Here is a 468,451-nt window from a genome sequence, read left to right as displayed (position 1 = left end):
GGCTGCTCCAGCTAGGGAGTTCTGGTTGTGGGAGCAGCTCTGGCATGTGTCACACCTGGATCCAGCAACAGGGTGGGAGATGGTGTGCATGGTTCTGGGAGTGCCTGGTGCTCATTGACTTTGGCACAGAGAGCCCAAGGCTCCAGCAGTCTCTGGCCAGGAGATGGGCTCTGCGCAGAGGCAGGGAGGGCTCCAGAGGGCACGCAGCTACCAGTATCCCTGGCCAGACTACCGGGCCAGTGTGGAGGCTGGGAGGACACAGGAGGGAGGACACAGTGTTGCACGGCTCCCGCAATTCCTGGTCAGGGCATGCATAGGCCTGGTTGGTGCGGGGTTGTGGCACAGATCTTATGGAGGTCCGGGCAGTGCCAAGCCCAGGAATTTGAGGTTACTATGAGCTGTGACACCACAGTACTCTACCCAGGCAACAGCCCGAGCCTCCAGTGTGCCAAAACCATCTCACTCTGCCCCTAAGGGTTAAGGCTGTAAGGCAGCTCAGTCCCCGCCGTTAGGCTGCTCAGTCACTAGGTTACTATTTCCTGCCCAATCCTTGCTCTGGGACCCTGAGGGCGGAGCTTGCCGGGGCAGTTCTCTCACACAATGGCTCCCTGCAGCCCAGCTCAGTGGCTCTGTCTGGGGCTCCAGACAATGCCCAAAGTTCTCCGCACTCCTGCTCAAGCTCTCCCCAAGGCAGTTCAACTGAGTGCCGAGTCCAGAAACACCAAAACAGTTCACAGGTAAGGCCTTTCCGGTTTGCAGTCTCAGTGCTGCTTGTACTTATGGTTGCCGGCATGATTAGGTTGATGGAACACATGCAACCACTTGCCAGTTTCCCACTGTTTTTGTCCTCCTCTTGGGGTCCAGAAGTATCCTTGGTGACTCCCTGTATCCTCAAAGGGATGATTATAGGCAGATCTCACCAGCCAGAGATGTCTGCAGTCTTATCTCCCCATGCTTAGTTCTCTTGATGACTTACATAGTCAGTCATTTCTCTGGGTTCAGTAAGTTTCCCAGAAGGACACTTGTGTCTCCGCGAAGGACTGGCTCATTTCCTCTGATTGTTGAATTTCCCCAAGGGAGTCTCATATATTTCTTCTTTGTGTTAGCTGTGTCAGTCAAGGTCCAGGCTGGAAACAGATGGGGTGTATTCATTTTCCAGGCTTCTGTAACAAATTACCACAAAGTGATGGCTTGAAACAACAGAAATTTATTGTTGTCACTTGTCCCCCATGGCTGAGCCCAGTCACAGGCGCCTCCACAGCGTCAGCCCCTTGGGGTCCTGGGACCCTGGGATGGAGCAGACTGGGTACCCCCAGAAGTGTGTCTTTATTTGTGCAGCCTTCTTGGCTCCAAGCAATGTGCTATTTGTAAAGGGCCCAGATGTTAGCAGTGGTTGTCAGGGTATGTGACTGTTTTTTCTCTCTACTTCTTTATGCTTTCTGACTCTTTCCAATTTATAAAATTTTGTAGATAATGGGGATGGGGAACAGTGGCGAGGAAGAAAAACAACTTTGTCTCTCCCACCTTGGAGTGTGTGGGCTGCTTCAAGCGCTGCAGTGTCTTGGAGGAGCCGCTCTGTGATCTGGGACTGTCACTGGCACCTGGACTCCAGCCTTTCTGCCTCCCAGCGGGTAATCACCCTCTCCTGCCTACCTCTCCTGCTTACCAAGGGACCTTATTTCATAGGGCATGATCACCCTCAGCTTTCTCATCTGAAAAATGGATTTGTCAGTCCTGCCAGTGAATTCAGGTTGATATGAAGACACATAGAATCGTGGAAGGGGTTGTTCACTGGAGACTGTGAGCATGGTTATGGGGGTTCTCACTGCTGTGATCCACAGGGCTTATTGTAGGGTTGGCCAGGAAACAGGCTTGGGCCACAGTGCCACGTGGTGGACATTTCTCGTATTGCATGACATGTTTTTAGCCCCCTTTAAGTTGTAATATCAGGGCTCCTGGTTTCCATTCACAAGGCAGGTGAAATACCCTATCCCAAGAGAGTGGCGGGCCTGAGAGGACACAGGGACATATGAATGCAATAGGGAGCATTCAGTCAGACAGAGACCAAAATCCATAGACAGGAGACTTACTGAGAGGGCGTGGGACGCCTGCTGGTTAAACTTGCTAGGTCACCTGCAAGTCCCCGACCTCCCTCTGCTCTGGGATGCCCCTGAGCAGACCAGCTGGTAGGGGAGAGCCCTTCGTCCTGCTCTGTTGCTTCATGTCGTTCTAGCCCCTCACGTCCCAGAGCTGCCGTCCCTTCTCTCTGGTCCCCAATCAGGTCACAGCCACTTTCTTGCCGCTATCTTGGCCCTGAAGCCCCCCACCCCCACCCTCTGTGGGCTCTGGCCTGAGCACCCCTATGGCACTCCACCCCTCAGCTACAATAAAACCTCTCAAAAGAGAGTTCCCTTGCTGAACTGGGGCCTGCTCTACCTTCTGCCTAGCTGACCCTCCTAAACCCTCCCTGCTGCAGGTGCAGACCCTCAGCTTGTCCTGGGGTAGGCTGGGCCCCCGGGCGATCACGTGATCCTGGGCATTTTGCTTTTTTTTTTTTGCAACAGAGTCTCTTTGTTGCCCTCCATAGAGTGCTGTGGCATCTTAGCTCACAACAACCTCAAACTCTGGGGTTCAAGCGATCCTCTTACCTCAGCCTCCCAGGTAGCTGGGACCACAGGCACCCACCACAACGCCCGGCTATTTTGTTGTTGTTGTTGTAGTTGTCATTGTTGTTGTTTAGCAGGCCCTGGCTGGGTTTGAACCCACCAGCTCAGTGAATGTGGCGGGCACCCTAACCAGTGAGCTACAGGCGCCGAGCCGGCATTTTGCTTTTTATGTGAAGATTTTTGTGTGTGCATATGTGTTCCTTATACATGTTAATTTTATAAAGTGATGTAGGTTTAGGGAAGAAATGTTTGCCCTCATTTGGTTCGTCCATAAATATTAGAAAAGTTTGAGTCAACAGTGACAATAGTAGTGCAAGAAAGGAACCTTACACTTGGCAAAGGCCCCAAACTCATTTACTGCTTTGTATAAGAAAAAGGAAAGCAAAGAACCCACCTGGAATGAGGATGGCGGTTTCAAATGTGTTTTGTTCTGAGAACGAAAAAAAAGGCTGGAACATAAGAAAACCCCTGGGTCAGGTCATCTTTGTTAATATCAACTAAAAATCTGAAAACCAGTTCATCTGTGCCTGGACCCCCTCTCAGTCCAACGAACTCAGGCTGTGGGAGGGACCAACTCCGGAGGTGCTAGCCACAGGTGGCTATTTAAGTTTAAATTAATTATAATAAAATAAAATATTCTATTTACCAGACACAGAGGGCCACATAAGGGCTCAGTATCCACCCATGGCTAGTGGCTGCCATGCTGGACAATGGAGATTACAGGATACTTTCATCCCTGCAGAAAGTTCAGCTGGGCAGTACTGTCCTGGGTTATTGGAGGGTGTCCTGGGGAGGTCACGGGTCACGTTGTATCACTGCGGGTGGTGTTCTGAGTGAGTTCTGAGCTGGCCAGTGGCCACAGTGTGTGTATGTGGGAGTTAGATGCTTCCGGCTCCAGGCCATCCTCACTGCCACAGTGAACGTCTCCCAAAAAGGGGGGCTTTCCTGGGCCCCCCGGGGCTAAGGACAGGACAGGAGAGCCAGGAAAACCTTTATTCTCCCGGGGCGGCCCACTTGGCCCCCTGCGTTTAACCCTCCACTGGCACGTTCAGCTTCTCTTTCACGCCACAGGCCACCACGGCGAAAAAGAGCTCCGGGAAGAAGGTGCGGACGAACACAGCAGCCTTGGGGACGGCGTGGGCCATGAGCACCTCTTGCTTCTTCCGCCTCACTGTGCGCATCACCTCCTCTGCCACCTCCCCGGGGTGCGCGCCGTAGGTCAGTTTCCTGAAAAAGACTGAAAGGCCGGGGAGTGGGTGGGGGGAGGCGGGGGCTGTGGCCCCTGCAGGGCCGAACCCCGTGTGCGCCCAAGGACAGGAGTCAGGGGTCCCAGGGACGGCCACAACACCCTGGAGGAGAAACTTCCCCACTGCGGGCATCCACTTCTCCACCTGTGCAGTGGGCCTAGTTTCCTGCCCTGATAACCTTGCAGGGAGGTTCTGAGCGGTGGAAGGGGTGTGAAAAAGCTTAGGAAATAGGAAGGTGTTGATGGATTAAGGGGGTGTTGTTTATAATGGTTGTGAAGCTGTGCCTGTCAGGAGCCTCCTGGGACTCTGGGCCTGTCCCCCATCCTGGTTCCTCAAGGTTGATCTAGAGCCTTGGGCAAGATGGGTCATCTCTACATTTAGGGCAGTGTTTTTCAACCTTTAAAAAAAATCTCACATCACACTTGAACCTATAGTTAAACTTCTGCAGCACACTTCAATGATGTTGATCAAAAAACAAAGAGTAAAAAAAGAATATATTTACTGTGCTTTGAACTTCTTTGGAAAACAATTTAATGAAGAATCTGTAAAAATTTTCTCTGCACACCTAAGATCCTCTCATGGCACACCAGTGTGTTGCGGCACAGTGGTTGAAAATCACTGGTTGAGAGTGTCCTCGGATACTGGTACTACAGAGGTGCATCTATCTAGCGCTAACGATGGTCTGGTCGCTATTCCAAACCCTTTAGGAGGCAGACCCTTCAGTCCTCCCAACAACTGTATGAGGTAGGGAGGTATTGCTATTATTCCTCCTTTTCTATAGGGGAAACCGAGGCACAGGGTGACCAAGGCGCCTGCCCATGTTGAGCATCAGACACGTGGAGAGGTAGGCTCCTAGTGCAGGTGGTCTGGGCTTTGGACCCTCTGCCTCCCTGGAGAAAGGGGAGCAGGAAGGTTCTTCATACCAAATCCTGCTATCACACAGGGAGCGGGTTCAGAGAGTGCTGGGCCAGGTTGCAGAGCAGCCAGCGTGCCCGAGCTGAGCCAGAGCGGGGTCTCTTGCCCGCAGGTGAGGACTTTCTCTACTTGGTGCCTTAGGCCTGAAGGTTTGGAGGCCCCCACCCTGCTGTGAGCCTGTCACTGAGGGTCCCCTACCCCCAAACTCATACCTCAGGACCTGCCCCCGCTACCCTGGCCCCAAGAAAACCAGACTCTTCCAGAGTCCCTGGAGAGCTTGCAGCTTCCCTCTGAAATCTCACATTTCCAAATGGAGGCTTCCCAGTTTCCTTGCTCTGGATAAACATGGTATGACCGGATGAAAGTTGGCATCACAGTGCTGACAACAACATCATATTCTTCCACTTCGGCTCGGAGGCAGTCGAAGAAGCCCAGGGCAGCATGCTTGGAGGCGGCATCTGGAAGAGAAACCAGCTGGCTGGGTGTGGGAGGACTGGTACACACCTTCCTACCAGCTCAGAGCTGGAAGGGCCTCAGAAGTCCTTGCCTTATAGGTGATGACTCAAGTGGCAGAAAGAGGCAGAGCTGGGATCGAATCCAGTGTAGCCACTTGCCTGCTGTGTAACCGTGGGCAAATCACTTTACCTCTTTGAGGCTCAGCTTTCTTAACTTAAAAATGGGGATCATATATCTCCCTTGCCAACTTAGTGTGAAGATGCAATGGGAAAACATACAAAATGCCCAGCACAAGCTCGAGCTTTGGTCCTCTCCCAGGATTACTAAGGGGCTTGTCCAAAGTTTGGGGCTGCTGGTGGCTGCGATGAGCCTGGAGCACAGGTATCATCATTTCCTGCTTCCTGAGCCTTGTTTCCTTGGAGACCACATCCACATAATATACTTACTAAATTCTGTTCAAATCGCGGTGGCCTTGGGTTGGGTAAACAAGAATCATTCAGAATCCCAAAAAGAGTGAAGTGGACATTCTTTAAAGCTTTGGGAAGTTAGAGCCACCTGGGATGTGGCAAACCCCCAACTTAACATTTTGGGGGGGGGACAGTTGGAGGCAGAGGGAGGCAGTAGGTGGTCCTCATGCCCAGGCACCTGCAAGCACACCCCTTTCTGATTCTCCCAGCCTAAAGAGCTGCTGTTCCCTTCCCTTCCCTCTAGATGGCCCTTTGAAAGACATCACCCCCTCTCAAGCCTTCACTGTGCAGGGTTCAAATGCTGGTGCTTCAGTCATGGGCTCCTCACTGGTCAAAGAGGCCCAAGAAATGAGCTGTGTCAATTTCATCTCACAACCAGGAAAACCTTTGATACTTTGAAAAGTGCTCGGTATTTTCAGGATCACTCTGGTTTTCACTGGCATCCCAAAGTAAAAACATCAGCAGACCTCTGGGTACTCCCATGCCAGCTCCCCATCTCCTTCCAAAGCCAGACTTGGAAGAAGAAAGAATGTGAGGTTGGTTCAGGCTTCTCTTCATTCAGACATTTGCATGGGAAATTCTATATCCCTTCATTCCTCAGCTTCAGAGAAGCCAGATTATGGCTGGGGGAAGTGGAGCCAGCCTTATAAGAATTCTTACTGTGCTGTGTTTTGGGATGCTCTAAGGAAACCAGTGCATTGGTCCTATACGGATTGGCCCCTTGCAACGGCCATACCTCATCATTGATCATGTTACCTCTCCATGTCCAACACCTGGCTGTAGGCATGCAAATGCTGTTTGTTGAATGAATGAAGGCATGGGGGTAAGATTAGTGAAAATTCATCCAGCTCCCCAAAATAATGTGTATGCAAAGTTTAAAACTACAACGAAACATGTGAAATTCCTAAGTGGGCTGGAGACGAGAGGAAAATGAGGATGTGGCAAAACTGGCCTGTGTAGACCAAGCTCCATTCTTCCTCACTTCCCAGGCCCCCAGGTGGACTGCACTCCCCAGCACCCCTTGCGGTGAGGTATGACGGAGTTCTGCCATAGCTTGGGGGCAGAAGTGGTGTGGGGTGCCTCCCAGCCTGGGCTTTAGGTGTTGGGCACGCCTCCTTCAAACTCTCTCCTCTTCTGGCCAGCCAGAATCCAAAAGTGGGGCACCCAGTAGCAACCACATGGAAGACGGTGTCAGTGCAATGACTTGGCAAAACCCTGGATCCCTTGATGACCCTAAGGCACAGCTCTGCCTGCTGATGGCCATTTCCAGTGAGACTGCCACATGAACAAGAAATAAATGTGATTCTTAAGTCACAGTCCCATAGCACTGTAGGCTTAACCTACCTAATGCAAATAGAAAAGTGAAGGTAAAATACTTCCAGGGGATCCTAGGGGCTGAATTGTGTCTACCCTCCTGAAATTCATATACCGAAATCCTAACTTCCAATACCTCAGAATGGGACTGCATTTAGAGACAGAGTCTTGAAAGAAGTGATTAATTTAAAATGAGGCCACCACTCCAATCTGACTGGTGTCCAATTATGAAAAGGAAATTTGGACACATAGACGTCAAACGTGCGTGTTCAGAGGAAGGGCAGTGTGAAGGGGCCATCTGTAAGCCAAGGAGAGAGGCCTCAAGAGAAATCAACCCCTCCAAAATCTTGATCTTGGATTTCCAGCCTCCAGAACTGTGAGAAAAATTAATTTCTGTTGCATAAGCCCCCCAGCCTGTGCTATTTTGTGGAATGCTGAGCAAACTCATACAGGAACTTATCCATTCCCTGTCCCCCCTTCACCGTACTGCCCACCACACATTTTCTGAGCTCCTATTCTGCACATGGAACTGGGGGCCATGGAGAAATGTAGACGATCTGCTTCCCACCCTCCCAGAACCTACCTCACAGGAGGTGGGAACTCTTCCAGAAGTTTCCCACTAGGTCCCATGAACATATACCTAGAAGTTCTTCTCGTCCTTGAAGGTTTTAAAGGACTCACCTTTGGAGCTGCTCCTCCTCTGAAATCCTGCCCCTTTTCTCCTCCTCTCTTCCTCGGAACATCTCTGTCCCTCTCGCATTTTGTGACCTCACCCATCCTTCTCTTTCCCAGTTGCAATCTTCCCTGCCCTTCAAGGGCAGCTTTATGGGGGAAGGGGCATTTGAGCTGGGGCTGTCAGGAGTGTGACCTTCCTCTTGGGTGGTCAAGTTCTGCCAGCACACGTCCAGCCCACCTGTGAGACTGTGACCCTTGCAGGGAGACAAACCTCATCTTTTATGTCTCAGCAGTGACCTGCATTTCACAGGTGCTTGTGAAAACAGGAACTGCAGAGACAAAATCCAGCAGATGGTCTCATCCCTGTCACTTCCCTTGTGTAACCACACATGCGCCTAATCTTAGACACAACAGCTCCTGCCTTAACATAAGACGTACGACAGAAGACAAAACATTTTTGTCTTAGCGACTTACACGCCGTATGGAACGGGATTCCAAACTTCCCTTGGATGTTGTTCACCAGCACGATCTGGCCTGTTCTCCGGGAGACCATGTTGGGAAGCAGGGCTGGAAGACACGGGATGACAGATCGCAGTTCCAGATCTGAGCCCGAGTAGTTAGACGCTCCCCACACCCCCTCATCACACATGGTTGTTACCTGCATGGCAGGGTGGAGATGGAATGGGCCCCTGCTGTCACTTATCCAATGTACCCAAAGAATGGGCTGGTGAATTGTGGGGTGATTTTAAATACTCTCCCACCCCCAACGTGCATTAAGTGACATGGATTCAATGGTAAGACAGGGAATTCCTTTTCCAGTTCTAGTGCCTCCAGAAGGAAGTCTCCTGTTGGTTCTTACGTCTTTAACACCTCTCTCGTGCACCCCAACCTTTCAACAAAGAGGGAGAAGCCTTTGTGGTTCACGGGCCATCTTGGAAGAACTTCTTTTATTTAGTTTTCAGGCTGCCTTCCATTTATTGAAAGTGAAAGGAGTTTTAAACTTGTAAAGACTTCTGCTAAAGTAAATTTAATTTTAAAACCCAGCAAATTTAGAGAGAGATTAGAAGCAAGTAATAGTACAGAGGGCGTGGGGCTGGTACTCAAGGACTCAACTTTGAGAATGGTGGGTTAAGCCCAGCCCCTCTGTGTTAGAGATGGGCCGCCCGAGGCCCAGAGCTCCTGACTAGACTCAGGGCCCTCAGCAAGTTAGAGGTGCAGGCAGAAGGGAAACCAGTTCTGGCCCTTTCCCCTCCACTTCATCCCTTCCTCACTTTATGGCAGTGAATAGTCCTTGCCAAACCTTTCTGAGATGACACAACTTTGCTGTCCTGGATGGTGTGTCCAGAGGGACTGACTGGACTGGAAAAAACTGCTGTTTCTGGGCCACCAGTCTAGACACTCTGGGAAGGCTTCTTCTGCCCCTAAATGCTTCTTCCCGTCATCGTAGTCCTTAGAATCCCACCCTAGAGGCTCCTGGTGGCTCTAGAGCACCCTTGCCTTCAGGGCTCCCCACTCCCTAAATGGAGGGGTTCTCTATGCTGATATTCTCCCTTTATGCTTTGATAAACTTTTGGGTTTTTTTTGAAGGCGAGGAGCTGCCACTTTGGTTCTACTCCTTGGGCGTCTCTCACCCCAACCTCCCTGGCTTCAGACCTACATTTCAACCTGGTGGTGAGAACTCCCCACCTGGTGTCCCTTAGGCTCCTCAGACAGGTCCACATAGGAACCACCATTTGGCATTTTAAAGGGAGACATCCTTCTGCCTTCCCTGTTTCTGTGAAGGGTTGAAAGAATACTGGGTCTTGGCTGGGTATAGTGGTTCCCACCTGTAATCCTAGCACTCTGGGAGGCCGAGGCGGGTGGATTGCTTGAGCTCAGGAGTTTGAGGCCCTGTCTCTACTAAAAATAGAAAAACTGAAGCAAGAGGATCACTTGAGCCCAAGAGTTAGAGGTTCCTGTGAGCTATGATACCACAGCACTCTACCCAGGGTGACAGCTTGAGACTCTGTCTCAAAAAAAAAAAAGAAGAAGAAGAAAAGAATATTGGGTCTCTTGTAGTTTGAGGGTAACCCCTTTTTCTTCATTTCTGAGGACAGGATCTCTTTTGACTGACTATCATGGTTAGCAACAGATCAACTACAAGGTTGATAGAGCAAAATGTATGCACAGGATGAAGACAATGACCCAGAGAGGTCGAACTGGATGGAAACACTGGAGATGAATAATAAGAGAGTGGTAAGGGCAGGCTTGGGTGGGAAGAGGGGGTTTCACTGAGAGGGAAGTTGAACTATACCAGTAAGATACTTCCTAAATACCTTTTCTTTCATCACCATGTAGAGTTAGAATGCTAAAACCTCTCACCGAATAAGCAGGGGTTTTAATGAGGGACTTAGGGGATTCTATCCAGAATAGGATAACTCTCCAAGCTACATAACAGAGCCCTCCCTGGCACGGGGTGGCCCAGATACCCATGGGAAAGTCAAACTCACTAGACCTTTGGTCAGTGTGATGGGCCCAAAGTAATTGGTGTCCATGATCTTTTTGTCCAGCTCCAGAGAAATCTTAGGGGCAGGTCCCTTCACCTTCATGCTGGCATTGTTGATGAGGATGTCCACACAGCCGTAGCAATCCAGGACTTCTTTTGCCACATCCGGGACACAGCTGATGTCTGAGAAGTCCAACAGGACCAGCTTTGGGGTGAACGTCTGTTGGACCAATGAGACAGTCAGGGCATGTGTGGGATTTCCTCCCTCTTGCAAACCTTGGGGAGCCTCCAATCTAAGAGCCAGCCCTTTTGAAATTCAAAGCTCAGGGCATGACGGCAAAACAAAACAAACAAACAAAAAAATGTAGAGGAAGAAGCAGAAATGGGATGAAGATTGATGGAGAATACATTCTTGAGGACCAGGGCAACAATACAACAAATCCAGACATAAAATGCAATAATAAAGTCTACACTTTTTGCCAAGATTCCAGAACTGATAAATCCAAATGTGCCTCCGCTTTGGAGGCTGTGCACGGATTCCAGTGGTGACATCATCACTTTTAACATTTCTGAGCTCCTTTTTGGAAATTGCTTTCCAAACTGGCGGATAAGCTGCAAGAAAATCCGTCACAGCAGTTTGGAGCAAAAATGTAGTACATTTTCTTTCTTTTTTTTTTTTTTTGTAGATACAGAGTCTCACTTTACTGCCCTCGGTAGAGTGCCATGATGTCACACGGCTCACAGCATCCTCCAACTCCTGGGCTTAAGTGATTCTCTTGCCTCAGCCTCCCGAGCAGCTGGGACTACAGGCACCTCCCACAACGCCTGGCTATACATTTTCTTTTTGACCAAAACCGTACAGTCAGCATGATATTTTTGGAACACCTTCTCTGTCCCAGACACCGTATTCAGCCCTCAGTACCTGCTGTTATCAAGAATCTGTTGGTTCGGAAGTCGGGATGGGGTAGGAAGTTGATGATACCGTGAGATAAATGCAATCCCAGTGTTTGGCAAATACTAGCCCTGAGATGTGCCTTTGAAGAAAGGGTTCCCTGGTCAGATTTGTTTGGGAAACACAGACTAGTCTCCAAGTTCTTTTTGGAGGTACACAGGTACATTAGCCTATAAAAGGCTCCAAAAAGTCCTGCCATAAAGAAATCAAACAAGCTTGGATTAACACAATTGACTGCAAAACTTCATTTTTACCCAACACCGAATAATGTCCCAAGAAACCCATTTTGGAGAAATTGGTGTTGTGCTCTTGCGTATTAGATCCTCAAACACTATATTTAGCTCTGAATTACTTTTGGCTGTTTCCAAACCCAGCCTCAAAGGTAAAGATTAAAAAAAAGAAAATCTTGGAAAGAGCTGTGAAGGCAATTCCTTGAAACAATGCTCCAGAAATGGTTGAAAACTGCAGCCTCGTTGAAATAAGTGTTCACTTCCTAGGAGACTTCTTGGGAAGGGATTTCATTTCACTGTTTGATGTGAAGGAGGTAACACTTGAAGATTTAAAAAAAAATTTTTTTTTAATAATCAACTGTGTTTATAATCACAAACCACACCTGTGACATTCCCTGTCTTCTGTAGCTTTTTGAGACTGACTTATATAGAATCAGAGCAAGGGTCACCAGCTAGAGAACAAATTTTGTCATGTAAGTAGTCAAAACAACTCAACTCTTATGTCTACAGACATACAGACATGACTATGTCAAGTTCAGAGGGCTCACTGCTTCAGATTCCCCAAAGCAATCACCACATTTCATCCATGTGGCCCAAGAGCCAGTCTTTTTTTTTAAACTGAGAGTCTCACTTTGTCACCCTCTGTAGAGTGCTGTAGTGTCATAACTCACAGCAACCTCAAACTCTTGGGCTCAAGCAATTCTCTTGTCCCAGCCTCCCAAGTAGCTGGGACTACAGGCACCCACCACAGTACCAGCTCTTTTTAGAGACAGGGTCTCACTCTTGCTCAGGCTGGTCTCTAACCTATGAGCTCAGGCAATTCACCCACCTCGGCCTCCCAGAGTGCTAGGATTACAGGCGTGAGCCACAGTGCCTGGTCCCAAGAGCCAGTATTGAAGCAACAGTAGAGGCTAATGGAGTTACCCAATCCAATTGGTATAAGGCCTTACCTTGCTGGGGTCAGCCACGCTGATCAAGCCATCATATAGGACCTCTAGCCTCTCCCAGTTCTTTCCACACAGCACCAGCCTTGCCCCGCCAGTGTGGAAAACCCGAGCACACTCTGTGGGAAGAAGGAAGCAAGGCAGGGCACGCTGTGTGGGTGGAGCCACTGACAGTGAGCCTCCCTCTCTTAGGAACTCAAGAACTCAAAGAATTAGAAAGTCTTAGCAAAGCAAGGTCCTTTAGAAGTTTTATTCAGCCACCTCCCTGTGCAGAAAGTTTTTATCATTTCCAGCCTCAGCTTGGTTACTTCCTGTGAAGGGCAGCTCACAGTGGGGTGAAACAGAACTTCCTTTGTTTGAAAGTTCTGATTATTGGAAATTCTTCCTTATACTGAACAGAAAGATGACCCTGTCCACTTAGCCCCTCAGGACAACAGCCTTAAAGATATTTCAATCTAAAGTCATTGGAAACAGCCACCATGTTTTCAGACTGCATGTCACCGATTTTCTTCACATTTTCTCCAGGGATAGATAGCCCAGCTGGAGTTCTTTTAAATATATATATATATCTCTCTACACACACAAACACACATATATAGATACACACATGTATATATAATACACACATACATGACATACGTATATATACACATGTATATAAAAATATATTAGTATATACTTATATATGCTTTATAAACACACCATATGTGTTCTAATTTATATATATGCACACACACATACTTCATATTAAATTAATTTTACTTGATATCCTTGGTTAAGTATATTCCTAGGCATTTTTTTTGCAGCTATTATAAATGGCATTGAATTCTTGACTTGATTCTTAACATTTATAGTATATAGAAATGCTACTGATCTGTGTCATTGATGACACAAACAAATGGAGAAACATCTCATGCTCACGGATTGGAAAAATCAATATTGTTAAAATGTCTATACTGCCCGAAGTGGTTTACAGATTCAGTACAATTCCTGTGAAAAGACCAATATTATCTTTTCACAGAACTCAAAAAAAAAAAAAATCCTGGCACTAATAGAAAAGTAGACACTTAGATCAATGGAACAGAATAATAAAACCAGAAATAAAAATGATATACCTACAACCAACTAATCTTTGACAAAGAAGACAAAAACATACACTGGGAAAAAGATTCCTTATTCAATAAAATGGTGCTGGGAATTGGAGAGCCCCATGCAGGGGAATGAAACTCAATCCTTACTTCTCACCATACACAAAAAATAAGTCAAGAAGGAGCAAAGACTCAAATGTAAAACCCGATACCATAAAAATTCTAGAGGAAACTTAGGAAAAATTCTGTTGGGTATTGGCCTAGGAAAAGAATTTATGACTAAGACCCCAAAAGCAAATGCGAGAAAAAATAAACAGGACTCGATTAATGAAAAAGCTTCTGGACAGCAAAAAATAAAATAAAATAAAATAAAAATAAAAATAATTTTTTTGCGTAAACAGAAAACATACAGGATGGGAGAAAATATTTGCAAATTGTACATCTAACAAAAGGACTACTATCCAGAATCTACAGGAAACTCAAGCAAATCAGCAAGGAAAAAAAAAAGCCCATTAAAAAGTGGGCAAGTCATGAACAGATACCTTTCAAAAGAAGATACACATATGGCTAACAAATATGTGGGAAAATGCTCAACATCACTAATCATCAGGGAAATGCAAGTTAAAACCATAAGAAGGGCACCACCTTGCCCCTGTGTGGATACAGTGAAAAGGGCAAGTGTATGCACTGTTGATGGGAAGGTAAATTAGTACCACCTCTATGGAAAACAGCATGAAGATTCCTCAAGGAACCTAAAGTAGATCTACCATTCAATCTCGCAATCCCACTGCTGGATCTACCCAAAGGGAGAGAAGTCTTCATATCAAAAAGACACTTGCACTTGTGTGTTTACTGTAGCGCAGTTCACAATTGTGAAGAATTGGAATCAATCTAAGTGCAATCAATCATTAGATCTCAATCTAATGAACAGACAAATAAAACGTTATATATGAGACATAAAAAAGAATAAAATCAAGTCTTTCACAGCAACGTGGATGGAACTGGAAGCCATACTCCTAAAGTGAAATATCTCAAGAATAGAAAAGCAAATGTGAGCTAAGTGGTGGGTATACATGGATATAGAGTGGGAGAATGGACTTCAGAGACTCAGAAGGGGGGAGGCTGGGAAGAGGTTGGAAAGAATCAAATATTACCTATTTGGCATAACGTACACTATTCAAGTGACAGGTACACTAAAAGCCCCAACTTTACCATTGTGCAATTCATCCATATAATAAAAAACCACTTGGTATTTTATTGAAATAAAAAAATTTACTCTGGGACTAATTCCTGAATCACTCAATATAGGACTTTGTCAACCAACCATTAGCTGATAGACACAATGTTTTTGTGTAGCAATAATACTGATACTTAAAAAGCAGTAAAAATTCACATGTTTTGAGAGTGTAATTGTTCCAGGAAGTGTTTAAAGAGACTCACATGTACTAGTTGGTCTAATTCTCACCATAGCCTTCTGAGGTAGTATCTTAGGTCGAGTTCCCAAGGACAGATGTGAGACAGGAATTCAGGTGGCCAGGACTTACTGAGGGGGTGTTCTTCAGAGAAAACCTATCAGGGAGTGAGTGCACGGAGTGAGTGCCAGGCAAGGATGTGATCTCAGGTAAAGCCTAACTCTGGCTTGATCGAAGGAAGACTCTGGAGTCTAATTCCCACTGCCAAGCTGTCCCACCTGGAGCCTTTGTACACCTGTGTAAATCAGTCACTGACTGTGGGCTGCCCGCTCTGGGGTGAGTGCATAGAGTGCATAACTCCAGCTGTCTGGGAAAGGGGCCATCTGTGAGCCAAGAGCAGCGCTTGGGGAATGGATGAACTGGTCCAGAGCAGGCATGTGGACGAGGGTACCAATAGCACCCATTCCAGGGTGGTACTTACTATTGCTCCATTTTACACCAAAAAGTGGTGGACCCATTCTGACTGGGGACATTGACCCTCTGGAGGCTGGATATCCTCAGTGCAGTGGCTCAAGGTGACCTTACGGTGATCTTCTCCTGCAGGTCTCAGCAGCCTGGTGCAGGTGGAGTGAAGGAGCCAGCTGGACAGAACAGTTGGCTGGGGTTTGATAAGTGGGCATCCTGGGTGGGGCAACTGTGGTGTTGGAGAGAGAGCAGTTCTGGTGCCGGCCCATGAAATCAGAGCCAGGTGGGAGTAGGGAGGAAGGCAAAAGTGTCCACAGAGAAGACAAGTAGAGGGCTCAAGGGATGATGGCTCAGTGAGGCTAAAAACAGGTGTAGCAGGCACCACGGAGAGCTTGGAGCAGGTGCGCTGTGGCCAGTCTGCTGACCGAGGGAAACCTGAACCCAGAAGTAACTGTGCGAACAATGTCACCTTGAATTGTCAGGATTGCGGAGAACAGAAGGTTTCTCTTAATGTATGTGTTTTCTTGAGAAGGGGGTTGCCTGTGATAATTCTGGATGCCAGAATTCAATAAAGATGGTAATTTGTTCACAAGTTAATATGATGCAGTAAATCATGATTCCAATAGGAAAATGACAGAAAGATTCTAAATTTTGTATGGCATATTTTACACACTTTGACTGGAATGATACATCTGAAGGAAAGCTAAGAACTTTTGGACAAAACAATTTAGTTATTAAAATATATTGTAAAGCTACAGAAATTAAGGCAGAGTGTTAGCAGTTCCAATCTGCGTAGAAATACTGATAAAAACAGAGCCAAAGATTGATGAGAATTTAGTATACTATAAAGTTAGCATGTTGAATTAGTAGGGAAAGAACACATTATTTAAAAAGTTGATTTTGGAACCTATTTAGGAAGGAAAAACTAGGCAAGTTATATAAAAAAATACCAAATATTTAAATGTAAAAACAGAACCATAAGGGAATTAGAAGAAAATAGAAATGGATATATACTTTTGCACTGGGGAAAGATTTTTGAGCACACATCAAAGGATGTAATCATAACAGAAAGGATTTATAAATTTTACCTTTAAAAGACCCTTTTTATAGGGGAAAAAAAAAACACTTATAATGTAAATGCCAGACAAGGGTTATTTTGATATACAAAGGACTCTTACAAATCCTTTGTAAGAAAAAAGGTAAAAATCCTAATAAAGAAATTGATTAAGGAGATGAGTAAGCAATTCACAAAAACCAAGAGCTTCTTATACGGAATATTCAGAAGATAGGAATTAATGCCTATGAGAAAGAAATGTAAATTGCACTAATTTTAATTGTCAGGTAATCAAAAACAATCTTGGAAAAGTATGAGAAAAAGGGCTATCAATTGCTATAATCTTTTGGAGGAAAAACTTGACTGTATCCTCACAAATCAGTGAATACTTAGACTCCATACTTTCATTTATGGGCATTGATTCTAAGGAAGTATTAATAATTAAGAATGTTGACATAGACATAGTTATGCTATTGTTTATCTCAGTACCATTTATAACAGTACAGAGCTGGAGATGATTGTAAATGTCCAATATAACAGAAGATTGGGTGAGTAAACCATAATATATCCATACATAGACTATTTTGAAGCCAGTAAATACTACATAGCCACTTGTAACAGGATGTTAAGTTGCAAGTTTCATTGAGACATTAAGATCAAATAGGTATAGAATTTCAAAGTTAGATGCCAGCCCAAGATGTAGATTTTCAAAGGAAATAACGAAATCGTGTCTTAAGAAGCTCAATTCCCTTTACTCACAAATAGGATACAAATGGATCAAGGAAGAGGAGAAAGAGAGGGGACTCTGAAGGAGGACTTCTCAGGACAGAGGGCCGGGTGGGGCTGTGCTTTCCCATTACCCCCATCCTAGCGGGAAGGGCAGGAGTGGGACCCCAGGGACAGCACACTTCCCCGAAGCTGGGCGTGGTGACTGAGGTCTGAGAAAATCTATGGGCAAGAGCCAGGGGCCAGCCAATGCCCTGAGGGCAGAGGAAAGGCCAGCTGGGCTGCTCTGTGGGGCCTGGCCGGCGGAGTTGGAGGTCGGCCATGAGTTGGTTGGGAGTTCTTTTGAGGTCTGCCCAAGAGGACCTCTTAGGAGGGCAGTCAGACCCCAAAAGAGAGGGTCTGTACGGGGCAGCCTGTCGGAAAAGCAGGGGCCGGGGGGTGGGCCGGGGACTGAGCAAGTGGAGAACAAAGCTTTGCTCCCCACTTCATGCCCCAAGAGCATGTGCGTATTCCCAGGAAGGGGCTATGGGAGGGACCCACGAGAGTGACCCCAGGGAAAGACTGGGACTCAGTTTTAAACATGTGCCAGGCCCACGGAGTTGAAGCCATCTTATAACACTGTCAGTTGGGTAAGGATTTTTCTTGTTGTCCTCTCTCCCTTCCTGTGGCCACTGAGTCCCCAGGTAGGGTCAGGAACAGCAACTCGCCCTAGCTGGGGGTGGGGGGAGCCCAGAGGGGGAAGAAAGCGCAGCTTCAATGTGGACATGCTCATTAGGTATTAAACGGTGTGTCCCAATTTCTGAATCAATGCTATGTCATGGGAGCCACCATGACCAAAAGATTTTTTCTCCTGTTGCGGAGGAAGGACTGTCCCCTGTAAATGTGAGATGACCGTCTAGGATGGCCTCAGTCCCTGCTTGTTCAGCACTGTTGACCCCCGTAAGCAGCATCTCTAAGATGCTGAAAGGAAATAAAATGACATGTGGTCACAGGACGTTCCTGAGTGGGTGGGGTTCTAGTGTGTTTTATGTTCTTTTTACTTAAAAATGTTATTTGTAATATATGTGGCTTTTAGAACCACAGAATTGAAACTTCCCCGAGAGGCAGATGCCTAACCTTCAGAGTGTGGGCTATAACCCTGAATGGCAGGAGCGGCCAACCCGGGTCTATTTGACAAATCAGGAAAATGAGGTTCAGTGAGTGGGTGTGAATTACCCAGAGTCACACAGCCGGTCAGTGGTGAAGCCAAGACAGGAGCCCAACGAGTGTGACATCCAGATCAGGAGGTGACATGTTCTTCGAACGGGGCTGCTCTTGGCCAACGCCCACTGCTGAGAGAGGAACAAGTTGGGATGTGCTGTTGTCCTTCACACTCTCCCTCCTTCTCTTGAGGATGGGCACTATTTGCAAGCTGGGCACTGGGGTCAGGGCCTGCAGCCAGGATCTAGACCACGCCTCTGCCCTTGACCTTGTAGAGACTCACCCAGATGTTTCTTTCCCTTTTCCATGTCCCCTCTTTTCCATGAACACCTTGCCTTTTCCAGGGGGATGGGGAGGCGGGAGCCCATGTTGTGTTCACTGCCTCGGCGCTCCAGCCCTCAGGCACTACTCCCAAATAAGTCATTTGTTCTGCAGCCAGGCCTCAGATACACTCGGGGGGTTCTTATTTCCATTCTTCATCAGCTCAGCTCAGCATTTTTCTGGTGTCAAGCGCTTTGGCACCAGGCTTTTGTTTTTTTTCACCCAATAAACATAAAAAGAGTACTACCTTCCATATTTCATCAAATCTCAGATGTCATCGACTGTAAGATGTTTACTCTTTGGGAGATAATAAATGACTTTTTAAAGAATGACCTGCAGAGATTGTAAGATGCTGTTGAGTGAAAGAAAAAACTCTGCCCTATTTCAGAAATGTTTAGAGGAGAGAAACTCTACCCTAGAAGTGAAAACACACTGGCGAGGGTGACCTCAGTGCGGCCCTCCTGGAAGCAGTGCAAGCACGGGGGTTGGGCATTTTGATTGTCACTCTTGTTGCAGACACAGTGGGTGCAAGGTGACACAGTTCCAGATGGCTGAATTATGGGGGCTTGGGGTGAGGGCTAGATGTCCTGACCTTTGATCCCCCAGTAAATAGCTTAGCTCCTGGCTCCTTGCTGGTACCAGCGGCACCCTGGGGCTCATGCGGGTTCCCTGGTGCCCGGCTGTGCGGTGGCTGTGTGCGGTGGTTGTGCATGGTCCACATCATGCGCTCAGTGGCCCTCCCTTTTTTCTTGCCTTGCACTTGAGAAATGAAGCAGGTGGCACCTGGAATCACTGTCATCAGCAGCATGCCGAGGCGAGGCATTTATTTGAGCTCACACATGCCCACTTTCTCAAGTTACTGCTAAATACTGAGTCTTTTTTTCTGCTTTGCATTTCTTTCCAGGGTGCGTCAGAAAGAGACAGTAAAAAGACCACACTGAGAGCAATCATGACAGACTAGGCCACAGTCCTCTGGAAATGCCATTTTGCTCCTCCTGGGCATTTGATTTGTACTATGACTTTATTGTACACATAATCCCATTTAGAAAAAAATGAGACATTAAAACACACACACATCTCTTCACAATGACTAGATCAGTTGTTCTGTCTCGTCAGACAGAAACTCAGTGAGCACAGGGAAGAACTGAACAACTTCTTCAACCAACAAGACCTGGTGGACATCTGCAGGACACTCCACTCAAGAACAGCAGGACGCACACTCTTTTCAAGTGTTCACGCAGCGTATACCATGATAGCCCACATTCCAGGCCATAAAACACATTGCAACAAATTTATGTTTTGTTTTGAGGCAGAGTTTCACTTGGTTGCTGTTGAAGTGCCATGGTGTTATAGCTCACAGCAACCTCAAACTATTGGGCTCAAGTGATCCTCTTGCCTCAGTCTCCTAAGTAGCTGGGACTACAGAATACCTGACTATATTTTTTCTATTTTCGGTAGAGACAGGGTCTCACTTTTGCTTAAGCTGGTCTTAAACTCCTGAGCTCAAGGGATCCACCCACTTTCGCATAAGCCACCGTGACTGGCACATCTCAACAAATCTAAAAGAATTGAAATGATACAGAATATATTCTCTGATCATACTGGAATCAAACCAGAAGTCAATAAAACAATTATGTAAGAACATACTTCTGTAAATGAGTGCCTTCCCTGATCACATGGTACCTTTAGAGTGTAGTCATTCAAAAAATATTTTTTTGGTATTTCCTATAAACTGAGCACTGAGCTACGTGCTGGGAATCCATGATGAATAAAACACAAGCCTCTCCCGTGGGAAGTGGACCACGTGTGAAGGACGCTGTTACAGTACTCATGGGTTGTGCATACACCAGAGGCCCCATGAGTTATGAGGCCAGTTCCCCAGGGACTTTTCAATAGGGAGGAGCAATTAAAGTGGCAGGAAGGCTCCAGGGTGGAGGGCATATCCCGGCTTGCAGGTTAGCAGCCTGGCCTGATGCTGGACAAAGACGGTTTATTTGGAGAGCAAGGTTTTCCTGAAGACTTTGATTCCGAGTGACGTTAGGGGCGAGCATCCTCCCTGTTGGCTTGTGGCTGGTCTGGCTAATGCACGTTTGAGTCTGTGTCCCCTTCCCTGCTTTTGAGGACCAATTCCAGTGCTACAGGATGTTGTCTCTGGGAATTGTTTCTTGAACTTGTTCAGGGGCCACACTGAGAGCCTTGTCTGTCTCCATTATCCTTTCCTTTTTTTATCTTACATGGTTGACCCAGTTGATGGCCCACTGAAACCTAACCCACCCTCAAGGCATGCAGATTTTTTCCCATCAGGATGCCCAGGACAGTGAGCAGCAGGCTGAGATTCTCAGAGAGGCTACTGATGTTCTCAGAACTGCAGCACTGGTGGTGTATGTGCCCAGCCCCCCAGAGGGGCTCCTAGCAAGGGTTGAAGCCCAGCCCATGCTAGCTCAAGGCCCAACAGACACTTGCTGTGTGACTAACGGATGTCTGGCTGTGTGGCTTCTACCAATAGCTTAGAATGATAGAGTTGAAATCTTGCAAACCTAACAATTACTACCTCTCAGGTCACAAATGCTACCAGGGAGGGGCCCTCTGAGACTGTCTAATTCAGGGGTTGCAAATGTCAATGCCCTCAAGGCCATTGGTTGAAAGAATCAGGCCATGTGTGATGTAACAGGGGCTGGTGGGGTGTGCAGCACACTGGAGAGCACCTGGTCTCCCTAAATGTGCTCCTTGTCATCCTGGCTCACCCCCGAGTTAGTAGAGACTGCTGGTATCCTTCCTTCCCTTGCAGATGAGAATCCCAGGCAGAGAAGAGAGGTGACCAGCAGGGAATTGAACCTGGTTCCTGAGTCTGAGTTCACAACCAGTACTCTGCCCCAGCTAAGGGATTGGTATTTTCAAAATTTCTGGAAACCCCATGAAGGCAAAACAAATCACATCTGCAGCCCAGTTCTGGCCCTTAGGCTGTCAGTTTGTAACCCTAGATATTCCAAGTCCTTTGCATCAGGCAAGGAAGCCTCAGAAGAGCAGGACCTCACTGGTTAATGAGAGATGCAGGAGGGAACACAGAGTGACCCCTCCCCACACAGCAGCTCTGCTCAAACGCCACCCAGCCACCGCCCGCCCTGCAGGGAAGAAATGGCACAGGCAGGAGCACAGGCAGCTTACCCTTGCCCAGTCCTGAGATGGCATCGGTGATCACCACCACTTTGTTCTGCACGGCTGACTTTGACCACAGCCGGGACACCTCTTGATAAATGAAGAGAAGGCCGCTGATTCCCAGGAGGAGCAGAGGCAGCATCAGCATAGCCATGATGCTCATCTTGCTCTGGGGGAAAGCAGGGGGTGAGAAAGGATGGTTTTTGCAAAGAGTTGCCCAGGGCAGGAGGAGGTCCGAGGCAGCAGGACGCATTCCCCTTCAGTCCGCAGCCCCCTCTCCAGGGAGTTCAGCTGTGTGCAAACTCCCAAGTTGAACATCCAGTGAGCCTGCTAATCCCCCAACATTTGAAGAATAGAAAATTACTCACGGTGTCTCTGAAAGCAAACCAAATCCAGGGGGCCTGCCCTCCCCAAAGGTTAATTACAGATTTAATTAAAATGGGTCTGCATTTTTGGAAGAAAATCCCTGTGTTAAGGCCACTTGCTTGGGCCCTAATGGTTATTTATAGCCTTCGGTTGTGCTGAAAGGCTTTCAGGGTAAATATAGTGTCTATTCTGATATCCAGAAACACATGCTGGCTGGGTCTGGTTTCAGAGCGCTTGCCAGGACTTTTAAAGCTCTCCTGGCTTGCCTGGCTATTAGAGGTTTCCTCTGCAGTTTGAGGCTGAGCATGAGGGATCAGGACCTGAGATACTGAGGACAAATGCTCTTGCCCTTGCTTAAACACTTATGATCAGGTCATAAGCATGTGGCAGCGAGGTGTCTGGCCCTCCCTTTCTAACTGGGGATGAAAAGCATAACATGCTTAAAAACTGTTAAACAGAATGCAGCCCTCTTGAGAGTGACCCCCCACCCCACCCCCACACAAAGTCCTCGTCAGGTTTAGTGACGTGGAGTCCTCGGCCATGTTGACAAGGGCCTGGATCCTGGATGTGAAGGTTGTCATGTGTTTTAGCTCTCCTCAGACTTACTGTCAGTGATTTTCTAATGAATTTTTTTTTTCTTGAGACAGAATCTCACTATGTTACCTTCATTAGAGTGCCATGGTATCACAGCTCACAGCTCACAGCAACCTTTCAAACTCTTGGGCTGAAGCGATTCTCTTGCCTCAGCCTTCCAAGTAGCTGGGACTACAGGCGCCTGCCACAATGCCTGGCTATTGTTTGTTGCAATTGTCATTGTTGTTTAGCAGGCTGAGGCTGGGTTTGAGCCCGCCAGCCTCAGTGTACGTGGCTGGCACTGTAACCACTGTGCTACGGGCATCTAATGAGCCAGTCCTGCAAGATGATTCCTGATCCACCCAAGACTCCCTTGATGTTGTGATTTGGAAGCACAGTCTTCTGTCTATCTTGATACTTGGACAAATGTCTCTACAAGGCCAAAAGATGCTTGGAGCCCCCAGCCTACAAATTCCTCCGAACTTGGTTGATAACACCAGGCAGCTTCGTACACAATAGCTCTGGTGATGAGGAAGAGTCAGGGCAGCACAGGGAGTTCTCTGGCATGAAATTATGCTTGGATTTGGACAAAGTTTCCAGGAAAGCTTTAGCTGCACCCCTGAAACCTCAGATCCACTAAGGGACATGAGGGCTTACTTGTCTTTCAGTTTAATTGCCATAAAGCAGACAAGGAATATTCCAACCAAAAGCATGCTCTTTAGTCTACAAAGCTCCAAATACCTGTCTGTTTTGGTATCCTACTTAGGAAGGAGTCCTGGAGTTTTGCCTTACTTTGAAATTGTGGTGTTTTCTAATCTGAGGATTGTGAATTAAGACTGCCCAGTACGAATCCATATATGGAGTTGCGGGCCGCCTGGGAAACATGTAGATCAGAACTGGTCCCAGCCCAGGAGCCTCTTGGAGGCTTTTCACTCTCCTCTGTCCAAAGCTGCAGGCCCGCCCAGCTTCAAAGTGCAGGCCATGATGCCTGAGCACTCACAGCCTATCTCTGAAACACAGAAAAGTGGTCCCTCAGAGGCTTCCTTCCAGCAGTTATAACCCTTTTACTTCTCCACATAACATGCCCAAAGTCCTGTCCTATAGCAGCCTCCCCTAGGAGGGGAGGGAGGAGGGGAGGGGAAGATTTGCCCCCCACTCTGTCCCCCAAGAAGGCAGCAGGATGGGTTTGGAGTCTGATCACCTGTGTCTGAATCTCAGTTCTGCTTCTGTCTTGCATGTGGCCTCAGGCATGCACTCATGCCTTCTGAACCTCACAGTCATCAAATGGAAGTGGGGATACCAATGCTATGACTTCCCTCATCGCATTCTTTTTGGCAATTTGTTTCCCAGTCTGTGTTGGTTCTCTGCACTGCCTTCCCTCAGTGCAAATCAGTGTTCCTGAGGACAATGGACAGGTTTGGGGGAAGAAATGGTTCATAGTTTTGGAGGATACTCTTATGGCATATAGAAAAATGACATCTCTATACCACCCCCTGCAGGTTCATAGGGGAAGGACTCAAGGGGAGAAGAAGTAATGTGTGTGCATATTATTTTATAGACGGTAAATGGTTGGGTCGATGTCATTCCTGTTCCCATTCTCTCCCGCATGTTCTCTAGGCTGAAATGCAGGTCCTGGGAGCTTGGTGTCTCTATCCCAGCCAGGACCAGCCCTTCTTTTGCTGCACTAAATGGCTTTGGCTCCTCATCTCTCTTTGGAAGGGTGGGAGCTCAGGGTGGCACTCATGCTTAGGAGGTGGGGGCTGCTGTAGAGGAGAAGTGAGGGTAGGATGGGATGGTGGGTTGTCGGACTAGCTGGACATCCAAAAAAAAATTGTCTGGAATATTATACAGCCTTGATAAAGAGGGAAATTCTGACACACGCTACAATGTGGATGAACCTTGAGGTCGATGTGCTGGGTGAAATAAGCCAGTTACATAAACACCAATGCTGTTTGTGTACCAGTTTCACTGGTACCATAGAAAGTAGAATCAGGGTTGCCAGGGGCTGGGGAGGGGGAGGAAGAGGAGTTTGTGTGAAATGGAAAGTTAGTACAGAGCTTAAGTTTATAAGATGAGAAGAGTTTTCTAGATGAATGGGGGTGACAGTTACATAATAATGTGAATGTTCTTAACACCACTGAACTGTACACTTTAACATGGTCCAGAAGGTCATGTTATGTTTGTGTTTACCACAATAAAAAGATTGGAAAAAATGGTGTGACTTCCTTGAAGCGATAATCCCAGTGTCAGATAGTGCCATTCACATGAAATTTTGAAATATACAAGATAACACCATGTGCAGTTAATGGGTACGTAGACGGCTACTATCTGTGTACAGCTTTGCATAAGAATGGCAACCACACACATCCCCAAGGATGGTTACTTCTTGGGAGAGAACACAGCGGGAGGAGTGAGGAAGGGACGTGAGGAGTTAGTTGTAGCTCTTATGCTTCCTTTCTTATTAGAAAGAGAGATGTGTGCCAACGGCAATAAAGTATTTACTTCTATCACAGCTACATTAGGTTTCATCATTTTATATATGTTAAAACTTTTCATAAATAAAAACAGAAAATAATTAAACAAAGATAGAAGCAGATGGATCTGTCTAACAGTCTTACTAATTTCTTTGGCCTCAGAATGCACCTCAATTTATAAGAGAAACTCTAACAGACACGAGCAACTTGATTTCCTCCAGTTCCATAGTAGTTGGAGATTTTAACACCCCTTTAGCAGTGCGGGATAGATCCTCCAAAAGAAGCTAAGTGAAGAAATTTTAGATTTAAATTTAACCATTCAACATCTGGACTTAAGAGACATCTACAGAACATTTAATCCCAACAAAACTGAATACACACTCTTCTCATCAGCCCACGGAACATACCCCAAAATCGACCACATCCTAGGACACAAATCTAACCTCAGAAAATTAAAAAAAAAAATAGAAATTATTCCTTGCATCTTCTCAGACCATCATGGAATAAAAGTTGAACTCAATAACAACAGAAATCTGCATATCCATACAAAAACATGGAAGCTAAATAACCTTATGCTGAAGGATAGATGGGTTATAGACGAGATTAAGAAGGAAATCAACAAATTTTTGGAACAAAACAACAATGAAGACACGAATTATCAGAACCTCTGGGATACTGCAAAGGCAGTCCTAAGAGGGAAATTTATAGCACTGCAAGCCTTCCTCAAGAAAATGGAAAAAGAGGAAGTTAATAACTTAATGGGACATCTCAAGCAACTGGAGAAGGAAGAACATTCCAACCACAAACCCAGCAGAAGAAAAGAAATAACCAAAATCAGAGCAGAATTAAATGAAATTCAAAATCAGAGCAGAATTAAATGAAATTGAAAACAAAAGAATTATACAACAGATCAATAAATCCAAAAGTTGGTTTTTTGAAAAGGTCAATAAAATAGATAAACCTTTGGCCAACCTAACCAGGAAAAAAAGAGTAAAATCTCTAATTTCATCAATCAGAAATGGTAAAGATGAAATAACAACAGACCCCTCAGAAATTCAAAAAATCCTTAACGAATATTACAAAAACCTTTACTCTCAGAAATATGAAAATCTGAAAGAAATTGACCAATACTTGGAAGTATGCCACCTACCAAGACTTAGCCAGAATGAAGTGGAAATGTTGAACAGGCCTATATCAAGTTCTGAAATAGCATCAACTGTACAAAATCTCCCTAAAAAGAAAAGCCCAGGACCAGATGGCTTTACGTCAGAATTCTACCAAACCTTTAAAGACGAACTAGTACCTATATTACTAAACCTCTTCCAAAATATAGAAAAAGAAGGAATACTACCCAACACATTCTACGAAGCAAACATAACCTTGATCCCTAAACCAGGGAAAGACTCAACAAGAAAAGAAAATTATAGACCAATATCATTAATGAATATTGATGCAAAAATACTCAATAAGATCCTAATAAACAGAATCCAACAACACATCAAAAAATTATACACCATGACCAAGTGGGATTTATCCCAGGGTCTCAAGGCTGGTTCAATGTACATAAATCTATAAATGTAATTCAGCACATAAACTAAAAAATAAGGACCATATGATTCTCTCAATTGATGCAGAAAAAGCTTTTGATAGTATCCAGCATCCCTTCATGATCAGAACACTTAAGAAAATTGGTAAAGAAGGGACATTTCTTAAACTAATAGAGCCCATCTACAGCAAACCCACAGCCAATATCATTTTGAATGGAGTTAAATTGAAATCATTTCCACTTAGATCAGGAACCAGGCAAGGTTGCCCATTGTCTCCTTTGCTCTTAAATTGTAATGGAAGTTTTAGCCATTGCAATTAGGGAAGAAAAGGCGATCAAGGGTATCCACATAGGGTCAGAAGAGATCAAACTTTCACTCTTTGCAGATGATATGATCATATATCTGGAAAACACTAGGGATTCTACTACAAAACTTTTAGAAGTGATCGAGGAATACAGCAATGTCTCAGGCTACAAAATCAATACCCATAAATCTGTAGCCTTTATATATACCAACAATAACCAAGCCGAAAAAACAGTCAAGGACTCTATTCCTTTCACAGTAGTGCCAAAGAAGATGAAATATTTGGGAGTATACTTAACAAAGGATGTGAAAGAGCTCTATAAAGAGAACTATGAAACTTTGAGAAAAGAAGTAGCTGAAGATGTTAACAAATGGAAAAACATATCATGCTCATGGCTGGGAAGAATCAAGATTGTTAAAAAGTCTATACTATCCAGATATGGAGCAGTGTACAGTGAAGTGGAGGGAGAGCGGCTCCGCAAGCTTCTGTCCACTTTCCCACAGAGAGAAACCCTGACTGGCCGCTAAGTGTGAGCCACACACACGCCCTCACGCCCGCGAGGCTATTGTGTCAAGTTTGCAGTTCTTCCCAAGCTTTTGGCCAGAGGCCTGCCTTGGATCTTTGCCTGTGGCCCTCTCTACAGACCATCTCACAGCATGGCATCTTGCTTCCTTGGAGTGAGTACCAAGAAGCTGGACGAGACTGCCAGCCAATGAGAACATAAGCAAAGAAACAGTCATCGCCTTCAGGAGAAGGATTACACAAGGACATTAATTTCCATGATCATTGGGAGCCACATCAGAAACTGCACACCACAATTGTCCACAGGCACGAGAACTTAAAGAGCAAGAGGAAGTGAAAGGAAAATTAGGGCAAGGAAACAGATAAAAGAAACCACTCATGAGGAAGAATCAGCAGAAAACTCCAGGCAACATGAAGAACCAGTCCAGAACAACCCCGCCAAGGGACCATGAGGTAGCTACTGCAGATGATTCCACCTATGAAGAAATGTTAGGAATGACAGAAAGGGAATTTAGAATACACATGTTGAAAACAATGAAAGAAATGATGGAAACAATGACGGAAACTGCTAATAAAGTGGAAAATAACCAAAAGGAAATCCAAAAACAGAATCAAATAAGAGATGAACGATATGAAGAATATAAAAAGGATATAGCAGAGCTGAAGGAACTGAAACAGTCAATTAGGGAAATTAAAGATGCAATGGAAAGTATCAGCAACAGGTTAGATCATGCAGAAGAAAGAATTTCAGAGGTAGAAGACAAAGTTCTTGAGATAACTCAGATAGTAAAAGAGGCAGAAAAGAAGAGAGAGAAAGCAGAATGGTCACTGTCAGAACTATGGGACTTTATGAAGCGTTCCAACACACGAGTTATAGGAATTCCAGAAGGGGAAGAAGAATGCCCCAGAGGAATGGAAGCCATACTAGAGAATATTATAAAAGAAAATTTCCCAAATATCACTAAAGATTCTGACACACTGCTTTCAGAGGGATATCGGACCCCAGGTTGCCTCAACTCTAACCGAGCTTCTCCAAGACACATTGTGATGAATGTGTCCAAAGTCAAGACAAAAGAAAAGATTCTGCAAGCTGCCAGGAGTAAGCGCCAGTTGACCTACAGGGGCAAATCCATCAGAGTGGCTGCAGACTTCTCTAATGAAACTTTCCAAGCAAGAAGACAATGGTCATCTACCTTTAATCTACTTAAACAGAACAATTTCCAGCCCAGAATTCTGTACCCTGCTAAGCTAAGCTTCAAAATTGACGGAGAAATCAAATCATTTACGGATATACAAACATTGAGGAAATTCGCCACAACAAGGCCAGCTCTACAGGAAATACTTCAACCTGTTCTGCACCACCACAATGGATCAGCAGCAAAGTAAGAACTCAGAAATTAAAGGACAGAACCTAACCTCCACACTGATGCAAAAGATAAAACTAAGCAATGGACTCCCACCAAATAAGACGAATAGAATACTACCACACTTATCAATTATCTCAATAAATGTTAATGGCTTGAATTCCCCACTGAAGAGACATAGATTGGCTGACTGGATTAAAAAACACAAGCCATCTATTTGCTGTCTGCAAGAAACACACCTGGCTTCAAAAGACAAATTAAAGCTCCGAGTCAAGGGTTGGAAGACAATTTTTCAGGCAAATGGAATTCAGAAGAAAAGAGGAGTTGCAATCTTATTTTCAGATACATGTGGATTTAAAGCAACTAAAGTCAAAAAAGACAAAGATGGTCACTTTATATTGGTCAAGGGAAAAATACAACAAGAAGACATTTCAATTCTAAATATCTATGCACCCAATTTAAATGCTCCCAGATTCTTGAAACAGACCTTACTCAGTCTGAGCAATATGATATCTGATAATAGCATAATAACAGGGGACTTTAACACTCCTCTTACAGAGCTGGACAGATCCTCTAAACAGAAATTAAACAAAGATATAAGAGATTTAAATGAGACCCTAGAACAACTGTGCTTGATAGACGCATATAGAACACTGCACCCCAAAGATAAAGAATATACATTCTTCTCATCACCCCATGGAACATTCTCCAAAATTGATCATATCCTGGGACACAAAACAAATATCAACAGAATCAAAAGAATTGAAATTTTACCTTGTATCTTCTCAGACCATAAGGCAGTAAAGGTGGAACTCAACTCTAACAAAAATGCTCGACCCCACCCAAAAACGTGGAAATTAAACAATCTTCTGTTGAATAACAGATGGGTGCAGGAAGAAATAAAACAGGAAATCATTAACTTCCTTGAGCATAACAACAATGAAGACACAAGCTACCAAAACCTGTGGGATACTGCAAAAGCAGTTTTGAGAGGAAAATTCATCGCTTTAGATGCCTACATTCGAAAAACAGAAAGAGAGCACATCAACAATCTCACAAGAGATCTTATGGAATTGGAAAAAGAAGAACAATCTAAGCCTAAACTCAGTAGAAGAAAAGAAATATCCAAAATCAAATCAGAGATCAATGAAATTGAAAACAAAAGAATCATTCAGAAAATTAATGAAACAAGGAGTTGGTTTTTTGAAAAAATAAATAAAATAGATAAACCATTGGCCAGACTAACGAGGAATAGAAAAGTAAAATCTCTAGTAACCTCAATCAGAAATGATAAAGGGGAAATAACAACTGATCCCACAGAGATACAAGAGATCATCTCTGAATACTACCAGAAACTCTATGCCCAGAAATTTGACAATGTGAAGGAAATGGATCAATATTTGGAATCACACCCTCTCCCTAGACTTAGCCAGGAAGAAATAGAGCTCCTGAACAGACCAATTTCAAGCACTGAGATCAAAGAAACAATAAAAAATTTTCCAACCAAAAAATGCCCTGGTCCAGATGGCTTCACACCAGAATTCTATCAAACCTTCAAGGAAGAGCTTATTCCTGTACTGCAGAAATTATTCCAAAAAATTGAGGAAGAAGGAATCTTCCCCAACACATTCTATGAAGCAAACATCACCCTGATACCAAAACCAGGAAAAGACCCAAACAAAAAGGAGAATTTCAGACCAACCTCACTCATGAATATAGATGGAAAAATCCTCAACAAAATCCTAGCCAATAGATTACAGCTTATCATCAAAAAAGTCATTCATCATGATGAAGTAGGCTTCATCCCAGGGATGCAAGGCTGGTTTAACATACGCAAGTCCATAAACGTTATCCACCATATTAACAGAGGCAAAAATAAAGATCACATGATCCTCTCAATAGATGCAGAAAAAGCATTTGATAAAATCCAGCATCCTTTTCTAATTAGAACACCGAAGCGTATAGGCATAGGTGGCACATTTCTAAAACTGATTGAAGCTATCTATGACAAACCCACAGCCAATATTTTACTGAATGGAGTAAAACTGAAAGCTTTTCCTCTTAGAACTGGAACCAGACAAGGTTGTCTTCTGTCACCTTTACTATTCAACGTAGTGCTGGAAGTTCTAGCCAATACAATTAGGCAAGACAAGGAAATAAAGGGAATCCAAATGGGAGCAGAGGAGGTCAAACTCTCCCTCTTTGCTGATGACATGATCTTATACTTAGAGAACCCCAAAGACTCAACCACAAGACTCCTAGAAGTCATCAAAAAATACAGTAATGTTTCAGGATATAAAATCAATGACCACAAGTCAGTAGCCTTTGTATACACCAATAACAGTCAAGATGAGAAGCTAATTAAGGACACAACTCCCTTCACCATTGTCTCAAATAAAATGAAATACCTAGGAATATACCTAATGAAGGAGGTGATGGACCTCTATAAAGAAAACTATGAAATCCTCAGAAAGGAAATAGCAGAGGATATTAACAAATGGAAGAACATACCATGCTCATGGCTTGGAACAATCAACATTGTTAAAATGTCTATACTTCCCAAAGCAATCTACCTATTCAATGCCATTCCTATCAAAATACCAACATCGTACTTTCAAGATTTGGAAAAAATGATTCTGCGTTTTGTATGGAACCGGAAAAAACCCCGTATAGCTAAGGCAGTTCTTAGTAACAAAAATAAAGCTGGGGCATCAGCGTACCAGATTTTAGTCTGTACTACAAAGCCATAGTGCTCAAGACAGCATGGTACTGGCACAAAAACAGAGACATAGACACTTGGAATCGAATTGAAAACCAAGAAATGAAACTAACATCTTACAACCACCTAATCTTTGATAAACCAAACAAGAACATACCTTGGGGGAAAGACTCCCTATTCAATAAATGGTGTTGGGAGAACTGGATGTCTACATGTAAAAGACTGAAACTGGACCCACACCTTTCCCCACTCACAAAAATTGATTCAAGATGGATAAAGGACTTAAATTTAAGGCATGAAACAATAAAAATCCTCCAAGAAAGCATAGGAAAAACACTGGAAGATATTGGCCTGGGGAAAGACTTCATGAAGAAGACTGCCATGGCAATTGCAACAACAAAAATAAACAAATGGGACTTCATTAAACTGAAAAGCTTCTGTACAGCTAAGGAGACAATAACCAAAGCAAAGAGACAACCTACACAATGGGAAAGGATATTTGCATATTTTCAATCAGACAAAAGCCTGATATGTAGGATCTATAGAGAACTCAAATTAATCCACATGAAAAAAGCCAATAATCCCATATATCAATGGGCAAGAGACATGAATAGAACTTTCTCTAAAGATGACAGACGAATGGCTAACAAACACATGAAAAAATGTTCATCATCTCTATATATTAGAGAAATGCAAATCAAAACAACCCTGAGATATCATCTAACCCCAGTGAGAATGGCCGACATCTCAAAATCTCAAAACTGCAGATGCTGGCGTGGATGTGGAGAGAAGGGAACACTTTTACACTGCTGGTGGGACTGCAAACTAATACAACCTTTTTGGAAGGAATTATGGAGAAACCTCAAAGCACTCAAGCTAGACCTCCCATTTGATCCTGCAATCCCATTACTGGGCATCTACCCAGAAGGAAAAAAATCCTTTTATCATAAGGACACCTGTACTAGACTGTTTATTGCAGCTCAATTTACAATCGCCAAAATGTGGAAACAGCCTAAATGCCCACCAACCCAGGAATGGATTAACAAGCTGTGGTATATGTATACCATGGAATACTATTCAGCCATTAAAAAAAATGGAGACTTTACATCCTTCGTATTAACCTGGATGGATGTGGAAGACATTATTCTTAGTAAAGCATCACAAGAATGGAGAAGCATGAATCCTATGTACTCAATTTTGATATGAGGACAATTAATGACAACTAAGGTTATGGGGGGGAAGCAGAAAGAGGGACGGAGGGAGGGGGATGGGGCTTTGGTGTGTGTCACACTTTATGGGGGCAAGACATGATTGCAAGCGGGACTTTACCTAACAATTGCAATCAGTGTAACCTGGCTTATTGTACCCTCAATGAATCCCCAACAATAAAAAAAAAATAATAAAGCATATGTCTTTCAAGTTTAAAAAAAAAATCTATACTATCCTAAGCAATATATAATTTTAATGCAATTCCTATTAAAACTCCATTGTCATATTTTAAAGATCTTGAAAAAATAATACTACTTTTATATGGAATCAGAAAAAACCTCGAATAGCCAAAACATTACTCAGCAATAAAAACAAAGGAGGAAGAATCATGTTACCAGACCTGAGACTGTACTATAAATCGATAGTGATCAAAACAGCATGGTACTGGCACAAAAACAGAGAAGTAGATGTCTGGAACAGAATAGAGAACCAAGAGATGAATCCAGCTACTTATTGTTATTTGATCTTTGACAAGCCAATTAAAAACATTCAGTGGGGAAAAGATTCCCTATTTAACAAATGGTGCTGGGTGAACTGGCTGGCAATCTGTAAAAGACTGAAACTGGACCCACACCTTTCACCATTAACTAAGATAGACTCTCACTGGATAAAAGATTTAAACTTAAGACATGAAACTATAAAAATACTTGAAGAAAGTGCAGGGAAAACTCTTGAAGGAATCGGCCTGGGTGAATATTTTATGAGGAGGACTCCCCAGGCAATTGAAGCACTATCAAAAATAGATTACTTGGACCTGATCAAACTAAAAAGCTTCTGCACAGCCAAGAACATAGTAAGTAAAACAAGCAGACAGCCCTCAGAATGGGAGAAAATATTTGTAGGTTATACCTCCGATAAAGGTTTAATAACCAGAATCCACAGAGAACTCAAATGTATTAACAAGAAAAGAACAAGTGATCCCATCTCAGGGTAGGCAAGGGAAGAGAAACTTCTTTAAAGAAGACAGACGACGATCTACAAACACATGAAAAAAAGCTCATATCCTTAATCCTCAGAGAAATGCAAATTAAAACTACTTTGAGATTATCACCTAACCCCAGTAAGAGTCGCCCACATAACAAAATCCCAAAACCAGAGATGTTGGCGTGGATGTGGAGAAAAGGGCACACTTCTACATTGTTGGTGGGAATGCACACTAATACATCCCTTTTGGAAGGATGTTTGGAGAATACTTAGAGAACTAAAAATTGACCTGCCATTCGATCCTATAATTTTTTTACTAGGTATATATCCAAAAGACCAAAAATCACAATATAACAAAGACATCTGTACCAGAATGTTTATTGCAGCCCAATTCATAATTGCTAAGTCATGGAAGAAGCCCAAGTCCATTCGTGGGTCGATGGACTAGCAAACTGTGGTACATTTACACCATGGAATATTATGCAGCCTTAAAGAAAGATGGAGACTTTACCTCTTTCATGTTTACATGGATGGAGCTGAAACATATTCTTCTTAGCAAAGTATCTCAGGAATGGAAGAAAAAGTATCCAATGTACTCAGCCCTACTATGAAGCTAAATTATAGCTTTCACATGAAGGCTGTAAACCAACTATAGCACAAGACTATGGGGAAAGGGCCAAGGAAGGGGAAGGGAGGGGGGAGGTTAGGGTGGAGGGAGGGTAATGGGTGGGGCCACACCTACGGTGCATCTTAGAATGGGTACAGGCGAAACTTAGTAAAGGCAGAATACAAATGTCTACACACAATAACTAAGAAAATGCCATGAAGGCCACGTTGAACAGTTTGATGAGAATATTTCAGATTGTATATGAAACTAGCACATTGTACCCCTTGATTGCACTAATGTACACAGCTATGATTTAAAAATAAAAATAAAATAAAATAAAATAAAAATAAAAAAAAATTTGGAGAATCACAGGATGGAAGGGGCAAAATAAAAAAAAAAAAACAACTTGTAATTTCTTTGGCCTCCCAAATGCTCACATTTTCACCATATAAAAGATGTCATTTTTCTGATTCGCGGGACAACTTAAAACACCCTAGTTCTTCAAACCCGATCTTTATTTATTTTTTGTTATTTCAGCGTAATGCAAGGGTAAGGTGATGAAGTTACATTGTTTGAGTTTGTTAGAGTCCGAGTTGTGGTTGTGCGCCTCCAGGAGGTGTGCCATATACAGTGCTGTTGTGCCCGTTAGGTGAGAGCACACGCTTCCCCTTCCCTCCTCCTCTCTCCCAGCTCCCTCCTCTCCACTTGAGTTTAACTGAGTTTTTCTCTTGTGTGGTCAAGTCTACTGTTTCATATCAGAACTGGGTACGTTCATACTCCACCTCTAGATCCCGTCTTTCTAATGCAATGCAGTTGGCTTACCAAGAGTGAATAAGGTTGCTGGTCAGCCGTCTGAGTGATTGACGTGTCCTTTAACCTTAGGTAACTTGGCTATTTTCCAATCTCCTCCATCCTCCCTGCCAGACAGCCTTGAACTGTTCCCGTTGTTGGCCTGTGAGGGCAGGCGTGTCTTCCGAGACTCCCACACAGTGCTATAGACACGTGTTCTTCATAGGTGTTTAGTCAGAAACAGACATGAGAAAACATAATTCCAGTCTCATCAAGTATGCCAAACCATCTTTTTCTGGAGCTCAAGAAGTCCGTCTCAGTCCAGACAACCAAACTGATTCCAAAAGGGTTCATCAGAAATGCAGCTAAGCTCTCTATAGCATGAAAACCATCAATGAAACAGACTCTAGCCCAGTGTTTTCCAACCTTTTTAATTGCACAGCACACTTGAACCTATAGTGAAACTTCTATAGCACACTTAAATTATGTTGATCCAATAAAAAAGAGTAAAGACAAGACTACGCTTACTGTGCTTTGAACTTCTTTTGCAAAGAATTTAATTAATGATCTTTAAAAATGTTAGCAGCACACGAGATTCTCTCACGGCCCACCAAAGTGCCTCGGCACACTAGTTGAAAATCACTGCTCCCTCAATGAATCCCCAACAATAAAAAAAAAAAAAAAAGAAAATCACTGCTTTAGGGCTAATTGGATGAGTGCAGGGCTGAATTACCAATTTCGGGAAAATCATTGGCTGCCTGGGGTCAGACTGCTGCTGCTTTAGGTCTTCACTTCTGAACACCTTGTTCATTCTTGACTGACCACCTGAGTCAGCGCCCATCCTTCTTCACCACTTCCTAAGGGGGACTTGGAACCCCGGCCCCTAAGCTCCCTGAGCCTGCCGGGGGAAGATCAGAGAGGAGCAGATCTGGTGACGGTTTGTTCAGAACAATCAGCACCCTGGAGACTGCCTTGTCTAGCGCTGTAATAAGTGGATAGAGGACATGGACCGATTCTTCAACAATGGACCCCAACAGGCATTTTACTAATACCAGAAAAGGAAGAAATTCTGCTTCCTTCCTGGAGAAATAGCATGGTGTCTGGAACATCATCAACACCTGATAAAGGTGGCTGGTTAACCAAGGACTGATGGGTTTCAGACTAGAGATGGCCAGGTTTTGCCCTCACTTGACCCTGACTTTCTTTCAGACACGGTCACCGCACTTTCCACTACTGTTTCTGAAACTCAGTGGGAGAGCTCTGACTCCACTGTGTCTCTTTGTCACCTGTGAGACCTAATGCTGTGTTTGCGCCTGGCACAGACTAGCGGTTAATCTTTCCATCATGCTAAGTGCCAGGCCTGGTCCTAAGATCTTCATGTACACAAAGGCACTTAGTCCTCATAGCTCTTAAAACAGGTGGGAGTAGTGTTCTTACCTTACAGGTGGGAAAACTGAGGCAAAGAGAGATTAAGTGACTTGCCCAAGGTCAAAGTGAGGAGCCAGGATTTACGTGCAGGTTGTCTGAATCCTTAATTCTGAGCTGTAGTACTTCCTACAGAATGCTTTAAAAAAGCTGCCAAAGCTCTATTTGATGTAGTATGTATGTACACACACACACATTTGTATACATCTGTATGTGTGAGAAAAATTTATAATCCATACGAGGGGGGAGGATGTAAAAAAAGACTATTTCATTATACTAAAGAATTAAGAGCCAACTGGTTTATAGCAAAGATGGACGAAGAAGAGATATCTTGGTTCTGCTTCTCGATGTGCAGTGTGGTTACATGGGTGTGTTCACTTTCTAAAAATGTACAAAACTGGACACTGATGGTTTGTATACTTTTCTCTGTATGTGTTACCCTTCAATAAAATTGGCATTTCATACATGTAAGAGTAAGCAAAATACCCTGGGAGCTCAGAGGCTGCAGGAGAGAATTGCTTTGGACTTGACCCTCAGTGAGTGACCTTCATTCATGAGGACTTTTCTGGGCTGCCCCAGTGTCTAACTGGGTCCTGGCAATGCCGGCTGTACCATCTGATGATGCCAGCTGCTGGCACATGGCCCAAAACCTTCATTTCTTCCTTGGCAACTTCAGCCGCAGTCTCCAGAGATCAGTTTTCTCCAAGAGAGAATTAAGTCAATGTTTCTTTCCCTTGTATTTCCTTCTCTCTCGGCACAGACTTTACTTAATGTTGTGACAGTCACAGAGGGTCTACTACAGAAATACACGGAGTGACAAACCACACAATATAAAGGGCAGAGGCTGGTGGGTGCAAACCTTTCTGCTCTAGGTGAGTAAATGGCCCAGGGTATTCTACCACACATTCTCTGGGTTGGGCTATTCCATTTTCTCTCTTTTCAAAATCTATTTTTATATTTCTTCAAATATGCTTTGTGCAACAAAACACAAAATTTCACAGGACCAACGTTTCTTAGGTGCTTGACTTGAGCCCCAAACATGAAGAGGTTAGCTGGATTTTTCCCCTTTGTTTTATGGCAATATTAAGTATTATAATACAGCACAGATTGTTTTTTATTGGAAACATTGGTTTTTTTCCCCAGAACTGACATGCATTCTAAACACATGAATACAATGTTTTAAAAATGAAACTGAGCTAGGACATATTTAAGAGTGTTAGAATTTGGCAATCCATTTCTTTTTTCAAAAACCCAAATTATGTGTCTGACAACCTGGGGCCTAAATGACATGTTAGCTTGAAAGACAAGAGAAATCAATATATCACAACTGAACACATTAGGAACCCCCCAGTACACTGCTGCCTCAAACAAGACTTGTATGTTTGGTAAGGTTTATTTTTAGAAGCAAAAGTGCCTGACAATTTAATTCGACCAGGACAATTCAAACATTTGTTCCACTTCATTGTGATAAGATGTCATTCCATTTGACTGTGTATTCATTTCTTCTTATCATTTGATTACCCTTCCACGCTGCTTTTACTATAAGTAGAAACCACAAAATTTCAGAGAGAAAATATTTTAAAATCACAGAAAAAATATTTTAAAAATAACAAAAACTTATTTTGAAATTTCTGTTTTCTTAATTAAAATACAAAGGATGTACGGGATAGCAACACATACTTTATTGCATGTTAATTAGGGAAAAATAATTTCTGGGCTATTCTGATAGAAAACCTGTGTGGGCAGCACATTTTGCATCTATTGTAATTAAATACTTGCTTTCCCCCTACTTTAGCTTCTCTTCCCCTTAGTACTTGCATGCTCCCTCTTTCTTTGGTATTCTTGTTAAACTCACTGTCAAGAAAGCTTAAGAAGTTCGTTTATACTAGAGTGTCAATGGTTGATATCGTCTATAAGAGTTATCTCACTTAAAGATACTGGCATTTTAATAGGAATCAGAGGCTGAAGCCAAAGGTGTTTAGTGAAGCGGTTACCCGGATCTGTCTTCTGAAGCCCACCCTAGAGGTGTTTGTTGTGGGTACAAGTGCCTGGCTTGTCTGCCCATGCAGATCTGGTCCCCGGTGGATGACTAGCACATGGACACTTTGCTTGGGGCACCTGGTGGCAGATGCCCAGAAATGTTCACAAGGGCATGTCCAGCAGGCCTGGGAGCAGCTCCTATTTCCCAAACGATCTCCGAAGCCTTGGGTTCTGGGCAGGTGTGCTGGGCGCACTGACCGTCCTTCTGCTTCCTCCGCTCCTCCGTGAACTCCAGGCGGGCGGCCGTGTATCTGCTCATGGTCGCAACCGACACAGCCATGCAGAGGGCAAAAGAACCCCAGGCGAGGCTGTCAACAGAGGCGTGGTTAGGAAAGGGCCCACGGCTGCGACTCCAGGGCTATCTGCTGGAGGTCAGTCTGGTGAAGAGCCAGTTCTTGGTTCTACCTCATCTGGACCTGCTTTTTGAATAACAACCCCCAGAGACCAGCCACTGTGTTATTTGGCCTGGTGGTGACCAGCATGGATTCTGGAGTCATTGTGCACCATGGTCCCACCTCTTATTAACAGTGTCACCTTTCTCTCTCTGTATCAGTGTCCTCATCTGTAAGACAGTATAATGACATCAACACTGCTGCCTGGGGCACCCGGCTGTCGTGAGGAATTCACCGAGCTTATGCGGGAGAGGGACTTAGAGTCATATTCACTGCGTGGAGGTATTACTTGTTGTTGTTGTCCTTGGCCAGAAGCCAGAACACTGGCCTTGGACACTGTTACTCTTATATCCCCTCCAGACTGGACATCTCCTGCACTTTGAGATGGCGATCTGAAGTTTCCATCCTCCACAGAACCCAGCACTGTGTGGGGAGCATGGGAATTAGCATCTACTTTAGGCCAAATGGTGTCATGTGTTTGCATTACTACAGGACAGAGAGAAAGCTGGGTGGACCAGGAGTGAACTTAGAGGAGAAAAGGTGGGATAGCGTGCAGACGCCTGGGGAGGGGGGTAATGATCTTGATTCTCATTATTGCATGTCAGGTGCTTCCAGATTATCTAATTTAACCTCACAGTAACCCCCTGTTGGGGACACTATAATTACCCTCAAGTAACTTGTTTGCAGCTGCCACTTTGAAAGTGTGACGTCCTGGATTTGGGTCCAAGGCAGGTGACACCAACGGCAGCTGGGTGACTTGCCAGACTGCTGCCTCCTGACTCTGTGTCTGTTAACCAGGGACATCACTCTAGGCTCTGGGCTGAGCCTGTGGAATGTTTTCTTTAAGTAGGTGATTATCACAGTTCAAATGGGCAAGCACAAGACTGGAAGGTGAACTCTGATCACTGTGAGAAAAGTATCATTTTTTGGGGAAAAATTCTCCTTGTCTGTAGGGGATGCTGTGTTCTGTGCTGTGGGGTACAATGTCGGATAAGAGGAAGGGAATGTTTCTAGGTGTTTTCTGATGACATCAGGCAGATTTGCTGCTGCAACCCCCAAATCTGATAAAGGGCTTCACAACATGCAAAAAAGGTGAGGGGATTAAATGGAAGGCTGACATCCAGGGCTCATCACATCTCCCCACGACCCACTGAAGTGAGAACAGAGGGACTGCGTGCTAGCGTGGGCACCCAGGGTGAAGAGAATTGGACAGAAGGCGCAAGAGGATGGGACTGGTTGGGAGAGAGATAACTAATTTATACAGGAGTGAAGGGGCTGCAGAGGGGCCCCGACAAGGTAAGACAGATGTCTACTGTATCTGCTCCACTGAACCTTTGACAGGCGCAAAGCTTGGAGCCGCAAATAAAAGCACAAGGACCTTTGGGTGTACACCTAGTAGGGGAATTGCAGGATCAAATGGCAGGTCTACATTTAAATCTCTGAGTGTTCTCCAAACTTCCTTCCACAAGGAACGTACTAGCTTGCGAATTCCCACCAGCAGTGAAGTGTTCCCTTTTCTCCACATCCACACCAACATCTGTTGTTTTGGGATTTTGTGATGTGGGCTACTCTTACCGGAGTTAGATGGTATCTCAAAGTGGTTTTGGTTTGCATTTCTCTGATGCTTAAAGATGATGACCATGCGCCTGTCTTCTTCAGAGAAGCTTCTGTTCATGTCTCTTGCCCACAATGAAATGGGATCACTTGTTTTTTGCTTAGTTGTAAGTTTGAGTTCTCTGTGGATTCTGGTTATTAGACCTTTGTTGGTAGCATAACTTGCAAAAATCCTCTCCCATTCTGAGGGATGTCTATTTGCTTTACTTAGAGGGCTGTTCTTGGCAGTGCAGAAGCTTTTTAATTTGCACATGGCAAGTATAAGTTGGTTCTATCAACAAATGTCCTAATGCTATATTTGGGTAAATGAGATGAAAGCTATGCTGATTAGTATGATGTAAGCACTCCAATTTGTACAAATAATCAACACACTGAAATGGGCATAAATGTATTTATGATCTATGTACAAAAGACTTAATAAAAAATAAAATTAAAAAAAAGCACAAGGAATCAGGAGATTGGCTAAAAGTCTTTGATAGGGTAGGGGACTGGGAGACAGGGCTGAGACTGGCTTGGGGGCTTGCAGACAAAAACATAAAGGGTGAAAATGGGAGGGAACCCAATTCTAGGAATTATACCCATATTCTTAATAAAAGCCAAACCCTCAGCCTTGAATATTCCTTCCCTCAATTAATAAGACTTCAAAAGATCAAAAACCACTTCCTCCAGTGCAGGAAATTCTTTTCCTGATAATCACCAAGAATTTGGTGAAAGTTCCCCTGGGAGGCCGCTAACAGGCATACGTGGATGGTCAACCCCCAGGCCTCCTGCTTATTACACCACCCCACCTTCCCTTCTCCCAGGACAGCAAGGCCTATGCTCCGGAGAAGGTGAGCAGGAGGAAAGGCTCCAGGTTCAGAGACGGCAGACACAGCGGAAGGCTGGGGAAGGGGCTGGTCTGAAAACAGGGGATAACAGAAACATTTGTTTACGGAGTGGGCAGCTGTCCAGTCTCCTTTCCATCTGTAACGTCAGGAACCATCAGGAACATCCACGCTCACCCACTGTCAGCCAGGCATCCCACTTCACCTCTCTACCATCCAGACACAAGTTCCCTACTATCCTCAGTCATAGGAGCTCACTCCACTACCAGGCAGGCACACGAGGTTATCTGCTTTCTGTGGATATTGGATGATTCCCTTCTCTAGATGCTCAGTGGTTGCAGAAAAAGAATTGCAACCTGACATTTGGGTGTGGCTTTTATTCTCAGATGACATCACACCTGATCTCATATCTATATGTATATAACTCACCAGTAGAGAAATTCCAACTTTGCCTCAGAGCTTCCAATTATCCTTAAATGCAATTTGACAGTTAAAGACACCAACCTCTGGGGTAAAGGCCCAAGAAAAAACCAGAAGAAAAAATATTCTAAAGGAAAGAGACAACATAAGAAACAGGAGGAAACAGCAACAAAAACCCCCCCCTTGGATTAGCATCCTCAGAGGGCTACGAGAAGCTGCCGTATCAATAAAGCAAGATCAGGATACTATGAAAAAGAAACAACTGGGAAACAAGAAAAAGCTCTTGGAAATTAAAATAAGATCGAAAATAAAAATTTGATAGAAAGGTCAGAAGACAAGTAGAAGAAATTTTCCAAAAAATATAACAAAAAGAGAAAGAGATAGGAAATATAGGGGAAGAAATAGTCATTGAGAGTATGAACCCAGGAGACCTAATGTCTAACTGCTATGAGTTTTCTAGAGAATGGAAAACAAAAGGGAGAAAATAAATAACATAAGAAGCTGGACTCAGTGGCTAACGCCTGCTAGGGAGTGGCCCGGGAACCCCCCTGGTGACAGCTGTAGCTGGCAAGCAGTCCAGAAAAGAGTAGAAGGGTGAAGTGAGTGGATTGCCTGAGCTCATGAGTTTGAGACCAGCCCGAGCAAAAAAGCGAGACCCCTATTTCTACTACAAACAGAAAAACTCAGGCAAAAGGATGGCTTGAGCCCGAGTTAGAGGTTGCTGTGAGTAATGACGGCACTCTGCCCAGGGCAACAGCTCGAGACTCTGTCTTAAGAAAAAAACAAACAAAAAAAATAACACAACAAAAATTTCCAGAATCCTCAGATGTGATTATTCAGATTTAAAGGCACATCAGGCATGTGGCTGAAGGCTGACTATGAAGGAAGGGAGATCCCTGGCCAGGGACATCACCGTGACATTTCAGAACTTTGGCAATAGACAAGAAAACAACAGGCCACCTAAAAAGTCACATGAATCAGAATGGTGTCGGACTCTTGACAGAAGCAATAAATGCTAGAAGAAATTGAAGTGGCATCTTCAAAATTTTAAGGGAAAATGACTTTCAAGAGAGAATCCTGCCCTCCACCAAGCTATCAATCACAGGCAGAGTGTTGAATAAATACATTTCTACCTATGTGAGAATCCAGTTATCTCTCATGGAATCGTTTCTTAGGAAGCTACTGGAGGAAGTTCTCCCACAAAAAGTGGATGTAGACGAAGTAAGGTCATGTGGTGGGATGTAGGAAAACAGCCTTCCAGCATGAGGGAGTGGCCAGGGAACCCCCATGGTGACATGCCGGCCAGCAGTCCAGAAGAGTGGGAAGGTCCAGGGCTTTGGTCAAAGGCCAGCACAGGGAGAGAGGCAATGGCTAGATGGTTAGTATTAATTGATCTTAAAAACCTATTTGCATCTATTTCTTTATTAAAGTTGAGTAATTTAAAGTAATAGAGAAAAACCCAAAATGCTGCTGAAATTCTTCAGCCTCCTTCAGCATTTGCTCCTCAGCAACAGGAGCTCAATACAAACCCTTGAGACCCACTTACTGTTCGTCTGAGCCACAGAGAGACATTTGTGCACATGGACGTCTTCAGACTGGGAGGACAAAGGCAAGAGGAGTTGGCAATCTAACAAGTGACGAAGCACACAGATCACAGTGACACAGACATGCTCAGCAGGTCCTAGAAGGCCGGGACGAGGGTGAGCCCAGAAAGAATTCTGTGTTTTATAAAGAGGAAGGTAACACAAGAGGTTGTTCTACAAGATGGCCTAAGGTGAAAATGTCAGCGTGAGAAACGCACATCTATTTTTAAGATACCGCATGCTTCAGAGGTGCACCTCAAAGGCAACCCCTGCGGTCTCATATGTCATGGCCAAGTCTGTCCGTTAGAGACAGAACTTGCTGTCATGACCTTATCTTTGCATTAAAAACAGGGGCTGGGTCTCCCCCCCATTGAAGTACCTAATAGGGGTTACAGATCAGGACACTTCCCACATGCTGTCTTTAAGAATGTAATGATAACAATGTCTCCATTTCTTGAGGACTTTACTATGTGCCAAGGATTGTATAAAGGATCTCTTTAAATCCCTATAAAAACATCGGAGGCAGGAACCATCACTTTACCTATGAGGAAACTGGGCTACAGTTTCCAAAACTAACCCAAAGTCACAAGATGAGCAGACATCCCCGTAGGACCCAGGGCAGATGTCCTACAAAACTTAAGTGCATCTCTCCCAGTTCATCAAGACTTAAATGCCATGATCCAGCAACTTACCAGTAGGACCAGCCATAGTCCCAAGTCTGAGGTTTCCAGTCGTCTGGTCCGAGGTTCACAGTGATTTGAAAAATGGTCGTATACATCATGTGGGCCACCATGCCTAGGAGCCCTGCACAAGGAAAGCTTTGTGAGCCACAGTTAAGGAAGTGACACAGGGGCAGAACTTCCCTGCCTTGCCTGGATTGCCTGGGAGGCGTTCTCTAGCACCGCGGAAGTCCACATGATGTGTCTGCAGTTACACATCCTTAAACATTCCACCTGACCCCTCATCCCATAGTAGAAACTGAGGAGGCGTCTAGGCCCTCTCACAATCCAGGAGGACCTGTTAGAGTCTCCAGGAATTCATAGCCTACTTCTTTGCTGGGAAGATCCAGAATCTGAATTTTATCATCCCATTTGCTGATGACAAGACTTGAGAATGAGGCATTACACTTATCAAGCAAAGATGTGATCTATGAATTGGACTGACTGATGTGTCATCAACAGAGCTCTGTGCATCTTGCTGGAGATCAGAAGGAGGTCATTTATCTGGGGTTTTTTGGTGGAAAAGCCCACGTGGGAGAACAAATTAAGTTACTTTAAAAGTTGCTTGGAGAACACAGAGGTAAAACAAACAAAAAGAGGAGTTCTTTATTTTTATAGAATACATATCAAACTTAGATGATCATTTTTTAAAAGCTACCGTTTATTACTTGTTACATACAAGGTGCACTTTTATTTAGTCATTGCCAAAGTTTTTTGGGGAGGCTTTATAATGTTCCATATTAGAGTTAAGTCACTTGCCCAGGGTCACACTATCAATCCTTAAGTTGACGGCTGCACCTGGGCGGGATTCCTCCGCAGACTCATGTCTAACCATGTGCACACGAGAAGATTTCAGTCCGCAGAGCCTGTTCACCCTTTGCCTGGCTGTGATAAATTTGACTCTCCACCTGTGCCCTCCCACTTTTCATCAGCCACCCAAAGAAAACATTGTTTTCATCTGATGGGAATAATTCAGTGACTTATGCAGCAGGCCAGCTGTCTTGCTCAACTGGAGATTGACCATTCTTTATCAATGGGCATACTCAGCCTGAAGCTCCACATCCCCTCTGTGGCAGCCTGTTCTAAGGAGGTCGATGGGAAGTACCTGCCAGCACCATGAGGATGGCTACTGAGGCATCCACCTTCAGCCAGTCAAATCCAGAGCTGGTACAACTCACTCTGGATCCTAGAAGGATGGCACTTATCAGCATCAGAAGGATGGCCAGCACCTCAGCCCCAATGGACAGCCACAAAACACCTGCAAAAGAAAGGGATGATGGAAAAAATGGGCATTGAGACTTCAGAAGTCCTAGATGCTCAATCCTTTCATTTGGTTCACCTCTAAAACAAAAGAGATGCTCCCGCTGAATTTTGGAGAGTGGGTGATGAAAGGGGTCTCCTCGGCCTTGAAAGAGACAGAGGCATATGTAGAGATTACCCATAGTTGGGAGGGAAAAAATTAAGCAAAATCCTCATACCATGAGCAACGGTAGGGGTCTCTACACTTCAGCTAAAAACCTAACACTTTGTTTTGATTCCACTGGAAGATGTTATCTTTGCCTTTTTGAAGAAGGACATGCACTAACTTAAACATGGCAGGGAGTAGTCTGAGAGTTGGAGAGCCCTGTCTGGAGGTATCAAAACCTCATTTGTTTCAGAACAAACCACGCGTTTGCCCTCTGAGTGGGATCCTGTCTGTGGCTTCAAGGAACCACAGTGGATGTGGAGAAGACAGAAAGGGAAACTGATAATTGCTACTATTTAAGATGTAAGGCAAGTTAGGCACCACGGACACAGCAATGAATGAAATAGATGTGATCCAGGCCTTTAAAAACCCATGTTCTGGCTGGGAGAGTGCAGATACTGAGAAAGTAATGACCAATGCTATGAGTGTTAGAGAGGAGAAAATGTGCCCCAGGCAGTGGCGGGAATGTTTACACCACGGAAAGTGGCAACTGCTGCCATTCTGGACTTCACCTCTTCCCTGGAAAGCTAGTTGTTAAACATTTGCCAGCACTCCACTGGCTATAGGGTAGACAAAGAGAGTCGGTGGTTCTAGCTTTTGGACTTGACTTCATTGAAAAATCAATAACTCTCACATCTTTTCCCTCACTCCTAATAAAAACAATACAAATTGTCTAAATTTGTATTTAATTTACAAATAAATTTTACAAATTTATTTGTAAATTAAATGCTGGTGGGATGGGCATGAGTAAGGTATTTACCTTGTTCTTCAGCTGGGATTATAGTCCAGAAACTCCTACACTTTTCATCTAAAAGATAAAAGAGAATGCATCCGTAATAGGGTTAAATTTTACAACTGGGGGAAAATGGTGCTTCTGCTCTCTTAGCTGTTTCCTGGTTCATGCTGAATGAGGAATGGGGAGCACAGCAGAGTGTTTTACTGCTCAAAGATACGTGGTGCCCCTCTCCATGGGAACATGATACCATCTGCCCTATTGAACTCAGGCTCGGCCACGTAACTTTCCTAGCTAGTGAATGGGAAGTGGAAGGGAGGTGGGTTACTTCCAGCCAGAAGCTTTAAAAAGAGTCAACCCATTGTTCACCCAGTTGTCAACCCCTTGCTCTGTCATCACAGAAGGGCGAGTCAACAGGGAGCCTCCCTGCCTGGATTGCTGAATGGCTGCAACGTGGAGAGCCCCCTTGGCAAAGAGGAAGGTAATATAGAATGAGCTGGAAATAAAGGTAGTGGTTTAAACCACTTGAATTTTGGGGGGTTGTTACTATAGCATAACCTGGCCCCTCTTGGCTGGTACTACGAGTCTTAGACCAGGGATTCTCAGCTTCTGAAACAGCATCCAATGTAACACGAGTCTCAGATAACTAGGTTCTGCTTAAAGGGCAAGTGTCAAAGTTTGCAGTGATTTATAAAAATGAACAAGAGCAAATTCAGAATGCTACCTGTTATTCAGTGTATGGGTCACCCAGGCTCTTGTATCCCATCATGCTTTCTTGAAAGAAAAGGAGGAAGCACTGTGTGTGCACTGGGTATTGGGCAGAAGCCGCCTCCAGACTCATCTGTGGGCTCCAGGGACAGGTGCTTTGCGTGTGAGTGTCGTCTGTCATACTGCACACGTTGGGTGGAAAAGCTTGAGCCAGCGCCTTAGATAGTTCCCTCAAAAACACTGAGTCCATGGTGTGCAGATAAAACTAAATTCTGGTTTGGGGGTGACAGATGGAAGCTGAGATCGTGGCAAGTCACCCCCTAGGGTCCCGTCATAGCTGAGTGTCCTGTTCTCTCTCTCTCAACATGTCAGCCCCCAGTAGACTCCTCCACAGTTGAGTGGGAGGAGCCTGGGAAGTCCTGGGGCCCCTTCCTGCACAGTTGAGAGTTGTGGGTGGTGGAGGCAGGTTCAGTGTCAGGGGCTCAGGTCTGTAGGGGCTGGGCCCAGTGCTGTCCTGCTACATCACTGACTTAATACAATCCAGGCAACAGCAAGGAGGTGCCAGGGGATGCCTGAGATACAGGGAGCTCCTTCCAGGCTGGTCTGGTAGGAGCTAAAACCAGAGCAAGGTGCGAAAGTCCATTGGCTCTTCAAAGCAATGACCTTCTTACTGCTACAACAGGTTCAATAGTCCCTGCATTAGCCTTGCTTTGAGGAGTAAATGAAATTATATACAGGAAAGTTTCTATCAGAGTTAATATGCACTTAAATCTTACCGCAATAAAATGAGTTCTACTGGGGGCTCTTTGCATGTGGTTAGCATGAATCAGTATTTATTTCTAGACAATGAATACCCCAAGGGCAAGAATAATGGCAGTTACCTTTGGTAGAAGTTTCCAGGAATAGGAGGAAGTTTGGGGAGCATCTTCATATATCAAAAAACTTCTTTTCTTTTATATGAGAGAAAATCTCAAGTAAGTTTCCTACTTAAGAACTCACAATGGCTTCCTCTCTCTCTGTTTTTGAGTCACAGTCTCACTCTGTTGCCCCAGGCTAGAGTGTTGTGGCATCATAGCTCACAGCAACATCAAACTCCTGGGTTCAGTTCCCTGAGTAGCTGGGAGTATAGACACCCACTATGATGCCCACCTAATTTTTTTATTTTTAGTAGACATGGGGTCTCTCTTTGCTCAGTCTGGTCTCAAATTCCTGAGCTGGAGGGATCCTCCTGCCTTGGCCTCCCAGACTGCTAGGATTACGGGTATATGCCACTGCATTCAGCCAGTGGCTCCCTATTTCTTCTAGCATCATGTCTACATTTCCACCTTAGCATATATGTCCTCTCTCCGTTGACCTGACCTTCCAACATAGACCTCATCTTATTGCTTCCTTTGCATAATCCAGCATCCACCTTCTCCCTTATCAGGATCACATGATGTCTTCGTCAGAGCTGGTTGCTGTAACAAATTGCCATAGCCTGGATGGCTTACAACAACAGAAATGAATTCCTTTCAGTTCTGGAGGCTGGAAGTCTGAGATCAGGGTGCCAGCAGGGCCAGGTTCTGGTGAGGACCCTCTTTTAGATTGTAGACAGACTCTTGTATCCTCAAGGGGCAGAAAGAGAACTTGCTGGCTCCCTATCCTTGTAAAGGCACTAATCTCATTCATAAGGGCTCCATCCTCCTGACCTAATTACCTCCAAATACCATCCCATTGGCATTAGGGTGATTTGAAGGGGCATACACTCAGTCCATATCATATGGGAAGATCATTTGCATGAGCAGGCACGTGATTTTGGCCGTACATGTCAAATGATCATTAACTTTAATATTTGCCAAACTCTTCCCCATAAAACTGCAAGTTCCCTTCCACACTGAGCTATGGAAGAAGAAAAACTTTGGGTTTATGATCGAACCCTTTGCTTGCATTTCTTCCCTTGAATACTTTCTGACTGGAACATGTAAGCAGAGATTCAAGTGTTGACCCTAAACAGCTGGAAGGAGCATATTTTATACAACCTAGGGCCAAGGATGATAGAACCAGGCACCTGCATACTCAGGCACAGCCCCAGTGGCCTCTGCAGGATTTTAATTGTCAGCTTTGGCTTAATGCAATTGGACATTTTTCCTGGTTGATTTTCTGATGTTGGCAGCAGCAGCAGCAACATCACAGTCACTGCAGCACAAATTCAATTGAGTTGGCTCAATTCTACCAGGGAGGTCCCCAAAGCACAGAGGAAATCTCAAAACTTGGCACTTGGGGGCTGACGCAGCAGCTTTTCCACATCATCTCATCTGATCCTAAACACACCTCTGCGAGTCAGGTGAGCATGAAAGCAGCATGTGAGCCCCACTGCCCCACGTGGCACTGAAACCCACAAAGCCTGGCCTCGTCTGCTTCTGCCACAGTCATCATAGAAAGTTTTGTGACCTCTCTGAGCTTCATTTTCTTCATCTGCAAAATGGGTATTATAAAAGTTCTCCCATGACTAAGTTGTGAATGTTATTTTGTAAACTGCCTCACACCTATTTGTGAGTTCAATTATTGATAACATACAAGAACCATTATTTTACAGATTTGGAGGCCTGGCTCAAAAAGGTAGAGTCAGGAATTAAAAACCCAAGACTCAGATCTTTTGCTACATGGAGGAGTGAGCATCTAGCTCAGTGGTTCTCAACCTTCCTAATGCCGTGACCCTTTAATACAGTTCCTGTGGGTCGCGACTCACAGGTTGAGAACTGCTGGTCCAGCTTGTCTTCTGAAGAGAGCTGCCATTTCCAACGGGAGTAAAGATGGGGCCAGCACAGGGCGGGGCTGGGCAAAGAGAAAGGGAAGGCGGGCCAAGGAGATTAAGAGCATTCACAATAGCTTAGAAGGGTGAGTTTAGATCAGGCCTAAAGAGTCAGACCGTAGTGACCTCTTTGATTAATATGAATCCTTGGGAACGGTGTTCCTTTTGAATAAAGCCAGCAGGATTAAAAGAAAAAATCTTTATAAGTCCCATGAAGCCAGAGAGGCGGGTGTTACATAGCCTGACCGTGCTTGGGTGGCCAAGCGGCACAGAGAGCCAGCCCTGGGATGTGGGGACCCAAGTTATCAGTGCTGCACTCTGCCATCCTCTGTCTGCTCATAACCCCCAACCCATTATGGGGTATGGAGGTCCCTCTATCTTTGAACTATGTGAGTTCAGCAGAATAGCATAGAATTAAACACCAACACATTTTGCCGATAAAAGGATTCACCTAAGGAAAAGAATATTTGCTCTGAGTCTGCCTCCACCAGGAATTTGCATTTCAAATCTTCATTTTCAGTATTGTCTCCCTTTCAGGGCACCCCAAGGAAGAAAGGACAGGATTCTCAGAGGTGGCTTCTGCAGAGGATGTCCTAAAATAACACTCCAGGTATGGGCTTTCCCAGAGGGTCAAGTTTAGGGAGATGGAGCTGATTTAGAAGGAAGGAGAGCACCCAGGGAGGCCTCACAGGGCAGCAGAGCGAGGGTGGTCGGACACCCAGAAGCTGCTTTCCCAGACTGGGGTTCTCATTGCCAGCTCTGTTAGCTCCCCTCCCCTCCTAGCCCTCTCTCCAAAGCACTGTTTGAGCTTCTTCCCTCTTACCTCCAGTTCTAGCCTTTTTTGTTTCATATGGCCCAAATCTCCCAGGCACTTGTGACAAATTAGACGAAATAGCAGACATCTGTGTGGTGCAGTCTTCAACTGGGGACCCAAGCTACACTCTGTGGCAGAACATGGTTTCTTTGGTTCATGTGGTATGTTCAAATCGAGGAATTTTACAAAGAAATCCAAATATTTTACTTCCCCCGAAAAATCAGAGGATCTGATAGTATTGTTGGGCTCACAAGTGCACATGACCTCAAAGCTGAGCTGAGCAAGAGGCAGCGCCCTCTAGCGGAGGCTTGAAGTAGCATGGTCATCGGCATCCTCAGCCATCTTCCAAGCATCCAATAGGAGTCTGAGTTTCTAACTCCTGATGTATAGTTTGTGTTTTGCCCTCTAATACGTTTGGTATGTATTTATTTTATTGTAGAGTAAAAATTTAATTCTAAACTTTTTTTTAGGTGCATCCTACCATACATGGAGGTGATAGCACTCCTTCCAGGGGGAAAAGGTATTCAGGGAAAGATATCCTTCTTTCTTGCTTCTTAATAAAGTGATGACAGGCCAGGTGCGGTGACTTATGCCTATAATCCCAGCACTCTGAGAGGCTGAGGTGGTTGGATTGCTTGAGCTCAGGAGTTTGAGACCAGCCTGAGCAAGAGCAAGACCCTATCTCTAAAAATAGCCAGACGTTGTGCTAGGTGCCTATGGTTCCAGCTACTCCGGAGTCAGGAGGATCACTTGAGGCCAAGAGTTTGAGGTCACTATGAGCTATAGTGCCGTGGAACTCTACCTAGGGTGACAGGGTGAGACTCTGTCTCACACAAAAAAGTAATGACAATGTTTACAAACCCTAGCTTACCAGGATGACCTTATTATGTAAAAACAATAAATATATAAAATGTGAACAGAGGTGTTTTAGATTGATGGGCACAAAATTCTTCCCTGACAGTTACAAGACTTGTTACCCTTCAGTTAAGTTTTACACATTGTGGGGTAACAGGAAAAGTCAGGGCTGAGATGAAAGCAATTTGAGTTCCATGCACAGGCCCATCATTATTTAGCCATAAAATCATTGATGGGGCACTTATACCTCCACAACTCAGTTTTACCGTCTGTAAAATGACTCTTTTTCTAGGTCAGCCTTTTCTAAAGTGCTCTACACTGAACAATTGTCTCACAGACTATTCATTCTTATCATACATAAAAAATTTCTTTGATGGTCAATACATTTTGGTAAACACTAGGACAAGTACATTAAACAGGTTCTTTTGGTGGGACTTCGCAGAGATTTTGCTATGCCAACGTGCACTGTCAATTTCCAAGAAGAAAATGTAACATAATATACAGTATTTTCCAAATTTGTTTGACTATCGAAACTCTTTTGTTTATTTGTACAAAGAGGATCTCAGAAGGCGTACCTGTGAAGAAATCTTTTAGAACATCCATTGAGGCACCTGTAAGGCTCTTTCTGTCCTGACATTAAGAACATAGTTATATCTAAGTCAGAAAAGGGATTGTTGTGGTTTGAATGTCTCCTCAACACTCATGGTGACATTTAACGCCCAATGTGGTGGTACTGAGTGGGGGGCTTCTAAGAGGTTGTTTAAGGCAGAGCCCTCATGAATGGATTCGTCCATTCATAGACTAATGAATCCATGGGTTATCATGGGAGAGGGGCTGGTGACTTTTTAGAGAAGGAAGAGAGATGTGAGGTTGGTGCACTCAGCCCCCTTGCTCTCTGATGCCCTGTGCCAGCCGGAGATTCTTTGGAGAGTCCTGCCACTGTCATCAGATAAGCCCCCTCAACCTTAGTGTTCCCAGCCTCCATAACTGTAAGTAATGAATTCCTTTCCTTTATGAATAATCAGTTTCGGGTATTCTGTTATAGGCAACAGAAAATGGACTAAGACAGAAATCAAGAAATACATCCTTTGTTTCTACTTGGTGTTGTCTGTGAATCATCAGCCTTCCTGAGAATTCAGCGTGTGTTCCTGACAATATAGGAAAAAGCCTTTCAGTATTTGGTGGTGTGATCCAGGAAAAGGCCAGGGGTGTGTGTGTGTGTGTGTGTGTGTAGGATACATGCATGGTTTGGCAAAAGTACCAAGGGGACTTCCTCTGGAGGAATGGTCCCAAATGTTTTGGCACCAGGGACCATTTTCACGGGAGACAATTTTTCCATGGACTGGAAGAGGTGGGCACGTTAGATTCTCATAGGAAGCACACAACCTAGAGGCCTCACAGTGCAGTTTACAGTAGAGTTTGTGCTCCTATGAGCATTTAATGCCACTGCTGATATGGTAGGAGGTGGAGCTGAGGTGGTGATGGAACAATGGGGAATGGCTGTAAATACAGATGAAGCTCCACTTGGTTGCCCCCTGCTCACCTCCTGTGGTGTGACCTGGTTCCTACAGGGGTCTGGGGACCACAGCTTTAGAGGCAGGAGCCTGAAAGAACCTTACACAGTCTCTTATCTGTTTTCAGGCTGAGAACACCACACCATCTTCAACCCCCACGAGCTGGATAACCATTTCTTATCAGAAATATTGGGGCATTTGTGTCTACTATCCATCTAGTGTTGATGGGGCCATGTAAGAGCCTCATGCAGGTGGCCAGTTTACAGCTGCCTCCTGTCCTCTCCAAATGTCTCGTTCCACCCTTTGTTGAAGTTCATCCTGTGCAGACTTTTTCATCCCAGCTCCATGATTATTGAGAGGCAGCTTCCATCGATCTCATTTTCTTACTCTTGGCCTCAAGTTCAGGTTCTACGATGCCCCCTGCTCCCCCTGACACTGTAAATACTAACCTACCAATTTTCTCCAATGGTGCTTTTTCTTTCTAGGCAATGTTGTTGCACTCAGTTCCTTGTGCTTGGAGTGATGATGACCTTATGTTACAGGGAAGAATGTGTCTTAGGTGACACCGAAAACCCATGAGTTAAGTTCTTCTGTACCTGGGATTCCTCCTGTCCCCTGCCTCATGTTCTGATGCAAACACCTGGGCTGTATGTCCTCGGATCTTGGTTCACTCAGTTCTGTCTGCCTGGAGCATCCTCATCCCCGATCTCCATCTATTAAAATCATAGTCTGTGGGCTTGACACGGTGGGCCCCTCCTCTGTGAGGACTTCCCCATGCCCAGAGCTGTAAAAAGCTCCCCTTTCCTTCCATCTCCTGATCATAGATAAGTCCTTGTTATAGCTGTTATTTTTCCTTGGTTATTTTTATCTTAGGTCTCCCCCACCCCACCCGAGAGCCTTAGCTCTCAGCACTATGGCTCACTCGCCTTTGTTTCTCCCACTCACTTGGCTCTGAGTCTGACACAGAAACGGCTGCTAGTGAATTCACTCCATGCTGTGCTCAATGCCATCTATCCAGAGGGCTTTGCTGTACTCTGGGGCATACTTCTCTGACTTTAGCGTGTGTTGTAATCACTGGGGGGAACTTATTAAGAGATACAGATGCCACCAACTAGAATAGAGGCTTGAACAGAATAAAAATACTAATGCTATGAGGATAGGAAAAGAAAAGTCAGTGAGAAACTCCGGGAAAGGCTAAAAGCTTTACAAAAGAATAACTCTAATTATAGCACCCTCCTTGATGCTATAATGAACAATATTGATAGAGTTGGAATAAAGTATTGGTTTATTGATTTAAATAAAATAGCGATATAACTTTATAAGAAAGATGGAATAGGGTCTCGGGATGTTATGGTATGAGAGAGTTCTAGTTATTATAACAAAAAGTCAATAGATAATGTGTCTGAAATGAAGACATAGCTATGTCAGCATATTTTTTGGAAATAAGAAAATAAACACCAGGACAAACAATTAAGTTAAAAGTGGTTTCCCTTGAAGGATGGGACTAAATTATGGACCAGTAAATGGTAGGAGACTGTTGGTTTTTCTTAGAAGCCTTTCAAAATGATTTGATCTCTTATCTATCTATAAATATCACCTCAGTTAAAAAGTTTTTAAAAATGCAGATTTATAGACCCCTTCCGTGATCTACTGAATTACTACCTCCAGATCTGGCACTGGGATTTTTTACAAACTCCTTGGGTGATTCTGATTCACACTAACACTTGATAACTGGTGCGATGCATATATATGAGACATAACAATTAAGTTCATGAACCTGTCACCATGCACAGAATTGAAGAAAACATTGTAAAAATTCTTTGAATTTGTGTCAAAAATCATTGGCTGAATGTGAGAATCATAGTAGATCAATTAAACATCAATAAAGAGTTCTGAAAATCCCTGAAAATCTTGGCAGAAAACTCATGACACAAGGCGCCAGCTCACATGGCAGTCTGTGAGGGAGTTTTTAGCCAGTAAATGAGTAACTGTGTTGGAACACCCTCCCTACTCACCTGATCTGGCCCCCAGTGACTTTTTTCTTTACCCAAAGATACAGGAAATATCGAAAGGAAGACATTTTAATGACATTGAGGACATCAAAGTAATATGACAACAGCTCTAATGGTCATTCCAGAAAAAGAGTTCCAAAACTGCTTTGAAGGGTGGACTGGATGCTGGCATACATAGCTTCCCCTAGCTTCCCAGGGGGAGTCCTTCAAAGGTGACATCCAGCAACGAGGGATGCAGCACTTTTTCTAATATGAGTTTGCAAACTTAATTGTCAGACCTTGTATATTAATACAGGGTGTCCATAAAGTTCGTATGTAATTTACTGTGTTAAACTGCTTTAGATTGCACACGAACGTCATGTTTACCCTGTATTTTTACCCAGGTTTGTTTACCCTGGACACAGAAGCACTGTAGGTGGTCCTCAGATGGGGACTCGGAAAGTGCAACATCCCAAGCAGTTTTCCTATGAGTAGATGACTATCGTTTCCAGACTACAAATCTGAGACTGTGTTGGGGACCCTCCAGGATGCGGAGTCATGGGCCTCCCACATCTGTCCATGGAGGCAGGGAATAAACACAGGAAGATAGTACTCTCTGGGAAGAGAGGAATTGGGACAGGTCCTAAAGTAGCCCTGGCTCCAGGCACCATTGTGGGGTCTGCACTGACTGCGCAGAAATCAAGGGGCACAGGCACTGACCTGGGCACGGCCTCTTAGGGGAGGGCGGGGCAGGTGCGTGGGTTTATTCTCATTGCCTTTCACTTAGGCCAAATACTATGAGGATGGGAAAAGAAAAGCCAATTAGAAACTCCAGGAAGGTTAAAAATCTCTAGAAGACTTTTAATATGATAAGCCTGTGGTCAGGAGAGAAGTGGGGACAGGTGAGGTGTCCCCCCCCTTTCCACCCTTAGAGGTTTTGCTTCCCCAGCAGAAAGGAGCTATATCTTGGCCCTGAGCATGATGGACTTGTAGTCCAGCGGCCAGACAGTGAAGGTTCTAATTCCCCCCTTCCTCCATTCTTTAGGAGGTAGAAAGCACTTTTATTTTTGAAAGATTTGCTCCAAGACCATTCCAAGAGCAGGAGAAATAAAGAGATACATTTTAGAATCAGGGGTCACTTTTGATTCCCAAATGATTTTGAATGCCACGGATTGGGTGACCATGAAAAATGGTAAAAGCTAATGTTTAATACACACTTGCAACGTGTGAATGTAGTCATCTAATCTGCACAATAACTCTAGAAGCTAAATAGGGATGGCTGTTGTTCCCCTTTTATAGATGAGAAAACTGAGGCTCAGAGAGATTAAGGGACTTGCTCATGGATACCTAGTCAGTGGAAGTCTGGGATTCAAACCCAGGCAGCCTGGCACCAGGGACCCTGCTCCACCCTGCACCTGTCACCCCCGAACCTGCAGGCCACACTCACCTGCGTGCCACACTCACCTGTGCCGTGGAAGCTCTCCTCACAGGACTGCCAGAGCCCCACGTGGAACCTGTGCTGGATGAACTTGTCATCCCCCACCTCCCAGATGTACTGGACTGCCCGGCTCTCGTTGCCCCTCTGGCCACCACCACCCTGGCTAAAGTGGATGCAGTGCAGCCCGCCCAGCTGGTCCTGGCACAGCGGCTTCACCACCTGCCGGGTCCCCTCGCACCAGTGGCTACTGCCCAGGGCAGTGAGGGAGAAGGCCAGGGCCAGGCAGATGGGGAGGAGGGTCAGTGCCTGCTGCCGCCTGGTCCTGTCCATGATGGAATGAGGCGGGTGGGGGTAGATGGAGCCGTGGGTCCCCGCTTCCTGCTGTGTCAGGGTGTCAGCTCCGCAGCCCTGCCATCTGGTGCCCTGACGCAGCCTCCTCTCTTGTTCCCCAGGGAACCCGAGTGTGCATCTATGCAGCTGCTCACACTCCCGTCAAGGGGCTCAGCTCTGCAGTCCTCCCCAGGGTGTGGAGGTGCAGGGGGGCACTGGGCTTTTTTTTTCTTAAATTATGGTAAAATGCATACAATATGAAGTTCACCATCTTAAACATTTCCAAATGGGCACGTTGGTGCCATTAAGTACATTGTCCCTCTCTACAGACAGCTCTACCACCCACCTCCAGAACTTTCTCATTGTGCAAAACTGGAGCTCTGTACTCCCCTCCCCCCCGGTTCTCGCTCCCCCAGGCCCTGGCACCCACCATTCCACTTTCCATCTCTATGAATCTGACCTGTAAGGACCTCATGTAAGTGGAATCATACAGCATTTATTCTTTCGTGTCTGGCTTCTGTCACTTGGATGTGTAGCGTGTATCAGAATTCCCTTTCTTTCGAAGGCAGAATGCTATTCTATCATCTTTATCACAATTTGTTTATCCTCGCATCTGTTGGGTGACACCTGGGTTGCTTCCACCTCTGGGCTATCTCGGAAGGTGCTGGTTTGAGCAAAGACCAGGGGTTTTTGGGTGAGTGTCTGGCTGACATTGTTTTATGCTTACCCTTTTTACAGAACAGGGTGCTCAGTATTGGAGTCCCGAAATGGGTAATTCTGAGGCCTTTGTAGGAGAGAGGGACTGCAGAGCACAGCTGCTTGCTCCAGAGGCTCTATGAGACGTGAGGCACAGGCAGGCTGCTCAGGGCCCAGGTGCTTGCTGTGTGGAATGGGGACGGTGGTGTGTACCCCATTGGGGTGCAGAATTCCGCACCACCCTGGGGCCTCAGAAGCTGGCAGAGCCCTCTCTCAGCACCACCTCTCAGGCCCCTACTAAATGGGACATTGGTAGGAGCAGTGATGTTGGAGATCCTTAAGGAGCAGAGGACACGAACGAAGGAGGGAGGGCAGGAGAAGATTCTGCCAGGCATCTGAAACACACAGCTTCTTGACTATGTGTTAGACACCCCACGTAGACCCCCAGATCTAACCCGGGCAGTAGGAGAGAAGGGCAGTACCTCTGGGTTATTATCACCGCGTCTGTACTTTCCCGCTAGGGAATTTTTTTTTTTTTTTATTAAATCATAACTGTATACAATGATATGATTATGGGGCATCATACACTCACTTCATAAACCATTTGACACATTTTTATCACAGTGGTTAACATAGCCTTTCCGGCGTTATCTCAGTTACTGTGCCAAAACATTTACATTCTACATTTACCAAGTTTCGCAAATACCCCTGTAATATGCACCACAGGTGTGATCCCACAGATTCCCCTCCCTCTACCCACCCCCCCCTTTCCCACTTCCCCCTATTGTTAAGTTGTAGCTGCGTGTCGTGTGGGAAGAGGCATTACCGTGTTTTATCACTAGATGGCATCCAACCCACAGAAGGAGGAGGTCATACGTGGTGCCAAGGCTCATCCCTTCAGGAAAAAGATATATCTTCCAGAAAAGCTTCAAAGAGATGAGATAGAATATTCTTAGAAAGGAGACATTTTCCTTACCAGCATGCAACTTGAAAGATCATCTTTCAAGATCATCTTTAATGTGCAGTGACAGGACACTGTCACAGCCACATCCGAGGGGTGGGAGTCCCTTGGGCTGGGTCTCTTCTGGGTCACTTCATTCTGTTCTCTGCTGGCCTGAGAGATGACCACATTGATTCCAGATGTCACACCATCCTAAGAGTTTATTTTTGGGGGGGACTCTTTGTCAGATTGCACATTTTGCTGCTAAGGTTTAAAATCTTGCCATGCGGAGTTTTGAAAACTATTAAGTGAAGCTCACCTGTTTCCTCCACTGTTCTGGATTCACTCAGAGAAGTTGACTGAGACGAACTCCTGTGGTTTGCCTTGAGTGGAAACAACAACAAAATAAAAATAAGCAAAAACCTATTCTTTTTACCTCTTGCTGACCAGAAGTTTCATCCAATCAGGACGTCCTCTGACCTGGGCCTCCAGTTTGGGACACCAGGAGACGTTGGAAGCAGATGCTGGGAGTTGGCAGGACAGAGGTGGGGTGAGGCAGAGCCAAGCAGATCCTTCCTGACGCATGGTTATGAGCCTAAAAGAGAATAGGAACTCGCACAAAGAGGGCAGGGGTAAGGAATGGCACCTTCTTAAGTAGCTGCAGTCAGCTGACTCTGGTCAGAAGATCTGGGTATCCTGCAACTTGCCGTGTGGCCTTGGGCCAGCAACATAACCTCTCTGAACCTCAATGCCTCCCAGCTGTCAGATGGAGAATCAGTCATACCCTCATAGCGTTATTGTGGGGATGCATGGACAAGGTGGTGGATGAAAAGATTTTGTAACCCTAATTGTGGTGAGAATGTACTAATATGTTGGTTAGTAAGTGACAAATCAGGAAGTCCATAAAAAAGGATCATCTGCCAGGTGGGCTGAGTAATATGTGCTCAGAAGAGGTGGGCATTCAATAGGAAAAATGTTGGAGTTTCCAACACATTGTTTGCTATTGTGTAGACCCTGGGATTTTGCTTCAGGCCATGGGTTGGGAACTTCTCCCTCCTGGGCGAATCAACTGTCTCCCATAGTCTTGGCATAAACAGTGTTAGGAGGGCCTGGAGATCCTTAAGAAGCACAGGACATGAATGAAGGAGGGAGGGCAGGAAGATTCCTCTGGGCATCTGAAACACACAGCTTCTTGACTTACAGGCCTTTATGGACCTGCCTCAGCCTGGCCTGCACAAGCTTGATGCCTTAGAAAGAGATATCACCCATCAAAGAGACATTTGCCTCCGAACTGACTCAGAGCCCATCGTCCCCTGCCGGCTGTCCCTCTACAGCTCAAACCCGAGCCTGTCTCAGCCTGGCTTCGTGCACGGAGCACAGCCCATGGTGTGGAGCCCACTGACTGCCTTGCTCTCTCTCCTTGGCCTGCTGAGGAAATCCCAGGGCCTGCAGCTGACATGGGGAAGGTCTGGGAAAAATCTCCCTGCTTTTGGGGGGGCGGGGGCGGGGGATGAGCCTCTGCTGATGAGGACCTCTGGAGATTGGGTAGGTCGCTCTAGACCAGTTCAGACGCTCCTGGCGCAGCGTGGAGAGGATTTGTGCAAACATTTCTTCTCTGGACAAAGAGGAATGCAAGAGGCCGCCTATGGTAGATGGTGGACTGCTGGAGAGATGCGCCCGCACTTGTGAAAGTGCATGAGGATGAGGGAGCCAGAACTGAGCAGGGCGAGGCCTGGGAGGGGAGTGGGACCCCTGGCCGCGGGCCCTGAGCTGCCCATGGGCAGCCCTGCCCCCTCCCCTAGGAAGACCTTGCTCCGGACCCCTGGGAGGCCCTTCCTCACCCTGGTGCTGCTGGTTTCCATCAAGCAAGTAAGAGCAGTTCATTATTATTATTGCTAATGATGATGATTGTTAATATTATCAGTTGTGCATATTTTCTGATTATAGAAGCAACTTAGGCCTTTTGTTGGCAAGTTGGAAATAGAAAACAGTATTAAGGAGGTAACGATCAGCCACAATCCTAACATTCAGAAGTAATCACTGCTAATATTCTGGCACATTTTCACACATTTTTTAAAAAACAGCTGAAATCACGAAACATAACATTTCGTATCCCGGTTTCCCCTTTTGTGTAAAGCGTCTTCACGCGGCATGAACTCTATAAATAGTATTTCAGATTGCTGCATATATAGTCCTGTGTGCCTTCAGCATTCCCCCGGTTGGAGTATTTTGGTTGAACAAACAGTTGTCTTTCTTTTCCTTCTTTTTCTTGCTTTCCTTCTCTTTTTTCTTCCTTCTTATAAAAATATAGCACACTTGTTGTTTAAAAGAAAACCTATAAAATCCCAAAGAGTTAAAGCCAAACTACAAATCTCTGTCAATCTACCGGCTGGCGATCACGCTCATTCACATCTGGGGGCTGTACGTCCGGGCATTTTTCTATCATTTGTTTGCATGCAGTATTTTCAAACAAACATAGGAACATACTATAAATATTATTTTGTAATCTGCTTTTTTCCTAACAAAACACACTGATAGTACAGCGAAGATTTTTACCGAACACTTTCTATGATGTCGCGTGGGGTCTGTGCCAACTTCCCTTCCCTCCCATCCCCTATTATCTGTCTCTCTCTCTTTTTTTTCCTCTCGGCCACACTGTGGGGGAAGTTCTCTCGTTAAACTCATTTTATGGATGAGGCAACGAAGTCTCAGGGAGGATGAGTAACATCTTCCACGTCGGTCAATGTAGATCCACGCATGCCGCCTGAGGGTGTTGAGGACATATTAGAGTGTATTTCACTATCTTCTCTAGTCGGGCGTGCTGGTGGCTCACCGTATTCTTCTCCAAGGGGATTAGATCTCTGCCCCTTTCCGTTTCAAGGTTCCATTTTTATACTGGGCTCTGAAGGGAAGGAACCCCCATTCTACTCATCTGTGTAAAGAGAGCAGATTGGAGAAGGGCTCTCTTCCTCCTTTGTTTCGTGGCCAGGATTGGTTCCTGTCTGCAGTTTTGAAACTCTCAATTCCTCCTGCTCCCATGTGGGGAGGGCTCAGGTTCACTGTATTTTAGTGCTAGCCCACCAGACCAGAGAGGCAGAATTGTCCGCATCCACATTCTCCCAGAGGCTGCCTTTGAGCCCTCATGGAGGCCAATGTTGGCCTGATCAATGGTTTCGTGGAATTCTTGCCATGATGCCAGAACATTGATGACAGGCAGGTGGCCTCGGGCCTGCTTCTGGCCCCAGAACTTCAATCCATTAGTGGTGGGGCCCTTGGTGGGAGAGTTGATACAGAACCATTGTCCTTGCTTCAATTCTTTGGATTGTACCCAGGCAGCTGTGTAGTTCTGTTCACAGACATGCATGGATTGTCTAGCACATGTCAAGCCCTGCTGCAGTACTTGGCATGTTATTGTAAAATGCTTCCTCACACATCATCTTGTTAGTCCTCACACAAGCCTCTGAGAGTATTTTTAATGAACCCATTTTACAGATGGGAAAAGTAAGCCTCAGAGGAGTTAAATGACTGCTTTCGATTGCATAGCTCACGAGCGGTGGAGCCGTTGTGTCTACTGGAGACCTGTGTTCTCTCTTCTCTAGTGCTCTTGGGAGCCGCTGACATATGAATATTTATATGTTACTGCAGCCGACTCTGCAGAGCCTCAGGCCGGCTTACAGCACTGACAATGCCACACCTCAAACCTCTTCCCTCCAGTATTTTCATAGTCAATAATGTGCCCGCTGGCAGGGTCACCTCCCACCCTGTGCCACCCAGTTTCTGCTTTTAGAGCCTTTCACAGCAAGTGTCTGTTATCCATGTTTCTCCAGCTCAACCCTGTATTCCTTCTCCAGATGTTTATATGACAAGGCTTTGTGAAGACTTTCATGACGAATGTAGCTCGTAGATGCTTGCCTGGCATGGAATATAAATGACTGTGGTGTGTTTTCTGGCAGGAAGTCTTTATAACATTCACTTAATGAGAAGTTCTCAGGGATAGTTAACTGTTTCTAAATTCAAGTAGGGAATTAACGCTATCTCCCACCCTCCCCTATTCTTATTTACGTTAATCTAGCAGTTGCTTTGGCATCAAAAACCTTAAATTATCTAAAGCTCTTTGAGAAGTGAACTTGTGGCTCTTTTATACATTGCTGGTGAGAGTGTAAAATAGCTAATATTTTAAATTGCAACATTTTTTGGGGGGGGGGGGCGAGGATAGACAGTTTGGCACAGCTTGTACACAGTACCAAACTGTGCAGACAGTATCCCAGACCTTTAAAGCTATGTACACTCTGTGACCCAGAAATTCCAATTCAAAGAATTTTTTCTAAGAAAATAACGACGTGCTCTCCAATGCCTAACTAGGAGGATTTTTAATCACAGCACCATTGTATTAGCAAACATCCCAAACAAATTAGATGGTCAATGTTAGAGGGATTAAAAACTAAATTACGAAAATACTCTAAATTATGTCTTATTTTTTTCATAGAATATTATGAAGCTGTGAAAAGGGTGTTTTATTTTACTTGTTATTTATTTCTTAAAACGTAAATATATTCACAATATATCTTCTAGTGAAAAATAAAAGGTTGCAAAACAATATGATTTCCTTTCTGGTTAAGAGAAAAAAGAAAAGGAAAGGAAAAGTGGAGGGGGGAGCCCAGAAGTAGAGGGTCATTTCTGAGTAATGAGATTATAATTTCTTTTTTCTCTCCTGTTTGCTTATCTTTGATTTCTATTTTACCTACAATGAAGTTTATTCTTTGTTTGATAAGGAAGCATCGATTCATTTAAAGAGGTTCAGTAGAAGGTGGGGTTTTGTTTGTTTGTTTCTTTTTCTTAATCTCTTCCTGGCCAAGTTAGTCACTGATGCCGGGGCTTATGCAAGGGAGATGGGACTCAAGGCCAAACTGGACTTTTTCAATTAGAAAAACATGACCCATGTGTCTTCTTTCCTCATTACTTTGTCTGGGACTCTGGCTGTGGTTGAACTTGGATGTGCCTATTGTGTGTTTGATGTCATTAGGGCAAGGACCTGGGAATACAATCTGAGTTTTGTCTAGCTCCCTTAGACTGATCATACTCAGTACTTTTTAGTTTTAGTTTGTTTTTCTGCCTTTGACCATGGCTATTAGCCGTAGCAAAGAACAGGGGGGTGGGGGAATGTTAGTCCAGGCTCGGATTGTATTGCCTCTTCATTAATCAGGTCTCAGTGTAGTTCCTGAGGACAGAAATAGCACTTTATCCAAGAAAGGGCCTTACTTTGATTGCTTTGAGGATGCTGGAAGCTCGTTCTTTGATTTGCATCTGAGGGATTTGTAAAAATAATAGTCAGTGATGGTCCCATTAGGATGTTAATTTCTTTAAATAATATGTTAATAAACTCACATGTTGCCTCCTGGGCCATAATACATCAGAGCGAGATTTTATTAATAGAGATTTAAAACTCACCAGAAAGCGAAACTAAGGGATAAATGTCTATTATTATATATATCATCATTAATATTGTTTATTGGCTAATCCCATAGTTCCCAAACTGTGTGCTAAGGGCACAACTGGGAACTCACAGGGGTACTGTGAGAATATTTTAATTTTCCCAGGGAAGCCCAGTGATATATAACATTCGCCAGACACTGTGCAAGCTATTCATGGTTTCATTGTTAGACCACACTTCATTCCCTTTGAGGACGTGGCATCTTTGCAAAGCAGGTCCTGTGATAAAACGCAAGCATAGCTCAAAAATCACTGTGGAACAGGAAATGGAGGTGGTGGTGTCCAGCCTGATTCTGAAGCTTGAGAAGTTGTGCAATGCCCACCAGGCACCAAGATAAGACATAAATATTTATTAAGTTGTTTAAGCATACCTATTTCATAAATGAGACTCTAGATATGTCTTTTGATCTTGGAGTACTTTGAATAAATTACCCAAACAGTAAGTCTGGGAACATCTGGTCTAACAATGACCACGTTAGCACTTCTTCAAAAAGTTGGCTGTGTGATTTTCTGGAAAATAAGCAAAGGAACTACCGTCAGATCCCATCATTGATGCCATGGTGGTGGTGGTGGGGGGTGTGTGCTGGGCGGAGGAGGGAGAGGGTAGATTGGACTAATTACTCAGGAGGTGAAAACTGTCCACTCATTGATGGCTGCTTACAGATGGAATGGGGGGAAATTGGTATGTGTTTGTGTCAAATTAAAGTGCCTTAAGAGGGAGCATCTTCCCAACTTATGGTAGGCACCTCCATTCCCTATTGTTAACCCTGTCCTTCCAACATTCTTTGCAGTTATCTGCCTGGTTCGAGAAAGCATTTGAGTTTGTTGCCCTTTATGAGAGGAGACAAAACTTCAAAGCCAACTTATGAACTGGGAGATCTTAACACCAGGTCATTTATTTAACCCGTCTTGTGCACATTTTCCTGCCCTTCCCCCTACAACTGTGTCTTTGTTTCTTTAGCTGGAAAATGAAGAACAATGAGGGCAGTACCTCCCTCCTGTTCTTGGAGCAGACAAAAGACATAGCTGAGCTGTCCAGGACCTTGTGGGGTAGTGAGGGAGATGGACCAAGGGCCCAGGGATGACCTTGTAGCATGATGGGCTGGAGGAATCAGTTGTGCAGGGGGCTGGAGGGCACTGAGGAGGAGGGTGACTAGCTTGAGAGGTAGTCAAATATGGTCAGAGGTCACTAGGCTTGAGTTGGGCCTTGAGGGATGAATAGGAGTTAGCCAGATGAAAACGAGGGCAGAAGAGAGTGCCAATGGGAAATGCAAAGACAGGAAGTCACAAAGGAACTTAACCTGGGACAGGGAGGGCCGAGATGCTAAATCCTGAGTCAACAGGCCACAAGTAAAAGACTTAGGCAGGAAAGCCCTATACTCAGCTCTGTCCTGTGGTTCTGTCACTCTGAATCAGTGTGGAGGGTAGGCATGGCACACACAGGAGAGAAATTGGAGAGGTGGATTTGATGGGTCTAGTACCCGGTTGGATGTGAGGATGAAGGGGGGTGGGGGCGGGGAGAGGTAAGAATGACTCCCACTTCCCATTGTGACTGAGAAGATGATGCTAAGGCCATGCCAGGGAGGAGCTGTAGGGAAGTTGAAGATGACAAGCTAGAATGCCAGTTACTTTTTATGTCAGCTGATCATACAATTGCCTTATCTTCAGCAGCTTCTAAATCCTTTAGGGCAGGGACTGTGTCTTGCTCATCTTTGTACCCCTTTCAATTCCTCCTTAACCCACAGCCTGGTGCACAATAGGATGAAGATGGGTACATTGCACGATAGAAGACAATGTTCCTTTAAAAATCAAAATAAGTGGCAGAGGTACACAATCAGAGTTGTTAAGCAACCCAATTATCTGGAAAGCCTGAAAAGTATGTGCTGTATTTCCATGGTCCTATGGGACAGGGTACTCAATGTTAGAAAGAAAAAAAACCCCAAGGCCTCAGTTCAGCAACAGAGCCTCTGTCCCCTCGGTGTGTTTGATTATGAGCCCACAGGTTCGTTAGGCACCTGGACAGGGCCGAGCCCTGCAATCCTCCCAGGCCCTCTGCATGGCACTATTGCATCTCCTTATGGGACCCACAGAGTCTTAGGAGTATGCAGCTATTTGTGTGTGGTAGAGTATGGAAATTTATGATGAGAATATTGCATACCCTTGTCAGGTGTGGGGACCAGATGTCAGATCCCCGTGTTGCCAGGTTCTTGGTTCCCAGTACCAAAGAAGGGTCACGGATCAACAGAGTAAATGAGCAGAGCAAGCAGGTGCAGGCAGACAGAGTGCCAAAGTTTAATTAAAGCACAGTGCATTCCAGAGAAGGAATGGGCCAGCCCCAGAGAGTGGAGGAGACCCTGAGGTTAACCAGATCTTCCCTTTTTTGCTGATTCCCTAATTTTATGTTAAGTGGGAGGTGGAATATTTGTAGCTTTTCTTGGAAAAGGATGGGGAATGCCTGAAATTGCAAACCCTTCCCTTTTCCATAGTTGTAAGGCAATTTCTGGAGGTTGCCATGGTATTTGTAGGCTGTCAGGGCACTGGTGAGTGTGACTTTTACTATGTTAATGAGGGAAGGTCTTTTAGGGGAACTATTAACCTCAACTGCGAGCATGCTCAAAAGACCTTCTACGGAAGCCCTGATCATATCTCCATTTTGTGGATTTTCTACCTTTTTCTGACTAATCAGTCCTCGGAGACCTTCCACTGTAGACCAAATATCTGGTCAGTCCTTGGGGACCCCTTTGACATGTCATCTGTTCTTTCTTAGGAGCTCCCTCTGCTGATTTGCTCACCTAGTAGACAAATCATCTCCGGGCATCATCTGCCTCTCAATGACACCCTAGCCTCTGTTCCCCTTCCTCCATAGCCCTACCTAACACCCTTGAAATGTCAACTTCACTAAAGGTTCATATTTGTATTAAAACTAGTATGATTAGATTATGGAGTGACTATAAAATGCACATGTATTTTTAAGAGAACATAAGATGCCACTTCCGCGGGGAGGTTTGAGAATCACGGTGTGAAATGACAGCGAGGACACATCTGTGCTTGCAGCTACCTGGGGGTGACTATAGTTTTGTCTGTTCAGGTTTCAGGATCTCTTCTCGAGGAGACAACCCGTAAATGGGCTCTGTACAAACAGGAGTGTCTGCGAGACTTACTCAAGAAACCCTCTGGTAAGCAAATCTGTCTGTCATGTGTGGCTTCATAACAAATTGTCCCAAAGCTTAGTGGAGTTGAACAATAACAATCATTTATTATCTCTCAGAGCTTCTGTGGGCCAGGACTTCAGACAAGGCACATTGTGGATGGCTTGCTTCTGTTCTGCAGTGTCTGGAGTGTAGCTGGAGGCCTCCCTGGCTGGGGGCTGGAGTCTCTTGAAGGCTGGTTCATGCCCATGGCTGTTGGCTGGTGCTGGCTCTTAGAGTCAAGCTGGCGCTGGTGGCCAGAACACCTCCCCACGGCCTCTCTACATGGCCCTCATTCTCACACAGTGTGATGGCTGTGTCCCCAAGGGCTAGCCTTGTGAGAGGCCCAAATTGCTTTTGACGACCTGGCCTTTGAAGTCACACATTGTTTCTACCATGTTCAGTTGGGTCAGAGAGTTACAAAGGTGCTCCCAGGCTGAGGAGGAAGGAACACATGAGACGGGTGTATGTGGACACGGTTGTCTTTGAAGAAAGCCATCTGCCACAGCACACTCACCGCCTGACCACAGGACAAGAGTAACTGCTGTAGATGAACCTCGGGATCTATTAGGAGTGTGGGGGCCCCATCTCCCAGAGCATTAACTGACTCTGAGTAATGACATTTCTGCACTAAGTGCAGACAGAACATTCTAGCAAATATGCAATAGTTTGGTTAGTTCACAGTCTCGTCTGTACACATGCTGACTCTTTGGGCACATCCGCAAGTACCGTGCCCACCTTAAAGAGGAAGAAAGAAATGGTCTTGGCCTGTTGCCTCTGAGCACTGAGGACTATGGTGACAGCTGCCCCTCCTTCTTTCAGATCACTTCACTCAGGGGGCTGGTGGTGGACAGGACATGATGCACGCTCTGTCCCTTTCATGACCCCAAAGCAGCTCCAAGTTTCAAGCTATTCCCCGCTCCCTCCGAAGGCCCCTTTGGCCCAGGAAGGTGGCAATACAGGCTTGATATTAGCTACAAGAACCACCTCTCATTTTGGAAAATTCTAAGTTCAAACAAGGGCAGGTTTTCTTTATCTGGAACCAGACCTCATGCAGTTCAGCCAGGACAGCACCATCTCGCACAGATCAGGTGCTGACATATGGCTGCCAGTCCACAAAGTGTGCAAGCCTGCTCACAGCCTAGCAGGCCTGCACCTGTGGGGTTCTAATGTCAGGAGCCTGGCTACCCTAACCTAATAGAGATCAGGTGGTGGGGAGTGATGCACAGTTTCCAGGAGTCAGGAGCTTATAATATGGAAGTTTAGAACTTTACCTGAAACACTTCTGCTTGACTCTGGGGGGTCTGTAAAGGCTGCTTTAAGTTTGCAGCTTTCCATTGCCAAAAACCAGGTATAAATCACCGCCTGAGCTGGAGACAGTCCTAATATCTCATAACCATCACTGAATTAGTAGTAAAATGGAGAGAGATGACTATGGGGTACTTGCGTTGGATGTATGTGACCGAGGACCTCAATTCTGCAGATCCCCTTGTAGCTGCTGGTCATTTTACACATCTTGCAAGCTAGGTGTGTTCTAGGATCTAACTGGTAAAAGATGTTTGGCAATTATTTGGTTAATTATGGAACACAAGGCATTGGCTGACCTCCAGGTGTCCTCTTGACCCTGAGTTTCTGTGACAGTTCAGTTCATGTCAAATAAAGCAAAATCAGCATGATGTATGTTGCCATACTGATAGGAGGCCAAATTGGGTAGACAAATGCATGATGTTTGGGGCCCTATTTGGCATTCTTGTGCTCCCCCAAATTGTTCCTTGTCCTTGACCTGTCTAGAGACTGGGGCACCCATGCTGGTTCCTACATAGGGTTCCCCAGCTTCTGGGGCTGCGAAGGTGGGCTCTGTGCTTCTGGATGCCTCAGCTTCCATCAGTGGACCCTGTGCTCCAACAGTGGGTGTTCATTTGGGCCGCTTTTTCCTCTGCAGGTGTATTTTGTAATGGGACATTTGATCAATATGTGTGCTGGCCTCATTCTTCTCCTGGAAATGTCTCCGTGCCCTGCCCTTCATACCTACCTTGGTGGAATGAAGGTAATAATCCTGATTTTACTAATTTCCAATGACTCCTTTTAAAGCTGGTCCCTCCCGGGCAGACCAGCCAGGGGTCAGGGAGTGATGAGATAGAAAGAAGGCTCCAACTAAGTGCTTTTCTCAAGTCTTCCCCCACAAAGGGTCTCCTAAGCTCTTCTCTTCCTGTCTTCCTGTGATTCTTCTATTCCTGGCATTCCATTTATATAATAGATCTCTCACCTTGAAGATTATATAGTACAGACCTGGTGACCATAGAAATTGGCTTTAGTGAGGATATGAAGAGAAGAAGGAGGTGAGGCAGAAAGATCTAAATGCTCATATCCACATGAGTTTTGGCTTGTTATTAATAGAAAGGACTTTAAAACTACCTTTGCATAGGCTCTGGAAGAAGGGACCATCAAATTGGTCCTTTGAAGCTCCATGGAACTTGGATGGAGAGTTTAACCATGTAGCTTGCCCTGATCCTGTTCAACGGAAGTGGATATTACTTAAGAACTCACGATAATATCCCATCCTTACCTGCCTCAGAAGCTTGACCTCTTGGTTATTTTATTCTGGAAGAGGAAGAGAACAATTCTTGGTTAGAATTCTTTTGCCTTTGACCACAGACACAGGCAAATATAAGAATAGCAAAAACTACTCTCCAGAAACAGAAGTGGTTACAAAGCTCCAGGCAAAAAAAAAAAAAAAAAGGTGAGAGTCAGTTTCTGAGAAGGTAAGATGATAGCGTTTGTATTTAATTTCAGCCCAATAAATTGTCCCATTAATGCAACTTTGGTTATAATTTTTTTTTTTTTTGAGACAGTCTCTCTCTTTTGCCCTGGGTAGGGTGCCATCGTGTCAGGGCTCATAGCCACCTCAAACTCCTGGCCTCAAGCTATCTTCTTACCTCGATCTCCCTGAGTAGCATGCACCACCATGTCCACTTCTTTTTTTTTTCTATTTTTAGTAGAGATGAAGGTCTTGCTCTTGCTCAAGATTGCCTTGAACTCCTGAGCATGCACCACCATGTCCACTTATTTTTTTTTTCTATTTTTAGTAGAGATGAGAGTCTTGCTCTTGCTCAAGATTGCCTTGAACTCCTGAGCTCAGGTGATCCACCCACCTTGGCCTCCCCGAGTGCTAGGATTACAGGCGTGTGCTACCGCACCTGGTCTGGTTGCAATTTTTTGAGGCCTGTAGTGCAAAGAGAGAGAGATTAGAAAGAAGATACATTTCTGGGTGGGAGAGTTAGTGACCTGTTTTATGGATGAGGTCTCTAATGAAATCCAGTTGGGATCAACCTAGGAGGCATGAGGATGTTATTTACGAGAGAGTGGAAGAACAGATGATAGAGAACTTGCTGGACCACAGGAGTCCTAGTGACTTGGCAATCGGTCCCTCTGGGAGCAGGTCAGTGTGTATGGAGCCAGGAGCCCTGGGGTTAGACCCAGTCCCTCTCTCTTACTCTTAGAGACTTTGGTAAGTTGCAGGAGTCCTCTGAGCAGCAGGTTCCTTGTCTGCAAAGGGAAGTGAACAATGGCCAATTCTTGGGTTCATTTTGAGGAATGAATGAGCAGGCAGGGCCAGGGTCTGTCAGACAGTAGTTGCTTCATGAATGGAGCTGAAGCTGAGTCTGAGTCTGAGCCCCCTGGGTACCTCTAGGTCTTTGAGGCCCCAGATGCCACGAACTCCTCAATGTCACGTGAACAGACCACCACCTCCCAGATCCATGAAGTCCCTGTCTCTTCCCAAGAGCTAGAAGTTCAGGTGCCATTCACTTTAAGAGAAAAAGGTGATCAGAAGTCCAAAGTTACAAAGAAGTTCAATTAAAGGCTCTTTCCTTGAGTCTGGGCTTGTGGTGTGTACAAAATGAGTGTGACTCCCCAAAGGTGGGAAGTTATGCCTCCACCCAACACTGTGTGCATTAAAGCTTTAGAATCCAAATGGGTCCCCACAGTGAAAGGAGGATGTGGAGACTGCAGAAGGGTGGAGGGAAGAACTTCCACAAAAACAAAGGGACCAGGAAGAGTCCTGGTAACACAGAACTGAGGGGCAAACAGTACAACAGGACAAGGGAGAGTCTGAAAGTGGCTGCGCCCGGGGCAGCCTCGAGACTGACAAATGAGGAGGAAACTGTGTGCTCTGCACAGAGGGTTATCAGTGCTCCTCTGCTGGGAAAGGTTACATGGAGCCCCGGAAGGAGTAAGACGCAGGAGAAGAACAACATGAGGTTTGTGATTTGGGAGGAGAATGTCGACAGCCTGGGGTGCTGGGCTGAGGATTGGAGGGAAGTCAGGGAGGGGAGTCTGGAGGTCCAGAAAAAGGGTTGAGCAGGGTCCAGATCCAGGCAGAGGAAAGAGGTGGGAGAGAACGGAAGAGACAAAAGGAAAACATTGGAGGTGGAATGGTCACAACTTGTCATCGGTAGGAGAAGAAATTGAGGGACAGAGAAGAGTGGAAAATGGAGGAAAACAAATGGTCTCACGGATCACCTGGTCCCACCCAAAGCTTCCCCTCGCCCCCATCTGGTTGGTAGCCAGGTCCCCTTGTTCCCCTCTTCCCCTGTCCTTCACTGTGGCTCACCAGCACCCTCTATTTCTGCTCCCTGGCCCCATTCTATGGCCCCTCAAGTTTTCTAATATGCCAGCTACATTATACCACCCTCACAATGACACCTACAAATGGCGTGCAAGACCTTCTGCCACCCGGTCCCGCTGACCTCACAGGGATCCTCTCCCACGTCCCTGTACCTGCACCCCAGCCAGTTGAGCAGCCCCAGGCTCCACACCTGCCTGGAGCTGCTGTCTAGGAGGCCTCCTCAGAGGCTCGGCCCATGTGCTTCTGCCTGTAAACCCTACTGCAGTTCTCAGCTCAAATCATCCTCCTTCTAGAAGCCTTCTCGGACTTCTCCCCACAAGTACAATAGACCTCTGCTTTCTGAGGCCTCTCTTATACTTGTGCAATTCTGCCTTCGCCTTTATTACTATTCGTGGCACTTTTTTATTTACACTCCCACACCTAGACTCCGAGCTGAGTCCTTTTCATCTTTGCATTCCAAGCACAGAGCGCTATGGCCAGCACAGATAACACAAGTGGCAGGTAAAATTGTCGCCATTCACTCAACCAACAAATGTTTACTAAGCATTATTTTTAAGTACTTGCAATATATTAATGACTAAAACAGGATAAAAATCTGTCTCTATGTGGCCCATACGGTCACAGGAGAGACAGACAATTATTGGATGACATCGTAAATCAGGGTGGGGTTTGTCTGAGTGTGGTCTGTTTCAAACAAGATCGAGGGGAGTGGGAAGCGGGGCTGGAGTGGGGGTGGTGCTGATTTGCATTTGTAAACTGGGTAGTCAGGGGAGGCTTTGATGACAGGGCAACCCCCTACAATGAAGACCTGCAGGAGGTAAAGTTTCAGCCACTGTGCTCAGGAGGGAAGGAGAAGACAACCCAAAGGCCCCATGTGGGGAGTGAGCCTGGTCAGCTCCGTGGAGAGAAGGAGGCAGACGTGGCCAGAGAGCGGAGCGTCTTAGAGGCCAGATCTGAACGGGCTTTGAGGGAGGCCATGAGATTTATTTTTAGAAAACCCTGGGATGATTTCGAGAGGAAGCGTGACATGATGCAACCGACATGTTCTTCAGATCACTCTGCTGGATTACCCTCAGATGCAGAGGGCAATAACCCGGGTGCGAGATGCTGGTTCCAATTAGGATGGAAGCAGCAAGTGAAAGCAGCAGTCAGGTTCTGGGGACATTGAAGGTGGAGCAGGTGACGAGGGCTGTAAGAGACAGAGAGCAGGCCAGGATCACCTGAGGTTTGGGGCCTGGAGGAGGACTTTACCATCCACAGAAGTGGGAAACATGTCAGGGGAGCAGATTTTGAGGACAAGTTGCAGAGTCTGGTTTGGAGCGTGGTGTTGGAGATGCCAGTCAACGCCCCAGTAGTGCTGTCAGGAGGGCTGGTGGGTGGACCCTGTGGGTATCCAGCAGTGCAATGCCAGGGCTGATCCCAGAAGATAGTTATCGTTGCTCCACGATGTGCAGGGGCAGGACTAAGAAGTCCCAAAAGATTTCCACTTCTCCTTTGCAAGCCTAGTCCCTGATCCTCCAGGTAGGGAGGGAGACCTTTGGGGAGTAGATGTGATTGAGTCCCAGCAGCCATCAGTGTGGGCAGAGTGATCGACTCATCGTTTGCACACACTCTCATTTAAGTCTTTCCCAAACCATGGAGAGTCGGCACCATCCTTATCCACAGTTCCTGATGAAGCTCAGAGGGTGGGAGGGCCGGGCCCAGGACACAGACACATGCAGGGGCTGCTCACTTACCCAGGCCTGCCAGCCTGTACCCGCTGCTTTTCCTTGTTCATGGCATAGCCTATGGGGCACAGGAGGATACCCAAGCGCCAGCACCAGCAGCCCAGGTTGGGGTCTCCCAGCTGGGCTGTACTTTGGAAGGCTTCTGGCATCTCTGAGTCATCAGGGACTGTTCTAACTCCAGGGACCTTGGGTAAACACAGCAGACATTAGCGGATGATGGTTGTTACAAAATTTAGAGGCTTCCGTATTTTTCTTTCCACCCCAAATAAACAGTACAGATGCTAATGAGCTCTTAAAGGGGGGGAAATGAGAATCCCTTTTCTCTGGGATTTTCCATGGCTTTGTGGCAAGCTCGGGGAGAGGGCTGTGTGTGCTGACCTTTCCTCTAGAGCTTTGTTTACTTTCAGAGAGCTCAGGAAGGGCCTACAGATACTGCTTGGCGCAGGGAACTTGGCAGACGCAAGAGAACGCCACAGATATTTGGCAGGATGACTCTGAATGCTCTGAGAACCACAGCTTCAAGCAAAACGTGAGTTTTATCAGCTTGGTGATAAGCGTTTGGGGCCTAACCCACCCTCTTCTGGGACTCCGGAGTGGCCCCATGAATATCCTCCCTGCAGGGTGTCTGGGCCAGACTCGGTTAGGGAAAGGCCACAGTCACGCAAAACAGCAAGGCTGTGGCAGCCTCTGAATTTCTTCCACTCGGAGCGTGAAATGCTAACCCTTAAGTCTTCCGGGGTCAGCCCTGGCATTGCACTGGCTGTTCCCTGTGCCTGGAACATGCAGCTCCCCTGTGGCCATCTCCTCTTCATCATTCAGATTTCAGTTCAAAGGTCTCCTTCAAAGAGAGACCTTCTGCGGCCTGCGTCCAGAGTGGCCTCCGTGGTCACTTTCCACCATACTCCCCAATTTAGGAGCATCTGTCACTTCCTGAAGTCCTCATGTGTTTGCTAATTTGTTATCCAGCCCTCTCACCAGGATGTAGAGCCGATGGCACCTGTGACCTATGTGCCTCACGGAGGGATGGCTCTAACACAGGGTTTGGGTCAGGCTTCACTTCCTGGTTTTGGGCCTGGTGCAAGTGACCTCCCTTTGCTGAGGCTCTACTACCTCATTCACCCTATGGGGATTGTGTTTGCTGCGTGCAATTATTGTGAGGATTCAGAGAGTCAGTAGATGTACAGGGTGTCCCCAAAGTCCCCATACACAGGAAAATTATAACAATAGATATATGGTCATTAGAAAGTTTTGAGATACACAAAAACCAAGAAACATAAAATCCCCACAGACGGAAACAAATGAAGCCTTCTCAGAAACACTGATAAGCCGAGCAAGTTGGAACTTGCACAGGTCGATTAGAAAGGATACTGTCAACTGTGTCTCTTGGAGGATCATAACGGTCCGTCTCAAAACTTTCATAGTTTTGGAATGTGTTTGCCATGAATGGATGAGAAGACTTCATGTGTGTACGTATAGAAGGAGGTAGCCCCGACATAGAGAGTATTTTGTAAATAAGGTACATTTATCTGCAATCTCCTATTTCCCCCATCTATGGCAACTTTAGAGGCAACTTTGGGGCACACTGTAGATTTCTTAGGAGAAAATTGGCATGGAGTCAGCAAACCTCAAGTGGGCCCAGCATGGTCACTGGTCAGCAAAGCGTCACGGCTACACAGGAAAAGTTTGCCGGATGAGCAAACAAATCCCTGCTTCCGACTCTTCTCCACGTGTTTTCTTTCCAGGATCCTTCTTCACTATACTTTCTTGTGGGGCTCATGCTCTTCTCCCTAAAGACCTCCTGTTTGTCCAAATCCTGCCCACTTTCCTTCAAAGAGAAGTCCAAGAGGTAGAACAGAGGAAGAGGTGTGTGGGGCTCACACAGCTGTCTGGGGCTTGGTTTCTTTCATTCAGACTGTCAGGCTGCAGACTGCTGCGGGCTCAGTTTTGTACCAGGCTCTGGGAATAAACAGGGAGTGAGACACAGATGATGCCTTCAAGGAGCTCAGGGCCTTGTGGGGTGTGCAGGCCAAGTGATCTCTGCTGGCACCCAGGTCACAGCAGAGGAGGAGACAGACACAGCCTAGGGAAGGGGATGAATGGCCATAGGAAGGGTGAGAGCAAAAAAAAGACACACACACCTGGGCTTGAAGATTACATGGGGGTTTGGGGACATTTTGAGGGCTGCCAGGTAGGTGAGGTGGGAGCCTCAGGATAGCTGAGGTGGTGAAGGACTCTGCCTTGCTAAGTAAGGACTTAGGACTTTGTGTGTTCAGGTGGGTGTCGGACATGACTCAGGTGCTGAAAGGTTTGCTCTGGCAAGTTGGACAGCGGTTAGGGACAGGGCCAAGCTGGGGGCAGAAGGCAGGGGGAGCCGTTTCAGCAACTCAGCTGGATTTGAGGATAGCCAGTGAGGAATGAAAGAAAGAGGGAGGTGGATTTACAGATTTCGAAGGAGGGGAACAGGTAGTGGGGCAGCCAGCGAGGAGATTGGAAAGTGGTCCTCCTTGAGATGGGCGGACCCAGGAGGAGAACTTGCCCTTGATTTCTCCTGGGTTCTGGATTTCTCTCTACCTGATCCTTTGCCCAAACTTGAGCCAGTAAACATCACTCCTTCCCCTGCCCCCTGAGATGGCTAACTTCTTTTCATTTAGCTGGATTTTGAAAGTCTTTAGCTTTCTTAAGTCATTTTAATATTCCTCCATCCAATGCTAAAGATGTTGTACTATTGTAGTTTGGAGTTTGAGGATGGAGAGGGCAAGGAGCTTGGGCCTAGAAACACTATGGATGTGACCCGAGCCCCCAGCCTCTTCCCAGGCGCCCATAAGAGAGACTGATAACGCCACTTTTGTGGGGCCTGGTCGTGAGGCTGGAGAGGGCAATGAGTGTGGAGTGATTAGAACATCTTGGTACGCAGTGCGTGCTTGATAGCTGCAATTATTGTGTTTCTTCTCAGACTGTCCTCCCTGATCCTCTACAAAAATTATCTCCCTCCCTGGGCATCTGTCTGTTCCCCTCCTTGGGCTCTGAGCACAGAGTACTTGTCACTGTGAGTTTTTGGTGTTTGTGATGTTGGCTATTTTCTGCACCGGCTACTTAGTTGTTTTGTTTTTATGTAATATTTTAATTGATTTTCAAAAATAAAAAACCTAGGCTTTCTGTTAAGTTATTAAGGTCAATTTATATAGCTTATTATTCTATTTTTAAACCCAGTAAGTTTTAATATTTCTTTTAGTTTTTATTTTATCTCCTTTGCATTATGCTGTGAGAAGTATTAATATAGGCAGTCCCTGAGTTACAAACATTCCATCTACATATGACTTGAACTTATGAACAGGGGATATTACCTGCACTTTCTTGGTTTTTGATTAGTTTTTGTTGCCACTTACAAACTAATTATTTAAATACCCTTTTACTTTTTAAGTTGTATTAATACACTAAGATGCTTTAAACAGTTTAAATATTTATTATAACAAGAAAATCTCAATTGTTAAGTAATTCCAGTTCATCAAATACATCAACTTGTATGGTAAGTTTTACTTTTTCTTACATATGTCAGTGCTGTATTAATCAAGTTTCCACTTAAAGTTTTAAAGTGAGCACTTATTGGCATACTTCATATTGCAATCATAATATTAATCTTTTAGTTCCCCTTATATGCCATATTCTTGTAATACCAATTATATACAGATTGTGCAAGTCATTTAAAAAACCTCTATATAAAGGAAAGGTACTTAAGTGATGGTGCCAAGTGAAGTTTAATGGTAGAATCAAGGTGGTGAGTATCTAGGGAATCCTTTTTAAAATTCTTTCAACTGTATGATTGAAATTTTTCATAATAAATATGAAGAAAAACTAAGAAAAAAAATCCTCTCTCTGAATTTAACACAACTATTAATAAATATAAAGCAAGGTTTGATTACACCTGGCCGTTAAAGTCAAAACCCAAAAACTATCACACTAAGAAAACAAACGGGCCCCAAGAAAGTCATGGTTTCCACCTCAGGAAAAGTAGTTGCCCGTAGGTCACATAGTTGTTTGGTCCAGCACTGAATATCCCTGGTGTAGATGTGCTAATCAATGTTTACCAATTGCATCCCTGCTTCTACTGCTGAAAAAAAAAGGGCTCTGGTTTGTGACACTTGCCAACACCTGTGGTGTACATACTCCCATGTGGCTGTTCAAGCTACCAGTGTGACGTCTCTGAATGCAGAGAAGGGGTGAGAGGGGCAGTCACACGCCACTGAGTTAGGGTGAGAAGGGCACTCACACACCACTGAGTAGGGGTGAGAGGGGCAGTCACACACCACTGAGTAGGGGTGAGAGGGGCAGTCACACACCACTGAGTAGGGGGGAGAGGGGCAGTCACACACCACTGAGTAGGGGGGAGAGGGGCAGTCACACACCACTGAGTAGTGGGGAGAGTGGCAGTCACACACCACTGAGAAGGGGGGAGAGGGGCAGTCACACACCACTGAGTAGGGAGGAATGGGGCAGTCACACACCACTGAGTAGGGGGGAGAGTGGCAGTCACACACCACTGAGTAGTGGGGAGAGGGGCGGTCACACACCACTGAGTAGGGAGGAGAGCGGCAGTCACACACCCCTGAGTAGGGGGGAGAGGGGCAGTCACACACCACTGAGTAGTGGGGAGAGGGGCAGTCCCACACCACTGAGTAGTGAGGAGAGCGGCAGTCACACACCACTGAGTAGGGAGGAGAGGGGCAGTCACACGCCACTGAGTAGGGGGCAGAGGGGCAGTCACACACCACGGAGTAGGGAGGAGAGGGGCAGTCACACACCACTGAGTAGGGGGGAGAGGGGCAGTCCCACACCACTGAGTAGGGAGGAGAGGGGCAGTCACACACCACTGAGTAGGGGGAGAGGGGCAGTCACACACCACTGAGTAGGGAGGAGAGGGGCAGTCACACACCACTGAGTAGGGGTGAGAGGGGCAGTCACACACCACTGAGTAGGGGCGAGAGGGCAGTCACACACCACTGAGTAGGGGGGAGAGGGGCAGTCACACACCACTGAGTAGTGGGGAGAGCGGCAGTCACACACCACTGAGTAGGGAGGAGAGCGGCAGTCACACACCACTGAGTAGGGGTGAGAGGGGCAGTCACACAGCACTGAGTAGGGGTGAGGAGGCAGTCACACACCACTGAGTAGGGGGGAGAGGGGCAGTCACACACCACTGAGTAGGGGTGAGAGGGGCAGTCACACAGCACTGAGTAGGGGTGAGAGGGACAGTCACACACCACTGAGTAGGGGGGAGAGGGGCAGTCACACACCACTGAGTAGGGGTGAGAGGGGCAGTCACACACCACTGAGTAGGGTGGAGAGGGGCAGTCACACACCACTGAGTAGGGGTGAGAGGGGCAGTCACACACCACTGAGTAGGAGGGAGAGGGGCAGTCACACACCACTGAGTAGGGGGGAGAGGAGCAGTCACACACCACTGAGTAGGGGTGAGAGGGGCAGTCACACACCACTGAGTAGGGGGGAGAGGGGCAGTCACACAGCACTGAGTAGGGGTGAGAGGGGCAGTCACACATCACTGAGTAGTGAGGAGAGCGGCAGTCACACACCACTGAGTAGGGAGGAGAGGGGCAGTCACACACCACTGAGTAGGGGGGAGAGGGGCAGTCACACACCACTGAGTAGGGGGGAGAGGGGCAGTCACACACCACTGAGTAGGGAGGAGAGGGGCAGTCACAAACCACTGAGTAGTGGGGAGAGGGGCAGTCACACACCACTGAGTAGGGGGGAGAGGGGCAGTCACACACCACTGAGTAGGGGGGAGAGGGGCAGTCACACACCACTGAGTAGGGGCGAGAGGGCAGTCACACACCACTGAGTAGGGGGGAGAGGGGCAGTCACACACCACTGAGTAGTGGGGAGAGGGGCAGTCACACACCACTGAGTAGGGAGGAGAGCGTCAGTCACACACCACTGAGTAGGGGTGAGAGGGGCAGTCACACCACTGAGTAGGGGTGAGAGGGGCAGTCACACACCACTGAGTAGGGGTGAGAGGGGCAGTCACACACCACTGAGTAGGGGGGAGAGGAGCAGTCACACACCACTGAGTAGGGGTGAGAGGGGCAGTCACACACCACTGAGTAGGGGGGAGAGGGGCAGTCACACACCACTGAGTAGTGGGGAGAGGGGCAGTCACACACCACTGAGTAGGGGGGAGAGGGGCAGTCACACACCACTGAGTAGTGGGGAGAGGGGCAGTCACACACCACTGAGTAGGGAGGAGAGCGGCAGTCACACACCACTGAGTAGGGGTGAGAGGGGCAGTCACACACCACTGAGTAGGGAGGAGAGGGGCAGTCCCACACCACTGAGTAGTGGGGAGAGGGGCAGTCACACACCATTGCATGGTGTGTCCATCATGCCCATAGAACAACAGGAATAACCTCAAAGGCAGGGAAAGCAGACATGCAGAAAACTAATTAGGACGTGGTTAGTTTTCAGCATTTGTTACTTTGTTTTGAACATAATTTATTTCTGTGTGAATTTACCTACTTCAAATTTAATAATGCTTGTGCTTTTCAACTGGCTCACTGGAAACTTGCCAATCAGTTTTCACAAGCCAGGACGACCACACCACTGGGTGATTTTTTTCCACTTTTGCTGACATGTTAAACAGTCCCAAGTCATTGTCCTGTGGAGGGACTTGTTCTTTCCCAGGTTCAGAATTATCTCATTACCTAATTGCTTGGACTAACTGGAGCCTGCCACACCCCTTCCTGGCAGCGGGTCCCTTTCTCTAGGGCCCTGTGGGTGTTGGCCTGACCTTAGTTCTTTGTAAGTCCATCTTATCTTCTCCTGAGGCAAGAAGAGCGTTCCACTGGCTCTTCCACACCCTCAGGGAATTCTTTCTAAATCTCTTCTAAACTTTTTTTTACCTGATGTGATTTTGCAGAATTCTTTGTTCTTTAAACCGGTTTACTGTGTGAGAAGTCACATCTCTTAAAGCAGCAGTTCTCCACCTGTGGGTCGCGACCCCTTTGAGGGTTGAACGACCCTTTCATGGGGGTCGCCTAAGACCATCCTGCATATCAGATATTTACATTATGATTCATAACAGTAGAAAAATTACAGTTATGAAGTAGCAACAAAAATAATTCTATGGTTGGGGGTCACCACAACTTGAGGAACTGTATTAAAAGGTCGCGGCATTAGGAAGGTTGAGAACCACTGTCTTAAAGGGATCAAAATGTCCTCTGTGGTTAGATTGGATTCAGTTTATCTCAAGAATGGGTCAGACCTTTCCTACAGTAACTGCAAGCCTTGACTTAGGCAAATTGTATGTATTTTTTATCTTTCCTGCTTGACTGTAAACTACTTGAGAACAACGAAAAAGTCAGAGTCATATTTGAACACCACCCCCGACCCCCTAATAAACCCCTAATATTGGAGTGCACAATAGCCTTTACACACAGCAGGCACTTCATACATACCGAATAGATGATTTCATAGATTCTGAGTCAACTGCTTTGTGGGGGGGCCTGGCCATCTGCCCTGGTTCTAAAGTTTGCCAGGCGATTCTAACATGCAACCCTGGTGAGGAAGTTCACCCACCCCAGGTGTGAATGTGCCTTAGGTCTGCAGCAGCACCATCCTCAAGTCACCAAATGGGACAGCAAACAAGATTTGAAAATTGCACTTTCGAAGATAGGAAGTACAGATTTCACTCTTTAGAAAATCTAGGACCTACTCCTCCTTCCTCTGCAAATGGCCATATTTCCAAGAATTCAAATCCTTAAAAAACAAAAACTTCTGGCCATGTTTACCTGTGTTTTTAATAGAAGGTTGAAATTTTGCCCAAAAAAGGCCAGTGTTAGTAAATCTTTGCCCTTCAGAGTTTTGGCAAACAAAGTATGTTATGTTCTTCCAACTAATGATACACTAGTGGTCCTTATGCATGTTGCAAGGCACTTTTTAAGGAGATTGTGTGTGTTTCTGTGTGTGCATACACATTAACAAGCATGTTTAGATTCGTTAGGATGGAGTTGTGTTCAGTAGTGTGGTAATAAATTATTTTACCTTACTTCAGGCTGTTTGCTTTGTCCTTAATAAAAGTGTTTTTTATTCTCAAATGCAGAATTTAATTACTATAAACATATCGATACATATGTATATAATTTTAATTTTTACAGTATATGACTTTAATACATTTTAATTTTCAATATAATTTATAATATATATCATTGATTGTATTGATTATTTATAATTTTTCAAATTTTATTTTGAAATATTCAAACATACAGAAAAGCATAGCAAAATAGACACGTTTGTATCCACTCTCAAGTTTCAAAATGTTTTAAGATTTTGCCACATTTGCTCTCTCTCTCTTATTGAAATATTTTCAATTTACAGATATCATGAGATTTCACCCCTAAATAACCATTAGGTACTTCCTAAGATTAAGAACATTATTCCAAAAAATTACATTACCGTTTTCTCAACTCAGTAAAATTAACAGTGATTTCACATCATCTGTTTTATCCATATTCAAATTTCCCCAATTGTTTACCCCATTTTTTTTTTTTTTGAGACAGTCTCACTATGTTGCCCTCAGTAGAGTGCTGTGGTGTCACAGCTCACAGCAACCTCAAACTCTTGGGTTTAAGTGATTGTCTTGCCTCAGCCTCCCCGTAGCTGGGACAACAGGCATCCGCCACAACACCCAGCTATTTTTTTTGCTGTAGTTGTTATTGCTGTTTAGCTGGCCTGGGCAGGGTTCAAACCCACCAGCTCCATTGTATATGGCCGGTGCCCTAACTGTTGAGCTACAGGTGCCGAGCATGTTTACCCCATTTTTTACAGCTTTTCTTCCCTGGACCAGGATCCAATTCAGGTACTTATGTTGCATTCAGTTTTATGTCACTGTAGGATTTTTCTTTTTTTTTTAATTGTTGGGGATTCATTGAGGGTACCATAAGCCAGGTTACACTAATTGCAATTGTTAGGTAAAGTCCCTCTTGCAATCATGTCACTGTAGGATTTTTCGATCAAGAGAGCCCTCTCTGCTTTTTTTCGCCACGATGTTGGTTTTTTGAAGAGAACAGAAAAGGTTTTTGGTAGAACGTCCTACAGTGTGGATTTGAGAGTTTCCTTGGGTTATCATTTCTCATTTCTTCATCTTCTGTATGTCCTAGAAGCTGAAAGTTAAACTTAGAGTCTTGATTCCAATTAATCTTCATAGGTGCTCTTGACCTTTACAGTTTCATATCTGTGGAGTTAAAGGGCAGGGGCTGTGCTATGAGGGTGTTATGTTTGGTCATTTGGTCAAGGGAAAGATGGCCAGGTCGCTCAGTGATGGAGTTCCATTTCTCCTTTAGTATTTGATAAGTTACCAGTGGGGTGATGCTTTGGTACCATGTGTTTATCTTGTTTCCTACAAACCTTCATCAGTGCTGTAGCCTCATTGATGATTCTTGCCAGAATCATCCAAGTTCTGTTATTCCTTCTGCATTTATTAGCCATCCCTCTTCTGCATAGACCTGTCCACCCCATCCCCATTTTGGGTTTCACTATGGACTTACAGATTGATTTATTCAGTTACACTTATTACTCTTTTTGATGCTCAGAGTTTCCTAAATTTAACTGGTGAGACCCCTTTGAACTGGTTCTTGCATACTTTGGTTATAAGCACATTAGTCTTTGAACACTACCTTATCTTCTGGCACAACAAAATGGTCCAAGCTCATCTTAGAATTTTCCCTGCTCCAGTCCTAGAACCAGCTGTTTCTTTTAGGAGTCTTGGGTGCTTTAAGTGGGGGGATGGTGTTAGAAGCCAAGACCTAAGTGCTGGGTGTGCTTGTTCTTATTATTATTACAATTGTACGCTTGCCTTTTTCATCCTTTCCCCTCTGATTTTATTTTTAAATACATAGAATATTGACAGGGTTTGAAAGTCAAAACTGTACAAAAAGGTATACTCAGAGAAGTCACTCTAATCACTATCTCCATCCCTCTCTCTCTACCTATAGCCTATAGGTGACCGTTTTCTATTATTTTCTGGCTGTCTGGAGGGGGAAAAACTCCTGAAATCATTTTTTCCCCTCTTCTCTCATGCCACAACAATCACCAACACAGAAAAAGACCTCTGTGGCCACATGTGGGCTTTTTTTTTTTTTTTTTTATAAACCCAGAAGTGGACACCGGTTGGGTGTCCTCTAATTCAGTTACTACACTGTCACCTGGGGAGAGCAGCGGATCCCGTGGAATGAGCGCTCAGTCCCAAGAGTACTTCCCCCTCTGGTCACAAGTTGAGGCCTCTAGAACTTGTGACCAACTGGCCTCAAGTTTGGGTTCCCATGACCTCCTTTTTGGGTTTGACTAATTTGCTGGACTGGCTCACAGAACACAGGGAAACACTGACTTTACCTACTTATGCTAAAGGATATTACAAAAGCCACAGGTGAAGAGATGTTGGGCGAGGTGTGGGGCAAGTGGTGTGGGGCTTCCTTTCTCTCCCTGGGTGCCACCTCCAGGAACTTCCACATGTTCAGCAGTCTGGAAGCTCCCAGAACCCTGTCCTCTTGGGTTTTGTGGAGGCTGCATTGGCTAGACATGAACTGACAACCAGGTAGAGGTGTGACTGCATAAAAGGATAGGATCTCATACTAACTGAGCAGGGAAACTCTGTGAGGCCTGTCTGCTCAGCCTCTCCTCGGCCTCTCTATTCAGCCTTCCTTCTTCCAGGCTATAGGGCAGACCCTGTCTGGAATGAGAGCCTTAAAACCCACAATCATCTTAGAGTCCTGCCTCGTACAGAAAAAAAGAAGGACAGGAGAAGGGCAGCGAGAGAGATCCTGTCTACTATAACAAAGGCTCTGGGTGTTACAATCCAGGAACTGCAGACAAAAAGCACACATACATGTTTGTATAAATATACACCTTAATGCCACACAGGCTCCCCCTTTCTCTGCTTTCTTTCTTTTTCTTTTTTTAATTGAATTATATGTCTTGTAAAACTAAGAAACTAGTTATGAAACGAAGAAAATAGGTTAATGTGTATTTTCCATTTTTCTTACACAAGAAGCAGTCTACCAGATAACCCTATTCTGAATCTTGCTTTTTTCACTTAACAGCATATCCTGGAAATCATTCTACGTCAATTCCTAGAAATATTCCTCCCTCTGTTTTTTTTTTATCCTGCTGCATAGTACTCCACCTGTGTGGAATTTAGGCAGCCCCTGGGGTTATTTCCAATCTTTTATTCATAATGGTGCATATTTGTGGCAGTGTATCTTTCTGAAGATTCCCAGAAATGGGATCACTGAATTAAAGGTAGAGGCATTTTGTAATCTTGTTAGATATTGCCAAAGTCCCCTCCATGGGGGTTATACCATTTTTTCCTCCCCTCTGCAATGTGTGAGTGTGCCCATTTCTTTGTGGATGTGTATTATACCTGGGGTGGGAAGCTTTTTGTGTAGAGGGATCTGAGTGAATTAAGATTCACCTGTTGATACTAAGAGTGAACCAGAGACTATCTGGATGTTTTGGAGTCTCTAGGTTTTGGTAAAGACTTCAGTGTATGATTGAGGACATTTTAGGAAATCCTGTAATGAAACACAATTAAACCAACCGTAGCAGGTGCTGTTGGTGCCATGCTTATATCCCCTTGCCCTAATCAACTCAGTACACAACTGCCTAACTTCCTAACAAGTGCAGGCAGTTCCGTGCTAGTTCTCTGGTTCCTGGAACCCTTTGCTGGGGGACTGGTGAGAATTGGTACATAAAACCCCAGCTCCCTCAGTCTTGGGGTAGGTAACCTGTTCAGGCTTCTAGAGCTTTCCGAGGGGGATTCATGTCCAGCTTTCCATCATGGTAACTGGCTTGATAATGTGTCCTGTATTTGTCCTGCCTAATTTCTTCCTTTTCCTACTGACGATTTTTTCACTTTTCCTGTAAACTACTTGCATACTTTTCTTAGGACCTGCTTTTTAGAAACCCAAACTAAGACACAAACAAAAAACCCTAAACATTTCCCCTGATTTGTTCCTAGAAAGCATAAAACACAGACATGTTTTTATAAGTCACAATTCAGGAAAAAATAATTAGGTTGTCTATTAATAATTAAGTGTGCTAGTCTCATATCTCTAATAAAATAAACCACGATGCTAAAATGACCCAGCAAAGTCTCGATATACCACCTTGATATATGGTAGCATCAATTTAAAGAAATCACAGCACTGCCTGTGTAGAAACACAAAACACGTCTTTACTTTCAAGATGTTTATCGTCTAGAGACAGTCCCTGGGTTATGAACAAGACAGGTTCTATAGGTTTGTTCTTAAGTCAGATTTGTATGTAAGTTGAAACAGCTACATTTACCTATAGCCTCTGTTTGTGTGAGTTGTACATAAGTCGGATTTTTATAACTCGTATGTAAGTTGGATATTTGCCTGTATCTAGAAAGAGAAGCTGGATGTAAACAAAGCATTAATTCATACGATTGGAGCCTCAGTTTGTGAGATAAACCACAGGTGCTTGGACAGTAAGAGTTTATAATAAGCAGAGAGGCATTTGAGGAGGATTTCTTAGAAAAGGTGGGTTTGTGCTGGTCTTCAAAGGATAGATGTCATTGCAAGGAGAGGAGAGACGAGAGCAGTTAGAGACATGACAGATTGCAGGTCCATAGAGAATAATTCTAGACGGAAATGTGGGTGGGATTGACATGGAAAACTCACAAGCTACACAGGGAGTTCTGCGTCCAAACCACTGCTACAAGAAATGTTAAAAGAAGTCCTTAACACAGAAAGAAAAATGGAGCACATGGGAATTTTGATTTACATAGAGGAATGAAGAGCACTAGAAATGGTAAATATGAGGATAAATACTTTATCTCTTTTTTTAAAATTCTCAAAATATAAACAAATTTAAAATTTTTAGTACCATACAAAGTGTGCTCTCTGACCACAGTGGAATTAAATCAGAAATCAATTACGGAAAGGTAATCTGAAAAAAATCTCCAAATATGTTGAAATGAACAACAGACTTCTTTCTAAATAACCTGCAAGTCAACCAAGAATCATAAGAGGAATTTGTAAATATTTTTAACTAAATAAAAATGAAAATACAATGCATCAAAAAAATTGTGATGCAACTAAAGCACTCATGGGGAAAAATTTATAGCCTTCTTTTATTAGAAAAGTGGAAAATCATCAAGTCAATGGCCTAACTTCCACCTTAAGAAACTATAGGTGAAAAAGGACAAATTAAACCCAAAGTAAGCAGAAGAGAAGAAACAAAAAGGTAATAACTGAAATTAAATTAATTTAAAAGAAAAACAGAAAGAAATAGGAAAAAAATCAATGAAATTCAAACTTAGTTATTTAAGAAGACCAAGAAATTTCATAAACCTCTAGAACTGTGTTTTTGAGGCTTTTTTTAAATCTCATGGCACACTTGAATCTATAGTTAAACTTCTAAGGCATCCTTAAATTATGTTGATCAAAAACAAAGAGTAAAAATCGCTTCTCGGCCTTTTGGCTAAGATCAAGTATAAAAACAAAGAGTAAACAAAGGAATATATTGTGCTTTGAACTTCTGTTGAAAATAATTTAATTAATGATCTAAACATTTTCCCAGCATATCTAAAATCCTCTCACGGCATACCTGTTGAAAATCACTGCTCTAGAAAGACTGATAAAAAAGAGAAAGAATTATAGGTGTGTGTGAGAGAGAGAAAAAAGTTTCAGTCATGAATTATATCGAGAGTGAGAGATAGGACATCATTACTGATCCCATAGACATTCAAAAGCTAAAAGATTTTTATAAACACCTTTCTGCCAATAAAATTTACAAGTTGAATAAAATGGACAAATTCTTTGAAAGAACAAACTACCAAAGTTCATTGAAGAAGAAATAGATAACCCAACAATAAAATTGCACTGCAGTTCAAAACACTTCCACGGAGAAAATTTCAGATCTCTTTGGCTCCAATGGTGAATTCTACCAAATATTCAAGGACAAAATAATAGATATTCTATACAAGCTCTCTAGAAAATTGAAAAGGTGGAAATACTTCCTAACTCAGTGCATGAGGCCATCATCACACAGAGGCCAAGACCAGACAAAGACATTACAAGAAAATAAAACTACAGACCAGCATCTCTCATGAAAACAGAATAAGATTATACTTAATAACACAGAATTTCCAGTATATTATCCTCTGTTCACAATCAGGCAATCCTGAGAATCAGAGAAAGTTTCCCATCGTTTCGCTGGGTCTTCTGCAACAAGATCATCTGTGAAAAGTTACCTTAGGAGAGAGATGTTCAGACAGAAAGCTGGCCCCATCTTCCGGAAAGAAGGACCCATAGACTCCAGGGACCATACTCCCAGGAACAAAGAACCTGTCCTGGTTCTCTAGCCACCCTCTCGTCCTGGACACAATTCCTTCATGATCGCAGGACTCCTGGGGTGTCAGTGCTGGGCTGTGGTGTAGTCATGGGAGCGAGGCCTACCGTGGGCTCTTCACTTGTGGAGGATCTTCAGCTTCTGAGATGTGCCGGAGAGCAGTCTAAGGTACCCTATGTGGGTGTCAACAAGGATAAGGAAGGGAAGATTGAAACATAGGTTGGGGAGCCAGGGCATGTCTCAGTCTGTGCTGAGACCTCGGTGGCCCTGGGCACCATGGGCACCATGGGGATTGGGCACAGCCCAATGACTTGGTGGTCATGTCTGTTCTTCCTCTGTTTTCAGGTGGATCATTACTCCTTGCTGTCAACCCTGCAGCTGATGTACACCGTGGGATACTCCTTCTCTCTGATCTCCCTCTTCCTGGCTCTCGCCCTCCTCTTGTGTCTCCGGTGAGTGGAACTTGTGCAGACGTGTTCAGTCCCCCACTATCTTCAGGGCACGTATTCCGAGATCCCCAGTGGAGATCTGAAGGAACAGGTAGTTCCAAGCCCTATAGACAAACACACACACACACACACAATGTTTTTACTATCCATACGTGCTGATGATAAAAGTTTAATTTATAAATTAGGCACAAATGGATGGAACTGGAAAATATTCTTCTTAGTAAAGTATCTCAAGAATGGAAATAAAAGTACCCAATGTACTCACCCCTACTATGAAACTAATTTAGGGCTTTCACATGAAAACTATAACCCAGTTACAACCTAAGAATAGAGGGAAGGGGGAAAGGGAGGGGAGGGAGGGGGGAGGTGGGTAGAGGGAGGGGGACAAGCGGGATCACACCTGCGGTGCATCTTACAAGGATATATGTAAAACTTAGTAAATGTAGAATATAAATGTCTTAGCACAATAACTAAAAAAACGCCAGGAAGGCTATGTCAACCAGTGTGATGAAAATGTGTCAAACGGTTTATGAAGCTAGTGTATGATGCCCCATGATCATATCAATGTACACAGCTATGATTTAATAAAAAAAATAGATATTATACATTAAAATTTGAGTAAAAAAAACCAACACCAACAATAAAACAGCAACAGTAACAACAGCAACAATAAAATAGAATAATCATAACCACATACTATAATAAAAGTTACATGAATGTGGTCACTTTCTCTCTCAAAATGGCTTTTTGTATCATACTCACCCTCCTGATGAAGCAGGACTGGAGTGAGTCAGCACGAGATTTCAACACGCTATTAAGAATGGTGTGCACTTTAAAACTTGTGAATTGTTTTTTTCTGGAATTTTTCATTTAACATTTGAACCATGGTTGATGGTGGGCAACCAAAACCATGGAAAGTGAAACGGTAGATAGGGAGTGACGATGGTAGTGTATGATTTGTATGGCTGCAGTGGAAGACTGGGTGGGTATGTCATGACTCATCAAAGCTGGAAGCCACCTGACAGCGTCTTGAGTCTATCCATCCCATTTTGCAGATGAAGGGGAAGAAAGGAGTCCCAGAGTCCCAGTCAGAGGCATTGAGTCACCCCTAACCATCAAGCTGGTTCGCTGCACAGCTAGAGCTTGAATCTGGGACTCCTGACTGCTTTGCCTCTTCCTGATTAGATATCTTCTCTGTGCCTGGCACTGGTCTGACTCCCTAATCTCACCCATTTCTACCACAGCCCAATCCTCCCCATGACTCTATCAGAGACATTCTTTTTATAGAAGAGGTTAAAAATCTTCCCTAAGGTAAATAAGTGAGTGGAAGAGCTGGGATTTGAACCCAGCACCCTGGGACTCCAATCAGCTGTCAAACTTATGTGCTCCCAGCACTTTCCACAAGTGAAATCACTTAAATATCATTTTAATTCAAATTAGGATTATTTCTAATTTTAGGAAGTTGATATGACAATTGCCCACACGCTATAAGTGGGTCGACTGAAATATGAAGAGACGAAATAACTAGCCTGGGATCATACAGCTGGTGGGTGATGGAGCCGGTGTCATAGTCCAGGACCCACCAGAGCATGTTCACTCCCTTACACTGTCTCTCAGAATCCAAAGCCAGAGTGCATTTTAATTAATGGTGTTTTAAGAAATCACCCAAGCGTGATATTTAGGGACCCACCAGGAAGTCCTCCAAGGCTGTCTTTCCGTCCCGGCCCGTTAGGAATGAAAGTGAGTATAATGTGGCGGAAGGGGCATTTGACAGACACAGGGGACCTGGGTGCTGCTAGCTCCAGGTCAGGCCTCATCTGACCTCTCAGGGTGTTCCATGGCTCTGGGAGCAGGACCATGGCCACTACCCTATTGGGATGGCAGTTCTGGAGCTGTGGGAGAGCCCACAGCCTATGCCCACTGTCTGTGACCTCCTTCCTCTGTGCACCTTCCAAAAGTCCCAGAACCAAACCAGGAGGAAATAGCTGCCCAGCTGTGCAGGAAGACACTTCAGCCGAGCCTGGGTCCACTGTGTCTGTTTAGCCTCAGGCTTGGGGAAAAGCAAGACCCAGTCACTGCCCTGGAATAGCCCCCAGCTTAGTCAAGGAGAAAGAAGCATACGTCCTACAACATGAGAACTGGCCTTAAGTCCATTTTGGACGTTAGAAATGTAATAATGGCTCTAAAGCAAAGTAGGACTGGGAATATGCTGGAAAAGAGTGCCTTCAGCTAGCAAAACTGAGAGTACGGTGTCATATTAACTGGGGTGATAAAAAGGCTGCAGGAGACTCCAGGGGGTGAGGGAGAAGCGATGGGAACTGGCATTTTTCTGAGCACTTACCACATGCACCTTACACAGATTACCTGATTTCATCATCCCACAGCCCTTTGAAGAAAGCTTCTGGTTGTCAGAGGCAGCAGAGCCTTGGAGTGGCCTCTGAGTTTTTGGTCTTGGACTCTGATCCACCACTTACTGCTTAGGATGCTGGGGAGGTGACTTAATCCTTCTGTTCGGTTCGCTTATTTATAAAACCAGGGGAATAATAGTGCCTACTCCCCCAGAGGTGATAAGGAGCACGGATGCCCACAGGTACATCCACGTGAAAATGGCCTGGCACGTGGAACATGTCATACAGGTGACAGCTGTTATTACCCCTACTTTACAGATGTGGAAAATGAGACACAGACAAGTAAGATCACAAAACCTAGTGGTCCAGCTCTGGACCCTTCACTGCCAACCTCTGTGTTTAGTGATAGATACGTAAGCACGACAGGCACAGACCTGTTGGTCTGAGCCATTCTTTCCTGAGGGAAGGAATTTGATTTTCTCCTTGCACAGAAGACTTCACTGCACACGCAACTACATCCACATGAACTTGTTTGCTTCTTTCATCCTGAGAGCCATGGCTGTACTGGTGAAGGACATCGTCTTCTACAATTCTTACTCCAAGAGGCCGGACAGTGAGGATGGGTGGATGTCCTACCTGTCAGAGGTAAGCCACTTCCCCACCATTAAAGTCAGCTGTCCCAGGTTCCCAGGGAATGGGTCAGTCCTGGGACCCAGAGGGCAGGCAGGTGGGGCTGGAGAGGGGAAAAGGAGATAGAGGGGTGCCCTAGACTTCTAGTTAGAGAGGCAGTGTGTGGCTTAACAAAACCACTGCCTCCCAAGAGTGGGCCAGATGAAGGAGCCAGAGGCAGAAAGGTTCACCGTGGCCACTGTACCTCTTTGTGGGGGAAATGTCTTCATTTTATGGCAAAAGAATTGGACTAGATTGGCTTTTTAAACAATTGAAGTTGGTCCTCTGGATCCAGGGGTTTCACATCTATGGATTCAACCAACCTCAGGTAGAAAATGTTTGGGGAAAAGCAAAAAGGGTGGTTGGATTTGTATGGAACATATACAGATTTCCCCCCCTCTTTGTTATTCATTAAACAATTCAGTTTAACAGCTATTTACACAACATTTATATTTTATTCAGTATTATAAATAATCTAAAAATGATTAAAAGTATACAGGAGAATGTGCATAGGTTATATGTAGATAATGTGCCATTTTACATAAGGGACTTAAACATTGTTGGATTTTGGTATCTGAGAGGGGGATCCTAGAACCAACCCCCTGAGGATACCAAGGGATGACTGTATTATTATATTTTTTAATGCAGCAAATCTTTTCCACATTGAAATCTGCATCTATTGATATGGTTTTTCCTTTATCTTACTAATACTGCAGTAACCTGTTAAACTAACCTTGCATTCCTGAAATAAATTCATCTAGGTTTCTCCTATATTGATGAATTCTGCCTCCTAAGTCTGTGTTTGGTTTAGCATTGCCTTACTTACATCCATGAGAAATATTGGCCTGTAATTTTCCTTCCTTTCCATGCCTTTGTCTGGTTTGGATATCAAGTTTGTAAGTGAGTATAATGTGACCTCTTAAAAAAATTGGAACTACTTATAAGTGAGAACACATGGTATTTGTCTAGGGGCGGTTTTTTGTTTTTGTTTTTCTATTTATTATTCAAATATTGCTTCATATTCATGCTATCCAACTTTATTCAATGAAACCCCCACCAAAAAAGGTGAAAATGTAAAAAACAAATTGAAGGTCGTTCCCTGATCCACTATTCTCTGGAAGAATTTGTTTAAGCTTTGTTTTATTTCTTTCCTAAGTATTTGGTAGATCACACCAGTAAAGCCTTTTGGACTCAGAATTTTCTTTAGTGGAACTTTTGAAATTATGGATTAATGAATCTTGCATTTATGTTTTCTATTTCTTCTAGTCAGCTGTGGTAACAAGTTTTTCTAGGAAAAAGTCCATCTCATCTAACTTTTCAAATGTATTGGTATTCTTTCTATTGTTCACGATGTTCTCTTCAGTCTCAAAGATCTTTTCAGTCTGTTGGGTCAGTAAGTGTGCTCTTACTATCATTCCTGACACTGATGATTCCCATCTCTGCCCCCCTTTTCTCCCCATGATTAGCCTTGCCAGAAGTTTCTCAATTTTATTGGACTTTCCAAAAAACAAACATTTGGCATTGTTGATCCTCTGTTTCATTCATTTCTGCTTTTATCTTTATTTCCTCTAATGTACTTTCTTTGTGTTTGATATTCTATTTTTTAGAACTTTTTTGACATGATCTTTAGCCTTTTTCTTTTCCCTTATTGCATTTAAGGTTACATGTTTCATTCTAGGCTTGGTATTAGCTGTATACTGTTAAGTTTTGCTATACAATATTTTCCTTATAATCAGGAAATTAATTTCTAACTTATGCTATAATTTCTTCTTTGGTCTATGGCTTACCTAGAATTCTAATTCCTAATTGCTAACCATATTAAGAGATTTTTGATTTCTAGGTTAATAGAACTAAGGTTAGAGAACATACTCTTTGGTATTTCCATGAGGGCAGTTGCTGTTGATGAATTTTCTCTGTTTTTGTTAGTTTAAAAACATCTAGAATATCAAGGAAGAGGCTGGTCTTTGATGCCTACACGAAGCCCTCCTTCTTTCATGTGCCAACATTATTGTCAACTTCTCTGAGATGGTCGGCAAGGGCCAGAAGAGAGGGGGGTAGAGAGGGAGGGGTTGTCCTGGGGGTGGGGGCAGATGCTGGGAAAGGCTGGACTCATCATCATGCTCAGCTGTTCTTCCCCCTGTAGATATCAACCTCCTGCCGCTCAGTCCAGGTTCTCCTGCACTACTTCGTGGGTGCCAATCACTTATGGCTGCTGGTTGAAGGCCTTTACCTGCACGCCCTGCTGGAGCCCACAGTGCTTCCCAAGAGGCAGCTATGGCCCAGATACCTGCTGGTGGGTTGGGGTGAGTGACCTGGTCCCTGGCCTCCTCTCCTAGGGAACCCATCAGAATGTGGGAGCACCCTAGAGCATTTGGTTGGAATTAGAAACCCAACTGGAAGGTGGCTTCTGGGACAGATAAGTCCTCAATGACAAGAGACTCTGAAGAGAAGTATGTGTGTGTGCACGCACACATATGCACACATGTGTTCATAGTGATGTAGGCCCAATGAGCACATTCAAAAATTAAGAAGTTTTTTGATGAAATTGGATGACACTCCTCCTACCTTGCTCCCAGATGTATTGATTTGTTTGGGATGCCATAATAAAATATTATTGTAACTTAAACAATAGACATGAATTGCTCATGTTTTTGGAGGCTGGGAAGGGCTGGTGAGGGCTCTCTTACTGGTTTGCAGACAGCTGCCTTCTTGCTGTTTTCTCACAAGACAATGAGAGAGAGAATGCAAGTTCTCTGGTCTCTTTTTATAAGGGCTCTAATCCTGTCATGAGAACCCCACCTTCATGACCTATACCTCCAAATACCATCACATTGGGGATAGAACTTTAACATGAATTTTTAGAGGATGTGACATTTGATCCCTAACACCAAGTCTTCTAGAGAAGATTCTTTGATTTAAAAAAATATGACTAAGATTATCCAGAGGGAATTTGATGCTGGAGGACCATAATTCAGGACATTTTGGTTAACTCTGCACTGCTTTGTGATAAGCAGCAAATCCCTTCTCTTGGGTTCCTGATTTCTTAAGTATTAAAACAACAGATGGCCCTGTGCTGCTGCTGTAGGACTTTCCAGTTCTAACAGTCTGTAAGTCTGTAATGTTTGGGTTTTATAAGTTGTAACCTCCTGTGTTTGGCACCCATCGGGCTTTGGGGGGAGGCAGGCAGGTTTGGTCAACTAGCTTGTAACTACATTTCTCTGTGTTTTCTCTGCAGCCTTCCCTGTGCTATTTGTTGTCCCCTGGGGTATTGCCCGTGCACACCTGGAGAACACAGGGTAGGTGATTCATCTGGTTTTGCTCTTCCATGAGCAGTAATTCCCAGATATGCCTAGATGTAAGCAATTACACTATTTCCCCCAAAGAAAATATCTGTCCTCTTTCATTTTGGCCGTCTAGAATATAGAATATACTTAGGAATGTAGATAAATAATCAAAGATCTTAGAGTAATTTCTTTATTGCTTTAGTTCCATATGCAAATTAGCACCAAGATGCTGTCTAGGTGAGCCACAGCCCTTCATATGCAAGGACATAAATATAGACGTGGTCACTGCAGTCCTGGTCACAATGAGGAAAGAAAAAAAAAAGCAAGCAAACCTGACTTACGCATCACTAGGGGAATTACTGAACAAATTGTGACTTACCTAAATTGTGGAATATTATAAGACTACTAGGAGAAAAACCAAGTTGGTTTTCATAGGAACGCTTAGGGATTGAATTGCAACCATACTTCAAGCCTGTTGCTAAATAATTATTGTATGTTCCCATTTTCCCCCTCCAAATTATGACCATCAAAATCCCCCACTATGTAATTAAGGATTTTTGTCTGTATGAACATGGAGAAAAATGTGGAAAGATGCACAAACAAGGCGACTTACTAGTAAGAAAAGTCAACAGTACCAGTCCTAACAAGAAGGGAGTTTAGTTCTCTCTTCCACATCGCCATGCCAAGGGGAGCAATTGGTGGGAAGTCAAGCTTGAGAGCAAGCATCATTCTTCCAGAGGCCATGAGACTTTGACATTCAACCTCTTCTCACTTCTTAAGTCTTCTTTTACTTCCTGCTCTTTACCTTTAGGTGCTGGGCAACAAATGGGAATAAGACAATCTGGTGGATCATCCGAGGACCCATGCTGCTTTGCATAACAGTAAGGACCATCCCACCCACCTATTTTGCCTCTGAGCTCAGCAGCTCTGGGAAACATCCCCATCCCACCCATATGCCTCAAACTCTCTTATCCCTTGAGAAGGAGAAGCTGTACTGTGAGCAGTTTCTGCTGAATGAGAAGTTAGAAACTTCCCTATGTTCTGGTTCAGGACCTAAATTCAGAGTTACACTGCTATAAAGAGACCTACAATCAGCTCTGTAGTCCTGTATTGAAGGACTGTGGTGCATGGAAGGCTCTGAGAATACGGGTTCCTTCAGTGTTTGAGGAGCCCAGCGACAGCAGGACTGATGTCTTAATACCATTAGCAGGAGGGAGGAAGAGCCTAATGGAACTTTTATAGGAGGAAAAAAATATAGTCACTATTAACCCAAAACAGTGATGGGGGTAGGGTCAAGACATAGATGCCACTCTGAAATCTTAGGAAGGAAGGGCCTTTCATTGTTGTGGCCAAGAGTATTTGGGATGGGGACAGGTGTCCAATCAATCTAGAGCCAAAAAGCCCCTTTCTCAAAAGTGTGTGACGATGAAATCTGTCAAAGAAGCTTGAGGGAAGGAGCAGAGAGTTAGCAGATGGGACGAGTTAGCAAGGTCTTGGAAGAAGGCAGAAAGTCTTTTTGCCTAGACACAGTGCCACCTTCTCTAGGGGTTCACAAGGTGCCAGGCACCATGTTCTATATTCTGCCCATCCTCTTCTCCAAAGGGCTGCTAGATCATTTGTTTTTGGCATTTCATGTAAACCATCTGGTGTCTGTGGTGGTATGAAAGAAAAAAGCTAGTTTTTATAGAAGACTGTCAATATTTGTCATTTGACATGGGTGTGACCTAGAGAGAAAAATATTCATAGAAATGTCAGGAAAATGAAGAGCGCGAAGAGGCCCTTGATCCTGGGGTCTACATCACATCTAGCCTAGAAGATGGCCCATATGCCTCAGTTACTGGAGACATAGCTGAGAGCAAAGGTTCAAATGGTATCTGAGCATACCCACCCACACGTGGCATGGTGAGCTCTGCCTCCATCTCTCCACAACCCTCTCTTCTGCAGCCACACTGCCCAGCTGGAGTCTCAGCACCCACTCCCTGCCTAGCACCTCCGCCATGTCTTATAGCCTTTATTGAGCACCTCCTGTATACCAGCTCCATTTCTAAGTGTTTTGTGTGTATGAGCTCATTTAATCTTCCCAACCAAGCTATGAGGTAGGTGCTATTCTTGTGTTTATCTTATTGGCAAGTATAGTGAGATGATGACATATTACTTTTCTAAAGTCATAGAACCAATAACTGGGAACTGGATCTCAGCTCAAAGAGCCTGGCTGGGTGGCAGTGGCCACCTGCAACCATAACATTGTGCTGTTGTTCAGAAAATGTCTTTTATTTCAGGCCCCTCTCACACTGCAATACCTTGGTATTCCTCCCCTCTGCCATCTTATCCACCAAGTGACCCATTCCACGACTTTCAAGTCTTGAGTCAAATGTCAACTGTTCGCACCCTAAAGTGGCCTGGGGCAGCTAACGTGCAGCCAGGGGTGAAAAGCATGTTACTGCAGCCTTGCTATTCAAGGACCAGGGCCACTAGCATCACCTGAGCACTTGTTACAAATTCAGGTTCTCAGGCCCTACTCTCAAAGTCTGCTGAGTCAGAATCTGCATCATAAGAAGATCCCTAGACTTTGTGTGCTCATTAATGTTTATGAAGCTCTTTGTCTATATCTATGGTCCTGGATACTGGATGCACATTAGAAAAACCAAGGTGACTCATGCCCCACACCAATGATGGCAGAAATTCTGAGGTTAGGGCCCAAGAACTTTTAGTTTTAAAAACTCTCATATACTTCTAATGAGCACTGGAACTGGAATGACTGTTCTGGACCTTGACACTTCGGTCTTCCAGGGCTGATGACCTGAATGCTTATTTCTCCTGGTGCTTCCCAGTTCCCAGAGTGACATTCTCTCCTATGGCAGAAGAATGTGCTCTTCTCATCTTGGTAAAGTGACCTTTCCATACGGTTGCTTGTACAACTCCAGTTATAGTCGTTTCCACGAGCAGGGCCACAGCCACCTTAGCTGGCAGTGGACCCCCTCCTCTTCCCATGGAGTCCTTCTCTACCTCCCTCTCACCTCGCCTGACAAATGACTTCAACATTCACCTACCCAGACACTCGGGCTGGAAAGTTTGGTATCCTTCTAGCTTCTACCCTCTTCTTCCCCACAACATCCATTAGACTTCAGGTCTTGTCAGTTCTTCCTCTAAAGCCATCTCCTCTTACTTATTCCCATGATCACTACTCTTACTCTGCCCCTTGGGATTTCTTGTGCATGCCTCTGCTAAAGCCTCCTATTTGGTCTCTGTTCCTTCATTCTTGTCTCTGGAAATCCATCCTCCTGTTGCAGCCAGAGTCATCTGTTTGGAGTAATATTTGGTCATGTCTCTCATCTACTTGTGACTCTTTGATGGGTCACTATTGATCATCCTTAGTGTCATAAGGATTATCATTCCCTGTCAATTCATCCAACCACAAGCATCCTAACTCTACTTACATGGAGAAATTCAAAGTTCTCCAAGTCTGCCATGGTATATCTCTCCTCCCCTGCCTGTGAACATGCTATCCGTCTGTCTGGAATGCCCATCTGATGGCCTCACATCTGCCTGGTGAATTCTCTTTCTACCTGGAGATAGAGCCCTTTATTAACCTCTCGATGCTTCCAATTAAAGAAAGTCAACAGGTGTAACTAGAAGGGAACCTTTCACAGTCTTCTTCAGGTCTATGAAGGCCTCAGACAGGGTGTTGCTAAACTGTTGGCTTGGACAAGACGAAATGGGGCTTGAATAGAAATGGAAGAAGTTTCCCTTGATCACAGGAAGAATATTTAGCCATAAACCAGTAAAACACTGATGTGAACCACAGAGAAAAGCTTTGGTTGTCAAGAGGAGAATCTATTCTGAACAACAGGGAGCAAAACCTTCCCAACCTGCATAGCTCTTAGGTTCTATGACTCTGGACACTGGTTTCAGGGTTCCTAGGAGAGTGGAACTCATGTGTCCTACTAGACTTGAAAGGGAAAAGAAAGGCTGTACAGTGCAATGGGAAGAGCCTGGCTAGGAGTCAAGAACCTGGGCTCCATGACTGACCTGTGATGAGCCGTTTAGCCAAGGGAGTTGACCTTTCTGGGCTTCTGTTTCCTCATCTGTTGAATCAGAGTTGGACTAGACTAGTGGTTTTCAAACAAAGGTGCATCTGCCCCCTGGAGATATTTGGCTGTGTCTGAAGACATTTTTCATTGTCACAAATTGAGGGTTGGTGTGTGTGGGGGGATAGAGTGTTGCTACTGGCATCTAAGGGACACAGGGCAGGGATGTTGCTCAAGATCTTACCATGCACAGAACAGACCCCAGAACAAATAACTATCCTGCCCCAAATATCAATAGTACTGAGGTTGAGAAACTCTGAGCTAGACAGTAGCTATGCATTAGAACAACTTGGGGATATTTAAAAGAATACCTAGCTTGGACTCCACCCAGACTGACAGAATCAAAACTTCTGCCATGTAGAGTTTCCTTAGCACTGGAATCTCATTTATCTCATTTACCTTCATTCAGCATTCATTGAGTACCTCCTCTTGTGCTTGGCTTTGTGGCAGGTTCTTTCAAAGTTTCTATCCTTGGGAAATTCAGGGTTTCACAGTTAGCATTCTGAGACTCATCAGACTATGACTAAACCAATATTTACCTTCACATTTGGTCATTTAACCACATTTTGTAGTTTTTCACCAATCTGAATAGATGTAACCCCAACTCCAAAAGATAATTCCTTAAACCATAATATGGTAGAAGCCTGGGTTCCTGAATGACCACATGGAGCAGAGCTTCCCCCACAGCACTAAATTGTGACATAGCAAAAAATTAAATGTTTGTGTTAAGGAAAAAATTATTTGACTTCCCACATATATTCCATTTAAACCAAAGAACCCAAACGTAAGATGATAATCAAAATTGAGCTGGTAGCACTTGGCATTTTGGAATACTTAACAATTTTCTTTCATCCTGGCCAACTTTGAGCTTGGGCCCTAGTTTTGGGGACACAGAGCAGAAGCTTCTGGATAAAACCCAACTGTCCATGGTGATCAGAGCTTTGGGACCAACGAGAGTCTCCCATCCCAGATTCAGGCTCCCTGATGAGCTCCCAGTTATCATACTCGGATTGTTCCTATGGTTCCTAGGCTGGGTCTGCATTTACTGATCAGCATGTGGGTTGGTGTGAATGCATGTCTCACTGGATTTCCAGATACATCAGCAGACTTTATCGGCTGCTCTATTAGTGCAAGCTTTTCTATGTTTCACAAATGACCATAATGTGACAACCTAAAGAATCCAGGTGCTCTTTGGGTCTTTCATTAGGCACAGAAGTTGGAGAATTCCCACTTCTTCATTTGCATAAGACTTCACTATTTAAATTGACCTATTACCCCTGTAATGGGTATACATTTAGAGTTGAATCATATTGGAACATGGTATATTCTTATATCCTAGTCTTCCTGCTTGTAATAGAATATCAGTAAAGTCTTGATTAGTCCTTTTCAAGGACAGCCTTATACTGTGCAAGACCATTCTATTCCTATACTGCTCCCTCAGATAACAGATTGACCAGATTGAACACCCAGTCGAATGGCTTGAGGCAACAAATTGAATGAACCATCTGTTGAATTTACAAAGTCATAAAGTCAAAAAGCCTTCATTTGTTTTTGTTAAATCTTTACTAATAGCCACAGAAACTGGTGAAATTAGTCTTCACACTAGCCTTGTCCTCTTCGGGTCCTCTGCCCTCCCAGGAATTCGGGGGCTCTCTGTTGCTCCAAATTCCCAAGACATCTCTTCACTTTCCATATTCTCCTCTTCTTAAAAGTTAAGTTGGAATCTCCCTATATTCTGAGTCTCTCACCTCCTCAAAATTTAGGTTTGCTGCACCCCATCATCTGCCTTACATGGTGAAAATAGATCCGAAGTAATTATAAAAGTCTTCATTGTAAAAATAAATGGATGAGTGAGAGAAAGGGCTTCCTCCTTTTCTAGCCATTTCTTACCTTCTATGGAACATATGCATTTCAGCAGGGCTTTGTGGGAGGGAGTGCTCTGACCCTAAGAAGAAGTTCTCAGGTTGGGCATTTTAGTCCACACGGCAAGCCAGAGGAGGAAGGACTTTAGGGTTGATGGAAGAGTTTAAGGTAGATGAAGCCTACCCCTGAGCTCTTGCCCTGCTAGCAATTACCTTTGCCATCCTGTAGGCGCAGAACTGTGCACAGAAGCTGGGGTGCTAAATTAATGTCACCAAGACATCTGAGAATGCATCTGTACTCTCTAGAACCTGGAAGGGAGCCTTATACATTTGGGGGTGTAAGTGCCTCCCATCTGGTCACAGAATCCTAGAAAAGTTGGCTGGGCTCCTGAGAAATTTCTTCATTCAGCCCCCTTCCTGTTCGTGTACAAATGAAGAACAGCGCCATCTAAATGTGATTGCTGACTCTTGTCTTCTTGAGCCCAGCTGAACAGAGGCTCTATGGTAACCCAGGCTGGTGTTTCATCTCAGGGCAGTGAGGAAGTGCTTCTTCTGCATGGCCCATTTTCATAGGTTCATGCCCATTTTCTCTTGTCTGGTCTCTGGAAGACACAAAGCGCAGCAAATTAACATGCCTCTCATCTCATTACAAGCCTTCATTTCCTAGGAGATAGTCTTAGTTAAAATTAATTTAGTTGAAATATGTGCCTTTCCCCTGTTAAGCTTACTTTGTAAGAAAAATGCCTGCGTTCAACAAATCCCTAAGCCAGGGACACAGAGTTTTCTCTTTGTGATGAAAAGCAGATATTCCATTAAAAGGGATAAATTACTTGGTTACATTTAGTTTGTATTTAAATTTTCTGTTACTAAATATGCGTTGGCTGGGAACCTCCATCATTCCTGTTGGTTTACAGATTGGATAAATAGCTTCTCCCCTAAAACTAGGCTTTTGGCATTCAGTGTTGATTCTCTCGAGGCCAACAAAGTCAGGAATAGCAGGTACATACTGGATTCTGTGGCTTGTGTTTCAACATGTAGCTAAAGGATTTCTAGACAGGAACATAAGTACTGCACTGGCTCAATATCTCTAGAGACTTTATTCCTTTCATTGTCACCTGATCACCGTCTCTTTCAACTCTTGCTCAGTTGCATAGATGCGTTATTAGGTCTTGTCAACCTTAAAAACAATTGCAACCCAAGGCCTTTTCCAGCCCTGAAAATAAAAATGTGGAGCTTTTATAAATAAAAAGGTGCAGTGACTCACACCTATAATCCCAGCACTTTGGGAGGCCGAGGCAGAGGAACACTGAGCCTAGGAGCTCGAGACCCAACCTGGGCAACATAGTAAGACCTTGTCTCCACAAAAAAATAAAATAAAAGTTAGTTGGACATGGTGGTGTGTACCTGTAGTCCCAGCTACTCGGGAGGCTGAGGTGGGAGGATGGCTTGAGCCTGGGAGTTAGAGGCTGCAGTGAGCTGTGATGGAGCCACCACACTCCAGCCTGGGTGACTGAGCAAGAATCTCTCTAAAAACATTTTTTTAAATAGTGCGGCGGCCATTATCTTCATTGAGAATCCCTTGTCAACTACTGCTCTATCACTCCGATGTCCTTCACAGCCAAACCCTTAGATGCTGTCGGTGCTGTCTCCTCACCCTGCATTCGCAGACAGAGCTTTGGGATCTGGCTTGTGCTTTCACCTCTGCACTGCAGCTTCTCGTACTGAGCTCCCTGTGGCTAGACACAGTCGTATTTTGCTTGAATTCTGGGTAGCATTTAACCCTTCTTAACGTTCTTCCTCTCGGGGGCTTCCAGGATGCCCCTTCCGTGGGTTCATCCCACCTGCCCTGTAGCTGCTCTTTCTTCTCTGCCTTTGCTCCCGCCGCTTCCTCCACCTTTCCCTTTGCTACAGGGCGATTCTCTCAACCCTCTCTCTCCCTGTCTCTACCGTCTCCCTTGCCTACTCCAGCAACCTCATGCTCCGGTTAGGGCCTCTCTGCTGAGGTCCAGACACAAACATCTAACTGCCATGGGATGTCTCCTATGTTCAAAGCCACTGGAGCCCTCACCCGCCCCCCCATGCCTACCCCATGCTCTTCCCTCTCCGGGTGCTCCCTTTCTTGGTGAGCAATGCCATACTTCAGATCTACTGCAGAATTCTGGGGGCATCTTTGACCCTGCATCCAACCAGGAACAAAGATTGTTTGACTGGGATTCGGTCATTTCAAATCTGCCGTGTCCTCTCTGTCACTGAAGCGCCAGGTTGCTGCTGTCCGTCTTCCTCCCCCAGGAACTCTGAAATGACCTCCTGACCGGCCTCCTCTCCTCCAGTCTTGCCCTCTCAAATACATTCTCCACACAGCAGCTGAAATGATGTTTCAGAAATGCAGGGGTGCAAATCTGATCAGGTCACTGCTTTCAGAAGTGAATCCAAACTCTGTACTTAGCGCGGCCTGCAGGAGCTGGTCCCCTCTCCCTTTCCCTCTCCCGTCTCCTTCTCCAAGTCCTGCCCACATGCAACCACTTGCTTTTCAACACTTCCAGGAAGTGTGTGATTGCACATGAGGTTGCCGGCAGCCAGCTGAGGATGCTTGACTGGGGCTAGAGGAGCATCTCCTGGCATGGCACACACGTGGCTGGCAAATGGTGCTGCTTGTTGGCAGAAGGACCCCCATTCACCCGTGTGAGTCTCTCCATGGGCTGCATGAGTGTCCTCACAACGTGGTGGCTGGCTTCCCCTGGAGTGAGCAACCCGCGGAAGAGTGAGCACCCATGGAAACCATCCTTTTGAGGACCTAACTCAGAAGGTTGCATCACTCCCACCATACTCTTTTCATTAGAGCCAAGCAACTAAATCTAGCTCACCTTCAAAGGGGGAGGGAGGTGGGTGGTATTAGGTTCTGCCTTTTGAAAGGAGAAGTGTCAAGGAATTTTCAGGCATGTTTTAAAATTTCTACCAAGGCTGATAACAAAGGACTGGATTTTCCCAGTCTGTGATGGCATGAAAAGTATTCTAGCGATTAAAGAAGGTGTGCTATCTGGTGAATTCCATGGCAGCAGTGAGGCCTCAAGTTAGACACTGATGGGGCTGGAGTTCTTTGCAGAACAGAAGCAGTGTGGCATTCTGCTTAGGTGAAGGGAGGCCTATGATCGTATCAATCTGGGCTTAATTACCAGCTCAGTTGCTATCTAGCTGTGCTACCTGGGAATCATACTTACCTCCTAAGAACTGCCTCTCTTTCCTCATCGTATTATGGGAATAAAACTAGTTGTGGGCCAGGCATAGTGGCTCATGCCCGTAATCCTAGGACTCTGGGAGTCTCCACGGGAGGACTGCTTAAGCTCAGGAGTTCCAGACCAGCCTAAGCAAGAGCACGGCCCCATTTCCATCAAAAATAGAAAAATTAGCTGGGTGTTGTGGAGCGTGCCTGTAGTCCCAGCTATTTGGGAGGCTGAGGCAGTAAGATCACTTGTGCCCAGGAGTTTGATGTTGCTGTGAGCTAGGGCTGAGGCCGTGGCACTCTACCCAGGGCAACAGAATAAGACTCTGTCTCAAAAAAAGGAAAAAAATTAGTTGAAGGGATGGAGGGTTAAGAAGATTAAATAAAATAATGCATAAGAAATTCTTAGCCCAAAGCATGGCATAGTAATAGTCAATAAATGTCAGTTAATAATAATAATACATATTAATAACAACCTAAATGTCCATCTGCCCTTCTCAGATGGCTTTAGTAATGCATCTCCCTGAAGCAGAATAATAAACTAAATGACTTTCCAAGATCCCTTCTAGACTTTCAGTTCCGATGGCCCTCAGGACAGTGGAGATTACCATTAATTGCTCACTGCCTAACCAGCTAACTGCCAAATTACCCCTGGTTCACACGAATGAGGAACTGCTGATCAAGCCCAGAATGGCCTTGATATCCTCACTGATATGGAGTTCGTTACTCACCCACATCTATTTTTTTTCAAGGTCAATTTCTTCATCTTCCTGAAAATTCTCAAGCTTCTCATTTCTAAGCTCAAAGCCCATCAAATGTGCTTCAGAGATTATAAATACAGGTGAGTGGCCTGAGATGGGTGTTCAGCTGTCCAAGGTTATTTTGACTCCTCTGGCTACACAACTTGATGTTCTGGGAAGTGGGGAGCAAGTTTCATTGGTATGTTTGGAGAGCCCTTCCAATAAAGAGTGTTAGAGGATCATGTGAGACTTTTGGCAATGATGAGGGCCTTCTGACCCCAGGAAAATGCAGTAAGTGCTGAGTAGTCAAGGTCACACACATTCCTGCTCCAAGAAGCTGTTAAGAATCTCCTCAGAATGGGAAAAGGGAAGTCTCATATGAAGGGAAGTTTGGCAGTTGTCTTCCTTGGGGAAGGATTTGAAACAACACAATAAAAGATCTATTCATCTCTTCTACCCAGAAGAGAGTATTTGGGTGTATTTTTGAGATCTTAAGAAACGAGGCCACAAACTTTTAGAGCCCAAGGAAATACATTCTTCACAGTTACAGTCACTGTTTCTTGGTGACTCGCCTCTGCTACATCTGCTCTTCTTTCTGCGATGACAGCCATCCCTGTTCACTGTAAATCAACAGGTGTTTATTAGGTCTACATTCCTGTATTAGCCTGAATGTGAGATAAAGGGCTCCCTCCCTCTTTTCCTAGTTATCCTTTCCTTTCTGTGTGGCAGGAGCATTTCAGCAGGGTGCCTGTGAGGGAGTGTGACCCACACAGCAGTGCGAAGGGTGGGCATTCTTGTCCACACAGCAGGCCAGAGGAGGAAGGCGTGGGGGACTATGGCCCTAGCCCTGTTTCTCACCCTTTCTAAGGCCTGACCCAGGTGCTGGAAAGGGAGTTTATGCATTTATCTGGCAAACATGTAATGAATGCCTACAATGTACCCAGCCCTGTGCTCGAAACAAAAGGTAAATAACAATGTGGGCCCTGCCGGAGGAGTGCGCATTTTATTTTGCTAAGGACTGGGATGTTGTTGTGGAGCAGGAGTCAGGAGGGAGGGTGCTAGCTGTGACCCCAGACTCACTAACTGACCTTGGGCAGGTGGCTCAGTCCCCATTGGACTGCCTTCTGGTGTGTAAAAGGGGAGTGTCACTGCAGACTCCATCCCCTGCTTGTTATGAGGCTGTAAGAAGGGTGTAGATATGGGTGGCTCAATCTAATCAGACCCTGAATCCTGTCTTCCTAAACTCTCCCTCCATGAGGTTCTACAAGAGTAAACATACCCAGTTCAGGACTGGGCAGATATATACTATAGTTGCTAGTCGGGGCTTTGGCCCAAACATTTTGCAGAAACCTCCAGCCCTGGGGAACTGGCCTGTGCCCCAGGGAGCCACATTGTCTCTCTTGGCGCCTACAGTCGAGACTCCAAGTGGCTGAGCAGCCTCCTTGGCTCCCTTCCCAAGTCTTGGCCGCTCTCATTGCTCTCTGGGGATGAAGTTCCAAGGCCGGCTGCTGCCCCGGCTGTTTGGGTCCACTCAGGGAAGGCAGTCATCTCAATAACCAGGGAACCCTAGAAACCAGATAGAAGCAAGTACTCCCAGGAGGCAGAAACAGGAAGCAGATGAATCCTAAGGGACTCAGAGCCCAAACCCTGCTGCTCTGTGCCCCCCAAGTCTACCACTGGGGCCTACCACATGCCCAGACCCACAGAAAGCCCATAATAGTTTTCCATTGTAAGTGTCCTCTAAGAGCCAGCCACAAGTACACCCTGTGAGCCCCCTACACACACACTGGGTATTCTGCCTCAGGAAGTGTGGGGTGGACTTCTAACCCCAGCCAGAGTAGAGGACCACTGGATCCGATGCATTCGTGAAATAACACATGTACCTTCTTGGTCGGGTCATGACTAATGTCATTGAGACCTCCATATTGTCTTTTCCGTAGTCCCCGGTACGGTTATCCAAGGTAGTGGTTTCGAAGCTTTTCTAATCATGCATCTCTATCAGTAAGAAATCTTTGAGTTTGTCCCTCATTGTGTGTGTGTGTGTGTAGTCTAATGAACAAACATACATTGTAAGATAGCCCCAAAATAGAACATGTAAAAAGATAGATATGCATTAATATACACAAAACTTCTGTTCTCTTTCATTGCTATATTTTCTTGCAATATCAAATAAATTTCTTTACATAGCCTTGGTGCATGCACACACTGCTGGGAGCCACTGATCTGGGGAAGGGTAAATCAAGACAGTGGGGAGACCCTCCTGGCTGAACGATGACTCAGGATGACTTTTTTGGAGGGAGAAAGAGTCACCCTGCCTGACACAGGCAATCTTCCTGTAAACTCCTTTGTTCCTCCCCTCCCTGTCCCTTATACAAGGAGAAAGCTTGAAAAGAGGAACCTGGGTCCATGCCTAGCTGAAGGCCTCCCAGGGTGAGATGCCTCGTCTTCGTGAGTTTGCCACCAGCTCCAGGACCCATCTCCGTTCCCAAGTGACTGAGACTTTGGAGGCTGACTGACACCACAAGAGGCTACTGTGTATAAACTAGACCATTGCTCATGTTTAGATCTAGGAAGGTGGGAGTGGAAGGAAGGCATTCTTTTCTAATGCCCACATGCTCAACCTGAAAACACCAAGAAACCCAAAGAGGTCACCAGAACATTGCTTGGTGATGGTGTGCTGAAAGCAGAGTTGCTGGTGTTGAAGGATGCCAGAGGGGGCACTGAGAAACCACCCCTCACCCACAGCTCCACCTACCTGTTGAGAAGGAGCTTGGGTCCCCCAGCCCAGGTACCCTCTTGCAGGCTGGGGTGGGAAAATGCTGAGAACGTCCTCCTCTGCGCTCTTCCCCTCATTTTGCTTGGCTATGGTCTTCTGTTCACTTGCTCTTTCTCCACGCAGCCTACAAGGCAGTTGATTAGCTTGTGCTTAAGAATAAGCAAAAGGCAGGGACCTGACTCTCAGGACATACCTAGGCCACTTTATTTTACTACCTGGGTTGGTGAATCCTACAGCATCTAGGAACTCACTTGCCCCTTTTGCTCTCAGTAAGTAGTGCTATACCCCCACCCCCCGCCCCTCCATTTCCGAGTCCCAGGAGGGCTGCCTGCTATCACTCCCACAGGTCACCAGCACCCCTCAGCTGCTCAGCTTACACTGCCCTCTTCCACGCAGGAAGGCCACTCTTCTTCCTCATACCCCTCCGAGTTTGTTTTCCCCTGAAGACCTCTGACGGGGTAAGGAAGAGAGGGTAATGGGGCCCCATGCATTTCTTCCAAACTCTGGTAGGTATAGGCGTCATTCAGCTCAGAGATTTTGAGAACTTTCAGAGTGTAACCATCATCTGGCCTCCCTCCAGGAACATATTTTAGGAAAGTTTAGATGAAACACAGTTAGGCTCAGCCTAAGAGGCAAGTTTCTAGGAGCAGAAAGACTTTCTGGAGTTCTCAGCCTTGTCCTTGGGCTTCCCTCATCAAGCACAGGACACCAGTAAATGGCCCGTCGGTCTGGCTTGGAGAGAACTGAGGTGCACAACTTCAGGGCTCTAACCAGGGTGGGCAATGCCCTCGAATGGGGACAGAGACCAAGCAGACCCTCAGCTCTACCAGAGTTCTCTATTCTTGTGGTTCCCAGCACAGAAGTGTCTCTTTCCACTAGATGAATGGTGTTAACTCCATGTGATACACAGGAAGAGAGCTCTTAGTGCATTTATAAAGGACAGTCATTTCTTAAGATGCTAAGCCCCAGTCCTTTCTGAAAGGGCTCCTTGGTGGGCAATGTAGGGAGGAAAAGTTTTCCCAGACCCTGTGGGGCTCCTGGTTGGGTCTGAAAATCAAACAGGCAAGGATGGATTCACAGGAGAAAAAGCAAACAAACTTACTGTGTGAGTGTATGTGACATGGAAGTCTTTAGAAAGAAATGAAGACCCCAAGAAGTGGTCAAATCTGTGTAATTTTATGTTAGGTTTGATGGTGAGTGGACAGTCCTGGAGAAATTTCGTTGGGCAAAAGGGGTGGGAGCTAATGACGATAAACCAGGGGGAACTTAGCAAGGCCTGTGTATTCAGATTCTTCTGTGTTCCTGTGTCTTCAGAAATAAGAATATTTATAATGTATAAGAATATCCTTCCCTGCAGATGTAAGGAGGGCACCTTTCACTGGAGAGTCTTCTGACCTGTTTCAGGTGAAGGTTAGGAAATCCTTCCTCAGTTTTATGACCTGCTTCAGGGAAGGAGAGTGGGAGAAGGTCAGAGAGATCTTCCTGCCTCTGCAGTTTTCTTAAACTCCTTTAGCTTAAAGTATGCCAAGGTGCTGTATTCTGAAACCCATCAGCAACTAAGGACTAAAAACGTCACACGTGGAAGTAAAATCGATCAAAAATCAAGTAAGTTGTAAGCAACTGAAGGGCAGGGGTAGCTTCTTTAAAAATAGTGATAACTAAAATTTACTGATCATGTATCATGTCAGATACTATTTATCCTGAGAGTTTACCCCATGTGATTTGTTTAATCCTGATGATAGCTCTGTAAAGTAGATCGTATCATTAGTGTGTATCTCTTTTTACAGATGAGGAAACTAACAGGTTAATTAATTTTCTCACAATCATACTGCTAATAATTGGTGACACTGGGATTTGAACCCAGTTCCAGGGACTCTCCTTGTACCCTACTATTGCCTTTGACTCCAATGCCTCATGTGCCCAGAGCAGATGCTCCGTAAATATTTGTTGAATGGCTAAATATCTGCAATAAAACTATTTAAATAAACTAACAATTATAGATAAAAAAGCATAAACATATTCCATAAAAGTAAACTATTTATGAATTTGCTTCTGAGCAGGGGCACAAATAGTACTTTGTCTAAGGAGAAGTTAAAATAAGGTGAAGAGTAGAGAAGCTCTTCTTGTATCCATCTAGAAGGGTGGACAGGCCAAAACTTCATAAAAAGATTATTATTCTTTAAAAATCACCTCATACTAGGCTAGATACAGTGGAGGCTCACATCTGTAATTCTAGCCCTTTGGAAGGCTGAGGCTGGTGGATTGCTTGAGCTCAGGAGTTTGAGACCAGAGTGAGACCCTGTCTCTACTAAAAGTAGAAAAATTAGCTGAGTGTGGTAGCACACACCTGTAGTCCCAGCTACTTGGGAGGCTGAGGCAAGAGAATTGCTTGAGCCCAGGAGTTTGGGGTTGCTGTGAGCTATAACACCATGGTACTCTACCCAGGGCAACAGAATAAAACTCTGTCTAAAAAATAAAAAAGAAAAGAAAAGCAAAAGAAAAAACTGTCTTATACTAAATGCAGTATGGGTATGGGATCCTGGAATGTGGAAAGGACATTAAATCCACAGATCTAAACTTCAGTTACTAGCAATGTACCAATATTGGTTTCTTAGTTTTGAGAAACCTCTCATGGTTACATAATACATTAATATCAGGGGAAACCAAGTGAAGAATGCATGGGAACTCTCTGCACTTCTTTGGCTACTTTTTTGTAAATTTAAAAACTATTCCAAAACAAAAAGTTTCTTTTAAAACACCATAATGCCATAACATGGCCCCAGAATAAGTTAATGGTCAGACACAGGTGTGCATGTAAGTATGTGTGTGAATCCTTAAAATCCAAGTTTTAAGGGGCATAAATCCAAACAATTGCAAGGGCCAAGTAAGAAACACACGTGATTAGTCTAGGCTGCGTAGGGGCTGGAGAACACAGTTTTCCTCTGAAGTGTCTGCCACCACCTGGCTGTGGCCAATGATTACTGAGTAAGAATTTAGGACCAGTGTTGCCAGATCACCCATTTTTCCAAAATGGGTGAAAATCTAGCTGAAAATCTAGACATCTTTGATGGAAATCTCCTTATAATTTAAAGATAACTCCAATAACAAAAATCACTCTGCAGCCTGAGCAAATCTTCTGCAGGTCAAATACCATGATTGTTGCCAGTTTGCAACCCCTGAGCCAGAAAGCTTTAAAGACACTCTTCAGAAATACAAAACCTTTAAAATAGATTCTCTCTCTCTCTCTCTCTCAATTGGGAACACCTTCAGGCTGTCTAGCGAAGTGACTCAGATGTGGGTGGGTTGGATCTGAACTCAGCTCAGGAGAAGTGACTCCACCTCACTGGCCTCTCCTGATGGTCAAGGCTCTGGTCCACACAGCCACATGACGAGGTGCAGTCCCTCCTTTGTGGTGGCTCCTGCTGTTTGCTTGATGGCTTGAGATGTATTCAGGGCACAAAGGTGAATTTTTCTGAGTTTTTTGTTTGTCTGTTTCGCTGACAATATTGCATTTGAACAGGTCTCACAGGTGCAGAATTCATAGGAAGCTCTTTCTCTTGAATAGAGTTAAACCTTCCATAAGAAACTGCCCATGAATGGCTGATGCTATTCTGTGTCTTTATCTTTTACCTTCTTGGGATTTGGGGCGGGGTGGGGGGGAACCTCTTCCCAGTCTGGCCTTGTATGAGAACTTATTTGTGTTAAAAAAAAATCATTACAATTAAGCTCCACTTTCCAATGTGTATAAGACAGTAGCTTTGTTTGTACGCTGAATATGAATCACCTTTGCTAATGTAGTTAGCAAATCAAGCAGCTCAATGGTGAATAGCAGTTGTTCGTAAACCTGCCTGCTTCTTGAAATCCTATAGGGAGTTTCTTAAAAATTCCACATTCCTGGGACACGACCTTCAGAAGTCTGGATTCAGGGAGTTGATACTGAAGCCCAGGAAGCTATATATGTATATTTTTGAAAGCTCTGTAAGGAATTTTAATAGTCACATTTGGGAACCAACAGTTTGGAGCATGTGTGCCCCAGCTGTGCACTTCGCACGTGGGTGGTACCAAGGAATACTTGTGTTTCTGTGTGTGTAGACTATATACAACAGTGAGCCTCCATGCGGCGCTTTTTACAAGGAGGATCAGTTTTTAATTTCCTTCCCTTGCTGTCACCAGGATTCAGGGGCAATGTGACGTTGACCGCAAAACCCCATGTGGCATATGCAGGGCCTTGGGGTTAAGGCAGAAGCCCCGTTTCCAGACCTGAAAGGGGGTGTCCTCCCTTCCTAGGTTGATGTTGGAGGTACTGATGTCAACAGTCCTGAGTAGAGAGAGAGAGGTACCTGCTAGCCAGGCAACAGGAAAGGGTCAGACCTGGTAGGTGGAGCATCCCAGGCTGGCAGCTACTCGCCTGGAAATCTATCCATCAGGCAAAGCATTAAACTCTGCAGGTCTCTATAGCTGATAATGATGATGATTACCTACATGGAGGAATTCATTCATTTGTTCCATTCATGTTTCCCGAGGTTCTGTTATGTGTCAGGTGCAATGATGCAGCAATGAACAAGACCACATTGGCCCTTAGGCATTACATGGGTGATTAAAGATACCAATTATTTATCAATGTAAAAAGAGCTACAATACAGGCATGCGCAGAAGGGCAGGGAATGTGTCGCCTGTTCCCTCCATGGCCTTCATGACCATTATTTGGTTGTCGTTTACAGATTGGCAAAATCAACGCTTGTCCTCATCCCTTTATTGGGTGTTCACGAGATTCTCTTCTCCTTCATCACTGATGATCAAGTACAAGGATTTTCAAAACTTATACGACTTTTCATTCAGTTGACACTGAGCTCCTTCCATGTAAGTAGGAGTCTGAAGCACGATGTGTCGGCTTTGGAGAAAACAAAATGCATGTGATCTAAAGAGGCTCCAAATTGAGAAAGCCCATGGATGAAAAGAGAATTATTGCCTCAGCAAGGTTTATCAGTGAGGGGCCCTTGGCGTTCAAAGGGCATGCAAGGGGTTGCCCTGATGCTGCTGGCATGATTAGGTGACTAAGAAGGGAAAAGTGGTCTCTTCCCTGGGCTGTAATAGATGATGTGACTCATGATCATATTATCTGTGAGTGTCGACTTGAAGCCTTTTATTAAGTGCCTATTTTTGCTGGGTTCTCTTCAGAGCATTGTGCAAAATGAGCATTGTCTGTGCTTTGGCTGACACATACACAGAACGCCACACAGCTTGGGTGGACACTAGTGAGTCTGGACCAGGAGGTTCTTGAACTTGAACAGATGTGTGGGGGTTGAAACTAGTAACAAGAGGCCAGCTCTGATGGTTGCCTGGATACTTTCATTATCTATTGCTTAAAATTGTTGTCCTTTCCTTAGAAAATCTGACATTTAAAACAATTATTTCTCGTGAATCTAGGAGTTAGGCGTCCAGGTAGGATCTAGTAGGGTGGCTAAACTCAGTCTGTGACGCCTGGTGGGCTGGACCTTCCAAAATAGCTTCTTCACTCCCATGTCTGATGCTTAAGTTGGGGTGATTCAAATGGTTGGGGCTGGCTTTATTTGGGTCAAATTTCTGGGGCCTCCTTTCTCACCATCAACTACATTCCTTCCTGCTAAAGACACCATGTTCCTTACATCTGAGTCTTATAGCCACTGCCACAAAACAGGGTCAGGTGCTGAGATTTTGTGTACAGAGCAGACAAAATGTACCTGCCTACCGCATGCTCACCAAACGCTGAAGAGACAGAGCCTGAGCTATGGTCCGGGAAGCTGGACAGTGGATTTTATTTCCCTCCTGTTGGAGCTAAATTCTTTGTGGCTTTGAACTGGGACCAGGGACTCAACATTCTTTTTTTTTTTTTTCATTATGAAAACATGTTTAATTTATTTCAATCTCTTGGGGAGGTTTCAAAAACTAAGATTTAGTAATATAGATTTTTTTATGTTGCTTGTCCTTAATCTTCTTTCAAAGGTAATCCCAAATTAGAAACAAAACATAGCAAATCAAAAGCAAAACCTGCAGCTGTTACATCAATAGGGTTTGGTGGCCCCTTTTGTTTCTGAGGGCATGTGAGCCCTTGATCATCTGATCTTACACACCCAAGACCAGTTGAAGACCAGACATTCAGGTGGAGCTTAATAAGCCAAAGTTCCTGAAAGAATCCTAGCCTCTGAGACAACACAGGAGGATGTGTTAGTTACCTACTGCTGGGCAACAAACCACACCAAAACTTCGTGGCTTAAAACAATAACTGTTTTATTATTTTTAATGATTCTGTGAGCTGAGTTGTCCAGGCTCAGTGTGAGTGGTCCTTTGAAACAATTTTTGGCTGGAGCCACAAACACCTGAAGGCTCAACTGGGCGACAGCATCCAAGACGGTTCGTTCAGGTACCTAGATACGGATGGTAGCTGTTGGCCAGGACCTCAGCTAAGAGTGTATATCGGGGAGCCTCCATTCTCCCCTGTGTGGCCTCTCCATGGGTATTTTATATCAGGGCAGCTGGACTCTCAGAGGGTCCCAAGAACAAATCCTCTAAGATGGGGGAAGCAGAAACTCCTAGTTTTCTTAAGGCACAGGCTCAGAAGTTGCAGAATGTCACTTCTGTGACCCTGGATGGTAAAAGCACTCACGAGGCCATCCCAGATTCAAAGGGAGGGAAAATCAGGTCCATTTTTTTCTTTGATGTGAGAAGCACCATGAGCCTACAGAGAGAAGAGGAATCATTGGAGCCAGCTCTGGAGACCAGCTGCCACCTCGGGTCATTTGTTTCTGCAGCAGCTGAAGCTCTGCTCACCACCTTGCACTGCTGAGGAATCTGAGCAATCAGAGCGACTCTGCAGGGTGACTGAGACTGGGTCAGAAAACATACTCAGGGGGCTTGTATAAGGGCAGAGACCTCTCAGCCTCCGAATACTGCCTTGTTCCCCTCCATCTTACCAGGCAGAGGCGAGAGTGAGGGTGGGCAGACATGTCGGGGCATATTTGGCAGATTATGTTAGGAAATCAGCAAGAACAGGTATTAATGTCATGATTGCCAGCATGGAGAACCTGGCCTGGTTCCACAAGGGACATGCTGAACAAGGCTTACGTAAGAAAGAGCAGAAACACTCCTCCCAGGGCCACGTTTATTATCATCAAGAGATACAGGAGGAGTCAGCCTGCCACTGGGACCATCACTCTTTAGCTGAAAATGAGTCCTTGCACATGACTGTTGTCTTTTTTATGAGATTCTTCCTTCTAACACTCAAGTTCTTGGGCCCCAGAACACATATCCAGCTCCATTATATCAGAAACAGCCAAACTCCATAGACCCCCACATCAATTAGGGAAAGCTAGGGCATGTAGGTTAGCAGGGCGACTCTCTGGCAAATTGGGAAGCGTAGGAGTCTGGGAAAGCAATGGAAAAGAACATTAAGTGAAATATCTTTGATTCTAGGCCTCTAGCAGTTAAACAGTAAATCCAGAAAAAATTTTCAAATTCAGGAAATTATCCCTGTTGAAACTTCCCCAACATAGTATCTATAATTCTAAATCACCAGGAAGAAACTAGAAAGGAAATTGTGTTGTCATGTCTGAGCTCATAGAAGGCAAGACTCTTTTAGGGTAAGTGACGGATACCCAACTCATTCATTCATTCATGCACTCACTCATTAATTCAACAAATATTTGTTTAGCTCCTATTTTGTGCCAGGCATTGTTTAATCTGACACTGAAAAGTCAAGATGAGAAGGCTAGTTTTTTCTGGAGTGGGCTGGGGAGGAACAGAGGATAAGTAGATAAATAAGTAAAAACATAGTTCTGTGCTGGGAAGACTAGAAAATAAGGGGTCTATGATGGTGACTTGAATATCTGATAAAAATGGGATGGTATGAAGTGAATTTTGAGAAGCAAGGTAGGCAGAGATTTGAGGAAGAAAGCAGAAAGTGTGAAGAAACTTGAGGAAGACATGAGACGTGGTGAACGGCCTCCAGGATGGCCCTCAGTGTCTCTTCCTGGGATTCACACCCTTGTGCAGACCTTTCCCACAATGATTAGGGGTGACTTGTGACCATTAGGATACGGCGCACATGATGGTGTGTGATTTGTGAGGCTAGGTCATAAATGGGGTTGCAGCAGCTACCTCTCTCTCTCGGATCACCCCCTCGGAGGGAGGCTAGTTGCCATGTCATGAAAACATTCAAGGTGTCCGATGGAGAGAGACCGAGTCCTCCTACAAACCCTGGCACCAGCTTACCAGCCATGGGAGCCACCTTGAAATCAAGTCAAGCAGTCTGGTAAGTGTAGTTCCAACCAACATCTAAACTATCACTTAAGAGTGACCTTGAGTTGGAACACCCAGCTAAGCCACTGCTAGATTCTTGGACATAGAAAGTGTGTGAGACGAGAGATCTTTACTGTACAGCAATAAATACCTGGTCCGTGAGCTCTACATGCTGGAAGGAGCCAGAAGGCTGGAATAGAGTAGCTGAGGGGAGCGAGCAAAGTACAAGACAAAGTCGGTGACACCAAGACATCGCCCAGACCACGTAGGGCTTCCCATGGTTGGGAGAATTGAGTTTATTCTAAACCTGATAGGAAACCATTGGCAGGAAATGATTTATTATTTCAAAGGAAATATTCGCACATGGGAAAAGCCAGTTTATTATCTTACATAACTGAAAATTTCAGAACCAGGCATAGCTGGACCCAGGTACTCAGAAAGAATCAACAGAAATCTGTCTGTCACCATCTCTGGCCTCTGCTTTCCTCTGTGTTGGCTTCATCCTCAGATGGGTTCTCCCCATGTAGCTGAAAAGATGCCCACCAGCATCTCCAGGTTATATCATTTATAGAGCTGGTGAACCCAGGGAAGAGAGTTCTCCCCAATGGTCATAGACCCACTTGGGCTTATTATGGTGGTGATGGCCATCCTAGAGCTTGAGAATCACATGATTGACAGCTCTGCTGGAAGCCCAGGGAGTAGGAGAGGGTCAGATTCCAAAAGGGAAGGATGATAGTCACACACACACACACACACACAATTGCCAATGTGGCCTTGCCCAGTATTTGTATAACTGAATGAATGACTAACTCTAGTTAGTGTAAGCGATGAAGTTGCACGCCCCTTCTGGGGCCCCTTGGACTAAGGCAGGCCTTTGGACTTTTCTGGTAACTCTCAGACACACTTCTACAGAGTCAGATTTCATGCCTTGTCTTCCTTTTATTTCAGGGATTCCTAGTGGCCTTGCAGTATGGCTTTGCCAATGGGGAGGTAAGATTTTCACGCTGCCATCCCGGCTTCCTATGAGGTGGGGCTGGAATCCTATGCCCCGGACATTTCTGCTGGTGTGATGGTGTTATGGAGAGTGTGCAGGGGCCAGCTTAAATTGGGACAAATTTGTATCATGAACCTCCAGGAAAGAAAAGAGGAAGCTGCTTAGACAAATGTGAAAAGCTGTCAGGAAGGGTGTAAAGTTCAGAGAAAAAAAAAAAAGTTCAGAGCCCAGCCCTGGGCATACCGGAGATGTGCTAAGGGTATTCAAGAGCGGTGGAGGAAACAAGTTTAAACTTAGATTCAAGCCTTGGCTCTCCCATTTAGGACTCTATGAGTAAGGCATGTCACTAGGCCTTATTTAGCCTCAGTTTCCCTGTCAGTAAAATGGGAACAATAACCTCATATTGCTGGGCTAGGGTTGCTGAGCATTTGAGAGCTGTGATTATGTTTATTATTTATACTTCACACAGCCCCAACCAGCTCTCTGCTCCCCTTGGGAGGGCTTCTGGGGCAAGGGGCACAGGGCAGCCTCCTCCAACGTCTGCCACCCCCACTCCAGGTTGAAATGTTTTTCTCCGCCTCCTCTCGCTAGAATGTAAGCTTCTTGACAGCAAAACCCTCTTCCATTTCACTCACTGCTGCTGCTTCTCTTGTATCTTCACGCAGGGGCTCCTTATCCACGGTCAGATTTCAGCTCAAATGCCACCTTGGCACAGCCTTTCCTGACCTCCTCATCCTGAGTTTGTGTCTTCTTACCACGTTGCCATGCTTGGTGGCCTCACAGCATCCTCACCGTGTGATGTGCTTATGTGTCTTTGTTTGCCTCTCTTTGTTCACCTCCTCCAGTTAGAAGGTAAATTTCCCAAGGGTGGCGCAGAGGGGCTGAATGGACACATGACTAAATGACTCCAAGACAGTAACTGTGTCCCCGTCTCGCCTGACAGGTGAAGGCTGAGCTTCGGAAGCATTGGGTCCGCTTCTTGCTGGCCCGCCACTCAGGCTGCAGAGCCTGTGGCCTGGGTAAGAACTTCCGGTTCCCGGGCAAATGTCCCAAGAAGCTCTCGGAGGGAGACAGCGCTGAGAAGCTTCAGAAGCTGCAGCCCTCACTTAACAGTGGACAGCTCCTGCACCTGGCCATGAGGGGGCTCGGGGAGCTGGGTGCCCGGCCCCACCAGGGCCATGCACCCTGGCCCCGGGGCAGCAGCCTGTCCGAATGCAGCGAAGGGGACGTCACCCTGGCCAACACCATGGAGGAGATACTGGAAGAGAGTGAGATCTAGGGTGGAGCCCCTGCTCTGGCTCTGCGCCTGGTGACTTCTGAGAGGGCTGAGGAAAGGGGAGGCAAGGCAGGATGGATGTTACCAAGCTCAGAATTGTTCCCTTCCTGTTTCACCATGCCACTTGACAGGAAGTCTATTTCAAGGTCCTCAAGCTCTGTGTAATGCTCATACCTTCTGCTTGCCCTTGTCACCCTAATAACCCCCACCAGAATGACTATGAGACCCTGGGGCCTGGCCTGAAATTCAAACAAGTGGACCCCGCCATGAAGACAGAGGTCTCCCATTACCAGTGTCTCTTCCTTTACCTTCATGGTCCACAGTTTCCAGCTGGGGTTGGGTTTAGGGTGCATGAGCATTACCTAGGAAGACTCATGGCCAAGACTCTAGGAGAGTGAGTCTGGGCTGGGGCTGGGAATTGGGACTGTTTAACAAGCATCCCAGGTGACGCTGATGCAAGCCCAGCCTGGAAAACACTGGGCAAGCTGGGAGGGAGTGAGAAGTGCCCCCGACGGGGCCTATGTCCGGGTCAAGTGAGAGGTGTTCTGCATTCCCAGCTCTGCTGTGATGCACCCTGCCCACCCTGGACTGTGTGTCACCCACCAGAACCCCCTCCTCTCTTAATCCTCTGTGCTTTCCTGTCCAGCCTTGCCTCTCTCTCTCTGCCTCAGTTCTCTGTCCGGAGTCCACAGAAGTTGTTTCATCTGTACTAACCCCATCCTTGCTCTGAGGATTGGCCCCAGGGCCCCAGGGACCCTCTAAATGTTGTCCTGGGTTCTTTCCTCTCTTTTTGGCTCCATCTGCCTTTCTGGGCTTGGCTTCTACAAGCCTGACCTGCTCCGCCATTCCCTTGGGACAAGGAATGTCCCTGCCATTTTCGATTTGCCACCAATGTGTTGATGATAACACCTTCTACCCTGGGAGGTCTATGCGGATGAGAATTCTCCTCCCTGGATGGGAAAGGATGCTGAAAGCCGGAGGTGAAGTAACGGGACTCTGGCTAAATCTGGACACGCTCAGGGTAGCACTGAAAGACCCAGGGCTCTGCAGCAGCTGGGCTGTGGGACCTGTCCTACTGATGGGCGTTCTGAGTCTCGTGGCAGCCCTTGACCTCTGGAGGTGGAGGAGGGCTGGGGCAATTGGGGTCAGGTTCAAAGACTGAAGTTATAAGGTGAGAGGCTGAAGGAAGAACAGGGGAGGAACATCCAATGGAAACAGTGTGTTAGAACCCAGGAGTGTCACTTTCCCAGTGTGTAAAATGCATGTGGACATGGGTGGAGTATGTTGCCATGAGAGTGAATATGTACTACCTTATCTGGGGGGGGGGTGGCGATATTACACTTCTGAAGTAGGGCTGCCATATTTAGCAAGTAAATACAACAGATTAAATTCAAATGTCGGATAAGCAATCTTGTGTAAGTGTATCCCATGGAACGATTTAATATGACATCCTAATTTAATCACACATCCTGTCTTTTAGCAGCATCTCTGTGTTCAAGGATACTTTTCAGTGGGGCTGGGAGAAGGGTGAGGCAACTAAGGTTTTCACCTCTAAAAATACTCAGTGAGCAAAATAAATCGTATTTCAGTGAATATTCTAAAAAGTTACATCCACAAACTCCAGCCCACAAATCCTTTACAGAAATAAAATTTTACTGGAACCAGAGCTCAAATACAGGTGAGACAAGTGAGGCCAGCTCATGCAAGTCCAGACTCCCGGGCTGACCTCATCTAAAATGTTGGTATTTTGTTCATCAAGCAAGGATTTTAAATGATTGCATGGAAATATGATTTATCTTGACCACTGGGCCTTTTGGTGTCCCCTTAAATTTTGTACTGTGGTGAATGCCTCCCAGCCTTGGTTTGCAAGATGGAGATGGAAGCCAAGTTTTCCATCCTTTCATTTCCTAATGAAGTGCATGCTGCAAGTGCGCAGTGAAACATAGATTTATTGACTCGGTGCCTGTGGCTCAAGCAGCTAAGGCGCCAGCCACATACACCTGAGCTGGCGGGTTCGAATCCAGCCTGGGTCCGCCAAACAACAATGGCGGCTGCAACCAAAAAATAGCCAGGCGTTGTGGCGGGCGCCTGTAGTCACAGCTACCTGGGATGCGGAGGCAGGAGACTGGCTTGAGCTCAGGAGTTGGAGGTTGCTGTGAGCTGTGATGCTACAGCACTCTATCCAGGGCAACAGCTTGAGGCTCTGTCTCAAAAAAAAAAAGAAAAGAAACAGATTTATTGTTTGCTGTCCAAATTATCCATAGTTTATTCATTCAAATACTATGTCCTTCTAATGTTCCCTTTTCTGCAAATGCCCCTGCCTCAGCTCATCAGCCTGAGGGTTCCTAGAAAGCTGGGGCCACCTGTATTCCTGGCACAGACCCAGCGCAGTGCTGTTCACACTAGCTACACGGCACACGTTCCTCAAATGAGATGGCACAGGAATGTCTCTGAGGAGCCTCTAATGCTGCTGGGATAAGTGATCTAGGATCTTGCCCTCATTAGGCGAAACATGTTTTGGGGTTTTTTTTTTCGCCAAAGCATTTTTTAATACGCCCTCCACATCTCATCCCACACACTGCTTGCTCTTGTTCTGCTAATGATTAAAAGTTTATTGAATTTGATTTGCATTTTGTCAATTCTTTTGCATTTGTTTCTCACTGGAACTGAAGTTCTCTCTTACCCCTGGAGAATCCGGTGTCTTTGACCCGGCCAGAAATGGGAAATGGGGCGTGGCATTTAACCAGGATCCTGGGTGGTCCCTTTGTCTTAAATTTGGTCTCAGGAGCTGGAGGAGCGGGCAGAGGGGGAGAGGCCAGAAGCAGAGGTAAGAGGTTTACTGTAGAAGGAGACTGACTCTCCTATTCTAGGTCCCTTCCTTGGCCACTCAGCTTGCTTCCGCTTTGAAGGCAAGTGCTCCCAATTCTGTTATTACAAGCCCCTGGGAAGCTTTAGAAAAGACCAACTGCTGCCTCTGATTCCAGAGATTCTGATTGAATTGGCCCAATAGGCCTGGGAACTAGTATTTCTAAAAGTTTCCGAGTTTTTAAAAAAAATTTTGTGGCAAAATATATGTAATTTCATAAAATTTACCATTTTAGTCATTTTTAAAAAAAATTTATTTCAGGTTAACGTGAGGGTACAAACATCCGGGTCACAGTATTAGAATTTTGCTGTAGCCATTTTTAAGCATACACTTCAGCGGTATGAAGTACATTCACCTGTTGCCCTTCTCCAGAACTTTTTCTATCTTCCTGAACTGCAACTCTGTACCCAGGAAACGACAACTTCCCATCCCTCCCTCCCCTCAGCCCCTGGGTAAACTCTGTTCTACTCTGTGGCTCTCTGAATTTGCCTATTTTAGATACATCCTCTACTTGGAATCACACAGTATTTGTCCTCTTGTGATCGGCGTATTTAACTTAGCGTGAAGTCCTGGAGGATCATCCCTTGGGTAGCGAGTGTCAGAATGTCCCTCTCTTTGGAGGAGGAATAGTATTCCACAGTACAGAATATTACACATTCCTTTGTCCATTCACCCATTTCTCAACATGGAGTTGCTTCTCCCTTTTAGGTATTGGGAATAATGCTGCTATGGATAAGGGTGTGTAAATGTGTTTGAGTTCCTGCTTTCAAATGGTTGAGTATACCTGGAAGTGGAGCTGCTGAATCATAGGTGATTTTATGTTTAACATTTTAAGGAACCTGGGCTCTGCGCCTATAGCACAGTGATTACAGCATCGGCCACATACACTGAGGCTGGTGGGTTTGAACCCGGCCCGAGCCAGCTAAACAACAATGACAACTACAACAAAAAAATAGATGGGCATTGTAGCAGGTGCCTGTAGTCCCAGCTACTTGGGAGACTGAGGCAAGAGAATCACTTAAGCCCAAGAGTCAGAGGTTGCTGTGAACTGTGATGCCACAGCACTCTACCAAGGGTGACAAAGTGAGACTCTGTCTCCAAAAAAAAAAAAAAAATTTAAGGAACCTGGAAATGGTACATGGTAGCTAGGGCATCATTTTTTAAAATTGTTTGTGATTCACTGAGGATTCAGAGAAGTAGGTTACGCTGATTGCCACACGGAGTCCAGTGTGACTCCTGGCTTGTAGGAAACGCTCCGTTTCATGTTCGCACTCTACAGACAGGGGTGCTTGCTGGCAGTGATGATGGTGCCATTGCCGTGGCTAAAGCAGGGAGGTGGCCACACCAGCCATGGAGAATTCCCACCTCAGGAGGTTGCAGGAGGTCAGTCACGAGCCCAGCACACCTGTGTATTTTTCAGACCTCATCTCGGAAGGTAAGGCTGGAATTCCTGGCTGTCCCAGGCCCTGGAGCTATGAGAAGACAGTGGAGGCTGAGGGCAGCCCTGGCCTGCCTCGGCTCATCAGCTGACCCTGTGCAAGCTTCCTGTCTCTGAACTCACTTTTCCTGTCTTGAAATTTTGGGGCCTCAGGGGCGTAATGGTTGTTTTCTTCATTGGCAGCTGAACTCAAGGCTGTCTGCTGTAATCACGTAGAGGGCACTGCTATTCCCTGGCCGCCTGAGCCACAGCCCTGGCTGCCACCCCTGCTACCTCTCCTCCTGGTCCTGCAGCCAGTAGGGCGGGTTCTGCCTTCTAGCAGCACCCGATGGCTGGTCATCCCCCCTATTCCCAGTCTTGCCCCCGACTTATTTCAGGCTACAAGGAGCTTTTCTGGCAAACATCACCTCTCCCCATTTCCAATTTCACAGCGGCTCCACGACCCCCACAGAGAAGCCCAAAGAGTTCAGCATGGGCCTCGGGAAGTCCCCATGTGTCCAGCCTCACCTCCACTCCCCTCCAGCCACCCTGGGCTCCTACATCCCTGGCATGTGTCATTCCAGCTCCTGGGCTGTGTCAGTCACCCTCTGCCTGAGACCTGACACCCCTGCCACAGTTCACTGGGCCTGAATTTAAATGTCCCTTCATCAGAAAAGTCATCCCGGATCCTCCCTGACAAGACGGCCCCTCCTGTTATGTCTTCCCACATGCTTTCCACATTCCCATGGTAACGTCAGCTGCCGCCCACGTCTCCTTCCAGGTCCCTTATTTCCTCCGGACAGTGAGCTCTGTGGGAGAAGGACCGTGTCCATCCCTTTTGGTACCACAGGCTCAGCACAGCCTAGCCCTGCCACTGCAACATAGCCTTGTCTTTGAGCCGACGTGACTCACTTGCTTTTCCCTTTGAAGAGTGACCAGCCAGCTGCATGCCCAGCTCCCCTTGCATTCATTGCAACCTGCTTAGCCAGCACTCCACAAAGGAGCTTATTTACATGGGGGTGACATTTAGGGCTCCTATGACCTAATCCTGGGATTATCACAGGGCCATGCACGGGTCGGCAGAGCAGAGGGAGGGGAGGCTGGCGGGGTATGACAGGAAGGACACTAAAGACAGGGGACTGCTAAACATGCTTCAGTTTGGCAGGGAGCTGTGCAGGATTTGCAGGCCTCTGCCCTGGCCCTGGGTGTGTAAGTGCATGCGTGTGTGTGCGCGTGCATGTGCATGTGTGCCTGTGTGAGTGTGTACATGTGAGTGTGTGTCAAATGCGCGGTCACAGGTGGGCGAAGCTGAGCTGTTGGCATCAGGGTTTCTTTTCCTTTAACCTTTCCTTCACTTTTTGAGGCTCGAACTGGATCAGTCGCAGAATCTCCTTATTGGCCAGGGTCCCCTCGATGAATTCTTCCTCTGTAAGCTTATCTGTGCATTGGGGAAAAGACAGGCAACAGTCAGGACCAATAGCCAATCAAGCTGCCAGGAGGCTGGCATCCAGCCCAACCCCAGTGCGAACGTCTTCATTGCGCCTTGCTGGTTATTCAATGTTTAAATAATGATCGTAACTATTACTATTCGTGATTATTATATATTCCATATTCACTCATGTCTCAAGCCTCAAAATTGAAAGGAACTTGTGAGGGGCTGACAAAGCAAAATGAGAAGCAGGGGCCGACCCCGGTCCCCCAGAGAGTAGGGAGGGAGAGGTAGGTGGGAGGTCAAGTGGGATTTAAGGGAGAACCTGGCTGGCAGAGAGGTCCCTCTAGTCCTTGCAAGACACGGAGAGCGTTTCTGGCTGACAACTCCTGTAGGACCCCTCCCCGCACATCTATCTCCGCATCCCTGGATCTGGTCTGCCTCCTTACTTAGGGTCAGTACTGAGAGAAAGCCTGCATCCAACCAGGCTCAGTTTCCCAGGGTTTCCACCAGCTGTCCCACTGTGTTCAGATCAACCTGGTTAAGTTCATGTTCCCGAGCCCAGATGCCACTGTGCTTGGGGCTGAGGCTGCTGCAGAGAACAGAGATAAAGTCCGTCTCCAGGACACTCTTGATCTGGTGAGGACAGTCACACATAGACACAACTCCAGAGTGAGGCAGCTGCTCCTTTCTGCTCATGGCCACATGCGTGTAGTGTCCAGCACACAGTAGGTACTCAACAAAGCTCTGCTGAGCTTAACTGGATTTCCACTCTTTGGGGCATCCTTAATCCCTTTTGGGATAGGATCTTGGCTGGCTCCCTCCACAAGGCTGGGTGATGGAATTTAGGTTTTAAAGTCCCAGCTGTCTCACCAGCCTGACACAGAGCTTGCAACTCCTGTCATCAGAGCCCGACTGTGTGGTGAGGCACTTGTCTCCAGATGGGCCATGTGGAAGCACACACATCACACACGTCACCGCAGGAGGAACACTGAAGCCCTCTGACTCTATCCCTGTCTGGGACGTTCACCTGGGTCAGTCTTCAGATTAGCAAAGTAGCAGAACACAGGCAGAGGCTGTGGAGGAGGTTAGAAAGGCAGGTGGGTGAGGTGGCAAAGGGAGGCACCTTGAGCAGCCAGGTCCTGTGCACATGAGAAGGTGCTCAGAGGAGAGGTACCCGTTAGGGCGGGAAGTGGCCAGGTGCACGAGGCACCAGGCGTGGGCTCTCGGGGGTGCTCACTTTCGGGTCATGTGGGTATGACGTTGGCACCTGCAGTCAAGCACCTCCTTAAGTCCTTTGCTCTGTGCCCCTCATTGCCTCCTGAGGTCTCCGCCTCTGTGACCTTCCTGCCTCTTTGACTTCATCATTTAACAGCAGATTAGTAGGAACAGGGTCATCTCTCTCTGCCCTTATTCTGCGTCTTGCTCAGGTTTTTCTTCTTGAACTCCGGTAAGAAACTGCCCCCAAGGCTCGGCACTTGTAGTTCAGCGGCTAGGGCACCAGCCACATACACTGGAGCTGGCGGGTTCCAACCCAGCCCGGGCCTGCCAAAGAAATTGCCCCAGAGGTCACCCAATACTGGCCCCTCAGGTACGTTTGAGCCATGCCATTTATGGATGGAGACTTTAGATTTTTAAAATCTCACTGGCTAGCTTCTCTTTTAAAAAAAGAAAATCATCAAATGATGTGGCACAAATATACCCCGTGGAATGTACTAGAAGTGATGTGACCAGACATGCACCCTCTACTGTTAGCCACTCTCCATCACTTAGGGGACTATGTCTGCAGGACTCAATTTTGTCATTCCAGCCCCGGAGTTTGTAGCCCCCAGCCTGACACCAACTCTTCTGCCACGTCCTTCCCGTACTGGCTGTGAGCATCCCGGGCCCATGGCTCCAGCTAACCGGTTCTGGAATTTATCACTGTTTAAATGCAAGAACACGCTTTTCATGGGCTATTTCTAGCCACGGACTGAGCAAGGCAAGGACATGAAGACAGCTGAGGACACCCCAGCACATCTGCCCACACTTTCTCAGAACACACTGCTTCTAAGACGTTCCTTGCCCAATCTCCCTTCCTTCCCAGTTCCTTTCCCAGCTTCCCTTAGACTCTGCCCTGTTTCCCCACATCAGCCTTTTCTCCCCTTAAACATCCAGCAATCTATAGTGCTGCTTCTTGGGGGACCCAGACGAATTTCCTAGTGTAAAACCACATATATTTAGATTCCACTTACTGGGGGCTTGATGTTAAATCAAAGCCAGGCTGAGCCAAAGTTTGCCCCTATCCTGATTGTGCAGATGGCATTTTAAAAAACAAACCAAAATGTTCAAAGAATCCACTCTCCATTAGAAAAAAAAATCCCTCGATTGGTCTGTCATTCCTCTAACTGGCCATCTGCATGTAAATTGCTAAGGAGCTAATTGCCTTTCATTTTTGCTATTCCTGAAATATAGCCTAACTCTATTATAACAAAAGGTGTTTTTCTTTGAAAGGCTCCATAATTTAGAGCTTTCCTCCCAACCCCATCCCTATCCCAAGAATACCAGGCAGCACGGAAGTTTTGTAAGCCATGGAGGCACAGTGTCACTCCAGGGGCGTGAGGAACTGGCAGGGCAAATGACCGTTAGGCCATCCCCCCCTCAGACCCTTCAGATAGCCCTGGAATTGCAAGATGGGCAGTCACAGTCCTGCCTGGCCACTGTGACTCAGAAAAGTAAATCTTGTTGGAGTCTCCAGGAAACAGCCTGAGACTGTCAGATCAAAGGCGGTGAAGGAAAAGGAATTCACCATCATCTTTCTTTCCAAAGAAATTCCAGATCTTCTCAGCTCGCTTTTCTGGTGTGTTTTCGTCATCTGGGAGGTGCTTCACATCCTCAGGATTGATCATTTTGAAAATAGCCTGTACCAAATCAGAAGAAGGAACTTGTTAGAAGGAACTGCGAGGGCTGGTAACCCTGGGAAAACCCACATCCCATGCCAGGCAGGATAATCTACTCAAAACGGATGAAATACTTAGACCTAAGACCTGAAACTGTAAAACTCCAAGAAAAATCGTAAGACAAAAAGCTTTCGACTTTGGTCTTGACAATAACTTTTTGGCTATAACACCCAAAGCACAGGCAACAAAAATAAAAATAAACAAATGGGATTATGTCAAACTAAAAAGCTTCTGCAAAGCTAAGGAAACAACCAACAAAATGAAAAGGCAACTTATGGAATGGAAGAAAACATTTGCAAACCCTGTATCAATGGTTAATATAAAAATATATATAAGGACCCTCCACACACACACACACACACAACTCAATAGCAAAACAACAAATAGCCCAGTTGAAAACCTGAGCAAAGACCCTGAAGAGACATTTCTGCAAAGAAGCCATACCAAAGGCCAACAGGTATATGAGAAGGTGCTGGTCACTACTGGTCATCAGGGAAATACACATCTACACCATAATCAGATGTCACCTCACCCCTGTTAGGACAGCTGCCGTCAAAAAGACAAGAGATAACAGGTGCTGGGAAGGGTGTGGCTCAAAGAGAACCTTGGAACACTATTGGTTGGAATGTAAATTGGTACAACCATATGGAAAACACATTGGGGACCTAGGTCACTTCCAACAGTGTCCCTCTCTCAGAGGCCAAATAGCCCAGAGGATGAGGCATCCCCCAAGGTAATGGTTATACTACGATGCCCAGGCCACTCCTTGACCTGCTGAATCAGAATTCCTACTGGTGGGGCCTGGGCATCTGTATTTTTGAGATCCCCATGAAGGACAGGGAACGTCTGGAAGGGGTGAAGAAGGATCTCACTTCTTATTTTGTGCCTTTCTGTACTTCAAATTTTCTGACCATGTAGACATAAATAAGAAAATAAAAATTAACAAGCTTCCCGACAATAATCCCACGTCAGCCCCAAGTTTGGAGTTTGGGAATTGCAACAGTGGACTCTACTGCACAGAGGTTTTGGAGGAGTGAACGTCTTCTCTTGAGTCCATATGGTACCTCAGTGGCTCAGCAGGGTTGGCGCGTTGCGATAATGGCTAACATTTGATTAACTCTTAGTAGGTGCCACTTTCCTAAACATTTTTACACCTAACCACGACAATCTTACAAAATTGCTATTATTAGTCCCTATAACAACTAACTTGCTGAAAGTCTCCAGCTGGAAGCAGAAGAGGACGAATTCTAACCCCGGCAGTTTGACTCTTTAGCCGGCATTCTTGTGTTAAGTCACAAACTGCTCACCTCCCAGTGGCTGTGACACCAGAAGGGTTCTAGTCGAGGCTGAGGACTGGCAGGTGTCGATAAGAACTTCCCAGAGGAAGCCCCAAGAAAGGCTTAGCTTTGGGCTCAAAGATCTGTCTTGCCTCCCTCTCCCTCTCTCTAATAAAGGAACCAGCTGTGCCAGGCAGGAGGTGCCTCCAGACCTGTGAGATCAGGGAAAGGGGCAAGGTGGCTCCATGTACCCTTGTGTCAAATTAAAAGTTCCTAGGATTCTGCTGGCTCAGGAACGCCAGGGCCAGCCAGGCACATAGAGGACACTCAAGGATCCCTTAGGTGAGGCAGCTCCAGTGTGTAGACAGGAGTGTTGGGCAGGAGTTTGAGGGATACTCGCTCTGGCTAGAGCTTTCTGCCTCCGGGGAGACACCTGGGAACAGGCCGGATGGGGTGGTGATGCCTTTGAAATTAGCCGGCAGAGAAGTTCAACAGCTATGAGAAGTTCCCTTTCAGCCTCCTGGTGCTATAACGAAAGGAATAAGGAGAATAAACCCAGCAGCTGTGGGTAGCCCTGAGGGGGATGTAAGTGTAGGTGGGTCCCATGAGGTCTGTCTGTCTGTCCCGAGCCAGGGGCATCATGTGCAGGCGTGTCAGCCAAACATGGGAGTGACTGGCTTCCAACACAGGACAGAACTTCAGATTCTGAGGAAGGTCACAAACCTCATCGAACCCTCACAACAGCCCCAGGAAGGGGGCTAAGTAGGTATTAGAGCTGGGAGTAGAACCCTCCACTTCTGACTCAGGCTGGTGCTCTGCCCATGACCTTGTAATCTGGTGAATAGCTCAGCCCTTCTGCCACCTGTACAGCCTCGGCCATTGCCGCTTTCTCCCTCCCTTCCCTTCCCTTATCTGTCTCTCCTCTCCTTCTCCTCCTTGCCTTCTTTCCTTCCTTCTTTCCCCTTTCTTCCTCTCTTTTCTCCCTCCTATCTTTCCTTCTCCTCCCCTTCCTCCTCGTTTTCTTCAAGGAGCACCAACTTGTGGGTTTCTGTTGGGCCCAGCATCCTTGTGCCACTCTGGAGACGTGGTCCCTGTCCCAAGAAACATCATAGCCAGTCCAGGGGAGCTCCCTCTTCAGACGGTGCCGAGATGAAGGTGAGGGTGACATGTGGCCATTAACAAGAGACCCACGCTGAGCACTGAGGATGAGCCCACCGACCACAAGCTGCATGCCTGGCCATTTTATTTACAGTTTCTCCTAATAAGGCTGGGAGATGCAAATGAAAGCATGATTATGAGTGCACTAAAAAGTATATGAAACGTTAGCAACATTCTCCTTACTAACAGGAGTTTGAGACCAGCCTGAACAAGAGTGAGACCCGGTCTCTACCAAAAATAGAAAAAATTAGCCAGGAGTGATGGTGAGCACCTGTAGTCCCAGCTACTTGGGAGGCTGAGGCAGGAGGATCGCTTGAACCCAGGAATTTGAGGTTGCTGTGAGCTAGGCTAATATCACAGCACACTAGGCAGGGTAACAGAGTGAGAGTCTGTCTCAAAAAAAAAAAAAAAAAAAAACCCAAACCAGGGGTGGCACCTGTGGCTCATAGGAGTAGGGCACTGGCCCCATATGCTGGAGGTGGGTTCAAACCCAGCCCTGGCCAAAAATAGCAAAAAAAAACCCCCTAAAACCCACAACCAAAAAAACAAAAACATTATTTTTGTGAAACCTAAAATGTTCTTAACGAATGATCTGACACTAGGATGATGTGGACAGAAGAAAATATGTGATGAGAGGCACGTGGAAGTGTGCACGCTTGTCAGGGAGGCTGGAAGGAGCCCCAAGAGACAGTGAGCAGATCTTACAACACGAGACAGATGCAACGCTCACGGGCAATGAAACCACCTGGTGTTAGGAAGAGCATCAGGACCAGAACTCAGAGTTCATGTCTCTTTACTCTGACCTCGTTCTCCTTAATATTTGAGGCATATTCTGTGTTTAAAATTAATTGTGACAGAATTTGATTGTGTACTTCTGAAAAATTTGAAGGGCATTTTAATATGGAAAAGAAGGAGGGAAGGAAGGAAGGAAAGGAGGGAGGAGGGAAGAGGAAAAAGGAGGAAAGAAGGAAGGAAGGAAGGAAGGAAGGAAAAGGAGGGAGGGAGGAATGGAGGGGGAGGGAGGAAGATAAAAAATGTAAATACTATTATGTGCTGCTTAACATCGGGGACACTTTCTGAGAAATGCACTGTTAGGTGATTTTGTCATTGTGTGAATGTACGGAGTGTGATTAACACAAACCTACGTGGTACAGCCGCCTAGTGCACACCTAGCTGTCTGGTGTGGCCCAATGCTCCCAGGCTGCAAACCTCTGCAGTGTGCCACTGTACGGAATCCTGGGGGCAACTGTCACACAATGGTAGGTATTTGCGTATCTAAACATATCCAAACATAGAAAAGGTTCAGTAACAATAGGGTACAAAAGATAAAATATGGTGCACCTGTCCAGGGCACTGACCACGCACGAGTGGAGCTCACAGGACTGGAGTGAGTGTGAGTGAGTGTGAGGGCCTCAGGCACTATCATACACTACTATAGACTTTATGAACACCGTGCCCTGTCGCTACCATGAATTTATTTAAAACGGAAATAACTGCACTAATGATGTTATAGTGGCTATGATGTCACGAGGCAATAGGACTTTTTCGGCTCTATCATTATCTTAGGGGATCATCACGACATACATGGTCCATTGCCGACCACAGTGCCCTCATGAAGTGAGTGTCTGTATTAGGAAATACCCCAATTCTTCTTTAAAAAGAAAGTGCAGCTGTGGGCAAGCACTCAGCCCTCTAGTAACATCAGCATCTTGGAGACCCTTCTCTACCACACTGTCAGAGGCAGTGGATGAATCCCCACATCCTGTCCCTCAGCTCTGTGCCTTCTGCAGTAAGACCGCTGGAAGGGGGACGGGGACACTGACCGTGACGATGTCGAGCACTTCATTCTTGCTGATGGCCCCGTTGCCGTCCACGTCATAGAGGGAGAAGGCCCACTCCAGCTTCTGGTTGGGCTTGCCCGCGGTGGTCATGTGCAGGGCGATGACGTACTCCTTGAAGTCCAGGGTGCCATCGCTGTTGGCATCAAAGCTTCGGAACACGTGCTGGGCGTAGGCCTTGGGGTCAGCGTCCGGGAAGAACTTGGCGTAGATGCTCTGGAACTCCTGCTGGGTGATGCGGCCGCTGGGGCACTCCTTCAGGAAGGACTGGTACCAGGCGCACAGCTCCTCCTCCGTGAACTTGGTGTTCAGCTGCAGCTCCTCCAGGATCTCCTTGGACAGGGCTCCGCTTTTGCTGTTCCCCATGGGTGAGGGAGAGTGGGCAGCGGCTGGGCAGTCGCTGGATGGGACGCGTGTGGTCCCCTGGCTGCCGGGGCTCAGTGTTGGTGTGAGATGGCGACTGAGACGCTGGCAGATTAGGAGGATTTGTGACCAGCTCTTCCCAGTTCTTGGAGAGAGGAGGGGCCTGGGAGCTTGGTTGTGTGTGTTGGGGGAGCACCCAGAACCCTCCTGAGATTAAAATAAAGAGCCGAGGGCAGGTGATCAACTAACTCAAATCTTGGCCTTCTGGGAGCATGTCGAGGTGGGAATCTTCAGAGCCAGAGCCTCGCGGCCTACCCGTTCAAGGGTGACCATGCTCTCTCCGTGTCTAACTCTGGGTGTCTTGGGGCACAGCTGGCATCTCACATGCACTGGAGTGCAGACTCTGCAGTTCAAATCCCAGGTGGGCCATTTAACTAGCTGTGCGCCCCCGGGCCTGTCTATTAACCTCTCTCCACCTGACATGCCCTTCTCCTAATCTTTTGCCTCAGTCACATCTCTGCTAAAATGTCACCTTTTTAGCAAGGCCTATACTGGCCACTCGGTTTCTAAGACAGCACGACCAAACAGTGCCCTCACCAGAAAGAAAGTTCTGTGAACAAAGGGACTTTGTCTGTGTTGTTCCGGGCTCATCTCCATTGCCAAAAACAGTGCCTGGCAGGTTTGGGCCTTTGGGAGATATTTCTTACATGAATGGGCATAATTCTGTGTCATTGTCATGGTGAGGCTGAAATGAGCTAATGAGTGCGGCACACTTGGTATAGAACTTGGCACACAGTGGGCCACATGTGTTAGGTTTCAGTATTGGTCAATAATAGGGATTAATAAAAGATAAACTGCCAGCCGGGCTCAGTGGCTAATGCCTGTAATTCCAGCCCTCCGGGAGACCAAGAATGCTTGAGCTCAGGAGTTCAAGACCACCTTGAGCAAGAGTGAGATTCCCCCCCCAGCCCCTTGTCTCTACTAAAAATAAAAAAATTAACTGAGCATTGTGGTGGGAGCCTGTAGTTCCAGCTACCTGGAAGGCTGAGGCAGGAGAATCAGTTGAACCCAGGAGTTTGAGGTTGCTGTGAGCTATGATGCCAGGGCAACTGAGTGAGACTCTGTCCCCCTCCACAAAAACAAGATAAGTAGGTGGACTGAGTGAGGCAGGTGGGCAGGGACAGCAGGGAGCAGTGAGGCCTATGCCTCACACAGAAGGGGCCACCAGGGAATGCCGTCTTACAAGATTGTGGCCGAGTGTTGTGAGAGATTTTTTTTTTTATTGTTGGGGATTCAATGAGGGTACAATAAGCCAGGTTACACTGATTGCAATTGTTAGGTAAAGTCCCTCTTGCAATCATGTCTTGCCCCCATAAAGAGAGATTTTTTAAAATTTTTGATTATCTAAGAGAAATCCAGAAATCAGCATTTTTGATGCAATTGCCACACTTTCAACCTTTCACTTATTCATTCGTTCATTTAATTAATTCAGAATTAAAAACCACAGTGTTGTCCCCAGCTCAGCGTGAGCCCACAGGTTGTCCGTTTGCAGCTGAGCTCGTTGCAAACAGGGAGGCAATGACACGCCTTGGTCAAGCGAGTGAGTAGATAAAGGGATGGGTGGCCGGAGACAGGGAGCTGTGCAAAGGAAGGCTCTGCGTCCCTGCAGCCAGCCCTGGTGGCAGGACAGAGGACAAGGAAGCACCACGTGACAAACCCTTGCCACTGTGCCACTTACCTGAATTCTCGTCACGGGAGGGAAGGTGGCCAGTGCTCTTTGCTTATCCAAGCACAGGGCTGGGGAACAGCACACCCAGACCCCGCATTGCCACCACGGATGGAGAGCTGTCTTCTCTTTGTCCCAGGATGGGAATTAGGAGGAATAAACCCCCAGTCTCCCGGCCGCTAAGCCAGGGCTTGTCCCCTGTTTCCTACCAGGAGAATGAGGAACCCCTGCTGGGAGAAAGCCACCTGACCTTGCTCAGGGAGGACAGAGCAGTTTGGGCCAGGAGGCGCTGACCCATCCCACCTGGTCCTTCTGCCTGCCGCAGTCAGGGTGCTTCGCAGGAACCTTGATGTGGGGGTGTGTGTGCGAATTTTCTAATTTTTTCCATCCGTTTGTGAGAATGTTATTTCTGAACAGGAATCCTTTCTCTTCTAGACTTTCACTGTCTGATAGCAGTCTAGAAACAGGACAGGTGCCAAACACAAAAACAAATAAACCAAGGGGGCAAGCCCGGGCCACACGCTGGAATCGCATCCTCTTTGGGGCCTCCATGCAGCCTGGTCCCTGAGGGAAGAAGAGTGAGGCCAGAGGCTAAGGCCCCTTGCTCTGAGTCACCCGTGGGAGGTGACCAAAGCGCCTCCCTGGTGCCAGGCCTGTCCACATGAAGCCTGCAAGTGGAGCAGGGCTGATGCTACTACAGAGGTAGCAGAAACGGAGGTTCCGAAGGCACATTGCCAGCACTTACTAAATGGCAGGGCGGTGGTGGGGAGGAAAGCCCGGGCTGGCAGGCTCTCAGTTCTGGGCAGTCCTCCCTACATTGCAGCTGCCTCCTCTCTCAAGGAGCACTACACAGGAGGGCTGAACTTCCACTTGTTAGGTGAGGAGCTGGGGTTGCCGGGGACGCCGGGAGAGGCAGAAGGCAGCCAGCGCCCAGTGCCTGTCGGTCTGTTCTGTTCTTTCCAGGGGCGAGGAGGAAGAGCTGGACCCCGGTGAGGAGCAGTGGGGTGCAGTCCACATTCTTTAGGTTGCTGTGCCCAGGAGGGGCCCCCACAGAGGGGACCACAGGCAGCTGTGTTGATGCTGCAGAGAGGGAGGGGTCATGACCTGGAGGTTTGTTTGAAAACCTGCATAAACATCTTCTATCAGAGGGAGAGCTTATGCTCCTTAGCCAAACAAGTTGCTGGGGATGATGTATTGTGAGTGGATTTGTTAAGTCTGAGCTGGGGACATAAATTCTCCTGAACCCCAAAGACTGCTATGGAGGCAAGGTGTCATCTCCAGGCAGAGAATCTCCATTTGCTCATCTGAGCTGTTAGACCCCACCCTTCCCCATGCCTCTACCTCCCCGGCATGAGCTAAAGGGCCTGGATGGAGGCAGCACCAGCAGAGAAGTCTGTACACAGCGAGAAAGGGGAATGACGGGGGAAAAACCCTCCTCCCACGTCCATCCTGCTCACAGAACACGGTGACCCATCCTTTGAGTGGCTCAGACCCAAATCTTTGGCACCATCCTCAGCCCTTGTCTTGGTCACACCCTACCCCAATCTGTCAAGAAATCTCAGCTCTACCTTTAAAGTCCGGAACCTGGCCACGCTCCCCACCTCCATCACACCTGTCCCTGCAGGCGGTGTCACCCCTGCCTCCTAACAGGTCTTTCTGCTTCTGCTCTGTCTCCTTACAGATGTGCAGAGAACCCCATAGCCATGTCAGGCCTTGCACGATGGCAGGAACTTCCCCCACAGTCAAAGCCAAAGGTTTACCTACTCTGTGTTCCCTGTTCCCTCTGCTCCAGCCGCACCGGCAGACACCTGGGCGTCCTCTCTGCCTGCAACACTTCCCCCCAGTGACCTGCCAGCCCCCTCCCTTGTCTTTTATCAAATGCCACCTTCTCCACAAGGCCACTTCAAGGACCCTGTTTAATACTGCATTTTACCTGTCCTTGCCCTGCCCGGTTTTTCTTTTTCTGTAATACTTATGAAGTCTGACAATTAAGTTCATGAACTCATCCTAGAAAAAGGGCTACATACCTCACTGCTGAATATCACCGTGGTAACCCTCGAAGTGTTCACCTTGGGAAGCTGTGCACCAATGCCAGTGCCTATTCTACCCTTCAAAGCCATTTGGAGACTGTTTTTCTGGAATGACCATCAGACGTGTCATTGCATGAGGTCTGACAATTAAGTTTGCGAACTTTTCACTGGGCACTTAGGTTGGCAGAACTGTACAAACAACTCAGTAATGTTGCATAACCTTGGTGTATCAGTATCTCACAGCTGTCTTCACATTGACATGTGTCGGTGTCTTGCTGAGTGGCGTTCATTATTGTTGTGTGGTTTTGTGTGCCATAGATGACAGCTCTGACGTTCATTCCAGAAAGAGTTCCAAAATTGCTTTGCAGAGTGGACTGGGCCCTGGCATTGGTGGATAGCTTTGCAAGGTCAGTACCTCAAAGGTGACCCTAGTGATATCCAATAATGAGGTGTGCAGGACTTTTTCTAGGATGAGGTCGTGAACTTAATTGTCAGACCTCTGTTACACCTTCCACACCCACACAGCATGATGCAGTTACTGGGTTTACTGTTTTGTGTGTCTCTTCCAGCTGGACTGTAAGCGCCCTGGGAGCAGGGCTCTCGGCTTCATTCACAGATGTGTTGCATGTAACAGGTGCTCAGTCATTACTGAATGAATGGATGAGAAAAGTAACAAGAGCCAGCAGCCCTGGAAGCAGAAGGGAGGCAGAGAGAGGGCTGGAACCCACAGAATTGGGCAGTCACTAAGAGGAGGGCCAGCCACACATATCCACCGGGGCACCAATGTCCAGGTACCCTTCTGCCCCTCTGTGAAGTCATCAGGAATAAAACTGCCACCAATCCTGCGAGCCCAGGAGGAATGCTGAGACCAGTCATACAATGCAGAACATGGCAGTGCTCCAGGAAGGAGGGTTGCCCAGCGGGACCCGGTGTCTCTGGACAGTTTATTTTACATGGGATGAATCTAAGCATCTCAAGTGTACACACAGAGACAAAGGAAAAACGAGATAGGATTTAGCTTCCTGAAAACTCTTTATAATAGTGCAGGACAGTTATATATAGCAAACGCCTTCAAAATTTAAACTCTTTAAACACTTAATTCTTCAGCATTAATACACACAAATGCTATTATGGGGTGGGATCGGGTGGGGGGGAGGGGTGGGTTACAGCCTCCATCGGGATCGGCATTTTGACAGTGTTATTTATAAATTATATTACATCGATTTTATTTACGGATCTAGGCAGCCAAGGGATGGAAGGATATACAATGTGGGGTAAACACATTCATACCGGGGTGAGGAATGCTGGCAGGAGACACAGCTTTTTAACATTAAAAATGTACAAAGTATTTAGCAAAAAGTTACAGAAAACAGACCAAACAAGCAAGTTTATTTTGTTAGAAAATTCCACTCTCATAGGGTTTGCTGATGTGCTGTCTGGGAAGGGGGAGCCTCCGACCGTCTCCTTCCTGAGGGAAGGGAAGAGATGCTGATTTGGGGCCCTTGTTACCAAGGATGGTTGGTGTGCCTTTGAATGTCTGTCCCTGGGTCCATGTGGCTGCCTGGAACCCACAACCCCAGAAAGCCAGTCTCCTGTAGGTGCTGCTGGGAGGGACGAGACCCCGCTTGACAGATGAAGGTACAGCAGTCCTGACAGGGGAGGTGACAAAGGGGCCACAGGGGAGGGCCAGTCCTGTGCTCTTCATCTGGCTACAACGAGCTTTTCATCTTGGTCTCCACGTCACACTGTTCCCAAGAATGCACCCACATGCCTTGACCTTTCCCGTTCCACCCATGAGGAATTTCCCTCAAATGCAAAGGACCCATGTCCTGAATGCTGCACAGCAGTCTCCAAAGGTCATCATCCCAACCCCACCCCATCCCCAGAGTCGTCGGAAAGGGAGCGCTGGCTCTGGTCTCTGTTGTACTCTTACCCTGACCCATGATATCAGGAGTTGGTCCCGGACTCTCAGCAAATCCCCACCATGAATCACACTTCTGCGGAGGGAGAGACAGAGAGTCCCACCCTGGAAAGATCCAACCCTAAGGAGTCCCGTCACCACAGTCTCAGCTCCCCTCCTGGGACCCTGTGGGCTCAGGCTTCCCGGCCCTCATCATCCTCTGGCCTGGACCCAGAAACATCTCCAGTTCTCCTGGAGAGGGCACACCTTTCACAGAGCAGGGTGTGAACAAGACACAGATGGGAGCCATGTTTACTGTGGGGCACACCCATAGCCTGGCCTGACCTGGGTTTGGCCCTATCTCTGCCACCACCCAGTGGGGTGCAGGCACAGGCCAGGCTCTCTATGACCACCAGCCGAGCCAGGATCCAGCAACGACAAGGACCCAGTGAGAGGTGGCTCTGTCTTCACACCTGTCCTGGCTCCTGGGAAGGAGAGGCCAGGACATAATACCAAAGATCAGTGGCTGAGACCCAAGAAGTAATGACTTACGCTTTCTTTGGGGGTCCTAGGAGGAATACCTCATTCTAAATAGCTCAGAGAACTCTTAATTTCAGCTCCATTTGAATCTAAATGGAGAAGTGCCAGGGCATCTCTTTACTGAGAATTTTAGGCAACTCTATGTACAGCTGTGCAGAGGAGGCCCAGATCAGGTGTGACCCCGAGTATAGGGGACAAAACCGGACTCGAGAAGGGGAGGAGCTAAGTGCCGTCAGTGCAGGCCTGGACCCCATCTAGAACACATACTTCGGTTTGCACACGAAGCAACAGACCCAGGACAGGCTGAGTCCCACTGCCAGCCCAGACTTCTCATCCACACCACTTCATTACTTCCACCTGCCTTTCACAGCCCCCGAGGCTCCATAATGCCCAGAATCACGCAGTCTGAAGTGCAGGTTCCGGAAGGGAGGACATCTGCTGGTGGAGATCCAAGCTTTGGGTTGCCGCAGAAGTGAGCAGCAACCGGGTCCTTGCCTGCCCCGTCCCTGCCCCTCCCTGGCTGTTTTCTGTGCTGTCAGAAACCTAACACAAGGCAAAAATGCCAGTGTGAGCCCCAAGAACCACCTGTGGGCACAGCTGGCGTTTGGAGAAGGAGCAAGCTGGAGGTGGTTGTGCAAACAAGTTGAAGACACCCCCACCCCTGGGCCCAAGGCCAGGGACTTCCAGGGCAAACTACTCATGTTAAAAATGAGGAAGCAGAGGGATACACCCATGCAACAGAAGACTCCCCAGCAATGACAAGGGACAGACTGCAGACACACACGATGTCACGAGTGACTCAAAAGCATTAAGCTGAGTAGAAAAAGGCGGACTCAAAAGGCTATACCAGAGTGACTCTGCTTATATGCTATTCTAGAAAAGGCAAAACTCTAAGGTCCACAAATCAATCAGGACTGGCAGGTTTGGGAGAGTACTATGTTGACCTTGGTGGCAGCTACATGACTACACATTTGCCAAAATTCACAGAACTGTGTATCTCCAAAGGGTGAGTTTTACTGTATGTCAGTTGTACCTCAAAAAGTCTGGGGGTGAGGTGGCAGTGGTGAGCCTTGTAGAGGCAGGAGGGATTATGGGGGTAAGATGATGTCCAGGCCACTGATTGTCCCCCACTTAACATTTATGAAGTGCTTTCCTTCCCCTACATAATAACGAGCAGGTCTCTGGCCTCCTGCTTAAACTCTCCTTGTCAAGGCTACTCCCAAGCTGGAAGTAAATTCACCTACACAAGCCAAGGTCTTTGATGTCCTCTGAATTTTATGGCTCGTATTTCCAAGAAGGGACTTTCTGCTCAGCCAAGACTTTTGTGCATACATCCACTAATCTAGTAATTGATTGGTTTTCACAAAGGGTCTAGAAACAAACCACTGGTTCGTGAATTAGCACATATTTGCTCAGCCATTAATGAGCCCTAACAAGCAGAGAAGGGCTGCCTGCTGCAGGGTCTCCTTGGTTAACAGGGCACTGAGTGGAGGGAGGACAGAGGCCCAAAGTGGTCCCGTTGACAGAGCCCCAGGGCTTCTGCCCACAGGACTGACCTGGCCTGTGCACTGAAGAACTCATCTAAAGCATGAGAAAAAGTAGAAGGTGACAACTGGCTCTTCCCGATGGTTGTTGTAGCACCCAACTCATTTTCAACACTATTTGTCTTAAGAGGTTTTGTTTTGTTTTAATCAGGTTTTCACAAATACAGCTCATGCATCAGCCTCTCCCAGGTGGGGGCAGGTAGAAGGGACTGACTTGTTCTCGGAAAGAGAACAATGGATGATGTTCTCAAGCATGGCCCAGACTGGCCCACTCCGAATGAAGGCAACCAAATCCTCTGCTAACCTAAGCACCAAAATATAAACAAAAGCAAAATAACCCCCCTCCCCCCCAGATAGTGTGCTAGCTCCTCCAAAGTGTATTTTTTGATTTTCTCAACTTCATCTTCATCTTGATGTCATGGGATGGGCTCCGGGGAGACTGTGAACAGGAACAGGGGTTCCAACCCTGCTCGTAATTCACTGTGTCATTTCTGGGCACTCGCTGACTATCCTTGGGCTTCACCCTTCCTATGTGAAAAGTGAGGAGAATTATTCACAATAAAAATAACTCTGAAAATGGAGTTGGATATGGACTGTGCAGGACTGGCGATCAGGTGATTAAAATCTTTTTGGTGTCTACGTTCCAACCACTAGGTAAATGCCCTATGGTGGTAATTTATAGTTAAAGGGTCCCAGTGGGTTAAATGTGGAAAGGGTGCAATGTTCTTCTTCTCTAGAAGTATCTAAACATCCCCCGGAGGACAGAAGGGATGGGGAGGGGGACCTGTCTGATTTGCAACAACAGCTCTGCCTCTCCGTACAACGCCTGGCTCATCTGAACAAATGAATGAGTGAACGCAAATCAATCAGCACCACAGACAGCCCTGCTGAGAACGGGAGTTCTGCAGAGAGTAGCTGTCTGTGAATGCCGAGGTCACTGGGCTGCAAGGCCCCTGGGGAAAAGACAAGTCTACACAAAACAAGGTCATGGGCTTCTCTGGAGACAGGGCCAGAGCTTGAACTCAGATTAGATTTTAGCACACTGCTTGGCCTTAAATGCTTGATGAATGAATAACAGAGGGAAGAATACAAGAAAAGAAGTATGTGAAGAGGCCAAAGAGGAGGAGGAGAGGGGATGAGAGGGAAAGATCGGCCTCAGGAAATGGACTGGCTCAGACTGTGTCAACTTGGGCTACCACAAGAAGAGGCAATAGAGCTCCCCACCCCACGGCCCAGCAGAGCACTCTGGCATCCTCAGACTGCAGTGAGTAAGGGTCGTACTGCACTCAAGGTCTCTGTGTTCCTAACAAGGCTAGCAGCTTCGCGTGTTTGAAAATCACCCACAACTTGTTTACTAATCCACAAGGCAATTACCACTAGCACCCGGTTTTAATAAAGAAACCAAGAAATAATATTCTAAAATTTGTAGCTGGTGTCCTGGCCCGACCCCACATCCAGAGGGAGTGGTTCTCCAGTCACAGACAGATCCTACTAGGTACCCCACTGCTGGTGAAGGCCACCACACTGGCCTTTTTGGTTGGGAAGTCTCAGTAAGAGAAAAGTGACAAAGTTCAGTTTAGTGCATCTTTCTAATATCAACTCTAAGAAAGCAATCCTGACTCAGGAAAGAAGTGCCAAAAGATCCAAGATTATCCAGTTATGGTAACCCGGAGAGGAAGGCCAGCGAGTTGTGCTTGTAGAATTCTTCCCTTACAGGAGACGTGGGGGTCAAATCCAAAGTAATGGGAAAGACTGAAAAAGAGGGACTTCCAGGCAGTGGGATCTGGCTACTACCTGTCGGTGGCTTGCTCTTCTCCCAGCCCCTCTAGACTGACATGATGGAGAACCTGCCTGCTGTGGTACAGAGGGAGAGAGTGACGAGCTGGATCCAACAGCATGTCGAAAGCATCCCAAGTCACACTTGAACTAGGCTTTTCTGAGAATCAGGAGATGGAAAGAGGGGAAGGAGGTGTTGGTACCAAGTGAGAGATTGTGCAGGGTGCTGGAATGTGCTGAAGGAGCTGGACAACCTACTGAGCCACCAAGGAATCTGCAAAGCCTGTCCAGTGCCCATCAGTGAGAGAAAGACTTAACAGGGACAGTGGTCCTGACCCCACTGTGTACAGGCAGGTGGAGCCACCTGGGAGTCCACAAAGACTTGCCCCGACCTATCTCCCATATGGGACTGATCCGGCCCCATTAAGAGCCCTTGGTGGGCGGCCTGGCAGAGCAGACCTCAGCTGGCCTTCTTGCCTGCCTGGCCTCTAAGACGAACTGGTTCATTTCCATCCCTGAAGCCTTGGGACAAGGTGGATGGGGTCTTGATAGCTGAGAACTACAGGCAGCTTCCTCTAATGATACTGAGAAAGGGTGGCAGGGAGGGGTGGGGAGCTTCCCTGGGAAAGCAGCGGAGGGAGGAGTGGATTGGGATTTCCAGAGACTTTACAGACGAGGCCTGATCTGATAGGAGACGTGACTCAACGTTCCAACTTGGGGCTGATTTGCCGAATGAGGTAGTTCCATCCTGACCTCTCCAGGCAGGGCTGGTCTGGGAAGACAGAAGCCAGGCCTTCCTCCCAAGACCCCTGGTGACGGGATGTGGATGAGCAAAGCCAGGTGTGGCTCCCAGGATGAATGGAGCAGACAAAGAGGGAGGGCTGCAAAGGACTCTGGGTGCGGCCGCGAGCTGACCAGTGCCTTCCTAACACAAGGCATGGAGATGGAGACCTCCCTCCCCTGACCCTGCAAAGCCCTACAGACAAGGGAGCCAGCTGGAGCAAGGGTCTTGGGGCTTCCAGGGACACAGGTATGTGATGGCGACCCCTACTGTTTGTTCTCAGGGTGCAAGCAGAGCATGGGAGATGCGGAGCTTTGGCCTCAGAGACAAGGGAGGGCTGTGGGTCTGTCTTCTTGCCCAGGGATTGTTGGGGACCCCCCACCTCCAGCTAAGCTGTCAAGGTCACCTTTCTGGAATCACCAGCTCTTTCCCCTCGCCTCAGTGGCCCAGGAGAGTGGGTGAGGACAGCTCCACTAAGCAGCAGGCCCCACGCAGGAGCTGCCACTTCCTCTCCGTGGGATCCCTAGCCCCTCTTCTGGGCAGGACCCCCCAGGGCCACTGGGCACGTCTAGATCTCCATGTCCACGGGGCGGATGTTGCCCGTTTTGTGCTCCCTGACCCACAGCTCCCTGTCTTTGGCTGGGTCCACTTTTCGAAGCAGTTGGTCCACAGGCTCGACTGTCTGCAGAGGACAGAGGGGAGGATACATTGTCAGAGGTGGCGGCTGAGCTGAAGCCAGGCTGTCCTCTCCTTAGCGCCTCTCAGAGCAGCCTCTCTAGAGGGTTCGGGGCCCCAGGGGAGGCCCATCAGAGGGACAGAGCATGCAGAGGCCTGTGACAGTGGGCAGTCTGTGACAGCGGGCAGCCTGTGACAGCGGGAAGCCTGTGACAGTGGGCAGCCCATAACTTGTGCCAACTCTGCCTCTCACCCCACAGACCCCAGGCCTGAGTGGGAGGGCAGGTGGCCTTTGAGGCTCATAGTCTCTGTCCTCTTCCTCCGATTGTCCCCAGGTTTTTCACCAGAGAACAGGACAAAGGGAATTTTAGCTTTAGATATTGTGACTATTTCTAGAAGTTGGTCTGTTTTGCTTAAGAAATAAAATATGGATTTGCATGGAGGTCCAGGGCAACCCTGACAAGCTTGTCTCAAGAGGTCGCCCATGGGCTAAAGCACCTGCCCACTGCCCACACCTACATTCGCAGTGTGGCCACTTAAGCTGCCATGGCATGGTGCCAGTTGACGTCCCCGGCCCGTGCTGCCCAGGGGCCCTGCTGTGGCGGGGACTCACGCTTTGGTTGAACATGTCCGTTTCGTGCCGCAGCTGGGTGTACTGGCACAGATGCTGCCGGATCATCTCCACGCGCTCCACCTCCAGCCGTTCCAGCTCCTGCCAAGGAAGGAAAGGACAGGGACCTCTGAGCCTGGTCCTTCAACTTGGGGATCTTCCCAGCAAGCAGACCCTAGACCACTCTGCACATAAAGCACAAGTCACCGGCTGCATCTGTACCAAGTCCCATCTGACTCTCGGGGGTCTGGCGAGGAACCTGCCTGGTAGCTGGGTTGAGGGTGAAGCTGGTGACAGCAGAGCTGCTGCTTTATAGGCAGCTCGCTGAGGGCTCTCTACCTGTGATATTCAAGCGTCCTCATTATAGCTTCAAAAGATAGGTTCTGTAGTTACACCCCTTCTATAAGCAAAGGTACTGATGCCTAGAGAGGCGACGGCAATTGCCCAAAGCAACACAGAGTTATGGAAAGGGCAGGATTTAAACCAGGGTCTGCTGGGGTCTTACTCGTCACTTTGCACCAATTCAGCCCCAGCCCTAAACCCTGATGAGGTGGTGCAAAGGGATGCAAGGCATGCACCCTCAACCCCCTCCATGCACCCCGATACAGAGGGATGGGGCAGAAGCCAGGCCAGGGGAGGCAGAGAGGGCGGGGTGGGGCAGCCATTGTCAAAGGGAAGAGTGAAAGGGCTTGTCCTTTGGTGTCTAGAATTTAAGGGTGTCTTTGGAATTTAAGGGATCAATTTAAGTTGTGCTATTACTCTGCGCACAACTAGGTCACCCCACAAGTGATTAACTGGAAAGGGGGGTAAAGCAGGGGGCTTAATTAGAAGATTAAGTAGGAGGAAAATGAGGTCACTGTGTCTGGTGGGGGCCTCTAATCTTCTCTGGTGGGCTGACGTCTGGGCAGGCTGTCTTCAGACAGTGGGAGATTCCACACAGCACCTGCTGTGTCCCATCTGTCCAAACACCAGCCCCATGACACTGTCCCACTCAGGCGGGTGCTGACTAACAAGCAGATGAAGCCCTGTTCCAGAAAACACTCAGGAGGGCATCATGAGCTCTGTTGCCCAGCCCCCAAACCCTTGGTCAGAGGCCTCCCTGCCCCCTGCCTCCCCATAGTTCCCCAACCCTGTTCACATGACTTGCAAAGATCTTACAAGGATCTGCAACTCTTCTGTGTTTGTGGGGTGGGGGTCCTTCTTCCTATAGCTCAGCTATTTGTCTTAAGGGCCACTGTCTACTCAGTTGGGGGGATGTCCTCAGTGGGTCCTGATCTCTCAGGGGACAGCCCAAAAAGAATATAGCTAGACCCAATCCTTGCCCATGTTTGCACAGCTAGGAAGCGTACAGCAGGGATTTGAACACACCTAGACTGGACAGATTGAGGTCTTGACCTCAATACTGAATGGATCTAATGATCCCCAGGGTCATCCCACTTCATCACCCCTGAGGCCTGCCACCACCTGCTAGGGCTTCCTATGTACCAGGCCCTGTGCCGTCAAGTCCACTGTCCCTGGTCACTTACCAGTGTGGTGGTCACCATCTCCTCAAACCACTTGGATTGGGCCTGATTGTAGAGGTCCACACAGCGCATGAGGTCATCTCCTGGGAAAGGACAGCAGTTACCATCACACCCTGTCCCTCCCCACTTGTGCCCCATGGCCATTCCCTCTTTTCTCCCTGGGGTCATGGTGGCCACTGGAAAGTCTGGGGTGGTAGTAGGAAGAAGGGAAAAGCAGAGTGAAGAAAGGGAGGAAGGGAAGGAGGGAGGGAAGGAAGCACAGCAAAGTGAGAGACTGGCTTCAGGGTGTTCACCTGAACTTGACCCTGGATACTAAGAATACAGGACAGGGGTTCTCACTGTGTTGCGGGGGTATATTCCTAGGACCCCCCAATCCTATCATGAGCCCAAGAAACTCTTCCTTCTGTAAAGATGACCGTTTTATTTTACATTGGTGAGTCCAGATTGGCTAAAACATGTGTCATAAGCAATTTAGTACTGATAGGACTTCAGGAAGAGAAATTTGCAAGGCATGTCCGTGTGTTTGCACACTTGTGTCCACACAACAGGACGTCACTCTGAAACACAAAATAACGTGTCTGATAGCTTATGGCCCATTCATCTTTGCCGTCACAGCATAAAACACAGAGAGCAGTTATCTTCGGAAACAGAGAGGGTGAGTGGGCAGGAATTAGTTGTTCTACAGAATTTGATTCCAACAGAGAAAGATCTAAGGAAAACATAACTATTAAATCCTTATGTCTAGTATATTTTTTTTCTGTTATCAGAGGTATGTTACATTTTGTAATCCGAAAGGAAACAAACTGCAAACATTACTAACTGTCCCAGCACCTGGGAACCACAGCACACAGTCTGTGGACAGTGGTATTAGTGCCCCTGGGGCCGCTTGAAAGTGCGAAAACCTACTCCATGTTGTACCCAAGACCCACAGAATTAGGAACTGTGTTTTCCCAAGACACTTTGTTTATGGGCATACACGTCAGGGCTGGAGAAGCACCGCTCTGGGGTGTGGCTCCATCTAAATATGGCTTCCCGATCTTCACAGGGCCCCAGCAAGAGGAAGCATCATGATCTTTGCTCATGATGAGAAAAGCTCATGAGCCCATTCCAAAGCTGACTGATTTATAAGTCTACAGTACATTCTAGTAGCTCCGGAAGTTGAATTATAGAGTGGAATCTAGTAATTTGAGTAGATTCAAAATTACTCCTATAACATCATTGGTGCTCACATGCATTCTGATAGGAAAGTGAAAAGAAATGGGGAGAATTATGTGCACAGACTCAAGTTCTAGCTCAGTATACTTGCTCCCCCATCCTACACCACTAGCTGCACCACACACAATGACGTGAGGCTGCATTGCCACTGGTGCTGAGCCTTGTTGTCCAAACAAGGGATCTGTTCACTTTGTTCTTGGTCCAAGGCCAGTGATCCCAAGAGGCCCTGAATTGGTGTGGAGAACCTGGATACTGCCCTGCATATGCATTTCCACCAAGAACACACACCTGATGGAGGATGAGGTCAGCATGTTGTCCTATAAACTCATAAATGCAAGTCCCAGAGCCCTATCTGTCAATCCCAACTTCCAGAACATGCTTTAGGAACTTCCACAGCATCAAGAAATAGAGCAGGCAAAGATGGTGTGTTTCCTCTCCATGGAAGCCCATGGGTTTGAAGTTGGACCCTTTTGAATAGCACCAGTAAAGAATATGGATTCTGGGGAGGTGGAGCATGATGGCAGATAGGACGGACGTGTAGCCCACCTCTCCCAGGTCATCAGGTGAGAGGAAGGGGGATCTGGACCTTTTCCCCGCATGGATTGTTGGTGTGGACAGACAGCTGGAGACGTGCAGCGAATTGGCAGATTGCTGTACATGAGGTGTAATTTAAAACCACGGACTCTGTTGTAGAGATTTTTCCTGCTCGGCCATGCTGGCCAGCAGGCCCTTCCCTCACGGAGGACAGCAGCTTGCAATTCCTGGCAAAACCCAATTGACGAAAATTTATTCCTGAGCCGAGTGGGGCACCGGAAAGGGGAGCCACTCAGAACCACGAGGAGCTAAGCAACCAGATGGAAAACTGAAGGGAAGGGATCCCACCCGGGAAACAGACATTTTGAATTATCCGAAATGGCAGACACCTTCCCCCAGAACAACAGGAGCGATTAAATAGACTGGACCATTCCTGGTGGGGAATACTGGAGTGGGCGGGCAGTTCAGGCTGTGCGGCGAACTGGCGGGTGGCTGGACTCAAAAGTCCAGATTCAAAAGTGAGACTCTGAGCTACAAAAACTGAGGATAAGGTCTCTGTGCGCTGCAGCCACGAGAGCCGGCAGCAGCTGCGGGTGCCTGCAGGCTTTAGGCAGCAAGCACCCTCCCCTACAGCCAATTACAGTCGCCAGTTTGCAGGAGAACGTGGGAGCAGAGTGGAAAGATTTATGAAGTGTGGACTCCTGCACTGAGTTGGGAGGTTGGATAGGAGTGCTGTCTGGAACAGAGAAGCTAAGGTTGCACAACAATTAGGTAATAAACTTTTAAAGAAACTCCAAAATGGCGATTGGCCAGGTAGCGTGGTTACCGTGGTAACAGTATAAACTGTGAATCAGGTATAAGCCTGGGAACAACTCACAGCGCCACCTGGTGTCCAGTATATTATATTATAAATATATTCCTACGAAAGTCGATCCCTACATCATACATATAGATGTATATTTCTACATATATACAAGAATAATATTTTTGTGGTTGGTGCCTTTCTCTCTCTCTCTCTTTTTTCTTTTTTTCCTCACCATTTTCTTGGAGAAGCTATTGTTAATTTTTATTATTTATATATATATTTTATTTTTATTTTTTCTATTTTTAATTTTTTCTTTCTTCTTTTTTTAACATTTTTATGAACACCACTTGTGTTTACTTCTCTCTTCCTCTTCTTCCCTCCTTATGGTTTCTGAGAGTGCTTACATCAGATTTTTAGAGGTTCTTAGCTTGTTTGTTTTGTTTGTATGTTTTTAACCTTTTTTTCCAATTATTTTACGATTATCATTGTTTTTATTGTAGTTGTTTTTTGTTGTTGTTGTCATTGTTGTTGTCTGTATGTCTATGTGTTTCTGATTGTTTGTGCATCTATGGGCTTGTGTGTCTGGTAGCCTTTTTATCTGTTTATTTGTTCATTTGGTCTCAATGAGTTTGGTGTTTCGACCTGCAACTCTGAGCTCCAAGCACTCCCCTCCACTCTCACTGTGAGGTCTGGAGGCCTGTCCCCCAGGAGTCCAGATTCTTGGATGATTTCTTGAGGGGCGTGGACACGGCCTGGATTGCAGTTGGTCAGTGCTGATTCTGCAGCACAGGAGTGAGGAGACGATGGTCGGCTGAGAGGGAATCAAGCCGGTGTGGCAGTGCCCTGAGGCACAAAGCAGCAGCCATTTTTGGCAACAATAAGTCCCACCCCCAGATATCCCAAAGCCACACCCTCTGTCTCCCTGGGCAACCAGAGGAGGCTGGGCATCTTCTCAGATGGCAACCACCGCAGAACAGATCTGGGACTGAAACACAGGTCTCAGGAGTAAAGGGTTTGCCTGAGGCGATACCGGCCTGGGTGGAGGGCGGGGACTAGAAAACACACACACAGAGCTGGGAAATTCCCAGGGTGGGGCTGACCCAGAGGACCACTTTACTGAACCTAAGACACACTCGGCCCTCAGAGGATTGTCAGGCTATAGACAAAGGAAGGCAGGAAGCTAGAAATGACAGCTAACCGTGCTGCGAATACAAAACTGCAGGAGTAAAGACAGGGCCTGAAGCACAGGTTCTGGAAACTCAGATCAGCTCCTCTTCTACAGAGAAATTTAGAAGGGACAGAAACAAACTCCCACAAAGTTGTTCTGTTCTGCCAGTAACATCAATCAGGGACAGGGCTGGAACTGAGTGAACACCCCCCAGCCTCCATCGAGTGCCCGAGGTTGTCAGGCCTCGCCACCCCCCGCTGGATAGAGGCAGAGAGGAGTGGCCTGGCTGAGCTGATACAGATTTCCTTGTGATTTAGGCAGGTGCAAACCTCTGGAGTATCTGCTCACTGGAGACAACTGGGTCACAGCCCTGCGGGTCTATCAGTGATTGGGTGTGACAGAGGTGCAAGGTGAGGAAGGAGGCATCAACCTTCCCAGACTAATCTACTTGCTGGGTGGGTGCTCCTGAGTTCACGGAGCACCAGAGCAAGTCATATTTGAGTTGTCACCAGACCCTTGCGATCCAGTTGCCAGAGACCTTTGAAACTCTCCCACCTGAGACAGGGGCTGACTGAGACAATTGATTTGGACCTTTTGAACTGAGCCAATCACCCGAGGACTATTCAAGTGGTGCCCTGGGTGTGTGGTTATAGGAAGGTTTGATTTTCCTTTTCCAATTGTTGTCTGTGGGGGGCAGGGTGACTTAATTGCTGGTATTTCTCCACAGCTGAGACTTCAACCCAAAGTAACTGTTTCACTAGGGTCAGACAGAGACCAGCTGAAAATAAGACAGAATCACTTAGCCCCACCACACCAAATAGGTCCCCAGTTTCTCCGGCTGTAGCAGTGTATGGGTCTTCGACAAAGCTCCAGGGGAAAAGTCAAACAGTGTAAAGTAATCATGGGGTGGATTCAGCGGGAAAACTCTGCTAACATGAATAACCAGAATAGATTAACCCCCTCATGAAAGATGTGGCAGATGTAACTGAAGATCCCATTCATAAACAGCTGGCCGAGATGTCAGAAATAGGATTCAGAATTTGGATTGTAAACAAGATTAACAGAATGGAGGAAAATTTGGAATTAGAAATTCGAAGAGCAATTCAAAAGTCAGAATTAGAAATTTGAGGAGAAATTCAAAAGTTGTCTCAAGAATTTAATGAATTTAAAGACAAAACCACCAAAGATTTTGATGCACTGAAGCAAGAATCTGCAGCCCTCAAACATCTGAAAAATACAGTAGAATCCCTCAGTAACAGAGTGGATCAGGCAGAAGAAAGGATTTCTGACATTGAAGACAAAGCATTTGAACGCTCCCAAACTCTCAAAGAGGAAGAGAAATGGAGAACAAAAACGGATCATTCTCTCAGAGAGCTCTGGGATAATTCGAAGAAGGGTAATATCCGCCTCATTGGAATCCCCGAAAGTAATGAAGTGGCCTCACAAGGCACAGAGGCCCTTCTCCATGAAATTATGAAAGAGAATTTTCCAGACATGCCAAGAGATTCTGAAATTCAGATAGCAGACAGTTTCAGAACCCCAGCAGGACTCAATCCGAATAAGACATCCCCCAGGCATATCATAATTAACTTCACTAGTGTTAATATGAAGGAGAAAATTCTGAAAGCAGCCAGACGCAAGACATCCATTACCTATAAAGGGAAGAATATTAGAATGACTGCACATCTCTCTGCTGAAACCTTTCAAGCCAGAAGGGGATGGTCATCAACTTTTAATCTCTAAAACAAAATAACTTTCATCCCTGGATGCTATATCCAGCTAAACTGAGTTTCATTTATGATGGAGAAATTAAATACTTTAATGACATTCGTATGTTGAAGAAATTTGCCATAACCAAACCAGCTCTTCAGGATATTCTCAGACATATCCTCCATAATGACCAGCACAATCCTCTACCACAAAAGCAAACTCACTCAGAAACTTTTGATCAAACTCCAACTTCCACAATGGTGAAAAAATTAAAAATGTCCACTGGACTTTCAAAAAACTCAATACTCAAAATTTTACCAGACTTATCAATATTCTCCATTAATGTGAATGGCTTAAACTATCCTCTGAAGAGTCACAGGTAGCTGACTGGATACAAAAACTTAGGCCAGGTATTTGCTGCATACAAGAGTCACATCTTACCTTAAAAGATAAATATAGACTCAGGGTGAAAGGATGGTTGTCCATATTTCAGGCAAATGGTAATCAGAAAAAAGCAGGTGTTGCAATTCTATTTACAGACACAATAGGCTTTAAACCACCAAAAGGAAGGAAGGATAAGAATGGTCACTTCATATTTGTTAAGGGAAATACTCAATATGATGAGATTTCAATTATGAATATTTATGCACCCAACCAGAATGCGCCTCAATTTATAAGAGAAACTCTAACAGACATGAGCAACTTGATTTCCTCCAGCTCCATAATAGTCGGAGATTTCAACACTCCTTTGGCAGTGTTGGATAGATCCTCCAATAAGAAGCTGAGGAAAGAAATTTTAGATTTAAACCTAACCACCCAACATTTGGATTTAGCAGACATCTACAGAACATTACATCCCAACAAAACTGAATACACATACTTCTCATCAGCTCACAGAACATACGCCAAAATTGATCACATCTTAGGTCACAAGTCTAACCTCAGTAAATTTAAAGGAATAGTAATTATTCCTTGCATCTTCTCGGACCATCATGGAATAAAAGTTGAACTCAGTAACAACAGGAATCTGCAAAATCATACAAAAACATGGAAGTTAAATAACCTTATGCTGAATGATAGCTGGGTCAGAGATGAGATTAAGAAGGAAATTGCCAAATTTCTGGAAAAAAACGACAACGAAGACACGAATTATCAGAACCTCTGGGATACCGCAAAGGCAGTCCTAAGAGGGAATTTATAGCACTGCAAGCCTTCCTCAAGAGAACAGAAAGAGAGGAAGTTAACAACTTAATGGGACATCTCAAGCAACTGGAAAAGGAAGAACATTCCAACCCCAAACCCAGTAGAAGAAAAGAAATAACCAAAATTAGAGCAGAATTAAATGAAATTGAAAACAAAAGAATTATACAACAGATCAATAAATCAAAAAGTTGGTTTTTTGAAAAGGTCAATAAAATAGATAAACCTCTGACTATCCTAATCAGAAAAGAAAGAGTAAAATCTCTAATTTCATTAATCAGAAATGACAAAGATGAAATAACAACAGACTCCTCAGAAATTCAAAAAATCCTTAATGAATATTACAAGAAACTTTATTCTCGGAAATATGAAAATCTAAAGGAAATTGACCAATACTTGGAAGCATGTCACCTTTCAAGACTTAGCCAGAATCAAGTGGAAATGTTGAACAGGCCAATATCAAGTTCTGAAATAGCATCACATGTACAAGGGTACATGTGAAACTTAGTAAATGTAGAATATAAATGTCTTAACGCAATAACTGAGAAAATGCCAGGAAGGCTATGTTAACCAGTGTGATGAAAATATGTCAAATGGTCTATAAAACCAGTCTATGGTGCCCCATGATCACATTAATGTACACAGCTATAATTTAATTAAAAAAAAAAAAAGAATATGGATTCTGGGACCAGAATGTGTGAGGTGTCATCCTAACTCCACTATTTATTTATTAGCTATGTGATCTTGGACAAGTCATTTAACTTGTCTGTGCCTTTGTTTCTCCACCTGTAAAATTGTGCTATCACATAATCATAAAAACTGCAGATGCTGATGTATGTAATGTGCTTAGAATAGGGACTGGTGCAGATAGCAAAATATCAATGTATGCTATGGTGACAATGACAATGAACTGAAGGAAAACCTCCGAGGATCCAGATGCCCTTCCTTCCAGCAGCCTTGAAAAGATAAGTAAGAGGGAGGAAAGGGAACGGGGAGAAAGAACAGCTGGCATTTTTCTGAGTAATAGGCTGTCCAGCAAAATGGTAACAAGCAGAGTCTTTGGACAAGAGGAGACTGGATTCTCACTTTGCCACCATGGGCCTTAGGAGCGTTTCCCATCCTTCCTGCCATCAGTCTCCTCACTGGTAAAAGGATAAAAACACCTCTCTTTACAGGAGACTGTGCAGATCAACAAAGACAACACTCTAAGTCTAAAGCACGTAGCCTGGTGCCTGGCACACGTCACGGGCTCAGAAAAGGTGACATTTACATGTATCGTGGTTAGGCCAAAGAATTAGTCGCTTTCATCACAAAATCATTCCAAATTACAGGAATATGAGGCCATATCATCTGATAACAATGCAATAAAACTAAAAACTTTGTAAGATTAGAAAACAACAGTAACAAAGTCCTTGCTTATAAAAACGTAAAGATATTCTTTGAAACCACTCTTGGCTCAAAGACGAAATCAACTCCAAATAGCCAAATACCTTGAAAACCGCAGAGATGAAAGCACCACAAAGAAGAACCTGTGGAATATGGTCAGAGCACCAATGTGAGGAAAGAAACCCAGGGGATTAAAAAAAAAATCTGGCAAAGGACAGTCTTTCTAGGACAGTCTCAAAACCTAAACTGCACAAGAGAAAAGATTGAGGCTGGGTGCAGTGGCTCACGCCTGTAATCCCAGCACTCTGGGAGGCCAAGGTAGGTAGATCGCCTGAGCTCACAGGTTCGAGACCAGCCTAAGCAAGAGCAAGACCCCCATCTCTAAAAATAGCCAGGTGTGGGTGGCGCCTGTGGCTCAAGGAGTAGGGCGCCGGTCCCATATACCGGAGGTGGCGGGTTCAAACCTAGCCCCGGCCAAAATAAAAAAAAAAAAAAATAGCCAGGTGTTGTGGCGGGTGCCTATAGTCCCACCTACTCGGAAGGCTGAGTCAAGAGAATTGCTTGAGCCTAAGAGTCTGAGGTTGCTGTGAGCTATGACACTAGGGCACTCTACTGAGGGTGACAAAGTGAGACTCTGTCTCAAAAAAAAAAAAAAAAAGATTACTGAACAGAAAAATAGCAGAAGGGTTAACTCCTTAATGTATGAAGACTCCATGGTCAGCCATTTAGCAAGAAAATGGAGATGGGATTGAGTTAATTAGTTCATAGAGAAAAAGTCAAAAATAATTTATGTTTTTGAAATGCTCATGGAGAAATGGAAATTAAAAACAAAATTCATTATTTGTGACCAGACACCAGTGACTTCAAATGTTGAAGTCATACAATACTAATAAGCATTTAAGCAAGAGGCATTCATAGTACTGTACTTTCTGGAAAGTAATTTGGAAATATCCATAAAAATGAACAAAACTCTTCGACTCGGCATCTATGCTCTCTCTCCATGCAGATCTTGTTGTACACACACACAAAGATACAGTTCCCAGCATCACTGTTTTTGGCAAACACTCTGAAACAATCTCAAAGTCCTAAAAATCGGCCCAGTGTGATGGCTCACATCTGTAATCCTAGCATTCTAGGAGGCCCAGGTGGGCGGATTGCTTGAACTCAGGAGTTTGAGACCAGCCTGAGAAATAGAAGGATCCTATCTCTACTAAAAATAGAAAAACTAGCCAGGTGTCCTGGGGCACACTTGTAATTCCAACTACTTGGAAGGCTGAGGCAAGAGGAATTTGAGGTTGTTGTGAGCTATGATGCCACAACGGGGGCAACAGAGTGAGGCTGTGTCTCAAAATAGATACATAAATAAACAAACAAAAATGAAACAGAAGTCCTAAAACTCAATTAAAGGGATGATGAAATAAATTTGGGTAGAATCATACAACTAGACACCAGTCAACCATTAAAAAGTTTCATAGGCATGAATGGCTGTGTAAACACATTTATAAGTAATGAAACAAGATATACTAATTAAAAAAGGAAGCTCGGAAGATAGACTATATGATCTACTTTAAAGACATTAAAATATAAATATTATTTAAAAATTAAAACAGTAGGTAGGAAGTGATGGTGATTATTTCTGGTGAATAACATTTTGTATTTTTGTGTGCTGACCAAAATATTTTTCCATGTACCAATGTTATTTTTGCAGCGTAACTTAGTTTTAAATAAGTTAATACATTTAACAAATGTAAATATGCCTGTTTCTTCTCTAGGTAATACATATATTATTCATTCTACTTATGGATCCAGGAATTTATTATTCCAGAGGCAAGACACACGTTTTACACGCATGTGTTCTTTCATGTAGGACGAACGCGCCTTCTTTTAGAAACATCCCTTCTTCTACCTCCCCCTGTGTATTGGCTAATTTGTACCACTAGGTGGAAGCAGAAAGCACCTTACTGGAGGGCTCTCTCCAAGAGACTCTAAAATCTGGTTCTTTAAATAAAATGTGGGCCTCTGTCTATCCTGGGGCAGGAGCCCAAACTTAGTGAGTGTCACTTCCTGCAGAGTTGGGGCAGCTGGCGTGGGGTGTGCATTTCCGTGGGCTCTGAGCAGAGACAATGCCCTGAGCTTTCAGCGTATGGAAGTTTGTCCACCTCCTGGTCTGAGATCCAAGGTTTAGGGGTTGGGGTGTCAGGGAAGCATCACTGGAGAGGGAGTGAGAGTCCAGCCTCCACCATGGCCTGCAAACAGCCTGGCCTGCTCCCACCCCTGCATCCCCAGGGTTATGTCATTGGGATCCCCAGGCAGACAGGAGAGAAGGCGGTCTGCAGTCTGGCAGAGGAGCTTCCCCGTCCCGCCTCTGGCCCTGCCCCCTGTGCCATGTAGCCCAGCGGGCGGGTGCCCTGTGCTCACCGGCCTGCGTGGACTTCCTCCGGGCCTTCTTGATGTCCTCCTCTGTCTTGTTGCTCAGCTTGATCTCCAGCTGCTGGGTCTTCATCTCCAGGTCTCTCTGCCGCTCCGTGAGGGCTTTCCGGGCCTGTGGTCCAATGACAGGACATGGAGACGCTGTTCATAAAGCCCAGGGCTGGGGGCCTCATACGACACATGGCCCACCTCCCTTTTCTCTGCACAAGTTCCCCATTTTCCCTGTTTGTGTGGATCATGTCACAGTGGCTTGGAAGCGCCAAGCCTCCAGAGTGGTGCCGCCCAGCCCATGAGGGGCAATGCAGGGCTGCAACCCAGGTCTTGTGTCCCTCTCCATGACAGCTGGACTCAGCTTCCATCTATCTCTCAGACTGTGTTTTTGTTGGAGCTTGTATGTGGTCTGGGGACACAGGCAGTGCTAAAATCTTAGCTTCTCAGGGTTGGAAGTGACCACAAAGGCCACGTGTGTCACCTCCCGGCAGTGCTTTACAGGCTGGCAGCCTGGACTGGCCATTGCAGCCGCCTCACTCCCCACCCCTCCCACGCCTGCCTTTCCTCCTGGCCACCTCCTGCCGTTCCATGGCCCTTTGGTGGGGGTAGCTGGCCACATGCAGCGTTGTGCCCATGATGGCACCTCCTTCCCTGCAGAGCCTTGAAGTATGACCAGCCGTGGCTCTGTCCACTGAGCAGGACGGGATGCCACTGGACAACTGGGAATGGGACGATTTAGTCAGGAGAGAATCTACCAGGTGAGGCCTGGACACAGGGACCACATGAGGACCAGCAGCACATCAAGGTTCTGTGTCCACAAAAATACGGGTATGCCTAGTCTTCTGTATTTAATGTTTAAATATAAACATTATTATTCATATTTAATATTTAAATATAAATATTATTTAAAAATCAAAATACTAGGTAGGAAGTGATGGGGATTGTTTCTGGCAAATAACATTTTGTATTTTTGTGTGCTAACTAAAATATTTTTCCACGTACCAATGTTCTTTTTGCAGCGTAACTTAGTTTTAAATAAGTTAATACATTCAACAAATTGAAATATGCCTGTTTCTTCCCTAGGTAATACATATGTGTTACCATAATACATAAATGTGTGTATTGCCACGTTTTATATGCCCACGTCCTTGCATGTGGGCAGTCCATGCTGCCCCCCAGGACAGCTGTAGTCCCTCCTCACTCCACTGGCCCTCTGGGTGGCCATCTGAGCGCCACAGGAAGGCAGCTCCTACATGCCCTTTGGATGGGTGGGGTCCTCAGGTGAGGGCGTGAGGCTCAGCCACCCAAAGTGCCCCACATGGGGACAAAGGCCCACCCTCCAGCAGCAGCCCTAGCCTGCCAGCCTGTTTACCTTCTCCACCGCAGCGTAGCGGCTGGCGAGCTGCTTGCGGAGGTCGGCGATGTGGTGGTCACACTTCTTCAGGTCTTTCTTGAAGTTCTCACGAAAATTCATCAAGGGCTTCTCCACCTCGCTGTGAAGCTGCCGCGGGCAGAGGAGAAGCACACTCAGGCCCTGGGGCACTCGCTGCGACCCCATGGAGGGTGGGGGCACCCCCTTCCCCAGGCACTTGAGGGTGGGTCTGGGATGGAGGTGGGGACAAGCGGTCTCGGTTTGAGCAAGTCACCTTAGCTCACCAGGCCCCAGCCTGCATATCTACCGGATGAGTGGACAGCCGGATCCCACCTCTGCTAACTCCTTCCTCCTCTCAGCCTCCACAGCCACGACTTCTTTTAATTAAAAAATTTTCCATGTCTGTATTCACGGTGTACAATGTGACGTGCTGCTACACGCACTCTGTGGGCTGTGGGCAGCAGGTTAATCCACACACCCGGGACCTCACGTACCCACTGGGCTCCACAACTCCCCGGAGGGCTTTGCTTGTGCATCTCTCTCCACACTGGAAGCTCTCTGGGGGCAGACACCTTGTCACCTATCTGTGTCCTGACTCTCTCAGCTCACTGGCACACAGGCACACCTCCCATCCCCACCGCAGGGGACCAACGACCCTTGTATTCCAAGGGCCAAAGAGATTTATACTTTGATTGAGCTTGGTGACATCAGGTTTTCAAGCTTTTTTCTTCTCTTTTATTCTTTCCCTCTTTTCCACCCCACCTCTATTTTTTAAAAAAAGACATTTTCTTAAAACTGTTTTGTTTGTTCGTTTGTTTTTTGGTTGTGAGCACAGGATTTCTTTTATAAGAAAACATATTGATGTGCACCGGCTCTGGCCAAGGCTGGGCAGGCATCTCCCCGACTCAGTCTCAGCACCCCTTACCTTCAGCCTGTGCCCCCTGCACCCCAACTTGCCTCCACCCATCCCAGGGGGGCCTCCGGGAGCACAGCTCAACTACCTGGACCAGCCCCCGACTCCTGCGATTCTGTGACTGCTCTCTTCCCCCTCCTCATGGGGTTTCTGCTACATTGTCTTTTTCTCCTGGGACCACCAGGCCTTAGGTGTTCCTGTGTTAAACAGTGGCACACATAGGACTGTGAGTGTCCTGCCAAAGCTGGTACAGGGTGGGTGCCCTCTCCAGCCCCCCAGCCCCTGTTCAGCAAATTCTTCATTGCTGAACCCCTGGGCGACAAAAGGACAGCTTTGCTGTTGGGTGATTAACAGAGAAGGGGCCATCCCAACACACTCCTCTCCTCCTGGTATTAGTTGTAAATGTCCTATTTATTTGAACCCCTAGAACTTTCCTTGTGTAGGAAAACATCCCCATCTGGTGGCCGTCTGTGGGATGCTACAGAAAACTTGAGAGCTCGTGAGAATAAACAAAGCCCTTTCCATGAACACAGGTCTGGAATTTGCTGTCCCGCAGGAGTGGCTGCCCAAGTCAGCCGCCTTGGGACCCTGTGGCCAACACAGTACCCCTGGGGTCTCTTTCTAAAGACCTGGAAAGCAAGTGACCATCAGACTTAAATGTACCCAGGACCAAGCTGGAGGAGTTTTTCAACAGTAAGGTTTTCTGGGCCCCAGTGTTAGGTTGTGGTCTGAGGAAGGCACCAAAAGTCTTTCCCCAAAATCGAATGACATTCTGGAAACGTAATGCTGCTAGTTGTCAGAAGTGGGTCTTCCATCTCTCTACCGATACTAAGCACTTTTTAAATACATAATTGTTTTCTTTAAAAAAAAAAAAAAAGCAGTTAGCTTGGTATCTTTAAGACTCACTCTTAACTTTAAAGAATCTTTGGGAGTCAGGAGTCCTTCCCGTCACTGTGTCCCTGAGGACTCCCAGGAGGCCTGTTTCCTAATGGCCAGGTCACGTGTGCAACTTCACTTTGTCTTTCTGAAATTCTCCGCCTCTTTTTCTTTTCACCTCCCACATCAGGAGAGAATAAGAGAAATTCCAGGTCTGAAGGGATTTCAGAGACTGTCTAGTCCAGTGTTTTTTACACAGTGGGTGGCCAAGAGTTGTGAAATCAATTCAATAAGTCAGGACCAGCTTTTTGGTGAGAATAGACTGGACTGGAATAGGAAATATCAGAGTATGTTTTCAGGAGGAGGAAAAATACTGTTTCACGAAACATTCATTTCAGCTACATGTGTGAGTGCCCATCTGTATGTGGCCAGTGTAGGTGTGTTCTGAGGGCTGGTGTAAAACGTAGCTGGTCCTGACTTATTGTCAAGTAAGTTTAAAGTTGCTGATCTAGTCTGAATTCTTCCTTCCACACAGGAAGAAATGGAACCCCAGAGGCGCTAAATGACTGATTTGCCCAAGGTCACAGAGCTCGTTAGTAAAAACAGTGAGACAAAGGTCACGTCTCCTGACTTCCTTGCCCCCTAAAATCTGCAGGATTAGATTTCTTCCCAACTGAAGGAATTTTGCTCTTCTCCTTTCTTCAGCTGGAGCCAGGTATAACCTCCTTTGTATATAGCAACCTGTTTCTTTAGCAACCTGTTGCTATAAGCAATGGCTTGAGCTAGAAGCCTAAAAAAGCCAGAAAAATTGCTGTAACAAAAATTGCATTTCTTAAAGAGCTTTTACCCCTGGTACAGAACATTCAGACCAGAATTTCAATAAGCCTTTTGGAGCAGACATTAAAATGGGTTTTCAGCATATGGAGCTATATTATTCATGGCAGACAAATAAATCCTGGGAGCCTCTTTCATCTCAAGGAATTTCCATAAAACCACGAGGCTGCTACTACGATTGCCCGGGGCCATCAGTGCTGACCGACAGGCTGGAAGCAGCAGAGGCTGATAAGCCTTTCATCAGCTGAAAGATGGAGTGAGTTTGCCCTGTGTCATGAACACTGGCTTAAAATATTCTGAGCATTTGGTGGTTTGGGACCAGCCTGCACCGCCCTGTTGGCATCCTCTGAGAGGACAGAGTGCCCCTCCAGAACAAGATTCTGTGTTTGAGATGCCACCAGTCTGTTGATGAGAGGGTGCCACCGGAAGAAATGTCTGGAGAGCAGGTCTCTCAGTCCTCTCCTCTGCTTCCTTCATGGCTGAGTCTCCTTGGCAGGGTGACCACGGGCTGTAATTTCACCTCCCGGCCCCTTCTCATTGTGAAATGGACATTCCACCTTGCACGGTAGTTGGTAAAGCTGAGAGATGAGTTATGCCTTGCACATAACCTTCCAGAATACTTATGCCACCACTCCTGCATCACAGAGTATGTTATCACCTGCTGAGTCTCCACACAATTGAGAATTAGGGGTTCAGGATTCCAGGGGATCAGCAGGTGACCTTTCAGAAGCTCACATCCTTGGCTCCAAGACCCACCCCCTAAGCACGGTGGCCTTGCTATGCACCTCGAATCAATGGAAGTTTCTGCCATGATGGAGAACAGAGCTACGAGGGGCTTTGGTGGGAGAAGGAAAACCTAGGGACACCCCTCATGATCTGTGGCTTAAAATAACATGCTGTTTTATATGCAGCACAGGAAAGAGACCAACTCATGGAGCTCCCTTCCCTGCCAGGGCTTGAAGTAGCAATTTTCTTGTGAAGTGCTTGGTGTAATGAGGTTAGCGTGGCTTTGTGAATCAGGAATTATCATCCACATCTGGTGTCTACTCAGTCTTGGGACACGGGTATCCCTTAGGCATGGGGAGCGGTAAGAGCACCATCCCCTCCTCCCACCCAGCTCCTGATGAGGCCCTCTCAGTCTCGGCTATTTGAGTTGTTCATTCTGCCTTTCGGTGTGCAGGGCACCATCGTAGGCTGATGTCCCTCTGTCTTCCAAGAGCGCATGCCATACAGCACCCCAAAGCAGGGAATTATAATGCACTGAGAACAGCTCTGAGAAAGGCATAAGGCCAAAGAGTGCTGAATGCAGAAGCTCTGGAAAGGAGCAATAGGATTGGGGGGATGTTCCTTCCAAATAACAAAGAAGAGTATAAGCACTTTACCCTGCTGTATGTGACTGGTGACGGTGGGAGGGCGGAGAGAGGAGAGGGGAGGCCAGGGTCACAGGGATGGTGCCACTCTCCAGGGCCTCCCTTCCTTTAAAAGGCAAGCATGCTGAATGGTAGCCCCACTAGTCATGCACACTTTAGTATGAATTACTTCACTGAGACAGTTTATTTTTCATCTAAAAAGTAGCTGAGACTCAGAGAGGGAATTTGGAGATATGAGCCAAGGAGCAGGGAGGAGGAGTTCATCTGGCAACAGGAAGAAATCTTGAGGGAAATAGACCTGAAAAGACTGCAGGGTGGGGAGGAAATAGTTGGAGGGCTCCCCTTAGTCATTACGTTGTAAAATATTTATCAAGTATCCACGATGTGTCAGGCACCATCCTGAGGAGGGAGGGTACAGTGAAAATCCCTGTCCTCAAGCAAGTCCTGCTGTGTGTGATTTAGAACCAAATGAAAGAAGGGTCATTTACTCATTGTTCTGAAATTCCAGAGCAGCAACAAGTAAAACAAAACCAAATCTCTTTGGCATAGTCTAATATCTCCCAACACCTACCTGTTTCCCCGAAAATAAGTCATCCTCCAAAAATAAGACCTACTCACAGGAAGGACAAGACATCTCCTGAAAATAAGACCTAGTGCATCTTTGGGAGCACACCTTAATATAAGACACTGTCTTCTTTTTGGGGAAACAGGGTAGAAGAGATACAACACGCCAATCCCGTCCTCTGACAGCCTGGCAAAGAGGGAGGTTTTCATCACTCAGGGGTTCACCTGAGAAACTTGGGGGTTCTACTCTCACTACATGAAGGGGTGCTAGGCCCATTCCCCAAAGGCTCCCAGGAGGAGACTGCTAAATTTTCAGAATTCTTCTGTGCTGGTTGTTAAACAGCCTTTTCATTAAAAACTAAATTAGCTAGGCATAGTGTTATCCCAGCAACGTGGGGGGCTAAGGCAGGAGGATAACTGGAGCCCAGGAGGATAACTTGATCACACCATGGCCCTTCAGCCTGGGCTGACAGAACTTGTCACCCAGAGACCCTTTCCCTAAAAAAACTAACTAAATAAAATAAATTATATAAACTTACAATTAAATATATGATATTAAAAACAAAGGTAATAAATACTCAGCAGTTTCCTAACTACATTTTACTACCATCCACGCTCTGGGTGGACACTGGTGGTTGTTTAGACTGCAGTACCTGTTAAGAGTACTTTCTCCCGATGTGTTACCGTGTGTATCTTTCCAGCTCTGTGTTCAGTGACTTCGTGTTGGTGGCTTGAAATTTACACCAGGGAAAGTGGCAAATGCCACAAGCCAGAGAGACCCTTGCTAACTATCCCTTGGGCTCAGTGCATGGAGCAGAAGGGACCAACTTTCTAACTATCTCTCGGCACCCCACTGTGTAAGATCACACACACCAGGGAGGTTGCAGGGAGGGGTTACCTTGGCGGAGAACTTGAGGTGAACTTCCGCCTCGTCTGCAAGGCTCTTCTTCACCTGGGCCCACGCTTCTCCCAGGGAGCTGCAATATGAAAGAGATGGTGAGACTTGAGAGAGAGTCGCGCCAACCTTAGCTCAGTGGCCACCGCCCTCACATGTCTTGGGGAGGTCTATAACGCCAGGCACAAGATAAACATGTGCTTTAAGCCTCGGGACCAGATGAGCCACTGAAGCCAACGTGAGCTAACCTTACATCTGGAGCTAGGAGAATAGCTGAGCGGCTGGGGTAATGTTCAGGAGCCCAGAGGCTCACAGGACCAGGAGAAGTGTAAGAAGCAGGTGGGGTGTGGTCCCAAAGCCTCGGCCGCTATGAGGGCCTAGACACTTGGCAGATCACTGTTCCCAGAGCTTTAGCATCATCCCTCTCTGGCCTGCTGATGAGGGGTACAAATGTTTGCTAACAAATCAAGGAAGGAAAACAGATCCCTTTCCATGGAGAAGCCCTGTTCAGACAGAAGGTGCTACACAGCCCTGATTACAGGGAACCCCAAGATATTTGACCTCCACGAGAAGCAAAGCTGGACCATGTGGGTCTAGTGACCTCCTAGGGACAGTCACGGTTTCAGGAGTGTGCATCCTGTCTAGTGCTGAGTCTCCAGCTCTGAGCCCCAATGCTGCCCACAGCTTACTAGGGATTGGCCGAGTCCTCTCAGAGAAACCACTTCTCCGCTTCATGCAGAGGCTTCAAGTAGAAGAAATCTAGTGAGTCCCTACGTCTATCAAAGACAGGTCAGCGCTGCACTCCCCAGGACTTGGAACTCTTTAACCTCGCTCACCTCCAAACAACGCTCTTGCCTCCCTGCTCACCGCCACTTCAGCCCAGCCAGCAAATCCAGGCTGTCCTTTCAGTTCCCTGGGTGTCATCAGAAAGCCACCTTCCCCAGAGAATTCATTAAACTCAAGTGGCAAAAGCTGATTAAAAGAAAGCATGCCGCCAGGCTCCTGGGATTCAAGCAGAGCAGCCAGTGGCCAAGAATTACCCGATGGAACAGCACAGAGCCCAGTGATCACTGTACAGGCCTGCCTGGTGGCGGTGCTGGCCCAGGCTGAGGCTGGTGTTTGTGAGAAGCAACTGGCTGATTTCATCTAGGAGTCTGCTCTGCTAACAAAGAAAGTTCCCCTCCGGAGATACCGCCTGGGGAGCACAGCAGAGGAGCCAGAGTGAGGACGGGGCAACTACAGACATGCTGTCGGCGCTTGTCTTCGCATGAAGGCCCTGAGCTCCAAGATACTGTGCTTGGGCACCCAACACCCTTGGGGGCTCCCACCTAGGGCTGGAGGTCTGGCAGTGGTGGGGTGGCAGAAACTGCTGTGGCGGTTATATAGATAAGTGAAACAAAACGCAGTCACACAGACAGGGTCGACTGACCTGCAGCAAAGGGAGGAACGGGTGGTGCTTTTAATAAATGGTACAGAGACAACTGTCCATCCATGGGGGGTTGGGGAGAAGGAACCTTGACCCTTTCTCAGGCCATACACACAAATTATCTCAAATTAGCTCTAAAGCGAAAGCCAGCACTATATACACAAAGCTTTATGGACGTCGCCCTGGGAGCAGTAGGGAACTTGATTAAAGGGAGATGACAGGGTTTTGCCCCTGCAGCTGAGCAACACACAGCAACCCGCAGGGGTAGGGTGGGGTGCAAACAAGAGCCACAGAAGCCAAAGGCCCCAGGTGGTGCCCAGAGTTTGTGTAAGCACATTAGTCCTTCTACAGAGCTTTAAGTCCCCTGTCAGCAGAGCATGTGGTGAGTGACTGGCCCAGGGACAGCAGGGTGGCCTTAGACTGTCATCCCAGACTGTAGGAAAGAAAGACAATGCCCTCAGCCCCACTCCTCATCTGGATACTCCTAGATGGGAGGACAGCACTCTAAACATTCAGTCGGCCCTCTGGGCCAGGCCATCCCCCCAGCATACTGCCACTCCCCCAGTTCACTTCACAATTTATAAAAAAGCCCTTTAACAGCAGGGCACAGTGGCTCACACCTGTAATTCTAGCACTCAGAGAGGCCAAGGAGGTTGGATTTCTTCAGCTCAGGAGTTCCAGACCAGCCTGAGCAAGAATGAGACCCTGTCTCTACTAAAGCAGGAAAATTAGCTGGGTGGTGTGGTGGGTGCCTGTAGTCCCAGCTGCTCGGGAGGCTGAGGCAAGAGGATCGCTGGAGCTCAAGAGTTTGAGGTTCCTGTGAGCTATGACACCACAGCACTCTAGCCTGTACAATAGAGTAAGACTCTGTCTTAAAATAAGAACAATAATAAAGCCATTTAGAAATCCTCTCATTTGAAGATAAATTTTTTCATCTGAAAGAGGTTAATTAAAAAACCCATGAAATCTGAAATACATTTCTGTTCCAACATATAATTTGAAGCACAAATTAAAATGCTTGTTAGTGTCATAATTACCAACCAGGAAAACCAAAATTCCATTTCATTTCCACGCAGGAAAGAGAAACTGGAGGCAGAATAAAGAACCTAATTCTGTTTATTTACCAATGTGCATGCGTCTCGTGAAGACTAATTTGGACACAGCACTCAAATGGCAAAAGCAGCTCAAGTCTCCCTTACTGGGATCTTCTTAGATGGCCCTAAATTTCTAGATATCTAGGCTCCAATGTTGTGCTTTGAGTGTTTTCAAAGTGGACCAGATTTAATGCCCCAAACTGGGTGTAAATGCAAAAAAGTGTTGCTGTACATTCTGTATAGGGTGGGGGGGTGTGCACGCCCGAGTGGCTACTGCTTGGATTGTGTGCACGTGGGTGCTGTGTGTGTGTGTGTGCAAGGGTGATGGGTGTGTGTATACATGTCAGTGAGTGGTGTTGATGGGTGTGTATGAGCTTGTGTTGTGTTTATCCCTATGTTTGTGTGCATGACATGGTGTGCAGGCCTGACTCGTGGAGCTGGGCTGCTCGGGTTAGGAGCATATGCTGTGCATGTTGGCAGGACACAGTGTCCTTGGCAGCAGCCCAGGCCAAGGAGGTGGAAGCTGGAAGACTCGGGAGCAGCTCAGTGGTTGCAGAGCATAGGGATGCTTAGGAAAGCCCCTTCCCAGGCAGCAAGGGCTACTCCCCTAGACAATCCCTTCCTGCCCCTCATCTTGGGCCCAGTGCATGGAGCAGAAGGGACCAACTAGTAACCTCCCTCACCTCCATGGAAGAGACAATGGCCTTGCTAGGCGGCCCTGCAGTCTGTGGCTGGCGGGATGGGCTGAAAACCATTCAAAGGCGGTTGTTTGGCTGCACGGTCAGACCATGTGGAAGGTGTAATCAAATCCACATTTGGTTGGCAAAATCTTTGTCCCCCGAAGGATTTCAAGCCATGAAAGCAGATTTGGACTTGTTTCCCCTCGCAACTCTCTGACAACCACAACCATTCTACGACAGAACGTCTTCCATCCTCGGGGGTTCATTTCCTCTTACAGGAAGGAATTCAAACAGAGACTTGTGCCGGAGGCAGCTGGGAAGAGGCAGAGGACTTGTAGGGGCCCTTTTGACACTAGCCTCCTGAGAGTCTTGATTATTTTTTAAATTGAGATCAGATTCATATAGCATAAAATTATCCACTTACAAGTGAACAATCCTTTTAGATGAACGCCTTTAATACACGCACATTATCATGCAACCAGCATCTCTATCTAGTTCCAAACATTTCAATCTCCTTGTTGTGGGCTTGTCATATGTCATATGCCCTAACCCCCAGTGTAGCTGCACTCGCGGATGGGCCTTTAAGGAAGTAACTAAGGTTAAGTGACATCATAACGGTGAGGCTCTGACCTGATAGAATTAGTGTCCTTCTAAAATGAACATCAGAGAGCTCCTCCTCTCTCTATTTCTGGGCATAAACCAAGGAAAGATCAAGTGAGCTCACTGTGATAAGGTGGCCGTCTGCAACCCAGTGGGAGAGTCCTCACCAGATACGAGGACTTTCAGCCTCCAGAACTAAGAGAAAATAAATCTCTGTCATTGAAGTCAACCAGTCTGGCACTTTGTTGTAGCAGCCTGAGATGGCAAATACACACCCTACAAGGAAACCTGGTACGTGTTAAGGGGTCATACCCTATTCCCATAACCCCTGGCAGCCAACAATCTGCTTTCTATCTCTATGGGATTTGCCTATTCTGGACAAAAATAGGATTCTGCCTATTCTGACTTTTTGTGTCTGTCTTCTTTTACTTAGTGGAATGTTTCTGAGGTTCACCCACATATCATGTATCAGTGTCCTATTCCTTTTTATGGCTGAATGACAGTCCATTGGAGACCTATTGTTGATATGCCACTGTTGTTTATCCATTCACCCCTTGATGTCATTTTTGATTTTTCCACTTTTGGTCATCGTGAACAGTGCTGCTCTGTGTGTGTGTATACACGAATTTATTTGAGTACTTGTGTTCAATTATTTTGCGTATAAACCTAGGAGTGAAACTGCTGCGTAATATGGTAATTCTGGTGTTTAGCTTTTTGAGGAACTGCTGGACCATTTTACGCTCCCACCAAGTGTACATAAGGGGAAAGACTCTTTCACTCACTAGGAATCCTTCTGTGACTGGGAAGGTTAGGCTGAGCCTTCCCCCGCCTGGGTCCCATCCACAGAGGTCCAGACAGTCACAGCTAAGGTGGGGAGGGGACCCTGCGCTTCAGGTCCCCAGGAAAAGATTCTGAACAAAGAGGCCAGGTACAAAAGTATCTCATCTCCAGTCTTCTCCCAGCCTGCCCTTGTAGAAAGGGGAGCTGGGGGGGTGGGGGGACACCTTGAGGCTGAGGCCCAGCTACTAGAGTGCAGGCTGGAGGGGTTCTGACATGCCCCAGCATCTGGCAGGAGGCCCTGGGTCACTAGAGAGAAGACAGGGTGGACGTGTCCTTCTTGAGCATGGATGTCCCCACTGCAAGTCAAGGTGCCCATCTTCAGCTATGGAGACCTCCCACACAGAGCAGGCCCAGGCCAGTGCTCCGTGCAGGGTGAAAGGGGCTCTCCTACTCAGCGTCCCCATGTGCACCGCACTCCCATCACTCTTCTCCCAACTCACCCTTCCTCCTGTGCGGCCAAGGAGTTCTGAGAGAGCTTAGCTAAGTTCTTCGCATATTCTTCTTCAATCTTTATCCTGCAAAGGAAGAAAACCTGGTGCGTCAGCTCTCTGGTGCTAGACTAGGTCTGCCCCAATACCCTGCACATGTCAGCTATGCAAAGGGACCTGTTATACCTCAAGCTCTGAGAGGGCGTGGCTCTTGTCTGTCTGCCTGACGCACTGTAGGTGCTTAACAAATACTTATTGAATAAATGCATGAACAAAATGGTCTGAATCTCCATCTCCTCATCTGCAAAATGGGATGTTTCCACTTGTCTCCTAGGGCTGTGAAGGTGAGAGCTGTCATTTACACAGCTCCTAGCACAGAAATGTGAGACCCTTAAATGAATAAATGCAACTCATGATGGCCCACCAGGGACATCCGCTGCTATTCCCTCTCCCTTCGAGCCCCAGAGCTCCCGGATGGCTGCAGCCTTTCGGAAGCAAGAACAGAGCATACTGTCTTCCCTCTCTCCCATGCTGATAATTGTCAAGCCCGCTGGGGAAGAGTGGAAACCATTCCCATGGAAACCAGGTAATGCCCAGAGCTGCTGCTCAATTCTCTGTCCCTGGAGAGGAAAGTTGCCATGAATGTAGCGTCCAGCAGGCAGGCCCTTGACACACTGGCAAGACAACTCTCTGGGGAGTGTTCTGATTACCTCACACATCCCCGTAAAGTGCGGTGTCAAAAGTATATTGCTCACTGCCTAAGTGGTCCTTTGGGCTGTGGTGGGAGAGAGAAGCTGTGCTTGACATAAGTTGTGCTCCAGTCAGGGCCTCAGAGAGCCCTTGGTATGGAATCACCTTTCAGCAGCCAGCAGACGAAGGATGGAAGGTTGGAGAGAGGGCAACTGACAAAGTCATAATGAAATACCCATCGCATGATGTGGGACTAAGAGACCCCCAGCTTTTCATTCCTCCTTACGCAGTTCTGCCCTCACCTCTACCCCTAGCTGGCCTCCAGGTCCTCCCGAGTCTAATCTGACCGATACCCCTCTGTTGTTTCCCCTCCGTTCCCACCAGCCTTCCCCAGGACATATGGACTGCCAGTCCTGCCCCTCCTGACTGTGGCCAAGAATCTCTCTAGAAAGCTGATGTAACCATGTCACGCTCCTGGTCCCTCCATGCCAGCCACATGTGGCAGGCACAGGAGGAGCATACACCATCTGCCTCCTGGGCTCATCTCCCAAACCAGTGCCTGCATCACCTTCACCCCTGCCCCACCTCCCTAAGCCAAGGTCACCACAAACCAGCAGGTGTCTGTCTGTCCCTGTGCCAGGCCCGATCCCACCTATGCATCTCAGCTCTGGCCCTCCTGGCTCTGAAAGGACCTCCCTACAGGATGCCAAGGTGGATGAGAGAAGTGACAGGCATCTACATTTTCTCTGGGGAGGCCAGAGTGTCATGAAAGGGCAGATTCCATTTACTGCTAACAAGACGTTGTTACGGAGTATTTCAAGCTTTGGGTTTTACAGCCATGTTTCCATTTCCAGTTTTATGCTATTGTTTTCTCAAGCTATGCAACCTCTCAATGTCCTACCAGTTTAATGGGTCATAAAATAAGGATTTGATTACACAAATTGAAAATAGGCTCCCTAAGGGAAATGGGAGCTTTAAAACATCAAAGCACTATTCCTTGATTATTGTTGTTATAATTAAAAAAGAAATACTTCTAAAAGATCTTGCCCTTTGCTATAAATATTGCCAGTGTGTCTCAGAAACGCCAGATGAAAATCTGTGTACAGGGACGTGTGATGAGTATTTGTGTGCTGGTGTTGGGTATGTGAGTCTCAAAACTTGGACAGAGAGGAGGGAGATGGAGAAGGAACTTCGCTTCCTTTTTGTGGCTTTTCCTATTTCCATCAGGTTGAATTTGCTATTTCTTCATCTATGTTCCCAAGCACTTTAGACAAACCACTGCTATAATCCCTGACAGCAGGGATGGAGGTGGGAGGGGTAAGGAGGGCTTATAATATCCAGGTCTGGGACACGGTTTTGCTAAAGATGAATTGACAGGTAACATTTTCCTTTTTAGTCATGATAAAGGACAGTACTTCAAATGAGGACCAGGTAGGTAAGTAAAGGAATTAAAACAGTTGTTGGGGGAACAATAGGGAGTGGTGGAGACTGTGGCAAAATGGGAACACACACCCCCTCTAGGGGAGTTAACTGCTTCTCAGATCCAGCTGTTTGTTGCATGAGGGATGTAGAAGCAATCCTGCCAACCGTCTGCTTTTTCAAGGCATGCTAAGTCTCCAGATTTTAATATAAAATCTACCAATTAAAAAAAAATGTTGGTTCAAATCTTTAAAAATACTATACAGGTCAAAGCTACACCTTTGCTGGCCAGATCTGGAGCACGAATTGGTGGCTCCAATCTCACATTTCCCTAACCTAACCAGCCCAGTGCTGAGTGTGTCATGCCAGGTCCTACTGCTGACTCCTCTCAGGACAAAGGGCCAAGGTGCATGCTATGGTCAGGCCCCCCGGAGCTGGAACGGGCCCAGGCTTTACCTTTCCCGGATAAATTCTGACATTTCCTTCTGCATTTGTTTGCCCTTCAATTGCTTCTGAAGCAGCAGTTCAAACCCGGCCACAGTGCCGTTGCCTTGGGGGTCCTTCTTATCCGCCTGCAAAAGAAACAGAAGCATGAATTTAGGTGACATCTAGTGATGTCTCGAGTGAGGGAGAAGAGACTACAGGCAAGCCAGACTCCAGCAAGTTCCCTGATGGGCCTGGCAACCCCAACGCCAGCACAGGAGAGAGGAAGAAGCTGTCTCTGCTGCCTTAACTGGGATCTCTTCCTGGGGTCTGCTTTCACCTATTTTGCATTCTGAGGCTCTGGTTCTCCCCCTAAGCTGCTAAGCTCCTACCCCATGTCCGAGCCCCTTAACTCTCCAAACCTGGGAATCAATAGTAAAAAGACAAGTGGCCAAGAATACTGGCTCTGGTGCCCAACCCCTAGCATTCCAGCTGGGTGACCTCAGGCAAGTTCTTCAGGTGTCCCAGGCATGGACTAACTTGTCTGCAAAACTGGGGAAATGACAGCACCTACCTCATGTGGTTATCTGGGATAAGTGACATACTAAATGCCTCAGCACAGTGCCGACACACGTATCTATTATCAGTAGTTTTAAACAAAAGACAGGATCTGGGGAAGGTGGCTAAGTCAATGGAACGGGAACGTAAGACCCAATTATTAATAATTTTGCAAACAAATATTCTTAGGCTTTCAAAATCGAATAATTTCCTTTGTTTTGTTTTCCTCAAGTTGACTTGTATACCCCTTTCCTGCCCTTCCCCTTCCTGACATTCCTCTGGCCACACTGCTAATACCTCTCCTGATGGGGAGATCAATACCACATGGTGTGAACCACGTCACATGGGGCTACTCTTGCAGTTCAAAAATTTCTCCATGTGCATAGACTTGTGCACCTCACTCTATGAATGCTGTATCTTGATGGAAAGTGAAGAGAAAATTATCCAAACACTGAGCTCAAATCTACCTCCCTTCTAGGTTGGATATGCCGAGCAATCATCCACTCTAGTAGAGAAAACCAGCCAGAAGAAACGGGCTTTAAAACCTGTGTTATCAGAGAGAAAGGGGCCCTGGTGGTCAGGGAGATAAAAATCACAGGGGAAGTGTCAGAGGCCCCGAGAGCTTGAGTTAAGATGAGGATTCACAGTGTTGCTGTGTAGAAGGCTGCTGAGCAGGGAGTGGGCAGCATCACACACTCCCTGTAGCTTCCCAAGGCTTGACGCCCCCATGTGCTGACCCCTGGCCCCCAGGATGCTTATCCTTGGGGCCTGAACCACTCTCCTTTGCTCGCTCCTTCCCTGAGCCCCTCTTTAGGGCTGACGTTTCCAAACCCAGCCGTGTCTCTGCTGCCACCACGTCTTCACTCATCTCCACTCACCCGCCCCCTCACCTCTCAACTTCCACTCTGCCTGCACAACGCATGTGAGTCAGATTGCAGCATATTTCATATTAACAGCCTCCTACTGCAAACAGAATAAAACCTTCCTGGGGCCCATAAAGCCCTGTGTACTCGGATCCCTCTGAACTCACCTCCCCAGGTCTGCCTGATGCCAAAGCCCAAGCCCTTTTATGCCATTCTGTAGCCTTTTCCCTGTCTCCACCTGTAGCCTCAGAGCCAGAGGGCTAGGAATCGGCCCTTTGGGCGGGTAGGTGGGTGAGTGGGGGCAGCAGAAATCTTTACATATCCTCTAAGGCAGTGGTTCTCAACCTGAGGGTTGTGACCCCTTTTTAACAATGGAAATACACCGCGGCATTAGGAAGGTTGATAATCACTGCTCTAAGGTGCCAGTGATTTGGTAGAAAGGCAGAAACACGTCTGTTTAGTACTCCCTTAGCAAATCTAAAAAAAGAGTGAGAGATAATCCATTTTGCACGGTGCTGAAAACAAATTTCAATTTATTTATTGCTCCTCAGGGTACTAATGTATTTTTTAAGTGTAAAATTCAATGATTTTTAAAATATTCACAAGGTTGTACAACCATCACACTATCTGATTCCAGAATGGGGTGATCTAATTTTGAAAGTCATAGTTGTCTTTCAGATGCAAATACCCATGACCACTCCTGGAGTTTCTGAGGTATAGGACTCTGGGTTTTTATAAAAAACAATATTTATTTGAATCATGGAAAAATAAACCTAACATAAAATTTACCACTTTACCCATTTTTAAGTGTACAGTGCAGTAGTGTTAAGTATATCCACATTGCTGGGCATCCTTCCCCACCAGCTACCCATAGAACTTCTCCCATCTTGGAAAACTAAAACTCTGTGTCTATTAGACAATATGCAAAACTTGTGGGGTTTTTGTTTTGTTTTTTTGGGACACAGTCTCACTCTGTTGCTCAGGCTTGAGTACAGTGGCGTCATCATAGCTCAAGCGATCCTCCTGCTTCAACCTCCTGAGTAGCCACCATGCCTAGCTAATTTTTTTATTTTTGGTAGAGATGGGGTCTTACTCTTGCTAAAGCTGGTCTTGAACTCCTGAGCTCAAGCAATCCTCCCGTTTCAGCCTCCCAGAGTGCTGGATTATAGGTGTGAATCACTGTGGCAGGCCAATAGGCAAAAATTTGAAGCCACAGGATTATTAAAGATGGAGCTCTCTACAAATCCTTGCACCCAACTTCCTCGTGATTTTAATGGGAATAGAGAGGTCCAAGGATGTGAAGTTTTTGTCCGAGGTTGCTTGCATCAGTGGCAGCAGGTATGGAGCCCAGATTCACTTACTGAGGCTGATTCCTCTCCCTGCCTTTACTGAGAATCAAAGAAAATGACTCTCCAGCTAACCTGCATTCTGGCTGGGTTTCTGTGTTGTTGTGAACAAAAATTCTGCTGAGACTCTGAGATTTATGGAATAATCTGGATCCCAAGGGGGTCTCAAGTTCCTGTCTGAGACACTAAATCTACTGCCAGCCTGTTGGGCTTCAACAAGAAAGCCCTCTGCACTTTGAGCTCCAGACTTCCCCTGTCCAATCCTGGGTATCTTCTTCTGGTCATCAGGGCCACAGCGTAAGGAAACCGAGGCACAGCTTACCCAGAAATAGTCACAGTAGCTCCACTCGGTTGGTTTCAGCAGCTGCTGTTCTGGCATTGTGTCTGGGTGAGGGAACGTCACGCAGTTTACCTGGAGGGCACGGAAGAAGAAAGAAAATGACTTTACTGGACTGGTGGAAGAAGCACGGAAAGCCTGGCCCAAGACACAGCACTAACTAGGCCTCCCCACAGGAACATGCATGGGGGCCTCCCTGTGCTCCAGGAGCTGGCATTTCACAGGATGGGTGACAGGTGTCCACGCCCACCCCAGAGGGGTCCTGACTTGCTACAAGCTCTCTGCATGGCAGTTTAACAGCATCAAAACTGCAAACTTCCAGCACCTTTGACCCAGCAATGGCACTACTGCGAGTCTCTCCCACAGATCCATCTGCATGTGTGCAGTGACCTAGGTATGTGGCCGTTCACTCCAGCGCTGTTTACAGTAGCCAGAGGCTGGAACACAGTCCATCGCCCATCAGCAGGGGATGGTTAAGCAAAGAAGGAGACAGACACATCTATGGAAATCGTAAAGGAAACAGTGATAAAGCTCTCATGTATTGATAAAGTGTGCCGGGACATACTGTTAGGTGGGGTCAGGAGGAAAGCCTTACAGTGGACAGTACTGTGATTTTTGAACAACATAGGTTTGAACTGCGTGAGTCCATTTTTAGGTGCATTTTCTCCTTCCCGTCTCTGACAACAAGCTCGAACCCTCCTCTGTCTCCTCCTCAGCCTTTTCAACATGGCGACGGTAAGGATGAAGACCTTCCACTTAGTGAATAGGTAACTATATTTTCTCTTTCTTACAATGCTTGAATAACATTTTTTCCTCTCGCTTACTTTATGTAAAAAATGCAGTATATAATCTATGCATGTAACATGCAAAATATGGGTTGACTATGTTATTCGCAAGGCTTCTGGTCAACAGCAGGCTATTAGGTCTTGGGGGAGACAAAAGTTGCACATGAACTTTCAACCATGCTGGGGGAGTCAGCACTGCTCACCCCCGTGTTGTTCAAGGATGAGCTGCATACACATTTGGCTAGTTATGTGCAGAATACTTCCAAGGAAAGGAATCATGTTGGTGAGGGTCAGGGCCCAGAGGTCACTTTACAAATTTTATCTCATTATATGTATTAAATGAACAAATCCAATTTAAAATTATAATCAGGGGCACACACTCGGGTTTGGCCCCTGCCAAGTAGAATGAAGTGTGGAGATTCCTGGGTGGCCTCAGACTTTTCTGCCCCACACATCTGTGGTGCTCCCAGCTCTCCTGGCTCTGCGGCAGTGGCTTTGCTGACACCGCCCCATCATGGCATCAAGCTCCAGATCCTTCCTCTCCTATGGAACTGGCTAATTGGCTTTCACATAGAAGCAAGGCTGGACTGAGCCTTGCGGGTCTTTAATCCCTTCTTCCAGCCCAAGCACCTGCTAAAGTAGGCGATGTCAGACATTAAAGAAAAGAAGGGAGCAGAAAACCCTGAGGGTTTGGGCCCAGCACACAAACTTCCACGGCAGACAGGGCACCCAAGCCAGTGAGGTGCCCACAAGTTATAGCAACTGCAGCTCCGACAGGAGGGTGCACAGCCTCCGCCGTGGGCAGGGCCCGGGTCTGTGGAGGTGAGTTCAAGGGGCAGATTCTGCTCAGCTCCTGCCAACTGCTGTCAAGCCAGTCTGGGGAGTCCAGTATTGTCACAGTATGTGAGACTTGAGAACAGCTGAAGATGGGGATTTTTATGTGAAGTGTCCCCATTTTAAAGTGCTGTTAATTGATTCAAGGCTTAAAATAATAAAAACAATGCCACCGTATAGGCCCAACAAACTCCTCTTCCAGCAGTCAGGCCCTAGGACCTCTAGCTTAGGTGTTTGAGAGTAGCTGAAGGTAAGTTGAGCCCCATCTCCTTCCAACTGCCAGGGGCACAGGTCCCACTTGCAGTCCGAGGACAAGTCCCAGAGGATGGAGTCCCCTCCCACTCTGGGGACAAACACGATCCAATGGCAAGGCTGAGAGCAGGAATGACCCAAAGGACCCTGGAAATGAGATGGGCAGTGCTGGACTCTGCCAAGGTCACATGGGGCCTGAAGGATTCCCTGCGCTGAGGAGTTTTGTCCCAACATGACACTGGCCTGCAGCAGCCTGCAGAGGATGGGGGCAGCCTTTCGAGGCCTGGCATCAGGAAAGGCTCACCCCAAGCCCTTGTTTTCTGCTGACTCCCCAAGGTGTGTCCAGAGGTGAGTCTCCTCCACGGGCTCCTGCTGCCCACTGCCAAGCAGGTGCCACTGCGGCAGTAGTGGAAAGAAGGAAAGGGTTTCGAAGTTTCACGCGTTTCCAGTTTTCTGTTCCAGTTTTTCTTGCTTCAACAAATAATGGTGATCACAGTCCACCTTTATTTTGCTTAATAATGTAGCCCATGACCATATCAATCAAATGTGATGATAAATGAACTATAACATTCAAGTGAACTTGGTCACAGAACTAGGGGGTTGGGGCACTTAGAAGGGTTCTAAATGCCTTCTGGAGGGCCTTGCTTCTACCCTTTTCCCTGATCCTTCCTCACTCAGACTGCTCTCGGCCTTGATCTCTTGATGGGGGAACGTTTTCTCACTAAGAAAGAGCTTCACCCATGATGGGAGGCACCTCAGCCAAAGATGGGGCAGGACAGTGGGGAAATGGGTCTTTCTCGGCCTTCTTCTTCAGAATCCTTCTTGAGAACCCCACCTTCAGGGAACAGATGCTCCTGCCCACTCTGGGATGCTCTGGGTGAAGACAGACCCTGTTAGTCTGAATGGGGATGGTATGTGGGCCAGTCCTGGCAACGACAAGCCCTGGATAGCTCCAAGCCCACCCGTGCAAAGGCCTCAGAAGGGCTGAGGAGGGCCAAGGCCTTTCCTAAGTACCACACAGTCTCCTTCTTTGTCCTAGAGTCGAGGCTAAGTGTGTCTTGGAGTCATCTGGGGACACAGGTTGCTAGGTCCCTCCCCCAGAGCTTCTGATTCAGGAGATCAGGGTGAGGCCCTAGTGCCCAGTGATGCTGACAGCCTGGGAGCACCAAACTTTGAGAACCAGCCACTGTGATCCAGTTGGTGGGGACAGGGGCACGCCTGGGGGAGGCCTTGTGCCCGCCGCAGTGGAAGACACACAGGTAGACCAGGCACAGTGGCCTCCCAGAGAGATGACGACTTTGGGGACCAGAAGGCTCAGGGGTCTAGAAGGTGAGGGGGCCACCCATGGTTGGCATGCTGGGGAGAGGAGTCAAGGCAGCAGGATGGGGGACAAATTAAGGGCTCCTTCTTCTGCCACTGTACAAGAACACCATCCTGGAACACTCTTGCCAGGGACCCCAGGGTGCCTGTTACTGCCTCTGTCCACTCTGGTTTGGGAGTCATCACTCCCCACCAGCCCATGGGGACCTTCCGAATCCTCGCCGAGCCTGTACCCCCTGGTGGGCATCTGGAGAACTGCACTGCGGGGGTGGGGGATAGGGGCGGGCAGTGGGGGACAGGCTGTGCAGGACCAGCGCTCCTTGGGGGCCCTCACCCAGGCACATTCCCTAGGGCTTTGCATACAATCTCATTTCATCTTCCCAGAACCCCCAGCAGCCCCATTTCACATCAGGAAACCGAGGATTACAGAAGTTAGGAATTTGAATCCAGATCAAGCTGACTCCAGCGTTCCAAGCCCTCAACCATGACGCTGCCTGATGGACCATTTGCTCATCTGCTTTCTACTCAAGCATGTTTCAAATGGCTACTCAGTGGCATGCACAATGCTAGATCTTCCCAGCAATTGGCACACATACGTGTGTCACGGTATTTCTCTTGCTGGTTTAATGCCTCTTTCCTTGCCAAACAACCTGCTCTGAGAGGGCGGGAGGCTACTTCCCTGGTAACTGACACAGTGTCCCATATATAGTGGGTTCCCATGGATGTTTCCTGGTGCAGTGACCAGAGGCTAGAGATATAAGGCCTAAGATATAACTGCCCTCAACAGTTTGATGAACAAGTCTTCGGGATAAATCTATAGCTGGGGGAAGGATGGGGAGCTGAAGCTCCGGGAAGGGCCAGGGATTCAGGGGAGGAATCTCACAGGGCATGATGTTTCTGTATCAAGAGGAAGACCGAGGCAGGCAGAGAGATGGCAAGTGAAAGGGTACTGCAGGGGGGAGAGGACCCTGGCCTGTGAAGATGTGCCCCATGGGTGGGGAATGGAATGCATTGCTCAGTTTAGCTGGGGCTCAGAGTCAGGAAGTGGATAGAACCGAGGGGCAGGGTCTTGTGGGGGGTGTGCCCAGGTCCCCTCAGTCTGCTGTGAAAGCAGTGGGACAGTGAGAGCCATGGGAGGGTCCGGCAGGAGAGTGGTGACGCCTCCACTTCCCTGCTGTAGCACAGCTGGCACTGGAGAGGGAATGTGACCGACCATGGCGGGGGAGGGGGCCTGCAGTGACGTGGAGGGTCATGATGGTGGTTCTGAGCAGTGCAGCACCAAGAGGCTAGGTGGGATCTTCCAGTATTTTGCAGATAGACTTAATAGTACTGTGAGTTAATTCCGTGAATCACCCAGGGATGATTTTGCCCTCACCCCAGGGGACATCTGGCCGTGTGGAGACATTTTCAGTTGTTACAACTGGGGTGGGGTGGGGTGGGTGGAGGCTATGCCACGGAAGCTGACAAACATCCTGTAATGCACACGACAGACCCCCACAGCAAAGAGCCATTTATCTGACCCTAAATGTGGACAGTGCCAAGGCTGTAAAGCCCTGAGCTGCCTGGCCTGGGTGAGAGGCAGTGATTCCACCCACTGGGATGGGAGATGGGGAGGCACAGTGGATTCCGAGAGAAGGAGGTGGTGGCACTGAAGGAGGATAGTGATGGTTGTGTGTGCACTGATGTCCAGTGACAGGTGGAGCTGAAATGCTTATCTGCAAACCCACCCACAGCTGAGGAAACCGAGACATAGAGAGGTTAACTCTCTGGCTCACTGAATGTGGCAGAGCAGGGTCCAGAGCAGTGATTTTCAGCCGGTGTGCTGCGGTACACCTGCGTGCTATGAGAGGATCTCAGGTGTGCCTCAAAAATTTTTAAAGATCATTCATTAAATTATTTTTGAAAGAAGTTCAAAGCATAGTAAGTGTATTCTTTCTTTTATTCTTTTTTTTTTTATCAACATAATTTAAGTGTGTTGTAGAAGTTTAACTGTAGGTTCAAGTGTGCTATGAAATTTTAAAAAGGATGAAAAATACTGGTCTAGAGCCAGCATCCTAGCTCCTGGGTCACTACTGCTATCCTTGCTTTGTCCTATGACCACCAGCCTGCAAGTCAAGGCTCCTGTGTCCCTGGACAGGAAGGGTTGGGAGGCCCACACAGCTCCGTCCTGCAGGCTCCAAAGCCCAAGGAGGGAAGAGAGGGTGGAGCAGGGTGGCATTTCCCAGGCAGTGACATCGGGGTCCAGCTACACCTCTGAGAAACAGCTTGTTCTCCTCCCAAGGCCTCATTTCCATCCTCCACCCTGCAAGCACAGGAGACATGCTAAGGGACCTCTTCCTGTTTGTTCAACAAAAGCCAACAGTGTGCCAGCCCCAGTCCTAAGAGCTTTACACTTATTAGCTCATTGTATCATCACAACCGCCCTGGAGGGCAGGTGCTGTTATTATCCCCACTTTACAGATGAGGACATGAGGCACAGAGAGGTTTAACTTATGCAGTATCACACAGCTTGTGTGTCTAATGGTGGAGTCAGGGTCTGACCCTGGGCAGTCTAGCTCCAGAGTCTAGGCTCTCAACCTGTCACACTACTTTTCCAATGTGCTGAGGCATAAATAGGCCATATCACCACCCAGGGCAGGAGTGCGTAACAGGGAATAAGAGAGGGGTTCCACATCCCCGTGCATACTGTCCAAGGGAAGTTCTAGGAGCCAGGTCACCATCCTCAACCAGCTGTACCTTCACTTTTGAACCAACCCTGACTTTTCCCACCCTCAGGTCAATGGAGGGACATCCCTGCCCCTCCTTAGCTACAGGGCTCCACTGCCCAGCTGAGGATCGTGCAGGGACCTTCTGCACGGGAGCAGCCAGAACCACAAGGGCTGCTTCCCAGAAACTCTCTGAGGGGTTCCCAGGGGTCAGTGGCTGCCAGGGAGCACCTGGCCATGGCCTGAGAGCTGCCAAACTCGAGTGTGACCCACCAAGGGCTCTGACGTGGGGAGGCTCCAGGCGCGCCCCCTCCCAGTCCTGCCTGGCCCATCTGACCAGCTTGCCAGCAGCACACAAGGGAAGGTGGATGGGCAACAACTAAGGGCTCAAGCCCACCAGACCCCAAATTTTTTCCCAGAGGAAAGCCCACCCAGGAAGGTGCACGCTGGTGCTCTGTGAAACAGAAGAAAAGACCCTGAGGGTTCATCTCCAGCCCACCAGCTCCCATCCAGGGGTCCCTGGCTTTAGACAGGCTACACTGAGAAGCCAAAGACCAAAGGCATCCCCACATTCCTCTTTCCAGGAGAGAGTGTGGCCGGCTGGTTTTGTTGGCATCTTTTTTGGAACCTTCTAGATTCTGACTGTGCCGAGGGCTTTGAGCTGCCGTTAGCACCTGTCACTCCCAATCACACAGCACACTCAACCTGCCAGGCCTGCGTGGGTGACAGCGGGGCAAGACCACGCGAGACTGCCAGCCCCCACCTGCTGCTGTCAGGCAGTCCACGTGTCTGCTCCCTCAAAACCAGCCCCACGCTTTGGGCGGGGAAGCAGGAGCTTCAGAATCAAGCTCCAAGCTCACTCCTTGGCCCTGGATGCACCACCTTTACTACCCAGGCCTGGAAATTTCTGCTGTGAGATCAGACAGCATGGGAAGTGGCTCACCTCATCCCTACACGCCTCGGCCAATGCATGGCCTAGGCTCCAGGGAGCGGGGCCATCCCTTTCCTCTGTGCCTCTCCTCCTTGGGAAACCGTTAGTTCGGAAAAACCAGAACCCAGAGAAGGGGCCAGCTGGGAAGAGAAGTGCTATGTGGAGGGAAAAAGCAGCAGGACAGAAGGAGTCTTCAGTGCCAAGGCTGGCACAGAAGCCCACCAGCCTAGATGCAGGGGGCCATGGTGGCAGCCAGGGACCCGGGATCCAGCCCTGGGCTCTATGCCTTCACTTGCTCTGTGAACCTTTCTTTGGCCAGTCCTTTCCTTACTTTGTTTTCCCAGCAAAAATTCTCCAAGGCATGTTGCTTACTTAAAACCCCCAGTGTTGGTTCAAAAGCAGATTTTCAAGCCTGACCCCACAGAAACCAACTGTAGGCCTGAGGTCCCACAATAAGGATCTCAGCTATGTTTGGTAAGACCCTCTCGTGGGGAGCAATGATGTAGGTTAGCAGGGAGGAGTGGGAAGGCCCTGAGGTAGGGATGGATAAAGGGGTGTCATCCCAGGGAGAACCCAGAGCCACACTCAACTCACTCTGACTGAAGCTCCCTCTGAGAGATGCCAGCAGGGGCCTCACCTCCTGGCCCGGGTGGCCATCATTAAAGGCATTAAGGCCATCCCAGGCAGGATAACACTCTGCTTCCCACCTCTCATTTCTCTTTTCTGTTTTTCTTCTAGAATTCTAACACACACATACACATCCTTTTTTCTCCTCCTCTTCACCTATTTTGGGAGATTTGGGCAGTTCCTGCTCTGCCCCAGCACATTCTGTGACAATCTATCAGTAGGGACCGCGCTCTCCAGAAGTCTACCCCTGGGCCTGACCATGCCCTGCCCAGCTCTGTCAGTGCCACTTGTGACAGGGAGGACACTGCCCCATAGTCCAAGTTGGCAGAGCCACTCTGCCCAGCCCTCAGGAGGCAAACTCCTCTGGGACGTCAAAGGAGTCTGTGACCTCTGTAACCTAAGCCAGATCCAAATGGGGCCCTGCTGGCAGGTAAGAGCACAGGTTTTTGCGCCCTGATGCTTCCCAGCTGGGAGACCTTGAGCAAGATACAACTCTGTGCCTCGGGTTCCTCATCTGCAAACAGGGTGATGATAAAACTAACGTGTGTACTGACCACTTACTATTTGCGGGCTCTGTTCTAAGTTCTTTACCATGTGGACCCTTACTCTGTACCTATGATACAGACACTCCCCCCTCCTCCATTTCCCCATTTTACAGATGTGGACACCAAGGCAGGAAGAGGTTGAGAAACTTGCCTCAGGCTTCTTCACAGTTAGTCATTAGAGTAATTTTCACTCTGGCCTCAGAGTCCAGGTTCATAATCACTGTATGCTATTGATTCCATGACCTACCCCTCAGACAGCCAGTGGACAAGTAAATGAGCCACTGGGCCACTGAAGTGGTAGCAGTTATTGTTATCATTGATTGCCTAACCCTCTTTTTCTTCCAAAGCAGGGTCTCCAGGCAGGATGAACCAGGGAAACGCACCCACTCTCCGTGGGGGTTGTCAGAACAGCTCGGAACTATGTGAGAGGCAGCTCAAGAGAGAATATTCCTCGTTCCCTGCTCTCCTGTACTTGAACCAAAAGAGCAAATCTAGGACCACACTTCTCAGGTCTCCACCTTGTGTGCCGTGGGGGCACCAATGTCCAGACACCACGCTTCTCGCGCACAGGGGTGAGGAGGGGGTGTGGGGGCAGGGCTCCTGTGCCTGCACACGGGACTTGGCGGGCATTTCGAAGAACCCCGGGAGGCAGGCTGGCCACTCATGCAGAAGCCGCCTGCTTCTCATCAGGAACTCCCAGGAACTCTATTCTTAGGGTGCGTTCTCTTGCCTTTAACTTCGCCATCTTGCAGAAGTTACCCTGCACAAAAGCAACCCTGCCATGGCTGTAATTTACATGTCACATCACTTGCGCTGAGCACAGTCCACCCCCTTCAACCCACACCCGCACACGCACCTTCCCCTGCCCTGTCTGCAAAAATGGCTTCTGCATCTTCCCAACCACCCTCCTTGCACTTGTTCAGGAGATAAAAAGTGAAATGTGAAATTGATAGAAGAAGGGGAGGTGATGGAAGAGGGGGGACAGGGGACTTCAGCTGAATCTAAGCTTGGGAACTTCCCCACTTTCAGGCTGGGTAGCACGTCTACTTGGTGGCCCACATTGCCATGGCAACAGCCCCATCACTGTGGCCAAATGCCCCAGCTGGAGCGCCCCCCCTCTCCTGGAGCCACTTACTGTGATGGTGCTTTCCTTGCTCTGCTTTTTGCTTGGTGACGAGGATCCCAGGTTCTGAGGAGAGAGGCAAGAAACATCATCACAGCTGCTCTCCATGTTAGACATATCTCCCCCCCATTCAGGTTCCCTGAGGATTTGGTTTAAAGCTCTCTGTGCTGAGGATGTTCAGGGACGCTCAGCCTGCTGCTAACTCCTAAGGCACCATATTCTGGCCCAGAACAGGTGACAGTGATCCGGACCCCACGCTGCTCCCATGCCTGGCGCTAGGGCTGGAAACGGCACAAGCTCTGAGAGACCTGCTCCAAGCCAGGTCTCCCTCCTCTCCTCTCCGTCTGTGATTTGGTAGTTAACCCCTCCGCTGCCCTCTGCTGGTAAATGTTCCCCATGCTGCCTGCTGCCTGGAGCAGCGGAATCCGCTGGGGAGCAGAGAGTTAAGGTAGATCACAGGCCACCACCCCCTAGCTCTGAGGACTCAACACATGACATTTTATTCTGAAAGCCCCAGGTCCAAGACATCGATGTGCACACTGGGGCACTGCTCAGCCCCTCCTGCCTTGCCGCTCTTCCCACCCTGGGAGCCAGCAGGGATTTCCCAGCCAGGCTGAGTCTCAGCTTCCATTCATTGTTTAGATTGCCTTTTCGCATCTTCCCTGTTGCCAGCAAGAAAACTAGAGTCCCGAGTACCAAGTACCTCTGAGTTCTCAGGTCCTCAGCAGCTTGCCAGAGTCCTGGGATTGTTCTGATAGAGAAAATTAAGGACCAACAACCGAAAACACCACACGTATCCTAAGAGCCTATGACCCTAGAAGAATGCTCAGTTCTGGGTCCTCCTTGTTCTATTAGCAGATACGTAGGGATTCAATACCAGAGGTCCCCGAATAGAACCTGGGGCATCTCCTGTCCCGAGCCCCCCACAATGACCTGGGAAGCAGGCAGACCCCAAGGCACTGCGGAGGGCCATCCCACGCGTGCCCCTTGACTTAGGCATGGTGTTACTCCTTCCTTGGTAGAATGTAAGGAAGTGGTCACCCCTTTATAAAGGTCAGAAAAAGCATGGAGGGGCTTCTTCAGTGAGCCTCAGCGGAAACAGCACCCCTCCCCTGAAGGTCAGCACAGCCCTGGACACCTGGCAGGGTGAGCCCGGGCAGGCGGGAGATAGTCCCTGGCAAATCAGGCCAAACAGAAAGCTCTACTGAGCCTCTGCTATAGCCTTGTTCCCTTGCTCCCATACAACCCTATGTGGGCTGGTAAGTTAAGTCAAATCACCAAGACCTATAGTCTTACCAACAAGGAACCTTGCAGAGCATCCACTTCACAGACAAGAAAATGATTACTAGCCTTGAGACCCTGGCCAGAGAATTTGACTTGTCTGAGGCTCAGTTTCACCATCTGTAAAATGGATCATCACTGGCCCTCAAGCTTTGTGGTACATCAGAATCAACTGAGGAAAGTGCCCCAAATATTAATGGAGCTCCAGCTGGACCAGGCCCAGTGGCTCCAATGCAGAATCTGAAGACCTCACTCAGACAAGCGCATCCACTTTCTGTTGTTATATTGAGGTGCCTCTACTTACGGCTGCTCCTCCAGGGACCCCAACAGGCACCGGGGAAATACCAAGCTTGTGGCCAACTACATCTTCCATAGACATTTTCAATGCATCAACTCATCCAGTCCCCAGTTCCTCCCAAGCTATCAGCTCTGCCCCAGGGCACTAGCCCAAACTGCCCAGTTTGGAAGACAGACTGAGGCTGCAGGGTAGGAGGTGCCAGTCACCAAGAAGAAAGACAAGCACAGGCCTTTCTCCATAGGTTCCTTCAGGCAGAGACACTGGCCAAGCAAATACCTGGCAGGAAAGGGGAAGGGTAGCCTTTGGCACAGATTATGTGGTCTGTAGGAGTCTCCCTGTCATGAAGAGACACAGCCATCACCACCACTGTGCTCCACCATCACCCCCCAGGCAGGGCAGCCAGTGCTGCAGCTGCCTTGGGAACAGCCTTCCAGGCCACATCGATGCTGATAAACAGTGAGGAGGAGGAGGAGGAGGAGGAGGAGGAGGAGGAGGAGGAGGAGGACGACTAAGAGGGAGGAAGCGGTGCAAGAGCTACGGTCTGCTGTGTGCTTGCTTAGCTAGCACGGCAGGCACCAGGCTAGCCATTGACATACTCATTCCATCCTTCTGGCCCCGGCAAGTCAAATGTCATCAACTTCATTTTACCGATCATGAAATTGAGGCTTGCAGAATTATGACCCCGGTCACTAGGCTAGTAAAGAGAGGAGTGGAGACTGGAACCCAAGCCTACATCACTCTTTCCTCTATCTTCTGCCATCTCTCCAGTTGGAGACCTGGGACCATATCTTGTTTTCCAGGTGTCTTTGCAAGTCTGGCAGAAAAAAGCTATCCACGATCCACACACACAGATTTTGGGACCACTGTGTACAAAGCTCTGTAGAATGAGGCTGGACATGGAGGTCACGTCTCCCCCCTAAGAATACAAGTGATGGCATTGAGCGTGAGTGTTCTGTCTTTGTGCAACTTTAATTGGTACAGACCAGGGTAGGTCTCAAGCAGTCTCAGACTCTGTGTGTGCTGCTGATAACCTGTGCCTGTTACTCTAATTCTACAGACATACATAATACACATGCATTATATAAACACACACACATACGCACCCCCATCATAGCACCGCCACTGAAAGGGCCCAGAAGGAATGACAGCTCATCACAGTTATAACACCTACTAGCTAGAAAGTGGTTTCTAAATACTATTTGGCATTAAAAGGAATCTAGTCTCCTCGGAGCTAATTCCAAATGGAAAATAGACTTGGAATGTCCTATTGCTCTGAGATGTAATAAAGTATTCAAAGAATGATGGACAAATAACGAAGGACACAGCTCAAAAGGGGTTCCCATGTGCTAAACTTGGGACAATTTGAGCACAAGTATGAATAATGACAACTAATGAATTCTGAAGGGGAAGGGAGGAAACATTCCTTACAAAGGATTGCCAATAAAAAAATATACAATTAATTAGGAAATCACCATTTGCAAACCCCGGTGTCAAAAGGATTCAGGCCTGCTCCTCATGGGTGCTGAAAACACTGAATGAAAGGATTGCTTGGGAACAGGATATTCCCAGGGCCTCACCCTGCCTTACAGATTATTAACTAGTCATAAGGGGAAATGTATACCCCGGTAAAGGAGCAATCTGGCAGTCACCACATAAACCAAGAGCGCAGACTAAGCCGGGCAGGAGGGTGCTAACCTGGGTGGGCGTGCCTCCCAATAAGATACAGTAAGTACTCAACACGCCCTGTGCAGTTCTTGCCAACACCACTTCCTCTACATCTAAGCAGAAGAAAATAATTCTATTAAAAATGTAGGTCATTCCATAAGACAATTGACCTGGGCTCACAAAAAAGAAATAAATTAAAAGTCAACATGGGGGGGCAGCGCCTATGGCTCAGTGAGTAGGGTGCCGGCCCCATATACTGAGGGTGGTGGGTTCAAACCCAGCCCCGGCCAAACTGCAACAAAAAAATAGCCGGGCATTGTGGCAGGTGCCTGTAGTCCCAGCTGCTTGGGAGGCTGAGGCAGGAGAATCGTGTAAGCCCAAGAGTTGGAGGTTGCTGTGAGTCCTGTGACGTCATGGCACTCTACCGAGGGTGGTAAAGTGAGACTCTCTCTCTACAAAAAAAAAAAAAAGTCAACATGGGGAAAAACAAAAGAAAAAATAATGTGTGAAGGATGAAAAGAGACCAAAGCAATAACTTCTATGAAATGGTCTATCCTGTAACAGAATATTTAGCCATAAAAGAAACGGAGTGTTGCTACATGCCACAGCATGGAAGAACCCTGGGAACATTCTCAGTGAAAGAAGCCAGGCACAAAGGACCACATAGAGCGTGATTCCATTTGTATGAAATTTCCAGACGAGGCAACCACATAGAGATAGAAAGTAGAATTAGAACAGTGATTGCCTAAGGCTCAGGGAATTCTTCTTGGGGTGATGACAAGGTTCTAAAATTGACTGTGATGATGGTTGCACAACTCTGTGAATACACTGAAAACCACTGAATTATACATTTTAACGGGATGAATGGTAGGGCTGTATGAATTATATGTCAATAAGTAAGTTTTAAATGAAAAGAGAAAGGCAGACTAAAAAGATACAGTGACCAATGTACCCATGTGTGAACTTGAATGGATTCTGGATTGGGGAGAAAAGCAACCACAAAAGGCATTTTGGAGAAAATTAGGGAATATGAGTATGGACTACATATGCTAGGTGATATTATAGAATTAATGTTTTCTTAAGCATTGCAATTGTATTGTGATTTTATCTTCCTCCTTAGAAATGCATTCTGGAATATTTATTTGCATTTAAAACAATATGTTAGGAATTTGCTTTAAAATAGTCTGGAGGTGGTGGGATTAGGGAGAGGGAGACGGGAGCATAAATCAGATGAGACTGGCCGAAAGCAGGTAATTGTTGGGCTTGAATAATGTTTTATTATAGTATTCCCTCTGCTTCTGTAAAGGTTTGCAAATGCCTATAATAAAAGTTTTTTTTTTAATTTCCTTTGCCTATGATTCCAGATAATTTTTCTCCTCTGTTTCCTTCTTCCCTCCTTCCTTCCTTTCTTTTTAGACAGAATCTCACTTTGTTACCTTTGGTAGAGTGTCCTGATGCCACAGTTCATAGCAACCTCAAACTCTTGGACTCAAGTGCCTCAGCCTCCCGAGTAGCTGGGATTACAGGTGCCCACCACAACACCCAGCTAGTTTTTCCATTTTTAGTAGAGACGGGTTTCTTTTTTGTTCAGGCAGGTCTTGATCTCCTGAGTTCAAGGGATCCTTCTGTTTTGACCTCCCAGAGTGATAGAATTGAAAGTGTGAGCCTCCATGCCTGGCCCTTTATTTATTTCTTAAACCCTCCCCAGCTTGGTGTCCTGGGCAGGGCTACTGTCACCCAGAGGATAGAGGGTGGCACCACACAGGAGGTACCGTGTGGCGGGTCATTCACAAGTGATTCAGCAAACACCCTCTCCAAATGTTTTCTTGGCCCACTTCCTCCCCCTGAAAATTATCTTCTGGGTCCCATCTCTTTGGCAGGTGGGATCGTGTAAGAAACCCCTCAATAGTTTTTCAGTACTGTCAAGATAAACCCCGAGGTCCTCACGGAAGGCACATTCCCCCTTTTTTCTTCTCTTCCGCCACACACCTGCCGATTTAGCAAGCCACGCAGCGCTCAGCCTGGGTGCATCCTTCAGGCACACAACTCCTTCCTGCCTCTAACATCCACATGTACTGTTCCCTCCACCTGGAATGCTTTTCTTCCCCCACCTCTCTGCCACACTAAAGCCTTGCTCACCCTTCTGGTCTCAGAATGAGTGTCTTTGATCAAGGGGTCCGTTCCTGACATTGCCACCACCAGGCTAGGTCCTCACAGCATTCGCTTCCTCCAGCCCTTACCACTGCTGAAGGTGCATAACACTCCAAAGGCCGAGACCTCCATCAAAGCAGGGGCTTTGTCTGCCTACGTTTCAGTGCCTGGCAAAGACAGAAATGCTCAACAGGAAGCGTGTTATTGAATGAGGGAGTTAGATGGGCATTTGGCATCTCAGCTCTTTTCTCCACTTTAAATTCCTTTCTCCAATGGGTCCCTTAAGCTTCCAAGCCCTTAGTCCCATTCTTTTTCCCCTCTCCTATGCCTAGCGGGTCTTCCTGGGCAAGTTCATGGGAAGTCAGAACATTGAAAAGTAGATCACCAAAGGTGGATCACTGGTGGGCAGGAAGGAAAGGGACCAGATAGAAAGTCCTTCTGCCAAGGCCAGCAAGACTTGGCTTCCTCTGACCAGGTGGGCTCCATTTATCCTGTACCCAAGCAGCCAGCCCGGGGCTGCAGAACTGAAACGCTCCACTGGGTGGCACTAGACCATCATCACCAGCGCCCACCCATCCGGGTCTCCTGGGGGGGTAGACAACAGAGGGGGCGGTGCCCTCAGGAACTGTTGGGCACCCAGTTGTCAGCCACAATGGGGCATGATGGGGACACACTCCTAGTTTCCATTAAAATTAGGATTGCCCTCTGCTTCCCCCAACATTCTAATGCTTGCTGGTGGGGTTGGGGGGAGTAGCAAGTAGGTAGCAGGCAGAGAACACAACAGGGCCTTTCAGATCCGGAGTTTTTCAGCCTATGTCTGTCATTGTCACCTTAAACAAGTCACTTTACCCCACTCCCTGCATCTCAAACGGGTATGTGTTCGTTTGCTTGTTCATTCATTCATTCATTCATTCATGTTTCAGTTACACTGAAGTATAATTAGCATGAGTTATAATGGACAGCCTGGGATGATGGGAGTAAATTACTCTCTGCACACTGAGTGTACACACAATGCTGCGTGTATTTAGGGATCTTTTGTTGGTTGTACTCTATGTGAATACCAAACCTTCTTAACCTAGTTCTATGTTTAACCTTCAGCACCTTTTTTGGAGAACTAGCTCTGTTAAGTTCACAAACTAGGATAAAAAGTAGTAGCTTTTGCATCCAAATGTTCACCTTTCACAGCCTAAAAGAGTAACACTGCCCTGGGATCCTGGGAACAAATCCATCCTTGCCCTCTCCATGTATGGCAGCATTTATTTTTCTTACTTTGATGAATCACAACTCCCAAGGTTATCAACAGAAATGAGTATTCCTCAAATCTACCTGTCTTTAGGCAATCACTGTCTACCCAGGCCTGGGTCTCTAACGCTGGCCTTCCCCGAAACCCCAAGACCAGTACCTCCCTTCTAGCTTTTATTTTTTAAATTGAAAAACTGTATCTGACTTCTATAAAAGTAAAATGTGCTCATATTAGGAAATTTGAAAACTTGTGACGAGTGTAAAGAAAATAAAGCTATCCATGATCTTAGTCCACAGTTTCTCAACCTTAGCATAATCCTTATTTTAAAACTGGTGTGCCGTGCACTACAGGGTACATAGCGACATCCCGAGCATCTACCGCCCCATTGCCAGCAGCACTCCCTTCCCCAGTTGTGATGATGAAAATGTCTCCAGATGTTGCCAAATGTCCCCCGATTGAGAGGTGCAGTCTGAGATGCAGACGGAAGCACCACAAAGGCTCTGGTTTATTTTCCTTCCAGGCATTTTTCTTCACCTAAGGATAGATTTGCTTTGCCTGACTACATATACAGTTTGTGTTCTGCTTTTCCTGCTCAATACTATGATGTAAGCATTTTCCCAAGTCATTAAGTTTTCTTCAGAAGAATGTTTTTTAATGGCTGTGCAGTAACACTGGCTGTCCAGGGCCATAATCTATTTTATCCTTCCTCTGTTGCTGGACAGCTAGGTTGGGTCTGACGTTATGGTGCTGTAAATAATGCTTGCGTGCGCAGCCTTCACATAAATCAGAATCTCTGAATATATCCCAAGAATGGAGACTGGAATAGAAATTCCTATGTTGATGGCTTCTAACACACACTTGTTAAATCTGCTTCTGAGATACAAGTTAGACCAGTATATATATTTTTAAATGTATGAGCAATAACTTCATAGTATTTCTGGGGGCTGAGGAGGTCATGTTCTGTCAGGGAAGGAAGAACCATTTTGAAGGTACGGCGCTGTCTCTAATATTCTTTCTAATAATCTCTAGGGTGGCACAAGCTTTTTTATTGTTGTTGTTAAACCATGGCAAAACTTAAGTACTCAGAAACACTCTCAAGTCAGGTGATAAGTTTCACTGCAAACAGATTGACAGAAGCTGTGTTGAGGATGCTATTTGGAGCTCAGCAAGAAACATACAAGCCAGGATGATGGGTGACATGGGCAGAGGAGAGAAGGGGACAAACAAACCTACTGTGGATGTACTATTGACTGTCCCTTTCCCGGGTATGTTCTCAAGCCCAGCAGCACCAGTGTCACCTTGGGACTGGCTGGAAACACACAACCTCAGGACCCCTAGACCTGCTGGATTTTAACAAGAGTCTCATGTGACTCACCAGTGTTTAAGAAGTCTTGACCTACACTGATGCCCAATTTCTCTTCCAGAGTTAATTGAACTGAATCTGAGCACGACACTCAGCCTCCTAAGAGAACAACTTCATAACATTTCCAAAAGTTAACACTCTTCTTGTATTAAAACTGTTACAGTTCAGCCTATGGTGGTAACAGATTGATGGGTCTTTATTTCAGTGACTGGTCCTTAGGACCCTCCCCCCCTGCATAATCAGCTGCTGTTACCATCAACATCAGCAATATTATCATCATGATCATCATCAATTATCATTGATTGGTGCCATCACTGTCATTGTCACCTGGAGGTCTGGCGTTTCAATTCCTAGAAATGGTTGGTGGAGTTTGGAGGCTTATTTACAAAGAACATCTTCTTGATAATGTGTGGGTAGACTAAGTAACACTAGTCCTCAGTTTCTTAGGCATCAAGGTCTGGTCTGACCAATGAGTAATCATGTGGCCTGTACAAGTCACTGAGCCTCAGTGACCACATGCACACCACGGGGACAGGACCACACCTCCCTCACTGTTTACACAACTGCCGACTGGGCTGCAGACTGGGAAAGCAGTCTGGGAATCTGAACCATAGTCCCATTTCTTTCTATCTACCCCTTAGCCTAATGTCTCTATGCTAGTTTGTCACATGAGGTTAGCAAATTTTTCTAAATTCTATTCTGGGTAAAATCTGGGGGTGGGAAGAGTAGGGTAGAGAAAAGGAGAATGGCCTGGCACACCCATACTCTGAAAGTGATGGGAAACCTGGACTGCCTGTATCAGGACCTGCATCTGGACAGCAGATCAGAGCCTTCTGCCCGAGCAGTTACAACTTCGTCACCACCAGCCCCTTCACCAAACCACCCTCAACTTCTAGAAAACCAACAAATCAAAATCATCCAACCCTCTCCCCATCAGGGACCAAGGCAACAACCCAGATCCACCAACGACTTTCTACTTAGGGGCAAAACTGGGTTGTAGCCACCTGGATTCCCATGATGGATGTTTGTTCAGTGAGATCTTCCTGGGCCTGTGTAAGCAGTCACCCCTACCTCCCTGAGTGGGGCCCCTTACCTGGGAATCACCGGTGGATTTTCGGAGACTCATGTGGGTAGTCTCTGTAGGGTGCGCTGGGGTCCCTGACGCGTGGTATCCATTCACTGCGGGGACAGAGACACGGCTCAGATGCTGTGTGAGCCCCAGATGGGCACCCCCGACCTTGGGCCACTGCAGCCCCTTCTCCTGTCTCCTTTCCTGGTTCTGAGTAAAGTCTTGCATGCCTAGGGCCGGCCCACAGGACCTTATCAATGTCATCTGCAGAGCTGGAAATGGGTCGAAAGCATCTCTCTAATCCTCAGCACTCAAATCGCCAAATTCTTAGGGGAATCGGTTCCTTCTTAAGCCCAAGAGCAAAAGGAATGTTCTCAACAGAAGGTGAGGTCACTAGAGTCCAGCTGCCATTGCTGCAAATAATGGCATGAGTTAATAGTCCTGGGTGCTGAGCCAAGGTGCACGCTCTCTTTCCATACACCTGTGCCACGTGACTACAGTCCCCTCCATCTCTCTCTGAGGACTTCTGTACCCTCAAACTCAAAGCAGTGTAATGTGGGTGTAATGGAAAGATGACTGGATTTATTTGTTGCCATGAAATTAGGCTCTCCTAGTTAATAGTCAAATGATCATTTTTGAGTCACAGATTTTCTAACATTAAAAAAATAATAATCTGAGGTGTTAAAATTCTGTCTCAATAACGCTATATCTCTCAGAGGACACTCATTCATGCTCCCAATGTTTGCTGATCAACCTCCTCCCCAAGGGCGGGGGGAGCCCTGATTTGTAGTATCTGCTTATTTCTGTGCCATAAATATTCCCACCTGCCTGGATTCAAACCCTCGACACTGCTGCATGCTCCTGACACCATGAATTCACACCAGAACCCCAGGAATCTTGGTTCCCAGAGATGGTGCTGCTTTAGGGGAAACTTAGCTGCTGGTTTCTCCCATAGAAGTGAGCCTCATCTTCCATAGGTATGAAAGGGGATAATTCCACCTAGTCTTGCAGCCTACTTTGTTAGTCTGACAAGGTGCTAATTGTAAAAGGGATCTGTAAATTACCAAGAACTTTGTTAAAAAATAAGGGAAGGTCAGAGAAGGGAGTGTCACTACTTTTGTTCCTAAATTGGGTCCCCATGAACCAGAAGCCTGCACGCTCTCTGGAGATCAGGGAAGCATGCTCTCCTCCTCATGCCCCAGGCTGGGAGAAATTGCTAGTGCAGGTCAGCCTGGAGGACAATACACAGACTGATGTCCAACTCATTGATTCTTCTGGAAAAAGCTTTGTAGTACGGCGAGAAGCAAAGGAGAAAATGGCCCCAAATTACCAACACCTACTAATTTTGAGTGGCCAGAGCTGGAAGCATTCAACAGGCAATGGCTGATGAAGACCACTGCATGGAGAATGCTTTTCATGCTGGGGGATATACCCCATTCTCCATGCTTGAAGCAAAAGTCCTAGGCCACCTGTAACCAGAACCATATTTGACAGAGTGCCTGTGGGCCTCTCTCTGACCTGGAAGGTTTGCTCTCCACTCCAGAAGAAGGTGGGAAGACACTTGTTACCAAGAAAATAGAAAACTTAGTCCAGAGCAGCACCGCCTACAGTGCCTTGGGGAGAGAATGAGAAATAATAAATTCCGGGCATGGTGGCTCACGCCTGTAATCCTAGCACTTGGGAGGCCGAGGGCTCAGATCGCCTTAGCTCAGGAATTTGAGACCAGCCTGAGTCAGAGCGAGACTCCGTCTCTTAAAAAAAAAAAAAAAAAAAATCCAGGTGTTATGGTGGGCACCTGTAGTCCCAGCTACTTGGGAGGCTAAGGCAAGAGAATCACTTGAACCCAAGAGTTTGAGGTTGCTGTGAGCTATGACGCCACAGCACTCTACTGAGGATAACCAAATGAGATTCTGTCTCAAAAAAACAAAAACAAATTAACCCTGCAGGGACAGCTTTAGGCCTGGTCCACACTCATAGCCCTCAGGCAGCTGGCCAGGTGCTGATAACATCCACTCATTAAAATAGGGACATTTGCGCTAGTTTGTTTATCACAGCTCAATTTACAGTCATCAAGAAGCGGAAACAACCTAAATGCCCATCAACTCAGGAATGAATTGACAAACTGCGGTATATGCATACCATGGAATACTTTTCAGCCATAAAAAGATGGAGACTTTACATCTTTTGTATTAACCTGGATGGAGCTGAAACACATTTCTTCTCAGTAAAGTATCACAAGAATACAAAAGCAAATATCCAATGTACTCAACATTAATATGAAGCCATACACGATCTAATTAGTGCCCACATGAAAAAATAACTCATTCCAATTTAAGTTAGGGGAAGGGGAACCAAGGAGGGGGAGAGGGTGAGGGATGCTCCCACTGAATGGGCACAATATAGGGGTGTATGGCACACCTTGTGGGTGCAGAACACAGCTACAAGAGGGACTCTACCTAACAAATTCAAATATTGTGATTTGGTTGTACCCTCACATTGATCTGAAATTTTTTATTTTTTTTTATTTTGGGGATTCATTGAGGGTACAATAAGCCAGGTTACACTGATTGCAATTGTTAGACAAAGTCCCTCTTGCATTGATGTCTTGCCCCCATAAAGTGTGACACACACCAAGGCCCCACCCCCATACCTCCATCCCTCTTTCTGCTTCCCCCCCATAACCTTAATTGTCATTAATTGTCCTCATATCAAAATTGAGTACATAGGATTCAAGCTTCTCCATTCTTGTGATGCTTTACTAAGAATAATGTCTTCCACCTCCATCCAGGTTAATACGAAGGATGTAAAGTCTCCATTTTTTTTAATGGCTGAATAGTATTCCATGGTATACATATACCACAGCTTGTTAATCCATTCCTGGGTTGGTGGGCATTTAGGCTGTTTCCACATTTTGGCGATTGTAAATTGACCTGCAATAAACAGTCTAGTACAAGTGTCCTTATGATAAAAGGATTTCTTTCCTTCTGGGTAGATGCCCAGTAATGGGATTGCAGGATCAAATGGGAGGTCTAGCTTGAGTGCTTTGAGGTTTCTCCATACTTCCTTCCAGAAAGGTTGTACTAGTTTGCAGTCCCACCAGCAGTGTAAAAGTGTTCCCTTCTCTCCACATCCACGCCAGCATCTGCAGTTTAGAGATTTTGTGATGTGGGCCATTCTCACTGGGGTTAGATGATATCTCGGGGTTGTTTTGATTTGCATTTCTCTACTATATAGAGATGAGGAACATTTTTTCATGTGTTTGTTAGCCATTCATCTGTCATCTTTAGAGAAAGTTCTATTCATGTCTCTTGCCCATTGATATATGGGATTGTTGGCTTTTTTCATGTGGATTAATTTGAGTTCTCTATAGATCCTAGTTATCAAGCTTTTGTCTGATTGAAAATATGTAAATATCCTTTCCCATTGTGTAGGTTGTCTCATTGCTTTGGTTATTGTCTCCTTAGCTGTACAGAAGCTTTTCAGTTTAATGAAGTCCCACTTGTTTATTTTTGTTGTTGTTGCAATTGCCATGGCAGTCTTCTTCATGAAGTCTTTCCCCAGGCCAATATCTTCCAGTGTTTTTCCTATGCTTTCTTTGAGGATTTTTATTGTTTCATGCCTTAAATTTAAGTCCTTTATCCATCTTGAATCAATTTTTGTGAGTGGGGAAAGGTGTGGGTCCAGTTTCAGTCTTTCACATGTAGACATCCAGTTCTCCCAACACCATTTATTGAATAGGGAGTCTTTCCCCCAAGGTATGTTCTTGTTTGGTTTATGGAAGATTGGGTGGGTGTAAGATGTTAGTTTCATTTCTTGGTTTTCAATTCGATTCCAAATGTCTATGTCTCTGTTTTTGTGCCAGTACCATGCTGTCTTGAGCACTATGGCTTTGTAGTACAGACTAAAATCTGGTATGCTGATGTCCCCAGCTTTATTTTTATTACTAAGAACTGCCTTAGCTATACGGGGTTTTTTCCGGTTCCATACAAAACGCAGAATCATTTTTTCCAAATCTTGGAAGTACGATGTTGGTATTTTGATAGGAATGGCATTGAATAGGTAGATTGCTTTGGGAAGTATAGACATTTTAACAATGTTGATTCTTCCCGTCCATGAGCATGGTATGTTCTTCCATTTGTTAATATCCTCTGCTATTTCCTTTCTGAGGATTTCATAGTTTTCTTTATAGACGTCCTTCACCTCCTTCATTAGGTATATTCCTAGGTATTTCATTTTCTTTGAAACTATGGTGAAGGGAGTTGTGTCCTTAATTAGTTTCTCATCTTGACTGTTATTGGTGTATACAAAGGCTACTGACTTGTGGTCATTGATTTTATATCCTGAAACATTACTGTATTTTTTGATGACTTCTAGGAGTCTTGTGGTTGAGTCTTTGGGGTTCTCTAAGTATAAGATCATGTCGTCAGCAAAGAGGGAGAGTTTGACCTCCTCTGCTCCCATTTGGATTCCCTTTATTTCCTTGTCTTGCCTAATTGTATTGTCTGGAACTTCCAGCACTATGTTGAATAGTAAAGGTGACAGAGGACAACCTTGTCTGGTTCCAGTTCTAAGAGGAAAAGCTTTCAGTTTTACTCCATTCAGTAAAATATTGGCTGTGGGTTTATCATAGATAGCTTCAATCAGTTTTAGAATTGTGCCACCTATGCCTATACTCTTCAGTGTTCTAATTAGAAAAGGATGCTGGATTTTATCAAATGCTTTTTCTGCATCTATTGAGAGGATCATGTGATCTTTATTTTTGCCTCTGTTAATATGGTAGATAACGTTTATGGACTTGCGTATGTTAAACCAGCCTTGCATCCCTGGGATGAAGCCTACTTGATCATGATGAATGACATGACTTTTTTGATGATAAGCTGTAATCTATTGGCTAGGATTTTGTTGAGGATTTTTCTATCTATATTCATGAGTGAGATTGGTCTGAAATTCTCCTTTTTGTTTGGGTCTTTTCCTGGTTTTGGTATCAGGGTGATGTTTGCTTCATAGAATGTGTTGGGGAAGATTCCTTCTTCCTCAGTTTTTTGGAATACTTTCTGCAGTACAGGAATAAGCTCTTCCTTGAAGGTTTGATAGAATTCTGGTGTGAAGCCATCTGGACCAGGGCATTTTTTGGTTGGAAGATTTTTTATTGTTTCTTTGATGTCAGTGCTTGAAATTGGTCTGTTCAGGAGCTCTATTTCTTCCTGGCTAAGTCTAGGGAGAGGGTGTGATTCCAAATATTGATCCATTTCCTTCACATTGTCAAATTTCTGGGCATAGAGTTTCTGGTAGTATTCAGAGATGATCTCTTGTATCTCTGTGGGATCAGTTGTTATATCCCCTTTATCATTTCTGATTGAGGTTACTAGAGATTTTACTTTTCTATTCCTCGTTAGTCTGGCCAATGGTTTATCTATTTTATTTATTTTTTCAAAAAACCAACTCCTTGTTTCATTAATTTTCTGAATGATTCTTTTGTTTTCAATTTCATTGATCTCTGATTTGATTTTGGATATTTCTTTTCTTCTACTGAGTTTAGGCTTAAGTTGTTCTTCTTTTTCCAATTCCATAAGATCTGTTGTGAGATTGCTGATGTGCTCTCTTTCTGTTTTTCGAATGTAGGTATCTAAAGTGATGAATTTTCCTCTCAAAACTGCTTTTGCAGTATCCCACAGGTTTTGGTAGCTTGTGTCTTCATTGTTGTTATGCTCAAGGAAGTTAATGATTTCCTGTTTTATTTCTTCCTGCACCCATCTGTTATTCAACAGAATATTGTTTAATTTCCATGCCTTTGGGTGGGGTCGAGCGTTTTTCTTAGAGTTGAGTTCCACCTTTAGCGCCTTATGGTTTGAGAAGGTACAAGGTAAAATTTCAATTCTTTTGATTCTGTTGATATTTGTTTTGTGTCCCAGGGTATGATCAATTTTGGAGAATGTTCCATGGGGTGATGAAAAGAATGTATATTCTTTATCTTTGGGGTGGAGTGTTCTATATGCGTCTATCAAGCACAGTTGTTCTGGGTCTCATTTAAATCTCTTATATCTTTGTTTAATTTCTGTTTAGAGGATCTGTCCAGCTCTGTAAGAGGAGTGTTAAAGTCCCCTGTTATGATGGTATTATCAGATATCATATTGCTCAGACTGAGTAAGGTCTGTTTCAAGAATCTGGGAGCATTTAAATTGGGTGCATAAATATTTAGAATTGATATGTCTTCTTGTATTTTTCCCTTGACCAAGATAAAGTGACCATCTTTGTCTTTTTTGACTTCAGTTGCTTTAAATCCACATGTATCTGAAAATAAGATTGCAACTCCTCTTTTCTTCTGAATTCCATTTGCCTGAAAAATTATCTTCCAACCCTTGACTCGGAGCTTTAATTTGTCTTTTGAAGCCAGGTGTGTTTCTTGCAGACAGCAAATGGATGGCTTGTGTTTTTTAATCCAGTCAGCCAATCTATGTCTCTTCAGTGGGGAGTTCAAGCCATTAACATTTATTGAGATAATTGATAAGTGGGTTAGTATTCTATTCGTCTTATTTTGGGAGAGTCCCTTGCTTAGTTTTATCTTTTGCATCAGTGTGGAGGTTAGGTTCTGTCCTTTAATTTGTGAGTTCTTACTTTGCTGCTGATCCATTCTGGTGTTCAGTGTACAGAACAGGTTGAAGTATTTCCTGTAGAGCTGGTCTTGTTGTGGCGAATTTCCTCAATGTTTGCATATCCGTAAATGATTTGAGTTCTCCGTCAATTTTGAAGCTTAGCTTAGAAGGGTACAGAATTCTGGGCTGGAAATTATTCTGTTTAAGTAGATTAAAGGTAGATGACCATTGTCTTCTTGCTTGGAAAGTTTCATTAGAGAAGTCTGCGGTCACTCTGATGGATTTGCCCCTGTAGGTCAACTGGCGCTTACTCCTGGCAGCTTGCAGAATCTTTTCTTTTGTCTTGATTTTGGACAGGTTCATCACAATGTGTCTTGGAGAAGCTCGGTTAGAGTTGAGGTGACCTGGGTCCGATATCCCTCTGAAAGCAGTGTGTCAGAATCTTTGGTGATGTTTGGGAAATTTTCTTTTATAATATTCTCTAGTATGGCTTCCATTCCTCTGGGGCATTCTTCTTCCCCTTCTGGGATTCCTATAACTCGTATCTTGGAACACTTCATAAAGTCCCATAATTCTGACAGTGAACGTTCTGCTTTCTCTCTCTTCTTTTCTGCCTCTTTTACTATCTGAGTTATCTCAAGAACTTTGGCTTCTACCTCTGAAATTCTTTCTTCTGCATGGTCTAACCTGTTGCTGATACTTTCCATTGCATCTTTTAGTTCCCTAATTGACTGTTTCAGTTCCTTCAGTTCTGCTATATCCTTTTTATATTCTTCGTATCGTTCATCTCTTATTTGATTCTGTTTTTGGATTTCCTTTTCATTATTTTCCATTTTATTAGCAGTTTCCTTCATTGTTTCCATTATTTCTTTCATTGTTTTCAACATGTGTAAATTCCCTTTCTGTCATTCCTAACATTTCTGTATAGGTGGAATCATCTGCAGTAGCTACCTCATGGTCCCTTGGTGGGGTTGTCCTGGACTGGTTCTTCATGTTGCCTGGAGTTTTCTGCTGATTCTTCCTCATGAGTGATTTCTTTTATCTGTTTCCTTGCCCTTTTTTTTTTTAAAGGCAGCTTAAAAGGGAAGTCCACAGTTCCAACAGCTTCAGGGAGAATTCTTAGAGGGCCAAGATAATCTACTCAGACTGGCATAAAGCTATGCCAGGAAAGGCATTAGAGGGAAGATAAATATACCACACAATGAAGGCCTAACACTTAAGAAATGTTATTAAATGGCATAGTACTGAAATGAATAAAACATAAGTGCTAAAAAGTCTAAAGACAGCAAGAAGAAAAACCTCAGTACTTTGCTTTCAGTTTAGAATGAACAGGCAAAAGTAAGGATGAAGAAAACCAGGATCATTAATTTGAAAGGCTGATTAAAACAGGTGTATTATACAGCATGGCCTATGATCAAAGGTAACTTTATTTATTTATTTTTTTTGGTCAGGAAGGCATTGACCATTTAAAAATTTGGCTATTTTTAAGCCACAAATAAATGTCAATAAATAGTACAAGGCATAAATAACACAGGCCACATTCTTTGACCAGAAAGCAATAAAAGTAGGTATGAATAGTGAAATAATAAATATACAAAGTCCTCATCCTCCCAATTCCCAAATACTTGGAAATTTGAGAACATGTCCTCTTAAATCATCTCAGGTCAAAAAGGAATTTTAAACTGTAATTATATAATATTTAGAAAATAATAAAGAAGAACATATCAAAACAAATGGGATAAGGCCTGAATTATACTTGGAGGAAAATCCACAGCCTTAATTATTTCATTACCAAACCCAAAGGAACAAAAATAGCCTAAATATTCAACTCAAGATTTTAGAAAAAAAATTTAAAGGCCAGCACAATAAACCAAAAGAGAACCAGAGAAAGAAATAAAAATGTGACAACAAAAATTAATGAGTTAGTAAACAGCATAATATTAGCAATCCAGTTCTGGTAAGGGGTGGAGGAGAGGGGGCCGGTAAGAATCACAACTATAAAAAAAAAAAATACAGATGAACCAGTGTAATATATGACAGTGGGAGAGAACACAAATGCTCAGAATTAGGGATTAGAAAGAAAACACAAGCACAACAAATGTAGCAGAGATATTTTTTAATGCAAGAGCATTTGACTTATAATTCTATGCTATTAAACACCAGACCTTCTATAAAACTCAAATTATCAAACGATTTCAGGGACACTAGAAATGGTAAAAAGAGGAAAACCTTTGAAAAATTAGCTCCCCTCCCAACAAAGGCACTGGGCCCAGATAGTTTTATGGGTAAATTCTTTTATACTCTCAAGAAAGGGAATACCCATGCATAGAAACACCTGGCAGGCTTCCAGGTCTATTTTACAAAGCCAACATGATCTTGATCCTAAAATTGAATAAAGACGACATAAAACTGAAACTGCAGTTCAGTGTGACCACAGAAACGAAACAACAAGCTTCACCTGGGCAGGTTATCAGTCTCTCTCTCTCTCTCTCTCTCTCTCTCTCTCTCCCTGTCTCTCTCTCTCGATCTGAATCCTGCAAACCAACGCAGCCCTGGCTTTTGAGAGTAGGGCTGTCCTTCGCACCCCTACTCCTGCCTCAGGACTTCCCCAGCACCTCCAAGTTCACACTCAACTCCTGCCCCTAGCACACCCGCAGTACAGAACTCTCTAATGCAGAGGCATTTTGCCCCTAATCCAATCCCTTGTTCCTAGTTTAGTTCTGGTCTGTCAGCTGTTGGCTAATTACTGCTCATGTCAAAGCAATTACTAAGAAAGAAAAAATAATTTTCCATTTGACCATTTCGCCCCACACCACAGCCCTCCTCTGCCATCCTGCCCTGCTGCGCTTCCCTTGAATACTCCCAGGCACATTCAGAACACTGATCAGCAGAAATCTGGGGGCTTATGGCCCGCCAGGTCCCGGCAACCCTCACCCATGAGCATAATTCACTGGCATTTCCTGTCCTCTGGGCTCCCTGGTCATGAGTCAGCCACAAACAAATGAGGCCAGAAGCGGGCGCTGTGGGGCCTCTGGGCGGGGGTGGAGGGGAATGGAACTGGTCAGGCATCACTCATAACCACAAGGAAACATAATTTGGTTTGAATATACAAGAAAAAAAAAAACAAAAAACGAAAATGCCAAAGTCGGCTGTTTCTAATATTTAAAAAAGGGAACAGAAAGCTTTATCTTGTAACCTTAGTAGCTTCAGATATAAACACAGACATCCACACATTTCATTCCCCTTACAGTCAGTTGAACAGACAAAGGGAGGACTTGGGAGGAATACAATGAGAGAAGAGGGCAGATATTTGGGTAGAGGAGAAGGTCAGGACGGGGGAAGTCGAAGGGGACAGAGAAGGAAGGAGAATAAGAAAAGTTATTGAGGAACCAAGACACAAGGAGCCAGCAGTGTCTGCCACCCAGCACGCACCCTCGGGGCACCTCTGCCTCTGTTTCTCTGCCCCTGATCCCTGTGATGTAAAAGTCACATCCTCAGAGCCCCACTGTCCAGAAGAAAAACCTAAAAGAATATATGAAAATCAACCCAGGACACTGCCTTGTATGTCTGATCTAATCTCCCCTCTCTCTGAAATAAACACAGTAACTTCCTTCTTCAAGGTTATGAAATCTGGGAGCTCCAAGGCCGTGGTTTCTGAAATCCATCCTTCCTTCCCTCCTTCCTTCTACCCAGCCCTCCCATTTCTCATCTATCACACAACGAACACAGTGCAATGTACTGTTTCCCCAGGTGTGTTATACACAGAACAGTTCTTCAGGGTGTTTGTAATAAGCATTAGCAGTGATGGTAAAGGCTGGGGTATTACGGCACAAAGAGTTTGGGACAGGCTCATGCCTGTAATCCTAGCACTCTGGGAGGCTAAGGTGGGTGCATTGCTTGACCTCAGGACTTCGAGACCAGCCTGAGCAAGAGTGAGACTCCATCTCTAAAAATAGCTGGGCATTGTGGCAGGTGCCTATAGTGTTAGCTACTGGGCAGGCTGAGCCCAAGAGTTTGAGGTTGCTGTGAGCTATGATGCAGTCTACCAAGGGTGACAAAGTGAGATTCTGTCTCAAAAAAAAAAAAGGAGTTTGGGACAAATGCCCCATAATTCAGATTTAAATTTTAAAAGTTTATGTACATTGGGGCTTTTAAAATACGCTAATATGTGCTATAAATCTCAAACAAGGCAACCGTGTGCAGGGTTCCTACCCGTACAGACATAGAACCCACATGGGGCAGTAAAGCTGGACTACCATGGAACCCACTTCGGGAAACATGGGTACAGGCAGACAAGTTATGAAGTTGGGGACTTCTGGGCATGGTCACTGCCTCCTTCCTCTCGTACCAATACCCTGGAAGGCCTTTCGGTGTCCTCTGTCATCACGCTCACTTTCTCAGGAGTGAATAGTATCTAACCTGGTCTGTTTAGTGGAGCAGTTCTACGTTACCAGCCTTCTCTTCCAAATATTTCCACCTGGCCACCAGGTCCTCACTGTCTCCCCTGGGTGTCTCAGATGTAAACTGAGTTGCAAAGGGTTGAACACCTGCGGCTGTTCTCAGGGGCCTCCAAGGTGAAGCAGGCCTTTCTAAGGGCCCTGGAGCCTCTGCCGATAAGAATACTGACTCCAGAGGACCACCCAAGCCTCCTTCCAACATGGTGTGGCCTGGCCTTCCCTGAAATCCATGCTGAGGTCCAGTTTAGGGCTGTGGAAGCCACTCTGGGCTGTGGAAGCCACTCTGGGCCTGGCGACTTGCTGCCACTCTGGGCCTGGCGACTTGCTAGCTCTGCAATGGGAGAGGGTCTTCTTTGCTTCCATCTGGGAGAAGGGAGCTGCTCAGGGCATCTGAACCAGCAAGAAGGTGTGGGTGAGGGTGAGGGTGAGGCCCCTGCTTGTAGGCAGCACAGCTGTCTGCATGTACATGTCCCAGGCTGGCTCCTTGGGCTTCCCTTGCCTCCAGCCCCTGAAAAAACACTTGTTCCCTCCCCTTTAATCTGGGTTCCCAGGGGGCCACTGGAGGCCCAAGAATGATCTCTTGGTGTACTTAAGCCCCAAGGCTGGGCACAGGCCAGGCTCTGTACTTAGGTTTCCTGAACCAGCCACAACCAACTCCCCACCAGGACAACCTCAATAAATACTAGATCTGTTCTCCTCTTAAGAAAACCTCAAACACAAGTTCAAGGCACATCCCATGCCCAGAGGCTCAGAAAGGAATTCACTCTCCACTTTTACACTGTTGACAGAACAGCCAACTAATAACACATCAAATTTAAATAAAGTCAAAATGCAATTTGGTTTCCAGGATTGGATCGTAGAACAGAAAAAGGACATCAGTGAAAAAACTCATAAGATCCAAATAAAGTGTAACATTTAACAGTCATTCACCATGTGAATTTCTCAGGTTTTTTTTTGTAGAGACAGAGTCTCACTTTATGGCCCTCGGTACAGTGCCATGGCCTCACACAGCTCACAGCAACCTCCAACTCCTGGGCTTAAGCAATTCTCTTGCCTCAGCCTCCCAAGTAGCTGGGACTACAGGTGCCTGCCACAACACCCAGCTATTTTTTTTTTGGTTGCAGTTCGGCCGGGGCCGGGTTTGAACCGGCCACCCTCGGCATATGGGGCTGGCGCCCTACCAACTGAGCCACAGGCGCTGCCCTGAATTTCTCAGTTTTGACGAATGTATGTGGTTATGCGACACAGGGATAAGAAAACTAAGTTACGTAAACACAGGACCTCTCTATACCATCTCTACGACTTTTCTATAAATCTAAAATTATTCCAAAATAAAAGTTATTAAGTTCAATTAAATGAAAAAATGCAGCTCCTCAGATACACCAGCCGTATTTTAAGTCATCAGTAGCTACATGTGGACAGAGCGGAGAGGGAATGTTTCCACTATCGCAGAAAGTTCAGCGGGACAACACTGCCCCATACCGTCTGCATCCTGCCTGGGGACTCACACATCAAACTCCCAGAACCTTATTTTTCACTCAAATTTTCTTTCCCTTTGCCTGTTATTATTTCTCTCTCTATAAATCCATGCTGCATAGTAAACCTGCCCAAAGAAGACTTTTAATATTTGCAACCATTACTGAATAGCGTCTTAGGTGTTCTGTTTTGGCTTAAAGTTTGCTTCTTACTTATTCAGTCCTCACCCAGAAAGCCTAGCATTAAATACCTCTAGTAAAGCTACTGAATAAACACAGCTCCCATAAGCCTGGTGGTATTAATGCAGGGAAAGGCCCTGGCCCGCTGCAGACCCTAAACTATACCCAACGTTCGCACAGGGGAATCCAATTTGGGGCTGGGGGTCCAGGCATGTTTCTAGGGCCCTCTCCCCAGCTGGTAACCTGGCTGGCTGTGCTTACTGGTGTCTAACAACCAGAAGAATGACTCAGCCCTGTCCAAAAGCCCACAAAGCTACAACATGAGAGTGGAGCTGGTCCTCACCCCCTCTCCTCCCTGCCTGAGCCTGGCCTGGCTAGGTTAATTTGGTTCCCCCTGACCTGCTTCCCATGTTCTTCTTTAAGACTGACTATACGGGAAATGTGTGGCTAAGAAATGTGGCTGCATTTTTAACTTCACCCTCAACTCCATCCACCTTGCAGGCTACCCCGCCCCTCTATCATCACTGCTAACCAAGAGTAGTCTTAGCACAGCCAGGTGGGGCCTGATGGCTTCAAGGAAGCACCTCCTGTGAAGACAGTACAGCTCCTTGGCATTTAGCTGTGTCTCCACCCCACCCAAAAATATATCATACTCAGAATGACTTCCCAATACCTTCCTCCGGCTGGCCCCTGCCAATAACATCCCCTCATTTCATCCCATCCTCTGGTTCAGCCCCTGCCCTCCAGACTTGCTGACTTTGAATTCCAGACTTTGAATCCCAAAGTGCTATGTTATTCCTGCCCCAGGGCCTTTATACTGGCTGTTCTCAGGCCTACAACGAACCCCCACATCCATCTTCTCATTGTTCTGTCTTGGCCTAAATGTCACTTCCTCACTGATCCCTTGATCCCTCAGTCATGTGCTCTGATGCTCTGCCCTGCTTCATTCCTTGTGTTAGGATGTCTGAGAAATTTTGTGTCCTGTAGGGAGTATTTATCCTACTCCCCTGCTCTAACGCAAGCTCTCAGGGAGCAGGAGCCACGCGTGTGTCTGATCTGTCCGTGGCTACATCCTGGCTACTAAGAACAGCAAGTGGCACACTTTTCAATGAGAAGATCTGAAATCGTCACTGTGGCCTTCTCAGCAGCAGGAGCAAAAGCACAGGAGCTGAGCTTCAGGGCTCTGAGTGGGCTCCAGCAGAGGGGTGAGCAACCCCGCAGGGCTGAGGCTGACAAGGGGCAAATTTTATAGTAACCGTGTGTCCTCACCAAGTCTGTTTCTCTCCTCACAATAGAATTCACTGGCATGAAAGCTGTTTCTATAACCCAAACGAGAGAAAAAAGCTTGGAAGAAACCGAGCGCTCACCTATGCAGAGAAATATCGATGTGGCTATTATTCTATTCTTTTTTTTTTTTTTTGTAGAGACAGAGTCTCACTGTACTGCCCTCGGGTAGAGTGCCGTGGCGTCACACGGCTCACAGCAACCTCTAACTCTTGGGCTTACGCGATTCTCTTGCCTCAGCCTCCCGAGCAGCTGGGACTACAGGCGCCTGCCACAACGCCCGGCTATTTTTTTGTTGCAGTTTGGCCAGGGCCGGGTTTGAACCCACCACCCTCGGCATATGGGGCTGGCGCCCTACTCACTGAGCCACAGGCGCCGCCCTATTATTCTATTCTTTAGGTACGAGATTTAGGCTCACAAACCGAAAAAGAAGAGGCCAAAATATCTCAGAACTGGCTGTAGCCTCACTGGTGGGTTCTCCTTCTTTCTATCCTGGAGCGAGTGCTTTTGTGGCCCAGGATAGAAGGTGACCCAGAAAGCATGAGGGACGGACGGGACCTGTGAGGATGGGGGCAGGGAGGGCTGGCAGAGAGAGACACCTGCTGAGGCCCCAGTTAACAAGTGGTATCATAATTTCCGATTTCTAAGATGCCATGGATTGTTAGAGGTATCCTCATCTTAAGTACAACTAAAAAGGAAAAAAGATGCTTCCGATTAAATTGGGATACACAATCCTCCTGATTTTCAAGATAATTAAAATGGCTGGGTAGGGCGGGGGAGGGGAAGAGGCGGGTCTTAGAATCAATGACAGAGGGTTCTTCATGCTGACACAGGGGGTTGCAGCTTCTAGCTGAGCTGCGTAGGGCCTATCCTGTGCCCTGTGCCATGTTCAGCGGCATCCATGGCCACTGAATTAAATAAGCTTCTCCATTTCAGGCTGCCTTGGAGCCTTTGCATAGCTGACGTGTGTGCTGAATCTCTGAAGGGGAATAGAAGAGGCAGGCTTTCCTAACCGCCTTTGAATATAAAGCCCTTTTTCCACAGAACACTTACAGACCCAAGAGTACAAGGATTCCACCCTAGGAAACACCATCCTAGGAGCTGGGGGTAGGAGAAAGGGGGCCAGTTGCTTACCACACACTCAGTCTAGGCTGGCCACCTTGGCAATTCTGGTCTCCAGATGGGACTTCCCCTACCCATTTTCCTGCCTGTCTCAGCTGCCCCACTGAGCCCTCCTTCTGGGGATGGCCCATACCAACAGCACAGAGGGGACAGATGCTGCCAGTAGAGCAGGCTTTGGAGAGGTGAGCCTGTCACTCAAAGGGCAAGACCCAACCAGCCCTGCCAGCCTGACTGGTGGCAGCAGTCACACCTGCCACTGCTACACACCCAAGCCTTCCTCTGCCTCACGCTATTCTGTCCTCCTCCACAGATCATGCTGGCGGGAGAAGACAGCAGGCTTCCTTTTAAATGTCTGGCTGGCATCAGGCCACAGGAAAGAGGGCCACACCTCACATCATTCATCCTAGAATTTCTATTGTTGAAAAAACCACAAGAACAATAATGAAAGGGGCGACAGTGTGCTCGGAATTGCCTGCTTGCCTGGTGTCACTTGGCAGCTGCAGCGCTGACTGTGCCCATTTCTGGGGATTTGATCTCAGAAGGCGGCACTCGCCCTAGGAAATCGGGAGGAAATGCCCCCGTTTCCCTCCCCACACGGGGGTTCAACTCTGACTACTTTCTGTGCCAAGAATCTGACGGAAGCCGAGGATGTTACTGAGCCTTCTGCCTCCCCACCTGTGTCCAGCTGCCACCCTCTGTCACACTCTCAAGCTATTAAGGATTAAACTCCCATCTGATATCATTGCGATTTGCCACCAGGTTGCCACCAAAAGCTGAAAACCAACAACTAGTTTCCATCCCATGTGAAAGGGAGATGAATCCACCCCACGTGGAAGTCATGCTCTGTTTAGTGGTAGAAGATTCCACAAAAGAAAAAGAGAGACAAAGCTCCCACTCTCAGGCAGCTTCCGACCTAGCAAGGGAGGGTGACCAGCAACCCGGAGTAGGACTCTGAGGGCAACAACACAGCGTACGGCTGAGACCTGGACAAGGGCTCTTAACGGAGTGGACAGGGAAGCCTTTTGGAGGAGGTGACATTTAGGAAAGAACCAACCCATAAAAAACCAGATGTTGTTCTCTTCACTGCTGTGTCCTGCAACCTGTCTCCTGGAATCTCAGAACCGGATGTCACCTGAGAGCCCCCTGGACTAACTCCCCACCTATTACAGGAACACCCACCTCAGCCGCCTCTGCTTGATTACCTCTGCTGACGGAGACCTCACACCCTCATGAGGAATCCCATTTCCTTTCCAGGCATTCTGTAGCAAAGCTGCCCTATGCAAATCTGTCTCCCATCAGGTTCTGCTCCTTGACAAGGACCAGGTGGAGCATTTCTGTCCCCACTCCAGGTCCTCCTGCCCCTAACAGACAGGGAAGAGCTGTGATGCCTCCCCAGCCATCTCCTCTCCCCAGGCACATGAGAGACAGAGAACATGAGGCCACCAGAGCTGCTGTGGTCACTGCCATAGAGATGCCAACCTGCTGGGTAGCTGGCCCTTGGCCTGGTCCCTCCCAGGTTCATGCCATGACAACCTGGGCCAGCTCTCAGGCCCCAGGGACCCAGAGTCTCAGCTTTATCACTGCAGGTGGGTGTGGGCCCTCCCAGTTACCCCTAATTGGTGAGCAGACATTACCTGTTGGAGGCAGAGAGCTCCTGTGAGGGCCAGGGCTGGCTGGAATCCCAGGAGAATTGCTGGGACGTTCCCAGGTGGTCTCTGGTCAAAGAAAAGACAAACAAAATTGCTTTGAGTATTTCTCAGGGCAGAATGGGACAGTCAGGACTCAAGAAAAACAGAGACTTGGCCGGTCAGCCTCCTCTCTAACCTGTCCAGACAGGAGCCTACCTTTGTCCCCACATCTACCCCTTGTCACACACCCTGCATCCTGTGGCATCAAAGCTTCTCTTTGCTGGGGACCCTTTCTCTACATGGCTGGGGCCAGGCAGAGGTGGGCTTCTAGCTGGGACCCTCTAAAATGTCTCCCAACCCACCCCCACCACCTCACTGCTGACTCCTAATACAGTCACCCCACTTCTGTCTCAAGGGGAGCAGATTCCACTCCTGGAACCCAAGTTGTCAAATAGAAACTTCTCCCTGAATGCCCAGTGTCACTGAAACTCCAAGGCACAGAAAAGGTGCCCTGGCCCAGGGGTCTGTAAAGAGACAGGGGTCCTCTGCCAACTGGGGTGACTTCCAAGGTCCTTCCTGATTTGGTTTGTTGGGCCTATAACCTTCATGCCTGCCTGGCTACCTCTCCCTCACCCCAGTTACATGCTCCAGTGAGAAATGATACAATTCCGCAGCTCTAGTACTGTCTGTCCCCTGAACGCCACTTTACCCATTTCACTGCCATGAGAAGTGACTTCCTCTAAAATTATCTAGTTAAAAAAATACTTTCTCACTGTGCACAATTTGATAACACAGGAAAACACAAAGAAAATAAGTATCCCCCAGCATCCCACCACGCAGAGGTCATCATCATCAACAATTTCGCATCCATATGTTGATTCGTTTTCTAAGCATAAAACAAAATCAAGCTATGCATTCTTTTTATGTATCAATTTTGGTGAATATCTTTCCAAAATCTTTGGTGAATATCTTTCCAAATTGAAGAGGTTGGATAGCAAAGAGGTTAAGTTCTGTTTATGGCGCTGAGTCAGGTGCCAAACTACCTGGGTTTGAATGCAGCTCTGTTTCTCACCCCAGGTGCAACCCTGGCCAAGCTGCTTACCTTATCTGTGCCTTGGTTTCCTCCTCCATAAAATGAGCTTGATATGGTATTCTCCCAAGGAGGTGCTATATCAATATACAAGCTTCTAATGAAAAGTTATTTTAAAATTAGCCCAACATATGGGTATAACATTACTTAATCAAAAATTCAAATACTAAAAATTGATTGTTTTGAACAATAAAAACAAAATTGGGTTCTTTACACAAATTTTACTCCTAAACTGCTGTGCAGCTCTTGGCAAGTCGCATCTCCTCTCTGGTCCTCTTAATTCTTCATCTAAAGAGATTGGGCTAATTGGTTTCTTAGGCCCTATTGCTCTAGCCCTCTAGCTTTGAACAGTGGTCTTTGGGTTTAAGGAAGGGTGAATCCAGGGCTCCAGGGGCAGGGTTTAACAGTCATAATCAATACCATCCCTTCATGCTTGAAGGGAGAGAAAACAGAACTAAGGGTACATCAGGAAAGCTGTTGGGAAGATGTGAACATAAACAAGAGAACAGTGGGCTCTTTGATGATGGGTGTCTTTGATGCTGTGGCTGACTTGAGAGGTCAAACCTGGCACCTAGCCTGATGGGTGCACCGACAGATGGGCTAGGGGAGGGGTGGACACTGTGACGGCACAGGAAGATTCCTACCTGATGTGCTCCCTGGCTCTCCAGGAATAAATGCAAAGCCCCCTTTCTCCTCAAGATCCCAGAGCACTGACCCCTTTGTACCACTGCCTCACCCCTTGGGCAGCAGATGCCACTGACCTTATTTTAAAAGGAGTCCCACCTGCTGATATGTGGACCCGGCCATCTTACCTTCTGGCTATAACAGGGCTCCTAACCTCATGCACTGAGTCCTCCTTTTGCCCACACACCCATTCATCTACCCCCACCAGCCTACTACCTACAGCCAGCACCAAGAGCCCCTGGGGACACAAAGGCAGAACCTACTTTCAAGACACCACCTCGCACAGAAGCTGCTGCCCGCTGCTCTTCCTCCAAGCAGCCGTGAGCTCTCCAGGAAAGGGATCCCAGCAGCATCCAGGGTCAGGACGGCACAGGCAGCTCAGGGGGCTGCTGGAGGGGACCTTGACACCAGAGGCAGATGCTGACTTTCCGTGCTGGGGCCTGGTGGAAGGCCCTTTTCCCTGCACTCACTCACTGGCCTGGGTCACTCCTGGACCCTGCAGAAGCTGGGGTCCCTGTAAGTACTTCACCTCTCTCTACACTTGTCTACTCCAACCTCCTACTGGGCTGCATCACAGGTGACACAGCCACCTGAAGGTCTCAACCCTGGTCTCAAGTAGATCTGACCAACTCAAAACACAAAGACAGTGCCAGCCTGGGGCAGGGATGGCATGGGCCATGCCAGGCCAGGCAGATATCTGGAGAGAGGCACCGAGGCTCTGGCTGGGTAACCTCACCAGCAGCAGGGCAAATCACCCCAGATGACCACACCACCCACAGGGAGGAAGCCCTTTCCAAGCCTTTTCCAATAAAAGACTCCCTAGTCTATTTATAGTGCACCAGGCTTCTCCATCAAGCCAAAGCAAGACTAAAGTTAGTAACTCCTGCCTAGCTCACTGTTTTTACACATTTTTGTTATTATCATTATTTTTTAAAGAGAGAACATCTGTGCTTTGAAACTCAAGTTTACATAGCTTTCACCCTTTCAGCTATTCTCTTTACAATTAAAAAAATTTTTTTACTTTGTTGCTATTTATTAATCACATGGCAGTAGCTCATAAAAATATCACTAAATGATTAAACTAGGCAGTGAAAATATTTTTATTTTTAGAGATGAGGATCTTGCTATGCTGTCCAGCCTAGGCTCAAGTGATCCTCCTGAGTAGCTGAGACTATACAATCACAGGCCATTGTTCCCGGCTTTCTTTATAAGTATTATTCTATATGGGGCAGCCACTGAAAACTCAGCTCAGTGCCCAAGTGACCCCAGAGTGAGGCTCTTTTGCATTCTCTGGGCTTCAGTCACTGTGGTTCTAGGTCATCCCAGGTGACTGCTCATACTTGTAGTGATGTAGGCCCTGCAGGCTCTGGGAGACATAGTGAGGTAAGAATGGAAGAAGTGAGAGTCGCTCCAGGGAGCCTCCTCCCACCCAACCCAACTCACACAAAGCACATTTCTTCCTAATGGTAACTCCACTGGGGCAAATCACCCCAGTTGACCACACCACCCACAGGAAGGAAGCAGGGGGGCCCAATGCACATGGACAATTGACTTATCATGAATGAAACCAGCCCAGGGGAGGCTGCTATTGGAGAGTCAATGCTATGAGCCAGAGATGCTAATTTTCTCATTGGCGGTTTTCAGGGGTTGCCCCATGTAGAATAAAACTTGTAAAGAGAGCCAGTAGTAGTGGCCAGTGACTGTAGTCCCATATTCAGGAGGATTGCTTGAGCCCAGGAGTCTGTGGCCAGGCTGGGCAACATAGCAAGACCCTCATCTCTAAAAATAAAATAAAAAATAAAAATACACATTAAAAATAAATAATTTTTAAAAAAATTGTAAAGAGAGTATAGTTGAAAGGCTGAAAGCTATATAAACTTGAGTTGCAAAGCACAGATGCCCTCTCTTTAAAATAATAATGATAATAATAAAAAAATGTTAAAAAGAAAACAGGGAGCTAGGTAGGAGTTACTAATTTTAAAGTCACTTCCAGATTTCATTTCTCCTTATTAAGACTGCATCCTGCCTGTGTTAGAAGTATTTGCCTCCAGTGGGACAGCCATGAGGACCCCCTAGACCTAGGCTACCTGTTACCGTGGCTGTCGGTCCATCTGCAAGCTGCAGACCCCAGGGCCCTCCTGCTGCCTGGGGCGCAGTGGGTTTTCCTGGTTTGTGCTGCTCTCTGCTGCCCCCAGTGGCTTTCAGGTAAAATAACCACAGGTACCAGCCAAGGCAGAAACCAGCTGTGGGGTCTGGGCTCTGCTGGGAGGTTCTGCGATCCTCTTCCCTTTGTCTCTCCTTACACTCATCCTTCTGTTCTTCCTTTGTCTCTCTTCTGTGCCACCACCTTCTATTTCTTCCTTTCCCTGGTTTGGTGTGTCCTTCTTCACCCTGCTGTCCTCACATGAGGGGTCCTTCCGAGCTGTGGTCAGGCTTTCCTGAGGCGGACTTGCTGCCTTGCTCTCAGCCTCTGTCCTTCCTTCCTTGGGAAGCTGGTTTTGCCCCAGCTGTCCTGCTCCACTTGGTTCTGTCCTTCAGGCAGGGCCCAGGAGAATCACAGGAGCCCGGAGCCCTGGTTGGAGTGTTCTGGTGCCTTTGCAGATGGAGCCCCAACTTCAGACCAGCTGCAGCCAGCCAGCCTCAGGCTGGCTGCAGCTGGACTCTGGCTCATCTCCCTTGGGACGAGCAGCCGCAGTTCAGAGGGACTTCCGTTCCAGTTCCTTCCTGTGCGCCAGGGCCTGAACCCTTCTAGTTACAGGTGTTGCTACAGAACATTTTCAGTCTCCTCTTAGAATTACATGAAATTTAAACTACAACTATAGTGTCTCAGCAGGAAGGAAACTACTACTCTCTGAACAGCCAATTATGCCTGGTCCACCTGCTCCATATGTGGTATCCTCTTCAGGGGTCACAGACATCTATGGGACATTTCTAAATGGAAGGCAGTGGGGCTGTTGTGAGAAGTGGCATTTCTGAAACTTAGTCTGACATCAAAGACCACCATTTGCTGGTTGCATTTATCATACCTGAGCTCTATGCTGGTGCTCTGGGAGCTCCAGTAAAGCAATGCTGTTTTAATCTACAAACTATTCTTTTTTAGAACCATCCTCAAAGTTAATGCTATCATTATTCATTTGACATGCATTTGAGGGCCTATTCTGTGGCTGGCAGTGTTCAGCGACACTGCTGGAAATATAACAGGTTAAACTCCTCCCCCCTTAGCTTACGTTCTAGTGGTCAGTATGACATACTACAGGTAATTTTAAAGAAACGTTTGTGTGTTTAAAACTTTCCATAAATGAAAATTTAAAATTTTTCTTACATGGGATTGGGAGGGAGTAATGCCAAGAGACACATAATAAATAAACAAAACATGACAGGCGGCCGGGCGTGGTGGCTCACACCTGTAATCCTAGCACTCTGCGAGGTCGACGCAGGTGGATTGCCTGAGCTCATGGGTTCGAGACCAGCATGAGTAAGAGCGAGACCCCCACCTTTAAAAATAGCCAAAGGTTGTGGCAAAAGCCTATAATCCCAGCTACTTGGGAGAATGAGGCAAGAGAATCACTTAAGCCCAGAAGTTTGAGGTTGCTGTGAGCTATGATGCCATGGCCCTCTACTGAGGGTGGCAAAGTGAGACTCTGTCTCAAAAAAAAAAAAGCAGGTTACATGTTGGTACATGCTAAAGAGAAAAAAGCAGAGAAAGAGGAAAGAATTACTAGAAAGACACTATAATTTTGATAGGGTGACCAAGGAAGTCCTCACAGAGAATGGGACATTTGAGTGATGATCTGAAACAAATTGATTAGGTATCTATTGCTGCATCATAAATTACTACCAACTTAAAACACCAACTACTCATTATCTCACAGGGTTTCAGCAGGTCAGGAACCCAGGAGTGGGCTCTGGCTCAGGGTTTCCCATGAGGTTGCAGTCAGGATGTCGGCTGCAGCTGCCTCATCTGAAGGCTTGGCTGGAGCTGGAGGAGCACCTGCAAGAAAGCTCACTCTACAGATGCTGGCAGGAGCCAAAGTTCCTTGCCATGAGGCTGTGCACAATATGGAAGCTGACTTCCCCCAGAGTGAGCAAGCAAAGAGAAGCAGAAGTTAAACAACTATTATAACCTAGTCTCAGAAGGGACACTCCATTATGACTACCAGAATCTACTGGTCTCACAGACCAGTCTTTATAAAACATGGAAGGCGACAGCACAAGGGCATGAGTGCCAGAGGATGTAGGGGGACATCTCAGAAGCTGCCCACAACAGACGGGAAGGGGAAGACCATGCACACATATGAGGGGACAGAGTTAAAAGGCTCTAAGAAATACAGCTGTCACCAGCAAGGAGAATGATGTAGTTCAAGAGGATACCAGGTGGGGGAGGGTGGGAGGAGAGAAGATGAGGTCAAGGGTAACAGGAGCCAGACTGGCTCATCCAGGGCTGAGGTTCTCAAGGTGCCTTCCCTGGAGCAGCAGCAGCAGCAGCAGCAGCATTATCTGGAACTTGTTAGAAATGCCAATTCTTGGGCCTCATCCTCGACCCACTGAGTCAGAAACTGTGGAGGTGGCGCTTTCAGATGATGCTGTTATACTTTCAGGTTTGAGAATCACTTACTCCAGGATCTTAAAGGTCACAGTAAGGTCTGTGACTCTAATTTTGAACACAAGGGAAGAGACTGTGGAGTTTTGAGCAGAGAAGTAGCATGATCCGATGGCTGCCTCCAATTAAGTTTCCATCACTGAGCCACCTTGTGCCCTCAGCACAGATGGCTGGCTCACTGACTCCGTCAGTCCCACAGAGGTAGAGACGATCTAGGGCTCTTCCCTAACACCCTCCAGAAAGCACAGGAACTCAGAGAGTCTAAGGCCACGAGTGGGGCAGGGGCCATCCAGGGGCTGCTGCGACTCTGCAGGTGGCCTGGCAGTGCCACCCCCCCTCAAAGAGCCTAGATGCTGCTGGGATCTAAAGGAGTCTCACTCAGGCAGGGTTGGGGAACAGGAGGCCCAGGCCATGACATACCCCCAACCTCCAGTCCAGGAACCAGACTCTTCCATGCTTTTTTCACACCCTGAAGACACAGAGGTGATTCTGGAATGGTTTACTGACACCTGGGAAGAACAGTTCCATTTAAAGTGGTTCTTCCTTGGGAAGCTTCATCACAATTCACCTCTCAGACTGGCTTCTACAACAATCCCTGTTCCTGTTCACAGCTTGGATCCCTTTGGGAGGGACAGACCTTCAGAAAATGAACATCTGCCCACAGGCCCTGCCATGTCCAGAACTGCACGGCTATCCATGTCTGATCACCAGCAGGACTGGCTACTGAGCTCGGGCCCAGACTGCTCATTTCAGGCAGTCTAAAAAGAGTTCCCCTCACCACCGCCACCAGGCCTGTGTCCCGAGCCTCAGCACACACAGACCCTGACCCTAGGGGCCCAAGGTCTTCAGGGAGAGATGCCCAGCAGGAGTCAAGCTTGGGAGGCACTGGGAAAGGGATGAAGGGGAGGTGGTGGCTGTCGCCCTTCCATCTCCCAGCCCAGAGGAGTCAGCAGGCAACACACACACAGGTCCCCAAGGAGTGTCCAGCAGCAGTGAAACTCCCCATGCTCTGGGGAAGAGGAGAGTTTGGGGACATGGGGCTCAGTTATCACAAGGAAAGAAAGATGGAATGAAGACCTGGCCCTGGTGTTCAAAACATACCTCAACGACTTGAGGCATTAGAGCCCAGCACTGGCATCTCACAGACAGATGTTCAAATCCGCTTTAAGACAGTGACCAGGTCACTGGGCTCAGGTTCCTCATGGTAAAGTGGGGATAAGAATACAGTAGTCCCAGCCTTCTGGTGTCATGGAGAGGGGTTAAGGGGCACAGATCACTTTCAACACGGTTTCTGACAGACACTGTGCCCTCACAGATAACGGATGACAGTGACAGTAACTCGTGGCCATCTCCATTCCCTCCTTTCTCTTCTTGCTTCTCTACCCTCACCCTAGAAGCTGGCTCCTGGCCTCACCCCTTCTTTTCATCAGTACCCAGAGCACATGTCCCAAAAAGAGAGGTAGGCGAAGGACCCGCTTGTGACGCTTGGGGTGAAGAGGGGCTAGAATGTCACCTCTTCAGCACTGCTGCACTATTGAGGTGCTCCGTGGGTAACCAGGAAAACATCCCATCAGTGGTCCCTAACTTGTTCACAGCTGCTCACAAGATCCTTAGGATGATCCTGGGATCAAAGTAGGGAAGGGGCTCTTGTGCCCATTTCACAGATGATACAGAGGCTGATGACGTTGACAGGATCAAGGCGAGGCCCCTTCAGTGCCCTGGCCCTTTGATATCTGCCTGCACCAGCCTGCAGAGAAGGACGGGAAGGAGCTGGATAGCCAGAGGAATTCCAGTGGGGCGGCCTGCCTAGTGCCATTGGAGTCTGTCCTTCAGTCCCAGTGGGACCCCTAATTTACCAACCTCTTTGCAGAGCACAGACCCATGTGAACACACCAGTAATCCCTGAGCATTTAAAAGGATGATACCAAATCAAATTTGGGTTGTGGGGCAATGAGGGGTTGCTGCAAGGTTGGAAAAAACATGTTTTGTCATTGAGCCAACAGATGTCAGTAACCAACTACCAGCTCTTATGGTTGAGAAACTGTAGGCAGATGCCAAGATGGAGGCTATCAAACCCAAAGCCTGGATACCCAGGACCAGAATCCAAGCACAGGTATCCAGGAAAGCTCTGGTCCCATTTCCTGAACTTGGTTACTCATCAGAATCATTTGTAATTCCATGTGTTGGAAGATTTTGGTTTAGTAGGTTTGGGGAGGAACTCAGAAATCATGATTATCAAGCAGTCTCAGTGACTAACCACAAGTGGGAAAAACTGGTGTAAACTCTAGTTCCATTGATTTTCAACTGGTGTGCCACGAAAATTTTTAAAGGTCATTAATTAAATTTATTTTTGAAAGATGTTCAAAGGACGGTAAGTATACACTTTTTCCTTACCTTTTTTTTGTTTTGATCAACATAATTTAAGTGTGTCACAGACGTCTGACTACAAGTGGGCTATGAGATAAAAAAGGTTGACAAACACTGCTCCAGTCTATGGCAGAATGGTCACAGAACCCAGCTGCCCCTCATGAGGTTCCTGTGTCAGACTCAGGGTCAGGCAAGGCACACTGAGGCACTACAGAGTAGTTTAAGGACCACCCCTCCCCAGTGCCCACTGCCTCCAGCCCAACCTTCTAAGAGCGTCAGGTTCATAACATCTGTCCCCAGGGAACCAGTGCTTTGATGGAGGCTGAGTTACCTATTTTGGTTCCCAGGGGTGCTTCACCAATCAGGGAGCGCACAAGCCTGTTAGCACACTGAGTCCTCAGCGCCTTCCCGAGAACAAGTGAGGATGAGGAAGGGAAAGAAGCACAACAGCTGTGAGGACTGTACTGTGGGAAGGCCCGAGAAGTAGCAGACAGCAAGTGCGCAGGAGCCGCACAGGTAGCAGAAGAGGGATGGGCCTCTGCAGGGCCTGGCCTCCTTCTCAAAGTCTTATCTTAAGTCCTCAGGGCAATGTCCTGAGCTAGAGGACAGGGAAGAGGGGTTTTAAGTTTTCGCAAGTGTTTGGCTGCACAGAGCTGATGGAAATTGCAGCCAACAGAATATGTCACCCTGGCCTCGTGATCTGCTGGTACAGTGTGTGGTCCTTGCCTGTGTCACTGGACTTTAGAGCACTGAGGAGGGGGAACAGGTAGCTTACAGCACTGTCCCTGCCCCCAGGGAGCTGACAGATTGTGTGGGATGAATAAATCTCTTTCTACCTCGCTACACCTGTTTTCATATCCATCCCTCCTGCCAGATGTATTCCAAGGGCTGGGACAGTATCAAATAAATGTCTGTCTGTCTCCTGGGTACTGAGTTCACTCAGAAGCATTTGATGAATGAATGAAGACCCACCTCAAAGCAACCATCAGAACTAAGTTCAGCAACATGGCTAATGGCTCATTTTAGAAATGCAGGTGTTTGTGCATTTAGATAAAAAGAGAGATAAAGAGAGCAGGGGATCCTCAAACTGCGGCCCGCGGGCCACCTGAGGCAGTGTGATTGTTTGTTCTCGTTTTGTTTTTTTACTTCAAAATAAGATATGTGCAGTGTGCATAGGAATTTGTTCATAGTTTTTTTTTTTTTTTTTTTAAACTATAGTCCGGTGCTCTAATGGTCTGAGGGACAGTGAATTGGCCCCCTGTTTAAAAAATTTGAGGATGGCTGAGACAGAGGATAGAGCAAGGAGGGGGCCAGGAAGATGGAAAAGCCCCAATTCCCTGCACATGGTATAAATTACAAATCAGTGAACAGCCCAACTTTATTTTTATTTATTTATTTATTTATTTTTATTGCTAAATCATAGCTGTGTACATTAGTGCAATCAAGGGGTACAATGTGCGGGATTCATATACAATCTGAAATATTCTCATCAAACTGTTCAACGTAGCCTTCATGGCATTTTCTTAGTTACTGTATGTAGGCATTTGTATTCTGCATTTAGTAAGTTTCGCCTGTACCCATTCTAAGATGCACCGTAGATGTGGCCCCACCCATTACCCTCCCTCCACCAAAACCTTCCCCCTCCCTTCCCCTTCCTTGGCCCTTTCCCCATAGTCTTGTGCTATAGTTGGGTTATAGCCTTCCTGTGAAAGCTATAATTTAGCCTCATAGTAGAGCTGAGTATATTGGATACTTTTTCTTCCATTCCTGAGATACTTTGCTAAGAAGAATATGTTCCAGCTCCATCCATGTAAACATGAAAGAGGTAAAGTTTCCATCTTTCTTTAAGGCTGCATAATATTCCATGGTATACATGTACCAGTGTTTGCTACTCCATTCGTGGGTCGATGGGCACTTGGGCTTCTTCCATGACTTAGCAATTATGAATTGGGCTGCAATAAACATTCTGGTACAGATGACTTTCTTTCTTTTTTTTATTCTTAAATCATAGCTGTGTACATTAGGGCAATCGCCTGTACCCATTCTAAGATGCACCATAGATGTGGCCCCACCCATTACCCTCCCTCCACCAAAACCTCCCCCCTCCCTTCCCCTTCCTTGGCCCTTTCCCCATAGTCTTGTGCTATAGTTGGGTTATAGCCTTCAAGTGAAAGCTATAATTTAGCTTCATAGTAGGGCTGAGTACATTGGATACTTTTTCTTCCATTCCTGAGATACTTTGCTAGAAGAATATGTTCCAGCTCCATCCATGTAAACATGAAAGAGGTAAAGTCTCCATCTTTCTTTAAGGCTGCATAGTATTCCATGGTATACGTGTACCACAATTTGCTAGTCCATTCGTGGGTTGATGGGCACTTGGGCTTCTTCCATGACTTAGCAATTATGAATTGGGCTGCAATAAACATTCTGGTACAGATGTCTTTCTTATATTGTGACTTACGGTCTTCTGGGTATAAACCTAGAAAAGGAATTATAGGATCAAATGGCAGGTCTATTTTTAGGTCTCTAAGTATTCTCCAAACATCCTTCCAGAAGGAACGTATTAGTGTGCATTCCCACCAGCAGTGTAGAAGTGTGCCCTTTTCTCCACATCCACGCCAACATCTTTGGTTTGGGGATTTTGTTATGTGGGCTACTCTTACTGGGGTTAGGTGATATCTCAGAGTAGTTTTGATCTGCATTTCTCTGATGATTAAGGATGATGAGCTTTTTTTCATGTGTTTGTAGATTGTGCATCTGTCTTCTTTAGAGAAGTTTCTCTTCAAGTCTCTTGCACACCCTGAGATGGGATCACGTGTCCTTTTCTTGCTAATACGTTTGAGTTCTCTGTGGATTCTGGTTATTAGATCTTTATCGGAGATACAACATGCAAATATTTTCTCCCATTCTGAGGGCTATTTGCTTGCTTTACTTACTATGTTCTTGGCTGTGCTATTTGCTTGCTTTACTTACTATGTTCTTGGCTGTGCAGAAGCTTTTTAGTTTGATCAGGTCCCAGTAGTGTATTTTTCATACTGCTTCAATTGCCTGGGGAGTCCTCCTCATAAAATATTCACCCAGGCCGATACCTTCAAGAGTTTTCCCTGCACTTTCTTCAAGTATTTTTATAGTTTCATGTCTTAAGTTTAAATCTTTTATCCAGTGAGAGTCTATCTTAGTTAATGGTGAGAGGTGTGGGTCCAGTTTCAATCTTCTACAGGTTGCCAGCCAGTTCACCCAGCACCATTTGTTAAATAGGGAATCTTTTCCCCACTGAATGTTTTTAATTGGCTTGTCAAAGATCAAATAACGGTAAGTAGCTGTATTCATCTCTTGGTTCTCTATTCTGTTCCAGACATCTACTTCTCTGCTTTTGTGCCAGTACCATGCTGTTTTGATCACTATCGATTTATAGTATAGTCTCAGGTCTGGTAGCGTGATTCCTCCTGCTTTGTTTTTATTCTGAGCAATGTTTTGGCTATTCGAGGTTTTTTTTCTGATTCCATATAAAACGAAGTATTATTTTTTCAACATCTTTAAAATATGACAGGGGAGCTTTAACAGGGATTGCACTGAAATTATATATTGCTTTGGGTAGTATGGACATTTTAACAATGTTGATTCTTCCCAGCCATGAGCATGGTATGTTTTTCCATTTGTTAACATCTTCACCTATTTCTTTTCTTAAAGTTTCATAGTTCTCTTTGTAGAGATCTTTCACATCCTTTGTTAGGTATACTCCCAAATATGTCATCTTCTTTGGCACTACTGTGAAAGGAATAGAGTCCTTGACTGTTTTTTTCAGCTTGGTTATTGTTAGTATATATAAAGGCTACAGATTTATGGGTGTTGATTTTGTAGCCTGAGACATTGCTATATTCCTTGATCACTTCTAAAAGTTTTGTAGTAGAATCCCTAGTGTTTTCCAGATATACGATCATATCATCTGTGAAGAGTGAAAGTTTGATCTCTTCTGACCTATGTAGATACCCTTGATCGCTTTTTCTTCCCTAATTGCAATGGCTAAAACTTCCATTACAATGTTAGAGAGCAATGGAGACAATGGGCAACCTTGCCTGGTTCCTGATCTAAGCGGAAATGATTTCAATTTAACTCCATTCAATACGATATTGGCTGTGGGTTTGCTGTAGATGGCCTCTATTAGTTTAAGAAATGTCCCTTCTTTACCAATTTTCTTAAGTGTTCTGATCATGAAGGGATGCTGGATATTATCAAAAGCTTTTTCTGCATCAATTGAAAGAATCATATGGTCCTTATTTTTTAGTTTGTTTATGTGCTGAATTACATTTATAGATTTACGTATATTGAGCCAGCCTTGAGACCCTGGGATCAATCCCACTTGGTCATGGTGTATAATTTTTTTGATGTGTTGTTGGATTCTGTTTGTTAGGATCTTATTGAGTATTTTAGCATCAATATTCATTAGTGATATTGGTTAATTTTCTTTTCTTGTTGGGTCTTTCCCTGGTTTGGGGATCAAGGTGATGTTAGCTTCGTAGAATGTGTTGGGTAATATTCCTTCTTTTTCTATATTTTGGAAGAGGCTTAGTAGTATAGGTACTAGTTCTTCTTTACATGTTTGGTAGAATTCTGACGTAAAGCCATCTGGTCCTGGGCTTTTCTTTTTAGAAAGATTTTGTATAGTTGATGCTAATTCAGAACTAGATATAAGCCTGTTCAACATTTCCACGTCGTTCTGGCTAAGTCTTGGTAGGTGGCGTACTTCCAGGTATTGGTCGATTTCTTTTAGATTTTCATATTTCTGAGAGTAGAGTTTTTTTAGTATTCATTAAGGATGTTTTGAATTTCTGAGAGGTCTGTTGTTATTTCATCGTTACCATTTCTGATTGATGAAATTAGAGAATTTATCTTTTTTTCCTGGTTAGGTTGGCCAAAGATTTATCTATATTATTGATCTTTTCAAAAAACCAACTTTTGGATTTATTGATCTGTTGTATAATTCTTTTGTTTTCAATTTCATTTAGTTCTGCTCTGATTTTGGTTATTTCTTTTCTTCTGCTGGGTTTGGGGTTGGAGTGTTCTTCCTTCTCCAGTTGCTTGAGATGTCCCATTAAGTTATTAACTTCCTCTCTTTCCAGTTTCTTGAGGAAGGCTTGCAGTGCTATAAATTTCCCTCTTAGGACTGCCTTTGCAGTATCCCAGAGGTTCTGGTAATTCGTGTCTTGATTGTTGTTTTGTTCCAAAAATTTGGTGATTTCCTTCTTAATCTCGTCTATAACCCATCTATCCTTCAGCATAAGATTGTTTAGCTTCCATGTTTTTGTATGGGTATGCAGGTTCCTGTTGTTATTGAGTTCAACTTTTATTCCATGATGGTCTGAGAGGATGCAAGGAATAATTTCTATTTTTTTTAAATTTGCTGAGGTTAGATTTGTGGCCTAGGATATGGTCGATTTTGGAGTATGTTCCGTGGGCTGATGAGAAGAATGTGTATTCAGTTTTGTTGGGATGAAGTGTTCTGTAGATGTCTGTTAAGTCCAGATGTTGAATGGTTGAGTTTAAATCTAAAATTTCTTTGCTTAACTTCTTTTTGGAGGATCTATCCAGCACTGCTAAAGGGGTGTTAAAGTCTCCAACTATTATGGAAGTGGAGGAAATCGAGTTGCTCATGTCTGTTAGAGTTTCTCTTATAAATTGAGGTGTGTTGTGGTTGGGCACATAAATATTAATAATTGAGATCTCATCATATTGAGTATTACCTTTAACAAGTCTGAAGTGTCCATCCTTATCCTTAGTTATTTTGTTTGGTTTAAAGCCTATTGCATCTGCGAACAGGATTGCAACACCTGCTTTTTTCTGCTTTCCATTTGCCTGGAATATAGATGACCATCCCTTCACCTTGAGTCTATATTTGTCTTTTAATGTACAATGCGATTCTTGTATGCAGCAGATACCCGGCTTGAGTTTTTGTATCCAGTCAGCCAACCTGTGCCTCTTTAGAGGACAGTTTAAACCATTCACATTCATTAAGAATATTGATAAGCCTTTCAAGAGTCCAGTGGACATTTTTAATCCTTTTGCAACTGTGGAAGTTGGAATTTGATCAAAATTTTTTGGGTGGGTTTACTTTTGTGGTGGAGGATTACGCTGGTCTTTATGGAGGATAGGTCTGAGAATATCCTGGAGAGCTGGTTTAGTTATGGCAAATTTCTTCAACATGTCAATGTCATTGAAGTATTTAATTTCTCCACCATAAATGAAAGTCAGTTTAGCTGGGTATAGGATCCCGGGTTGAAAGTTATTTTGTTTTAGGAGATTAAAAGTTGATGACCATCTTTTTCTAGCTTGAAAGGTTTCAGCAGAGAGATCTGCAGTTATTCTAATATTCTTCCCCTTGCAGGTAATGGTTTTCTTTCGTCTGGCAGCTTTCAGAATTTTCTCCTTCATATTAACTTTAGTGAAATTGATTATGATGTGTTTGGGAGATGTCTTATTTGGGTTGAGTCGTGCTGGAATTCTGAAACTGTCTGCTATCTGAATTTCAGAATCTCTTGACATGTCTGGAAAGTTCTCCTTCATAATCTCATGGAGAAGAGACCCTGTGCCTTGTGAAGCCACTTTGTCACTTTTGGGGATCCCTATAAGACGAATGTTGGTTTTCTTCGAAGTATCCCAGAGTTCTCTGAGAGAGTGATCTGTTTTTGCCCTCCATTTCTCTTCCTCTTTGAGAGTTTGGAAGTGTTCGAAAACTTTGTCTTCAATGTCAGAAATCCTTTCTTCTGCTTGCTCCATTCTGTTACTGAGGGATTCTACTGTGTTTCTCAGATCTTTGAGGGATGCAACTTCTTGTCTCAATGTGTCAAAATCTTTGGTCATTTGGTCTTTGAAATTGTTGAATTCTTGAGTTATCTTTTGGGTTACTGCTTGGAGTTCTAATTCAATCTTATTTGCTATCCAGATTCTGAATTCGATTTCTGACATCTCAGCTATTTGTTTGTGCATGAGATCTTGTGCTGTGTCTGCCCCATTGATCCTTGAGGGAGTTGATCTACTCTGATTATTCATATTGCTAGAGATTTTCTGTTGATTTCACCTCATGATTGTTTTTCACCAATGCCTCTGGCCATCTTCAGAGTTGGGGAGGTGTCTCTCCAAGATTAGACCCCAGCGGGATCACTCTATTGTTGCTGGATCTTTGTAGGGAGTGACCCTGTGTAGTTCCTCTGGGGCTGCTCCAGCTAAGGAGTTCTGTTTGTGGAAGCAGCTCAGGCGTGTGACACACCCGGATCCAGCAACAGGGTGGGGGGTGGTGCGCATGGTTCTGAGAGTGCCTGGTGTCCAGTGACTTTGGCACAGAGAGCCCAAGGCTCCAACAGTTTCTGGCCAGGAGAAGGGCTCTGTGCAGAGGCAAGGAGGGCTCCAGAGGGCACTGGCTACCAGTATTCCTGGCTAGATGAGCGGGCTAGTGTGGAGGCTGGGAGAACACAGGAGGGACGATGCAGGTTTCCGGGGCTCCCGCAGTTCCTGGTCAGGGCATGCAGAGGCCCGGTTGGTGTGGGGTCGTGGCACAGCTCTTATGGAGGTCCAGGCGGCACCAAGCCCTGGAGTTTGAGGTTGCTATGAGCTGTCATGCCACGGCACTCTGCCCAGGGCAACAGTCCGAGGCTCCAGTGTGCCAAAACCGTCTCACTCTGCCCCTAAGGGTTATGGCTGTAAGGCAGCTCAGTTCCCACCTTTAGGCTGCTCAGTCACTAGGTTACTAGGCCCCTCCTGATCCTTGCTCTGGAACCCTGAGGGCGGAGCTTGCCGGGGCAGTTCTCTCAATGGCTCCCTGTAGCCCAGCTCAGTGGCTCTGTCTGGGGCCCCAGACGATGCCCAAAGTTCTCCGCACTCCTGCTCAAGCTATCCCCAAGGCAGTTCAACTGAGTGCCAAGTCCAAAAACACCGAAACAGATCACAGGTAAGGCCTTTCCAGTTTGCAGTCTCACTGCTGCTTGTACTTATAGTTGTAGGCGGGATTAGGTTGATCAAACACACGCAACCACTTGCCAGTTTTCCGCTGTTTTTGTCCTTCTCTTGGGGTCCAGAAGTCCCTTGCTGACTCCCTGTACCCTCAAAGGGATGATTATAGGCAGATCCTACCAGCCAGAGATACCTGGAGTCTTATCTCCCCAGACTCACCATGCCCAGTTGCAGGGAAGCTGTTACTCGGCCCAAGCCCAACTTTAAAAAAGCAAAGAACGCATCCAGGGGGGTACACAGAAGAACAATTGCAAATGATCACTAAATAAGAAAAGATGCTCCTTCTCACTCACAGTTGCAGAAATGCAAACTAAGACTATAAGACACTATTTTTTCACTCATGGGGTAAGTAAGATCTTGCATCTTTAGTTATGGAGGATTTGTATAAACAGGTGGAATGCCTGTCCTTGAAAGGCAATTTGGATATATATATCAAAATCCCAAATGCATATATCCTTTGACCTAACAACAGTTCTAGGGGTGCAATAATGTACATGTAAAGGTATTCTGCAGAGCATTTTTTCATAGAGGGGGAAAAAAATCCCAGAAAATGAACTGGATGTCCACCAACTGGGGCTGATTGCTGTATTAGCACAATGGTGTTCTATATAGTTGTTAAAGTGAATGCGGGAGGTGAAAAGGATCTCCAAAACATACTCCTTAATATACAAAAGGGTATAAATAAAATGTATGCACTTGTATATACACGAAAAATTGCTAAAAAAAAAAAAAAACCCTATGAAGCATTTGATGCTGGTTAATTCCTAAAAAATGAAACCAAAGAAAGAAGACTATATTTTAATGGCACCACATATACTCCATTTGAACCCATGAAAAATTTCTATGATATATAGACAAAACTATGTGGGTTTTGGCGCAGGAATAAAGAGAAAAATCAATGAAAACAGAAGGACAAGAAACAGACCCAGGCTGACTAGTTTAGCATAGGACAAAGAGGTGCTCATCAAGGCTGAATCATTCAACACCATCTGAATGATGGACAAACTATCTGAAAAATACTAAGGTGGGTCCATTTCTCACATGTTTCCTGAAATTAAATTCCTAATGGATTAAAACTTTTCTGGGTGGTGTGCTCCTAATGTAAGGGTACATGGCACACTTCCTGGGTGCAGGACACTACTACAACAGGAACCTGACCTAACAAACACCAACATTATAACCTAACCATGTACTACACCCTCATACTCATCTGAAATTTAAAAAAAGAAAAAGAAAAAATAATTTTATGAGGAGCAAAAGAGTCTAGAAGATTGCCAGAAGGAAGGAATATCCTATTTCTTGGTAAAGACCTTTTTCAGTGTGACCTCAAAGGGTAGAAATCGTTAAAGGAAAATGTTGGCTAATTTGTTCATTAAAGTTGGCGTGGATGTGGAGAAAAGGGCACACTTCTACATTGCTGGTGGGAATGCACACTAATACGTTCCTTCTGGAAGGATGTTTGGAGAATACTTAGAGACCTAAAAATAGACCTGCCATTCGATCCTATAATTCCTTTACTAGGTTTATACCCAGAAGACCAAAAATCACAATATAAGAAAGACATCTGTACCAGAATGTTTATTGTAGCCCAATTCATAATTGCTAAGTCATGGAAGAAGCCCAAGTGTCCATTGACCCACGAATGAACTGGCAAATTGTGGTACGTGTACACCATGGAATATTATGCAGCCTTAAAGAAAGATGGAAACTTTACCTCTTTCATACTTACATGGATGGAGCTGGAACATATTCTTCTTAGCAAAGTATCTCAGGAATGGAAGAAAAAGTATCCAATGTACTCAGCCCTACTATGAAGCTAAATTATAGCTTTCACAGGAAGGCTATAACCCAACTATAGCACAAGACTATGGGGAAAGGGCCAAGGAAGGGGAAGGGAGGGGGGAGGTTAGGGTGGCGGAAGGGTAATGGGTGGGGCCACACCTATGGTGCATTTTAGAATGGGTATAGGTGAAACTTACTAAAGGCAGAATACAAATGTCTACATACAATAACTAAGAAAATGCCATGAAGGCTACATTGAACAGTTTGATGAGAATATTTCAGATTGTATATGAAACCAGCACATTGTACCCCTTGATTGCACTAATGTATACAGCTATTATTTAACAATAAAAAAAGAAAAAATAAAGTTTCTAAATCCATAAAAAAATGGAGTTTTAAAAAGTCACAGTTAGAATTGTAAATCATCAAAAAACAATTAAAACCATTTCCCATAACTGATGATATAGAAAAATTAAACTGTTTCTCTACTCTCCATTCAAAACCACTCGACATTTCTGACATAGATATGTGAGGATTGTTCCCTTTACCCCAACCACTCAGTTCTCCAGTGGACGCCAGCTGGGGTTCCTATAATTAACTCAATTCTGACACTGTCTACCTGGAAATAGCGTCAGGTCTCACAGGTTGAGGGTTCAGTCCCACAAGCTGTCCCCTGCTTCAGACGCCAATCACAAGTACTAGGTTATCACCTATACTCCTGATCAACCAGCTATCAATTCCAGTTCCCACAGGCCCCTCTGTGGGTTTGATCAATTTGCTAGAGCAACTCCCAGAACTCAGGGAAACCCTCTATTTATGTTTACCCATTTATTACAAAGGCTATTAGAGAGAATACAGATGAAGAGGCGCATAGACGTGAGAAGGGACAAGGAGCTTCCACACCCTCTCCAGAAACCGTCATGGTTCAGCTATCTGGAAGCTCTCTGACTCTGTCCTTTTGGGTTTTTATAGAAGCTTCATTACATAGGTCTGATTGATGACATCACGGGCCACTGGTGATTAATTCCACTTTCAATCTTTTCCCCATCCCTGGAGGTTGAGGGGTAGGACTGAAAATTCCAACCTTCTAATTATACTTTGGGATTTCTAGAGATCACCCCCCATCCTAAAGCTTTCTAGGGAGCCCCAGCCTAGTCATCTCATTAGCATACAGAAGACACTCTTAATTCCAACGATTTATGCCAGAAAACTGAAATGGAAGACCAAATACAGTAGAACTTCTGTAAGCTGACCACCCAAGAGGCTGTAACAAAGTGGTCAACATAAGAAACTCAGCCTGCTATATTGACACGTACATGTGGTGCATGTCCAGTCTATGAAAATTAGGCCAACTTAAGGAGGTGGTCAATGTAGGGAGGTGGTCAACTGTAGAGGTTCTACTGTATATATTTCACAACATCCTACTACATATGATCAAGACCCTTCTCTAAAAACTGTCCAAACCCCAGGGTTCCTTGACTACTGCTCTTTGGACCTGGCAGGAGTTGTACAGAACAGGATTGGGGATGCCCTCTTCCACCGTGAGTGGGTGTTTCTGCTAAAGCGTTGCTGAAGAAGAAAAGGCAAATCTGGAGGGAGGAAGGGAGAGGGACAGAGAGAGTGTGTGCTGTGAAGCAAACCCAGAGAAAGAAGTGGGCAGAGACATCACAAAGCCCCAGAGAAAGGACAAACGACCTTAGCACCTGATTTTCCAGTCCTCAAGCCTGTACTTCTGTGAGATGCCCCCATAACCCTTGAATAAATGCCCTTTTCTAAAGTTAGTATGAGTGGCTTTCTAATCCTGTAACAAGACAGTTCCTTCCCAAGACACCACCAAACCACACTGCTCTGTACATGGCAAACACTGGACCAGAGGCCATTATACTGACAGACATTGGAATCTTCTTCTGTGACCACATTGAACTGTGGCCTTTTAACAGGCCCCAAGCAGAACTTCCATAATCTCCCCATGGAAATCCTACCACACGATTGCTCAGAAACCCTCTTTCTCCTCCTTTAAAGTGGTGTTTTCCACTCACACAACACCTCTTTTTGTTGTTGTTTTCTGAGAAACTTGGCCCTTATTAACTTCAATTGCTCTGCATTGCTAATCCGTAGACAGAAGACTTTTCAGTAAAAGGTGTGACTTTAGGTTTATAAATAATGCTCAAAATCACTGAAAGTGTTGCTTTTCACAGGACTTGGGAAATTGTCAGAAAGAGCTATGGTTATTTTGGGAAATAGAAATAAGCAATAATCTCTCTGAGGTGCAGCCACAAAGGCACTTGCAGACCTGCTGAGTTCCCGAGGAAGAGGAAGGCTATTCGGCTCCTTCAGGCACTTGGGGAAAGTTCTTATCATGAACCAGCACTGCAAAACATGTACAGAGATTCTACGTGGGGGTGGGGGTGGGGGAAGCTATTCTCAAACACTAAAAAGAGCATTCAGGATAGAGAAGACGACACAAAATGGGGAAGAAAAAGGTAGTATTTTGTAGTGGAATGAAACAAGATTCCTTGGGAAACTGCATGAACGGGTCTAAAAACCTCTTTGCACATTGAAGACCTCGTGCATTCAGTGAAATGGTGGAATGCATGGAACAGGGCAGCCTTCAAGGTCAGCAGAAAGGGGTGTCTCTCAGAGCACTTCAGAGCATGCCAGAATCACTTGGGGGGGCTGGTTAAAACACAGATCACAAGACCCCCCGAGTGTCTGATTTAGAAGGTCTGGAGTAGGGCCTGAGAAATTCCACATCTAACAAGCGCCCAGGTGACACTGCTGCTGCTGGTCTGGCGGCCCCCCTTTGAGAACTACTGGTCTAGAGGAAGACAGGAAAGGGCAGAGTCCTCTCTGCAATAGAAGCTGCCTTCGTCCAGGGGTTAGGGGTAGGGCCATTTCACAAAAAGGGACAAGAATCAAAATAACCCACAAATCATTCCTGACTTGACAACACCCTCTGCCAGCTCCGCATCCTTCAAACAGGTGGTGCTGGGGACAATTGCAGAAATGACGTCAACCTGGCCCAAAAGATCCAGGAAAAGCAGAGCCAACCCAACAAGGCAGATGGTCTGGGAGGAGAGCAGTCAGCCAGGTCTGCAAATACTGAGGCCCTTGTAAGAGCTGCTCGAGACTTTCAGTGTTGTCTCTAAATTCTGACAGTTAAGCAAGTCCTGCCTTTGCCCACTTGATAATAATAATTCACTCTTCCTCTGAAAGAGCTGAGGCAGCTGGAGGGGACATGGAGTCCAAAAGTGCTGTGTGCCCCGGGACCTGCCTGTTCTTCCGCTCCCCCCTTGCTCTGTCCTCTCTGTACCCTTTCCACAGTGGCTCCTGCTCCACCAGCCAATCAACACGTTATCATCTTAATACCAGGAGCAGAAAGCAAGTGAAGTTTTTATCTGAGACATCCAGAAGCCATCTCCTTGCCTCCCAGCCTAGCACACTCTTTTCTCCATGCTGGAGAGAACACGGACTGGGCCTCACTGGCTGCTTCTCACCCTGCATCACAAACCCTGGGCCTTGGGTGGCGCCTGTGGCTCAGTGAGTAGGGCGCCGGCCCCATATGCCGAGGGTGGTGGGTTCAAACCCAGCCCCAGCTGAACTGCAACCACAAAATAGCCGGGCGTTGTGGCGGGCGCCTGTAGTCCCAGCTGCTCGGGAGGCTGAGGCAGGAGAATTGCGGAAGCCCAAGAGCTGGAGGTTGCTGTGAGTCCTGTGACATCATGGCACTCTACCAAGGGTGGTAAAGTGAGACTCTGTCTCTACAAAAAAGAAAGAAAAAGAAAAAAACCTTGGGCCTTTCAGGGGCAGGTCTGTACAGTTTGGCCCTGGAACGACCCTCAGAACACAAGACCACTTCTTCAGCTTAGCAATATGCAGAGATATGCTCCTCCAAACTAGAGGAGTGAAGCAGGGGAGAGGGAAGAGAATGTGAATAAAAACTGAAGTCTTAGAAACACGCCCCAAGAGGAACAGAGGAGGATGAGAGGCGATGCTGGGAAAGGGACGCAAAAGAGAGTCTCAGCGCTAAGCTCCAGCTCTTTCCCTTGGTTCTGAGAAATTCTATTTATCCCACATTTTATCCAAGGAACAAAAGGTGGAGAACACAGAAGAGTAAAAAGAGAAAATAAAAACCTCCTTACTTCCATCCCTAAGAAAAAACCACCATGAACAAGGGCCTCCCCCCAAGTGGTAAGATGGCATATCGTGGGAGGGGAGGGCGCCTGGCTAGCAAGAAGTGAGACAGATGGGAGGCGGGGGTCCCATGGGGGACACACAGAGCTGGCAGGTTTTCAGAACTAGCCCAACTCTTGCTTTTAGAGATGGGGGCACTGAGATTTCAGGATCCTGGAGAGGCACAGAGGAAGTTAAGACCTCGTCCAAATCTTCTCAGCAATAGTCAAAAATGTCCAAGAAAAGGAGCAAAAATATTTGGAAATAAATTGTTTTATGAGTGTGTCTTTTCTGCAGCTTGAACCAAAAAACAAAAACAAAATAAAACAAAACACCCTTGCTCTTGGAAGTACCATAATTCTGGCATCAAGACAGTCCACGGACAGCCTGGCTATGCAATGGGAAAGTGGACATCTCTCCTGCAGCTAATGCTGCCTGAGCTGCACGTCAGGTGTCAAGGTGCAGGGGACAGAGCAGCCTCCCCACAGCGTCAAGGAGGACAAAATGCCACTGGTTGGGCTTAGCAGTGCCCAAAGACACCACTAGGGGCTTATTACCCCGAGAAGGGGAAATACAATATCAGTCTCCAGGGTCTGCCATAACACAGGACCACAAACCAGGTGGCTTAAACACCATATATTTGTTGCCACACAGTTTTGAAGACCAGAAATCCAACATGGAAGTGTTGGGAGGTTTGGTTTCTCTAGGGGCTGTGAGGAAGAATCTGAATCTGTTCCAGATCTCTCCCCCACCTTATGGTGGCCACAGGCAATTGGAGGCTTGCAGGGGGCCCTCTCCTTTGCTTCACCTTCCCTTCCTGTAGGTTTGTCCCTGAGTCCACATTTTCCCTTGTATGAGGACCTGTTATATTGGATGAGGGTTCACCACGCTCCAGTAAGAGCTCATTCTAACTTGATCGTTGCCAACTACCTTACTTCCAAATAAGGTCGTGTTCACAGGCAGTGGTTGGGGGTAGTCAGGACTTCAACATCTCTTGGGAGACACAACCCAACCAGTAATAGGAAGCAGAAAGCTGAAGCCAGCTGCGCACAGTGGAAGGCTGGGATAGAAGTCTAGCTAACACGTGCAAGTTGACCTAGGGGTGAGAAAGTCTGGACAAACAAGAGACAGAGGAGTCTGAGGGTCTGGCAGCAGAGAGTGCAGGTGTCTGGCATGGCCCAGAGAGGCAGCGAGGAAACTGCCAGGGAGTGAAGGACAGCTAAGCTCCAACCACAGCACAGGTCCCCCTGTATTCACCCAAAGCCCATTGGTAATCACATTGGGTATTAAAATAATGAAAATGTCACCATTTGGAAAACTGCTTCTGTTCTGACCTCCTTCACACAAGTGCCCCCAGTCACCAGGACCTCCCACTAGGTACCTACCATTGGCCCCACAATCTGGATACTAAAGTGTCAATGCCTGGCCCAAGCTTGGGGGAGAGGACAGGACCCTACTCCATTATACTGAACACTAATCCCTCCCTGTGTTAGATCACTCAACAAATTCCAATAAATTCCTGAACTCTCAACTGCTGTTACAGGAGCTATTTCTTCTGGGGATGACAGACGGTATCTTTGGACATGCAGATGGGCATTAACCACAGCCAGCAAGAGTTTCATCCAAGAGAAATTTCTAGGGCACCTACTCTGTGCATAGCACAGCTCATGATCCGTGCAAGGATGACAGGACCCCCGTGGGTCTCCGCGCCCCACTCTGCGCTGATCGGCACACGGTTCCCAGGGAGCAGGCATGTGGTAAACACAGGCACCTCGCATGACTCACTTCTCACCCTGTTTTCTTCCTCCCACACCTCCTGGATGAGTTAGCATTGCCGACTCGGGAATCCAACTTGGATGGAAATAACAAAAAGCTGCTACCCCCCTCCAAGGTCTTCTTCCAACAGTCAAGATCCCATCAACGGGGGACATGGTGCCAGTTTTACCCACGGAGGCTCAGGGCCGAATAGTTGTGGGTGATAAGCCCGCTGTGGCTGCCACTCACGATCTCAGCACTTTTAGAGCCAGAAGGGACTTTCAGAGGTATGTTCAGGCAGGAGAGAAAACTGACTCCAACCTACAAGGAAAGTCTCATTTCGCAATCTCATACCCACTTCAGGAAGCATTCTGTCTTTGCAAAGTGTAGCCATTTGCATTGGGTTTGCCCACACCACCCCTGCAAAAAGCCATCCAAGTGGATGGTTAGAGCTATGTACAGGGAAGGCATTTAGCAAATACTTGTTGCCTGATAATGAATTCACACGTTCCTTGCCCACCCACCTATTAGAACATAACCTACATATAATTTCTGTTTATGCAAGGAGTTTTGCTGGCTCAGTAGGACCTAACCCTTTTAACAGCTATACTGGTTCTGTCCTGACTGCCAATCCCTGTAGCCATGTCCTGCTGCAAACCCCGGCTCCCACGTTCCCCCAACCCCACACATAAGCCTCCCATGAACCACGGAACAGCAATGCTAGCCATGCCAATCTGTTAGACTCACGTCAAGTGCTGGGAAAGGGACAGAGAGGGGGATGAGTTTTAAGGTCCCTCTTAAAACTAATGTTTCATAATTATTGGCCAATGAATTGTATCACGCTACATTTTTTTATTCTCTTGCTTGGTCCCCTTTCATAGACTCCCATTTCCAAGTGCACTCACAAAATATCTTCTGACTTTGTATGTTACACCATCTCTCACCTGCCATTCATGACGCAAAGCCACAGGGCTCCCTCTGAACACAGTCAAAACTCACCCACGGAGCTAAACACAGAAAAGACATGCAGGAAGCTCAACTAAGCAATAAAAGGGAAATCAAAAGCAATGCCAACTTCGGCTCCGTCCTGTGTATTCAGGCAGGAAGGTGAGGCTTTCACGATTTTTTGAAAAACAACAGGTATCTAGATATTTCTTAAAAACCTTCTAATTGTCAATTTGGCAACAAATTGGACATGTTTAAGCACTATCTACACAGAGTAAATGCTTTTGTGAACAGTCTCCAGCTTAAAGGCATGTGACATCCACTCTACTTTGCTCTTCACAGGACAGCTCATCCAGATTCCAGAGGACCTGATCCAACCTGTGCCACCTCCCTCCCCCATCCCAAGACATTATAATGCCATTATCCTAGGATTGCAGTCATCACAGATCAGTAAGGTTTTATTTTTTAATTGTTCTTTAAATTGAGAGGAGGTCTTCCTATATTGCCTGGGTTAATCTTGAATAGTTAGACTCAAGTCATCCTTCCACCTCTGCCTCCTGAGTAGCTGGGATTATAGGCACATACCAATGAAGGCCAATAGATTTTAATAAAAAGATTTCAAACCACGCAAATGCCATAACTTACGGGTTTACAATTCAGTCGACCTGTACTTCCTTTGGTTCTTAATTAATGAATATCAGCAGGATGTGATGGTGCATGCCTGTAATCTCAGCTACTCAGGAGGCTGAGATGGGAGGATGGCTTATGGCCAGGAGATTGAGACCCTCCTGCCCAATGTGGCAAAACTTCATCTCAATAAAATAATATTATTATTATTTACAATTATTGATCAATCTCCCTCTTTACAAGGATATCCGCTCCCTTATTCTGCAGACCCCAGGGATTCTGCAGTGTAATGAATGGAGAGGGGACAGTGATTACTCACTGGCATACACTTCCCAACCAAAGTAGAGGTGAGCTGGGACATCCCAGTCTTAAAATCTGTGGAGAAGAGAAAAATAAGACACTTTACAACTCCTCCAAGTAAGTTCCTCAGAGGGAAGGGTGCTGTTCGTCTGATCCAGATGCCAGCATGCTGGGCTGGATGTAAAAATAAAAAGAATAAGCCTCCAATTCTTTGACCTAGCCTTACCTAGAAATCAAGTGGAAATCAGAGGGCATGGGTGCTTTTATTTTTAAATAGCGAAAATGCTGAGATGAAAACAATTTTTAAGCTTTTGACTCAAACGCTTTGGAATTATAAGACCTGCCACTACATCTTGTTATACAGATAAGAATAAAGGCCAAGAAATATACACAAGTCAGCTACCCTGACAATGCTTAAGAATACAAACATTAGCCAGGTGAAGGACCTTTCTTGGCAGTTTTATACTCATCCTAAATCCCGTCATCATAAAACTCGGTTATTTGTTTCCAAGTATTTCTTCCATGATATTTCACAAAAATTTATGGTTATATAACCTTTAACCTTGGGATTATAATGCATGTTCACTTGTTTAAAGAAAACTCAATTTTCTCGCTGTCTTTCTGTAAGAAAAAATGGGGTTTAGACTGTTCTTCAACTTCATGACATCCAATCCATTGGCCATGGCTCCACCTATTTTATTGTTATCATGCCCTTGCAAGTAAAAAATAGGTGGTGACTACCAGAAAACACCTAAAAATATAAAGTCAAAATTTCTATTCTTTCTAAATAGCAGATTCTGATTCCATAGGTCTGTGGTGGGGCCTGTGTAATGGTGTTTTTTAACACACTCCCCTCCATAGTGTTTCCAGTGTTCACCAAAGTCTGGGGATCAAGCGGAAGGCTCCCCGGACAAGGGGTCTGAAGAATGGTTTCTGAAGGATGTCAAGAAAGTCACAAAGTCACCCACCATGCCTCTTTTTAGTAACACTTTTATTGCAATATATAATCCACATACCGTAAGATTCACTCTCTAAAAGCATTCGATGCAGTATTTTTTTAGTGTATTCACAGAGCAGTGTAACCTTCACCACTGTCCAATTTTAGAGCATTTTCATGGCCTCAGAAAGAAACCACGTACCCCTTAGCAGTCACTCTCCCTTCGCCCCTGCTACTGGCCCCCAACAACCACTAGTCTACTTTCTGTTTCCATGGGTTTTCCTATTCCAGGCATTTTATTTGTATGAGGTTTTTTGTGTTTTAGCTTCTTTGACTCAGCATGACGTTTTCAAGGTTCATCCACGTTGTAGCATGTATCAGTCCATTCTGCAAATTCCTTTCTATGGCTGAATAATATTCCATTATATGGGTACCGTGCATTTGGTTTATCCATTCATCAGCTGATAGGCATTTGGGTTGTTTTTGGCCATTATGAATAATGCCGCTCTGAACAGACTGGCAGGTGTCTGTTTTTAGTTCTCTTGGGTGTACACGTAGGAGTGGAATTGCTGGGTCATGTTCCACACATTCCTTTCTGTTCCACTTCCATATCTAAACCCTTTGCAGCTAATCAGTGACTCCACTTACCAGCCAATGAGGAACATTCTCTCACTGTTTACCAATAAGAAATCCTTGCAAAGTACCTCAACTTCCCTAGAATACAGCGAACAATAAAATCTGTCTTGTTCATCTTTTCACTTTTATGGGTCTTCAATTTACTGGCAATGTGAATGACTCTGCAACTCTCCTGGCATTTACTGCAAATGAGATTATTAGTCTTAAAAACTGGCAAAAAATGAGGGGTGTGTTATGTGCTTAAGTGTTACCAAAATATAATGAATTCAAATGGATGCCTTGGAAGAGAAAACAAACCCCACACAGAAGCAGATGAATAGTGAGCTTCAAGGCCTTCCATTAAGAGATCATTAAAGAAAAAAAAAGCCAAAATTAGGCTTTATATAAATTAGGCTGGCACACTCACTGGCGTTCTCTCTCTCTCTCTCTCACACACACACAAAATACGTAACATTATCAACGAAATGCACCAAAATAAACATCTTCAGTCTCACATTTGCTTAACACAGATGTACAAAAGAAAATAGATGGGTGTTTTTGGAGGTAGAACCTTCTCAGGGTAACAGGGAATTATCCGGTCTGTGCTGTTCTATTTGGAGAGATAGAAAAGGATCCAATTGTTTGTAACAAAGAAAAGCTCAAAGAATCCTTTATGAAAGTGTTCCAATTGGAAAACTTACTCAGAAACTCACATTAGTTCCTGGGGTAATAAAGTTAAATGGGAATCCGTTCATTTAAAGAAAAAATGAAAACAAGAAATCAAGAAAATGACTACTTGGCAAATGAACCCAAAAGCTCAAATCCTGGTTTAGTCCTCTAAGTTTCACTCACAAACATAATAAAACATTTATAGACAGATTCTTTGTCAAAAGAGCTTAAGACCAGTTTCATATTCCTTTGTTCCTTTTCCATTCTCAATGCTTCACTTGACTAGCCTTAAAAAACAAAAAAAGAAGAAAGAAAAAAACCTTAGTAACAATCCCCAGCTCTCCTGGATTTCGGTTGGTGTATGAATAGGTTTCCCTTAAAAATCATTGTTACTTCAGATGTTAACTCAGTGATTCTTATTTTAAATTAAGTGACCACCACCCATGTCTATTCCTCCAAATACTGTGGCAAAAAAGAAAAGTTCAGAAGCTTCAGGGCCAATCATAGCTTGGCTTAGGAGTGGCCAGGGAACTTAAAGCCAGTTCCTTTACCACATGGGGACACCATTTCCATATGTATAAAATGAATGGGGTCTAGTTTTTACACCAGACATCATCGAACATTTTCTGTGAAGGATTAGGTTGTAAATAGTTTTAGTTTTATTGGCCACATGGTCTCTGCTGCAACCACAGATACCACTCATCTTACGATACGATTACATCTCTTGATGAGTCCATCATAAGTTGAAAATAGCCTACGTTGAAACTGCATTTAATGTATCTATTCTACTGAACATCACTGCTTAGCCTAGCCTACCTTAAATGTGCTCAGAATATATCCACTCACCTAGAGTTGGGCAAAATCATTGAACACAAAGCCTGTTTTGTACTAAAGTGCTGACTATCTCATGTCATTTATTGAATGCGTATCTCTTATGCACCATTGTAAAGCTGAAAACATCAACCAGCCATTCTAAATTGGGTACCATCGATATGCAACTCTCCCATCCCAGTTACAAAACCAGCTGTAGGTGATACATAAACAGAATGGCACAGCTGTGTTTCAACAGAGCTTTAGTTACCGAACTAGGCTGTGAGTTGAACTTGGCCTGTGGGCTGTAGTTTGCCAACCCCTGTGTTAGATGATTTGGAAGGTTCTCCCTAGGATGACCACCAAGTAAGAGTCATGGTCACTGAAACCCACTTTAATGAGTGGTCAAGACTTCAAGGTATGACACTGGAGACAAACATGTCCCACAGCACTCAGTTCTAGAAGAGTCCCTGCATTGGGCTTTCCCCATATTTTCATCATCGGCCACCTTCTATTTTGGTTGCTATCTCTCTCATGCTCTGTTGACCACCCACCTTGAGCTTCAATGAAACATCACTCTCTCAAGAGTGGAATCAGTCTTTCTGAGAGGCTGCTGGGAGTCAGACGACACAACCTCGAAATGCAGGAAAATAGCTCTCTAGGGAATGAAAGCCTGGCCAGTAGGAAGTAGAAGACAAGAGGGAGGTGAGCAGATAAAGCATCTCTGCTTCTCTATGGACTACTCCAAGCCATGGCTCCTCCTTGCAATCCTTCTCGAAAACGTACTCAGCTGCTGAGTGAACTGCTGAGTCTCTCTGCATTTCACATCAAACACTGACCAGCATCACCTAGCATCTTGCTTGTCTTCCTTTCCCCTCCATATTCCCCTCACAGCTCTGGGCTGACACCTCCTAAATGAGGTGTTAACACTTAACCCTTGCCTCAAGCTCTGCTCTCTAGCAAAAAAGGGCTAAGATACCACCTCCTATGACCTTTTTTCTTTAAAAATAAAAGCCGTAGAGTGTACAAAGATTTAATAAGAGGTAAAATATTAATCATACATTAAACAAAACTAATCTTAAACTTCAAGACTGGCTTCAAATACTCCTATAATATTCAAACGGTGTATCCTAAACAATATCTAAAAGGTTGGCATCTTTCTGAAGAGTACCTGAGTATCTGTGAACAGATCACTGTTAAGTGAATACCCACACATACCTGGCTTTCCAATGGTAAATGGAAGAAACCATGTTGTGTTATATCTCTTACGATATAATCATCTGTTGTATTGTATCACTTAAGATATAATCATCATTCACAGGCTACATTGAATGTTTATTCCTTCCCAAATTCATGGGTTGAAATGTACTTTCCAAGGTGATGGTGCTAAGAGGAAGGGACTTTGGTGGGTGATTAGTTCATGATAACCCTCATGGGATCAGAACCCCTATGAAAGAGGCCCAAGGGAGCTTGTTTTCCATCTTCCATGATGTGAAAATGAGTGGAAAGAAGACAGCCCTCTATGAACCTGAAAGCAAACCCCTGCCAGACACCAAATCTGCTGGTACCTAGATCCTGAACCTCCAGCTTCCAGAACTGTGAGCAACACCCTTTTGTTGTTTATAGATCACCCAGCCTATGGTATTTTTTCATAGCAGCCTGCACAGTCTACGACAGTCCCCTTAACACGAGCTCACGTCCCTGGATGGGGGAGGCTGTTAACAACAGCTTACTATCCATGAACTAATCACAACCCCAACTTTTAGCAATAGAGGCGACTTTTTAGTGGCAATGGAGCACTTTCCTAGAGAGCACAGGACAAGCAATTTCCTGATACCAGAACCTCAGGAGTTCCTGGGGCTGAACTGAAGGCCACTTTACATGATGAAATCCCCTGAAGAGCCACAAGCTATGGGGGAATATGTTAGATGGGGACTTCCCAAGTCTCACGGAACATGCTCTGATGGCGCTGGTGAGTTTACCCAAAAGCAATGGCATTATTGCATTAACTCACCCACTGAAACTTCCTGCTAGCCATCTGGCCCAACACCATTTACTAAATAAGTCGTGCTTTCCCCATTGATTTAAAGTATCACCCCAACCACAAATCTGTTCAGTCTGCCTCTCACTACCCCTCCTTGATGATCTGCTCTCCTTTGCTTTTCATGATACAACTACCTTCTAGGTTCTCTGGAGCTCAGACAATTCCTTCAAAGTCTCCTTGGTCATTCCCTTAAACTTCGTGCTGCAAGGCTCCCTCCCACAGGCTTGGGCTGGGTGATCTTTGCCATCCTCATGGCTTCATCTTTATGCTTCATCCAGCCCATTCTGGACTGTCCTGTGCTGGTCAGTGCACGAAGGGGCCAGCAGGAGTGAAATCCACTCTGCTCTCTGCAGGCCAAGCCCTGTACCACATGCTCCCCAAGCTCCCATGTCTAGCCCAGATGTCCCCTGAATGACATATCCATTTATCCAAACATACTAACCATCTGAATGTCCCTCAAGGACCAGACTCTCAAAACAGCCTCATTTTCTCCTTTCTGCACCTGTATCCCCTATTCTCACTGCATGGCTCCATCACACGAGGCAGGAAACTGGGAGGAATCCGAGCACTCCCTATCCCTGACTTGCCACATCCTGCCTGACAGATTCTACCTCCTCCACTCCAGCCGCTGCTGTAGAAGTGGAGTTTGACCTCATTATTTCTCTTCTCATTTAGTCTGTCGGGCTCCATGCTTACTGGCCTTAATGCCGTCACTCTGCTGCATGAGCAACCTGGCCACAGTATTCTGATCATGTCATGTCACTGCTTGGAAACTTGCCAGGGCTTCCCACTGCCCACAGGATAAGGATCTGACCCCTGAAAATGCCTCCAGGGGCCTTCTATAGATCAGATCCCTGATCTCTCTCACCTCTATCCCTTACCAATCCCAAACAACACATCAGCCTTTCTCCTGCTGCCTTGCCTATGCTCGTGCTGAAACCCAGGCCCTTCTCTAAGACTCTCTGGATGCCCAGACAGAGCTGACCACCCTCCCCTGGGCCTCCAGCTCCCCATGCTAATATCTGTAACACTTACAGGTTTATGTTTCTCTGGCCCCATTAGAACTGTGCTCTCTGCAAGCAGAGACAGTGTCTTGTTTGATTTTGTATCCCCAGAGCCTGCCATGGTGGCCGGCACCGTGACAACCTCATCCATAAAATCCTAAATGGATGTGAAAATGAGCAGATTAGCCAGAGCAAGGTAATACAAATGTAAATCAGACTTTCACTGGTTATATGTGTATGTGGTATAAAAAACGGGGACAGAAACCCTATTACACCCAAGCGCTCTCTGGGAAAGGAGAAATGAGAGATTAATGGAGGAAACTAGACGTACTTGGAAGAAAGGCAGACAGATGGAGAGGCAGAGAGGAGTGGCCCACTTAGAACAGAGCCCACAGTTGCTGGGCAGTGCATCTGGAGAGGGGAGGGAAGTAGGGTTTCAGCAAGGATTGAGGCAGAAAGGTGCATGCCGCCAGCCCAGCAGCCAGGAGGCTCGGGCTCAGAAGCCCCCAGGAGTCAGGAGGCAAGAGAAGAGAAGAGTGAGTGGCTATTCTGATAGATACTTTCCTGCAGAAAGGCAGTCAGATTCGAAAATCTTAAAAACACCCCAGCAGCCAAACAAAAACAGGTCTAAGAAAGGATTCCAGAGGGAAGGCAGAAAGACAACCGCTTCCCTCTCCTCAGACCACAGACAAAAATCCCCAATATGATGTTCAAGGCCTGCAGGATGCCTCTAAATATGACTGACTCTCCACTGTTTCCAGAAAGGCATTTCCCATCCCCAACCCCTTCCTCATCCTTCCCATGCAGCAGAAAGGTACCGCTTCCTCTAGGAAGCCCACCCTGACTCCCCAGGGTTTTTTTGTCACATGCTCTTAAAGCACCCTGGCCTTCTCCTTCACAGCCCTTCTCACGATTGCAATCAAACAGGTGTTCACTTAAAACCTGCTTCTACTACAAGAAGATAAGCACTTTGCAGGCAAGGGTTGCTTTCTTCTTATTTTATCTCCAGCATCCAGCATGCACTCTGCCTGGTACATAGTTGAGGCTCAATAAGTAAGTATTGAATGAATGATTCAGTCAGTCAAACAGATAAATGATGAATCAAACAACTAATGGATAACACTGACATGTATCTAGAATGTAAGACCAAGAAACTGGAATTGTCCCTAGGATAAAATAAAAGGAGAGGAAGGCTAAATAGCGTCAGTCCTCCTGGAGCTGACAGGTGACCCTGAACGGCATCAAACTATGGCCCAGGGGCCAGCCCAGCCCATCCCCGTCATCACATGGCTCAGTGAACTGGTCAACGGAGATCATCTTTTACATCGTCAGATGATTTAAAAATAATGAAAAGAAGAATGATATTTCATAACTTGCAAAAGTTATTGGAAGTTCACATTTTGATATTTGTAAATAAAGTTTAATTGGCTCACAGCAACATCTGCTGACATACTGTCTGTGGCTGCTTCCATGCCACAACAGTACAGTGTAAACCTGAAAATATATTATTCTCTCATTAAAAGTATTTGTAAAGTTTTTTTTTAAAAGATCCTGCTTTTAGAAAGTACTCCCCCCCACCCACTGCCCTTTTGTGACAGAGTAGCTAATTCAGGACAAGAATGAATCACAATTTTTGATGATCTCAGGATCCTATGGTCCAAATTCTGCATTTTGCAGATTGCAGCTGGGGTGCTACATGTAAACACTCTCTCCTCTGAAACTTCAGATCTCCAATAACAGTGCAAAGCTGCACACGTGTTTGTTTTGAGGAAGCGCAAGGCTAGAATGGTCAGAAATAGTCCCACTTCTCTTTTCCTAGAAACTCTGTTGCCTCTTCAACTAGACCACCCCTACTGAGCCCGCAGAAGGTCAGGTTGCCAGGGGATGTGAAGAGGTCAGTCACCCAGAGTGGCAGCTGTCAGCTGCCTTCTTTGTGTCTCTGCTAACCCACAGCTGGCTCTCCTGTCATCAGACCCCCCCTCCCAGGCAGGGTTGTTATCATAAGACACAGTAACAATCCCCTCGTGTAAGAAGAGGTGGCCATGAAGTCAGATGGACCCAGACCAGAGAAGTGAGAGGCTAAGGCCGAGCCAGCAGGTGGATCTGGGTAGAATTTTATGTTCTGTCTTGGCATGTTTGCCTATAATTCCTACCAAATTCATCTTCCCATGGTTTTAATCCTCTCAGTTTGCTCATGGCAATTTCCCTGGGGAGTCATGGAAGTGAAGGCATCAGGCTATTAGCTGGTTTGCCTGCCTGACCCAAGACCACAGCCACAACAGATCGCCCGGCTCAGCTCTCTACAAACCCGGCTTGCTAGAGACACTGTACACTCCCTTTTATATATGCCATGTCCAGCCTATTTCTGGGGATCCTGAGTTATTTGAGGGCCTGAGAAATCCATAATAACTTCAAGCATTGAGGTGTGGTCCTGCTCAACTCAAAAATGCACGTGGAACCTGTGCTGTCTGATGTGATAAATAATCTGTAAGTAGCCCCAGCATCTCCCAGAGAATATTCCAAGAAACACCAGCCAGTGAGATACTCAAGGAAAGAAAAAGATGTCATTCTGACATTTTGGAAACCTCACGTTTGCATTCCCCGATTCAGAGCTTCAGTGCCTTGAGTACATTCAAAGTTCCAACAAACCATGCAGGGGTTTCATCTGGTTAACGCGATTTAAAGCAGCTGTTAACCCTTCAACTTTTTGAGATCCCCTTCGAAAAAACCCATCCCTAGACAATGAGACCATGCTCAACCAAGATGCCCAAGGGAGATGTGAGTTTCCAAGGGTGATCAAGCCTCGAAGGACACAGCCTTCCCTCTGAAGATACTCCCAGAACCACGGACCCAGACTGGGACCTCTTGCCACTTAATGCTGTGGGGACAGCAGGACTCCAGAACAGAGGGGCAGGCGGGGAGGGAGGAAAATAACTGCCCCTCCAGAGAGAGCAATCCAGGGGCTGAGGCAGGATGCGCCCCTGAGCAGGACTCACCATTGGTGGTCGTGTTGACATAGTAGCGCCGGCCCTGTGGGGACAGGTAGCTTTGCCAGCCAGGTGGAAGGACGACAGTCTGGCTTTCTTCTCCTGGCGGAGGGGGTACCATTCCAGGCTTCTGTTGGGGAGGAAAAAGAAGGTCACATCCATCTGGCATTTTTGAACATGTTTTTAAAACCAGGAGGTAAGGGGTTGGTGAAGTCACCCCAGAATAGCTGGACGTTGTATAGTGTGTGGCCCATAGGCCCCTCCCCCCCCTCGTGTGATCTCAGGAGCATGAGGGCTGAGAGGCATCTGTGCCTTCAGGGCCACTGCACAGGGGCCAGCTTTCCTGGCAGCACAGAGGGAAATGACAGGCACCTAACAGAGCTGGGCTCTCCACTTGTTAGACCCCCTAGAAAAATCCTCACAGAGCTGCAGCTCTTTGTAGGGACCCTGTCCCTCTGACCACCTTCCACTATGGAATCTGAAGACTGAAATTCCCGGGACCATTGAGTACAGCAGACCAGCCCCGGTCTGCTGTGCATGCCTGGCCCGAGAAGTTCGTGCAAGTCGCCACAGAGTGAGATGCAAACATTCTACCACCATTCCATGAATCCGGGGGCTGCTGGACGGAGCTTTTCTCAGCAAGTGTCCAAATCACCATGGCAAAAAGAACTTGGGGACAGAACAGCCACTGACTTCCCACTGTATGCACTTATATGCAGCTTAAGTCTTTTCATCATGTATTAATATAGTATCACTTTTCATATAAAAAAATCAGAGAAAAATACACCATATATAGAAACTAGGCATAGACACAGATGCTAAAACACCAGTGACCCCCAGGAGGTAGGATTATAGGCCGTTTTTATTCTTTCCTTTCTATGTATCTCTCCCCTCTAGATTTTCCCCAATAAACACAAAAACAAAAGTTATTAGCTACAGCATTTTAAAATGTTGGAGGGTCCAAGTTAACCCACACGATCGCTACATAATCACTTGTGCCTTCTGAAGAAAGTAAATTGATGCAAATCAGAGTCCGAGTTCCATGGAGAAAGTGGCTGAGAATTTCTCAGCACAGCTGGGGCTTGTTCAGAAACATCCCAGGTCATCAGCTCGCAAATGTCCTTGCCATGTGCACTGAACCCCTGCTTTGGAAGACAGGACAATAGATTGAAAGGAAGCAGCAGTGACAGTACCCAGTCTGCTCCTGGGCTTTCTGAAGGCAGCAAAACCATGTGTGGCAGCTTCCCATGGTGCCCTGAATGTTGGCAGGGGGGAACAAGTAAATCCCAGCCACAGCCACTGCTGGGATTTTGAGTAAACACCCTGTTTTGGCCCTCTGTGTAGCTGCAATGTATGTTTCATGGTGAAATTTCACAACTTAATTAAAAGTCTTTCCCTACACCCTGGATGACTCTGTTGCCTGCACCTTATAATTTGATTCTGTAGGGAAGACCGTCTTCTAAGCAAGCAGGTCATGGTGAGGTGGACAGCCACCAGGCCGGTGTCCCCTTGGGCTCCCAAGCTGTCCTTTCATTAGCAGATTACATCCATTAAGCACAAGTACACACCTGAGTGGGTTTACCTGGGCCTCATACACTCCCTCTTTCCATTTCCCAGATTGGAAGATACCAAAATCTACGGAAGACCACTACCTGGGCCAGCTGTGATGGCTCAGGCCTATAATCCTAGCACTCTGGGAGGCCAAGGCAGGTGACTCGCCTGAGCTCAAGAGTTTAAGACCAGCCTGAGCAAGAACAAGACCCTGTCTGTACTAAAAATAGAAAAACTAGCTGGGCGTTATGGTGGGCACCTATAGTCCCAGCTACTCAGCAGGCTGAGCTCAAGAAGGATCACTTGAGCTCAAGAGTCTGAGGTTGCTGTGAGCTATGATGCCACGGCACTCTAGCCAGGGTAGCAGAGTGAGGCTGTGTCTCTAAAAACAAAAGGGCAAATACCTGTAGTCTCATAATGAGCAAAGTGTCCACAGGAGAAGGGATTGGGGGTGGGCATGGAGGGGAGCAAGAGAATTGAGCATTTATCGAAGAGAGAAGCATTCTAGAACCAGAAGGGTAAGATGCCAGGTGCCCTCTCCTTGAGTGAAACATTTTAGTTTCTCCTTCAACCAAATATGAGAAGACTATACCCTTGCTTGTCCAAATAACCTGGGAGGAAATGAGAAGCTATAAAAGGGTAAGAAGAAGGGCTAGAGACGGACAGGGCCAGAGTGGGCTACAGAGAGGGAACCCAGAGGCGCTCTGAAAACAGGTTTCAGGCTCCAGTGGCCTCGGCGCCAGTCCTGACTCAGCCGCTTGGTAGCCATGTGACCACAGGCAAATGACTCACCCAGGCTATTGCCACATCTGTGAAGTGAAGGTTGACTACCTCAGCTCAATAATGGAAAGAGAAGAGATTGGGAGTATTGTATTGTAATTGGGAGATTAACAATAACAGACCTGGCACCTAGGAGAGTGCCTGTTCCCAAGAATGCTCGGGGGATGGGGCTCCCAGTGGAAGGGGGGCTTCATAGCCTCTTTCCACAGTGCTCTGACACTCAGAAAAGCACACCAACCTCCACCCCAGCCTCGCCAGGACTGCGTCTGAAATGTCACCATCCACTGTCACTTCTCTGAGGTTTCTGTCTCCAGGACTACCTAATTTGAAATGAAAACACGTGCTGGGGAGGTTAACACCTAAAGATGTTGGCCAACACACTCTGGAGAGAAGGCCGGGTAGTGAGGAGACCACTCTGTATAGAGACAGAAGGAGTGAGCCAAACCCTCTGACACTCAGGGCCCTGTCTCTGGAAGAACGATCACAACGCATGTCCCCTCTCCACAGATGCATGGAGCTTTGCTCTTTAGAATGACTCTGGCTAATTTATCTGAATAATCTTGTTGGGTCAGAACATGTGAGGACACTAACAGTCCCGGAGATACAATAACTGCTCTGAAATCTCCCTCCACTAGGAAATGTGGGCCCTATTGAAAGGGGGAGGGACCCCAGTACTGAGCTAGGGAGGGCCGTGAGGTGCCAAAAGAGGGGAGAAGAAGGGTACGTGCACCAAACAGGCCGGTTTTCTTACTCGGCCAAAGTAGCAAAGGCGGCGTCTGTATCCCCTCCTCCATGGCCATGGCCCCAGCTCTGTGCCACCACCTCCCAAGGCAGCTGTGGTCTGACCTCCTGGGGACTGACCAGAAACAAATTCGGTGTTAAAAGATTGGAGACACCTGGGTATAGACCCCCCCAAACTGGAAATAAATGTTCAAACACAAAGTGGTGTAATAATGGCCAAAATGGTGAAAACAACTTGAACGGCCATCAATGGATGAATGGATAAACAAAATGTAATGTAGCCGTATAACGGAATATTATTCCGAAATAGAAAGAAATGGAGAGCCAACACATACAACACAGATAAACCTTGAAAACGTGATATTGAGTCAAAGGAACCAAACATAAAAGGTTGCACATGGCAGGATTCCATCTACATGAAATGCCCAGAATGAGCAAAGCCATGGAGACAGAAATAGACTCATGGTTGCCAGGGACCAGAGGGAGGAGGAAATCGGTGGAGGTTTTCCTTTTGGGGTGATGACGATGTTCTGGAATGACAGAGTGGGTACACAATATTGTGAATGAATAAACACTACTGACGGCAAACTTTCACGTTCTGTGTTTTTTGCCAGAACATAAAAAAAAAAACCACCTTTTTAAAACAAGATGCGGTGGAAGCAGAAGTTAGACCTCCCCACCTTCGAGCCCTCACTTAAGAGCCCCAAAGCACTAATATTACCTCACCTTGTGTGGTCATGGAGGGGCAGGAACAGCCAGCTCCTGGGCAGATCTGCCCAAGCCCCCAGTCATCAAGAAGATACAGCGTGAATAACCACCCAGTAATTAAGGTCTCTCCCAAACTCACTCTTCTGATTAGATTCCTTCCAAGTTAAATCCTTTCCTTCCCTTCGTTAGTCCTGTGGCTTCTCTCGTTCAGTTTTTTCAGCTTTTTCCCATGGGAATAGGAAGGAGAAACAGAGGTGACACAAGCCCAGGGAGTTGGGGACCCCACCTAGAAGGAGTAAGATCAGGGGTACCCGGGAGATGGGGGGAAATGAAAGTGATTTCCTCCAACTCGGAAATTCTTCCCCCAACACACGGGGTATCTTTGCGGGGATTACAAAACACTGCCTCTTCCTCTGAAAGGGGCCATTCCTCGGAAAGAGCGAAAGGCTAGGTTTCAGTTCCTTTCCTTCCTCCCTCATTTGGGCTCCCTGTTCAGCAGACAACCTGTTCAACTATATATGGAAGCCCTTCCTCTAGTCTGAAGGAAGTGATGGATCTTCTGCCTCTCAAAATAGGTGTGTGTATGTGAGTGTGTACACATACACGATCGCCCTATTTCATATGTAATATCAAGAGGTTTCTAGGCCACTTCAGAACCCTAAGTGAAGCAGGTACTCAAGAAATACCTGAGAGCGGCCCCCACTTGCACCCATCAATAATAACTTCCCAGTTTTCACATGTCTACAGTGCACCACGGACTGGGTCAGGTGCTCCAGACAACTGGCTAATCTTTCCAACAAGCCTGCCTCACAGCTGGCATTTATTCCCATTTTAAAATGAGGAATCTGAGATTCAGAGGGTTTAACAGCTTGCCCCCATATTGCACATCTGATTAAATGGTAAGAACAAACTGCTTTAAATATTAGCTTTGTTCTAGAGACCTCCTTTCAGTTACCTAAAGCCAGGCTACATCTCCTCATAGCCACAAAAAATCAGTTCCGTTGCTTTGTTGGGACCACCCAGCATCCCATCTCCCACCTAAGGACGATGATAACTCAGGCCTGAAGCTCCTGCCTTTGTCACAGTCCCCAAGTGAGCATATGTCTTCCCAGGAGATGTACAAAAATATCACCACCCTCATGCAAACCGTCACGTTCCCGAGCTGTAGGCTGACTTCCCTGTTGCCTTATTTAAAATAACACAACCAAAAAAAATTTTCCTCTTAATGGTGTCCACTGATTCCCCTATTAAAAAATAAAGTAAAAGCAGGCAAGCAAAGTCACCTCAAGATTAAAAACAAACCCCCATACAGCAGTGTTTCTCAAGATGTGGTCACCTTGGGACACGTATCAGTCACCTGGAGGTGAGCTAACATGCACCTGCTTAGGTCCCAGTTTAACCACCAAATCTACCTGCAGCCCAAGGATCTGCATTTTTAACACTTCTCCTGGGTAAGTCCTGTGCTTACTGTCATCAGGAACCACTCCGTTGCAGCTTTAGAGGCAGCAACTGAGAGAAAACATCACTTCTGAAATCAAAACCAAAATTATACATTTTTTATAATCTCCATTTGTAAAAAAAAAAAAAAAAGATAGATAGCATCAAGCTGCATGGTTACTTATTAAAGAAAAAGGTCCTGTCCCCTAGCCCCAAACCCTTCAAATAGACAATCTTACAGAGACTCTAGTTGTCTCTGCAGCCTCCAGGCAGTACCAGCCCCTCTGCTCTGCTCCCCACAGCCTCCACCATTCCAAGTTCAAGTTCAACATGGGTGCCACCTCCGCCTACGGGACTCTCACAGAGGCTTCCGGGAGCACCCGACTCTTACCTTCTAGAGCCGTGAGCAAGCGCTACGCACACCGGGGTTAACGGGTGGTCTTCAGACACTCGCTTTAGCAGCCAGATCAGACAGTTTTAAGGTCTCCCACTCTGCGTCTTCTCACACCCAAGACCCAGAAGCAATAGGAGCTCTAAAGAAAGGCATATCCACAGGGCCCCACACCCCCTCTCCCCCCACACCCAGATCTATATATAACATCTCTGAAGTTGTCAGCCTAACGAGCCACTTTCTGGCAGACCCGTTACCATGGCAATGCCTGCTAATGAGCCCAGTGCTGTGATTGGCACTGCTTGAAGGCTCCTCCACGAAGGACTCTTCAGCAAGTTCTCCCTTCCCCAACCATGTAGGCAGACGGACACCCAGAAGCAGCCAGGGCCTGGGACTGTGGCTGGGAGACCTCGGTCTCTGGGAGCAGTTCATTACTAGTAAGCCCTGAGTAGTCCTGGAATGGCCCCCCACCTGAGTAGTCCTGGAATGGCCCCCCACCTCCAGCCCTGCACTCAATGGGGAGTCAACCCATTACTGACAGGGCTGCTTGGGACCACAAGGAAGACCAAGACCCACCCCCGACCCCGGGCTGCAGACCGGCAATTCACTCTACTTCGTACCTTTCTACTGGACACCCGTTTAGGGTGAGCAGACTCCCTCTCAGAGCTGGGAACAGCTACCCAAGGTCTGACAATCTCCTCTGACTACGGATTAAGACACAAATCAAAAACAAGGGCCCCACATCCCACCACAATATCACCAGCTTCAGAGTCTGTGTCTACAAGAATACTGGCCATCTTTCTTCCATCTCACAGGTGAAAGTGCTATTCTCCTCATCCAAGGAGGTCATCTAGCCACATTCAGAGGTTTCTATGCCCAGGAAATAGCTGGGGAGGAAGCAGGGGACCCCTGGCAATGGTACAGTGCATTCTGGCAGTGTAGTTTTCAGAAGGTAAAAGTAGTCTTCAGGCTGGACCCTGGTATTATATTCATGTTTTTCTAAAGGTCAGGGATTCAGAGGCTTGGCCTGGAGGAGGAGGATGAAAAGAGCAAAGGCAACCCATCATATCAACAGAGAAATAAGTCCTAAGATTCAGGAAGACAGGCAGGACCACATTTCTCCTGGTCACAGTGCAGTGCCCAGAACCCTGAATGAATCAGCAAATGAATGAAAATTGAGAATTATAGTAGGAACTGGACTACAGATTTGAGGTTATTTCACTGAACAACTAGACAGGAAACAGCAGTGTGGCGGGACGTGTGTGTGCCCTACCTGTGAACAAATCCCAACTCTTAACAGCTCTACTGAGTAGACTCTCCTATGAGTTGAATATGTCCCCTCTAAAATTAAGGTGTTGCCAAGGCTCCTTCCTGGTGATAGGAGCCTTGAAGAGGTGATTAGGCCAGGAGGACTCCATGAATGAGATGAAGGCCCTCATAAGAGGGGCTTCACGCAGCATTCACTAGCTTGCCCTTCTGCCTTCTGCCCTGTGAGGACACAGTGTTCCTCCCCTGTGGAGGACACAGCAAGGAGGCGTCATCTTGGAAGCAGAGAAGGAAACTGCCAGCACCTTGACCTTGGTCTTCCCCATCTACAGAACTGTGAGAAATAAATTTCTATTTCTTTATTAATTGTCCAGTCTCAAGCATTTCGTTATAGCACCACAAACTGGGGGGAGGCAAGGTAATACAGAGTAATACTGGGTGTTTCTTTAAGTGCAGAATATAGACAGGAAGTGTTATCCAGAAACCTCAAGAGAAACACAGACTTCTAATCATGACCTCATAAAGCATCTAGAAGAAACCGTTTAGCAACCTCAATAAAGGGAAGGAAGATACGGCATCTATGTTACAAGACCCAAAAACATCATAAGGAGAGAACAAAGCAAATACAAAGAAAAAGGCAAGTGGGTTTGGAAAAAACACACAAAAATGATATTAAAAAGGAACAGGAAATGATAACAATTATAGGGAAGTTTGAAAGGTTGTAACAGAAGGGAAATGAACATTGGTTGCAATAAAACATAGCATTAGTATTGCAAATAAAAAAACCCCCATGAATTAGTTATGTACAAAACAAATGAGAATTTTTTTATTCCCAGAATGCAAAGGAAATGGGGGAAAAAATGCAAACAAGAGGACAAAACAGCAAGCCACGATATAGATAGTGGGTGTTCCTGAACACGCCAAAAGAAAAGAAACTATTACATAAACAGAGTTTGATGTGGGGGAAAAATCGTTTCTGAGCCGTGCAGCATGGGCAGTCCTACACAGTTCAGGGCTAAATGGAGTTCAAAAGGCCAACTTGCAGACACCCCTAGCAATAGATTTACACTGCAAAGATAAGGTCAAAAGTTCTATAATCATCTAAGTGGGAAGACCAATGAAAGAATAAAAATAAGGCTGGCCTCAAACTTCTCTGAAACCACATCTCAAAAGACGCCTCCGGTGTATTATGTGGAAAATACCAAGACCTTCATCGGTAGCCAAGAAGTCTTCTACCAGTGAAGGCGTCAGAAATATATTCTTCTGCAGACAAGGACTCACAAAATACCGCTCATATGTCATCCTTAGTAGAAGTACTTAAAAGATGTACTCCAGCTGCCCGAGAGACGAAGGCAAAGAAAGGTGAAGAAGGAAGAAATCAGGGTCCAAGGACCAGGGCTAAGTGCGGGAAGCAGTGCACAAGAATGCATCAATAATTATAAATCTCGTTAGAGAATCATGTGCCCATGTTGCTATTCTCAAAACATGCTGATTTTGAAAAAAGTGAAATAATAGCCTGTGTCACGAATTCCAGATACTACTAGAAAAGATCAAAAGGCAGGAGAAACAGTGAGACTGTTTGTAGGACACAGAGAGATGGAAGCAGAAACCCAACGTTCCCTTCCAGGCCCACAAAGGAGCACCCTCGGGGTCCTCCCGTCCCTCCCGCGGAAGCAATCATGTGCCCACCCAGGTGTCTCCCATCCTCAGTCCTCTGGCATCTCGTGTCCACACTTGTCTCCTTCCTGGAGACTGAATGGTACCCAAACACAACAGAAGAGAAGAGTCTTTGGAAGCCCAAGACCCCAGAGCTGTGAGTCCTACCTCCACCTCCTGTTACTGGGCAATCACCTTCCACAGGGAATGTCGAGCCCTGGAATCCATTCAGGTGGATAAGCTGAGACCAAAGATCTTCGCGGGTTGAGGGAAAACTCAACAGGAAACCAGGCCTTTCCACAGACCTGGTTTATACCGCCTGTTTGGTTTTGTAAGCCCTCAAAGCGTTCCCAGGGCTGATGCTCAGAGAAGAGTGTGTGGGTATTCCTGGCCTGTGTCTGAGCATGTCCACGTCCCCTGAGCCACACTGTGTGGACCCCTGTGTGATGCATGAGCTTCACCTCCTGCTCTCACCAACACAAAGCCATAAGGGGTCACCTTTACTTCTTCCACTTTTTTTTTTTTTGAGACAGAGTCTCACTTTGTCTCCCTTGGTAGAGTGCTGTGGCATCACAGCTCACAGCAATCTCAAACTTTTGTGCTTAAGTGATTCTCTTGCCTCAGCCTCCCGAGTAGCTGGGACTGCAGGCATCTGCCACAACACTCAGCTATTTTTTTTAGAGACAGGAGTCTCACTCTGGCTCAGGCTGATCCCAGGCAATCCACCCACCTTGGCCACCCCGAGTGCTGGGATTACAGACGTGAGCCACACACCTGGCTACTTCTTCCACTTTTCGATTTGCAAATTTGTCACAGGTGTTGCCAGAACCCTCCATGCTTATACTCAACCCCTCTTACTAGAAATCACCTGATTAGCAGGGCTGCCTCTTTGAGTCCATAACAGAAACTTCCCATTTGCTTATATCAGATGACCTCTTCCAAACCTCCCTGGGTGAGACCTAAAAGTGCTCAGGGGTGACTCACCTGGCTCACCAGTCAGGCTGCAACTCTAGTCCCCATGGAGTATCTGCCATTTCACTCTTCACCTGCAGCAGTTACTTCCCCCTACACCCCACCCGTCACTGTCCTCTGTCTGCAAAGCCTCACACTGGGCTGTCACTGGCACCCACAATGAGAGGTAGACACTAAGGCCATGAGAGTTTTCTCCCAGATGCTGCCATGGGCCTGGAGGCTGAACCATTTGGGACACTCCAGACTTAACCTAACTCCTAACAGGCCACCCTGGATATCCATCTGCAAGCCCCCAGTACCTCCCTGGGGGCCGATCAACTCACTGGGTATGTTTCTCAGGACTGGGCAGAGAGCGGACACAGAACAATAACCTCTGTATTTTCTGACCCTATCAAGAAATGGAATGATCTGGTTAACCAGGAATTTTGATGACCATAATTACACTGTAGTCCATGCAGGAAGGATACAGGAAGTCAACCCTCAAAGGGAAATTTGCTGGAAAACATGGGGTCTCCCTGTTTCCACGCTGAAAAGATTTGCAAATGATCCTGCAAACTGCAAGGATGGGTTGGATGGCCCCTCCTGGCTCAGAAGCCATTCAGCCTTGAAGTGTGGGGAGGAAGATGAGGGGGAGGGAGGCGAGGTAGGAAGGAAATGCCCAGTGTGGGCCTTGCAGACCTTCCTGAACAAGCCCTTACTTCTCCAACCCCGGGGGATGAGATTTTTATGGTCATTGCATCTGCCCTGTGCAAATATAAGACAGAGGGCCAATTAATAGGGTTCTAGAGGAGAAAATGCAGAAATGAGGACTATTCTGGATGTGAGCACACTTCACGTATCTGAGGTGGCTGGTCTTCCTGCTGGCAGCATCCGCTCAGTGACCCCACACAGTGTGACAAGGGTCTGAGAGACAGATGCCCACACTTCAGCATCCTTCAGGAGAATCCCTGCATTGGTCCATCAGTATAATTGTGCCAGCGAATGTCAGGGTCACTTCTTTGGCTTCAGAAAGTGATTTGGAAGAGGTTTCTAAAGGGCTCATGGCTGTGTTTCAGGGCAACAGGACAGGTGGGGGGCGGGGGAGTGTCCCACAGCGCTCCTGAAGTATAGAGGGAAGAGAAGCAGACATTTCCTCCCCACACGATGCCTGGAGGAGCGTGGGGAACCCCAGAGAAAGCCTCTGTACTTTGTCCCACTTCAAAGTCTCTGTGGTCCTAATTTCACACCATTAAAAAGGGCAAAGTAAACTGTTCCTGACAGCATGTGCCAGCTTCTGGCTTCTAAGTCAGAAAATCTGAGAGTCTGCTCACGGGCTTTTCATTAACAGAGGTATTTTATTCAAACTCTCCACTTCCTGGTGGGCTGTTGAGGAATGTTGCTTCCTTCCCTCCTCCCTCTTCTCTGGCAGTATAAAAATAGCACAGGCCACTCTGATATCCTACCTCCAACCTGGGATGGCACAAGCATCAGTAAAAAACACCAGATCTATAAAAATAGACCTGCCATTCGATCCTACAATTCCTCTACTAGGTATATACCCAGAAGACTAAAAATCACATCATAACAAAGATACTTGTACCAGAATGTTTATTGCAGCCCAATTCATAATTGCTAAGTCATGGAAAAAGCCCAAGTGCCCATCGATCCACGAATGGATTAATAAATTGTGGTATATGTACACCATGGAATATTATGCAGCCTTAAAGAAAGATGGAGACTTTACCTCTTTCATGTTTACATGGATGGAGCTGGAACATATTCTTCTTAGCAAAGTATCTCAAGAATGGAAGAAAAAGTATCCAACGTACTCAGCCCTACTATGAAAATAATTTAGTTTCAGTCATGAAAGCTATAACCCAATTATAGCCTAAGAATATGGGAAAAGGGAGGGGAGGGGAGGGAGGAGGATGGGCAGAGGGAGGGGGATTGGTGGGATCACACCTACAGTGCATCTTACAAGGGTACATGTGAAACTTACTAAATGTAGAATATAAATGTTTTAACACAATAACTAAGAAAAAGCCAGAAAGGCTATGTTAACCAGTGTGATGAAAATATTTCAAATTGTATATAAAACCAGCACAGGGTACCCCACGATTGCATTAATGTACCCAGCTATGATTTAATAAAAAAAAAACAAAAACAAAACACCAGATCTAGTCATCAAGAGGCACTGTGTTGGGCGGTGCCTGTGGCTCGGCAGGTAGGGCTCCAGTCCCATATGCCGGAGGTGGTGGGTTCAAGCCCAGCCCCGGCCAAAAAAAAAAAAAGAGGCACTGTGTTCTCAGGCAACAGCTGTAATGTGTGTAGTTCCTTTAGCTACTCCCGGCCTCTGTTTCCTCATCTGTAAAATGAGGGGGTTGCCAGCTCTCAAATGCTATGCTTCTCTGACCTGTGTGAACAAGACGTCTTTTGCAACAGAGCCTAAAACCACCACCAGGGAAATTTTAAGGCATTGAAATGTCCAGTTCAGCTTGCAAAGCAGCAGCAATATAAACAAAAAACGTGGCAGAGACTTACTGATAAAAACAAAAATCATAAATCTTCATGAAAGATTACCTTTTTTGATGCATTTTTTCCCCAACTTTTTTTGGGCCCTAAAGAGGAAAAGGCCTAAAACTCTTTGGGTCTAGATAAGCTTTCACTTACTCAGCCGAATCGAACTCAGACTTGGTGGGAAAGAAATACTGTCTGAGACACCAAGAAAATGAAATGATTTAACAGAAATTGGACGTGAAACGCATGCCCAAACCAGCATGTGAGAGTCTGGGCAATACCTCCTGTCTTTGTGAGGTAGCTGAACACCAGGGATTCTCTCCTTTGCCACAGGTTACTGTTAAGGCCAATTAGTGCTGAAATGTCCCTATTTGTGAAAGGAAGGAGTTGGGCAACTTCTCTTAGTCCTAAAGGTTAATGATCTTGAAATACACCCTAGATTTTCTATGCTAGTTTATATCTAGAATGATATCAATTATCCTACCCCAAAAAACACTTTCAAAGGACAATCTGTGGATTGTTCACCTGTAACACTCTTCCTAGGGGGATCGTGGTAGGGTAAGGGCCCTCTAACTGATTTCCTGGTCAATTTCCCTTTCCAGAGGAGAAAACCTGGGAACAAGACAGTTTTGCCAACGTTTGGCGTTGCCAAAAAATACACATAGAGAAATAAATACTGTAAAATGCCCTCCCTAGCCTTTCCTTAATATTAAGCTGCAAAGTCCCCAAATACCTATGCCTGGCACCTTGCAAAGTTATTACAACTCTAAAGAAAACCTGGTAACCAAATCTAAGCATTCTGTTCGGTTCAAAATGGATTACGACGTTCAGAAGTGAGGAAGGGAGCTGAAAGTTGCTAATAACAGGCTCAGTATGTCCTGCAAAGCAGCCTGCCTACCAGAAAGATCTTTAAGCCCAAATTGCCACCCAGAGTTGCAACAGAGGCAAAAGCAACCTTCCCTGGGGGGTTGGTGGAGACTGGAGCTCATGAGGGCATAAAGGCAGACCCCACTGACGGCCTGCCTGTGCCTGCCATCCGGCTGACCTCTGCGGGTACTCCATGCTGGCAGAGTGACCTACAGTCACCAAAAGAAAACAGAATTCTTCTCACCACGAAGACTCATTCCCATTACTCTGCAGAGCTAAGAGTCTGTGCTCCAAGTGACTCTAATCAAAGGCCTCCGACTCTGAGAGATGGCTCCTGATTGGTTCTGAACTGTGAGCGATGGAAGAAAACGACGTCTAACAAGAGGATGGAATGGTTTCCAAGAGGCAGTAAGGGGTGCAATCCCAATCACCCCAACTCAGCTGACACTTCTGGAGCTGCTGCTACTGATGCATCTCAAGTAGACTAATGGTGATGGCCATTACCATTATCGAGATTTGGGACCTGCCCCTGTTCTGTAGCACCACACAAAGAATGCAGGGTGGGAACCAGGACCCGAGGACCAGGCCTAAAGTGCTGCGGTCTTGAGTAATCCCCTTCATCTCTGCCAGGAAGCCTCAATTTCCTCATCTCTATAATGCAGAAGTGGGACCAGAAGGTTTCTGAGGCCTTTAAAAAAAGTCACATTTGAGTGTAGACACGGGATTAAGAGGCATCTGACTGCTTCTGAAACGCTGCCCCCAACACCTGGGATCCTGCCTCACCACCTCTCTCCACAGTGAGTCCTGTCCTTTTGGACCCATGTCCTCCTCATTCTCCTGTGCCATGTGACTGATCTGTGTGCCCAGCAACTGGATTTCTGCCCTGGCATCCTGGGCTTCTATCTCTGTGTCACCCGGCGTGCACCAAAGGCAGGTTCCGGGGGAATTTTTCTAGGCTTGCTAGCAATTCACTTTCTGGCTGGCCACTCACATTGCACCCCAAACACACAGTCCACTTCGGGTGGGGTGAGCCCCCCTAACAGTCTCTGCACCCCATGTGCCCCTTTCCCCAGAGTTTGACTTGGGCTCTCCCCTTGCACACCCCTCCGTATTCATCTTCTCTGCTAAGCCCTCTGTTCCCACCAACCAACCCAGCCACGATCTGCAGCCAGACTGGCCAGAACTCCCTACACTCTGCAGTCAAATCCTGGACAGCCCTAACTTGGTCAGAACTTGACTGATTGGTCTGAGTTCCTTACAGCAGCAATTCTCCAAGTGTCGTTCCTACACCAGTGGCTGGAAGTCCTCTGTGAGCTGGCTAGAAATGCAGAGTCCCAGGCCCTTTACCAGCACAGATTTTAAAGGTCCTTGGGCAATTCACATGCACATTAAGCCTTCCCGCTGTGGACTTTCCTAGGAGGTCAACTGGTACCTAAGAGGGTGCTCCTTCCCTTGGCACTGGATCAGGACTCAGTTGGAAGCCACACCAAAATCAGACATGCTGCCTGGCTCAGGGAGGTGGGAGAGCGCATTCTGAAGAAAGATTATGCATAGAAATAGACCAGCCTTTCCATACAAGCTGGACCTCTCTCAGCTGCATACAGCTTTAGGAAAGCCATCCAAATTCTGATGAGGAGTCCTACTTTCCAAAGAAAGGGGCTGTCTAAAATTCCAGAGGTGGGAAAACTGACCAAGCCAGGCTGTTCTACCCCTAAGACTCAGAAGTGCTTCCACAAGTTGTTGCAGCCTCCACTGCCAAACTGGAAAGGGAGCCTCAGCCCAAGCCCGGAGGCGCCGTGCACTACTGGGAAGAGAGTCGCCTACCTTCTGCAAGCTCAGACCCTTCCACGGCTCCCCCTACCTCCATTACTGCTTTCTAATTCCCAAAGAGCCTCCTTCCACTTTACAGTGTCCCAACTAGAACAGGGCCGTGGAGTAGAAGCCAAGTTTTTTAGCTGGAAAAAGTTAAGTGGAAGAAGCCAGTTCGGACTCTGTACAAATCCACACCTCTGCTCTGCTTCTCTCCAGCTGAACTGCTCCCCAGGTACCTGGAGGAACCGAGACTCCCTCTCTCCCCACAGACATCCCTTTGTAAGTCTTTCTCCTCCTCCCTTCCGCTTCTCCTGATTCTCACCCAACAGCCCACGTCCTCTTTTCTCCATGTTCACAACTCGGTCTGTGAAAGGTGCCCCCCACCCCCAGCACACAGGGTCCCCAGCCTTCAAAGCTTGGCAGTGCTATACAGCTCCAATCTCCAAGAGTTTTCTGAGCTGCTTCTTTAAAATGTCAAAGTCATTTTAGAAACATGCAGAGAAAAGCAAGCTGAGCACACACCTGTAGGCAAGAAGAACCGATTCTTACCATCAGAGAGAGCTAATCTTCTTTGGGTGCTCTTAACTCAGAGAAGCGCGTCCTGTCTGGAGCCCCCAGACTCAGGGCCAGCCCTCTGCCAGCTTCCCCTCCGAGGCAGTCTCTGAGGACCGGGACTGTGCTCTGGGCCCCCTGAGGATGTTCCTGTGGCTTTCTCTTACTGCTGTTCTTTCACAAAGAACCCACTACATTGCTCAGTTCCTTCCAAGTCGGCTCCAGTGCTTATTAGGAAATCAACAACTCATTCTGGACTTTCCAGATGCAAAGTTTCTGGAGGCCTTCATTTTTTTTTTTCACTCTCTCTCTTTTTCCCCTTTCTCAGCTAAAAAAAGTTGGCTGAGGTCATGACAAACAATGGCCAAGCTTGTGTCACTGACCAGATGCCTCCCACCCCCAGGCCTGTGGACAAGGGCAGCTTTGTCCACTGCATTTTAGGCGGGACTCCCTGGGCCTGCCCAAGCCCTGCTGGGGAATGTTTTGGCCAGCTTCTTCCCAACCCTAAGTCACGGCTCTGGTCCCAGCCCCGGCCCCAGCTGTGTGAACTCAAGGCCAGAAAAAAGCCAACATAAAAAGAACAGAAACTGCTCCCCCAAAGAATCACTGTGTTGAGACCCATTCAGGGGAAGCTGCTGTCCCCCCAAAGGGGCAAGATGTGGGTCTCCACAGGGCCTTCCCTCCGTCCTCCATGACCAAACTTGGACAGACAGGGGCCAAAGAGGAGGTTGTGAAATGTATCAGATGAAGGGGGCCAGAGGATCACAAAGCCATTAGTGACAGGTGAAGAAGGGCCTGGACCCTGACAGCAACATTGCATCCACCAACTGAATGAGTTTAGGCAGAGCCTTGGAGCCTTGGTGAATGCATCATATCACTCCCTTTAGAGAGCTTTTTGGAGCAGCTGAATATTTAGCACTTAAAATGCCACATATTTCTGAGTTTGCTTTCAGATGCAAACCTTTGGGATTTTAGGAACCGATTCTACATATAGAACTGAATATGGTTTTCTGGAGAGACCAAGATCCTGAAGCCCGGAGGTGGTTTCCTTTAAAATCTCACTTCTTTTCTTAAGCTATGGATGAACTGTTATTTATGAAGCGGTTTCAATACCAGCTCCTTAGCAGGGGGCTAAGAAATCAGTACTATCACCCAGTGGTGGAGTTAGGTCACGGTTAAGCTAGTGTTGCTTCACTGCTTACCAGCTGTGAGACCTTGGGTAAGGCCTCTAGGCTTCCATGGCTTCCTAGGTAAAATGAAGATGATCATACAAAGTATCTTTCTCAAAGCTTGAGGATGAAAGGGGGGAAGCTATGTAAACATTCTGCATAGTGGATGATGGAAAAGCTCCATGAAAGCTGAGGTTACTGTTGTTACCTCCCACAGTGGTTGAAAGGGTAGGTGCTACAGTTACCCTGGGTCCAAAACAAGTCTAGACCTAATAATAAAAAGCAAAAACAACCCAATTAAAACTTAAGCAAAACACATTTATCCAAAGAAGCTGTAAAAATGGCCAAGAAGCATTTGAGAAGATGCTCAACGTCACTAATCATTAGGGCAATGCAACTCAAAACCACAATGAGGTATCATCACCTCACACCTGTTAGGATGGCTACCATAAAAACTAAACAAAACAAAACCCAGGAAAATAAGGCGGTGGGGGTGTAGAAACGTTGGAACCCTGTGCATTGCTTGTGGGTATGTAAAGATGGTATAGCCCCTGTGGAAAACAGTATGGGTTGTTCAAAAAGATCAAACACAGAATTATCCTATGGTCCAACAATTCCAATTGTGGTTCTTTACCCCCACCTGAAAAAAAAAAAAACCCTCTGAAAGCAAGCTCTTAAAGAGATAGGTATACGCCCCTGTTAGTGGCAGCATTATTTACAATAGCCAAAAGGTAGAAACCATCCCAATGTCCACCCCTGAGGAATAGAGTAACAACCCGTGCTGTAATAAACACAGTGGAATATGATTATTTAGCCTCCAGAAGGAAGGAAGTTCTCATACTTGCTAGGATGAGGATGAACCCTGAGGACACTATGCTAAGGCAACAGCCAGACACCAAATGACAAACACTGTAAATACGGTATGATTTACGGTCCTACGTGCTCACATGAGGTACCCACATAGTCAGAGTCATAGACACGGAAAGCAGAACGGTGGCTGCCGGGGCTGGAGGACGGGGTGATGGAGAGCTATGAAGGGTACAGAGATTCCGTGTGAGAAGATGAGAGTGTCCTGGGGACAGATGGTGGTGACAGGCACGTAACAATGTTAATGTACTTCACAATGCTGCACTGTACACTTAAAAATGGTGAAGACGGTAGAGTTCATTAGAGCTCGTGTTATGGGTATTTTCCCAGAATAAAAAAACTTCGTCTGAGACCCACAGAAATAGTTTAGACCACAGGCTCTTGTGACATGTAAGTCACATCAGGAGACTTGAAAGGCAGACTCTCCAGGGAAGGTGAAATGTACACCCAGAGGACAGAGGGGACTAAAAAGCACAACTAGAAGACGAGACTGAGAATCTGCACCAGGACTCACCATGATGAGGAAACCAAGGCAACACAGCCAGAATCATAAAGTCAACCGTGGGCTTTTCTGTTGAGGGCCAAGGCACGTTCAGCAGCTTCTGGAGGGAGGTGACAATGTGTCTCTCCCTTGGATATATCAACTCCCTTCTGTATCTGTCTTTTCTCTCCCATGCCTGGGGCAGGAAGCATTTCTTTCTTCTTAAAGCCATGGATGTGGCTGCTTGGGGGACTCCACCTCCCCTCTCTAATTGCTGGGGTCCAATCTGCTGCAGGAATGACCACAGGGACCTCATACTGAGCATTCCCTCTGGACCAGGTGCTATTCTATGCTTCACATGTCTTGTGCCACTTGATCCAGCTAATCGATCTAGGAGGAAATTCCTATAATCCTTTCTAACAGAGGAAAAGATGGAGGCTCTGAGTGTAGATCAGGAAGGATGGATCAGAGCAACAGGCTAAGGGGGTGACAATCCAGGCCAGGTGGCCAGCATGAACAAAGGCCTAGTGGGAAACGGTGTGGGCAGAGGGTGTGAAAAAAAGCAGGTGGAACCATTCACTGGAGTTCAAGAGGCATAGACCGTGAGAGAAATAGTAGCAAAGGATGGAATCAGATAGCAGGAGTACCAAGAACTGAGAAATTCAGACACTCACTCTGTAAGCAAAAAGAAACTAGTCATGGGTTTTGAGCTGGGGAGAAAACACAATCTGGGCTGTACTTTGCAGAAACCATCACAACAGCAGGATATTAAACATCAAATATGAGGGAGAGACCAGGGGGGCAGAAAGTAGTTATGAGATCACAGATCACAGTCCCTATTTCTCTCTCTCTCTCCCTCCGGCCTCCTTCATAAAAACACGAGAAATGCAATGCTTTAATCTGGTTTGTAAAACAATCCCAGACCAGCCAATAAAGAGGAGGGCAGCCTGATGTTTAGTGCTGGGGAGTCCCTGGTGGCAGCTGAGCTCTTGGCATCTTCTACTCTCCCAGGTGTGGAGGAGAGGCCGGGTGGAGAATCCACACATTCACTTTTGAGGTCTGACTCCCTAGCATAAATACACTAAATACACAGATAGGAACAAGGTACTTCGCTGCTCTTGCAAACAGGCTCTTTCTTACTCAAGAGAAGATAAGAACAAAACTTCCTTTGAGCCTAGATGGCCAAGACCTTCACCTTCAGTTTCTCCAGTTTTATGGAATCAAAATGGCATGGAAGCTTTCACAGCCCAGGATTTTAGCTTTATAACAGCAAAGAGGACATATTAAGGCTGTTAAGCATCAACAGCTGTGGCTGACACCACTCTGACACCCATCTCACAGATCAACAGATAGAATCTCAGGCAACAGTGCAGGGCTCTAGGCAACAGGCAGAAAGCTTTGTCATTTCAAATCCCAGCATGGCCCCTAGCCAATGGCAAGGCCAATTCTGGGCCACCCATAAACCAGGAGGCGAACCTGCTCTGACCTAAGCTAGGCAGAACATACTAGTTCTAGTTCTGCAGACATTTTATTCTTTAGGATTCCCCATAACAACTCAGTGTCTGTAAAACTCACGAACACATTCTAATGGGCTTACTGATTGGGTTCATCCCAGTGCCTCAATCCAGAAGTCGCTTTAGTTTCGCTTTATTAATCATACTTTATCATTAGAGTCGGCTGTGAAAAGCAGCTATCTTGGCTTCTGCAAATACATAGGTTTCTATATGCAATGCCACCCGTACAGGACAGACAGCAAAAAACCTGTGATCCCAACGCAAAAAGACTGGCAATCTTTTCCACCAAGCTGAATTTTTCTGAGTTTTTTATTGGTGTCAGAAAAGCCTGACCCTCCTGTTATTATTGTTTGTTTCAGCTGATTTGAAAACTGTCAAGCAAATTAGGCCATACTCACTATAGGCCCTAGTCCTCTGTAGGATCAATTATGTTCACTTATAGTGATAATTAATAAGAAAGAAAATCTGGATGTGGTGATGACTTGCTTTTTCTAAATGCTTCATAGTCATGAAGGAAAAAAATTATTCATCAGCCCTACACGGCTCCCCATACCCTAACACACAGCCCCCTCCCCACCATTCACAGACCCATTAACAGTTATTAATTAACAGTTACAACCCTTCCCCGAAGGCGGAGGGAGATGCAGGCCAGTATTGTACCTAGAACCTGACTTCTAAAATCTGGAAGACAGTCACAAACACAGAATAATGGAATAAGTGTGGCGCGAGCGTCTAACAGTGCCAAACGATGATTCGGCAGACAAAAGGGCTTTCAGAATCCAGGGGAGGGCAAGGTCACTTGTGGCTGAGCTGGGCATAAATTCTCAGAAGATACAGAACTTGCCTCACAGCAGGGACAGAAGGAAAGGGCTTGACTGGAGGGTGAAGGACATGACAGAAGCAGCAGAAGTCTTGGAAACAGAGAAAGTAATTCGGAAGGGAAGAAGAGACTTAGAACCAGGAACCCAGTGAGCTCTGGCCGGGGTGGGAGACAGCTGGAGGATGTGGTGCAGTTTGCTGGTTACAGATTCACGTTCTTGTGTTCAGCGGGCAGCTGAAGACAGCTGTACAGAGATGGTCGTGAAATCCCACTGAGTTATGAGCCTGGAGCTCAGAAAGCTGGACCTTGAGGCAGTTCTCACCTATGCAGTGGGAAAATGAATTCTAGGGCCCCAGTCTCTCCCTCTCCTGTGCCCCTGTCCAAGACTCTTAAAGTAAGAACCACGTCTTCATCCTTTCCCCTCTAACTGGCCTAGTGCAGGGGGCTATAAGGGGAAATGACGAACGTTTCTGAGAATCAGTCACAGAAACCAAATGAGCAGGGGATTACGGGAAGGAATAAATGCAGCTGAGCCTTGAACAACATGGGAGTTAGGGGCACCCGCCAGTCCTCTGCCTCTTCTGCAGTGTGCAGTTGAAATCTGCACATAGCTTTTGATTCCTCCCAAATTTAACTACTGTTAAATAGCCTCCTGTTGACGTGAAGTCTTACCAATAACCTAAACAGTCAATGAACACATACCTCGTATTATATTTATTATATACTATAGCCTTACAATAAGGTAAGCTAGAGAAAAGAAACTGTGTGAAGAGCATCATTTCCAGTACTGTACTTTATCTATCAATACCCCAAGTTTATGTTGCTTGTTTACAAGGTGAATTGTCTGTCTGAAATGCTGAGCTACTGAAGCTGCAGAGTGCAGTCGAGACTAGCAATGCAACGTTTTCTCGTCATGTCACTACTTTTTCTGCCAGTGTCCCTAGTGACACTTCCTATGGGTCCCATGGTGTTATTCAAGGTTTACGCTATTGCACTAAATACTACGAAAAATGTTTGAGAACTGAGAGATCATTTTTTACTGCAATGCACAGTTTACTGGAGAGACAAGCACTCGCTCGGAGACCGGAGACGATGCGGGACACACGGCAATTTGAGCAGGTACCCTCAGCGCTTGAGCTCACCACAACAGCAACAGGAGGCGGCTACGAAATTATGATAGCAGTACAGTAGGACTGCAGGTAATTACATGCAGTTACGATTCAATGATGCATTTTTATGTTTGTTTACATTTCCATCGACTGCCAAGGACGTCAAGTACATACAGTCTGTGAAGGTTTGTGTGTATGACTCTCGATAAATTTAAAGTTTATGTAATGGACTTGTGGGTATTTATGGTAGTAAATGATGCATTAGCAACCACATATATTTTATGTGCTCGTGACATGCCTGACGTTTTTTTAATTTCTTCGATAACTCTAGGTTAGGTGCTTTATTCGCAAGTTTTAAAAAGTTGTCGTGAATCTCTAAAAAAAATCTTCTAATGTATTTATTGAAAAGAATTCCCATATAAGTGGGCCCCTGCAATTCAAGTCCATGTTGTTTAAAGGTCAACGGTAATCAACTGCCCAGGTGAGACACCAAAGAAAATGTTCACTGAATACAAACAGGGTGTGTCCCCTGTTTATATTGGAAAGAGGAGTAGGATAGAGAAAGGAGGCTGGAGAAGGCTCTGTGAGCACAAGATCACAGAGGAAGTAAGATCTGAGATAAGATGCCATGCTGTTAGGAAAGAAAGCAAGACACTGGGTGGGCTACATGGAGTGGCTGGCTCCAGGGAAGGAGTGCTGGGCAGCTGTGGGCAAATGAATTCTGGGGTCCAGTATCTCCCTACGGTCCCCCAGCTCCCGGTCATGGACTAGTACCAGTCCATGGCTTATTAGGAACCAGGAGGCTCAGCAGGAGGGGAGTGCATGAATCTTCATCTGTATTTATAGCAGCTCCCCGTCCCTCGCATCACCGCCTGAGCCCCACCTCCTGTCACATCAAGGTGACACTAGATTCCGAAGGGAGCACAAACCCTCCTGTAAACTGTACATGGGAGGGATCCAGGTTGCACACTCCTTATGAGAATCTAATGCCTGATGATCGGAGGTGGATGTAATGTGTTTGAATCACTCTGAAACCACCTCCCCACCCCTGGTCCCACAGAAAAATTGTCTTCCACAAAACTGGTCCCTGGTGCCAAAAAGGTTGGGGACCACTGCATTAGGTAACTGCAGCCAGTTTCTTGTATGCTGCCTGGGAGGGTCCAAGTCCCTTATAAAGTTTCCATATGTCACACACCATAAATGATGCTCAGTATCAAGTGGACATGTCAGAAATGGTGCTGAGTTTTTAAAAGGTCTCCTAACAGCCTTTCTAGAGGATTCTGTAGCTTGGTGTCCCCCAGACTGCAGTCATTCATGCCCCACTGCCATGCCTTGCCCTGTCACTTTGTATCAGCTGCACTGGTATTTACTCAATATTTTTTTGAACTGACTTATATACAACTTAAATTTAGTCTGGCCTTAAGCAATAATATCTATGAAATCATGGATTTGATTCAGTTGGGGTTTTTTTTTCTATTATACACTAAAATAAATACAACTTTAAAACTGTCATCTCAACATGATCTAAAATTATCTTACAGATCTTTAGTTGTAAACTCATTGTGCTTTGAGAAACACCATCTTAAGCTATATGTAAAATCAGCAGGCAGCATCCTCAAAATGGCTTTGGAGGTTCTGACAACCACCCCAGGACGCCTCTGTCCACTGTCTGTTAAACCAGCAATAAGTAGAGAAGCAAAAGAGAAAAAACTCACCCAAGCTTTAAAAAAAGAAAGAAAGAGAGAGAGGAAAAAACCTTGAGAACGATTAGGCCAGTGAAGAGAATAGAGAAAATCTTACAAACTGGAGATGGGCTATAAAGGGGGAAACCGCACTTCACACCTTCACTGCTCTCTGCCAGTAATTTGAGATGCACTTCGTGCTTTGGCCACTCTTGGTCTCTAATTTGAGATACAAGATTTGCAGCGACCTGAGCACTGAGCAAGCAGCCAGCCCTTGGGGCACAGATGCTGTCTAAGGATGGTCCTCCCCATCATCCACTGAGGCACAGCAACTCCCTGAAAACCAGTGAGCTGAGCAGGAAGTGTGCAGGGGCCTGGGAGAGGTGTTCACTGTTCTGAGAGGTGTGGGTACATGCCTTGAGTCAAGCCTGGACGAGGCCCTGGGAGTGGGGCATGAGCAAGGGTCCGCAGAACTGTGAGGTTTCACGCATTTCATCAATTCAGAGTATCAGAGAACCAGGTAGTAAAATTGGAGTTTACCAGGCATAAGCCAATTTGAAACAGAAAGTGGTCTGAGAAATGTGTGCATCATCAAACCTACATGAAGGGGAGGGGAGGGAAGGGTCAACCTTCCCACAGGCAGACAGAGTCTTGTTTGTTCTGTCTGGTGGTATATGCTAAGTTTGCATAGATCCCGCCTTGTTCAAGAATAAGGGTAAAGGGCTCAACTACAACTTGAACTTTACCTTAGAATCTAAAACAATATAACTTAAACATTTGTACTCTCATATTAATCTGAAATAAAAAAAAAATAAGTAAAGAAGAGAGGCATGTAAAGGGCCAGAAAGCTCACCCAGAGGCCCCAAGGGAGAGCATCTCTCAGAAAATCATTCAGGAGAAACTCAGAAAACTGCCAGAATAGAAAAAAAATTGTCACTTCTTTGAAAGAGGAATAGAAAAAAATAATGGCAATAAAAACCCAAACAGCCAAAATAAAGAAGAAAATAGATGAAGTAAGGATTATATAAAAATTGCTAATTTAAAAATCTGTTTCAGAGGTAGGGCCCGTAGCTCAGTGGGTAAGGGACCGCCCACATACACCCCGGCTGATGGGTTCAAACCTGGCCCAGGGCAGCTAAACAATGACAGCTGCAACAACAACAACAAGAAAATAGCAGGGCATTGTGGCAGGTGCCTGTAGTCCCAGCTACTTGGGAGGCTGAGGCAAGAGAATCATTTAAGCCCAAGAGTTTGAGGTTGCTGTGAACTGTGATGCCACGGCACTCTATCCAGGGTGACATAGCAAGGCTCTGTCTCAGAAAAGAAAATAAATAAAAAATCTGTATCAGTAGTGGTTGAGGGCAACTACAGATATAAAAATGAAATTAGAGACTTGCAGGGCAAATGTTAAAATTGCCCCCAAATTGGAAAGCAGCAGCATCAAGGAAATAAAGAGTCCATATATATATTTAAGAAGTATTCCAGGGTGGCACCTGTGGCTCACAGGAGTAGAGTGCTGACTCCATATGCCAGAGGTGGCAGGTTCAAACCCAGCCCCGGCCAAAAACTGAAAAAAAAAAAAAGAAGTATTCCATTAGAAAAGATTAGAACAAATAGAATAAAATGAATATCCAGTTGCAATGATAATAAATGATCAAAAACCATGCATACAAACAGGCAAAAAGTTACCTAGGAAATCAGATCCTGGTCAGATTTCTCCTCTACCCTACTAACGTGTGATTTTGTTTTCCTCAGTGCTGTATCATAATGACTACCACAGGGGCTGGCACTACCCCTCAGAAAGTTTAACTCAGGTTAAGACTTCCCGGCCTGTGTTCATTGTTTTGTCCACTTCAGCGAGTATCTGATACGTATTTGTTGAAGCTAAGCTGCGAATATGAGTTTTGATCCGAAAAGTTGTGATCCAAGAAATATACATCCACTAAGTTGCATTAGTATTTCATTGATGAAGGAAACACAAGGTTCTCTTAGAGGTATGCAAGTGAGGATACCAACCGCTTCCCCTCCAGGCACTGAGAAACCAAAATTTGGAAAACAATGAGAAGGTAACCATATAAATGCTTCTGTGAGTCACACTCCCAACTCAGAGATCCAGCGAATTTTGGGTGCAGTCTGGGGGCTTTTCCAGTTCCGGGGAGTGGAATTTGGTGCCCCGATGACCTCACCTACCTCTCTTCCGCTCTCCTCCATCCCCAAACCAGTGTACATGTTTCTCTTGTCCCATCCTCAAAGGCCAGTGCAGACGAAGCCTTGGCCATGTGTGAGGATCATGCATAAGTGATGGTCCCTTTCTGCCCAGGCATGTGCCGACAATGGGGGACTATTCAAGCTTGGGGACACCGTGCTGGGAGAATCAATAAACAAAAAGTCTTTGTTTCCGGCCTCCACTAAAGCAGCGCTGTGTTGTGTACAGCACCACAGTGGCCATGTTCTTTGCATGGAACTTAATTAATGGTTTTGTGCATGTTAAAAACTCAAATTGAATGGACTGAGTCTTTTTATTCCCCTTAAATCAGGAAAGACCAATAAACCACCCGATGGCTGAAGCTTTCTGTCATCAAAACCCTCTTTGTATCATCCTCCCTGTAAGAACTGTTTCTGCTTTGGAAATCAGTATGCAGTATGATCTCAATATGGAAAATAATGTTCTCCTCACTCCAAAAGCAGTTCTAAGGAAAGACAAGAAAATGTTAACAGAGGTTATCTTTGTAATCTGTGGGAATGCTCTCGTGTTAATTATATTTATTTTACATTTAAAATTTTTCATTATTTAAAAATGTTTTAAAATTAAAAATTTATTTTCTTATTTTTAAAATGCATTTTAAAAAATTACTTTTTAACAAATGATGCTGGGTGAACTGGCTGGCGACCTGTAGAAGACCGAAACTGAACCCCCACCTTATACCATTAACAAAAATTGATTTTCACTGTATAAAAGATTTAAACTTAAGACATGAAAACATAAAAATACTAGAAGAGAGTGCAGGGAAAACACTTGAAGAAATCAGCCTGGGAGAATATTTTATGAGGAAGACCCCGCCCCCCACCCCGGGCATTTGAAGCAACACTAAAAATACATTACTGGGATCTGATCAAACTAAAACGCTTCTGCACTGCCAAGAACACAGTAAGTAAAGCAAACAGACAACCTTCAGAATGGGAGAAGATTTTTGCAGGTTATGCTTCCAACAAAGGTCTGATAACTAAAATCTACAGATAATTCAAACTAATCAATAAGAAAAGAATAAATAACCCCATTTCTATGTAGGCAATAGACTTGAACAGAAACTTCTCTGATGCAGACAGGTACATGGCCTACAAACACATGAAAAAATGCTCATCATCCTTAATCATCAGAGAAATGCAAATCAAAACCACTTTGAGATATCATCTAACTCCAGTAAGATTAGCCCACACTGCAAAATCCCAAAACTACAGATGTTGGTGTGGATGCGGAGAGAAGGGAACACTCCTTCACTGCTGGAGGGAATGCAAGTTAATACAACCTTTTTGAAAGAAGTTTGGAGAATACTCAATGAACTAAAAGTAGACCTACCATTCGATCCTGCAGTTCCTCTACTAAGGTGTATGATCAAAAATTATTTTACAACATAGACATTTGCATCAGAATGTTTATTGCAGCCCAATTCATAATTGCCAAGACATGGAAACAGCCCAAGTGCTGTTGGATTAACAAATTGTGGTATATGTACACCATGGAATACTATGCAGCCATAAAAAAGATGGAGACTTCACATCTTTTTTGTTTACCTGGATGGAGCTGGAACATACTCTTCTTAGTAAAGTATCTCGAGAATGGAAATAAAAAGTATCCAATGTAGTCAATACTACTATGAAATCAATATATAATCACCTACACATTCATATGAATGGCAAAACATAACTATAGTCCAGAAAGTAGAAGGGAAGAGGAGAGATAGGGAAGGGGAGGGGGGAGGAGGGAGGGTATTTGGGGGGACCTCACCTAATGTGCATGATGCAATGGTACATTTCAAAACTATTAAGAAAAGAGTATAACTGTGATGGATGTGTTAATCAGTTCAATGTAAGAATTTCACGCTGTGTGTCAAATCAGTACACTGAATCCCATAAATAAATCAATGTACACAGTTATGATTTAATAAAAACAAAAAAATAATTATTTTTATAGTCAGGACTCCTCCCATCACCAAAATCAGCGTATATAATTCCAAACATACTATTATGATACCAATTATGTAGAAAAAAATACACAGCTAAAAAAGGAAGAAAAAGAATACCCCCCATTTTTTTCTTATTTCTGTTTTCCTGTATTTCCTGCTTTCTATAATGAACATATTAATTTTAATAGATTTTCAAAGTTTCAAGCTTATTTTTTATTACACAATGATGGATGAATATAGCCTTATTAAAAATATTTAAATAATCCCAATAAACCCCTCAACATATCCCATCTGTCTTGCCATCCCCTAAAATGACCATTATTTACCAGATGAGGGTTCACTGTGTTATCTTTCTTTTTTTTTATTGTTGGGGATTCATTGCCGGTACAATAAGCCAGGTTACACTGATTGCAATTGTTAGGTAAAGACCCTCTTGCAATCATGTCTTGCCCCCATAAAGTATGACACACACCAAGGCCCCACCCCACTCCCTCCGTCCCTCTTTCTGCTTCCCCCCCCATAACCTTAATTGTCATTAATTGTCCTCATATCAAAATTGAGTACATAGGATTCATGCTTCTCCATTCTTTCAAACGGTAGAGAGACATGGAGGACTTTATCTTTAAGAAAAGAAAGGCCAAAGGGTAAAGGTATGGAATGTTTTCAACCAATGAAAGGCTAACACAAAAATTAGAGACAAAAGGGACCTCAGTGATCATTTGATCATCTCCCCATTTTACAGATGGGAAAACTGAGGCCTAGAGACAGAGATTCAGTGCTGAGTATCCATAGTCCCCAAAACAGAGTCCCCTCCTTATCCTTTAGCTGCCCTAAACCTTGGTGTGGACTAGCTCACAGTCAGATGGCAAGGCAGAACCCCAAATACCATCTCGGACTGCTTCCCCAGCTGACCTTGACACTGATGTGAAAGGTGACCCTCAAGCCCTGCTCACTTCTGCTCAACCTCCAGTTACTTCCCATCTGTTTGCTGCCAGTGAGCCCTCATGAAGGAAAGGGCCCAGGGAGGAAACATCTGTGTACACAAAAGGGGTGAAGTCATAAACCCATTTGATTTTCCCTTTTGGCAAATCCTCTTCTGCCTATTTTTTCCTCACTCATTGAGATGCAAAGCTCCCTTTAAACAAAAGGGCCTGCAAGATTCCAGCAGCTTCCAGAAACCACAACCTCCACTTTGCTACAGAGATTCCCAAAATAAGGTCTGCAGAGCAGTCCTGGAGTGAGGGCAGGGCTGAAAACTGAAGCTACATGCCCCACAAACCAGTTGGGGTGACCACAGGCATCCATCTGCTTACCTCCAAACCCAGCCTCTACCATTCAGTCAGCAGAGAGGAAGTTCAAATCTAGGTTCCAGCGCTAGCCAGCCATATAACTGTGGGCAAGGCACTTCACCTCTAGGAACCTCACATAAAGATGGAAGTACCACCACCTACTTCACAGAAATTTTGTAAAGATTAAACAAAAGTGCAGAAGCGATGGTGGATGTGTGTTAGCTTTGCCCCCGCCACCTTCACAACCCTTCGAGAAAAGCTGTAGGTGGAGGTCACCAATGCTGAGTCACTCCTGTTACATGGGCTTTCCCAACAGCCCATGCTAAACTCTCCAGAATTATTACACCGTCTAACCTTTCTGACGTGCACTGGGCTGGTCGAAGGAGGAAGAAGAAGGATATGAGATAGCTAGATTAGAATTTGAGAACCATCAAAAGGAGCCAGTAAAACCCACAGGGCTAGGAACATCCAAGTCCACCAGGGCTATAACCACTGAAAGCTGTCAGGCTGGAAGAAACAAGACCAAGAAACAAACCTGGTCCTAGTCCAAGAGCTGTGATCCAACCAACACAAGACCCTGGCAACCTTCCCCAAGAAGCTCCCAGATGCCTCCACTGGAACTCTCTTGCTGTGGGCAAAAACACTCAAGAAAACACTCTCTTTTATTTACATAAGCTCCTAAAAATGAAGCAGGTTGGATAACAGGGGAGAAAAGGGTTAGGTTTCCCTTTTTCCCCCACCTTTAGATATCCTCAAGGTCAATTTCACTGCCTGTATCTCACTGTTAGATCTTGTCTTTTGTTGTTCTTACATGCTATGGTACTACTGGGGGCCAGTAACTTGATATATGGTAGATTATTTGGCCCTTACAAAAATCTGGAGGGGATTCCTTATCTTCATTTTATAGCTGGGCTAGTTTCAAGCCGGTGTTCAGTCTCCAAGGCTGGCGCCAGTTTCACCTCACCCCAGGAATCTCACCCTGTTTCTTCCGTGGTACCTGAGGGCCTTCTGCAGCGTCCAGGAATCCACTGTCCAAAGGCTCCAGTCTGGAAGTTACAGTCAAAGCCACAGCGGGCCAAGCCCCTAATTATCACTCTGATCCTGTAGAAGGTGACCAGTGGGGAGCCTTGTCAACTGGAAGGAGGAATCTCAGGGGGAGAAATGAGTCTAAGAGGGTGGGTAGGGAAGAGCTAAAAAAGCAACTCCACAGCAAAGAGCCTGGACCAGCATCCCAGGGGGAAAGGACACCCTAGAATAGCAGTTCTCAACCTGTGGGTCGCGACCCCGTTGGGGGTCTCCTGCATATCAGATATTTACATTACAATTCATAACAGTAGCAAAATTACAGTGATGAAGTACCAATGAAAATAATTTTATGCTTGGGGGTCACCACAACATGAGGAACTGTAGTAAAGGGTCGCGGCATTAGGAAGGTTGAGAACCACTGCCATAGAAGGATGCCGACTGAGCACCATGCACCGAGCAGCTGTGAGCCAGTCTGGGGTTTGAGCTGGAAGAGCTGGTGCCCCCCAGGGGAGATTACCCACCCCACTACCCACTACCCACCGCAAGAAGCAGAGGCAGCCAGAGGCTTGGCTCTCCCACTGACGTACTGATGTACTAAGGCTCTGTAGCCAGGAAGCCCCGAACACTGAGGCTAAATTCCGAAAGCCTGAGTTCAGCCCTCCAGCCTGGAAGGGACGCACCCTGCTCTGTCTAGTAGCCGGGGGCCATCTCCTGGGCAATGCAGGCCCACGCTGGCCCAGCTTTTCCTCCTCCCTCCTGTGCATCTCTCAGCTGCTCTTGGTTGTATGCCCAGTGATGAGTGGTCATCATCCCTCACTCATCAGAGCTCCCCCAAGAACAGGAGTATCCTAGTCAAATCTGTCCCCAGACACAGAAAACATACACAGGAAGTATGTCTTGACTAGATGAAGTTCTTCCCAGACCCTGAGTAGAATCTGTCAGCTTCCCTAGAAAGGGGGTTTCTTACTTTTCTGGGGTCACCCAGACGCCCAGGGAGGGTAGGAAGAGAGGGAGACCAGAAGGTGGACACAGACGCACTGTCGTAGATTTATCCATTTCACACTAGGAGGGGGCTTAGCAACTTAAATGCTGTTGGGGGTCCCCAGAATCACAAATGAACAAAAGGGGCCAGGTGGGAAGGCCATGAATGCCTTGGTCAGAGTTTGGAAAACAAACATACCTCAGGTCCTCCAAGTAAATACAGTTGGAAAACACTTAGCTCATGTGGACCACTGTCTCTATACAGAGAAAGCTGAAAGGGCCAGTGATCACCCAGGAAACAGCAGTCTCAGTTACCAGAGCTAGATTTGAGGCGCATGGCTCTTGCCTATATGTTGTTAAAGATCTGGCAATATTTTCATCTAAAGACCCCCTAGCCCTTAAATGCCTGGTCACTCTTTGTTTTTGGTTTTGTTTTTTTGTTTATTTGAGACAGTCTTACTCTGTTGCCCTGGGTAAGAGGGCTGTGGCACATAGCTGATTGGTGATTCTCCTGCCTCAGCCTCCCAGGACTGGGAGCCACAATGCCTGGCTAGTTTTTCCATTTTTAGTAGAGACGGGGTCTTATTCTTGCTCAGGCTGGTCTCTAACTCCTGAGCTCAGGCAATCCACTGACCTTGGTCTCCCAAAGTGTTAGGATTACAGGTGTGAGCCACCACACCCAGCCTGCCTGGTTACTCTGGATGAGCTTGAGCAGACAACGTGGTTCCTCTTGATGTGATTCAGTTCTCTGGCCTTCTCTGTAAGGTCACACACCACTGGCCCCATCCAAAGGCAGCCCAGTGACCATCTTTCCAGGACAGTGGAGGCACCAGGCTTATTCATCCACATTGTACCTGCTGGACTCACAGACAGAAATCTGAATAGTCAGTGATTAAACAAAGAAGAATGGGGATCTGCTGAGATCTCCACAGGCCCTCTTGGCATGTACAGAATCCCGCCTGGAGGGGCATGGGGGGTGGCGAGACCCTTAACTCCTTATCTTTGGCTAAGGGAGGGATCTTCGCCTCTCTTCCCTTCTGGTCTTAACAGGAAGGAACATGACAATAACAGGTGCTGGTATCTTGTCCCTACTCTGAACATCAGAGCAGTGGTTCTCAAACTTCAGGATGCATGAGAAGGGCACTCAGAACTCAGAGCCTTGGGGCCCACCCTCTGAGTTTCTGGATCGGTAGGTCTGGGTGACAATTTGCATTTCTCATGAGTTCCCAAGTGATGCAGCTGCTGCAGGTTTAGGTACCATACTTTGAGAACCACTGAATTCAAAAGAAAAACAAAAAGTCTGTTCTAAATCTGTCTATGGGCCCAGAAAATTAATCTTTCAGAGACTGATAAATTCGCTTTCAGAAAGAAATAGATTTTTTTTTTTTTGCAGTTTTTGGCCGGGGCCGGGTTTGAACCCACCACCTCCAGTATACGGGGGCCGGCGCCCCACTGCTTTGAGCCACAGGCGCCGCCCCTAGAAATAGATTCTTTTAACACTCTTTGAAAAAGCATGGCCCTCTTACCTTCCGTCTTCTCATAGACACAGGTACAGGGAATATTTCACGTTTCCCCTAACCTTAAGAAAAGGCACCCTAATGAAATTAATAACAGTAATAGTTCCCCTATTGGCCGTAGTGCTGGTGACAGCAGAGATGGGCGGGGACTGCAGCAAACTGGAAACCCACTACTCATCACCAGCACATTCCTGCCATGCAGAACGGCAGGTGTGGCATTGACAGAATCCTCATCTTTGTGCGAGAAGCTGGAAATCTGAATTTTTAATGTGAAATATGCACATTTTAAGATATTGGCAACCAACTCAAAAATTTTTAAATGAAACCATGGGCAAAAACCCCAAAATGAAACAAGCACCGAGAAAATCCCACAGTTATGCATTTGATTTACTGGCCACCAGTGTGCAACCCCTAATTGTAACTACTGGGTATCTGTATAAGCAGTCATTTGAAGAGAGGGTTCCCCAATTCTACAGCATCGAATACCACTGCCTTAAAGTATCAACCAGCACATCCGTACTGTACCATCCATCTTTGTAGCCAGGACTGCTTCTCACACTGCTGGGTGCAGCTGGATGGCAGCTTCTAGGGACTCATGCACATCTTCCAAGGGCTGCAACATGTGGCCAGCTGCCTCCTGCCCCAGGGCTGCCCTCCCCCCGCCTAGGCCAACATTCCCTGGAAGGAAAGCTCAAGACGAGGTTTCTGGGGCAAAAGGGACCCTGGCAAGTTTGCCCTACTCAGTCTCTGGGGTATCTCCATTAGTTGAGGAGGTTCAGAAGGGGAGGAGGTATGTGAAGAAGTCCAAACAGGTTAAGGACTGAGACACCTGCAGAAAACTGGGCAGGGAAAAGCCACCCGGACACTTGGGAACCAACTAGAAAGTGAGCCAGGAGCCAGGCCCGGCAGCCTGGGGGAGGAGAGACACATGTCCACAAGTCTGACTATGAGATGACAGAGTTATCGTGGTGAGCAGAGAGATTCCCATGGGTAGCAAGACCAGGCAGCTGGAAGCTGGCCACGCTGGGAACACAGGGCTTTGTGGGAGGTGTAAGGAACCCAAAGCCACAGGGCTCAGAGGAATGGGAATGTGTGCTCTGGGGCCACTGGGAAGAGTGCAGGGTGATTCCTGCAGGCCATTGCTTGAAGAATCACAGTCATCTTTCGTCTCTCTCTGCCCACAGAAGCTGTCCTATGACAGACCTCAGCCCCTCCTTGGAGCTGGGGCTGCCACCTTTCTGTCCCAAATAGCTTGTCTGGCCCTAACTATGCTGCACCACATTAGATTCTCAAAAGGACGTTGCATCCTGATTTCCCTGCACTGAAAAACCATCCCCTTCTCTTTCCGGGTTGGCCAGGTTCTCCTTGGAAAGGAAATGTACAGCCATCCCCAGGAGAAAGTTCAGGCCCATTTGCCCATTAATGGAGGCCAACAGTTTCCACATTCTTTGTTTGAAAGTTTGACTCACAGTGAAAAACACATTTTACTCCACAACTCAATACACACACGAGCTAAAGTTTCACACGACAACACTTGCCCTGCCATGTGCAACGCACCCCAGTATCTCCCTGTTGTGTTTTCTGCGCTCATTGACACGGATGACGTGAGCTGTGTGGCTCATAACTCAGGGTTCAGAAAACATGGCTTTACCTGGTCCTAGTCTCATTGTTTAGAATTTCCTTCTTGGGTGCAGGACACTAAAAGGGACTCTTTTTGTTTTATTGTTAAATCATAGCTGTGTACATTTGTGCAATCAAGGGGTACAATGTGTTGGTTTCATATACAATCTGAAATATTCTCATCAAACTGTTCAACGTAGCCTTCATGGCATTTTCTTAGTTATTGTATGTAGACATTTGTATTCTGCATTTAGTAGGTTTCGCCCATTCTAAGATGCACCGTAGGTGTGGCCCCACCCTGGGACTCTTTCTAACAAATGCAAACACTGTAACCTAATTATTTCTACCCTGATATTAATCTAAAATTTAAAAAAAAAAAAAGGATTTCCTCCTTTCAATCAAAAATTCCTAGAAAAAGGGGTGGTGCCTGTGGCTCAAAGGAGTAGGGTGCCGGCCCCATATGCCGGAGGTAGTGGGTTCAAACCCAGCCCCAGCCAGAAACTGGAAAAAAAAAAAATTCCTAGAAAAAAATCCTTCATTACACTTTCCTTCACCCACCTGGGAAGAAGCGAATTCTCCCAATTCTGAATCTCCCAGTCCCTGTGGTGCACTTAGATTATAATCATACAAATTTTCTCTCTTCAAGAACAAAGTCCAAGTCTTTGGATACAACGCACTTAAAAAGTTTGTCAATGTCTGAGGTTACAGGAGTGAAAGCCCGAACGAGACATTCAGAGGACAATAAACTTGGCTGCATTTCACACCATACCAAGAAACCCAATCTTCAAGATATTGCCTCTGGCTGGGCCAGCATCCCTGTCCCAGCTAAGGGCACGTGGGCTCTGACCTGACATATGGGATCTCTTATGGTTATCCACTCTGCGCTCAGACACATCATTTCCACACTGTGGTCCTTGACAAGTTCGCACTGGCCGTGACACTGGCTCTTCACAACACCAAGGAAGGATACTTAGCACACCCCACATCGAGGTGGGGAAACCTAGCCTCAGAAAAGCTGACGAAATTGCCACATAGGTCAAAAGTGGCAGAATCCGCAAGAAACCAGGTTTTCTAGATTTGAATTCTATGCTCTTTCCAGAAGCCAATCTGGGCCCCGTTACATAACCCTGGGCTCACGCCAAGCTCCCCGCTTGCAACAGTAGAAAGGAACACCCAGGAGCATCGTCCTCTCTGCACCTCCTTTATCTGATGTGTGCACCTGAACACTGCCCGGACCCCGCAACAAAACGTGCACAGACATGGCACCCGTGAGTGAGTCCGAAGACTGCTGGGGCCCTGGTTTCCCAGTCCGCTTTCTCCTTGAGTGGCTGTGTGGTGTTTGGCAGAGCACATGGCCTCCCTGGGCTTCGCCCTCCTCTGGAGCCTGAGTGAGGCTTCCAGGCTTCTTCTAAGGATTCCACCACACAATTTGGAGCCGTTCAGCAATTCAGGACTGCAACACACCAGGGAGTTAAGAAAAGGCAAAAATCCAAGACAGGAAACCAAGGTAAGTCCCAGGAAACCAAGAGCAATGACTTCCCATGGTGCTCATCTCACATGCCTCCCTGCTCAAGTGGCTTTCTCTTTTTGCAGAGCCTTGGGTCACTGTGTGACCCAGACTCACTGGAGACATGAGGAGGAAAGAAATACCCAAAACAGAAGAATCTCCCCAAGTGCCTAAAGCCCAGAGGCTGTGGGAGGAACAACCCCCTGGCACTCAGTTCGCTCCAATTAGCTTCGAGCACCTGCACCAGAGAACCGGCAGTGCCCTGGCTTCCAGCTCACCTCAGTGCCACAGTCTGTCCTCATGCAAATCGGGCACTCTGGTCATCTTCTGCGACCGTCTCCACATCTGCTGCTTCCCTGTGGCATCAGCTAATTCACTGTGCAAAGCAGCATTTATATATAGAAAGTTGCAGCCACGCAGGTTAGCATTAAAATAGAGACTTGATGTTGCCGTGGCAACCAAACAAATGATATTCAACATGAAAAGAGAAGTATTCTGCAATCGAGAAAGCATGTCCACAGCCCTCCCGGCCAGCTGGGCCCCTGCCCCCTGAAGGTGGGTGTGGGACGGCCTCCGGAGAAGCGCCTGGTGGTGATGACCGTCCTCCTCCCCAGCTGCAGCCATCACCCCTGCACACGCTCCTTCCTGCCTGGAGCAGACCTGAGGCCAAGACATCAAGGGAGTGTGATGATCCTAACCAGGTATATCAATTTGCAAAAGCTCTCACCTTAAGCACCGCGGGAAGCAGCCTGTGGCCCTGGCACTTTTAAAGTATGCTTCTGAAACAAAGGTGACCTTCTGCCACTGCCTAGTGAAGTGTCAAGAGGCCAGCAGTTAGCTGGGTGACATCCGGCATGCTACTTTACCTCTCTGAGCTTCAACCATAAAATAAGTGTAACAGGAGGGGGCTGGGGGCAAAGCAGCCTATGCTCTCCAACCTCTGTGGTCTTGGGATAGGCATCTTCTCCCAGTTGCCACCTCCTTTTCCTACATTCCTCTTGGATAGTGCTGAAGCCCCAGTGCCTCACAGAAGCTACAGGTTCCTAGAATTACCTGAATGAAAACAACTGACAGTGCTGAGAACCAACAAGGATGCAGAGCGACCAACTCTCCTACTCTGTGGGCGGCAATGCGAACTGGCTCAGCCACTCTGCAGAGCACGGGCAGTTTCCTAGAGCACTAAACGTAACTTACCATACTACCGAGCAACCCCATACACAACCTGTTTCCAAACCGTGGGGGACATGTGGCAACGTTTGAAGCCATTTACTAGTTTTCACAATGGGGGTGGGACAGGTTGGGTGGGTGTATTAGTTCCCTGAGGAGCTTCTGTTGTTTCAACAGAGACACTGGAACAAGGAGAATTGGCGACCTTAGCTGAGGACCAGAGCGGGGCCCTTGGCTGTGCAGATCCACCATGGGCTCTGCAAACTCTCCCTTCTGCTTCAGCCGGGCTTCCTGGGCCAGAACCAAAACCAACTGGGCCAGTCCTCTTCCCTCTCTCAACTCCTTGGAGCAGTTCTTGAATCCAATGCAAACCTCATGGTCGCCCCACTGAACCCTGGAAGAACACAACTTCCTACTTACCCCAGAACAACAACTTCAAAGTCGCTCTGCACGGCTGTTGGCTCTGCAGCCACATGGAGATGACGGATTACAAGGAAGAAATCAGAACCAGATGGATTTCATATTCAGCAAAATAAACTGAATTACAGCATCAGGGTTGGGCCTGAGAATCGGGGGTGGGGGTGCTGTGTGTTTGGCCCAGAGCTCGGGCTTGGTGGCCCCCAGCACGGGCCAGACTCCCCGCCCATAACTCCCACAAACAGTGCCGGGCCCAGCCTGCCGTCCACCCCTCCCTGCTGAGGTCTCAGCAAGCAATCTTGCTTCGGCTGACATTTTAGTGTTTTATTGAGTTTTTTATATCCTCTTTTACAGTGCAGTTGAAGACAGTTCGGCTTCTTTTCTAGTTTCATCCAAAGATGCACAAGCACCAACAGGAATCGCTGTCATTAACAACAGTGTGACAGCTCCAGGAGCCTCTGGGGGACAGCTGGGGCAGGGCAGCTCTGGCACCCACCCCGTCAGGCCACTGCTTCCTTTCTGTCAGCGCAAACCAAGCTGCGTGTTCCCACTCCCATCCTCACCCTCAATCCAGAACAGAGGGGCTCATCTTCTCCCAGCTTCCAGGGGAACAACACGGTGCTGGATGTGCAGCCCTGTTTTGGAACCAGGGAGGATTGTGCCCTGCCCCCAGGGGGACATTTGGCAATATTTGAAGACATTTATGGGGTAGGGGTGTTGCTAAATATCCTACAATGCACAGGACCAGCTGCCCACAACAAAGAACCATCAGGCCCCAGGTGTTCTTACAGACCCACTGACCAGGCTCGGCGGCTCCCTGTATCCCACTCAAGTTCATTTCCCCAAAAAGGAAACCTTAGGACTTTCAGAGACCACAGACAAGCTCTGACCCACACGAAAGGAGGAATGCTTGCCCTGGTAAGAATTTTAAAGTAGATACTATAACTGTAGTACCAGGGTGTCATTTAATCCTCAAACAATTCTCTACTGATATACAGAAAATACAAGCAGACATTCAACACACAGAATGCATTCTGCCTAGAGAGAAGCCCCACACACGCCGTGGACGGAGATCATTTAAATCTCTTGATGTGAATAATTTTAAATAACAGCTAATTCTGCTTTGCTGGTGGTTGCTTTTTGGTCTCAGAAATCCCTGAGTCGGCAAGTCAGGGCTGCTCACATCCCATTCTCTTTCTTCCCTTTCTTCTCTCCCTGGTACTGCTGAGCCACCACTAGCTGATGCTAATAATTCCTAATGACCCCACGGACCTCAGTTCTCTCTCCCCAAAGACCCTCCTGCCCCCCAAGACCCTGTGGGTAACTGGGGGTCATAGGGGTAGGGCCTGCCGTGGACCCCAGGGAAGGGCAGGGGTCCTCGGGGGTCACATGGAAGGGTGGCGCCCTGCCCTGGCAAAGGCAGGCTTTGCCCTGCTCTGTGCCCGGCTTTCTCGCTGGGTTTCCCAGAGTGGATCAAGAAGGGACATCAGAAGGTGACTCTGTAGTGGTTTCACGGGGTTTCCCCTACAGGAGCAGCTAGGCAGAGCCTGCAAATGCCGTTTCGCTGTGTCATTCTTACAAAAGGGGTCTCTCCTCTTTCAAAGTGATGGGCACAGGTGCAGGGGCACCTGGCGCTTGCATGCACGCACTCACACATGTGTCCCCATGTCCTACACCCCGGAAGGGCCCCTGCCATCCTGCTCTCTCTGCTGGGCATAGCAAAACATTTATCTTATGTCTCTGGTGTAATGTCCACATTTTCTGCCAAAACCACCATCTCTGCTCCAAAGCAGGGAAGTGACAGCTCCAGCAAAACCCTGACAAGTCAACTAGGTTCTGTAATTATGCCCAACTAGGTTCTGTAATTACAGAGGACAGAACCAAAGTTCAAACAGTTCAGTAGCTCGCCCAGAGGTTTGCATGCACTTCCAACGAGTATAACAGCAGCACCGGCTCAGAACCTGGTGGTCCTGGGACTGTGCTGGAGTGAGGGTTTTGTCCAAGGCCACCTCAAAAACAAAGCATGGAGCGGTGCATCTTACAAGGGTATATGTGAAACTTGGTAAATGTGGAATGTAAGTGTCTTGGCACAGTAACTGAGAGAATGCCAGGAGGGCTATGTTAACCAGTGTGATGAAAGTATGTCAAATGGTCTGTGAAGCTACTGAATGATGCCCCATGATCATATCAATGTACACAGCTATGATTTAATAAAAAACAAACAAACAAACAAACAAAGCATGGCACCGGGGGCTGAACCCTGCACAGCTGGCTCTGGGACTCACAGCACATCACCTCCACTCTGCCCTGTTCACCTTGGCCGGGTCCTGACTACCACCCTCCCTGGCCCAATACCTGGAGATCCAGGGCCCAGGGCTCTCATTTATAAGGAGCAGAGGAAGTGCTTATTTTTTCATCCAGCCACAGAAGTTCCTTTGTTGCCTCAATGCCCCTAGTGAGGCCCTGCCCCCAAAGACCATTGCCACAGAGAGCCCCGCTGCAGCACAGGCATTTATCCCCACTTCCCCTTTCCATTTCCAGCACAGACTTCGCCAGATCGAACATTAGTCACGTAAATGCCAACAGAAGTTCAAAGATGTTCTGATAATGTGATTTTCAAATGTAAGGTCCCAGCGGCAGCAGCTGTTACAGCTTCCCAGCTCTACACTCAATCTCCTACCTTTTGGGACTTCCCAGATCAGCCTCTTCATCCCCGGGATCCCCAACATGTGGCAGCTGTGAGTCTGGTTTTCACACGTGAGAGTCTTGTGCCAGACTGGGGCAGAGGGAGGCAGCTCAACACGAGCTGGCATTTCCAAGCACACCCTGGGGGCTCTCATGGCCTAGAAACCACCTTCCAGAACCACCAGGCCCGAAGTGACTCACAGCATCTCCATACTCTGTACACCTGCCCACACTCTTGCTTCTGGAGAGAGCACCTTGATTTTCCTTGGGAACTACCTCTCACCATTTTCAGCACTCATGGTTGGCCAGTTAGCATACCCCATCTCCTTGAGCACAGTACCAGTTCAAGACACGCATAGGATCCAAGTCAGTAACCTAGAGATGAATCCTGGGTGTCTGATTTTGGAACTAATGGGGAAAGAAGTTATTATCTTGATAGGATGCATGCCTCAAGCTACTAGGATGGTCACGCTGACAACTCACAGGAAACCTCACTGACAATGGAACCAATGCAGAGGGAAAAGGGCTGGAGAGGAAGAGAAGGAAGCAGGGGCAGGCAGACCTGAGACTGCTGACATTGTTTAAGCTCCTTGATCGAACCACGCCTGAAGCTGAACTCCCAGGAATATTTCAGTTTGTATGTTCAGTTCAGTTGGTGCATTTCACCAACACATAAACTCCTTTTCATTTGAAGCCAATTTGAGTGGGATTTCTATAATGTGTAACTGACAGAGTCCTGGCTAATATACCCTTGGCAAGGGTATTATTCAGAGTGTAACGCTCAAAGATTAAAAAATACAGAGTGGGGAGATTTTAGAGATTCAGCTTTCTTCGTCTGCATTTGCAAGACGAAGAAAAGGTATCTGCATTCCCAAAGGTATCTGCATTTCTAAATACCTTCGTTTGGCCACTATAACAAAATACCACAAACTTGGTGGCTTAAAGCAACAGAAATGTATTCTTTCATAGATGTAGAGGCCAGAAATCCAAAATCAGCCTCACTGAGCGGACATCAGGTATTTGTAGGGCCACACTCCCACCAAGGGCTCTAGGCAAGAAGTCAGTCCTTGCTTCTTCCACCTTCTGGTAGCAGCCAGCATTCTTTGGCTTGTGGCTGCATCACTCCAATCTCTGCCTCCCTGGTCACACTCCTGTGTCTGTAGTCAAATATACCTGGGCCTCTCTCTTACAAGGATGCTTACGATTGCATTTAGGGCTTACCCAGATAATCAAGGATAACCTTCCCATCTCAAGATCACCAACTTAATTATACCTACAAAGGTCCCTTTCCCCCAGGTTCTGAGGCATAGGGTGTGGACTATCTTTGAAAGCTGTTATCAGTTGCCTCCATCAGGCCATGTCAGACTGTTACGTGATATGGATGAGACATGTCATTTCCAACACCTAATTCCTCCTAAGGTCTGCCTGGCTGGAGCTCCACAGAACCACTTGGACTAATGGTGCAAGTCGTGTGGCACCAAGAGAAGAAACAACCAGAGTATTGGTCATTTCTGCACCAGAAGATGTGCAGGAGCACAGAGTGCCAGGCAGACAGGCCTGGGTGTCCTGGGAGGTGGCCCGTTCAGAAACATTTGGGGAGCTGGCACTGGGGGCTGTCTGCTTGGGGTACATGTCATTTGACCCTGGATCCCAATTTCTCCAATGAGGAGGTTGGTAAGGGGGAGGCAGAGTAGGGAGGCTCCATAGGTGCTGGAAATGGTAGGGAGAGGGGTAGGTATTAAAGGGGAGCAGGAGAGAGGGATGATGAACAGCCAAGCCCAGCTGACACAGCTTCTTCTTACTTAATTGAGTCTCACCTGCACCTATGGTGGAAGGGCGAGCCTCTCCAGGGTGGTCCAGGCCAGAGGCAGCAGAGAGAAGAAAGGGGAACAACCACTTCCCAGGAGAGCCACCTAGAGAGAATAGCAATCTGCTGATACAGGTGCTTGACACACATCGCCTAGGCGGGGCCATCAGTCTAGGGACAGTGCCCCCAGTCCAGCCCATCTCATTGTCATGTTGCACAGCACCTAAAGATGGGGAGAGCAAGGGCTTGCCGCTCCTACCAGGGTGCCAGAGTGGACTCGAGTCTAAGCTGGGTGTCTGTCCCTGACACCTCCAGAGAGGACTCTTGCAGCTGGGAGCAAGATGCTCAGCTCTGGCCACAACCTGGAGGCCAGGTGTGGAAGGTCTTTGCCGGAATACGCACACTATATTGGGCAGAAACAGCTTCCAGGCATCAGAACCAGACTTCAGGTGTTTGCTGGGGTCTACAGACCTGGTGCAGGTAACCCGACAGTGACCTAGGTTTCCCAGAGCATAGAGCTCCCTGGGACACTTGAACACCCAAACGAGCCCTGTAGGTGGTACACAGAGCATGTGAGTGGTTTACATTTTTAAGCAGTTACCTATTTATGTCTAGGTCTTTCAAGAAAAAACCATATAATTAGTCCATAAAGCCTTCAACATCACTGTCATTCTGCAGGACATCGTGGTGACTGTGATCTCCTCAGTCTGGCTCCAGGAGCCACTGAATTGTGGAGTCAGAAAGGAGCACTTCTAGGTCACCAGGTCCCCACAGCATAGTGGTAAAGAGGGTAGACCTGGGAGCCAGACTCCCTGGGTTCAAGTCCATGCTCTGCCAGGGCAAGTTACTTGATTCTCTGGACAATCTCTGGAATCCCATGAAAATGAAAATAATAATAATGGCATTATTATTATTAAAAATACTTCTTGCAAGGATTACAACATTTAAAATTGGCCTGCTCTTACTGACAGTGCTGGCAAGTGATACCTCCTTCTCCCCACTTCACGATTCTGCCATTCTTTATAAAATGTTCCAGTGCAATCTGGGTGGGTTCAAGCCTCCAGCCCATGGCAGCTGAGTCTTCTCTGCCTCCCATTTTATTCCAGCTCTTTCATTTCTCTGAGCTCATACCTCAGTCCTACCTCCCACCCCCTCTGCTGGGGGCAGTGAGCAAGGAAGTCCCATAAAACTAAATACTGCAGAGAACAACCAGGCTCTACACCACCAGCTAGAAGCCAGGAATGGCTGAAAACACCTCTCCTGCTACCCTTGGGCCATGACAGTTCTTTCAAAACACAGCCCAGGCACTCTGCATACCCTGCCCTGGCTTGGGGTGGGTAATCAGAGACCATAAACCTCCCCTGGAAGCTTGCACAGAGACTCAAGTTAGTAGAAAGAGACTTTGTAACTGAGTCACATCCCTCAGAGAGAAGCTGATACTAACATTCCTCAGTCTTGATGCTAACCACTAAGGTGTGGTTATTGCTAACATTAAAAAATAAAAAAAAAAACACCCACAGGGTGTGGTGTCTCTGACATTATCAGTACCACACCAATGGTGTTCTCTTGGTCACTTCTGAGGAAATTATTTTGGAGCTGTGCTCTGTCTTTCAGATTCAACAGGAGTCAGAGCTGAGACTTAAGCCACAGGTAAAAACACCCCTATGCTTCCTCCCAAACCTTTTTTTTCTTTGTAGTTTTTTTTTTGGCTGGGGCTGGTTTGAACCCACCACTTCCAGCATATGGGGCCGGCACCCTATTACTCCCAAACCTTTTAAGCTGCTCTGTGAGAAGTATGACATCTTCACACCTGCACCCCAAGGAGAGGTGGGCCCGGTATTATTCTTCCTGGAAGCAGCGCCACACCCTGCATGCTGATTCCCTGGGTCTGACTCTAGGAGACCCTTTGCTAGATAGAGCCTGGGGTCTCCTTCCATGACCTGAAGACAGAGACAGGCTATGGGGTCCCCCAGGCCACTCCCAGGTTTGATAATTCACTAGGAGGACTCATGGACTCACAGGAATCAGCAGATATTTCCTTAGTAAAGTATATTTAAAAACTTATTAAAAGGACACAAATGCAAGGGAGGGACACAGAGTCTGGAACAAGGTCCTGAGGACACCAGGTGTAAGTTCCAGGAGTCCTGTCCTTGTGGGGTTCTCTCCTGGTGGAGGCAACAAGTTGTGACAACACCTGTAAACTGCTCTCTACCAGGAAAGCTCAGTAGATGCGCCATGCCCAGGTTTTATTAGGGGCTGGCCATGTATCCTCCCACCCAGCCCTCCTCCCATCTAGCAGGTGCCCAAACTTCAGACTCCCAGAGGGAAATATGAACAGTTTGGAGAAGAACCACCTAATATTTAGCACAAGTTCTCAGACGCCGGCCAGGGACACGCAGGCATTCCCCAGGAGAGCGTCTCTAGGCTGCTATGCTGAGTCTACCTGCACACTGGCTGTGGCACGTTCATTTGATGGGATCTCCTAGGCTGTCTGGCCCATCCAATGGCAGGATTCTGACACCAAACCCCAGACAGGGGGCATGCCTTTAAAACCCTGTGTTGACAGAGAGCTCACAAAGCATCCTGTTCCATGCTGCCCTGTGCTCACGGTTAGCCCAGGAACACTAGCCTTTGAGGTCTGTGTTAATGGACACTTCGCATCATCATAACCATCACCAACTCTGACTCTGGGTCAGGCATCGGGCCAAGCATGTAACATGCACAACCTCATTTCATATTAATGTTTTACAGCACAGTCAACTATGCCTTAGAAACATAAAATGACTAGTTCAAGGTCACACTGTTAATGGGTTTGAAGCCCCACAGTCCATTTGACTCTACACCAGAGTCCTTGAACGCCCCCACACCCAGCATCTCCTGAGAGCCTGTCTTTGACTAACCACTACTGTAATTTCCAGCATAATCTCATATTACTTTTTTCTGGTTTACTAATATTTTCAGTCGATTCACTCTATTGCCTTTCAAAAAAAAAAGTGTCAAACAGACAATTTATATTAGTCCCTGAATGGAAAACTAGTAACATTTGCCAGAAATCTACAGTAACCGTAAAAATAACCATAGCAACGACCAAACAATGTTTTGTTCAGTCCTGGCTGGGTGTTGCTGCCTGCTCAGGCCTGCTCTCACCCAGAAACACCCACAATTTCCCCTCCACATCAGCACAAGGAGGGAGACAGCACAGCAAAAGGAATACCTTTCTCCTTCTGTGACTCCTTGGTACAAAAAGTCTCGCCCACAGACCATCTAAATTCATCTTGGCATAGCTCCTTGGGAAACACTACCAGGGGTGCCCAACCTTTTTTCTTTTCTGCCATACATTAGAAGAAAAAGAGTTGTCTTAGGCCACACATTAAATACAGAAACACTAACAAAAGCTGATGAGCATAAAAAAAGGTCCACACATAATTTTCCTGATACCTGGACGACACATAAATAAAACAGTCCTTAAATAATCGGCATGCTGTCTGCGGGCCGCAGGTTGGACACCCCTGCTTGACGACACTATACCACAGGCACTAGACTACCTGCCCCGTGTGCCTCACTAGTCCAGCAGGGCCTCCCAATCCCACTTGTGAGCCCTGCTCCTCCACCCCCAGCCCAGGGGCCTGTTCCAGCCCCTTTCTCCCTCATTTGTCCTTCAGCTTTTACAGCAGCTAAGCCCCAGCAATCAGCCCGACACAGGCCGCCAGCCTGGATTAGCTGCCCCAGCCTCCCAGCTCGGCTCCCCGCTCTCTCATCCCCACTTTCTGCTTCCGTAGGCTCTGCCCAGCTCACCAGTCCACTGGCCTGGCCTTGCAGAGAGAAAATACAAGCAAGAGTGGTATCCCTCCTGCCCTGTTCCAAACCCCAGAGGCTAGGGAGAAAGGGCCAGAAGCAGAAACAGGCAGGGCACAATCTAGGAGGGGAGTGGCGAGGATGGGGAAGGGCATCCTGAAAGACACAGTGAGAAATGGGCCATTTCTCTAAGGTCCAGGGACTACACTTTGGATTCCCACTTCCCCACCCCTACCTGACGCCCTGGCATCAAAAACATCTGCTCAGCCTGACCTCAGGTGAACTCTAAGGAGTCACCTGACCAGGGCAGAAGGTCCCACACAGAAGCCATCTGGCAGGGTGTTCTCAGCCAGTGGGACTCCCGAGAACTCCAGGCAGAGAGAACCAGTGAGGTGACTAAGAGCTTTGGCTCATGGGGCGAACACACCACCTGCGTCTGAGTCCTGGCTCCACCGTGCCCTGGGCCGAGTCATTTCCACCTTTGAGAAATGGGACCAAACACTACATAACACATAGGGTTGCTGTGGGATAACGCGACTCACTCAGAGTCTGTTCCCGGTAACGTTTTTGAAGCAGAGCCGGCTCTGAGTCTGGAGACAAGAACAGTAAACTGACTGATAACAGGGCACAAATGTGGGTACCCACGTGTTGTGGAGAAGGTCTGGACGCCGGGAATCCAGCGGGTTCAGAGCCAGCCTCACACCAGAGCCTGCCAACCAGACCATGGGCTGAACCCAGTCCCCTTGCACCTGCAGATCTTTTCAAAAATATTGGACTTAGTTGCCAACATAAAAAAATCAGGAAGATTCCCACAAGAAAACAAAAAAATAAAAATTTCATGTGTCTCTTTTAAAAAAAAAACAGGGAAAGCCCTACTGAACACTATGATGGGATGAAGAGAAATCTCACCACCTTCTCCACCATTCTCTAATGTAGTGGTCAGTAACTGTGACTGCCCGAGAGAGTCACCCAAGAGCTTAGAGATGACCTGATGCCTGGGACTACCTTACCCCATTACACCAGGACCTCTGGGTAGGGGGCTGCTCTGCTGTCTCCTTAGCCCTGAGAAAGCACTTCCACCTGTGTCACTCAGCACTGTTACCTGCTGGCCCAGCTGCTCATTCAGCTGAAGTTCAAGAACAAGGAAAGGCCAAGGCACTGAATCACAAACCCAGCATGCAGATCCCTGCTGGCGGCCCTGGCTTTAACTGTAGTCCATTCCACAGCATCCTTGCTGGAGGAAATGGGGACCAGCCTAGTACCCCGTCCCCCTCCCATGGCTACATCATCTCTGCCCACCCTGGTACAGACGAAGCTGCAGAAGTCAAGAGTACATGCCAACAAGAGCCGAGAAGGCCTCCTCTGGCCCTGGGACAGCCTGAGCAGGATGCAAACCGCAGGCCTTCCTGATGTGGGGAAGCTCTTAGAAACCTCAGGTCACATCAGTGACTGACAGAGGCCTTTTTGTGTCCACAGGCTTCCCCAAACCACTGCAATTGATACTAAGGTAAGATGCGGAGGAGACTGGCCACTTGCCAGCTCTGTTTCCCAGACAGGACCGGAGAGACTGGGTAGGTGCCGGTGCCCTTGGTCTGTCTGGCTCCAGGATTGCACATCAGTGGTTTATCTGCCATTTGAGGCACTTCCCATTCATTTGTGCCATTTCTCTAAAAACAGGGAACTAGAAAGAAAGAAGAAAGTGGGTGTCATCACTCCCAGGCCTGTGCCATCATTTCAAACGTATGCCCAAGGCAGGCGGCATGATAGAAACCGAAGAGGTGGCTCTCCCCACCGGGACCAGAGCGATAGCAAGTGAAGGCTTCCAGCACAGGTTAAGGAAAGGTGATTTTGATTGCACATATGAAGTGTGGCAGGGCCGGAGAACAGTGACAAGTGACATATGAATGACCAAGAAGAGGGCTTCCCAGGATTCAACATGTCCCAACAGGCTGTGTGGCTCAGCCTGAGAAACAGGAAAATGAGGATGAATGTGATCACTGTGCAGGCAGGTGCCTCAGCAAAACTAATTCCACCCAGGGGCCCTGGGCAGAGCAGGGATGGCCTGTTTTGTGATGCACAGTTTGAGGTCAAAGGGCATCCCCCTCCAGCCAGCATAGGCTTGAATCTTTCAGGTTCAAAGCCTCCCAGGCACCAGGGCATTTCTTTTCTTTTGTTTCTCTTGGAGACAGAATCTCACTCTGTCGCCCTGGGTAGAGTATTGTGGTGTCATAGCTCACAGCAACCTCAAACTCTTGGGCTTAAGTGATCCTCTTGTCTTAGCCTCCCAAGTAGCTGGGACTACAAGTGTCCAACACAATAACTGGCTTATTTTTCTATTTTTTTTGTAGAGACAGGGTCTCACTCTTGCTCAGGCTGATCTCAAACTCCTGAGCTCAAGCAATCCACCTGCCTCGGCCTCCCAGAGTGCTAAGACTACAGGCGTGAGCCACCACACCCAGCCGCCAGGACATTCCTAAGCTTTTGGGTGACTGTCGGGTGGCCACAGGTGCTGACCGCTGCATTAGAGAATGGTAGAGAAGGTGGCGAGATTTCTCTTCATTCTATCATAGCACTCAGTAGGGCTTTCTGGATTTCTCAGGATTTCTCAATAGACAACTGAAATCCTCATTTCTTTCTTTCCTGTGAGAACCCTGCTGGTTTTATATGTTGGCCACTGAGTCAAACAGTTTGCATTTGAGTTCATTCTCCAAGTATAGAACCATTTTGTTATCCCTGCACCTGGGGAGAACTTGGTGTAGGTAGCATCCTATACCTTGCCACATAAAGCCTTGCTGTCCTCCAAAACACAGACCAGCAGCACTGGGCGCGTTAGAAATGCAGACTCCAGACCTCTCCCCAGGTGAACTGTGAGCACATTACTGTTGGAGAAGCACTGATTTAAGGCAAATGGGCTATTTTCCCAATGCCCAAGGGACTCTCTAGGTCAGTGGTTCTCAACCTTCCTAATGCCGCGACCCTTAAAACAGTTCCTCATGTTGTGGTGACCCCCAACCATAAAATTATTTTCGTTGCTACTTCACCACTGTAATTTTGTTTCTGTTAAGAATCGTAATGTAAATATCCGATAATGTATTTTCATTGTTACAAAGGGGTCGCGACCCACAGGTTGAGAACCGCGGCACTAGGTCCTCCTACGCCCTGAGTGAGCATGTAACAGCCACACAGATGTGTGGGGAATTCAGCGGAAGTTTCAGTTGAGACATCTCATAGTGAGTTTATCCACAAGGCTGTCGCTATTTCCTCAGTTCTCTAAAGTCACTGATCAACCAAGGCAGTCTCAGATTAAAATGTTTTCCCACAAGTGGCAAAGTGATGGTTCAGGATTTATTTATTCATCTGTTCCCTTATTTTCTTGTCTGTGCGTGATGCTTACCCAGATGTTTACTGGGCCCCTACTATATCTGAGGCACTGAGAATTTGCAGGTAAAGGACCCACCCAGGCCCAGGAAGAGTCTGCTTTCTGGCCTGCATGATGGCTCACATCTGTAATCCCCACACTCTGGGAGGCCAAAGCTGTGGGTGGCCTGATCTCAGGAGTTTGAGATCAGCCTGAGCAAGAGCAAGAATCCCGTCTCTACCAAAAATAGAAAAACTAGCCAGGAAGGAGTGCAGCAGGTGGCTGTAGTCCCAGCTACTGGGGAGGCTGAGGCAACTGAATTGCTTGAGCCCAAGAGTTTGAGGTTTCTGTGAGCTATGACACCACATCACTCTACCCAGAGTGACAGCTTGAGACTCTGTCTCAGAAAAAGAGAAAAGACATTCCTTTCTGGTAAGAGAGAAAGACAGCAGGCAGGCAGGCTGTGGTGTGTTGGGCACGTGCAACGATAATGGGGAAAAAGCAGGGTGCTGGGAAAGCAGAGGGGGATCCAGAAAGGATTCCTGGGAAGGGCGCAGCCTGAAGGTCATCATGTGGACACATCTCTCTTTGCCAGGCTCTTCTTTGCCTTTTCTGTCCCCTCCTGCCTTGCTTTCTATTAGATTGATTGCATTTTCTTTATTTCTCACTTCCCACAAACCTGGCATTTATAGTCTATTTATACTACTTAGGTGGTTACACTGACATTTTTAACATGCACACTTGACTTCAAGCAGAAAGCTAATCAATAGCTCTTTTCTCCTTCTGAATAATACAAACCCCTGGGATGCTTTAACCTCAATCTCACAAATCAGCCGAAGATGCTATTTTGCCACAAAACCTGGAACCGCCAGGTTATTTGTTATCTTCTGCCACTGGCGATTTTTCAGAAAAATAAAAATTTCCACATTGACTCAAGAGGAAATAGAAAACCTGAATAGATCTATAACCTTCAAAAAGAATTGATTCGGCAGTCTAAAACCCACCTTAAAAAAACTAACTGGTCAATGGTGTTTTTTTTTTTTTTTTTTTTTTTTTTTTAATCATTAGAGAGAAGAAAACGTACAATCTCCTCCAGAAACAGAGAGGAAAACACTCACCTCCTCTTATAATACCCTGAGACCGACATCAAAAAAAAAGAATATTAGAAGAAGAAAGGAATTAGAAGCCTACCTGCTAACCTCACTTCCAGCACAGGTGTCAAAATTCTAAATAAACACTAGCAAAATTCTGGAAATGCAGAAATAGTAAAACATCGGGAAAACTCATTAAACACACCACATTTAAAGGCTATAGGGAAAAAAAAAGCGTAGGATAATCTGGATGTAGGAAAAGCCCCTGACAAAACTCAGAATTTGTGATTAAAATTCATAAACTGGAATAGAAGGGAATTTTCTTAGTCTGATCAATTGTAACTATCAAAAATTAAAACAAACTTCAAATGTAATGGAAAACACTGCATGCTTTTCTGTGAAAGTCAAAAATAAGATGAGGCTGTTCAACCACCACTGTTTCTTTTCAATACTGTACCAGACATTCCACAACAAAAATAAACAAGAACTATAAAGATTGCAAAGAAAGAAACCGCTGATATCCTCATACAATATAACCACCTACCCCCAATTCAAGAAATTCCACTAACTGTCAAAACTAATAAGAAAGTTCACGACCTATTGAGGAAAAATTAACAGTATTTTACAGTAACTAAGTACGGTACACTAATCAGGAAATGTATAGCCAGGCTTCCTCAAGTTCTCTAATTGTGGTGGCACACACCGGGAGGCTGAGGCAGGAATCGACCTGAGTCCTGGAGTTGGAGGTTGCCGTGAGCTATGATGACGTCACTGCGCTCTAGCCTGGGTGACGGAGCTAGACCCTGTCTCTAAAAAGACAAACCAAACCAACAAAAAAGAAAATGCAGTAAAATTTATGGTTAAAATTTATAGGCTGTTTATATCCATTCTCTCCTGCAACCCCATTAAACATGACTGGAAACAAAGCCACAGAGAAGGAACAAAATGAAATAAGAGCTGGCAGCAAAGGAGACACATTAACAGAAATATGGACAATGCAAAACAAATGCGTAAGTGGTAGTGACTTAGCACACAGGAGAAAATGGAAACCTATGTCTTGGGGGAGAGAGAGTGACAGGAAATAAGCTGAGTTATACTGAAGGACCTCAGCAAGACCCAGGAAGGCTCATAGGCACAAAGGTAGGTGGAAGAGGAGGCTTAAAGAGGAGGTGGGAAGAGAGCTCCCTCAATGCCTCTCACCCTTGACAGCCAAGCAACTGCCTCATTCCAGTGGGAGAAACCAGCAGCTTGGCTCTCAAGGACAAGTCCAGGGCTCCAGGACTCAAGGACATCTAGAGGACAGGTGGCAAGTCATACTGAAAACAGAGCAATGAGACAAATGTTTACATCCTATCCTACAGATTAAGATAGGACCTACTTCCTTTTTAGGAAGGTACTGGAGGGTGTGCTCCAATAAAACAAAGGAGAAAACCAAGAAAGAGGAAGATGAGAGACCCAAGAAATGACCAAAAAGCAGAAGAGAGGCACAGGCATTAACAGCATGATGGTGACGGAAGCTCTCAACACGACAACTCTCCATCAGACATGGAGAGCAACAGATCAGAGCAAACAGATTCTTGCACTGGAATGAAAAAAACAGACCCGACAGATGACCTCATGGGTTGACAATATACGAGGAAGTTTTTAAAGCAGTGGTTCTCAACCTTCCTAATGCTGCGACCCTTTAATACAGCTCCTCATGTTGTGGTGACCCCAACCATAAAATTATTTTTGTTGCTACTTCATAACTGTTATGAATTGTAATGTAAGTATCTGATATGCAGGATGTATTTAGGCAACCCCTGTGAAAGGGTCGTTCGACCCCCAAAGGGGTCGCAACCCACAGGTTGAGAACCACTGGTTTGAAGGTCTAATGAAGAGTCGTGGTGCAAGGAACAGAAAAAACCAAGCAAATAAAAAAGAACTACTTTTGTTTTTGTTCTGCCAAAAAAGCGGAAACCAACAAGTAGCTTGGCTATGATTTAGACCGGCATAATAACGTAAACAACGAGACATCATAGTGTCACCACTTTGGGAGACGCAGAAAGGAGATGTGGTGGGCGAGGGGAGGTGTAGACTGATGAGAGGTCAGGCAGCTCTAATCTTCCATAATATTACGTTCAATAGACAACATGTAGATTGGTAGGTAGGACAACAGACACAACAGTATGTTAACTTAAAATAACAGATAGAACCCCAGCATTAAATGTGTTGGCCTTTGAAAAGGATTTGGGGGTAGAATATGGTTGGAGAATGTGCTACTTTTTAAAATTCTATTAGTTTGATGAAAATAAACATCAAATTTAAAAGAAAAAAGTTTCAAGTATGCCACTCACAATAGCAACAAAACTGTAGGTGAGCGCTGAGGAATTGTCATTAAAGAGTACAGGACTGGTACAATTATCAAACTGTCCTGAGATACATTAAAGGTCTAAATACATGAGCAGATAACAACTTGTTTTCAAATGGGAGGCTCAACATTCACCAAGAAGACTTTTCTTCCTAAATTAATCTCAAAACATAGCACCACTTTCAACAAAATAGCAACAAAGTTGTTGGCGGTACTCAAAGAGCTGATTCTAGTATTCACAGAAAATAGTGAAGGTCCCAGCCCATCTGAGATAATTTTGAAAAAGAACAAGGACTTGTTCCATCTGACAGTAAGACTCCTTATAAAGTTACAATAACTAAAATAGGGAACCGATGAAACAGAAGAAAGAGCCCAGAGAAACAGACCACACCTTTACAAAAACATACGGGGAGGGTGGCCATCAAATCAGTGATCAGAAGATAAAGTTTTTTTTTTTAAATAAATAACAATGAAATGACAGGCTACTCAGAGAAAGAGCACCCATCCTGCCTTGTAGCAAACAATAAAAGGAAGTTACAGATGGGTCCAAAAAAAAAAAAAAATAACCGTCAAACACAAAACTTTAACACTTACAAAACAAGTTAGACTGTCTATGAGCCTGTGTAAGAAAAGATTTCTTAAATAAGACATAAAAAGCAAAATCCTTGACGTAATTGATTAATACGTTTGACTAGAAGACAATGAAAAACTTGTGCATGAGAAAATACGCCATTAAAAAATGAAAAGACAAAAGGGTGATTACAAGCCAGCATGAGAGAAAAATGAGCAGCGGACACGCATAGGAAACTCACGACAGGAAATCCAAACGGTAAATAAACATGAAAACGCGGACAACCTCACTAGCCAGAGGAAATGCAAATGAGAGTTAATCCAAGGTGCGGTATTTCACACCCTCAGGTGGCAACAAGCAGTCTGATGTGTTGGCAAGGCAAGTGGAAACTCAGATACTCAGCGGGTGGCAGTATGTCTTTGCAAAACCTCTCTGAAAAACACCGAATTTGGCACTATTTTAGCAGAGTCCAGTTGTATATTCTCAGACCAGTTATTCTCTTCCTAGATATACGCAGGAGCGCACACACAAGTATACAAGGAGTCAGGCACAGAGATAAAGACCACAGCATTGCCTTGGGTTCACCAGCAGGGAATAAATGTGGACTAGGCGCATGCCAGAATGAACAAGGTCAACACGAAAAAGCCTCAAAAACATAATGTGTGGGGGCGGCGCCTGTGGCTCAGTCGGTAGGGCACTGGCCCCATATACCGAGGGTGGCGGGTTCAAACCCAGCTTTGGCTGAACTGCAACCAAAAAATAGCCGGGTGTTGTGGGGGGCACCTGTGGTCCCAGCTACTTGGGAGGCTGAGGCAAGAGAATCGCTTCAGCCCAGGAGTTGGAGGTTGCTGTGAGCTGTGTGAGGCCACGGCACTCTACTGAGGGCCAGAAAGTGAGACTCTGTCTCTACCAAAAAAAAAAAACATAATGTGTGAGTAGAGCAAACTGGAAAAGGGTAAATACAGTGTGGCACATTTCATGTAAAATTTCAAAACATCACTGAAGAATATATTTCGGATATAGAGATGTTAATAAAAATGTAAAGCATGCTCATGGGAAATACATAGCGACCACACAAAGCAGTGTGACCTCCAGGGAAAGAAGAAGATGGAAAAGGGAATAGAATTGCAGGAACTCATAGAGATTTTCAAAGCTAAGTCATGTGTTATTTCTGACTGACATTTGGCAAATATTAATACTTGTCCAATGCAGAAATGGTGATAAGCACATGAAAAATACTCACCATCATCAACTTTCGGGAAAATATGAGATAAAAGCAACAATGGGAACCTACTTCATACTCACTAGAATGGTTGAAATTTAAAAAAAATGTTGGCGAGGAGGCAGAACAATTGGAAGCTCACATATTGCCGTGAGCGATGAGTAAATTGAAGCCATCATTTTGGAAAATAGTTTTGCATGTCTTATAAAGTTCAACATACACTTTCCATAGGATCCAGCAATTTCATCCATAGGTATTTTATGACAGAGAAATGAAAATACATCCAAAAGACTTGTACACAAATGTTCATAGCAAACTTATTCAGAAGAGCTAAAAAATGGAAACGCTCCAAGCATCCATCAACTGACAAATGGATGAGAAAACTGCAGTAAGTTCAACTAATGGAACTCTACTCACAATTAGAAGGGGTGAGCCCCTAGGACACCAGCGTGGATAAATCTTACACAGCTTCACACTGTTGAGTACTTTGAGTTTTCCACCATTCTCCTGCCCATACGATGAACCTCCAGTATCTTTGCAATAAATTCCACTTTGCTCATTACATCAGCCAGAATCGATGTCCAATGTTTATAACCCAGGAACTCTGTAGAGCACAACCTCAATCAGCTCAAGGTAGGTGAAGCCCACAGCGCAGCTCTGGATTGTAGAGCTGTCAGCCACCCAGCGTGTCAGCCACCCAGCCAACTTCTCAAGATCTTGACTTCCCCACCTCAATCCCCCAGGGCTGTTGGAAGACAAAATGAAAGAGAACCGTCCCTTATTGAGTGATGTGCCAAGCATTTGGGCACATTGTAATTTAATCCTTAATAGCCTGGTAAAGTAGGGATTATCCCAACTTACCTATGAGGACACTGAAACTGAGGAAGACATTTTTTCCCATGGTTACAGAGCTCCTGAGTGACAGAGCCAGACAGAACTCCAGCCAAATCTGTCTAACTTTAAAAGCCTAGCTCTTGCCACCTCATCATACGAGGCGTCATACTGCCTTGCCTCAAGAAAATAATCAGTCAAAGAGACGTCAAATTAGAAATCAGAGTCAAGAGTGGATGCTGGCTGTACCTGTTAGGGGCGGCGTGGGGAGGTCAGCTGTGTACAGTGTAGGCTGGGGCACCCACCTGGGCAAGAGTGACTGCCCAGCATGGTGGGCAGAGGGCAGGGGTGAGGAGCAGCCACACGGCCTGAGGAATAGCATGGGAAACATCCTCACTCCAGGGGAGTGCAAGTGAATCCTTTCTGCTTGGAAATGAATAAAATGTTCCTGTCCCCATGGCAACGGAGCATGCTTGTTGCTGTCCATACCTGTGACCGGGTGACTCACGTTTTTGGCAGTGTGCTACTGAGTCCAAAGCTGTTAGCTAATCAGCCTAGAATGTGCATGACAGCACTGATCATATCTGGGGAGATAAGCAGAGTCTACAAGTGTCCTCTGAGACTCTGCGGCCTGGGAGTGTTTCCCCTTTGTTTTCACACTGCATTCCTGATCCCTGTCACCCGAACTGTTGTAAGGAAGCTGGGCCTTTTCTGGGCTCTCTCAATAGGCAGAGGGAACAGAACAGAGTTGGAGTTAGAACCAAAGGTAGGGAAGGGAATTGAAGGCGACATGAAAAGGGAATACAGTGGGCTTGCAGAGCTGATAAAACCAACACAAACTACAGGGAGGTACAGAATTCTGATTTTAGACCAAATCCCATTAATAAATCTTGAAAGGTGGCAAGTGGAAGAAATAATCCTGGCAGACCCTGCTGTGGGTCAGGCATGATCCCAGACTGACTTGGGTTCAGTCATACATTTCTAGAGGAGGAAGAGGAGTTTCAGAGGAGGCACCACAGAGCCACTAGCTAATGTGAACAGTTAGTTGAAGACCCAGGACAGGGCTGAGGTAGGGACAGGGAGAGCTGTGTCACCATGCCAAAGTGACTCCAGTGTCCCCTCCAAACAGCAGAGGCCCAGACGCTACTGCAAGGACCCTGCCAAACCTATCTTGGAAGCCTTGTGTGCCTCTCCAGCTACTGAGTGACCCTACCAATCTAACGGGGGACTATGCTGGGCACCCGCAGGGATTGTTGAAGGCCTGAGCAAACCTACAGTTCCCACTTAGTTTCTCGAGAGTTGGTAAAGTTCTGGTGTGCATGGGGGAAACCCACAGCAAAAATCCATCAGATAAGGAGAGTCAACGCAAGGAAGATGCCCAGATTTCAGAGTGTGCTCAGGCCAGCTCCCCAGGAGGGCTCTGCACACACACTTACAATCGCACCCTGTGAGTCCTGCTACCCCAACTTCTGCTAAGCCGGCAGTCCTCTCCCCAAAGGTGGGATCCCCGATGAACAATTGGCCCAGCATCTTTACCAAGGCACACTCATGATCCACACACCACAAGAACACTCATCATAAAAGGTGTTTCTTACACAGGAGTGTGGCACATGCTTATCCCAAGGTGCTGACAAGTTTGTAATCTCCTGGGACGCAGGGAGCCAGGTGTTCTGGGTGTCTGCCTTGCCCACAGCACCCAGAAGACACGCTTGATGGTGGAGAAAGTCAGGGAAGGTCCACTGGATCGCTGTTGAATGAAAGAGGGAGGGAAGGGGCAGGAGGAGGAAAGATTTCTGAACAGCTTCCTCGAGTTCCCAAGCCTTCATCATCACGCAGGGCGGAGGCAGAACACAGCCTGTGTGTTACCACTGAACTCTGCAAAGAACACCACAAGGGGTGGGGGTGGGGCTCTAACATTTCTGACATCTTTATCACGGAGAAGGGGCAGCAGTGCTGAATTCTAAGGTCCTTCTCAGTTCTAAAAATCCCTAGGTCTCTCTAAGGATCCCCTAGAAAGAAAGTAACTGGAAATAAGGAGACTCATCACTCTATTCAGTGATATATTTGGAAGGGAGGGTGGGTGTGGGAAGGAGGGGGGCCACTGGAGCTCCCATGCTTGCTTCAACCAGGGCAGACCCACCACTCCTCAAATGTACATGGGAGCACTGCACAATTTCAATTTGTGAAAAAGAAAAAAAAAGTGTTTCCTGCTTTTGAAAATAAATGGATGATTAAATAAGTGAGTTGGCACAGCCATGGCTGTCAGGGTAACCAATGAGCTGGGCTGTGGGTGCCCCAGGAGGCATGGAGGGGGTTCCAGACCCCAGGCAGCCCAGCTGGCATCCTTCTCAGTTCCAACATTCCTGTACTCTGAGCCCCTTGGCTGAGGCAGTAAGGGGTTCAGGAAAAGGGGGCCTAAGCCTCCCAACGTGACGTTCTTTGGCCAGTGTCTGACTCTCGTTAAACCCGCGCAGGCCCAGGCAGGAGGGGCGGCTCCACGAGGCACTAATTGCCCAGCATCTTTTTACAAGGCGCAACCCTGAGCTCTGAATAGAATCAAGGTAAATCCTCACGTGGCCTGGTGTCTTTAACAGGGAAATAAATCAACCCTTATTACACAGGGCAAGTTGCCACCCTGTTGTATTTCTGGAGCGGTTGCTTCCCATGCCAGAAGGGAAGGGTGAGCATGCAATGTGGACACAAAACCCAGGGAAGGGAGGTCAAGTTCACAGGTCCTATTTCAGAGCAGGGAAAGGCTGGGAAGAGGGGGCGGGCTCAAAGTGAACCCACAGCTTCTCTGAAACTATTGGGATTAGAAAAGAGAATTAGTGAAGAGTTCCCACGCCTTGCCTTCCCTAATCCAGCCACCCAGAGAGCAAAATGAGATAAAGAGAAAACAGAAGAAAAAAAGTAGATGAGGTTTGGATGAGTTGGGGACCTTTTCAGTCTGATCCTCCAGCACAGGAGATGAGCCCATGCAAATTCTGGCAGCCAGCACAGAAAGAGAAATGTGCTTGGCCACATGGTCCTCGGCCTCCTCCAGACAAAATAAGCCACCTGTGCAGGAAAGACACAATCAGTCATTCCTGCCCTAACACTGGAAGAAATGCCTCCAACGGGCCCACAGAAAAACACACAGTAAAAAACAAATGCCTTTTTTTTTTTTTTTTGAGACAGTCTCAGTTTGTTGACTACAGTGCTATGGCATCATGATAGCTCACAGCAACCTCAGATTCCTGGGCTCAAGTGATCTTCCTGCCTCCAGCCTCTCCAGTAGCTGAGACTAAAGGTGCCTGCCACAGTGACCAGCTAATTTTTCTATTTTAGTAGAGACAGAGTCTTGGTCTTGCTCAGGCTGGCCTTGAGCTGCTGAGCTCAAAGCAATCCACCTGCCTCAGCTTCCCAGCATGCTAGGATTATAGGCATGAGTCACCTCGCCTGGACTTTAAAGACCTATGAAACTCATGTTTATTTTGGTTTGAATGAAGTCTTTAAGAAGCCCTCTCTGGATATCAGTTTCTGGCTGCAGTTCCTACAACCCAGCTGTCAGTGAAGGCCCCACTCATAGGATAAGTGAAAATAAGAATCGAACTCCCAACTTGGGGAGAAAGGTAAGGAGAGGAGGTGGGCTTCGTGTAAATAATTAACTCATTTGTTATACCAGGGACCTGATAGACAGTGGAAAAGTTAATAAGCTAAGGAACAATATACAAGCATTTTATTTTAAAGTCTAGTATTTTATTTAAATTCCTGATGGAGAACTAAGAAAAAAAAAAAACACCCTTTGAAGTGTGGCTATAAAGGGGAGGGGTAGGAGGGCTAGGGATATTAGTGTGTTGTTTTGTATTCTAAGCTTTTTAGTACCATTTGATTTTAGTTTTAACCCCATGGGCATGTTATCACTTTTGCTTAAAACAAAAACAAAGGCTTTTAAATTTACAGCACAGAAATGAAGAAAGAACACACACCAGAATGCCATGCAAATGAGAGTATGTTTTTACAAGGATAACCTTGAGTTTGCTCTGATTTACACGCAACAGTAAATCTCTTGCAAACTTCATAATTATTAAGAGCAGAACTCTGCAACACACCTCACAGCCAGCAGAGACATGGGCACACTACACCATCACAACTGAGAACCTCCCATCTAAGCAGCCCTTAAAATCCCAGATGAGGGCCATGAGGCAGCTTTCCCATCCTAGAATCTTCTAGAAAACCCCCAAAAGGAGCTAACTTCATGGAAATTCAGTGTGCCTGAGAATCCGGGTGCGCTGTCAAACTCAATCATGCTAGTCCTCTCTGCAACCGACTCCTGACTTTAAGGCCTAGAGAGGGTGAAAACTCAAAGTTATGCTATGACAGAATCACCCACTTTCCCCAGATGCCGAGAAATGACATCTTCATATGTGATAGCAATTTATCCTGTGGCATGAAATCACTGAAGCCAGTTAGTGTCCTCAATTTTTAGATGTGGATCCAGAATGCCCAGATTTGAAGTGACCCCCCAAGTCTCAACACTATGCTGTGATAACATCAAAACTCAACCCCCCCAGTTCCAATCTGGCATCCTTTCTGCCACACCAACGTGTATTCTGGAACATGACCATAAGTTGAAAGGAGACTTGAAAAAGGGACTCCACTATCACATGTGGACCAAGCCAAATTAAACAAGGTCTCTTGCCGCAGGACTTCTCAGAGGTGATGCTGGAGCCCACCCTGAGCTCAAGCCCTTCTCTCCACCTTCCTTCACTGCCTTTGATGGCCACCCCTGGCCAGCCCTCTTTTTTCCTTGGAGCAGCAAGAGCCTAGCAGTTCTCCCTGATTTTAGCACCACTGCCAGCTCCCATCCATTCACTACCCAGGAGTCAGAGTGATCCTTCCAAAAAGATCCATCAAAAATCTACGGCAATACTCAAACCCAAAACACAGAAAGCAAAGGGGTGGTCTCGGGGGCTAGGAGGCTGGGGAATGACTGCCTAACAAGGAGGGGGTCTTCTTTAGGGAGTGATGAAAAGGCTTTGGAACTAGACAGAGGTAATGGTAGCCCGACACAGGGAACATAACTAAATGCCAGTGAGTTGCACACTTTACATAGTTAATTTTATGTTATGCAGATTTTTATCTCAACAAAAACTCCATCCTGTCAAGCCCCAACTCAAACCTCTCCAATGAACACCACCTTCCTCAGAGTTAAAATCTCATGTCTACAGTGGCCTGACAGGTCTCCCATCCCCACCTCCACCAATTCCAGACACACTGGCCTCCTCCTCCTCCTCCTCAAGCAGGCTGAGAACTACCTACCTCATTGTCCTTCCATTAGTACCCTGACCCCCAAATACCCTCTTTTCACATACCTACAAGGATGCTCCCTCATTTCATTCACATCTTTGGTCATATGTTACCAACTGAGACCCTCCCTGTCGAACCCGCCTAAAATAGCACCTCCTGCCACCCTCTGCTCTGTGAAAGGAAAAGAGTATACCACTTGCCTAATATTCCATTCTAGAGTCCTTTGGTTTTCAGTAGTCTGCTGTCCCAGTATAATCTAAACAGGGCAGGAGCTTTGTTATAAAGGCCCAGAACCTGAAATACAGCCTTTTCACACTACTAATAAATAAAAATGTCTTGAATGAATGAATGTCTATGCAACCATACATTTGTTTGAGGGTCAAAGTTATTTGTCCAAGGATCCCTTTTTCCCCCCAAAGGGGCTTCCTGATAGGCAGGAATTGACTTTGACAAGATGCTCACTGTATTAGCTTCTCATGGCTGCTGTAAGAAATAACCATGAACCTGGTGGCTTAAGACAACCCATTTTTTTTTTCCTTAAAATTTTGAGGTCAGAAATCCAAATTCAGTTTCACTAAGTCAAAATCAAGGTATCAGCAGGGCCATGTTCCCTTGGCAGCTCTGGGGGAAAATCATTCCTTGCCTTTTCAGGTTCTCTGGTGGCTGCCAGCATTCCTTGGCTTGTGGTTGCATCACTCTAACCTGTCTCCATGGTCACACTGGGTTCTCTTCTGTGTGTGTGTCAAATCTCCCTTGGCCTCTCTTATAAAGACAGCTGTGGTTGCAATCAGGACCCACCCGGATAATCCAGAATCATCTCCTCATCTCAAAATGTATCTTTTCATGCAAGGAAACACTTGTGGGGATTAGGACCTGAATATTCTTGGTGGCCATTCAGTCCCCCCTACTTGCTAAATGTGCCACTGCTCATCTACCTCGATTCTGTGTCTGGGCTGTGGGGAAGGAAGGGTTCAGGAGACAGTGCTCTTGTCCTGACCCTAAATGACCCTGGGCCAGGCCACGCCCCCCCAACCAAACCCCCATTCTCTCTCCTTTATAAAGAAGCTGTCACTTTTTTTTTTTTTTTTTTAGAGACAGAGTCTCACTTTATCATCCTCGGTAGAGTGCCATGACATCACAGCAACCTCCAGCTCTTGGGCTTACACGATTCTCTTGCCACAGCCTCCCTGTGTCATGACACCATTACCTCTGTCTAGTTCCCTACAGGCGCCTGCCACAATACCTGGCTATTTTTTTGTTGTGGTTTGGCCGGGGCTAAGTTGGAACCTGCCACCCTCGGTATATGGGGCCAGCACCCTACTCACTGAGCCACAGGCGCTGCCCAGGAAGCTGTCACTTTTAAGATTCCATTCTTATCTAATATTATGAGTCTTTGTATGATGCTTTTAAAAAGGTTGAAGGACTTCCCCAGGGCTTAAAGAAGAATCAAAGTCAGGAGCTGCAATGGACAGAAGTGCTTTCCTCCCCCCACCTGCAATCCTAGAAGTGGTTTCCATGGGAGAAAAATCAAAAGGTAAAAAAGCAAACACCATTAATCCTACTGTTAGTATTTCATTGATTTTCTTCTTAAACAATAGGCTGGTTGTTAGGCTGGTTCAATTGATGTCCCATATTTCACTAAATGCTATTATATATCTTACCATGTTATTAAAACCTCTTCATTTTAATACTATGCGGTTTTTTAGCCACTCCCCTGAATAGACGTGGATCAGTGCTCTCTTAGAAGAAGGTGCATCAAGGTCCCTTCCTGGCATAGGAAGCAAAGAAGCAGGAACATCCTTAACCTGTGGCCTAAGGGATCCTTATCCCTAGCAAATGTGGGATAACTCTTTGCTGTCTATCCCTCTTCCAAGGCATATACCAATATGTACGTATAATCCATAAAGCATAGGGTCTGACCTAAGGCAATGACCCAAATATCACCAGCTTGCAGTCCACTGGCAGGCAGCAAGCCCTGGCAGGCAGCTGAGCAGCAGTGCCCTGCATGTACCCACTTACTTATTAGAAAGAACAACACCTGGAATCTCCCTGAATGCACTGCTGGCTCACTCCTGAAGGATACAGGCTCAGCTGCCAGATGTCAGGAACCTCAAGTTCATAGCATCAACACAAGAGTTGAAAGAGTGTAGGTCTTGCAGGTGTAAAGGCCAGAGCTCCAGGTCCCCTCCATGGCCTCCCAGCTCTTGAGCAAGCCAAAAGAGCCCTCTAGGTCTCTAAATTGGTGGTGATAAAAACCTGCCTTGCTGGGTCTTAGCAGAATTTGATAATGTAGCAAGATGAAAGACTCTGTAAGGGCCATTCAGGCAGAGTGAGAAATGGTTTTCCATCACATCTTTTAATGACCTTCTCATTGCTTTACTACTTCATTTCAGCTTCTGTCAACTGCAATGTGACTTCCACCCCTCACCACTCAACCAACCCTCTCCTCCAAGCTTACCTGGTGTCACAGCAGGGGCCCTGCTCTGGGGCCAGACTGCCTTGTTCAAGTCTCAGATGTACCTTCTGACTCTATGGCTCTGGACAAACTATTTAATATTCCTGCCTCTGTTTCCTCATCCACTGACAGTAATAACAGTACCTTTCTTAAAGGACTTCTGTGAAGGCAGAATGTGCCAACAGGTGTAAGGAACTTAGAATTACACTTGGCACATAGGAAGCTGTTTATACATATTAGTATTCCCTGTTATTTATTTCCTAAACTGCTATTAATGTAATATACATCCAAAAATTGCATAAAATATCGATGTGTATCATAATGAATAATTATAAAGTAAACTCCGTGAAGCTTCCTGCTGGTCCCTGCTTTATCTGACCCTTCTTTATTTGTATTCTTCTTTTCTAGATATCACTTCCCTGTTTTTTCTAATAGTTTTGTCACTGACATATATATCCCCAAACAGAGAACTTTAATTTTACAATTGTTTTCCCTTTAAACCCCTATGTGATGATGAAATTTTACATGTTTATAAAACTTTACATTCATTCAACCCTACTGGAGTTTTTGAGTTTTGCTTCTTTCATTAAACCTTCTGTTTTTAAGACTGGTCTGTGTGGTTGCATAGGTCTCAAATTCCTTTATGGTTTCCTTATTTTTTCCTCTTTCCTGAATAGTATCCCGTCATATGAGCAGAGTACAATTTATCCATTATGCTGCTGACAGATGACTGGGGTGTTTCCATTTGGTTGCTGTTACGAACTATGCTGCTGTGAAGATTATTCTAAGTCAAGTTTATAGGGGTAGAATTTATAGATAATAAAATTCATCCTTTCAATGAATGGATGTCCAGTTCAATGACAATGACAAGGGTATCACCATGCACCAGGACTCTCAGCAATTCTCGACACCTCTGACCTGGTGCTCCACCTCGTATACACAACACCCCCGTCCTTCCCCTTCTTTGACGGATGAGGCTCTCCGAAGTCCCTTCCTACTTTCCCTCCTTCTCCTCCTTGGTCCTCATCCTGGCTCTGTCCCTTACAGGCATGTTCCCCGAGGCTCCATATTCAGCCTCCCTTTCTCCCCTGTGACACTCTCTGGCCAGCTTCCTCCTCTGGTCCCTTGGCGGCATCCCCACATGTCACCCCCCAAGTCCGCACCAGGGACCTGACTTATCTGATAAACCACATTCAATCTGAAAATCACAGACTGCTGACAGCTCAAATTTAGTATGTCCCAAACCAAATTCTATTTGTCCCAACTGCTCCCTATAGGATAGCCCCTAAGAGTTCAACCCAAAATCAGATCTTTGGTTTTTCCATGTACCAAGTTCCCAACAGTCAACCACTTCCAGGGTCATATCTATTCCACTGCCAAAATCTCTCCAAATTTTCTCTCTCCCCACTAGTGCCCCTGGTCCTCCAAATGCCTCTCCTTGTCTCATTGCCAGGAGTCTTCCCTGCTCAAAATAACCTCTGAAGGGCCCTACATGGCATGCAAAATACCAAGTCCTTCAAGGATTTTCCACACTGTTGTGAACCAACGAGCAATCTGTTGATTTTGCCTACCTACCCATTCAAGTCCCCTTCTTCCTGGAATAGCTCCCAGTTTTTCCTGCGGGAGCAACACCTCTCCACTCCCAGGCATGGACAACACTACCCACCCCCTGAGACCCAAGACCAGGGCCATCACCCAACCAGTGAGCACATTCGGTCCCCTGGTCACAATGCCTGGCTCCCAAAGGCCACTCAATTCCATGGGATTTATTTAATCTCAGGGAAAAACTGCAGCTCTCTTTTGCTGATGGCCTCACAGTAGGAAGGACAGCCTTAAACCTCCTGGAGTAGTCAGAGTCTTCAATATGCAGCTCCAGCGACACCTGTCCACCCTACAGTGGAGTCCAAAGCATTCTCTTCTTTGCTTAAGTAGTGACCTGGGGTTTCTAACACTGCCGTAGAAGGGGTCCCTTCAGAGGCTGCACTTCCTTCCTTCCTCATCATCTCCTCCCACCCCCGTCCTACTTTACCCTACTTCAGCCACACCAGACATTTCCTAAATCAAAAACAAAACAATTACCCACAAAAACTATTCAAGCAGGTTGCCTTATTTCCCAAGCTTGCCTTTGATGCCTCTGTGCCTTTGGCCTTGCTAATTTTGGGCCTGGCTACCTGTCTTCTCTGGCCTCTGGGAATCCTCCTCCCCTCTGGGAGGCCTCGTCTCTGAGCCCCCATAACATTCTGAAAACTTTACTATAGTTACCTGCTTCCAACTGGCCTCCCCCAGCAGAGCTGCAAGCCAGAATGGCAGAGGTCAGGGCACACTCACCCTCGCCTCTGCCTCTTACCCGGGAGGTGACTCCACAAATGTTTTCTTAAAGGAATGGGAGGAAGGTGGCAGAGCAGAAGACAGACCCTCCTATCTGGGGCTGCTCAGGGCTCTGCCTGGTATAGGCCTTACACACGGCCATGTTCCCAGGAATGAGGAGAGGACCTGGGGTGCACAGCTCACGTCCCAAAAGCAAGGCAGCTAGAACACACCAGGTTCGAGTATCAGGTGAAGCCTGCGGAGTAGTGGCTTTGCGGGACACAGTGCATGTGCGAAGCTGTGGCCTCCTCCAGCTCTGTGCGCACCCTTCCACGATGCTGTGTTTTCACAAACCCATGATTTCAGAGCTGTAAAAACCCATTTGGCTCCATGGCTTTTTTTTTTTTTTTTTAATCTATAGGCAGGCACACATTGGGCAATCTCTGCCCTCACTCAAGTTCAGGGGCAAGGGGGTGGGGTATATGTTGGGGCTTATTTCCTTTTGCCCAAGAAGCCCTGGGATGCCCCCAAGTCCTGTGTACTGATGCCCCCATCTGCCTTATGCCACCCCTCCCTTCTCCCCTGGAACTCTCCAGCAGCCAAAGTAGGTGGAAGGAAGACCCAGCTGGGGGACAGGGGGATGATGAAAGCATTAAGTAGGGGCAGCTGACTGAACTCCCCCAGCCAGGAAGGCAGAAGAGGGCTCCTCAACTGATGCCAAAAGGTGCTTCTAACGACAACTCTCCCCCACTCAGCCCCGTGCAGCCGGGGCTGCCCCTGGCCCTCTTCATGCTTCCCTGTAGTTGATTCCTTTTGCCCAGATATTGACTCTGCATTCATGGCACAGCATGAACGTAACAGGAAGAACTGGGTGATGGGGTAGTGCAGGCTCCAAGCAGGAAAGAAGGCTTTGTTTCCCAAGGTGGGCCAGACCTTGCTGCCCCCAGTGACCACGATAGCAGAAAGAGAGCATACAGTGGGACTATAGCTTACAGTAATTATAAAAGGAGGTAGAGGGCCAGCTCAGGGCTGTGGGAGCTGCACACGTCCCCCAGCCAGGCAGGCCCTCCCTTCCTTTTGAGCACAGCTAATCAAAATAGAATAGCTGAGGGGCAGAGCTGTGGGCATGGAGGTGGGAGATGGGGACACGATGCTCACCATCCCATTAACTAGTGCCGGGACCTCCCCCAGCCCAGATTCCTCCTGCATGTGAACTAGGCCCGCTGGTTTGGATGATGTATCTCAGAGGCCATGTCCAGCGATGCACCTGTGAGTTATTACAAAACACCCGTCTAACCCCTCCCACTGCCACACCCCTGTTTGGCAGCCAACCGTGCTGGCTTCCTCAGGTCCCCAGAAAGCTCGGGATGCATTTCTAGGAGCCCCCTGCTAGATTTCCAAATACTTAAGTAGGCAGATGTGCCTGCTGCAGGGTGCTGCCTGAGATGGCGGGGACTTTCTGGCCAGTGAAAAGTTTACACATAGTCAGGGTGTTAAGATCTGCTAGAGGCATCTTTCCACTGCCTTGGGGTGATGTGGGGACCACACCCTACACCGAGGGTACAGAAGGTGAGGAATGAATTATGTTTCTTAACTTCTCCTCCAATGGAGACCCCCAATACACTAGATGGAGACTCAGAACAATAGGATAACAGGAAAAGGAACCAACCCAGGCAGGGCAGAGCCAGTTACAACATTGCAAACGTGTCTACACACACACCATGCTTCATTTTGGAAATGAAGTTGAATCCCCATGACTTTGCAAGCTTAGTCACCCCAGGTGCACCACCTAAGGGTGCCCGTCCTTAGGCCCAGTCTTCCTCTACAAAGCTCAACTCTCATCAACCTGACATACCCCAAGCTTAACAGCAAGATTAGTTAACGTCCTTCCACACTCTCTGAAACCTGTGTCAGCCTCCATTTCCCACCTAAAGGCATATGGTGCAGACAGCGAAGACCACTCTTCTTCCCTCCTGCTGGGTCTGAAGAATATTCTTAGCTTCTCAGGCCAGCTCCTGAGCACTTATCCAGAAGACCAGGAATGCAGAGAGAGATAAGAATAGAGGAGGCTGAGCTCCACCTAGTCCCCTCCTTGAGTTATAAAGGCTCAGAGGGAAGAAATGGAAACTTTTGGTGCTAAGAACATTTAGCAGGGTTGTTCAGGTTTAACAGATAGTTGAAAGGAACAATATAGGGTTCTTGCCTCTCTAACTCTTTGTGATTAGTTTTGTTAATATTTCTAGCCAAACTTGCAAACTTGTCTCCTGTTTAGCACAAATGATCAAAAGCTTGTAGCCAGTTACTCAAAAAAACAAACAAACAAATGACCTATATCTGCCCGTCTTGATTTCCTCACCATCTTCCTCCCTTGGTGAGAGGCAGGTGGACTCTTCCCACACAAATTCAGAACGCCACTTCCCGGAGGCCTTTTCTCTGCCCTGGGTCCTACTGGTCTCCTACAGCTTTTGCCTTCACACCGGGAGACTTGGCATCTTCCTCCCTGAGGCTAACCACCTTGCAGCCTTTTCTGCCCGAGAGCTAGCACAAATGTGCAAACATCGAGGATTCCGTTACTTCCATACCGTGCCACTTACCACTGTTCGGAGACATCTGTTCTCCTCCCTCTGGTATCAGCCCACTTGGATTTTCCTCTGGGCACCACCCTTGCTTCTTTCTCAGCCCATGTGGTAAAGATGCCACTGACCCCATCTCCCAGCTGTGCCATCTCAGGCTCCACCTGACAGCTGCCCAGTGCTGGTCCTGTTCTCTATTTTTTTGGTTTGTTTGTTTAATTATGGAGTGTTTTTAGACTCTTTCTGAGAAGGATGCTGAGCTGGAAAATGAAACCAATACAGAGAAAAGGAAAGCCTAGAGATGGAGACTTCGGACCACACTGCCTTTACCTCTTCTATTAGTTATTTAACGGGTGAAACAAATTAGCCCAAAACTTAGTGGCTTAAGATAACAATCATTATTATCTCAGCTTCTGGGGACCAAGTATCTGGCACAGCTTTCCCAGACCCTGAACCTGGGTCTGCTCCAAGGCTGAAAGTAAGACATGAATGAGGGCTGTAGTGATCTCAGGTGTGGGTAGAGAAGAATCTGGCTCCAAGCCCATGCGGGCAGCTGTCTGCAGACCTCAGGTCCTTGCCGGCCATCAAGTCACCACATAAGCCTTGCCCAAGACCACTCACAGGTGCAGCTGGCTCAGTCAGCCAGGAAGAGGGTGTGAGTTAACAGGGGACAGGCCACAGCGTGACATCCATCACTTCTGTAGTCAGGAGCAAGTCACTAAGTTCCACTCACACTCAAAGGGAAAGAATTACACAGGGGTGAACGCCAGGAAGCAGGGGTCCCTGGGGTCACCTCAGAGGCCACCTCACACATCTCTAGAAGGGGACAAGCCAATAGCTATGCACCTGTGGGCTTTTCTCTTATGGCGGCCAATAAATCCCTTTGACCCCCACCACCACACACACACTTTGTTGTCATAGTTTGCCTTAGGCTGCTGCTACTTAGAACCAGGAATTCATCAGACTTTTCTACAATTCCTTCTCGTTGGAGTCATCGCTGACTCTTCTAGACACACCCTTTCATTTGTTGGAGAGCAACTTTGGTCTCTGACTTCCATCACTTCTCTGGCCATGAGTTTTGGCAACTGGATAACAGAATCTACTGCCTAAATTGAGTTCTCAGTTTTCCAACCTCTTTTTTTTTTTTTTTCCTTGCAGTTTTTGGCCGGGGCCAGGTTTGAACCCACCACCTCCAACATATGGGTCCGGCGCCCTACTCCTTTGAGCCACAGGCGCCGCCTCTTCCTTTTCTACTCATATTCCTAACCGGGCTGCGTAGCGCATGGGGCCCTGCCCTTTGATTGCCTTTACTGAAGTTTTCCAAGGAGCCTGCGACCAGAAGGGGCCAGCAGAGCCACCTGAGGAACTCCCTCCCCTGGCCTGCATTCTTCGCTCTCCACAGGGACCCCACAGAAAAGCTGGACCAAATGTCCAAAGCAGCTCTGGACAGGGTGCCTCAGGGTCATCCCAGGACCCGTGAAGGTTCCAGAAGGGCAGCCTGGTGAAAGGGCATTTCTTTGGTGGGACTATGTAAGATTGATCAGCTAGAATGGCCATGGCATGCTGATTTCAGGTGACTCGAATTGTTTATCTAGGGGCCCACGCAACCTAGGGGCAGCCCTGCCTCCATCCTATCTCTGCCACCATCCCCTTGACCCGGTATTTCAAATTAGAAGATTTAAATTCATCAGATTTGATGAATATCAGAATCAACAGAAGAGTTTTGAAAAAGTAGGGTACCTGGGCCTCACTCCACACCAATTCACTCACTATCTCAATCAACATGCCCAGGCCTTATTTTTGTTTGTTTGTTTTTGGTGTCTGAGGGTTTTTGTTTTGTTTTGTTTTGTTCTAAGTTCTCCAGATAGTTCCAACACTGAAAAGACTTGGTTTAAGTGGACAGCACTTAATCTCAAATAAGCATTCAACCCTTGCTATTCTGCCCTAAATGTAAATTCGGTGGGCATGTAAGTGGGCATATACTGGATGTCATATTAGGAAATCGTATGTCTTCCTAAACTTCCTAATGTGGGAGTGCTGTGGAGTCCTGCTACTCAAAGAGGGATCCAGGCACTGGCAGCATCACCAGAGCTTGTTAGAAATGCACCATCTGGCCAGACGCAGGGGCTCACAACTGTAATCCTAGCACTCTTGCAGGCCGAGGCTGGTTGATCGCTTGAGCTCGGGAGTTTGAGACCAGCCTGAGCAAGAGTGAGACCCTGTCTCTAAAATATACTGAGGCAAGAGGATCACTTGAGCCCAAAGAGTTTGAGCTGTGAGCTTGAGTTTGCTGTGAGCTATGACGCCAGTGCACTCTACTGAGGGTGACAAAGAAAGACTCTGTCTCAAACCGCCCCCCACCCCGCCAAAAACAATGCAGTATCTGCACTTTACCAAAGCCCCAGGTGATGGGTTTGCACGTTCAAGTTTGAGAAGCACACTTCAAACCATCCAACACCCTAACACAGTTACCTAATGGATTTGTTTTCCATTTTCCAAGGTAATTATTTCATTTCTCAGGAGATGGCCTTGACTCACACTTCAGTTGGAAAGATAAGAGCAACCCAACAGGAACTGCTCATCATTGGGCCACCCAAACCCCATCCAACCCATAGCAGTGCCCACCTCTCAGCCTTTCCTCCCTCCATCTCCCGATGACTCTAATTTCATATCTCTAGGACTTTTCCCAGCTCTCGGACCTACAGCCACAGGTTCAGGAAGAGTCTAACAAGTCTAACAAAGAATTCAGTTCCCCCATTTCTAAAAACAAAACTAAAATTGCTCTCCTTACTCCATTTTAATGAATGGTACCACCCTCCAACCTCTTGCTTGCTCCCCACATCTAGGGTTCACCTTCCACATCCAATCCCACTCATCTCCCATCAGTTCTATCTCTAAAACTTACCCCAATCCATCCAAGTTTCTCCTTCTCCACCACTACCCTGCTGTTCCCAAGGCACCATCGTCATTACGACGATCTCCCTGTTTTGCTTTTCATAAAATGCAAACCATTTACCCTGATTCATAACGCAACTGAGTCTGCCTCCGTCCACTTACGCTGCTTTTGCTCCCCCTCTCCAGCCACACTGATCTTCTCGCTCTGTGCTGTCTAATGCAGGAGACTGGACACATGCAGCTATTTGAAATTAAAATTAAATTAATTCAAACTCAAATCGAATATAAAATTCAGTTCCCAGTTTTTACTGGCCACATTGCAAATGCACCATTGTCCCATGTGGCTAGTGGCTATTGTGTTGGAGGGTGCAGCTATGGAACATCCCGACACTGCAGAAAGTTCTATCGGATACTGCTGCTCTAGCTGTTCTGAGATAAGCAAGTTCGATCCTGTCTTGCACTTTGGTACTTGCTGTTCCCTCTGTCTGGAGTGCTGTCCACCCCCTCTTCCCACAGCCAGCTCCTTATCATCCAATCCTCAGAGGGGCCTCCCCAAAACACCCATCCTAAAGAGCAACCCAACTCCTCCCGATCACATGAGCCTATGTCATTCTCCAGGGCGTCCAGCACTAGCCCACGCCTTTCTTGTTTATTTGTGTTGTCTGCTTATTGCCCAGTTCTACCTGCCATCCCTCCCCATAGTACACTTAGGAGATCAGGGACTTGTCAGTCTTAACTCATCACTGTGTTCCTGCTCCTCACCCTGTACCTGTGGGACAGGACTGCTCGGTACACTCTGCTCAGTAAATATTTGCTGTCAAACCACATCCTGTTCTTGAATCTCTCACCCATCACCTTTCCCCTATTTTTCCCTGACACTACCCTGTTCAGCCTTCATCCACTCCACCCTGCAAACACTAGCAGGTTATTCCTGTTAATATTCCTCTTGTCAAATCAAGTTCCTGTCCTGATGCCTTCTCGTCCCAAATGGCCTCCATTTGGTCCCCAAATGTGCCATGCTTATTCCTACCTCGATGCTGCTGAAAAGGTCTTTTCTCTGCTTGGAGCACTTGCCCTGCATCTCAGGGGAAGCCACACCTTCTCCTGCCTTCCAGGTGTGGCTCAGGTGGCAGCCCCTTTGCATACACCGGCCCCTCCTCTGACCTGTCGGCAGCCTGGCTTTGCCACTTACTCAAGAAGTCCCACCTCCCGCGTGCAGGTACACAGATGATCCCTGTGAGCAGCAGTTCTAAACTTTGCTAAGGATCAGAAATGCCAGGAGAGCAAATAGAGAACACACACAGGTCCAGGCTCATAGAAGAGAATACAGTCTGAGCCTTTGCACGCTTTCCACATTTCTTGGATGACTCTAATACCCACCAAATTTGAGATCCACGGCTTTAGAATGTTAGACCTTCAACATGAGTGGCTCAAGTTCTGCCCATTTCCACCAACTCAGAGCACTCAGGAAATGACTGACTTGGCTCATAACCTTCTCTCGTGTAAACCTGCTTCTTCTTCTAGGAAGTAAAAGGTACTCTCCGTGGTAGGTTGAAAAATGCACCACCACCCCCCAACATTTCTACATCTTAGTAACTGGAAGCTGCTAATGTTACCTTATTGGCAAAAGGGACTTGTAGGACATGCCTGAGTTAAGAACTGTGAGGTGGAAGTTATTCTGGATTATTTGGGTAGGCTCTAAATGCAGTCTCAAGGGTCTTCTGAAGAGGAAGACAAGAAGATCAAAGAAGAAAAAGCCACTGTGGCCATGGAAATGGGGAGAAAAGGCAATGACCCTGACGTGGAGCCAAGAGACAGGGAAGAAGCCTCTGGAAGACGCAAAAGGACAGGAATGCTTTCTCCCCAAAACCTCCAGAAGGAGCCAGCCCTGTAGGTACTTGGATTTTTAGTCTCATAAAACTCATTTCAGACTCAGACCCTCAGAACTATGTGTGAATACATGTGTTGTTTAAAGCCACCAAGTTTGTGGCATTTCCTACAGTAGCATCAGGACACACAAATGCACCTTGTCTTACATAAGGCCAAGATCTGTATGTCCAAGCACAGCGATTTTATATTGAACTCACATACAGGTTGAGGATTCCTTATGTAAAATGCTTGGGACCGGAGGTGTTTTGGATTTTAAATTTTGGAATATTTGCCTTATACATACTGGTCAGACCCCAAATCTGAACGTCTGAAGTCCAAATGCTCCAATGAGCATTTCCTTTGAATCATATGGGTGCTGCAAAAGTTTCAGATTTCAGAGGATTTTGGATTTCAGATTTGGGATGCTCCAGTATTGAGAAATAGTGCTATATAGTAACCCAAACAGTATGGTGTTTAGTATAAAAACAAACACATATACCAATTAAATAGGACAGAGAAGTCATAAATAAATCCATATATTTACAGCCAATTGATTTTTGACAAAGGTGCCAAGAAATATACTTTGTGGCAAGGACACGCTCTTTGGTAAATGGTGCTGGGGAAATTGGATATTCACATACGGAAGAATGAGACTAGACCCCTACCTCTCACCACATACAAAAATCAACTCAAGATGGATTAAAGACTTAAACATAAGACATGATACTGTAAAACTACTAGAAGAAAACTTTATGAGATTGGGGCAGGGGCAGGAAGATTTTATGACTACATCCTCAAAAGCACAGACAACAAAATCAAAATAGACAAATGTGACTAAAACCAAAAAGCTTTCACACAGCAAAGGAAATAATCGGCAGAAAGTGCTGAAGAAGGTCAGAGGAGGGACCAGTGTCTGCAAAGGAGCCTTCCAGAGTAAAGAGACAACCTATTGTCACCCTGGATGTGGGGAGCAAGCAAGAGGTTGGAGGGTGGTTTCTGTTGGATCGAGAAAAGATCTGCAAACTATTCATCTAACAAAGGACTAATAGCCAGAATATACAAGGAACTCAACTCAACAGTAAAAAAACAAAAGGCATGAACAGATATTTCTCAAAAGAAGACATACACATGGCCGACAGGTAAATTATAAAATGCTCAACATCACTAATCACTAGGGAAATGCAAATCAAAACCACAATGAGATATCATCTTACCCAGTTAGAACGGCTATTTTTAAAAAGATAGAAAATAAGCCAGGCGCAGTGGCTCACACCTGTAATCCCAGCACTCTGGGAGGCCAAGGAGGGTAGATGGCTTCCACTTAGGAGTTTGAAAACAGCCTGAGCAACAGCGAGACCCCGTCTCTAAAAATAGCCAGGGCATTGTGGCGGGCACCTGTAATCCCAGCTACTTGGGAGGCTGAGGCAAGAGAATCACTTGAGCCCACGAGTTTGATGCTGCCGTGAGCTATGACGCCATAGCACTCAACCCCAGGGCAAACCTCTGTCTCCAAAAAAAAAAAAACAAAAAACAGAAAGATAGAAACTAAAAGATGCTGGCAGGGATTCAGATAAAAGGGAATTCTTAATACACTGTTGGTGGGAATGTAAATTAGCACAGCCACTATGGAGGAAAGTATGGAAATTTCTCCACAAACTAAAAATAGAACTACCACATGATCCAGCAATCCCACTACTGGGTATTTCTCCAAATGAAAAGAATTTCATATATCAAAGGGACACTTGTACCCCATGTTTACTGCAGCACTATCCACAGTAGCTAAGACATTGAATCAACCTAAGTGTCCACCAATGAATAAAGAATAAAGTGTCCACCAAGGAATGAGTAAAGAAAACGTGGTACAGATACACAATGGAATTCTATTTGGCCATAAAAAAAAAAAGAACGAAATCATGTCATTTATGTGCAGAACATGGGTGGAACTGGAGGTCATTACACTAACTGCCTTAAGCCAGTTAAGAAAGGTAACCTTTGCTTACCCTCATATGAGGGTGCTAACAGAGCTGATCTCATGGGGCTACAGAGCAGCCTTACTGATACCACAGGCTGGGAAGGGTAGGTGGGTGGGAGTGGGAGACTCAGAGAGGTTGGTTAGTGAGTACAAACATACAGTTAGATAGAAGGGGTAAATTCTAATATTAGATTGCAGAGTGGGTGACTATACTTAACAACCAATTATAGTTAGTGTCACATCGTATTTCAAAATATCTAGAAGGAGGACCTGACATGCTCCCAATACATAGAAATGATAAATGCTCAAGGTGACGGATACCCCAAATACCCCAACTTGATCATTGCCCATTCCACGCGAGTAACAAAACATCACATGTACCCCATAAATATGTAACTTACTATATATCGATAAGAAAGAAAAAATTAAAATAGTACCAGATGTGCCATTTGGACAGGGCTGGTTTGCTTTGTTCACCTGTGTCCACTACGTGTAGCTCAGTGCCTGCTCTGGACAACTGTGGATATCAAATTTTCTCAAGGGAGGCCTGTAGTCCAAGCCAAAACTTGGGATATCCCTTGCTGGGCCTGGTAGCCTAACCCCAACTGTGTTTCCAATAGGGAAAACACAGGTGTTCGCTAATCCGACAGGTCACTGAGCCCTGATAAAGAACCATGGCTTTGTGTTGACTTGAAAAAACCTCAGCCAGACAAACCCTTGCTCCTTAGATCCTCATTCTCATCCTCAAAGTGTACAGCTCGGAGATGTGTTGCCCAATATGGTAGTTACAAGGCCTGTACGGCGATTTAAATGTACATTAACTAAAAATAAATAAAATGGAAGACGCACTTCCTTTGCCACATCAGCTGCGTCTCAAGGGCTCACAGGCACACGTTAATGGCCACTGTGCCCGGCAACGCAGATGAACAATATGTACATCCGCATCATCGGGAGCACATTTCCAGCGTCGAGGAAAGTTCTGTGGGACTGCGCTGGCTCAGGGCACCTCTCCAAGCATTCTTGGCTCCAGCTCCACCTCCATCCCCCTGATAGGGGAACAACTCAGAAAAAGAGCAATGCTGCCACCACACCCAGTTCCCCTCTGGAATTCGTCCTTGAGCGTGGATCCTAAGACACACAGCTAGGAACACTATCCAGAGATATTTGCCCAAGTCTGGCTTTTCATTGAAAAGACTCTGTCATTGGAAAGCGGAGCAGCAGAAGAAACAGAAAGCGAGAGCATGATTAGAGGAAGAGGGAAGACCCCTGCGGGGGAGGGAGAGATTAGAGACAGGAGGAAGCAGGAAAAGATGATGGGGTGGCACGTAGGAAATGCTAGTAGTGTTATCCCAAGCAGAAAGTTCAAGAGTTGAAAAGGAAAACCAACCACAGAGGGGCTGGACCAAGCCCCCAGGTGATCTGTAGGACCGAGGATCCCCAGAAGCCAGGAGAGACCCCATCCACTCACTGCCCCTGTGCAAGGTAGCAGTCGGGAAAGGAATTCAAAAGAAAGCAAAGGCAAACTTCTCCAACCTGAAAATACACTGTGCTAGCGAGGCTGTGGGAAGACAGGTGTTCCTTCATGCGGCTGGCGGAAGCATCAGCCAGGACAGTCTGACTCAATCTGGCTCTTTCTGTCAAAACTACAAACACACGTATTCTTCACTGCCTTCCTTCAACCTCAGGGACTCGCCCTTGAGAGACACTCACCCACATGTACAGTGATGGTACTCAAGGTCACCCACAGCAGCAACAGGTGAAGGCGACAGGAAAGATTAGAAGCAACCCTCGTGCCCATCTGTGAAGCAAGTTGCAGGCGTTAAAAAGAAAGAAGCCCTTTTTATGGACTAAAAACTCTGAGATGCCGTCTATGGACTTAAAAAAACAGAAGTAGAGAGGGCGCACCTGTGTGAAGGAAAATAAAACCTGGATTAGGGGAAATAAAGGGACACGTATATTCCCGAAATGCCTGGACTATTTCGGGAAGCACCCCAAGAAACTGGGAACTTGTTTTTCTCTGGGGAAGGGAACTGGCTGGGGAGAAAGACCAACCCTTCCCTCTTTTGTGCCTTTCAGATACCAGACTCGAACATTTATTACCTATTCAATAAGCATAAAATTAACAAATAAAGATAGACTTTTGTGTATGTACAGTGAACCAAAAGTATAAAACATGCTTCTCCCCGAATGCTACAGTGTCCATGGGAAGGAAGGCAGCGCTGGCCAGGTGAGTGGGCTCAGCTCACCAGCTGCATGGTGGCCACAGTACCCTGGGTCCCCTCTCTCAACTGAGGGTGTGCCTTTCCCTGTGGTCCATCCAGGGCCTTGGAAGAGAAGTTCCCAAATGCCTGGCCCTCCGCAACTCTGGGCTGTAATCCAGTTAGAAATGACCAGTGAAGGAGCTCCCCCTACCTAAATCCCAGCGTCAGGGGTCACTTCTGACTGGGGTGCCACCATACCCCAGAGGCCCCGGAAGGCAGGGCATATGCAGCCACCATGCAGTGATCAATCCCCTGCTGGCCTCTCCCTCTAGGACAGAAAATCAAAACAAGTCCCATGGCTGCTTTCTGATAATCACTATGGACACAAGACACCAGCGTGCATCGAGGCTGTGTCCAATTAAGCCACCCCCATAACAACACCATAGCAACAAAGGTAATATTATTGTTCTAAAAAAGAAAAAACCGCAAGTGCACACACACACACATACACTGTGTTGTGCGACAGCTTTTAAAGCCACAGAGATAGCATTTTTTTCTGCACCCTACAACTTGCACCTCTCACTTCCCAACAGACTTCTTCAGCGGGAAGTCACAGGCTTGGGGTAATTTCCTCTTCACACCATTCCAAGATGTGCGCCCTTCAGGGAACTGGCACAAGAACGGGTCCCTGGCAAGGCCAGCAGGGAGTAGGGGCTGCCTGCTTGCTCTGCCTCCGCCTGGAGGCAGGGAGGCTGCAGGGCTGGGACAGCTGCGGGCTGGGGTGCTGCTCCACACCGCGCTCTGTCTGTCTGTCTGGCTGGCTGCCTGCCTCTCTGTGCCATACCCAAGCAGGGCACTGGGGTTTTGGTGGTTGCAGCAGTGAGCCGCATACTAATCTCCAGACCTAAATGTGGAAAGCATTAACCCAAATGAAAAGACATAAATCAGGAGAGGAGCTTATGGCACAGAGGAAAACAACTCTTCTTGGAGAGCGAGGGCCTGGGCTGTTGCACAAGAGCTGAATGAGTCACCAGCCAGCAGAGGGAAGGACCAGGGAGGGAAGGAGGGAGGGGAGCCCCCAGTGGGACTGACGGGTGCACAGGCAGGGGGAGTGGTGCAAAAACACAGCTGCAGGTTCCTAGCTAACCACACTTCATCAGCAATGGGGGGGCAGGGTGCCACCTCCCCCCAACTCAGGAAGTGTTTCAAAATGTGTCCTCCCCAGAGAAGACAGCGGAAAGGGGTCTTCCTAACAGCCAACGGGTCACCCTTGACAGCCTGCAGCTGTGCCCTGTGGAAGCCAACCTCAGCCCAAAGAGAAGGCCTCCCGCAGCCCTCTCTGCCCCCTCCTTGACCACATGCTGTACTCTATTGGGGTCCCAAGCCTAAGATGGGGTACACACTCTTGCCCCACCTTCTCACCCACCCTCACTATCATTTCTTATCTCTCCTTCCTCCAAACACCCCATTCTCCACATAAGCTGCTACTGATGACAAATCCTTCAGCCTCCCCTATCCGCAGCCCCTGGGAAGAATCTCATACCTTCTCCTAAAACCTTGCTCCACCCACCAACTTCCTCCCCCACACTCAACTCCAAACCTCCAGCTTCCGCGAACATTCTAAACCCCTGCTACGAGTGAAGCACACATTCCCGAGCATGGCCCCTCTCCCCAGACTGGAAGGAGAAGAAGTGAAGTTCTGAGATCTGGGGGCTCTAGAAATTAGCTCCACCTGCTTCAGACTTTGGTGGGACCCCTCACCTCTCCAGGTCACCTTCAGAATGAGGTTGGGTTTAGAGATCAGTTGGGTTCCTGAGACTCTGACAAGGCTCATCTGTAGGAAGACACAAAACGAACACTCCCCGGAGTACCTGGCTGCGCGGGGCTTACCCCAGAGGACTCAAGCCGAGTGGGAGTTCCCTGGGCACAGTGTGTCTCAGTAACTGGCCGGGTCACTCATGGTGTCACTGCACACTCAGTAAGAGTGATCCAGAGAAAGCACGTCCAGCCTGCGTCCTGCAAGGGATATCATAGGTGAGATGGGGGGAAGGGAAGAGAGAATGAAATGGGCTTGGAGGACTGTACCCAGGGAGGGCATTCCCAGGCCCAGGAACCATTCCTTCACTCAACAAGTGTTTACGGAATGCCTCCTATATAACAAGACATAGGGTTAGGTGCTGGGAGGTGTCAGTCAGCAGGACAAAGATCCTTGCCCCAGGGGAGCTCATACTCTAGTGAGGGGAGACAGACAACCCACAGCAAGGCTGCCAGACAGGTAAAGGATCCAGTTTTGTTGGAAGGCAATAAAAAAGAGAAGACAGAGTTGAAGGTGTGAAGCTGGCAGAGTGATTGGGAAACTGAAAGGAGACAGAGCAAATTACCACAAACTAAGGGGATTAAAACAAGACAAATTTATTCTCTTACAGTTCTGGACGTCAGAAGTCTGAAATAGGTCGCACTCACCAGGCAGGTGCTACCTTCCTTCCCATGGAGATTGTAGCATTGATGGAGAAGTGTGCTTTGCACTTTTTGTTCAATGTACATACGCAAAAGTGGATCTTTAGTTAACTTTATACTTATTGAATAGGTAATATATGCTCAGCTTTGGTATTTGAAAGGTACAAAAAAACTAAGCTTTTGTGTCAAGGTATCAGGGAGACTGGTTCCTCTCAGAGGCCCCAGGGGAGAATCCACTCCTTTCTTTAGCTTCTAGAATCCACTCGCACTCCCTGGCTTGCAGCCCCTTCCTCACATCACGCAATCCCTTGCTCTAATCCTCACATCTCCTACTGCTGACTCCTCCACCCACCTCCTTCTTATATGGACCTTTGTCTTATATAGGGCCTACCTGGATAATCCAGGACCATCTCCCACCTCGACACCCTCCACTTAGTCACATCTGCAAAGTCCCATTTGCCATGGAAGGTAACATATTTCTGGGCTCCGGGGATTAGGACTCAGACATCCTTGGAGGTGGAGGACCATCACTCAGCTTACCTTGCTACCTCGCACTATAGGGAGCCAGCCGCATGGGCTGAAGTCTGATGGAGAAACACCATGAAGGGCAGTGGCTGGGTTGCAGAAGTGAGAGGTACCCCTGGGTGGCAGTGGGGACCCGGTCATGAAGCACCGTGTCAGCCACTACAGAGCTTCACTCCACCGATACAGGTTTCATCAGAGTTTGGTGAGCAGAAGGGTAACCGGATCAGACATATTGTGTGAACAAACAAGATTGGGGCTTGCAGAGGTGTTGGGATGTGTCTGCAGAGGACCAGGAGATCATGACGACAACGTTGTGGCACAGGCCAAGATGACAGCAGCAGGGTGGTGGGAAATGGTCAGATTTTTAAAGATCTGTTTTTCAGAAAGAGTCAACCTGCTTTCCCAACATGATGAACACGGGACATGAGAGAGAAAGAGGAGCCAAGTTTACGATGTTTTTAACTCAAGCAGCTGGAAGAACAAACTAGCCATTTACTGGCCAGGGAACTAAGCCAGGAAGGGCCACAGTGGCTCAGCCTTGGGGGGAAAGCCAAGTGACCCTGCAATTTGGACAGGTGAGTGACAATGTCAAGTCTGCAGCTGAATAAAGTTGGATCTGCACTTCACCCGGAGGGTAACGGGAAGCACCAGGGCCCTGTTGCTCTTCAGGATATGGTGACAGCCATGGCCACCCTGGATTAAACGTCTGAGTCGGGCACTCACTACAAGATAAGATGATAGACACAGAGTAAACAGGGATTTCATCCGAGCCCTCAATTGCTCAACTAGGCATTTTTCCACTTCTCCCAGCCCATGGGGTGAGAACTGAGTCGTGGGAGCAGGGCGGGACTCAGGAATGCGGTCCAACCACAGGCCCCACTCCTCAGACATGAACAGCTCAGCTTGCTGCCTCGCTATCTGGTCGGCCTCTCTGGCCAACCTGGGGGCCCTCCCAGCCCTCCCAGCCAATTCTGGAAAGCCCTGATCTCTGAGCTGTTGTGAGGTGTCAGGGGCGCTCCTACTTCAGGGGCCAGGTCACCATGAGGACCAAGCTGGGCCAAGGGCAGGTGTCCAGATGGTGGGCACCTCCCAGGGGAAGCCAGTCTTCCCCTCCCACCGGACAGGGGTGCGTGGTGCACCATCCATGCTCAAACAGCCATACACACTGCAAGGGGGTTCTTGGGGACAGATGGCATGAGCCAAGTGCTTCCCTGGCATTTTCATCCACATGTTCATTTGGCAAATATTTGCGGAGCATGTATCAAGTGCCAGACACTAATTCTAGGTATTGGGAGCACATCAGTGAACCAAACAGAAGGGAAAAAACCTTTGCATTCATGGAGCTTGGTTCCAGTGTGGGGGGAGCTGACAACAACAACGGTAAAGAAAGAGATTATAAAGAATGATAGAAGGTGGGGTGGGGGGATAGGAGGTCAGGGTAGACTTGGGGGTGGGTGGAGATTTTAAATAGTTCACGATGTTACAACTGCATCCAGGTCACAGCTGCTGATCTTTCTAGCTCTTATGCCTGCTTCGTTCATTTATGCACTCATCAGTCACTGAGGGTTCATCATGGGCCTGACCCAGGCCCTCAACACTCGCAGCAAGTGAGGACATTTTATTCAGGGAGACAGAGGTTAAGACAACTAATTACAGAAGAGTGACCAAGGAACAGGAGCTCACAGTCTCAGGGGACCCCTGCAAATGTGCCACTCACAGTGACACATGAAACGTGCTAGAATACACAGTGGGACCCTCCCAAGCATGCCCCTGATTCTTGATCAAGATTCCACGTCCATTTCTCTCTTCCTTCCCCCACACCACCACCTTGACTGCAGTCTTCTCAGTCACCAGAAACCACAGCTCAGTGGTTTCTCTGGAAGCTGCCCACTGTCTTAACACCTTGTCTGGTTGCCATCCCAAAGCATCTACAGGTGTCAAAGCAACTAACTTGACATTCATGCTTCAGAACCAACATATCTGCCCTAGAAGTACCACCCCAGGATCCAGGGGGCCCTCAGGCTGCCGTGTCCTGGCAGTCCTGACCCAAGCACCTGTGGGGCAGGTTTTAATTCCTCTTGCCTGACTGCGTTCACGCCCAGGCAGCCTGGCACCCTGGTGACAGAGGATGAGCAGAGGAGGGTGTCACACCCAGGCACACCAGGAGGCCAGACCTGTTTGGCAGCTCCATTCTCTGATCACAAGTGCTAACCACAGGCAGGACTGCTAGTGAGCTGAGCAAGGCTGGCCTTTGCGCAAGTCCTCAGCAATCTGGCTCTTCTCATCTCTCCCTTCCCAGCACTGGTCCCAGGCCCCAGGAGAAGACATGGCCACCAGTGGAAGGAGCTGTGGCCAGGAGCTGGGCCAGCTGTCAGCTGCCCCCCAACCACACTTGCTGAAATTTTTCCATGCTCATCTCTCCCCAAAGTTGTGGGGCCTGAGAGAAGGCAGAATGCAAGCTGTAGAAGATGGGAGGCTGTTGCTTTTCTTTCCCATCCTACTACTGAGTGTCCCCCAAATGGTTCTGTTAAACCAGAACTCAACCCCAAGACCACAAGCAGAAGGTCTGTTCTCAAAAGCACCGTGAGGGTTCTCAGGAGCCTCCACACTCTAAGAGCTTCCTGGACAGGCAGCCGGGGACGGGAGGCACCCATGGAAAGGATCTCCCTAGCCCTCCTTCTCTCACTTTTCTCATTGTTCCCCCCTCTCACAACCACCACCTGAAAGCAAAGGTCCCCAGGACCCCAAACTGGCCATACAAAGGAGTCCAGCATGGGAGTAGTGACAGAGCTGTGTCCTCTGGTCATCCCCACAAGATGGAGTAAAGAAAGGTGGTGTTTAGGTACAGCAGCTGGTGATTAAGAACTTGGGCTCTGGAGCAAGATGGTCAGGGAGACACTGGAGGAAATCATTAAACCCCTATGTGACTCGGTTTCCCCACATGTAAAATGGACATGGTAATACTGAGAGGTCTGTTGTGGGTAGTAAATGAGTGAATAAAGGTCTAGACCAGTCTAGACCAGAGCCTGGAAAAATACTAACAATTATGTAAATGCTGTCTATTATTATCAAATATTCCTGAATCTACAGATCTGTTTTTAAATATACTCGATCCACCCATAAGGCTACACGCCCACTTATTGGTTGAGAAAATATGGTAAGTGCAGGCACAGGGCTATGGAAGTGCTTCCATGCTCCTTGTTCACCTCCCCCATGGGCTTCCCCAGGTGCCACCAGCACCCCCTACCCCACAGTCACCTAGGAAACCACTGAGACCAGTTCTCATGGGGGACTGGGAGGAGGTGGGCCCATGGCTGCCCGGAGCTCAGTGGGCCCAGCTGCAAGACCTCCAAAAGCACACAATCCAGAGACCACACAAAGCCACATTCTCAGACGGGGCTGTATGGAGACCTGACCCCCTCCCCCCAAGAGCAAACTTCTTCACCTGCAAGCAGGGGTGGAACCCATCACATCCTCTCCCAGACCCACCCAGGAGTCTCACTTAGAAACTTAAGCCTCAAAACCGGCCAGCCACTGTTTTCAGTCATCCTCCCCTTCCACTGAAGACCTGCAAAAGGGCCTTGGCCAGTGTCCAAGCCAGCACCTTCTAGGCACTGACCTCCAGGCACATGCACGCTGAGATAGGCACCCAGATACCCTCCACCCACAGCACTTTCCCAAACTCTCATTTGGCCCTATTCAAATTCTGAAAAACACAGGCCTTTTCTCAGGCCAGGTGAGAAAGCTGACCTGCAACCTGACTTATCAACCACTCCCCACCAGGAGGGGCGGCCTCATCCCTGGCCTTGGGCTGATGAAGCCTTAGCTTTTTACCCATAAACTTGAAACACTACCTTGGCTATAAATTAACTGAAATATGTAGAAAAGTGCAGGTTGAAGATATATATATATCTATCTCACTCATTGGGTTGGAGTCACTTGGTGGACTCAGGAAAGCATTGAAAGCTGTTTGCCAACATCTTACATAGAGCAGGGGTCCCCGAATTCCTCCCTTGTGCATCAAAGTCCCCTGCGAAGCTTGTGAAAACACAAATCCCTGGGCCCCACTCCTGGTTTGTGAGTCAGCAGGTCTAGATTGAACCTGAGAATGTGTAACTCTATCCGGCAAGTCCCTAGTGCTGCTGGGGACCACACTGCAGGCCCAGGGACCACAATCTGAAAAGTCCTGCCTTTGTATCTGAAAGCTTAGAGAGTACATTCGAGATTTCCCAGAACGATCCCACGAGGAGATGGGGACCACTTTGTGTCTCTCACCTGGTCAGTGGAGCCTGGTCAAGTCCTGCTGCTGGACACAACCGCTGCTGGACACAACCTCTGCTGTCCCATCTCATACCTCAGACACAGGGAGGAAGCCCCAGAACCTGGTCATCACACACAAAATGCGGGGGGCCCCTCTGGGTCCTGTTTATCATCCTCTGGGTTGCAGCAAAAAGTCCCTATGGTCCCCAGGGGGGACCTTTGTCTTCAGTACTCAGGTACCAGCCCTCTCCTGAGCCTGCCCTCCCCTCCCAGAGCGGCCTCCATCGCACTGCCAAGGAACAGACAGCAGCAGGTAATCCTCGGAGGTCTGACGGCTGGGACGTTGGGGTTCAAGGCTCTCAGGTAAGAAGAGGGGCCCAGCAGAACCCTCGAACAGCTGATTTGAGGATGAGCCCCTCCATCCTGAGTAGAGACTGGGGATGGTGGATTTCCCAGGGGCCCGGGCAGGACACACACTGTATCCAGTGTCCCTGTCACACAAAGCACAAGAGGCTGGCGGGGCAGGCAGCCAGGGCCCACTCATGCCAGTACCATCTGGGAGCCCTTGCCAGGCTGCACGGGGCCGGCTGAAGAAGCTGGACTCTGTCCTGGGGCACAGTTGGGCTCTATTCTTATCTCAAGGGGGAATGCATGACTCTCCTTCCCGTGAATGGGGGCTGCTGGTGAGGTGGGGGGGGAACAGAGCCATCACTGTGCCCGAGATGGCTCCCCACGCCGCTCCCAGCTCCAACCAGCCCCTCGTGGCAGGGCCTTGCACAAGCCTCCAACAAGGAGAGACCAAGCTGAAGGTGGACACAGAAATAAACAATCTGGAGCTCAGCGTAGACTGCCCCACCCTCACGCTACCAGACCAGAGAGGCGACCAGAACTCCAACACTCACGCCCCAGGGAGATCCAGCAGGACTGGACCCTATAGGGAAACACAGCCTCCACAACACAGTCCAAATCCCAAGGGAAGGAGCCCGGATAGCCCACGCACCCCACACATGCACATCGTTTGCAGGCGGCAACATCACGTTAAGAGCTCTCTTTAGTCCTGCAAATCCCAGTCTTGTGCAGCAAATGGGCACCAGACATTCTCAAGGACTATAAATTGGTACAAGTTTGCTAAAGAACAATATAACAGCATCAGTCAAAATGTATACCATTCGAGTGCACCAACTCTCCTGCCCTGGAGATGAATCTCAAGGCAGAAAGGTGTCATCACAAGGAATGTTCCAGGCCATGACTTTAATAATAGCCAAAAAAAAGGGAGGGGGAGCAACCTCAGTGTCCACCACTAGGGGATTACAAAGTAATAGTTCATCCAAAGTATGAATAGCAAACACTGAAATGCTATAGATTGGTGATGGGGTTATGGAGGAGGGGAGGTCAGAGTAGTGTTGGGAATCAGGCCAGAGTATGGGGGGGCGGCTGTGGGTGGGAGCCACTAGAGGGATTAGACTAAGTCTTGTTTACCCTTCCTTTGGATCGGCCTTAAAGGGCTATGAAAACATCCGGAAAATATTTAGCTAGTAAATCTTTTAGAAGCCCCTCCACCCTGCTTTATTTATTAACACTTCCCTTCTACTCCCCTCCAGCCCACACACCCCCACCCTGGATTCCTACTACAGAGTCTTAGACTCAGCAGAGCCAGAGAGAACTGGACAAGGCTGAATCCACATTGTGACTGTGGTGGGTGCTGCCCAGCAGTGGCCTGTACTGGTGTGCTCCTTGGCCCCCACAAGGGACCCACAAAAGGGGCTGAGGGTGACAATCATGCTCTTCAGGTTCCCTGGCCACCAAAGTCACCCCAGTGACTGACACAGGGACTTGAGGAAGGACAAGGGTTAAATAGGCCTTTCTTATGAAGGGGGAGTTGCTTCTCAGACAGGGAAAAGTATTTGTTCCAACTCTCTCCCTTCTCCTAGAACTCCTTGGAGTTCTCAAGGAGGAAACCCTTAAATAATGAATGGGTCTGAGGGAGAAGATGGGGAGAGAATTCACACGCATGAAAATGTGTACACGCATCCACGCATACAACCACAAGGCCATCCTTTTGCTCCAGAGAAGTCCCCAGAATTCAGAGAAGCCTCTGGCTCATTAAGCACAGCCTGTTTTGAGCGTTAGGGTCCAGTGCCAGGAGCTCTGGAAGAGTCTATGCTCCCAGACCAAGCAGACTGAGTTCTGAGTTCAAATCCCAATTCTGCTGTTTAAGCTGTGTGACCTTCCTTAACGTCTTTGGTCTCTGTGTCCTCATCTGGAGAGCTCTCGTGTGCTTGAAGAGAGACAATACCACGGCCTGGGAGTGTAGAAAACTGGGTGTGTGCATGCAGGCTACTTACTGGACTTGCTAACTTGAGCAAGTGACTCCTGACAAGGGCCTCGGGCTCAATTTCCTATGTATTGAGAGGACAGCAACCTGGAGGCTGGATCTAGCCCTGTGGTAGGTTTTGGGCAGCACATTGCCTTGTTTGCTATTGTTTTTTATTTAAATCAATTAACATCATTACGAGATTGGGAGATTACAAATTTCCAGCTAGGCGTGTGTTCCCAATGATTAACTGATGGGGCCTATTTCCAATGGCATGCAATTCCTCAGATCTTGGTGACCTGCCTGTCCCCTAACATCTGTATCTGCGAGCCCCAACTTGAGATGGCTCAAGCCTCCATGATTGTAGATATCATGTTTGTTCTTAACAGTGGGGTTCACTAAACAGTGACTCATGGAGGAATGGGAAGGAGACCGCAGTGCCTCCCTAAGCCTCTCCTCAGACCAGTCCTGGCTTGCATCATGCAGACCCCTGGCTTCCAAGGACACTGTGTGGCTCTTCCACTTTTGCACAGCCTGCCGTGTGAAGTTTGGCCTAATGGGGCCAAGGAGGTGAATCTGGAAGCTGAGGGCAAGCGGGTCAGGGGCTGGTGGCTTTGGCACACTGGCTTCATGGCCTGGAGGAAAGCTAGGCTTTACTTGCTATAGGCATCCCTCGGAATTCCATCAACAACAGTCCCACCCAGAAACCCTGCAAATATTTCAGCTGTGCACTCACAGAGGGATAGACTCGGGCCAGATCCAGGGCTGGGAGAACACAGCTCTTAGCCGAGAAGAACTTAGCTTTTAAAGATGCTGACCTGAACCAGAGAAATGCTGGTCCTCACAGAGAAGCTCCCAAATGCCAGGGCTCTGATAGGAAAACAGAAACAGAAGCCCCCCTCCAAAGTGTGAACCAACCCCAGCCTCTGTCCCCAGAAGTCCCCCATACTGGGCAAGCTCCAACCAGACCGATGGACCAGGGGAGAAGGCTCTGCGTAAATCCTAGAACTCTAAGCATCTCCCTGGAAATGTTGATTAAACACCAGAACCTGCACGAAGATCTGAGCAAACTACAGAACCACCTCTCAGGCCACATAAGCTCTTGACAAAGCTCATGCAAACACTGAGTCAGACCCCTAAACATCTGGGGCTTAGCTAATCCCCTGCTCTCAGGCGTTCAGCTTGGGTGGAACTCAAGGAGAGTCAGCACCAGCAGGGGATTCAGTCTGGTTTCCAGGGAGCCCAGCCAGGCCTGGGAGCCAAGCGCTCAGCCCTGCCCGGCTGGGGCCCCAGTCACACACAAGGCCAGCATGCCTGCTCCCTCCTCGGCCCACACCAGCAGTTCCGGGGCGGCTCCCGCGCCCAGCCTACACATGGGAGGCAGAGGCCACAATGATCCAGGATTCCATTCTGCCGTGGCAGCTTCGAGAGGAAACAATCCCTAATCCCCTTCCTAAATCAAGGCCAAGAAACAATTTGTGGAGTGTCCACAAAAGACAGCTCCCTCTGTCTGGCTGTCCCTGCCCTGACCTCCTGTTGCTGAGAAGTTCTCAGGAGCCATCAGAGGGAGTGGATGGGACGGAAGACACGAGGTTCCTCGTGTTCACAGACCCACAGCCTGGATGCCCACGCAGAATGCAATCAGCTCTGATTTTCAATCCACAGATCATGAAATTCCAGATCAAGCTGAAGCAAGTACCTCCCCCTCGCACCCTTAACTGAGCCAAAATATAAAACTCGATGTTTCATAACTCATATTTATGCAACAACAGTGTTCACTGCCTGCTTTCATTTTTAGTAAAAAATTCAAAAGATTATTTTGTTTGTAATTTTTTTTTTTTTTTTTTTTTGTAGAGACAGAGTTTCACTCTATGGCCCTTGGTAGAGTGCTGTGGCGTCACACGGCTCACAGCAACCTCCAACTCCTGGGCTTAAGCAATTCTCTTACCTCAGCCTCCCGAGTAGCTGGGACTACAGGTGCCCACCACAATACCCAGCTATTTTTTTGATTGCAGTTCAGCCGGGGCTGGGTTTGAACCCACCACCCTCGGTATATGGGTCTGGCACCTTACCGACTGAGCCACAGGCGCCGCCCGTTTGTAATTTTTTTTTAAGAGATGGGGTCCCCACCCTGCTGTCCACACTAGATTGCAGTGGTGAAATCACAGCTCACTGCAACCTCAAATTTTTAGGCTCAAGTGATCCTCCTGCCTCAGCCTCCCAAGTAGCTGGGATTACATGCATGTACCACCTCTATGTTTTATAGAGATGGGGTCTCACTACGTTGCCCAGGCTGCTCTCGAACCCTCGGCCACAAGCAATTGTCCTGCTTCGGCCTTCCAAATTGTTAGGATTACAAGTGTGACCCACTTCACCAGGCCTTTTGTCAAATTCTGAACAAAATGATCCTTTAACCTAAATGATCCTTGCTTCATTGATTTAATTTCTCTCAGTGGGTCAGTAGACAGATATGAGAAGTTTCCTGTCCCTCTGACTTAAATAATACAGATAAAAGCAGGTTTGATGCCAAGAATGCCAAGACCCTTCGGGGGGTGGGGGGAAAGAACAGGGTTTTCAACAAGTGGTACTAGGATAAGAGATGCCTACAAAGGCCAGGACAGGTGGTGCATGCCTATAAACCCAGCACTCTGGGAGGCCTAGGAGAGTGGATTACTTGAATTCAGGAGTTCAAGGCCAGCCTAAGCAAGAGCAAGACCCCATCTCTACTAAAAATGTATGAAATCTTGTACTCGTGAATGTATGAAATCATGTGGGCATTGTGGTCAGCACCTGTAGTCCCAGCTACTCAGGAGCTGAGGCAAAAAGATCCCTTGAGCCCAGGAGTTTGAGGTTGCTATGAGCTATGATACTCCACCCAAGGCAACAGAGTGAGACCTTGTCTCAAAAAATAAAAATAAAAAAAGAGATCCCCACATGTAAAAGATAAAGCTGGAACCCTTGCTTATACCATAGACAAGAACTAACTCACAATGGATCAAACACCTCAACATTAACAGCTCAAACTATAAAACTCTTGGAAAGCGTAGGCGTAGATCTTCATGCCCTCGGATTAGGCAATGGCTTCACTGATATGATACCAAAGGCACACGCAATAAAGGAAAAAAATGGACAAATTGGCCTTCATCAAAATTAATAACTATTGTGCTCCAAAGGATACCATCAAGAAAGTGGAAAGACAACACACGGAATGGGAGAAAATGTTTGCAAATCACAGGTATGATAAGGTACTTATAATATATAAAGAACACTTACAACTCACTACTTAAAAGATATTTGTAATGTAACTCAATTACAAAATGGGAAAAAGCTCTCCTGAGATGACAGACAGATATAGGAATGGTGAATAAGCACATGAAAATATAGCCAACACAATTAGTCTCCAGGGAAATGCAAATCAAAGCCACAATGAGATACTACTTCACACCCACTAAAATAGCTACGATAAAAAAAAAAAAAAACAGATAATAACAAATGCTGGCAAGGATATGGGGGAATTGGAACCCTCATACAATCACGGTGGTAATAGAAAATGGAAACTATTCTGGCAGTTTCTCAGAAGGTAAAACATAGTTACCATATGACCCAGCAATTTTATTTGTAAGGTATATATCCAGGAGAATTAATAATACATGTCCATACACAAATAGGTACGTGGATGTTATAGCTCCCAAAGAGCCAAAGAAAAGTAAAAAGAATCCAAACCCCCACCAACTGTCAAATGGATAAACAAAATGTGAGTTATCCATACCAATGGAATATTATTTAGAAATAAAAAGAAACTTAGTCCTGACATGCGCTACAACACGGAACAAGCTCAAAAACATTCTGCTAAGTGAAAGGAGCCCGGCACAAAGGACCACGTACTGTGTGGTTCTATTTATACACGGTCCTCAGAATAGGCAAAACCATAGAGACAGAAATAGAGATAAGAGGTTGCCCAAGAAAGGGGTGTTTGGGGGAAACAGGGAGTGACTACTAATGGGGATGGAATTTCTTTCTGAGGCGATGAAAAATATTCCAAAATTGATTATGGTAATGACTGCACAACTCTATGAATGTATTAACTACCATTGAATTGCACACTTTAAATGAGTGAATTGTATGGTATGTGGGTTATATCTCAATAAACTGTTATCAAAAAAGTCAACAGGTATCTTTCTAGGTGTGATGGCTCATGCCTGTAGTGACAGCTACTTGGGGGTTGAGGCAGGAGTTCAAGACTAGCCTGGGCAATATAGTGAGACTATCGTTCAAAAATAGTCTTAAATAAATGAATAAATAAATACATAAAAGAGTATTGCTATTACTTGCTGAGTTGGCTATTACTTCTCTACCTAAACCAGTAGAGAAGGAACAGATTCTGAAACGCTCCTTTCCTGACCCTTCCAAGGTTTCAAAGAACTTTCTTTCCTCCCCACTGTGCCTCTCACCCCAGCTACATAAGGCCTAGCAGTGCATGACTCTTCTCTGGTTGCCTGTGACAGCTGAGTTTTACCTTCCCATCTAAACCCTGGGTACCTGGTAATACAGCAGTGAGAACACTGAAATTATGTATTCCTATATTCCTGCATGTATGAAAACATGTACTCGTGAATGTGTGCGACCGCGTGCTCGTGATAGTGTGAGACCGCGTGCTCGTGAACGTGAGACTGCGTGCTTGTGATAGTGTGAGACCGCGTGCTCGTGAACGTGTGCGACCGCGTGCTCGTGAACGTGAGACTGCGTGCTTGTGATAGTGAGACTGCGTGCTCGTGAACGTGTGCGACCGCGTGCTCGTGAACGTGAGACTGCGTGCTTGTGATAGTGAGACTGCGTGCTCGTGAACGTGTGCGACCGCGTGCTCGTGAACGTGAGACTGCGTGCTTGTGATAGTGAGACTGCGTGCTCGTGAACGTGTGCGACCGCGTGCTCGTGAACGTGAGACTGCGTGCTTGTGATAGTGTGAGACCGCGTGCTCGTGAACGTGTGCGACCGCGTGCTCGTGAACGTGAGACTGCGTGCTCGTGATAGTGTGAGACCGCGTGCTCGTGAACGTGTGAGACCGCGTGCTCGTGAACGTGTGAGACTGCCTGCTCGTGAATGTGTGCGACCGCGTGCTCGTGAATGCATGTCCTCATGACTATATGAAACATGGGCTCATGAACTCACATTTCCTTCTTTCTTGCCTCTTCCATTTCCTGAGCCTCCGTGCCCACAACTAAATGCTTCTCACTCAGATTCCCTCTGAGTCTTTGCTCAGGTGCCGACAGCTGGTGCCCTCCCCCTGAAGAATGTCTCTTCTAAACCTGCTCTGACTTCCTGATCTCCAGCCCTACCCCGACACCCCATGTGCACCCATCACCTCCATCTTTGTCTACATGCCTATGGTTCAGTCTCCATATGGTATCACTTTCAAACAAACATCACTCAGGCATCCAAAAACTATTTTAAAAGCAATTTAATCTTTAACTAAAGTCTCTTTTAAAAGGGTGGATGGTGGGGGACTTCACTCATAATATGTAGCAAAACTTAAAAGCTGAGCCCCCTCTTTAAGTCTGACCTACAGGCTTAGCAGGTGCCCCCACCTTCCTCTTCCTCCCTTTCTCCAAAGAACTTTAAATTTCTCCCAAGCCCCTAAAGTCTTGGGTCCTTCTCCCCTGCAAGCATCTCTCTGCAAAACAGGCAGATTCTTGCACAGACCAACTTCCCTTCAAAATCAGTCCTTCTTAAAAAATTTTATGATTGTATTTTTAATTGACAAATACAAATTGTATATATTTCTTGTATACAACATGATGTTGTAAAATATGCATATATTATGGAATGGTTCTATGGAGCTAATTATCATATTCATTACCTCACATACTTACTGCGAACACTTTAAAATCCACTCTTAGCAATTTTCAAAATGCATTGTTATAATATGAACTATGGTCACCATGCGTACAATAGATTTATTCATTCAAATTGTAGCTCCTGACTAACTGAAATTTTGTGTCCTTTGACTGACATCTCCCCAACCACCCCCGACCTCAGCCCCTGGTAACCTCCACTCCACTCTGTTTCCATGAATGCAACGTTTTTAAATTCCACATATATGTGAGATCAGAGATCAGGCACTATGTGTCTTTCTGTGCCTGCTTTATTTCACTTTGCATAATGTCCTCCAGGTTCATCCACGTTGTCACAGACAATAGATTTTCCATCTTTTTTGAGGCTGAATAGTATGCCATTTCACACACACACACACACACACACACACATCAAACGTCCCAAATCCAAAATCCACAGTATTCCAGTAAGTATTTCCTTTGAGTGTCATGTCAGCGCTCAAAAAGTTGCAGATTCTGGATTTCAGACTTTGAGTTTCAAGATGCTCAACCTGTAACACATTTCCTTTATCCATTCATCTGTGGTGGACACTGGTCGATTCCATAGCTACTGTGAATCATGCTGCAGTGAACACAGGAGTGCAGAGAAATCTTCAACATACTGATTTCATTTCCTCTGGATATATACCCAGCAGTGGGATTGCTGGATCACATGATAGTTCTATTTTTAATTTTTTGAGGAATCTCCATACTGTTTTCCATAATGGCTACATGTAACAATTTATTTATTTTATTTGTTTATTTATTTATTTATTCATTCATTTATTTATTTATTTTGAGACAGAGTTTTGCTGTGTCACCCTTGGTAGAGTGCCGTGGTATCACAGCTCACAGCAACCTCAAACTCTTTGGGCTTAAGCGATTCTCTTGCCTCAGCCTCCCAAGTAGCTGGGACTACAGGTGCCACAATAATGCCTGGCTACTTTTTGGTCGTAGTTGTCATTGTTGTTTGGCAGGCCTGGGCTGGATTCGAACCCACTAGCTCCAGTGTATGTGGCTGGTGCCCTAGCCGCTTGAGCTACAGGCGCCAAGCCCATGTAACAATTTATATCCCCACTGGTATGCAAGGGTTCTCTTTTCTCAGCACTGGTCAGCCTTTTCTCTCTTCTTCCTGAAACTAGCCTTCCAGACCTCTCCAGTGTGGTCCCTCTACCCATCACTCAAATTGGCTGTCTACCACAAAGGCCAGGGACAGAACCAGCTAGAGAGATTTCTCTCTTATTAAGGAGGTGAACAGCTACAAATGCCCCCATCACGCTCTGTTGGTTTGCATTTGTTCAAGTTTCCAATCTCACCTTTTAAATTTGTTTTTAATGTGTGCTTACCCATCTCCACATGGCAGGAATAAACTGGGCGGGGCAGGCACAACGCTTACTTTTTCTTTCCTACACACCCACCGCTGTGGTACCACTTCTGAGCTCCACAGCACATCACTAAGTCCACAAGAACCAAGGCCCCAGAACTGGGAGGAAGCTGCGCCTACCAGCCAAAGGGGGTGTTTTCAATGCTCAAGCGGGGCTCGCACCAAGAAAGAAATAAATTGTCTGCAGAAGATCAAAGGAGGGAACAGGAGGGGAAGACTTGAGGCTGGAACACTAGGGAGAGATGAGACTTTTTCTGAGTTCAGAGCTGGGGAGAGAGTTAAAGAGCAAGGGCATAAATTAGCGAGCCGGCCTGCAGGAGCAGGGCTGGGTGCAGCCCATAACAGCACAAAGGGCTATCTGAAGGGGACCAGACACCCTGCATACAAGGGAATGCCACCCAAATGCTATCTCTGTCTGTTATTAATTAATCACCATGTCCCCATGACCAAGTGTCCTCTGACTAATGCAAACTGTAACTGAGTGGCGTGAGGCCAGTTTGCTCATCTGCCTTTCTCAGTGAATCTCCCGGGACCCATGGGGAGGCTGGGCCAGCCCATAAGGAGTCACTTCCTCTGTCTATCAGATCAAACAGTGGAGTGCATTTCTGGGCTTAGCCTCAGAACAGAATTTCTCCTGCGGACATCCAAACCCTTTTGTGAAGCCAGAGGTTTAGGGGAGTCGCTGGGGGTCCTCGAGGTTTCTTCTGACTCAGCATGATGGTACTGTGGAAAATGCAGACCAGATTTCCCCAAGCTGGGGAAGGCAGGCCGGCTGACACATTTTCTTCTCACAGGACAAGACAAGTGGCTATCCACAAAATGAGGCCTTCAACTCATAGCAAATTCAATCAGCACCTCCTGCAAAATGGATCCAAATCCTATAAACCACACACATCTACCACCATCATCCCAGACCAAGCTACCCCTCTGTCTGTCTACCCTACTCATAACTGGCTTCAATCTATAGGAAAGCCACAGTGATCCTTTATAACAGGTGGCCTGATCATTCCACCCACAGCTCACAACCCTCCATCAGCTTTCCATCACATTCAAAACAAAGAAGAGACCCCGAGGTAGAGGACACCCAGGTCCTGCGTGATATGACCCTCTTTGACCTCTCAAACTTCACATCCTTTCTCTCTCCTACCTACAAACCCAACTCAAGACACACGGGCATCCCGCTGTCCCTCCCGGCCTTCGGACTTGCTGTTCTCTCTGGCTGGGACATTTTTCCTCTAGATTTCCATACAGCTCCTTCCCTCTCTTCATCAGGTTCTCTGCTCAAAGGCCGTCCCAGAGAGATCTTTCCTGACCACCCCATTTACAGTAAACCTCGCCCACAACCTGCCTCACTCTCCACCTCCCCATGCTTTATTTATCTTCATGGTATTTGCCACTTTGCTGACATGCACAAGAAAGTGTTTATTGGAATGTAAGCTCCACGGTGCAGAGCATTTGTCTACATTGCAACTGCTGCGTTCCCTGCGTCTACTTCCACTTGCATTTGCTCAATAAATATTTGTTGGATGGATGAATGAACGGAAGAGTTCTTGGCTGACTGCGGGACAGTGAATACCACCACTTTTTCTCATGATTCTTTTACAGATGTGGATACATGTAAAGGAAGGAATGACTGAGCCATCTTTGTCTTCCTAACTCACTAGTAAGGAAAGGAGGGCTTGCATAGCTGTCCTCATTCTACAGATAAGGAAACATGAACACAGGATATTGGTTAAAGAAAATAATGAAACACACCAGTTTGTCTAAGGTCAAATTTGTGATTGAAAACCAACTAGAACTCAAATCCAGGTTGACAGACCCTCTGCCCTATGCTATTTCCATGGAGTTGCCTCTGATTACAACATTCCATCCTGCTAGCAAGTCTATCAACATTATTAGTCACATTACTATTTCAAAAATGAAAAAAATACATCATCATCTTAAGAGATGCCAACAAAGCATCATTTGATAAACTTCCACATCTATGTGTGGCTTTAAAAATACCTCTTCTTGGTTTTAAGGTCAGCTTAAATTTTTTTTTTTTGAGACAGAGTCTCACTTTGTCACCCTTGGTAGAGTGTCCTGGTGTCACAGCTCACAGCAACCTCAAATTCTTGGGCTCAAGATACCCTTCTGCCTCAGCCTCCCAAGTACCTGGGCCTATCTATAGGCATCTGCCACAATGCCAGGCTATTTTTAGAGATGGGGTCTTACTTGCTCAGGCTGGTCTCGAACTCCTGAGCTTACGTGATCCACCTGCTTCCACCTCCCAGAGTATGAGGCTTACAGGTGTGAGCCACCACACCCAGCCTCAGCCTAGTCTTATACTCACCAAAAGACACAGAAAAACAGACATACAAAAAAGGACATTAAAATGCTAAAGAGAAAATATAAATACTATCTAAAACCAACAGCCAGTACCAGAGTTACAAAGAGAGCAGAGAAGAATTCCCATTAAAGAGGGGAATAGGACTATTTATTAGCATCCTTCTGGAACCATATACGTATATCATCAATAATCAAGTTTAAAACATAACTAAATTTCACTCACAATAACAAGAGGAAATAACATCATCCTAGGAATAAACTTAATGTAAGGGATACACAAATCATTTGTTCAGGAGGCAGAGTCAAACTTAATGATGTGGAGATATTATGTGCCTCATGAGTATCAGGAGCTGTGAAAGCTCTGAGATCTCCTACCCCCATCCAGGAGCAAAGCAAGACACATGACATTTTTAATTCCATTTAATCCTTCTAATTAGTAATTCTCGACAAAGAGGGCATTAGTGTTCTTCTTCTAATGAAAGAGACACAGATCAGATCATTTCTTTAAAGCCACACAGCAGGGGAGTCAGGACTGAAGTTTAGACTCTTCACTACTATCTTTTCACCAGTTCCCCAGTCTTCTGGAAAGGGGACAACTTTCTGATGTGTCAGCTTGGCTAGGCTGAACGTCAGCACCCAGAATTCCTTTTCTTGCACACTCTGGTGAGGACAGACCACGCATCTTGGGAGATACGGTGGGTGAAAAAGAAGCAGCAGTGATGGTGTAGCTCAGGCACGTTTTCTGGCTGATCTGCAGACTTGCTGCCCTGGTGTGAAGCAGCTCCAGGGCTGCAGCTGTTCTACCACTGCCTGGGTCCTCCCTCTCCAACACTGGGCAACAAGGGCCCCAGCTTCTGTAGGACACCCTCACCATCAAGATCAAAAGCAATTTTACTCCATCCTTATGGGATCCCACCTCAGCCCACAGGTTCCCATCTGCTTGTGATCTTCCCTTTCTGACTCTGCCTGCCCTGTGAGCTTCAATGTCTGGCATCGAACATGGGGATGACAGTTGAACAGAGACAGCTTGACCAGGCCCCCAGTGCCATAAGACCAACTCCCTATAAACTCTTTAAAAATGTATATATCCACGTGTGTACACGTGTCTGTGTGTGTCTATATGTCTGCATGTCTATCTATGTCTACATGTGTGTCTGTGTGCATGTGTGTGGCCGCCTATGTGTCTGTGTCCATGTGTGTGTCTCCGGGCACATGCATACCCATGTCTGTGTGCAGGTCCACACATGTGTATTGCTGTCTGGCATCTATGCGTCTGTCTGTGTCTACATGTGCATCTGTAACACACGTAGGTTGACATTTATATCATTCTGCTTCTCTGGGTCAGTCCCGACTGACACAGGTGCTAAGGTGCCCCTCACCAGGAGTCCTCCAACAGCCTCAGTCTCCAACCTTCTTGGCACCAGCAACCAATTTCATAAGACATGTTTCCTCGAACCCTGGGTAGGGGTGGGGGTTGGTGTTCATAAGGAGCAGACAGCCTAGATCCCTCATATGCACAGTTTACAGCAGGGTTCAGGCTCCTATGAGACTCTAAAGTCACTGCTGATGGGACAGGAGGCGGAACTCCGGCAGCCACGTGAGTGATGGGGAGCGGCTGTGAGTACAGATGAAGCTCATGCCCTGCTCACCTCCTGCCGTGTACCTCTGTTCCTGGGGGTTGGGTACTGAAGCCCCAGAGGACAAGTGGTTTGGAGTGAGAGTGTCCTTAGAGAAACAGGAGATGGAATGTGGAAGGCTGCTGTGGTGGAAAGCAGTAGAGACCCAGTCTGCCAGTCAGCCCCTCCACGCTACCAGATTAAAATAAAAAGAAATCACTGAGTCCTTTCTGTGTGCACAGCACTCCACACACAAATGTTAAAGATGAGGGACCCACACTGGTCACTACCCCACTGTGCCTCAATGGGTCCCCCAAGCAGGGGACAGACACATCGAGGGGGTCTCCATCAGGACTGTTGGCTGCGAGGCTGACCTCACGCTGGCCAGCACCTGCTGCAGACCTCTGATAGCCACAGGAAGGCTGCTTCTGGAGACCCAGGAGGTGACTCCAGGGCCTTGGACCTGACTCACCTCTGGAATTTCCTATCTTGGGAAGCTGCTCAGAGGCCACATGAAGGGGACATTTGAGCCATTGCTCAAATTAGTACACAGGTATCCCCAAACAAACACCCAGACTCCCAGGGCAGGTCCAAGCACTGCCAAGATATATAGCTCTGGGTCGGCGCCCGTAGCACAGGGGTTACGGCACCGGTCACATGCACCGGGGCTGGCAGGTTTGAACGGGCCCCAGGCTGCTAAACAACAATGACAACCGCAACAAAAAAATAGCCGGATGTTGTGGCGGGTGCCTGTAGTCCCAGCTACTTAGGAGGCTGAGGCAAGAAAATCACTTAAGCCCAAGAGTTGGAGGTTGCTGTGAGCTGTGACACCATAGAACTCTACTGAGGGCGACATAATGAGACTTTGTCTCAAAAAAAAAAAAAAAAAAGATATGTAGCTCTGAATTACTCCCCTCCAAGCCCATCTCCAAAGAAATAAGAGGGAAGGAGGGGGGTACAGAGGTGGTCACCTAAAATATGCAATTCCAACGAGACAGAGTTGGGGGCCAGGGCTGCAGAATCACAGACTCCAAGTCAAATTCCAGCTCTTCTAGATACTAACCACATAGCCTTAGGCAAGTTCTTGCACCACCCTGGGCCCTAAATTCCTCACCTTTAGAATGTCTATACAGGCCAGGTGTGGTGGCTCATGCCTGTAATCCCAGCACTCTGGGAGGCCAAGGCTGGTGGATTGCTTAAACTCAGTTTTAAGGCCAATCTGAGCAAGAGTGAGACCCTGTCTCTAAAACATAGTTGGGCACTGTGGCTGGCAACTGTAATCTCAGCTACTTGGGAAGCTGATGCAAGAGGATCTCTTGAGCCCAAGAGTTTGAGATTGCTGTGAGCTATGATGCCATAGCTCTCTACCGAGGGCAACAAAGTATGACTCTGTCTCAAAAAGAAAAAATAATAATGTCTATACTGATACCTTACAGTGAGGGCTATGGAGAGGGATAAAGTTTAAAAAAAATTTTTTAAATAAATTATAACAAATGTTAGTTTTGTTAAGATGAACACTCTACAATAATTTTGTCACTGTTCATAGTGGTGAATGTATAAGTACCATCTAAAGAAATAGGGAATAGTGAGTATTTCAAAGTCATATAGTAGTTACAAAGATAACTACTAGAACTAAAGACTATAAATCTTCCAAGTTATACAAAGAAATGCACAGACAAAATAAAGCCAATAAAACAGACCACAGAGTAAGTAACATATTTTTAAAGGTTTAAAAACAGAAAATATAAAACAAAAAGGAGGCGGGCGGCGCCTGTGGCTCAGTCGGTAAGGCGCCGGCCCCATATACCGAGGGTGGCGGGTTCAAACCCGGCCCCGGCCAAACTGCAACCAAAAAATAGCCGGGCGTTGTGGTGGGCGCCTGTAGTCCCAGCTGCTCGGGAGGCTGAGGCAAGAGAATCGCTTAAGCCCAGGAGTTGGAGGTTGCTGTGAGCTGTGTGAGGCCACCACTCTACCAAGGGCCATAAAGTGAGACTCTGTCTCTACAAAAAAAAACAAAACAAAACAAAAAGGAGGCACTAAAACCAATTGTAATTTTTATAGAAATGGATTCTGGGATGCACCTGGTACATTTCAAGCTTATGTAATTTTTTTTTTTTTTTTTTTTGGTCAATTCCATGCAACTTCTATCAAGTCACACAGCTCTTTACGGAGGCTCAGGCTGAATTCAGGGGGGTTCAGACATGAACAACGGAGTGTGTCATGAGCTGAATTGTGTCCTTCTCCCCACCCAGAACACTGTACTAAATGTTTCAAGTCCCGAGCCCCAGGACCTCCGGTCACTGTATTTGAAGATGGAGTCTTTGTAACGGTTATTAGGTTAAAATGAAGTCACCAGGGTGGGTCCATATCTAACATGCCCGGTGCCCTTATAAGAGGAAACTGAGACACAGCCATGAGCAGAGGGAAGACGGACACACGGAGAGAAGCCTCAGAAAAAACCACCCTGTTCTCATCTTGACCTTGGACTTCTAGTCTAGAATTGTAAGGGAATAAACTCTGTTGTTTGGGCACCCAGTCGGCGGCACTTTGTTATAGCAGCCCCAGCAAACTCATACATGCCTGCTGGGCAGCACAGCAAGGGGGGTGCCCCCCCGTGGTGCCTGCCGAGTGGGTGCACGTGCTGGAGGATGGAGCTGACAGGAAGGGGGCTCGGGTAGGCCTGTCCCCACCAGCCCTACCCTCACCTGGCTCAGAGCTGCAGGGCTATCAGTAGGAAAGGCCACAAACCATCAGGATCCCACCAGGCAGTTGGCTCGAGGAAAGGGACGAGGGGGCTCCAAGAGACGGAAGAGCAGGGTCTGCCAGCAGGATGTGGTCACAGAAGACTCCAGTAGCTCTGAGGACTCCAGGGCCAGGGGAACCTGGTGACTGGATGCCCGGTGGGGTCCTGTTCAAAACTGAAGACTCTGCTGCTGCGCCCACCAGCATACCTCCTTTTCCCTAAGACAGAGCCAAGGGTATGTTCCAACCACAACTGCCAAATGGTGCCCAGGAGGACAGGTGAGCCTCTATCTGCTTCTGTGGACAGTGTCAGGCCAGGGTTGCCATCTCAACATGAAGGAGAAGAACTCTGATAGAGCATAACAGACCCCCAGGATATACTTTGGGGGTCCTCAGATTCAGTGCAAAGTTGCGAGACAGACCAAAGTGAGTGGCCAATCTCTGCAGATCCCAGTAGCAGATAAAAAATTACTGTGCCTGGCAGCACCTGTGGCTCAAAGGAGTAGGGGCCTGGCCCCATATGCCGGAGGTGGTGGGTTCAAACACAGCCCTGGCCAAAAACTGCAAAAAATAAAAAAAATTACTGTGCCACATCTTATCTGTGGGTGCTAAATTTCTAAGAAACAGCCCAGTCTTCCTGGCCGAGAATGGTGTGGCAGACGTAACTGGACAGATCAGCAGCTCCTGCCTGCCTCCGACCAGAATCCTCTGGAAACCAAACCCCTAATTAGAGATGGGGAATTGAGTGAGGAAGGAGGGGAAAAGCACATGACAGAAACCACATGGGACTAAAGACCCCCGGTGTTTTCCAAAGATGCACAGCCAGTTCCCAAGAAGGAGTTTCAAGCTGTGGCTGGATCACGGGGTGAGGAAGGCTGGCACCCCTACCCAGGGCAGAGGGGAGAAGTCTAACAGAAAGTCCACTCCCCAGGCTGGCAGGCAGCCTTGCTCGGCTCACACTGCACACATTCCAGTGTCTGGGGCTGACGGTCAGCAGCACCGGGACAGGTCCTGGTCAGAAACAGGTCTGCAGTGATGCCCACGTTCCATGCTCAAGTGCACAACACAAGGAAAAAAAACAATCTCTGTATACCAGAGAACCCCTGCACAAGGTACACAGAGAGAATGGCAGGACTCCAGGGAGGTTTTCCTGAAGGTGATCATTCCCAAGTTAATTTAAGTAAAAGGGGACAGGGGAAGCTCAGGCAGCCTGTGAGCCCAGAAGAATCTCCCAAGCTCATTGTTAATAAATGGAGGAGGCAGTAGAGGCCTGAATGAAACCTTATGAGGACACAAAACCAGGCCCTGCAGTCTGTCCTACGCAGCACCGAGGACAAACAGCTCTCAGGGGCCTCAGAACTACCAGCACGGCAGCCCAAATTCCTACCAGCACGGCAGCCCAACCTATGCCCCGACCCTGTGTAGGGACAGTGTGTACCAACGGGTCTAATTTTTCTGCCAGGGATACCACTGTACCTGCTGAACAGGTGTGTCTGAGCCAGCAGGGGACAGTGGGCTTTAGTGGTTAAGACAGACAGCGAGGGACCCCATACTTTGGTTGATGATCTAGTACAGCAATGCTTTCTAAGACCTCCAGAAATGAGGGACACCTCCCAGCCCTCAAAGGGTAGTAACCCTGGGGCTCAATGAAGTGGAATTCATTTTGTTTTTGTGGGAGCAAAAACAACCTCATCAACAATGAGAACTTGACCTTGATATTTCCAAAGCCAAGATCTTCCAGTGAAGTGTCTAAAGAGAGGGTCTGCGGGCCCTGGGAACCAGCAGGCCTTGTCACAGATCAGTTCCTACACCCACAGACCTTTGGAACATGGGGTCTGCAGAGGACAAATCCAGAAACACACACAGGACGACGACGAAGGAAGCATCAGGTACCCTGCCAAACTCAGTGCGCCTGTAAAACCACCCACATACAGCTCTGACAAAATGCCAAGGCGCCCCAAACTTCCAAGGAACCAGGCTAGATAACCCAGAACCCAGAGCTATGAGAGGCACCCCAAGACAAGACCTAGAGAGGAGGGGTTCAGGTTAGGTTTATTAAAAGGGATAAAGACCCATCTGGGCAGGGCAAAGATGAGTCTGCACCCAGGGTGGTAAGAGACCCCTTTTACGTGGGCCACAGGGGTGAAAAATTCTAACCCTTGCCTGGAGAGCTTTGGTGGGTTAGGCTCTGTTGGCAAGAATTTCGGGGTTAGGGCTAACCAGGTCCTCCGTGTCCTTTGCTTTTGTGGGAAAGTCTTCATGTAGGGCAGCATTAGGCACCCCCGACAAGCTATCTGTGACCAAAACTAGTATTAAACAGAAGAAATGGATACAAGACACAGTGTTTTCAACCCCTTATAGTCCAGCTTGCCTACAGAAGCCCACTAAACCCCCCCTTCAGGGCCAGCCCCAGAAAAGATGCCCCCAACAGAGCCCTGGGGAGTAGGTCCCAGGCTAAATCTTCCAAATTATGACTATTTTTCACATTATTCTTTACAAGGTAAATCCTCTTCAGAGTCAGGGAGCGAATTCTCTGGAGACTCACAGCTCAAAAAGTGACCCAGGCCCAGCAGCATCAGTATCACCTGGGAACTTGCCAGAGGTACAGACTCCCACCCCTACTGAATCAGAAACTGGGGCGGGAAGAGGCTGCACTTAACACTCCCCTCAGGGTGGAAACTGACCACCTCAGGATAAAACAGGCAAGTTGGTAGTAGTTAACAGTTTAAAGATCGCTATCTCCCTGTAGTTTGACAATAAAAATTCCTTCATTTAGGACCTACTATTTCAGAATCTGTGCTCCTGTGGGCAAACTGACTCTGGAGATTTACCTATTAAGTCAAGAATTACAGTGAGCCAGAAAGAAGCCAAAAGCTCTCTTCAAATGCTTAGTCACTTGGTTTACTTTAAAAAATATATGTTAATTATAAAATATGTGTCCATACCCACCCAATTAGCTTTGAAGCAGTATAAAGTACTGTGTTCCTCAGACGGACACGCGTTCCACCCTGTGCCTGGTTATGAATAAACAGATAGGTGTGTTCACGCTTTCAGGCTGAGCCACAGCAGTGGGCTCTGGGTGGGGTGCGGGGTGGCGGGAAAGTGTCTGTGGGCTTAATCACAGTGAAGCGTAAACACATAACCGCTTCTCTGAAACTTGCAGAAACCCTCAGACAACCTCAATTGAGCTGATTTCCAAAATACTCAGACAAAAGGAAACATCCCCAAACTTCCTGTAAATAGTTTTCAATCCCACCGCAGAGCCCACCCATCAGTTTGGAATTTACTAGCTATTTAAAGTAACAGGAACACCCTAGTATTTCCTGTTATAGCTCAAAAGTAAGACTTTTGGATCCACCAAGGGGGCTGAGAAACCTCACACACATAAACATCTTGTAAAAATATACTAGGTCATTATGTGTGTACACACGGGTTGGGATCAGCAGTACACATAAAGCCATTCCGATCTCTTCCAATCATGACACTTATCAAAATTTCCAAAAGCCAAGTTGGAACTCTCATTAATGTGATTCCTGGAAAAAAAAATAATAATCAGAGCACCTTTATCTAGATTTTTTAAAATGAGTGTGAGCACTTGCCAAGAGCTCATAATAAAAAGAGTACAGAATTCCAATTAAAAGGTCTGAATGCTGAGTCTGTCCTCCACTAACGGTCGCTTCCTAACCTGGCTGCAAATCACCAACTCTGAGTCTCCCACGTCCTCAGTCAAAAAATCAAGATGATGGAAAGAGTAACTGCTTGTTCAAGCCCAGGAAGCTGCCGTTACAAGCAATCATCTATCTCCCGTGAGAGCCCCAGGGAAACCATAAAGCCGCACACACCTTTATGATTGCCTAGCACCGGCATTTTTGATTTAGGAGCTTGGGGAAGAAGGAGTCAAAATAACCTGGTTGGTTCTTTCCCCCCCTCCCTTTTTAAAATTTCTTGATTGTGCTTTGGTGTTGGGAATTACTTCTGAGGGATTCCCTCAACTATAATCCCACAAGTGAAAAAGGGCTAGGAAACCTTGGCCCATAGGAACCGGAGGCCACCTTCCTATTCCAGGGGCTGTTGCCTGGCACACCAGCCTAAACAGAAGAGGATCCATTTGGAAGGACATACCATGTCCCATCTCAGAATTTTAGGAAACTTCAAAGAACATAAAAACCAATTTATATTTTTTTTGCAACTAGCCACAAATTTACATTTGAGGATTGGGGATTGAAGAGGCAGGAGGAATCCGGTTGTTCCTCAAAACGTTAAGCATCCTGTTGGCATGTGACTCAGCAATTCTACTCCCAGGTAGAACTGAAAGCGCGTGTCCACACGAAAGCAGCATTATTCACACTAGCCACAAACTGTAAAGGATCCAAATCTCCATCAACTGATGAACAGATAGACAAAATGTGGCCCACCCTACAGTGGAATACTATTCAGCCATAAAAAGGAATGCAGTGATCCATAGTACAATAAGAATGAACCCTGGAAACATCGTGCTAAGTGAAAGAAGCCAGACACAAAAGGCCACATGTCATTTTGTTCTATTTATAAGAAATACATAGACTAGACAAATCCAGAGCAGAAATAGATTGGTGGTTGTCAGGGGGCAAGGGGAGGGGTGAATGGGAAATGAATGCTACTGGGGAATGAGTTTCTTTTTGAGATCATGGAAATATCGCAGTTAGTGAATACACTCTAAACTACTGAATTGCACATTGATTGAATTTTTTTTTTTGGAGACAGAGTCTCACTTTGTTGCCCTGGGTAGAGTGCAGTGGCATCATCATAGCTCATGGCAACCTCAAACTGTTGGGTTCAAGAGATCCTGTTGCCTCAGCCTCCGGAGTAGCTGGGATGATAGACATGTGCCACTAAACTTGACAAGTTTTTTTCTATTTTTTTTCAGTAGAAACAGGGTCTCCTTCTTGCTGGGGCTGGTCTTGAACTCCTGAGCTCAAGCAATCCACCCTCCTCAGCCTCCCAGAGTGCTGGGATTATAGATGTGAGCCACCTCTCCTGGCCCACTGAACTGAATTTTATGTTACACAAATTACATCTCAATAAGGAAAAAAAACATAAAACTATTTTTTAAAAAGAGCTAACAATATGGCCAGGTGTTGTGGTGGGCACCTGTAGTCTGAGGCAAGAGAATCACCTAAGCCCAAGAGCTGGAGGTTGCCAAGCACGCCACGGCACTCTAACGAGGGTGACAAAGTAAGACTCTGTCTCTAAAAAAAAAAAAAAAAAAAAGAGCTAACAATAGTGGCTAACCAGCTAATTGGGCACCTTTAACAAGGTGATGACTCCTTAAAAAAAAAAAAAAAAAACACCTCATTTTTGTGCCTCAGTTTCCTCATCTATAAAACAAAGGTAACAGTAGAATCTAACTCATGCAGTGGGATTAGAAAGGATTACAACAACACCTGAACCACAGCAAATGCTGTATAAGAAAAAAGAAACCTGGGCAGTGCCTGTGGCTCAAAGGAGTAGGGCGCTGGCCCCATGCATATATGCCGGAGGTGGTGGGTTCAAACCCAGCCCCGGCCACCCAAAAAAACTGCAAAAAAAAAGAAACCTGTGGACTCAGGCTGGTTCTGAGGTTACAAGCATGCTTTCCTGATGTGAAACTTTTTTTCTTTCTAGGCCCTTTTTTAAAGAAATGAGATCTTACTGTTGTTGCCCATGCTGGACTTGAACTCCTGGGCTCACGTGATCTTCCTGCCTCAGCCTCTGAGTAGCTGAAACTGCAGGCATGTACCCAGCAAAAACTTCTTCTAAGCATTGTTTTCTAATTGCAAAACTAATACATGTTCATTGTTCTTGGTGATATTTCGTCTTGTTATGAGATATTCTTCTACATCATTTAAAGGCAGCGTAGAATGTGATTGTAAGAAGGTACTGTAGATGCATTTTAAATAAAGTCTTCCAGTTTTGACTTTTTACTTGCAATACCCTTTCTCTTTCTCTTTTGTTAATGGAAAATGAGAGGATCATTGCTGCCTTCCAAAATGGCAGGGAAAGAGAGCCAGGACTTTTCAGTTGCAAGTGGCAGAAATCCAATTCACAATTTTAAGCCAAAAGAAAGAAGGGTGGAGGGAGTGATTTTTAAGGTTGTATCACTGGGTAGAATGTAGTGATGACTGGTTCCTTGGGCTCACCCAATGTCAACAGGGCAGCCTCTCTCACTCTGGTTGGCTGTCCCCTGCAGATGGACTCTCCCCAACTAGGAAACAGCTGATAACTTCCTCCCAGCTTCCCAACCTTACTTTTGTTAGCCAGCCCCACCTAGACCACAAGGCAGGGTGAGAGGAGGGGAATTCCCCCAAAAGATAAGAGACAGAACATCAAGATAGGCAGACCAAAACAAAAGCAACAGCAATTTGCTTTAGAGAGCAATCAACTCAGCAGGGAGTACTGGCTCAAGCCTATAATCTCAGCCCTCTGCAAGGCCCAGGCAAAAGGATTGCTTGATCTTAGGAGTTCAAGACCAGCCTGAGCAAAAGCAAGACCTCCATCTCTACAGAAAACAGAAAAACTAGCCAGGCATTGTGGCAGGCACCTGTAGTCCCAGCTACTTGGGAAACTGAGGCAAGAGAATTGCCTGAACCCAAGAGTTTGAGGTTGCTGTGAGCTCTGATCATGCCATGGGGGCAACAGAGTGGGACTCTGTCTCAGAAAAAAAAAAAAAAAAAAAAAAAGAAGGAAGGGAGTGAGGGAAGGAAGGAATCAACTCCCCAAGAGAAATTTCTGGAGAAACAGTTATGTGCTCAGCATAGGCTGAGGTGTGCAGGCAGAATGCAAGAGGATTAACCATAATACCTTGACTTTGTATAACATCACTTCCCAGTGAAAATATTGATTTTTGCAGGCATTATCTGTTGACCCTCACAACTCCCAGTATTTATTAGCTTAATTTTACACATGACAGAAGACAAAGCTGAGACATGAACCCAAGTATACATCCCCCAAATACAGTGCTCTGTACTCACTACACGTGTACAAGGGACCATGCTAGGTGGAAAGAAGATGACAAAGTCGATCCCAGTCTCCAAGGGCCTCTCTGTCTAACACAAATGCTCCCAAACTGCCAAGTCAGGGTGGTGCACAGCAGAGGCCACTGAAGTGCTCCCTTGCAAGGAATGAGAGGCCCCAAGAACTGATGATTGGAAAGAGTTCCTGAAAGAGCACCTTGCAGGATGCAGGGAGACAGAGAGGAGGGCAGACAGGCCAGGGTGGGGCGAGGACTGGCCATCTGTTAGACTTCCTCAGGAACCCAAGATCTGGCTGGCTGGGACAGAAGGAACCCGTAAGAAATCAGCAGAAGAACAATACAATAAACTTTTAAAAATATCTAGGAATCCCTCTTTAAGATGATTTACATGTATTAAATCATCTATTTAATTCTCCCAAATATTTTAAGAAATAGGTCCCCTATGATGTCCATTTTACAGAGGAGGAAATTGATGCCCAGAAAGGTGTGAATGGCTTGCCACGGGTCAGAGTGACTGAGCAGAGACGCAAACCCAGCTGGAAGCCACTTAGCAACTGTACTAAGCTGGTGATGGAGGACGTTCCACAGCCAGCTAGAAAACACCTTTGCTACAGGTAAAAGACGATGCTTGTGTTCTAGGGAAACTGCACCCTGGAGAAACACTTCATAAGGAGGGGGCTGCCATCAACCCAACACAGGCTGCTCACACACACACACACACACACACACACACACACACACACACACACACCCAGAACCCATGTACACAATCTTTACGGGAACTTCTACCCTGAAGTCTACTCCGACTCGAGCACTAACTCTTCAAGATGAGAAACACTTACATAAAAAGTGTTTCTCTCTCTCTACCTCTGTTTGCCCAATACCTTCCTTCCCACACCCATGTCTCCATGTACTCCTCCAGCTTCGCCAAATTCGGAACCCAAAGGTCCTAATAAAACGTTCTCATACCACCATGTGAATGAATGGCACGCCTCAAATAACTGCCTCGGTGACAAATGGCCACCCTCCAAATAGAAGCTGGCTCAAGCCAATTTCCTTGGCCTGCGTCCCACTGCTATGTCAGGAATTAATTTGGATCATGGCTTCCCTCCCATTTTCTCTCCCTTGGTGGTGCCATTCTTCTCGTCCTCCCACCCCCATCCCCAAACTGGCCCACTCAGTCCTTTCCAGTTCAGAGGCAGCCTTTGCCAGAGGCCCCGAGGGTTAAACCCTGAAGTAGCGGCTTCCAGTTTGCTGTGTTTTTACTCCTTTCATCTCTAACTAACCCTAAGAGATGGGCACTGTAATGGTCCTTTTTCCAGATCTGCCCATGGTCTCACAGCTTGTAAGTCGCACTGTCCTGCACAGGCCTGGATAAGCACCTGTCAGCAAGAGTCAAGTTCCAAGGGAAGAACCTCTCTTCCTACCATGCAAGTGACCTTCTGCTCTCGGCCATTCTACTTCCCTACTTGTTCCTGAGGCAGCGTAGGAACTGGCTTCTTCCCCAACTCTGAACTGACTCTTCCTTGTTCCTCACATCCTTAGCTGCACCACAATCACCATCTCTTCTAGGTCCTTGATAGTACTTCCTTAGTAAACAGCATGCTTTAGTGTCTCCACCTGGGGGCTCCCCTACCTTCTGGACCCCCAGTTCCTCCAAAGTGTCTCTGTCTCTCCTTGCCCTTGGTGCCAAAGCCTATGGGTTCCCCTTCCCTATTTCCTAACTGATGCCAAACAGAGGGGAGGATCTTTATGTTCAAGATCTTCCATCCAACACGTCTACATTTGATATCACATCAGCTCCCTAAGCCAAAGCTCCCTTCTGAACTCATCAAGGGAATTTTAAAAAAATATTCTCCGAGACCAAATATTCCTTTGCATTTTAACACGCAACAAAGGTCTAGAAATATCTCCAGGCTGGTTACTCTCTGCTTATCTACTGGGATCTAGTCTCAGCCCTTCTGTTGCAGGCTCCACACACCAGGCTGATCCACATCATCTCTTTCTAAGAACCCCCTTGCCCTCAGGTTGCCAGGTGGGTTGAGCCAGTGAGAGACACAGGGAGGAGAAGAGGGCTGGGGGGAAGGCTGAGCTTGGGGTATTTTCCCCAGCTCCCTCCCCATGCTGTTGGTTGGCTGTGGCCGTGACTTCTTTAGGGTAGATATCCCTGCTCTAGCCTTCCCTGGCCATGGTCCCCACCTCTGAACCCCTCATTAAGAGTCCCCCTTCAAATTCCCCATCACATTCTCCTCCCTGATTCCCCTGCAGACCCTTATTGATATATCCTCAATGCTGGAATTCAGAAGTGACTCCCACTAAGGACAGGCTCTTTGGGAGCTCTGTGTATCACAGCATTTGGGGGACCGTCTTCTTCTAACCAGGCCTTGGCCCACTAGTGACTCCTTCACAAGAGGACACTGAGGAGAAACAGAAAGCTAAATGAGGACAGAGCAAGCCTGCTCCTCCCCCACCCACCCCACTCCTCACTGGGAGATGCAGGATTTGACAGACAGGCTCCCCAGGAGAAGGAGGAAATTCCCATTGCTAACAAAGTCGCAGCAAAGCCAGAGTTCTCAGCCCTATGAAGGGGCTGGCGACTGGGCCTGAAGCCTGAAATGTAAGACCTGGGAACCTTCGAGCTGACAAGGATCCTTTATTTTTTTTTTTTTAAGATCCGTTTCTGTCAACTGCCCTGAGAACCTCCTTCTTTCCACCAACGCCCTTGCCTTTCATTTCGAAGACAAGTCTGTCCCTGACATGGGGAACTCAGACTCACACTTCCTCTGGCAGTTGTTGGTCAGATCTCTTTATAAATCTGCTAATGATTTTGAGTTCTGCTGCTAGACTGACACACATCATCAGGGAAAAAATGTTATGTAACTGGAAATGATTAGAAAATAAGGCTTCAAGCAGCATGTTTAGAAATTTCACTCTCTACCCAATTTGGGGATGAGTTTTCACAAATCAGCGTTGGAAGCCTTGTAGGCATGAGAATTCACCTTCAGTTAAGAGCAGACACCTCGGAACAAGGCTTGTCACAGGAATGTACCCTTGGACTTCACATCAGTCAGCTAGACTCTTCCCCTCTCATTCTCCCCACAAAAATAATTTCAAAGCTGTCCTTAGGCATATCATAGGAAAGGAAACCCAAGTGACCACATACTAAAAGGTGCCCAGCATTAGTTATCAGGAAGATGAGAAAACCACAGAGTGATTCTGAAAGGTACAGAAAAAAAATCAGACCAATGGATGCTTCTGGTGGAACAAAGGGACAGCTGGGCAGAACTTCCTGGGGTGATGGTCATGTTCTCCATCTTTTTTTGTTTGTTCTGGTTTGGTTTTTTTGGAGACAGAGTCTCACTATGTCACCCAGGGTAGAGTGCTATGGCATCACAGCTTACAGCAACCTCCAACTCTTGGGCTCAAGCGATCCTCTTGCCTCCGCCTCTGGAGTAGCTGAGACTACAGGCGCCTGCCACACACAACACCAGGCTTTTCTTCTTTTTTTTTTTTTAAGAGACGCTTGCTTAGGCTGGTCTCCAAGGAACCTGTGAGCTCAGGTAATCCACCAACCTCCACCTCTCAGAGTGCTGGGATTATAGGCGTGTTGCATAGGTGTTTGCATTTGTCAAAACTTCCCAAGGGGCCCCTAAGATATGTGTATTTCATACCTCAAAAATAACTATAAAGTATACTCTGGCTAATGTTCTATATGTTGAAGTGCTTAAGATGAGGTAAGCTGCTGTTCTCAACTTCTTCTGAAATGCTCCTGAAAAACTAAGATTGTCAGATGGAAGGTTAGGTATGCGATACAGAAAGTATAATAAAATGTTAATGGCAGAATCTAGATGAGGCATATATGAGTGTGCACTATAAAATTCTTGCAACTTTTCAAAGTTTTCATAATAAAATCTTGAAAAAAAATTTAATTAAAAAGGTAAAGATAAAGGGGCAGCACCTGTGGCTCAAAGGAGTAGGGTGCCAGCCCCATATGCCGGAGGTGGCAGGTTCAAACCCAGCCCCGGCCAAAAACTGCAAAAAAAAAAAGGTAAAGATAAAACACACACACACACTCAACCAAATCACTAAAATTTTAAAAGCTGACTATACCGCACACAGACAAGGATGTAGAACTATAGGAACCCACAGACATTGCCAGTGGGGGTGGAAAACTATTTGGTAGCATTTCCCAAAACTAAACATCTGATACACAAACTCCATGACTCAGCAATCCTACTGCTAGGTGTATACCCGACACAGACGAGAGCTTTTATCCACCAAAAACATGTTGGAGAATGTTGAAGTTAACACTACTCATCACCATGTGAGACACCCCAACTGTCCACCAGGAGGAGAATCAGTAACAGGTGGTACATTCATTCATATGGTGCCACGCTGTAGACAGCAATGAGAGTGAACCACAACCTGCACGTTGAATGAAAGGAAGTCAGATACCCACCACCACCACTACCAAACACAGTAGTACCTCCTCTGTGCTCTGTCCACATAAAAGGGCAAAATTAATAAATGGTATAGAAGCCAAGACCACGAACACCTTTGCAAGACAGCACTAACTTGCAGCAAAGATTCCTGAGATCCTGGTAAGGTTCTGTGTCCTGGGGTGCGTGGTCATTCTGAGTGTTCTCAGTTTGTGAAAATGTGGTGTGAGCATTCTTCTGTATAGATTGTATGTTAGCTTTTTTAAAAAGAATGGATCTTCAGGCTCGGCACCTGGAGCACAGTGTTTACCAGCTGCATACACTGAGGCCGGCGGGTTCGAACCCAGTCCAGGCCAGCTAAACAACAATGACAACTGCAGCAGAAAAACAGCCGAGCGTTGTGGCAGGTGCCTGTACTCCCAGCTACTTGGGAAGCTGAGGCAAGAGAATCGCGTAAGCCCAAGAATTTGAGGTTGCTGTGAGCTGTGACACCATAGCACTCTACTGAGAGTGACATAGTGAGATTCTGTCTCAAAAAAAAAAAGAATAGATCTTCAAGCGATCTGCAGAAATCAGGAGTTGGAGGGTATGCTTAACTGTTTTCCCTTTGTTTCCATGCCTATTCTCATTGCCTATTTAAAACATGACCATTAAGTAAATCTGTCACGGGACCACACAGAACTGAGAGTGACTGCAAAGACTCCCTGTGTAACTCCCTCTTTCACAGACGCTGAGAGCTAGGGCTTAGAAAGGTTAAAGACCGGCACAGGTTACCTAGCCAGGGAGAACAACGGCACCATAGAGCCTGTGAACCCCACCTTCTCTCTGTGGCTAAGCCTCTGCCATCTCACTATGACTGCCTGGGTTCATTGTTGCCACCTGGCAAATCACATCACAGGTTCACAGATGGCACCTTCCTCTAACTACTATATAGAAAGTTTATAATGTGGGTTTTTAATGAATTAATTTTGTTTTAGGGAAAGGGCATCACTAGGCTGCCCAGCTGCAGTGCAGTGGCTATTCAGAGGCACCAAGATAGAGCACTGGAGTCTCGAACTCCTGGCCTCAAGTGATCCTCTTCCCTCAACCTCCGGAGTAGCTAAGACTGTGGGGTGACCGCCAGTGCACTCAGCCACGATATAGTTTTCGACAGGACACAGTAGGTTGCCGACCACAGAAATCTAACCCACACATACACAATGAAGATGTGTCAGTACTAACTGGCACATATAACTTGGGAGATCAAGAGAGTATGACCTTCAGGTACGGAGAGATCCAAGCGCTCAAATAATACTACATTAGCTCTGTTTTCTTTTTTGCTAGCTTCATTCTCAAGTGCTCCCCGGGTATTATCAAAGACAATCTTGGCAATTCTAAGTTTATAATCTTCCTAGCTTTAACGACCCCAGGGGAGAAAAGTTATCTTTCCCAAATTATACAGCAAAAGGTCCTAGGGAGAAGGACGAATCCCATGGAACCAGTTTGGGCCACATGTCCATTTATGATTCACTGTAGCAAGCAGAATTCATGTCAAGGCCAAGTCCAACCAAACCAAAACCAGCTCCAAACAAACCATTCATTTTCTGTTAATTCACTGCATCATTGGACTCCCCCCAAAAAATTGAGGTGTTACCCCCAGAAGAAAGTGAATAAGAGACAACAAATGATGGCTCGGCACTTGTGGCTCAAGTGGCAACAGCCACATACACCTGAGCTGGTGGGTTCAAATCCAGCCCAGGCCCGTCAAACAACAATGATGGCTGCAACCAAAAATTAGCAGGGTGTTGTGGCGGGCGCTTGTAGTCCCATCTACTTGGGAGGCGGAGGCAGGAGAATCACTTGAGCCTAGGAGTTGGAGGTTGCTATGAGCTGTGATGCCATAGCACTCTACCCAGGGCCACAGCTTGAGGCCCTGTTTCAAAAAAAGAGAGAGACAACAAATGAGAAATACCTACTACAGTGGATGTTCTCTTATTCCCTAATTCAAGCATTATAACAGAATTCCACCACGTCAACAGGAAATGAAGGTGGCAATGTTGAACTTGAGCTTCCTGTAGGCTCACATTCCCTCATGTTTCAGCTGACCGCTCAACAGTTAATCTTGACAGAGCTCAGTTGTTCCACTTAGCCATTAAGTATTACATTTAAATCAAATATGCCCTCCAGTTCAAGCCAAAAACATCCAATGATAGATAATGGAGCCAAATATAAATGTCAATCTGCCAATCTGCCCTGTAAAAAAAAAAAAATGTCTTCCCAACATTCTGGCAGAACCCTGCTGTGGGCTCTCACTCTGCAGGTGCTAATATCCCTCAGGCACAGGCTGGGTCCCTCTGGAGATGAACTAAGAGCAGTGACTTGGCTTAGGATCGTCCCTGCTCTGGCAGCCGGGCCTGAGGAAGCAGGAGCTGCCCAGTGTTAAAACCAACAGCCTGTGTTCAGAGGGCTGGGTGGGCTTATTTCAGGGGGTGGGGAGTAAAAATCACACTGACTTCTCACTCACTCTCTCTAGCAGGGAGCTGCACATTTTATGAATGGTGTGAACCACTCCTGGCTGTTCCTTCCTGAATTTATTTAAAGAATTTACCCTTCAAGTTTCCTGGGGTGCCCCTCCCACTCGTTCTTTACAAGCACTCTGGGAGAGCTCATTTCTTCTGATTTTTTTCTTTTTTTTTTTTTAAGAAGAAGGGGGAAAAAGAGGGGGATTGCAAAGGTCCCAGTTTGAATCATTTTGGTTAAAGTTTGACCTTTCATGTCATCGATCATTTGTCACGTTGCTTTTGCAGAGATGTATAAAATGAGAAAACACAGAGCCACACCTGACCAGGCCAGATTTTCCATGAATCCATAACTTGTTATAAAAGAATGGTATAAATTAGTTGCCTATTAAAAATGTTTTAGAATGCTAAGTTAAATAAGCCCATCACAAAGGGGCAAATATTATATGATTCCGTTTAAATGAAGTACCTAAAGTAGTCAAATTCATGGAGGCAGAAAGTAGAGTGGTGGTTGCCAGTGGCTGGAGGTGGGGAGGAGAGAATGGGGGATTTGTGTTTAATGGGTACAGAGTTTTAGTTTTGCGAGGTGAAAAAGGTTCTGGAAATAGATGTGGTGACAAGGATGTGAATGTACTTAGTAGGTGAACTGTACCCTTCACAATGGCTAGGATGGTAAGTTTTGTTATGCGTTATTTAAAAAAAAGAAATTAAAATGGACAAAGAAAAAAACGCCTTAAAATAGAAACACAGATTAGAACAAGAAATAAAAATGTCTAGGTATAAAAATGCTTTAGGCTGGGCATCATGGCTCACACCTGTAATCCTAGCATTCTGTGAGGCCACAGGCAGGAGGATCACTTGAGGTCGGGAGTTGGAGATCAAGCTGAATAAGCGTGAGATCCTGTCTCTACAAAAACAATAGAAAAATTAGCCGGGAGAGATGGTGCACACCTGTCATCCTAGCAACTCGGGAGGCTGAGGCAGGAGGATCTCTTGAGCCCAGGAGTTTGAGGTTATGGTGAGTGAGGATGATGCCCCTGCACTCCAAACCCGGCCAACAGCCAAATTCTATCTCAAAAACAAACAAAAAATGCTTCAGAGAGGAATACACAGTTTAGAATAAAGTTGAAAGAAACAAAAACATCTAACACAATTTTAATTAGCACCTTAAAAGATGCTAATTGGATGCAAATGTTTATTGTCCTTTATCCATCACTCCTGCATCTTAGCTCAGTCTTTCCGCTTCAGTTTGGGCATAGGGCTGTGTTCTGAGGGCTGACAAGCCCTTGGTTCTGATCCATCTTTGGCATTGCCATCCTCCCAGCAAGCCCCTCAGAATTTCCATCATGAGAGTGACATTGCCTGTTGTTACAGTGACCTAGGACACCCTTTCCAGCCAGATGCCATTAGGTTGGTGCCTTCAGCCCTCACCTGCTGAATGAGCATATTCAAAGTACTAACCACAGGGAGGGCCAATTAAATTAGAGAGTGCAGATAAAGTGCTCGCTTAGCACACTGTATTGTGCAAAGGAAGAGACCAGGACATGACAGATGTCATTAACAACCCCCCAGCCTCCTGTGACATCCAGCTCAGCTCCAGTTTCTCACCTCTGCTGCTCCCTGCAACCACACGGGAGCTTCACCTGGTCAGACGTCACTGGCCTGGTGTGGCCAGGGCATTGCTGTCCAAATATGGTTCCCAATGTGTGGCAGGATTAGAAATATGGCCCAGACTGGTCTTTCTCTTGGTAGAAAATTACCCCCAAAACAGTTGAACTCATTTTGCCATACATAGAGATGTACCCTGACTTCCTCTTGCGGCTCCTAAAACACAAACAGCTGACTGCATGTGCGGCCCACAGAAACCTTTGTTCTGACCCCACTGAAGGTTCTTGTGCCACCAACTCTGTACCCTCATCAATCTCCACTTCCTGGTCTTAGCAACACCTTTTATGCATCAATCTTATAGATCACTCATTAGGTGGGATTTAAAACGCTGGCTTTTTGCCAAGAATGCCTTTGAAAGGTCAAACCTTCCTTTTCCCTGAGACACCTAAAACAGAACAACTGTGCCCCCAAAGTCCATGTAAGCAGAGGATCCACTGCCTGCTTACTTACACCACACTTAGCTCTCCTACACAGAGCTCCTCAACTCCGGCCCCGCACTCACTGCAGCCCCCACAGGGAGAGACATCAGCCTCTTCTGGAAAGAGAACCAGTGGCTCTCAGGGTCTGGAAACAGGACTCTTGGATGAGCTGGTTCAGACATTCTGTCACCTTGCCCCATCCAGAGGGCCCCATTTGGGCCTCGGGATCGCCCACTACTACACAGGAAGGTCATTCTGCCCTTGGCCAGCCTTGCAGAGCTCTCAGAGCAAAAGGCACCAGGAACCCAGAACCTCTTGCTCTTTTCCAGAGGGGGAGGGGAGTTCCTCCATCTCAATCCCAAGGAGAACTCAAATTTGACAAATTGGCATCAGAGTTTAGTTAGGGAAATATCTCTTTTCCTTCTCTACTTTTTCCCACATTATATTGTTTAACAAAATACAGCAGAACCTCTGTAAGTTGATCACCCAAGTGACTGAAACAGATTAATCAACATACAGAGGTGGTGGATATAAGGAACTAGGCCTATTGTACTTACAAACACATGCGGTGCATGCCCAGTCTATGAAAATTAGGTCAATTGAAGGAGGTGGTCAACATAGGGAGGCGGTCAGGAGGTCTGCTGAATTTCTGAATACTTCTCTTTCGTAATGTATTGTTTTTCTGATTAGAATATTCATACATGTTATCTGAAGGAAATTGGAGAAGGAGGCTCACAGGAGAAAGCCCAAAAAAGGAACTAAACATTTCCTTAATCCCTTCTCCTGGCAATAGCTATCATTAGCATTTTGATGACTCTTCTTCCAGACTTTCTTCTATGCACACACTCTTTCACACGCGTTTCCCCCCACATACACACAAATTTAGAATGTTATTGTACGTGATATTTTGCAGCCTTTACTTAATATATCATGAACTGGTCTCTTTTAAAGAAAAAATTTGCCTATTCTGCTTAGTTAGTGAAAATGCAAGATAATAACAATTTTAAGCATTATAATGGTTGAAAAATGAGAAACTCTGCACTGAATAAAAAAGATCATCATATTGATAAAGCCAGGACCCAGCCAACGCTAGGAGCTGGGGCCCAGGACGGCCCTCCAGGCCAATTTAGTCAAAGACTCCAGGGAGCCCCCCACCAAGCCCAGACTCTCTCACTTGCCCTCTGAGGATCTGGTGGAAAGAGATGGCATTCTGAGTCCTTCACTCTGTGGCTACTTGCTCTGTGGCCTACAAGTTATTTTCAACTTGTCTAAATAAGTCTTTTGGCTTCTCTCAGTGGCTCACTCCTATAATCCTTGCACTCTGGGAGGCTCAGGCAGGTGGATTGCTTGAGCTCAGAAGCTTGAGACCATTCTCAGCAAGACTCAGTCTCTACTAAAAAGAGAAAAATTAGTCAGACATAGTGGTGGGTGCCTGTAGTCCCTGCTACTTGGGAGGCTGAGGCAGGAGGATCACTTAAACCCAGGAGTTTGAGGTTTCTGTGAGCTAGGCTGAGCCCATGGCACTCTAGCCTGAGCAGCAGAGTGAGACTCTGTCTCAAAAAATAAACTAACAAAAAACCTTAAGTCTTTTGTCTAGATTTGTCTATGTCTAACTTGCTTAAACTTCTATCTTTAAACTTGAATCTTCTCATAGCTAGAGAAAAACATGAAAAAAAGTCAATGACTTGTGGGTGTCAAAAAAGTAAAAAGACGATGGGATCCAAGGGCAGGTTAGGGAGCCCGGAAGTGGCATGGGTGTTTGACCCATCTCCCCTTTGTAGGAGCTGGACCTATTTGGAGGACTGCTGGCCCTACAACCCAGCACATCACCCTCTTCTGTGACCCTCCAGAAGAGTCATCCAGCACAGGTACTTCTGCAGAAACACAGCAATGGTTATTTTTAATATCAAGAAGAAAAAAGGAAGAAAGAAAAAAATCAGAAACACTTTAAATATCCCTCAACTAAAGAATAGAAAATAAACTATGCTACATCCAACTATAGAATACTATGCAGTTTTTATAAATAACCACTGACAGACAAGTGCTAACAGGAAAATATCTTCGAGATATATTATAGTCGGGTGGGGAGGGAGAAGAAATGATCTCTTATTTTATTTATTTAAAAGATGAACTAAATCCACAAATCATCAGAGTGTATTTCTGCAAGGGGCCTGGAGTGGTGGGCGTCAGAATAATTCCGGGTTTCTCAACCTTTTTTCATTATTGCCTTCTCTAGGGAGGCTTTTAAGATATGTCTGTCCTAATCATTCCCCCACTACAATAAAATTGTAATCCCACAGACAAGCCACATACACGCATCTGGTGACGCACTGTGGCCCTGGAGGGTCACAAACCACCACCAGACCAGGATACTTCCGCCATCGTATCCACCATCCAAGAACCAGTTACCTCTCCCTTTGGGGCAATACCACCCCTACAGAGAAGGTATGTTCTAATTTCTATATTACTTGTGTGATTAAAAATTAATAATAAAACAATACACACAGTTTTTAACTAATATTTTTTTTTTAAAAATCAGCACAATGTGAAACCTATGGACAGTATCTCTCCCATAAAACTCCCTAGGGGCTGAGCCTGCCAGTGAGGTCTGGATGAGGTTAAGGGAAATGCAAGCACAGACCTTAGCCATGCTCAAGTTTATGTGTACGTTTGTACTGAAACACATGAGAACGGGCATTGCGCCTGAGGCTGCAACCTCATCTCAGATATTGTCCGGGTTATGCTCAGAGTCACTTGGTATTTTCTATTCCTTGAGAGCACTGATGACTCCATGGCTGCCTCCACCGAATCTGGGGAGAGGAGGTGTGGCTGCTCCTCCTCCTCTGTGGTTAGAGTTCTCCACCCAGTCCTCTGACCTTGGGGTACCTCGGATCCCCGTCCCTGGGCCTCTTTCCCATTCATCCCACTCCCTACGTGATCTCATCCAGTATGGCAGCTTGAAGACCGCTATAATGACTTCCATTTTTTTTGAGACAGGGTCTCACTCTACTGCCCAGGCTAGAGTGTAGTCATGTCATCACAGCTCACAGCAACCACAAACTCCTGCACTCAAGAGACCCTCCCACCTCAGCCTCCCAAGGAATTGTGTTGACGGGTGCACACTATCATGTCCCACTGATTTTTCTATTTTTTTGTTTTAGAGATGGGGTCTTGCTCTTGCTCAGGCTAATGTGGAACTCGTGGCCTCAAGCAATCCTCCCTCTTAAGCCTCCCAGAGCGCTAGGATTACAGGTATGAGCCACCATACCCGACTGTGACTTCAAATTTATATCTCCCTGAATAAATAGTCCTCTTTCCAAACGCCTATTCAACATTGTTACTTAAACATCTATAGAGTCTCAAACTCAACCTGCCCTAAACAAACTCTTAATCTTTTCCCAAACCTGCTTCTTTCCGTCCTTCCCATCTCATTCAAAACAGGCTCCTTCCTTCTCCCTGCTATGCCAAACTCTTTGAAACCATCTTTGAGATATCTCTCAGACTTTCAACTTATCACCAAATCCCCTTGTTCAAACCTTCAAAATACTTCCAAAATCCAGTGGTGCCAGCAACACAACATCTACAACTCTGACCAAAGCCAAGGTCATCTCTCACACATATTATTTTGTAATCTCTTCACTCGTTTCCCTCCTTCCATCTTTTCCTCCCCCATGACGCATTCTCAGCAAAGCAGCAGAGTAACCTTTGCAAACATTGAGCCAGGTCAAGTCACACCTCTGTTTCACGTCCCCTCTAAGGACTCCCCAGCACTCAGAGGTCCTCACAAGGGTCTCTAAGGCCCTCATGCCCTGGGGCCCTGTCCACTCCTCCGTCAAGTCACCTCTCTGCCCCCATCTTCAATGCTCCCCATGTCACACTCATTGGGCCCTAGCTACCCTGCCCTCTCCAGGAATGTTCAAGCCTCAGGGCCTTGGCACATGCTGCTCTCCCTGCCTTCTGGTTAGAATCCTCTTCTAGAAACACACTTACCCCCTCACATCTTCCAGGGCTTGGGTCAGATGTCTTCTCTTAATGAGATCGTCTCTGCACATCCCATTTAAAATTACAAACTTTCTAAGGCGCCAGGCAGTTTACTTGGTTTTATTTGCTATCTGTCACCCCCACCTAAAATGTAAACTCTACAAAGGCAGAAGCGTCTGTCAATTTTGTTCATACTACATCTCCAGGTTCCCAAGTGCTTGTTCAAAGAATGAACCCCTCACCTTGTTCACGTGCCCAAAGATTCCAGTGAGAAAAGAAGCAGTCTTTTAACCTTACATCTTATGCCCAGAACCTCTGTCACCTCCTTTGAGCTCAGGAGGTCTCTGAGCTTAAAAGTATCCCTCTGTCACACACGCACACACAATACCACTGCAGGTCCCTGAACAACTCAAAGGCCAGCTGGTAGTTTCTGTGGCTGAGCCAGCAAACCACAGAGATCAACTGTTTTCTAAGCTCAGCAATTTGCCTACAGCCCAGCTAAGGGCAAAAGTCCTTCTACCTCCCAGGCACCATCTCTCTTTGTAGCTTCACCTGAACCATAAGGAATCCATGATCCTTCAAGCTCTGAGTTCCATTCATGCAAAACCCTGAAACTTCCTTCCCTTAAGTCAGAATCTTTTCCTCTTCTGGTTTGGAAGAAAACCAGAGGTGTTAAAACCAAACATCTTGACCGAATTTCCTCTAGGCAAGCTTTCCTTGGGCTTACTCACTCCAAGACACACTCCTGCCAGACCCAGTCGGAGCCAGACTTCTCAGAAACTTGGTCCAAGCAGGGCTCCAGCAGTGAACCCGGAACCCAACTCACAGCTGGCTCTGTGCCTGTCACCAAGAATCGTTGACAACAGTTCCTTAAATCAGGCCCTCTGGTAGCAAATGAAGAACACCCCAATTTAGCAGGAAATCGGTTTTCCTTGAAGCGTCGCTGAAGTTTGTGGTGACAAGAGGAATATATGCTGCTTGAGTAATAGGAACGGCCACCTGCAACTTTTATAGAACTTCTTCTGGACTTGAAAATTTTAAGATGTTAAAGGGGGGGAAAAAATCTCCACAATGAACAAAGTCCAACTGCAAAAGGATTCATTTCCCATCTCTTTAAATAAGTGCAGCCACATGGTTCTTATCTGCCACAAATACCACAGCCCCTGCAAGGAAGGGGTGAGGCAGTGGAGAGCACTGGCGCCAAGGAGTGTTGGAACCTCTGGGTGGCTGTGTGTCCTGAGCAAGTTCCTTAACCTCTCAGCCTTCACTTTCTTTATCTATGAAATGGAATACACCTTGCCAGCCTATTGAGTAGATTAAGAGAGAAATTCCACATGAAAGCCTTCTGTAACCATTATAAGACTAAACATGCGAAATTTTATCAAATATATTAAATGTCTTATGTTCAGAACTCTATGAGGGGTACCGAGAACAAGCATAGTAAGGAGAAATAAGAGACAGTCATCACTTCTCCCTTCAAGAAGCTTCAACTTCAGCTGGAAAAGCAACAACACAAAGGGTGGCGGAAGACATAGTATTTGCAAAAAATCAACACAGCAAGAAAAGCACACACCTCCATCTGCCACTTTCCCCCCAGCGTCCCCTGGGTCTGCTTCTTTGGATTCTAATATCTGCCTAAGTATCTATCAAAACGGCTGCTTCCTGGACTGCAAAAAGTCCTCTAAGCAGTCTTTCAATTAAGTCTCTAAATCCAAGCCTGATGGGATGACATGCCATAGCAGCCCATGTTCCTCCTCCTCCTCGGGTTCAGTCCCAGCTGACTTCACCCCACGGCTCACAGCCAGTGCCATCAACCCCCTTCCTCTGAACTCTGCTCAAGGGTGTCCCATGCAACAGCCAATCATCCTGTTCACCTCGAGCACGGCACTACACAAACACCTTCCTACTCTCTGCTGTGTCCCAAAGCCAGCTGAAGAAAAAGGAAGAAAGGAAAAGGGAATTTAAATGCAACAATTAGATAAAGGAGAAAAGAGGAAGCCAAAAGAAAAATGAGGAACATAAATAACTATCATTTGACATCTGACTTTCCAGCTTAGGAAGGGCTTAAACTCACAATCCATGATTTATACCTCTCGCGACACTCTGCAGGGCTGAGTAAGCAAGAAAGGGATTTTTTTTTTTGCACTTTTTGAACGGGGCTGGGTTTGAACACGCCACCTCTGGTATACAGGGCCAGCGCCCTACTCCTTTAAGCCACAGGCACCACCAGAAAGGGAATATTATACCCATTTAGGAAGTGAGTAAATTGAGGCTTAACAACATCTCACAAATGCACCCAGAATCAGCAAGGGCGTGCCTGCCTTCCCATTTCACAAGAGTTTCCTCTGCTACCAGTAACCCCTGCAACCTCAACACAGATAAAGACAGCAGCAGGAGGCGGAAAAAGAAGTGGACAGTGCTACTCACAACTGCCAGAACGTGGACACAACCCACGTGCCCACGGACTGAGAAGGGAGCACTGAGCATCCCTGGTGGAATATTACGTAAAAAGGAGTGAGCACTGATACCTGCTAATCCGCAATGAACCTCGAAGACACCAGACACAGAGGCCACATGTTCTGATTCCATTTCTAAGAAATATCTAGAACAGGCGAATCCACAGAGATAGAAAATAGATGAGAGGCTGCCAGAGGCTGAGGACAGGATGTGGGGGAGAATGGGGGTAGCCACCTACCAGGAGTGGGAGGGGAGAGAATGGGGGGTGATCACCTACTGGGAATGGGAAGGAGGAGAATGGGGGGGTGGTAACTGCTTACTGAGCAAGGGAGGGGGGAAAACAGGGGGGTAACCGCTTATTGGGCATGTGGGGGATTGGGGGAGTGACCGCTTACTGGGCACGGGAGGGGGAGAATGGGGGTGAATACTTACTGCACATAGTGGGGAGAATGGGGGTGATCGCTTATTAGGCATGGGAAGGAGAAGAAAGGGGGCTGACCGCTTACCAGGCACAGGGTTTCTCTCTAGGGTGATGCAAATCTGGAACTAAATAGTGGACACAGCTGCACTGAACTGGAAATGTATTAAATGGCGCTGAATGGTATCTTTTTAAATGGTAAATTTTATGTTTTGTGAGTTTTACCACAATATTTTAAACAGTCAGGGTAGGGGAGGATGGAGAGGAAAATGAAGAGAAAATTGGACACAGAGTAGGAGGCATGGGGAAACTCCCAGGCAAGTCAGGAGCTTCCCAAAATCAGAGGCCTGGGGAGCTGGGAGCTGTAAAAGGAGACTCTCCTCTTCCACTATGGAGGTAACAGGACACTGGTTTGCCCATTGTGGGGGCTGCAGACCCAAATAAAGGCCCAGAAGCAGCCTTGAAAACAGGGCAGTGGGCAGTGAGCAGAGAAGGTGGAGGGTTGGGGATGCCAACACGTCCACAGCAAAGCCAGCAGACCTCACTGGGAAATTCTCCCTCAGCACGTGCTTATCCATCCTTTGTACCAACTAAATTATTCATTCTCCAAATATGAATCAGTGAATAATGTGACTAGGTTCCCACCCCTAGGGTGTTCAGGACACTGCAGTGACAGCGTCCCTGGCCTCATTAAGTGAACCCTCCAGAGGGGAAAGGCGTTCAGACTCATTGGCTGCTATGACTTAGCTTAATATCATCTGTGGCTCAGTCCAACAGGTGTAAACAAAAACTAATAAAGGAGGCTTTTGTCTCTGATTCTTAACACATGTTAATCACATTTGGGGACTGAGTAGAGATCAGGGACGTGAACAGGACACTGTCTACAGAACCAACAGTAAGTGGCCTGGCAGGGTGAACTCTAAGTAGAAACCTGATGTGGAAAACCAGCTATTTTAATTAAAAATTGTAAATTGAAACCCTGTCTAAGGAATTTGACTTCATGCCTTTGTGTCAGAATTCTTCCAAAAGACCCGCCCCGGTGCCCATAGGGGCCAGCACCCGACACACACTCTGCCCTCGCAGAGCTCATGTTTAATGCGGAAGACGCAAGATAAAATGAGTGGAGTTCGTAGCCTGTTAGTTAGGACTACATGTTAGGAACAAAAATAGGACACACAGAGTGTCCCTGCATTTTTTATGGTTTTGATCCCGTGCAGAACTATGTCAGCAGGCGGCTAGCCCAGAGGAGGGTTAGGGGCCTGTGTCAGTCTGCCTGGCTGCTGTAACAAAGCACCATAGTCTGAGGGCCTTTAACAAAGGAAACTTCCTTCCTCACCTCTCTGCAGGCTGCATGTCCAAGATGAAGGTTTCTTTTGAGGTGCCCCCCACCCCGGCCTGCAGAAGGCTGCCTCTCCCTACGTCTGGACAAGGTCTTCCTTCTGTGTGCATCTGTGCTCTGATTTCCCTTTAGTTATTTATTTATTTTTATGTCCCTTTCTTATAAGGACGCTAGTCATGCTGGGTTAGGGCCCATCCAAATGTGGTCACAATCTGAGGATCTGGGGTTAGAACTTCAACATATGAATCAAGGGGACCCAATTCAGCCCATCACGGGCCCCAGTGCTCCCATAGCCCCAGACCACGCTGGGCCTCACTGTGCTGGACACACCTCCCTGACCATGTGCCTGGCTCCCCATGGACCACAAGCCCTCTGGCCACAGGGACCTCTGAGTCCTGTCTTTCTCCTCCTCAGCTGCATCCCAGTCCTGAGAACACACCCGGAGCCCCAGAGCGGCTCCATCTAAGACAAGAGGAAAGGCTGGAGGAGGCCAGGAGGCCGATGGAGCTCACTGCAAACGGTTAAAGCTGGTCTGGGCCCAGAATTCCAGCAGCTTTTCTAGAAAACCTCCTGAACAGGGGACGGTGTCAGAAACAACTTTCATGGGGCCAGTGGAGAAAGAACAACCCCAGCACAGAGGTGAGGGGTTAGGCCCAGCCTCCCGGGAGAGTTGGCACTGCTGCATCCTCGCGTACCAGACTCCCAGCTCTTCTCTCAGCGCGGCCTCTGGGAACAGCACTGGCTTTTGTCACCAGTTCACCTGTGAACTTCAAAGCACATTCACTTCACCTTCATCTTCAAAATCCTTCCAGTTACCCCCAAGAGACAGCAGAACACCACCCCTTTGACAGACGAAGAAACTGAAGGTCAGAGACTTTATGTGACTTCTGCAAAATCAAAGGGCCAATAATGGTGGGTGTGGAGGGGACGTGGGGGATCCCAGAGCCCCCACTTCACCCAGCACCCCTGCAGCAGTCCCACTGAGGAGCAGTGGAATGGCATGTCCCATTCCCAGCAACACTGGCTCCTCATCCTGGACCTGCCCTCCCCGGTGTCTTCACCCAGGACTCAAAGGGCCTTACTCTCTAGCACCTGGTGGCCTTCCCTTGATGTGCAGACCTCTGAGCTCACCTGGCTACACCCTTTTCAACCTTGGCCTTCCATGATCTCACAGCAAGGCCATTTATGACTTTTCAGAGAAAGGCTGGTTAGGCCATGAGCCAAAATCAGACAAGGTGTGCCCTGTTCTCCAAGGCAAACTCTTGATGTACCTTCTTTGATTCATCCATCCATTCCATCCCACCATCCACACATCAAACACCTATTGAGCCAGACTTCAGAGGCACCATGCACGGGCCAGGCCAGAGCAGTTATAGGCACTAATGAAGCAGGTGTCCTGGCCCTAAGGTGCTCTGAGTAGAGTGAAGGGAACAGTCAAACAAACAAGCCATCCCAATCCCAACATGGTAGGTGCCATCCCAGTGGGAGGTCCCATGGAAGCCAGGAGAAGAAAAGACTTGGGGCCAAAGGCCATACAGAGGAAGGTGTCCCTGGGCTGGGTCTCGACGTGGATTATCATTGCCTAGGCAGGGATGAGAAGAAACAGTCTGCAGACAGAGGCAGTGACTGTGCAAGGGCTCAAAGGTGTCAAGGTGCCTGGGGTCCCTGGCTCAGTGGACACACAAGAGATAGTTACCAAGGACCAGGTTAATGGAGAACACGTCTCCTCCTAGGGAAGTGTCAGTTACCTTCAAACGCCACCCTCCAGTCCACTGAACAGGGGACCCTCCAGGCCACTGGGTGCTAGAGAGTAAGGCCCTTCGAGGCCTTCCTAGATGCAGGACTGCTCCTCCTCCCCTACCCCACAAACCATAGAAAACCAAGTACAGGTGAATATGTGATTATCAATCATGTCAGCTGCCTGTCTGCACCGTAACCCTTTCCAACTTGGCCACATCTCACATTGGTCCTCATTTGCAAGAGACTTGCAGCTGTAGCTGAATATATATAGAGTCCTGATGATTTGCAGTGAAGCATAATTTACACCTTCTACTGCTTCTCAGAGAATTCATTTCCCCAAGACTAATAATAAAGCAGACCAGGCAGCCGGAGTAACAAAGCACCCCAAAGGCTGAGCACGGAGGCTCACGCTTGTAATCCTAGTGCTCTGACCGGCTGAGGCAGGAGGACCCTTGAGCTCAGAAGCTCAAGACCAGCCTGAGCAAGAGCAAGACCCCATCTCTACTAAAAATAGAAAAATTTGCCAGGCGTTGTGGTGGGATCCTATGGTCCCAGCTATGAGCATGAAGATCGCTAGAGTGAAGGATTTGGAGGAGCTGTGAGTTCGGCTGACTGGACGGCACGCTAGCCTGGGCAACAGAGTGAGACTCTGTCTCAAAAGAAAAAAAAAAGAGCAACCCAACCACCCCTGGCACGCAATTCGGAAACAAAGCAGAACAGCGCTGGTGGTGCAGGGCAAAGCGGATGGGCAGAAAGGAATGTCAGCATTTAACATCTCGTAACACTGGGTTTTCAAATTAGGTCCCACAGAGCCGGAGAAAGTGACACAGAGCTCCCGTCCCAGTCCCCTGGGGGTGTATGTAGCAAGAAGGGCAGATGCTGTATACAGGCCCCCTAAAGCGAGGTGAATACCAGGACGTTAGATAGGAGACTCCAGGCAAGCACCGCTGCCCACCTCCCATGCACATCCCAACATCACAGGCTTGTTGCACCAGGAGCAAAGGGCTCAGTGTCCACCAATGTCTAGGCAAGCCCCATTCCCCACATCTTCCCCTCTGGTAAGGTTCCTCATCCCCAACACACTCTACAGGGCTCTACACAAGACTTCTGTGTAGGTGAGGAAGGAACCTGGCTTCATTTTCACTCTGGCTGTTTCTCCTGGTGAGGCAGAGAAAGCCCATCTGAAATTCTAAACCCTTCGGGATCTTGGCAGCCACACCCACCTCCGAACTCCTAACAGGCACACACAGGGCCCGTCTGTCTCCTCCAACCCCGTGAACATCTCTGAAGCCCAGCTCCCAGCCTCTGGATCCCACATCCCTAATCAGCATGACTTAGGAATCCAGCCAGAGGGACAGCAGATCTTTGAAAGAGACTCAGCACCACCATCACCACCATCGCCCTTTTATTTTCCACTGAAGACAAAAAACTGCCTTCTTTTCAAAGTAGGGAATTATAAAGAAACAGGAAGACCTTCTCTGCCCTCTTCCTGAGGTGGGCTGTCCAATGTGGAGACTTTTTCCATGTTCCCTAGGTAACAGAGGGAACTGGAGAAAGGGATGAGCAGAGAGCCCTGCCAGGGCCACCCTGAAAGATCAGCTGACAGGGTCAGGGCCGGTGGGTCCTAGGGCACAGGTGCAACTTTGAAAACTGCAGCCAGCTGGCTGAAAGAATCAATGTCCCCTCTGCCACATCTCAGGGCACATCAACTTGAAAACATCCACAGGTCCTGTGCTCCCAAATGCAAGGAAAGCATTTTCCCTCATACTGAACAGGGACGTATTTCAAGATCCCTGGATACAATCTGCTACATAAAAAAAAAAAAAAAAATCTGTGTTCACAGGTGGGTTTATCTGTCACCTATTCCAAGACAAGAGTCTTCTTACCTTTTGTTACTATTCCAATCTTGGTCATATTTTAGCATACAGAGAAGATCCAGATAGAGGAATTTCTGGCTTAAGTGTGCAGTCCAAATACACCACGACAAACTTAAAAACCCACAGAAGGGTCCCGACTTCCTTGGGAGGTCCAATGATTAAGCTAAAAACAGATAAAAAGGGACTCGGAAGAATCAGGATCGAAACTGCCTTAACAACAAAGTCACCATCAGAAATGGTGACCAAGATATCTTGAAGGTCTCTCAAAGAAGCAAGTTTCTTTTACTAAGAATAAGCAAACAGTAGTGACCAGCTTTGAGTAACGGATGAGAAACGAGCAATCACAATGTAGCATCCATCCTACTGAGCATGGATGTCAAGCTCCCTGCAGAGCATTTACATTACAGGAGACAATTCTAACTTGGACAACAATCCTCTGATGTGGGCCTTATCCTTCCCATTCAAAGACACAGAAATTGAGGTCCAAGGAAAGGTAAGCAGCATGCCCGAAGTCTCATACAACCAGCATCCAAACCCGGTCTGCTCAACTGTAAACACCATGGTCCTCGCCACTGCAAAACACCTCCTACTTGGAGATGCCCATTCTAAGAGTGCCCCAGAAACCAAATCAGTCCTGAGGGAGGCTTATTTCCTCAATGCCTGTTTTTCTCTCCAGCAGGAAATAATAATGGTTTGCTGCCCTATATATACAAGGTGACTTCATGGAATCTGAGTTATTTGCCCTGCAGCGAGGATGTTCTGCTTTGAGTCATGCATACTCTCCTCCCTAATCCGTCTAGTTACCCATAGTATGTGTGTATAAGATGCCTGGATGGGGAACAGAGATTCTGTAAGAGTGTCGCCCTGCAAACTCTTTGTTGTGTGTGTGTGTGTGTGTTTTTTTTTTTCTCCGAGTGAAGCCAAATAACTATCATGGGTAGTCAAACTCAGAATCTTGCATGCATCACCAGCATAGTGGAGATGAATGAACTACAGGCCTTTTTTGAATCCACTGCTATGCACTAAGGGCTCAGCCTCTGTGGATCACCAGCATAGTGGAGACGAATGAACTACAGGCCTTTTTTGAATCCACTGCTATGCACTAAGGGCTCAGCCTCTGTGGATCAGAGCCCCGATCCTTAACCTTAGAGAATCCATAATGTAAAAAGAATTTCACCCCAGCAGAGTGAGGGTTAAGAGGTCTAGAAGAAGACTGTAGGGGGTATGTATCAGCAGAACCTTCCCAAGAGATCAACACTCAATGCCAAGAAATGAGAACAAGGTAATCTGGCCAAAAGGAAAAGAAAAGGGCAATAGCAAAAAAAGACAACCCAGTTAAAAATGGGCAAAGATGGCTCGGTGCCCGTAGCACAGTGGTTATGGTGCCAGCCACACACACTGAGGCTGGCGGGTTTGAAGCCAGCCCACCCCAGCTAAGCAATAATGACAACTGCAACAGAACAACAGCCGGGCATTGTGGCAGGCACCTGTAGTCCCAGCTACTTGGGAGGCTGAGGCTTAAGCCCAAGAGTTGGAGGCTACTGTGAGCTGTGACGTCACAGCACTCTACCGAGGGCAACACACGTAAGACTCTGTCTGAACTAAATAAATAAAATAAAATAATAAATAAAAATAAAAATGGGCAAAGCATTCAAATAGCTATTTTTCCAAAGAGGATATACAACCAGCCAACAAGCACGTGAAAAGATACTGCACATGATTGATTATCAGGGAAATGCACCCAAACCACAATGAGATGCCCTTTCCCATGGTCATAACTAAAAAGACAGATAGTAACAAGTGTTAGTGAGGACAGAGAGAAGCCAAAACCTTCATACACAGCTTGGTGGGGTTGTAAAACAGTATCACCACTTCAGAAAACAGACCAATTGTTAAACATAGAGCTATCATGTGCTGAAAATACATATTCAAGAGAACTGGAATCACATATCCACACAAAAACTTGGTAGATTAAGTGTTCACAGGAGCAACATTCACAACGGTCAAAAGGAGAAACAACCCAAAAGTTCATCAACTGAGGAATGCGTGAGTCAACTGTGGTCTATCCACACAGTAGAACATTATTCAGCCACAAAAAGGAATGAAGTGCTGACATGGTTCACAGGAATGGACCTGGAGAACGCTATGCTAAATAAAAGAAGCCAGACACAAAAGGCACGTATTATATAATTCCCTTTATGCGAAATGTCCAGAATAGGCAAATCTGTAGAGACAGAGGGCAGGTTAGTGACTGCCTTAGGCTGGGGTGGTTGGGGGGGAGGAGGAGGCAAGAAGTGACTGCTAATGAGAACAGGTTGCTCTGGGGGTGATGAAAATATTCTAAAATTAATCATAGTAACAGGTGCACAACTCCATAAATATCCTTTAAAAAATGGACTTGTACACTCGTATTATATTTCAAGAGAACTGTCAGAAAGAGAAAAAAAAAAAAAAAAGGAGTGGTTAAGAGGATGGAGGGGAAGGTCACTCCAAAGAGCAGAAATTCACAAGGACACGAAAGCAAAGTTGAATCCAAGAATTAGGTAGTGGGTCTGACAGCAATGTGCACGCAAAGAAATGGGTAAAATTACAGCTGGGGAGGTGGGCAGGGGCAGGTCCCGAAGGGCTTTGCACACAAAGCTAAGGCATGTTATATCGCAAAGGCGATGAAAAATCTTGAACAGGACCGGCTAGAAAAAAAAATCACTGCAGTGACTATGGAGGATGGATGTCACTAGGGGCCACAAGAGAAATCCAGGAAGCAAAAGAGAGAGACTCAGTTCTGAGCAGCAAAGACCTGAGGGTTCCATCCAGGGACTGTGAGAGACACTGCCTGTGTGGCACCATGACCGTCTGCAGTTTAGAGCCCTAGAACACAAGTCCAGGATTAGATTCTGAGTCCCTCTGCGATACTTTCAAAGGGATTTTCCATCAAGCCTCTTGAAACCTTTCCTTCACCCCAGGAACAGGCTAAAAGGCAGGTATGTTTAAGCCTCTTGAATTTCACTGCTCCCAATAAACAGCCTTTTCCTCATTATAAGAAGAGCCTCTTCTGGGGGGTGTCCAGGCAGCTAGAGGCCCATCAGACCCAGGTAAGAAGCAATTAAGACTAATTAGCCCAGCCCAAGCAGCAGCAGCCATTATGTAGCAGTTTCAAGCAAACTAGCAATGGACAAACGCCACAGCATAACTGGCTTTAGCCTGTGGGATCTATACCCTAGAAACCCCCAAGAAGATGCTATCTCTTCTTGCATGTCACTCCAAGTGTTGTCTCAACATCAGCAGCAGCAGCCCCTGGGAGGTTGCCAAGAATGCAGAATCTCAGGTGCCACCCCAGACCTACTGAATCCAAATCTGCATTAAATTAAGAGGCCCAGGTGATCTGCACCTTGACCTCAGGGCTGCAAGTGGACAGCCTTGACCTCAGAAGGGCCTGTGGAAAAGGGTGACCCCACCCCAGCAGCACCCCCGCCCATGGAAGCTCCAATTAACAGGCAGCCTTTGCATTTAACTATGATCACTACAGCATACAAGACCCATTTACAGAGTGTGTACAGGGACTCTCACAGGAGCCCTCAGAAACTTACAAAGATTCTGCAACTTGCCTTGGGTCACACAGGTGTGGGGCGGGGGGCTCCCCATTTGTGAACATGGTACAGGTGTGTCTAACCCGTGGCCCGTGGGCTGCATGTAGATTTCATGAGGACTTTTTTATTTATCTGTGGTGGTGAATATCATGAAAATTATGCAGGGACCTTTTGGTTTTTGTTAGTATTTGTGTATTATGTAGCCTAAGACAACTCTTCTTCTAATGCAGAGAAGCCAAAAGGTTCTTTGTGGACCCCTGTGGGGTGGCAGCAGGGCTCTCAGACTAGGGGTAGCAGCAGGGCTTTCAGGCCAGTCCACAAGCCAAAGTGCAGCGTGGAACTGATAAACGGCATCCAGATGCAGAGGCTGAAGCTGGCTGCATGTCCTCCCTAACATTGTTGGTATCTGTGAGACCATCCAGGGCTCACTCTCTGCCCTCATGGCTCACACTAGGGTCTAGACCAGTGGGTCTCAACCTGTGGGTCCCAACCCCTTTGGGGGTCGAATGACCCTTTCACAGGGGTTGCCTAAGACCATCCTGCATATCAGATATTTACATTACGATTCATAACAGTAGCAAAACTACAGTTATGAAGTAGCAATGAAAATAATTTTATGGTTGGGGGTCACCACAACATGAGGAACTGTATTAAAGGGTCGCAGCATTAGGAAAGTTGAGAACCACTGGTCTAGACCCTGGACCCAGGAAGGCCTTGCTGAGCCTCACCTCCACCCTGTGATCAAGGGACCCCCTCTGGTCAAACAGGAACACCAGCCACCTTATTTCTCTTAAGATTAAATGTACTCAAAGAAAGGTCTAATTCCCAAACCTCTGTTCTTTCCATGACCCCGTGTAGCCTCATATAATCCACTTTAAAAAAAAAAAAAAAAAAAGAATAAAACTAAATCCAGTCTAATTCCAGGATTTAACGTATCTTACAGACAAACTTAGAAACCCCTAAGGGTACTCAAATGCCTTGCTACTCAAATCATGACCCAAAGACCAGCAGTAGAAAGGGCCTCACTTGAGAGTTAGCTGGAAATCCAGAATCTCAGGTGATATAATATGAAATAGATTTGGTCTTCATCCCCTGTTCCTGGCACATAACTCCTAAAACCCTTGCGATTTCCTGAGTGATAGGAATTTGTTTTTCATAATGAGCTCCTCTGATCACGCCTGAATTGATTGATGCTAATGTGGTGACTTAGGGTGGAGCCCTTAGACAGCCCAGGTGACGGCTGCTGGTCACCCCAAAGACAAAGTTAATACTAGATGAACTTTGAGCCCCACCTGCCAACCTCCAGGAAAGGGGGGACCCAGAGGAGGCTGCAGATGAAACCCTAACAACTCTTGAACAACTAGATGTGATAACCTTCCAGTTGCTGAACAATGTGAGGAGCTAGGAGGTGGCACGCCCAGCTAGGGCATGGAAGCTGCACGCCCCTGCCCCTCCCTCCCCTTATCTGGCTATTCATCTGTATTCTTCATGATAGTCCTTATCATAAACCAGTAAACACAAGCAAGTATCTTCCTGAGTTCTGTGAGTCATCGTAGCAAATTCATCAAACTCAAGGAGTGGGTAGAGGGAATTCTGATTTACAGTTGATCAATCCCAAGTACACGTGACACTATTTGGCATCAAAGGGGGGGCAGTCTTGTGGGACTGAGCCCTTCACCCGTGGGATCTGACTCTAACTCCAGGTGGGCCGTGTCACACTGAACTGAACTAAAAGAAACCAGTCACTACCCATCCTCTGGCAAACTGGCTTGGTGTGTGGGGAAACTGCCCCCCACCTATCAAGTCATGTTCTGTGTGGAGTGAGTGTAGTGACAGTGTTGAGGGTGAGCAGAGAGTTTGGTTTTTCCTTCAGACTTACTAAGTCAGAATCTGCCTAAACAAGACCCCCATGAGATGCACAGCCCATCAGCATTGGGGGCACGGTAGCTGGACCCCATGGTAACTCTGCACATGTTGGTGCTAATGCACCCAGACCAGAAGACAGGCCCCATGTATTCCAAACCTTCTTTAGAATATGAAAATGTTGATCTGAGTACCAGAGTAGACCTTGTTTTGAGCGTGTCCTTGATTATCAAATACTACTCAATATGGTTGTACTTTCACTCCAAGCACAACAAATGCTTACAGCTATTTATCAATAAAACACTTCATAAATGAGAACAGTAGACTCAAACCAAACTCAAGGGTTGCCTATTTCTATTCCTAAATTATATTACAAATCAGAAACAAATGGCTCAATGACATTTTCCAGGAGCCACTGCTAAAATAAGGATCCTCTCTCTCTCATGATCGAATTAGGACAAGGACTCAGTTTTGCAGAATTTTTAAAATAGCATCTCTAAAAAATTTTTACAACTTAATTAGGTTTTTTGTTGACTAACCCTGGAATTCTCTGTGCATTTGACGAGCAAATGAGAAGGGAGGAGGAATTAAGGCATCTGAGGAAAAGGCTGCTAAATGTCCGGAAGTTTTCAACAGAAAAACTTAAGTGTGAACTTGAGTCTCTTGAAAGAGGTCACCCACCAGATTCACCCTGGAGGGGAAAGCACATCCCTGGAGATCCCTGAGGAAGAGCTGCTGACCCAGCTGCATGCCTTGTCTGTATCTGCTGAACCCTGACACACAGTAGGTGCTCAAATGTAAAAATTTATTTTTGGTCGTGGTGGCTCTTGCCTATAATTCTAGCATTCTGGGAAGCCAAGGCAAATGGATTGCTTGAGCTTAGGAGTTCGAGACCAGCCTGTGCAAGAGCAAGACCTCATCTCTAAAAATAGCCAGGCATTGTGGTAGGTGTCTATAGTCCCAGCTACTCAGGAGGCTGAGGCAAAAGGATCATTTGAGCCCAAGAATTTGAGGTTGCTGCGAGCTATGACAACCCAGCACTCTACCTAAGATGACAGAGTGAGACTTTGTCTCAAAAATAAATAAATAAACATTTATTTATTAATAATAAATAAACCTACTAAAATCTGCACTGAGGACTTCTCACAGCATCAATAATCAAGACCCCATCTCTAAAAATAGCCAGCATTGTGGTAGGTGTCTATAGTCCCAGCTACTCAGGAGGCTGAGGCAAAAGGATCACTTGAGCCCAAGAATTTGAGATTGCTGCGAGCCATGACAACCCAGCACTCTACCTAAGGTGACAGAGTGAGACTTTGTCTCAAAAATAAATAAATAAACATTTATCTGAACCTAAGGTTGTGATAGATGTACTTACCACACAGAAAAAAAAAAATCATGGAAATTAGGTATCATAAAATGACCACATTTGTTCAAAAGTTGTAGATCAAGTATCTACCAGTGTGCCCAGCGTGTGCTAGCCACTGAGATTGCTTATGGGAGGAAGGAAGCCAATTTGGAAGAATAATAAGAGCTAACGATGACTTTTAGGAGCTAAGGAAACCTACTAAAATCTGCACTGTAGACTCCTCATAGCATCAATCCAGTAAATTCATTTTGAGAAGCCTTGCTCTAGAACAGGCATCCTCAAACTTTTTAAACAGGGGGCCAATTCACTGTCCCTCAGACTGTTGGAGGGCCAGATTATAGTTTAAAAAAAAAAAAAAAACTATGAACAAATTCCTATGCACATTGCACACACCTTATTTTGAAGTAAAAAACAAAACAGGAACAAATACAATTCACACCATTTCATGTGGCCTGCAGGCCGCAGTTTGAGGACGCCTGCTCTTGAAGCACTAAATTCAGCTTGAAAAGCACCACTTAGGAGTGACATTAAAATACTGAAATGAAACAGACCAGAAATGGGGCATCCCATGAATGAGTGTTCATGCAGGGGATAATGGGGCTGTCCCCATAATCAGCATGCTCCTTTTCTCCTTCCGAGAACATGTTAGGAATGCATTTTCTCACCCTCTTGAGGTTGGGTGTGGCTGTGCTTTAAACGATGAAACTTGAACACAAATGTCATGTGTCACTCCTGGGCAAAGGCTTTAAGAACCATGTGTGGTTTAATACAGTCCCTGGCAAGATTCCAGGTAGTGTTTGCTTTGTAATCCCAGGTCCTGAAGGGTCATACAGCCCCAAACCAACTCACAACATATTTGTAGTATAAGCAAGAAGCTAACCATGATATTTTAGCCACTGAGGGTTCAGGGATGCTTGTTATGGCAGCATATCCTCACCCATCCTGACTGATACAGCATATATGCCCATACTGTCACTATTTTCAGAACATTTCAGTTACTCTTCATGAAGAACTGCTCAAAAATCATGATTACTTGAGAGTAGGTCCTCTTTTTTCTTTTTTTTAACCCTGAACAGCATTATTTAACTTAACTGCCATCTCTGCTCATCAAACTTCATTCCTGTAGTCATCTCATTTTTTCCATTCCCCTATTTCCTCTTTTCTGTGGACTTCCCCATGTATTTATGCTTTTATCTCCTTGTACTGTATGCTTTTTCGTAAGCTGCCTTAAAACCTATTTGCAACAAGGTGATAGACAGATAGTCACGTGAACAGATACACCAGACTTGGCTTCCAAATGAATTTTGGCTGTTTCCAGAAAAAATCAAATCTACCCCTCCAAAGATAAAGATTTGCTGTTACTGAGGATATTTAAAAGAATGTAGCCATGAGCCAGCATGTATTCCTTAAACCTATTCTTTCTACAAAAGGATACTTAAGGAATGCTCGGTACACACAGTCCTTGCTTGTAAAAAGCAATCCATTTCTGGACACACCACCTCTTCTCGCCTCATCATAAGGAGAAATTCATACCCTGCTAACACCAGGAAAACACTTAGCATCATTGACCAACATTTTTATTATTAAAATGCAATTTCAGTTAAATTATTGAGTCCCTTCTGCTTGTCTGATCCCTTGCTAAGCACAGGTGGACGTGATTTTAACCAGTTCCTCCTGGTGCACATTCAGACTGTGGCCAATCCTGGGCTGTTAGAGGCTGTGCAGCTGCAGGCACTCTGATGTTTACAGCTCACCTATGAGATGCTTCCCAATCGGCAATCTCTACAAGTGGAATTGCTGGGTCAGAGGATACTTGCAAGATATAGTTCCAAATGACACTCCTGGGAACATAGGACCCTTTTCCTACCCCCCCCCCCCCGTCAATACCTATTCTTTCTTTTATTTTTTTTTTACATTTTTCTTTAAAGTGAATCTTTCATATTCAACTTGCATTTCTTTGATTACGAGTGAGACTAAATATGTTAAGGACTTTGCATGTCTTTTATGAAATGTCTATCTACATTCTTTGCCCATTTTTATAACTAAGATTTTCCTCTTTGTTTTGGGTTTTTTCTTTAAATGATTTATAAAAAGCACTTTCTGCATTAAGGGCATTACAACTTTTGCCAAAGTTTTTTTTTTTTTTTTTGTAGAGACACAGTCTCACTTTATGGCCCTCGGTAGAGTGCCGTGGCCTCACACAGCTCACAGCAACCTCCAACTCCCAGGCTTAAGCGATTCTCTTGCCTCAGCCTCCCGAGTAGCTGGGACTACAGGTGTCCGCCACAACACCCGGCTATTTTTCGGTTGCAGTTTGGCCGGGGCTGGGTTTGAACCCGTCACCCTCGGTATATGGGGCCGGCGCCTTACCGACTGAGCCACAGGCGCCACCCAACTTTTGCCAAAGTTTTAATGTGCTTTTTACCTCACTGTTTAAAAGAGAGGTCTCTAGTGGAAGAATGAAGGATCAACAGATGGAGAAAATAAAACAGGGAAAGGGCATCACAATTGACCTGCAAGAGGGGAAACCCCACAAGCACCCCGCCCTCGCCCCAGTCAATCCACCAGCAAGATCTGTTGCCTCTACCTGCAAAATGTGTCCTAAATCCGTCCACCTCTCACCGTCTCCAATCCCACCACCTGCTCCGAGCATCCTAACTGCTCTCCCTGCTTCCCTCCCCGCCTTCTTCAAATCCATTCTCCACCCTACAGGCCAGAAGAGCTTTCTAAAACAAATCAGAACGTGCCACTTCCTTCAGTCAAATCAAAGGCTTTTCCACTGCTCCATCTAGAAGACGATGTAGCTCTCAGATTCTGTCCCACATGTTCCTCTCGGGCACATCCCCAGCCTCTCTTGCCCTTCCTCACTACTCTCTAACCACCCTGGAAGATTCTGGCCCTCTCAGATATATCAAGCACACCCCCCAATTCAGACTTAGGTGCATTTGCTGTTCCCTCTGCCTCAGATTATTTTCTCCCTAATACTCACATGGCTGCCTTCTGCTACCTTTAGGTCTCTGTCTCATGTTACCTCCTTCGAGAGACCTTCCCTGACTGCCTTATTGGAGTCTCCCTGCACCTCACACCCCCACTCTATCACAGTTCCCTGTTTTATGGGCCCCATACTACCTGGAAATTAACTAATTTTTTGCTAGTTTACCAGCTCCCAAGTTAGAAGAACTAGAAGGTTAGCTTCTTTTCTATGTTGATCACTAATTTACCTCTAGCCCTTCCAACAGGGCTCACAGCCCATTGCAGGCCCTCAGTGAGTGATTGCTGAATGAAATGAAGGAATGAATGATCATCATCTGAACCAGGGAATGGCAAACTGCATTCAGCCCCATGAACTAGGAATCCTTTTTAGGTCTTTAGATGGTTGAAAACAAAATCAAAAGAAGAATACTTCATAATGCATGAAAATTACAACCAATCCAAATTTTGGTACCCATAAATAAAGATTCACCAGGACACCGTCACGCCCATAGGTTTTCGGATTATCTGTGCCTGCTTTTGCACTCCAGAAGCAGAGCTGAGAGGCTGTGACAGAGACCATATGGGGTGCGCTCACCGCTCCTCACTGCCGCTGGCGCACTACAAATCACAGCACGGCGGCTATAACTCAATTGTGCCTCATGGCCTGCAAAGCCTAAAGCATTTCCTGGCCTCTTAGAGAAAAGATTTGCCAAGGCAAGTTCAGGGGGAGCAGGCTTTGAGAAATGTTTTTAAGGGAAAAGGAACAAGGCTTGTTAACCTAGTGAACAGGCTAGAAAAGGTAAGGAGGGAAGTGTCAGGCGGGGTGGTGACATTCACTCAGGTTTGGAGGGTGGAGGGAGAAAGAAGGCAGAGAAGAGAGGACAGAGGTGGTAAGTTTAGTTTTAACAAGTGAAATTTGAGGCTTGGTGCCTGCAGCTCAGAGGCTAGGCCACCAGCCCCATACACCAGAGCTGGCAGGTTCGAGTCCAGCCTGGGCCTGCCAAACAACAATGACGACTACAACCAAAAAATAGCCTGGCGTTGTGGCAAATGCCTGTAGTCCCAGCTAAAAAAATAATAATAATAATAAAGTGAAATTTGAGCACCTAAGGGTTGAATCTGTTTACCAGCTTATAGCTCGAGAATCGGGAAGCTAAACTCAGAAAACAAATTTTTATCAGGTGGTAGAAAAGATACTACATGTGAAAAAAGGAGGGGGGTCCTCTTAAGAGGCTAAAAAAACTTCTCACAATCATCAACCTATTGTAACTAAATCGTCACAATGTCACCCCACGCGTGGTCTGGGGTCTGCCAAAGGAAAAGCCAGACAGACCTGCTAGTCACCATTTCCACTTTTCACCATAGGGATAAACACCACCCCAAAAGCCTTGCCATTGCAGGGCAGAGGAGGAATATACTAATTGTGTATTTAAGTTCAAAAGAATCACAGTCCTGACATTCTGTTAGAAAGCTTGTCATGTGTCGCCTTGCTGCTGTGAATAATAAGGGAGCAAGCTGCAAGAACAACGTCCCCTGTGGTGGCCTGATAATAGTCATAATACCTTACATGTGTAAGTGGCTTCCTGGCTTACCAAACGTTGTCTTTCACCAGTAAAGTGGGGACCAGGATTGTGTTTACAAATAAGGTCTGCCATGCCACCAGATAAAAGCTGGGCGTTGGCAACCCTGGGAAGGGTACAAGAAGGTCAGCCTCTCACTCATGTTTCTAGGTGGTGATAGACATCAGAGACTCACATAGTGGTGAACAGATGTCAAGGATTCCTGCTGACTTGTTGCTAAGGGAACTTTTGTGAGGATTCTCTGAATCCACAGAATCCATAAGCCCTGCCCATTGCTTTAAAATCCCCTGGGATGGCCACTAGACCAGTCCAGCACATGAAAGTATGGAAGGAGGGGTGCCTCCTTCTGAGTAGAATCTGACAGAGGGGTGGGCCTAAGGTCAATTGTTTTTTTTTGTTTTTTGGAGACAGAGTCTCACTATGTTGCCCTCAGTAGAGTGCCGTAGCATCACAGCTCACAGCAACCTCAAACTCCAAAGGTCAATTTTTAAACAGCAGGAGCTCCATATGCAGGCCACAACCCCCAAATCAAAAAAGTAGGATGACTTAGTGAAAAAAACAGAAAGCACCTTGCTCTTCTCTGTCACAATTACATAGCCCATGAGCCACAAGAGTCCTAATTACACCTCTTGCGAACAAAGTTGATGACCATCTGAGAAAATACAGCTATCAGCAACAAGGTCCTATCCATGTTAGGTGATTTTCACTTTATAGGACAAAAAGCCCTGTATTAAAGTCAATTTGTGTAATGTAACAAGTATCTGCTAGATGTCAGGCAGCTCAGATACACTGTGTCCGCAGTATTAACCACCAGCAACTAACAGCCCTGGATAAAAAAGGCTGGGCTAGTATGTCAATGGCTTAGTGGACAGGCCCGGGGCCAGGCAAATCTGATTTCAAATTCCAGCTGCATTATTTATTGTGTGGCCTTTATAAAGAAACCTCTGGTATCTTAAAAATAAAAATCTTCCCCGTATTGTAATAGAGAATCTCCCAGCTGAACAACCAAATCTTTGCATTTTACCTCCCTCTGGGGGCTGTATCTCTCATCAGTCTGTCCTGGCACTATCTCCTCTCTAATGGATCATCTGTCCCTTGTGTGTTCTCCCTACCGTTCTGAAGCAGCTAATCTGCAAAATGGCTCTCAAAGAACCATGCCTCTCTGTATCCACACCTGTATTCACCTCCCTTCTGAACTTACCCTGGACTGACCTTGCCAAGAGAGTGTGGCAGAAGTGATATGCCAGTTCTGGGCCTCAGCCTTAAGAAGGCCTAGTGGTTTGTACCTTTGTGTTCTTAGAAGCCAGCCACTACATAAGGACTCCGACGAAGCTGCTAAAGAGAAAAGCCACACGGAAAGGCCCTGGAGGATGAGACACCACCTGAAGAGAGAGGCCACATGGAAGAGCACCCAGGCCCTAGGCAGGTAAGTGAAGATGCCATTGGATGCCACTGTGAAGGCTACCGCCTGGTTGAGCCTCAAGACTCCAGCCCCAGCCACCATCTATGACTCCAACTGCGTAAGAGATACCAAAAGAGACCAGCAGAAGAACTGTACTGCTGAGCCCTGTCAACTCAAACAAACATGTAAGACAATAAATTGTTGTTTTGAGACACCAAGTTTCAAAGTGGCTTGCAACAAAGCAATAGATAAAACATCATTCTTTACCCGTAGCACAGCCCATTCTCTCCCACAGCCATTCTTTGTAAACTTCTGAAACACGATCACAAGAACCCAAAATGAGAGACCAGAGGGGGGAGAGGAGTTCCAGTTCAAGGACTACCCTCTGCAGCCATTTCTGCTTGTTCTTCTGAGGTCCAGACCTTCCAGCCAGATCCTGGATTCTAAAAGCAACTTAGTTCAAGTAAAGCTCTCTTTAGTTTGCATTCCCATCTTATTATCCCCTAGAATTATTTCCCAAAAGTTCTGGGAGTTTTTGAAAATGCTTTATAGCATTCTCTGGGGCTCTAATTTTTTTTCTCCAGTCAAGGTGAGAGTAGGCTACAAGGAATTCCTGGGCCCTGTTAGGCCCTCCAGCTACTGGACCTATCCAGCCATTGATCTGTCCTGGAACCATGCCTGACTCTCCAAATCTTCCCTAGGATGGAGATCTGGGCTCCCTCCTCTATGTACCTTCCCCAGGAACTGTTTGTCAGCCTCCATGCACCTCAGACAGCTGGTGGAAATCTCACATGTGGGGCCCTCAGGCCTATGGAGATGAGCCTGGGTCTGGCTTGGGGCTGGCAGAGTATTTTCCTACAGCCCAGAGCCCTGATCTCAGGTCTTTCCCCCAACCATATCTCTCAAAAGATGTTAGAAGACCTTTCCCTCTTCATGGCTGAAGAAATCTTCATGAAAGATTTTTCTAGCTGCTCTTACCTGAGGGTCTTTACATCTCAACAGCCAGCAGTGGGCCTTGGCTAATAGGCCTCATCCCTGTTCTGGAAGTAGCTGGTTCCCATCTCCTGGCTCCCCTTAAAGGGCTGCACCACCTGCTGAGTAGGGAGGACCCTTGTGGCCAGCGTCCCTGGGCCTACCAGAGCTCTCCACACTTCTCCACTTGTGCTGAGGTTTTCCTGTGGACCAGGCCTGTGCTGGCACCATTTCCCCATTTCCTTGGAGTCTTAATCAACGAGATTTCCCTGATAACATGGACCTCCACCAAGACAGCCTCCTCCCAGGGCTGGCTGGTCACCCGGGCAGATCTAGAGGCCCTTTGAAAGTCAGCTTCCACTCCTCTCCACAGCACGTGCTTCCTGCAAAGCCAGGATCTCTTAGTTCCCCTTTTCTTCTTCATCTCCACAAGAAAGATATCCTCAGGGAGTGTCCATTTTGCATTCTTGACATTACTCTTTTCTTGAGAGGGCAAAAAGTCCACTTGAATAGGAAGTATGTTGGAGGCACCACGTTCAGCTGTGTACCCACCCACATCCCATCTCTCTGCCATGAGCTGATATCGTCTGGCTGTCAGTACTTGTTTCCCCAACAGCTTCCTGGCCGGCTGGGTGCCAGGCACCCCACTGGCTGGCCTCCCATGAGGTTCACCACCTCCTGCACCCATGGGCCCCATCTCCAGTTTCATGATTCCACAGTTGGCCAGTTACCCCCCAGCCTGGAGAACTGTGCATTCTCTAACTAACTGAGTCTGTCCTTGAGGACTTACCCTCTCCCAAGGGACTCTACCTGCATAGCCTCTATCCCTTCTCAATCCTCTGCCTCGAGGTCCAGCTTGCTCATGTAGGAGGTTTCCCAAACATGAAGCATCTAAGGATCCTTCCTATTGAAACCACATCTGCTTTGTCCCTGAGATGAGCTCTATTAATTGCTTAGGTCACAAGGTTCAGACCACCCCAGCTGGCTCTGAATGAAATCAAACTTCAGGGTTAGCAGGGGAGGTACTCTGAGTGGTCCAGGAGGCACCTGCCCTCATTTTAGCCTCCCCCAACATGCTAACCTCAGGGGCAGTGGTTGCCCCTCACTTGGCTTCCAGCATAGTTGAGCCCAGGCTATCATGTTTACAAGAGGCACAGGCGGTGAAATTCAGCCATCTGAGTTGCTAATCAAGTAAGTAAGCATTAATCATTGGGTACCTGACCACTCTCTCGTATTCAGTTTGCTTATCTGTAAAACGGGGAACATACCTTATCTTTCACAGAGCTGTCAGTAGAATCGGCAATCCCACTTAGGGGTACACTCACCCTGATGGGCACTTCTGTTGCAAGCTACCAGAGTGGTCTAAGAGGTCCTTAGGCATCAGAGATTTCCTAAGCGTGGTATATGCTGTGACTGGCACACCCAAGACTGTCCAAGCTATTCATTCTTGTCCCCAGGGCCTGGTCCATCCTCTCTTTCCCCCCAAAGAAAAATCAGAGCCACTCCACTCTGACCTACACCCACCCAGCCTCATCCTGACCCAAAACACAGCCTGCTGAGTCCAGCCAGAGGTGCTGCTCACCGAACAGACATCCACCAGCCAAATTTCCACATCAGTATTTCCTGGAAAAATGTGGCCACCAAAACAACTCCCCAAATATGTATTTCTCCTGGGGCTTTTGAGCTAGAAACAAGGAGGATTCAGGTCTTCTATAAGCAATCCCTTCTTTCTTTCACATCTGAGTCTCAGAAAAGGCTCGGGGACAGCCAAACTGCAGAGCACTCCCAAGCCTCTCCCCCAGACACAGGCTGTCTAGATTATAGAACCAAGAAGGCTCCAGGGACATACTCTGCTGACAGCCCATGAAAGCTCATTCCAGCAGCCCCAAACTTTGCTCAAATGCTAATCCATTCAGGAGGGATTTTGCTGTTCTCCCCCGACCTGAAAGACATGCACCTTTCTAAGGCCAGGCTCTGGTTCTGACAATGGTGCCACAGGGTACCCCTCAGGCAAACTCACCCTATAACCACCTCAACTCCAATCTTTTTCTCCTGGATGAGTTGCACAGAGCATTTTCAGTCAAAATTTGCTACTTTGTTCTTTGTGAAGTAGGTCAGGGATTAAATTATAAATAAATTGCTTCTCCATGATTTGGGCAGGGTGTTGCCAGAATGTTTATGTATACTTAACACAATTAAGGGTAACCGCTAATTTAGTCTTTACAAAAATCCTAGGGACAACCTTTTAGTTAAGGAGATGTCCTGTAAGGTCATCTCCTCTCCCCCTCACCCGCCCCACCAAAGGACTTTAGAAACTTCGCTGTGGTCATGAGTCCAGTGATTAGAGGACAGGGAGGCCTCACAACTGTCACCCAGACAATAAACAGCCAGCAGACTTGGCTCAGCAGGTCCTGTGCAAACCTGGGGCCAGGCCAGAAGCCCAGAAACAAGCCGCTTGCAGGTTTTGAGCGTTCACCTGGGGGAGCGGGAACAAGGGAAGGAATGATGTTTGGCGGGGGCTGGGGACTCTCCCAATCCAGCCTGCTGAAGGGGCTCAGGCTGTGACAAGCAAATGGGCGGCTCCGGGGTGGCCAGGCAGCCTGACCCGGAGCAACACTGCCCGTCCATGGCCCTCAGGCTCTGGGCTCCCTGGTGGAGATGAAGGGCTGTGGGGCCAAGTCGGTGCCACTTCTCAGCTCCCCGATCCTCAGTACATCTTCCCAAGCCCGCTGGACTCAGGGAGCCCTTTGCCATTGCGGGAACGCGCGCGCCCGCTCGAACTCTCACAGGCAACAAGTTCTCGCTTCCTCAAAGCGGCCACGATGTGCTCGGGAGGCCCGGAGGAAGGGGGACGCTCCCGGCGAGCCCGCGTTGCCCACGCCCCGAGGGGCGCCCGCTGCCTTTGCCGCCCCCAGGAGCGCAGAGCTACAGGTTGCACCGGCAGCGGCGGCCCCCGGGGTGCCCCTCGGACAGGGACGCTGCGGCATCCTAGGTGTGGGCAACAGGTCTGAGAGCGCACGGAGGACCGCAGCCCTGGGTATTCCAGCCCCAGCCCTCGCCCCTTACCTCCAGCAACTGCACATAGCTCGCCGGGAACCAGCCGCGGACCCCGTCCTCCTTCTCGCCTTCCCACCAGCCGCCGTCCGGGACCTGCAGCAGAGTGATCAGCTCGCCCGCGGCGAAGCGCAGTCCTTGACCATGCCTCTCCCCGGAGAAGGGGTACAGGGTCCGGCAGCGGGTGCCGGACATGGCCTTGGCGCCCGGGTTCACAGAGCAGCCTGCATCCCTGCCGAGCCCCGCGGGCTGGGCAGCGGCTCCGCGGGCTCCCAGGCGCCCGGCGCTCCGGGCTCCCGCGCTCTGGGCGCGCGCCGTCTCGGGGGTGCGCGGGGGTCCCCGGGCAGGCGAGAGACGCGCGCTCCGCTCACAGAAGCGGAGACTTGCTGGCTTCAGAGAGCGACTGGCGACGCCCCCGGGCCGGGCAGCTAGCAGATCCAAGCTCTGGGCGGGGGGCGGGACTCAGGGGGAGGAGACCGAGGCGCCGCGGGCTCCGGAGACAACTTCCCGGGGACGCGGAACGCGAGCTGCAGCCGCGCGGAAATGCGCAGCTCCCTCGGGAGGTGGGACCCGGAGCATCCCCCCGGGCACGACTCGGCGGCGGAGCGGGGAGGGGCCGACTACGCGGAGAGGGGGCTGGCGGCCGGGCGGCCTGGCGGGGGCTGTCTCGCAGGCGAGGGGCGGGGTCAGGGCGGCCACGCCCACCGAGGGCCGGCGCTCCCTCGCGGAGGCGGCAGGTTCTCGGTGAGAGGGATTCCCTCTCACACCCCCTCCACCGAGGCCCTGGGAAACGCAAACGCCACTCTGCCTGTTTCATAGGGGGGACAAGCAGGGGGACTAACCGGCACCTCCGCGGTGTCAGTGAGAGAATGTGTTTGTGGCTGTCATTGTAGTTGTTGAACCTGGGGTTGAACTTGACTCACCGGAAACTGAACAATAGGTGAAAGACAGGTTTGAAGCCTGGCGCCTGAGCCGACAAGCTAGGTGAGAAGCTTGTAATAACACCAGAGGGACTGAGCAAGGAGGAGACAGAGACCGAGTCGGTAGAAGGAGGATAAATGGAGGAAAGGCGAACTGTGGCTTGAAGGCGAGCCCAGGGTACTAGACCTCCTGAAATAGGGACTGGCCAGCTGAGCAGTCTACACTTGTTTAGTCAGTAAACAAACTGCCATGTGTCCGCGCAATGTACCGGGAACTACAAAGATCATTTGGACAAATCCCTTCTCTCCAGAGACCGGTGGACCTGGGTGCTGAAGAAAGTTGACTCTGAACTGATGGTGCACAAGGAAAAGAAAGCTTCATTTCTTTGCTAGTCTAGTCCATAGGAAAAATTAAAATACATTTTCTAAACTGTAAATAGCTGGACCTTTTAATTTCTCTGTATACCTCTATTTGTGCTCCTTGCTCGGGGACAAACTTCTCAGCCTGACCATTACAAAAACAGTGGAGCTGGCCTCCAAGAGCCGGAAGATCTCACATGCTTGTCTATCCTTTGAATCAGACCTTGACACAGGGCCTTTCACCTCATTCAGTGGTTCTGAATTCTGACTGCACATTAAAGGCCCCTAAGTAACTTTTTAAAAATACTCATGCCCAGGCTCACCCCAGTTTTGAGAGGCAGTCTGCATTTAATTCATTTCACCTGAGAGGCCTCAGCCTGGTCTCTCTGGCCATGAGCAAGGTGACTAACGCAGATTACTTGTAATATTCCATCAATTTAAAATTCACAAACATTTGCTAGGCCAGAAACATGAGGAAACAGACTCTTAACCACAGTCACCACCAAGAGTCCCCCAAAGCAGAGCTGCACAATTTGATGTTGAAAGCAGTCACTAAAAGTAAGTGGCCTAATCAAGTTTTATAAGGAATACAATTCCCTGTATCAGGGGAATACATGCCTTTCAGCAGGATGTCTTCAGGCTTTATACCTGACAATGTGGCCTGCATCAGAGCAGGACGGCTCATCTAGAGCCATCCTGCAACCCAGAATCCTCTATAGCACCTGGGAGCAACTTGTGATCCAGTTTGGACTTGAGAAATCTCAGCCTACACAGCATGCCATATGCTTGAGCTCCAAATGACCCACTCCGAACACTCTTGCAGCACTAAAATGGATAATGGCTGTCAATTTCTTCAATTATTTCATTTTGTTCCTACAGTCCTGGGAGATGGTGAGACTATTGCTTCCAGTTTATAGGTGAAGAAACTAGGCTCAGAGAGTGTGACTTGCTTACCATCATACAGACAGATACAGCAGAACCAGGTTTGAACTCAGTTTTGACTTCACATGTATTTGAGTGCTGCTTCCTCTAACCTACCCTGCCAGATTCAGGAACTGTGTATCCTTGGCTCATCCACACAGCATCTTAAGAAAAGGCTTTCTGGGGGCGGTGTCTGTGGCTCAAAGGAGTAGGCACCGGCCCCATATGCCAGAGGTGGCCGGTTCAAACCCAGCCCCGTCCAAAAACTGCAAAAAAAAAAAAAAAGGCTTTCTGGTGATCCTCATTGTCAGTCTTGATAGAAGCTAGACTAGCAGTGAGTGGAACTCCTGTCCCTGATCTCTTAGAAAGACAGGTTTCTCAATAATTTTGGGTTTGTTTCCCCATCTGTAATTTGGCCCAATAACTGAAATACAGGACTAGAGATAGTTAATGTAGTTGCTCGTTAAACATATTAGCTCTGGACTTCCTTTGTTCAAACCCCAGTTCTGCTGCTTCCTGGCTGTGTGCCCTTGAGAATGTACTTTACCTCTCTGAGCTTCATCTTCAACAGCACTAAAAGAAGATGATAACACACATAATATACAGTGGGGAAGGACAGGCTCTTCAATAAGTGGTGCTGGAAAAACTACATGTCCACATGCAGAAGAATGAAATTAGACCCTTGTCTTTCGCCATATACAAAATTAAATAAAAATGGATTAAAGACGTAAATCTGAGACCTGAAAGTATGAGTCTACTAAAAGAACATTGAAGACACACTTCAGGACATTGGTCAGGGTGAGGACTTACACAGGCAAGTAAAGCAAAATTGAACAGGCCAGGCACTGTAGCTCACACCTGTAATCCTAGCACTCTGGGAGGCCAAAGCAGGTAGATTGCTTGAGCTCAGGAGTTTGAGACCACCCTGAGCAAGAGTGAGACCCCTGTCTCTACTAGAAATACAAAAACTAGCCAGGCGTGGTGGCGGGCGCCTGTAGTCCCAGCTACTCGCGAGGCTGAGGTAAGAGGATCTCTTGAGCCCAAGCATTTGAGGTTGCTGTAGGCTATGATGCCACAGCACTCTACTGAGGGCGACAGAGTAAACCTCTGACTCATAAATTAAATAAATAAATAAAGCAAAATTGGACAAATGGGATCACCTCAAGTTAAAAAGCTTCGGCAGAAACAAGGAAATAACAAAATGAAGAGACAATCCACAGAATGGAAAAAAACATTTGCAAATTACCCATGTGCACAAGGAACTAATAACTAGAATGTATAAGGAGCTCTAACAACTCAATAGGAAAAAAAATCAAATAATCCAATTAAATAATGGGCAAAGGATCTAGATCAGTGGTTCTCAACCTGAGGGTGCGATGCCTTTGTAACAATGAAAATACATCGCAGCATTAGGAAGGTTGAGAACCACTAATCTAGATAGACATTTCTCAAAAGGAATGGCTAACAGGTGTATGAAAACATGCTCGACATCATTAGTCATCATAGAAATGCAAATCAAAACTACAATGAGATAGCATCTCATCCCATTTAACATGGCTTTTATCAAAAAGACAGGCAATAATGAATGCTGGCAAAGATGAGAAAAAAGGGGGTGCTCTTATACTGTTGGTGGGAATGTAAGTTAGTGCAGCCACTGGGGAGAACAGCATAGAGGTTCCTCAAGAAACTGAAAATAGAACTACTATATGACCCAGCAATCTCACTGCTGGGTGTATATCTGAACGAGGGAAATTCAGCATCTCGAAAAGACATCTGCACTCCCATGTTTATTGCAGCCCTATTCACAATAGCTGAAATTTGGAATCAACCTGAGTGTCCATCAATATCTACACAGTGGAATGCTACGTAGCCACAGAAAGAACAGAATCCTACCATTTGCAACAACATGGATAGAACCTGATGACATTTCACTAAGTAAAATAAATGAAGCACAGAAAGACAAGTATCACACATGTTCTCACTCAAATGAGGGAGCTAAATATTAAAAACATGAAGACAGAAAGTGGAATGACGGTTACCAGAGGCAGGGAAGGGTAGCAGAGATGGGGAATAAAGTGAGGATGGGTTAATGGCTATGAAAATAGATAGAATGAACAAAATTTATAACACAACAAAGTAACCATAATCAACAATAAGTGACAGTATATTCTAAAATAACTGAAAGAGTAGAATTGAAATGTTCCTAACACAAAGGAATGAAAATGCTCAAGGTGATGGATTCCCCCAGTTACCCTGATTGGATCAATTGACATTGCATGCCTGCATCAGAACACCAAATGCACCCAATAAAGATATACAACTATGATAATTAAAAGGAAAAAAGAAAATAATTAATTAAATAAAAAGTGTTTTCTAGGAAATTAAAAAAAGATGATAGTAGTATTTATAACATAGAATTATTAAGAAAATGAAATAAGACTGGGCATAGTGGCTCATGCCTATGCTTTGTGCCAATGCATGCACTTTGGGAGGCCAAGTTGGGAGGATCACTCGAGGCCAGGAGTTCAAGACCAGCCTGAGCAAGAAAGAGATCTCAATATCTACAGAAAACAGAAAAATGAGTAAGACGTTATAGCAGGTGCCCGTAGTCCCAGCTACTGGGAGGCTGAGGCAGAAGGATCTCTTGAACCCAGAAGTCTGAGGTTGCAGTAACAAAGCACTCTAGCCTGTGTGTGTACAGTCTATCAATGGCAGAGAAATAGAAGGATTTTAGTTTATTAAAAAGGTAAACAGGCTCAGCACCTGTAGCTCAAGTGGCTAAGGTGCCGGCCACATACACCAGAGCTGACAGGTTTGAATCCAGCCCAGGCCTGCCAAACAACGACAACTACAAACAAAAAATAGAGGGGCATTGTGGTGGGTGCCTGTAGACCCAGCTACTTGGGAGGCTGAGGCAAAAGAATCGCTTAAGCCCAGGAGTTGGAGGTTGCTGTGAGCTGTGACGCTACAGCACTCTAAACAGGGCAACAGCTTTGAGGCTCTGTCTCAAAAAAAAAAAAAAGAGTAAACAAATTTACCGTATTTCCTCCTGGGTATCTAGATAAGGAATATGAAAATATATGTCCATACAAAAACTTGTAGTGTTCATAGCAATACTAGTTACAGTAGGCAAAAAGTGGAAATAATCCAAATGTCCATCAGCTGATGAAGAGATAAAACGTACGTGATATGCTCGTACAATGGGAATATTTCCTCAGTCACGCAAAGGAATGAATTACTGATGACACGCAACAGGGTGAACCTCAAAGACGTTATGCTAAGTGAAAGAAACTGGACACAAAGGCCACACGTGCTGTGACTCCATGTACATGCAGTGTTCCGGAAAGGCAAATCTATAGAGACCACAAATATATTAGGGGCTGCCTGGGGCTGGAATAAGCAAACAAACATGAAGTTTCTTTTCGGGGTGACAAAAATGTTCTAAAATTAGGGTGTGGTAATGATTATGCAACTTGCTAAATCACTGAATCACACATTTAAAACAAGTAAATATTTTGGCATTTAAGTTTTATCTCAGGCTGGGCAGGCACAGTGGCTCATGCCTGTAATCCCACCACTCTGGGAGGCCAAGTGGATTGCCTGAGTTCCCAGGTTCAAGATCAACCCGAGCAAGTGAAAAAACCTATCTCTAAAAAAAAAAAAAAAGAAAGAAAGAAAAAAATTTAGCTGGGCATTGTAGCGGGCACCTGTAGTTGGCTACTTGGGAGGCTGAGGCAAGAGAATCGCTTGAGCCCAAGAACTGGAGGTTACTGTGAGCTATGATGCCATGACACTCAACCTAGGGCAACAGCTTGAGACTCTGTCTTAAAAGAAAAATAAATAAAATTTTATCTCAATAAACCATTAACAATTAAAATATATATATAGGCCTCCTTCACCCAAAAGGATATTTTTTTCTACTATGTGTGTTAGTTCATCAGCCCAAACAGCTATTAAACACATGTTATAAAACAGATAACCTGCTGGACCTAGGTTATCTAGAGAGATAGATATGGTAAATTCCTATAGGTAGGGGCCAAGTGTGGTGGCTCATGCCTATAATCCTAGCACTCTGGGATGCCGAGGTGGGTGGATTGCCTGAGCTCACAGCCTGAACCAGAGCTCAGACCTCATCTCTAAAAATAGCCGGCATTGTGGGGGGCACCTATAGTCCCAGCTACTTGGGAGGCTGAAGCAAGAGAATCGCTTGAGCCTGAGAGTTAGAGGTTGCTGTCAGCTATGAAGCCATGGCATTCTATCAAGGGCAACAAAGTGAGACTCTGTCTCAAAAAAAAAAAGAATTCCTATAGATCAATAAAGAAAAGATAGACAACCTGATAGAAAAATGGGCGAAGGACTAAAATGGGCTAAGGACTCGAATGGATGTTTTGTGAAAGAAGATATCCAAATGGCAAATCAAAATCAAAAGTATCAATATACACTCAGTAGGTGGTGAAGATAAAAACAGAATAGAAAACAGCACATATGGGAGAGGATGTGGCACGCCTGGAATCCTCATCCATGCTGGTGAGAGCATGTTGGAAAACCGGCAGTGTTCAGCAGAGCTGAACACAGCATCCTCTATAACCCATCTAATCCCCTCCTTGGCATATACTCAACTGAGTTGCACCCGTTTGTTCACCAAAAGATACATACACCAGTAGTCAGGTCACACGTATGGTCTCAGCTTAGTGGGGAGGCCGATGATGCAGGAGGATCCTTCTAGACCAGCAGCTTGAGTCCAGCCTGGGCAACATAGCAAGACTCAGTTCCTCCCTCACCCAAAAAAAAAAAAAGAAAAAGAGAGAGAGAGGGACAGGACAATATTCATATCAGCACTATTCATAAAGGCCCCAAACTGGAAACAACACAGTTGCCCTCAATAGTAGAATGGATAAATTGTGACATATTCATACAAAGAAAAACTCTACACTATTGCTACATGCAAGTGATTTTTAAAGTAGGCCAAAAGAAGGCAAATGCTAACACAGCTGTACAGCATGACTGCATTTGTAAGGAATTCCCAGGAGTCAGGATAGTGGTTATTTAGGGGAAGGGTAGCGAGGGTTCATGGGGGATGCAGGAGGCTGATGATAATCTCCTCCTTGATCCAGGTGCTAGTTACACATAGCTGTTCTCCAGCGCGCATATTTATTTGTGTGCTTCTCTGCATGGATGCTAGATTTCATTATGATTGGTTAAAAAATAACATGATTCCTGATCTTAGAGAATTTATAGTCTAGAATTCTAGAGTGAAGAGTCCTAAAATTTTTGACGTACACTTTGGCAACTCCCAAATGTAGGTATTTCTATCACCCATAAATTAAATACATGAACTAAATGAATAAGCCTGTTATAACAAAATTAAAAATTTTAAAGGTTATAGTAAAATATACATTACCTACAGGTAGATATCCCAATATTGTCTTCTGCAACATCGTAGATAATTTGTCTGCTTCTTGGAGATCAGTTTCAAGAAGAGACTGGGAAGGAAAAGAGAGTTAATGGACTAAAAATAAGAATTTTGGAATTATGACTTTGGAGAAATAAATGGGTCCAATTTTCCCCTTGGAGACCAGGAGAAACCTAGCATCAGGCCTCCCTGGAAGAGGATGTGTGAAGAGTCCTAGCCATCCTTTCCTCCATCCTCTCAGCTGGAATCTCAGCCAGAGTTCCAGCCAAAGATTCTGAAACTTACATATGTGTGAGTTTCACAGGAGAAGCATGTTAGACTGATACCTCTTCCAGGGCCTTCCTCCCAGAGATGCTGAGGTAGTGGGTCTGAGATGGGACTCAGAAATCTGTTTCTAACAAAACCAACAGAATATTCTGGGGTATTCCTCAGACCATACTGTTGAGGTCATACCATTTTTAGGTATTATTGGTAACAGGAGAGCATCATCATTTACAGGTAAGAAGGGTTTATCTTGGCATCTAGTTTGGCTGAGCCCACCACCATTTGGAAAGAAGGAAAGAGAAAGCCAAGATAGGGGAAGACAGAGCGTACGTAGTACAGGGAGTTTCTGGGTAGGTTTGTCCTGAAGTTGAATTTGTATGTGAATTGGAACAGGTACATTACCTATTACCTGTAATAACTTCTGTCTGCAAGTGCAAGTTGTACCTAAGTTGGATATTTGTAACTCGGGGACTACCTGTAATAGATCAATGAAGAAAGAAAAAAGAATGTGAGGAACAGGAGAGACAGGGAAGATAGAATAAGAAAAGGGGGGGTGGGATGGAAAAAAGAGAGGGTAAGGGGGAGAGGGACGAGAAACTTTCAACTTTCCAAAACCCAACTTTCCTGGGGGGTCTTCCAAGGCCCCCTCCTCCTCACTCACAAACCTTCCCACCTTTCCCTGGCGAAAATTAATGTTTCCTTTGCAGAAGAAGCATGAAGCAAAAATAAGAGAAGCAGAGACAAGAAGGAAAGGGCCTCAGAGAAATAAGCTACCAGACCAGAAATAACACTTGGAAATTGAAGTCTGCTTTCCCTGTGTTCTTGCCTGGTGGATGAGAGAAGGAGTTTCCAACCCACTCCCACTCTTTTCCTAACTGCACACGCAAGTATGGAAATGCGATTGCCCTTTGGGAGTAAATAACAGCAAAATATTCAGGAGGTGGAGCCAAGCAGAGATATGCAAAGCCACATAAAGAAGCAGAAAGTCTCTGGGGCCAAGACCCACCTTCAACTACTCAGCCGCTATTAACATATCTAAAGCATGGAAAAATCCACCCAAAGAGGCCTGGGACCTCTCGGAAAGGCTTGGAAAAGAAGTTTGAGAGGTTTTTTTTTTTTTTTTTAATATGTATATATTAGTTTTTATTTATTTATTTTTTGAGACAGAGTGCCGTGGTGTCACAGCTCACAGCAACCCCAAACTCTTGGGCTTAAGCGATTCTCTTTCCTCAGCCTCCCGAGTAGCTGGGAGAGGTTTTTTTTGAGAAGTGGTATCTCCGCTCTCTCTCCCAGACCCTGCATCCTTGGGGCTTCTTTTCCCAGGGCCACATGGTCCTCACCTCCTTGAAACACACACAGCCACACAGGTGCACAGATGCGGGTGTGCGCCTGTGATGTGCACAGAGACAACTGCCCCTGAGTATTCACCCCAGCCTGCTTCTCTTGCCCCAAAGATAAGCCAGATCCTTATTTGTTTCCCCAGCTGCATGGCAGAAGTTGGAATGTTCATTTATAAATGGTGCCCCTCTATCAAGGTGTGAAAATAATTCTCCAGTGTTCATTAAAAGCAGCTTAGATTGACACAACCCCCTGGGGAATCTTGAGCTTTTTTTTGGCCTGCCTGAAGGTTCTTGGCTTTCTTGTGGAAAAAGGGGCTGGCCTAGGAAGACTGTCAGGACTAGTCCTTTTCTTTCTCAGAACAAATCCCCACCACGACTCTCCATTCTTTTGAAGACTAAAAATAAATTTAGAATTAATCACAACAGAAGAGGAACAGTCTCTTCAATGACTATAATTAGCTCTCCATTTATTAATGAAGACTCAAATGATTAGGCTCATTCGAGTCCCCAGCTGTTTTGCTTACTAATGACACACCCAGTATTACAGTCCAACCAGGTTCTATTGCCTCCTGCACAAGGAGCAGATACATTAAGACAAACAGGGTTGCTGTGGAGAAAGAATTTAATATCACAGAGCACCAAGTGAAGAAGTAGGAGGAATTTTTGAAATCTGTTTCCCTGAGAAGTTGGGAGAAAGGGTTTTTAAAGATAGTTTGATAGACAAAGGGTCTGCTGATTGGCTGGTTTGGGGGTGGAACTCATAGGGGAAATTGTTTTCTTGCACTGAGTTAGTTACTGGGTAGGGGTTACAAGAGTTGAGTCAGTTCCTTGGGATGGGCCACTGGTCTAGATGGGTCAGCCTATCTGCTGGAATGCAGGGCCTAGAAGATATCTCAAAAACTAACCTTTGGTTTCACAAGGATGATGTTACCTGTGGGGAAAGTTAAGCATCTTTATTACGATTGTCAGCCATTAAGTCACATCAGCTATGTGACTCCTGAGTAGTAAGTAATTATAGGGAAGCAAACTAGGGGACAATGGCTGGTTATTATTACTATTTTTAACTATGCCTGTGCCTTGGGAGAGTTCAGGCCCCACTACAGTTCTCAGCTTGCACTCCCTCATTAATTTATAAAGGGCAGTTTTATGAGGACAAGTGCCTCACTTCTTCAAGCTTCAATTTCCTCATCTGCAGGTAGGGGTGGTGTTACTATTTCACAAGGCAATGGAAGGGACTGTCGGAGGCTGTCTGGAGAAGGTGCCAAGTCAAGGTCTAGCTCTGTTGATATACAGAGTTCCTTGTGAACGGTGCTGGCTTTAGACCAGAAGAAACACTTGCTAGATTGAGAAGCCAGAGTGGTCTATGGAAACTTCCAGGCCTGGTATGGTAGGAAGGTAGAGGTAATATGTATTTACACTCTAGACTAATAAAAATTCCTTCCAGAGCTTTTGGGTACAACCTTGATGAGGAAATAGGATGCACGTTTATATTCCCCTGGCCTTCCCCAACAGGATCTCCCTGTCAGACAAAGGAGGATTTCCCAAGCTCTTCCCACAGTCACCTGAAGGTCAGAGCCTGAGAAATAGGAATTAGTCCATATGGGCCTCTGAGGCAGCCCAGAGACTGGGCAGAACGAGCTTCCTAAGAACCATCTTGGAGACTAAAGGGCAGGTGACAGGGCCTCTCTGGGTACTCAAAGTTGATGATGACAGCACAGGGAAGCCCTGTGCCCAGAGGCCAATATCCAGATGCTTAAGCCATCCAGAAATTAGCAACAACTGAACAAAAGGGATTTAGAACAAGCAAGGCTAGAAAGGCATACAATATTGTTAGTGGAAGTGGGCAGAAGTTACCTGGTGTCCTGAAAATTGCCATATACACATACATAAGGAAAAGGAGAAAATATAGCTAAACATACCTTATTCACAAAATATTGAATTACAAATATTAACAAAAGATTTAGAAAACCTTTCTGTGTGTTGATATATCAATATAAAAATATGAAACATGAGTTTGTGAATTCTTCCTGGTGAACTTTGGGATACCTTGTACTATATTCTCTCTACTTTTCTATAGGTTTGAAGTTTTCTATAATAAGAACAAAATAAAAAAGGAAATAGAAGCCCTGGAACTTATTCCACATCCCTGACTCTTTTGTAAGACCTTCAGGTTCTCAGTCAGAGCCTGTTCACTCACCATTTTCAAACAATTCTGAGCAACTAATTGTTTTAAAAACCATTTTGTCAGTTCATAATGTACAGAACAAGGTAGCCACATGTATGGAGAAGGGAGCTTCTGCTGAGAGGTTGACGCTGGGGCAGACAGAGGGGGAGGACGAGGAGCACAGAAAATCATTTAAAAAGACCCAAGAAAATAAAAGGTATCTTAGCCACAACTATTTAGCATCCATCAAGAGTCCCTCAAGATGCTGGCAATAGATATTTGTTAATATACAGAGCAGCATTATTCACATCATTATTCACATACAAACATTGCTCAAATATAAGGTGCTATGCGAATGACAATAATCCTGAATCATCTCATTTTAAAAGTCAAGGCCATGGGTAATGCCTTTTTGAATAATATTCACCCACCGTGGTTAAATGACTTCAAGTTATTTCAAAAGTGTCAAGTTATTTGTAAGTGCCAAAAGACAAAACTACAACGAATTTGGTTTTAAAAATCTTAATTGACTTTTATTTGAGATTCTACAACATAGAATCAGACCACGCCTCATTCTATGAAACCGAATGAGCATTCCCGTGAGCTGAGCCGAGGAGGCTGGTTTTATAGGCAGAAAGGGCTGAAGATAGTAGAAACAAAACACAGATTGGTTGTTTTCAAAGTCGAAGGTTAAAGCAGAGGGCTCTTCCTTATCATGCTGGCTGAGACTGGCCTGTTTGGGGATTCAGCTATAATCTCTCTCTCCTGATTTCTCCACAGGCCAGATAAACAATTTAGCTTCGACTGGAGATCATGGAACTTTAACAAGAGTGGCTCCATTTTGACTTGGTCTGTCAGGCCTAGGTCCAAACCAATAGGCTCTTACAAAGTTTATGTAACGAATGTAAAAGAACAGTTTTGCTATTGGGAAAAGTCAGGGAGAGGGTGGGAGGAGAACTAATTTTTCCTTATAAATCTTGGCATTGCTTCATTAGCTAAAATAAGCTCATATTATTTTTGTAATCTAAAAAAGATTAAAAGAAAATTAAGTATTCCTAATAAGTAAGGAAATAATAAGCATAGATTTTATACCTGTGACCTTCACCAGGTTAGTTAGGGGAGTCAAGATACTTTACCCTGTGGTGAGTTCCACCTTCCACCTAGGCTCTCTTTATAAGGAGCTGGCTTTCTGAAATCCCTGTGGGGGGACCTTCCCATCTTGAACGCTGCCCCCCTGGCCTTTGTGAAAATCCTACAGATGCCTCTTGAAACAATCCTACAATGCCTAGTGAGTTACTATCAGATTGAACCATGCAAAATATTAATACCAGACCACTTGTGGCCTATACAAAAAATAATTTTAACTTAATAGTTTTAATCTTTTTTTTTTTTGAGACAGACTCTCACTCAGTTGCCCTGGGGTTGAGTGCCATGGCTTCATAGCTCACAGCAACCTCAAACTCTTGGGCTCACGTGATCCTCTTGCCTCAGCCTCCTGAGTAGCTGGGATCACAGGCAGCTACCACAACGCCTGGCTATTTTTTTTAGAGACAGAGTCTCGTACGTTGAACCCCTGAGCTCAAGTAATCTGCCCACCTCGGCCTCCAAGAGTACCAAGATTACAGGCGTGAGGTGCTGTGCCTGGCCAACTTAATAGTTTTAATACAATGTCCCCATCCACAGCTAACTAACTCCAAGGGGTAAAGCCAGGTCTATGGAAACCTCTAATTCACCCAGTTCCTGCCTTTAGCTGTACTGACCACCACTCTACTTTACTGACCACCCACTCTATGAAGTTTTGTCTTAGGTTACACACTGGATGAATGATACTCCACCCCAGCAGCTCACCAGAATCAAAAAAAAAACTTGTGAACAATTCAGATACCTAGGATCAACTCAGGAAATTTTGAAACAAGAAGGTCTGGGGTATGTGCATTCTTTTCTTAAATTACCCAGGGGATTTTCATGCATAGACCTGGCCGAGAACTCTGGAGTGTATGATGCTTCCCACCCTTTCCTACAATCACCTGGAGATTCTGCTGTGTCTGAGGGGGTGGGAGCCAGGTAGCAGCGTTTTAAAAAGATCTCCATGTAAGGCCAGGCACTGTGGCTCATGCCTGTAATCCTAGCACTTTGGGAAGCTGAGGCCGGTGAATTGTTTGAAGTCAGGAGTTTGGGACTAGCCTGAGCAAAAGCGAGACCTGGTCTCTATTAAAAATAGACAAACTAGCTGGCATTGTGGTGAGTGCCTGTAGTCCCAGCTACAGGGAGGGCAACACAGGATGATTACTTGCACCCAAGAGTTTGAGGTGCTGTGAGTTACGATGACACCATGACACTCTACAGAGTGAGACCATGTCTCCAAAAATAAATAAATAAAAGATCTCAAGTGATGTTGATGCGTGGCTGAGCTTGGAGACCACTGGGATAGTGAATGATAGTTTGTTGACCTTCATTCCCAGAGGCAGGAGCCACCGATGGTCCAGAACTAACCATATCATCCGAGAGTCAAAGCAGTGTAGGGAGGGCAAAGATGTGCCTATGCAGATAATGATCTCAGCTAGGTGCTGGGTCAAGTTTACTCTGGTCTCTGGGATTGGACTTGCAGGCTTGGCCTACCTGGCTGTTTGTCTCCAGAGATGGGACACCTGCTAAGCTTGCTTCCCCAATGCCCCCCTCCCCATTTCCTGGGCAGCCCCAACTTTAGATGACTGCTCTGTGAGGGATACACACTTGGGAGCTGCTTTCCCTTCCTGGGAGTGTGGCCCAGGACCCACCAGGGAGCATGTTGCCATGACGATGGTAACACACTGCTTCCAGCCCCCTTCTGCCTCTGCAAATCAGAACTCACAGAACTCTGTTGATGCTTGGACTTCTCCCCAAAAAAGGGATAAACAGGTTTGTTTTTTTTTTCCTCTGTGATTTGGGAAGATGGAGCAAACAAGGGGACAACAGTCCTGGGAAGAAAAAAAAAAAAAACCCAGAATTTTCCCTGTTGATTGAGATACTTGAAGCAACCTATTTTCTTATAGAAGGGATTATCCACTATAATTGTTGTCATGATATTTGTCAAGAGGAAAAAGATTGGAAAACATATGATGAAGAAAGAGCCATTTCTTTAGGTGGAGAAGGATGACAGGAGCAGGGAAGAAGGAAAGAAAGCATGGGGGTGGCTTCAAAAGGTGAGTCTTGTAAGAAAGAGGATGAGGATGAGGGCTGTCTGCAGCAGGGCTGGGTAGCCCAATAAAGGAAGCAAGGCAGAACTGTGGCAGGGAACTTGGCCAGGAGGAGGAGGAGAGAGGAGACTGATAAGAATACACTTGTCATCTATTGCCATAGAACAGATTATTTCAAAATGTAGTGACTTAAAACAATAATAAATAATCTCTTATACTTTCTATGGGTCCCCTGAATCAGCAGCAGCAGAGCTGGGCACTTCTAGCTTGGGATCTCTCAGGAGACCTGACTCAACATGTCAGTCAGGGCTGCAGTTATCAGAAGGTTTGACTGTGCTAGGGGAGCTGCTTCCAAAAAGGTGCATGTGGGTATTTGCACGTGTGCGTGCACACACGTACACACGCATGCACACACGCATGCACGCTGGTGCGCTAATGCTGGCTGTTGGCAGGAGGCCTCAGTTCCTCAACATGAGAAGCACTCCACACAGCTTCTTGAGTGTCCTTGTGACACTGCAGCTGGCTTCCTGCTGAAAGAGTAATCTCAGAGCCAGTAAGGCAGAGCTGCAGTATCTTTTTCTATAACATTTCATTGGTTCCACAGGTCAGCCCTACACAGGGCTGGCATGGAATACACACAGGTGTGAATTCCAGGAGGTGAGCATCAGTTAGGACCATCGTGGAGGCTGGCTACTTCACAGAGAAAACCATCCCCCAGTCGAGGAACTGCCGAGTGTGGTTGTGCCGGCATTCCCTGTACAAGGAAGCCCAGCAGCTGTGGAAGGGGAGACTGCCGTCCAAGCCAAACTGTTAGTCTGTCTATGCCCCAGCTAGGGCATGCAGGCCCTCCTTTTTGTAACATGCCTTTCTCGAAGAGGTACATGCACTTTCCTACAAAGGTGTAGTTTGTGCCTCGGCCCTAATTTATCAGGATACTTTTAAATGTGTGTAATAGAAAATCCATCTTTTAAAATTTTTTTCCCTTTTATTAAGTCATATACACACAGATTATGAATACATTTATGCATATGTGGGGTACAATGTGTTGATTTTTTAAATACAATTTGGAGTGCTTACATCAAAGCAATTCATATAGCTTTCACCTCATTTACTTTATTATGTTAGGATGTTTATGTTCTATACTTGATAGATTTGACTTGTACCCTTGCCATGTGCTCCATAGGTGTGGTCCCACCATTTACCCTCCTTCTATCAAACCTCCCCTCTCTTCCCCGTCTCCCTCCATTTCTCTCCTTCATCCTGCGCTATACTTGGGATCTATCTTTGATAAGAAAGTGTGAGTAAATAAAAATTGGTTTCATAAAAGTACTGAGTACATTGGATACTTTTTCTTCCATTCTTGAGATACTTTACTAAGGAGAATATGTTCCAGCTCCATCCATGTGAACATAAAAAGAGGTAGAGTCTCCATCTTTTTGAAGGCTGTATGGTATACATATACCACAATTTATTAATCCATTCATGGGTCATTGGGCACTTGGGCTTCTTCCATGACTTGGCAATTATGAATTGAGTTGCAAAGAATAATCTGGTGCAAATATCTTTGTTGCAAAGTAATTTTTGGTCTTTTGGATATACTGCTAGTAGAGGAATTGCAGGATTAAATGGCAGGTCTATTTTTTAGATCCCTGAGTGTTCTCCAAACTTCTTTACAAAAGGAATGTATTAGCTTGCATTCCCACCAGCGGTGCATAAGTGTTCCCTTTTCTCCACATCCACGCCAACATCTGTAGTTTTGGGATTTTGGAAAACCCAGCTTTGAAGAAAGAAAATATAATAATGTGTTGATTCATGCAAATGGATGAAGCTTCAGGTATGGCTGAATCTGGAGTCTTAAACAATGCTGTTGCCTCTTTCTGTCTCATACCTCTTTTTTTCCTGTGGTTTTCTATATCGCTGTGTTCTACGGCCCCCTTATTACCATGGTACCCAGTAGCTCCAGTCCTGCTCTCTGCTTCAGCCCAGGTGCAGGGTGCTTTCTCCAGGCATTTGGAATAAACAGGTCTGAGCCTGATTCTCATTACCCCTCCCTTGTACATTTCCTGGGCAGTCCCAACTTCAGATGACTGCTCTGTGAAGAACACACACTTAGGAGTGCTTTCCCCTCGGATTAGGAGATGTTTTCCTGTCCAAGTAGAAGCAATGTCTAAACTAGAGAGCCTAGTCACTGATCAGTCTTTCCATCAAATATGTCTGAAGCACTTCCCACGTGCTATGATGCTCTGTGATGAAATAATGTTTAAAGAAATGGAGAAGCGGAGGTGCAAAGCCATGACTGGCTCCTTTTAGAATTTATCACAACTCTCAGGAACCATTGCTTATCAGTGTTTACTCCCAGGCTTCAGCAGGACTAGTCTGACTCTCTTTAGAGGTGAAGACTTTCCTGGCTTTGAGTATTTCAGCAGTTTCGTTTCTTGGGGGGAAAGTTATCTACTTTACCTGCTCCCCTGACCGAGTCCTGGGGAACTTTTTAACCATTGGCATATTCTCCACTTGAAGGCTTTATCAAGTCTACCACCTCAACATTCTTCAGCATTAAAAATCTGCACACCTTTCCTGTGACTGTTCCAGAAAACAGTAATCCCTGCTTTCTGTGGCCCTCTGTCCTGAGGCAAAAAGGAGGGAGAAAAACACCAGACCTGGAATTGTGCGTCAGGCTGGGAAAACAAGGCTCCTGTTAGCTGGATTCTGCCATCAGATACAGCCCCCTCCTAGCATACTCTCTGGCTCCCTCTTTCTCTTTTAAGGTTCTTAACTCAATGGTGGTAACTCTATCAAGAATGATTTAAGATTCTGCTCGTTTCTGCACTTTAAAATCTGGCTTGGTGAAATTTTGCAGGAGAAATGGCTTCTATTTTTAAAGGGGCTGATTCTTTCTTTCTTCTGATCATTTTCAAGTAAAATTTGAACTTAATAGAGCAGTTTTGAAAGCTCAGCTGCACTGTGGATTCTTCCCAAGCTATGTAAAGCTGGGTTGGGGTCTCAGAAAGTGTGGGTCATGTCTGTTGGTGGTCTGATGGTTCATTAGAAACTGTAACGGAGGCCGGGCATGGTAGCTCACACTTGGAATCTTAGCACTCTGGGAGCCCAAGGTGGGTGGATTGCCTCAGCTCACAGGTTCAAGACTAGCCTGAGCCAGAGCGAGACCCCCATCTCCAAAAATAACCAGATGTTGTGGTGGGCACCTGTAGTCTCAGCTACTTGGAAGGCTGAGACAAGAGAATTGCGTGAGCCCAAGAATTTGGGGTTGCTATGAGCTATGATGCCAGGGCACTTTACCAAGGGCGACAAAATGAGACTGTCTCAAAAAAGAAAAAGAAACTGTAAGGGACATAAACCTAAGCATTTAAAATGGTGTTAAATTGAATATTTGTTTTACATGTATCAGACTTGTGTGATTTCATAAACAGTATTGCTGGGATGAGGTGATAGTAAACAGCTGTGAGCTCAGAACTGATTGGAAGAAATAGATTAGTATGTGGATGGGGGAAAAATCATGAAGGTGGCTTTGTTTCCTGTGGCTGCTGTATTTAGTACAAAACACTGCACACTTATTTTCTTGTGTTTCTGGAGGCCAAAAATTCAAAATCAGTTTCACTGGGCTGAGCTTATGGTGTTGGCAAGTCTGTGCTCTGAAGTTGCTGGCACTTGTTGGCTTGCGGCCCCATCATCCCAGTCAGCGCCTCCAGCGTCACACTGCCACACCGCCTCCTCCTCTGCTCTGTATCGTAGAATCTCCCTCTGTTTCCCTTTGTAGTCTGATGGCTTCAGGACCAACGGAATAATTCAGGAGATTCTCCCCATTTCAAGAGCCTTAACCCCATCACACCCTTAAAGCCTCTTTTTAAAAATAATTTATTTATTTATTTATCTTTGTTAAACAAGGTAACCTATTCACAGGCTCCAGAGGTTAGGATGTGGGCATCTTTTAGGGGCCGTTATTCAGACCATCACGTGGAGAGGAAGTCTGGAAAGCACAGCACAGGGGAAGAAACAAGTCTGTGATGCCAGAATTCACATCCCTGAAGGGTCCGCATCAACCGTTGCAGAATGGAGTCAGCCCTTTTTTCCTGCTTCCATCTCACTAGGGACACTGGAGGACTGTGAGGTTCAGGCGGGACAATGTGCTCAGGTCTCCTATTGTCTTTGGAGAAGAATCACCTGTGGGAGGGACCCTAGGCCCATGCACCATACCCTGGGATTCCTGGAAATGATTCGAGTGTTGGTGATAGACAGCCAACCCTTGAAAACACAAATTTTAAATTGTCCAAGTTCAAATGAATGTGGTTTTACTCCGTACAGATCACTACCCTGGGGCCCCACCTCAGATTAGAACTGTGTTTATTTCAATTGCTTTTGAAATGTCAATCACTGAGTGTTAATAAACAAAGTAATTACTCTTGATTTTCTTTGGGGGTTCCATTTATTAAAGGAAGCTGATATTATTCATGATTTCACAAGGAAACATGAGATCTATAAGTAGGTTAATGTGTGTTTGCTCATGAAATTAATGAAGACATTTTCTTATTGCATAATCAGTAAATTAGAAACGGGATTATGGCATTTTAGGGGAAGGTGCTGTTAACGACTTCTTGCTTGATCTGATTAGTGCCTTCACAGCAAGCTCTCTCTCTTGGAAGCCTTTCTGGGGGGAGGGTTTGTCAACTGAACTCCTGTAATTCAGCAAGTTGTGTTACAGGGTGCAAATGTAGCGAGTGAGAGAGATGGATGACATCACCTGTCACCATCAGCTTTGACGAGACCCAGCCCGCTTCCCACACCCACTCACAGTGCCCACCCTCTGCACATCTGCACGGGCTGTTGTGCTCTGACTCTAGTGGCACCAGCAAGTGATGTCTCCTTTGGCCAAGCAGACAAGAGCAGACGAAAGGAGGGCTCAGCAAGCCCTGGAGAGAGGCATGCCAGCCTGCAGCTGGTGAGGACAGGAAGCCAGAGGGGCAGCTCACTCTTTCTCAGAGCAGCGTCCTCAGAACTTTGGCAGGGAGGCAAGTTCAAAGTGCCCCAAAGGTGTAGCCTGACAACCTTTCTTTGACACACTCTTCCTGGGCCTCACTAGGTCAGGGAGAGATGCTGGCTCTGATCTATTACAAAGGCCCTTCATCATTTTTGCTTCTGGCTCCTGCCTCCTACAGATCCTTGATTCAAATCCCAGTGTAGGGTCTTTGTGCTAAATGAGATCTTTTAAAATAAAAGATGCATTGTTAGAGAAGCTGGGAGGGCTTCATTCCCCTGATGGGGTCTTTAGTTAAACACAGCAGACCTCCTCAAGGAGAAAGGACAAAACCTCCAGCTTTTGAGCCCACAAGCAGGAAAGAGACAATTCCAGTCCGAGTTGGTGAGAAATATAAGGGGAGGGAGATCTTGTTGGTTTTAGTCACAAGAGCTTTCGCTGATGACCAAAAGTTAGCAGCAATAAAGAAGGTCTTAAGTCCAGTAGGGAATTGGACTCAGTAACTTACAAGTTCTCTTCCAGGTCCGTGAATGTGCTTCTGTGATTTTATGACTCACTTAGGCATCCTGCCCAGGCACTGTGGGGTGGAAAGAACACTGCAGGTGTATCAGAGAGCCTGGGCTCCAGTCACATCCTATCGCTCATAGCCGTGTGGCCTTGTCATAGCCGTGGGTTTGTCATGTCTCCAAGTCTGTTATCATTATCTACAAAAATGTAGATACTACCTGCCTCCTGAGGTTGTTAAACAGAAGGATATTTGGCCATGCCTCAGTCCGCTCCGGCTGCTATAACAAAACACTGAGTAATTTAACAGAAATTTTTTTCTCATGGTTCTGGGGGCTGGGACACCCAAGATCAAGGCACCAGCTGATTCCGAGTCTGGTGAAGGCCTGCTCTTCATAGATGGCAACTTCTATGTGTCTTGGTCAAAAGGGATCCCTTAAGCTTTTTTTTTTTTTGAGACAGAGTCTCACTTTGTTGCCCTCAGTGGAGTGCTGTGACATCATAGCTCACAGTAACCTCAAACTCCTAGGCTGAAGTGATCTCTTGCCTTAGCCTCCCAAGTAGCTGGGATTACAGGTGACAGCCAAAACGCCTGCCTAGTTTTTTGAGACAGGGTCTGGTTCTGGCTCAGGCTGGTCTTGAACTCCTGAAGTCAGGCCATCCACCCGCCTCAGCTTCCCAGAGTGCTAGGATTATAGGCAAGAGCCACCTCGCCATATATTATGCATATATATATATGCATAAATCTCATTCCTGAGGGCAAGGCCCTCATGACCTAATCACCTTCCAAAGACCCCACCTCTTAACACCAACACACTGGGTATTAGATTTCAACACATGATTTTTGCAGGGACACTAACATTTAGACCACAGCAGGCCAGGTTCCCAAGTCCATCTATTCTCAACAACTTGCCTATCTTTCCCTGTTGGTTCATAAAAAAGATACTCAATCCCTTCCAGGGCGTGCATGCACTGGAGTGTCTGCTCAAGATCTCAGCAGGGGCCTCTCTGCTCCACACCCTCCCACCTCAGCCTTGCACCGTTCCAGCTTTGCTTTTGCAGGTGGACACAGCCCACGGCATCTGGGCACCAAGGGTTCGAGAGGCAGGAATCTAACCAGAGGAGCTAGGAGGATTCCAATCCAGTGAGGTACCAAGAGAAATCCCAAGAGAAGGCCAAGAGACCTTGCCATGTGGTCTTGAGGGCCCTGGACCTCTCTGCCTGGCACCACGGCAGGGGTACAGTTTCTGGCTTTCCTCTGTAGGGTGGAGCGTCCTGGGGCAATCAGAGGGGAGGAAGCCTTGAGCTCCCTCTAGTGGCCGTGGCCAACCCCGTAAACAAGCGGCCCAGTAGGGCAGTCGCTGCTAGGACCAAATTAGAGATTTGTGGCTGATAATTTATTTGACGGTAGCATCATGGCTCACAGTAACCTCAAATTCTTAGGTTGAAGCTATCCTCTTGCGTCAGCCTGCCAAGTAGCTGAGACTACAAGCACCTGCCCTATGCCTGGCTATTTTTTTAGAGACAGCCTCATGTGAGCCACCCTGCCTGGCAGGAGGCTGTTGTTCTTATGCAAATGAGAGATGAGAGTACTTTGGACCAGGGTGGTATTAATAGAGATGATAGAAGTGATTGGTTCCACAGAGAATTAAGCCTTCTCCAGTATGGATAGAGCATCCTCCTTTTCTTTCTTTTTTTTTTTTTTTTTGTAGAGACAGAGTCTCACTGTACCGCCCTGGGGTAGAGTGCCGTGGCGTCACATGGCTCATAGCAACCTCTAACTCTTGGGCTTACGCGATTCTCTTGCCTCAGCCTCCAGAGCAGCTGGGATTACAGGCGCCCGCCACAACGCCCGGCTATTTTTTTGTTGCAGTTTGGCCGGGGCTGGCTTTGAACCGGCCACCCTCGGCATATGGGGCCGGCGCCCTACTCACTGAGCCACAGGCGCCGCCCCAGCATCCTCCTTTTCTCATGTGAACTAAGGTAAAATCCTAAATCACACCCCTGCCCCATCGGCTGATGGACTGGACCCCCTCTTGACTAAGGGGGTTCCTAATACTGAATTGTTAGTCATGAGAAAGGACATCAGACATGCCTCCTCATGTCCCCTCCCTTCTTAGAGGTGTCCTCCATGACTCATTAATAGGCCTAAGGCTGTGCAAGACATACCCGCAGGTCCTCAGCATGCACACAACCACGTGAGTCCGGGCAGGTGGCCTGTAGTTTATCTCTGACTAACAGATTCTTTTTTTTTTTTTTTTGAGACAGAGCCTCAAGCTGTCGCCCTGGGTAGAGTGCCGTGGCTTCACAGCTCACAGCAACCTCCAACTCTTGGGCTCGAGCGATTCTCCTGCCTCTGCCTCCCAAGTAGCTGGGACTACAGGCACCCACCACAACGTCCAGCTATTTTTTTGGTTGCAGCCGTCATTGTTGTTTGGCGGGCCTGGGCTGGATGTGAACCTGCCAGCTCAGGTGTATGTGGCTGGCGCCTTAGCTGCTTGAGCCACAGGCTCTGAGCCAACAGATTTTTTTTTTTTTTTTTTTGTAGAGACAGAGTCTCACTTTATGGCCCTCGGTAGAGTGCCATGACATCACACAGCTCACAGCAACCTCCAACTCCTGGGCTTAAGCGATTCTCTTGCCTCAGCCTCCCGAGTAGCTGGGACTACAGGCGCCCGCCACCAGCCAACAGATTCTTATCTTAACTCAGCATTCCTTTCTTTTTTTTTGAGACAGAGTCTTACTCTGGCACCCTGACTAGAGTGCTGTGACATTATAGCTCACAGCAACCTCAAGTTCTTGGGGTCAAGAGATCCTCTTGCCTCTGTTTTTCTATTTTTAGTAGATACAGTGTCTTGCTCTTGCTCAGGCTGGTCTTCAACTCCTGAGCTCAAGTGATCCACCCACCTTGGCCTCACAGAATGCTAGGATTACAGGCATGAGCCACCACACCTGGCCCTCAGCATTCCTTTTCACTGTCCCTTGATTTTTTTTTTTTGAGACAGAGTCTCATTATGTCACCCTTGGTAGAGTGCTGTGGTGTCACAGCTCACAGCAACCTCAAACTCTTGGGTTTAAGTGATTCTCTTGCCTCAGCATCCCAAGTAGCTAGGATTATAGGCGCCCACCACAATGTCCAGCTATTTTTCTGTTGCAGTTGTCACTGTTGCTTAGCTGGCCTGGGCCAGGTTCAAACCTGCCATCCCGGGTGTATTAACCACTGGTGCCCTAACCACTGAGCTACGGGCACTGAACCTGTCTCCTGGTCTATTAGAGCCTAACTCTTTCAGCCAATTGTCAGCTAAGGAAACTTTAAAACCACCCATAACAAAGCCAGAAACTGTCACCCCACCGCAGTGCCAGGCAGAAAGGTCCAAGTCCCTCAAGTCCACATGGCAAAGCCCCTGCTTTCGCATGTGGGCCAAATCAGTGTATGTCTTCCATGTATTGATTTGTGACTTTATCTGTAATTCCTCTCTCTCTGAAATGTATAAAACCAAACTAGAACCCCACCACAGCAAATGTACTTGTTCAAGGCTTCTTGGGTGTGGCTCTGGGTCATGGTCTTCAAATTTGGCTCAGGATAAACCTCTTTAAATTATTTTACAGACTATGGTTTCTTTTCTGTTGACACACATTTCTCCTGCTTTCTGCTCTGATCCAGGCAGAAGGTCCCTGGTTGCAGCCCAAGCCATAATGGTCTCCTTCAGCTTTTCCACAGGAGGATCGTGGTTAGCAACCCTAGGGGGTCCCTTGCCAGGACCCAGGAGAGTGGCAGCTCTGTACTCACAATATTTGGAACATACAAGCAAATGCTAGACCCAGTGTGATGACATAAGAACTCATGAGTTTGCTAAAACGACGTCTTGGGTACTCTAATGAGCTAGGCTCTGGTCTCTGGTATTTTCTATATATTGTTCTCTTTCCTTGGAATACGTCTTCCCTCATCCTGGCTAACTCTGTTCTCCGCTGAGACAAGACTCTCTCCAGACTGCCTTCCTCCACCCAGAGGCCTTTCCTAGGGCTGCCACTCTGACCAAGAGGCAGCTCCAAAGGCATCTCACTCAGGGCACAAACTTGTTCTCAGGAGCCTGCAAGTGTGGGATCTTGGGAGTGTTTCTGTCAAGTCTGCGCTCTAGGAACCTCCCTCGCCTCGCTCTTGTCCCAGCCCTGGTGATGGCCCAAGACACATGAGAACACCACGCTCAGGGGCTTCATGTCCTTGCCAGTGTGGTGCTGGGTTGGACTGCACGCTGAGAGGGGCTAGCATGTGATGTGGCAGAGAGAAGCACAGGAGAAGCTATCGTTACCCAGGAGCACTGAACTCCCCCGACAGCAGCATTCATCACTCTGGAGTTACCTTCCTGAACCCACCCACGTCCTGGGGCTGCCAGGTGCTAGAAATGCTGCTGAGACTGTTCTCGATGGTGCCAGATGCCCACGTGCCATCACTTCCCAAAGTGGCTTTCCTGGCCTTCACTCCCAAAGCCTCTACTTCTCTGTACTAAATGTTTTGCCTCCCAAATACCTGGAGGTGCTTTTAATTTCCAGGTTTTGACCAACATAGATCTCCAGCCCACCATGAAGAAGAGTAAAATTTGCATGAGTCAAGATTTTAGCATCTTCACAAACCCACAGCGTCTGCCCATCAGCCACCTTCAAGTGCTCTGTCCACCTATGCCCAGGCCTCCCTGGCCATCCTTTGGTGCCTCTGCTTGGTGCATGGCTTTTAATTGCCTTATTCATGTGGATTCCTCAGGAAAGCCATCTCTGGCCCTGCCCACTTCTGTGATCAGCTTTCTGCCTTGCTAAGTACTTGACTTACAACTCCATATTTTTTTTCCTTTATACAATTTGTCTCAATGGATTTCCTTGATTATTGATTATTTCATAATCCCTGGCCTCTCCTGCAGTAGATGATAGGATGATGAGGGCAGAGACTTGTCAGCTGTGGTGTCCTCCTAGTGTCTGGCCCTAGCGTGTGCTCATCAAGCATATTGCAAAATGAATCAATAAACAATTGGTTTCATTGAATTGAACCAATCAGTCAGCACACCTGGAGCATTTATGGTAATGATGGCTCAGTAATAGACATGAGAGAGGTAAAAAAGATTAATCAATAAGCAGATGGGGAGGGTAGGCATTGCCAAGACACATATTCCAACGTGGCGCTGGAGCTCTTGTTATGATGTAACTGTGACGTTCCTCCTATTAAGAGCTAGAGTCTATGTCACCTTCCTTTGAAATTAGGTCAGCATTTGCACCTGCTTTGAGCAATGGAGTATAGCAGAAATGTCATAACCATACAGCTGTCACTTACCTGGAAAACTCACTTCTGAAGTTTTCAGCCACGTGAACCGCCTGGCTGCCCCTGAGGCTGCCATGCTGTCAGGAAGCCCAAACTTCCCCCCATAGAGAGGGCATGAAACTACTTGAAGAACGATGCCCAGCCAAACCCCCAGCTGCGTCGGCCATTGTCTGATTGCAATTACAGGAGACAACTCGCTGGATCTGCTCAACTAAGATTCACCCACAGAAATGATGAGAGGCAATACAAGGAGTTTTGTGGCTTCAAGCCACTGAATTTTGGGGTGATTTTCTACACAGTAAGAGATAACTAGGATAACTTTTTAATTCAAAGAACTAAAAATCTAGCTGGAAAATCAAGAACTGGGCAAACTTAACCAAGTTGGTTATTCAGTATCAGTGGTCTCTGGGGGGCAAAGGCCCAAAGTAGCAGGTCCTACCTGTGTGAATGCATGGATACACTTATTCATCCTCCGCCATCTTCCCTCTGCCATTCATCCCTATTCCTGCCCCTACACCTGCTTTGGTCCTTCAAATCCTTGGTTCCCATCGTATGTCTGCAGGGCTGACACTGCAGGGCTGAAACTTCGTCAAACAATCAACCCAGTAAACCCTCAAATTAACCAGCTACCTTGTCTCCCAGCTTCACTTTGGAAATAGGCAGAGAGTGGAGTCGAAGGTGTTTAGGACCACAAATCCCTGGTCCTGGCTCCTGGATCTTGGCAACAGTCATCCCATAAATTTTCTAACAAGTGACACATACACATAATTAAACCAAAGATATCACAGCCTCAGACACATGCAAAGAGGGCAGGGCTGAGAGAAGGGACCCATTCATCAAAACCTCATCATAAATTCAAGTTGAAGGACTGAAAACGAAGCAAAACATGAATACTTCCCAAACCCAGCAGCTGGGCCTCTCCCTGAAATCCTGAAACCACTGCAGCTCAACTCAACATCTGGGAGAGAATAAAAAATTATAAAGATTTAAAAAGAACAGACGCTGGGCAATTACCAGTTGAAGTGTGGATCAGGAATATAAATTTTCTGAGAGCCTAAAGACAGAAATATACATTGGCACATGGGTCTTAGGGCTGAATTTCATCCAGCTATAGACACCATTCTTCCTCATTATGACTAATATTTAGTTAGCAAATGTACTTTCTAAGCAATGAACATAATTATGTTCAGGTTGACATGACCTGAATTAGAGTTGCTGAATTCTTATTTATTCAGCAGCAGCAGCAGCAGCATAAAATGTAGAGAAGGATTTTGATGCTGAGAAATAGCACCAAATAACATTGTGAAGAAATGGTTTTTAGAGTTTGAGAGACCTGGGTTCAAGTGCTATTTCTTGCATGTATGAATTGTGTGAGACTGGGCATTAGTTAATCTCCCGAGCTTGTACAGCAATCTATGTGGAGATAAAACCCACCTCACAGAGTTTTTATGAGGATTGAATTAGGCAATATATCTTCCAAACTCCTGCCGCATTGCCTTCAGCTTCTTCACCTGTGAAATGGTAACAATACTTGTGTCTCACAGTTATGCCATAAAGATTATTTACCTTATAATATTACTTAAAATACTTTTGGTTGTAAGTAACAGAAAGTGAGACTTACGGTAGCTTTAAAATGAAAGGTATTCAATTATCCTAATGAGAAGGCAGGAGGTAGGAGGTTCTAGGGTAGGAGCAATGACAACAGAGATCAGAAATATCAAGGCACTGAGTCTAAGTCTTTGCTAGCCATGGGCTCTTCCCTCATGCTAGCAAGATGGCTGCTTCAGCTCCAGGCATTGTGTCTTCACAAGAGAATACTCAAATTATAAAAGGAGAAGAGTTTTTTTTTTTTTTTTTTACATCTTCTATCAAGGAGGAAATATTTTTCAGACGTCTCTTATAGATTTCCCCTCTCTTCTCGTTGGCTAGCACAGAACCATAGCTATTTTTTGCTAAGAGGGAGCCTGGAGAAATGAACAATCCAGTATTTCCAGAAGCTAACATGGAGAACTACCTCTTTAGAGAGGAATAAATTTGGAGGTAGGAAACACACTGGATCTGGTACTATGGTGTATGTGAAAGTGTCTACCACGAAGGGCCCTGTTAGTCTGGGCACCATTTCTAGTCATTTACATGCATCACCTTGCTCCATTCTAGTGACAATCCTATCAGGAAATATCACTATTATCCTATCCTATAGATTAGGAAATTGAGAAGTTAATAAGCTTGCTCAGGGCTATCCAACTAGTGATTTGGGGCAAACATATCTGAATCTGAGTTAGAGCAGGTTGAGTCTTCAGACCTGGATGAAAGTGGATGCTCATCTTACATCTAAGATCTTATTTATTCTGATTCTCATCTCAAATTCAAGTAGGTTTGACTTTGTACTTGTTTATCAATCTTAGTGGTGAATATGTTCACGAAACTACCTTAGAGTGGTGTTTTTCAATCTCTTTTTATCTTATGGCACCCTTGAACCTATAGTTAAATTTCCACAGTACACTTAAATTATGTTGATCAAAAAACCCCAAAAACCCAAATATACTTACTGGGCTTTGAACGTCTTTCAAAAATAATTTAATTAATGATCTTTAAAATATTTCATGGCACACTGGTTTAAAAATCACTGCCTTAGTGAGCTCTCTTTAATTGTGCCAGAATTTACATGTTCAAATTGTGGTGGGTGTTAGAGAATGGGGGGCAGTCTCATGGTCAGGCTCACCTGGACTGTGAAGTCAGGGACCTGGGTTCATCCCAGAATTGATTTTCATCCATCACTTTCACTGGGGCCTGAGAGATTATCTGGAGGCTGGGCTGGCAAGCTGTGGTCACAACTGGGTTTAACTATGCCCAGACCTGTCTTATTAACTGAGAGGGGGCACGAAAGAAAGAGGGAGCTTGGAGAAATGGAAGGCCCCCAGCACAGTCTATGGAGTCCTCGGGAGGGAATTTCAGCCTGGCACAGGAGCTGGGCTCAGCCCCAAGGCTGATTTGGGGTATGGCTCATTGGATCTCACTTGAGCCTATCTTTGAGGAACAGAAGCTCTCTGCCTCTGCATGACCCAGAGAAGGGGAAGCCCTTTCCAAGCCGCTCTGGAGAACTAAAGCAACCCCAGCATTGCAGGGCTGAGCAGAACAGACCTGGGGTGATGGCTGGAGTGGGGCACAAAACCAGTTAAGGACAACAGTCTTTTCTTGGCTTCCTATTGTGTGCCTAGCACCGTGCTGGTGTGGTCTGGGATCCAACGGATTTTCTTTCTTTTTCTTTTTTTTTTTTGAGACAGAGTCTCCCTCCAATGCCCTGGGTAGAGTGCCATGGCCTCACAGCTCACAACAACCTCAAACTCTTGGGCTCAAGCAATCATATTGCTTCAGCCTCTTGAGTAGCTGGGACTTCAGGCACTGGCCACAATGCTCAGCTCATTTTTCTATTTTTAGTAGAGACAGATCTGCCCTTGTTCAGGCTGGTCTTGACCTCCTGAGCTCAAGCAATCTTTCCTCCTCAGCCTCCCAGAGTGCTAGGATTGTGGCCTGAGTCACCGCAACCAGCCTCTCAATCTTTTTTGTTTTTATCATCCCTAACCCCCCAACACCAGCAAAAGTTTAATACTACTGAGATATTGTTTACATATTATATGTACATCTGTGCTTTATACACAAAAACAATAGGATTTTTGACCTCCTAGGAACACATTTCTGTTGGCAATATTGCCCCTTTTGAGAATGTGCTTCCTCAAAGAATAAAGCTGTTCTCCACTGATGGGCAATTTGATTGACCCTGGCTAATGTCTTAGTCTGTTTCTGGTGCTATAACAAAATGACACAGACTGGGTAATTTATAAATAATAGAAATTTGATTTCCCACACTTCTGGAGGATGGGAAGTCCAAGATCAAGGTGCTGGAAGATCTGGTCTGGTGAGGGCTGCTCTCTGCTTCCAAGAGGGTGGCTTGTTGCTGTGTTCTCATATCTTAGAAGGGCAACAAGGGGGCAAATAGGCTTTCTCAAACCCTTTGATAAAGGCACTAATACCTCATTACCTCCCATAGGCCCCTTAATACCATCCTCTTGGAAATTAAGTTCCAACATACAAATTTTGTTGGGGACACCAACATTGAGACCATAGCAGCTTTCCTCGAACACATCTTTGTGTAAGTCCAAGTCATTTGTGGGGAGTGTTTGGTTGATGGCTCCAATCCGGTGGCTCTGGTGGTACAGCAGTGACATGGCTGAAGGTTAAGGTGCAGATAAAGGGGCAGGGGAGAGGAAGAGAGAGAGGGATGGGGACAGAAACAGAGAGAAGGAGAGAGATTATGGGGGCACAACAGAGGTCACAGTCTTTAGAGGTAAGATCTTCAGGAGAACGGATTACACAGAGGCATGAAGACAGGAGGCTGGAACGCTAGGAGCCATATCAGAAGTTGCCTCCTCTTTTACAAGCTGAGATCAGGGATACGCAGGTCAGAAGGCCAGCCATCAGTGGTCTGGGAGTGGGGAGGTAGTCAACAATGAGGCAAGAATATGGGACCTGTTGTTCAAGCAAAGGGCCAGGACTAGGAAGGGAACATGGAATCAGGGATCTGCAGCATCAGAATTCTCAGAAAAGTGTTGGGTCAAGTCAAGAATGATGCCCAGGATCCTGGGAGCCACCTCAGCCAAGCAGCGCGGGCAGCAGAGATGAGCCAGGACAGCAGGAATGCTCTGAAATCACTCAGTGACTGTCTCAGCCAGGAAGCCTCTTACACACCATCTCCCTGATAAAAATCCCTCTGACTCTGGTGGAGCCTCTTTAGGATGCTGTGGGAATTAAGGTAGAGTTCAAAGCAGACAGGAAAGCATCTAGGAAAGGTTCTAGAAACAGGCAGGTGAGCTTGGAATCCCAGTTCAGCTGTTTGCTAGTTGTGTGAGTAAATTGACCTCAGATTCGAGTTTTCTCCTCTCTAAAATAATTCTCAATTCATAGTGAGGCTGAGAAAGATGAAATAGCATACTAAAATCTCTTAGAACAGTGTCTGCTACAGAGCAGCACGCAATAAATGTTTATTATTGTTATGATTCTTATTATATAAAAGTAATATATTTAGAAAAACATGAATGCATCCCTTACAATCAAAACAACACTAACGAGAGCCTAATCTCTTCTGATTGAGAAGATGCCAATTCAAGGTCTAACCCAATTTCACATGTACTAATAAAGGGGGGCAGGCATGGTGGGAAGTACAATCACTGAAAGCTGTTTCATGTCAGACATTGAACTAGGTGCCTTACAAAGCTAACTTCCTGCCATTCCATCAACCATCATATGAGCCAGAAGTTGTTATTTATTTTTTTTATTTTATTTTTTTTGCAGAGACAGAGTCTCACTTTATTGCCCTTGGTAGAGTGCCGTGGCCTCACACAGCTCACAGCAACCTCCAACTCCTGCGCTTAGGCGATTCTCTTGCCTCAGCCTCCCGAGCAGCTGGGATTACAGGCGCCCGCCACAACGCCCGGCTATTTTTTGGTTGCAGTTTGGCCAGGGCCGGGTTTGAACCCACCACCCTCGGCATATGGGGTCGGCGCCCTACCCGCTGAGCCACAGGCGCCGCCCCAGAAGGTGTTATTTCCATGTTGAAGCAACAAATGATGCAACAGAGAGCCAGAAAGGTTGTGTTGCTGAAAGTCATGCAGTTAATAAGAGACAGAACCAGGAATTGAACCCAGGCCAGTTGGATTCTAAGTTGGGGACCAAAATGGAGGAGCAGCCTACACACACCACTTTCACAGAAAGGTTTGGAAGCGGAGAGTAGATATTCACCTTTCAATTGATTGTCTAAGAGAGAGCGTTTGGAATCTACAGAAGCAACAGGAGGCTCCAAAGTGAAGGAAAAGGGAGTGGGTTGACAGAAACCATTTTGCAGGACCAGTGGATGGTGCCCTTACATGGGGAAGAAACAGAGAACTTGGGAGCTCCACATTTCCCTGTGGACATTGCTATTGGAGCTGTGGGAGGTCCCCACTCGCACTGCAGCAGTCCTCTGAACTGATACAGGGAGCTACCAGGAGACTGCAGTGATAGTGCTCTGGAGAGAAGGCACAGCACAGTCCTGCTGGCTTCCAAACCCTGGGCATCACAGATGGTGCCATTCTGAGGTCCCAGCCCCAGAGCACTGCCTCTACTTGGGGTCAGGTTGATGGCTGCCACCTCCTCTCGCTGCTCCTGCTGGACTGGGGAGGAAATAAGGAAGCAAGGTGCTCTCACACATCCAGGCACATACCCCACTGCCACCTGGAGACCCAGGAAGAGCAAGTGCCTTTGGACCTAGTGCTGCCTGCTGCTGTCACTTGGTAGCCCTGTCCAACCACAGCTGCTGCAGGACCCAGATGGAGAGGGCACCCGTGGCCCCGGTGTGCACCCCCGCCATCTGGGTAGCATAGCTGACCCTGCTGCTGCCTGGGTAGTGCTGTCCCCAACAGACCTCAGCAGGGCAAGCACCACGCTGCTACTGCCACTGCCACTGGACCTGGGCAGAGTAAACACCCACAGCCCACATGCTCTCATGGAGAGGGACCTGCTCTGTCACCACCTGAGGCACCAGCCCACACTGCAACACAACATTCCCCAGCATGTGCTTGGATTATGATGACCACAGGGGAGAAGGGAGACAAAGGGAAGCAGAGTGTTACTGCCTCACCGTGCATCCACCCCTTTCCTGCCTAGTCAATCTTTCGAAGCAGGACTCAAGCACACCACCCAGAGACCTCTCCTTCTCTTCACTGAGCAACAGAGTTCCCAGCGGAGGAGAACAGCTATACTGGAAAGCTATCTGTTTTGAGCCGAGGGAAGAAGTTCTAGATGAGAAGGAATTGGCATAAAAAACTCTGGCAACATGAAAAAACAGGGAATTTTGACACCCCTAAAGGATTATACTAGCTTTCTGGTAATGAACTCTAAAGTAAATTGTTGAAATATCAGATATAGAATTCTGAATATGGATCACAAGTTGAAAACCAAATAAAGAAACTGAAAAATTAACTCAGGGCGCAAATGAAAAATTCACTAAACAGGTAATCTAAGAAAAAATATAACAGACCTTCTGGATAGTGAAAGTCATTTTTAGAATTTTAAAATATAGTGGGAAGTTTTAACAACAGAGTAGACCAAGCAGAAGAATTTCAGAGCTTGAAGACAAGACAGTCAGTCACATAAAAAAAAAAAAAAGAATCAAGAAGAATGATCAATTTCTTCAAGAAATATGGGATTATGGAAAGCAAACAAATATAAGAATAATAGGCATCCCTGAGGGAGAAGAAGAAAAAAGAAAGGCACAGAAAACCTATTGGAGGAAATAACGGTGTTGCTAGAGATTTAGACACCCAGATATAAGAAGGTCCTTAAAGACCTGTAATAATCAGGCAAACAGGACATCACCAAGGGACACAGTCATAAATGTGGCCAAAGTCAAGGTGAAAGAGAAAATCCTACAAGCTATGAGATGATAGCATCAACAAACTCTCAAAGGAAAACCTGTCAGACTAACGGCCAGCTTCTCAGCAGAAACCTTGCAAGCAGAAGGGATTAGGGTCTCATTTTTAGTCTTCTCAAACAGAATACCTACCAAGCAAGAATTTTGGTATCCTGCAAAGCTAAGTTTCATAAATGAAGGAGAAGTAAAGTCTTTCTCAGACAATCAAACACTAAGGGAGTTTGTCATTACTAGAGGACTTGTCACCACTAAGGATTTCTTGCCTTACAAGAAACACTTAAAAGTGCGCTATACTTGGAATAGAATGACTGATAGGCACCAGGGTAAAAACACTTGAAAGTTAAAACAGCTCTTTTAAAATAGTAACACAAGGGAGAAAACGAAGCAACCAGGTAACAATCAATATGATGAATGGAATAGTATCTCACATATCAATACCAACCCTGACGGTCTTAATGCCCCATTAAAAGATACAGGTTGGCTGAGTGGATAAAGAAGCAAGATCCAAACATATGCTGTCTTTTTTAAAATTTCAGATTAATGTGATAGTGCAAATAATTAGGTTATAATATTTACATTTGTTAGGTAAAGTCCCTGCTGTAGTTGTGTCCCGCACCCAGTAGGTGTGTGTGCCACATGCCCTTACATTGTGCCCGTTAGGTGGGAGCACCCCACCCCTCTCACTCGTCCCACTCCCACTCCCTTCTCCCCCACAACTTAAACTTAATTGAGTTTTTCTCTTGTGTTGGGTGTATTCATTTGTCTACTGGCTTCATATTAGTATTGAGTACATTGGATACTTGCTTTTCCTTTATTGTGATAACTTTACTAAGAAGAATATGGCCTTCAAGCCCACTTAAAAGTTATAGATTGGGGTGGTGCCTGTGGCTCAAAGGAGTAGGGCGCCAGCCCCATATACCAGAGGTGGCGGGTTCAAACCCAGCCCCAGCCAAAAACTGCCAAAAAATAAAAAAAAAAGTTATAGATTGGCTGAGTGTATGAAGAAACAATACTCAAATATATGCTGTCTTGAAAAACTCATTTAATTCACAAAGATTCTCATAAACTCAAGATAACAGGGTGGGAAAAACATTCCACACAAATAGAAACCAAAAGCAAGCAGGACTAACTATTCTCATATCAGATAAAATAGACTTTAAATCAACAATGATAAAAAGACAAATATGGTCATTATATAATGATAAAGGGATCAATTCCACAAGAAGATGTAACATTCTTAAATATATATGCACCTAACACAAGAGCTTTCACATTTGTAAAACAAACCCTACTGGAGGTAAGCAAAGAAATAAACAGCAGCATCATACTTGCTGGGGGCTTCAAAATCCCACTGACAGAACTGGATCATCAAGGGAGAAAATCAACAAAGAAATCTGGTACTTAAACAGGACTCCAGAACAAATGTAGCTAACAGGCATTTACAGAACATTCTACTCTAAAACTGCGGAATATCATCACATGAGACATTTTCCAAGAAAGATCATATCATACACAAAAACAAGTCTCAACAAATTTAGAAAAACCAAAATCATACCACGTATCTTCTCAGACCACAATGGAAGAAAATTAAAGATCAACTATAAGAAGAACTCTCAAAATGACACAACTACATTGAAGTTAAACAACCTGCTGGTGAACGATCCTTGGATCAATGATGAAATCAAGCTGGAAATAAAAAAGAATTTCAAGTTGAATGACAAAGGTGACACAACTTCCAAAATCTCTGAAATACAGTTAAAGTCATGCTAAGAGGAAGTTCACAGCACCAAATGCCTTCATCAAAAAGACAGAAAGATCACAAATTAGAAACCTAATGTCACATGTAAAGAAACTATAAAAAGAAGGACAAATCAAATCTAAAGCTAGGAGAAGAAAATAATAAAGATCAGAGCAGAACTAAAAGAAATGAAAACCAAAAAACAATACAAAGCATTAGTGAAACAAGAAGTTGTTTCTTTGAAAAGATGAACAAAATCAGCAGGCCACTAGCTCATTAAACAGAAACAGAAGAGGAAGGATTCAAATAAGCTCAATTAGAAATTAAAAAGGAAGGGCGGCGCCTGTGGCTCAGTGAGCAGGGCGCCGGCCCCATATGCCGAGGGTGGCGCGTTCAAACCCAGCCCCAGCCAAACTGCAACAACAACAACAAAAAAATTGCCGGGCGTTGTGGCGGGCGCCTGTAGTCCCAGCTACCCTGGAGGCTGAGGCAGGAGAATCGCCTAAGCCCAAGAGTTGGAGGTTGCTGTGAGCTGTGTGATGCCACGGCACTCTACCGAGGGCAATAACGTGAAACTCTGTCTCTACAAAAAAAAAAAAAAAAAAAAGACAAATTAAAAAGGAGATGCTATAACTGATACCACAGAAATACAAAATATCATCCAAGACTACTAAAAAAACCTCTATGCACATAAACTAGACAATCTAGAGGAAATTGATAAATTTTTGGAAACACACAATCTCCCAACCTTGAATCCTTGAATCAGGAAGAAATAGAAATCTTGAACAGACCAATAATGAGTAGCAATATTGAAACCGCAACTAAAAAACTCCCAACTAAAAAAGTCAGGATCGGGTGGCACCTGTGGCTCAAAGCAGCAGGGCGCTGGCCCCATAAAACCCAGCTCTGGACAAAAAAAAAAAAAAAAGTCAGGATCTACTTGTTTCACAGCTGCATTCTACCAGACTGACAAAGAAGAACTGACACCTATCTTATTAAAATTGTTCCATAAAATCGAGAAGTATCACCCCTAACTCATTCTATAAAGCCAGTATCATCCTGATACCATAGCCCGGAAAGAACACAACAAAAAAGAAAACTACAGACCAATATCCCTCATAAACATAGATGCAAAAACCTTCAACAAAATACTAGCAAATCAAATGCAACAGCCCATAAAAAGGATAATTCACCATGATCAAGTGGGTTTCATCCCAGGGATGCAAGGATGGTTCAACATATGGAAGTGAACAAATGTGATACATCACATAAACAGAAGTAAAAACAAAGACTATATCTTCATCTCAATAGGTATAAAAAAACCCCATTGGATAAAATCCAGCAACCTTTATGATCAAAACCTTCAACAAACTAGGTATACAGGGAACATGCCAGAAAATAATAAAAGCCATATATGACACGCCGTGGCCAACATCATACTGAATGGTGAAAAGTTAAAATCAGTATTTCCCCTAAGAACTGGAACAAGACAAGGAGGCTCACTGTTGCTGCTCTATTCAGCATAGTGTTGCTCTATTCAGCATAGTACTGCTCAAGTTTTGTTAAAGAAGATTTATTGAGATATAGTTTATCTACCATAAAATTTGCCCCTATAAAACAATTCAATGATTTTTAGTGTCTTTACAGAGTTGAGTAACCATCCTGCAATCTAAATTTAGAACATTTTTTATCACTCTGCAAAGAGCCCCCATGCCCATTAGCAGTAACTCTTTCTTCCTCCCCTTCCTGGTCAATGACAGGCAGCAATCTCCTTTCTGTCTCTCTATATTTGCCTATTACGGGCACTTCGCATAAATGAAATCATATAACAAGTGGCCTTTCGTGACTGGCTTCATTCACTGAGCATGTTTGGTTCATCCATGCTGTAGCACATATCTGTACTTCATTCTTCTTCACCACTGAATAATGCTGTGTGTATATCTCATTTTGATTATCCACTCATTAGCTGGTAGGCATTTTGGTTATTTCCACTTTTTGGCTATTGTGAATAACAGTGACATGAACAGATATGTACACATTTTTGTGTGGACATACATTTTTATTTTTCTTGGGTATTCCTATGATTACTCAAGGAATCCTAGGCAAACAATCTGAACAATTCCTAGGAATTGCTGGGTCATATTATATCCATGTTTGACATTTGGGGAACTGCCAGACTCTTTTCCAAAGTGGCTGCACCATTTTACATTCCTACTAGCAATGCCTTGAGGGTTCCAATTTATCCACATTCTTACCAACACTTATTAAAATTTTTTCTTTTAAAATTTGTTTATATTGTGATAAAATGTGCATAATGTGACACATGTACAACTGTAACAATTCAGTGCCCAATTCAGTGGCTTTAAGTACATTCGCAATATTGTGTAACAAGCACCACTGTCTATTTCTAGAATTTTCTCATCATCCCACATAGAAATGCTGTATCCTTTAAACAATAGCTTCTCATCCCCTGTCTCCTTGGTACCTCTGCTTTCTCTATCTATGAGTTTACCTGTTCTAGGTACCTCATATAAGTAGCATCATACAGTCTTTATTTGTGTGTTTGTGTGTGACTTATCTCACTTAGCATAATATTTTTAAGTTTCACCCATGTGAAAAATATTTTGTCCTTTTTATTATTGAATAATATTCAATGTTAGATAAATATCACATTTTATCCACTCATCTGTTGATGGACACAGCTATTTTCACCTTTTGGCTATTGTGAATGATGGTGTTACAAACAGGTTATTTGGTATTAGTATTATGAACATCAGTGTAAAAGTATGTGTTTGAATCTCCGCTTTCTAGTCTTTGGGGTATATACCCAGAAATGGAATTGTTGGATCATACATTATCTCTATGTTTAACTTTTTGAGGAATTACCAAACTGTTTTCCACTACAACTACACCATTTTACATTCCCATAAGTAATGCACGAGAGTTCCAATTTCTCCGTATCTTTCCAACACCTGTTATTTTTTATTCTAGCCATCCTAGTGAGTATAGTATCCCATTGGGGTTTGATTTGCATTTCCCTGATGGCTAGTGATGCTGAGCATCTTTTCGTGTGTTTATTGGCCATCTGTATATCTTCTTTGGGGGAAATGTCTATTCAAATCCTTTGACAATTTCAAAATTGTTTTTAAAAATCTTTTTAATTGGGTTGTAATACCTATTTATATATTTTGAATGAAAGTTCCTTTTCAGTATATGATTTTCAAATATTTTCCTCATCCTGTAAGATGTCTTTTTACTTTCTTTCTTTTCTTTTTTCTTTTTTGGCCGGGGCTGGGTTTAAACCTGCTACCTCTGGCATATGGGGCTGACACCCTACTTCTTTGAGCCACAGGCGCCGCCCTCTTTTTACTTTCTTTTTTTTTTTTTGTGGTATTTGGCCGGGGCTGGGATTGAACCCGCCACCTCCGGCATATGGGACCAGCACCCTACTCCTTGAGCCACAGGCGCCGCCCCTCTTTTTACTTTCTAAATGGTGTTGTCTGAAGCACAAAAGCTTTTTATTTTGATGAAGGCCAATTTGTATTTTCTTCCATCACCATGTTTTTGGTGTCCTATCTAAGAAATCATATTGGCCTGCTGTGATGGCTCATGCCTCTAATCCTAGCACTTTGAGCAGCCTTAGGATTTCTTGAGGCCAGGAGCACGAGATCAGCTGAGCAGCCTAGTGAGACCCCATCTCTTAAAAAAAAAAAAAAAGCAAAGAAAGAAGAACTAGGTAAATATAGTGGTGCATGCCTGTAGTCCCAGATACCTGAGAGGCTGAGTGAGGTAGGAGGATGGTTTGAGTCCAGAAGTTTGAGGCTGCACTCCATCCTGGGCAACAGAGTGCTACCCTGTCAGAAGGAAAGGAAGGAAGGAAGGGAAGGAGGGAGGGAGGGAAGAAACAGAGAAAGAGAGAGAGAGAGAAAGAGACAGAGGAAGGAAGGAAGAAAAAAAGAGAGAGAGAAGTAGGAGAGAAAGAAAGAAAGAATTGTCTACACCAATGTCATGAAGATACACTCTTAACATTTTCTTCTTAGAATTTTATAGTTTTCACTCTTATACGGAAGTTGTGATCTAGTTTGAATTCATTTTTCTGTATGCTAGGAGGTAAGGGTCCTAACTACTTATTTTGCATGTGAATATAGCCTATGCTTGTGTATGTTGAGATGTTTCCATAATAAAAGTTTAAGTGATGAAAAGGCAATGACAACAAAAATTGTATACCAGGTAGGAACTGCTTTTAGTTGCTAATAAGAACTCCCTAAAATAAAAATGGCTTAAACAGGATATGTCTGGCTTTCTGTTTTTTAAAACTTATTTAAGTGAAAGAAGTTCAGAGGTAGGTGGAGCTGATAGGGCAATTCTATCATCACTTTTGATCCAGGATCCTGTTATCTGTTTCAATGGTCCTACATGTGACTTCTGACCTAGAGGTTGCCATGGTCTCAATGTAGTTGCTGGAGCACCAGCCGACACCTCTATGTTCTGAGTAGGAAGAAGAAAAGGCAAAAGGGGAGTCACCAGTTGAATAACTCTCCTCGGAAGCCAATTTAAAGACCGGGTGTGCTGCTGTACTCATCAGTTTAGGGCTCTGACCTTAAGTCAGATGAGCACGTGTGGGTATCAGGTGTCTGAAGCAGCAGGCTGTGGGGCAGAGGTGTAGTTGCCCTCTTGATAGCCAATTTTACCATCGTTAGTAGCAAGTAGGATTGTGGAATTATGAGGCCAGTATTGCTGGAGCTTCCAAGTTTTAGAGGCTTGAATTCCAGATTTTCCAATGTTGGCAACCAATCCCAAAAAAAAAAAAAAAAAGGTTTAACTTTGCTTAGGCCAAACACAATAAATCTGCAGCCCGTGTTCCACTTCTGCTGCTCCACTGGCGTCCTCTGCTTTCCCGTGAACATTAGTGCTCTTTAGACACTGAAGGGCCCAGGAATGGTATTGCACTCCCTTGTATGGCTCTGAGCCAGCGGTAGAAGTCACGAGGAAGTGGGTTTGGGCTCAATGCGAGGAAGAACTCCATCCGCAGAGCTGTCAAAAACAGAAGGAGCTGCCTGGGAGGTAGGAAGCTCCTTGTCGCTGGAGGTGCTTGAGCAGATGCTGGAGAACTGCCTGGCAGCGATTCCTAAGGTCTTCACAACCCCGAGAGAATCAGTGTAGGAAAATCACTGTGATGATGACTGTGTCTTCAGTGACTCACTGCAGGAGGAAGGCGAGCAGCCACATTTCTGAATTATTAAGGAGCTAGCAGCCATGGGCTACTGCCTTCCAACATGAACAAGACAACATGGGGGAAATGAGGAATGCCCTCACTCTCAGGATACTCTCTGTTAAGTTTAGCCTGTAGGACAGTGGAAATTTGCTTTCCAAATATTTCAATCATGGTTTGGACACAGAGGGACACCCACCCTGCTCCCACTGTAGTTGGGGCAGGAGTGTATGAAGCTGGGGAAATAAGCAGCTACTATAATAGCATGTAGTGTTCTAAGTGCTTGCCAGAGGGACAGCTAGCAGACACAGAGGTCAGGGCAAGAGAAAGCTGTTCAAAAGAATTGAGGCCTGGGCTTCGATTGTTTTTTGAAATTCAGTCTTCCATATAATAGAAGTGCAGACAGGCAGATGGCTGCCTAGGTAGGAACTACGTTTCCCAGCATCCCTAGCAGTCACTTGTAATCATGTGACTAAGCCCCCACCACTAAGACCAGCCAGTTGTCATTGGTGTTTGGCAGGCCCAAGCTGGATTTGAACCAGCCACCTCTGGTGTATGTGCCCAGCTCCTTAGCTGCTTGAGCTATAGGTACCAAGCCCTCTTTTCTTTATAAATTAGCCATCCTCAGGTATTCTTGTGTAGCATCACAAAATGCACTAAAAAAAAAAATCTGTAAATTTTTAACTTCTGGTATTTTTTAGAAGGCCAGCTGATAGTACAGTGAGCTCTCACACACCTACCACCTAGCTTGAAAAATACATTACAGATAAAATCCCTGGTATTCCTTTCCTGATCCCAACTTCAGCTTAGTTGTTTTCTGTTTGTGTCTTAAATTTGGGGATTGTATTTTTTTTTTTTTTTTTTTTTAGTTTTTGGCCGGGGCTGGGTTTGAACCCACCACCTCCGACATATGGGGCCGGTGCCCTACTCCTTTGAGCCACAGGCACCGCCCTTGTTTTTGTTTTTTAAGGGTACTTGGGAAGGGCAAAGTGGAAACAGGGTATGCATTACTGAAAGTATAGTGTATCTTCAGCACCATGCCAGATATTGTAGTGAACAATTAAAGAAGTAGCAACCACAGCCAGGTAAAAAATCAAAAACAAAAGCAACAAACCCTTGTGCATTCGCAGCATGTGGCGACCCCTTCCTGAGGCCGGGTGCACCATCTGGGAGGGGCACTGTGTTTCTGATTGGGAGTCTCGAGCCCTTATCCACCTCTGCTGACTCCTGTGCTGGTAAATGGTGCAGTCAAAAGAAATTGGGACTAAATATCTGGAAGTTTTAAAGTTCTGAGAAAAGGCATTGAAGGATTTGGTGACACAGGTGGTGTCCCATCTTTTCATGCAGATGATGGCTGTGATTTGGGAGGAGAAAAGATAATATTGGGAGTGAACGCCTGGCATTGTCGTTGGTGTTGAAGAGAATTTCATTTTCTGGGCCAGAACCCAAGATACTAGAATATGAGGCTACTGACAAAGGTCAGAGAGCACTACCAAGTCCAGGAAGAATGTGTTGGGCCGAAGATTTCCCAATAGCACCAGAGGATATTTTGAAATATTTTTATGGGCTACATAGTGGGTAGCTTTTATTTTGTCTGCTTAGCATTCATTTCTCATCTTCTTTTAACAGCCTCTTTTTCAAAGGGAAACCATCTTCTATTTAGAAGAGACAGAAATTCTTGAAAACATTAGAGCACTTGGATTTAGCCATGTCTGAACCTAACCCTACCTCTTCGAATTATTAGTTATGTGAATCTGCCTGGCTATATATCTGTATATCTGCTATCTATCTATCTATCTATCTTGTTCAGTGTAGTTTCAATTTGATTACCATCATGTACAATAATAGTTGAAAAGAAAATGCAAAATAGTCTTTGTGATATGGAAAGAAACAAGATGATAGAGATAGTTCCCAGTTATTGTTGGGCTGAAACAGAGACATCTGGACCATAAACAGATATTTATGGTCCTGTCCATCTCCCACTGCAAAGGGTGTGGGAGAATGGCTAAAGCAAGATGTTCATGTCACTGACTGGATAAAGCTGTAATTTTGTAAGCATCACTGCTATTTGGAAGGAGAAATAAAATGTATTTCAAAGATATCAATCTAACAGAAAGGCAAAATTACGTAGCATTATCTGTGCAGAAGGTACTAAGTGGTCCGTCCATCAGTATGGAGAGGTCAGATATAACTAGGACAAACACAGATACAAGTACCCAGTGCATGCTCTGCGCCACAGGAAGTGCACATATCTCCAAAATCATGGAATCGTTTCTTGGGGGAATTCCAGTTATCCAGAATTAAGCTGGAGTTCTTCTTTTGCTAAAGTTTAGAACATGACATAAATTATTAATTTACTTTGTTCACAGTTTCTCAGAACATAGAAGTAGCAATGGAGTAAGTGCTTCTTTTTTCTTTTTTCTTATTTTTAAAAGTCATTTTCCTCTTTGAGTATAAAAGGAAGACACGCTTTTGGTGGAAAATTGGAGACTATAAATCCACTCCCCAAAGATAAGTGATTGGATTTGTACTGTGTGCCAGATGCCGGTTTAGTATTTCATAAATAGGCTCATTTAATCTCCACAGCAATTTAAGAGGTGCATTCTAGTATGATCCTTATTTTGTAGATAAGAAGACAAGTTTAGGAAAGTTAAAAAAAAAATCGCTGAGATCATATAGCCAAGTTGATATTAGAGCCAGGATTTGAACTCAGCCATCTGGGCTGCCAACCACTGCACCACATTCCACGTTTCCTTCCACTTATATAAATTCATCAGTGTAGTGTCTATTATTTTGTAGCTTTTTCCTTTCACTTAATTTTATAATATGAGCATATTCCCATTTTGTTAAAACCTCTTAATTTTTAAACGTTAAAACATTTATACTCGTGTAAAGCAGCCTCGTCCAGGAAACGCTCATGAGCACATTATTCAGCTCCAGCCATCATCAAGCTGTCTCGTTTCCTCTCTCCGTCCCCCACTCCATTGTCTAAAACACATTGCAGACGTTATATGATTTTATCTGTAAATATTCCAGGACACAATTTTAGTAATTCATTCGTAAAGAGATATCCAGTCTGCCCTCAAATTTTCCTAATGTATTGTAAATGTTATTCTAATTTGGTTCCGAGGACACTTAGGGAAGAATTGGTGGGCGCTGGGAGAGTGCCAGAAAACCGGAGCCACAGAGACCCTGTCATTTTGGAGTTTGCAATAACAAACAGAAAAAGATGCACTCACTTAGGAGCCCAGATGTCCAAAAACTCAGTAGAAAGAAAGATGTAAAATCCCATGGAGAATTGCATTGTCCAATGTGGCAGCTCTAGTTCTATGTGTCTATTTACATTTAAATTCATTAAAATTAAATAAACTTTTTTCAGTCCCTTGGTAGTCACATGTGACTAATGGCTGGCTATACACGTGCTACTGGACAGCAGAGACACAAGACATTTCCACTGTCACAGAAAGTTTCCCTGGATATAGGGGGTCTAGAATCTAAGAAGGAACAGCATTTGTAATGATAGGCAATTCTTTTTTGAAATTTCAGATTAACAGGACGGTACCAATGATTAAGTTACAACGTTTACATTTGCTAGGTAAGGTCCCTGTTGTAGTTGTGCCCCTCACCCAGGAGGTGAGCCGTACGCCCTTACACTGTGCCTATTAGGTGAGAGCACACCTGTTCCCTAACTCTCCCTTCTCCCCCACCCCCAACTTGAATTAAATTGAGTTTTTCTCTTGTGTGAGCATGTGTTGTTTGTCTGCTGGCTTCATATTAGTATTGAATACATTGAATACTTGCTTTTCCATTCTTGTAATATTTTACCAAAGAGAATGTTCTCCAGCCCTATTCAGGTTAATACAAAAGACGTAAAGCTTCCACTTTTCTTTTTCCATTCATGGGTTGATGGGCACTTGTGCTGATTCCGCATATTGGCAGTTATAAATTGAGCTGCGATAAATAATCTAGTGCAAATGTCCTTATGGTAAAATGATATTTTTCTTTTGGGTAGATACCTAGTAATGGAATTACAGAATCAAATGGAAGGTCTATTGGAGTTCTTTGAGGATTATCCATACTTATTTCCAAAGGGTCTGTGTTAATTTGCAATCCCACCAACAGTGGACAATTCTTAAACAATTAAAAAATACCTACGTTTATAACGGGAAAGCACTTGAAGAGTATAACTGACTACACCGGGGACTCTCAGCTTCCATTCAACAGGGGGACAGAGGAGGTAGCTCAGGTCTCATTGCTTATTTATTTAATAGCTTCAATTGTACAGGTCCCGTTTAGCTATGTGCCAAAAAGAAGTTTCATTATTTTTGTAACACACTTCCTTTTCACCAAAAAATCCCTCTTCACACTGAGCAGCGGAAAATCTGAAGTTAGCCCGATCTTATAAATATCAGCCCTGTCCATTCACTTCCAGTTTAAAATAGTTTTGTTTTGAGTAAATATTTCATGGCATTCAGATATTTTTATTTTCATCACCGTCTGATTGAGAACCCCTACTCTGAGCTTGGGCATCAGAGGACAGCTTTGTCTTATGGGATGCCTTCCCATCCTCCTTGTAGCCCCTCATGCTTGCTCAGGGTCCCCCCACGGGAAGTGGAGAAGGAAGGCCTCTCCTTTCTTTATGAGGCATGTTTGACTAGGTCCAATGTTATTTGGTTACTTTGCACTTGACTGGCTCTACCTGGGGATGCCCCAGGTAGGAGCCTGCTTTGATTTCATGCTTGGCATGGTCAATGGCCCAGGTCGTGTGCCTCTGTCCAAGGTCCTAGGCCTGTGGACCCAGAAAGGCTGGCAACCGGGTTTTCAGAGCTGCAGCCATTCTAAGCCACAGCTACAGATTCTCCTCCTTGTCAATAGGCATGGCTCTCTGAGGCCAGCCTACCTTTACCTAGGGTATCCCAGAGGATGGACTGTGATGCTCATTGTGCTCAGAGGAACCACCCACAACCTTTTACACAGGATTCACACTGGGTCCCTTTGTGAGTTGACACTTGTCACTGTGTAATTCCAGAAAAGGAGAAACTATGTGCCCCAGGTTCCCGAGTCGTTCTTCTACCTTACAGGTACCTCCCTTGGGGCCAAGGGTCCTCATATTGCATGGAATAGGAGGACAATTAAAAATATAATTACTTCAGAAGGAACTCTGTTTTCTCTCACAGATGAGCCCTTCATCCCTTTTGTCCTCCCCTCTTTTTTTCTTACCTCTTTCTGGCACTAAAATCAAATAACTAAGTTTAGATGGGTATATTGGTTATTCATATTTGGCAGACAAAATTACCTCAAGACTTAGCAGCTAAAGCAACACATTTTTATTATCTCACACAGATTTCGAGGATCTGGAATCCAGGTATATCCAAACAGGGTGGTTCTGGCTCAAGGTCATAGTCAGAAACTCAGCTGGGGCTGCAGCACCTGAAAGTTTGACTAGGGCTTGAAGATTCAATTCCAAGATGGGGCAACAAGGCTGTTGGCAGGAGGCTTCAGTTCATTCCTACGTGGGTCTCCCACTAGGCCTGCTCACGACATGGCTACTGGCTTCCCCTGGAACAAGTGATGTGTGAGAGAGAAGATAATAAAAATGGAAGCCAAATTGTCTTTTATGGTTAAGTCTCAGAAGTGAGATACTATATTCTTATTAATCTCACAGATTCTCCCTGATACAGTGTGAAAGGGGATTACACAAGGGCCATTCATAATAGGAGGTGGCTCTCCCTGAGGATCTGTGGAGGCTGGCTACCACGGTGAGGTCCAAATTATGAGAAACTACCCTGGCAGTGGAGCTCCTTTTTAACTCTGTCTTTTAGATTTTAGTCAAGTTGTCTTTACTGAGCATGAGCTTTTCTGGGAAGACCCAGAAAAGGTCTTAATTATTTGCTACAATTACTTTCAATAGTGCATTTATAAAATTACATTTTGTTTCTGCTCTCATACAAGTAACACGTATGAATTGCAGAAAAGGAAAATAATGTAGAAAAGTAAAAAAACAGAAAAAAGTAATCTTTTGTTTAGTTCACCATCCAAAGGTGAGCTCTGACATTTTCGTGTATGCTTTTGCAGAATTTTCTATGTTCATTCACACATTTAACAATTATTCATTGAACATCTATTGTGTGTTAGTAATTCTACTTCCAAGAATTTATTTAAGGAAATGTTCAAGGACGTGAGCAAAGTTACAACCACTTTATCCCAACACATTTACCTTGATGTTGTTTTACCTTTGTATGTAGTTCAGCCTTAGAAGCATTTTTTTTTTTTAATTTTGTCTGGCTCACGAAGCTTTTTATCTACATCTCAGATTACATGCATTGATTTTTAAGAGGAGGGAATTATTAAATGTGTTTATTTTGCATTATAATCAGAATACACATAATTATAGCCATTCTCTATCCTCCAAAGCCCTTCCTTCCTTCCTTCCTTCCTTCCCCTTCTTTTCCTTTCCTTTATTTCCTTTCTGTCATTTCTTTCTCCTTTGTCTTTGAATATTGGAAGAATTTTTCAAGTACCTCCCTATACATGAATCATCATCTTTCTAAACTTTTAAAATCCCGTTTTCAATGTTTAATTAAATAACTAAAATAAACAAAATAACATTTATAACACACGTATAAGGTACAAATAACCACCATCAGTTTAAGACATCAGACAATACAGCATTTTAGCAGCCCCTTCGTCCTCAATGATGATCATGATCTTGAGTTTTGTGGCAATCATTCCTTTGCATTTTTTTAGTTTACCAACAAATATATGATATACATGCCATTATGCAACATATTGCCTATTCATTTATTTTTTTCTTTTTCTTTTTAGTTAACATGTAATAGTTATACAGAATACACAGTGTATATAATGTGTATGATCGAATCTGGGTAATTAGCATATCCATCATCTCAAATATGTACGGCATTTCTTTATGTTGTGAACATTCAAAATCTTTTCTTACAGCTTTTTGAAAATATACAATAAATCATAGTTAACTGCAGTCACCCTACAGAGCTGCAGAGCACCAGAATTTCCTACCCATTAGCCCACCTCACCCTCTCCTCCCCGCCTCTCCCCTCCCCACAACTCACCAGCCTCTCATGCCCGCAATTCTACTCTTTACTTCCATGGGCTTATTTTTTTTTTATTTCCCACATATGAGTAAGAACACGTGGTATTGTCTTTCCATGCCTGACTTATTTTACTTAAATAATGTCTTCTAGGCTCATCTATGTTTCCATGAATGACAGGATTTCCTTCTTTTTAAAATTTGAATAGTATTCCATCATGCACATATACTACATTCATCTGGGGCTTTTTCTTTTTTTTTAAAGACAGTGTCTTGCTCTGTCACCCAGGTTAGAATAGCTCCCTGCAGCCTCCTGGGCTCAAGGGATCGTCCTTCTTTAGCCTCTGAAGTAGCTGAGACTACAGGCACAAGCCACCATACCAACTCCATTTGCTGATGGACACTTAGGTTGGCTCAGATTTTCCTATTGAGCATAGCGCTGCTATAAACATAGAGGTGTCTTTGATACACTCATTTTCTTCCTCTAGATAATTACACAGTAGTGGGATTGCTGGGTACTAGGGCATTTCTATATTTGTTTTCTTCGAGGAGCCTCCATAGTGATTTTCATAGGGGCTCTACCACTGTACATTCCCACTAACAGTGTGTAAGTGTTTCCTTTTCACCATACCTTTACCAGCGTTTGTTACTTTTTGTCCTTTTTTGTAATTGTTACAAAATTGGGGGTATTTTGGGATTCGGGATATTTTGATATATACAATGTGTGTAATGATCAATCGGGGCAATTAGAATATCCACCCGCGCAAACATTTATCTTCTCTTTGTATTGGAAACAATATAATTCTTCTCTTCTTGCTATTTTGAAATATATAATGAATTATTGTTAGCTATAATTTCCCTTCTGTGCTATAAATACTAGAACTTATTCCTGTGTCTAACTGTAAGTTATGCCCTTTAACCAACCTCTCCTCATTCCCTTTCCTCCCACTTGTCGTTTCTGGTAAACTTTCTCCTCTCTGCCTCCGTGAGATCACACATGTGCATGAGAACATGGGACATTTCTTTCTATTCTTGGCTTATTTTACTTAACTTGGTGAGTTCCAGTTCCATCCCTGCTGCTGCAAATGACCGGCTTCCGTTGTTTTCCATGGCTGAGTAATATTCCATTGTGTAATGTGTCATGTTTTCTTCATCCAACTCTCAGTTGATGAACAAATGGGTTAATTCCATGCATTTGCTGTTATGACTATTGCTGCAATAAACATTGGAGCGCAGATATCACTGCAATGTATATATTCTTTTGAATACATTCCCAGCAATAGGATTGCTGGATTTGTTGTATTTCTATTTTTGGTTTTTTGAAAACCACCATACCATTTTCCATAGTGGCTGTGCTACTTTTCATTCCTACTTATAGCGTATGAGTGTCCCCCTTTCTCCACATCTCTGACTGCGTTTGCTATTATTATTATTTTTTGCCCTGTTAAGAATAGCCTTTTGTACTGGGGTGAGATAATAGCTCATTGTGGTTTTGATTGCATTTCCCTGATGATCAGTGATGTTTAGAGTTATGCAAAATTCCCCTGATGTGAATCAAATCAATTTGTACATGTTGCCTGTGAATTGCCCCCATCCCATCTCTTTGTGAGGTTCATCCTAGTTCATGGGAGTGCCTGCAGTGAATTCCTCTTGACTGTGGTATAACATTTCATTGTATAAATGCACCACCCTGCTGTGGACATTGAGAAATTTCTGAGTTCTTGCAATTACAAACAGTGCTGTTGTAAACATTCTAGTAGACTTTATTGTGGACATCGGGAAATTTCTGGGTTCCTGCAAGTACAAAAAAATGCTGTTGTAAACATTCCAGTAGACATTATTTGGTGCACACATGCAAAGATTTCTCTAGAGCTGTCATTCCCAAACTTGGCTGCACACTGAAATCATGTGGGGATCTTTAAAAACTATTGATACATGGCTCATACACCCCAAGACATTTTGATTTAATTGGTACAGGGTCCAACTTGGGCATCTGGATTCTGAAAAGCATGAGATTCTAACATTCAATAAAGATCGGAACCACTGCCCAAGAGAATCTGGCTGGGGATGGAATGGCAGGGTTGGAGGCCTGTGCACCTCTTCAGTTGGGGTGGGTGGGTATTGTTCCCTTAAGGAATGTGCAAGCGTTCTGGGTGTTCCAGGTCTTCATCAATGTGTGACATTGTCCGATTTTATTTTAGTTTTAGCAGCATCAGTTCTACCCTTTGTGAAGTAATTAATGAATTTTGATCTGTTTTTGCTTTTAGTTTCCTGAAAGTCCTTCTTTATCACCCTTTTAATGCTACTTTCATTTTCCTCAGTTTGTTGCCTTTTCATCGGAGTCTGTTTTCTCCTAATGATTTTACCATGTCTTCTTTTTTTTTTTTTGAGACAGAGTCTCAAACGGTCACCCTCAGTAGAGTGCTGTGGCATCACAATTCACAGCAACTTCCACCTCCTTAAGCAATTCTCTTGCCTCAGTCTCCCAAGCAGCTGGGACTACAGCACCCACCACAACGCCTGGCTACTTTTTGGTTGTAGTTGTCATTGTTGTTTGGAGGGCCCAGGTCAGATTCGAACCCACCAGCTCTGGTATATGTAGCTGGTGCCTTAGCCGCTTGAGCTACAGGGGCTGAGCTGGCCATGTCTTCTTGCACCCTATGGTGGATGCAAAAAGTTTCCTGACATCTTCCTGTTAATCTTGCAGTGGATGATTTTCAATGATTTGCTCTTTCTCTAGGTCCCAAAGATTTTTTTATGGACCTCATGCTGGTTTTATTCTCAAAAGTCACTTCTCACTTGTGGGCAAAATATGATCTGATATTTGTCAACAGGTAGAAGGCCAATGCTGGTGGTCCCAGAAGGGCAGTGGGAGCCTCATTCCTTCTCAGTTCACAGCTGAAGAGAAGCTTCCTAAGCTCAGATCCTGCTACACTTCCCTCATTAAAACAGGCCTGTACCTGGATCCCACTGTTGCATGAAGTGCCATCTCCCTCTTGCACCTGCCAGTTAAATCAGAGGCTTTGGGAAAGGGTGAGATTTCAGGGGTTGAACACCAGGGGCACCTGCATCAGTGGTAGGGTGCAGGTAAGTTAAAGTACCAGTGGTCTTTTCTGAAAAGCAGAGATGTTAATAGGGTCTGATTAACTGCACAGAAAGGAGTTAGCATAATGTCTGGCTCATGGCAACCATTTAACAAGCAATAGCTTCCGGCGTTACTATATTATTATTGCTATATTATTGGCGCACTGGATGTCTGTGTGTATATTAATGACATGCAGTGTTATTACTACACACACCACTGGATTGTACACTACAACGAAGGTAGCAGCTTTTGTTCATTTCTTTATCCTTAGCAATTAGAACAGTCCATGACATATGATAGACACTCAAGAAATATCTTTTGAATGAAGGCATTTTTGAGAATTTGGGGAGACTGTAGTAGGAAATGCTAACCAATTCAAAATGTGCCATTTTGAATCAGAAGTTGGTGGTGTTATTTATAATAGCAAACAATTTGAATCAACCTGCACGTCAAATACCAGGGGTTCGTTGAATAAATTCAGTACTTCATTTGCTGGAAGCCATGTCCCTATTGCAAACCAAATTTTGGAATACTTTTTTTGACAGGGGAAAGTGTTCACTTCTATTGTTAGAATGAAAGAAAGGGGTGGTATAAAATAGTATAGCATAATCTCAACTATGTAAAAAATGTATGTATGTATATAGGAAAAACCTGAAAGTCGTGTAACAAAGTATTTATAGTGGTTGTCTCTGGTGGTGAATTTAAAGATGATTTTAAGTTGTTTCCTTGAGCTTCTTTGTATTTTCCAAATATGTTTATAGCAAACATATTCCTGAAATAAGAAAAAAATAATAGTATACTTTTAATGGACATGTACCAAAGATGAATTAATTGGCATGAATTCCAGGCATGCCAAGCAACAGTGCAAATCTGGGAGAGGGATGTGAGGAAGACTCAAGTTCGGAATGGCTTAGGTCTCAGGAGAAGTTTGAAAAGCCAATAAAATGCATCCTGAATCAGCCAGCATCCTCAGTTGTAAGCAACAGAAGCTTAACTCTGGCTGATTCAAGCAACAAGGGAATCTGTGTAGCAAATATGGAGTAGCTCACAGAATTGCCAGGAGGGCTGGAGAACCAATGCCAGCAGCTACTCAGATAGAAATAACACACCAACTCCCACCACAGAGCTGGCACAGCTTCCAGCTTCCCCTGCTGAGCCTGGTATACAGCAGCAACTCTGCTGCCCTGGGAACCTAATCTCTCCTCCACCAGAATCATCACCAGAAATGTGGTTCTACCCCAAGCGGACTCCACCCAGCAGCTTTGGCATCACCTGGCAACGTGTTAGACCAGCACGTTCTCAGGTCCCATCCCAAACCAACTGAATCAGACTCTCTGCAGTGGGACCCAGCCATCTGCATTATGAGTGCTAAGGATTGGAAAGTACTGCTCCGTAATCGCCGATGCTTCTTTCCATCACTATGTATCACTTTCATCATTCAAAGTCCAAGGAGCATGTGTGGACTGGCAGATTGCAGACCATGTAATCATGCTCCCATGTGATCCCACCTTTCTTGCTGCAAAAGAGGCTGTGAAAGTAAGTAGCAGCAAAGAAAAGCTTCTATAATGAGAGGCAGGTCCTGCTTTGTACTGAGGTATGGGGATGAAGGATTCACAGGATGTAGAGAATGAGTTCAGATGCTGATCCACAAAAAGAATATACCCGTGTTTTGAGCAAATAAAGAAGCAAGGGTTTGGGCCAAATCAATTCAACAACTATTTCCAGGCTGATTAAAGAATAAAAAGTCTGAAGATAATTTTGAAAACATTTAACGGACAATAGAAGACTATCTTTTTTTTATATCGAGACCATAAACTATAAAGAAAAAAAACGGATGAATTTAATTATATTAAATCTTAAATCATTAATCAAAACCCACCATAAATAAAGTAAAAAGACAAGCCAAAAGTTTGGAAGAATATATTTGTGTGCCTTATAATAAACGGAAGATTAGTGTCTAGAATATTTTCTTTTAATTCTGTAATTACAAGAAGGAGGAAAACAATCTCATAGAAAAATGTCCGAAGATGTATTAGTTATTTGTTGCTGCATAAAAAAATTATCTCAAAACTTAGCCTCATATAGCTAATATCGTTGTCTCTCAGTGGGTCAGGAATTTAGCAGTATCTTATTTAGGTGGTTCTAACATCTCTCTTGAGAGGTTGGCTGGGGCTGCAAATCATCTGTTTTCAAGTTATTTACAATATTTCATTTATCTTAAAATCAGTTACTACTATAGGATGGGGAACATCTGGCTTGGTAAGATCTCATGTGAAAATTCAAGGAATCTCAAACCTGATAATGGGAGTTGTAACTTGGTTCCTTGAGAGTAATTTGGTGATATGCAATTAAAAGCTACATAAGGAAACATCTTTTGACCCAGTAATTCCATCTCTAGGTTATTAAGAATTATCAGAAAAGTATACAAAGACATATGTATAGAATGTTCATCAAAGCATTGCTTATAATAGCAAAAACAAAATAAAATTTCAAAGAACTATAAATAACTCAATTGTCTATCAAGAGGTTGTTAATTAAGTATATAGCATGCATGGTGTCAACCAGAGAAATGATGGGATTCTTAAATTTGGAAAAGAGAGCCTTATTTCTCAGAAAGGGTTATAGCCTGCAGGTTGGCCATTCTGACAGGCTGGGAAGCATAGCCTCAGGCAGAAGTCAAGAGCAGGGTACTTCTAGGGAGGGACGGGGAAGAGGAATTTATGCTAAGCAGGGTGGCTGAATATACATATTTAATAAGCTATGGGAGGAGTCATGAATATTTATGAAAGGAGAAACTTGTGCTTGTGCAATTGAGCTTATGCCCCTTAAGAGGTGGCATGTATAAAAAATGGCAGCAATAGCGTGATCCAAGGGTGGAGTTTAGAGCTCTCTGATGTCAAAAGGTGAAGCAGAGAACCCTGACTGTACATACTCCCTAGTGTAGTTAGTATTACTCCATAGTTGGTGACCCCTTAATGGGAAAGAATGCTGGTCAGTTGTGCTGAAACCACAAAAAGAGAGTAGCAGCATAAGGTGACTGAAATCTGTGGAGCAAGTCTTCCCAAAGACTGGTTCTGTTTAACTCTTATGGAAGAAGCCTAATGATGGTTAACCAGAGAGGGGGTGCCATGAGGTCTGCTTGACCTGCTATCCCATCATGGCTGGGAACTCAGTTTTAAGGTCTCTATGGGGTCCTGTTGGTCAAGAGGGAATCTGTTCAGTTGGTGGGGGGTGGGGGTGGGGCTTGGGATTTTATTTTTGTTAACAATTGGAATATTATACTACAAATAGAAATGATAATACAATAAGCATAGAAAATGGTATGGAAGATTTTATAATAATGTGTAATTATCACTGGAGGTGGGTTTTAAGAGTTTTTAATTTATTTTTGTTTATTTATATTTTGTGATTTTCTACAAAAAATGTGTGGCTTATATGAGGAAGCAATATGTTGTAAAAAAATAGTTTCAGTGGACAAGTAAGTTCACAAACTCTTCCTAGAAAAAAATGCGACATACCCCATTGCTGAATATCGCTACAGTCACCATTGAAGTACCCCCTTTGGGAAGCTATGCACCAACGCAAGCACCTAGTCTACACTTCAAAGCAATTTTGGAACTCTTTTTCTGGAATGGCCATCAGAGCTGTTATGATATTGCCTTTGATGCCCTGAATGTCATCAAAATATCTTTCTTTTAATATTTCCTTTATGTTTTCATAAAGAAAAAAGTCACTAGGGGTGGGCGGTGCCTGTGGCTCAGTGGGTAGGGGGCCAGCCCCATAGACCAAGGGTGGTAGATTTGAACCCAGCCCCGGCTAAACTGCAACAAAAAAATAGCCGGGTGTTGTGGGGGGGGCGCCAGTAGTCCCAGCTACTTGGGAGGCTGAGGCAAGAGAATCGCCTAAGCCCAGGAGTTGGAGGTTGCTGTGAGCTATGTGATGCCACGGCACTCTACCGAGGGCGATAAAGAGAGACTTTGTCTCTACAAAAAAAAAAAAAGGTCACTAGAGGCCAGAGGCCAGAGGCCAGATCAGGTGTATAAGGAGAGTGTCCCAATACATTTATTTGTTTACTGGTAAAAACTCCCTCACAGACAGTGCCACGTGAGCTGGTGCATTGTCGTGATGCAAGAGCCAAGAGTTTCTGGCACAAAGTTCAGGTCATTTTGTCTAACTTTTTCTTTCTTTCTTTTATTATTATTATTATTATTATTATTATTATTTTTGCAGTTTTTTGGCCAGGGCCAGGTTTGAACCCACCATGCCTGGTATATGGGGCCAGCACCCTACTCCTTGAGCCACAGGCACTGCCCCATTTTGTCTAACTTTTTCACACAGCCGTTTCAACATTTGCAAATAGTAAACTTGGCTAACTGTCCAGTTGGTACAAATTCATAACGAATAATCTCTCTGATACAAAAAAAAGTTGTTAGCAACATCATTTTGACTCTTGATTTGGACTGATGGAACATTTTTGGTCTTAGAGAATTGGCTGACTTTGTGCACTTTGATGCTTTGTTTCCAGGTCATATTGATACACCCATATTTCTTTTCTTTTCTTTTTTGGACACAGAGTCTCACTTTGTCACCCTCGGTAGAATGCTGTGGCATCACAGCTTACAGCAACCTCCAGCTCGTGGGCTTAGGAGATCCTCCTGCCTCAGCCTCCTGAGTAGCTGGGATTACAGGTGCCTGTCACAATGCCCAGCTATTTTTTGTTGCAGTTTGGCCAGGGCTGGGTTTGAACCCACAACCCTCAGTATATGGGGCCGGCGCCCTACTCACTGAGCCACAGGCGCCACCCAATACACCCACATTTCATCACCAGTGACAACACAGCCCAAAACGTCATCTTGACTCTTCCAAAGGTCTTGGCCAACTTGGACGCTCCTCTGCTTTTGTTCATCAGTGTGCTCCTTCAGGACCATTTTTGCACACACCTTTGTCATGCTAAGAATTTCAGTTAAGATTTTCATGTTTCTCCATCAATATTTACTTGGTATGCTTTTCACAGCGAACTGATATGATGCACAATTTTTTGCCATGTTTTCATCAGTTCTGCTTGTTACTGGCTGCCCTGACCTCTCTTCATCAGCATTCCTTTCTCTCCCCTCAGAAAAAAATTTAATACATTTGTACACTGTCATTTTCTCCATGACAGTGTCCCCATAAACTTGGACTAATATATTCCCTGATTTTGCTTCCAATTTTGCTAAGCTTAACAAGAAATTTAATGTTTGTTCCCTGCTTTGTCAAGCTCTGATATTCTGATGATGGCACACAAAGACTGCGGCAACAATAATGAACGCCACACAGCAAGACACTACCCCACATCAACAAGAACACAGCTGTGAGACACTAATATACCAAGGTTAGGCAACATGACCGAGCTGCTTGTACAGTGCTGCCAAGATAAGCACATGGTGTCAAGTTCATGAACTTAATTGTCTGACCTGATACATGTAATAATCTGAGACTGTAATGTTAATGCTATAAAAGTCATCATTTATGAAATTAGATGACTGGGAGAAACAATAACCCCCTTATATACTTCATGTGCTCCTCGTGGGGTTTATACTTTAATAATCCAAATAAGAGACACCAGGAGGTAGGTGCATTTGGAAACTATGTTCTGAAAGTAACTGTTGAGAAATCATGGCTATTTGTTTCAAAAACAAAGAGATAACTAAGAAAAAATACATTTTCTTCAAATGTCTGAATGGCTATCACATGGATAATATTGGCTAAGATTTGCTCCAACAGTCTCAGAATAAAGTAGTTAAAAATATGGCAAGGAAGAGTTAAGTTCGGTATGTGTGAGAGAGAACTTTCTGTTAACTAGACATTGTCACTATTGCCATTGAGTGAAATCAGGGCTCTTTGGTTGTAGATAGTAGAAATAGATTCTGGTTAACACATACAGGAAAGAAAATTTGTTCAAACATTTGAAATGGTTCATAGAGGGGATTTAGGCCTGGAAAATGACAGAAGCAAAAGATGTCTAGGATTCTAGACAGAAGGAACAATTCCTTGGGGTGTTACTGTTGCCGTGAACTAGCAGCTCCTCCCTTTAAGATCCTGGCATCACTATACCCAAGACCTAAAGTTCATGGAGTAAGAATTTGGTGAACCTGGTTTGACTGAGAAAAGTCAGGACACCTTCCCTGAAGGTCCCCCTAAGATCCTATACAGTGGGGAAAAGATCATTTCAGAGAAAGGGTGAGAGCTAGTGAGAGCTGCTTCCATAAGAAAGGAGAATGAATTCTGGGGACAGAAACAACATGTGCCAACACATCATCACATCATTCTGCTGGGCCAGCCATTTCTCTCATCACTGAAGGACTTTAAGCAGAGGCTGGATGGCCAAGGACTAGTAACTATTTGCTTAGGCTGCTGTGGAGAGATTCCTACATTGGTGCAGGGCGGTGGGAGCTGTGGATTAAATGAGTTCTGTGGTCCCAGAGTAACCCAGTCAGCCCAATATTCTATCTCTGAGTCATATTTATAAATAGTATGTTTTGGGAAAGCCAGGGGCAATTTTTGTCCAAGAATATTAAGTGTGTGCTCCCTAAAACTCCCCCGTGTCTTTTTTACCTCCTGAAATGGTTCTGTTACCCATGAATTAAACACACTTTTCATGAACCCGTGTATATTTTTATACTCTACCTCCTCTGGGCAGTTAACGAGGTCCATCAGTTTAGGAAATTCCGAAGACCATAACCATGTAAATTTCATTCTCCTTCCCAGTCCCCCTCTCCCCAGATCTGCTTCTAAACATTCTCAGATGTCCCCTGGTTGTCATTTTTGGAGGTTTGGTGAACAAGTGTATGTTTGCCTTATAAAATTTAAACATTTAAAAGAATAATCTTGCTGCTCAATCCCTCCACCTGGGGATTTTTAGCCTGTTGAATGATCTTTCATGGGAAATAGTATGCAAATGAACATGGAGTAGAGGGACTCTATGTTTTCTCTACAAGGGAGAGGGTTTCCTTCCACTGTACCATGTAGTAGGAACAAAACTTGGGTGGAAGGAAAGAAGCTGAGAACAAGGAGCCAACAGGGAAAAGAACCAATATTAAATCCCCACCCCATGCCGGGCATTATGCTAGGCACTTGTGCAGTCAAGATTCCTAGTTATAAGCTCAGAAAATTACCGCAGCTTATTAAAGCAGAAATCATCCTCCTCCCCACCACACACTAATTTTAAGTCTATTGGTAGTTCACAGATTCTTAGAAAGATTAGATAACTTGATGGAGCGAATAGGCAGTAACAGAATGGTACTTTGCAGTCAAAAAAAACAAACAAAAAAACACAAACAACAAAAAAAAACAAGTAAAAATCCTGCCGCGGAAATGATTCAATAAAAAAAATACTGCTGCCTACACAACTGAATTGCAGAGACCAGAGTGTGCACCACTGACCCCTTCAGCCTGGACACTGAGGCCAGCATTACTGCCACTCTGGCCCCTGAAACTGCACGTAACTGTTTGTTAACACGACCTTGTTCCTCTTTCCTTGCTCCAATTCCCCTCCCCACCTTCATTCAAAGTCTGGGAGCACAAGCATCTGATTGAGTGTAGGTCACCTGCTGTGCCTCAGCTTCAAGGATCCACTTCTCTCCTTGGGAGGAAGACTCTGCCTCTGTCATTTGGACAGCCAAAAAAACACCAAAGTTCAATGTTAGCACTTGCCATATCTTTCTAATCCTATTTTCTCAGCAACCCCATGAGTAGATATCTCCCTCATTTCACAGGTGAGCCCACTGGGATTCAGAAGGTTGAAGGAAATGGATTAAGAACACACAGTAAGGAACAGACCCACAGCTGGAGCCCTGGCCTCTTCTCATTCTATGGTGTCCCTTCTATGCTGGGTACTGTGCTTAGCCCTTGGCACAACAACCTATGAGCTGCTTAAACTCATTTTCACAAATGAGGAAATAGATGACGAGCGGCAGGTGGCATGACCCCAGAGTCAGCCCTTCAACCATTGACTCCTGGGGAGAGAGGGATGTTGGGGAAAGTTCTGTTTCTCGGTCATTGTCAGGCAGGGCTTGAGGGCCAGACAGCCGTCAGGCAATAGGTCACAATCATTCTGTCAGCCAAGACTAGAAGCTTGGAGCATTCTCAACTCCTGGCTTCTCTTCCACATGGGGTGAACCGCAAGTTCTTTTGCCTCCTTCATGTCCACAGCCACGTCTCTGATCTAGGTCTTATGCCAGTAATCTGCACTGTCCTCTCAATTGGTCTTCCTGTCTTCTGTCTCCTCTTTGAGACAAGCCATATCAAATGTCTCTGTCTTGTCCGAGGGCTATGTGACCTGATGAGACAGGGTGTGGGTGGGAGAGAGGTGACTGCTGGGGGCAGAGGGGGATGCTTTGGAATCTGGTTGTGCCTGGATGTGCTACTGGAACTGCCATTTTGCAACCACCCAAGAATAAAGTGGAGACAGAGTAAAGACATGAAAAGAGCATGCGTTTTGGGGGAGGCCTGATCATGTTGTGCCTGCAGCCTGCCCACTCCTGAACTTCCAGTTACATGAGATAATACACATCCTTAATGTTTATTCCATTTATACTTGGGTTTCTGTTATTTGCAACAGAAAACATTGCCAATGACAGTCATTTAGCTGAAATACAAATCTAATCATTTTCCTTCTCTGTGGTTTTATACTGACTTTAGAATCAACCTCACATTCCTTACTATGGCTCACAAAGCTTCTGATGGGCTCATGGTTTTTGGCGAACCCCTGGTTCTTGGTATTCGCCTTCTATCTCTCTTCCCTAGATACCTCCGGTTGCTATCAGACAGTCTGGCTTCCTCTCCTCAAACCTGAAATTTCCCTGTTGTTTATTTCCTAGACCAGGGGTGGGGAGTCTTTTCACGTTGGAAATCTGCATTAATTTAGCTGCAATGAAAAGAGGCTGCCTTCAAGAAATTTCAGTTAGATATACTTAAACATGTACATTACTTTTTTAAAATCTAACTAGTATGTACTTAATAATTTCAAAAAATAAAAACTGTCTAATTTTAAAGTTAACTAACCTTTTAATGACCTTGTTCTGTCTGCTTTTTGTTGGAAAGCATTTGAATATTGGGTTACAGCATGGAGGTCTGTGGTTTGAGTTGATCCTCTAGATCAGGGGTCCTTAAACTGTGGCCCGTGGGCCACATGAGGCGGTGTGATTGTATTTGTTCCCGATTTGTTTTTTTACTTCAAAATAAGATATGTGCAGTGTGCATAGGAATGTGTTCATAGTTTTTTTTTTTTTTAAACTATAGTCCGGCCCTCCAACAGTCTGAGGGACAGTGAATTGGCCCCCTGTTTAAAAAGTTTGAGGATGCCTGCTCTAGATGGTATTGGTCATTTGTGGCCTTAAGGACATCTTGATTTGGGTTAGGTAGGAGAATATAGATTTGCAGTAATAAGTAGTTGAAAAGCAAAAAAGCATTTTGGGGTGTGTTGCTAAAGGAATGGGTATTCTGCATTTTTCCATATTTCTTCTTTTTTTTTGAGACGGAGTCTCACTATGTCACCCTTGGTATAGTACCATGGTGTCACAGCTCACAGCAACCTCAAACTCGTGGGTTTAAGCAATTCTCTTGCCTCAGCCTCTCAAGTAGCTGGGACCACAGGTGCCTGCCACAACACCTGGCTATATTTTGTTGTAGTTGTCATTGTTGTTTAGGAGGCCCAGGCTGGGTTTGAACCTGCCTGCCCTGGTGTATGTGGCTGGTGCCCTAACCACTGTGCTATGGGAGCCAAGCCATTTTTCCACATTTCAAATGGATCTTTCTTAGCATCAAACAATGACTTTAAAATGTCATCTACTGAAAGCTCAATCAATTCCACCTGTAGTGCATTAGGGGCCTTGGTGATATCAGCTAGGTGAGGCTGAGATGCTCATTTGAGTGTGATGTCATGATTCCAAAGTCAGGGCACCTCTCCTTATCTTCTCTAACTGTCAGGTCTACAACAGCCACGTGTTCTTCATATGATTCACATGCATCATCCTGCTCATCAGTGACCTTTGCCAACGGGGGAAAATGTCCAGCGACATTTCTTTCTGAAAAAGAAGTGTTTTTTTATGTTAAATATTTTTATTTATTTATTTATTTTTATTATTAAATCATAGCTGTGTACATAAATGCAATCATGGGGCACCATACACTGGTTTTATAGACCGTTTGACACATTTTCATCACACTGGTTAACATAGCCTTCCTGGCATTTTCTTAGTTATTGTGTTAAGACATTTACATTCTACATTTACTGAGTTTCACATGTATCCTTGAAAGATGCACCGCAGATGTAATACCACCAATCACCCTCCCTCAGCCCATCCTCCCCCCTCCCTCCCCTCCCTTAAAAAAGAAGTTTTGAGAAAAAGATGGCTTTTTTCAAAATGTTTGGATTTTTTGCCATATATCATATATAGACAGTCTTTTTACTTTGCAGAGAAATGATTCAAGTCTTTTTGATTTGACATGATAACACACAGAAATGCTGCATTCCTATAGAAACCTTCTTTCAATAATTCACATTGCTGATTCTGTTTTTTCATAAAATTTAACTGTCTGTTCTTGCAGAGATAAAATTTTGGCTAGCACCTTCTCTGTGATAGCCAATGCATTCTAGAATGATATGGCAAATCCACACCGAATATCTCATTGTTCAACTTTAGCAGGTTATGAAACTGATGATGTCATGTTGGATTTGCAGAAACATAGAGAACAATACTTACAACTTGTTTCAAAATGTCACTTAAAATAGTAGCTTTAGTACAGAGATTTTGCTTATGTGAGGTACAATGAAAAGAAATGAGGGCATCTGGATATGTTAATACTTTTTTAAATCTGTGCAATAAACCCTTCATGTTTCCTGTCATGGAAGGTGCATCATTTGTACTACACATACTCACTAAATTTACCGAATGTCTTCCAACTACACGACATTTATCTTGAAAGTTATTGAAGATATCTATTCCCATGTTTTGTTTGCAGGAGTGCCCAAAGCGCATAACTTTTCGTGGCAAAGAAAATCTGTTATGAGCCAAAGGAATTATAAAACCCATGCCATTCAATTGCTTTGGATGAATCAACATACCTATGAGAGGGACTCTACCTAACAAATTCAAATAGTGTGATTGGGTTGTTTGTACCCTCACATTAACCTAAAATAAAACAAAACAAAATAAAGCAATATTATTGTCAATAATTATGTCTTTAGGACTTTGCGATTTCTAAAGCTCTTTAATGCACACAATCTCAATCCTCACAATATTCCTATAACACTGATATCATCTCCGCATCATAAAGAAACTGCATCCAATTGAAGTAAATACACACACGCGCGTATCTGTTGAGTGCCCATAATTTACATGCCATTGGGCAAGAAGTCAGCTGTGGAGGAAGGTTGCAAAGAAGTAAAAACTACAGTCTTTCTTTTCACAGGGTTTAAAATTTACTCAGGGAAGTAAGAAATAATGCTGAATATTTCCATCAGAAGAGAAAAAAGAAATGCAGTCTTCAACAGTGAAGACATCTTGAAGGCAGCAATTTATTACATAATAAAAGAGGAACATAAGAATTAAGATCACCCATGACCCTGTGGTCTAACAGTGGAGGTCGACGGAGGACCTTCCAAAAGAGAGTTGAACCCAGAGTTTAAGGATCCGTGGGATTTCACAAAATAGAGAAGGGGAAAAAGCATTCCACGTAGAAAGCAAAGTCTGAGCTAGGTGAAAGTGCATCTCTTGTATGTAAGGAAGGAGAGAGGATAATGAAAGCCCCAACGAAATGAGTTGATATTTGTGAAATATGTAGAATGATAGATACACGTAGTTGGTTAAATGAGTGGGTGAGTAGATGGATGGATGGTTGGATTGTGATGGTTTGATGGAAGGATGATGAATGGATGGATGAAATGAAGGTTGGAAGGATGGAAAGATAGGTGGATAGGAGACTGAATGGGGGGATGGATGGATGGAATGATGGATAAATATACAGTTTGCAGATGTTAGGATTCATTTTATCAAGACTGTCTCCAAACACAGAAGCACGATGATGAATTGCATTCTCTTTACAGAACAACTTGTTTTAACTTGTCCAGATGAAAGGCATGTGGAAATCCACAATTGCTTGTTGAATTCAAACATTTAATGTGGTCAGAGCTAAAACAACAGGCTTGGGCTTAGGATGTAATCAGGCCAGTGTGGTCTTTCGACATTATGTGTGGGTGTTTTCTCACAAACACATGTGCAGAGAGATACACAAAACTTTGGGAGTTTTCTTTTCCCTTTTTTTCTGTGTAATGCCAAACTTCTGTTTTGACTGGATTGTCACTTTCCAACTTCCCTGTGTGGGGAACCCATGGCCTCATAAGTTGGCACAAATGAAACACTTTGACTCATAATAATAATGGTAGCAAGTGTTTATGTAACTTATGTATAAAGGGTAGCATTCAGCTGGCTAGAGAAAAGGTTATACTTGACAGGAAAGTGGAATTTGCTTCTTAGTCCCATCCTTATTCCTGGAAAAATTGTGTCCTAGGTCTATGATTTTATGTGATCAACATGAGAGGGGGAGTCACTCCTCCCCCAGGTTCTTTTTTCCTTCCTTCCTTCCTTCCTTCCTTCCTTCCTTCCTTCCTTCCTTCCTTCCTTCCTTCCTTCCTTCCTTCCTTCCTTCCTTCCTTCCTTCCTCCCTTCCTCCCTCCCTCTCTCAATCCCTCTCTCTCTCCCAGAGAGGATCTTACTCCATTGTCCAAGTGAGAGCACAGTTGTACCATCATAGCTCACCGCAACTTCAAACTCCTGGGTTCAACAATCCTCCTGCCCCAGCCTATTGAGTTGAGTAGCTTGGACTGCAGGTGCCCACCCCTACACCTGGCTAATTTTTCTTTTTGCAGAGATGGGGGTCTTGCTATGTTGCCCAGGTTTGTCTTGAACTGCTAGCCTCAAGCAATCCTCTCACCTCTGCCTCCCAAAGTGCTGAGATTATAAGTATGAGCCACTGTGCCCAGCTGCCACCTCAGGCTTTTAGTCCCTGACACCTGATGAAGCCACATTATTAACATATGCCCTCCATTTCTGCCTTACTGCACAATCTAACCTGTCATCTGGGTTCCTGATACTGAACTTTTCTGGCTGCAGAGTTGGAACCAGGCATTTGAACATAAAGGCTTTTCCTGCAGCAGGGGTTTTTCCAGCCTGGGATTTTTCTAAATATGAGCCTAGCTCTGTGCTAACTCACAATGTTTGGATTCAGTCTGAAATGTGCCTTTTTTTTTTTTTTTTAATTCCTCAGCCTAAGATGGCTTGAGCAATCTTTAGCCTAATGTCTGTCTTGTGGTTTCTCTGTGAAGGCTTTTCTGGCAGACACTGTTGTTTGACTACACCAGCCATTTCTGGCACCTTCTTTCTCTTGCTGCCTCACACTATGGAAGCTGGAAATCCAAATACAGAATTTCCCAGTGTCCCTTGAGCTAGATGTGGTCATGTGACCTGATTGGGGCCAATGACAGAAGAGGAAGCTGACTTGAGCCTCCTATGAAAAATGTTCTTCCTTATGTTCGAGGTAAGTTGAGATGCTACCTTTCCCTTCTTTTCACATCTTGTATGTCATCAGAAGTGATATCAAGAGCTGTGGCAGCCACCTGGGGCCAGGATGTTGTAAGTATGTGGAGGAAAAGCCAACACACTAAAAATCAAAAAGTAAGAAGAGCCAGGATAATACAATTAAGCTGCCAAACCTTGAGACCACTTCCAGTGAATGTCCACATTACTGAAAACTTGGTTTTTCAGTTCTCTGATTTGGCCTGCCAGTGTTTGGATGAAGGATGCTGGTAAGAAATGAGAAGATGAAAATATGGCTCTTAGACTTTGGATGGAACCAAGAGTATGAGAATCTGGAAATAGAAGAATGAAGGATTTCTCTAGCCAGCTTCCTACCAAAGTTTTCTTAATTTCTCCCTACTTTAAATACTTCTTAGCTTGAGTTTGAATGCATTAAATTCCTTTACAGGAAATCCAAGACATTGTTGTGGCCAAAACCCCACATATACCTATATCAGTAGTTAAGTTAAAGATGATACACACCTAGGGTCAAACCCTATGAGGGGATGGATTTCTGGTTGTTTTTGTTTAGTGTTTTAGTCCCAAAGTCCAGAGCAGTGGCTAGCACACAGTTAAGTGCCCATTAAATGTTTGCCGAATGACTAAATTATTGAGACTTTGTCTCAAGAGGCTGCTGTTACTTTGAAAGGCAAAGGTTTGGCTTTTTAAAAACTATGAGGTGGGCGGTGCCTGTTGCTAAAAGGAGTAGGGCCCTGGCCATAAATACTGGAGGTGGTGAGTTCAAACCCAGCCCCGGCCAACAACTGCAAAAATAAATAAATAAATAAACAAATAAATAAATAAATAACTAAACTATGAGGTTTATGATCTGACCATATTGTTTTGATTGCAAACTTTGCTTTGTCTAAGGTTTTTTTTTTTTTTTTTTTTTTTGTAGAGACAGAGTCTCACTTTATGGCCCTCTGTAGAGTGCCGTGGCCTCACCCAGCTCACAGCAACCTCCAACTCCTGGGCCCAAGCGATTCTCTTGCCTCAGCCTCCCGAGTAGCTGGGACTACAGGCGCCCACCACAATGTCTAAGGTTTTATTCCATAATATTTGTAAGTTCTGTTGTGTCAGTGTATAAGTTTTAAAAAGTTGAAAAAAACATTTGAGAACAGGCTTGGAAAAAGTGACTACTCCTTTGTCATGACTATTGCAGATATATTTTTGAAAAGAGGAAATTCTACTGGACCTTGAGATCAGTCCAAGAAAGGGGGAGTCTAATTTAGGAATATTTAAAGCACAGTGTCCTAAATATCCCACGTGGATAGCTTCTGTTATTTTATTTTAGTCAGACACTCAGTGTTACATGGTTAGTGTTTAACGGTCTGGTCAGAAAGTGCCCTTCAAGGCCTTGCTCAGCCTCTGTCTCTGTGCGTCAGCCCCGTGCCTGAAATGCCCATTTCCTCTGCCCATCTGACCTTCTCCTAGTCAACCCTCAAGACCCAGCTTGGCTTTCCCAGGTCCCCCAATTGGGAATAGTTCCTCTGATCCCAGGAATCCTACAGCCCCTCATTCCTGCCTCTCTATGGCAGCTGCCAGACTGCCTCACTTGCCGGGATTACGTACTTTCTGTCCTTTTGTCTCTGGTATGCCCTGGGTTTGTAAAGTGAGTCACAATGGTTGTGGCTAACATTTACAGAAAATTCACTTCATGCCAGACACAGTTCTAAGTGCTTTGCATGTGCTGATTTGCTCACTCTTCCCAGTGATCCTGAGGTGGGTACTACTGGTTGCTCCATTTTACAGATGAGGATTTCACACATTCTGCAAATATGTATTGAGCCGCTATTTCATGCTTGGCGCTGTCCCGGGTGCTAGGGACGTAATCCCGAGCTGGAGGGGTGCCTGTCCTCACAGAGCCGACTGCCGGGGCCCAAGGAGGGCAGAGACAACAAAGAAGTAAACCCAGTTGATGGATCAGAATTTGTAGAAATTGGGCATGCCTGAGGGATCAGAAAGGAACTTTCCAGGTCTGAGGAGTGGGAGGGGAATGGATCTTCCCATAGGAGGGTCTGTTAAAATATCACAGATAAGGCAGGCTGGAGATTAAAGACCGAGACCAGGAAATTTGACAAAACCCTCTGGGCAGAGATCAATCTTGCCGTGAAAGGAAGACTGAAAGAGGGAAGAGCAAAGCAGAAAAGAGCAACATGGGTTGGGGGAGCGCAAATCCAAGCTGCAGAGAGAGAGAGCACGGTGGTTAAAGAAAAGCTCTGCAACATGGTCGGGGCAGAGAGAGGAGCTGAAGGTAATGAAAGGGATTCTCACAAGTGCCCGGAAATAGGAAATAGGCTGGCGCTGATCATGCAGGCTGAGGCTTGAAAAGGCTTTGTTCTTCTGTCAGATAAGGGGAACCATTGTGGTCCGCAGGAACTAAGGACTTCTCGGGTGTGTGCGTGCATATGTGTGTGATGCAGAAAGAAGGCAGAGTGATTGCCAGGATCCATTCCGTGCCTCGGGCCTGTCTGAGCACAGGAGCTGGGACGGCCCCTGGAGGTATCTCCGTGAGGAAGACAGGCCCGGGACCAGTTTGGACCTTTGTCCGTAGCCTGTGACTTCCTGTGAACAGCATATCCTCACTGGGACAATGGCTGGGCCTGGAGCCCCTTGCTTGTGGTGGTGGTGGGGTGGTCTCCGAGCCCACCAGATGGGTATGTGGTTATGACAGGGAGAGGCAGGGACTGACTGCAGCCCTGAGCACCTTCTCCAAGAGCCTCTTGGTGAGAGAAGACGGGGACTCTGGGCCACAGCAGCTCTGAGCAAGTCACTGTGGGTCCCTCTGGAGAGAGACCTGAGGGCCTTGGGGAGGGCTGCAGAGAATCTAGGCTGGAATTTCCAGACTTCCTTACCATTTCTGTTATTAGAAAGGCAGTACAGTGAGGTGCTCCAGACCCGCATCTCCAGGGTCAGCTCCAAGTTCTCTCCCTTTCTTTAGGGTGGCTTTCGGCAATTTTTTTTCTTTTGTAATGCTACCGTGCAACAAAACCTTTATTAACATTTTGAACAGGTTCAGCTATTACTGAAACTGGTAATTTCTAAACTTAAATTGGGGCAAATGACTATAGTGCAGAGTAATGCTGTTTTTGGGCCCTGTGAATGTAAGACTGAAGAATTAACAGCCACCCCTCCGACGGAGGACCAGGTGCAGGGTTGGCGTTTCTGGATATTGTAGTCAGAAAGAGGGTTTAGGCAAATTTTAACTTCTGTTTCCACATCTACAAAATGGACACCATAGTATCTACCTCACAGGGTAGTGAAAAGCTTAGAAAATCATGCAGAACATAGAAGCACTCAATAAATAGTAGTTGCTATTATTAGTATTATTATTTTTGCTCTTATGAATTGTTTTGCTAGGGAAGGGCACACATTCTTTGGAATATACCATTTTTCCTAATCATTTAGTTTCAAGGGCAACCACAATTTTTCAGCAATGATGAAGTCCATGGACAAACTTTGAAGTCCCAGACCTCTTATCTGCTACTTCCTTCCCGCTTTGTCTTGGGTGATGGTAAGTTGAATGGTGTGATAAAATCTCTGGCAGGTTAATAACTGCCAGGAGTCATGCCTGAAAATGAACAAGCCCACTTACACATTCTTGAAATAGTTGAATGACATTAGCGAGGTGATCCAGGCAGGCATCAGCTACCCATCTCCCCCAACTTTGCACTTTATTATGGGGAGAATTTGTAGTAGGTAGCTGAGCCCCTGCTTCCATAGCAGTTAACTGAGCCCTATCCCCTTAGTAGTTAACTGAGGCCCCACTCTCATAGTGGTTAACTAAGGCCTTACCCTATAGTAGTTAACTGAGTCCCTAACCCCATAGTAGTTAACTGAGTCCCTATCCCCTTAATAGTTAACTGAGATTCCACCCCCGTAATAGTTAACTGAGGCCTCACCCCATAGTAATTAACTGAGTCCCTACCCCCATAGTAGTTAACTGAGGCCCCACCCCCATAATAGTTAACTGAGGCCTCACCCCTGTAGTACTTAATTGAGTCCCTACCCTCATTGTAGTTAATTGAGCCCCTACCCCTATAGTAGTTAACTGAGTCCCTACCTCTATAGTAGTTAACTGAGCCCCTACCTCCATAGTAATTAACTGAGCCCCTATTCCCATAGTAGTTAACTGAGCCCTTACCTCCATAGTAGTTAACTGGGCCTCTGCCCCCATGACATGCTCACTGCCTTCTAGATTCTGTTCAGCCAGGTGGGAAGCCTCCCCTCACCTCCCTCTTTCTCTGCGCTCTGTTCAGCTTCTCACCCCAGGGGAGGCAGGAGTAGGAGATGATTTGCATAACACTTGAAAACAGAATTTTGGCAGCTTTTGTTAGATGCCACCGGTCTTAGGAAGGGCAGAGATGCTAAAGAGGAAAAAACAAAAGGAAATATTCTGGGAATTCCCAATTTGTTTTTGGCACCAGATAGGAATTCTAATTTACCAGGAAGATTTTCTCTGCATTCCCATCCCCTTTACCCAGCTTGTACCTCTCTCCCAAAACCTTTCAGACCTCATGAATGCCTAGGGCTAATTTGAGCCTGAAATAGCGCTTATAGGTCCCAGTGGCTCCCTTGGGCTCACCTTAGGAAAAAGAACCTTCACAGAGCAGGTTAGTTCCAGGTGTGTCCAAATCCTTTCCAGAGTGTGAGACAGCTAGAGCCCCCTAGGGTGCAGGGCCTGAGGGATTCCTCTGCAGACCTCCCTTGGCGTTGTTCTCATGCGTATTCCTTGGCCTTGACTTCTGCTACCTAGTGATGCAAAGAAATGCTATTGTTCTGGCTTTGTAGGTTACTCATTTGTAAGTTCATTCATTCATTCATTCATTCACCCTTTTACCCTAAAATAATCACACGAGATTCGTGTTTGCTTGTGTGCACAAATGCTTATGGGGCAAGTTCTCTATACCTTTCATTGGACTCACAAAGGTTTCCTTGTCCCCTCAAAGTAAAAACACCTGCATGGAGGGGTAAGGAGACAGAATTAGCAGTGTTTGAGGCCCTGGTAGGCCAGGCCTCAAATTACCAAATGGGTAATTTTTTGTGGGTTTTTGTTGTTGTTGTTGTTGTTGTTCTTTTTTGGGGGGAGGATAAATTTTTAAAATGAAGGAAAACAAAAAAATCACTGTAGGAAATTTGGAAAAATAATGAAAATGATATAGAAAAACGAATCTGTAATCCAGCTACACAAAAAGCTGATAGCCATTGTGGATCTGTTATCTTCAAATTGTCTTCCCATGATACTGGACATGGGCTTGCATAGCTTATTCCCAAGTCATAAAGGACCTTGAGGCTGAGCGCCCAAGCACCTAAAGGCACACAGCCTTAGCTATCAAGAGAGTTTTCAGTAGGTGGGAAGTACATTTAGCTGCAATGGTGAGGTGAGTTCTGGCACAGAGGAGTATAGGGCTGAAGTGCCTCTAGGAGCAGGAGGGAATCTTGAAGGGACCTCTCCAGAGAAGGTAACCACTCAGCAGTTCTGGAGAGCTACTGAGTTGGCACACGGGGAAGAGGGAATTACTGAGATGAGGTGGAGGAGTAGGACAGGCATGGAGCTTTGTGGTATTTGATCCCACCCTGAAGCTGAGACTCTAGTCTCCCATCATGAAATAGCCATGGGCTCATAGAAGTTTATTTTGTTTTATTTTTTAACCACTGTAATTTCCACTCATGTATATTTATTGCTTCTACTTCTGAATGTCTCAACTTTAGATGGTATCAAAGTAACTTTTCCCTATTTTTTTTTCAGTTTTGTGTTTGTTTTTGGTCCCGCTTTTAGCTACCTTCAAAATTCTAAATAATATGCTTACCCTCTCTGTTGCTTGTGTTATCCAACTTCAGATAACGTCGACTGACTTTCCATCATGTAAGCTGAGAAGACCAATGTGGACTCGCATCCTTTGCCTCTTTCCCTATTCCCTGTACCCCATCTCCTGACATTTGTCCACTGGCTGATCAATTTTTTTAGCCTGTCAGAACTTGAATTATGTATGTTCTGTTCTGTAAATAAAATTAAGAATTTTTTTTAATTGTGGTAAAATACACATAAAATTTGCTGTCATAACCATTTTTTATTGTTAAATCATAACTGTGTACATTAGTGCAATCAAGGGGTACAATGTGCTGGTTTCATATACAATCTGAAATATTCTCATCAAACTGTTCAACGTAGCCTTCATGGCATTTTCTTAAGTTATTGTATGTAGACATTTGTATTCTGCATTTAGTAAGTTTCGCCTGTACCCATTCTAAGATGCACCGTAGGTGTGGCCCCACCCATTACCCTCCCTCCACCCTAATCTCCCCCCCTCCCTTCCCCTTCCTTGGCCCTTTCCCCATAGTCTTGTGCTATAGTTTGGTTAGCCTTCATGTGAAAGCTATAATTTAGCTTCATAGTAGGGCTGAGTACATTGAATACTTTTTCTTCCATTCCTGAGATACTTTGCTAAGAAGAATATGTTTCAGCTCCATCCATGTAAACATGAAAGAGGTAAAGTCTCCATCTTTCTTTAAGGCTGCATAATATTCCATGGTGTACATATACCACAATTTGCTAGTCCATTTGTGGGTCGATGGGCACTTGGGCTTCTTCCATGACTTAGCGATTATGAATTGGGCTGCAATAAACATTCTGGTACAGATGTCTTTGTTATATTGTGATTTTTGGTCTTCTGGGTATAAACCTAGTAAAGGAATTATAGGATCAAATGGCAGGTCTATTTTTAAGTCCCTAAGCATTCTCCAAACATCATTCCAGAAGGAACATATTAGTGTGCATTCCCACCAGCACTGTAGAAGTGTGCCCTTTTCTCCACATCTACGCCAACATCTTTGGTTTGGGGATTTTGTTATGTGGGCTACTCTTACTGGGGTTAGGTGATATCTCAAAGTAGTTTTGATTTGCATTTCTCTGATGATTAAGGATGATGAGCTTTTTTTCATATGTTTGTAGATCATGTGTCTGTCTTCTTTAGAGAAGTTTCTCTTCAAGTCCCTTGCCCACCCTAAGATGGGATCACGTGTTCTTTTCTTGCTAATACGTTTGAGTTCTCTGTGGATTCTGGTTATTAGACCTTTATTGGAGGTATAACCTGCAAATATTTTCTCCCATTCTGAGGGCTGTCTGCTTGCTTTACTTACTATGTTCTTGGCTGTGCAGAAGCTTTTTAGTTTGATCAGGTCCCAGTAGTGTATTTTTGATACTGCTTTAATTGCCTGGGGAGTCCTCCTCATAAAATATTCACCCAGGCCGATTCCTTCAAGAGTTTTCCCTGCACTTTCTTCAAGTATTTTTATAGTTTCATGTCTTAAGTTTAAATCTTTTATCCAGTGAGAGTCTATCTTAGTTAATGGTGAAAGGTGTTGGTCCAGATTCAATCTTCTACAGGTTGCCAGCCAGTTCATCCAGCACCATTTGTTAAATAGGGAATCTTTTCCCCACTGAATGTTTTTAATTGGCTTGTCAAAGATCAAATAACGGTAAGTAGCTGGATTCATCTCTTGGTTCTCTATTCTGTTCCAGACATCTACTTCTCTGTTTTTGTGCCAATATCATGCTGTTTTGATCACTATCGATTTATAGTACAATCTCAGGTCTGGTAGCATGATTCCTGCTTTGTTTTTATTGCTGAGTAATGTTTTGGCTATTCAAGGTTTTTCTGATTCCATATAAAACAAAGTATTATTTTTTCAAGATCTTTAAAAGATGACAATGGAGTTTTAATAGGAATTGCATTAAAATTATATATTGCTTTGGGCAGTATGGACATTTTAACAATGTTGATTCTTCCCAGCCATGAGCCTGGTATGTTTTTCCATTTGTTAACATCTTCAGCTATTTCTTTTCTTAAAGTTTCATAGTTCTCTTTGTAGAGATCTTTCACGTCCTTTGTTAGGTATACTCCCAAATATTTCATCTTCTTTAGCACTACTGTGAAAGGAATAGAGTCCTTGACTGTTTTTTCGGCTTGGTTATTATTGGTATATATAAAGGCTACAGATTTATGGGTGTTGATTTTGTAGCCTGAGACATTGCTATATTCCTTGATCACCTCTAAAAGTTTTGTAGTAGAATCCCTAGTGTTTTCCAGATATACGATTATATCATCTGCAAAGAGTGAAAGTTTGATCTCTTCTGACCCTATGTGGATACCCTTGATCACCTTTTCTTCCCTAATTGCAATGGCTAAAACTTCCATGACAATGTTAAAGAGCAATGGAGACAATGGGCAACCTCGCCTGGTTCCTGATCTAACTGGAAATGATTTCAATTTAACTCCATTCAATACAACATTGGCTGTGGGTTTGCTGTAGATGGCCTCTATTAGTTTAAGAAATGTCCCTTCTATACCAATTTTCTTAAGTGTTCTGATCATGAAGGGATGCTGGATACTATCAAAAGCTTTTTCTGCATCAATTGAAAGAATCACATGGTCCTTATTTTTTAGTTTGTTTATGTGCTGAATTACATTTATAGATTTACGTATATTGAACCAGCCTTAAGACCCTGGGATAAATCCCACTTGGTCATGGTGTATAATTTTTTTGATGTGTTGTTGGATTCTGTTTGTTAGGATCTTATTGAGTATTTTAGCATCGATATTCATTAGTGATATTGGTCTATAATTTTCTTTTCTAGTTGGGTCTTTCCCTGCTTTGGGTATCAAGGTGATGTCTGCTTTGTAGAATGAGTTGGGTAATATTCTTTCTTTTTCTATATTTTGGAAGAGACTAGTAATACAGGTACTAGTTCTTCTTTAAAGGTTTTGTAAAACCTTTACTCAGAATTCTGAGTAAAGCCATCTTGTTCTGGGCTTTTCTTTTTAGGGAGCTTTTGTATCGTTGATGCTATTTCAGAAATTGATATAGGCCTGTTTGACATTTCCATTTCATTATGGCTAAGTCTTGGTAGGTGGTGTACTTCCAGATATTGGTAGTTTTCTTTCAGATTTTCATATTTCTGAGAGTAGTTTCTTGTAGTATTTGTTAAGGATTTTTTGAATTTCTGAGGGGTCTGTTGTTATTTCATTGTTACCATTTCTGATTGAGGAAATTAGAGATTTTACTCTTTTTTTCTTGTTAGGTTGGCCAAAAGTTTATCTATTTTATTGAACTTTTCAAAAAACCAATTTTTGGATTTATTGATCTGTTGTATAATTCTTTTGTTTTCAATTTCATTTAGTTCTGCTCTGATTTTGGTTATTTCTTTTTTTCTGCTGGGTTTGGGGTTGGAGTGTTCTTCCTTCTCCAGTTGCTTGAGATGTCCCATTAAGTTATTAACTTCCTCTCTTTCCGTTTTCTTGAGGAAGGCTTGCAGTGCTATAAATTTCCCTCTTAGGACTGCCTTTGCAGTATCCCAGAGGTTCTGGTAATTCGTGTCTTGATTGTTGTTTTGTTCCAAAAATTTGGTGATTTCCTTCTTAATCTCATCTATAACCCATCTATCCTTCAGCATAAGGTTGTTTAGCTTCCATGTTTTTGTATGGGTATGCAGGTTCCTGTTGTTATTGAGTTCAACTTTTATTCCATGATGGTCTGAGAAGATGCAAGGAATAATTTCAATTTTTTAAAAATTTGCTGAGGTTAGATTTGTGGCCTAGGATGTGGTTGATTTTGGAGTATGTTCTGTGGGCTGATGAGAAGAATGTGTATTCAGTTTTGTTGGGATGAACTGTTCTGTAGATGTGTGTTAAGTCCAGATGTTGAATGGTTAAATTTAAATCTAAAATTTCTTTGTTTAGCTTCTTTTTGGAGGATCTATCCAGCACTGCTAAAGGGGTGTTAAAATCTCCAACTACTATGGAACTGGAGGAAATCAAGTTGCTCTTGTCTGTTAGAGTTTCCTTTATAAATTGAGGTGCGTTCTAGTTGGGTGCATAAATATTAATAATTGAAATCTCATCATATTGAGTATTACCTTTAACAAATATGAAGTGTCCATCCTTATCCTTTAAAGCCTATTGCATCTGTGAGTAGGATTGCAATACCTGCTTTTTTCTTCTTTGCATTTACCTGGAATATAGATGACCATCCCTTCACCTTGAGTCTATATTTGTCTTTTAATGTACAATGTGATTCTTGTATGCAGCAGATATCCGGCTTGAGTTTTTGTATCCAGTCAGCCAACCTGTGCCTCTTTAGAGGACAATTTAAACCATTCACATTAATTGAGAATATTGATAAGCCTTTTGAGAGTCCAGTGGATATTTTTAATCCTTTTGCGACTGTGGAAGTTGAAATTTGAACAAAATTTTCTGGATGAGTTTACTTTTGTGGTGGAGGATTACACTGGTCTTTATGGAGGATAGGTCTGAGAATATCCTGGAGAGCTGGTTTAGTTATGGCAAATTTCTTCAACATGTGAATGTCATTGAAGTATTTAATTTCTCCATTATAAATGAAGCTCAGTTTAGCTGGGTACAGGAACCTGGGTTGAAAGTTATTTTGTTTTAGGAGATTAAAACTTGATGACCATCCTCTTCTAGCTTGAAAGGTTTCAGCAGAGAGATCTGCAGTTATTCTAATATTCTTACCCTTGTAGGTGATGGTTTTCTTTCGTCTGGCTGCTTTCAAAATTTTCTCCTTCATATTAACTTTAGTGAAATTGATTATGATGTGTCTTGGGGATATCTTATTTGGGTTGAGTCATGCTGGAGTTCTTAAACTGTCTGCTATCTGAATTTCAGAATCCCTTGGCATGTCTGGAAAGTTCTCCTTCATAATCTCAAGGAGAAGAGACTCTGTGCCTTGTGAAGCCACTTTGTCACTTTTGGGGATCCCTATAAGGTGAATATTGGTTTTCTTCAAATTATCCCAGAGCTCTCTGAGAGAGTGACCTGTTTTTGCCCTCCATTTCTCTTCCTCTTTGAGAGTTTGGGAGCGTTTGAAGGCTATGTCTTCAATGTCAGAAATCCTTTCTTCTGCTTACTCCATTCTGTTACTGAGGGATTCTACTGTGTTTCTCTGATCTTTGAGGGCTGCAACTTCTTGTCTCAATGTGTCAAAAATCTTTGGTCATTTGGTCTTTGAATTCGTTGAATTCTTGAGATATCTTTTGGGTTACTGCTTGGAATTCTAATTCGATCTTATTTGCTATCCAGATTCTGAATTCGATTTCTGACATCTCAGCTATTTGTTGTGCATGGGATTCTTGTGCTGTGTCTGCCTCATTGATCCTTGGGGGAGTTGATCTACTGTGATTATTCATATTGCCAGAGTTTTTCTGTTGATTTCACCTCATGATTGTTTTTCACCGTTGCCTCTGGCCATCCTCAGAGTTGGGGAGGTGTCTCTTCAAGATTAGATCCCAGTGGGATCACTCTATTTTTGCTGGATGTTTGTAGTGAGTGACCCTGTGTAGTTCCTCTGGGGCAGCCCCAGCCAGGGAGTTCTGGTTGTGGAAGCAGCTCTGGAGTGTGACACACCCGGATCCAACAACAGGTTGGGAGGTGGTGTGCACAGTTCTGGAAGTGCCTGGTGCCCAGTGACTTTGTCACAGAGAACCCAAGGCTGTAGCAGTCTCTGGCCAGGAGAAGGGCTCTGCGCAGAGGCAGGGAGGGCTCCGGAGGGCACGTGGCTACCAGAGTCCCTGGCCAGATGAGTGGGCTGGTGTAGAGGCAGGGAGGGTACAGGAGGGAGGACGCAGGGTTGCGCGGCTTCTGCACTTCCTGGTCAGGGCATGTGGAGGTCCAGCGGGTGCGAGTCACGGGTCATGGGTCTCGGCGCAGCTTTTATGGAGGTTTGGGTGGCGCCAAGCCCAGGAGTTTGAGGTTGCTATGAGCTGTGATGCCATGGCACTCTACCCAGGGCAAAAGCCCAAAGCTCCAGTGTGCCCAAACTGGTCTCACTCTGCCCCTGAGGGTTAAGGCTGTAAGGCAGCTCAATCCTCCTCTTTAGGCTCCTCAGGCACTAGGTTACTAGCTCCTGCCCGATTCTTGCTTTGCAACCCTGAGGGCGGAGCTTGCTGGGGCAGTTCTCTCACAATGGCTCCCTGCAGCCCACAGCTGAACACTATTAGCTCTGTCTGGCTCAGCGGCTCAGTCTGGGGCCCTAGACAATGCCCAAAGTTCTCCGCACTCCTGCTCAAGCTCTCCCCAAGGCAGTTCAACTGAGTGCCAAGTCCAAAAACACCGAAACAGTTCACAGGTAAGGCCTTTCTGGTTTGCAGTCTCACTGCTGCTTGTACTTATGGCTGCCAGAGGGATTAGGTTGATTGAACACATGCAACCACTTGCCAGTTTTCCACTGTTTTTGTCGTCCTCATGGGGTCCCGAAGTCCCTTGCTGACTCCCTGTATCCTCAAAGGGATGATTATTGGCAGATCCCACCAGCCAGAGATGCCTGGAGTCTTATCTCCCCAGACTCACCGTGCCCAGTTGCAGGGAAGCTGTTACTCGGCTGCCACCTTGCTCCACCCTCCTGTTATAACCATTTTTAAGTGTACGGTTCAGTATTAAGTATTTTCTTTTTTGTGTAGACATCATAACTATTCATCTCCATTACTCTTTTTATCTTGTAAAATGGAAGCTTTGTACTTGTTAAACAACAACTCCCCATTTCCTCCTCCTCCTAGTCCCTGGCAACCAATACTATTTTTTGTCTCTATGACTTTGACTACTCTAAATATCCACACAAGTGGGATCATATCATCTCATTTCACTTAGCAAAATGCCTTCAAGTTTCGTTCATGTTGCAGCATATTGAAGAATTTACTTCCTCTTAAAGGTTGAACAATATTTTGTTGAATAGATAGACACACCATGTACCATATTTTGCTTGTTCATTTATCCTTTAGTGGACATGTAGGTCGCTTTTACCTCTTGACTACTGTGAATGATGCTGCTATGAATATGAGTGTACATGCATCTCTTCAAGATTCTGCATTCAAGTCTTTTGTATATAACCAGAAGTGAAATTGCTGAATCATATGGTAATTCTATTTTTGATTTTTTGAGGAACCACCATACTTCTTTCTATAGAAGCTACCCCATTCTACGTTCTCACCAACAATGCACAAAGATTCCAATTTTCCCATGTCCTTGCCAACATTTGTTATTTTCTGTTTTTCTTTTATGTTTGCCATTACGATGGGTGTAAGATGGTATATCATTGTGGCTTTGATTGGCATTTCCCGGATGGTGAGTGATATTGAACCTTTTTCATATGCTTATTGGCCATTGGTATATATTCTTTGAAGAAATGTCGATTTGAATCCTTTGCCCATGTTAAAATCAGGTTATTTATTTTATTTTTGTTGTGAAGTTATAGGTGTTGTTTCTATATTCTAGATATTAACCCCTTAGCAGATATATGATTTGAAAATATTTTGTCCCATTCTGTAGATTGCTTTTTCACTAGGTTGATTATATTCCAGGATACATAAACGTATTTATTTTTATGTAATCCTATTTTTCTATTTTTCCTTTTGTTACCTGGGTTTTTAGTATTATATCCAAGAAATCATTGCCAAATCAAAGGTCATGAAGCTTTTCCCCTATGTGTTCTTCTGAAGACTTTTTAGTTTTAGGTCTTGTATTTTTGGTTTATAGTCTACTTTGAGTTAATTTTTGTAAATGGTATGAGGTTAGTGGTACAATTTCATTCTTTTGCATGTTGATATCTAGTTTTCCTAGCACTACCTGTTGAAAAATTAATCGTGTCTCCCATTGAATGATCTTGATAACTTTGTTGAAAATCATTGACAGGTATACAACAGTTTATTTCTGGGCTCTCTAGTCTACTTCACTGGTGTGTTTGCCATTTTATGTCAGTACCATACTGTTTTGATTACTGCTGCTTTGTAGTGAGTTTTGAGATCAGAAAGTTTGAGATTTGCAACCTTGTTGTATTTCCTGATTTTTTTAGTTATTTGAAGTCTTTGAAAATTCACAGGAATGAAATTAAGCTGTCTTTGCCTGTGTATCGACTCAAAGAAGCAAAAACTAGCAAAAGGCATTACCTAATTATTTTTCTTGCTGAACCAAGCAGTGTGATCAGACCGGTAGGGAAATACACTAGCTTGGTAGGGCTGTACTAACAATGTACGACAAACTGTATTACTCAAACAACAGAAATGTCTCACTCCACCAGTCCACAATCAAGGTGCTGGCAGGGTCATCTTTCCCTAGGGCAGGCTATAGAGAAGGATCTGTTCAGGCCTCTCTCCTGAGCTTCTGGCTACTGAAGCCTAAGTCCAACCTTGCTAGGACATTATATCTGCATACAGCTCTCTGTGTCCAAGTTTCCCCTTTTCATTGGGATATTAGTCATATTGGATTAGGGCCCATCCCAATAATACTGATTAATTTAACATTCACTTAATTACCCTTGTAGGGACCCGGTCTCTAAAAAAGGTCATATTCTCAGGTATTGAGGATCAGGACTCCAACACATCGTTCCATCAGATTCCATCTGATTCCAACACAATTCAACCCATGACAAGAGGAAATATAATCTCATCTTACTACATCTGTGGCATTTGGTGGAAAATTCCTAAGTGTCAAAGTCAGATGGAGGCTCTTTCCTTAGACGGCATCAAAATCACGCTGTGCCTCAGTTTGCTTCATATTTGAAAAGAAACTCAAATTTTAGTTTCTAATTGTGTTTCCTTTTTTTCTCAACAAATAAATCAAAAACCATTATGTCTCATCTCACCAGTAAGTTCACCTATGTTCTTAAACATACCATTGTGTTAAATCAGGGACTCAGACAATGTAGGTGCAAATTGTGGGTCTGTCACTAGCTTTTTGGCCATGTTACTTGGACTCCATACTTCAGTTTTCTGATGTAGTTGGTGGGGTAGGGATGTCTCTGTCATGTCAGAATGTCGTGAGGATTGAATGAGGACATACACAAGAAGATTCAGAGCAGTGCCTAACATATTTTCTGTAACATACTATTTCTTGGGATTATGCTGTTTTTTCCTAAAAGAGATGATCTTCCCAGTGCCCCATGAGTCCTCTGTTGTACAGCAAACAATTCTATCTTGGTCTTCTTTGAGAACATCTTAGTTATTCTTGATCTTTTGCATTTCCTTATAAAATCTAGAATTATCTTTTTTTTTTTTTTTTTTTGTAGAGATAGAGTCTCACTTTATGGCCCTCAGTAGAGTGCCGTGGCATCACACAGCTCACAGCAACCTCCAACTCCTGGGCCCAAGGGATCCTCTTGCCTCAGCCTACCGAGTGGCTGGGACTACAGGTGCCTGCCACAACGCCCAGCTATTTTTTGGTTTGCAGTTCAGCCGGGGCCGGGTTTGAACCTGCCACCCTCGGTATATGGGACCGGAGCCCTTCCGACTGAGCCACAGGTGCCGCCCCTAGAATTATCTTTTTATATACAAAAAGAAAGAGTTAAAAAAAAGACAGAAAAGCAGTTAAGAGATAGGGTAATAGAAGGATGGAAAATAGGAGAGAGAGAGAGGAAGGAAGAAATGTCTGTAGGGATTTTTTAAATTTGTATTTCACTGGATCTATAAATCACTTTGGGAAGAAGTGGTACATGTATGCTACTGAGTCTTCTAATCGATGACCATGGTATAGTGTTAGGTCTTTTAATTACATAGCTCTTAATGAGAGTGTTTTGTAATTTTCTCTTAGATCTCTTGTGCGTGATTGTTTGATTTACTGCTAGGAACTTGATCTTTTTATTCTGTTATAAATACCATAGTTTAAAAAAATAATTTTTAACCTGTTTGATGCTGGTACACAGAAGTGCAATTTATCTTTGTATTTTGATTTTTAAAAATTTTTTTAGACAGAGTCTTGCTCTGACACCAGGGCTACAGTGCTGTGGCATCATCATAGCCCACTGCAACCTTGAATTCTTGGGTTTAAGAGGTCCTTTTGCCTCAGCTTCCCAATTAGCTGGGACTACAGGTGCAGGCTAATTTTTCTAGTTTTTTGTAGTGACAGGGTCTTGCTCTCGCTCAGTCTGGTCTTGACCTCAAATGATACTCTGCCTCAGCTTCCCAGAGTGCTAGGATTGCAGGTGGGAACCACTGTGCCTGGCTGTGTGTTTTGATTTTTAAAAATTTTGATAAATGAACAGGGCACGGTGGCTCATACCTGTAATCCTGGCACTCTGAGAGGCCAAGGCAGATGGATTGCCTCAGTTCCCAGGTTCAACACTAGCCTGAGCAAGATTGAGACCCTGTTTCTAAAAATATCCAGGCATTGTGGTGGGCACCTGTATTCCCAGCTACTTAGGAGGCTGAGACAAGAAAATTGCCTGAGTCCAAGAGTTTGAGGTTGCTGTGAGCTATGATGCACAGCACTCAACCAAGGGCAACAAAGTAAAGAAAGTAAAAGAAAAGTTAAAAAAAAAAAGGGCGACAAAGTGAGACTCTGTCTCAATAAATAAATAAATAAAAATAAAAAATTTGATAAATAAACTTTTTACTTGGGAATAATTTTAGATTCATAGAAAAGTTGCACAGATTGCATAACCCAAGATTCACCAATGTTAATGTCTTATGTAACCATGGCACATTTGTCAAAACTAGGGGATCAACACTGGTACATCACTAACAGGTAAATGCCAGACTTAACTTGAATTTCACCAGTTTTTGCACTAATGTCTTTGTTGTTGTTGTTCCAGGAGCCAATCTAGTATATCTCATTGCATTTAGTGTATTTTGATTTTCAAAAACAGCTATCCTCCTAAACTCTTTTAATCATTTTAATGTATCCTATATTGATTCTTTGGAAATTCCTAGGCATACAATGAAAAAATAATGAAGACTTTGTTTTTTTGTTTCTAATCCTTGTATTTTCTTTTCCTTTTCCTGCTGTATTGTATTAGGTAGGGCTTCTAATATCTTGATGAAAAGTAATCATGATGACTGGCATCCGTGTCTTATTCCTGATCTCACAGGAAAAGCTTCCAACATCACACCATTAAATCCGATGTTTTTGTGAGATTTTTACAGAGACTCTTTGTCAGATTATGGAATTTCCCTTTTATTCCTTGTACGTTTAAAATAACATCAATAGCTGTTAAATTTTATTTTGATTATTATTTAAAATTTTTATTTTTTTCTGCATCTATTGACATGATCATACACCTTTTCTCCTTTAATCTGTTTGTGTAGTGTATTAACACTAATTGATTTTCTAATGTTAAATCAAACTTATAATCCTGGAGTAAACCCAACCTTCTATCAGGATATATTAGCTTTTTTTTTGAGACAGAACCTCAGGCTGTCGTCCTGGGTAGAGTGCCGTGGCATCACAGCTCACAGCAACCTCCAACTCCTGGGCTCAAGTGATTCTCCTGCCTCTGCCTCCCAAGTAGCTGGGACTACAGGTGCCTGCCACAACGCCTGGCTATTTTTTTGTTGCAGCTGTCATTGTTGTTTGGCGGGCCTGGGCTGTATTCGAACCCACCAGCTCAGGTGTATGTGGCTGGCGCCTTAGCCGCTTGAGCCACAGGTGCTGAGCCTATTAGCTTTTTTATATATTGTTGAATTCAGTTTGCTAATAGTGATTAGACTTCTGTGTATCCATGTTACCACCTGAAATGCACCTATAATTTTTGTTTTGATATCAAGATTGAACTGGGGCAAGTAAAGCTGGAGAAGTTTGAGTAAGGTTGGAATTATTTCTTCCTTAAACATTTCACTCACGTGTGTGTTTAAAACCAAGAAACAGTAATCCTGACTCAAGGTCATTACAGCCATCTTTACTGCACTGCTTCTTTTCCAGAGGCCCTGACGACCCTCTCCTGGATGACACCAGCCATTTATAGCAATGAGTAGGGCACAGATGCAGCTGTCCTCTCTGGGCTCTGTCCTGCTGAAAGCAAAAGTGACACAGCAGACCATTTGTGCCACCCTTTCTTTAGGCTGGGCAGGTAACTAGACTTTGCAAACTTGGAGAATATATCATAGGGTGGGGCAGTGTGCCCCCATGTGCTTGCTTTTTGAAGGAGAGAGAGAACATAGGGGGTGATAAAAAGCTTAAGTACAGAGTTCCAGCGACCCAGAAGAGCGGCTAATTCACATTCACTGCAAAGCTGTTAGTGGAGGTGCTGGCCGGGAGCAGGGCATCATAGCAGTGAAGGTGCAATAAGCCCTTCTCCTTGCTCTTTAATTAATTCCAGGGGCCTCCCCCGGATCCCTCTCTTTTTCCTACTGGTGCAGACATTCTCAGCACCTTCAGTGATGGGGAAACTTCCACAGACATTCTGTTCAGGAGGGCAGGATGTGACACTTCTCAATGCTCTAGGGAGGCTGCCCAGGGCACATTCCAGGAAAGGAAGTGGGAGGTTTCCTTTTCCCCTTCCCTACACTGGGGATGTTTGCCTCACTGGGGTGGGTGGAAGTGGTTCTGGCAGAGA

General features: G+C 45.8%; 5 protein-coding genes and 1 long non-coding RNA gene across 15 annotated transcripts; 2 read left to right on the top strand and 4 right to left on the bottom strand.

The window, feature by feature from the left end:
* Window positions 1-3,645: 3,645 nt before the first annotated feature.
* On the bottom strand, window positions 3,646-22,273 carry DHRS7C (dehydrogenase/reductase 7C). 2 transcript variants are annotated; one of them, XM_053570504.1, is made up of 7 exons: window positions 22,142-22,273; window positions 21,783-21,942; window positions 12,358-12,470; window positions 10,235-10,445; window positions 8,215-8,307; window positions 5,131-5,286; window positions 3,646-3,903 (listed from the first exon to the last, which is right to left on the bottom strand). In XM_053570504.1, exons 2-7 carry the CDS (start codon window positions 21,934-21,936, stop codon window positions 3,695-3,697), a joined length of 936 nt encoding a protein of 311 aa, XP_053426479.1. In that variant the 5' UTR covers window positions 21,937-21,942; window positions 22,142-22,273; the 3' UTR covers window positions 3,646-3,694. The 2 variants fall into 2 exon arrangements, with proteins under 2 accessions (XP_053426479.1, XP_053426478.1); XM_053570503.1 differs by having other exon boundaries at window positions 8,215-8,398; window positions 10,323-10,445.
* Window positions 22,274-38,745: 16,472 nt separating this feature from the next.
* On the bottom strand, window positions 38,746-56,887 carry GSG1L2 (GSG1 like 2). The gene is made up of 5 exons (XM_053568427.1): window positions 56,584-56,887; window positions 46,474-46,521; window positions 45,354-45,506; window positions 44,222-44,333; window positions 38,746-39,004 (listed from the first exon to the last, which is right to left on the bottom strand). The coding sequence occupies exons 1-5, from the start codon at window positions 56,885-56,887 to the stop codon at window positions 38,746-38,748; spliced, it is 876 nt and encodes a 291-aa protein (XP_053424402.1).
* Window positions 56,888-59,726: 2,839 nt separating this feature from the next.
* Window positions 59,727-120,507, top strand: GLP2R (glucagon like peptide 2 receptor). Of its 3 annotated transcripts, none has more exons than XM_053570398.1 (13): window positions 59,727-60,392; window positions 67,102-67,189; window positions 69,144-69,248; window positions 73,963-74,084; window positions 88,283-88,389; window positions 91,226-91,379; window positions 93,547-93,706; window positions 94,639-94,699; window positions 95,499-95,568; window positions 104,610-104,698; window positions 112,095-112,233; window positions 116,596-116,637; window positions 117,585-120,507. In XM_053570398.1, exons 1-13 carry the CDS (start codon window positions 60,219-60,221, stop codon window positions 117,918-117,920), a joined length of 1,647 nt encoding a protein of 548 aa, XP_053426373.1. In that variant the 5' UTR covers window positions 59,727-60,218; the 3' UTR covers window positions 117,921-120,507. The 3 variants fall into 3 exon arrangements, with proteins under 3 accessions (XP_053426373.1, XP_053426375.1, XP_053426374.1); XM_053570400.1 differs by lacking the exon at window positions 117,585-120,507 and adding an exon at window positions 117,307-117,567 and having other exon boundaries at window positions 60,131-60,392; XM_053570399.1 differs by lacking the exons at window positions 104,610-104,698; window positions 112,095-112,233 and having other exon boundaries at window positions 60,131-60,392.
* Window positions 120,508-122,854: 2,347 nt separating this feature from the next.
* RCVRN (recoverin) lies at window positions 122,855-131,374 on the bottom strand. Its single transcript, XM_053569094.1, has 3 exons — window positions 130,827-131,374; window positions 126,418-126,529; window positions 122,855-123,638 (listed from the first exon to the last, which is right to left on the bottom strand). The coding sequence occupies exons 1-3, from the start codon at window positions 131,205-131,207 to the stop codon at window positions 123,523-123,525; spliced, it is 609 nt and encodes a 202-aa protein (XP_053425069.1). The 5' UTR covers window positions 131,208-131,374; the 3' UTR covers window positions 122,855-123,522.
* A 4,604-nt stretch (window positions 131,375-135,978) lies between these two features.
* GAS7 (growth arrest specific 7) lies at window positions 135,979-387,148 on the bottom strand. 7 transcript variants are annotated; one of them, XM_053568734.1, is made up of 14 exons: window positions 386,586-387,148; window positions 242,610-242,730; window positions 207,214-207,294; window positions 190,493-190,578; window positions 181,411-181,464; window positions 172,262-172,351; window positions 169,206-169,321; window positions 166,653-166,727; window positions 161,576-161,654; window positions 156,121-156,249; window positions 154,746-154,869; window positions 144,313-144,392; window positions 142,790-142,888; window positions 135,979-142,183 (listed from the first exon to the last, which is right to left on the bottom strand). In XM_053568734.1, the coding sequence occupies exons 1-14, from the start codon at window positions 386,766-386,768 to the stop codon at window positions 142,070-142,072; spliced, it is 1,431 nt and encodes a 476-aa protein (XP_053424709.1). In that variant the 5' UTR covers window positions 386,769-387,148; the 3' UTR covers window positions 135,979-142,069. The 7 variants fall into 7 exon arrangements, with proteins under 7 accessions (XP_053424709.1, XP_053424710.1, XP_053424711.1 ...); XM_053568735.1 differs by lacking the exon at window positions 386,586-387,148 and adding an exon at window positions 277,874-277,954; XM_053568736.1 differs by lacking the exon at window positions 386,586-387,148 and adding an exon at window positions 257,827-258,081.
* Window positions 300,371-305,171, top strand: LOC128569977 (uncharacterized). The gene is made up of 3 exons (XR_008375506.1): window positions 300,371-300,500; window positions 303,593-303,712; window positions 304,572-305,171. It is a non-coding gene; the product is annotated as an uncharacterized LOC128569977 (long non-coding RNA).
* Window positions 387,149-468,451: the final 81,303 nt, after the last annotated feature.

This window comes from Nycticebus coucang, chromosome 18 (genome assembly GCF_027406575.1).
Source record: "Nycticebus coucang isolate mNycCou1 chromosome 18, mNycCou1.pri, whole genome shotgun sequence".
In the NCBI taxonomy this organism is placed as follows: domain Eukaryota; kingdom Metazoa; phylum Chordata; class Mammalia; order Primates; family Lorisidae; genus Nycticebus; species Nycticebus coucang.
This window is presented reverse-complemented; position numbering and strand designations above follow the sequence as displayed.

What these genes read in the sequence shown, in the direction of transcription:
- DHRS7C (XM_053570503.1), bottom strand. Translation starts at nt 21,936, where the DNA reads ATGAGCATCATGGCTATGCTGATGCTGCCTCTGCTCCTCCTGGGAATC. An exon ending in GCGTGGCTGACCCCAGCAAG is followed by an intron (nt 10,446 to 12,357) that starts GTAAGGCCTTAT and finishes TTGGTCCAACAG; the next exon opens with ACGTTCACCCCAAAGCTGGT. An exon ending in TCAACAATGCCAGCATGAAG is followed by an intron (nt 8,399 to 10,322) that starts GTGAAGGGACCT and finishes CCTGCCATGCAG; the next exon opens with GTAACAACCATGTGTGATGA.
- RCVRN (XM_053569094.1), bottom strand. Translation starts at nt 131,207, where the DNA reads ATGGGGAACAGCAAAAGCGGAGCCCTGTCCAAGGAGATCCTGGAGGAG. An exon ending in AAGTGCTCGACATCGTCACG is followed by an intron (nt 126,530 to 130,826) that starts GTCAGTGTCCCC and finishes GATTTGGTACAG; the next exon opens with GCTATTTTCAAAATGATCAA. An exon ending in CTTTGGAAAGAAAGATGATG is followed by an intron (nt 123,639 to 126,417) that starts GTGAATTCCTTT and finishes CCCAATGCACAG; the next exon opens with ATAAGCTTACAGAGGAAGAA.
- GSG1L2 (XM_053568427.1), bottom strand. Translation starts at nt 56,887, where the DNA reads ATGGACAGGACCAGGCGGCAGCAGGCACTGACCCTCCTCCCCATCTGC. An exon ending in GGAGAGCTTCCACGGCACAG is followed by an intron (nt 46,522 to 56,583) that starts GTGAGTGTGGCA and finishes TTTATCTTTTAG; the next exon opens with ATGAAAAGTGTAGGAGTTTC. An exon ending in CATCCTCATGGTGCTGGCAG is followed by an intron (nt 44,334 to 45,353) that starts GTACTTCCCATC and finishes TTCCTTGTGCAG; the next exon opens with GGCTCCTAGGCATGGTGGCC.
- GAS7 (XM_053568734.1), bottom strand. Translation starts at nt 386,768, where the DNA reads ATGTCCGGCACCCGCTGCCGGACCCTGTACCCCTTCTCCGGGGAGAGG. An exon ending in GCTATGTGCAGTTGCTGGAG is followed by an intron (nt 242,731 to 386,585) that starts GTAAGGGGCGAG and finishes CCTCCCCAACAG; the next exon opens with AAGCCTGGAATGGTACCCCC. An exon ending in TTGGCCGCACAGGAGGAAGG is followed by an intron (nt 161,655 to 166,652) that starts GTGAGTTGGGAG and finishes TTCATATTGCAG; the next exon opens with CTCCCTGGGAGAAGCGTGGG.
- GLP2R (XM_053570398.1), top strand. Translation starts at nt 60,219, where the DNA reads ATGAGGATGAGGGAGCCAGAACTGAGCAGGGCGAGGCCTGGGAGGGGA. An exon ending in TGCTGGTTTCCATCAAGCAA is followed by an intron (nt 60,393 to 67,101) that starts GTAAGAGCAGTT and finishes TTGTCTGTTCAG; the next exon opens with GTTTCAGGATCTCTTCTCGA. An exon ending in ATGGCTTTGCCAATGGGGAG is followed by an intron (nt 116,638 to 117,584) that starts GTAAGATTTTCA and finishes CTCGCCTGACAG; the next exon opens with GTGAAGGCTGAGCTTCGGAA.